Source organism: Myotis nattereri (assembly GCF_964212035.1).
Source record: "Myotis nattereri genome assembly, chromosome: 14".
Lineage (NCBI taxonomy): Eukaryota > Metazoa > Chordata > Mammalia > Chiroptera > Vespertilionidae > Myotis > Myotis nattereri.
In genome coordinates, this window is record NC_138089.1 from 59,019,615 (window position 1) to 59,575,818 (window position 556,204).

General features: G+C 54.4%; 24 protein-coding genes and 1 pseudogene across 44 annotated transcripts in view; 10 read left to right on the top strand and 15 right to left on the bottom strand.

Annotated features, from left to right (window-relative positions):
* The first annotated feature begins 2,977 nt into the window (after window positions 1–2,977).
* DUSP7 (dual specificity phosphatase 7) lies at window positions 2,978–9,850 on the top strand. The gene is made up of 3 exons (XM_081106529.1): window positions 2,978–3,538; window positions 5,012–5,446; window positions 7,901–9,850. Exons 1-3 carry the CDS (start codon window positions 3,040–3,042, stop codon window positions 8,206–8,208), a joined length of 1,242 nt encoding a protein of 413 aa, XP_080962655.1. The 5' UTR covers window positions 2,978–3,039; the 3' UTR covers window positions 8,209–9,850.
* A 13,464-nt stretch (window positions 9,851–23,314) lies between these two features.
* On the top strand, window positions 23,315–36,969 carry RPL29 (ribosomal protein L29). 2 transcript variants are annotated; one of them, XM_081105512.1, is made up of 7 exons: window positions 23,315–23,392; window positions 29,485–29,694; window positions 30,718–31,189; window positions 33,981–34,118; window positions 34,520–34,564; window positions 34,883–34,947; window positions 36,450–36,969. In XM_081105512.1, exons 3-7 carry the CDS (start codon window positions 31,108–31,110, stop codon window positions 36,855–36,857), a joined length of 738 nt encoding a protein of 245 aa, XP_080961638.1. In that variant the 5' UTR covers window positions 23,315–23,392; window positions 29,485–29,694; window positions 30,718–31,107; the 3' UTR covers window positions 36,858–36,969. The 2 variants fall into 2 exon arrangements, with proteins under 2 accessions (XP_080961638.1, XP_080961639.1); XM_081105513.1 differs by lacking the exons at window positions 23,315–23,392; window positions 29,485–29,694; window positions 30,718–31,189 and adding an exon at window positions 31,811–31,891.
* A 4,308-nt stretch (window positions 36,970–41,277) lies between these two features.
* LOC308530123 (aminoacylase-1) lies at window positions 41,278–46,342 on the bottom strand. The gene is made up of 15 exons (XM_081106596.1): window positions 46,056–46,342; window positions 45,577–45,688; window positions 44,767–44,831; window positions 44,580–44,684; window positions 44,171–44,265; window positions 43,799–43,875; window positions 43,622–43,711; window positions 43,464–43,520; window positions 43,103–43,176; window positions 42,970–43,019; window positions 42,740–42,884; window positions 42,572–42,640; window positions 41,825–41,904; window positions 41,651–41,711; window positions 41,278–41,571 (listed from the first exon to the last, which is right to left on the bottom strand). The coding sequence occupies exons 2-15, from the start codon at window positions 45,680–45,682 to the stop codon at window positions 41,407–41,409; spliced, it is 1,239 nt and encodes a 412-aa protein (XP_080962722.1). The 5' UTR covers window positions 45,683–45,688; window positions 46,056–46,342; the 3' UTR covers window positions 41,278–41,406.
* A 1,319-nt stretch (window positions 46,343–47,661) lies between these two features.
* On the bottom strand, window positions 47,662–52,375 carry ABHD14A (abhydrolase domain containing 14A). Of its 2 annotated transcripts, XM_081106598.1 has the most exons (5): window positions 51,735–52,375; window positions 50,028–50,239; window positions 49,758–49,873; window positions 48,186–48,421; window positions 47,662–47,992 (listed from the first exon to the last, which is right to left on the bottom strand). In XM_081106598.1, exons 1-5 carry the CDS (start codon window positions 51,816–51,818, stop codon window positions 47,810–47,812), a joined length of 831 nt encoding a protein of 276 aa, XP_080962724.1. In that variant the 5' UTR covers window positions 51,819–52,375; the 3' UTR covers window positions 47,662–47,809. The 2 variants fall into 2 exon arrangements, with proteins under 2 accessions (XP_080962724.1, XP_080962723.1); XM_081106597.1 differs by lacking the exon at window positions 50,028–50,239 and having other exon boundaries at window positions 51,735–52,184.
* Window positions 52,376–53,158: 783 nt separating this feature from the next.
* On the top strand, window positions 53,159–56,984 carry ABHD14B (abhydrolase domain containing 14B). Its single transcript, XM_081106607.1, has 4 exons — window positions 53,159–53,232; window positions 54,115–54,342; window positions 55,436–55,677; window positions 56,018–56,984. Exons 2-4 carry the CDS (start codon window positions 54,132–54,134, stop codon window positions 56,195–56,197), a joined length of 633 nt encoding a protein of 210 aa, XP_080962733.1. The 5' UTR covers window positions 53,159–53,232; window positions 54,115–54,131; the 3' UTR covers window positions 56,198–56,984.
* PCBP4 (poly(rC) binding protein 4) lies at window positions 56,080–67,326 on the top strand. Of its 8 annotated transcripts, none has more exons than XM_081106600.1 (14): window positions 56,080–56,411; window positions 58,024–58,122; window positions 63,682–63,826; window positions 64,007–64,030; window positions 64,135–64,167; window positions 64,317–64,433; window positions 64,679–64,810; window positions 64,932–65,060; window positions 65,249–65,323; window positions 65,471–65,515; window positions 65,606–65,669; window positions 65,782–65,834; window positions 65,921–66,090; window positions 66,453–67,326. In XM_081106600.1, the coding sequence occupies exons 3-14, from the start codon at window positions 63,746–63,748 to the stop codon at window positions 66,739–66,741; spliced, it is 1,212 nt and encodes a 403-aa protein (XP_080962726.1). In that variant the 5' UTR covers window positions 56,080–56,411; window positions 58,024–58,122; window positions 63,682–63,745; the 3' UTR covers window positions 66,742–67,326. The 8 variants fall into 8 exon arrangements, with proteins under 8 accessions (XP_080962726.1, XP_080962732.1, XP_080962727.1 ...); XM_081106606.1 differs by having other exon boundaries at window positions 66,650–67,326; XM_081106601.1 differs by lacking the exon at window positions 56,080–56,411 and adding an exon at window positions 57,256–57,448.
* A 326-nt stretch (window positions 67,327–67,652) lies between these two features.
* Window positions 67,653–69,938, bottom strand: GPR62 (G protein-coupled receptor 62). Its single transcript, XM_081105553.1, has 2 exons — window positions 69,130–69,938; window positions 67,653–69,047 (listed from the first exon to the last, which is right to left on the bottom strand). The coding sequence occupies exons 1-2, from the start codon at window positions 69,627–69,629 to the stop codon at window positions 67,928–67,930; spliced, it is 1,620 nt and encodes a 539-aa protein (XP_080961679.1). The 5' UTR covers window positions 69,630–69,938; the 3' UTR covers window positions 67,653–67,927.
* Window positions 69,939–71,258: 1,320 nt separating this feature from the next.
* On the bottom strand, window positions 71,259–78,421 carry PARP3 (poly(ADP-ribose) polymerase family member 3). 3 transcript variants are annotated; one of them, XM_081105863.1, is made up of 11 exons: window positions 78,213–78,327; window positions 77,329–77,514; window positions 76,427–76,552; window positions 75,959–76,147; window positions 75,669–75,822; window positions 75,354–75,586; window positions 74,996–75,145; window positions 74,725–74,811; window positions 74,324–74,501; window positions 73,447–73,602; window positions 71,259–72,805 (listed from the first exon to the last, which is right to left on the bottom strand). In XM_081105863.1, the coding sequence occupies exons 2-11, from the start codon at window positions 77,506–77,508 to the stop codon at window positions 72,636–72,638; spliced, it is 1,623 nt and encodes a 540-aa protein (XP_080961989.1). In that variant the 5' UTR covers window positions 77,509–77,514; window positions 78,213–78,327; the 3' UTR covers window positions 71,259–72,635. The 3 variants fall into 3 exon arrangements, with proteins under 3 accessions (XP_080961989.1, XP_080961990.1, XP_080961991.1); XM_081105864.1 differs by lacking the exon at window positions 78,213–78,327 and adding an exon at window positions 77,764–77,865; XM_081105865.1 differs by lacking the exon at window positions 74,725–74,811 and having other exon boundaries at window positions 78,213–78,421.
* A 607-nt stretch (window positions 78,422–79,028) lies between these two features.
* On the top strand, window positions 79,029–86,359 carry RRP9 (ribosomal RNA processing 9, U3 small nucleolar RNA binding protein). The gene is made up of 15 exons (XM_081106088.1): window positions 79,029–79,177; window positions 79,465–79,547; window positions 82,410–82,519; window positions 82,816–82,883; window positions 82,963–83,004; window positions 83,267–83,393; window positions 83,912–84,036; window positions 84,113–84,205; window positions 84,521–84,621; window positions 84,701–84,835; window positions 84,908–84,970; window positions 85,138–85,283; window positions 85,362–85,441; window positions 86,016–86,089; window positions 86,202–86,359. Exons 1-15 carry the CDS (start codon window positions 79,091–79,093, stop codon window positions 86,293–86,295), a joined length of 1,428 nt encoding a protein of 475 aa, XP_080962214.1. The 5' UTR covers window positions 79,029–79,090; the 3' UTR covers window positions 86,296–86,359.
* Window positions 86,360–90,136: 3,777 nt separating this feature from the next.
* Window positions 90,137–91,779, top strand: LOC308529871 (IQ domain-containing protein F5-like; the record flags this gene model as incomplete). Its single annotated transcript, XM_081106229.1, has 3 exons — window positions 90,137–90,244; window positions 90,363–90,425; window positions 91,333–91,779. 3 exons carry the CDS (start codon window positions 90,137–90,139, stop codon window positions 91,777–91,779), a joined length of 618 nt encoding a protein of 205 aa, XP_080962355.1.
* Window positions 91,780–101,144: 9,365 nt separating this feature from the next.
* On the top strand, window positions 101,145–101,612 carry LOC308529501 (IQ domain-containing protein F5-like; the record flags this gene model as incomplete). Its single annotated transcript, XM_081105615.1, has 1 exon — window positions 101,145–101,612. The coding sequence occupies one exon, from the start codon at window positions 101,145–101,147 to the stop codon at window positions 101,610–101,612; it is 468 nt and encodes a 155-aa protein (XP_080961741.1).
* Window positions 101,613–104,430: 2,818 nt separating this feature from the next.
* Window positions 104,431–105,925, bottom strand: LOC308529502 (IQ domain-containing protein F2-like; the record flags this gene model as incomplete). The annotated part of the gene is made up of 2 exons (XM_081105616.1): window positions 104,431–104,805; window positions 105,827–105,925. The coding sequence occupies 2 exons, from the start codon at window positions 105,923–105,925 to the stop codon at window positions 104,431–104,433; spliced, it is 474 nt and encodes a 157-aa protein (XP_080961742.1).
* A 2,980-nt stretch (window positions 105,926–108,905) lies between these two features.
* On the bottom strand, window positions 108,906–109,642 carry LOC308529503 (IQ domain-containing protein F5-like; the record flags this gene model as incomplete). The annotated part of the gene is made up of 3 exons (XM_081105617.1): window positions 108,906–109,340; window positions 109,503–109,507; window positions 109,594–109,642. The coding sequence occupies 3 exons, from the start codon at window positions 109,640–109,642 to the stop codon at window positions 108,906–108,908; spliced, it is 489 nt and encodes a 162-aa protein (XP_080961743.1).
* A 13,911-nt stretch (window positions 109,643–123,553) lies between these two features.
* IQCF6 (IQ motif containing F6) lies at window positions 123,554–124,144 on the top strand (the record flags this gene model as incomplete). The annotated part of the gene is made up of 2 exons (XM_081105620.1): window positions 123,554–123,625; window positions 123,776–124,144. The coding sequence occupies 2 exons, from the start codon at window positions 123,554–123,556 to the stop codon at window positions 124,142–124,144; spliced, it is 441 nt and encodes a 146-aa protein (XP_080961746.1).
* A 4,547-nt stretch (window positions 124,145–128,691) lies between these two features.
* On the bottom strand, window positions 128,692–138,475 carry GRM2 (glutamate metabotropic receptor 2). 3 transcript variants are annotated; one of them, XM_081106627.1, is made up of 6 exons: window positions 138,329–138,475; window positions 136,247–136,828; window positions 134,038–134,875; window positions 131,628–132,703; window positions 129,433–129,613; window positions 128,692–129,246 (listed from the first exon to the last, which is right to left on the bottom strand). In XM_081106627.1, exons 2-6 carry the CDS (start codon window positions 136,691–136,693, stop codon window positions 129,233–129,235), a joined length of 2,556 nt encoding a protein of 851 aa, XP_080962753.1. In that variant the 5' UTR covers window positions 136,694–136,828; window positions 138,329–138,475; the 3' UTR covers window positions 128,692–129,232. The 3 variants fall into 3 exon arrangements, with proteins under 3 accessions (XP_080962753.1, XP_080962751.1, XP_080962752.1); XM_081106625.1 differs by having other exon boundaries at window positions 128,692–129,232; window positions 138,329–138,426; XM_081106626.1 differs by lacking the exon at window positions 138,329–138,475 and having other exon boundaries at window positions 136,247–136,910.
* A 2,687-nt stretch (window positions 138,476–141,162) lies between these two features.
* Window positions 141,163–166,953, bottom strand: TEX264 (testis expressed 264, ER-phagy receptor). Of its 2 annotated transcripts, XM_081105516.1 has the most exons (6): window positions 166,856–166,953; window positions 166,012–166,077; window positions 163,592–163,883; window positions 154,447–154,668; window positions 144,814–144,982; window positions 141,163–141,744 (listed from the first exon to the last, which is right to left on the bottom strand). In XM_081105516.1, the coding sequence occupies exons 3-6, from the start codon at window positions 163,847–163,849 to the stop codon at window positions 141,452–141,454; spliced, it is 942 nt and encodes a 313-aa protein (XP_080961642.1). In that variant the 5' UTR covers window positions 163,850–163,883; window positions 166,012–166,077; window positions 166,856–166,953; the 3' UTR covers window positions 141,163–141,451. The 2 variants fall into 2 exon arrangements, with proteins under 2 accessions (XP_080961642.1, XP_080961643.1); XM_081105517.1 differs by lacking the exon at window positions 166,012–166,077 and having other exon boundaries at window positions 166,856–166,934.
* Window positions 166,954–173,807: 6,854 nt separating this feature from the next.
* RAD54L2 (RAD54 like 2) lies at window positions 173,808–202,983 on the bottom strand (the record flags this gene model as incomplete). Of its 3 annotated transcripts, none has more annotated exons than XM_081106091.1 (21): window positions 173,808–174,802; window positions 176,201–176,293; window positions 177,753–177,842; window positions 178,265–178,464; window positions 179,856–180,052; window positions 180,549–180,721; window positions 181,142–181,347; window positions 182,004–182,103; window positions 183,710–183,828; window positions 185,175–185,293; window positions 185,493–185,744; window positions 186,916–187,093; window positions 187,730–188,072; window positions 189,074–189,270; window positions 191,128–191,246; window positions 191,395–191,577; window positions 192,338–192,564; window positions 192,816–192,932; window positions 193,358–193,497; window positions 194,416–194,617; window positions 202,845–202,983. In XM_081106091.1, the coding sequence occupies 21 exons, from the start codon at window positions 202,981–202,983 to the stop codon at window positions 173,808–173,810; spliced, it is 4,389 nt and encodes a 1,462-aa protein (XP_080962217.1). The 3 variants fall into 3 exon arrangements, with proteins under 3 accessions (XP_080962217.1, XP_080962216.1, XP_080962215.1); XM_081106090.1 differs by having other exon boundaries at window positions 191,128–191,261; XM_081106089.1 differs by having other exon boundaries at window positions 191,128–191,261; window positions 194,416–194,716.
* Window positions 202,984–232,692: 29,709 nt separating this feature from the next.
* DCAF1 (DDB1 and CUL4 associated factor 1) lies at window positions 232,693–287,373 on the top strand. The gene is made up of 25 exons (XM_081106287.1): window positions 232,693–232,803; window positions 241,796–241,913; window positions 249,939–250,015; window positions 252,052–252,125; window positions 254,670–254,783; window positions 256,834–256,971; window positions 258,643–259,155; window positions 259,460–259,561; window positions 260,764–260,922; window positions 262,421–262,600; window positions 263,084–263,293; window positions 263,951–264,120; window positions 267,330–267,454; window positions 268,392–269,655; window positions 270,170–270,368; window positions 271,651–271,733; window positions 272,770–272,854; window positions 275,024–275,257; window positions 275,839–275,932; window positions 276,398–276,502; window positions 276,683–276,756; window positions 277,267–277,368; window positions 281,089–281,341; window positions 284,796–284,885; window positions 285,759–287,373. Exons 2-24 carry the CDS (start codon window positions 241,804–241,806, stop codon window positions 284,852–284,854), a joined length of 4,524 nt encoding a protein of 1,507 aa, XP_080962413.1. The 5' UTR covers window positions 232,693–232,803; window positions 241,796–241,803; the 3' UTR covers window positions 284,855–284,885; window positions 285,759–287,373.
* Window positions 287,374–288,688: 1,315 nt separating this feature from the next.
* On the bottom strand, window positions 288,689–291,691 carry RBM15B (RNA binding motif protein 15B). Its single transcript, XM_081106288.1, has one exon. It carries the CDS (start codon window positions 291,674–291,676, stop codon window positions 289,010–289,012), a length of 2,667 nt encoding a protein of 888 aa, XP_080962414.1. The 5' UTR covers window positions 291,677–291,691; the 3' UTR covers window positions 288,689–289,009.
* Window positions 291,692–293,662: 1,971 nt separating this feature from the next.
* Window positions 293,663–296,789, bottom strand: MANF (mesencephalic astrocyte derived neurotrophic factor). Its single transcript, XM_081106289.1, has 4 exons — window positions 296,622–296,789; window positions 295,961–296,088; window positions 295,217–295,358; window positions 293,663–294,096 (listed from the first exon to the last, which is right to left on the bottom strand). The coding sequence occupies exons 1-4, from the start codon at window positions 296,704–296,706 to the stop codon at window positions 293,912–293,914; spliced, it is 540 nt and encodes a 179-aa protein (XP_080962415.1). The 5' UTR covers window positions 296,707–296,789; the 3' UTR covers window positions 293,663–293,911.
* A 1,042-nt stretch (window positions 296,790–297,831) lies between these two features.
* Window positions 297,832–476,882, bottom strand: DOCK3 (dedicator of cytokinesis 3). 3 transcript variants are annotated; one of them, XM_081106292.1, is made up of 54 exons: window positions 476,831–476,882; window positions 443,125–443,208; window positions 434,184–434,224; window positions 430,799–430,854; window positions 428,009–428,105; window positions 406,363–406,511; window positions 402,328–402,412; window positions 397,822–397,863; window positions 397,177–397,331; window positions 381,861–381,942; window positions 376,633–376,693; window positions 375,136–375,283; window positions 369,806–369,894; window positions 365,676–365,801; window positions 359,022–359,146; window positions 357,445–357,607; window positions 356,613–356,719; window positions 356,109–356,280; window positions 355,689–355,786; window positions 353,618–353,701; window positions 352,283–352,383; window positions 350,249–350,330; window positions 349,885–350,055; window positions 347,937–348,129; window positions 344,553–344,680; window positions 342,143–342,289; window positions 339,845–339,943; window positions 338,030–338,124; window positions 336,104–336,179; window positions 335,486–335,586; window positions 335,188–335,246; window positions 333,350–333,498; window positions 330,974–331,059; window positions 328,779–328,805; window positions 328,553–328,648; window positions 325,404–325,464; window positions 324,917–325,010; window positions 322,881–323,029; window positions 320,009–320,095; window positions 318,646–318,750; window positions 315,225–315,366; window positions 314,122–314,288; window positions 313,897–313,983; window positions 313,372–313,551; window positions 312,522–312,605; window positions 312,305–312,421; window positions 310,503–310,624; window positions 309,337–309,475; window positions 308,735–308,882; window positions 306,175–306,293; window positions 305,446–305,533; window positions 301,661–301,783; window positions 301,107–301,189; window positions 297,832–300,394 (listed from the first exon to the last, which is right to left on the bottom strand). In XM_081106292.1, the coding sequence occupies exons 1-54, from the start codon at window positions 476,865–476,867 to the stop codon at window positions 299,885–299,887; spliced, it is 6,216 nt and encodes a 2,071-aa protein (XP_080962418.1). In that variant the 5' UTR covers window positions 476,868–476,882; the 3' UTR covers window positions 297,832–299,884. The 3 variants fall into 3 exon arrangements, with proteins under 3 accessions (XP_080962418.1, XP_080962416.1, XP_080962417.1); XM_081106290.1 differs by lacking the exon at window positions 328,779–328,805; XM_081106291.1 differs by lacking the exon at window positions 301,661–301,783 and having other exon boundaries at window positions 476,831–476,880.
* Window positions 435,913–437,482, bottom strand: LOC308529914 (putative RNA-binding protein 23; annotated as a pseudogene). Its single transcript has 2 exons — window positions 437,162–437,482; window positions 435,913–437,069 (listed from the first exon to the last, which is right to left on the bottom strand). The product of its transcript is annotated as a putative RNA-binding protein 23 (transcript).
* Window positions 476,883–492,291: 15,409 nt separating the features above from the next.
* MAPKAPK3 (MAPK activated protein kinase 3) lies at window positions 492,292–517,190 on the bottom strand. The gene is made up of 11 exons (XM_081106530.1): window positions 517,090–517,190; window positions 516,552–516,828; window positions 499,016–499,155; window positions 498,699–498,763; window positions 498,201–498,280; window positions 496,903–497,026; window positions 495,710–495,785; window positions 495,308–495,432; window positions 494,839–494,924; window positions 494,495–494,575; window positions 492,292–493,823 (listed from the first exon to the last, which is right to left on the bottom strand). The coding sequence occupies exons 2-11, from the start codon at window positions 516,774–516,776 to the stop codon at window positions 493,674–493,676; spliced, it is 1,152 nt and encodes a 383-aa protein (XP_080962656.1). The 5' UTR covers window positions 516,777–516,828; window positions 517,090–517,190; the 3' UTR covers window positions 492,292–493,673.
* Window positions 517,191–525,985: 8,795 nt separating this feature from the next.
* CISH (cytokine inducible SH2 containing protein) lies at window positions 525,986–528,088 on the top strand. The gene is made up of 2 exons (XM_081106550.1): window positions 525,986–526,366; window positions 526,586–528,088. The coding sequence occupies exons 1-2, from the start codon at window positions 526,225–526,227 to the stop codon at window positions 527,110–527,112; spliced, it is 669 nt and encodes a 222-aa protein (XP_080962676.1). The 5' UTR covers window positions 525,986–526,224; the 3' UTR covers window positions 527,113–528,088.
* Window positions 528,089–549,029: 20,941 nt separating this feature from the next.
* The window catches only part of HEMK1 (HemK methyltransferase 1, mitochondrial release factors N(5)-glutamine), a 7,905-nt gene continuing 730 nt past the window's right edge, over window positions 549,030–556,204 (bottom strand). Inside the window, exons 1-10 of one of the 2 annotated variants that reach the window (XM_081105519.1) lie at window positions 555,623–555,883; window positions 555,178–555,269; window positions 554,774–554,867; window positions 551,924–552,058; window positions 551,569–551,633; window positions 551,263–551,312; window positions 550,644–550,752; window positions 549,782–549,877; window positions 549,571–549,684; window positions 549,030–549,438 (exon numbers count right to left, since the gene is read on the bottom strand). In XM_081105519.1, coding sequence (XP_080961645.1) covers window positions 549,345–549,438; window positions 549,571–549,684; window positions 549,782–549,877; window positions 550,644–550,752; window positions 551,263–551,312; window positions 551,569–551,633; window positions 551,924–552,058; window positions 554,774–554,866 — 756 coding nt within the window. In that variant the 5' untranslated portion in view covers window position 554,867; window positions 555,178–555,269; window positions 555,623–555,883 and the 3' untranslated portion in view covers window positions 549,030–549,344. Of the gene's footprint in view, window positions 549,439–549,570; window positions 549,685–549,781; window positions 549,878–550,643; window positions 550,753–551,262; window positions 551,313–551,568; window positions 551,634–551,923; window positions 552,059–554,773; window positions 554,868–555,177; window positions 555,270–555,584; window positions 555,944–556,204 lie in introns of those variants that run through there. The other variant, XM_081105518.1, reaches the window with a different exon arrangement.

Here is a 556,204-nt window from a genome sequence, read left to right on the forward strand (position 1 = left end):
CACCGTGGGGTTCGGGGCAGGTTCGGGCCTGGCACCTGGGTGAACAGGGATGCGACAGAGACAGCAGGGGGAGGGATGGGCCTGGAGAGCAGGCACCGCTCCTAGGGGCTGCAGGTGAGAGAGGCCTGCCCCTGAGGGCAGGAAAGGCCACATTCCTGAGGAGGCCTGTCTTGGAGCCCCTGGCACCAGGTTCCCTCTCCCAGCATCCGGAGGGAGGCTCTCAGTAGCAGGGCAAGTCCCTGGGCAGGGACAACGCTCGCCTCTTGCTGTCTGACCCTGGGCAGGCTCCTGCTGGGCTCTGGGCCTTGTACATCAGAGGGTTCTGGGTCCCCCCAGCCCTGCCTCACATACCCAGGGGCAGCCCTCTGACCCATCCTATGCACTTGTCCCGCTGTTCGAGGCTGGAGGCTGGGCTTCCGCTCAGGAACCCCGTGATGGGGGCCCAGGGCCCCGCACGTGGCCATGGTCATCCTCCTCCATGCCTGTGCTCCCACTGCCACCCCTCCCATATGCTCTCACTCCTGCACGTAGCCAAACCCTGCCCCTCTTTTCATCCTGCCCCTGGGAGCTCTTCCAGCTCCACACAGGTCTCCTCCAGGGTGTCTGCCCCGCTGGAGGAGTGCAGAGGGGGAGACAGGAGCCGTGGCAGCCAATGTGAGGGTGGTAGGAATTGCTTTCCTCTCTCCAGGCGGTTCTCCCCCATGCACGGGGCCAGGGACTGTGGGGTGCAGCGGAGGTCATTTCAGTTGTGCCCCCACTAGTGAGAGCACTGGCCAGTCCCTCCTCCGTTACTGCTGCAGGGAAGGTCCTCAACCCTGAACGATTCTCTGGCCAGCAGGGCCCTCCCGCCCCGTGGGTCCTCAGAACTCCTTTTTGAGTGCTGCCTCCATCCCTGACCACCAGCGAGCGCCTGCCCTGCCCTGCCCTGGGAGAGGCACCCTCCCTAACAGATAGGTTTGTGCCGGACTGGCTGGGTGCTGTCCTGGCCAGCGCCCTGCTACATCTGGAAAACCCAGGCCCAGAGAGGTGACAACCACACAACCCGGCAGCAAAGGGCAGGGCAGAATCTGGGTCCCGGCCTCTCAGGCCCTGGAAGCTCTTCCCACAGGTCCTAGGACCCCAGGGAGGTGGTCCGCCCAGCAGCCCAGCACAGCCCTGGGTGACAGAGCATCTCTGACTGTAATGCTGTGGGTTCCTGGGGCTGTGGCTGTGGCAGAGGCCCCTGCTTCTGTGCGATACAGCCCAGAAGGATGGGGAAGCCCTCCCGGGAGACCATCCTTCGCAGGGAAGACGGGGGAGCGGGGACTACCCCACGGACATCTCTTCCTGCCTTCGGGTCAGCGGAAAGCTCAACCCTCCCGGCTACAGAGGCAAATCTCAGCGCCTCAGCCCCACCCCTGACAGCCCTGACTCCCTCCAGCTCCGGGTGGAGGCCCGTGGCTGTGAGCCCACTGGCCTCGGAGCGGGAGGGGTGAGCCCGAAGGAGGTGGGTGCGCTGTGCCAGGCAGGGGACGGTCTACCAGTGGTTCTCAACCTTCCTAATGCCGCGGCCCTTTAATACAGTTCCTCATGTTGTGGTGACCCCCAATTTCATTGTGACAAACTGAACATAATTAAAGCATAGTGATTCATCACAAAAACAATATGTAATTATATATGTGTTTTCCAATGGTCTTGGGCGACCCCTGTGAAAGGGTCGTTAGACCCCTCAAAGGGGTCGCGACCCACAAGTTAAAAACCGCTGGCACGGGTCGGGCCGCGAGCTTCCTACACGGACAGACATGCCCGACTCCGCAGGAAAAGCGTGGCGGTCCCTGCGCACGCGCGCCGCTCTGGTCGCGCCGCTTTGTTCCAGCGCTACCTGCGGCTCCATTCACCGCCTCCGCCCCGCCCCGCCCGCCAGCGAACGGGCCGGTCCGCTCCCGGAGGCCCCGCCCACTTCCCGCGCAGGGTGCAACACGGGAGGGCCCCGCCTTCCTCCCACCACGCTCTCCCTTGGCCGCGATTGGTCATCTGCGCGACGCGCTCCCGCCCACCACGAAAGCTGATTGGTGCGTTGGGTTAGGAGAGGAGTCGGTTATAAAGGACGCTCCCCCCGCCCACCCGCCCCAGAGCAAAAGTCACGTGGCGCTTTGCTCGGCGCCTGTCACCACTCTGCTTGGAAAGCTTTCTTAAAGGGCTCGCTGTCTCCTCCGAGGGCTGGTCCTTTCAGGATTTCTCCACCCTCGCCCGCCGCGGGTGGCGCGGCCCTTGGCTGTCCTGCTCCGCCAGCTGTCGAGGTGCAGATTCCCGGTCAGGCCTGGTGGGGTGAGACCTCTCTCAGGTCTCGAAGCCTGTGGCCATCACAGGGACCGTGCAGTCACCTGGAACGGTGACCGTAAGCACACTGCCTGGCACGTAGTAGGCGGTCAGCTTCCCCTTATAAAATGAACTCATTGCGAGAATGAATGAGTGGGACTGACAGACAGGAGAAGGGAAGGTGGGCTCAGCGTGACCGCTCCCTCCCCGGGGGACTCTGCTTCTGTTCCTGTGGAGACGGGGTGCCAGGCGCAGGACGCCCCGAAGGAAGCCCTTCACCGTGGGGCCCTGTAGGGTGGGGAGGGCGGGTATAGAGGACCCAGGAGGGCGTCTAGGCCGGGCCCCCTAGGCGGGTCAGAGCCGGTTCCGGGCCAGGCGAGACCGCGGCGGCGGCGCCGAGTCAGGGCGAGGAGGGCCAGGGCGCACCGGACGCTTGCGCGCCCGCGTACCCCTTGGGGTGGGGCGGCGGAGGCGCGGCGCCTTTAAGTCCAGGCGCCGGCCCCGCGGCCCCGCCCCCGGAGGACGCCTCGGCGCGCGACCGCCGGAGCCGCCGTTTAATTGGGGCTGTCAGGCCGCGGCGCGCGCGGAGGGCCGGGCGGGACGGAGGCCGGGAGGCCGGGGCGGAGGGCGCGCAGCGAGGCGGGAGGCGGGCGCCGGGAGACGCGGCTGGGGCCCGCGCGGCCGGGGCGCCGTCCCTGGGCAGGGCTGCCCGGCCCCGGCCCCGGGCCACCCGCGCTCCCCATGAAAAACCAAGTCTGCGGCACCCCAGCGCGGGCGCACATGTCGACCTCGGGGACGGCGGCGGCTGGGGGCACCGGGGCGGGGTCGGAGCCCGGCGCGGGATCCGGGACGGGCGCGGCGACGGGCGCGGGGACCATGCCGTGCAAGAGCGCCGAGTGGCTCCAGGAGGAGCTGGAGGCGCGCGGCGGCGCGTCCCTGCTGCTGCTCGACTGCCGGCCGCACGAGCTCTTCGAGTCGTCGCACATCGAGACGGCCATCAACCTGGCCATCCCCGGCCTCATGCTGCGCCGCCTGCGCAAGGGCAACCTGCCCATCCGCTCCATCATCCCGAACCACGCGGACAAGGAGCGCTTCGCCACGCGCTGCAAGGCGGCCACCGTGCTGCTCTACGACGAGGCCACGGCCGAGTGGCAGCCGGAGCCCGGCGCGCCCGCCTCGGTGCTCGGCCTGCTCCTGCAGAAGCTGCGCGACGACGGCTGCCAGGCCTACTACCTCCAAGGTGAGGGCGGCCCCGGGACCCCCGGCCGGGGGGAGGGGTCCCCCGCGGCTCCCTGACGCCCCCGCCGGAGGCGGCTTTCTCTCCTCGCGCTCAGCCTGCCCCGCAGGCGCCACGTCTCCCCCGGCCCGCATCCGCCCCTCTCCGGAGCCCGGCCCCCAAGGTTTACTCTGGTGTGTGTGTGTGCACGGAGGGGCGGGGGCGGGGGGGGGGCTCTGCACCCCTTTCTGGGTCCGATTCGGACTGAACAAACTTTCCCCCGCCTGGGCTTTCCTTTTAACTGTTGTTGGCGCCATAGCAGCGCCCAGCTCCCAGCCGAGCCCCTCGGAGGAGGGAGGGACCCATCCTGACCCTCAAAGGCGAGAGGGCACCCAACTTCCGCTCCTCCAGCCTGGAATGCGTGTCCCTGGAAGGCCAGGGTCAGCACAGGAGCCGGGGCACCATCGCCGCCCGCGGGGCACAGGGACATTGGGTTGGGGGACTGAGCCTTCCCGCATAGCTCGCTGCTTGGGGATCCCCGCCTCTTGGAGGCCTGGGGGTGGGGGGCGGCTGTGAGTTAGTGTTCCCTGCCCTCGCCCTAGTTTTCCGGGGCCCCCAGCCCCAGACTGCTGCCCCAGAGCTTGTAGAAGAGGGAGCAGCACTGGGGGGTGGGGGGGCGCTAGTGGCTGCAGCCGGTGTTTCCAATTAACATTCCAAAATGGCCTCTCGCTGGCAGCAGGCGGGCAGGCGGAGGGAGGGGAGGCCGGCGCAGGGCCCGTGCCTTGCTGCAGACGCTCCCCATCTCTCCTCCCTGTAAAGCCCTGGTGGCCCGCCCCCTCCCTGGATCCAAGGCGAGGGGGGTCTTGTGTTCTGAGGGAGGGTTTTGGAGCGGTGGAGCTGGGGCCTCATGAATCTGCCCCTTGGGGGGAAATGACCGGCCAGTACAGACTCTGGTTGGGGGTGGGGGCATGCTCTGGACTCCCAATCCGAGGCGCAGGCCTCTTTGCTTCGAACCCCGGCACAGCTCTGGCCTCTGCAGCCCTATCCACAAGCGGTTTGCAGACCCACCGGTGCTGGGTGCTGGCCTGAGATGGGGCTGTCGCTTTCGCTGACACTTAGCCGTTAGCTGGCAAACCCCGGCCTGTGCGCAGAGGAGCTGCAGAGGAGGGAGGAGCTGGGGCCTGTGCTCAGGGCCCTAACGCTGGTGGTATGGCGGGCCGCTGAACTAATGAGTAAGGGTTTGGAGCTCAGGCCTGTTACTTCTCCTCCTGGGGCCTCAAGTTTCCTCATCTGTGAAGTGGGTCATAGGACAGATGTGGGGAAAACAGGAGAAGGTACATGTGTGACTGACCGGCACGGCCCATGTTGGCTGTTGTGATGGTGCTTGACACGGGGACCCCTGACTGTCGTTGGTCTTGTGCGGCCCCCATTGGGGCCGGGGCACTGGCCAGGGGCATGCCAGCCTCTCACCCAGGCCCTGCCTTGCCCTGGCCACAGGTGGTTTCAACAAGTTCCAGACGGAGTACTCGGAGCACTGCGAGACCAACGTGGACAGCTCGTCCTCGCCCAGCAGCTCGCCGCCCACCTCCGTGCTGGGCCTGGGCGGCCTGCGCATCAGCTCTGACTGCTCCGACGGGGAGTCGGACCGGGAGCTGCCCAGCAGCGCCACCGAGTCGGACGGCAGTCCTGTGCCGTCCAGCCAGCCGGCCTTCCCCGTCCAGATCCTGCCCTACCTCTACCTCGGCTGCGCCAAGGACTCCACCAACCTGGACGTGCTCGGCAAGTACGGCATCAAGTACATCCTCAACGTCACGCCCAACCTGCCCAACGCCTTCGAGCACGGCGGCGAGTTCACCTACAAGCAGATCCCCATCTCCGACCACTGGAGCCAGAACCTGTCCCAGTTCTTCCCCGAGGCCATCAGCTTCATCGGTAGGTGCTGCCGCGCTCTGGGTGGGGAGGGTGGGCAGGCGCGGCAAGATGTGTACAGGACTCTGGGTGTAGCCACGCCTGACTGGGTACCTCTGGGCCTGCCGAGGCCTGTGTGTGCCCGGCATGTGCCAGCGTGTGCCCATGGGTGTACCCGTGCCCACGGTGAGTCACCGAGGCCCCCGAGTCTGAGCAGTCCCTGGGTCTGCTCACCTCAGGCCCCTCCTGCCCAGCCTGGCCTTTCTGGCTGCTGTTTCGGGCTGAACGAGCTGGAACATCACAGCTCTCAGACCTCCCACGGGTCTCGCTGGCTCTGCCTCACGCCCCAGCACACGTGTCTGCAGGCTGGGGATGTCACGGTGCCTCCATGGGCTCTACTGTACACCTGAGGGAGTTCAGGGGGTGGTCTGCAGCCAGAGGCCTACCCCCCACAGGCAGCTGTTGGAATGCAGGGACCCAGAGCGCCTTGGTGGGGCCCCAGATGCTCCCCGGGTAAAGGGGGTGTAGAGAGAATGTGGGGGAGGCTGCCCCTAGAGCAGCGTGTTCTGCTGTGTGGCTTAGAGCCTCCTACAGCCCAGCCTCAGCTGACTTGGTCTCCATGAGCCGCCTGATCTCTGAGCCCCCCCCGCCATCCTGCTTCCTCAGCCAGCTGGAGGCTGCTGGACTGGGGGTCGTCTTCCCGGGCCCCCCTCACCCAGGGAGTGGGGAAGGAACCAGTGAATGGAGACCCGGGCTTCTGCCCGCCTCCGGTGGCAGGGAGGGTGGCCAGGGCAGTCTTCCCTGCTGGCGGCCGTGTCCGGTGAGGGCGTTTGGGTGTCAGCTGGGCTGGGCTGGCTTTAATAACAGGAAGTGGGAGGCTTCCCCGCCTCATCCGCTTACTGGGAACCAAAACTAGGTGCCTGGCTGGGAGGAAGGAAGGAAGCGGAGGCCTAGGGGAGGGGCTGGGGCTGCCCGGGAGGACCCCCTCCCCCGCTGTGGTGCTGCCTCAGCGTCTGTGCCGACCCCAGTGAGGGAGGGGCGTGGAGGGACCCCAGATTCCCAGAGGCTGAGTCTGGCTTGTGGATGCCTTTCTCCTTGAAAGCCCCTCTGTGTCTGGGGAGGGGACGGAGCAGGGTGTAAGGGGGGACCGTTATTCCCCGCTTGACGAGGAGGGAGTGGAGGCCCAAGCATCATAGGATGCAGCGGGACAGGACCCAGCTCCAGCCCCCCACTGCTCAGCCACACCCCGGAGGCTAAAATGAAGCGCGGTCGTGGTTTCACTTTGGATCACACAGGAGTGGGTTGGGGGCCAGGCGTTGCCCATTTCCTGGTGTGTCACCACTAGAGGCCCATCCCTATCCGCCTTCTGCCCCCAATCTCAAGGTCAGACCACAAGGCTCCTCGTGAAGCCACAGCATCTGTCTTCCCCTGCTGGTCTTGCCCCCTGTCAGTCCCTGAGTCTCAGTTAAGTACCTACTGAATGCTTAGCCCTGGGAGGCTCTGCCAGGCCACAGGCTGTGGGCACCAGGTGAGGGCCGATCTGTGACCCCCCGGGTCATCGTGTAGGAGTGCACTGATTGAGCACCGACTGGATGCCGGTGCCCAGTGAGCTCACAGGCAGGGGAGTGGGAGCCTTGAGGGCCCTGAGCTGCCTCTTGTTAATCTGTGAACCTGGCACGGCTGTGGCACAGAGGGGCAGCTGCCCTGGGTCCAGGGGAGGGGAGATCACAGGGCGAGTGATTCAGTGGCTCCACCTGTATTTGTTGAGCTCCTATCCAAAGCAGAGGAGCCTGAGAGCTGGGGAGGGGTTAGGGGGGCAGGGAGGGGTGTGGGCAGGGGTGGCAGAACCTGGTTGGTTGGTGGAAGGTGTCACTGGCCTGTAGGCCCGCGGGGGGAGTAGTCAGTGGGCCCATTTCAGCAAACCCCACTTGTGAGCCCTCCTCCCTGGCTAGCCAGAGCCAATTGCGGGGCCAGGGCCCCTAGTCCCTTTCTGAGGGGGCACCCACAGGGTGCACGTAATGGGCTGGCCATAGTGGGTGCTACGACTGGGGAGGAGCCCTGTGGCCTGGGGCTTGTCACGCTGTCCCTGTGTCTGTTTCCAAATCTGTGAATCAGCTCACTAGCCATGGGTGCAGGTGACCTGAGAGGGTGCAGGTGACGCCCGCAGCTCACTGGTGGCAGCAGAGGGACCAGCAGTGATTACGGGGCCACAGCCCGTGTCTGGGGGGCCCTCACTTGGCTCAGGTCCTTAAAAGAGCCCGGCTCACGGGCCTGCTCTGGAGACGAGCAGCCAAGGCCGGGCGTCCAGTGTCCTGGTGCTGACACCTGGCAGAGCCCTCCCCACGGGCCTGCTCTTGACCAGCTTCAGGCTGCTGTCCCGCAAGAGAGAGGGAGCACCAGCCAGTCCCCACGCCCCCTGGGGGCCGCCCTCCCGCGGCTCCTGGAGGAGGCGCCCTGACCCCGGCCCGTGTGTTTCAGACGAGGCGCGCTCCAAGAAGTGCGGCGTCCTGGTGCACTGCCTGGCGGGCATCAGCCGCTCGGTGACGGTCACTGTGGCCTACCTGATGCAGAAGATGAACCTGTCACTCAACGACGCCTACGACTTCGTCAAGAGGAAAAAGTCCAACATCTCACCCAACTTCAACTTCATGGGGCAGCTGCTGGACTTCGAGCGGACGCTGGGGCTGAGCAGCCCGTGTGACAACCGCACGCCCAGCGAGCAGCTCTACTTCTCCACGCCCACCAACCACAACCTGTTCCCCCTCAACACCCTGGAGTCCACGTGAGGCCGGGCCCCGTGGGCAGGGTCCCGGCCTCCCCAGGGAGCCCGAGGAACCCGGACATCGCCTGTGCCCGGAGGCCAGGCCGACGGGTGCTGAGCGCTCACCATCTGGGGGACGGAGCCCAGCAGCGCTCCCCGCGCAGGACTCGGAGGGCCCTGCCTCAGACTCAGGGCTGCGGAGCGGACAGCCTCGTCCTGTCCTCATCCTGTCCGCAGGACACCTCCTGCGAGTGGCCCAGCCAGGTGGGCGGTTTTTAAAGACACCACGGACCGAGTTCACTTTTTACTTTGGCAGGTAAACCCAAGCCCCGGGGCACCGTGAGGCCACGTCTTCTTGACTTTCCTTTTTTAACAAAAAGTGTTATTTTCAGGCCACATGCAGCAGTGGATGTATAAACCAGTATTTCATCCCTTTCTTGATCCTGCGAGAGAGAGAAGTGTTCTCAGTTTTGTTTTCCTTTCTATTTCCAAACGCCGTTACTGGGTTTTGTTTGCTTTTTTTTTTAATGGAAAAGACGAACCCCGTGTTGATCTTGACCAAATGCATTTTGCACATGTGTGAAGCCTGTTCCTGCAGCGGGCCCTTCTCGAAGGGGGACCCCGCCGCACCCATGCCCCCCAACCCGGCCCCGCCCCTGTGGCCCTGCGCTGGTCTGGTGAGGCTGCGGGTGCGATGGGCTGGGCCAGTGGTCTCTGCGTTCTCTGCCCTCCCTCTCCTCCCTCAGCTGGTCCCGCAGGCTAACCACGACGGGAGCCGGAGGCCGGTGGAGAGGGGGAGGGGGGGACGGGGCCACGGGACACACGCAGTAGCATTAGCCCTCTGGGCTTGGACCCTGGGAGGGTCCGGGCCCGGGCCTTTCCTCTGCAAACCCTCTACTTCTGTCTCTTCTCTCTGTTTGTTGGTAACAGTGGAGGCCCGGTGGCTGGGGGAAGCTCAGGTGGTGGGGGCCCCGCCCTGCCTCCCAGGTGTCTGTCCGTCACTCTGGCTGTTGCTTTGGGTCCGCTGCCACTCCCAGCCCGTTGGTCCAGTGAGGCCTGCCCAGCGCTCATCTTGCCCATGCCTTCTGCGACCGGGAACCTCGTACCCATCCCATTTCCGTCCCGGGCAGGCGCAGAGGGGCGAGGGTGGGTGGGCAGTGAAAGGGGTGCAAGGCTCTGTCCTCCGGCCCCACCCCCAGTATCCACAGAACAAAGCCACGGATTCCGTTAGCCTCTCCAGTTTTGTTCCTTCTCCAGCCTCAGTTCTACCGGGTGTCGGGACCGTGTGGGGCCAGGGCGGGGAGCTGGTGGCCGGGTCCCTGAGCGGGGCTGTGGCCCCTCTGCCCCACTGCATCTTACCTCTCGGGGGTTGTTTTCAGGGATTCTTCAAGGCAGCGGATTCAAATCTTGCCACAGTTGAGAAATTGACAAAAAGCTTCCATGCTGTACATGGTTCTCTTTCTCTCTCTTTTTTACTTTTAAAGAGAAAACCCAGAAAGATGCATCAGATTTGTGTAAATGAGAGTATGCCAAGAGGGGCCAGTTTTGCTTTATGACCTTATGAAGGAAAATTTGTGACCCTACATATATGTACACACACACACACATCCCGAGCCAGCGACGGGACTTTGTTTATATTGCAAATAAATATTATTTTTTCTTTAAAATGAATCGCGGTGTCTGAAGGGCCGGGGACCAGGGGACACTGGCCAGCATCCAGCGCCTGTTCTGTGCGAAGTGGCTGGGGTCCGCCGGCACTTGCTCCGCACGGTGGGAGGTGCCTACAGCCAGGGGAGCGCCCGCCTCGGGGAGAAGCGGGGTGTGGGCATTCCATGGCCCAGGCACTGGCAGGCCGGGCATCGGCTTTCTCTGGGCTTTCGCTGATTGGCTGACAGGAGAAGAAGGCTTGGCGGTTTCGTGGACCAAGGTCCCAGAGCTGAGCCCCGCTCTGCATCTCCCGAGTCTGTCTGCTGGGACATTGTCCAGGTTGCCCAGGGCTCTGCCCTGCAGCTCCAGGCCCTGTGGGTGGGACGGGGTGCCCACTGATCACCCTCCCCTACCCCTGCAGCAGCGGGGTGCCAGTGGGGCATGAAACCTATCAGGGACGGGTCAGCCTGCTGCTCCTTTGGAACTGGGTGGCCTGCAGGTCCCGCAGCCTCCCTGAGCCGGTTCCCATCTCTGTTGAGGGGGGCCAGTCGCCCAGACACCAAGTATCCATCTCCTGGTCAGCCTGGGCCCGGGGGGCAGTTGGCCATTCACGCAGGGCCTTTGGGGCTCAAGGCGGGGCCCGCAGAAGGATGGTGCCCTGCCCGGGGCAGGGAGGCCTCAGTGGTGACACCCCATGTTACAGACGGGGAGACAGGGGCTTCAGAGGGGCTTACCTCTCCATCTCTAACGCAATTGAGTGGCCCAGTCAGGGACAAGGAGGCTTGGGCGCTGACCCGGTTTCCCCATCTCTGCCTCTCACGTGACTTGATCCCTTCCTTCCATGTGACCTTTCCCAGGGGTCACTCCAGGCTCTTTCTCTCCCTGCCCCCGCTCTACCTGGAGGGAACCTGACCAGAATGACCAGAACCATGGCACCGGCAAGCCTGTGTGTGGGGCAGAGGGCCGGCTCTGTGAGCGAAAGGGACCTGTGGCCGCCAGCTCCTACCCCTCTCGCTTGGAATGTGGGCACTGCCGTGTGGCCCCAGGCCCGTGCGGGGGGGCGGGGGGAGGGGGGCGACTGGCATCCTTGGCAAAGGGGTGGGTGCTGCTTTAGCTCTTGCACTTCCTCGGAGGCCTGGTCCTTCTGTGCCAGGGGCGGGCGAGGGGGTGGGAGCCTGGGCAGGCAGAGACTGGGCCTTTGTTCGCTCTCACTGCGCTCGGCCAGGGCTGGGGAAGCCCGCGGGTGCCCTGCTGGGGGCTGGGCCCTCGACAGGCTGAGTAAGTGCCTGGCAGTGCCAGCGTGCCCAAGCACAGGGCGGAGGGAGGCCTCCCCCACCGGGCCCTCCCCAGGCCAAGTGGCTTCTCTGACCCTCAGTGTCCTCATCGGCACGGTGCCTGCGGGGACGGAGGGCCAGGTCCTGCTGGGTGGCTCACTCTGACCTTGGGTCCTCACTGGTGGCCTTGAGCAAGGCCATGCTTCCTCTGTGCTCAGCGAGCCCCGGGTTCTCGCTTCCTGGTCCCTCTGTTCTGGCTCAGGGACCTCATTATCCCACCTGCTCCTTCCGCACCCCCCCCGCCCCCCGCCCTGGGCCCTGTGCAGCCCAGGCCGCCTGTGGCTGAGGCCCTGGGTGCCCGTGTCCCCTGAGCTCCTGGACACCAGCTCTCTGGGGTGGGACCGGCTTTGTCTCTGTGTCCTCAGTCCCATCTCTTTCCTCCTGAGCCTTTGCCTCCCTTTGGCCCCCTTTTCCTTCTCCATCTCAGCCCAGTTCCCAGTGACCCCTCATCCATCGCTCAGACACCTCTCAGCGTTCTCACGGGAGGAGGACCTGAGCCACCCACCCGCTCACACATTCATCCCGCAGCCATTTCCGGTGCCGCGGCCATCCCGGGAGTGGGGGAGTGGGAACATGCCCAGGGGGTTCAGTGATGTCAGGCTGGGCGGCAGGATGAGGCCCTCACTTGTCCTCCGACAAATGAATCAGGTGCAACAGCAGCAGTGACTAAGGCCAGACACAAGAACGGACTTGTAGCATGGGGCACAGTCACCTGGGGGAGGTCTGACAAGACCACAACAGACGTGAGCACTTCCTTAGGGTGGGTCTGCTGAGCGGGGTGGGGGGGGGGGGGTAGCTTCAGAGAGCCGTCACCCACACAGCCCCTCCCCAGCGAGCAAACACAGCCATTCATCCTCATGGAGGGGGCGGGAGGGGGCGGGCAGCAAGCCCATGTGGCCACTGCCTGGCACCCTCAGGCCTGCCCCCACCCTGACTGCACCGGGCTGCCCTTGGGTCAGTGCAGTCAGCCCCCGCACCCAACCCTTTCAGAAGCCGGAGGCCTGGTGGGAAGCAGGTGCTCCTGGAGGGAGGCACCCAGGAGCCTGTGGTCTGATCTTTGACAGTTTCCCCACTGGTTCTGGGCCTCCTCGGGGCACAGCCCTCTCACCTCTTCCCAGAGGCCCCCTGGGCTCACTCCCCTCTGACTGCTGGTACCCGGAGGACCCGAGAGCCCGGGAGAGTTCCGGATCCTCCTGCCCCCCAGCCCTGTGCAGACGGGGAAGCGAGGCTCAGCCGGTCAGAGGGCGACAAGGTAGGAGCGAGTCGTCCCGCCTGCTGCCGGCGTCGCTCCTTCCAGATCCTGCCTTCTCCATCCGGCTGGGAGCTTCTCCCTCCGGCCCCGTGAGGGACCAGATACTCACACACAGACACACACACACACACACACACACACACACACACACACACGGCCCCCTCATTTCTCAGATGGAACAGACCCAGCAGGTCTCAGTGATGGAGGAACCTCCTGCTCTCCGGCCTGCAGGCCTTTGCACAGCCTTTCCTCCCCTGGAGTTCTCTGCATCACCCGCACCTCCTGCAAGCAGCTTCCTCTCTCTAGCTCACATGCTGCTTCCTCCAGGAAGCCTTCCCAGACTCCTCCCCCAACTGGGGGGCTGGTGCCTGCTCTGGCTCCCTTGGCCCTCTGTGCAGCCCCATCCTCTAGAGGCCTGGCTGGCCAAGGTGCTGGGTCCGGCTGGGATCAGCAGTTCTCTGGCCACTGTCTGGGCCACCTCTGGGCACTTGCCCAGCTCTGGATGTCAGGCCTGTGACCTGTGCGCATGGTGTGTGTCACAGAGTACATGCCGCACTGTGTATGCCCCATGCACAGGTGCTGTTGATTCTGCACCTGCTCAGAGCTGCGGGGAGGACTGGCACCTCTCTGCCCACTGACTGGGCTCCCGCCTCTGTGCCCACCGGCATCGCTGCCTTCCCCTTTGGTTGCAGAGAAGGGCTGGCAGCTCCTGTTTATAAATGCCTGCCGCTGCCTCAGCTAAGTGGAGGGGTCTGGAGGCCACGCTAATTGATTAATTAAGCCCTCTCAGTTAATTAGCGCCATCCCTCCAGGGAAAAATAGCCTCACTCTGGAGCCAGATCTCCTCTGGGCTGGGGGAGGGTTAATTGGCCTGGGTCAGCTGAGCCTGATGCCAGGTGCGGGGGGCAGTGGAGAGGTGGGGCAGGGAGAGCAGTTGTGGGCACTGAAGACATCCAGGCCGCCAGGCGGGCAGAAGGGCCCCCCAACTCCTGGTGACCCTGCCCAGCCTCTGGCTCTTCCCCTGAGCCCGGAGGGGGCAGGAGCCAGGAAGATAAAACCGTCCACAGTGTGGTCAGCGGCCCACACAGGGCTAGGAAGACTCCAGACCTGAGGCCGTGAAGGGCCGCACGAGAGCTTGCTGGACGCGGAGGCCAGGGCAGCTTGGAGCCGAGGAAAGACCCAGGCAGGTTTGGGTTTGGTAAAGGTCGGGGGGTGTTGCTTGGAGGAGAATGAGGGGGGCTGGGAGCTGGCAGGACAGAGGCGTCAGGTGTCCAGAGAGAATGAAGCCCACAGGGGTGGGTACTTGGGGGAGGCTAGTGCTGTGCAGCCCGGGCCCCTAGTCCCTTTTCTGGGCCTCTCTCCCCTCATCTGCGAGGTGGGGGACATTTCCTGGGGCACAGCCTCAGGCTCAGACGTCCCCGGCATGTGTCCTTGTCCCAGGACCAAGCGCCTTCTTCACCCCCCATGCTCTCTGCTGGCCCCCAGGCACCCCTCCTTCCTGGCTCACATGTGTGCACAGAGCAGAGCCCAGCCCCCAACACGAGGTCCCCCTCGCACGCTCTGCAGTATCGTGGGGCCTCCATGGGGTGCACACTGCACTCAGGCTGGCCTGGGAGCGGAGGGGACCGGCCAGGGGTAGGAGGCCGAGAACGCGGGCATCTGACCGCCGCAGGCAGCGGGCAGGGCTGCGCTTTGGCACGAAGCCTGCCCCGGGCTGGTCCTCAGCTCCCCGAGGGGCTGCCCAAGTGGGAACAATGACCCTTTCACGTCACGCCTCCTCCAGTCACAGCAACTTCGGCGCCGAAGGACAAAGGCGCCGTTTCATCCTTGTTGGGCTGGATCAACAGCCGCTGCCCCCACCCGGCCGGCCGCTGGGAGCAGAGGCCGCCCGCCCAGCCCGCCCGGCCGGCACTTCTCCCCATCTGGCCTGGCCCCGGCATCCCAGCGACCCTCCTCCGTCCTTCCGTTTCCCTCTGGGCTCCATCAGGCGGGGTCAGAGGGTTTGCCATGAGGATGCCAGGCTCTGCCCTGGCCCCCCTGCCCCAGCCTTGGTCTTCCTCCTGCGGAAAAGCCGGCTGAGGCGGCCTCCCGGCTCCACTCCCATCTGCAGCCCCCACTTGGGCTCTGTCCCAGCAGGGCTGGCCCCCAGGAGAGAGGGGTGGGGAGGGGCCCTGGCCCAAGGGGAGGGAGAGCCGAGGAGCCCTCTTAGTCCTCTCCAGGCCGACCTTCCGGTGACTTCCGTGGCGTGGGCTACCTTAAGGCTCCCTCTGCTCGCCCCTGGGTGAGCCCCGCCCTCCAGGAGCACCTGGCTGTAGAGGCAGGCGGGCCAGGACCTCCCTTCACAGCCGCCTCCGCCGCCTCCCCTTCGGGCTGCGGGCCCTGAGCCCCGTGCTTCCTCCCTCTCCATTCAGCCAGGGAGAGGGGGGCCAACACAGACACTGCACCTTGACCCCCTCGGTCAGAGCTGGGTCGGGGAGAAGGCTGGGAATGAGGGTGTCAGGGCCCAGAGCAGGGGCTGTGGGCATGGGGGGCGGGGAGCTGGCAGAGGTGCCCACAGCCTGGGCCTACAGGTAGCCATGGGGTGAATACGTCACCATGCGATGGCGGGGAAGGAGGCTCTGTTCGCTGACCCCTCCTGGGAGCTCTGCCAGGGCCAGGGCCTGGGGCACCACCACGGGGCATACCTGCCCGCAGCCAGCTGTGCAGGGGGCCCTGCCCTCTGGGCGTAAACTCCCTCCTGGGGGGCTCTTTCCCCTGGACCCTGAGAGTGGCTCCTGATGTTGGGGGGACAGCCAGGGGCTTGCAGTTTCCAGTTCGCCCACTTCACAGATGAGAGCCCCCAGGCTTCCAGGGGAGACCGGGTGGGAGGGCAGGAGGGGGGTAAGGTGTAAGCCACACCGCAGGTGAGCAGCAAGGAGAGGCTCAGCCATGGCAGGAGGGAGCGGAGGCTGGGGCCGCTCACCCCTGGGCCTGGTCTCGGGGTGACCACCCGGTGCAGGCAGGAGGCTGGCTGTGGTGTGTGGGTTTGGGGGAACGGAGGGCCAGGCCCGCTCCCTGGTTCCTAGGCTGCCCATCTCCCCACCCTGCCCGCCAGGCCCAGGGGCACTGCACACGCAGTGCCCATTTGCTCTGCCTCACTTCCTCTGACTAAGACCACAGAATCACCCCTTCAGGGCACTGGAGCCTGGCCCTGTCGGCAGGAAATGCCCAGCCCAGCCCTCCCTGGCTGCCTCCTGCACCCCCTCCTCAGGGCTCCCAGGAGCACAGGGTGGGGAGGGGCCCTGCCCCAGTGAAGGGTGCTGGGCTCAGGCCGGGAGAAGGTCAGGCCGCCTGGGAGTGGAGGCGGGCACGCTCCCACCCACACCCTGTCCAGGGCCCTCTGTCCTGGCTGCCCGTCCTGCTGACCCCCCGTCTCAGAATCCTGGTCCCTCAGGCCTCCCAGCCCATGGAAGCCAGGGCCCTGCTCTGACCCAGGTGCAGACGCCGAGGCCTGGGCTCTGAGAGTTTCCACCTCCTTCTGTTGCTGGGCGGCCCCTGGACTGTGGCCCTCAGGGGACCGAGAGGTGGAGGCGCCCCCCGGGGAGCCTGGCCTGATGACACTGGGCCCCTGGATGACCTGCTGCAGCTGCCATCAGGGTGAGGGGGGTGAGGCGGGTGAGGGGACGGGGCTGCGGCAAGTTCCCTCCCAGGAGAAGTCTGCCTCCTGGGCGTCTGGGGCCCGCAGAGACGCTCGCTCAAAGCTGAAGCCTCACTCGAGCTCCAAACCCCGCTGCCAGGTTCGCATGATACTAAGTGTGGAAACTGAGGCACAGCCAGCCCCAGCCCTTGTCTGGGCAGGAGGGACTGAGTGGGGTGCTTTGTCCCGAGGTCAGGCCCCTCCCAGAGAGGCTTAGGGGCAGGCTCCCCCAAGACCTGGCTGCCGTGGCCTCTGTGCCCAGCCACCTGCCTCCTACTCGGCCTGGTGGGCTGGCAGCGCCTCTCCCGGGAAGCCGCCTGGGCCCCAGGCCGAGCTAAGTGCCCGTGCTGTGCCCCTGACGCTGCCCACCAGGGCTCCGAGGGCTTGCACATCCGTGGCGCCCCGTGAGCTGCCTGGAGGGCAGGGCTGGCCCGCATGCTGCTGTGTCCACAGGGGGAAGGCCTTGGCGTCACGCAGGTGAGCTCTTCCCTGGGGGGTCGGGGGGGTGAGGTGGGGAGGAGGTGAGCCCAGGCTGCTCCGTCCCAGGCCACAGATGTAACTGAGCTTCCTGGGGGGGGGGGGCTTCTCTCCTCATAGCTGCCTCACAGCCCCCCAAGGGCGTGGGCCCCGAGATGCTTTCTGGAGGCCATTTGGCAACTTGAGTCAAAAGGCCTAAAAACATGCATAACCTTTGACCCCCGTCCCCTTCCTGGGAACCTGCAGAGACAATCCCCCTTGAAGGGAAGCAGAGCGGTCAGCCGGGCCTGAGGGCGGGCCCCGCCTGCTGCGGTCCCAGGGGAGCGGCTCTTTGGGGCTCAGTTTCCCCATCTGCACAATGTAGGGCTGGAAGCACGCGGCCATCACAGCTCACCCCCGGCCCCACGCCCCGCGAGCATGGCTAGTTGACCACAGGATCTCCCAGCTCGCCGCTGGTCCAGGAGGCAGCGGGCGCTCGTTGCCTCAGGATTGGAGGCCTGTGTCCCCCTGGGGTTGACATGAGGCCGGGTGAGCAGCGTCATGGGGTTAAACCTCTCATACCTGAGGTTCCAATGAGTGCAGCCTGGGCAGGCGCCGCAGCCAGATTCAAGGAAGGGCACCCCCCCCCCGGGGTGGGGGAGTCCCGGGGGCCTGGGTGGCCGGGGGGTGGGGACAGGAGCCCTCCTGTGCCCTGTGCCCTCCGAGTGACCCCGGGTTATCTCCTGCAGACAGCTCCTTCCGCCGCTCTGCCTCCGGCCACTGCTTATCTCCTGATGAATGGCCGCTGTCCTGGCAGAGGAAGAACCGTCTGTCCCTCTGTGTCTTTCAGAGCCCTCCCTGCTGGCAGGGCACAGCCCTGAGGACTTGGGCCTGGTCACGTCAGCCAGGCCGCTGACCCAAGAGTCTCGCCGGGTGGGGCGGGGGCGCTGAGCCCGGGGAGGCCGCTCATCCTCCAGCTGAGGTCTCCGGGGTCCTGGGGGGAAGGCAGGGACTTGTTCTCCCAGAGCCCCAACCGGCTTCTCCCCACCCGGACACGCATGCACGCCAGGACACTGACCTTGACCTGCAGCAGGGAGGGCGAGCCACCGCCTGCACATGACCCGAGGTGACCCTGGGCAGAAGCTGGTGGGGCTGGATGTCACATACAGGCTTCGGAGTGGTGCCCCATGGGAGGGTGGGCGCGAGCAGGGCAGGTGGCGAGCCTGTCCCCAGCGTCAACAACGGCTTGGACACTGGCCGCAGAGCCAGAGCACCGGGCCCAGCCCCAGCCCGAGCCGAGCCTGGGTCTGCAGGGCCTCGAAGGACAGGGCTCTGGGCTCTGTGGAGAGCAGCTGTGCTCAGGGCCACCCCACAGCAGGAGTGTCTGCCCTCCCCTTTCGTCCAAGGCCATGGTCAGTCCAGTGGTCTGCCTTCCTCCTGGTCTCAGCCTGACACCCATATGGGCAGGCAGTCTGTCTGTCCTCACACCCATATAGACACAGGCAGTCCTTCTGTCCTGACACCCATATGGGCACAGGCAGTCCGTCTGTCCTTACACCCATACAGACACAGGTAGTCCGTCTGTCCTGACACCCATACGGACACAGGCAGTCCTTCTGTCCTGACACCCATATGGGCACAGGCAGTCCGTCTGTCCTTACACCCATACGGACACAGGCAGTCCGTCTGTCCTCACACCCATACGGACACAGGCAGTCCGTCTGTCCTTACACCCATACGGACACAGGCAGTCCGTCTGTCCTTACACCCATACGGACACAGGCAGTCCGTCTGTCCTCACACCCATATGGGCACAGGCAGTCCTTCTGTCCTGAGACCCATATGGACACAGGCAGCCCTTCTGTCCTGACACCATATGAGCACAGGCAGTCCGTCTGTCCTGACACCGTATGGACACAGGCAGTCAGTCTGTCCTCACACCCATACGGGCACAGGCAGGCCATCTGTCCTCACACCCATATGGGCACAGGCAGTCCGTCTGTCCTGACGCCATATGGGCACAGGCAGTCCGTCTGTCTGTCCACAGCCAGTTCCTCCGTGCCCAGCCAGCCCGGGCACGCAGTGGGCACTAAAGAAATCCCTTGATGAGGGAACTTGGCTCCCATGCGTCTTTGATCCAAATATGTTTCACTGAAAGCTTTTCTGCACTTACTTGGTGCTGAGGTGGCTCCCAACACAGGGCCAGTGTCGCCGCTGTTGCTGTGACCCCGAGGCAGAGCGCTGGGGCTCCAGGGACAGGGCGCGGAGGCCGTCGTGGTCTGGAGGCCGGGACGCTGAGGAGTCGGCACGTGAGAAGAGCGAGGCCATTTCCAGGCAGAGGCCCCTGGGGAGACCATGGCCCCTGCGTGTGCGGGTGGAGCAAGGGGCCGAGTCCCAGGGAGAGGCCGGAGAGGGGGCGGGACCTGCGATGGGGAGCCGTGCAGGTGGAGCCCCAGGAGCGGGGACTACGGTGACCTGGAGAGGCCCCTCCGTGGCGGATTACGTAGGATTTGGCTCCCAAACCCAGAGCGGACCCCCTGGGATGGCCAGGATGCAGGGCCGTTGCTCTCTGTTGCCTTCCCCACGCCTGTCCAGGCCATGGGCTCCCGGGGTCCGCGGGCAGGTCTGTGTCTAACGCATCCCGAGGGCCCAGCAGCCATCATGGGGCCAGACATGTGGCAGGGGCCACACGGAAGCCTGCCGAGCGAAGGCGCACCCTGATCTGGAGCCCCCGTCTGGCCATCGGCGCCCCGGTCTGTCGGGCCCTGCCTGCTGGTCTGTGTCCTCGGCCAGGCCGGGCCCTCGGGACGTGCTGGACAGCAGGCCCGGCATCCAGGAAGCGGACGTGGGCCTCTCCTCACTCGCCGCTGGCGCTAGCTGGGGAGTCTGCCGCTCCAGCCATCGGGACGGAGTTGCAGGTACCACCCGCCTGGGAGACCAGATCCAGGGCCCTGCAGCCAGCAGAAGCCCAGGGCCCTGCCCAGGAGCCTGCCCCAGCCCCAGCCTCACCTCAGGAGGAGCAGGTGAGACACCAGGTCAAGGGTCCAGGACAGGGTAGAGATTATGTTGCAGAGAGCCCTGCATGGAGCTGGGGGGTGGGGGGCAGCACCTCCTCCTGCTCAGGAAGAGCTGCCCAACATCTGCCCGGGAGCAAGTTCACCATAGACAAACGAGAAGCAGTGAGCGCTCCATCCCAGGAGGTGTGCAAGCAGACCGGAAGCCAGCTGGAGGCCCTCCCAGGTCCTCCCCTCCACCCAGCACCCCTGCTGCTCCACTGGGCCCTGAAAGCCCGCCCTGCGCCTGGGCCGCTCCCTCTGCCCAAGCTCCTGCTGCCCGTGCTCCTGCTGCCTCTGTGAGGGCGTGGGCGAGCTCAGGGAGGCGTTTTCCCTCCACTCTCTGCGCTCACCATAATTGCGTTTATTCTCAACACCTATAATCATTTTCTTCTAAAACAAAATGACAGAAAGTCCCAAACCAATTAGCAAACACCTAGGAAGTCACCTTGATTTCAGGACAGGAAGCAACACTCAGGCTCCCCTGTTTTCCTGGCTGTGAACGGGGTGATTTCTCCAAAGGCCCGAGGCTGCCGGCAGGGACCCTCCTCTGCCCCACACTCCTTACTTCTCCAGAGCCCTGGGTGGGCTTGTGGGGCTCCGGGCCCAGCGCTGCCTCCGCACTCGCAGCCCGTCCTCCTCCCTGCCCTGCTCCCAGACCTCCCCTCCCCTGCATCCCTCCCCGGTCCACCCCCCACACTCCCACCCCCACCCCCGCACTCTCTGCTCCTGGCCGTCACATTTGACGTTCTTTCCTCCTGGAACTGCCTTCTCCTCTTCCCTGGCTGAGGGCACAGTCAACCTCTGGGACTCAGCTTATATGCCGCTTCCTCCAGGAAGCTCACCCGGACCTCAGCAGGGGTTCCCCCACCCCTTGTGCACCCTCCCCTGCCACAAGCCTGCACACTCTGTCCTGCACTGTACCTGCCTGGTCACATGTCCATCAGCTCCATTGCCCCTCAAGGCCTCAGGGCCCAGCACAATGCCTGGCACAGGTCTTGTGCCCAGAAGGTGTTTGCTGAATGAATGACCCCCACGGTGCCCTTGGACTCTGAGCAGGCCTGGACGCGACATCCTGGTTCCAAGCTCATTGTCAGACCCCAGGAGGGCACGGCTTGAGCCTTGAGCCTTGAGCCTGGATGCTGGTCTGGGGCCTGGGACCAGGGGCTCCCCGCACCCCAAAGCAGAAGGGGGTTTGTGCCCAGAGTTCTTTCCTAACGTGGTCCTGCTGCTTGGGGGTGCTCCCTCCCGCTGACCTCCGACCCCCAGTGTGGAGGCCGGGCAGCCATCGTCCGGGGCTCCCTGGGTCTCGGGTGCGGGGGAGCTCTCTGTGCTGAGTGATGCCAGACTCTCTCCAGGGAGGACATGTCCCCTCCCTGGGGACCTGGGGCCTTGGCTGCTCTGCCCCAGGGTGCCCGGGGCGTGGGCTGAGGTCCCTGGAGACCTGGGCGGCCAGCCCTCTGCCAGGGGAGAGGAGGGAGGGATGACCTGGGGCACAGCCTCCGTGGCACTGACTGCCCAGGCAGGGGTTGCCCCGGGGCAGTGGGCCCAGATCAAAAAGAGCCAGTGGAAGGTCCCCAATGGCCAGGGACACAGGCCAACAGCTCCCCAGGGTGCCCGGGCCAGCCAGCCCCGCCCTCTCGGCTGCTCAGGAGAAATCCCGGGAATGAGCACTGCCGTGACCCCCCAGAAGCTGCACTCCCAGCAGCCCCACCCCAACGCCTGCTGCTCCCCGCGCCCAGCCAGAGCCCCTTACTGCCCCTCCCAGCATGATGGCCACCTGCCCTTTGCAGCCTTTAGCACCTTCCACCTCCTCCCCCGTGAAGCCCTCCGTGACCACCAGGTTGGATCAGAGCTGCTTCTGGGTCCCGGGTCCCTGTGCCTCCTGCTTTGTGGCACCAGGCGTTCTCCCTACAGGGCTGGTGGCCGCCCCATCAGGATACGGGCTCAGCGGGCATGGGGCTGGGCATGGTCACCTCGGTGGCCCAGTGCCCTGCCCGGGGCTGGCTCCGCATGGCCACTGTGACCCGATGGGCAGAGAGGCTGCCCTCCCTGCTGGCGGCCGTGGGCCCTGGGCTCCTGGGCTGCGGCCCTGACAGAGGTTGGTGTTTGAGCAGGTGGCTGACTATGCGAGAGGTCGGAATAGATGGTCGCCAACGCCCTGGCAGCCCCAACCCTCTGCCGGGTCTCCCTCAGCCGAGCTGCCAGGCCGTCTGCCCAGGGACCAAGAAGCAGAGACTGGCACAGGCCCGGGGGTGGCGGGGCAGGCCGGGGGACAGTCAGAGCAGGCCCGGGGGTGGCGGGGCAGGCCAGGGACAGTCGGAGCAGGCCCGGGGGTGGCGGGGCAGGCCGGGGGACAGTCGGAGCTGGCCCGGGGGTGGCAGGGCAGGCCAGCGGACAGTCGGAGTAGGCCTGGGGGTGGCGGGGCAGGCCGGGGACAGTCGGAGCAGGCCCGGGGGTGGCGGGGCAGGCCGGGGGACAGTCGGGGCAGGCCGGGGACAGTCGGAGCAGGCCCGGGGGTGGCGGGGCAGGCCGGGGGACAGTCGGAGCAGGCCTGGGGATGGCGGGGCAGGCCGGGGGACAGTCGGAGCAGGCCCAGGGGTGGCGGGGCAGGCCGGGGGACAGTTGGAGCAGCAGGAGATGCAGGGAGGCAAGGAACTGCGACCTTGACAAGGTGACGGGTGGCAGAGTCTCGGGGGAGGGCACGAAGACTTCAGTGACAGAACCCACCCCTAACTCACCCCCACTCCCAGCAGCTTCTCCCCAAACTTCTGCTCGGCTCCAACCGTCTGTCACTGCGGCTGGTGATTCACACGCTCGCTCCTTTCCTCTTCCCGACTAATTATAGCTCCTGCGTGTTTCCCCCCGGAAAACTGTCCTTTAAAAAAAAATATATATATATATACACACACACACACACACACACACACACACACACACACACACATTCCCAAGGCGGCAGCGATTCTCAGCTGCAGCTCAGCCGGCTCTGAGGACAGAAGGTCCCAGGTGTGGGACACCTTCCCTCCTACAGAGGAAGGGACAGTGGATGCAGGGGGGACCCGCGACACCCAGCGCAGGGCCCAGGCCAGTCCTGGGGGCTCTGTGGAGGCTACTATGTGCTGGAGGCTCCGACATTGCAGCCTCGACACCCGCCGAAGCAGGCCCCGCGGGCCCACCGGCCGCCAGGACACGGGAGTTCAGGGCTTGCGGGACTCAGGGCCCCACAGCCGCCAGCCACAGGGATGGGGGGCGTGAAGCCGCAGTGCGGGGAGCCGGGACTCTGGCTGGGGACGCAGGGCCGGGGGCCTGGGCAGAGGAGGCGCCCAGGGCCACTGGATCCTCCAGGAGCCGGGCAAGCACACGGCCCCGGGCCTGTCTGTCCATCCTCTGCCTTCAGGAACCACAGCGGCTGCCCTGGAACTGGGCCAGAGTCGAGATCACAGGTGCCGTCTGAGAGCTTCGTGGGGCCCACGAGTGGACGTCGGCGCAGGTGTCTGGGCAGGAGGCGTACGGCCGGGGAAAGAAGACTGTGCCAGGCCAGGGCCCAGAGTGACAGCGCCAGACAGGCTGGACAGAGAGAGGGGGGCAGAGAAGAGAGAGCCAGCCAGACGCGGGGGGCGGGGGTGGCAGAGAGGGAGACTAAAACAGGGAGAGTCAGGTCCCAGTCCGAGCAAAGGACAAAGATAAACCCAGAGAGGAGAGTCAGGGACACAGGTAGGGGACCCAGCAACGAGGCGGCAGCCGGAGCCCCAGACTGAGCAGCAGAAAGTGGGAGCAGAGAGATGGAGGTGAAAGCCGTCCTGGGTCGGGGTCTGCTGGCCTGGTGGGCAGGGCCTGGTGTGGGCGTTGGGAAGGGGGTGCCTCCTCGTCTCCATCAATCCGGGAAGGCAGCCCTGAGGAGGTGGGCATGTGGGCGTTAGGAGACGTGCGGTGCAGGGGCGAGTGGGCAGGCAGAGAGGCTGTCGGGACCAGCTGTCTGAAGCTGGCCTGGCCGTCTCCATCAGCTCGAGGCTGAGACCCTCCCCGGGCTGAGGACAAGCCACGCAGGGCGGGGCCAGTGCCTTTCCTGGGGGGAGCGTGGCCCTGGTCAGCTGAGGCCCAGGGCTCCTGCCTGGTCCTGCAGGGCCCCTGCCTCCCGGCAGAGTGGGGGCCTGGGGAGGGGAGGCAGGTCCAGAGCTCCCCTGAGCCTAGGACATCGAGCAGCCTTCTGCTGTGGGACACCCCCGTTCCCCACCAGCCACCAGGAAATGTCCCCCGCTAGCAGCCCCACAGGACAGGCCTGCTCCCTGCTCACATCTCTTGGGCAGGTCTCAGCCTGGGACTGGGCTTCCGTCCTCTACCTCCGGCAGGGGCTGTCTCCCTCAGATCCGCCCGCCCCCCCCCCCCCCCCGGGCCTCACAGTGCCTGGCCTCGCTGGCTTGGCAGCCGGGAGGTGCTGACAGACTTGCTAACCACAGGCAGGCGGACTGTCCTGGCTTCGCCGCCACCTCCCCCAACGCCGCAGGACACCTGACTCGCGCCTGCCCTGGGTCAGGGCCCTGTGCCCAGCCCTGGAGCCAGGCAGCTGTCGGGATTTCCGGCCTCGGGCTGACACCTCGGGCATCTTCTCGTCGGGACTGTCCGGCCAAGTGTGCACTCCTCTGGGGTCTGCGTCTGGGTCCCGGGCACCTGCCGTGGGAAAGGACAGGATGCGGCGGGAAGCAGGTGGCCTCGGGTGGCCGTGGCCGGAGCCCAGGAGACGGGCGCAGGCCCCCAGGGTGTGCCCTTGAGCCCGGGAAGCGGGAGGAAGTGGCCGCTGACCCCTGGGAGGGGGTGTCGCGGTGCAGGAGGAGGGGGTGTGCAGGCTCCCACACTCGGTCCCGCCGCCCCAGGGGGCCTGGGACACGAGGGCGCCCGGGACATGTTGAGTGAAGCGCCTGGCTCATGGATTCCCGACACAGACCAAGGAACCTCCTTTCGTAATGACGACACGACACGGGAGGCAACGCAGGTGGGGCATGGAGTCTGACAGCCCGGCTCAGCCTTGGTGGGTGGCCGAGCCTCAGGTTCTTCATCTATAAAATGGACGGCCAGGAACGCCCACCTCAGAGAATGCGGGAACCCGCGTGGCAGTGCTTTAGGCGCCCCAGCTCCCACCAGAGTCCCCAAACTTAGCCCTGGAGCCCCCTGTCCCCGTCTAGGACCCTCCTTGTAAGAGCAGCCCCCAGCCCCAGCCCCACTGCGGCCGGGGCAGACCAAGCCGACGTCCGAGGGGAAGGGGAAGGTCCTGGTGGAGGCCGGGAGGCAGGAGAGCTGGCTGTGGGACCTCCTGGGTGGGGTCCCTCCTGGGTGGGACCACCGGGAGCCCCCTCCTGGGCCTCTGAGCATTGGGGATCAGACTGGCCAAGTGCCTTCCTGCTCCGACCTGAAATCCCAGGGCCGACACCCCGTGCACCCCCACCCTGGCTCTGGCCCCCTTCCTGGCCAGCCTGGCCTTTGGCCACAGCTCCTCCAACAAGGAGAGAAGAGTGTGCCTGGCCCACCCCCACCCCAGACCGCTTTTAGCCCCGGAGGAACTCGGCGTCCTCCCAGCAAGGGTGCGTGGGCCCGGCTGGTATTAATAGCTCAGCCGGAGGAGGTGACCGGGACTTCACAGCCAAGCCCTGGAGGCTTCGTGTCCCGGGTGGGAGGGCGGCCCTCTGGTCCGCGTCCTCTGCTGGCTCTCCCGCCCCCTCCCGGGCTTCCCGCACTCCCTGCAGCCTCCACCTGTCACACGTGCCTGGTTCCTGCCTCCGGTGAATCTCCTGTGGCCCCTGTGGAGGGGTGACCTTGGGGGTCAGGGCCCCAGTGGTGGGTGGATGGCCTGAGGCTGATCCGTGGCCGGCCCTGTGGGCGATGAGAACAGTGCGGCCTGTGATACGGCTGCCTCCTTGGCACCCTCTCCTCCGCCCGATGGCCTCTCGTTCCTGCTGGCCTGCTCCCCCGCTCCCTCCCTGGCTGCTCCGTGGGCTGGTCCCAGGAAGGAGAAGAGGCGGCAAACCCGGGACAGGATGGCAAGAAGCTGGGACGATTCCTTAGCCAGTGGAATGGGGAAACTGAGACAGACGGCGGACAAACTGGGTGAGCATTTGACAGCAGGTACAGGTCACCTCCCTAGGGATCACATCGAGGCTCCAGGCCCAGAAAAGCAGCAAAACCCGCTGGGCGAAGCCAAGACCACAGCCGCCCTGCCCTGGCGACCTCAACCCTGAAAGGGATGAATATTCTGCTGAGACCTCCCCTAAGATCCGCCTGCAGGAGAGAGATAAAAACCCTTAAGACAAAGGCCCCAGTGCCTGCTCTCCCTCATACCTGCCCCAGCCACTCATCCTCACTGTGTTCGCTCATCGCCCCCACCCCCAGTCCAGGGGGCAGAAGCAGGCAGCACTGATGAAGCACGATACTGATGGAGGCGGGTGCCATGACCACCCATGTTTCAAAGACGAGTGACCGAGGCTCCTATCCCGAGAGCGGCCAGGCCCCCGGCCCTGCTCTAGTCCTTTGCACAGTCATGGTCACTCCCTAAAAGCTTGTCAGAGGCACCCCTCTGTCACTGGTCCTGTCCCAGCTCATTTCCAGGAAATAGGAAGGCCGATCCTGACCCCTGACCTCTGACCCTACCTCAGCCTGAGTCCTGACCCTGACCTCAGACTGTGCCTGGCTCTCCATCCTTATCAAGTTCTCAGCAATAGGCCGTACCCTCGGACCCCTGACGGCAAGCCAAGTCTGGACCTCTGACCACCGGACAAGACTCAAACCCGAGCCTCTGACCTGTGGCCTCGGCTCTATGTTAAGGCTCAAGCCGTAGGTCCAGGGTGACTCTGGGCCACCCCGGGCTGAGTCTCCAAGGCAGCCCCGGTCTAGCGAGGACTGGCCCCCACTTCCCTGTCTGAGCTCCGTGGGAGGCTCACCCCAGCTCAGCCTGGAGGAGGCCACCCATGCTCCTCACCTCACTCAGCCAGCTCCCCCCCGAGTTTTGGACACGCTGATACAGGAGCGCGTCACACCAGGCGACTGAGGACTTGGGGGCGCGGAGGCCGGAACCATATGCTATGTCTGGGCTGGATCTGGTTGGCTTGGCCCTCGGGGCCCGCAGAACCCACGGCAGAAGGAAGGGAAGCAGACAGGCAGATGGACCCTCGTGCGCGCAGATGCCACGTGGGGGGGTGCAGGCGCCTGGCCACCTGGGGCCGGGACACGCTCCTCGGGGGCAGAGAGGCAGGCGTGCCCACGCCCCCCACCCCGGAGGACACGCATAATGAAACATGTGACGCTCTCTCAACGCCTGCACCTCGTTTCCTTTTTAGCTGCTGAAGCCATATTCCCGCCGGCCGTGCGACCAGGGCCACGCGGCTCAGCCTCAGCCCCCGGGCGCCTCAGCCCCTCGTGGGAAAGCCCGGTGTGATGCCACCTTCCTCGTGGGGTTTCATGAGGACAACGTGCCATTGTGGAGGCCGCGGCCCTGCTCAGGCCTGGCAGCCGGCCAGACTCCCCAGGAGAGGCGACTAATGTTTTCTCAGAGATCAAAGTCCAGCTGCTCTGCGGAGGGTCAGGGGCTCCCCCTCCTGCTCCCACACGAGGGCTCCGGGGACACGGTTGGGAAACCCTTGACCTAGATTGCAGGCCGCCAGGAGGAGGGAAAATCGCAGGGGCTGACGATTACGGGAGTTGGGGCAGCAGGCGGTTCGTCGGCGTGGAATTAGGTCACAGAATTCTTAAAACACAGGAGCCACAGGAGCCTGAAAACCTCAACCTCTCAGGGCCCCCTGCTCCCCCGTTTCCTGGGCCACGAGTGGCGGGACTGACCACGGAAGATGGATTCCCGCCTCGGACAGAGGGCTGGGCTGGCCTGAGTGCGGCCGTGGGCTCTGCCCTGCGTGTCCGGGAGCACCAGCTCCACCATGATCTCCAAAGTCCCCCGTTTCCTGGGGGCTCCCTGCTTCCCCTCTTCCACTGGGCTCAGGTCCCAAAGGTCTGGCCAGTCCCAGACGCTCCTCCTCACCCCACCACCTCCGCTGCCCTCCCAGGACCCTACCCAGCCCCTGGCAGCCCGGGTGGATCCAGAAGACGGTCCCTGCTGCCCTCAGCTGCCAGGCGCCTGGCAGAGGGGGCTCTGGGCACACCGGTGACCTCAGGCCCCAGCCCCTGGGGCCTCCCTCTCCTCCCAGGGAGGCACAGGAGGTGGAAGAAGGTGAGCCCTGTGTGCTGGGCACCTACGCGCCTCCTCCCCGATGGACAGAGGGCCAGATGGGGCAGTGACACGCCCAAGGCCACCCAGCTGGGGGTGCAGCGGAAGGACTGGACCGCACACTGCTCCTGAGAAGAGAGGCTAGAAGGGGGGTCCCAGAGGTGGGGTGGGCCACCCCTCGACGGCAGCAGCAGAGACCCCCAGGCAGCGCCTCCACACCCCCGTCTCGGGGAGGGTGCTGGCTGAGCCCCACCTGGTGCCATCCCCACGCGGCCTTCCCAGGTGGCAAGCCAGGGCACCACTCATAACTGGCCTCATTAGGCGGCTGGGCTGCCCAGGGGATGGGGGGAGCGGATGCTGGGCCCCTGGGGACAGGCCAGACAGCCTCCCGTTAATTACCTGAAAAATCAGACAATTAGGCCTCCTGCCACCAGCCTGCCCACGTCCTGCTGGCCCCTAATTACCGATGGCTGTGAGCAGGCCGGGAGTGACCTGGATTTCCACGGAGGACCAGCCACTGCCGTCTCCCTCCCCCGCCAGCATCCATCGCTTCCCACCCACTCTCTCCTGCTGAGGGCGGCTCAGCTCGGGGAGAGGAGAGAGGAAGCCTGAGCCCTGAGCCCCTCAGGGACGGGCGGGCTGCTGAGGGGGCAGCAAAGACCCAGCAAGGGCTCCGGGAGGCCAGGTGTGGGGTGTGAAGTGGCTGACCTCCCCTCGGCCCGGCTGCTCCCGGGGAATAATCCTGGGCTGTGTTCAGGAGGAGCAGCGGCAAAGAAGAAGCCGAGAGCTCTCCCTGGGCACGGCCCAGCCCAGAGGATGCTGGGGGCCTGGGCCTACCCCCGGGGAGCCCCCCACCCCCAAGGGGGACACCCGGACAGAGCACACCTAGGGAGGTGCAAACAGAGGGGTCTGGTCTGGCCGGGGTGGTCCTGACAGCCAGGGGGCGCTGGTCCAGGCAGAGGGACAGGACGATCGAGGGAACAGCGTGCTCTGAGCACAGAGAGCAGCCCCCTCCGCGAGCACCGGCCATGGCGTGGGGGCAGCTAGACCGGCCCGGGCCCAGGAGAGATGAGCAGGGCTGGGTGGACACAGTGGGGTCTAGAGTGAGGTCAGAGGGGTCGGGTTAGGCAGAGGCGCTGGCCCTCAGCTGCCATGCAGACAGGGCCGGAAGGAGAAAGTCCGTCTGGGGTGCAGGCCCACTATGCCGCTTGCAGAGAGCATGGGGCCACCCCTCCACAGCCCATTTCCTCCCCTGGTTTCCTGTGCTGAACTGGAGTCTCTTCTCTCCTGTCTCTGGGGGACTTGGGGAAGGTGCCACTGCTCAGAGGGACACCCCCAGTCCAGAGAGGTCAAGAGGCTGGGCTGAGGTCACCTCGCCAGCTGTGGGGGTGGAGATGGTGGCCCCGCCAGTGAGGGGCCCCCTGTGGCCAAGTGCTCCCCCTGCAGGCGCTGTGCTATGCGCTGGGCCCTCGGATGGACAGACGGACGGGGATCCGAGGTGAGGCTTTGCCTGGACTGGCCACCTTTACCGCAGCCTCGAACCAAGGCCTCCAGACTCCTAAGCAGCGCTTCTCTCCTGCACCCCATCTGAGTCTTGGGGGAGGCCAGGGAAACGGGGAGGCACTCATGCGCCTAGACAGCCCGCCCCCAGCCTCAGTTTCCCCATCTACCCAGGAGGCTGTCTGTGGTGGAGCCATGGAGAAGGGGCCGGGAAGGCCTTGTTAGCTGCCTTTCCTGTGTGTGCTGGGCCTTGAGACTCCGCGTGGCCCGAGGACAGGAGCTGGAGCACGGTGCCCCTGTCTGTCCCTTTCCACTGACCCGGGCTGCTGACAGTCGCTGGGGAGCTGCCCTGTGTCCACGGCCATCGTCGCCCTGGCCACCCAGGTATCTCCTACGAAACACACTGATTTGCTGCGTGGTGATGACCAGAGGGATGTGGGGCTCCTGCCAGGTGCTCCCCACAGAGTCAGGGTCCCTTGACACACGTGGGCACACATGTGCACCCAGCCCTGACCGCCCGCCACCTCTGGGCCCAACTTGGCTGCAGGTCATTCCTCAGGAGACAGGCCTCACCCTGCGGAGCCCCCGGGGCGCTGTGCCCACAGACACAGGGATGGCGGTCCTAGGAGAGCCCTGCTCACCGTCTTCCTGTTCTTAGTCCCTTGGTCAAGTGCTTACACCTTCTGACCTTGGAGGGCAGGCCTGGGCCTCGCTCACTGCCACCCCGTCACGGAGGTGGGCCCAGCGTGTGACACACAGAGGGGCCCTGTTACTGTAGGCAGGACAGGTGGCTGATGGAGGCCTGAGTGATCGTCCAAGTCCTCAGCCAGCTAGTAGCAGGTGCAGGACTTGAACCTGGGTCCTGGGCTCTGCATGCTGCATCTCACATTCGCCCGCCTGACCCCTCAGCCAGGGTCCCCTTCGGGACGTAAGGGTACCTGAACGTCCCCACCTGAGTCCAACCTTGGCCGGCCCCTGGGCAGCCTGGACCCCCAGGTCACAGGCGGCCTGCCTGCCCCACCCCCTGTAGCCTGGCTGGCCCAGACGGAGACCTAGCAGAAGGTCACACTGCCTGGGCCAGGAGAATTCCGCCCTTTGACCTCACGTCCAGGGGCCAGAGCTGGGCAGAGAACACAGGTGGGAGAAGAGTGGAAGGAAGATGAAAAGGGGGTCCCTTACACCTCACCTCTCCCAAGACCCAATGAGGGAAATGTGAGGACCTGCACCTTTGGGTGGGGGTCCTTAGAGGCCAGGGAGGTGGGGGAAGACAGGCCCGAGTCAGCCTGCAGGTGGCCTGTCCCCAGCCAGCTCGCCACCACCTCCCCGCACCGTGCGAGTCAGCCAGACCCAGCTACACCTGCCCTCCTGGCCCATCACTGAGCGCGCCAGCGGCTGCTTTCTCTGCAGCCTCCGTGTTGCCATCCAGAACCAGGCGGACAGTGAGATCCAATGAACCGGCCCCAGGCACTGTGGGTGATCCGCACCCGCTGGCGACGGTGTGCTGCCCGTTGGGCTGTCGGGAAACTGAGGTCTGGAGAGGTAAGGTGATATCCCAAAGGCAGCCACAGCACCATGACCCGCCCCCTCGCCCCCTGGTTGGTGGCAGACCGGCTCCAGCAGCGTCCAGGCAGCTGAAATCTGTGGTCTCCCCTGCGTGTGGGGAGCCGTTCACACGTGGTCGGGTTCATTTGACGGTGCGGGGCAGGGAGGGGTGGAGGGGCCCCGCCCTGAGTGTCTGTGGGGTTCTCCTCCGCACGGACTTCCTGCTGGAGAGAGCCCGCCGCCGCCCCCTCCGCGATGCCACCGGGGTCAAGACCAGCCTTCACCTCAGCTCTGCTCCGGAAACACCGCCCTGGGGGGCAGGCCTGGAGAGAAGCGGGTGAGAGAGGGCCACGTGCCCTTCCGCGTCCTGCACCCCTTGCCCCGCCAACCCTCCTCTCCATCTCCTCCCAGGGCGTCCCTTCCGGAGGCAGCGAACTGCAGGAGGCCCCGCCCCGCAGCCAGGCCCCGCCCCGCGGCCAGGCCCCGCCCCCGCAGCCAGGCCCCGCCCCGAAGCCAGGCCCCGCCCCCGCCGCCCAGGCCCCGCCCCGCAGCCAGGCCCCGCCCCCGCCTGCCCCAGCGCTGCGATTCCAGTTATTTTTAGCGAAGCCGCAGCCTCCGGGAACCGGGAGTCAAGGGGAAGCCGCCCCTGCGCCTCCCGGAGCTGCTTGCGGAAAACGATCGATTAAGCCTGCGCTGCCAGGGCCCCGTGCCAGGCGGGCAGGCGGCGCTGAGGGCTGAGCCAGCACTGGGGCCTCGCAGCCGCTGCCCTCTCCCCCCCACGCTGGGGCCAGGTGGTAGGAGAGGCGCCACACTCACCAGCTGCTCCTCAGCCGCCCTCTCCCGTTCCTGCCCCCACCATCTCTACCCACAGGGCAACTTAGGGTGGGCAGCCTCGGGAGGTGGGGGAGCGGGGAAGGACCCCAATTCCTGCCTGGCTTTCTGGCTGGTTCAGGTCTTGTCCCAGGGGGGCTGCAGCTGGGCCTGGCCCTGACGAGTGCTTGGCATGAAGGGGTCCCCCGAGCCTCGCCACAGCTGCCAGGTAGGTAGAGCCCTCGGCCCCTCACAGGCGAGGACTGAGCACTGCCCCCCGCATCAAGACGACGTCTGGGCCCGGCTCTCCAGCCTCCGCCAGTGCTGGACGGGCAGTGCTGGACGTGAGGACTGACGAGGGGGCAAGTGTGGGGCGGACACAGAGAGGCAGGCTGACCAATGTCCTGTTGGGGGCTGAGGTAGGCCCCCCTGCCACCTGCCGTGGGTGCCTGAGCACACTGCACCAGGGGACCCCTCCAGGGAGGCGTCGCCCCCTTTTCCTGACATGGTGTGAGTCTCGGGCAGAGCTCGAGCCCAGAACTCCTGGGAGTGGTCTTGGCAAAGGAGAAGCTGGGTGGCCCCGGGCAAGTCACCTCACTTTTCTGAACCACAGCGACCCCATCTGCAACACGGGACTAGCCACTCTGAGGGCTTAACCACCCTGAGGGCGTGGCGAGGACCAGCCATAACGGATGCAGAGGTTCCGGCTCCAGGTCTAGCAGGATGCTCCTTCCCCCTCCCAGACCCCCAGATGTAGGGCTGTGTGCTGGGACAGAGGACACCCACTGCGGGCCAGGCCTCTGAGGCTTTTGGGGTACAGTGACAGCTCAGGGAGGCCCGGTCAGCTGTAGTCCGGTGCCAGAGAGCCATGGGGAGCAAATGCCAGCCTGTGCCCCTGCAGCCCACCGTGTGCTCCCCTCTCCCCACTCCCGCCTCATCGTACATGGCCTGCCTTCAGCCCCAGCCATAGGCTTCCTCTCCCAGAAAGGCTTCCGGGTCCCTCTGCCAACCCTCAGAGGCTCCTGCCTCAATGGGCCCCTCTCTGTTCAGCATCTTGGGGTGCTTCTTCCCCTCTGATAAGCGGTGGACCACAGGCTCCCCTGTCTGTCCTGAACCCTCCCTAGGGGAAGACACCCCCTTTCCCAGACCACCACCCAGAGCTTGGAGCCAGGGGAGACCCAACCTCCCCCAGAGGACCTGCTGAGAACGGACAGGCAGGGTCTGGATCCGCAGGGAGGGGTGTGGGGATGGGTGTGAGAAGCGGGGAGTGAGAGGTCTGGGTGGGCCGGAGGGCTTCCCGCAGGAGGGGAGCTCCCTACCTCCCCGCAGGGCCCCACTCCATCCTTGGTCCAATGCTGCCCCCGCGTGGACCACGGGCTCACATTCCGGCTGGGGACGCGGTATCACTCCCGGGCCAGGCACTCTCCCGAGGGAAACTCAGAGGCCTGAGCTGTGAGGCATACCCAGTGGCTGCGCCTCCAAGCTTCTGTCGGAAATGTCCTCTCTCTTCCGGACAGACCCTGAGCCCCAGCCTGGCCCCTGCCTTCCCTTCTCCCAGAAGCTCCGAATCCATCTCTTGGAGGGACGTGAACTTCAGAGTTTATGTTCCAACTCTCCACCCCTCCCTTCTCAGCCTCCCCTTCTCTCCTCTTCCCTTCCACAGTCCACTCTCCACGCCGTAGCCAGGGGTACTTTTTAAAATATATATGTTTGTATTGATTCTTAGAGAGAGAGGAAGGGAGAGGGATAGAGAGAGAGAAACATCAGTGAGAGAGGAACATCACTGATTGGCTGTCTCCTGCACCCCCCCCCCCACGCGGGATGGAGCCCCCAACCCGTGCCCTAACCAGGAATTGAACCTCAACCTGTTGGTTCCTAGGTTGATGCTCAACCACTGAGCCACGCCAGCTGGCACCAGGGGTATTTTTTTAAGAATAAAAGTCTGTCACTTCCTGCCTAACAAACCCCTCAAGGATTCCCTTAGCCTTCAGGTCAGGTTTTTGTGTTTTTTAATATATTTTATTGCTTTTTTACAGAGAGAAAGGAAGAGGGATAGAGAGTTAGAAACATCTCCTACTGGGGATGTGCCCGCAACCGAGGTACATGCCCTTAACCGAATCGAACCTGGGACCTTTCGGTTTGCAGGCCAACGCTCTAGCCACTGAGCCAAACCGGTTAGGGAAAAAGGTCAGGTTTTAATGAGACTTGGGCCAATGAACCTGGTGCAGGAGGAATAGGGGAAGGGAGAGGGAAGGGAAGACCGAAAGGGGCGGGACCAGGCTCGTAGCACCGCCTTCCAGCTGACTGTACCTTCTCAGCCTTAGGAACCTTTCTTCCCGGCGCCGGGGAAGCTTTTTCAGTAGTACCTTCCGGCCTCGACGACCGTATTTCCCGTGCTGCACCGCGGCCGCCTCTTTCTCTTCCGGTCCCTGGCGCTTCGGGAGCCGCGGGCTTCGGTGAGTACTGGCCGCGCGGTATCCGAAACCATCCGCGACTCCCGGGTGGCGGCGGGGCGCAAACCCCGGGGAGGACCGGGAGACGGGCTGCCTGCTGTGGAGGGCGGAGGCCGCGAGGCGGGGTGGCGCTCGTGGGTTTGTCGAGGGGTGGATGGGAAGGGAGGACTCGGCTTTGGGGGAAAGCGCAACCTTGCGGCGGGATGTTGGTTTCGGGGCGCCGTTCGCCCGCCGCATTTGCGGGGACTGGAGCCGGTGGTGCAGAGTGAGTGGAGGCGGGTGGAGGCCGCAGGGGCAAGGCATCTGCTGCAGCCTCGTCCCGGCCTCCGGCCCCGCGTTCCTCCAGGTCAGGGCAGGCCCAGCCCGGCGGGTCCGCGGCCCTGACCTCCGCTCGTGTCTTCCAGGTGCAGAGATGGCCAAGTCCAAGAACCACACCACGCACAACCAGTGTAAGTGCCTCCGGCCCGGCCTCCTCACGCCCCACACCCTGGCAAGGATCACAGATCCTGGGCAGGGCAGGGGCACATGTCTGCGGCCCGAGGCCCGGTTTTGATTTTACCGCATTGCCTTTGGGATGTAGAAGGCCCGGGTCCGCGGGGATCCCCGCAGTGCTCTGTGCGCAGTGCTCGGTGGTAAGGGGTTTCCCGGCGCTCGGGCAGCCCACTCTGGGAAGGAAAGGGTTCCCAGGCTTGGCAGCTGTGGTGTTGGCGGGTCTCACTAGACCAGAGGAAACCTTATGTTGATGTCATTCCTTTCTTCCTCCACAGCGCGAAAATGGCACAGAAACGGCATCAAGAAACCCCGGTCGCAAAGATACGAATCTCTTAAGGGGGTAAGTGTGCGCCGAGTCCCCAGGAGTGTGCCTGCCTGGCACCACTGTTAGCTGGCCCGCGGCTTGCTTGGGGCTGCGGTTTCCTTCTTACCCAGCCAGCTCTTGCCTGGACCCCGGGCTCTGCCAGACCCGCCGTAAAGCTGTAGTCGGCCTTTTCCAGCCCTGGATGTAACTCCGGGTCAGGTGGGACGAGCCTTTCGGGCCGACCCGGCCATCTCCCTTGCCCACCCAGCGACTCGGGGTGGCTTTGTCTGTGTGGACCGCATCCCTTACGAGCCCCCCTTCAGCGCCAGGGCGTTCTGAGACTAGCTGAGAACTGAGCCCCGGCTTTAAGGTCTCGGTCTGTATCACTTGCTTGAGTCTGTTGTGCCCGAGCTTGGTATTTAACTGACACCTTTCCTTAAGGGGACTGGGTGTCCCTTAGGACAAGCATGTCAAACTCAGAGGCTAACATGGGCCAAATAAGGTGTAAGTGTATGTGGGCCTCAAAAAAACAAAAGCTTCAATTTTCATAGAAATGTAGGTTTATTTCGATAGAGACATGCTGAATACACAAAGGGCTGAAATAAATAAGTAACTGTTAGGATAATAGAACGTTTAAATAAAAGTTAATATTTTTCCTTGAACGTTAAGTTACCAGACACTGAATAACTGCGCAAATTAATAAGCGTAATGCAAATAAACCTATTTTTCTTGTTCTCCGAAAGCGAAATATTTCCTGTTGTGCACACCAAACAAGTCAGTCCAAGACTAATGACATGGCCATCGGCTGCTAAAATATTCGCTGATAGTAATAGTGGAGAGAAACGGTGCGCCTGAGCATAAGGCGTGTGAGGGAAATGAATGCTGCACGATTATCGAAGTCGTTAGCTTTTGTTAATTGAAGCTTTTGTTTTTTTGAGGTTCACATAAACTTAAATCTTAGTCATCCGTTGTAGTTTGTTATTAATAATTATGTATACCAGGATATTGTAAAAGTTACAAAATTTTTATTAAAACGTTTCTTGCCCTAGCCGGCTTGGCTCAGTGGATAGAGCATCGGCCTGCGGACTGAAGGGTCCCAGGTTCGATTCTGGCCAAGGGCACATGCCTGGGTTGCGGGCTTCATCCCCAATGTGGGGTGTGCAGGAGGCAGCCAATCAATGATTCTCTCTCATCATTGATGTTTCTATCTCTCTTCTTCTCCCTTCCTCTCTGAAATCAATAAAGAAATATATTTAAAAAAAAAAACAAAAAAAAAACGTTTCTTATATACCATTATGTTGGATGGGCCGCAAAAATGTGCGGGCCTTGAGTTTTACATGCTTGTCTTAGGAGGTTTTCAAAGTCCTACAACGGGCAGAGGGGGTAGGGCAGCCTTCATTTCTTTTCTTCTGCGCTTGCATTTGCCCTCGGCTGAGCCCGATAGTCTCTTGGTGCTGCTATGGAGAGGGGCACCAGCGCTGCCCTCTCCCCCCCCCCACGCTGCACTCATAGGCGCCTGTACCTTTCCTGCCTTCCAGGTAGACCCCAAGTTCCTAAGGAACATGCGCTTTGCCAAGAAGCACAACAAGAAGGGCCTGAAGAAGATGCAGGCCAACAACGCCAAGGCCATGAGCGCACGTGCTGAGGCCATCAAGGCCCTGGTCAAGCCCAAGGAGCCCAGGCCCAATATCCCAAAGGGCTGCAGCCGCAAACTCAGTCGACTTGCCTACATCGCTCACCCCAAGCTTGGGAAACGTGCTCGTGCCCGCATTGCCAAGGGGCTCAGGCCCTGCCGGCCAAAGGCCAAGGCCAAGGCGGAAACCAAGCCCCAGGCTGCGGGTGCGGCTGCAGCTCAGGCTCCCAAAGGGGCTCAGGCTCCCGCTCCCAAAGGGGCTCAGGCTCCTGCTCCCAAAGGTGCCCAGCCCCCCACGAAGGCTCCACAGTAGAGGCCTCTGTCTGCCGACGTGAGGACGGAAGGACTGGTGGGCCCCCTGGGCTGCTGTCTGTGTGGCGCTGGTGTCTTCCTGTGCTGTTTGTACAAATAAACCTGCGGCAGGATCTGTCTTGTCAGCCCGTGTCTGATCCCAGGGCTGGGCCTAGCGTTCGGTGGGCTCGGTACCTCCGTTTTCTGTGGGAGAAGAGTCCGCCTTCTCTGGCTGTGGTTGGGTGTGGAGAAGTTGTTCCCTGGAATACAGGAAGGGACCTAGACCATGAGGGCTGGTTGGAGCAGGCTAGTGAGAGAAGTCCCAGGCCTCCTTGTTAGGTCTGGATGTTTGCACAGGAAGGAGACGGGAGGGAGCGGAAGGATCCTGCGCTCTGGCCTGGCGTTCCAGACTCTGGCTGTTGTTGCTCGTGTACCAGCATCCACTGCGCTGGGTGGTGCTGCTCCCCCGGTGCTTGGGGCCTGGGTGTGGAGTAGAGACTTCCATGAAATGGCTGCTGCTTGGTCACATCCAGATGGGCTCTTTCTGACCTGCAGGGAGGCCTGGCAAGTGTGGCCCTGGAAGTACAGCACATTCTTGAAAAGCTGGGCATGCACAGGGCAGTCTGTGCCCAGTGTGGGAGGGACCTGACCAGGCCACTTTCACAGCAGGAGTGGAAGCAGAGTCGGCATAGAGCCCCTAGTGCAGTGTCTCCACGCGGAGCCCGTAGGGGACAAGACATGCGGGTCTCCATCCATGTCTGAGCTGCGGGAAGACGAACTTGGAGAGTGAAGGCAGTAGGAAGGGAGGCTAACTGGTCGCCCATCCGCTGCCCTCCCCTCACAAGGGAAGAGGCTAATCTTCAGCCTGAAGCAGTGTTAGGGTCATGGGAGGCTTGAAGACCTGAACAGCAGTTTCATCCCGCACCCTCAGCTACCCCAGCGACACTCGGAGCAGAAGCCATCGGGGGCCGAGTACAGTCCTTAAGTGAAGGCTGTGGGGGTGATCAGAGGCCTCTTGTGGGACCCCCATTAGTTGGTCCCCAGAAATGGAGTCGCTGCCTGGTTGGCACTGGTGCTATGAGGAGTGGGCTCTGCTAAGGAGAAAAGGTCCGGGCGCTGCCGTAAAAGCTTGGGGAGTCCAGTGTCCGAGTGAGGCCTGTGTTGTCCCTGAGGCTGTCAGAAAAAGTACAAACCTGCCCCAGACCAAAAACATGTAGAGGCACAGGCTTTTTGTGGGGGTTCCGGGGTGTCAGCGAGCCTTTAAACCCCTTGGCACAGTGCCTTCACCCCTCACCTGGCTTAGCTGAGGGGATGGGGACGGGAGCAGGACCACAGGCTGCCTTTGAGAGCAGGTACCTGTCAAACTCCAGTGCCCCTGGGATCTTTGGTCCCAACTATGAAGGGGGCAGAGATCAGATGCACCAGATAGAGCAGCCAGAGGAAGAACTTGCCATCAAGGGGTGGGTTGACCACACAGTCCACTGGCCGGCCCTGCCACGGCTCGGTCACCTGTGCCCACTAAATGACCTCCCCACCCATAGCATCTACGAGGCCCAACCTCAGAATGTTCCTGCCCCTGCCTCTGCAAAAGAGGAGCAGGAAGTTCGCCGAGCCTGGTAAATGGATGGCTCTAGCTGGGTAGTCGCCCACCTGATGGCAGTTGGCATTCCACCGTCTGTGGTACCCTGGGTGGGAACACACGCATCACAGCAGCCAACAGGCCGAGGTAACAGCGTCTGGTTGGTCACGCATGAACCTTGGTCTGACCGCTGGGCTGTTTTGAGAGGATTGATGAGGCACCAGGCCTGTGCCCCTGGACCTGGGACCATTTACTGGCATCTGAAGTGGGACAGTTACTTGATGCCCCTGGTGGGGAGGAACGGCTGTCCCCAGGGGGGCCCATGGAGACACTATGGGGACTGGTACCTGCACCATTGAGAGGGGGAGGAAGGGTCCCGGGTTGGCACGTCCCCTGCTGTTGACCTCACGACAAAGCATCCCCTCTCCAGCCAACACGGTTTACACAGCCTGGCCAGGTTCCCGGGCTGCAGCTGCATCCGCAGGCAGACCTAAGGCTGTGATCTCCCAGTTCAAGTCCCTGTAGACCAGTGGTTCTCAACCTTCCTAATGCTGCAACCCTTTAATACAGTTCCTCATGTTGTGGTGACCCCCCCCAATCATAAAATTATTTTCGTTGCTACTTCATAACTAATTTTGCTACTGTTATGAATCGTCATGTAAATATCTGCTATGCAGGATGTATTTTCATTGTTACAAATTGAACATAAAGCATAGTGATTAATCACAAAAACAATATGTAATTATATATGTGTTTTCCGATGGTCTTAGGCAACCCCTGGGAAAGGGTCATTCAAAACACCAAAGGGGTCGCGGCCCACAGGCTGAGAACCGCTGCTGTAGACATTTGTCTTTCTGACCTCAGACTCCCGCTGTTGCTGTGGCGTCATTACAGGGAGGCACCTCTGCCATCATCCTAACCCACAGCCGTGTTATACCCGGTGCACCTGCTAGTGTCCCTTCTTTGTAAACACGTATGAACTCTCCAGCGCCCCCAGTGATCCAACCCAAGGCCAAGTGACCGATTAGCGCACTCCTAGGGTCCTGGGGAACGTGGCGGAAACAGTGGTTTTTAACACTTGGGTTGCTTTTAATCGGCCTTTTCCTTGCTTGTGTCTATACTGTCGCTGTGACCGTCTCCAGTGCGGTCAGTGGTAACCATACAAGCTACCTCTCTGCTGCTGCAGCCCCTGGCAGGTGAAGGGCACCTGAGGGGGAGGGGCCATGTGAGACTAAGAGCCAGTCCTGGGAGGATTGGGGACCGCTGCCCCACCTGCAGGCTGGATCCAGGCAGGATGGAAGTGGCTTCCTGTCGTCCCCCAGGCTGACCCCTCCCCGTGCCCCAGTGTGTTCTGGTTCTGGAGCAGGCCCTGGCCTGCCCTGGATGGAAGGCATGGGCCCTTTATCTCGAGCAGGTTAGCATGGGCCCCGCCATGCGCTGCAGAACCCCGTCTCCTCGCTGCACAGAGAGCCCTCACGATGCCGCCGCCCAGGATGCACCGCAGATTAAGTTGCTGTTAGTCCTCGAACCAGCCTTTAGTGGTCGTGCGGAGTATGGTCCAACCTTGGGCACTTGGGAGGCTCAAAAAAGGGTGCTATTATCTGGGCAAGAGGTGCTGCCCAGGGAATGCGGTCCCTTACCTCCGAAGGGGGCATCGCTGCCGTCTGTTTCACGGGAAGGAGCTAGAGGGATGGAAGCAGCCTCGGAGCCCAGCAGGTCACGCAGGGCCTAGGAAGTGTTAGTTTGCCAACCAGAGCTGGGCTGCTAGGTCTCACCTGTCATCCTGGCAGGCACTGCCCCACCGGCTGGTGTCAGCTGGGAGCTTGACGGGGCCCAGGAGGTTTTGTGTCCTGAAGGTGGTTTGGCCCAGCCTGAGGTTGGACGGCTGCCAAAGTGAGGCCTGTGCTCATGTCCCTGGGACAGGGTGTGATCCTGTCCAGTCTGAAAGGGGGAGGCGGACCCCAATCTCACGAGACCCCAGGTCAGGGCCTCAGCCAGCTGCTGCCTCGGCCTCCAGAGTGTAGGAAGCACGAGTCCCCGGTTCTTAGTCTCAGACCTTGACTCCCTTGCCTCAGGCTGTGCGGTCGTGGTCAGCTGCCAGCAGGCTCTAAAGTGGCTCAGGGACCTGCGTCGGCTGCTGGGGGCCCTGGGAAGGCGAGAAGCTGGCCAGTATCCTGGCTCCTTGTCAGGACCCTTGAGCAGGGGCTACTATTACTATCAGGACGGAGCCTGCAGGCTCTGGGCTTCCCTTCTGGCCACAACTAGGAGCTTCAGAAGCCAGCCCTCCCTGCCACCCCTGCCCACGCTCAGGGAGGTCAGAACAGGACTAGACCAGGGCTGCGAGCGGGCGGCTCAGCTCACAGGCTCACAGCTGACCCCTGGCACCGCCTGGGGCCGAGCAGGGCTGGCCGACAGAAGCCGACTGTGTGCCCCTCTGTGACCCCTGCCCAGAGTGCTGGGACCCTAAGATGAACAGACCTGTGCACCCCAAACCAGAGCAGGGCCACACCTGCTTCCTGCCCGCCTGAGGGCTGACCGTGCTGGCAGCCTTGCCTTGCCAGCTGCGCCCGCCTGCCCACGTCTGGCAGGGGCCATGCCGGCCTCCAGCGCTGGGTCCGGCGTGTGCTCCCGGAGAGCCAGGAGTAACGCCCTGAGATCCCTGTTGTCCCCCTCAATGGGAGTGATATTCCCGACATAGACGTAGATACGGTGGCCACTGAGAACGGAATGCTGGCCCCTCGTGGCCGGCCACAGGGCTGGGGGCCAGGTGGCTGTGCTGTGTGAAGGACACGCCGCCTGGGGTGGTGGGCGGTGCCCAGAGCCAGGCAGTTTCCCTTTCAGCGGGATGATAACCACACACCCTGCTCTGCCAACGTGCTGCTGCCAGGTCTCAGCGGCCCTGGCCACACACAGACTTTATTGTGGGGCAGGGGCGAGGGGCCTGGGCACGGGCCAGGTGGGAGCTCCAGGGGCAGAGGCGGGGAGCGTGGGCTCAGCTGTCGCTGGGCAGGGCGGGCACGCTGGCCAGCGCAGGCAGCAGCCGTGTGTATATGTCAATCCCACGGAGGAACACGGCCTCGTGCAGCCGCTCATCATGGTCGTGCAGCAGCACGGGTGTGCGGTTCATGGGGGAGAAGCCCAGAGCTGGGACCCCCACCTGCAGGGCGAGGAGGAGCCATCAGGGGGAGGCCAGCACCCAGCACCGCCCACTGCCCACCTGCCTGCGAGCAGCTCACCGCGCGGAGGTAGCGGCTGTCGGTGGCAGCGGGGAAGATCTCCTGCTCCAGCGTGAGGCTCCTGCGGGGGCAGAGCTGGTGAGCGGGGGAGCAGGGAAGAGGGCGAGACCAGGACTGAAGGGCACAGAAAGCGGGAGAGCGGGAAGGGGAGGGGAGGGGGGCCAGTGCGCTCACATGTCCTTGTAGACCCCGCTAAATGCTGCCCACCAGGGGTCTGAGTCATCAGTAGATGTCACTCGGGGCTCCGTCCACTTCTGGGGGGAGAAGGGTGGCAGGATCAGGACAAGGCCTGGGCATCTTGCCGTATTTTCATAGGGTGGGTATGTGCCCAGCACAGGACTGATGCACACACACACAGCCAGCTGGCCAGCCCGCCACCAGCTCCTTCAGTTCCTCAAAGGACCCTCGGCTGCCCTCCGCCAGCTTACTTCCTGTCCACCCTTCAGGTCCCAGCCCAAGCGTCCCTCCCTCGACGGCTCTCCCAGAGGATGAGCTCCCCTCTCCTGGACCATGTTTATACTCAGATAAAAGTATTATCTATTATCTCCTAAGTCAGTGGTTCTCAACCTTCTGGCCCTTTAAATACAGCTCCTCATGTTGTGACCCAACCATAAAATTATTTCCGTTGCTACTTCATAACTGTAATGTTGCTACTGTTACGAATTGTTATGTAAATATCTGATATGCAGGATGGTCTTAGGCGACCCCTGTGAAAGGGTCGTTCGACCGCCAAAGGGGTCGCGACCCACAGGTTGAGAACCGCTGTTCTAAGTACTTGATTCACGTCTGTCCCCTCACGCTGTAAGAATAAGAATAAGGACTAAACGGGTCATGTGACTCCCCAGGGCACCAAGCACACACTCCTACAGGGACACCACCTGGCAGGCCCAGCCCCCACAACTCCCGTCGTTGGGCCGGTACCTGGACAAACTCGAAGGTGACCCCCTGGCCAGCTGCCTGGCACCAGCCCCGCAGCTGTTCCTCGAACGCCTAGGAGACGGGAGACGAGCTGACCCCTCGGGCTCTCCTGAGCCTGTAGGACAGGGCCGAGGACCCGGCTCCCTCCTCCAAACCCGGTGGAGGTGGCACCTTCAGGTCCACATCCGGGGCCACGCGGAAGTCAAAGCTGGCGCTCATGGTGGCCGGGACCACGTTATAGGCCATGCCGCCCTCCAGCTTCGTCAGGTTCACAGAGGTCACGGCGCCCAGCTTCAGGTGGGGGTTTGCCTGCAGCCTGCGGTGGGGACACGGATGAGAACCAGGCTCAGCCTCCCGTCCAGCACGGGCTCCTGCCCCGCCCGGCCTCCCAGCCGCCTCACCTCTGCCTCTCCTTCTCCCGGAACGCCAGCACGGAGCCCACGACCTTGTGCTGGGAGTGGAGGAGGGTAGATGTGAGAGGCCCCAGGACAGAGCCCCGGGACCTCCCCACTTCCACCCCTGGGCGCCACCCACCAGCTTCTCTGCGGCTGTGTCCTCGATGAACCTCGAGCCGTGGCCGGGCTTCCCGGTGCTGGTGACCCGCACCCCTGGGGATGCAGGGGAGGGGCGCCTTCAGCGGGAGAGGCCGGGTGCACTCAGCCGGCGGGCCAGGCCTGCCCCTTGTTCCAAGCTCCTCTCCGTCTCCTAGGCGTTCGGGACTGTCCCCCAGAACGCACAGTGCAGGGCTGCTTTCTGCCCTCAGATCAGGGAGAAGCCCAGGCCAGAGGGGCCGGGAGGAACAGGTCTGGGCTCCAGGCCCGCTCAGGCCCCGCCCCTTCTGGCCTAGTCTCCCATCTGCACAGTGACACCCCCCGCCCCCCCAAGCCACACTCACACCAGGGGCTGCGCTCGCTGTAGAAGACAGTGAAGGCGTCAGTGGGGTTGGCCAGGCCTAAGGAGGGAGGAAAGGGGGTTCAGAGGGCAGGGTGGCCCAGCCCCCCCTAGCAGCCTCCCTGTCCCCTCTGGCCACTCAGTGGCCTGCCACCTGCTCACCCTCATCCAGGGCAAAGCCAGCCTTCAGGGCCTTGAACTCGGGCCGCTGCACAAACAGCTCCATGCCTTTGTGACCCCCAATCTCCTCATCTGTAAAAGCGGCAGGGATGGGAGATGAGGGAGCCATTCCCCAACGCACCTCCCCTCCCTGAAGGAGCCCTGCCCGGCCACGCCCACCTGGCACAAAGGTCATGTGGATGGTTCTGGGGAAATGGTGACCCTCAGCCTTCAGCCTCCTCACAGCCTCCAGGTACCTGAGGGGCAGAAAGGGGATGGGAGCCCGGTGCTGAGGGAGCCACCGGATGCTCCGGGCGGGAGCGGGTGGGGGGGGGGGGGGACGACAGGCTGGAGCCCCAGGCCCTTGGCCCTGCTCGCCACAGCCTGCCCCTGGCCGTCTCCCTGTCCATGCAATGGTTACAGCAGCAATTCCTGCCCAACACCAGGGGCCAAGATGTTCCTCAGCCCTCAGGTTCTCCAATCCCACCCCAGGTTCTGGGACACTCCAGGGGACAGTGGGGACAGCGGGGACCCGGGAATGAGGACACTCACTGGATGCCGACACACTTCATGTCCTGGGCACCCCTGGCATAGATGTAGCCTTCAGCATCCTTGAAGGCCTCAAAGGGGTCATGACTCCAGTATTCCTGGGGCAGGGATGGGAAGAGGCCCCAAGGCCCAAGTTCAGTCATTAATCCACTGTGCCTGCTGTGGGCCTGCCCTCAGAGCCCACCGGAAGGGTAACAGATGGGGTGGCAAAGGTGACAGAAGAGGGCTGACGAGGGCAGCAGACTGCCCCCCCCAGCTCTGCGACCCACCTCCACCCCCACCGTGTGTGTGTATGGAACAGCTGCCGGACAGAGGCTGCTCAAGCGGCGTGATGCCCAATGAGGTCAGAGTCGGTGCCAGGACCAGCACCGGGGCTTCCTGCTCATCTGACTTCCCATCCTCCCCCACTCACCTTGGAGACAGGCACCACATCCGTGTGGGAGTTGAGCAAGAGGGAGGAGAGTTTGGGGTTGGTGCCTGGCCAGGTCAGCACGGTCACCACACGGCCGGGTGCCACCTGGGGAGGACCAGGAGGGAAGTTCAGTGCAGGGCGAGGTGCCCAGGCCCACGTCCGCTCCCCACACAGGGCCCAGGCTCACCTCCACTTTCTGACAGCCCAGGCCCAGCTGGCGGGCTCTCTCCTCAAGGAAGGCCACGGCAGCCCCTGCGGACACAGAGTCTTAGGGCTGCTCTGCTTCCCAGGCTCTCCCGACCCCTGGCCCAGGCGGGGCTTGGAGGCACATCCAGAGAGGAGCAGACCCCAAATGCGCTGCTGCCTCCTCTACACATTCCACGTCTGAGACACCCGCATTTAGAGACACCTGCATCTAGAGACACCTGCGTTTCAGAGACACCTGCATCTAGAGATACACCTGCATCTAGAGACACCTGCATTTCTGCCCCCAGGAGGAAGTCGTTTTCGGCCAATCAGTGACCCTTTGTGGACGGTCAGGTGGGAAGTTAGTGTCTTCCTTAAAGATGGGGACGCTATGTGCAGGGACACGAGAGTCACCCAGCATCTCCCAGGTGGGAAACCACTGCAGGAATTTGGACCATGCACAGTTCCCAGCCACCAGGCTCGACTCCAAAGGGCTGTGGCCTTTGTCCAGCCCAGTGGACTTCGAGAGACTTCTAAGTGGCTGCCCAGCCTCCCCTCCCCCACCACGGCCCGGGAGGGAGGGTAACTTGTTCCTTGACCAGCCGCTGGGCAGGGCGGAACTTCGGAGGAGCAAGGCCTCTGCAGGGAAGGTCCCTGCACCGCCCGCGGGTGGGTGGACCCAGGGAATGGCTGGAGGGGTGAGGCGCCCTTTGGGGCAGCAGAGGGGAGCTCAGCTGGGTGACAGGAGCTGGGGCCCGGTTGAAAGCACAGTCCCCGCCCCCTCCAGGCCCGGGAACCGCCGCGTTCTCACCGTAGTCAGGCTCGGGCTGGACCGTGCGGATGCGCAGGTACTGACGGAAGAGCGTCACGGATGGGTGCTCGCCCTCGCGACCCGGGCTGGCCATGGCGCTGCGCATGGAGAGCTGCGGGCAGAGCGAGCGGCCACTGCCCTCCGGGCCGCTGGGGCCCAGTGAGCTCCGTCTGCACCCAGGCCCCCCCCCCCCCCGGTGGTTCCCCGCACGCCCCCCGGGAGAGGACACCCTGTTTCGGAGCCCAGCTGCTTCAGGCGCTGTGCTGGCCACTTTCAGCACCTCCTCACCCCGTCCCCAGAGCCGTGAAGCTCGTGCGTCCGGACGCCCACTTGACGGAGGAGAAGGCTGAGGCTCAGGAAGGTTCGGGCAGCCGGAGAGCAGCAGTCACGGGCGAACCAGACCCTGACCGCCCCGCCACCACGCCCTCAAACAGTTTCTCCCAGTGGCTGATTTCCGGCCGGGGAGCCCGCACCCCTACCTCGCTCCAGGGCCCTCCACCGCGTTCTCTGCTGGGCTGGGGCCCGTGCTCGCCTCTCAGCACCCGCCTGGGACTGTGGCCGGGACTCAGGGTTCGGCGAGGTCGCAGGCTCAGAACCGCCCCCCCGTCCACCACGTGGCTGGACCGGGATCGCGGGGCGGGACCGAAGGCTGGGAATACCGGTGTCTCCGCCCGCCCCTGCTTCCAGCCTCCGCCCAGTGATCCCAGTTTCGGATCTCGGATCGCCTCCCAGAACCGAGGCCTCCGCCACCAGCTCCGCGCGGGGTCGGACTGGGAGCTCCCGAGTGGCCCCGCCCACCGGGACCGCCCCGTTCACAGGACACGCCCCTCCGGGCCCCGCCTCTGGGCCTGGGCCTGGGCCGCGCGTTCCGGATGGCCCCGCCCCCAGAGGGCTCCACCTGCGGCCTCGGGATTGGGCCGGAGGAGAGGGGGGCGGGTCCTGACGCGAAAGTCGGGCGCCCCCTAGCGCTCAGGGTGCAGCGCCGCAGAGTCCGGCCCGAGCGGCCCCTACTGTCGCCTTCCCCCTCCCGCGAGGGTCCTGCTTCTCCCCTGCGGGTGTCTCGGCTCCTGGGGAGGCCCCCTGACCGCCTCGGTGCCCCGTGTGCAGAGGTCATTGGTTACGCCGTCCCCCGCCTCCCGGAGCCGGGACCACGCACCCGCAGGATCACGTCCCCTCGAACAGGAATGCAGGGTAAACGGACCGGCAGGTGCGGGGCGGCCGCCGCGTGATCGCTGGACCAGCAGCAGCGGGGCCCCTCTAGCTGTCGGTGGGTATGACCGTGTGGGTGGCTGTGGGCTGCGGTTGGGTGTGGCAAGTCTGAGCGACCGAGGATGGCCCGTGCGAGGGTGAAACCACGATGCTGTGTGACAGTGAGAGGCGGGGAGCTCACCCTGCACTGACCCCGGGCCGGGCTCCCTGGTCTACAGGCACCGGAGGGGGGGGGGGTAAAGACACAGGTGCCCCCTGGCCACCCGCAGGCTGCACACTCCTAGCGGCTCCCTGTGTGCCCCGCTGCCCTTGGTACTCTCAGCTCCTGCGGCTGCTCCGGGGCTGTCGGCATGGGGAGGGGCAGAGTGAAAGACTTTACCCTGGGGGCCCAGAGAGGCAGGCTGCGAGGGGCAGGGAGCTCTGTCCCAACCCTCCTGGGGGTAGGTCTGGGCTGCTGACCCACATACCAGGGGCAAGCAGGCTTGGTGGTTCACCGGCGGTGCCATGTTAATTGTTAAACCACACTCTCCACCCCACCTCGGCACAGCCTGCTCCCTTTGGCCAGAGCTCCTGCATTCCTGACTCTGGGTCGCCCACCAATCCCAGTGGTCCTGCAGCGGGAGTGACCCCTCCCCGCCTCCCCCCAGCACTGTGGCCGAGACCGCCGTGACCCAGACCCATCCAGTCCTGATGCCGCCTTCTGAGCGGGGTGTTACTATCAGGCCCATTTCACAGGTGAGGAAACTGAGGGCAGCCAGCTAGGAAGAAGCCCATGTTCTTAGCCTTCCCAACCCGGAAGCAGTCCCAGGCCTTCCTCCCCCCTCCCCCTCCTTGCCTCCCCCCCCCCCCCCCCAACACCAGGACCTCTCACTCCCCGGCAGGACAAAAGTGCTTTTATTTATTGTGCCTGTGAGATACAAGGAGAGGCCCTGGCTGAGCCTGGCTCTCCGGCCTCTGCCCTCCAATCCCTGGGGCTGCCTCCGCGGCGGGGGGCGGGTCCGGACCCTCCAAGCTGGCGCAGAGCTCAAGGCAGCTGGTCCAGGAAGGCGAGGAGGGCCCGGTGGAAGTCTCTGGGCCTGTGGAGGTAGCAGGCGTGCCCCGCGTCGCGCAGCTTCACCACCGAGTGCCTGGGCAGGTGGCGGAGCCGCCGCAGGGACTCCGGAGCCAGGGTGCGGTCCAGCTCCCCGTACAGGATGAGCGTCGGGGTCTGCGGGGCAAGGCCAGGGCTGTGATCCTACGGCCTCCGGGGCCTGACCCTCCAGCCATCCCCTTAGGAAATCCTCCCCAAACACCATCTTCTCCATCCAGAAGGGGGGGGGGGTCGTGAGTCCTCCAAATGAGACCTGAGCCCTTTGCCCCCACGATGGGGAGCCAGGACCGGGGGACCCTCTTCCCAGTACCTTCACGGCCCCGAATTGCTCCCGGGTGTAGTTCTGGGTGGAGGCGGGCGCGATGGGCACGAAGCCGTGCAGCTGAGGGTGGTCCCGCATCAGGAAGGGCAGGGCGTAGCGGCCGCTCAGCGAGGGGCTCACCAGCACCGCGTTCCGCACCTCCAGGTCCCGCAGCGCGCGCGCCAGCAGCTCCGCCCGCCCCGCCGCGGTGCTCGCCTCCGGGGAAGGAGCCGAGTTCCCAAAACCTGGGCGGCAGAGGCACCAGCTGAGGGGGGCGGGAGGGGGCCGGGACTTCCGCGCCCCCCCCCGGCGGGGGAGGGGCCGGAGCGGTGGCCCACCTGCCCTAGCAGCTATTTTTTTGTGATGTGGTAGGCCTGCTGGCAAAGCCTTTCATCCGTCACATTGGCGAAAGTGAAGAAGGCTGGTGATGCGCAGTGTTGGGGAAGGTGCGGGGAAATGGGCACTTTCATCCTGACTGATGGGAGGAAATCCATCTAGCAGTTTCCGAGGGTCAGGAAATGATTGCCAACATTTAAAAGATGTGTGTCCTTTACCCCATCAACGTCCTTGGTAGCTTCCTAAGGAAATGATTGCCCTGTGCTCCAGGCAGCAGGTCCAAAGGTGCGTGGGTACCCAAGCATTTCAGCTCCCAATCCATCACAGCCCCCCAGGAGGAGTGGCCAGGCGCAACCTGCCCATCCCGCCGTGGCGCCGCCGACTGAAAGGAGGTCACAGTGACTGGTAGGGTCCCAGAGACGTGGTGGGGGGAGAGGACCAGGCTGCCGGTGGGTTCACGAAGCCGGAGGACACCTGTCACGTTCACAACCCCCATCACACAGGCCTGCACACTCTTCTTTCTGTCCGGACATGCCCGAGGGGCCTGGCTCCCCCAGACTGCTGAAGTGAGAGGGCCCAGGGCTCTGAGGGTGTCATGCTTATTTGATTTTTTTTTTTTAATCCTCACCCAAGGATATTTTTCCATTGATTTTTAGAAAGAGTGGAAGAGAGAGGGACAGGCAGAGAAAATATCGATGTGAGAGAAACATCGATTGGTTGTCTCCTGCATACGCTGGGGCCAGGCCTCGGGCCTGGGAGGAGCCTGCAACCAAGGTATGTGCCCTTGACTGGAATTGAACCCGGGACCCTTCGGTCGGCTGGATAGGCCGACACTCTATCCACTCAGCCAAACCAGCCAGGGCTTGTTTGATTTTTTAATGTCAAGAGTGATAGCATAAAGCCTTTGACAGCTAAAAAAAAAAACAAAAAACAAAAAAAACCAACAACAAAACACCAACAAGCTCTCTAGTTTGTCATAAAAAATATGGTGAGGTCTCCCCTGAAGTGAGGCACGCTCCACTTGCTTGGTGATGTGCACCAACCCGCACAAGTTTACAGGTAGGAAATACAGACCTTTTCCTGTGCCATCTTGTATTGTGACCTGTCACTGCTCGTCCACATACAGGGGTCCAGATGCAACCGGCCACATCTCAGGGCTTTCCTACCCCCCCCACGTCCCCCTCTGGGAAGCCACCCCTTGGACCTGCTGCCGGCTGCCTCCCCAGACCAGGGCAGGGCTCTCACCTGGGAGGTCAAGGGCCACGGCCCGGTAGCCCCTGTGCGCCAGCAGCTGCAGCGTGCCCAGCTGCTCCCACGTGCGCGAGGTGAAGGCTTTCCCGTGGAGCAGCACCACCTCCACCCTGCGGGCACATGGGGGGTGGTCTGAGGCTTTGGCAGGGCCCCACTTTCTTCCTAGGCTTCTCCCACTGCCCTCCCAGCCCTCAGCACCCCGCGTGGAGCTGGGGTCCCACACAGGGGCTCATCCTTCTACTAGACCCTGGGGTCAGCACCCACCTTTGTGCCCGGTGGAGTGGGAGCACCTCGCGGTAAAAGATGGGGGAGTTGCCAGGGGTGAGACCGGCCAGGATTGTGACATTGGGGTCTCCCCAGAGCCAGGAAGTGTGCTCAGGGGGGCCTGGCAGCCCCACGTACAGTAGCAGCATGAGCAGCAGGCCCAGGCCCAGCAGGGCTGTGTGGGACCGGCTCATGGAGGTTTGTACCACAGTCTGGAGGAGGAGGAGAGGAGAGGAGGCTGAGGCCCCACTTGGCCCCCGGGGCCCCATCCCGAAACCCCACCCGGAAGCGCCCAGCTGAGGTAAAGCTCAGCCTTGAGGGTGGCACAGTGGTGAGGCCCCAAAGGGGAATGGCTGTGTAGAGAGGTCCGGCTCAGGGCATGTGTAGACTAATGCTAAACTCAGAATGTGCTTGACAATGGGTGGGAATATACTAGTAACCCAGCCCAGCTGGTTTAAATGGGAAGAGGGAGCAGGGAGAATCCAGGGAGGAGGAGAAGCTGAGGCATTGGGGGGGGGGGGGGTGGCAAAGCGGGGGGGCAGGCAGGAGAATGGCACCGAAATGGAAAGGGCAGCATTGGAGGCTGGAGCGATGAATGCCACCCCCTCCCCCAGCTTCATGCCAAGCGACTTGCTTCATGGACTCCTCCGGCCAGGTCCTTTGCCAGCCCAGAGGACAGACCTCAGGGCCAGGACCCAGAGAGCAGTCAGCCGAGTCTCCAGTGTGTCAGTAAAAGAGGGAGGGTAGTCCCGGCTGCCCCCAAGCCGCCTCCTGTGAGATTTCACCGACACAGAGGACTCGACTGGGGCTGGCCTCTTGGGCCTAGGAGGAGCCAGCCCCCTGCTTGTTCCCAGATCCCAGTAAACACATCTTTATTGAGAGTCTCCAGCCCCACCCGCCTCTCCTGGGATGTTGCTTCAGCCCCACTCCCAGGCCCCCAGGTCAGGGGGCGACCCAGGGGCTGAGCAGAGGCCCTGGTTGGCTTAGGTTCCCACAGACAGGGCTTCCATGCGGCCCCTCCTTGCGGTGGAGACTGGGCCACGGGCCGCTCCAGGTAGGAGAATTCTGCCGTTGCCTTGGCAACCCGGAGGCTGGAGCACTAGGCAACCTTACCTGGCAGGTAGCAGGCAACCTGATCTAGCGACTGCAGATACAGGGCCTGGGCTAAGGGTGGAGACGTGCCCACGGAGGCCTTGGCATACGCACAGACAATGACACACAGGTGTACATGCGTGTCCACATGAAAGACACCCTCAAAACCATGCCCAGCATCAGGCACCAGGAAGGCAGACAGACGGACAGACAGACACACACGGTTTCAAAACCACACGCAGTTCCTCAAATGTCAAGAACACCGTCATACACCGAGCCCTAAAACTACACATGCACAGCCAGACAGACGGACACACAGACACACAGAAATACACACATAGACACACAGCCAGTACACACCCTCAAAATCACACGCCGAAATATACACTGTACACACCCAGACAACAAGCGGGCAGACAGAGCCACTGACATACACCCCACGACAGACACACCACACCAGACCCTCAGGAGCACACGCAGACGAACGCGCGCGCACTCGCGGCCCCAGCGCCGGCCCCTCCCTCCCGCTGGACTCTGCCCAGGGCGCCGGGCAGAGGAGGGGCAAGCGGGCCCGCCCCGGGCACCCTGCTGGCCTCCGTCCCGGGGGACACTCACCCGGCTGATCGAGAGGACCCGGCCGGCCGCCGCTGAGCCGGCCCCGCCCACGCGGAACCAGCAGCCAAACCGTCCGGCGACCATGGCGCTGCGTCCGCGGCTCCGCAGGCTCGGCCCGCACCCGGCGAGGCGCGCGTGCGCAGTCCGCAGTCGCAGGCCTTGCGCCTGGTAGCCCCGATGGAGGGGGGACAGGGGGCGGCGCCCCAAAGTCCGCAGCCCGGCCCCTCGCCAGATTGTCCGGATTGTTTGAGGCCTGAGAGCCGGGGTAGAGCCACGCGGCCTCCTCCCACCGGGGTCGCCACCCACGTCCAGCCTCCCCTCCGGAAAGCGGGGGTCCGTCTAAGGACGGTTCTCAACCTGTGGGTCGCGACCCCTTTGGCGGTCAAACGACCCTCTCGCAGGGGTCGCCTAAGACCATCCTGCATCTCAGATATTTACATGACGATTCATAACAGCAGCAACATTACAGTTATGAAGTAGCCACGAAAATAATGTTATGGTTGGGTCACAACATGAGGAACTGTATTTAAAGGGCCAGCAGGTGGAGAACCACTGAGGGTTGTCTTAGGACGGAAGGACGTGCCAAGCCTTAGGGCAGGGTCTGGCAGGGAGGCCTCGCAGTGTAAGTGCCAGATTGTTGAGCAGCAGCACTCCCCTGACCTTACAGATGCAGGTCCGCACAGGCCGGGCCCAGCCAGGGCGGCCTCTGGGCCCTTCGCTCTCTTCTCTTACGGTTCCTGTTTGGCGACAAGTGATGGATGTCCGCTCTGCCCCCAGGCCTGGCACAAAGAGGCTGCAGGACTATGCACCCTGCGGGGTGGGTGACCTCGCAGCCATTCTACAGGCCAGGAAGGAGGCTCCGAGGCGTTGGGGAAACGATCAAGGCTGCCTGGCTGGGCACTGGCAGAATCTCGCACTCAAACCTGTCCCACCCTAGCCGGTTTGGCTCAGTGAGTAGCGCGCCAGCCTGCGGGACCCTTTCGGGTTTGATTCTGGTCAAGGGCATGTACCTTGGTTGCGGGCTCCTGGTCAGGGCATGTGCAGGAGGCAAGCAAACACATCGATATTTCTCTCTGTCTTTCCCTCTCTTCCACTCTCCCCGAGAACCAATGGGACAATACCCTCGGGTGAGGGTAAATAAAACAAAAACAAACAGTGGAGCCTCCACTGCATGCCTAGCGAGCAACTCTGCACCTGGGCAGTTCAGGCTGGGGCTGGGGATGGGGAGGAGGGGAGGAGGGAACAACCCGGAGGCGACTCCAAAGGGAGCTCAAGCCGCCCCTGTGCTTGTGGGGCGGGTCGCGGGGTCTCGGGAAGGCACCCAGTCCCATGCTTGGGGCACGTGGGCCCTGCCGCCGATTGTGGCCACCAGAGGGCGCCCCGCAGCCCGGCCAGGCCACCTCCCTGTTCCCAGCCCCGCCCCGTTTCGCTGCCCCGGGCCCCATTAGCCTCCAGTCCTCGGCTTCCTCCCGCTGTGCGAGCCCACGCAGCTCTCCAGGTACCTGCCTTGCGCCCCAACCCTCTCTCCCTCTCTCCAGTTAGACTATCCCAGTTTCTCCCCTTCCCACTCGGCTCCCAGGTCCCCTTCCTCGGGCCTCCCCACCCCTTCCTCGTGCGCCCGCCCGCCCGGGCCCGCCGAGCCAGCAGGGGTCCTGGGAGGGCGCAGAGCAGCCCCGGCGGCTCCGCGATCGCCCCCTGACCACGGCGTCAGCGCGCCGGCTCCCCACGTCCCTTGCGGGCGGGAATTCCAAATGCTTTTTCTTCTGAGCGCTGCGCTTTCCGCGTCCAGAAAATGGGTGTTTTTCTCCAGCCCCGACCCTCTCCTGCCTGCGGTGCCAAACTCCGACCCTTCACAGTGCCTCGAAGAGGAAGAGGTCGATGAGCAAAATAGTCGGCTACTTACTGTGACTGAGCAACTCCCACGCTCCGCGGTCAGCGCTGGGCCGGCCCGCAGGGTTTCACAAGCGCGGCCTCCTTTGACCGCATCGGCCACCTAGGAGCTGAGCGCCCCTGGGTTGGCCCCACTTGCAGAAAAGGATGCCAGTGGGAACGAGAATCATAATGGAAGCCCCTGTACTGGGGTCTTTCCAAGGGCAGACACCCTCTTGCCGGTTCTTTTTCTCCTTGTTAGTTCTTGATGTAGGCTTTCAAGTCCCATTTTCCAGATGAGGAAACTGAGGCCCAAGACCACACAATTAAGTGAAGGGCAGAGAGAAATAACACCTTCGTTTTCCTCGCCCCAAAGCTTGTTCCTAGAGTTCTGGGAGCCCGAGGGGGCGGGGGGCTTGCTGCTCCCCTGGACCCTGCCCTCTCTGTGGCGGCTTTTCCACTCCACGGGGCAGGCTGCCCTGTGGCTCATCAGCCTGGTCTTGAACCGCAGGCATTGCAGGCAGCAGCATGGCGGACGTGGAGCAGCGGGAGGGCACCATCCAGGTGCAGGGCCAGAGCCTCTTCTTCCGGGAGGTGCGGCCGGGCGGAGGGCAGGCCGCCCGGTTCTCGGTGCTGCTGCTGCACGGGATCCGCTTCTCCTCCGAGACCTGGCAGAACCTGGGCACGCTGCTCAGGCTGGCACAGGCGGGCTACCGGGCGGTGGCCATCGACCTGCCAGGTACTTCTGGGCAGAATTCTGTTCTGGAGGGGTGGTGGGGACCTCCTTGGGGACCCGGGTCTGGGGGCCTGGGGGGACTTGGGCCAGGGCCCAGAGCGCACTGCAAGAACTCGAGCTCCCCTCATCTTGACGGATGTGCCTGGATACTGCCCAGCTGCTCTGGGTGTTGCCGGGGGCAGTGTCTCAGAGCCTGTGTCCTCGTCTGTAACGCGAGATAACCACGCTCCTGTGGGGGTTGGCTCTAGTGAGCATGGAATGATGTCCGCGTGACTCTGTGGCCAGGACCTGACACAATAATTGGGCTCAGCCCATTGGAAGAAACATGTGTTGACAGAGCCACAGCCCTGGGCCCCGCTGGAAGCCCCGAGAGTGAGGCTGAGTGTCCTGGTGGGTGGCTGAGCCGCTCGCCCGCTCGCTGGTCATGATCCCAGGAGAAAGCCCTCAGCTGGGCTCGGGGGGAGGCCCTAACCCCTGGTGCCGGGGGTGGAAGGGACTGCACGGGTGGCTGACCTGCTCCCCTCACTGGCCTTGGCTGGGATGGCCTCAGTGCCGAGGGCGGGCCTCCGGGCCCAGACGGGATTGGTTGACAGTGGGTTGGGCTGAGCTTCCAGGCTCAGGTCTTGAGCTCATCTTTCTGGGGGGATGGCGGGACTCACCCACTGCAAGGGAGGTACGTGCAGAGCCAGCCCCTCAGCCCTGTCCTCGGCACTCACCCTCCGTCCCTGGGACGGGAGCCCCTTGAGCAGTTAGCGCCATCTCACAACCATCCTAACCGCAGGTCCCTTTCCCCCTTTAACAGCTGGGGAAACTGGGCAGTGGAGAGGGCCAGGGGGCCTTCCCAAGATCACATTGATAGTAAATGGAAAATTGGGACTCGGGTCCGGCTGTGTTGGACTTTAGGGCCTATTCTTTCCAGGCGCTGTACTGACGAGGGAGGGGCCTCATGCCGGCCACAGATAGGACAGTCCCGGCTGTGGCAGAAATAAAGTTGGGCATGCTGCACAGAGAGACTGTCCTAGGAGGGCTTCCTGGAGGAAGAGACCCTCCCCACTCACCGGCTTGTCTTGTTTCCTCCACACTGAAATCCCTGCAGGCCTGGGGCATTCCAAGGACGCAACAGCCCCTGCCCCTGTCGGGGAGCTGGTCCCCAGCAGCTTCCTGGCCGCTGTGGTGGATGCCTTGGACCTGGGTCCCCCGGTTGTGATCAGCCCGTCTCTGAGTGGCATGTACTCGCTGCCCTTCCTCACGGCCCGTGGCTCCCAGCTCCGGGGCTATGTGCCAGTGGCCCCCATCTGCACGGAAAAAATCAGTGCTGCCGACTATGCCAGAGTGAAGGTACCCCTGTGGGAGGCAGCGATGCCCCTGCCAGGAGCAAGGGAAATCCCTCTGGGAGTGGGGTAGCCGAGGGGTAGCTTCTGGGAGGAGTTGAACCATCAAACTGTATCCTTTTGCTTGATTTAGATTCCTGTGCCAGGCCTTGTGCTAAACTGTGTGCTGGGACCGACACAAACCCACACCCCGTCCCTTGGGAGCTGGCTCCCCCCATCCCACTGGGCCAGCGTGTCTCTCCCCTCATGTGGGGTGACCCAGGGAGAGACTGAAGGGATGTGGAGGCCAGGGAGACCGGGGCCGGCGTGGGAGGTCCCCGCTGATGTTGCCTCTTTCCTCTCTTTAGACCTCAGCGCTGATTGTCTATGGCGACCAGGACCCCATGGGCCAGACCAGCTTTGAGCACCTGAAGCAGCTGCCCAACCACCGGGTGCTGGTCATGGAGGGGGCGGGGCACCCGTGTTACCTTGACAAACCCGAGGAGTGGCACGCGGGGCTGCTGGGTTTCCTGCAGGGACTGGCATGAGGCCTAGCTCTGTTGTCCGGGGGGCGCTGCTTGCCTTTCTGGGGCTCTCTCTCCCTCCCTGCACATCAACAGGTGTGTGTGTCTGTGTGTCTGCCTGGGTGCTGGTATTTCGGGTCTGTCTGTCTGTCTTTTCCTCTTTCTCTTGCAGTGACACACTGAGGAGGTGAAATCAAGACAAAAAAATCAGGAATCAATGGACGTGATCTGGTGGAGGGTAACCCATTAGATGAGCTTCTGCCGTGGGCTCTCCTGCTGGCTTTCACTCCCTCCTCTGCTCTGCCCAGCCCACCCCTCCTGCCTCCCACATCTGCCCAGGCTGCCCCAAAGGGCCCTCACAGCCCTATCCCACCTCTTAGGCCACAGTACACACATGCCCACATGCATGCTCACACATGTTCCCAAATATGACCCAACCACACAGGTACAGGCTCCTGCTGGGCTGCACACCAGGTGCACACATGCATGCTTGTCCGCCTACAGAAGCGTCCACATAGGCAGCGCCCTCCCATCCATACAGCACCCCTATGTCTGGGAAGGTGGGGACCCAGAGTCCTCGGCCAGGCTTAGGGCGTGGCCTGCCCTGAACTCCGCTCCCGATCATAACTGCCCCCCAAAGGAGAGGATCACCCTCTGACCCTCAGATCTCCCTCTCCCCCCCTCCCCGAGGCGCCACACCCTCCCAGGTTGTTAGGCCTGGGTCTTCTGAGCCCAACCAAGCCCTTTCCTGCTCCCAGGCCGGGGGGCGGGGCGCAGAGTGGAGGTCCGTGAAATAAAGTGAAGCAATTAGACCCTCAGGCTCTCGCTGCCTCCAGAGCGTCGCCCCTCCCCCGCCCCTTGGGACCGCCGCCACCACGGGCCCCTCCCCCACCGGCGGGACCAGATGGTCCCCTGCCCTTTGTCCACCCGGCCAGATGGAGGGGAAGGGAGATTGGATTCCCCTCCCCACCCCCACACACCCAGGTGCCAAGAGACTCAGCTGTGGGGGGAGGTGGAGGTCAGTGGGACCCGGCTGAGCCGATTACGGGGGAGAGGGAGGTAGATTTGCTCGTGGGGGCCGTGGGGGGGGGGGGGCAGGAGGGCCTGGGAACAGCCCTGCCTCCGCCGACTCCAGCCCATTCGCCACCAGAGTCTCAACTTCGCCGGCCTCCCTGGCGACCCCAGCCCCCAAAGGAACTCTGGGGGTGGCTTTGGGGGGATCGCAGGCGGGGTGCCCGGGTCACTGCGTTCTCAGGCCCCTCCTCCGGCTGCTCGGTAACCTGTCCCGGGCGGGCGGGCGGGGGCCGGGCCTCGCGGGCGCAGAGGGCGGCAGGGGGTGCGGGGTCTGGGGGGGGGGGGGCGAGAGCCCCGCGCAGGGATGGATGGCGCCGAGCGGGAGAGCAGGGACGCGGCCCGCGGCGCGTGGCAGCCACGCTCCCGGGGACCGAGCCGAAGTGGGGTGCAGGGGGCCGGCAGCGGCGCCGGGCAGGCGGGCGGGCGGTCGGAGGAGGGGACTCGGGCCGGGCGCGGCGCGGGGGGCGCGGGGGGGACCGAGGCTGGAGCCGCGCTTCAGGCCCGATCTGCCCGCGCCTCCCCCTCCCGGGCCGGGGGCTCCACGCGGGGAGGGTCGCCCGCTCCCCCGGAAGCGGCGCCGCGCCGGGCGCACCAGGGCGCGGGGCGGGGCGGCGGCTGCGGCACTGGGGCGACGGGGGCGGGCCCGCGCTGTAATCGGATCCGGGCCGGGGGCGGGAGGGGCCGCCGGGCGGGCCGGGGGGTGGGGGTGGGGGGCGCGGAGCCGGGCTCCGGGCCGGCCGGGCTCCGCGCCTGTCAAACCCCTCCATTGTTCGCAGCTGATGTCACTCGCAGTTGTGCGCGGCCGCCTCTCCGGGGACAATGTGGGACTGAGCGGCCCAGCCGCCGCGCCGCCGCCGCAGGACAGCCCCAGCGAGGTAGGGCGCGGGCCGGGCGGGGCCCCGCGGGCCGCCGAGTGTGGGGGTTCGGCCGGGGTTGGGAGCCGGCTCCCGAACCCACCAGCCGGGGTCCTGGGTTTGGGGGCCTGGGAGGCTGCAAGGAACACGTTCCCTGCCGCACGCGGGCCCCGGCCTGCACAGATGGGGGGCGCTGGTCTGCTGGAGGGGCCCCCAGCACGAGGGAGGAGCTTGCTGGACCCGAGACCCCAGATTGGAGGCCTCATCCCACCTGCTGTTTCCGTCCTTTGGACCTGCCCTGGGTTCGGGTTCTGCCCATCCTTGTCCCCACCTGCCGTTCCCTGCGGTTCCCGGCCCAGTACACACCCCTTCCTATTCCGCAGTCTTCCATGGGGCCCCACGCAGGCCTCCAGGCTCGGAGGGTGTGGAGGTGACAGTGGGGGCTCCCAGGGGTCCCTGGTGCTCTATGGCTCTTCAGCCCCACAGCTCGGACCTGACTTCTTGGCTGGAGTCCTTGGGGGTGGGGGGCTTTGGCCGCTCATGCCAGCCTGGCCCTGGTGCCCGCCTGGTCAGGAGGGAGGTGACCGCCTCCTTGCCTCCTGTCCCAGGCCCGCCATCTTGAGACCTGTGGCACCCAGTGCCCCACCCGGCCCTGCCCCCTGGGGAGTGGGACTGGAGGGATGCGCCCAGGGCCGGTTGCCTTCCCTGCTCCCAGAATGTGGGCTGCGGGTCCCCACTGGCCCGGGACGCTCACCTTCATGCTGGACCAACAGGGCCTGTGTCTCCAGGGGCCTCGTTCCCCACAAAGAGCCCAGGACTCCCTAGGAGCGGAAGCCTCAACTCCAGCCCTCGCTGTTTCTTGGGGTGACCCTCTTTGTCTCAGAGCCAGCACCTGGGACCCGATGCTTTTCCCATCTGAAGGTCCTGGAACCCTCTCAACCTCCAAGGCACCCCCATCCCAGCCCCCACCCCCAGCCTTCATCAGCATGCAGGCCCAGGCTGCCCAAACACAAGGGGATTGTTCTCCTCACATGCTCAGGGCGGGGGGCTGGGAGCAGGCGGCCCACACACCCTGGCAGGCCCAGGCCACAGGGAGGCTTGCTGTGCCCCACCCTGTGTCCCCAGACAAGCTCTGTCCACCCTTCCTACTCCCATCACTGCCCCCCTGCAGCGTCCATCACCATTGCATGGGCCCAGACTTCTTGGGGAAAGAGATCTGCGCTACACGGGGACCCTGAGCTCCTCCCAGCTCTGCCAGTTGCCTCTCCTGCAGCCGCACAAACCAGCCCCTTCCCTTCTGGGCCTCAGGTTCCCCTCTGGTGAGGCCCTTCCAGCTGTGACGGGCCCAGCCTGGCGTAGTGAAACCTACTCATGGGCCACACCCAGCTGTTCTTCCAGCCCCACTGCCCCTGGGGAAACCCACTTTGGGCCCCCAGAAGCCTCAAAGCCCCGGGCAAGTCCCCTAACCAGTGACATGTCCGGGGGCCCCCAGACCCCGAGAAACAGCAGGGACAGGGCCTGGGCTGCTGAGGAATGAGGCCTGGCTCTCAGGTGACTCGTCCCCGTGTCTTCTCTCCCCCATCCTCACTGCTCCCCTGGGACCCCGAGCCCCCATCTCTGGTCCCTGATGCCCAGGCCCTGTGAGCCGTCTTTCCCCTGCACACTCAGCCTGGTCCTGGCTCCTGCTCTCCGGGAGCCTCCGTGTTGTGGAAAGACAAGTTCGGGAATGCCCAACTGGGGCTCCCTTGAGTTGCAGGCATACCTTTGGGGGCCCAGAGCCCTGAGTGATTCTATCTGACTTGGATGGGGAGAGCGTCACAGGCGAGGTGGCTTTTGACAGCCGGGAGGACGGGCATTTCAAGCCGGGATCAACCTGGGCAGAGGCCCAGAGCCGGGAGGTGCTGGGTGTGTTTTGCAGCCCGGTGCGTGGGGGATGGGATGCGAGAGACGTTGGCAGGGGCCCGATCGAGAAGGCCCTTGAGTGCCTGTCTATGGAGATCAGCCTCGGGCACTGGGGAGCCAAAGATGGCTACTGAGCATCAGAATGACCCAGGCCCCAGGATGGAGAATGGAAGCTAGAGACCTTCCTCAATTTGGGTGAGACAGTGAGGGGATGGGTACCAGTGGGTGGGGCTGTATCACAAAACTGCCCTCTGCTGGAGCCCAGTCCCGACCTGGGCCTGCCTCGTTTTCCCTTGGCCGTGTGGACTCTTGGGGAAGGGGGCAGGGGGTGCCTACGGATGCTCTGAGGAGGCTGTCGCATTCCTGGCCCAGCCAGGTTGTCTGAGCCTCCCTTCTCTGCCTGGCACTGAGCGTCCCAGACAGCCCTGGTAGCCCCAGGCCGCTCCCCTGCAGGCCCCTCCTCCCCGCTCTCCTGAGAAATGGGTATGAGTGGCCATCCTGGGAGGCGGAGAGGCCGTGCGAGGGGTGTGAGGATGCTGGGGCGGTTCTGTGGAGGCCTGGCTAATCAGGAATGGTGAGCGGAGAAGGCCAAGGGCAGGGGAGTCAGAATCCCTCCGTACCCCAGGTCCAGTGTCCAGCCCCCGGCCGCGCCCTGCTCCGCCTGATCCCCACGCATTCCCCAGCACCACTGGGCGTGGCCGCCATGGCTGCTGTGGGAGTAGGTGGAGGAGGTTGCTAGGTTAGGCTGGAGGTGCTGCGGGGAGGTTGGGGGATGAACTTGGAGACTGGACCCCTCTCTCCCCCGCCCAGGTGGGCCTACAAGCCCTAGTTGGTCCAGATGCTCTGGCCAGCAGAGCCCAGGGAATCCCCCAAGGGGTGGGCCGGTCCGCGGAGTCGCCTGGCCCCAGGAGCCCTCGCCTCCCCCGGATTGTTCTTGCTCCAGAACAAAGCCAGGGTGGACACTTGATCCCTGCCTGTGGGGGGAGCTGGCTAAGCCCCCAGCCCTTTGATTGGGCAGCTGTCATGAGAGAGAGACAGCTGGGGGGGAGGGGCAGGAAGGGGCAGCCACCATCGCTTACACAGCTGTCACCTCCCCCCGCGGCCCCCTCCAGCCTGAGTGGCAGGAAGCCAGGGACAGGAGTGGGCGCTGGGACTGGGGAGGGGGCCGGGGAGCAGGAGGGAACCGGAGGTCAGAGCTGGCCTAAGCGGGCTGGGCTCTGCCAAGGAGCTTGCTGACGGGAGGGGCCTGGCGCCCCCAGAGGTGAGCTGGAGGTCAGTGTGGCCTGAGGTGTGGCTACCATGTGGGTGGCCCAGCAGGGACCCAGGCCCACCAGGCTGGAGCGGCAATGACTCCCCAGAGCCCCAGGAGGCCGAGGGGAGTGTGTGCCTAGTGGGGCCGCTGTTCTTAGGGTTCCTGGGAGAGTAATTTGGGCGGCCTGTGTCGGGACCTCTTGTTCTCTCCTAAGACAGGGCAGACCTTAGGGGTCCCTCAGAATAGGAAGGACAGAGAGAGCAGCAAAACACACACACACACACACACACACAGAGCCAGGTGGGTAAGCAGGTCCGGGCCAGGTGGAGGCCTGGCCAAGGTCACCCACCGGATGTGGGGTGGTGGGGCTCCATGCAGACCTTGTCATTTCAGGGTAGGAGCCCAGTTCTGGCTCCATTGCAGCCCTCTGACCCTTGTGTTTCTGGGTTCGAGGCCCCCAGGAGGTGAGGTGGAGATGGTCAGAGGACCTGTCGGGTCTCCATGGTTACCACCCCACAGGGGCTCCTGAGCCTCGGGAGATTCTGAAGCCTAAGACCATGCCTCTAGACAAGCTGTGAGTCCTTTCTAAACACGACCCTCATCTGCGAGGCAGGCAGGGGTCTCAGAGACCACTCCCCACCTTGGAAGAGCCCCCTCTAGGACCAGGACTCACATTCAGCCCGGACCCGTGACAGCCCCGCGGGCAGGCAGGACCCACCCGGCCCCACTGGGCTAGTCCCCGTGCCCGCTCTGTGACCTTGGGCAGGTTACAGACCCTCTGCAGGCATCAGGCTCCCTTTCTGCTCGGGGAAGTCATCTGTCCAGCCGACCAGCATGTTCTGAACACCTTCTCCGGCCTGTGGCCTGTCCCTGGCCTGAGCTCTGGGGACATGAGAAGGCGGCAGCCGTGGCGCCTGCTCTAAGGGACTCCGGGGCTTGGCTGTCCCCAGAAGCAGAGACCAGCGCTTTGTGGGGGAAGTGCCGGCAGCCGGAGGAATGCTAGCAAGGGCAGCCAGCGCGAGGCTGGCCAGGATGTCCACGGGGCACTGTCCCTGTGTCCACAGTTGACCTCTAACCTCTGGAGAATCTATGGGCAAAATGGGAATGGAGGGAGGAGCAGGTCGTGGGGAGGCAACAGGTACAGGGTGCTTGGGGGGACAGGGTCACCCCCATTGTACAGGTGAGACAGGCCTGATGCCACGCAGTGGCTTGTTCAGGCTTCATGAGAAAGCCAGGGAGCCCCCTTCCTACTCCATGCCCTTGACCCCTACATCAGGACAAGGTCGTCTGGAGCGCTCCAGGCTGGGACCCCCTTTGCCCCATGCCCTCCCGGGCAGGAGGGATTTGCAGGGTTAGGGCTCCGTCTTGGCTCTGACTTGCCACCAGTTGGTCCCGCGCCCTGTGATCCTCCTCGGGGCTGGTCCCCGTGAGCTCCCACCGAGGCTGAGCTTGGCAGGAGGCAGCCGCTGGAGGAGAGGGATTTCCAGGCAGGATTAAGGCTCAGGATTAAAGCAGGGCTTGCAAAGGGGTCCAGTGGGGAGGGCTGGCGACCGGCTAATCCCGGCAGCTAATCCCAGCTCCCCTTTCTCCATCAGTTTCCAAACTTGACATTCCCCAGCCCCCCGAGTCCCTCTCCTACCCATCACCCAGCCCCGGGGGGAGCATTCCCTCCGTTCTATGGGCGAGGACCCAGAGAGGTTACAGACCCTCTGCAGGCGTGGGTCCCACGGGACTGGTTTCTGGTACAGTAGAAAGGGCTCCCGCTGGGAAGGTGGCCAGCCCGGACACTGACCTCAGCACGTGGGAGAGGGCTTGGGGAACCACTGCTGAGCCCCCGACACCCCACTGCCCAGGACTGAGTGGACCCTGCTCAGCTGCCTGCAGGGCGCCTCTGCTTCAGGGAGCTAAGGGGATAGGAGCAGCGTCTGGGGGGCTCCCATCCCCTTCCCCAAGCCTTTGCCAGGCAGGGGCAAGAGGGCCCCTCAGAGCCTTGCTATCTTCACGTCCATGGCTCCCCGTGGCTGTCCCAGGCAACCCACAGGGTCCCCTCCTCCAGGAGGCCAGGGAGGGGCTCCCTTCCTCAGGACCCTAGAGGCCCCCCAGTTCACGCTTTCTTCCGACGTTTGGTGGGGAACAGGCTACTCATGGGGACTGTGCTTGGCTCATTTTAATCCTCATAACTCTTTGGGGATAGGACTTGGCTTCCCCTTCCTTCTTCCAGTGGGGACTCCGGGGCTCAGATGGGGTGAGCGAGCTGTCCAGGGTTGCCCACAAGCTCCCCGGTCAGTGGGACATTTGAGACTCAGGGTCCCTGTCATCTCTCTTCTCGGGGAGTTTGGTGAGCCCAGCTCTGGGGTCCCCATGCAAGGGCAGGGGGCCTGAAAGAGCTGAGCTCCTGTCTCACCCTCTGCCGCTGCCCCTGCCAGAGCCGGCCAGGCCGCAGCGTGGACGCACCCGCAGGCCGCTGTGGCCCCAGCCCCGCCTGACAGGATGAGCAGCTCAGACGCGGGGCTGGAGGAGGAGCCGGAGCTCAGCATCACCCTGACGCTGCGCATGCTGATGCACGGGAAGGTGAGGGGTCTCTGCTGCCACTTGGCAGGGGCGGGGTGGCGGGAGGGGGGCAAGGCCAGGTAAGGCCTGGCCGGCTGAGTTGGAGCTCAGGTGTCCTATCTTCATGGGGGGCAGGTCGGAAGGAGGGAGGGACAGGGCTGGGCATCGGCACCCCCTGACTCCTCTCTGGTCTGTTCGCAGGAGGTGGGCAGCATCATCGGGAAGGTAGGTGCTGGGTTCTGCTCTGTGTCCCCTCCGACCTGCGGCCTCCGTCCAGGAGAGGAGGCAGCGCAGTCAGCCTAAGAGCCTCCCTCCGTGTTTTTCTGCAGAAAGGGGAGACCGTCAAGCGGATCCGGGAGCAGGTGAGGGGAGACTGTGGAGAGGAGCCCGGGCGCCTGGTGTGGGGGGGGAAGGGAGCCGGAGGGAGGGCCTGCCCTCGGGGTGGCGGCCAGGCTGCTGCGAGGAGGTGAGGAGGGAGCCCCGCTGCCCGGCGCCTGTCCTGTACCCACAGAGCAGCGCCCGGATCACCATCTCCGAGGGCTCCTGCCCCGAGCGCATCACCACCATCACCGGGTCCACGGCGGCCGTCTTCCATGCGGTCTCCATGATCGCCTTCAAGCTGGACGAGGTGTGTGACCGGCTGGGTGGCGGCCCAGCTGCTTCCCTGGGAGGACCAGGACTTGGCTGGGGTGGGAGGGGAGGCCGAGCCCGGCAGGATTCCCGCATTCGAGTGGGACTGAGGTGGGCTGCCCTGCAGGGGGGGGGTGAGGAGCAGGAGCCTGCATAGAGGGGAGCAGCAGGGGCCTGCGGGGGTCGGGAAGCAGCAGGGGCCTGCAGGGCCCACCCTCCATCACCCTCCGTCTCCTCACCCAGGATCTCTGCTCTGCTCCCGCAAACGGTGGGACCGTCTCCAGGCCTCCAGTGACCCTTCGCCTTGTCATCCCCGCCAGCCAGTGTGGCTCCCTGATCGGGAAGGCTGGCACCAAGATCAAGGAGATCCGAGAGGTGGGGGGGACCACCCCAGAAGTCCCACCTCCTGCTGCCTACCCTCGGGGAGCTCTGAGCCTGGGCAGCTCTCCTCTGGCTGTGGGAGCTGACAGAAGTGGCCCCTGTTCTCTGCTTGCAGACCACGGGGGCCCAGGTGCAGGTGGCAGGGGACCTGCTCCCCAACTCCACCGAGCGTGCCGTCACCGTGTCCGGGGTGCCTGACGCCATCATCCTGTGTGTGCGCCAGATCTGCGCCGTTATCCTGGAGGTTCTGCTCGGGGGCAGGAGAGGGGGCACACCCACTGGGGGCAGGCCAGGCAGCCGCCATGGGCCAGGGGCCCCAGGACGTCCAATGCGTTTTCCTGGGGGTCGTGGGGAGGGCCTGGACAACACAGGATTCCTGCGAGGTCGGGTGGCCTAGCGGGGTCCTGACAGCTCCCCCATTTGTCCTTCCAGTCCCCACCCAAAGGGGCCACCATCCCGTATCACCCCAGCCTCTCCTTAGGCACCGTCCTTCTCTCCGCCAACCAGGTGAGGGGGCCGTAGGGGGGCCTTGTTGGAAAAAGGGGGATTGAAGTCGGGGAGGGGATGGAAGGAGGAATTGGGGGTCCAGGGAGGAGTGACTGCCCTGACCTATCCCAGTAACCCCTTCACCCCGGGGCTTCTCCATCCCCACAGGGCTTCTCCGTCCAGAGTCAGTACGGGGGTGTGACCCCAGCGGAGGTGAGTGACCCCAGCCCGAGGCACCCCTTCCCGAAGCAAGCCCCCTCTGACCTCTGCCCCTCTGACCTCTGCCCCTCTCCTCCGGCGCAGGTCACCAAGCTCCAGCAGCTCTCAGGCCACGCGGTCCCCTTTGCCTCCCCGAGCATGGTGCCAGGTGAGCAGCCCCAGCAGCACGAGGCAGGGCAGGTCCCCAGGGGCCAGCAGCCCCTGCCATGGACTTGGGGGGCAGGAAAAGCCCGGAGCCACACGCACCCCTCTCTCCCTAGGACTGGATCCTGGCGCACAAACCAGCTCCCAGGAGTTCTTGGTTCCCAACGACGTGAGCAGGGCCCCAGGGCCCGGGTGGGTGAGGGACGGGGGCCGGGCCTGGGCCTTGGGCAGGGCTGAACTCCCGCCTCCCCCCAGCTCATTGGCTGCGTGATCGGGCGCCAGGGCAGCAAGATCAGCGAGATCCGGCAGATGTCAGGGGCGCACATCAAGATCGGGAACCAGGCGGAGGGCGCCGGGGAGCGGCACGTGACCATCACTGGGTCGCCCGTCTCCATCGCTCTGGCTCAGTACCTCATCACTGCCTGGTGAGTGTGGGGTGGGGCATGGGGGTCATAGGTCACAGGTCAGGGGGCCTACCTGCCTGAGAAAGGCACAGGTGGGGTGGGGAGAGATGACCTCTCTGTCTGGGTCCCTGCTCTCCATCACTCCCGCCATGTTGCCCCATCTTCCGCTCTCCATCCATCCCTGGGTCCTCTCCCCTCATCTGCTCTGTGCCCTGGGCCTCCCCGCTGCTCCCCTCACCCCGTACAATGTCTGCTGTCCTTTCTTCCGTCCGTGCCCTTCCCCCTGTCCCATCTTCTCCTCCGTTCCCGTCTCCTGATCTTGCCCTCCTTGTCCCCTCTCACCCTACCGTCTCCTCCATCTCCCCCCATATCCCTCTCTCCAGTCTAGAAACGGCCAAGTCTACCTCTGGGGGGACGCCCAGCTCGGCCCCCGCAGACCTGTCTACCCCCTTCTCGCCGCCCCTGACGGCCCTGCCCACGGCTCCCCCTGGCCTGCTGGGCACGCCCTACGCCATCTCCCTGTCCAACTTCATCGGCCTCAAGCCTGTGCCCTTCTTGGCTCTACCACCTGCCTCCCCAGGGCCGCCGCCCGGCTTGGCGGCCTACACTGCCAAGATGGCAGCGGCCAATGGGAGCAAGAAAGCTGAGCGGCAGAAATTCTCGCCCTACTGAGGCCGCTGAGGCGCAGACGCGGGAGCAGGCAGGACCACCGGCTGGGGCTGCCCCTGTGCCCCGCCTGCCTGAGGAGACCCCAGCCCGGGGCCCCACACACCACTAATGCTCAGAAGCATGGATGCACCCTGCCTGGCCCCGCTCTGTGGGGGCCCCTGTGCTCAGAGTGGGTGCAGTTTCTGGCCCAGGGTTCTGGGGGCTGCACAGTCCCCGGTTGGGGGCTCCACCCCTTTAGCTCTGTGCTTGGGTGCAGGGAGCATCCTTAGTGCCCCACTTTGGGGGTCACTCATGCACTCCCCATTCCTTAGGGCTTCCCAGCCTACTGCCCCCTTGTGGGGATCAGGGAGGAGGGCTGAGGGAGGGGCCGGGGGCCATGCTTCTCTCCCCACCTCCCCGCAGATTCCTGCCGCTTCCACGGATAACCCTTTGACTGGAATGGACTGGCTGGGCTTGGCAGAGGGCCACCCAAGGAGGGGGCACTGCCAGGCCACTGGGGGGGTCCCACGGGGCAGGGCTGAGCTCTCAGCAGCAGACACTCTGTACAGTTTTTTCAATCCCTGTTTTTGAATAAATATTCTGAAACCAGGAAGCTGTGAAACACTGTGGGTGTTGGCAAAACTTCCAGAAAACGTGTGTGGGCAGCCCCAGAGGACCCCATCTGTGAACCCACCAGCCCGGGGTTCTGGGCCTGTGGGACACCCTTGGGGGGACGCGTCCAGCCTCCTGCCTCGAGCACGGAGCGGACCCGGTTGTTTGCCGGGCATTGTAGAGGCGGAGAGAGGCGCTCCAGGGGCTTGTCGGCCTCTTCAGGGCGGATGTCAGGGGCGTCTCCCTGAGTCTCTGCATTGGTTCCTCCTGTTGTGGCCGGAACCCAGACCCGCCCTGCCTGGCCCATCCCTTCCCTTCGGCTGTGAGCCCTGGGGATCCTGCCCACCTCTGCTCCTTCCGTGGCCTGAGGACCAGCCACCTAAGCTGAGAGGCCCTGAGAGATGGTCCAGGGTGCAGATGGGAGAAACGAAGACTGTGCTCTGAGTTAAGCCCAGAACCCAGGGTTCCTAGCTCCCAGAAGCCTCTGGGCCTCCCAGGTTGCAGGGCCCCTTTCCCCGTCCCAGAGCCGGATACCTAGGCAGGAGGCTGGATGGTCCCGGTGATACCACCCCCTTGCTCCGGCCCAGTGCAGTGTGAGTCAGACCCCCTCTCCGGTGGCCTTGGGCACGCGGAGGGTCCCCCCTCCTGCCAAGTCCGGCTCTTGATCTGGTGCCTCAGCAGGTCCCAGGGCAGGGCCCTCTGCAGGTCCCCGGAGGCGCCGCAGGAGGGCCCGCGGGTGCCAGGTGCGCGGAGCGCAGTCCCGCCGCGGCCGGGCTCGGCGCACCAGGCGGCCCAGCGCCCGGCGCAGGGGGCGCTGCAGGAGGCCGTACAGGAAGGGGTGCGCCGCGAAGGCGGAGTAGGCGACCCAGGTGACGGCCACCTCCGCCTTGGCGGCCTGCGCGGCGGGCGCCAGGCACGCACAGCCGTAGGGCAGCCAGCAGGCGGCGAACTGGCCCACGGCCAGCGCGGGCCCCAGGGCGGCTTTGCGCGCGGGCAGGCGGGGCCGCAGGGCGGGCAGGATGGAGAGCCGGCTGTCCAGGGAGTCGGAGCGCAGCCGGGCGCCGCGCGCGGGCGGCGGGGGCCGCAGGGCCGCGCGGCGCGCCACCAGGAAGATGCTGCCGTGGGCGCCGAGCAGCAGGAGGGCGGGCACCGCGAAGGCCAGCAGCGCCCAGAGCGGCCGGAAGGGCCCGAGGCCGCCGGCCAGGACGGAGCAGCGGGCCGGGGCCGGGGGCGGGGCGGGCGGCGGCCCGAGCAGAGCGAGCGCGCCCAGCAGCGCGGCGGCGGCCCACACGGCCGCGAGCACCAGGCCGGGCGGCGGCCGCGCGCCGGGCCGCAGCGGGTGCACGATGAAGCGGCAGCGCGCCAGCCCCAGCGCCGCCACCCCGAGCGTGCAGGCGGGCAGCAGCGCGGCCGAGAGGAAGCGCGCGGCGCGGCAGGACGCGGGGTCCAGGCGCACGCGGCCCAGCCCGGGCGGCGGCGCGGCCAGCAGGCCCAGCGGCATGATGGAGGCGGCCGCCAGCAGGTCCACGATGCACAGGTGCATCAGGTAGAGCGCCTCCTGCAGGCCCGGCGTGCGCAGCACCACCACCAGCAGCGCGCCGTTGCCCAGCAGGGCTGCTGCCTCCACGATGGCCGCCAGGATCAACCCCATGGAGCCTGCGACTTCGGTGGCCTGGAGGAGCCCGGTGGTGTTGGCCATCCAGCGCTCGGGCTTCACCCTGGGTGGGGATGCAGAGAGCGAAATGGGAGGGCCCCCTCCCCCGTTCCCATCCCCCGCTTCTTGCTCCTCTGGCCGCTCACCTCATAGGCTGCCCAGGCTCTGGCTCTGCTGCCCAGGCCCCCATCCTCTCGGGGGTTTGGCCAGCCCCATGGAGGGGTGCAAGGCTGGGACTGTGGCTCTCTCCGCTGCCCCAGCAGCTCAGCCCCTGCTGGAGATGGTACTGGCTGTCACTCTGATGTGGCCCTTCACAGACGCGGAGTTGGCAAGGGAGGGGCAGGGCCTGGCACCCGCCCCCTGGTCCTAGCAGCTGCCAGCTGCAGGCTGGAGGCTGTGCTGTGAGGGGCCCAGAGCAGGCAGGAGCTGGAGTCCAGAGCAGGACAGTGGAGGGTGGGAGGCGGGAGGAGCCAGCGTACTCCTCCTCGCGCTCTGGTTCTGTCGGGCCTCTCCACCTCGCTCCTTCTGGCAGCCCTCTCTGTGGTTCTGGCGCCTGCGGGTGGCCCTGGCCCCTGGACACTGGAATACCATTTCCCTCCATGATCGATCCAACCTCAGAGTGGTAGCAGCCTCCACGGTTGCTCATCGTTGGGTGGCCTCGCCGTCCCCTGTGAGTTCCGTTCCTTTCCTGGATCTGATTCCTCTTGTCTGGGATTCCGAGAGTGGTTTCCGCTTTGCTGACTGACCCCCGCCCTGCAGTCCACTCTCTGCACAGCAGCTGAAGCGGGTCCCTCTAACACAGCGGTTCTCCACCTTCCTAATGCCGCGGCCTTTCATACAGCTCCTCATGTGGTGACCCCCAACCATAAAGTTATTTTCGTTGCTACTTCATCACTGTCATGTTGCTACTGTTATGAATCGTCATGTAAATATCTGATATGCAGGATGTATTTTCATTGTTACACATTGAACATAATTAAAGCATAGTGATTAATCACAAAAACAATATGTAATTATATATGTGTTTTCCAATGGTCTTAGGCGACCCCTGGGAAAGGGTCGTTCGACCCCCAAAGGGGTTGCAACCCACAGGTTGAGAACCGCTGCTCTAACAGGTCACATCGGGCGTGACCCTCTTGCAGCCCCCCAGGAGCTTCCTGTCCTCAGAACAGCATCCCCTCTCTGTGACCTCACCCCTCCTCGCCTATTCTACTCCACGCCGGAGCCGTCCTCTTGCGGGTCCTCTCATGTGTCAGACTGGGTTCCGGCTCAGCACACCCTTCCCTCGGGTCTGTCCACGGCTCGCCCCTCACCGCACCCAGGTCTCTGCTGGAGAGAGGCCCTCGGTGACTGCCCGTCTCTCCTGGGATCGCTCCCCCTTCCCATCACCACTCCTTTTGCCCTGCTTTGCTTTCCTTCCTGGCGCCTTGCCCACCTGATACTGAGCTTCTTATCTGCCCATGTGCTTGTGTAGAGCCTGTTTTACGGGAATGTGAGTCCCGTAAGAGCAGGGACTTTGTCTGCGTCTTGCTCACGCTTGCGCCCCTGGGAACCATCACGGGCACATGGTCAGCATCGGGACAGATGGAGGCGGCGGAGACTAGGGCATGGACCCCCAGGTTGGACACCCTCTCTGCTGGGATTTATTTTTTTTTAAATATATTTTATTGATTTTTTTACAGAGAGGAAGGGAGAGGGATAGAGAGTTAGAAACATTGATGAGAAACATCAATCAGCTGCCTCCTGCACACTCCCTACTGGGGATGTGCCCGCAACCAAGGTACATGCCCCTGACCGGAATCGAACCCGGGACCCTGCAGTCCGCAGGCCGACGCTCTATTCACTGACCCAAACCGGTCAGGGCTCTCTGCTAGGATTTAAAGGGCCCAGCCCAGTTCTCCATTATTCAGACAGTAAGCTGATGCCGGGTCAGGGAAGGAATGTGTCCCTGATCACCCAGCTGCGTTGTACCTGGAAGCCAGGCTCTCTGCTTCCGGAGCTGCGTCCACAGCTGGAGTGTGGGCGTTCACCTCCAGGAGGCAAAGCTGGATTTCTGAGGTTTCCGTTCAGAGGGAGGAGACGGCATTGGTCTCCCTGCCCAGTGAGGCCTGCAGGCCTGGGGCAGCGCTGAGCCACCCGGGCCTGGACCCGGCTCAGCAGGCCTGGCAGGAACAGCGCAAAGAAAACGAGCTGGCGGCGGTTCTAGGAGCGATGGGGACCGTGGGGGGCTGGAGCGTGCCTGCTCCTCCAAAGTCATTCAGCTAAACTTGAAACTGTAGTGTAACTGCTGCTTTTTAATTTGCCAAAAGGAGTACATGAAGGCTAAGCCAGAAACTGGCTTCCCGCAGCCGGTGGGCGGCGTGCAGGGCCAGGGGGGGTCTCTTCTGAGCTCCTGTTTTTGATTAGATTAGACTCTGGGGACGATGGAGTTGGGACTATGTTAATCTTCTGTGTGTTGGAAAAAATAAATCAGTGAAGATGAGGAAAAGCCCGCCTGAAGGTGAATAGATGCAGGACAAAGGAACCTACCTGTATTTCAAATGAATGGCATCACTACACCGAAAGGAATCACTAAGTAACGGATCCAAGCAATGTTTCACCTGTTTCAAACTCCCTGCTCATCTAAAGTCAAAAGCATAACCGTGAAACGTGAGCCCCGCTCAGAAAGCGTGTGCTCAGGGTGACACGGGCTGGCGGTTCTGCACCTCCTTTTCGGGTGGGGTGGAGCCAACAAGTAAATGGACTGATGGTGACGGAAATGGAGGTGCGTACTGTTAGAGAAGCAGGTGTGCGTGTGGGACTGGGGAGAGGAAGGGACCCTGTGGTGTTGGATTGGAGCTGGAGAAGCAGACACAGCACCCGCACCCTCGGGTCTGGGTAGGGTGACCCCCTGGTGCTCACGGGCATCGTTCACGGTGGCAGAGCTGGGCGCTCGGTGTGTGCTCAGCTGGATTAGAACGTGCAGATCTGAGACACGTTGATGCCGAGCCAGGAGCGATGCTCGGTTTGCCTGGCCACGTGCGGGCCAGCGGACAGACCCCAGGTGGGTCCCCAGGTGGCCACCAGGTCTGAGTGGATGGTGAGGGTTGCCTTTGAAAGCTCAGTGACCAGGGGCGGCGGGTGGTTGCAGTGACGGACACAGATGGACCAGGGTGGGTGGGGCCCAAGCTGCCGTGGGCTGTGTGTGGGGGGGGTCACTGTGGAGAGGAAGGGGGCTTAGGCTTGTGCGGCCGCAGCACAGACAGTCGGGGCCTGGGGTGAGTGGACAGTGTTTAATAAACTTGCTGCCCGCTGTCCAGCCTCCACTGGCGGTCACACCTCTGGGGTGGACAGGCTGGGCCTGGTGGACAGCCCGGGCGGGTAAGGGGTCCGACACCATCAGTCTGTGCCCCTCTAACGACACAGCCCTGAAGAGGCTGCGGCATTGTGACCCAGGGATAACGCCAGTCCCTCACGCCTGTCACGTTGGCAGGCGAGACTCGGGGCCACAGCCAGGCAGGGCTAGTGGGGATTGGAGGCGGGGGGGGGGGGGACCACTGCCTGGGACACAGAAGGGAGATTTGGGAGAGAGAAGGGGTGACATGGGCGCCGGGTCTGGGCCAGAAGACTGAGATGGCAGTCTGTCCCCGGAGGGCCTGGGTGAGGGCGGCTCTCAGAAGCCCACCTCCAGCAGGTACCGCAGGCGGCACTGGCTCTCCTGGTAGATGAGGTACTCGCTCTGGGAGAAGGAGGAATTGCTGAACTCGGGGCAGGGCGTGGGCCGGCCCTGGGGCACTGCCACTCGCCGGCCGTCCAGCTCCAGCTCCGTGTCCTGGGTGGGATCTGCGTACACAGCAAGGGCCAGGGGTGACCCGAGGGTCACTGGTCCTTGGCCTCCAGGATACGTTCGGCTCCTATGCTCTGCTCTTCTGCCACGGGGAATGCCCACACTTCCCGCCCTGCCCACCTCCAAACCACGGCACAGGCCGCGACTTCTCCTGGGCCAACCCCCTCCATTCCTTTGCCTGGGAGACACCTACTCATCTCTTTTTAATTTTTAATTTTTTAATGTTCTTATTGATTTCAGAGAGGAAGGGAGAGGGAGAGGGAGAAATAGGAACACCAATGATGAGAGAGACTCATTGATCGGCTGCCTCCTGCAGCCCCCTACTGGGGATTGAGCCCGCAATGTGGACATGTGCCCTTGCTGGGAATCGAACCTGGGACTCTTCAGTCCTTAAGGCCAATGCTCTAGCCACTGGCTAGGGCCACCTACTCATCTTTTGATACTCAATGACACCCCCTCTTTGAAGCCCTCCTGGATACCCAGGGATGATTTGTTGGATGACAAGGAATGGCTGCAGGGAGGAAGCCTGCTGCTCCCCAGCCCTTTCTCTGCTGCCTCCTCCTGAAAGCATCCTCGGCCCTGGCCTCAGCGCCCCCTCCCCACCCAGGCCTGCGCAGCTCTGCGGCCTGGGACTCACCAGGCTCCGTGCGGCCTCGGGCGACGACGCTGTCGAAGCCGGGGGGTGCCTGCTTCAAGCTGTGGTCGTTAGCCATGATGTGGTGCTCTCTGCCCAAGGCCACCTCCGCCAGGAACATGTAGGCGATGCGGTGGGCCCCGCACGACATGGTGGTAACTGGGGGACATGGCGGCTCAGGCGGGGCAGCTGGGCCCCAGCCTGACTCCCTGGGCCCCTGGCTGCTGCACGGGAACCTCCTCTTCCTGGGCCCCAGCACAAAAGGCTGCCCACACTTCCTCCTGAAAGCACCCCTCGTCCTGGCCACGCTCCCTCCCATTCCCCCCACTCCTGGGCTCCAGGGGCCAGGCCTTGCCCCCTGGCTGCCCTCCCCAAGGTTAGCCATGGCCTCCCAAGGACAGACGCCGGGGGGTGGGGGGGGGTTCTCCCTGGCCGCTCTGCCACTCGCACCCTTCATCCCAGGCCTGGGACCGCGGCACCGCCCCTGCGGCCACCCCGACTCCTCCTTAGGCTCTTCTGCCCCCTGCCTGACCCCTTGGCCCTGGCCTTGGCCACCTCACACCTCCCAGAACTTCTCCCCATCTGCCCTGGGCCTGGCTGTCGGGTGGGTGCTGGGTGGTTCCAATGACGGGGTCAGCCTGGCTGAGGCCCCCCCGTGAAGACACCTCTGGATAGAAACTTGCGGGTCACTAGAGACCCCTGGGCCCTTTCCCACAGCTGCTACCCCCTCCTGCGTGTCCCTCACGGACTCTCTCCTCCTCACTCCACCGCCCTGGCCTGGGTGCCCATCCCTATGGCCTTGTGAAGGCACCACCCACCTGCAGCCTCGGGCCTCTGCCACCTCCCCATGCCCGCCAGGGCTGGGCCGAGGGCGCCTCACCGTAGCCGGCCGACTTGCTGTTCTCCGAGGCGAAGTAGATACCCTTGCCCACGCGGCCGCCGGAGTGCGGCATGATGCGCAGCCCGCTGGTGAGGATGGCGGCCACCACGGCCACGTTGGTGCCGTGCCACAGCAGCCTGCGGTTGCCCAGCGTGGAGTGGGCCTGGAACCTGTCTCCCTGGGGTGGGGGGTGTGGAACAGGAGAGCCGTGCCCACCGGCTCGGGGGTCCGACTGAGGCCTGGGTCCCCCTGGGCACTCACACCCTCATGCACACACCCACAAGCCCAGGCCCGGTGGAGACGGGCCACAGTGGCTAAGACGATTCAGTCAGGGACACCTAAGCCAGGACACCACCTCCCCGGTCAGGGCAGGGCTGGGGAGGGCTTCGGGGCTCCCTCACCTCCCCGTCTCGGTTCACTTTCCAAGCGTGCCGTAGCACCAGGCCCCTGGGGCTGCCGCCCGTCTGCTTCATGTAGGTGTGGATCACCTGGGGGAGAGCGGGAGCGGGGTGCCAAGGGCCAGAGGCATGGGTGAACCCCGACTGGTCCCCAGTGGCGGGGCTCTCAGAGCTCAAGCTCTAGAGACACGGGGAGGAAGGCCAAGGGACCGTGGCCAGTGGGCAGAAGGGTGGTGCCACGGTTAGCCTGGCTGCTCTGCGAGGCCCAGCCCACCTTGTACTCAGTCGCCTCTGGGTCCAGCAGCTGGAGCTGGCACCTGAGGAGCTGGTAGTCTCGGTCCAGGGGGTGCGTCACCTCCTCCACCTTCTCTCCCTCCTCAGGGGCTGCCTGCAGGGTCTGGGCCAGCTCGATGTCCGCCAGCACCTACGGTGACGGCACCGGCGGCTCATCCACGCGTCCTCCCGCCCCACCCCCCTCCTCCCACACGACTGGGACCGTGGCCATCCCGCGTGTCTGTCCACCTGCTCACCCACCCAGCCCTCTGTCTGCTGGCCTGCCCATCCCAGTCCATGGCTGCCTGCTGGGCCAACTGCCTCCTCCTGTCTGGTCCCCCCGCCCCTCCCGGCCTCACCAGCAGCATGTCCTTCTTGGCCCGCAGGAGCTCCAGGGAGTTGATGGGCGGGGGCCGGCTGCGGCCGAAGTTGTGGGGAATGAGGGTGTAGAAGTGGGAGGACAGGTCCTCCAGGCTGCGGCCACCAGCCCTGTCCTCCTGGCCTTTCAGGGCCGCCTCCAGGGCCTCCAGGGCCTCAAAGCCCCTAGCGATCTGTTGCTTGCTCAACTTCCCCAGAGGCATCTTCTTCACATCTGGGGGGTGGGGGGAGTGGGAAGGCTCAGCCCGCTGCCACCCCCGGGCCCTGCCCCCCTGGCCTGGCCCCGGGGTCCTCACCCAGGTTCATGAGGGCCATGGCGTCACTGAACATGTCCTTGCTGAAGATGTTGGTGATGAGCCTCTGTGTGGGTGCGTCCAGGGAGCAGGGCCGCACGCGCTGAAACGCGGTCCTCACGGGGCCTCCGTCCACCTGGGCGCAGAGGGACTCCACCTGGGCAGGGCCAGGCCGAGGTGAGAGGCAGGTCTGGCCTCAGCTTGCATAGCGGGCAGTGGCAGAGCCCAGGGCGCTGGGTCGGGCGTCCCCTCCCTCAGCCCAGGGCCCGCCCACTCCCCCGGGTCCACTTCACCTTCACCACGGCCTCCTGGGCCTCCTCCTCGCCTTGCACCTCGATGAGCGTGTACTTGCCGGGGTGGGCCACGAAGTGCTCCCGCTCCGCCCAGCTGTTCTTGGTCTTGTCCTTAAATTTCTTCTCGAAGTCCTTCTTTGCATCCTCCAGGGACGTGAAGTAGCTGAGCTTGGACTGGCCCACCTCTCCCTGCAATTGACAGCCTTCAGGGGTGTGCCCACCGCGCTGCCTCCATAGCGCTTGCTGGCCTGTGGTGCCAGGCCCTGTGCTGGGCGCCTGGGACATCAGCTTCTGTGGCCTCGGCCCTGAGTATGGGGTGGGTCCCTGGGCAGCTGGGGCCTGTAATGAGCTGGGAAGGCGGGGGAGATGGGAGAGGCGGGGGAGGTGGGGGAGGAGGGGGAGGCTGGGAGATGGGAGAGATGGGGGAGGCGGGGGAGGTGGGGGAGGCGGGAGCTGGCGGGCACTCACCACGCGGCCCCAGCGGTTCCAGCAGGCGAAGCGCCCGCCGTCCTCCAGTAGCTGGATGATGTAGAACTTGTTGTTGTTGTTCCCGATGTTGGTCTGGTTCAGGGTGCAGTCGTAGTCCCCGTGCACCTGGGCCAGGGGGCAGGGCAGGGCAGGCTGGCATGGGCGGCCGCACCTCACAGGGGTCTGACTGCACGGGGCAGCAGAGGAGGCCCTGGCAGGGGAGGCTTGAGGGGGTCATAGTTCTGGCCCCTGGAGTCCGAGGGGCCATGGCTCACCTCGGGCAGTGGGGGAGGTTCTGGGAGGACAGGATGCAGCTGTGCTCTGGGGTGGGGACTGAGGGAGACAGGCTCTGGCCTGGGAGGATCTCAGGGGGACACAGCCCTCCCCTGTGGGCTGGTCTGAGGGGACACAGGTGAGCCCGGCTTTAAGTGTGATAGGGGGTGGCCTAAGAAGCCCAGGGCCTGCCCTGAGGTCTAAAGAGCAGACAGGAGCCTGGCCGGCAGGCATGGCTCAGTGATTGAGTGTGGACCTATCAACTAGTAGGTCAGGGTTCGATTCCCGGTCAGGGCACATGCTCAGGTTGTGGGCTTGATCCCCAGTGTGGTGCATGCAGGAGGCAGCCGATCGATGATTCTCATCATTGATGTTTCTATTTCCCTCCCTCTCCCTTCCTCTCCAAAATCAGTAAAAACACATTAAAAATAAATTTAAACAAGAGCAGACAGCAGCTTCCCAAGTCTGATGAGATGTGGCCTGTCTGACCTTTAGGGTCTTGGAGATGAGACTGACTTCGGACCTTTGAGCTCTGTGGCCAGAGCCCAGCCCCGTGGGGAGGGGAGCAGGTCTGAGGGTACTTGACCCAGGAGGGCAGGCTCCGGGCCTGGCTGGGGGCTACTGCTTACCTGGGCCCCAGGCTTGTGGCTGAGAGGACAGGAGGCGTCCACCCGGACAGTGCGCTTCTCTGTGGGCGCGGCCTTGAGGGCCTCCGCAGTGGAGCGGAAGTTGTCCTCCTCTGTCCCCTGCCGGCCCTTCTTCGCGTCAGGGCCCTCACACTGCGCAGGGGGCTTGCGCTTGGGAGCCATGGCTGTCTGGGGGCACGGAGAGGGCCTTCAGGGCTGACATTCGAGTCTTACACAGGGCCCCCAGCTCTCCATGGCCTTGCACCCCACCTGCCTGGTACAGCACCAACCTGCCCCACCCTGGGTGTGCCCTTTGGTGAGCTGCCCCGCCCCCCTCCCCCCTCTCCCAGCGCTGCTCTTCCACACACCCCCCCCCGCCCCCGCTCCATTCCACGTTCCCAGCCGCAGCCCAGAACCCGTTCTCTGTGCCCCAGACACGCCTTGTCCCTGGTCCCGGGGTCAGGCCAGGGCCCTGTCCAGTGTGCCCACTGCGGCCAAGGAGGAGTGGCTCCCTCCCCTCTCTGGCTCTCCTCTTTGTCCAGGGGGTAGAGAAAGTGAAACGCAAGTCTTCCCTCCCACTTATGGGCTCCTCCTCCCTCCAGAGCACTCCAGGGCTCTGCCTGCTCCTCCCCTTCTCAGCTGCCTCGGACTGGCATGGGTGCTGGGCTGAGTCACCCCAGCTATGGAGGAGAACGGGCAGTGGGGCCAGGGGGCAGCACCCCTGGGGCCAGATCTCTTTCTCTTGGGACCCAGTGACACAGAAACCCTCCCCAGTGAGCTCAAGAGTTCTGGGGTGCCAGCCGGGGTCCCAGTGGCCTTGAATTGCCAGCGGGCAAGGGCAGTCCCACCCTGCCCCGCCCTGTGGACCAGGGCCATAGGGCACTCACCTAAGAGAAGCAGGGACCTGGGAGAGATGGCAGCCTCCAGGCCCAGTATCAGGACCTGCCAGGGCAGTCCCAGTTCTAGGGGACCCGCTAGCAACCCTCTGTCAGCCTGAAGTGTGACGTAGGGAGGGACTTCCTGACCATCGCCAGAGGCGGGGAAAGCGGGGCTGTGGTGGTGTAGGATTCCAGCTATTTGGTCACCAGGCGGGTGAGTCAGAGGCTGGGTCAGGCCAGTGCCTGCAGCCTGACCCAGGAATGGGTGGACAGGATCCCACACTGCCAGGGCCCAGAGGGCTGACGCGCCCTTAGGGCTGCTCCCTGGGCCGAGGCGGCATGCCATGCGTGTCCACCGGTGCCCAGGGACCTTGGACCCAAGTGTGGGCACTGCCTGCCTTCCTCCGGGCTGCCTGGATTCCCCCCACCCCCCCTACCCCCCCTACCCCGACCAGCTCTCTAGTGGAGCCAGACTGGTACACCCTGGTCCCCGCCCCTGACGGGGTGGAGTCACGTTCTGGGACTCGGAACCCCGCATCTCTGGCGCCCCCAAGCGTCCAAGGAGCGAAAACAGAGCACACCCCGCCTCTTCGGCCCGTTCGCCCCTCCTTAGATGGCAGCTGAGTAGCGGTGCGCACGCGCCCCAGCTTCCGGCAGGAAGAGCCCGGCGCGGGAGCCTATGGGAGCTCTAGGGGGCGTGGCCACAGGCGAGGAACGTATGGGCGTTTGGGGGCGTGGCAGAGCCTATCAAAGGGCCCAATGGAGTCGCGGGAGGCGGGGCCCGCCGGGCAGTGGGGGCCTATCAGGGCGCGGAGTGTTGCCAGACCGCCGGGTTCAGCCGCCACGTGAGTGCTCCGGCGGGCCGCTGCCACACACCGGCGGGCAGCATGTCGGCGACTGCGGTGGCTCGGAAGCGGGGGAAGCCGGCCTCGGGGGCCCGAGCCGGTGCGGGGGCCGGCAAGCGGCGGCGAAAGGTGAGCAAGGCGTTCCTGCGGCCCGGGGTCCGACCCGCAGTTGGGACCGCCGTCATCCCGCCTCCATCCCCTCCCAGCCCCTCCGTGCCCTGCCCGGCCCTTCTCCCGGGACTAAAGCTGGAGTCAGCTGCGTCCCTGTCCGCCGGCCGAATCCTGGGAGGCCTTGCACTTGAGCCGAGGCCCAAGGCCTTGCCCAGCCCCAGAGCCCTCGGGATCGGGAAGGGGCCCTGGGTCAGGGCCGGAGTGGCCGGGACCCCTGACCGCAGGAAGGATCGTATAATTCCCAGGCCGACTCCGCCCGGGACCGGGGCAAGTCCAAGGGTGGCGGCAGGATGAACGAGGAGATCTCCAGCGACTCCGAGAGCGAGAGGTGAGCCCTTCTTTCCACGTGGTGGAAGCGACCCCCGAGGCCCGCGCTTTGTGGAAGTCTCCGTGAGTCGGGGTGGATACGGGTCTAGAACCCAGATCTCGGGTCCTTGGCTCAGATTTTGGCTCTTAACTCCGGTTTCTGATCCCGGGAAGTCTCACCTCCTTCCCTGCGGGTTCTCTGTGTGGGGAGGACCACACCCCCCCAGTCCCAGTCCCAACGGGAGACCTCGAGACCTCGCTGGCTCAGGGCAGGGATCTGAGCACAGGTGCACCGACCTGGACGGGGAGAGGGATACAAGCAGTGCCGGCTCTTCTTCATTCCGGTCCCCACGGTTTCCCAGTGAGTGGTCTCCCTCCTGGCGCCCAGCAGAGGCCTGGCACCTGCTTCACTTTGGAGAGTGCAGAGAGGAGCAGGCAGGGGGGACTGAAGGTGTGGGATCGGGACTAGAGTTACGTTGTGTCTTCAGGGAACAGAGGATGGGACACAAATTGGGCCTGGGGAGGAGTCCCTCGGGGAGAGGCAGGGAAGGCATTTGGGGATCAGCCAAGTCCGGGGTGTCAGTGCCGGACTGGAAGAGGGTGGACGGCCCGGGGGTGGGTCCATGAAGAGTTGGCTTTTGTGCTGCCGGGAGTGTTGGCCTGTGCACCGTGGGGTCGAGGGTTTGATTCCCAGTCGAGGGCACATACCTTGGTTGCAGGTTCCCAGCTCCCATAGGGATGCATGCAGAGGCAGGCAATTGATGTATCTCATGTTGATGTTTCTCTCTTCTCTTCCTCCCTCCCTCCCTTCCTCCCATTCTCTCTCGAAATCAATGAAAAAATAACCTGGAGTGAGGATTGAAAAAGAAAGTTGGCTTTGGAAATTCTGCTTCTAAAATTGCATTTCGTTGGCCTTCACCTGCTCACAGAGACTTAATATACTTTTCTTAGTCCTAAGGTTACGTGGCTATGTGTGTACCAAGCCCGTTGCCAGACACTTTGAAATGCCTTTGAAATGTGTCGTGGACTCTGGCTGGTTTTGCTCAGTGATTGGAGCGTTGGCCTGTGGATGGGAGTGTCGCAGGCTCGATTCCTGGTCAGGGGCAAGTACCTGGGTTGCAGGTTGGATCCCAGGCCCTGGTCCGGGTGCCTGTGGGTGGCAACCAATGGATGATGTTTGTCTCTCTCTCTCCCTCCCTCCCACTCTGTCTGAAAATCAAAGGAAAAAGTATCCTCGGGTGAGGACTAACAACAACAATAAAAATGTGAAACGTGTTAGACACAGAAGCGTTAATGCAATGCTACAGACAGTGACGAGGACACGATGCACCTCTGCACCCACCACTCAGGTTAACAGCGAGACCATTTGCAGGAACTTAGAAGTGCCAGCTGCCATTCCTGACTGGAGCTAGGAATTTATTTGCTTTCTTCCTTCTTTCCTCCTCCTTTTTAAAAAAATATTTTTATTGACTTCAGAGAAGAAGGGAGAGGGAGGGAGAGATAGAAACACCAGTGATGAGAGAGAATCATGGATCGGCTGCCTCCTGCACACCCCACACTGGGGATGGAGCCCGCAACCCCAGGCATGTGCCCTGACCGGGAATCGAACCGTGACCTCCTGGTTCCTGGGTGGATGCTCAGCCCCAGAGCCACGCTCGCTGGGCTCCTCTTTCTTCTTTTTTGTCTTCTCGCTCGGGTATGATTTGCAGGCAGTGCCGTTCACCTTGCTTCGTGTATAGTTCTGTGAGTTGTGAAGATACGGCAGGGTTTCCTCTCGCGCCAGGATCCCCCAGCTCCCGGGTCAGTTCTCCTCCCGCCCCAGCCACTGCCCCTGGAGTCTTGCCTTTTCCGGAATGGCCCATGGGCGGGATCAGACAGTGTGTGCTTCCCTTCATTTTCGTTTGCGTCCTGTCTGCTACGTGTGAGCATGGATTGATGAGTTTGGGTAAACTGAGTGGAAGTTCTGACCCTGGCTGTGTACTAAGGAGCATGGTCTGGCCTTGAGGGTTTCCGAGTTCCTTCCTGGGAAAGTCATGGGCAAGGTCATGAATGAGTCCCGGGAACCAGCTGGGGGACCCGCCAGGGAGTGGATATGTGCCAGCGTGTGATCTCGGGGAGGGGCTGTCCCGGGTTTTCTGCTTCTGAGTCCCGTGACCTTCGTCCAGCTCCCAGGAGCGAGTCAGGAGGGCTTGTCTTGCTTGAAGTGAGGGGCGGGCATGAGGGGGAGCGGAGCTGCAGCAGCACGAGGGCGAGCCAAGACCACGAAGCTTCCGTGCCATCCCGTCCTCAGGTGGACGCCGTGGCAGGGAGGTGGTGACAGGCCCCACCTGTCTGCCGCAGGGCCTGGCTGCGGGTCGGGCTGGCTGCTCCCCCGGCTGGGGTGGTCGGCAGTTGCTCTGAGCTGCCTGCTCGCCGGGTTGGGTCCCCGTCCTTAAAAGAAGGAGAAAGGACCAATTCTGTGGCGCTTTGGACATGGGCTCTGTTGTCACTCGTCATCGATGGTGTAACGCGTGGAATTCCAGGGCTTAGCGTTTTTCTGCAGGATTCTGTGTGCGGAACGTGTCTGCCTGCTGTCAGGGTTGCTGTCCAGACGTCTGAAGCCATTTTGGCTCCTGACCCTTCATTGGTGACCTGCTTTTCTCAGGGGCCTGTGGAACCTTCCCGTTCCCTGCAGGGATGAGGGAGCCATCATGGCCTCTGGGCTGCGGCCTGTTTTCGCGCTGTCAGGCGCTGGGTGGGCCCTAATAAGTCACCTTGTTTTCTGCGGGTGTAAGCACTGCCCATGCGCTGGCAGGGGATGGGGGCGGTGACGGGCAGGGGGCGCAGGCGGTCCTAGTGCCAGCGGAGCGGGGTGAGCCCCCTCTAACCCAGCCCCCGCCCTCAGCCTCGCTCCCAGGAGGACAGAGGAGGAGGAGCAGGAGGAGCTGGAGGAGACGGCGCAGGAGAAGAAGCTGCGCCTGGCCAAGCTCTACCTTGAGCAGCTCCGGCAGCAAGGTGAGCCCAGAGCGGGCAGGTGAGGGGCGGGGTGACTGGCACAGTGCCCCGTGGGCTGCCCTGTGGGAGCTGGTCTCATGGGTGACCTGGCGGGGAGGGGTAGACAGATCTGGTAAGTAAAGGCGGGGGTGGGCAGGAGGAACCACTGGCCCTGCCTCCCCTGTGCCCGAGGCAGCCTGGACTTCCCGGGGGACAGGGCCCCCGTGTTGGGCCCGGGACTGAGGTGGTGGGTGGGGATCGGAAGGGAAAGCCAAGCGGGTCTGGCCCTGGTTTACTGGTCTGTTCTGCCGGCACAGAGGACGAGAAGGCCGAGGCCCGCGAGTTCGAGGAGGACCAGGTGGCGGGGCGCCTGAAGGAGGACGTGGTGCGTGCGGAGGCCCCATGGTGGGAGGAAGGGGTGGGCTGGCCTGGCTCGGGGGCCTCACCCAGTCCTCTCCCTGCAGCTCGAGCAGCGGGGCAGGCTGCAGAAGTCGGTGGCGAAGGAGGTGAGTGGGCGGGGCACGTGGGTGTAAGATGGGAGGGAATTGGGGGTCCCTCCTGGGTTGGTGGGCAGATGACCCAACTGGGGACTCAGGCTGCGGGGTATTTGCTCAGGGACATGGTGGACTTGCAGCCCTGGGTCTGGTTTCCTTCTGGGCGGGAGATGGGGAAGGGTGGTGTGTTTGCGTGTGCGTGCGTGTAGATGGGAGTGTGTAGGTGGGGGTGCTTCCCTCCCTCAGTCACAATGACCCCGTCCTGCCTGCCCAGATCCAGGCCCCAGCCCCGGCCGACATTCGAGTCTTACGGGGCCACCAGCTCTCCATCACATGCTTGGTCATCACCCCCGACGACTTGGCCATCTTCTCCGCCGCCAAAGACTGCACCATCATTAAGTGTGAGTGCGTGCCTGGCGGGTGCAGCCCCAGGGACCGTCTGCGGGGGCTGGTCTGGGAGGAAGGAGGAATCAGGACGACCTAAGGCCTGATGGGGAAGCTTCTGGAAGCAGGCTTGTCCCCAGAAGTCTCTGGGTGGCTGTGGCAGCTTCTGCCCAGGAGGGGCTCCTGAGCGCCCCGTCACCGTCATGGAGATGGGGAGCAGCGGGAGGAGTCAGGGGTCCGTGCTGCTGGGCCTGGACCAGAGGGCCCTGTCCCCGGCCTCCTTGGTCCGGCCTCCTCCGCCCACAGGAGCAGGAGAACGTCTGTCCCAAAGCACTTCCCTCCCTCCTCCGGGGCTGCGTGGCTGCCCTTTAGGGTTATTGTCCCCACTTCACAGATGAGGAAACTGAGGTGACCTCTCTCTCAGTCGCTGAGCCAGATCTGACCTGAGGCCAGGGCTTGTCCAGGGCCCCATGCGCCCTGGAGGGGGTGGCACCAGGCCTCTCGCCTATCCCCGCCGTCTCTCTCCCCTGCGCAGGGAGCGTGGAGAGTGGACGGAAGCTTCACGTGATCCCACGTGCCAAGAAGGGCGCGGAGGGCCAGCCCCCCGGCCACAGCAGCCACGTGCTCTGCATGGCCATCTCCTCCGACGGCAAGTACCTGGTAAGGCCGGTGGGCCCTGGGGCGGTGAGAGGTCTGGGCACACGGGCGCCTGTGGCCACTGTCGTTCTCCCCACAGGCCTCGGGCGACCGCAGCAAGCTCATCCTCATCTGGGAGGCCCCGAGCTGCAGGCACCTGTACACCTTCACGGGGCACCGGGACGCCGTGTCGGTGAGGAGTGGGCCTCCGTGCGGGACCTTCAGGGAGCGCCGGGTGGCCGGGCCTGGGGATGGGGTGGCTGAGGCTCAGGGAGCCGGGAGCCTGCACGTTGGTGCAGTGAGTGGCGTTGTCAGTCATGACGGGAGAGAGCCGGGGAGCTGGGTGGAGCTGCCCCGGGAGCAGGGAGGCCGGTGGGAAGACTGCCGCTGCCAGGGCAGGTGAGCGGCTGCCGCCTGCAGATAGGGTGGCACCGCTCCCGGGGAGCTGGCTCCCTGTGCCCTCTGCCGCCTGCAGCCCAGCCTCTGCCCTCTCTCCGCGCCTCCCCAGGGGCTGGCGTTCCGCCGAGGCACCCACCAGCTCTACAGCACGTCCCACGACCGCTCGGTGAAGGTGTGGAACGTGGCGGAGAACTCCTACGTGGAGACGCTGTGAGTGCGCGCGGGGAGGGTGTGCGTGCGCGTGTGCGTGTGCGCGATCGTGGGTGACCCAGGCTCTGTGCCCCTCCAGCTTCGGGCACCAGGACGCGGTGGCTGCGCTGGACGCTCTGAGCAGGGAGTGCTGCGTGACGGCGGGCGGCCGGGACGGCACCGTGCGCGTGTGGAAGATCCCCGAGGAGTCCCAGCTCGTCTTCTACGGCCACCAGTAAGGCTGCGGGGACAGCGGGCACGGGGGCGGGTGCGCCCATGGGGGCACCCCTCACTGCTTCTTTCTTAGGGGCTCCATTGACAACATTCAGCTCATCAACGAGGAGCACATGGTGTCGGGCGCCGACGACGGGTAAGAGGTGCCTCCCCCACGGCCCAGCCCCGGGGCCCTGCCTGGCAGCAGTTGTAACAGGTTGCACAGATGCAGACGCTGAGTGGGGAGAGCTCAGGCGACCTGCTGCGTCCCGGCCGGTGTGCCCTGCCTGCCTGCCTGGCGCTCACTGTGCTCCCTGTCCCCAGCTCCCTGGCCTTGTGGGGCCTCTCCAAGAAACGGCCGCTCGCCCTGCAGCGGGAGGCCCACGGGCTGCGGGGCGAGCCGGGCCTGGAGCAGCCCTTCTGGGTGTCGTCAGTGGCCGCCCTGCTCAACACAGACCTCGTGGCCACCGGTGAGCGTCCTGGGTGGTGAGTGCCCTGCGGCAGAGGGGCCCCGGCTGGTGCGGTGCTCACTGTCGCCCTCCCCCCAGGCTCCCACAGCGCCTGCGTGCGGCTCTGGCGGTGCGGGGAGGGCTTCCGGCAGCTCGACCCTCTCTGCGACATCCCCCTGGTGAGTGGGCCTGAGTGCCCGGCCATCTTGGCCGCACCCCAAGGTCCCTGGACTCTCTTTCTAGCAGAAGGGAGCCTCCTCTCCTAGCCTGGGGCCCGGCAGAACCCTCCCTGCTCCTTCCTCTCCCTCCCCCCTGGGTGCTGGGTACGAGGCAGGGAGCCCACGGGCACAGGTGTGATGGGCTCCCTGTGATGGGCTCTGTGTGGCAGTGCCAGGTTGATGCTGAGCTGGGGCGCCCACTTGGGTGACCGCAGGAAGAGTGGCAGGTCTGTCAGTGACGTCTGGTGAAGTACAGAGCTTGGTCAAGGGTGATGGCGATGGGGTTTCCAGGCCCCACAGCCAGGGGCCTGGCCCTGGGGGACACTGACGTGCTTGGCGTACACTGTCTCCTTAGTCCTCACAAAGCTCGTGTGGAGGCTGAGGCCCCGGCCCAGGGGTGACGGGCTGGTTCGGGGGGCGGGAGGAGGCGGAGCAGGGGTGGAAGGCAGGTCAGCTAAGGCCAAGCCTCGACCCTGATGTGCGGGCCGTGGCTGTGGGGGTGCGCTCATCCCTCTGCCATCACCCCCTTTCCCAGGTGGGCTTCATCAATAGCCTCAAGTTCTCCAGCGCCGGGGACTTCCTGGTGGCCGGGGTGGGGCAGGAGCACAGGTAGGAGGCGCCTGGAGGGGTGGGGGTCGGGGAGGGCACTGGCTGGTGGCTGGGTGGGACCTGGGGTGGGACTGGGGGCTGCACCGGCCTCAGCTTCTCCCTCGCCCCGCAGGCTGGGCCGATGGTGGCGGATCAAAGAGGCTCGGAACTCCGTGTGCATCATCCCCTTGCGGAGGGCCCCCAGGCCCACGGCCGCAGGCTCCTGACGCCCGTCCCCTATTTAAGTCCTTCCCGCCCTGCCCTCTTGTATTAAAAGTCTTCTCTTTTGGGCCTTGTCTCCTGTGCCTCTTGCCTGGGGGGGAGGGGGTGGCAGGGCCTGGGGAGGGCCACGCCCCGCAGTCTGTCTGCTCTGCCGGCTGGGCGGCTGCCTGCCCTCCGCCAGGAACTTGTGGACGGAGCCCTCCGCCTCCTGGTCCCGGACCCCGCACCCTCAGTGACCTCAGGGGCAGGCGGTGGGTCTGAGTGAAGTGAAGTCAGGCTGACCTGCCCCCTCAGGCCAGACCGCCCTGGGGAGGGCGACTGCATGTGCTGCCTGGGACGGGGCAGTGAGGCTGGGTGCCCTCCCCTCCAGGAGCCGGCCTTGACCTTGGGTGGGGGTGTTAGGAATGTTGGCCCCTGATTGCACCTGCTGGAGGATGTGCTCCTGTGTGGGGTGGGGTGGGCAGGCAGGTGGCCAGGCAGCTGGAGGTGCACTGATGTCCCCTCATCCCCTTGGGGGGGACGAGAAGGAGTGTTAGGGATCCCTTAACCCAGGGTCGGGTGGGGTTTAGGGGATGCTGATGGGATTCACTCCCCATGTCCTGCCTCAGAATGAGCTCACTGATGACAAACTTACCTCCTGAGTGATGCCAGCAACACTGAGATGCCTCTAACATGTGAAGCATTTCCCATTGGCACACCCCCAGGGAGTGATGAAAGCTGGGAAGTGCGTGCCCTTGGCGTTGAAATGGTATTTCTCCTGCGGCCTCCATCCTCCGCCGTGGTCAGCTGAGGCTGCCTTGCTGGAGTTGAGCTCATACTTTTCCTTTTTCTTTAAATATATTTTTATTGATTTCAGAGAAGGGAGAGAAAGAAACATCAGTGATGAGAGAGAATCATTGATCGGCTGCCTCCTGCATGCCCAAAGCTGGGGATCAAGCCTGCAACCCCGTCATGTGCCCTGACTGGGAATAGATGTGACCTCCTGGTTCATGGGTTGACTCTCAACCACTGAGCCATACTGGCTGGGTTCTTAATTTTTTAAATGTTTTTATTTCAACTTCATCTAAAAAAAAAATCAAGGTATAATTTATGTATTGTCGAATGAAAATTTTTTAAATGGGCAGTTAAATGAGTTTTGCAAATGGATGTGTCCCATAATCTGCACCTCATCAGCATACAGAACATTTCCATCTTCCCAGAAAGCTCCTTCGTGCCTCTTTCTAATGAATCTCAGCTCTCAGAGGCAAGCACTGCTTGGTTTCCATCACTATATATCCGTTTTGCATGTTTTAAAACTTCATATAAATGGCATTAAACAGTGCTTTGTGTTTTGGTTTGGCTTTCTTTGCTCAACATGACGACTGTAAGATACACCCAGGCCGCACCTGAAACTAATACAAAACAATATTGAATGTAAACTGGAGTTGGAAAAAAAAGATATATCCATGTCAATGCATGTGTCATTAACTAGTTCTTTGCTTTTTATTGTTAATACGTCATCTTATGAGTATACTAAAAACCCACTCTGTAGACATTCGACTCATTCCCAGTATTTGGCTTTTATGATTATAATGCGACGGGCGATCTAATGCTCCTGTACAGGCCTGAACACACACGCGCAGCCTCCCGAGTAAATCTCCCGAGTAAACCATACCTGGGAGGGGCTGAGTCACGCAGTGGGCGAGGGTACGCGCTTCCTGTTATCAGAAACAGCCGCTCTGACTTCCAAACTGGTGGTTTCTTCTTGTCAGCAGTCGGTTCCCATGTTTTTCCTTTATGTTTTGCCATCGTTAATGGGTACCTTGTGTTAACCCACCGTGGTCTCACTGTTGCCTTTCCCTAATAAGTAAGGGTGTTGAGCAACTTTTCATGTGTTTCGTGGCCATTTGAAGATCTTTTATGAAGTGTGGGTTTAAGCCTTTTGACCATTTTTATTGGGTTGCGTGTCTTTATTGTGTTGTAGAACGTCTTGTATTCTGGTTGTGAGTCCTTTGTCAGATCTGTGTGCTGAAGTCCTAAGCTTGTGGCTTTGGAAGAGTGCCGTCTGGATGAGCAGGGTTTTTTTTTGTTTGTTTTTTTAATGTATTTTATTGATTTTTTACAGAGAGGAAGGGAGAGAGAGAGAAACATTGATGAGAGAGAAACCCTGAATAGCCGCCTCCCCCCGCAACCCAGGTACATGCCCCTGACCGGAACCGAACCCGGGACCCCTCAGTTCGCAGGCCGACGCTCTATCCACTGAGCCAAACCGGTTTCGGCTTGATGAGCAGCTTTAATGTGGACAAAGCCAGCCTGTCAGTATTTTAGAGCTTGTGCTCTATCCTGCCTTCGTTGACTTCAGGGTCACAAAGGGATTCCCACGGCTTTTCTTCTGTGAGCTTTGTAGCTTTAGCTTCAGTGTTTGCTTAGGCCTCTGGTAGATCTTGAATTAATTTTTTTTTGGTTTGTGATATTAGATAAGGGTCAAATTTTTTCCCATTGAAAAATGCATTTCCTTTCTGCATGGAATTATCTGGGTACATTAAAAAAAACCACTAGGCTGTAAATGTGAGTCTGTTTCTGGCTTCTCCATTGTTTCATTCACCTGTTTGTCTCTCCTTACACACTAAAACCACGTGTCTTGATTACTGTAACTTGATAGTTTTTCAAGACAGTAAATCATTGTCTTGAAATCAGATGATGTAAATCTTTAACTTTGCACTTCTATATCAAGAATTTGCCAACTGTTTGTTGATGTGTAGAAATAGATTTTTGTTTATTGCCCTGTGTCTTTCAATTTTGGGGGTGCTTTTTATTTTATCTGTCATGTTAATTTTTCTTCCCCTAAATGTAATGCAACTTAAAAAAAAATACTTTTTACTGATTTCAGAGAGAGCAAAAGAGAGGGGGAGAGAGGTAGAAATATCAATGATGAGAGAGAATCATCAATCAGCTGCCTCCTGCACACCCCCCTGCTGGGGATCGAGCCCACAACCCGGGCCTGTGCCCTGACCTGGAATTGAAACGTGACCTCCTGGTTCATGGTAATTATGTATCTTGATGGTTTTATTTACTTAAATGGGGTCATACTGATCTTCAACTTTTTTCACTTAGAAATGCATCTTGAGCCTGGCTGTGGCTCAGTGCTTGAGTATTGACCTATGAACCAGGAGGTCACGGTTTGATTCCTGGTCAGGGCACATGCCCGGGTTGTGGGCTCCATCCTCAGTAGGGGGTGTGCAGGAGGCAGCCGGTCAATGATTCTCATAATTAATGTTTCTCTTTCCCTCTCCCTCCTCTGTGAAATCAATAAAAATATATTCTTTATAAAAATGCATCTTGGATATACTTCCACATCAGGACAAATAGGTCAAATTCATTGTTTTCTGACAGCTACATAGTATCCTAGAGTCTGGATGGACTGTGAACAGATCGATCCCCAGTTTTACTGGTTGGGGAGGGTCATCTTTCACACGTGACGTCAGTGGGCCAGTGCTTCTGGTGTCTGGCTGTGGCCACTTCCAGCAGAAAAGAATGGAGAGACCTTTGTCTTTTCCTCGGAGGGGGCTCAGCGGTTGGGAGCCATCTGGTTCCTGAGTCATAGCTGCCCTTATGACATCATAGCTCCCCCCCCCACACACACACTCTTTCCCCATGCCGTGGCTAGAGTAACAGACCTGAGGGGATTTGAACCATCTACACCCAACCCATGTGGGACCAATGGTAAGAGACAGATGCAGGCTTTTTAGGGGTGTCCCCACAGGATGAGGGGGCGCCCTGACACCTGAATACGCTGGGAGCCCCAGAAGCTGAGGGTTGTGGGATACTGAAGGGAGAATCTCTCCTTCCCCCTGCTGATAGCAGGAGATGGACCAGCCTGAGAACACTGACAAACGCCCCAAAGAGGAGCCGCAGCCGCAGCGGGAGCCAACGGGCTCGCCCCCAGCACCGCGGGCCCTAGAGGCGAAGGCGGAGGTAGGTGCCCCGACCGGCCGGCCTGCCTCCTGGGCCGGTGGCTGGTGTCTTCTGCGCGGCCAGAGCGAAGGACAGGAGCCAGCTCCTCGTCTGTCCTCTCCCCCCGTTTCGTTTTCAGGCGAACAATGCGAATACGGTTGAGGCAAAGAAAGTGGATAATGCTAATGAAGGACCCAAAAAAGTATGACTCCCCCAGACACAGGGCTGGGGGGCGGGGCTGGGTCTGCGGAATGGAGTGGCCCGCACAGGAGGAGGGGCCTCGGGAAGGGCTGCGAGCTGGTGCATGCATGTTTGCCTGTTCGTTAAGATTAAAGTGGGGAAGTGAGGACGGGGAAGAGATGGGCGGTGGAGCTGCAAGCATGTCAAACTCGCGGCCGTGGCCTGGTGTGGAGGAAACTCTCTTTTGGTTAATCTTCACCTGAGGATACTTTTCCCATTGCTTTTCGGAGAGTGTGCAAGGGAGGGCAGGAGGGGGGAGGGAGGGAGGAAGAGAGAGAGAGATCATTGTTTGCTTCTAGCACCTGCCCTGAACGGGGTAGGGAGCAAATCCCCAACCCAGGTATGTGCCCTTGACCGGGAATCGAACCTGTGACCCTTTGGTGCAGAAGCCAACGCTCTAACCACTGAGCCCACCGGCCAGGGCCAGAGGAAACTTAATACTGTGGCATGCAGGGGAGGAGCACGCTGTGGACTGGAGTGGGGGTGAAAGACGAAAGGGCCGAATTAGCAAAAGATGCCCCTTCTCCAGGAGGTGGGTGGGGCCTGGGGGAGGGGTCGTGGATCCTGGGCAGGTAAACACGGTCACCCTTTGACTGACAGCTCATGGTGCTCTTGCCCCTGGCTGGCCTCCTGAGCACATGAAACTGGCCGCCAGGGCCGATGTGATCCCATTTTATGGATGGGAGCTCCGAAGCTCAGCCGTCAGCCAGGGAGGGACAGAGACAGGACACCGGCTTGGCCTCTGGTTCCAGTCAGGGCCCTGCCCAGTGTTTCTGAGGCCGGGGAGTCCGGGTCCCTTCGTGGCAAACCCCCGGATCTGAAGGTGGGGGGGGCACGCTCTGAACGGCCTCTTTTTCTTTTCTTGTCAGATCTTACAACACAAAAGTAGGCCCCCCCCTCGCGACCCAGAAGTGGTGACGATCCAGGCCTGGTGGCGGGGCGTCCTGGTGCGCCGGTCGCTGCTGTTCGCGGCCCTCGGAGCCCTGACCATCCAGCGCTGGTGGAAGCAGATCCGCACGCGGGCGCTGGAGGCGCGGCGGCGGGCGGTGCTGGAGGCCTTCACCCGGAAGGAGTGGGCCGCGGTCAGGCTGCAGGCCTGGGTCCGCATGTGGCGCATCCGCCTGCGCTACTGCCGCCTGCTCCACGCCGCCCGCATCATCCAGGGCCATTGGCGGTGCCGCCCCTGCGGCTCCCGGGGCTTCATTAAGGGCCACTACCGCGTCACGGCCAACCAGCTGCACCTGGAGCTGGAGATCGTGCTGGGCTCGGAGCCCTGCATCGTGTCGGAGTGTATTCCCCTCCCAGTAAAGCAGTGACGTCCGTCCGCCTGTGTGTCGGGCCAGCTCCGGAGGGCAGGGCAGGCGGCGGGCGCTTGGAGGAGGACTTGGAGCCCCTGCCGGACTGAGCAGAGGCTGGGATTGGTGGGCGAGTTGGGGGCACAGGTCTGCCATGCCGGCCGACTCGGCCAACTCGGAGCATCGGTGCTGGGTCTGCAGAGTGCGACGCCCAAGGCTGTGGGTCACGGAAGCCTCGAGGGTGGAGGGTGGTAACGGCAATGGCAGCCCGTTTGCCAGGGATTTGCCCACCCAGGTCTCCTTGGTCTCCCACTCCCGTGATTGACAGGAGCCCACCCACCCCCAACTCTGGGATCCAGGCTCCTGTGGCTCGTAAACGGCCCCGGTACTCACAGGTAGGGAGACCCCGAAGGAAGGGGCCGGCGGCTCCCGGCTCCTGGGCGCAGGTCAGCCAGCAGGGAGCTCACACACGAGGCTGGTCCTGGGGACCAAGACGGGTGATCTCTGCCCCGCCCACCGGGATCTGAAGAGTGAACAGAGGCCTTACTGGGCCCGTCACACGCGCCGTCCAGGGGTCTCAACGCCGCGCTACCACCTCCAGGCTGCGCCCTTGAAAGCAGCTCCCGTGGGAACGGGCCAGGTACCACCTAATCTACGTCAGCATCAGAACAAGGACAGTCGCACCACAAACCTTGAACACTGGCAGCCGGGGACAGACGGCGTTCCTGGGTGGGGGCCGCTGCATAACGAGCACACCCGGTGCATCATGGTGGGGGCGCTGCCTGTCCCGGCCCTCAGGGAACAGACGGGCCCAGGTCTGCCCACCTTCCTATCGGTCATCACCCTGGTGCCTCCAGCCCCGTCTAAAACCCAGGCGTCACCGTGTCCTCGTCACATGTCCGGCACAGAACTTGTCCGTAACATTGCCTCCCACTCCCCCGAATCCATCTTCGGATTTGATCTCCCCTGTCTGTCCCCACCTCCCACGGCTGCCTCTGTCCTGTGCGGGCGCTGCCCCTCCCTGCCTGAGCCCCCTGGCCGGGCCATCACCCCCTCCTGTGGCCGCTGATCCGTATGAAGGCTACGCTCACCGACGTGGCTGATGGGAATGGCCCGGTGGCCTCCGGGAAACCCTTGCTGGGCCCAAGTCCTGACTTTGCCACTGAGGGTCCCTCCGCTCCGCCCCGCCCCGGTGCGATACCTGTTACCATGGCGCCCGAGACCCCTCACCAGCCTGGTTCTGACCCTCGGTGCCCACAGGCCCCTGTGGGGCACATCTCGATGTCAACACCTTCCTCATCCCCTTGGCATCCACACCTGCTCTGGGCCATGGTGGCTCCTAACCCCCACCCCCAGGTACACCTAGGACACCCTGTCCAGCCCAGTGCCTGCCAGATCGAGTTGTTCAGGAAGGAGAGAGGGGAAAATGAAAGGATGCATGGCCACTGAGATTTCAATTAAAAAAAAACAGCAACAAGCCCTAGGCAGTGTTGCTCAGTGGATAGAGCGTCACCTGTGGAGTGAAGGGTCCTGGGTTCAATTCCATCAAGGGCACATGCCCGGGTTGCAGGCTCGATCCCCAGTAGGGGGTGTGTAGGAGGCAGCCGATCAATGATTCTCATCATTGATGTTTCTATCTCCCCCTCTCCCTTCCTCTCTGAAATCAATAAAAAAAATTACATGTGTGTGTGTGTGTGTGTGTATATATATATATATATATATATATATATATATATATATATATATATATATAAAGGTGAGCACCCAACTACGGATCACAAGCTTTGGAGGAAACCAGCGGCATGAAAGAGCCCCTCAGTTCAACACAAGAAACACGGCAGCCATGAGCTCCCCGGACAGCCCTTTACAGAAGTGAAATTGGTCTTTTCGGTGCGGGGAGGCGTCTTGGTGGCGCCGAGCAAACTCCATTAACAAAGCATCTCTGGCTCGGAGAGGAGCCAGGAGCCGCGCTAAATTCACCGTGGTCGTGGTCGTGGTCGTGGTTGTGGTCGTGGTCAATGGGCAGGATGGACAGGATGGAGGTAGCCACGTGCAGGCTCGCGAGTGGGAAGTGCGGCACGAGGAGCCCTCCTGGGGGCAGCGCGAAAGGGCAGAGGAAGGAAAAGGTTTCAAATAGTAGATAAAGCCCTGGTCCGGGTGGCATCACCCCGTGCCCCACAGGGCGCCGCTCCATCCCGGTCAGGGCACATGCCCAGTCGCGGGCTTGATCCCAGTAGGGGGCGTGCAGGAGGCAGCCGATCAGCTGTTTCTCTTTCCCTCTCTCTAAAAATAAAAATGTTGAAAATAATATTTTTAAGTAAATAAAAGAACGGAGCACAGACAGAAGTTCCCGTCACGGTTGAGTGCGGTTCCCGGGAAGGGAGAGCCGAGCGGAGAAGGGGAGCCTTCCGAGCGTGCACGGGCTGCCCCCCAAGGTGAGCCAGATGGGGCTGCGAGCAGGTCGCCGCGGGGCCCCACGACTGATGTGATTCAGTGTCTAAGGGGACCGTCCACCAAGCACCGCCGCCTTCTCAGCCACTGAAGCGCTGAGCGCTGCGCCACCTCAACTGTCACCCAGGGTGCGGGCGAGGACGGCGTCTTTGTGAGTTGTTTCCATCAGGCTCCTCCCAAGTGCTTCTGGGAGGTGAACTGTGACAGAAGACGCGTCCGGAGAATGAGCCGGCGCACGGTCACTGGCAGAAGCGCGGAGGACAGGTGCCCGTCTGAAACTACTACAGACAGGAGTTTTCTATTTATATATGTGTGTTTCTTTTTAAAAATCCTTCCCAAGGACATGTGTTTAGTTAGTTTTTGCTGTTGTTAATCCTCACCCAAGGAGTGAGGATGTATTTTTCCATTGATTTTTAGAGAGTGGAAGGGAGGGGGAAGAGAGAGGAGAGAGAGAAACACCAATGTGAGAGAGACATCAGTTGGTTTCCTCCCACATGTGCAACCCAGGTATGTGCCCTTGACTAGGAATCGAACCCGAGACCCTCAGGTGTGAAGGCTCTATGAGTCTGCCGGCCAGTGCCGAGATGTTTTTGTCTATTTGAGAGAAAGAGGAGAGGAGAGGGGAGGGGAGGGGAGGGGAGGAGAGAAGAGGGGAGGGGAGGGGAGAAGAGGGGAGGGGAGGGGAGGGGAGGGGAGGGGAGGGGAGGGGAGGGGAGGAGAGGGAGAAACATCTATCAGTTCCCTCTGGTACACACGCTGACGGGATGGCACCACACCCTGGGCATGTGCCCTGATCAGGAATGGAACCCACAACTCTTTGGTGCATAGGGCAACGCTCTGGCCCAGCCACATGGGCTAGGGTGCACAGCGGGCATTTAAAGTTACAGGGAATTAACTGTGAGGGTCGGATGGCTACTTCTAGGTCCACGGAAGCTCTAAGCAAGATAACAGAAGGCTCAGAGCGCATCTAAAGGCAATTACACTCTAAGTGCAAAGCAGCGGCCTCCTCCGAGCCTATAGAGACGCTCTCATCTACCCGGAAAGCCGAGGGCAGAGAAAGCCAAGGGCCAGGCCAGGACACGTGGCCAACCTCTTGCGAAGGTTCAACTCTCCACCAAGGTAGGGTGCTGGGCCCAGATCCGGGCAGGAGAAAGAACAGAAGTCTGACACGTGGGCTGGGATCCCCTGGGTTGCTGGCCCCCCAAAACTTGCATTCCCGGGCCCCCCGGACCTTTTGAGTCTGAAGAAGCATGGCAGGCCTCCCTGAGCTCATAGGTGGCCACGCGCACAGACCGTGCGAAACCGACGACACAAGCGACAGAGGCAAGTACATGACACTCAGGTGACCCCGCTGTGCCCCACCACCCCGTCTCCGCTCAGACCGTGGGCTTACGGGGCCCCTTGGCAGCAGCAGACAGAGGAACACGCCGGAGCCCGATGTGTGGATTGTTGAGCTTAGGATGGGTGTGCCACCCCCGCAGGCAGCAGCTGAGTGGAGCCTCCCGCCACGGAGGCCCGAGAGGCAGTGGTGAGGGGAGGTCCTCTCCAGGGCGGCTTCCGGCTGCGCCCTCTTGTGTGGGAGGAGACGTGCCTGGGGGAGTTGAAGGGGACCTCATAGCAGTGGCGAATGGCTACGGGTCAGCTTCCTGGAAACACTGGTGGCTGATACAATGAACACCCATAAGCTTTTTATTAAAAAATTATGTTTATTGATTTCAGAGAGGAAGGGAGAGGGAGAGAGAGAAACATCAATGATGAGAGAGAATCATGGATCGGCTGCCTCCTGCACGCCCCCCACTGGGGATGGAGCCCGCAAACCCGGGCCTGTGCCCTGAATGAGAATCGAACCGTGACCTCCTGGTTCACAGGCCGACGCTCAAGCACGGAGCCACGCCGGCCAGGCCTCATAAGCTTTAAGCACTTCGTATTTTCATAAAGTTTGTCCAACTCAGCCTTTTTTCTTTTTTAAGCTCCACACATCTTTTCACCACCATCAGTTTATCACATCTTCGCAGATTCCACTTCAGGGTGTAGTAGGTTAGCGTCTTCTCAGCGTCTCCCACCAGCACTTGCCTTGGTTTCATGCAGACGCTCACAGAGCCTGGGTCCTCCCGTCACTTCCAAGTTGGCAGCCGCCCCCTTGGACGAGCAACAGCTGAGCGGTACTGGCGACATCTGCCGGCTCGGCTCGTTGAGAGCCAAGGAAACCCACTCGAAACCATCTGGCTCGCCTTTAATTGACTATTGATTTTATTCCCAGTGTCTTCAACTCTTGGCACTGCTCGCTCACGGAAAGGCTAATGGTGTTAAGTTTATTTTCTCCGGACACAGGTTTTTCTCTCTTCCAGTGGCTACAATTAAACATGATTCAATTAACTCGCCACTCGTCAACATCTCCTCTCGCCCGGCGAACGAAGGAGCAGTTGGGAAGCTGCTGGCAGACTCGCCCGTCTTTTATTTTCGGGAAGACAGTCACTGGATGAGAGTCAACGCGGAGCGCGGCCATGTTTCACGCCCAGCGCTGTCTGGGGAGCCAGGACCCTGTGGGTGGAGAGAGGTCTGGCGCCGTAGTGTTAGCGCAGCGAGTGCCTGCAACACGTGCACGGCGCTGCCTTTGTCCTCAGTGCGACGTGCAAGGCCCACGTCCCCCCCCCCCCCCCCCCCGTTTCTAGTTTTGACACGATGGGTAGGCCCTGGCCACGGAGAATAAGTCACAGCCTAGCAGTGCGTGTGGCCCGCCAAACACGGGGTGCTTTGCTGTGTGCAACCGATGGCAGACTGGGCGTTCGATGGGCCAACTCGTCTTGTGCCGGGATCCCTAAGACCCACTCTGAGATGGGAGTTGGCCTGTGCTCTCGTAAGGACGTGAGTGAAGAAACCATCTTATATAAAAACTGCTGTTTGAAATTTTAACCCTGATAGTATGGCTTCTGTCTTAAATGATAAGGAAAATAAGACTACACCCATTCCAGAGAGGCCGTAAACCATGCCCCAGAGAGAGCTGTCAGTGCTGACACCCAGACAGTCGCCAGGCCTTGAGATATGGTCTCATGGCCCCTTCCCAGCTCGCGGGCCTTCTTTCTCAGAAGGCCCGGAAGTCTCATTCCAAATTTGGGAGACAAAAGACTGGAAAAAGTATAAATAAAGAGAGTTTCCTCCATATTGGGGGACCAGAATTTGAAAGACACATTTTTCTCTGGGCCTGCACAGAATTTAATGATAAAATGTAACTCCTGTAGTCGGCACCGCAGTTCAGCCCTTGCTTTGGCAGGGGGCTGTAACTGTAGTCACTGGCCAGCTCAATAAAGGCTCCTAAATCTTGATCTGAGTCCCTGGTGGTCGTCTCCGTGGGTCGCCCCATTACAGTGAGGAGTACAATAGTGGGCCAGGAACGAAGCTGACCTGTAACACCTGCACACTGACCCCAGCCAATCCTACGGAACGCGTGGCAGCTGCGGTGGCTTGTTCAGAATCATTCCCAGTTCAGGCCCGGGGGCGGGGGCGGGGGCGGCCTGGCCTTCATTTTCTCCTGCACGCCTTTGCCAGGGCTGCCGTAACCAAGTGCCACCCATGCGGTTGTCTCACCTCTCTGGAGACCAGGAGTCCAGAATCGACGTGCTGGCAGGGCCGTGTTCCCTCTGAAACCGGAGGGGGACGATCTTTGCTTCCTTCCGGCTCCTGGCGGGGCTTTTGGCGTCTTTGGAGTTCCTTGGCTTACAGATGCATCACTCCAGTCCCACGATGCCAGGTGTCCTTTCTGCAGTCTGGCAGCTTTTGCTAGCTGATTTTTAAAGATGCAGGATGGAGGTTTCTTGGATTTTTCTTCTTCTTCTAGAAACAATGAGACTCGGAAGCATGGGAAAAGCATGTCGATGCTGGGGTCCACGTTCAGAGCTGAGTCTCTGAGTGAGGCAGCGCTGGGACCAGGTGTGGGCTCCGTGGCTGATCCGCTGGGAGACCAGGGTGAGCCAGGTAAGGTCTCTGCACTTCATTTTCCTCACCTGTGAAGTGCAGGGATGCCATTACTCCCTTGATCTTGCCAAGGACATTAGAACTAGGGACTAGACCAGTGATGGCGAACCTGACACACGTGTCAGAGGTGACACGCGAACTCATTTTTTTGGTTGATTTTTCTTTGGTAAATGGCATTTAAATATATAAAATTAATATCAAAAACATAAGTCTTTGTTTTACTATGGTTGCAAATATCAAAAAATTTCTATATGTGACATGGCACCAGAGTTAAGTTAGGGTTTTTCAAAATGCTGACACGCCGAGCTCAAAAGGTTCGCCATCACTGGCCTAGACTCTGGGTGGGTCTTCTTAGAGTGGAAGAAAGGCCTTTTTCTTTTTCTTCTTCTTCTTCTTTTTTTTTTTTTACTGTGGCCTTTCGCAATATATGAGAAGTACCTGGCAATTAAACCCCAAGATTGTTAGCTCCTCTGGTTCAAACAGCCCCTCTGTTCAAACTGAAGGACAACATAAGCTACTCTCAAGGCTACATTCTTACATACATACCCTCCTCCCTGCTGGTTTGCAACCCAGGGATAATTAGTAGAAAGTTCCCTTTCCCCCTCCTCTTCAAACAAACCTCCTGCATTGAGTGCCTGTCCCCTGGTGGTCAGTGTGTGTCATAGCGACCGGTCGTTCCATAGTTCGGTCGATTTGCATATTAGGGTTTTATTATATAGGATATCGTCGCTTAAATGAATTAAATTCGTTGAGTGGACACCAGCCAGGCTTTAGTGCGTATCGTGACGTACTTTTGTGTCCCTGGGTCAGTGTCCGGCCACTGTGCCAGCAGAGAGAGGACAGGTGTCCGAGGTTTTCCTTCAGCGGCTCTGCTGCTGGGCAAGGTCCTGGTGCTGAGTCACAGGCGCCCTTGTGACGTCATGGCTCTCCCCCCTTATCTCTCCTGCCCCCAGAGCTGTGGCTGGAGAAGCACAGACCCGAGAGGGATGGGAACATCTAGCCCCTGACCATGGGTAATTCAGTGCAGATCTGAGGCCATCTGACCATCTAGCCCAAGTCCCGAGCCAGCGTTTAAGGTTTTGTGAATTGCGTTCAGATCCACCCAGGCTTTCTCCGAGGGCGTGCACTGCCCAGAGTTTTTCCGGGGGGGCGGGGGGCAGGGGGGTTCTCCCCAAGTGTGAGGTCCTAGGACAGGCAGGAAGCTGAGAGTGGGGTTGACTTGGCACCCAGTCCGGGGGCGGGGGGGAGGGCACTTTTACTTTTTCCCATGGTTTTCCTCTCTAGACCAGCGGTTCTCAACCTGTGGGTCGCGATCCCTTTGGGGGTTGAACGATCCTTTCACAGGGGTCGCCTAAGACCATCGGGAAACACATATATAATTACATATTGTTTTTGTGATTCATCACTATGCTTTAATTATGTTCAATTTGTAACAATGAAATTGGGGGTCACCACACCATGAGGAACTGTACTAAAGGGTCGCGGCCTTAGGCAGGTTGAGAGTCACTGCTCTAGACGCTGGTTACAGGAAGTTAGCAAACCTTCCGCATTTCATCATGACCGCCCATCGGAGATCATGCTGAGATCACAGTGCTCGAACACAGCTAGAGGGGCAAGAGCTAGGAGAAGGGACCCCACCTCCTTCCGCGGGGCTCAGACTCGACTGGGTTGGGGAGAGCTTCGACTTGTGACAGCTCCGGCCCTCGCGGCCCGGTGGAGTGACCCAAAGGTGGATGCCCATGTCATGTTGTTGAGAGACGCCAGCGAGTGCAAGGGCACTTCTCAACATGACACCAGGACGGGAGGCATAAACCCAGGGTGTGCCAGGCGGGCGGGTGCATGGTCCCCGCGCCCAGAGCCGGGGTGAACGGGGACTGGCTGTCCTCCCCCCCCCGCCCCCCCCCCGCCGTCTCCTCCTCAGGCTGAGCCATGAGGGTCTGGCCAAGGTGTGTGCTTGTGCCGGGGAGGGGGCCAAAGCGTGTGACCCCAGAGCCCACGGGGTTGGGAGCTACAAGGCGGGGACTGTGTGTGGGGAATGCAAAGGCCAATGTGCAGGAAGACTGGGGCTGGAGTGTGCGTGTGTGCATGTGCGTGTGTGTGTGCGTGTGTGACGTGCACGTGTGTGCACGTGCGTGCATGTGTGCACGTGTGAGCATGTGAAGTGTGTGATGAGTGCATGTGTGACATGTGTGATGTGTGCACGTGTGCACGTGCGTGCATGTGTGCACGTGTGAGCATGTGATGTGTGTGATGTGTGCACGTGTGAGCATGTGATGTGTGTGGTGAGTGCATGTGTGACATGTGCACGTGTGTGCACGTGTGCACGTGCGTGCATGTGTGCACGTGTGAGCATGTGATGTGTGTGATGAGTGCATGTGTGACGTGTGTGATGTGTGCACGTGTGCACGTGCGTGCATGTGTGCACGTGTGAGCATGTGATGTGTGTGATGTGTGCACGTGTGAGCATGTGATGTGTGTGGTGAGTGCATGTGTGACATGTGCACATGTGTGCACGTGTGCACGTGCGTGCATGTGTGCACGTGTGAGCATGTGATGTGTGTGATGAGTGCATGTGTGACATGTGTGATGTGGGCATGTGTGCACGTGGAACTTTGTACTGATGTCTTTACTAGGGTTTAAGCTCTTTTTAAAAAATATTTTTATTTCAGAGAGGAAGGGAGAGGGAGAGAGAATCATTGATCGGCTGCCTCCTGCACACCCCCCACTGGGGATTGAGCCCCCAATCGGGGCCTGTGCCCTTGACCAGAATCGAACTTGAGACCCTCCAGTCCACAGGCTGATGCTCTGTCCCCTGAGCCACACCAGCCGGGGCAGGGGTGTCTGTTGCTAGAGGATCGGGGCGCCTTCCTGGCGCACCCGAGGGCGGAAACGCGAGTTTCCTAAGTGCCCCGTGTTTTTCCTCCTGACAAGCTCCCTCAGAACCAACCAGGAGGCGGAAGATCATGCCGACGCCTCAGGCAGAGACACCCGAGGACGCGGCGGCTCAGGCGGCGGCCGTGTCCATCCAGGCCTGGTGGCGGGGCGCCCTGGTGCGCCGGGCGCTGCTGCATGCCGCGCTCAGCGCCTGCATCATCCAGCGCTGGTGGCGGCGGGTGCTGGCCGGCCGGCACGAGGAGGGGCGCTGGGCAGCCCTCAACGAGTACTCGCGGCGGGAGTGGGCGGCCGTCCGGCTGCAGTCCTGGGTCCGCATGTGGCGCGTCCGCCTCCGCTACTGCCGCCTGCTGCAGGCCACCCGCATCATCCAGCTGTACTGGCGCTGGCACAGCTGCCACACCCGGGGCTGCATTCGGGGCAATTACGACATGAAAGAAAAGCAACTGAACCTGCACCTCGAAATCTCTTTGGGTTCGCAGGTTTACAAAATACGTCAGTCCATCCCTCTCCCAATAAAGGACACGTCAGATCTGTAATTCCCGTGTCCCCGGCTCTGTCAGATCCGTTTCAAGGCGGTCGTCGAGCTAATGGCGGCAAATACGGGCGTCTCCTAAATCAGCTCCCAGGCAGCGGCCGGGGTTCTGGGGGGCAGGGTCCTGTGTGGAGGAGGGTTGAGCCCCTGGGGCTGGAGGAGCAGGGCCAGGGATGGATTAGCAATGTCTGCCCTGGGCAGGAGCCTTGGGGCTGTGCCAAGTCGGCCAACCAGGGACACCCCTTCCCCATGGGGTCTGGATAAATGGCATGGTCAGTCATTTTACAACCTGTATCATCTTTTAAAATATACTCTTTTTAAATTGTGGTAAAATATACATAACATTTACCATTTTTTTAAATGTTTGGTTTTTTTTTAAGTTGATTTTTAGAGTGACAGGAAGGGAGAGGAAGAGAGAGATAGAAACATCAATGATGAGAATCACTGATCGGCTGCCTCCTGCATGCTCCCTGCACTGGGGATCGAGCCTGCAACCCAGGCATGTGCCCTGACCCGAAATGGAACCGTGACCTCCTGGCTCATACGTCGACGCTCAACCCCTGAGCCACACAACATTTACCATTTTTTTAAAATATATATTTTATTGATTTTTTACAGAGAGGAAGGGAAAGGGATAGAGAGTTAGAAACATCGATGAGAGAGAAACATCAATCAGCTGCCTCCTGCACACCCCCCACTGGGGATGTGCCCGCAACCAAGGTACATGCCCTTGACCAGAATCGAACCTGGGACCCTTCAGTCCGCAGGCCGACGCTCCATCCACTGAGCCAAACCGGTTAGGGCAACATTTACCATTTTAAGTAGACAGCTCACTGGCATTGGTTATATTCACTTTGTTATTGAAATGATCAGACATCCGTCTCCAGAATGTTATTCGTCTTGCAGAACTGAAACTCTAGGAAGCATTCTCCACCCTCCCTGCTCCCAGCCCCTGGGAGCTGCCAGCTGCCTTTCCTACCTGCGAAATTCAGTGATCAAATGCCTCACACGAGTGGAACCCTGCAGAGCGTGTCCTTCTGTGACCGACTGCTTTCCCTTGGCACAGTGTCTTCGAGGCTCACCCTGTGGTCTGTGTCCGCATCCCTTCCTTCCTCGGGCTGGCTCGTCTCCGCTCGGGCAGAGCCCACACTCTGTCCGCCCTGCGTTAGATCCTTGTGGGCCTGTACCCACAAGTGGAATGGCTGGGCCAGATAATTCAATTTCTCTCACAATGTATTTTTATTGATTCCAGAGAGGATGGGAGAAGAGGGAGACAGAAACATCAGTGAGTGAGAGTCATGGATCGGCTGCCTCCTGCACGCCCCCGACTGGGGAACCAAGCTCACAACCCGGGCATGTGCCCTGACCAGGAGTTGAACTGTGACCTCCTGGTGCACAGGTTAATATGCTCAACCACGGAGCCATGCCGGCCCGGCCGTATAATCCTACTTTTAATTTTTTGAGGAACTGCTCTGCCAATTTCCGTGGCATCTGTGCCATTTTCCATTCTGTTGGGAGTATTTGAAAGGTAAACAGGAAAGAGAAAAGAAAGGAATCCGAGAATGCAGCTCTAGGAAAAGTCGTCTGGGCAGGAGGGAAGGGTTGGTAACGGTGAGGTCGAGCGCTCCGCCGCCCGACGGAATGGTTAGTCGCTATTGAAACTTAATTTAAATGGAACAAAATTAAAAAAGTTCAGTCCTTTAGCTGCACTGCTAGGCACATGTTGCTGCTGTTAATCCTCACCCGAGAATAGTTTCCCATTGTTTTTTTTTTTAGAGAAAGTGGAAGGGAGGAGGAGAGACAGAGAGAGAGACACATCATGTGAGACACACATCGACTGGCTGCCTCCTGCACATGCCCTGACCGGGGCTGGGGTGGAGCCTGCAACCGAGATAGGTGCCCTTGACCGGGAATTGAACCTGGGACCCTTCAGTCCGCAGGCTGACGCTCCGTCCACTGAGCCAAGCCGGCTCGGGCAGCAGCAGGCACATTTACAGTCCTCCACGGCCACGCGTGACTGGCGGCTGCAGCTAGGACACCACAGAGGCGGACATCACAGCGCTCCACGGAGCAGCCTGTTGACGGGGACCGGCGGCGGGGGGCCGGGGAGCATCCAAAGGGTCGTCAGACATAGGAGCTGGGAGACGGGGAGGGACACCTTGGCTGAGGGTGAGGTCAGCAGGAATGGAGTCAGGCAGGGGTTTGGGGAATACGGAGGAATCCGCCCGCTGCTCGGCCGTGGGGAGAGGAGTCCGGGTGAGGATTGTGGGTGCAGATGAAGGGCCTCGAACTCGTTTCCTACCAGTGCCCGGGTTCCCACCTGCCCGTCAGCATGCCCAGTGCCCCGCCCCACAGAGGCCAGCGCCTGCCCTCCCCTGCGGCTGTCACCTGCTCCCAGGAGTCAGCCAGGTGTTGGCGTTTCCCCCGGTTCTGGCCAGAGAGGCCTTGGTGTGTCCCGGCGCCAGGCTGACAGAGGGGCCCGGAGCCCATTCTTCTGGGCAGAGGACCCCACAGGCTACAGGAGGGGTGTCCCTCACATCCTGGCGGGGGGCGGGGGCTGGGGCCTGGCTCTGTCATGTGTCGGCGTAGACCCAGACCGCAGTTTCTGTCTGGTAACCGAGTCAGCAGCACCCGCTCATTGTCGGTTCAGAGCCGGGGCCTCACGGGAGGCCGCGGGGAGCCTCACGGGAGTGGTTTTCCCGGGGAGGAGAGGCGGCGGCAGGCCCGCGTCCTACCCTTTCTATTCCCTGGGGGTGACCACGCGACAGCACATCAGGTCAGACCTTTACTGGGGACAGAGGCCCCGTGCCCGCCCCGCGGCCTCAGGGGTTGGTGATCTCGATGTGGAACTGCAGGTGGGTGGCCGTGACCACGCAGTGTCCCCGGAGGAGCGCGCAGGTCTGGCAGTGGTGGCTCTGCCAGTGGCCACGGATGACGTAGATGGCGTCGAGCACCTGGCAGTATCGCCAGTGGACGCGCCACATGCGGACCAAAGACTGGAGCTTGACCACCGCCCTCTCCCGGATGGCGTAGCTCACCAGCGCCTCCCGCCGCCTCCTGTGCAGCCGCTGCTGCAGCGCCCGCCGCCACCAGCGCTGGATGACCCAGGCCCGCAGCGCGGCGTGCAGCAGCGCCCGGCGCACCAGCAGGCCCCGCCACCAGGCCTGGATCCTCCTGGCCGCTCTCGTTCTTCCTCGCTAGGCAGAGACCAAAGACACCTCAGGAAGCCCCTGCCACCAGCTCCTGGGACTTGCTGCAAGGGTCTCTCTCTCTCTCTCTCTCTCTCTCTCTCTCTCTCCCCCTCTCTCTCTCATATATTTTTATTGATTTCAGAGAGGGAGAGAGAGGGAGAAAGAGATAGAAACATCAATGATGAGAGAGAATCATTGATCGGCTGCCTTCTATACGCCCCACACTGGGGATCGAGCCTGCAACCGGCCATGTGCCCTGATCGGGAATTGAACCCCGACCTCCTGGTTCACAGGCCGATGCTCAACCCCTGAGCCCCGCCGGCCAGGCTGGCCGTTCACTCTGGTCACAGTCAGACCCACAGCCCAGGCTGAGCAGGGCATGGAGGGGAGGAGCCAGCTCCTGAGATCAGAGGCGCGTGCTCCGGGCTTTTCTGGATCACAGGAGATTTACGCACCGGGCGCGGGGGCGGTGGCTCCTCTCCTTGTAACATCACATAATGAATCTCTTCCCTGTTCTTGACCTTAATTAAAATCAGATGGCCGTCTTTCTGACCTCAAAATTAAACGGAAGACATACATGAATGAGTTAGATGCGGCTTCTCTCTAGGGCCTCCCGCTGCCTCAACATCCCCTCTTTTCCCAAGATCTCCGAAGTCCAGGGCGGTTCCCGCCCACCCCGGGCCAGCCGAGGAGACCTGGCTGTGTCTCTTACACAAAATTGAACCGACATCGCGGTCTTTAGATGGTTCGCTGGCCTTGGCGTCTCTGCTCCCCTAGCCTGGTGGGAGTCCTACGAGGGAGAGAGCGATGAGCTCACAATTGCATTATGACACGAGGATTAGGACACCTGCCCTCCTGGCGTGTCTTCCTCAGAAGCAAGCCCTGCCTGCTTCCCTCGCGACAGAGCTGTCCCAGGGCTCCGCGGGCAGGTGACGCACTCGAGTGCCCCCCACACCGGGGCTCCCCTCCAGGCAGGCCCATGCATGTCCTTCTCGTGACCGACGGCTGGCAGGGACACGGGCGGTACCCGCCTGCCGCTGGGTGCTGGGTCCTTACGCTGCCCGGAGAGAAGTGATGTTTTCATCTGCGTGGAGTCACACCTCGGGGCCTCGGAAGCCCCGTTCATCGCGAAGTGCAGCCGGGTTTCAGTAGAGCCGGACGCAAAGCCAGTGTCTAGTGTCCGTTCCAGGCTGCAGCCGGTCCAGTTCAGCATCAGGCCAGGTACAGCCCATTGGCCCAGTGTGTGGGGTCCATGTGGCCCAAGGCCAGGCAGGAAGCAGGAGCGAGGGAACCCGGCGAGCCAGGAGTCCAGCGCCACACACCAAGGGGGCCCAGAACGCAAGCGAAGCCAAGAGCGTGGTTTCTTTGTCAAGGGTCCCGAGTTCCCGGGCGCTCGCAATGGCCACGCCCACTCTGGCCAGTGACCTGTTCCCAGGTGGGACTGAGGGCCAAGTACCTTCCCCACATCACCCCAACTTTACTGGGCACGGGGCTCGTCTCCTCCCTGTCCAGCCCTCCCCGCAGGGATCTGGGATCTGCGGGAATAGACCGGTGCCTCCCCGGGGAGTGGAAAGCTGCCCACGTGACCTGCCAGTGGCAGTGGCCTTCCCTGGGCTCCTTTCCTGTCGTTCATCACTAGGCTGATGACAACGGTATCTCAGCCCCCGGGGGAGCGGGAGGGACCACGGCAGTTATCTCCAGACAGTTCTAGTGTCTTCTCAGACTTAGCATGTCCTGTCTGCCCCTGATTCGGGTTTCAGCACCCCAGTACCCCATAGGAAGCAGAGACCAGACGAATCTAGAAAACAGTAAACCAAAGAAGGCTATTGAAATTCCACCCAGACTAAGGCACCACACCCAGGTAGATTCCTATCCAAAGGGTTAAAAACTTACCCATTTAGGTATTTCCAATGTGACAAACTATTCAACGCTATTATTAAAGCCTAGAGGCCCAGTGCATGGATTTGTGCACCGGTGGGGTCCCTTGGCCTGGGTGTGTCCGAGGGAGGTTGGCCAGCCGGGGAGCAACTGCGGGAGGGTTCCAGGACATGTCCAGCTGTTTCACCCAGTCCCAATCGGCCGGACCCCAGCAGCAAGCTAACCTACCAGTCAGAGTGTCTGCCCTCTGGTGGTCAGTGGGCATGATAGCGACCGGTCAACCTGTCGAACGATTGGACACTTAGCATATTAGGCTTTTATATATAGAAATAGACATTTCTGCCCGTCCGATGTGGCTCAGTGGTTGAACATCAACCTATGAACTAGGAGGTCAGGGTTGTTCCCGGTCAGGACACATGCGTGGGTTATGGGCTTCATTCCCCAGTAGGGGGCGTGCAGGAGGCAGTGGATCAATGGTTCTCTCTCTCATTGATGTTTCTCTCTCTCTCTCTTTCTGAAATCAATAAAAATTTTTTTTAAAAGATGGACATTTCCGTCAAGGCTTCCACCGTGTCAGTGCGTCTCGCCAGGATCTTGACTAAGTGCATTGATCTTGTGGTGAAAGGCGACCGTCATGATGCTGAGTCCCTTCTAAGAAAATGGACTATGCACATAAAACTTTTCATCGACACATAAAACCATGGATGGAAGGGCCACACGCTTCCATCCCAGACTAAGGCACCACACCCAGGTAGATTCCTATCCAAAGGGTTAAAAACTTACCCATTTAGATATTTCCAATGTGACAAACTATTCAACGCTATTATTAAAGCCTAGAGGCCCAGTGCATGGATTCGTGCACTGACCTGACCTTACCAGCTCAAGGAAGGCCTGCATGGCGGTCTTGCAAACTCTAAGAACTGAAGTCACCACAAAGGATGGTCTGAAAATAAACTTTAACCAAAAGCAGTGATGGTGGGTAGTCATGTCCTAGGCCGGTATCTTCCCTGACAAGGTCAATCTTTTTTTTTTTTTTTTAATATATTTTATTGACTTTTTTACAGAGAGGAAGGGAGAGAGATAGAGAGTTAGAAACATCGATGAAAGAGAAACATCGATCAGCTGCCTCCTGCACATCTCCTACTGGGAATGTGCCCGCAACCCAGGTACATGCCCTTGACCGGAATCGAACCTGGGACCTTTCAGTCCGCAGGCCGACGCTCTATCCACTGAGCCAAACCGGTTTTGGCGACAAGGTCAATCTTTACCGTAACTGAGCCTGTCTGTCTTTTTGCATCTACAGGTAACTTGTAATGTCAGGGTAACTTGTAACTTCCCTTTTTTTTCTGGACTCCTCAGGGCACAACCAAATGCTCTGGGCGCCAGGACAGAGACCACAAAGTCCATTGTTATTGACATCATGTTAATTGTTGACGGTTACCTATCCTGCACCCACCTGAGTAAAAGAAATGTGTGTCTATCATTTTACTTTTTATCCAATCCTAGCGGTCCCCCCCCCCCCCTCCGCCCCACACTCACTTTGCTTTCTCCCGCCTCCCTAACCTATCACCAATGGAGCTCATGTAACCCGCCTACGGCTCCTCCTTTGATTCTAATGCATAAAAATGGGTGAAAAACCGCCATTCTCTGGGGCACCAGCCCAACCTCTGTTGCGGTTCTGCTTCCTGGCAATCGTCAACAGTTTGGCTCAAATAAACTCACAAAAATTCTTTACAGGTTTGAATGTTTTGACGTTAACAAAACTTACCCTTTCAACGTGTGCAATGCAGTAATTTTTAGCATATGTACAAAGTTGGGCAATTATCACCGCTATTGGTTGTTGTTAGTATTACCAATGTCCCCCATCCCCCCCTTTCTGTTCCCCTCCACTCAACCCCTGCCCCACGCCAGGCCGTCCCCAAACTATTTTCCGTGTCCACGGGTTGTGCATGTGTACATATGTGATCTTCGGTTAATCTCGTCCCGTCCCCTACACCCCCTCTTCCCCCGCCCCCTGAGATCTGTCCGTCTGCTCCCTGCATCCAGGCCCCTGGACCTGTTTGCTCACCGGTTTATTGTGCTCATTGCATTCCACATGTAGTGAGATGGTGTGATACTGGCCTCTCTCTGACTGGCTTATTTCGCTAGCACCACAGTTCCCACGTCCATCCATGCAGTCGCCCAGGGTGAGACAGAGATGCGGGGACACGGAGCTGGAGCAGACCTGGTCAGTGCTTTATTGGGAAGGGGATGCATTCCGTAATCCGACAAATCTGTGACCCCAGAAAGATCTCAAGTTCAAGTTCCAGCTGGTTTGCTGTGAGTTCGTACCTGCCCTGGAAGAAGCCGCTGGTGTGGCAGCTGTGCCAGCGCCAGTACAGCTGGATGACGCGGGTGGCCTGCAGCAGGCGGAGGTAGCGGAGGCGGACGCGCCACATGCGGAACCAGGACTGCAGCCTGACCGCCGCCCACTTCTGCCGCGCGTAGGCCTCCAGCGCCGCCCGCCGCCGCTCCTCCCGCCGCTGCGCCTGCACCTGCCGCCACCAGCGCTGGATGATGGAGGCGCGGAGCGCGGCGTGCAGCAGCGTCCGGCGCACCAGGGTGCCCCGCCACCAGGCCTGGATCTGCGTGGCTTGCTGCTCCTCATCAGGGGGCTTCTTCACCTGTAGGGAGGGGTAGCCAGGAAAAGGAAGGGACACTCAGGACCCGGTCCCCACCCACCTCAGCCCCAGGAGGTGCCAGGAAGGGGCCCTGGTCCTTTATCAGCCACAGCCCCCGCCTCAGAAGGTCAGGGACACCGGTCCCCACCTGTCCATGGGGCTCACCTGCCCTAGTCGTCACCGGGTGCGTGGAAAGAGAGCACCATGGTCTCTGGGTCAAAGGGCCAGCGTGTTCCATCTGGGCTGGACCTCCTACCTGAGTGCAGGTGGCTTCCCTTCAGGGCCCAGCCTCGGGCTGCAGACATGGCGCCCTTGGCTGGCCTCCCATGCCCGGTTCCAGCTCCCTCCCCTACCTCCTGTCTCCCTCCGTCAAGTCCCAGGGGTCTCCCTGCTCCACACAGTTTGGAGTCTCCCTGGCTTCTTGCTCACCTGCATTCTTTGGGTTCTCACACCTTAAGCGAGCACACATGGGCGCATGCGCCTGCCCACGCCCCCACACGATTTGGGACTTGGGTTCCCCTTTACTTGGCAATGCCTTCCCCTAACACAGCCCTCACCACCCACTCATGGCCAGGGTTTCTCCTCCCTACAAGCGACTCTCCAGGTCTCACCCCACCTTTCTCAGCCCCGGAGGTGCCAGGAGAAGGGTGGAGCCAGGGACGAGCCCCTCTTTGTCCACTCCAGCTCTGGGTAGGGCAACCCTGCATCTGGGGGGCCCGGGGCCTTCTCGCTTTGTGATGGTTGTTCCCGAGGCATAGCTCTGTCTTCCCCTCACAAATGCATCCTGGTCAGATGGCAAGTGCCCGGAGCACCCCATGCTGTGGGCCTCAGAGAAGACGTCCCCTCACAGCTGGGCGATGTGGGTGAGAGGGGGTGCAGGCTGGGGTCAGTGTCACCCTCAATGGTGAGGTCCCCACAGACCCACCTTTTGTGCACTGGGTGGGGACAGAGGGTCTTTTTCCTTCATCTCTTTATTTTTTTCAGTCCTTTGCTGGTATTTTTCAAGGTACTTCTGTACCTCTGCGTCCATCTTTTCTCCCTTGAACTAGAGTCAGAGGAGAAATGTGTGGGTAGGTGGCTCCTGCACAACCGTGTGCCTTGACCACCACGTACCCCACCTCCTGCCTGGCCCAGAGACCTCAATGCAGGATGGCATCCTGGGGCCCCTGGAAACCCACCTTCCCCTGCGGGCACCGAGGCGACTGGCCCTTTCAGACCCCCCCCCCCCCGCTCTCTCTGACGCAACATCGAATGCCCATGACGTGGAAATCGGTGGTTCCAATCCCTCAGGTCTTTCATCCCCCAAGTTGTCCATCGTCAGGCGCTTGGTGGCCCCACCGCGCTCAGGTGTGTGCGCCTCCGTGGGATCCGTCCATGTGGCTGCATGTTTCCGTGGTTCGTTCCCTTTTATCGCTGAGTCATCCTCCATGGCGTGGATGTGCCATAATTTGTACCCGCTTGGTGGTCTCCACTTTTTGGCTGTTTTCTACTATGACATCTTGATACACATTTTAGTGTGAACATGGGTTTTCAACTGCTAGGCTTATACTGAGGAGTAGAATGGCTGGGTTATCTGGTGGTTCTATGCTGAACTTCCTGAGCGGTCACCGAACTGTGTTCCACATTTTACATGCCACCCCCCGCTCCGTTCCTACCCGCACGGGTGAGACGTCAGGCTTCTTCAGTCTCACTGTCTGCTACGTTGCTTCTGCAGAGGTGATACCAACAGTATTTGCCGATGGACGACGTGGCAGGTGGTTTTCGATGGTGGCTTCCCTTCAGGGCCTAGCTGGTTTGGCTCAGTGGATAGAGCGTCGGCCTGTGGACTGAAGGGTCCCAGGTTCAATTCCGGTCAAGGGCACATGCCTTTGGGTTGCGAGCTCGATCCCCGGCAGGAGGCGTGCGGGAGGCAGTCAATCAATGATTCCCTCTCATCATTGATGTTTCTGTCTCTCTCCCTCCCTCCCTCTTTGAACTCAATAAAATATATTTAAAAGAAGGCAAAAGTCAGAGACCAGGAAGGGTGGAACCCAGTGTTGCTGGGCCAGCTCTGAGTCTGACAAGGACCAGGGCAAGGCCTCTCCTCTCCGAGCGTGAGGAGCAGTTGTTACCGACGAGTGAGAACCGAGCGAGCGAGGGCGTGTTCAGAAACTTTCACAGCCGAGGGGACGCGTAATGGTAGGTATGCTTAATCTATAATTAAAAATAAGCCTTAGGTTTTATACACCTTTTCCATTTGTTTATATTTAAAAAGGTGTGTTTTCATGTTTACACCAAGGAATGCTATGCAGCAGTAAAAACGAAGGATCTCCTACCCTTTGAGACAGCATGGAGGGACCTGGAGAGTGTGATGCTAAGCGACATAAGCCAGTCAGAGAAAGACAAGAATCGCATGGTCTCACTCACATGTGGAATCTAATCAACAAAATATACTGTTGACCAAAATAGATCCAAAGACATGGAAGCATGGAACTGACTGTGGAATCTCAGAGGGAAGGAGGGGGTGAGGGTGGGTGGGTGGGTGGGAGGAGATCAACCGATGCATGCGTGTGCATAGATGCATCACCCACGGACACGGACAATAGGGTGGCGAAGGCCTGGGGCGGGGTGGGTAGAGGGGGTCATTAGGGGAAGAAAGGAGGCAGATGTAATGCTTTCAACAATAAAGACTTAAAAATAAATTAAAAAGTAATAACGTAAGTTTAAAAAAATGTTTTTATTGATTTGAGAGGGAGAGGAAGGGAGAGAGGCAAACATCGATTGGCTGCCTCCTGCACACTCCCTACCGGGGATGGAGCCTGCAACCCAGGCCTGGGCCGGGACTGGGAACCGAGCCGGTGCCCTTTGGTGCCTGGACGACGCCCAACCCACTGAGACACACCGGCAGGGCCCGTTTATTTTTCTCATAATGCATTTTTGTTGTTTGACGGAAGAATTGGTCTACGATGGGTCGGACATTTTAAGGAAATGGTCCGTCCCCACAGACAGCCCGAGAGGCAATGGTGCCCAGCGAGACCGCAGGGGTGGGGGCTGGCGGAACAGAAAGCTGGCGCGTGCGAGCCGGGAGCCCCAACGCAGGATGACCTGGCCGCCGGACAACAGGGACAACACTCACAGGAGCTGCCCGGTCTTCAGGGTCACAGAGCCCAGCCCCTCCCGGGCAAGTTCAGGCGGCCAGACGGTGCTGGGTCTGGGCGGGGCCTGGCTCTGCATGGAGGGCCGGCTCGGGCGCCCCGTCTGAGGTGGTCCCTGCCCGTGTTTCCCGGGGGCGAGAGGAGGGGCTGGGCCTGACTGTGGCCCCCGAGGAGGCCTGGGAGTCACCGACACACACCGGCCCGGCCAGACGTTTATTGGGGCCGCAGAGCCACCTACACGGAGAGAATCTCCACGCGGAACTCCAGGTCTGGGGCACCCCCCGGGCGCCGCGCCTGCGGAGGCTGCAGAGCCCGCGGGCCCTGGGGATCCTGGATCTGGAAGCGGAAGCCGCTCTGGGGGCCCCGGGAGAGGCAGACGGTGCCGCGCGGCCGGCAGTAGCCCCGGTGGCACTGCCACATGCGGAACCAGGACTGCAGCCGGACGGCGCCCAGCTCCTGGACCGCGTAGACCTGCAGCAGCCCCCGCCGCAGCGCGCACCGCCGCCGCCACCGCAGCCCGCGCCACCAGCGCTGGATGGTCCAGGCGCGCAGCGCGGCCGCCAGCAGCGTCCGCCGCACCAGCGTGCCGCGCCACCAGGCCTGGAGCCGGCCGGCCGCGCTCCTCCGCTTCCGTTCCTGCAGTCGCCGCCTCTGAAGCTCCTGCCCAAGCAAAGCAGAGGGTTCCCGTGAACGCCAGCGGCCACCGGCCACCGCCGCGGCTTCTCCTGCCGGTCAGGGCCCGCCTTCCCCGGGCTCCTGCGGGCCTGGCAGCCTGGCCGCGCTGCCATCTTGTCCGTGGCCGTGGCCGCCTCTGCTCGTGCTCTGTGTCACCGTGTCCTCGCCTGGCAGACGGGATGCTCGCTTGCCCCGTGGTCTTCTCGGCTCCGTGGGACCAGGGGGGACACTTTCCAACCAGAAGACCCGGCCGGCGGGTGTGCAGCGCCCAAGGGTGCCCGCGAGGGTGAAGCTCTGCATTGTCGCCCGTGAGGCCGTCGGACGCCCCATCCCTGCCACGGCCTCCCTTCTCCCGACTTCCACGCCCACCTCTCGGTCACCCACCTCCTCTGGGACTAGGCCGGCCCATCTCCCCTCTCCAGCGCCCCCTGCCCTGTGCCCGCCTTCCCTGTGGGCTGTTTGCCCCCCCCCCCCCCCCCCCCCGATCCACATCCACCGATCGGTCGTCTCTTCCTACTTAGCATGCTCGCTCAGGGAGGCGGGGGGATTTGTGGGGACTGGACAGCAACCCTGAACCGACGGGCCCTCCACTTGCGGGGACCCTGGGTTCTGAGGGGCCATGATTTGTGATTCTCTCCTGCGCCCTGGTCCCCCCTCCCCCGCCTACCTTCTCCTTCTTCAGTGTCTGTCTTCTCATCTCCTCCTCCTCTTCCTCGTTGTCCTGCTTCTGTAAGCAAAGCGCAGGGGGAAAGCATGAGTGAGGGCCAGTCCCCGCCGAGTCCCCAGCCCCTCACCCACCCCCAAGTGCTGCCCCGCCGCGGTGGCTCCCCACCCCGGGGAGCGGCCCCCCCCTCCCCCCGGCGCTTACATAGCACTGGTTGCCCATGGCTGGAGGGCAGAGGCTCAGATGTTAACACCCCTCAGGTTGCTGCTCCATTGGGCCTGGCCAAGCCCGGACGGGGTAGAGGAGGGGAGCGGTGATGTCACAAGGGCCCCTGTGACCCGAGGACCAGCCTGCCTCTCCAGGCTCCACGTTGTCAGGTAAGAGGAGGCGCTGCCGCCTTTCTCCTGCCGGAGGAGCCGAGGTCTCTGCTGGAGCCACAGTCCCGGGAGCCTGTCCTTCCCCGAGGGGGTCTCTGGCCCGTCCGGGCCCACAGGACCGCGTGTCTGCAGCCACTGGAGCAGCTCCCACGGTGCCGAGGGAGGAGCAGGGGCTTGGCTGTCCCCGGCCCCCACCCCGGCCACGGCGTCCTTCCTCAGTCGGGGGGCGGGGATGCCCTCCTTTTCTGGGGTTTGCACCGCAGGTGGAGGGCTCTTCCTGGCCAAGGGCACGTACCTGAGTTGCAGGTTCCATCCCTGGCCCTGGTCGGGGTGCATGTGGGAGGCAACCCATCGAAGTATCTCTCACATCAATATTCCTCTCTCTCTCTACCCCCATCCCTTCCACTCTAAATCAATCAATCAATCAATCAATCAATGGAACAAATATCCTCAGAGGAGGATTAACAACAAAACAAACAAGCCCTCCCATCCTGCATCTGAAGCCTAGGCATCTGGAGGGCTTTCCCACACGTGAGTCATGACGTGGGAGGCAGGGTTCCCCCACTGGAGACGGCTCTGAGGAGGAGGCAGGAGTCATGGTTGAAAGGCCCGACCTCTATTCAGGCTGCTTCTGAGGCCAGCGCCCTGCGGCCCCGCCCCGCTCCCCAGCGCCTCACCCCTCCTGACAGACCCACGGACAGCGCCCTGCGGCCCCGCCCCGCTCCCCAGCGCCTCACCCCTCCTGACAGACCCACGGACAGCGCCCTGCGGCCCAGCCCCGCCTCCCAGCGCCTCACCCCTCCTGAGGGACCCGCGGACAGTGCCCGGGAGGGGTCAGCTGGCCGCTTCCTTCCCAGGCATCGTCTTCTTCCCAACGGGAGACCAGGATATAGCTTCTCCCCCTTTAGGCCCCAACGCGATTTCGTGTCTACGCTCCCGTGGCCGTGGCCGTGGCCGTGGCCGGGAGCGCTCCCGCCTGTCCCCTCTCCTCCCTGCGCGACTTCGCAGCAGCTGCTGATGTGAGGAAAAACGATGAGGAAAACGTTGAAATACGCACAAAACATCACCGTGTCCTGGCGACCTGACAGAGCTGTTTTTCTCTTCTCTTCTCCGCGGATGCGTTCACGGCTCAGGCACCCCGTGACCGTCCACGGCAGGCTGCGCTGTGAGGGGCCCCTCCCGCGTCCCCCAGCAGCCGGGCGGCGTGCTGAGTCATGAGACAGATTGTCTCCACAGCGGCCTCACCCCTGTCAACCGCTTCCTAATCTTTGCCGAACGGCCGCGTGGGGCGTGGGCCACCTTGCCGTGCGGAGGTGCATGCCTCTGGCCGGGGACGCGAGCGCCTGGGGTTCCTGGGGGTGAGGACCCCGACACGGGCCCTGCCGGGCTGTGTGAGCGCGGGCCAGCCGCTCAGCCTCTCGGGTGTTTCCTCCTGGGGGGGGGGGGTGGCGACAGCAGCATCCTCGCTCCTGCGTGGAGCCGCGGGGGGTGGAGGGGGGGCGCGCAGGCAGGTGCAGGCCTTGGAGAGGGGCCTGGTCCCATCCTGCTCCGTGCCCTTGATGTTTGTTTATTATTTATTACTTTGGACACCCCTGCTCCGTGCCCTTGATGTTTGTTTATTATTTATTACTTTGGACACCCCTGCTCCGTGCCCTTGATGTTTATTATTTATTACTTTGGACACCCCTGCTCTGTGGCCTTGGACACGTGCCCTGAACGCACAGCAAGGCCTGCCGAGCCCACGGCTACCCCTGAGGGCCCCTCCCCGCTTTGCCCAGCGACATCCCGGCATCGGCCACACGGCCACCCTCCAGAGGGGCCCTTCTCGTGTGGAAATGCGATCACGTGGTCGGTGCCCTGGGCTCCTGGCCATTTTCAAGGTGAAATTCAACCTGTTGGGCACAGTATACAAGGACCCCAGGCCAGGGCCACCATGGCCGGCTCCCTCTGCATTTCCAGCTGCTTCCGACCGTGTACACCAGCGCCCCCGCACTCGGACCCAGTGTCCAGTGCCCCTCCCGGGTCGGCCTGTCCGCTTCTGTGCAAACCCCACCAGAGGGTGATCCCAAAGCCCCGAGCTCGAGGCTCATCCGCTTTCAACGCCACCAAGTCGGCACCTCCCCTGTCGGCCAGCAGCTTCCCCAGGAGGAGCCACACGTTTTCTGGGAAACGTGCCAGGGCTTCCAGGACACCGACCACCCAGCAGGGGACGGGCCAGGGCGCCCCCGGTCCGCTCAGCACCTCCAGGTTCCCACCTGCAAACTCTGAGCTTTCAGCATTTTACGTTGTAAGCTTACCTGCCAGGTGTAATAGCTCAGAAATGCCCAGGCCTTGGGAAGGTGGGGGGCCCTGGGTTGCCACACTGAAGCCAGCTCTGCCGGCGGCATTGTGACTACACGTTCCGAAGATTAAAGCAAACCAGCCCACATGCAAACATTACCCTCTAGTGAGGAGGTTTGCTTTTCACAGAACTGTGGATTGGTGCCCTGGCTGGTGTGGCTCAGTGGATAGAGTGCCGGCCTGCAGACTGAAGGGTCCTGGGTTAGATTCCGGTCAAGGGCACATGCTTTGGTTGCGGGCTCGATCCCCAGGAGGGGGCGTGCAGGAGGCAGCCGATCCATGATTCTCTCTCATCATTGATGTTTCTACCTCTCTTTCCCTCCTCCTTCCTCTCTGAAATCAATCAATAAAATAAAATGAAATAAATGTGGATTAGTGGCTCTGAAACGACTTCATGTGTGGCCTGGGGCTGAGCACATACATTAATAAGCGAGGACACTGGAGCCAGGTGTAGAGAGGGAGGCGTGGAGAGTGAGCGGTGTGGTCAGGGATTAGAACTGCAGGGATTGGAACGGACAGCTTTCCAGGCCTCCCAGGCACGAGAGAGGAGGAGAGGCACAAGGAAACGTTTGTTCTGCTCGCAGGTGCTCAGATCTCCCCGGGGGTCCCCATGTCATGGGGGGGCGGGCAGGAGCCTCAGGCTTGGGGCAGGTGGCAGGAGACAGCAGGGAGGAAAGGGCTTTGGCGTGGCCTTCACTGGAGTGGGAAAGGCAAGGCAGGGCCGGCCCAGCGTGGGACCGGCTAGTGGGAGTGGTTCCCTGGACACTGATACTGGCCCTGGGGTGAGGAGAGCAGAAAAGCGATTTCGGCCTGGCATGCACAGGCCGGGCAGAGGAGGGAGGCGCTGCCTTAGACATTTTGCTAAGCTAAAGGATCAAAGGCGTGCTCAGGGCTGAGGCCTTTGCTCTCTCTCGGAACTGGCTAGTCCTGGGAGGAGCTGTCTTTCCCAAGCCAGAAAGGGATTATTTTTTAAAAAAAGATGTCAAATGTCACCCTGCTCAGTGGTTAGGGCATCAGCCTGGGCACTGGAAGGTCGTGGGTTCGATTCCCGGTCAAGGGCATGTACCTGGGTTGCAGGTCTGATCCCCGGGCCCCAGGTTGGGGCTCATGTGGGAGGCAACCAATCAATGTGTCTGTCACATTGATGTTTCTCTCTCTCTCTCTCTCTCTCTCTCTCTCTCTCCCACCCCACTCCCTTCGACTCTCTCTAAAATCAATGGCAAAAAATATCCTCATTCCCCAGGTAAGGATTTAAAAAATATATATGTCAAAATATACAAATATATATATAAAAACAGGAGTGGGAAATAGGAGATTTACAACTATGAGCACACAAAAACAGCTTATGCTTGTGTTATGTATTTACTAGAGGCCCGGTGCACGAAATTTGTGTGCGGGTGGGGGGAGGTGCTCTCAGCCCAGCCTGCACCCTCTCCAATCCAGGACCCCTCAGGGGATGTCTGTCAGTCAGTTTAGGGATTGGGCCTAAACTGGCAGTCAGACATCCCTCTCACAATCCTGGATCGCTGGCTCCTAACTGCTCACCTGACTGCCTGCCTGATCACCCTAACTGCCCCCCCCCCCGACAGCCTGGTTGCCCCCAACTGCCCCCCCTGCTGGTTTGGTTGCCCCTAACTGCCCCCACCTGCCAGCCTGGTTGCCCCCAACTGCCCCCCAGGCCTGGTCGCCCCCCAACTGTCCCGTCCCGTCCCCCCCCACCCCCCCGCTGACCTGGTTGCCCCATGCAGCCCACTGTCTGGTTGTTTCGGTCGTGATGGCCCCTGGCTTTTTATATATTAGGATTACTTAACTAGAGGCCCAGTGCACTAAATTTGTGCACGAAGGGGGGGTTCCTCAGCCTAGCCTGCACCCTCTCCAATCCGGGACCCCTCGGGGGATATCCGACTGCCTCTCACAACCTGGGACTGCTGGCTCCTAACCACCTCTGCCTGCCTGCCTGATGGCCCCTAACTGCTCCCCTACTGGCCCAGCCAATCCCTGCCGCTGCCTCCAGGCTGACCCGGGAGATGCCCGGACCCGCCATCTGTTTCTCTGCTCCTTCTCAGAGACAAGGACCTCCTGGAGCTGGTCTGACAGAGACGCGGGGACACGGAGTTGGAGCAGACCTGGTCAGTGCTTTATTGGGAAGGGGATGCATTCCGTAATCCGACAAATCTGTGACCCCAGAAAGATCTCAAGATCAAGTCCCAGCTGGTTTGCTGTGAGTTTGTACCTGCCCTGGAGGAAGCCGCTGGTGTGGCAGCTGTGCCAGCGCCAGTACAGCTGGATGACGCGGGTGGCCTGCAACAGGCGGAGGTAGCGGAGGCGGACACGCCACATGCGGAACCAGGACTGCAGCCTGACCGCCGCCCACTTCTGCCGAGCGTAGGCCTCCAGCTGCCTCCTCTGCTTCAACAATGGCAGCTCCCGCAGCACCCGCCGCCACCAGCGCTGGATGATGGAGGCGCAGAGCGCGGCGTGCAGCAGCGTCCGGCGCACCAGGGTGCCCCGCCACCAGGCCTGGATCTGCGTGGCTTGCTTTCCTTTATCAGGGGGCTTCTTCACCTGTAGGGAGGGGTAGCCAGGAAAAGGAAGGGACACTCGGGACCCGGTCCCCACCCACCTCAGCCCCAGGAGGTGCAGGAAGGGGTCCTGGTCCTTTATCAGCCACAGCCCCCGCCTCAGAAGGCAGGGGTGTGGAGAGTGGCTGCAGTGTTTGGACAGGTTCAAGCCTCAGACTAATGAGAGGGCATGCGCCTGCCCACGCTCCCACACGATTTGGGACTTGGGTTCCCCTTTACTTGGCAATGCCTTCCCCTAACACAGCCCTCACCACCCACTCATGGCCAGGGTTTCTCCTCCCTACAAGCGACTCTCCAGGTCTCACCCCACCTTTCTCAGCCCCGGAGGCGCCAGGAGAAGGGCGGAGCCAGGGAGGAGCCCCTCTTTGTCCACTCCAGCTCTGGGTAGGGCAACCCTGCATCTGGGGGGCCCGGGGCCTTCTCGCTTTGTGATGGTTGTTCCCGAGGCATCACTCATAGCTCTGTCTTCCCCTCACAAATGCATCCTGGTCAGATGGCAAGTGCCCTGAGCACCCCATGCTGTGGGCCTCAGAGAAGACGTCCCCTCACAGCTGGGCAATGTGGGTGAGAGGGGGTGCAGGCTGGGGTCAGTGTCACCCTCAACGGTGAGGTCCCCACAGACCTACCCGTGGGATAATGGGTGGGGCCGGAGGCGCTTTCTTAATTTCCTCCTCATGTGGCATCAGCAAGGTGATATCTTCATTATCTTCGATTATGATTTCTACAAGTTGGCCTCCCTTCTGTGATCAGAGTCAGAGGAGAAATGTGTGGGTAGGTGGGTCCTGCACAACCGTGTGCCTTGACCACCACGTACCCCACCTCCTGCCTGGCCCAGAGACCTCGATGCAGGATGGCATCCTGGGGCCCCTGGAAATCTACCTTCCCCTGTGGGCACCGAGGGGACTGGCTGTTCTTACACAAAATCGAATACCCATGACTTGGAAATAGGTGGTTCCAATTTCTCAAGTCTCATCCCCTCCCCAAATGCTCCATCGTTAAGAGCTTGGTGGTCCCGTCACTCTCAGTTCTGTACTCCTCCAGCCGAGGCCCGGGCAGGAAGAGAGGAGGCGGGAGAGCACTATGATGTCATAGGAGCGCTGTGATGTCATAGGGCCCCTATGACTCAGGGGCCAGGATGCCTCCCCACAGTTGAGGCCTTTTGGGTAAAAAGATGTGTAACGCCTCTCCATTCTTTTTTCCATAAATACCTAACCCTTGGCCAATTACTCAAGGCTCCCGGACACTAGCCCATTGGTCTAAAAAGTGTACAGAGTTCACTCTTTCCGTCTGGTTGATTGGAAATCTGAATTTGAGACAATTTATACTCTACCAATCAGGCACTCAAACGCATGGACTTCAGTGAAGCAATGGAACCAAATGATTAGAAAGAACGAGTCAGGAACCACATTCTTAAACAAGTCCTTCTTCACCAAAGGAGATTTACAAGTGGCCAGAAGCACATGGAAAACTGTCCAAGCTCATTAGTCATGAGGAAAAGGAAGGTCAGAGCCACCTGACTCACCTCTAGACAGACTGCAGGATGGCTACAATAAGGAATATTTCCCGAAGAGATCAACCAAAGGACTTGTATGCAGGCATATACGCATAACCCATGGACACAGACAGCGGGGTGGGTGAGGGCGTGTGCTGGGGGTGGGAGTGGCTAAGGAGAGGTCAACGGTGGAGAAAGGAGACTTCCGTAATACTTTAAGCGATAATTACATATATATATATATATATATATTTATATACTTAGCCCAGCCGATGTGGCTCAGTGGTTGAGTGTTGACCTATGAACCAGGAGATGACAGTTCAATTCCTAGTCAGGGCACATGTCCGGGGTTGTGGGCTTAATTAATCCCCAGGAGTGGGCATGCAGGAGGCAGCTGACCAAAGATTCTCTCTTATCATTGATATTTCTATCTCTCTCTCCCTCCTTCTCTCTCTAAAATCAATAAAAACACTTTTTAAAAAAAGGCATTTTAAAAGGAGGGATCAGGGTGTATATACTATAACAATGGAGCCAGAATCATCCTTGAGGGTGGGGGTGGGATTAGGGGGGCAGAGGAAATGTTTTGGCTGAATCCCCTGGGCCTGGCCCATCAGCCGGATACCCAGTTATCAACTTCTCAGGAGAGCAAGGAGCCCCCAGGACCAGCCAGGGCCCCCGGCTCAGGCTCCAGTGGCTGCAAACACGCTTCCGTCTTCCTCTTCCTCTTCCTCCTCTTCCTCTCAGGGCCTCAAGGTCACAGTCAGGAGGTGAGTGAGCAGCAGCCACTGCAGGAGCAGGGACCCCTCTGCCTGGTCTCACCTCTGAAGGTCAATGCTGAGCCACACGGGCCGGGCAGGTCTGGTGTCTTGACCTTAACGATGGACACCTGGCCTGGATGACTGAGCCCAGAGCGCTGACCCCTTCCTAAGGGGCCCCTCCTGCGGGATCCAGCAGGTGGGGCTGGGGGTGGAGGCGGACGCCAGGACCGACGGTTTCATGCAGCGACGGAGGCCTTTGCCGGAAGTGGCTGCTCACCAGCGTGACAGTCGTGAACGGAGGCGCCAGGGTCCGCCCCGGAAACTTATGACAGGATGCAGAGGCCACATGGTTGAGAGCAGGGCCTTCAGGTGAGAACCCGGCGGGCACTGCCCTCACTGTGGGCGCCTGGAGTGCACGGAAGCGGTCACCACGGACAGGGGGGTCCTGCAGGCATGGGGCACCCGGCAGGCCTCAGGCAGACAAACGGGAGACGACACACATGCTGGAGCCAGGGCTAGCGTGGCCGTGCGTGTCCCAGCGGCTTCCCGGCCGGTCGGTCGCCACCTGCGCCCCCAGCCGCAGCCCTAACTGGGGGTTGGAAACGCGGCTCCATCTCCTGACTGTGACCTTGAGGCCCCCAGAGGAAGAGGAAGACGGAGCGTGCTTGCAGCCTCTGGAGCCTGCGCCGGGGGGCCCCCGGCTGGTCCTGAGGGCTCCTCCCTCTCCTGGGAGGCTGAGAACTGGGTACCTGGCTGATGGACCGGACACAGGAGGCCTGGCGGCCGCTGCCCCCCACAGCGGGCAGGGCCCAGGTTCCATTCTGGTCAAGGGCACGTACCTAGTTGATGTGTCGCTCTCACACCCATGTTTCTCTCTCTCGGTCTCTCCCCCTTCCTCCCACTCTCTCTAAAAATCAGTGGGGCAATACCCTCAGGTGAGGATTCACATGAAATGGCCACGAAAGGACAGACACAAAGGCAGGCGAGTGGATCTCGAGGGTGGGGAAGGGCGTGCAACAGGTGGCACATTTCTCCGGGCGGCAGGTGCTCAGCCGCAGCAGCGTTCTAGCCGTTAGCGCCCGCCCCACCTCCCGGCAGTTCCCCAGGATTTCAGCTGCATCGCCTTTCGTGGCCTCCTCCCAGGCGGTTTGGCAAACGGCACTTCCTGTGGGAGCCTGTTTCTGAGGGAGCCTCGGCCCACCCGCACCCGCACACGGGTGGACGCTCTGCTGGGGGCGCTCGCAGCCCCAGGAGTCGTGACCAACCTGTTTCACAACGTTCCCGCCGAAGCCGGGCAGAGCTGCATCCTCACATCCGTCCGTCCCGGGTCAGGCGGGCATTGGGGTGGGGTGGGGTGGGGGGATAGAACCTTCCCAGCGGGTTACCTGTCTGCTGGGGAGGGATTCACCGACCAGCCTGTCTCCAGGCTTCCAAACCTCACCTTTTCCTCCTGCTCGTCCGTCCGTCTGTCCACGGCAGGGGCCGTCACGGCGGGGCACGTCCCTGTGGCCACGGCAGCACTGCGGTCCTGGGCGAGCCTTGGCCTGGTGCCGACAGGATGGCCAGGGAGCAGGTATCCGTTCCCAGGGGTGCCTGTGAGCCTCGTGAATCTAACCCCTCACTAAGCTCAGTGCACCCCCCAACGACGCCGCAGCCCCTGCGCACCCAACGGAGGCGGCAGGAGCCAGAGGGGGGTGCGGAGGCCCCTCCCTTCGCAGCTCAGACACCTTGCTTTCAGGAACTTTCCACAGACACACGCCCGCCTGGGACAGACAGGCCCCTCCCGCCAGCCCCGGAAATCCACACGGGCGGGGCGTCTCCATTCCCAACGTGAAAGCTGGGAGGGAAGCTGCCAGAATCCTTCCTCCCTGCCACCAGCAGCAACAGCAAGAAGTGACTGGAGGGGGGGTAGGGGGGAGAGCAAGACTTAAGTTACCAGCTACGTCTGAAGGCAAGAGGTGAGGGCAGGGCCCCACACGCTGGGAACCCTCAATAAGGCAGCTGGTCCGGGTGAGAGGCTCCAGGGGAGAGGAGAGTGGCTGAGAGGTGCTCAGACCTCACCTGCCCGCACCTGCCCGGGGCCAGGGGCCAGGTGGGCGGAGTCCCGGGAGGCGGTGCCTAACAGTTGAGGGCGGGGCTGAGGACTAGGGTGACCCCCTTGACCTTGGGTGAGCGCACTCTAAAGACCAGGGCCATGGACACAGGACAGGTGAGCAAGGCCAGTGCAGGAGGGACCTGCCCTGAGGGCGACAAGCAGTGTCTACCGGTGAGTGGAGGGTCGAGCGGACGGGTGGGACCCAGACGCGAGAGGTCGGGGGGGCCCCCCAGGCCAGGCCCCCTTTCCTCACTGCACCGAGGCGGGACGGCACTAAGCGGGGACCTCACGGGCATCTCCGCGTTCTCCCCTGCCCGTCAGCGAGAGAAGGCGGCCGTGAGGATCCAGGCATGGTGGCGCGGCGGCCGGGTGCGCCAGGCGCTGCTGCAGGCGGCGCTCCGGGCCTGGGCCATCCAGTGCTGGTGGAGGTCGGCGCAGGCCAAGACGCTGGAGCAGAGGCGGCGCCTGGCGCTGCGGCTCTACACCTGCCAGGAGTGGGCGGTGGTGAAGGTCCAGGCCCAGGTCCGCATGTGGCAGGCCCGCCGGCGCTTCCTCCAGGCCCGCCAGGCGGCCTGCACCATCCAGTCCCACTGGCGCTGGCACGCCAGCCAGACCCGGGGCCTGCTCCAGGGCTGCTATGAGGTCAAAGCCAGCCACCTGGAGCTGGACATCGAAATCCTCATGGCCTAGGGCGCCCGCCGGCAGAGCCAGGGGGCTGGACCTCTCTTCCAATAAAGATGCTAACTGCCTGGCCGGAGGCTCCGTGGTTGAGCGTTGACCTGTAAACCAGGAGGTCACGGTTCGGTTCCCAGTCAGGGCACATGCCCGGGTGGCGGGCTCGATCCCCAGTAGGGGGCCTGCAGGAGGCAGCTGATCCATGATTCTCTCTCCTCATTGATGTTCCTCTCTCTCGCCCTCTCCCTTCCTCTCTGAAATCAATTAAAAAACGATTATTTAAAAAAGCAATGCTTCCTGACCACAGTCTCGCCCTTTGGGAATTAGACCCATGGAAGAGGGATTGGCCGCTGACCTTCCTGCTTCCACCCCAAAAAGGCTCCCCAGGCCCTGGCTCCTCGTGCAAACCTGACCAATCAAGCGCCTGAAAGAGACCCCAGGGCCCAGGTCAGGCTCGGACCCCTCGCCGGTCCGACTCGGCCCCTGGCCCCCGCCCGGGAGGCACCAGCTTTGCTCCTCTGCAGCCCCTGCCCAGGCATCGCCTCTCAGGGAAGGACACAGAGTCTGGCCGAAGCAGCCAGGAGGCCTGGATCCTGCAGGCCTGTGTTTGGTAGGGCACGGGGTGGGGTCGGGGGGTAGGGGTGGGGGAGTCCCCCCTCGCCCTGCACAGCACCTGGCCCAGAGCCAGGAGGACGGGGCACCCCAGCTGGGTAACAGCAGGACAGGCGCTGCACCTCGCTGGGGGGCAGCCAGTCAGAGCGCCCTGTGGAGGGCCAGGACAGGGGCTGGGAGCAGCAGCTGTGCCTGCCGCTCGCCTCCCCTCCCCCTCCCCGCTGCTAGCCCAGCCCGGAGAACAAGGTGTGGGGGGCGAAGGGGCGGCAACTAGCTGAGGAGAACTAGGGTGGGATCAGGGGGAAGGTCATTCGTTTTGGGGTGCAGCCTCTGAATGCTTCCACCTCCTTAGAGGCAGCTGTGCTGGCCTCCCCTCCAAGCCCCTCACCCAGATTGCTTCTGTCCCCTAAGGGTCCCCAGAGGCCACACCCTCTGCGGGTCTGCGAGGTGGTGCTGGTGGCCTCAGCTCCACTGGGCCTCCTACTGCCTCTCGGCACCCGTGGCTCAGCCATCTCTGTGTCTGATCTCTCAGTCTCTGCGCTGTCGTCCTCGCCCAAGGTCCCTCGCTCTCAGCCTGTGGCCCTCGGAGGTTCGCCCCTGAACCTGCATCCCAGAGGTCCAGGGCCCTCCCCGGGCTTCGCGATGGACGGCCTTGCAAGGGAGTTGGGATGAGTGGGGCGGTGCACATGCCAGAGGTTCTCATGGGCCTCCCGGCCAGCCAGGCTTTCCCTCCCGGGGCCTGTGTGTGTGTGTGTGTGTGTATGCAGGTGCAGTGCATGCATGTGCACATATATTTGGTGCGCATAGACATGTGTGCATGTGTGTGTGTTTGGGGTTCAGGGGAGGGTGTCTCCAGAACAGGTGTGGCAGGTTCAGGCTCCAATGCCCATCCCCTCAGGCAGCTGCCGTGGCAGTGATGCGGCCAGGCACTTCACTCTTCCAGGGGCCCCCCCTTCAGGAGCTTCCGACACAGCTCCCTGCTCCCCCTCCCGCAGCAGCGAGTGCAGGCACCCCGTGAGGTCTGCACGCTGAGCTGACCGTGGGGGGGATTCTGCAGGACCAGCCTGGAGGCCCCACCCTGCCCGGCGAGGGTTTGTGTCTGACTCTCAGCCTTCAGTGGACATGGGCCTCCCAGGGGACGCAGAGAGGGCCCGTCCTGGGCCCGGCTAGAGATTCTGCTTCCTTTGGGCTGGGAGAGGCCAAAGGTCACAGTCGGGAACCACTGAGCGAAGGCTGTCCCAGCCCAGGCTCTGCACCGGCCTCGGCCCCTGTGGTTCTACCTGGTGATGAGGATGCTGACCTGGGCCAACGGAGGTGACACTGGCCGAATGGGGGGCCTTGTTGTGCGGAGGAGGCAGAGGTGGGGGGGGTGGGGACAGGGCAGGCGCAGTGCCAGCCGCACAGGAAGCTTAGACTCAGGGATGGGGAACGGGAGGAAGGGGATCGGGGTGACCTGCGGGTACATTAGCCGGAGAAGGAACATTAAACCACGAAGCACATTGCTGTCACACAACAGAACCTGAGCGACCACACCGGACAGTGTCCGCCGGAGTGACTCATGTCCTCAGCGTCTCAGCAGGGGATGGCCGCAGGGACAGGGTGGCTGATGGAAACACTCGCGCTGAAGGCCGCCAGAGGGCGCTGCAGACGCTGAGACTCGGCCTCGGGGACGACAGACGCTGTCCTGGCCTCACGTGTATTTATTTCTCGTGGAGAAAGGATCCAGGACGGGGCGCCCAGGCCCTTCCGGGACCCAGTGCACGTGGTCCCCGAGGGAGGCGCGCTCACCTGCGGGCAGCCCGCCCCGCGCAGGGCAGCCGCCTGGCACCTGTGCCGTGTGCCGTGCTCCCCTGGTCGGTCCGGTGCACCGTGACGCGTTAGCGGTCACCAGGCCCCAGGCCCAGGGCCCCCTCAGCCTCCTTCCGCTCCCCGGCGGCGAGAAGGGTGCCGCTGAGTCCAAGCGGGAAGGAGTGGTGACTCCGAAGTCAGGCTGGCTGCTTTCTGACCGGCAGGGCTCCCTGGGGGGGGCTGTACCCCCCGCGGGGAGGAGACCCACGTGGCGTTCAGGAATGGCTTCAGCTTCACGTCAGATTCATCTTCAGTTTAGAACCGAGTAAAATTAAACCGTCCTCACCAAAAAGGAAAACAGACATATGGCCTGATCCCACTTTAATGACAGGGTTTCTCTCTGTGAAAACGCAGGGATCTGTCTAGGCGGCTGCTACGCCCGAAATGTCACCGGCGGTTATATTTGAAGGAGGAGGCTTGAGGCAATATTTTTATTTCCTTTTGGTACTCTGCGCTGCTGCAGAGCTTCAGTGTGGGGTGTGCAAGAGGCAGCCAAGCAATGATTCTCTCTCATCATTGATGTTTCTCTCTCTCTCTCTCCCTCTCTCTCTCTCTCTCTCTCTCTCTCCCTCCCTCTCCCTTCCTCTCTGAAATCAATAAAAGTATATATTAAAAAAAAAATTAGCAAGTACAAACACCACCCGCCCAGTTAAAGTTGAATGTCAGGTAAACAACAAAAATGTTTGTCTGCGTATGTCGCACACATGCACGGGGACACTCTTCCACTAAAGAAGCAGCCGTTGTTGGTGTGACGTTCGGACGTAACTGGGCGTCCTGAGGTGGCTTTTCCAGTCTTGTTTTCGTTGTTTAAACGGCTCACCCAAACCTCCCCAGCCTGGCCGGCCTCTGACACGATGAACCTGCTTAAAAATGACGCTGTCTCTGGCTTGTACATCTCCCGACGCAGGACCGGATACCGCAGTCCGGGGGATCCAGGGAGCTGCCGCTTCTCTGCTGTTGGGGTTCGGGTTTGGTGCCCACTGCCCCTCGGCCACAGGGGGCAGCTGCCCCCTGGCTGAGCCCACCCCCATCCCCAGCGGGCGCGGAACCTGTGCCTCTGCGCCCTCTGCCGGCGGCTCCTGCCTGCACAGGCGGGGAGAGGCCCAGGGCGCGGGGCTCCAGGAACCGCCAGGCCCTCTCCTCCCACCTCTCCCCTGCCCACAGCAGGTGGCTCTCCAACTGCCCAGCCTCTGCCCTCACCGCTCATCTCCTCCCACCTTGGAGCTGGTTCTGACTTGGTTCGCACCAGGGGAACCCACCTCTCCTCCGTTTCCTTCCTCACACCAAACGCTCAGCCTGGCTTCACGCTGACCGATGTGGGGGAGAGGGGGCTCCTCCAAGCGGCAGGCAGGCCCACTGTGGCCGAGCCCACAGTTCCCGGGGCACAGCCAGCGCCCTCCTGCCCCATCACCCTCGCTGTCCAGGTCCCCCACTGGAGTGCCCTGAGCTCGTGCCCATGTGAACCTGCTGCTAAGCCCTGGCATTGCCTTGGCCAGTCTGCAGTGGCTCCTTTTTAAAAAATATATTTTATTGATGTCAGAGAGGAAGGAAGAGGGAGAGAGATAGAAACATCAATGATGAGAGAGAATCATTGATCAGCTGCCTCCTGCACACCTCCTACTGGGGATCAAGCCCACAACCTGGGCATGTGCCCTTGACCGGCATCGAACCGGGGACCTTTCCGTCTGCAGACCGACGCTCTATCCACTGAGCCAAACGGGCTGGGGCTGTGGTGGCAGCTTTTAAGAAAGGGTGGCTTGCCCTGGCCAGGGTGGCTGAGTGGATGGAGCGTCGGCCCGCAGGCGGAAGGATCTGAGGTTGGATTCCGGTTAAGTTGCAGGCTGGATCCCGGAGTGCAGGAGGCAACCACCCGCTGTGTGTCTCTCTCTCCTCCGCCCTTCCACTGTCTAGAAAGATCAATGGGAAAATATACTCGGGCGAGAGTGCATAAAAACTACGATAAAATCTTGTTTAAAAAAGAGGGGCTGGCTTATCTGTTGTCTGCCTCCCCACCAGGTCCTAGCATCGGGCACAGACGCTGGCAGCGTGACGGTTGGGAGCCTGTGGCTGGTGTGAGGCCCTCCCTGGGTAAGGGCCGAGAGTGATGTTTTAAAATAAAGACACTTTATTTACAGGTAATACAAAATAAACCACGGGGCAAGCTACTGTGCGGGGGAGGGGCAGCCCAGCACGACCCCCGCCCACCCCGGAAGAACTCATAGAAAAGACGTGAAGGGCAGAAGGAGTCGGAGCAGGGCCGGAAGCACCTTTGCTGACGGGGATGGGGCCTGCAGTCCTCAGCCGCCGTGGCCCCCGGTCACGTGGCCCCTGGCTGCTCCCTCACCTCCTGGGCCTGGCGGGGGTTGGGGGGCCCCGTGGCCAGGCAAGTGGGTGACGGCTGCAGGAGTGGCTGAGTGCATGGAGTAGGCGGGCGAGGGCTGGGGTTGGGGGGGCGTGGGGCTGGCTTATTGCAGTGCTCCCGCCAACTTCCTCCCGGCTCCGGTCACTGGTCACGTCCGCACCGTCCGTCCGGGAGCAGCTGTGCCGGGCGAGGCGGGGTGCGGGGTCCTCAAAGCGACGATGTTGTGGAGTCCACCACCTCGCGACCGTTGCAGACGGTGGGGACGAACTGCGAGGCAGACCCTAGGGAGAGGAAGCTGGAGATGGGGGCTGACCCCCCAGTCCTCCATCCGGGGCGGGCCCCACCCCCCGCCCCCCGCCCTCGCCTGTGCCCAGCGGAGGAGGAGTCGCAGCGGCAGCCCAGGGAGCGGCGCCCATGCCGAGGATCGGGTCGGGGGGGGGGGGGGGCACAGGCGGAGGGGGAGGCCGGGGCGGAGGCTGACCTTGGCCGAGGCTGGGGCCGGCCCTGGCCGCGGTGCTGCCGAAGCGGCTGGTGGGCGCGCGGTGGCTGACCACGTTCTTCTGCGGCTGGAAGAGGATGATGTGCAGCTTGGGCGCGAAGAGGCAGCCGAGCACCACGGAGCCGCTGAGGCTGACGGACACGCACATGGTGGTGGTCTGCACCTGCGGTGGGCGGGCCGTGGGTGAGCGGGTCCCAGGGGCCCGGGCCTGGCCCTGGGGCCCCCACCCGCCGAGGCTGCGGGGCAGGGAGTGGGCGAGAGGGTAAGCGTCCAGCACTGGGCCTGGGCCCGTTCGCCAAGCCCCGGAGGGTTTCTGGGAAGGCTGGGCACCACCGGCATCAGCCCCGCTGGGCCGTCTGCCCAGGGAGCCGAGGTACCAGCTGTGGGGTGATCATGCAGGGGAGCATGTACACATGGAGCGTGTGTGCACTTGTGTGTGCTCACGTGTGTGGAGGGACGCAGGTATGGAGGGCATGTGTGTAAGTGCATGTGTATCTGTTGGGCATGTGTATGTAGGGGGTGGGGAGTGTGTGCAGGGGCAGGTGGGACGAGGGGGGTATGTGCCAGGTGTACTGAGGTGTGCACATGTGTGAGTGTGGAAATACATGCATGTGTGTATACCGATGTATGTGTGAATACTCTGTGTCTCAGGTGAGTCCTTAGCCACCTGTGATGAGCATGCAAATCCTATGCAAATGCGGGCTGAGTGAGAGCCATTCCCGCCCCGGCCCTGCCTTCCAGGCAGGTGGCCCAGCAGGTGCACAGCAGCCAAGCCCAGCAGACCCTGGCCCCCAGCACCGCCCACCATACCTCTGTGCCGGGGGAAGGGCCTTTGCAGGGGCTCTGGCCTTGGTTTCCTGCTCCTTTAACTGTTAAGGTTGTCAGTTCAGACCCTGCTCTACACTCGCAAGCTGAGTGCCCTCAGGCAGAGGGACTGAACCTCCCTGAGGGTCCATGTCTGCGTCTGTAAAACGGGAGAGCCGCGAGGTTCACTCCAGCTGAGGAGTCGCCGAGAAGACCCTTTTCCCACTCAGAGCAGCTCCCTGTGGCCTCTGCAGACAGGCCTCCCTGAGCCCCGCCGAAGCCGGAAGCCACCACCTGGGGGCCACCGGCTGTGCCTCCCTCCACCGGTGCCCCGGCCACGGCCCCTGCCCCCTCTTTGCTTCTCTTTCCCTGCCTCCCCTGGTTTCATCTCTCAACCCAGAGGGACACAGCCCAGAGGGCACCACGCCTCACTGCACGGCTCCGGGGGCATCGGAGATGGTACCCTCTGGAGCTGCGCGCTCCCTGACCCTCCTCCTCACTGCAGGTCTCCACCTGCGCCTCTGCCTCCCTGCCCGCCATGTGTGCGTGCCTCCCTCCTCGACGCAGGGGCAGTGCCCACCCTCTGCTCCAATCAGCGCCCCCTTCACCATCGTCTCTACCCTCCCCCCCCGCCCCCCCCCCGCCACTGTCTCCACCGCACACCCCCCTCCGCTCACCGGCTCCACTCTCCCTGTTCAAAGCTGCCTTCCTGCCTGCAGAGCCCAGTTCAAGGACTCCTCCTCCACGAAGCTTTTCCTGCCCGGGCAGGGTGGCTCAGTTGGAGCAGTTGGAGCGTCGTCCCATACACCACAAAGTGGCGGGTTCCATTCCCATCCAGGGCTCATACCCAGGTTGCGGGTTCAGCCCCCGGTCGGGCGCATATGGGAGGTAACCATCCATGTTTCTCTCTCCTTCTCTCTCTGCATTTTCACCGGAGTCGTTGTTAGCCTACCCCGGGCGGCAGCATTTCCTGACTTGTCTCTGTCATCAACCCCCTGCTCACCCACTAGCCCCGGACCCTCCCCCCCTCCCCCGAACAAAGCCGGGGTCTCCCCTCTTCAGCCAACCTCAGCGGAGCAGGGCAGAGCCTCTGCTCATTGGACACAGTTCACACCCCCGTCCCCCGATCCCCCGCCCCCACCAGGGAATGAGTCCTCGAGTCCCTCTCACTCCTCCGCCTCCCGGGCCGATTCCCCAGGCCCCCCTCAGCCTTCCCACCTTCCTCGGGGTCCAGTCCCAGCTGGGCCACCACAAACTGTGGGCCGCCGGGGAGCGTTTAAGCTGTGGGAGCCTCCGTGTTGTCAGAAGGCGAACTGAGACCCAGGAAACAGGAGGCCCGGGGCCCCACCCCAGCCTCCGAGGGGGCAGCTCACCCGGTAGTCGCTGGAGGTGACGTAGAAGATGGGCAGGAAGGCCAGCCAGATGATGCAGGTGGTGTACATGGTGAAGCCGATGAACTTGGCCTCGTTGAAGTTCTCGGGGCACTTGCGGGTCTTGAAGGCGTACAGCGTGCAGAGCGCGATGAGCAGCACGTTGTAGGCCAGCGAGCCCAGCATGCTGGCGTCGCGGTGGTTGCAGCGCAGCGTCACCACCTCCCGCCGCTCGGGCGCCGTCTCCTTGCCCGTGCCCGGCGCCTCCACCACCAGCCAGGCCGTCACGATGAGCAGCTGCCCCGAGATGAGCGCCAGGCAGATGGCCACCTGCGAGGCGGGGCTGATGAAGCGCGGCCGCTGGGCGCCGTCGCGGGCGCCGCCGAAGATGCGCGCGATGCGGTTGGTCTTGGTGAGCAGGGCCGAGTAGCAGACGGCGAAGGCGGTGCCCAGGCCCAGGCGCCGCAGGGTGCACACGGCGGTGGAGGGCTTGGCCACAAAGACGAATGTCATGCAGTAGCACAGGAGCACGCCGCCCAGCAGGATGTAGCACAGCTCCCGGCCCGAGGCCTTGACCACGGGCGTGGCGTTGTGCCGCACGAAGACGCCCAGCACGAAGAGGGTGGCCAGGGCGCCCAGGCAGGCGATGGTGACGGGCCCCACGGCCCAGGCGTCGCCCCAGCGGATGTACTCCTGGGGCAGCTCGAAGCAGCCGGTGAGGCTGGCGTTGGGCCAGTAGCCCAGGCCGCAGTCGGCGCAGGTGAACTCGTCCCGCCGGTACTCGTAGGGCTGGCAGGGGATGCAGAGCCAGCAGCACACCTCGCCGGGCTGCACGCTCTTCACCTCGTTCCGCAGGCAGGGCTCGCTGCAGCGGGAGGCGGGCAGGGCGCCGGCCGAGGGCGCGGCCCAGGGGATGAGGCTGGCGTCCAGCGTCAGGCCTTCCGCCCAGTAGCCCACCTTCTGGTAGCGGTAGCGCCCGCTGCCCGCCCGCAGGTAGGTGAAGATGTTGTAGCGGCCGATGCCGTCGCCGAAGCGGTCGAAGCGGACCTCGCTGTGGGTGTCGGCGGGGCGGAAGGGGGCTGGGGGGCGGGAGGGAAGGAGGAGAGGGCTGGATTGGTGGGTCATCCTGTGCGGAACCCAAACCCCAGAGCTGAGGCCGGTCCTGTCCTTCTGACCCTCCCCCTCACACACGCACACGAAAGCCGGCCCAGCCCCCTGCAGGTTGGCTGAATGAGAGGCTACAACAAACCCCAACCCTAAGCCCCAAGTAGACCCCAATCTTAAAGCCCAGGCATTACCACACCTAAAGTCCACCGTGACCTCCAATCACAACTCCCTCAAACCCAGCCCCAGACCTAACCTCCAAGCCAGGCCCCAACACATTCCCCCTTCTCCCCTAACTTAACCCCGAGACCCCAAAGCCGACCCGGGCCAAGGTCCAGTCCTGGTCCCACTGAATCCCCCCACTGACAACCCCAGCCCCAGCCTCGCCAGTCCTAACAGTGGGAGCTGAACCCCAACCTCAGTGGTCCCCTTAACCACTGAGGGTCCCCCGAATGTGCTTGGCAGGCAGCTCACAAATCACTTCTACACCCCATGAACCTCAAGTCTCCCAGCCACACTCAAGGGGCAATTCCCTGGCATCCTGGGTCCCGGTGAGAAATCAGGGTTCAAGCAACAGCTGATGTGCTCGAGGCCCCGCGGGGAAGGGTGCAGCCTGGATTCCATCAGGTCCCTGAAACCCCTAATCTTGCCTCCGGCCTCAGTGTCCTGAACACCAGCGTGAGCCCCCCTCCGTCCCACCACGCCCCGCCGCGGCCCCGCACCCACATCCGCCGGCCCAGACCCCGATTCGCCCATCACTCCGAACGCCAATCTTGTTGGCATGGCTACTCGTCCTGACCCCAGGCCGGGGCTCCAGGCTTTGCCTGTCCCCCGGAATCCTTCCCAAAGCATTCATGTCCCTCAAAACTGGACCTTGTATTCGCATAACCTTTGGCTTGAGTGGAAAGTCAAGGTTAGAAGAGAAATTTCCCAGGAAAATGGTGGCATCGGGGCTCGCTCTCAAGCCGCCCTATTCTGACTCACGGCCGGTTCGCTGCCTGGGAACAGGCTGGGGGCTCCTGGTCCCTGCGCCCTGCGTGTAAAGGGGCCGGAGCAGGAGGGAGGCGCCCCAGCAGGAACCAGAGACCCTCCAAGTGCAGGGCCAGCCAGATGTCCTCTCCGAGGGGTCTCAGCAAGTGGAGGCTCGTCCTGGCTCCCGCTCAGGTCCTCCCTGCCTCCCATCTCTGTCCCGGCCGTGACCCCCGGCGAGTCCCTTACTTGCTGTTGGCTATTTTCATGGCCAAGCCACAGACCCCAACCCATGGGCCTGCTCCCCTCGCCCTCCACTGCCAGCCGCCAGCACCATTACCATCGAACTTGACGTTGAGCACGAAGTCCTTGTAGAGGCGCCGCCCGCTGACAGGCCGCATGGCGTCGCAGAGGCGGGTGGTGTTGGGGCAGAGGGCACGGTGCATGTTGTGCAGCGCGTGGGCCATGGCGTACACGGCGTTGACCACGAACATGATCTTGGACTCCTGCTCGAAGGGCACGGCCCGCAGGGAGTGGGCCGCGCAGTCCCGCCGCCGGAAGCTGCAGCGGAACCTCTGCTCCCAGAACTCGCGGAACCAGGGGTTGCGGCTGTTGTTCCAGGGGTCCAGGCCGCGGAAGTAGGCGGCGAAGTCGCCGATGGGGTAGGAGGCCAGCTCGATGGTGATGGCGCCCTCGGCGGCCCCCTCGCTGCCGGCCACCACGCTCTCCAGGGCCCCCCAGCCGTCGCTGGCCACCCAGGTGAAGCTGGCGTTGAGGCGCTGGGCGGCGGCCAGCAGCTCGCGCGCGTCCTCCGAGCGGGCGAACAGCACGGCCACGCGGGCGCTGGGCTTCAGCAGCAGCGAGCGCACCACGCCCTCGAAGGCCGCGTGGCTCATGGCGCGGCCCACCTTCTCCGAGGTGGCCACGCAGATGTTGCGGGCGCGGGCCTCCAGCTCAAAGGCCTCGATGCCCGTCTCGCCATAGTCGCCCTCGGACGCCACGGTGGACACGTAGGTCCAGTTGAAGAAGCGGAGGATCTCGGCCATGGCCTTGGCCTGGAAGAAGTCGGGGGGCACCGTGCGGGCGAAGTAGTCGTAGCGGGACTTGTCGCTCAGCTTGGCACTGGTGGACGCGTAGCTGATCTGCGGGATCTGAAACAGCCGCAGGAGGTTGGCCACCTGGGGGGGGGGGGGCGGAGAGGGCAAAGATCAGAGGCGGAGGTGTCCCCGCAGCTCTCCGACCTCGGGATCAAGTGTTCACGTGGTCGGCCGTGAGGTCACCCTCTCCCCAAAGACCCGGATCCTGGGTGCTGTGGCGTCCCCCACCGGGGACGGGGAGAGGGAAGACTCAGGCTGAGCCCAGGGCCCCGAGCCACCCCTGAGCTCCTCCGCTGGCCCCCTCAGACACATGGCAGTCGCAAAAGTGGGAGCCAAGGGAAGGCCCAAGCCGTGGGCGGGGAGAGGTTGGCGCTTGGCTGCACAGGGAGGCGGAAGGCGCCAGATGGCATCGGGGATGCTCAGGGCTCTCACGCCCTCTACCTGTCTGGGCAGTTAACCTTCCCAGAGTCAATCCCGGTGGAATGATGGGGAAAGAAGGAAGAGGCTTCCCAGGAAGGAAGACCCAGATCTGAGGGCCCCCATGGCCCTGAGAGCCCACGGGTGGGTCTCCCTTGGGCACCACCGGCTGCTACACAGCCCCTCGCCCACCCCGGCAGCTTGGACCTGTCCCGACAGTGCCGTGTCGCCAAGGACCTGGGGAGGGGGGGCAGGTGAGAGCAGGAGAGGCTCGGGGTCCGCAGGAGGAGGCCCAGGAGACCACACCCTCTCCACACCCACACATTCTGCTTCTCTCCCGCCGTTTTGCTCCTCGGGGCTGCTCCTGGCTTCTATCTCCCACCCCTTTCCAATCCGCAGAGAGATGAGCTAACAGATCCCAGGCCCTTGGCTGAGAGCCCCAGGTTCACATCTCTACGTTGCGAGGGCCTTGGCGTATGGCTGCCTCTCTCCAGTCTCAGCTTCCTCACCTATGAAATGGGTAATAATCATAACAGCCAGTACTGACTGCCCTTCTGACCCGCCAGCCCCCTGATACATGCTGGGCATGTATTACTTCATTAAATGCCCACCACAACCCTATGCCCTGTGAGTCCCGCTTTATAAGGGGGAAACTGAGGCACAGGACAGCGAAGTGGTGCCCAGAGTCACGCAGTGAGTGTGTGTGTGTTGGGGGGGGGCGGGGAGCCGGGATTCAAACCTGGAGCTCTGACTCCAGAGACCTGGCCATTGCCTCCTCAGGGCTGTTTCACCTCAGGTGTGTGTGTAGGGTGGGTGGGTGATGGGAGTTGATGTTTTCCCTGCACAATCTCTAAAACTGGGCCCCCCCATGTGACGGGGCACTTTCTCAGTCCCCCATAAAAAGCCACTCCCAGGAAGCTTCTAGTTCCTCCTCCAGGGCAGGGCAGGGCAGGGCAGGGCAGCCCTGAGGCCTGCTCAGTGGGAATCTGTCTCCAGCCTCAGTGTGAGCAGGCCCCCCCCGCCCCCCGCCAGTACCTGGATGGAGACGTCACTGTAGGAGCCGCCGATGACACCGGTGATGGCAGTGGGAGCATCGTCGTTGGTGGCATAGGAGCCGTCGGGGCAGACGTGGCGGGAGCCGTCGGCGCCCCGGCTGAGCGAGGCGCGCACGAAGTCCAGGGCCTGCTCCAGGGCGTACGTGTCCTTGGAGCAGGTGTCCAGTATGTGCGCGCCCAGGCGCACGCCCGGCAGCAGGCGCGGGTCGCGGTTGATGCGGTCCAGCGCGAACAGCATGGCCTCCAGGCGCTGGATGCCGCGGTGCTCGTTGACCGGCCCGCACTCCTCTGCCGGGCCGCCCTTCTGGTGCACGGGGAACAGCCCGCCCAGCACCAGGTCCCCCTCCAGCGTCAGCACCTTCTTGGCTGGGCCCTCAGCCCCAGCGCCCCACAGCAGCAGCGCCAGGAGTCCCAGCAGTGCTCCCATGGCCCCAGAGTGGGTGGGTGGGCCCCGCAGACCTGAGCCTCCAGGGGGTGAGGGCAGAAGCAGCAAAGGCAGCCAGAGGGGGAGAGGAGGAGCAGAAGCAGACAGATAGGAAGCAAGACGAGAGGGGCCCGGCTCCTGCAGAGAGAGACAGACAGACAGAGAGAAGCAGAATCTGAGAGCGGCTACTCCTTCTGACTCTGCGCCACCCCCCCCCCCAAACCGCTTTCCCAGGCACTCAGGAGCCAGGGAGGGGTGATGCCACTGACAAGGCTAGGAGCTCCCGGACACCCCTGGCCTGTCTCTCAGCCCTGCCCTGCGCTGGGGCTGGAGGTGGGCCCTGTGTCTACTCCAGACTCAGCAGAGAGGGCAGGAGACGGCACAGGAGACCCCAGCCAACACCCATCTCACCGCAAATCGAAGAGCGTCCCGGACCCTCACAAACCTCCCAGGACCCCAAGGTCAACAACTTCACAGCAGAGACCAGATGCGACTTACAGACGGGCCCAGTGCCACCCCGAGGCATGGCTTTCCTGACGGGGCCCTGCTGGCTGCGAGCCGGCCAGGGAAAGGGTGTTCGTCTCCAGCTCCTAGGGCGGCTGGCGCCCAGGTGAGCCCCAAGGGTCCTACCGTGGCCTCTGGTTCTTCAAAAGCCACCCCGAGCCCCCTCCCTGGGGGAGTAAGAGAGACCCTGGGCGCTGCAGCTAGGCAGCCAGGAGGCCCCAGGGAGGGACGCCCAGGTGGCCCCGGGTCCTAAGGCAGCAGGGGATGTAGATGTGAGGATGCCTGTGTCCGTCGGGTGGGGACAGCTCGTCTGGTCCGAACCTCACAGCCGTGATCAGGGCGAGGCTTTCCCACCTGAGCTCGGTGCTGAAGCTGAGACTTTGCCTCCGCTTTCTCTCCAGCTCAGAGCCCAGCAGAAAGTCATGTCTCCAGCCTCCCCACCCTCAGCCAGGGTCCTGTTCCCCCTGCCCAGTCCTCTCCCCTCTGCACCCATCACGCGCCAGCTGCCCTCCCAGACCCCTGCCCCACACCACCGGCTCACGCAGTCACGCAGCCTGGGGAGCTGGGAGAGGGGACTGGAGCCTGAAGAAGGGCAGCAACTCGCTCCAGGACCCAAGTCCTGGCCACGGAGGCTGAGCACGGCCCTCTGCCCCTCACCTCCCCAGGGCGGACCTGCTGCTGGTGCCAGGGTGGGGGACTGGGGTCCTGTGGGGGCCGAGAGGGAGGGGAGCAGGGACCCAGATGGGGGCTGAGGCCCAGACCTGTCAAGACCACGAGCCTTTTACAGGGGCGCCAGGGACCAAACCCCCAGAGGAGACAGACGCTGCAAGCAGGCAGCCCCCGGGGCCTGGGCCCCAAAATCCGGACAGGGAGCGATCCAGCCCGAGAGGCTGAGACAAAGATAGAGGCACAGACAGAAAGACGGACCAAAGGACGGAGGAGCAGGGGAACGAAGCGAGGGTCGAGAGAGCGCCGTGCAGGGCGAGCGTTTTCTGGGGAAGGAAGGCGGGACGCCTGGGGCTGTCTTCCCGCTTCTGGGTGCCCCGGCAGGGACGGGGCGCCCCGAACTCGGGGCCCGCGGGACACTGGGACGTGGGGTCGATGCGGGCGGCTGCAGCCACGGGCTCACCCTACCTGCGCGCCCGGCTCTGGCGCGGAGAGGAACGGAGAGAAGCCAGGGGCGCGGGTTCAGGCTCCCACTTGCTCGGTCGGTCGCCAGCTCGGCGGCTGTGAGCTCTCCGCCCGCTCGCCCCGCCGCTTTCAATGCTGCCGCCCCGCCCCCGGCCGGCCGGCCCGCCCCGGCCACTCCCCCGTCCCTCCCCACTCCTACCTCCCGCTCCCCCCCCCCCCCCCCCCCCCCGCCAGACTCTCCACCCATGCGCCGCCTGCTTGAACTCCCGGCCGGGACGCCGCCCGGAGCTGTCCGCCTCGCGGTGCTGAATCCTCGCCGCTCCTGCCAGGCGCTGGACCCGGCCCTTGGCCCCTCCGCCCCGCGGTCATATCCGCTCCAGGGAGCCGCGGGCAGGGGGCGCAGGGCTGGGACGATCACTGAGCCCCAGGAGGAGGGCAAGCGCTAAGGGTTCCCACCTGTGGGGCAGTGGGGCTGGCCTGGGGTCGCGGGGTGAAGGGCAGGTGGGAGAAGGGTCAGGGCTTAGACAGGTCTGTCCCTGTCCTCACATCCCCCCCCCCCCACACACACACACACACTCGGGGCGGGGGCATGTGTCTTCAGCCCCATGTGGGAGCTGGGGCCTGAGTCACCCTGAGGAAGGGATGGGGGGGCGGTCAGAGGAGGTTGGGGCCTCCTCTTCCTTCCTGCAGATGACCTTTAAGCTGCTACCTCCCTCATCCCCCAGCCCTGACCCCCACTGCAATCCTCACCTCATGTGCAAAGGGGGAAGGGGTACTGCAGGCCAGGGACTAGGTCCACCCTGAGGGACACGCTGGTGCTGGCAGGGGCACCTGGGAGGGAGAGGACTGGGGAAGAGGCTTCTGAAACAGGTGGCCACGTGGGAGGGAACGGGCTGGCGCCTGAGCAGAGGGAGGACAGCTCTGGACCCTCCTCCGGCAGCAGAAAGGGGAAGGCGGCCCAGGTACCGGCCCAGGGCCACACGGGGGACGAGCTGCAGCGCCAGCCTGTGCTGAGGGACCTGGGGAGGGGCCCGGAGGCACAGGCACTAACACGTGCGAGGAGCACGGCATCCCCACCCGCTCCCCTGGGCTGCCCTTTCTTCCACAGGTATGAGCAGAGGCAAGGCTCGCTCAGACACATGCTAATGAGCACACGCCAAGCCCAGGCCCTCAGGCACACGCATCTACGTGTGCGTGGCAGTTGGGGGTAGGGGGGTGTCGGCATGGAAGGACAGGCTTTTGCCTCAACACAGAAACCTGATGCCCCACTGCTCTGGAAAGAACACAGCTGTGAAACACACAAACACATCAAACCCCAACCAACAAACTCCATGGCTGACGGGAGGCGATGGGGCAGCGGGTGCGGGTTCAGAGCTGTCAGACAGGCTGCGGAGGGAGACAGGCTGTCTTCCCGTGCCCGCTGCTCTCACCTCACCTTGCGGGCTGGCTCAGGGACTGCTCCCTGGGGTGGGTGAGCAATGGGCCAGGCCTGAGCAGAGCGGTTGACAGCAGCAGGACGCTGAGGTGAGAGGAGCCGCACAGCAATCCCAGCTCGCTCACCAGGCGGCCTCACAGAAGACGCCGGGCGTTAAACACAGCGCCCGCCCCATGGCAGGGCCCCCAACAACGGGCTGCATGCACTGCACGGTCCCACGCAGCACACGGACACGCAGTTTCACACCCAGCCCTACGGAGCTGCACATGTGGATGCAGTCATACATAGCAATACATGTAAACCCAAACACTGTGCTGTACATGCAGATACAGCCATAACACACAGCTTTATTTATTTTTAATATATTCTTATTGATTTCAGAGAGGAAGGGAGAGAGAGATAGAAACATCAATGATGAGAATCACTGATCGGCTGCCTCCTGCAGGCTCCCTGCTGGGGATCGAGCCTGCAACTTGGGTTTGTGCCCTGACCCTGAATTGAACCGTGACCTCCTGGTTCATAGGTTGATGCTCAACCATAGTGCCATGCCAGCTGGGCCGTAACACACAACTTTAAATGTGGACACACATATAGCTGTACACATGGACACAAACATATGGTCATACAGCACGTCATGAATAATAGAGCCACCCTTGAGGCTCGTTCAAGCTGCCCTCTGCCCTGTGTGGACACACACAGCTGTATTCATGCAGACACACAGAAAAAGACAACTGTACATGTCAACACACAACCACACACACAGCGGTCCAGACACAGCCACACACAGAGAGTAGCGTGTGGAAAAAGCCCCCAGTGATGCTCCCAGCAGCCAGTCTCACACCCGGTCACACACAGCCATCCACACGACACAGCCACCTCCAGCACATCACACCCTCATGCCCACTGGGCACAGCCTCCCCAGCAGACCCATCCATGGTCACACACAGAATCAAAAGCATGAGCACGTGTGGACACGCACACAGGCAGGCACACAGACGCGGGCGGGCACAGCAGGGACACCTCACCTGCGGGGCAGATGCCAGCAGGAACACAGGCACACTTGAGCCACAGTCACGAATGCTTCCCTTGCAGGCAGGCAAAGGCAGGCTGTGAGCTCCCCACTCCTGAGCCCGGGGGCACCCTGTGCCCAGTTCCCACCCCCCTCATCCTGCTCTTCAGCAGCCTAGGGAACCTCTGGCACTGCTGCAAGGGAGGGGCAGCTGCACTGGGGCCACAGAGCAGGGAGTGGAAGGCCTCCCGAATTCCTGTCTGCCCCCCACCCCAGGGTGCTGTCCCCCCTTCCTCTTCTTGGGCTGGGGGTGCTCCTGCCCACTCCCTACCTATCTGCACAGGGCTCCCCAAGGTAGAACACACACACACAAATGCACAGCACAATCCCAGGTGAAACAATAAAGTCTTTTGCTTTATTCTGGTTCCTGGAAGCTCCAATGTGAATCTGAAAAAAGATGTAACAGAGGCAGCAGCCCCGGGCTGGGGGCAGGGAGCAGTCCCTGCTCCTTTGCCCTGGGAGCCAAGAGGGCAGTGAGGACAGGGCTTAGCTAGAGGCCGGGGTCGAAGTCAGGTCCCCTGAGACCCCTGGCCCTCGCCTGGGCCCGGAAGGTGGAGGAGGAGGAGGCTGAAGAGTCCGGTCCGTTCCTTAGTGACTGCAGCACAGAGGAGGGGGCCACGGGCTACTCCTCGCCTTTTTCAGGGGTACTGAGCTCCCTGGGCCACTTGGGAGCACCCAGGGGCTCAGCCTCAGGGCTCAGCCTGGGGTCCCCCAGGGGTCCCTCGCCCTCCAGGTCCAGCTCCTCAAAGGATGAGCCGCTGGCGCCCGACTCGCTGTAGCTGTGCTCACTGCGGGTGTCACTGTCGTCCCAGCTGCGGCTGCTCACCCCTGGGGACAGTGTGGCTGCCGATGTCTCCCGACTGCCAGGACCCACCTCCAGGCTCACAGAACTCGCATCGCTCAGCGTGTCAGCTCCTGGGCCAGGAAGAGGGAGCGCAGGTTAGCCAGAGAGAGGACAGAGCTCGCCCACCAGCCCAGCCACTCAGCCCACACTGTTCATGAATAATAAAGCCAGCCCGGCCCAGGAGGCTCATTCCAGCTGCCCTCTGTCCTCTGCCCTCTGCCCTGACCCGCTGCACTGACAGGGCAGAGGGAGCAAGGAGGAAGGGGGGAGGGCAGCCTGCTGCGCACGCCTCTCTCTACCCCGAATTAGCCTCAGCTCCCTGCATTCCCACAAAGCCTGCCCCCTCCCCAACAGTCCATTAAGGATCACTGGGCCCTGAGGTGAGGAGCTGAGGGTAGAACAAAGAGACCAAACTGATGCCCCCCTCCACCCCCATTTCAGGCTTGGGGAGAGGTATGTCCAAGGCCAGGGACTGAATGTTACCCAGAAGGCATGAGGACGGGAGACTGTGCCCCTCCCCCCATGGAGGGCCCCCAAGGAGCAGCCCCATGCGGGAAGTCAGCTGGCCCCTGCCTCTGGCCCCTGAGCCTGACCGGAGGAGGAGGCGGCGGTGGGCCGGAGAGCGATGGAGTCCTGAGGAATCCTCTCCTGGCTGTTTGAAGGAGGGTGCTGGGAGGAAGCACTTTGGGGCTCTCTTCTCCTATGCCCGGGTCACCCCAGGGAGGCCCTTACCTACCCCAACCACTGGGGGTTCCTGAGCCACAAAGCAGGAGGGGACCGCGAGAGCACTCTGCTGGCAGCCGGGAGCCCGAGACAGTGCTGCACAGGGCTGGGGGCCATCCCCGCAGCCTGCTCCTCCACCCCCATGCGCTCCAGGCAAGCAGCCCTTCATCTGCCCTAAGAGCAACCCCTCAATTCATCTCCCAGATCAGAGGCACTGACCACAGCTGGGGTGGCGAGGGGGGCAAGGCTCAGGCCCACCGTGTGCAGACCCGGACTGAGAGGAAGCTGACAGGCCCTCTCCTGCGTGAGAGGGAGGGGCGGCTGTCCAACATCACAGAAGGTGAGGGGGGAAGCGTCCCCAGATCCTGTCTCCATAGTGATGGAGCCCAGAGCCAGGCACAGCTGGGACTGCCTGGCATTTGGACTTGGCCTGGAACTCTGATTAAGCCTCAGCTGGAGCCCAGGGTGGGATGGGAATTTGGGGTCTGCCCTCCTTGTCCCCTTGGCCCCAGGAAAATGTCCTCTGGGCCCAGGGCAGAGGTGCAGTGAGCCCTGGAGGCACCAGGCTGCTGGCCCAGCGCGTTCTTCTTGCCGGGGCCCCAGTCATGCCTCTCTTGTACAGGCATTCAAGAGGGAGCCCAGGCCACGCCCTGATTTAGGGGTGGTCCCCTCTGACCTGGGTCAAGACTCCAGCTCCTCACTGCTCCTTAAATGATGATGAGCGCCCAGGGCTGCAGGCCTGAAAGGAGCTAACGAAGAGGCCCCATTAAATTCTCCTGTTCTTCCCACGCACTGGCTCTGTTGGGACCAGGGCATGGAAACCTCTCCTGCTCCTGGGCTGGGAGTGGTCAGGGAAGGAGCCCAGGGGAGCCTGGGATGTGGGGACGCTCCTGGCAAAGGAGCACAAGGCAAGGCGTCAACACCACCTCCCTCCCCAGGGCTGCTGGGGCAGAGACGAGGCTGCCACCTTCACCCCAGGCCCCTCTCCCCCGCTGCCCACAGCCAGCGCAAGGCGATCAAATACGCATCGCCTCCCTGGAGCTGAATAATACATCAATGTAATCACAGGCACAGGCAGCTAATCACCCCTCACCTCCCAGCCCAAGAGGGGCCCAGCAGGGAGGCAGGCGGGACAGGCCAAGCCTTGGGCGGCCAGGCTCCCAACATGCACTGCTATGCAAGTGGCTTGCACCTGGCGTCAGGGCAGACCCTGTCAGAGGGGAGCAGACCCCTGGGCCCCCACACCAGGGAGTGGGCGGGCAGGCTGGTGGGAGGACAGGCCCAGGCGCTAGGGGCGTGGGAGCGCTGGCTGTAGCCAGCTGTAGTGGGTGCCAAGCAGTTCCTGGCAGGTGGTGTTTGGGAGGGAGGTTGGGTAGGTGGGCCAAAAAAAGGGGGAGAGGCACCAGAGCGGGGTCAAAGGAAGGTCAAGGCACGGCCCCTTCCTGCCTGGGGACTGCCTGGGCCCGCTGACCTTGGGCCACATCCTGTGTTCACAGTAAGGGCACGGAGCGTCTGCCAGCACTACAGGAGGGTGGGAGTGCCCCAGGGAGGTAATTAAGCGGCAGATGAAGCTAACTGTGCTGGACGCAGCCCCTGGGGAGTGGACTGCCTCCCACACCCCCACCCCCAAAGCTCGGGCCTCCCCAGGTGACCTTGGCTGCTGAGGGACCGACAGAGGGCGTGTCCTAAAGGGTATGAAGAGGGACAGCCGCTCCTCCCGCCTGCACCCCTCCCACCGGGGCGGGACCTCCAGGCCCACACGGGGCTCCACATCCATGACCAAGGGTCAGAGCCCTGGGACCCTTGGGATGTCTCCCAGCAGGTCTCCTCACCCTTGGGGACAGTTCACGGTCATAGAGGTCATGGCAGGAGGGTGGGCTGAGGACCGGCACACATCCTCTGGCCTGCACCTGGGTCTGAGGGCTGGCTCTGCGGGAGGGGCCGGGTACCGAGCCCTGGGCCCCTCTGCACGCTTTCTGGCTGCTCCGCGGCAGGGAGCAAGCGGCCGGCTCTGGGCAGGGCCGGGGACTGGGGGCAGGAGAACACCTGTCCGCTCACCTTCCAGATCCAGTGCCAACCTTTTCCTGGTGAGCCCCCCAAGGCCCCCACTGGCGCCTTTCCTGAGCCCCTCAGCCCCTCCCACGCGCATCCAGCTGACCGTGAGCTGTTTCCAAGGGCACTCCTGTCGCACCAGAAGGGAACCAGGTAGAACCTTGTATCTGTGTTGCCAGGGGTAACATGTATGACTCTACACCTACATGGCCCCACGTGTCTGGGAACCGCCAATTCTGCCTGTGGGTCCCGGGTGGGCAGGTCTTCTTCCACCTCGGCCAAGCTTCACCTGGACACCCACAGGCAGCCCACGTGCCCAGAGTGAGGGCTCCAGGGAGGCCCACCTCGCTCCCCTGCCCTTGTACCTGTGCCATCCAGCTGGGCATCACTGGTCTCCGCAGGCCCCCGGCCTTTCCGCTCTGTCTCCTTCACCTCAGGCACATAGAAGTCTCCCTGCCGGGCCAGCGGGCACATGAAATAGATCTGGTCTTGCTGGTAGATCTCCAGCCGAGGGTGGGCACACAGCTTCCGCTCCTGCCAGAGAGGGACAGAAGAAGGAGTGAGCCTGGCACGGCCTCTTGTCCCTGAGTGGCTGCTCTGCCTCAGGACCCAATCTCCCCCAAGTTCCCAACCCCACACTCGGGGGCAGTGGTCCAAGGACCCAGGAGTCCTTGGGACAATACCCTGGACAAGTGCTCAGAGAGCCCAGGAGCCTGTCACTGTGAATCCTGAGTGCAGGGCTGGAACCAGAGGCCGTACCAGAAACCCTGGTCTTGCAGCCTCACGCCTCACGCCGCCACAAAGGGGCCCACGAACCATGGCCTGCGGCACCCAAGCCCAGCCAAGCCCTGACTTGCCAGACTGTCTCTCCCAGGACCCCCTGCCCTGACCTCCTCCCCACCCTGGACCATAGTGACTGACCCACAGAGACCAGGAGAGGCCAGTGCCCTGTCCTTACAGACATGTTACTGACAAATCCCGGACAGGGCTCCAGGCCAGCTGAGCCTAAGCCCCTCTTCCAGTCCCGTTGCCCTGCAAGTCCAGGTCCATGCCAGCCTGAGACTGTCAGCTGTGGTTGGCTCCCAGATCTTCCTGCTCCCGGGCTCAGAGTGTTACCCGAGGGGGAGGAGCCAGACCCTAGGCTGGAGGGGCAGGCAGGACAAGTAGATCTAACACTGGACATTACTCCAGCTCCCCAGTGGGACCCATGTTCTGAGACAGGCATTCCCCTCCCCTCTGCCTGGACCCAGGCCCCAGGCTCCCCGTCCGTCTGTCCCTCAGTGTGGGTGGAACGGGCACAGACAGATGCCCGAGTGCCCTGAGGCGGGAAACCAGGACAGGGCCAAGTGCATCTGCTCCTGAGCCCGCCCCTCCCTGCGATGGAGCACAGTCACCACTGAGATGACCGGAGGCTCTTGCCCTGCCACGCTCCCCACCAGCCTTCACAACATGGCTATTTATAGCGCCTGCCGGCTCTCACCACGAGCTCTGAAATGAGCCTTCCACTCAGCAGTAATGAGAGACCCGGCGGCCGGCGGGCAGAACCACTCTAGGACTCCACTTGTCCACCTGCTGGCCGAGCCCAGGCTGAGGAGCCCCCTCCAATTAAAGCACATGAAGGGGAGAGAGAGGGGGAGTGAGGCTGAAAGTGCCGGGAGGCCTGTGTCCTGTGTCCCCTGCTCAAACGCAGGACAGCCGAGCCCTGACTCCTCCAGGGTCAGTGAAGGAAAGTCATTATTTTTAATAGTTGGAGCCAATCTTTTCTGCCAACCTGGGTGCTCTCTGGGCCATCTCACGGGCCATGCCCCGAGCTCCTCCCACCTCTGAGTACACGGATGGCTGCCTCGCTTCTCCACCCGCCCACACACTTACTGCCCTGGCCCCCAGGAGGAGGCTGAGCAAGGGCACTTCAGGCAGCAGGAGCGACCAGGCTTTGGGACCCTTCCAATACCAGCCCTTGGGGGGCATCTGCCAAACCTGAGCCCCTCTCGGTGAAATGGGCCGTCACCAAGGCCAGGGTAGCTTCTGAAGAAGGTCCCGGTTCCTTCCTGGTAGCCAGAGGGAAGCAAAGGGAAAAGGGCCCCGGGACCCAATCAGGTCATGGCCTTCACCAGCAGCCCCATGCTCTGGGCATTCAAAGGGTCCACAGGGAAATGCCTTAGTGGCCATCAGTCACCTGGTGGCCCTTCTCTAAGGGGCTGTAGACACTGGCTTGTGGGGATGCCCCTGGAACCAGAGCCTGTGCTCACCCAGAAACTCCAAGGATAGTGGAGCCCTACCCCTGCCTACACTCGAGCCTACTTAGCGTCCCTTCAGGAAGTAACGGGGATGTTTAGAGGGAAGAGTGCTCTTCCTACCCTCCTTTCTAAGCTGGGCGCCAGGGTGGGCAGCGCCAGGCAGCCACCTTTGCCACCTGCTCTGCCAGCCCCCTCATTGGCAGGCAGGAGGCAGCTCTGTGGCTGCTCTGCGCATCTGCCTCCGCCAGAGAGCCGGGCTCTGAAGTTGCCTGGCTGTGGACAGCCCTGTTGCCATGGAAACGGCATCCTCCATCCTTGCCGTCGCCTTCATCTCAAAGCCATTGGGGAGAACAGGCGAACAAGGGAGACAGAGGAGGGAGAGAGAACTGTGGAGTGGCTACACAGCCCCTCCTTCCCTGCCAGCCCTGCCTCCTCACAGCACCCCGTGCAGGAAGCACCGCCTGCCCAAGCCTGCCCAGGCCTCTGGAGGGGCAGCCTCAGACCCAAGCCCAGCCACCACCTGGAGACCCCTGGCACTCCCTGTTGGCAGGAGGTGCGAAGCTCATTGAAACCTCATTGACAGCTCAGCCCCAAGTCATTTTAACACATGCTGGGCCTGTCAAAATTCAGACTCAGGGGCTTGAGGAAGGCAAAGGCACAAACTTCTAGCCCAGGCCCACAGGCAAGGGTCGGGCTTAGCAATGTCCCCGCAGCCTCTCTGTCCACTGAGCAGCAGTGAGTCCAGTGGTGGCTGGGGATGGAGGGTGCAGGACAGGACTAGCCACAGGCCCCGTCCCTAAGTGATCAGGCAGGGGACCGGGCCTTTCCCTCCCGGCCTCTGAGGGAAGAGGGGCCGCTCTCAGGTCCTCACTGCTCGGCAGGAGCTATGGCCCAGGCAGCATGTCCACGAGCTGGTGACTATAGGAAATCAGTGAAGGAAGGAAGGAAGGGCAGCTGCTCCCCCTCAGCCAGCCCCTGGGAGCCCTGGGAGAGCAGACTGCCAAGAGCCAAGGACAGGAGGTCAGGGCCACGCTGGCTGGTACTGCTGGGGAAGGGGCCTGAAGTCCTCCCGGCCCGGGCACCCCTGCCCACAGCCAGACAGCCAGAGGCTTGAGGACGTGTCACTGGGACATCTGATGAGGCTACCACCCAGGGCAACCCACTCCCACACACAGTCTCAAGGGGCCCGCGGGGCCCTCCACGGTGGGAGAGATGCAGGCTGGCAGGGTGCGTCCCAGCTGACAGAGAACAGCCAGCCAATCAGGCCCAGGCGCCAGCAGGAGCTCCTGGACACGATGCAGGCGCTCTGGTCCCTGAGACTCACCTCCAAGGTTCCCTCCCTCCTGGACTTCCCACAACAGAGACAAAGGGGTGCCTGGGACACGGGGGGGGGGGGGGGGAGGGGCGGGGGTGTTCCGGGAGACCTCACTTCCCACCCCCCACCCCTGCACTCACACGGGCTCCCTCACCAGGAGCGCTGGAGGACAAGGGAAGGAGCAGGGCACCCAGGCCACCACAGTGCCGCTGCCCAGCTGCCTTGGGGACACACCACAGGTCCTTGCCTCAGGAGGTGCTCACTGCCGAGTTGGGGGCAAGCGTTCAGCCCACGCAGCGTAGGGCTCCTGCAAAGGGGCTAACCTGGCATGCTGGCCAAGGTTTCCCACAGGCCCCACAGTGCCTCCCCTGAAGTTCTTACTGAATTAGGGGAGGGGGGGTGGAGGGGAGAGAGAACTACCTGAATTACCCTCATCTGATGGTGGACTTCAGCTAGGGTGGAGGGAGGGGAGGGTAGATGCCACCCCCAGGCAGCCTAGAAGCTAAGTCTGCTCAGAGCTAAGTGACCTCAGATCCCCCGAAGGACGAGACACTGGGTGCGGGCCCAGGACTGGGTCACACATCTACATGAGCTCTAGACCCAGGAGGGGATGAGGTCAGCTCCTTCCGCTCCAGACAACCACAGCCCCTTACCACCTGCCTCAGCGGGATGAGGGGCCCTGGCCCTCCCCGTTCAGCCTGAGCTGCCCAGTCCTACCTGTCCACCCACACCAGGCTGGGCAGCCACACAGCCAGCACACAGCTGTTGCATTGCACCTGAGGTGGTGGCATCTCCGCACTGGGTGAAGTGAGGCATGCTCATTTTTAATTACAGACACCGACGTGCACACGCCTGCACGCTGCGGTCCCTGCAAGTGGGGGCTCCGGCCCTGGAGGCCCCTTAGGCAGCTGGTCTGTATCGCACATGCAAAGTGATGCAAAGCAAGGGGGGAGGCGTAGCAGGGCTGCTGCTGGAATGTGGCACGTTGTTATTATTCTGCCGGGGAACTTCTGTCAACATCCCCCTCCCTGACGCCCTCTCCTCCCCACCGGGCCTCCCAGCAGCCTCTGACCAAGAACCTCAGCCTGTATGTGGGGCCGGCCATGGCAGCAGGGAGAACGTGAGAAGCGCTGGTGAGCTCCCTCCCCTCTGCAGCAGGAGGGCCCAAGGCTCTGAAAATGACAAGCAAAGGAGACAGGAGTGCTACCGGCTGCCAGGGAGGGCAGAGAGAGGGCAGGAAGGAGTTGAGACTAGACGGTAGCAGGAGCCTGAGCCTTGGCCTAGCTCCTGACAGATGGGTGGCTTCTCTCTGGATCAATCCCCCAACTGCAAGATAAAGAGATCGAAACAGAGGATCTCAAAAGAAATGAGGAGTTGGGAAAGATGAATAAAATACCATCACTTACAGATAAGGCAACTGTATACTTGAAAACCCCCAGAAGAATCAATGGAGACACTACCACAAACATCAAGGCCACTAAATTAACAAAAGCACAGCGCCTTTCCTGGGCATTAGCCAGACGGAAAATATAATGGAAGAAAGAGCTGAAGGCTCTTGGGACGGGCTAGCCCCCGGTGACCTAGAGCCTGGGAAGACTGAGAAAGGGGAGCGTGAGGGAGTGGGGCGCTCGCTGTGCCTATTGCTGCCACTGCCTGAGACTTTTCATTTTCACCTCAGAGCCTGCAGCGTGCCATGCAATTTACACCTCTGCTCATATTCCTGCACCCGGGGACATGAGGAGGGCCTCAGGGGCGACAGAGACCAGGGTGGGCTGGGGCACTGAGGAGCAGGGAAGGGTGATTTACTGAGTAGGCGCAGGGGACTCCAGCCCTTAAGCACCCCAGAGCCTGGGTGGCTGGGAAGCCATCCCCAGGCCCCGCATCTCAGCCCTGCTCTGGCTTCCCTGGGCCTGTGTGGAGGAGGACCAGAGGGCCGGGGAACATGTCAGGGAGAGCCCCATAGGGAGATGGGGGCGCAGTCCTGGGACCCCACCAGTCTCCCTTCCAAAGGTGCGAGGAGAGCCAGGGCAGGCCCACAGCCCCCCAGAACAGCTGACAGCTGCTCGGGGCGGGTCTGTGCAGTCAAGGACCTGGGCCCGCCCCGCCCAGACAAGCCCACGGAACGCTGCTGACTGATTACCCAGCAGCAGGAAGGCTGCTCGGTGCAGATGGGCAGATGGAGCCGTGAAGCCAAGCACCTGGGAGCCAGAGGAGCCAGAAAGTGCCAGAGAGCAAGGACAGGTGGGTGAGTGGGATGGAGAGGAGGGGAGGCATGGAGGGGGAGGACGGGCAGTGGGGAGGAGGCGGCCCTGAAGTCTCATCTCAGGTGGCACCTCTGACCACTGGCCCCTCGGGAGCCCTCGCCTGGAGGCCCTCCTGACCCTCAGCAGACAGCGGGCTCTCCTGACCCGAGGGCTCTCTGAAGGGCAGAGCTGCTGGGCTCTCGAGGGCCAGCCCAGCCTCCCCCCGGAATCCCGAGCCTTCTGGAGCCGAGCAGGCTTTTTCCTAAGGCCATCTGCCGGGAGAGGCTGCCTGGGATTGGACTGCCCAGCCCACAGCACACCCAGACGCGCCTCAGCCCCCAGGGTCCTGCAGGGCTGCCAAGCGCACACATCCGAGCTGGTATTTTGAGAGTGGTAGCTCCCACGCCCGCCCCAGCAAAGGCTGGCTTTGTGCTTTCTGTCCTGGGGTAGGGGAGGGGAGAGGGGGAAGCCAGAGAGGCTGGGGAGCAAGCTCCAGGCCTAGGCTGACAGAGCGGAGAGGCCTGGCCTCCTGTGGGTCCCCCCACATCTTAACATCCAGGGACGGGGCAGGGGGTCTCCCCCTGGTGTGGGGGTGTCTGGGAGTAGAGAATCTGCTCCTCTCAGCTAACTTCTTACCCTCGTTCAGAGCGCGGCTGTGGCCTCTGGCTCCTCCTTCCCACCTTCCCTGTCAAGTCCTGTTCCTGAGGCTCATCTGCTCAGACGCCCAGGCGCCACCCAGCCTCACCTCCTGGGCCCAGACCCTTGCTCCTCCCGACTCAAGCCACAGCGGGTACACAAGCCATCCCATGTCAGCGCCTCTGCCCACCTGCCTTCCAGCTGGAGAACACTACCTGTCCTTCAAGGCTCAGCCCCAATGCCACCCCCACCCCCAAGGCTGCTTTGCTGTTCCCTGGAAGCCACCTGCCCTTCCCCATCCACTCCTGCGAGGCAGGGCTAAGCCTGTGGCTGGGGGCTCTGGGGAGAAAGAGTTGGGGCTCGTCACTCGGACCCAGGTCCTGGCGCTGCTGAGTGCCCTCCTCTCTGGGCTGGCCAGGCCGATTCGCAGGTGGCAGCACTGGCAGGGGAGCTGGCCCTGGAGCTGCAGTGAGGAAGCCTGGGAACAGAGCTGCCTCCGCCTCCCTCAGGATGGGACGCGAGGCCCACAAGGCACCTGCAGCAGCCGCTCTGGGCCGTGTCCGCTGCCACGCCTCCCTTTGTGGTGCCTGCCCTTTGCTCCTGGCTCCCACCGCCTCCCAGACCACGGGCCAGAACCCCGTGGGGAGCAGCACGGCCCTGGCAGTGGGCATCCAGGTGAGGAAGCCCCAACGGGAGTAAGCTTTGGGGTCACCTCTCTCCACGTCTGCCACCTTTGCTGAGCTAATGTGGAAGGGCTCCACGTTTTATTTTGAATAAGGGAAGCCCTCTTGACACCCCGGTGCAGTCACTTACCCTCCAAACAGAAGCTCCCAAGGTCATCTGGCCTGAATACCCAGGGGCAGAGCTACTCCCTGCTCCCGGGTCCAGCCGAGGGGCACCTCAGCACAGCCTCTAGGCTCCCCAGAGCAGGCTGGGAACTGTGGTCTGGGGTCCCTGTCCACTTTCAAGCCGTGGCAGGACAGCCCATCGACCCAGCTGTCCCTCTTTTGTTACTCATTTAACAGCAGTTACTGAGCATCTTGCTGGGTGCATGCTAAACTAGGACGAGGCATATAAAGAGCTGAGCAAAGTTGGTAGCAGGTTGGAGGTGTTGGGTAAGTGGCTTATTGCTCAACTGAAAACCTAATATGCAAATGAGGTCTGTCGGCCAGCTTACTGCACTCTCCAGTTCCTCTCCAATTCTACAGAGAAAGAGCCAGTGTCTGACCTCCAGGGCCTGTCGACTTCCCCGGCCAACCAGCCTCCCCTCGTACAATGCCCTGAGCCAGGCCCAGAGCTCAGGGACCTCTCCCCCACACTCCCACACGGGTCCAGGCCGCTCGTCCAGTCTGCTCCATGTGCCTGACCTTCTTGTGAAGACGGTTCCACCTGCGGTGAACCTGGGGGCCTTTTCCAGTGTCTGGGCTGACACCTGGGCCGCATTTCCTCTGTGGCCTTGCAATTTCAAGGAGGCCCAGCCCCTCTTACAGCTAACAGATCCCCTCCCACGGTCAGGGCGTGCTCTCCCCGCCCTGGAGGGCACCTCCCTGCCCTCAGTGGATGAGCAGCCTGACGAAGCGGGCATCTCCCACAGGCTGGCAGTCACGCTGCACACAGCGCTCACGAGGCCCGTGGTTTCCACGAGTAAAGCTTAGCCGGGCTGCCGGGCTACCGGGCTGCCGGGCAGGGGAAGGTGGCTGGAGAGCCAGGGCTGTCACACGGACCACAAAGCTGCGATCCAGCCATTCTCCCAGAACCCCCGAGACCTGACGAATGATTCTCTCTGGGCTCCTCACAGTGACCCCCAGGGCCCTCGCTGTCCCACGGGACCAGTCCTGCCCCAGGCTCGCCCCCCGGAACAGCCAGGGCTTCTGAGACCTTCCCCGCCACCCTGCCTCCCCCTGCAACAGAAGCTCCTGCCATTCCACATGAAGCACCTCCACGACCCAGCTTTAGATCCAGAGAGAAGTCAGAGGCGGAGAACAAGAAGGCCGAGGGAGGCACACACGCGCGCGCTCTCTCTCTCTCTCTCTCTCTCTCTCTCTCTCTCTCTCTCTCTCACACACACACACACACACACACACACACTCGTGCGCACACGCTTAAAGGCAGCCAGCTGTCAGGGTTGAGAGTCAGAAGAGCCAGAGACTCATTAGCAGCCTCCTTTCCCTGGTCCCAGAGCAGCGGGATGCGGGCAGGCGTGGGAGGGAGCCTTCTATTCTCTTCTATCTCCGGGGCCGAGAGACACAGGACCACCCCGTCCACTGCGGGCTGAGACCAAAAGCAGAGCCAGCCCCTTCCTCACCTGTCACCTGGCTGTGTCCCCAAGACACCACGCCAGGCCTCCAGAACCCAGCACAGCACCTGGGCCACACCTCCCTGTGGGCAGCCTGGCATCTCTCCCAGCTGGCAGCCAGACCCAGATGCCTCAGACATCACTGGAGAAGCCTCCTGCTCCCCCTCTCCCCCGGCCTCCCCGTCCCAGGCAGGAAAGAGGATGGTACTGCCCGCCCCCCTGCTCCAGCCCCACTCCAGGAGAACCAAACCCAGAGCACAGCTGACAGGCTCCCACAGGGGGAAGAGGGGGCGGCATCGGAGGAGGGAGGAAGAAGAGCTTTCATCAAAGAGGTGACGTCAAAACCAGGCAACCTGTGAAGCTGTCAGGGGCCGGGAAATTTGGACAAAAGCGTCTAAAAATAAACCCCAAACCAGGAAAAGGCTTTGGTGGCAGAGTTGCTCGCCACCACGCCACATGCCACGCAGCCTGTTATGAGCTCTGGACCCAGAAAGCCTCTTCCCAGAGGTGGGCTGCAGGTGGCCCTTGAGGTGGAGGATGACACCGACAGAACTGGAGGCCTGGTGAGACCCACCCAGGAGACATGCTAGGCCAGTGATGGCGAACCTTTTGAGCTCGGCGTGTCAGCATTTTGAAAAACCCTAACTTAACTCTGGTGCCGTGTCACATATAGAAGTTTTTGACCTTTGCAACCATAGTAAAACAAAGATTTGTATTTTTGATACTTATTTTATATATTTAAATGCCATTTACCAAAGAAAAATCAACCAAAAAAATGAGTTCGCGTGTCACCTCTGACTTTGCCATGACTGTGCTAGGGCCTTGGGCACTGATGTCTCCCTTTCTGCCCTCCCCACCAGCCAGGCCCCCAGCTCCTGCCTCACCCTGACCCTCAACCTCCAGCCCACTCCACCAGGCAAGCCCATCCTCCCCAGCCTCTCGGCTGCCAGCCCAGCTCCCAAAGGAAACCTGTGTGCTGCCTCCTGCCACACAGCCCTCCTGCTGCTCCTTTCTTGACCACCAAGGCCATGGCTGGTCGACCAGGCTCCATTCCCAGACTGCCCCCTTGGCCCGGCGACCAGACCCCATTCCCACAAGGTCTTGGGCATCGAGAAGAGATGCCAGCAGCCTCTGCCCATCTTCCCGTTCCACAGGCACCCGCCTCACAGGACCCCAGGGTGCTGCCCTCCCAGCACTCCCTTCCCTCTCAGCTGCCAAGTCCCCCCTGGCTGCACCCACCGCCCCCGACACACACGCCAGGCCTGTCTCACCTTGATGTAGGCATCCAGGGCAGGATGGACGCGGCGGGTGGCCAGCCAGATGGACAGGGCGGTGGTGTAGGGGAAGGTGGCTGTCACCACATGGCTGGGTGCCGGGAAGGAGAACACCTTGAAGCCAAATTTCTGGTAGAGCTGGATGAGCTCGGAGGAGGGTGACTCCTCGCCTTCACTCAGGATGCTGCCCACTGCACAGCGGCACTTCTCGGGGGGCACCTGGGGAGGGAGAGCAGGGGTGTCTGTGTTGAGCAAAGGAAGGAGGTCCTCAGGCCTGGGTTCTGTGCCAGCTCAGGCCTGGCGGAACCACCAGCTCCAAGAGGCCATGCAGCCCCCGGCACCAGGACAAAGGGCACTGCTTTCCTGCTGGGACCCGTTCATGGCCCCGGCCGGTGGCATCCGCTTCAGTCACTGACCACCCCTTCAGTCATTCCTCCAGAAGCACGCCAGGCCCTGTGCTGGCTGTAGGGGGCGGCAGGCAGCAAGAGCGCGTGGAACTGTGGGTCGCTGATGAGACTGTGGGAGAGCTTGTGCCCGTTCCCGCAGGCCTCCAGGCCTCCTCTCAGCCCACGCCCCATGGAAGGCCCTGCCCCTTCCCGGCCAGGCCAGAGATGGCTGGCCCCCCCCAAGTCTCTCTGGGCGCCCAGGACCACCATTCCACTCTGCTCCCCTCCTGCCTCCCACCAACCCCAGCCAGGTGGGTGCCCGTGTGAGTCCCTGACGCTTCCCAGGCCTGACTCCAGGCCTGCAAGGCCCAGCACTGGCTTCTCCTCCTGCCACTTGTCTGTACCAGCCCTCGGGCCGAGCCCCCAGAGGTATATACGTTTCTGAATCAAAGAGACTAACCACAGACTGCGTGCTCTCAATCCGGGTTTTCCTTGGTCCCCGGATGCACAGGGCCCACTGACCCCTAAATTTAAACTCCACCTCTACTTGCTCCTCTCCCCAGCCCACCTCCTCAGCACCGTGAAGTCCCTGTCACCTGTTCTCGCCTCTGCCCTCCTTCTGGCCTTTGCAAGCTCTGTCAACAAGCCCCTGGGGTCCCTCAGCTCTGCTCTGCCTTTCTGCTCTGGCCACCCCAGCCTGCCCTTGGCGGCTCACTTTGCCTGGCACTTGGGCACCGACTCCAGGCTCTCACCTCTATGCAGTCCCTGGGGGTCACTCCAGCTCCCTGTGGCTCTGGTCCCTTGCTGCCACTTGAATCCCAGGGCATTAGGCCTGGCTCAGGGCTTTAGTGGCAGGAAACATGGTACAGTGGTCAGGACCACATCTCTGGAAAGAGGTAGGCCTGGGCGTGAGTCCTGAGTCGTGTGATTCCAGACAAGTTCCTTGGTTTCCTGGAGCCCACTCCCTTGATCTCAACGCACAGAACTGTCCTATTAAACCAGGGGTCCACAAACTGCATGCGGCCCGCCGAAAACATTTATCCGGCCTGCCGGGTGTTTCTGCCGCCGCTGCTTAGCAGCCGATGCGTCCCAGCCCGCAGTGCGCATGTGTGGAACGTCTGAGGGACAGTGAACTGGCCCCGTTTAAAAAGTTTGAGGACCTCTGTATTAAACACTTTGCATGAGGCCCTAGGCTGGGCCAGCGCTCAGCAGATGCGCCATAACTGCTGTCGGTATTAGCAGCTAGGACACAGGCCAAGTAAGTGACCCTTGGCCTAGAATGCCCACCCACCCAACCTCTGAGCCCGTACCCCCCCCCCAGGTCCACACGCCCCTCAAGGCGCCTTGGGTGGCCCAGCGGCACCCGCCCCCCACAGCCAGCCCCCACGCCAGCACTTTGCTGTAAACTCCTCCTCACATCAAGTCTGGGCCCGAGGCTCCTCCTACCCCGCCAGGCAGGGTGCCGGAGATCCCTGTAGTTCCAACTCTTGTCTCTAGATGGTGCCACGGCCCCACTTCACACCCTAAGACGAGGCAGGCCGGAAAGACTGGAGGTTCAGCAGGGTCAGTGCCTGCTGCAAAGCCCACCTTCCCATTCCTGACCCTAGCAGCCTAGCGGGACAAAAGAAAGATCCAATGTAAGTTACATGGACATTTGGACAGGAGGTCACTTCATCTCGCACAACCCCTGGCCCGCCTGGGTTTGGGACCGAGGGTCTTTCCTGGGGTCACTTCAGCAGCTCAACATCCTCCTCGGTCCCCAAAAGGCACCAGAACGCTCACGGTTTCCCATTCCCCTCCAGGATGAAACCCAGGCCCAGCATGCAAGGCCACCTCAGTGGCCCACACAACATGCCCAGAATTGCCCGCACACTCACTGGCACCATTTCTGCATCCCGAGGTGCCCTCAGGGCCCAGAACCCAGTTGGGCAGGTGCCCACTGCATGTCTGAGTAGCAGGAGGGACAAACCCAGGCTCTGGCCCAGCTCACCTGCCAGCCTCCTCTCGCACCCACGCCCGCACAGGCCCACAGCCCTAGCATTTGCAACTCCCCAAACATGCCGTGCCCTCCCGTGCTTCCCGCCTCTGCGTAAGCCACTTCCTCTGCCTGGAATGTGCTTCCTCGTCCTACTCCAGAGTCCCTTCTCCTGAGAAACTGCTGTTCACCCTTTAGCTCAACTCTCCTCCTCAAAGCCCTTCCATTGCTCCCGCCCAGCAGTCCCTCCTCTGATCCCAGAGGCCTGTGAGGGCCCCAGCTGGTGTGGCTCAGTGGATGGAGCATCGGCCTGCGGACTGAAGGGTCCCAGGTTCAATTCTGGTCAAGGGCACATGCCCAGGTTGCGGGCTCGATCCCCAGTAGGGGGTGTGCAGGAGGCAGCTAATCAATGATTCTCTCTCATCATTGATGTCTCTTCTCTCCCTCTCTCTTCATCTCTGAAATCAATAAAAATATTTCTTCAAAAAAGAAAAGAAAAAGGAGGAACTCCGCTCACAGGTCAGTAAAGCAGCTGGTAAGGAGACGAGGCTCCCGAAATCCTGGAGGCGTCTGGGGCACAGGTGCTTCCTTCCTGCCTGAGCATCCCCTCAATTCCACCAGTGAGGACACTTGCTGCCCCTCCCCTGCCCTGGCCAGTGACTCAGATGCTATTCAGCAAGCTCACCTCCTGCTAAGGAGCCCCAGACTGAGCTGGGTCTGGGAGGAAGCTGAACCGGCACCAGCAAGGAGGTGAGACAGGCCCTAAGACAAGCTGGGAAGTGGCAGGGCTGGTCTTAGAGCAGGGGGGCTCCCTGGGCTCCCAGGCAAGCCAGGCCCGCCTCCAGGGGTATGGCCACTGAGGTGGTAAAGAGCTCAGAAGGTGGGAATGTCCTGATGGAGAGAAACCCCACCCACCTGAGGGAGCCTAGGCTTGCCGATTCCACCTGTCTGCTCCCTTCCTCCCCATCCCAGTCATTTCTCTGGGTACCTGTGCCCAGAAGAAGAGCTGGGCCACAACCAGCACCAGCAAGGAGCACACCAGGGAGAGGGATACAGGGTAGTGGGACCCAGCACTTTGGGTGAAGGCAGGCCCATTTGGAATCTGCCCTGAAAGCAAGACTAGCAGAGGCTCTCCTCTGGGCTGTGAGGCCCCCTGAGTCCTAGTATGTGAGATGGGGCAAGGGGGTCCTGCCTGAAACCTAAAGCTTCCGGGTCCCAGCTGGCCCCACTGCCCCTTCTGGAGAGGTCTCACAGGGCCCTGAGAGGCGAGAGTGAAGAGAGGCTCCCGAGAGACCTTACTGTGCTGGAAACTGGACAAGATCGATTATCTTCCAAGAACCAGGAAGGAAAATGATGTCCTCTGGCTCAGCCAAACCCAGGCCCTGGGTTCAACAGAATGGCCAGGCCCAGGCCCACACCTGCATAACCTCACTGTCTGCCATTCGCAGGCCCAGAGTGCTGCCTGACTCCTCCCTGGCTAGCTGACCCGGCCCAGAGCTGCCCCAGGTAGGAAGAGCAGGAGCAGGCCCCTTCATTTGCCCGGGTGCCCCCAGCGGAACAGAGCAGCCGCACCTGCCCATGGCTGGAGGCTGAACAGTGGACTCACTTACCCTCCTGAGTCCTACAGGCCAACACACCAAGCCCCGCAGGCCCCACCTCCCTGGGCACTAGTCAGGAAGGACCTGGGCAATGCCAACCCCAGGTCAGAGGTCAGCCTGTGCTTCAGGCTGAGGGGAGCAGAGTCAGCAGGATGCCCATCTCCAGAGTGGGATCCAGGTGCATTCTGGGAACTCCCACCTAGAAGTCTTCCAGGGCATTGTTCACCCGCAAGCACAATCCTAATACCAGGTGTACCTGGCAAGGTGCTCACCGCCCGCCCAGTTGCTGTCTTCCACGCATCAGCTCCTTATCTAAACAGCACTGTGCTGCCCTAGCCGGCTTGGCTCAGTGGATAGAGCGTCAGCCTGCGGACTGAAGGGTCCCAGGTTCGATTCTAGCCAAGGGCACATGCCTGGGTTGCAGGCTCGATCCCCAGGAGGAGGTATGCAGGAGGCAGCCGATCAATGATCCTCTCTCATCATTGATGTTTCTATCTCTCTCTCCTTCTCTCTTCCACTCTGGAATCAATAAAGAAATACATTTAAAAAATAAATAAATACACAGCACTGTGCAGTGGACACTGTTACCAATGCTGTTTCTGAGACCCAGAGAGCAAAGCTATTCAGCAGAGGTCACACAGCCAGGCAGCGATGGAGTCAGGATTCGAACTCAGGCAGACCAGCTCCAGGCCTGTGCTAACAAGCCACAGCCACTGAGAAGCCTGAGGAATAGGCCCAGGCTAGGGATGGCTTCGCCTTGCGCTGCGCCTCCTCACATGCCCAGGCGGCCTGCAGAGGGCAAGGCCAGAGGGAAGTACAAAGTCCAGAGGCACAGGCCCTCAGAGGCAGGGGCGGGTTCCAGGAGTGCTAGGCACCTACGAGGGCTGCGGACAGGCCTTGTCCTTCTTATTTAGCCCCTAGAAACAGCCACCCTGAGGCAGGGCTTCTCAGAGACCCAGAGGCTCGCCCAGCACAGCTGGCAGAGGGGAAGCCTTGATTCAGACCCAAGAGGACAAGCCCCAAGTCCGCGCCTGCTGTCCCTCGCCTCTCCCCCTTCCAAAGGCAGCTCTGCCGCCCTCCCAGGGCTGCCCACATCGTTAACCAGCAGTGGAGCAAAGGCCTGAATCCATCTGAAGAAAATCATCACAGGGTACCTGGTAGGGCATGGCCTGAGACCTCAGGAAACGCCAGCCCAACCCACATTCCCACTACCCGTGGTGAGGGGTCAAACCTGGGAAATCCCACTCCCTCACACCTTTCCAGGCTCCCTGTGACCTTGGTGCCCCCTCCTCCCTCCACCCCCCACTCCCCACCTCCCACGCAGCTCTGCCAGCCTCAGCCCCTGCAGACCCGGAGACCAGGCTGACCCTCAGTGGCCCGGGGAGAAGGACCTTCAGTGGCAGTCTAGCTACTAAAGGCAGAACCCAAGCGCAACCAGTTCCCCAACCCACTCCATGCCTGGGGCAAGGGCAAGCACCCCTCCCAGGCCTTGGCCAGGTACTGAACCAGCCGCCCCACCTGCCTCAGCCAGGCTCCCCCAAGGGCAGCGGGCAGGTTGCTTAAACCCCAAACATAGCAGTGAAGGTGACAGCAGCAAAGGGTGGGGCAGGAGGCGGACTGGACGGCCAGGCTGGCAGACAGGACAGACCCATGGCCACAGTGACAGCAGCCCAGCCACTAGGGCCTGTCCACGGGTCAGAGATGGGCAGGATCAAGTGAGGTTCTCGAAGGCCTCCCAGCTCCATCCCCCTCCCCTACACCAAGGCTCCCCAGAAAGGAGAGGGCCATCTAGGAGACTGCCAGGGGCTGCCCACTTCTTGCCAGTGCTCCCTCTTTCCTCCCCCAACCTCCACCAAGACCCTCAGGGATGGAGAACAGAATATCCTTCCTCCTGCCCATAAGAACCACTGGCTCAGTCCTTGCAGCTCCTCCCACCTGGAACTCCAGGATACAGGCTGACTGATATGCACACATTAACCAACCTACCTACCTACCTACCTGCCGATCTCTAGGATACATATGCTCCAGCAGCCTCTGATATGAATGTGTCCGCAGCAATCGCCATGATCTTGCCTTGACGGTGCCCTTTCCTGTTACTTCCTGGGCCTATAGCCAGACCAGGTGAGGCCTGTCTGGGAACCAGCCTCCCCGTGGCCAGCTGAGGCCTGGAAGGGGCGTGGCTAGGGAGCTGTCAGTGGCTTAGGGGGTGGGCAGCTGTCAGGGCTCAGTCAGGTGGCCGCCTCTCAGCGGGTCACTCACTGCCCGACTGACTGTCAGAGCCTGAAATAGTCTCCCTTCCTCCCCACGTTCACAGAGACACGGGTCTGGCTCCCGCTGGGCTGAGCTGGGGAGGGAGAAAGAGGGGATGGGACACTCACACAGCTCAGCTGACAGCCCGTCCCTTCCTTCCCTGAACCACAACATGCAGGGCCCAGCGCTGGCCACTGCTGGGGGCGGGGGCGGGGGGCGGGCAGCCTGGGAGCAGAAAGCTTGGATTCCTAGGCTCCCTTAGGACCGGATGGGGCCTCTCGTCCAGGCTCCCCTGACACCCTCCACTGAGAGGGTTTGAGGGCGGGGCTCCTTGGTCCCCATAGTGCCCAGTGCCCAGCAGAGTGGCAAAATATTTGTTGGTTAGAAGCAAAAAAGTATGAGTGACCTGAGTAAGAGAGGTGCCTCAACTCCTGCCACCTCCTCTGCAGTCTCCTCTGTGGTCTCAGGTCCCACAGACAGCCATGAACTCCTAGAGGTCCAGGGTTCCCCGAAGCTTCTGGGATCTCTGCCAGCTCCCCGAGTAGGTGAGGGCTAAGTGTCAGGATGTGACCCAACTCCGAATGGGGATGCAGGTACCCTAGAGTGACCCAGGCCTGGGGGGGACAGGACCAGAGGGGCCACTCTGGCCTATACGGTCATCCTCTGGCCTGGTCACCAGGACTCGGCCTAAGCGCTCAGCACACCTCAGTAGCATGAGTGTCTTTTCCACCCTTTTTTATTGTTGCTGTGAAATATCTGTTGAGGGCCAGGTGCTGGGGTGAATGCCTCACCTATGCCACTCAATTTATCCCTTGCCAGCCTACCTATGAAGGCAGGTATTTTAACACTCCTCTGCAGATGAGGAAGTGGAGACTCAGAGAGGTTATGAAAAGCCCAAGATCACACAGCAGGACGGTGGTGAAGAGACGGAACCAGAATCCTGAAATGCGGGCCTCGAGGCTATCTACCCAGGCAATATTCCCAGGCCATGGTCCCCAAACTGGCACCCAAGTCAGGCTGCACCCACTAACCCCAGTGGCCCACAGGGTCTACCACGCTTCCAGGAAGCTGTATGGTGGGCTGTGTGGTGGAAGCAGTGGCTGGGTCAGGAGGCTCAGTGGAGAGTGCCACGTGCCAGGGTTCCTCTATCTCACTTTTCCCTGGACCAGCCCCAGCACAGACCCCAGGGAACCTGCTGCCTCAGCCACTCCCCGTCCTGGAATGAGCCCCACTGACCCGAGGCAAAGTGCTGCTTTGGGAACAGGTGGGAAGCCACAGGACGCCCCCCCCCCCAGGCCTTACAGAGGCCGATGGGCCAGGGTGGAAGGGGCAGGGACTTACACAAGAGACCGCTGCAGGCTGGGGTCGGGCACGCTGCCCAGGAGCTTTCCACGGGCCTGCCCCGTCTCACTTGGGTCCCAGTGCTTTCGACTCCCACTTACTGCCATCACCCAGCTGTGTGACCTCAAACCTTAATGTCTACTCGCCCCTCACCAGAGCCCAGCCCAGTATCCTCCATGGCCTCTCTGCCTCATCTCCTTCCTTCCTCCACCTGCCACCCAGTAGCTTCCTAAATCGCAGGTGGCAAACTGTGCTGCACCTTTCCTGCCTCCCACTGCCTGGCCCATAAACCCTTCTGCCTCTTTCTCCACTCCCCGGCTGGGTCCTGCCACCCTTCCCGGTCACCTATGTCTGCAGGCCCTGGCTGCTGCGGTTCCCTTAGCCACGAGGCCCTTCCTGGCAGAGCAAAATCCCACTCGGGCAGAAGGCCCAGCTGAAAGCTAGCACCTCTCTGAGCCTCCCTGGCAGACGTGAGGCACCCTCCTCCAAACCCACAGCTCTAAGTTCTGTGGGCACGGAGCACAGTGTCTTGTTGGAGATTCATTTGTGTGAACCTGACTCGCCAACCGCATGAAGCTTCCTGAGGGCGGGGCCCCATCTGCTCATCTCCAGGGTGCGGGTGTAGAGCAGAAGCAGGCACAGAGAGAGCCAAGCACACCCTTGTTTTGACTGAATGCCCCAGTGAGGCCTGGTCAGGAGACAATGGGTAGGCTGTGGGCCTTGCCCACGTGAGCTCTCCAGGCGAGGAAACCAGAGCCGGGGATTCCAAATGCCTGGTTTGCCGAGGCTCAGAGCTGGAGGCTGAAGAGCCCTTCGCAGGGGTGCCAGCCCATGCAGCTGTGGCACCGCCCCTGCATTGCAGGAGGCCACATTGGTGAGCCCTGACTCACCGCAGGCTGTACGTACAGCTGGACGCCCACAGGGTGCCAGTGATGCCGGCTTAATCTCTGACCCCAGCATCTTAGACATTCTGGGCAGCTCACTTGGCTCCACTTGCCCCCAAGGCCCTCTCCAAACCAGGCAGCTTGACATTCAAAGCGATGCCTTATAAACAGGTCAGGGGTCGCCAGAAAGACGCGGGATGGGGGGTGGGATTCCAAGTCCCAGGCCCAGAGCCTACCCCCTCAGATCTTGAGAACCTGCCGCCACAGCAGGAGAGCTGAAAAAGGGAAGGCACAGAAATACCACAAAATGACCCCAAACTGAGGGCAGGATCTGAAAGGCCTGGCCTTACAGCACTGGCCGCACATGGGGGTGAAAGAAGGAGGGACAACAAGAGGAGGCGGCAGCGGATGAAAGCCTGGCTCGGGCCTCCTACTGGGATGTCCCCTGCCCTCCGAGGCCCACAGGTAGCCATGAGCCCGGGGGACGGGACCTGGGCAAGACGAGACCAGCACACACTCCTAGGAGGGAACAGAAGTCCAGGCTAAATCTGGAGGGAGCTTTGAGCTCAGAGAGGAGGGGTTTGCAAGGCCAACTCAAACATTTTCCCACCGCTTCCTTAGACACTTAAAATGCCCCTCCCCCAACAAGCCCTGCCCCATGCCCGTCCACGGGGCAGAAGTCCAGTCGGGGCCCAGAAGGCTCCTTACCATGTGTGGGTTGTCATAGTAGACGGCGATGGAGCGGAGCCTGGGGCAGACACTGCAGCTCTCCGTGAAAAGCCGCCCTGTCTCGCTGTAGGGCCCCACGTGGAACTTGTAGGCCACAGTGACATTGCGGAAGGGGGGTGAGCCGGCACTCACTGCTACCCCAGCCAGCAGCCCTGAGTACCTGGCGAAGGCCAGCAGAGTCAGCAGCAGCAGCAGAGTCAGGCCCCCAATGAGGCCCAGCAGTAGCAGGTCCGACATGGCTCTGTGCTCCCGACGCCGCACCCCAAGGCAGCTGCAAAGGAGACAGGAGAGAGAGGCTGGTAGCCTGCTCTGACCAGAGTGCCCACCTGCCCGCCAGCCTGTTCTGGGCCAACCCCTGCCCTGCCTTGGGTGCTCTGACCCAGGAGGAGGAGTGGCCAGAGGTGTTTACACATGGAGTGACCTAGAAGGGAGCTACAAAGGATGACTGAAGCCACAAGCCTCCTTATTTCTTAACCACAATCACTGAGGCTCTCGGGGCTGCTGTGCCTGTCAGCTGGCAGCCTTGGTCATACTGGGGAGACTGAGTCATAGAGAGCCCAAGAGTGAGTCAGCCAGGGACATGCTCCCAGCCCTGACCAGCCTCGTCTGAGATGGACCAGACCTCAGCCAGCCTGCCCTTCCCCCAGCTAAGCCAACTACCTGCCCAGCCTCCCCAAGCCTCATGGACCGCTGCCAGAGAGAGGACAAGCAAGTGCCAGGGGCCAAACACTTATTAACAAACAAGGAAACCACGAGGAACAAACGGGGGGGGGGGGGGGGGCAGGGATTTGCCACAGAAAGAGACTCTCCTAGGAAATTCTCCTCTGCTAAGCACATCTGGCCTGAGGAATCTTGCTATCCAGCAAGCTCACCCATCCAGAACCAGAGGACACCAGATCAAAACAACCAAAATTCAGGCTACGCTTCCCAGGCTTGAGCCACCAGTGCTTACAAGTTTCAGCCCACTTTTTCAGCTTAAAGATTAGAAACCGCCAGGAGGAGGAGGAGGAGGAGGAAAAGGCTGCTGGAAGTGGAGACACACAACAGGGAGAAGCAACAGTTACTCATCCCTGGCCTGAGCGGTTCATCCCATGGAAGAGGAGTGCTGGCCTGGCGGGGGAGGAGGGGAACCACACCTGGGGTCCCTGTCCCTTCCCACCCCAACATCTCCAAGTGTTTAGAATTTAATTTTTATGGTTCTGATCTCCCGTACCAGGTAGTTCATAGAAAGGCATCTTGGGAGGGTGTGTGTGGCCGCCTCTTTTTTCCTTTTTGTGTGTATGTCACTTATCTGACAATTCTCCCTCCTCCCCACTGGCCTTCCCCCATTCCTCCTATTCCTATAATACAAACAATAAAGACATTCATTTCACGGGGGGGGGTGGGGGGTGGGGTGGGAACACACAGGAAAAGCAAACTATCCAGGAACAGGCCCATGGGCGCCACAGAAGCTGGTGTGTGAGCCCTTCAAGGCAGACGGCCTAGCCCGCCCCCCCTGGGGGGGGGGAAGCATGTGACCCCAAATATTTAAAATTTAAAAGTTTTGGGCGCGCTGAACATCAACACTTGAACCCAATGGGAACCCTAGCTCTATGGAATAACTGGTTCCCTGTGGGTTCTGTCTGTCAAAACCTTTTGCTGAAATACTGTCTTTGGAGTCAACGTGCACACAGAACGTCGAAGCCCCTGGTGTCTTGATGCAGAGGTGTCTCCCACTGGGGTTCACACCCATGGGGTCCTGCCCCCACAGCCGCACCATCCTTTGGACGCAATTCCCTGTCCTGCTCAACTGGCCCCGGTCAGTTTTGCTCCTCCGTTTTCTTTGATGGTGCTGGTGATGATGATGGTGATGGATCGCCCACGAAGTACTTAACTAGATGCCAGGCATTGTCTACGTGTTAAAACGCGGCTGCTTCCTTAATCCTCGGAACAAGGCAGGGACGGCCTAGGACGTCAGTGGTTAGAGAGGAAGACACTTGCCCGAGGCCACACAGGTGCCAAACAGACCGGGACCACAATGCAGGCGGAGGGCGGGCGCCAGCAGCCTCATGCCTCCTTTCCCACTTTCCCTGTCCTCCCTGGTGACAGGCTTTCCAGAAAGGCCCACGCGTTTCACCCACACTGGGCATCTCGGAGGCCCAGGCTCTGGGCTGGGCGCTGTGTCCCCTCGCCCAGCTGCCTTGGGAGTGACCAGCCCCCTGTCCGACCTCCCCTCTGGGCTGCACGCTCCCTGTCCCCTCCAGGAACGTAGTTCGCACCTTTCTCTTCCTCTCGCGTCCTGAAGGCTCAGAAAAGGGGGGACACGAGCCTGAGGGCCCAGAGCTGCCATCAGCCCGGGAAGGGCAGGCGGGGGAGCAAGTGACCGAGGAGGGGGGGCGGGGGCGCGGCGGGGGGCTCACCGGGAAAGCCAGGCTCCCTTTCAGCGGCTCATGGCATTCAGCGCGGCTGGGACCCGGCGCTCCGTGCTGGGGGCAGAGAGGGGAGAGGCGCTGAGCCGGAAAGCCAAGCCCACGGGCGCCCCCAGCAGAACCGCGCCCCTCATCACAGGGCTGCGGCCTCGCCACCACGTCCCCTTCAGGAAATCGGAAGCCAGGCTCGGCCTCACCACGTCCACGGCCCCAGGGCCCCGCTCCGGCCCCGGAACAGCTCCTGCCGCGGACCCTGGGCAGGCTGGGGCCCGCCCGAGCCTCTGGGGGGGTCGCCTCCCCGGTGCTGGGGTGCCAGGCGGCGGTGCCGCGCGGGCTTCCTGGAGCCGCTCACGTGCGGCGCGCTGGCCCGTGAAGGGCCCCGTCGTGGGCGCGGCGGGCCGGGCTGCGAGGGCCTCGGGCTCCTGGCGCCCCCTCTGCCCCGCCCCTTTCTCCTCGGCCTCGACCGCAGGGGACCCCAGGCACCCCTGCAACTTCAGGGGCGCCGAAGTTGGCAGCCCAGGCGGCGGGCTCGGGGGACGGGGCGGAGTTAAAGTGCGGCTCCTGCCTCCGTCCCCCACCCACCCCTCCGCTCCGCTGCCTCGGGACGGGCCCGCACCGGAGCCGAGACCGGGGCGGCCGGGGGCGCAGGGCTGGCCCAAGGTCGCGTCCGGGCCCTCGGACCCGACCGGGACCAGTGGTCAGGGAGTCGAGGTGCAAAGAGCGGCCTGGGCCGCGGGGGTCACGGAGGGGGCCGCGCCCGGGCAGACGGAGGTCCCAGGACCCCGGCGCGCGGGAGGCGGCCCGGCGGGAACGCGCTCCCCCGGCCCGGCCTCACCTCAGCGGCCACCCGCCGCGGACGCCGACGCGCAGGCGGCTCCGGGTTCGGTCGCGGAGCCTGCGCGCGCCCGCCTCGCACGCTCGCTCCGCCCCCTCTCGCGGCGGGACGTGGCCGTGGTCGTGGGCGCGTGCGCGCGGGGCCCGGAGGGCGGTGGCCTGCCCCTCCGCGTCTCCACGGCAACGAGCGTGCGTCTGTCCTCGAGAGCTGTCAGGGGGCGGGGCGCCCGGCACCTTCCTGCCTCCCGCACCCGGCGGGGCTGGCGAGGGCACCAAGACGGCGCGGCCCCAGGCGCGAAGGGAAGGCTGCCCGGTGGGCCGCGATGGGGAGCCAGGCTGGGGTCCGGGAAGCCGAGGTTTCCGGCATTTTTGCCACTTTCTCTCACTGAGGTTTCCCGACAGACCTGGGACCAGAGCAAGGCAGGGCCACTGGCTCCTTAGAGCGGAGTAAACTGAGGCCCGATCTGAGCTCAAGGAAGAAGCTGGAGCCACCCTCCGACAGCACACATATCAGCTTCCTGCCTCCAACTCCACTGCACTCCACCCACCACCCAAAGCACAGGGGGACCTGTCCCCCAGCCAACATGCCGGGACAGTCCTAGGGGTGAGATACCGAGTAACAAAAAACCAAGGCTCCATCCCCCGGGGAGCTCGCCAGGGCCACGCCCCCTCGCAGGCTCCCTCCTCCTGGCCCTGGACGCCGCTGGGGGAGGCTGGTCTGCCTCAGCGGAGCGTGTACCAGGTAACTCCCGGGCCAAGTGTGAGCTCTTTGAAGACAAGTTCCATCTTCAGCTCCTATTTCTGAGGACCTACAAGCCTTTTAGGGCCCCAAAGGTAAAACCGTAAAAACCCTGCCCTCCTGAGAGGCCCAGTCTTGCAGTGGAAGCAAGTCTTGCTGGGCCACGAGTCACCTTGGTGCACCTGACACGGAAGTTTGATGCTTGGGAAGGCACTCGTCTTATTGCAGAGCCCACTGCCCACTACTGCAGACTGAGCACACGGAGACTCTCATAATCCCGGCTTCCTTTCCCCCAGCTTCACACCGTTCCCTCCTCACCCACAGGGCCAGGCCTCTGGGCAACCGGCCCCTTACAGGCACTCGGGGCTGGGCCGGCAGGGTCTTGGCAGTTGTTTTGCTTGTGAACATCAGACACGTGATCAAACCTTTGAGTGCCCAAAGGACCTGTGCACTGGCCATGACAGCGCTGGGTTCTGTTTCTCAGAAGCTTGGGGACTTCTCCCTCGAAACCCTTGTCTGGAGCTTCCCTTTCCTCATCTGGTCCTTTCTGCTCACTTCTTTTTTTAAAAAAAATGTATTTTTATTGATTTCAGAGAGGGAGAGGGAGATAGAAACATCAATGAAAGAGAATCATTGACCGGCTGCCTCCTGCACACCCCTCACTGGGGATTGAGCCCGCAACCTGATATCAAACCTGGGACCCGTCAGTCCGCAGGCCAACACTGTGTCCACTGAACCACACCAGCTAGGGCACTGCTCACTTCCTTTAGCCTGGTCGGGGAACTCCAGGGCCCCACGTCAGAATTCAGGGTGTGCCTTAGTTGCTTCAGCGCCACTGTCGGAAAGGAGTCGGCCTGTGACTGGGACTGCAAGCCATCAGCCTTCAACACTTCCTCTCAGAGCAAGCCCCGCCCTTGGTTGGGATTCCTGCAAGGCTTCCGCTGGCCACCAGGAGGCTGAAGCCAGGGCACTTTCCTGGGGGACAGGCCGCAGCGTCTGAGCAGAGGCTCACCTAGCTATGCCCCCACCCATGCTCCACTCCAGTCCTAAGTCCCCATAGCACATATTCTCCCTCATGAGCCCCGATTTGCCCTGTCTCCTGCTTTCCTCTGTCCAAGGAATCCCCACAGAGGCTCTTTAATGCTCCCTCAGTAAATTTCCAGTTTTCCCAGGGCTCCTCCCCTTAAACAGGGAAGAGTGGACACTCCCCTCCGTCCCCCAGCTCCTCAGGTTCCAAAGCCCTGGCTAGTTCTCTGGGAGGCAGTGGTTCAATCCTCTCACTCATGACAAATGGAGAAGGCTCATGTGGTGCTGCCAGGCCCCTGCCACTCCCTCTGCAGGCAGCCCCTGCAGGACTGAGGCCCAGTAGCCTCACGTCCCCTGAGGCAGCTTCACTGTCCTCTGGAGCCTGGAAAGGCAGTCCTGTCAGATGAGCAAAGGCAGGAGGCGGCTAGCGAGCTCACTGCCACGATCACTGCAGGGTCTGCCCCCCCCCCGGGTCTGCCCCCCCCCCCCCGCCATGCTATCCCTGTGCTGTTACATCCCTTTCACCACTTGCCAAACAGCTGTGCAGACAATTCCTTGATCGAACAAGATTGCCTTCTTGAGTTTAAATTTTATTTTACAAAAAGAGAAATAAAGAAAACTGATAGGCAGTTATACTGACTTACAATTGTTCTGTTTGCTTTTTTAAAAAAGTGACATGAAACACAAGTAAAAATAAATACGTCATAGAAACAGCCAGTTGCCCAGTCTCTGGGGCAGGAGCACCTGCCCTGCGAGAGGAGGGAAGCCCATGACTACACCGGCAGAGCACCAGCCACAGGTGCTCCTCAAAGCCAGGTGCAATCCCAGGCCTCAGGGGGCGTCCTGAGGAAAGAAGACGGAAAACCAAAGCCAGGTGCCAGGTCCCTGGGGCCCCAACCCCCCACCCCCCCACTCCTGGCAGCAATGTGGCCTTAGTGGTTATCCACTGCGACCCCCTCAACCCACCTGGACCTCCTTCCCGACCCCTCTGGAGAGGGTACAGGAAAAAACCAGTCTTGAGCGGGCTAAGGGGATTCTTCTGCTGAGTCCCCAGCCCACCCTGAGTAACACAACCAGACAAGTCAGTTTACACTCATGTGCACATGAGGTGTGTGCATGTGCACACACACACTCACAGGCACACACACACACACACACACACACACACACACACACACCTGGGCTGAGCTCTCTTCCAGAGGAGGGTCCTGGATCAGGTCACAGTATGAGGTCCCCCCTCTTCTGAATATCACCCCAGTAGTGGTAACAGAAAGTACCCAAATCTCTCCCAGCCTCTGCCCCAGACTCTGCAGCCTGCCAGGCTACCTCTCCCGGACTCAGATGCACCTTTTCCTCAGTCACATAGGCCCGAGGGGAGAGGAGAGGCAGACACAGTCCCTGAGAGCAAAGAAGTTGGACATCGCCTGCTCAGGAAGTTCATTGTAAGACTTGGGTATTCATAAAAGGCCCAGGGCCAAGCTAGTGGCACAGACAGACATTTAGGGTAACAGTGGAATACACAGGGCAGAAGAGAAGCGCCAGTGGGAGGGGAATGGATGGGGAGGGCGACGGGTGGAGAGTGAAGCACTCAGGCCTGGAGGGGCAGGTTCCTGGAACAGTGAGCAGAGGACAGAAAGTCTCCTGGGTCCACCGGGGAAAGGAGCTCCTCAGGAGTTCTGGTGGCAAAAGAGCCACTTGGCTGGGTGTACAGGAGGCCGGGGTTCGGAAGGGAGACTGGTCTTCTGAGGAATCACAGGGAACTGGGAAACAGGAGGAAGGGTCATGGCCAGGAACACTAGGAACAAGGAATGTGAAGCCCCCAGACCTTCCACATGGGAGCACTCGGTTCCGGAGCAAGGCCAGGCTTGCACAGACTGAAGCGGACGACTTGCTCTGCTGACTTTGGGAGTGACAGTCCCCCGCAGACGCCTAAGGTTTTGTTGTTCGTTTCCACCTATCAGCAGAACTCCCCTAGCTTTGCTTCAGACCCTGGAGTGGGAAATATATTTAGTTGTGAATCACAAGTATATAAACTTCAGACACTAATTCCTAGGGAAGAGAGTGCCAAGGACCAGCGTTATCCTGAAGTCGGGAGATGACAAAATAGATGCTGAGCACAACTCGAGAAGGTGAGGACTTTGCAGAATCCAATCTGATCCAACAGGGTTCACTTCCTTTCTTAAGTGGCTACTCTGTCTCTGTTCAATTTTTATCCGCAGATACTAAGAAAAGGAAATCACACATCACTACACATGGAATCCTGAAGCAAGTTGTACCATATTCCCTTGGTGAGAACTTAGGCTGAACCAGCCAGACAGGGCTTCTGTGGAAGATGAGGGAGGGGAAGTGCCCGGGCCGGTCTCCCACCTCCCTCATCTCCCCATCCCTCCCTCACGCAGGCCTGGACGGCAGGTGGAAGCCACCAGCAAGTGTCTCTATCAAAGCAGCTGTAGAGCATGGCCCATGGCCTCTGAGACAGTCCCTGCTACCAGCACACAGGAAGAGGCAGCAGGGAAGTCAGAAGGGTTTTCACGGTCATTAAAAAAACAAACATGGAACTGGTAGCACCCCAATTTCCTGTGACCCCACCCCCACCTGCCTACACAGTATAAGCTGCACATATCGAACAAAGCCTTCTACAGCCGGGTCTGCCTCCTGAAGCTATGGCCTCTCCCCAGTTATAGCAAGACCCAGCCCCTGGAAGCACTGGGTCGACAGCAGGCACACACTGCCTCTCATAATACCCATTCACTTCCTGATACCGCTAAAGCCCATCCCTCTAGTGACTGGTCTCAATTCCTTGCTGGAATAGTTTGTGGATTCTTGGAGCCTGCTGCTACGATGTTTTAGAGGTGCACACAGAATGACCCCTCCTTAGACACACACACACCTGCTCTGGGGCCTTGGAGGTATCAACTGTGGCCCAGGGTGAGTGCGCTCTGCAAACCGGAGACCTGGGGTAGCTCACGCCCTCAGCACCAGCCTCAACATGAAAGCCCACACTGAGTCCACTCACCACCCGCTCCTGGTGCATCTGAGAGAGCACTGGTGAAATGCTAGTTTTAAATTACTAAAATAATTTGCATAGCTAAATTGTAGGTCTAAGGCTTCTATGAGTAGGAGAGTTAAGAGTCTGACAGGGTGTCTATGAAAAGAGAAAAAAAGCGCCGTAAGTCCCACTCTTGGTGTAACTGAACAGCGCGCGCGCGCACACACACACACACACACACACACACACACACGCACACGCACTTACACTCGTACATGCACACCCCCATCAGCCATCTCCTCGTCTCTTCTCTGGGAACAACACCCCCGAGTGTGTAAGGCCCCCCAACAACGAAAACCAGCTGGTGGAAGAGTTACAGAAGCAGCTACTACTAGGGGTGACCTGACTAAACTGCCTCCAGGACATGGGAGGCAGGGGCAGCAGCTGCCCAGTGAGGACCCCCTGGGGAGGGGGTGGAGCTCTACAGACAGACACCGTGTGTTCACCATAAAGACCTGCCTGGAGTGGCCTCAGCAGGCAGGGAAAGCCAAGCGGAAGACAGCCAGTGTTTGCGCCTAAAGACTAGATGCCCCGCCCCTAGCACTGGCAACAAGAAAGGGTTGACCCAGAATGGCTGGTATGTTCCTTTAGGACAAAGCCAGGCTTCAGGCTCCTAGAGGAAGGGCTCCTCCATGTTCCTTCAGAGGATGGAGGTAGCAGACAGCAGGCCCACACTGACCATCTGATAGGCTGGGGAAGTCAACACATTTCCCAATAGGAAATCAAGTCTGTTCCCCCAACGCAGCCATCTATGCACAGCATAGCGAGCCTGCCTCTAAGTCTAAGGACGCAACTCCAAATTTGGGGTCATTTAGTTTCCAAAAGCAAACTCCATGACCCCAAGTTTCCAGCTCTGTGGAACGAGTCTCATCCCACCAATTCTCCAGACACAGGAGTCCCTAGTCTTCCTGCAAAACATGGCTATTTGGTGCACACCTTGGTCAAGCCTGGCTTTCTTTCCATGGCCAGTTCACCACCCTCGGGGATGCCCTCGGGGATGTGCTCACCGGCAGCCATGGGGTCTGGGGTATTTTAAAACTGCCTTTCCCATCTCCTACCCTCTTCCCTACCCCAGCCTCCCCTTCCCACTACCAATAACAACAAAAAGACACATGAAAAGTCTAAATAATAAATAATTGCCCATAAGAAATAAATTAACTGAGCTCTCTACCAGGGAAGGCAGGGGCAGGAAAAGCCACTGGGACAGGCAGTGGGGCTCAGGTCCATCCCTGTGAAGCATGTCCTTCCAGCCTCCCCCACAACACAGGGTTCCCCTCCTGCCTCACAGTTTCTCTCCCTGGAAAGGGCTGCTCCGAGGCAGCCACTAGGGAGAGGCAGCGAGGGGCAATGCCCATTTCTCCCATTATCTCCCCCAAATTCCACAACCAATGTGGCTCTGAAAACCAGGGACTCAGGTTACCTGGGCTCCTCTTCACCCACGAGAAGGAAACTTGTGGTTTCCACAGCTCTCCTGGGCTCACCCTGACGTTCGTTCTAACTGCCATGAACCACCACACTCTGATTTCCATTTTTAAAAAGATAAATTCATTTTTCCCCCTCATTCGTCCCTCCCTTCCTCCCCCCCACCTTCATCACTGCTGTTACATACATGTACGTACATACATAAACACACACACGCACAGCACACATACCTGGTCTGCTTCCTTCCCACCCCCTAAAAAGACTCCACTTCACGTGGAATCGCAGTCTGCTCTCCCTGCCCACACTCCTTCTCTACCCGCCCCCCCCTCACTCCCCTCCCCTCTCCAGGCCAAGCTAAGTCACCCAGTAAGGCAGGTCTCTTGGGAGAGAATGTTCCCAAAGACAGAGATGGGATGTGAGTGCCTACACTCAGAGGGGCAAGCAGGCAAGCTGACAGCTAAGCAAGGCAGCAGGAAGAGAGGCGGGCTTCCCGGCCCTCCAGTCCTGTTTGGGTCCCTGATTTCCCACGATTGCTGCTCTGCTGGAATTTTTTGCCTTTGTTGGGCTGCAGCAGAGCCCTGCCACTATGGTCATCCCCATTCCTTGTCCTCTTCCTGCCCCCCCTGCCAAGGGCCCTACTCTCAGAAGCCCAGACAGCTGCCTTCCAGCTTGGTGGGCAATGCTGGGGCCCTGAGTGAGGTGGAGCGGGGCTCCCAGCTACTTCCCAGTGACCTCGATCACATCATCGTCCTTGTCCTCATCGTCATTGGAGCTGAACCCCACCTCAGCCACCTCGTGAGAGTCAAATGGAGGCACCTGGGACTGGAGGAGGCCGCCAGCTGGGTAGCCCGCGTGGGAGGACATGTAGCCTGGGTAGACCGACATGCCCCGGGAAAGGTTGGTGGGCAAGACAGGGGTGGGGAAAGGGGCAAACATCCTCGGCTCGGACAGGAGTGGCTGTGAGAACGGGAGTGAGAAGCTGGGCAGCATCCCTGGAACAGAGGGGTTCAGCATGAAGGAAGGGGTGCTGGCAGTGACTGAGGTAGCCGTGGAAGAGGAACTGACGGGGCCTGCTGGCACCAGAGGGTCAGTAGTCACTGGAAACACCAGGCGGGCATCTGCCAGCAAATTGGACAGCTGGTAGTAGGAGGGGGGACTGCCCATAAACAGGGAGTTCTCCCCAGCCTGGGAGGTGAAGGGGGTGGTGAGGTTATGGTTTAAGGAGACGGGTGGCATGGCAAACCCGCCTGCAACTGGATACCCGTGTTCATACGGCTGCACGGGGGCTGGTAGATGGCCCTTCCTGGACCGCCGGCGGGCTGACTCCTGGGCAGCAGATGGTGTGACCAACTTCCGCTTGTGGCCCCTTAAATCCAAGACTGGGTGCCTGTCACCACAGGGCTGGCCGGTCACCAAGAGGGAACTGTTGAGGCAGTGGCTCCCAAGTCGAGGCTCCGTCCCAAGAGCAGTCCCAGGCACAGCACTGCCGTCCACCAGTTGGGCAGGGGGGCCGGGCAGGCCGGCGGCGGAGCTGGGGGAGCTCTGGCGGGACTCGCGGGCAGCGGCCACATCCGCGTACTGCTGCAGCTCGCTGAGGATCTCCGGGCTGTCGGGAGAGACAGGCCTGGCCAGCCCCTCAGGGTCGGGAGCTTTGGGTGATGAGGCACTGGGTCTGCCGTTGCTCGTAGACTCGAGAGAAGGCCCCTGGGAACCTGGGGACAAAACGTAGGTGACTGAGAACCAGAATGGCCAGGGAGAAAAGGAAAACATAGGGGAAAGTTCCATGAAAGAACAAAAACATCCCATCCTGTGTCCCCCAAAATTCAAAGAGTTTGATGTATAAAGTCACCCAGTTAACTTTCCCCGAGGAAACAGGTCTCTCCTTTCCCTGACTGTAAAACTCCACAAGGTGAAGCCCATGAGGTCATGGACATGAAATGCTAAGTCATCAGTCTTAACCCCAGTCAGGCTTGCAGTGACCAGGATTGAAGAAAAGAGGAAAGTGCTTCTAACAAGTCATCCATCCTGGCTTCAAACTAAACAAAAGCCTTGGCTGTGGAAGATGATGGGGAGGCCTGATGGGGACGCCTGGAAAACCGGCTCTGGCCTGGACCTCGGGCACATGTGGAGCTGTTAACTCGTGTGATAATGCTGCTGGCTCAGAGGGGAATGCCCTTGGCCTTAGGCTGTGTGTGTGAAAATGTTTAAGGGTAAAAGTGACATGATGTCCTCGATTTGCAAATAGTTCAGATAACAGGAAGGGAGAGACAAAAGCGAGTGCATGGCGAAAGGAACAGTCATTGGTGTTGGCGCGGCTCCATGGGTGCTCACGGTGCCACTCTATCAACTGGGCTGGCTGTGTGCACAAAAAAGCAGTCTAGCTCTCGGTGCTTCCCGGAGGAAGGATGGAGGAGAAGCTCTCCCACAGGGGAGCCTGGCCAGAGCACCTCACTGTGAATGAGCCCACACATTCTTTAACCTGGCGATCCGCCCACACATTCTTTAACCTGGCGATCCGCCCACATCTGGGGATTATGCTGCAGATACACCGCGTGCCTGGGAGACAGTTCTGCATGTGGAGTACAGCAATCTGAGCACCCCAGGACAGGGGACTTGGGACGCATGGTGCTGTCCCACCCTGTCCCATCCAGCGGCATCCTGTGCACACCCTCCAGGAGGCACAGCTATAGCAGATAAGGCACCAGCCCTGGGCTATCCATTGAATGAAGGACTAACCAGTGTATTATAGTAAGTGAGCATTCATTTGAAAAATACGAAGCAAAGTTATACACACGTTTTTTATCCAAACAGGCACACATGTTTTTTATCCATAAAGACACACACATCCCTGTACTGCATTCAGAATATCTCTGAAAATGACAGACGAAAAAAAAAAAAAAAGAAAAAAAAAGAAAAAGAAAATGACAGACGAGAAATGACTGGCTAGAGGTATGGCAGGAGAAAAACTTACTTTTCACTTTACCCCTTTTGTACCTTTTGAATTGTGAACCACGTACACATTATTTACTAAAAAATTAATTACAAGTGAAACTAAACCAAAACACAACACATGTCCAGCGGTGAACGGGAGGCAGAGCCGCATGCGATACCTGAGGCAGCCATCCGGCCATCTTCAGGGGCTTTGGGTTTGCCCGTCGCTCGGACAGCAAAGATCCGCCCGTCGCTGGTGCGGATGTACGTCCCTAAAAAGCACGAGGAAGACTGTGAGCGGCAGACAATGCCCTCCTGCCAGCCGTGGGCTGGGAAACAGCTGTAAAACTAGGTCTCCCACCCTCTCTCAGACGTGTGCAGTGATTGGTGAGGACGGAGCTGCGGCCCAATATTAGCCCTTTTCTCCACAAACACTGACTGCATCAGCACCGCCACAGGCCCTGCTCTAGAGCCTGGCCCGCTGGGGGAGATGGACAGGCACAGGAGCACCCATCAGGAAAGGCTCATGCAGTGGAGGAAAGAAACAGGGGTGAGGAGGAGCACAGGCACTCTGGCCCACGCCTTCCTGCCTCAATGCCCTCTCTGTTGGTGGGAGCAATTCTAGAGCTGCGTTCCATTCCCAAACACTAATCTACCATCCCGTGTTGTTGTTTTTTTTATCAATCTCCTGGAAAATCCGGGCTGCCTCCAGGCCAGAGATTGGCAAACTTTTCCTTAAAAGGCCAATTAGTAATTCTGGCTTTGTGAGCCATCAGCTCTCTCTTGCAACTACCCAACTCTGTAGCATAACAGCTAGTGCCACTATGGTCTAAAATACTTATTTATGGACATTGAAAGGCTGATCTGGCTGGTGCACAGCAGAGCCTGCCCTTTACCCACCCCTGCTCTAGGCCCACAGGAGCATCTTTTCCTTGAGCCTAAAGGTCCTGTGACCCAACAGAGGCCGGGGCAAAACCTCCTTACTGACACCGAGCCTCAGGAGCTCCCAGAGTGAAGACTGGCGGGAATGACAGGCGTCGACACTGTCCCTACAGATTTCATCCCAGCAGTCTCACCTTCCTTGTAAGGAGGCAGAGGCAGTGGATTTTCCCAATGACCACACTTTGACCTACTTTCCCCTCCTGTTCTAAATCCCACTCTTCTGTTTTAAATTCGCCAACAAAGAGTGAACCCACAAAGCCTAGCACCCCACTCTTGGACCCTAATAAAGGCAGAGACCCAGGTCCATGTTCTTTCTCTTTCTCCCCCGTGACCTCCATGTGAGACCCTCGGGCATAATGTACCCTCCAGAACTTGTGAATAATGCTCTTGCATCTACAACGTTCCCTGATGGCTGCTGTGTGTTCCAGTCATAACAGCACACGGGCTGGTTCAGCCACAGCACTGGCTCTGGGGAAATGTCCACGGGGTCCCACAGGTGCGTGGGGCCAGGTGAGTCAGGCATTCCTAGCCAACAGCACCGCAATCGATAGGCTGGGACACAAAACACAGTGTCTATCCAAACCCACCCCAAATTCTCCATAAAAACCATGTCAAAATACAAGGATGCGGGGACCCTAACTCCCTTCTCTTAAGCCACTGCCAGATATCCTTGGGGCCCCGCCCCACAATACTGAGCTCCTGGAAATGTCATTTCCTCATGCTTCCCGGATGTACGGATTCTGCTTCCCAGCCCAGACAGGGGGCAGGCGGGCAGGCGGGCAGTCTCACCTTTCGTCCCGCGGATGATGTGGATGCTCTCCCCAGCGTTAATTCTCGCCTGTACATCTGTGGAGCTGTTGAGTCCAGGAATAACAATATCTAGTGAAGACACAGACCTCAGATTTAGATTCCACAGGGCCTGACTAAAGCAGGGAAGGAAACCACAGTCCACATCCACCCCGTTTCTCAGCGGATTCTCTAACGCCTCTCGGTGGGCAAAGATCAGAGCCAAGGACAGCAAGGCCCGCAGTCCTCTCGCAGCTGTCTAATAGAGAATACTCCAAGAACCAGAAACTTCTGAGAAATCTGATCATCTTTCGGGTCAATTTCCCTGATTTAACTAAAATTTCATAGAGTTTCTGGTTTAGAAAGTTGGTTCAAATGGTTACTTCTCTGTATTTTTTCTCCTCTTGGAGTTATTGGCAAGTGCCTGCTCCACATCACTTTAGGATGTTTGAGGTGTTAATAAATACTAAAATTCCTGCGTGAACAAAGTGATTTGAAAAGGGACAGCACCCAACCTGTGGTGGTGACCACCTTCTGCACAAGGACGCCCGCGCGCTGCAGGTAGTTGATGGGGAAGTTCATGGCTGGGTTTGTGCTGGAGGCACAGCTTACGCCGCCTCCCAGGGGGACATGCCGGGGCATCATGGGGATGGGGGTGGACTGCACAGGACGGACACTGGCCACAGGCTTCTCATCACTCTTCAGCGTTGGCTGCCTGTGAGAGGAGGACAGCGCACTCAGAGGTCGGCAGAACAGCCACCCTTCCCTCCTGCGGAGCCCTTCAGGCCCCCCCCCCCCGCCCCCCTCCCCCCCAGCCTCAGCTGCTGCTGAGGAGGGTCAGAGGACTGACAGAGCATGGTCAGCTCAAAAGACAAGACGCAGGGCTGAGGCAGTGGAGGCAGAAAGGCAGCGAGGGATGACGCTTCTCGGAGCCTAAGGAGTCAGATGTCAGTGGGATGACGCCTTTATGGGGATTCGGACGGTCTATCTACACACACAGGCACTCGCCCTTGGAGGAAAGTCAGGGAAAGGCAAGGATGCAACAGGGAGGAAAAGTTCTTCAGCCTCCAGTGCATGCAAGCTGCAGACAAACGGGGGGGAACCTGACCACTCACCAAGGAGAAAGGCCACGTGACGCCACATGTGCAGGTCAATTTGAGAGACCACCTGTCCAACCTTAATGGTCTTTACTCTCTGAAACTTCAAGTATCAGTAAGCAATGCACACACCCCTCTCCTCTGCATTACTTTTCATTGGGCTCCTCCTGGGGCCACTCCCCAGGATACCCCTCTAGTCACGACCACCACAAAAGCAGCAGCAGCCAAAACCCTGTGCCCAGCAGCCAGGCCTCTAACTGGCACATGCCCATGGCCAGCCTCTCTTTCCATTCAGCAACAGGTTTCTGCCGCACTCATATTCTAAACAATTCTAGAAGTTTGCTCAAGGAAAAGGTTTCTCACTCAGGACTGGGGCACAGCCACAGAATGCAATCCCATGAGCAGCAGCAGAACGCACTGACTGCACTCCAAGGCCCATAAAGACCTGGCCTTCACCCTTGCACTTCAGAGCTTAGCAAGGTCTAGGACAGTGATGGTGAACCTATGACACGCGTGTCAGAGGTGACACGCAAACTCATTTTTTTGGTTGATTTTTCTTTGGTAAATGGCATTTAAATATATAAAATTAATATCAAAAATATAAGTCTGTTTTACTATGGTTGCAAATATCAAAAAATTTCTATATGTGACACGGCACCAGCGTTAAGTTAGGGTTTTTCAAAATGCTGACACGCCGAGCTCAGAAGGTTCGCCATCACTGGTCTAGGACCAAAGTGCTACGGATAGGATGGGCTGTACAGGAGGGCTGGGTCTCTGTGTTTTGGGAACCTGCACCTCCCAGAACACAAATGGACTCTCCTGAGTCCCAAGACCAGCAGCTCACTCTTCCTGCCAGAGCCACTTAAACCCCGGGGCTGTGGACTGCCTGACACCTCACCCAAGAGCAGGCCCGCCAGTTCTCAGCAGCCAAAGAGCAGTTTACACAATGCCACAGCGGGAAGTGTGGCCTGGCCCCACAGCAGACCTTCCTGCCCTTTCAGCGACTCACCAGTTTCTCTGACTGAAGGCGGGGATGCTGGTCAGGCTCTGGTCGCTGGCCGGGTAATACTGTGCATACGATGGGCGGGTGTAGGGGACTGATGTGCGTTTGTCTTCCTCATAGCTTTTCTTTGCTGCTTTTTTCTCCGCCTTGGTCAGCTTGTGATCCCTTCGGTTAAGGAGCAATGACTCATGCTCAAAAGGCTCCTGGGGACACAAGAGGGTGTTGATTTAATTATCAGTCTTTGTGCAAAATGATGGGTACACACTGAGCCTTGCTTTGACACCAAGGAAGGGCTAGCTGTCTCCAGCACTAGCGAAGAGCCTGCTCGCAGACACATGCAGGTTCACTGTCCTTCTGTCAAGAGTATGACTCACAAGTCTAACAGCACAGCTTTAGACCACCTACATCTGCCTTCCACATCAAAAGGAGGGCAGAGGTCAGAGAATTAACAGGCTACATATTTAAAACATGCCATCTCTCTTTCTGCTAGGAAAACACACTGGCCAAATTATTCCACATGGTTGAGCCCAGCACTTGTAGGACCAGACCAGGGGCGGGAACTGCATGGGACAAGGAAAAGAACCCATGGCGTTCAAGTTGCCTGCGTGAAACAAAAGTTTGCACAAAGACAAGCTCGCCAGACGAGCCTCCCCCGCTGGCCGCTGGCCCGCCAGGGGCTGTTACACCCCAGGCTCTCACCTTGGTGATGAGGTGAGGGTACTTCCGGCAGGCAAGCTGCAGGACGGGCTCCTTGATGCCCTTTACGTCCAAAGATGCTTGGGGAGCCGGCTCCTTCTCAACGAAGTGCAGTAGGTTCTCCACCTCCTTCCGGGTAAAGTTCAACATTGGATTGAGATCATCCACCACGCGATCTGGAAGGGAGAGGACAAGGAGGCGGTCAATATGTGGCAAAGAAGACTGCAAAGGCACAGTTACAGAGATCAGCAGAGAGGAGAGAGGCTGTGGGTGGCACAACTGGCACTATACCTGAGCCACCGAAGGTGGCCCCTCCGTATCTGAAAGTTAAAGACCAGGTGGGAGGCCCTGGTAAAATGGAAGTATTATAACAGAAACCTGCTAGTTTAGCTCTAAACCCTAAACCCACCTTCAACAAGTTGAGGTCACTCCCTTCTTAGGCAATTATTTGAGTCAGAATGAGATGAGAGGACCTGCTGGCTTGCTATACTGGGAAGCCTGCCTGTATTCCCACAATCTCCGTCCCCGAACACCTGGAAACAGTAGGATGGCGGCCTATATCAATGTGTGTCTTCTGAACCTAGAAGGCAGCCCACCTGACATGCCCTGCTTGGAAATCTGACGGTCATAGATCTTCTTTTCGAGGGTGAAATCAGCCACAAGGCGGTAGATGTGGCAGGGCTTTTTCTGGCCGTAGCGGTACACCCGACACACTGCCTGAGCATCATGGCAAGGGTTCCAGGAAGCGTCAAACACCACCACTCGGTTGGCACCGATCAGATTCACGCCCAAGCACCCAGCCCTTTAAAACACAAACCAACAATCACAGAGCCTTTCGTTGTAAAGGTAGTTTTCAAATCAGTTTTACCCACCGTGACTCCTACCCCAACACCCTCCTTTTTGTCCTAAGCCCAACACACTGAGGATCCTGCTGTCCTGCTAATGGACAGTGTATGTCCTCACCCACTCTACAGTATGCCTGGAACATGCGACACGCAAGTGCCCCCAGCACAGAAAGCAGTCCGCTCTCCTCCCTGCTGAGTGTGATGTCACTTGGCGAGGGAAACTGCTAACAGCTCAGGAGAACGGCTGGTTCATACCCTATCAAGGGCATTCTACTTGGCATGAGACAAACAGGCCAGCAGCCTTTTACAGTTCTATTGCACTTCCTACTTGTTAAAACACTCTCACATTCTCCACATCGTCTCAGCCTCAAAACATTCCAAGGGAAAAGCTAATTAAACCGTTGTTAATGAAGGTGTCAAAGAACTTAATGACAGTGTCACGATCGCCCTTTAACACAACTTCCTTTTGGTGTCTCCTCTCTCACTTCAAAAACAAGTCACAGCCCTGAGCAGATCTCTTCTGATGGAAATTGGATGAGCCTTTGGGGTGCCTGCCCATGTGGCCAATTGCCCAGAACACACCCTCTGGCCTATCCTCCCAGGACCCACTCACCTTGTGGAGAGAAGGAACAGCCAGGTGGTGAGGTTGCTGGGATCATTGAACTGATTAATGAGCCGCTCCCTCTCAAAGGCAGGGGTGCTACCGTCCAGCCCTAGGACAGAAGGAGAACCTCAGAAATGGCCAGATGAGGGCAGGGGACACAGCAAAATCCTGGGCAAATGTGTTTTAAAAACCAAGCGCACACACACTAGAGAGCTCTGGTCTACCTTGAGACCCAAGTTCCTGTAACTTAAAAATACCCCCAGGTGGTTGTATGCACAACAAGGATTAGGAACTGCTTCTCCCTTTAGTATCTTGTGTCGATTCTAAGGCCAAGGTTCCTAGACTTGAGTGCCTAAGAATCACCCTAAGTACAGAGGCTTGGTAGACACTGGCTCAGGTGGCCCTCTGCCTCAGTCCTGCAAATCCTGACAGAGCACAGATGAACCAAGGGTTTGTTTTGATAGGGATGATGTTCCTCCACTAGGAACCTGCACTGTTAACAAGCTCCCAAGGCTGAGAACTTGCTACAGGGAGACACAGAGGAACAGATACAGCGCGGTGGGTGGGACATTGGAGTGAAAGGGGGAAGCTTGGAAGGAGTCCCCTTTAGTTAGGAAGCATGAGTAAGGGCAGGGAGGCTTCTTTTGACACCGTGGGCAAAGCAGAGAAAAGGGCAAAGCCAGTTCTCATAAGTTCAAGCACAGCTCAGCACTGACTAATTGGGCAAATCCAGAGACAATACAAAGCTCCAGGCCAGACCCTGTGCCGGGTCTCTTCGCACCCCTGAACCTCAGATGCTTCTCAACAAGCACCCTCCACCCCACAGGAGACACCTGGCAATGCCTGGAGACACTATCGGTTGTTATAACTGAATTGATGCTACTGCCATCTAGTGAATAGAGACCAAGGATGCTGCTAAACATCCTACAATGCACATGACTGCCCCCGACAACACAGAATTATCTGGCCTAAATGTCAGTTTCTGGTCAGTAAGGGCCTGAGGTCAATACTTTTCAGCCTTTTTTTAATTTTTATTTTTATTACCACCTTCTTAAGGAACCTTTTTATACATTTTTTCCCAGTCACCATGCCCCCCTGGTAACTTTAACACCACAGATCTATTGTATGTTTACTTACTATATGCGTATTTGTGCTTTATTCTTCAAAAAGTTACGTTTTTTTGCCCCAAGAAGCAGTTTTCACTGTCCTAGGGATGCTATCTCCCCCACAGAGAATGCCTGACCTAGACTTGTGCTCACTCCACTCCTTCCCCCTAGAATGACCTCTGGGCCACACAAGCTCTGTTACCTGTCAAACCCTCTCCATGTTTGCAAGTCTAGTGCAAGCTTTGCCTCCTCCAGGAAGCCTTCTTTGACCATCCTCACCAGAACAATTCTGCCTTCCTTAGAACCCAAGGGTCTGTCCTCAAGTTGTCATGTCTCAGATGAAGATGAGGCGTATGCCTGCTACTTCTCTGCAACGCCCCACCCCCATCTCGCCTGAGCTCCTCAGCACCTAGGACAGCACCTCACGCCTAGGAGCTCCCTCTGTCTTTCTTTGCTCCTGGGCTAATCTGCTGCGCCTGGTCTCTAGGACTGTTGCTATAAATGAAATATTTCATGGAGAGAATGGAGAAGAGAAACTGAGAGAGAAGGGAAGTAAACCCTTAAGTAGACCTCGCCAAGGCTCCAGGAATAAGGCAGCAATTAACTCACGGAAGTAGCTGACGTTTCGAACCCACTTTTGTACTCCTTGCCCCTCGGTACCAGGTAGGCAGGGCACGTCTCGTTTCCCTAGGAACTCCTCGATGAGAGCCAAGGTGGAAAGGCTCTGGCTGAAAGGAACAACACTTGGTTCAGAAGGCTCCCAGACCCACAGGCACCTTGCTCTCCAACAGGCCCACAACTGTATGCAGTCCTCTGGCGGTGGGAGCTCCCACAACCTACTCCCTGTAGGAGGTAACCCCACAAAGAACCACCACGGTATTCTTTCTAGCTCATAGTGGGAGCAGAGTCATCCATACAATTACTGCCGGCACCCGGCTAAAAACTCTCTACCCGATGACTTGCTCAGCTGGGAAATTCTGGGGTTTCACTCAGTGCCTAGTATCCAATAACATCAGCATTAAAAATCCACACTGCGGCCAGCCGGTGTAGCTTAGTGATTGTGCGACGACCCAGGAGCCAAGAGGTCACTGGTTTGATTCCTGGTCAGGGCACATGCAGCCAATCAATGAAATTTCTCTCTCATCAATGTTTCTCTCTCTCTATCCTCCCTTCCTCTCTCTCTAAAATAAATAAAAACCTATTTTAAAAATGAAACAAAAACCCACACTACATGAGTAGACATCAGAGCCAACTATAGGCCACAGGCAATATCAAGGGGAGACGAGCACTCAGCTGCTGCTGAGTGTGCAGAGCCAGTCTCCTCAGGATGATCCATAAAAGCAGTTGCCCCCGCCCCCCCGCCCCGTTAGAACCACTGCTGTCCTTGCAAATGCGCCCCAAGTGGAAACCCTCATTCCGAGGCTGCCAAGCCAGGCCGCTGCCACTGAGATCTCATTGGAGCACACTGGTCAGACGCAGGAGAAGCAATCTACCCCGTGTCGGTTCCCTGAGTCAGGCCTTGATGGGACTCAAAGCTCTGGCTAGACTGAGAATGTGACTCTGGAACAAACTGCTTTGTTTATGTGGCCTTATATACAAAGCTTACTTATTTTAAAAAGGCCGAGAGAGAGAGAAGCAGACTAGACCACGGATCTGCAAGTGTTTTCTGTAAAAGGCCAGACAGTGAATATTTTTAGGCTTCGCAGACCACATACAGCCTCAGCTGTGTTTCCTTTTTCTTAAAACCCTTTTAAAATGTGAACTCTAGTTCTCAGGCTGTACGATAACAGGCCACAGGCCACATTTGGCCTGGCCACAAGTGGAAGGGTTAGACTATGATCTACAATGTTAGCCCATGGTCTCAAATTGTTCTCTGAAGAGAATAGCATTGGCCCAAAAAAACTCCCAAGAAAAAGAAAATGCAAGACTCCCCCCCTCCCCCCCGCAAGAAGCACTGGCTTGCAGAGGCATGGAGAGTGGAAAGGGGGCTGGCGTGACCCCAGGCGTCTCACTCTGTAGGGATGTGTTGCTGTTACCAGAGCCACACAGTGTCATTCGGAAAGTGTTCTTCTACCTGAACACGAGGATCTTGTCACCAAGCTTCACGCTTTCCTCGATCAGGTGGAAAAGCAGTACCATCTTGGGAGAGTTCTCCAGGACTCCAGTCTGGTAATTAGTCAAAAGGTCCTTGGCCTGTGGAGAGAAATGAGGCAGCTTGAGCGGGTCCATAGAAATCTCTCCCTCCAAGACAGCAGCAGCTCACGGGCCACCTTCATAGGTCCCTGCACAGACCTGGCAGCATGTGCACTGCGCACCCTGCCCCTCCCCACGCGGGCTTCACACATCCCTTCTCAGCAGTGCTCTACGGCCACAGAAGCACTGCCTGACTCACCCATTCATACGTGACAATGTTGTTGCCTCGCTCCTGAAAAGGGTTGAAGCCGACCCCTTGAAGGAACTTGCTGTTGGCTGCCTCTCCCATCGAGGCGGCCAAGGCACTGTCCTCCCCCTTGACTTTTGTTCCCTGTGACGGGCAGCGGGCACTAGTCCCCGCGGAGCCAAGCTCTTCCACGTCTAGGTCCTGCTCATTGGCCAGGTTCTCCTTCTGAAGGGCTTCATATAGCACGTCAGGGTGATTCCAGATCTGAGGGTCAAGTCAGAGAAAAGGTGGCGCAGGGCTGAGAAGAATGTAAAGGTGTCCCAGAGTCTGGAAACATGTCCTTGCTCAAACACACACATCCCACAGCACACAATCACCAAAAAGTTAAATATCCCAACGACCTCGGGCCAAAGACCTGGACATTCGTTTCCATTTACCAACCAATCACATAACACACAAAGAGGAGAGGTCACACCAGGGGCAAGCCAGCATGTTTGGTACATAAGCCTTGCATTCTATTCTTGTTCACTAAGAATGCTCCTGTTTCACTGAGTGGCCACAGTCAACCACAGTACGAAGCAAGACAAAGTCACCCTATGGACAAATGTATCTGCCTTCTAGCTGTCCAACCATAAGTCATTTGAGGGGCTACTCCTGGCAGGAGTTGAGAATCCCTGGGGAGGAGAAGGGGTGGGTAAGACGGGCGTTGGCACCGCAGCATCCTCCAGACCACGTCTGCCCTGGTCTCTAGGACTGTGGCTACAAAAGAAATATTCTGAAACTCCATCTATCCCCAGCCACACCCCTTCAGCTCACATATTAAAGCAGCGGCCAATCAGAAACAATGCCCAGCAGGTCAGCTGAAAGCTAAGAAACAGGTCCCCCGTGAGATAACAGGGAGCACTTGTCCAGATCAAAGACAAGTGAGTGTTCATCACCTTGCTCCCGAGGCTGAGTGCTAAAGATACATGGCCTTGCTGTCCCCAGCCATCTGAAGCACTGTCGGGATGAAAGACATCTCAACCCGATGAAATACAGAAGCCCATGGGAGGCGCCCCAATGACTAGTCTAAACCATAGAGTTCTTGAGTCCCAATCATGCGAGCAAACTGTCCCACAATGTCCCACCGTCACCTGCTCTCCCAAGTGAAAAAAAATCAGTGAGAAAGGAAGTGGTTCCTCAAGTTTGGTGTAACAGGCTGTGCAGCCGAGTTGCACAGCACAAGGGCACCATTTGCAGTGCAGTGTGAGCACCACTCCCGGGAGCTGTGCGCGTGCAGCCAACACTGCTCTTCCGAGAGCCCCCAGTCCTCCAATGCAGAGGAGGCCCCTCTGCTCTTATTCCTCCTTTATCAGGAGCCCCCAGCAGGAATAACTCCCTGGGGGCCATGTGCATTCTTGGCCTGTGTCTCAGTATCCCTGAGGCCTCCACGCACCTTGCAGCACACACAGAAAGCCTTGAGGGGGTTCAGCCCCAGCCAGCCACTGCTGCCACAGTCACGGAAGCGGTCCATGAACTGTGTGTACAGATCGCGCTGGATCTTGGAGAGCCGCACCAGGATCACATTCTCTTCCTTGGCAGGGAGATGAATCTTCAGCACAGTGTGGCCTCTCCTAGAACGTAGACCAGAACTGACAAGGCGTTGTGGCCGGGGCGTCACTGTAGGACAGAACCAGACCCTGCTTCCTGCCACACCCACCTCTCGAGGCTCACAGCAGCCTCTCATGAGGACTGCTTCAGCAACCATCAAGACGAAACTCAATAAAAAAACCCACAAAACTCAAAATTTTAAGGATGAAAACAAAAGCAAGAGGCAGTGGCCTGCCCCTGGTCACGGATGGGGTGACACAGACCAGGAATTCCAGGTTCTTACCCCGATTCGGGGCTGTTCCTCTACGCTTTCTCCACACATGCCATGTTAACCAGGAAAAACAAGGGACTGCTGGGGACCAGAGTTGCTATACGCACCAAGAGGCTGGCCCAGGCAAGACCCACCCTCAGAACCACCCGTCCCCCTTTCACACGAGTCAGCAAGATGCCAGCTCTTTCTCTGCTCCTCAGCAGGTAAGGCAAGCATCCATGGTAACCACAGATCAACTTTTGAAAGAAGCACTTCTAGGCCAAACTTCCAGAGGATTGAAACAGTGGTACCCAGCCTCTGCCAGCTACTCAGGACATGCTGTGAGTAAAAGGAAGTTGGACTCATGGCCCTCCCGGAGTGCCGCCCACTCCTTTGGAGGACGGCTCACCTCTGCACGAAGCCCTCCAGGAGGCTGTGCAGGACGTGGCTCCGGTACCGCATGAGGCGGACGTCCTGGGGCGTGCTGTCGATACACTGCCCGTTCAGGATGGGGCGCTCGAACATGTTGCTGAACTCCTGTCGGGTGCCCAGGAAGTCTGGGCGCACGAAGTCCACCATGCACCAGTACTCGATGAGGTTGTTCTGCAGGGGGTACCCGGTCAGCACCACCCGGCGGCGGGAGCGAATGTTCTTCAGGGCCTGCGAGGTGCTGGCCTGGCAGTTTTTGATGCGGTGGCCCTCGTCGCAGATCACCACATCAGGGCCAGGGCGGCTCAAGGCCTTCTCAAACTCTAGGGAGGGAAGAGGATCCGGAGTCAGAGGGTGGGAGGGCCTGTTCTTAGTCAACAGTATGAGAAGTAGGGGTGCACCCTGGAGGAGACAGAAGAAATGAAGGAAGCAGGAAAGCAAGAGTCAGCCCCCGTCACTGAAAGGGAGCCAGCCATCCAAGCTCCTATGTGGCGTGTGACACGTGAGCCTGGCCTGTTGACTCTGAGTAAATCTCTCTCCCTCCTTTTTCCCCTTTATGCTCAGAGTAAAACCAACTTGCATTCCTAGGGCTTAGACCAACTGCGCAGCAGAGCGCATGGCTTTACAGAGCACCCGCCAAGGACTAAAAGTGAGTCTGGGTCAAAGTGACAGGAATGGTCTGGACACTTCAGCTGGCTCTCCCCACTGTCAGCACCTTGGTGGCGGAGGGCTGGCTGAGGGGAGCCAGCTAAGGGCAAGTCTTCCTGGACTCACTCCCCAGTCCTTGCTAAAAGGCAAACTCATCCCCACTGTGTAACAGAAGCAACCCTACAACAACATACCCTCAGGGTGAAGAGACCTACGAGACGAAAGGGCCTCTGAACCCTCAGGAAACTTTCTTCCCCAGAGGGACACAGGCCCCTTGGAAGAAGGAGTAAACTATGAGAGAATGGCTTTCCCTAGAAAACTGGGATAAATTTTGTTTTATAAATTCACAAGCAGTAATACTATTACTCTAACTGTGACTTAGGACTTTATAAATGTGTTCTTAATGCTGTTTCAGAACACCTGTAGGAAGTGGTACAGGCAGCGGTTACTCTTCCAGCTGCTCTGAGAGAGAAACGGGCCGGACAGGCCGTGGGCTCCTCTGAGCCAGTCTGAGGCCTGGTCTAACCACTCATCCACGGCCTCCGAGAGCCAGGATTTCCGGTTCAAGGCAACACAACTCACATCAATAAAGCTTCACGCTTGACGAGGCGCTATTGCAGACACTATTTCTTTTTCCTGAAAAACCCCTAAGACCCCCGCAGGAGAGGCTGCCCACCTCTCCGGAACTCCTGCTGGCGATCTTCCTCGTCCAGATCAATGATGACCGGGTGAGACCGCTTCTTGCTCCTCTTCGGTCTGCCTGTGGCAAAGGACTTCTTCAGGGTGAGGAGCCTGTACATTTCGTACCCCATCAGGAGCACCCCACCCTCTGACACCCAATCAGCCATCACTTTAGCTCGAGCTGCCATTGTCCTGTAAGAGTGAACAGAGAGAAAATATTACTGCTCCCACTGCTCCCCAGGAAGAAGTCCTCACAAGCAAAGCTGTGCTGATGTACACTCAGGATCCTGATTGCCAAAGGCCAGTGGAGCCACACAGGGCTGGCCGCTGCCCAAGTACTTTCCCAGCATCCTAGAGATTGTAGCGAGGATGGACGGGGTCACTGATGATGGTTAAATAGCAAAAAACAGAAATTCAAGGGCACAAGGCAAGCAAAGGCGACAACCTCCTTGGATGTACATGCATGATTACAATATCGGAGGGAGAGTTATTCCTAGAGTCAATAGAAGTACTAAATGCAAGGGCTGCCTCCTGCACTTCGGCTGCCCAGGTCCTGGTACCTGAAGAGCCAGGACAAGCAGGAGAGGAAGGGCAGCCGAGACCAAGGACACTCAGCACAGTCCCTCCTTCCTGAGCAGCTGAGCCCTGCTGCACGTGGACTCAGCCCTGAAAGCTGAGCAGGAAGAGCAGGTGAGAAGCACCTGTGGGCCACCAGTCTCCTCAGTTGGATGTGCATGACCAAGCCTCGCAGGAGGCAGCCTCGACAGAAGACAAAGCCTGCTTCTCAATACCCATGCCGAGAGGTAAGGGCAGCATGGAGGCGGGCCCGGACCAAGAAGTACCTTTAGATGTTTGGGAATCAGGTTGATATATGGAGAGAAAATATAAATAATTTCATTCAAATCTGAAACAGCTGTAACCGGTTTGGTTCAGTGGATAGAGCGTCGGCCTGCAGACTGAAAGGTCCCAGGTTCGATTCCGGTCAGGGGCATGTGCCTTGGTTGCGGGCACATCCCCAGTGGGGGGTGTGCAGGAGGCAGCTGATCGATGTTTCTCTCTCATCGATGTTTCTGACTCTCTATCCCTCTCCCTTCCTCTCTGTAAAAAATCAATAAAATATATAAAAAAAAAAATCTGAAACAAAGAAAGGTTTGCACTTTTCAAAGCCTGGAAGTTTTACCATTAAAGGTCAACTGTAGCCCTGATGGGGTGGCTCAGTTGGTTGGAGCGTCGTCCCACACACCAAAAGGTTGCAGATTCAATCCCTGGTCAGGGCATGCACAGGAGGCAAACGATTGATGTTTCTCTCTCACATGATGTTTCTCTCGCTCTCTCTCTCTCTCTCTCTCTCTCTCAAAAATAAATAAATAAATAAATAAATAAATAAATAAATACATATATATATATATATATATCCACCGGCGAGGGTTAAAAAAAAAAAAAGGTCAACTATAGATTAATGGTGCGCAGCTTCAAAGAAGAGACTGCCCTAGCCGGTTTGGCTCGATGGATAGAGCGTCAGCCTGCGGACTGAAGGGTCCCAGGTTCGATTCCAGTCAAGGGCACATGTCCAGGTTGTGAGCTCGATCCCCAGTGGGGGGCATGCAGGAGGCAGCCAATCAGTGATTCTCTCTCATCATTGATGTTTCTAACTCTCCCTCTTCCTCTCTAAAATCAATAAAAATATATTTTTTTTAAAAAAAGAGAGACTGATGAGCTGCTAGGAAAAGAGAAAAGTGAAAGGTGAACGGTTAGATGGAAAGCCGTGTTTCATCGTGCTGAACGGTAGGCATCCTGGTACACCTGGGAAATGCGACGCTGCCTGCCGAGCGTTCGGGTGTCACAGCAAACCAAGCAGGACACAAGCAGTTTCCCAGGCCACACAACGCCGCCTACTGAAAAGCCAGGTAGAGAAAAAATGAGTGGCAAGAAGAAAGAGGGACACATCAAAACCCAAAGGAATCTGGGAGGACAGGGCACAGGCCCCGGGCATCCAGGCCCCGGGAAACAGTCTAAAAGGAAAGGGCAGAGGGAGGGCAGGCCACCTACTTGTGCTCATCATTCAGGATGTGAACTTTAAAGAAGCGAGGCTGGACCTCCTCAGGCTTGCTGTCCGCTGGCAGGGCTTCAGGAGCTGGGAGCCACATGTTGAACTCCGCCAGCCAGTTCTGAAGAGTATTAACCTGTCGGAGAGCCAGGCCCAGAAAGAGCGCTTTGAGGAGCCAGCTCCCAGCTGAGCTCCTCCAGCTTTTCAGGGCCAGGAAGGGTTCCCCAAGCTCTTCAGAGGGTGCTAGGCGGTGCCTCCTGAACTCTTACCGGCACAATGGCAAGAACAGTTTTGGCTGGCGTGTGGCGGAAGAGGACGTCGACGAAGGAGATCACTTGCAAAGTTTTCCCCAGACCCATGCTGTGGGCCAGGATACAGCCAAAGCCACTACTGGTCTTAAACCTCTCCAGGGACTCAACCAGGTTATCATACAGGAACCGGATCCCGCCAATCTGGCAAGGAACACACACAAATGTCAGAAGGGCTGGCAAAGACCAGGGCTCTGGGTTCCTCACCTTGAATTAGTCAGAAGTGAGTGAGCAGACATGACACCAGGCAGCTGGTATGGACGCCTAAAGAAGTCTCCCTGTACCCTGCCCAGTCTGGCAACAGACTTGTTGGAGAAAACAGAAAAACCTTCACCTGGCACCTTGGCCAATCCCAGGCAAGTAGCTGCAGTTCCTAGCTCCTGGCAGGGCCCCTCACTCGGCCGTGGCCTGGCTGCTCACCTCCAGCAGCCCACTCCATGAGGAGCCGTCCTTACTGTTGCAGCTCTCACATTGGGCCAATCTCTGTCCCTATGGAACTTTCGCTCACTAGTCCCGGTTCCAGGCGCTGGGTCAGCACAACCCCTCTGCTCCCTCCCATGAGAAAGGCCCTCAGACTTCTGCCTCTCACGTCTCTTCTAAAGCCTCAGCTTCCTAATCAAAGCTCTGCTCTCCAGACAGCATCTCAACCAGTTTCACAGTCTCAGAGGGCGGCTCCAGATCCTTAAGCCAGGAGGTCCAGCGTGCTCCATGGCAGGGCAAACCCGGGGCTTTCCCTTCCCATTCATCGGGAATCCTGAGGCATCAACTGCTAGGAAGAAGGACCAGGCCTGTCCAACAGCTGCTCATGGTGCCAACAGTACCTCACAGGCTGTGATGCCAACAAGCAGGCAATGTCCACAGCGAGGAAGCTGAAGGAAACGAAGACAGTCAAGAGGTGCTGTACCTGATGGGGTTTCACTGCCCGAGCCAACTGCGGGGCCAGGAAGACATTCTCCTCCTCCGGAGGGTGGTTCAGGTTGACGAGGACACGCCCCAGAGCATCGCGCTGGTTTAAGACGTCATTCACGTGGGTGCCACCCTTCTCCTCTTCCTCATCCTCCTCGCTGACAGACTCGCTGCTGTCCACAATGTGCAGAGTGTCCTCCTCGCCAGAGCTCAGTTCAATCACCTCTGAGACAGCCGACAAGACAAAATAAAGACAAACCCAGGGAGCAGAGTGACTTGCTGCCACTGTTAGAGCGACAGCATGGAAAGAAGGCAGAGCTTGCTATCACCTATGACGACTTCTCTCTCCAGCTTCAAGTTAAGGCAAGGGAAGACTTTACATTTACCAGGACGACTCAGGGAATCTGTCCGAGGCAGACCTCAATGTGAATGAGGAAGGACTGAACTCTTCTATGAAAGTTCTGGCTTGATCTTACCATCTCGGCTGCTTTTTTCATCCTCGCTGCCACTGCTACTGTCCAAACAAATGACTTCCTGGGCCAAGACCCGAGGAGGCAGTTGGGGACCTTCACTTGCTCTTAAGACAATTTCCTCTAAGAAAAGAAAGATGGAAGGGAACGTCAACCCACACGTGGCACAAGCGTTCTTTTCTTTTGTTGCTCTCACCAGGACTACCCCCAGGAGAGAAGCAGAAGGCATCTCGAAAACCTCAGCCCTCTTTCCAAATCCCCTTTTCTCTGCTGGTTCTTACTTGCTGATTCCACCCGAGAACTAAAACAAGTCCCAGTCCTTGGGCATGTTAACATCCAAAGTTAAAGGGGGAGGGGGCAGAAATCTGAGTAAGATCGGTTTGAGGAGCACACGTTCATCCATCCAAACTTTGTAAATGAGATCCCTCTGCTCTAGTGCTCCCAAGAAGCTGAATGACTCGAAAGGATTCCTGAGAGATCAGACCTTACTCCAGATCTGGCCTGGATCACCGTGGGCTCTCAGGCCTTTCCTGCACCTCACTGCTTACCGGGAAGAAACTCCAAGGGAACAGTGGGAATGGGAGCTGCGTAGTCCTTCCTCTGCTGCTCCAGGCGTTTCCTTCTTTCCAACTCTTCCTGTTGTGCTGCTTTGGTAACTGGCTCCAATTGATCCTCCCGGAGCAGCTTTCTAAGCATTACAGTGAGAGGGCAGTTGGGTTCACTTGAGATCTGAGTGATGCAATGTCAAGCTACAGGGGACTTAGCGTTGCTGAGCTCAGAGCGTGGAGTTGAGAAGAGAAACATCAGTCCCATCAAACCCACGCAATGAGCAAGGTGTAAAAAAAAGGGACTTCAAGGCTCAGGTGTCCCTGGCCTTATATTTTATATATATACATATTGGTCTCATATATTTTTTATATTATTTAACTTCCTGACAGATGCCCCTGCCGACTCATCTCTGCACATAACAGAACAAGAGTAAAATAGAGTAATATGTGATTCATAGAGCTGAAAAGCCGATAAAAATAGAGTTGGCATATGGAAAGTAGGATTATGGATAATTCTATAACCTTATTTCCCAAACTTAGAGTAATATTTTTGAGTTGTCATTATGTTAAAAAAGAGGGTAGGAGGAGAAAAAGAGCATTTATCTCTTTGGTAGACGGAGGGCCGTTGGGATCGGGGAGTTAAGGAAGTGCACGCTTGCTGATTTCTTAGCTCAAGGAAGAAGCCCTGCTCGGGACCAGACGTCCCCTCCCACTGAAGCCGAGTTCTAAGAAGATGAGAACTCAACTGTGTTTATCTCCTCTTGTTTTGAGACATAAGGAAAAAATAATGGCAGAACCGGGGTCCAAGCAGAGCACCCTGCCATGCCTGGGCCTCCAGAGCGGGGCACTGCCCGGCAGAGCTCGAGTGCCATCGTCTGCCCGCATCTGGCCTGAGCGGCACCCTCACTATTCATCTGGGCACACGGCTCACACGTTTGTCCTTTGGAAAGAGGACTTTCCCGCTCAGACCAGTCCTCCTGCTACTGACAGCCTTCAAGTGAAGGTACCACCTCCCCCCACCCGCCCCGCCTTCTCCTCTTACCCAGAGCACAGCTCACCGTATGTTCCTCCTCATGTGGGAGGGCTTCTGAGCTCTCTTCTTTTTGGGGTCGTCAGAGGCCAGGTTCTTGCCTTGGTGGTGCCTAAGCTGCTCTGAAGGCTCAGACTGAGATGAGGTAGTTGAAGTGCACCGCGGTGGCCGCTGCCCATCTTCCCCCAGCTGGGCACAGTCAGTGCCGTACATGTCCTCCAGGGATGGGTCTGAAAAGATAAGGGGAAAGAGGTGCCAGGGACCAACTTTTACTGGGGAAAACGAGTTCTGATGCCTGACACACCTGGGCTCAAACTTCAACTCAGCAACTTATTAGCTGGTGATCTTAGGCAAGTTACTTACAACTCTCGGGACCTCAACGGACTTGTCTACCCAACGAGGACAACAATGCCCACACTTCAGAGCTACGGTGAGGACTAACCAGTGCCCATGCCTAGCACCAAGCCTGGCCCAGGGCAGCCTCACAAAAAAAAGACAGCCATCATTCTCGCTATAATTTTGCGCTGTGGTCTGTGTAAGGAAGCTTCGTGGCCTCAGACGGCTCAGAAAGGAACAGCTGGGTTCCAAACACAGCTCACACTCCCCTGTGTGACTCTAAGCAAGTCTCATCTGCCAACAGGGAGAACAAGTGTCTTCAAGTGCTCACTCGTTCAATTCACCACCTACTTATGAGGGCGTTCAACATGCAGGCACTGTCCTAGGTGTTTTAAGGCTATGATAACACTCCTTTCCTTCAAAAAGTTTGTTTTCTAGAAAATCTGATTAAAAAATGGGCAGAGGACCTGAATAGACACTTCTCCCTCCATAGGAGATACAGATTGCCAGTAGACATATGAAAAGATGCTCAACAGCACTAATTATCAGAGATGCAAATTAAAACCTATAATGAGATATCCCTCATACCCCTCAGAGTGCTTATCATCAATAAATGAACACGCAGTGCAGGCGAGGATGTGGAGAAAAGGGAGGCCTGTGCACTATTGGTGGAAATGCAGATTAGTGCAGCCACTATGAAAAACAGTATGGCGTTAACTCAAATAATTAAAAATTATTTCCAATCCCATTTCTGGGTATTTATCCAAACAAACCCAAAACACTAATTCAAAAAGATATCTGCACCCCTATATTCACTGCAGCATTATTTACAATAACCAAGTGTCCGCTAATAGACAATTGGATAAAGATGTGGTACACATATACAGTGGAATATTACTCAGCTATAAAAAAGAATGACCAGCCTGGCTGGTTGCTCAGTGGTTAGAGCATTGGCCCACGGACCAAGGGGATTGTTGGTTCGATTCCTGATCAAGGGCACGTACAGGTCAAGGACACGTAACTCTGTTGTGGGCTCAATCCCCAGCCCTAGTCAGGTGCATGCGGGAGGCAACCAGCCAATGTGTCTCTCATATTGATGTTTCTCGCTCTCTCTCCCTCTCTCTCCTCCTCCTCTCTCCCTGCCACTCTCTCTAAAAATCAATGGGAAAATATCCTCAGGTAAGGATTAAAAAAAAAAAAAAGAAAGAATGACCATTTGCCACAACATGGATGGATAGAGAGGATATTATGCTAAGTAAAATAAGTCTGACAGAGAAAAACAAATACATATGATTTCACTTATATGTGGAATCTGAAAAACAAAATAAATGAACAAACAAAACAGAAACAAACTAATAGATACAGAGAACAAACAGTTGCCTGATGGGAAGAGGTTTAGGGGGCTGGGTGAAAAAGGTGGAGGGATGAAGTACAAATTGGCAGTTACAAAACAGTTATGGGGATGTACAGCGGGGCTAAGGGGATACAGTCAATAATATCGTAATAACTATGTATGGTGTCAGTACTAGTCTTACTGGGGGAATTCCTTCCTACGTATATAAACATCTGTCCAGCCACTATGCTGTACACCTGAAACTAATGTAATGTTGAATGTCAAATGTAATTTTAAAAGTTTTTCAAAATATGTTAAAATAAAAAAGCGAATTATTTTAAAAGAGAATGACATGTACAAACTGCATTTTGTTATTCCAAACACACACCAACACCCCCCATAAGACTGCAGACCACCTCTGTATTCTAAACTTGTCATAAAGACTACCACCAAACGGCCACCGTGGCCTCTCTGCACCTGCGTAGAGTTCAGCCTTACACACACTTGAGCATCTGCCATGCACAGGCCCTGTGCCAGGGCACAATGGAATGGCTCACCCAGGAAAGTACACACGATGAGGTGAGTGCCGAGAGCCACACTTGGGGAAAGGACCCCTAACCAGGCTTGCTTAGGTCTGGGTGTGAGGATGCTTCCTTGGGAGAAGTGAGGCCTGGGCTTCATGTCATAGGGTCAGTAGGTACCAGCTGGTAAGGGAGGAAGGAAAAGAACATTCTGAGCAGATACCGGAGCATAAGCAAAAGGAATAGACTTTAAACAAGGAGGAGAGATTAAGAAAATGAAGGCAGTCCAATATGGGCTCATTAAAAACGAGTGAGCAAAGCAGCAGGAGGGCCTTCCAACACAGCCACTTTCCTCTCTCCTCCCAGCATCCCCTCTCCCAAGGATGACTTAGGTGTAGAGCCAAGATCCTTCCTGGAGTCAGCACAGAAGTCAACCCCTGTCACAGGGAGGACCACCCAAGGCCTCTTCTTCCTACCACTAGGATATTTCACTTCCTACTAGTATATTTCACTGCCTAGTGTTTGGGTGGGGAAGGGATGCTAACGTGGCCTCTGCAAGAGTGGAGGGTGGCAGGGGATAGGTGGGGTGGAGCTGTGTGCATGCATGCTCACACGCTAACGAGTGCATAGCCTGGGTGATTCACTCCTGTGCAGCAGCCCTGGATGCATCTTCCTTGGCCTTCACACTGAGAGGCCACTGGAGGTTTCAGGTAGACAACCTGTGCTTTTGAAGAGCAAAGGGGAAATGGCGGAGGGAGGCACCAGACAAGACTGTGCATGATGGGCCACCGCAACTGCCATTAACATCGCAGTCCCCTCTCTATTACAACCGAGTCTGCAGCCGGCCTTTCACAAAAGGCCTCCCAGAGATGGCAGAGTCTGGATGGCAAGAAGCGCCGGGAATGCAACGCAGGCCTAGACTCAGGGGCAGGCCCTGCCTGCGAGGAAGCAAGGTGCCCTGCTCCTGCGCCCAGCCAGCCAGGCGAACAGAAAGAGAAGCTCCAAAGTGCGGCTGCCAATCGACTAACTGCCGCCAGATTCACGACCCTCCTACACAGTCCTCTCCTGTTTCCACTGGAAGCACCACAGCAGGAAAGCTCAGCAAACTGTTTTCCTTAAAAACTATCCTTCCTTCAGGCCCCTCATGCCTCCAGAGAGCTAATACCCCCACGGTATTGTCACATGACAGTATTGTCACCTTCCTCCTCACAGCCCTGCATTCTTCCCTCCTAAAAAGCAAGGCCATCAAATCCCTCCTACCCAAGAACCAGGTGTGTGGACAGTAGACTCTCTAAGAGGAATAGCTACTGCTAAACAGCCACTTTCACCAACACTGCACCTTGGCCTACACACCAATTACACTTGGGGCTGGGTTGGCACACTTCAACTTGGTGTTTTGCTGGGTCCTCTGAACTGGTTTGGACAATGACCTCTGATGTCCTCCTGGCCTTAAGGCTTTTTGTTTTGTTTCTATTTCACAAGCAAATTTATTAAGTAACCACTCAGAGGAATAGCTGGAGGCTAGGTGGTTAGGGAGAAGGCAGATAAGACAGAGTCCAAGTACAGAGGGCAGGCCTTGAATAAGGCCAAGGGTCTGAACTTGATCTGCAGGGCAGTGGGAACTTGTTGCCAACTGTTGTATTTCTTCCTTCTGGTTTTAGCCTTGCAGAGTGAACTGTTCCTGGGAGGAGGAAGAACAGAACCTGACAGTCTTTCGATATCACAGACAAATTCACTATCAAACATTACAACTTGTGAGGCCTGGCTGTGAATTCCTGTCTGGCAGGGGGTGGATGTGGACATGTGCAGTAGGAATTTTAAAATGATTAGACACAGCATATAAAATTCTCATGCAAGCTTGGTACAGACTCAGATTTCTCCTTTTCTTTATAAAGGGGAGACAGGTCTAAAACAGCTCTTACCACCCAGCATTCTTTGAACAAACCCTCAGCCTCTGGGTTCAACCACCACTGCTGGCTTGTTAGAGGCTTCAGTTTATGGATGTGCTGATATTTAGTTTGTCACATAAGTCAGTGTTTTACAGTGCTTCATGGCTGCCTCATGCTTATTATGAAATGTCTGGTTTCTATATAACATTACACCACATCTTAAACTGTTCTTGCCCTGGCCCGGTGGATCCGTTGGTGAAGTGTCATCCTGTACACCAAAGGTTGTGAGTTCGATCCCCGACTTGGGGCGCATGCAGGAAGCAACAGATTGATGTTTTTCCCCATTCCCTTTCTCTCTCTCTAAAATCAATGAAAACATATCCTCAGGTGAAGATTAAAAAAAACAAAACAAAGATCAGCGAATTCCATGTCTTACCATGTGCCTCTTGGCATGATACAGGAGGATGCACACGCCACAACCTAGGACTTATGTGCCAAAAAACTGAGCCTGAATCTGAACTACCTTGTTATCTCACTCCCAGTTTGCAAAACTACAGGGGACTAAGGACAATGTTAAACTTGGCAGACGATACCACAGGGGTGCATGCGTGTTATTTTACAGATGAGGAAACTTGTCTCAAAGCTGTAAGTAGTAAAGATAAGATTCAAACAGTGTCAACCAGGTGGTTGATCTGGCTCCAGTTCATGCTCTTAGCCACCACATTGCACAGTCACTCCTCTACCCCATTTCCCAGAAGGTCATGTGGAAAAAAAATAGTTCAGAGACAGAGCTACATATGTTCTCTGTCTTGGTTTACAACAAAGGTATAGCAAAAATGCAATAAGAGTGCTGGAGCCATTAGAAAATCATATTGGGGGAAGAGGGCATGAACTTGACCCCTACCTCACACCACACAAAAATCAACTCCAGATGGATCATAGAACTAAGTGCAGATATTAAAGCTTCTAGAAGATAATAGGAGAATAGCTTTATGACCTTGGGGGGGAGACAAAAATTTCTTAAATAAGGCATAAAGAGCGCTAAATATAAAGGGGGAAATGATAAATTTGATTTCATTAAAATCTATTCATCAAAAATACAATTTAAAAAAGAGCATAAAACTGCAAAAAAACAAAAACACAAACCCCAAAATTAAGAGGGTGAAAATCAATATAGAAGGGAAAGGTGTGTGTGTGTTTGTGTATTTAACTAAAGACTCATATTCAGATATAATGACTATAAATCAATAAGAGATGGATGGAAAAAAGAAAAGAGGTTAAAAAAATATGTTCAGCCCTAGCTGGTTTGACTCAATGGATAGAGCATCGGTCTGCGGACTGAAGGGTCCCAAGTTCGATTCCAGTCAAGGGCACATGCCCAGCTTGCAGGCTCAGATCCTCCCTCTCCCTTTCTTTCTGAAATCAATCAATAAAAAAAATTTTTTCTTAAAAAAGAATGTGTTCAGGCACTTTACAAAAGTGCAAATGGTCATACAAGCATGTGGAAAAAGGCTCAACGCCTTACGTAATCAGGGAAATACAAATTAAACCCACAGCCAGAAGCTCCCACTCCATGGATTACTGGGAAGAAGTGTTAAAGGTCCTACAAAGTCACTCTGAATAACTGAGTCAACACATGACATGCTTTTCTGAGGCAGATTTACAAAACAATCTTCTGTCCCCAGCCAATTTCTGTCCTTGTGTCTCTAAGCCTGGCACACAGAAAGGAGGAAAGAAACTGGTATCAAAATTGGCACCACTTAATTTCCAACAAGAGATCACCCTACACTCTAACTCAGGCTGTTCTGAAAAATCAGTTGAGTACTCACAGTGAGAGTGTGAAATAGCACCTGTTAGAACCCAAGTAAGTAAACCCCGGGTTCCAGGTCTATCTCACACCACCACCACGTAGGCCCCGCCTACCTCCGCCCCTTGCTCTCTGTGCTCCAGCTGTCCCGGCTTCTACCTTTCTGATTCTTAAACAAGCAGATTCGTTTCCACCCCAGGGCCTTTGCCCTGGCCCTCTGCCTAGAACATTTTACTCCTGATTTCTGTACACTGCAAGCAAAGAGGACAAGCAGAATGGGGTCAGAGAAAAAGCAAAAAGCAAACTTCCTGTAGGAGAGTCTGAGACTCAGGGACTGAGAAAGAAACCAGCTTCCCTTACCCAGTGGTCCAAGGTGGACGGGGTCAGCCTGAAGCCTAAGTTGACATCAAGGAGGCTTGCTGTCAACAAGATGGCTGTGAAACAGGTTACAGAAGGGCCTAAGCATGCTGTTAGTTATCTACCTGCAGTTCCAGGCTCCTACTATCCTGATACGCCATATAAAATAGACAAGAGTAAAGTGAAATAAAGAAGGCCTATATGTTCTAAAACGATGTGCCCATCAAGCCAGTCTGTGTCCAGACCTCGATTAGCTAACGTAAACCAGGGCTTCTCGGAGTTCTGCACTGAGGGGTCCTACACATCCAGCAAGAGATTAAACCTAAAGCTGAACTCGAAGAAAATACTGAGCCAGAAAAACCACTGCATAAGGAAAGTTCATTCCAGAGGCACCAGGTTTTGAACCTCTGCCTCTAACGACAGACCTCAAAGATGCTGACACCCAACTGTACCCATTTCAAAAGAATGGAGAAAGCCCAGGATAGACATCAAGATAAAAAAGCCAAAACCGAACCAAAACAAAAAACCCAGGGGAACGAAAAACCAAAGCCAAAAGTCCTCACAGCATGCCATAGGCCCTGACATGTTGTAAAAAGAGAGCACATCTTCATCCCACTCTTCTTAAAGGCAACGCCCTGGTGCTGTTCCCAGTAGCCAAAGCCTCCCTGCTCTGGTATAGCCAGCTCTCAGACTAACGTCCTACCAGGCAACATTCAAAGGGCAAGGAGGAAACGACACCCAGTTTAATGTAGCAAAGCTAAAACTATCCTGAACTCCCCATCCACTCCCTCCTATTCCTCCCACCTTGACAAAGGTTTCATCCTCCTCCCAGGCTTTACCTATTCCGTCTTCAACCTGCCCCACACATCTAATATGTCACCAAGTCTATAAAGATAATCAAGTAGGAGAAAGTGTGACAAAGTGCTTGTGAAAGGACAGAGCTAGCACTCAGAGGGAAATTTATAGTTTTAAACTAGAGGCCTGGTGCACGAATTTGTGCACCAGTGGGGTCCCTGGGCCTGGCCTGCGGATCAGGCCAAAACCAGCTCTCCAACATCCCCCAAGGGATCCTTGATTGCGAGAGGGTACAGACCAGGCCAAGGGACCCCACCGGTACACAATTGGGGCCAGGGAGGGACACGGGAGGTTGGCCAGTCAGGGAGGGACCTCAGGCAGACCCCAGCAGCAAGCTAACCTTCCAGGTGGAGTGTCTGCCTCCTGGTGGTCAGTGCACGTCACAGCAAGCAGTTGAGCAGCCTTAGCATATATCATTAGCATATTACGCTTTGATAGGTTGAACGGATGACCTGACACTTAGCATATTAGGCTTTTATTATATAGGATGCTTATATTAGGGGTGGGTAGAGCCTAAAATGAGCTAAGCATTTTCTTACGAAGTTTGAAAGTAATGCAAAATAAACCCAAAAGAAGCAGAAAGAGGAATACTGTAAAGTAGACATTACAAAGAAAACACACACACAATAGAGAGGTCACCAAAGCCAAAGGACAATTGTTTGAGAAAATTAGTAAGATGTTCAGATATTTCTGTACACTATGAGGAAGCAATATAGAAGGGAGCTGTTGTTATCCAATAGAGGAAAATTCAAATAAAAAGTGCTAAATTAATAGTTTCCTTTTTGAAAGGGTTTCTCAAGCTCAGCGCTATTGACATTTTGGGCTGGATAACTGCATATAGGAAGGGTTTTCCTATGTAACGTAGGATGTTTAGCAGCATCCCTTCTCTCTCCCCAAAGGAGCATCAACCCTCACTGCTCATGTCCACACAGGCAGAACTGTGAGTACACTTTTAGGAAACTCTCAGACCACTCACTGTGATCCCCATGCCTACCTATGGCCACCTCATGGGTCCATGACACCGGACTACAAAGTGTGGTCACAGGGACTCTGCCACTGACTCCTCCATGACTTGGGCAAGCATGCTCCACTCCCAAATCCTCAGACCTGAGTCTGCATGCCTGTCCAAGGCGAGCGGAATTAACGCTAACGGTCCTTCCAGCACTAAAGCGAGGCTTATGTAGAACAGCCCACTTCCTGGGAAGAAGCATGTGAGTTCATGGTTGTTGTGTTTCCAGTCTCTGTCTTTTCATGATGGATGACCTAAGAAACCCCAACTAGAAACACCACGCTCAGCCAGCAAAGATTCCATTAGAAGAAAAGATAAGGCCACCTCCGGCACTCACTAGAGCCACTCACCATCCAGCAGGTCTTCCTCATCATCCCTGCTGTGCTCCTCCACTGCCACCTCCTCCTCCTCCTCCTCCTCTTCCGCATCCTCCAGCTCCACGTCCGGGTCCAGGTCTGGATCGCTCCCTGAGGTGGATTCGTCTGACATGGCTCCCAGAGGTCCTCAGTGGGCATTACCGACTCATGGTGCACTGCAGGGGTCCTGGGAGGAGGACAAGAGGCAGTAGCATCACCACGGGCTTCACTTAGAGCATGATTCCTTCAAAGAGAAAACGCCATGAATTCCCTGGAGCTTTTCTAAGCAGGGCAAGGTAACATACCCAAACTCAACTTTGCCCACAAGTGCACTGGCCCCGCACGATGTATTGGTGACTCTCTGCCCACCTCAGAATTCCCATTTGTTCATTTCTTTGTGCATAAACTGTTCCCTAAGCACCAACTCTATATCTATACTTACATATACACACATATGGCTATATACTCACAGGCACTATACTAGGCTTTGGGGACACAGCACAAAGCATGCTGGGGAGGACTGCAGGAGGGTGTGTGCCAGAAGGAGCTGCTACTTTAGGGGGAAGGGGCAGGGAAGTTTCTATTGAACAGAGGCCAGAAGGAAGAGGGAGCCACTCAGGCATCTAGAGGGAGAGTATTCTAGGCAAAGTGTGCCGTAAGGGCAGAGCCCTGGAGTGGGAATAACTGGGAGTGGGTCCTGCCTACAACAGGCCAAGGACCTGCCTTGGAGCATGAAGAAGGCAGTCCACTCACCAATCACCCGAACGAAGGGCTTGCAGTGGGCAGCTGGCTATCCACCACAGTCACCCCTCCGGAACACGTGGCAGCCTCAGGCTGCCCATGGCATGGAATGCCCCTGTGCCCATCTAAGCTCTCAGGCTCTGTTCTACCTCTTGGCCCCGTCCCAGCTCCATTTCTTCCAAAAAGCCTTTGTCAACTGTCCCAAACTTCTGGGATCATCTTCCCTCTTCTGAACTCCATTAGCCATACTGACCAGGTGGACCTTCACTGAAGGCTTCATACAGGCTACCTGCAAAGTGGTTTCTTACCTCCTGGCCCAACAGTAACTTCGGCAGGGACTTAGCTGGGAACTGTTCCTTTGTGTCCTGGAGCTAGAAGCATGTGCTATTCAGATCACTCATTCATTCATTCACATTCACTTGCTCATTTGCCAACCTGCTCTACTATGTCTAGTATGTGCAGGCACTGAGCATGTCTAACTGTCTGCTTCTCTCCCCACTTTACTATTAGCTGTAAAACAGGGGAGGGGGGGAGTAAAAAACAAGATAAAAAGAAAGCTTTACCTTGCTTTGTGATAAAGCAAATATGTTAACATAAAGATTCACTGAATTCTTTCAAGTTTTCCGCATATTTCCAATTTTTAATAATAAAATGTGGGGGAGGAACACAGAGAAATAATCTTTTACAATATAAACAATATAAATGTGCTGCAGACAACCACATCAACAATCAGGTTATCCTAAAATTCCTCCATCTCCCAAAATAAAAACTGAAACAGAAGTCTCTAATTATTCAACACAAAATATTATTTCAAAGCTGATTATCTCGTGTTAAGGTGCAGACACAACTTGAAACAGAACTTCTATGTTCTCCTGAAGAGAAAGAGAAACAAAATGAAGCGGGCTGGACCCTTTAGAGCTTTGAGAAACTAGAACTTAAGTTTAAGACTGCTCAGTTTAAAGCCCCAGGAATTATGAATGTGTATGTCCCGATGGGTGAGATACTTAGCCGCTCAAAACAATCAAAGCAAAGAACAGCTGTGAAATGATTCAGTAACAAAATTAAATGTTAGCATTAATAACACACTTTCAAAAACACCTACAAAGGGCACTAAGCTACAGGGAAAAGAAGTGATCCACAAGTACAAATCAATATAACTAACACTGAGATACCATCCACTAAGTGACAAAGAAGATTGCAAATCTCTGAAGGAATGACTGCTTATGTCTAAAATCATTAGGTCTTAGAGAGGAAGTAGTACATCAGCTGCTTTGAAAATGAAATTTATTTCTGAACATTAGTATGATGATAACTCATCAGTAACCACACTGTGTTTGGTCAGTGTTTGTAATCAGCATAACCCCTGTTCATCCTAGATGCTTTGAGGTAAGTGTTCTGCTTACAGTGTGCTTGGCTGATTATGGAGTGGCTTTTAGAGAACAGATTTTAATTAGCAAGTACGTTTAGGTAATCTGAATGCCTGTCATTTTAGAGAAGAAACGGTGTGGTGGTGGAGAATGTCACTACAGAGAGAAAAAAGGAAATCTTAATGTTTGCAATAGCATGGATGGACCTGGAGATTTAATGCTAACTGAAAGAAGCCAGTTAGAGAAAGAAAAGTACCACATAATGTCACTTATATGTGGAATCTAATGAACAAAATAAACTAACAAAATAGAGACTAATAGATACAGAGAATAGACTGACAGCTGTCAGAGGGAAGGGGGGGTGGGTGGCTGGGTGAAAAAGCAAAAAAAACCCCAACAACTCATAGACACAGACACAGAGGGAAAGAGGGCCAGGGGCAGTAGAAGAGAGTAAAGGAGTAAAGGGAAGATAAATGGTGATGGAAGGAGACTTGATGTGGGGTTGTGAACACACAATTCAGTATACAGATGATGTATTATGGAATTGTACACTTGAAACCTATTTAAAATTTTATTAATCAATGTCATCCCAATAAATTCAATAATAATGACAAAAGCTGTAAGTACAAACTTACTGACACTGGGACAGTCTTACACTAAGTCTGTATGCCCCAAACTGCAGTATGTGTAAAAGGTGTTCAGTAAACACACTGGGTGATGGGAAGAAAAAAGGAGACAAGAAATGAGCTCTTGGCAGAACTCGTTCCATGTGAACCCTGCTGCAACCCCGTGAGGAGGGGCTCTGCCTCCAGCTCGGGGAACCAGGAGAGTGATGATGGCAGTGCTGCGCCTTAATGAGGACCTTCATTCCTACAAAACAAATTCTAGGAATCAAATTCTATTTTAATGAAACTGGAGAACTAGCTATTTAAAGGAACTCTAAAGAGAACCACTTTAAAAAGCAAACATTTAATCCCCAAGTAATATGTTAATATCTACAGCTTAATATAGTGGGTCCCTAAAAGGAGACTACAATTATGAAGAACTCACAGCCAATCCCAGTCCAGCCCCTCACAGCAATCTTGAGAGTGAAGGAAACGGCTCTTCTGCCCTAGATAAGTTCAAAGACAAGGACGTCTAGAGCAGCCGTGGGCAAACTACGGCCCGTGGGCCGGATCCGGCCTGTTTGAAATGAATAAAACTAAAAAAAAAGACCGTACCCTTTTATGTAATGATGTTTACTTTGAATTTATATTAGTTCACACAAACACTCCATCCATACTTTTGTTCCGGCCCTCAGGTCCAGTTTAAGAACCCATTGTGGCCCTCGAGTCAAAAAGTTTGCCCACCCCTGGTCTATAGAGTGGTGCCTGTCCAGGAATCAGGGAGTTAATCATGAGGGCATAGTCCTTAGACATACCCTAGGGAGGTGGGATACACAGGAGAAACACACACACACACACACACACACACACACACACACACACACACACACAGCCTGTGCTCACAAAGCAGACCAGGCTTGGAGAGTCCCTACTGAAATCATAAAACTGCAGGCGCACCGGCCTCTCCGCAGCAGGGCAGCCCTTGCAATTTCAGAGATGTCTTTGTGGTCCTTGGCAGCATCCCGATCCTGCCTTTGATATAAAACAATCCATTCCAAACTGCCATGTCCTCATTGATTTTTGTGACCTTCAGTAGTATATTCAGTTTCTTCAAACGATCTCAAAGCAATTTCCACGGCAAGTGCCACTCACACTTTTTTTTCCATTAAGAATATAAACAGCCCAGCTGGTGTGGCTCAGTGGTTGAGTGTCAACCTAGAAACCAGGAGGGCAAAGTTCAATTTCCAGTCAGGGCACATGCCCGGGTTGCAAGCTCGATCCCCAGTAGGGTCGTGCAGGAGGCAGCCCACCAACAATTCTCTCTCATCATTGATATTTCTATCTCCCTTCCTCTCTGAAATCAATAATACACACACACACACACACATACACACACACATACATGCATATATATACACACACACACAAAACCATGCATTTATGCTAATTTACAAGAGGGAAAAGTCTTTTAAGAGCATGAAAACATTCAGTCCAAAACTTTAGGCAACACCCCTTTAAAAAAAATCCTTTAGTCAAAGACGAGGGCAGGGGGGATTTCAGTCCATATATAGTACTCTCTGGGTACCCACAAGATCCTTCCAGTCTGTGAGATATCCACTGGGGTGGATCTCTCCTGTGCAAGACAAAGCCCTGATGTGTAGCCCAAATGCCTTTTGATTATCAGTTACTTAAAAATACATTTTATACACACAAAGCAGCCACAGAACTCAACTCCCACAGCTCAAAATATTTGACTTGGAAATCTAATGAGGCTTTTGGCAATTTGGAACTTAAGTCAAAATAAGGAGGGAAAGGTAAACAAACACATTCAGGACTCTAAGGAGCCCGGCCACAGGAGACAACGCTCTCCAATCTCCAGGTACCACAAAGAAAGAAAAAGTGGCATTTTAAAATGTAACAGAGAACCATGTTACATGGACTTAAAAAAAATATTAGAACAGTCCATGCCATACTCCAATAAAAAACTACAAGATCAATTTGATATAAAAACAGTAGACACGTGTTATTTTACAAATGTAATTAATCATCAAGGGCGAACTTTCTCGATGACTTAATACAACATTTGCAAAGTCAAATTTTTACTTTTACCACTGTGTCTCTGCTAGCCACACCCCCTTTAAAATGGCCATGGGCTGAGGCTCCTTGCATTCCCCCTCAAAGATCCCTGGCTCAGGCCACTGGCCAGACATCCCACAGGGTCAGCCCCAGAGGGTTGAGTGCGTAGGAGTAAAGCCCTAGAAGGCCGCTGCGAAGCGGAGCAAATGAAAGACTCACTTCATTCTCCGTGGAATACGCTGGAAAAAGGAGGGGGCGGTGTGTGGGGAGAGGAACCGGGAGGGCAGAACGGACCACTAAGTTGGGAAGATGTGAGCTAAAGCAGGGATGGCAGCTTTGGCTATGAGAAGCCTATGACATAGCCACTACTCCCTAGAAAAATCAGGGCTCTGAAAAATTCTCTCTCTACACACACACACACACACACACACACACACACACACACACACACTTGTTTGTGAAAACATCAGCTCAGTGTAATCTGAGTGAGGGCGGTAAAAAAAGAAAGTTAAGGTTCCCAGATCTCTGAATACAGGGACTGAAACAAGAGTAAAAGCAATTGGGCAAGTATGTTACCTTTCAGCTTGGGAGCCCTGTGTCTCTTTCCACAGAGCTCCTGCCTCATACAGAGATAAGGACCCACACGGCAGGGGCACGGATGGCCACTTTCCTAGGCTTCCTGGAGCCTAAGCCAGCCCTGAGTGCAGAGCCGCCTAAAAGCAGGTCAGGTTTATCTACTAGATGGTAAGACTGAGGCTTGGAGAAAAGCCCAATCATGCTCCAGTCCCACCCCTCCGATGCCGTCCCCTCCACCACTTCAGCTCCCCGGCCTCACAGCCTCTTCCCAAAGCCCAAGCCTGTGAGGCTCCTCCCTCCTAAGTGCTCTTGTGGGCACAGAGCCACGGAGCTCAGTCTGGGTGCCTTCAAACCCAGACGAACACAAGCTGTGCGCAGAGGGGATGGTGCCCTAATAACTCTGCAGTTAGCATGAACTTGGGTAAAGACTTCTCTGTATCTAGTCAACCTACTCCCGAGACACAATCCTGAAAAGTTCTACGCAAATAGCATTTCAACAAAGCAAAGCCTTTATAGCGGGGGCCCCACGTGATGCTTCTATAATACAGCTGGTAACCACTAATTTTCTGAGTTGATGAGGATCACTTTAGATTTTCAATTTTTTTCTTTTAAAATAGCTATACCTAGAAGGTTGTATAGTGAGTGTGGTCCTTCCTAAATTGGATGACTACTACTTTTGTGATATATACTGTTATACTGTCAAATGTTTTACAGGGGAAATGTAATCCAGTAATGTAATTTTATTTCTATGGTTACTCAAGTTTTTCACTTTGGCTTTGCCAGTGACTTGGACACTCTCTACATTTAGCTCCTTAAAGACATAGGTAAGCACTGGCTCCACTTCCCCCAGTTCTAAAACGAAAGGCAATGCTAGTCAGGTGCAGCCTGCTTAAGATACCCAGGGTACAAGACACAAAAACCAACACCACAATAACCTAGGATTAAAAAGGCTAATTAGCCTCCCAGCATGCACCCCTCCCTCACCCCCCGCTGCAGACAGGATGGCCTCTTGCTAGGGGGCAGGCCTCTCTCCCTCATCCCCTGGGCCCGGGAACTGGAACCACCTGAGGCAAGTCTCATGGGTTCTCTGTGGAAGGCTGTAGGTCTGATCAATGTCATAAACAAATAGCACCCCACAGGCAGGTGGAAATTAGACTCACCAGCTTGCCCTCCCTTCTTTGTGTAGATGTGGCCCAGTTCTGAACAGTCTTCTAAGGAGACTTACATAATCGATCCTAGATTACACATTTCACTGGTACTTTATGGCCAAGGTTATCCAACCTGTGCCGCGTTCGTAGGCTCTCACACACACTGCAGGAAGGAGCTGAAGACTCAGACCACTGAACCAATCAGATTACTCAGGTAAGCTTGCCCTGTAAGTCTCTCTGTAGTCTAACACTGGACCTAAACACTGAAGAAAACAGTGCCATCCGAATATTAGCGAAGATAGGTGGGAAAGAAAGTGTGCCCCTGACCTAAAGCCAATGCGGTGAAGTAGAAAAGGTGCTGCTTTCAAACTGATACTCCTACACCTTCTCTGGGGGAAGCATGTGGAGCTGAGACAAAACTCAGGCTATAGATTCTGCAAGTAAAAGGGGGACCTGCAGGAAAACAGAAAATTTTGGATTTTCAAAATTTTCATTTCTGTAAACAGAAAATAATGGATCTAACTCTTGGGAAGAAGGGCTATCTGTCAAAGACTGGAACATGGCCCGTGTGCGTGCCACAGATAAATAAAGATGCTATTACATGGAGACAAGGCCCAATTTCATTACACCAAATGGGAGGCCCAGAGAACATAAGAATTCACACAGGGACCCTATGGCCAGGAGATGGTAGAGGGGATGAAGGGCAATGGCCTGAAGAAATATTTGAAAGAAGAGTCTCTCATAGTTATTTTGGTGCTCAAGGATCCTCATTCACCCTCGTCCAGGGAGGGGTACAATCTGGGGCTGCACGGTTTCTCTCTGACCGGATGAGGCTGCACCCTGGAATTAAACTCCCAACCTCTGCCGCATCAGCACTCACTATGTCAATTTACAACCGTTGGCGACCACCATCCAAAACAGTCTAGTTGACTGAGAGTGAAGAATAAAGCGAGGCACCTAGAGACTACTGCAAACCCCAGTGACTGCTGCGCAGGCCAGCTTTTGGGCAAGAGGTTAATGAAGTTCCCATCTTCTGGCCTTTCAGTCACAAGTAGTAGTAACCATCTTAGGGCCTATTCTCAAGTGGACAAGGTCGCAGCCCTGCAGCCAACATCAAAGTGCCCCCACGAGAGAAGCGCCCCTGCAGCAGCTCCGCGCACTTCAGAAGGCTCCGATCTATACCACACAGTACCACCAGGACAGAGATGCCACTCAAAGCCCTGAAAAGCCAGCCCATCAGCAACGAAGCCCATGATGTAATTTTGCTTTCCAAAAGTTGTCTTCCTCTGGCCTGCCTCTAACCTGGACAGGAAGTAACCAACTTTTAAGTAAGATCTGAAAATAGCCACAGCATGTGCAGGGAATTATCTGAGAGGAACTTCAGTGAAAGGAAGGAGATCTGATCTGTGGAGGACAAGCTGATACTCTGGGTTCTCTACCAGCTGGTAACTAACCCCCCCACCTCTGGGCCTTTCCCAGGGTGGGGAGAGTCAACACTTTCATTACCTGCAAACTTAGCAATCAGTTAAACGATCACAAAAAGTAGTACCAAATGCTTCAGCCCAGGAAAGAGTTAAGAAGAAATAACCCTTCTCTGCGAAATGATAAAGCAGATGCTATGGTATCACTGCTCCATTCTGATGACTTTTGATAAACACACTGGGCGCAGAGTGCAATGGGGGGACAGGCGCGGGGGACATGGAGAACACGACTTACAACAACCCAAGAGGTTCTTTTACTGACGTGCTCACTCTCTGTGTCCCGGCAGAAAGAGGCTCTGAGATCTTGGATCAGGCTGTTCCTGAAGCTTCAGAGAAGAACAGAAGTGATGACTGAGAACCAATACTTGGAAAGCTCTTACATTGTGTGAAACGAGAACCATTACTTAAGGCTGCAGCCTCCTAGGGAACTAGTCAACAAAGAACACTGAACGGCAGTAGAGGTCAATTTTAAAAAGGAGGGAAAAGATGGTTCAGCACAGAGAGCTCCAACATTTCAAGTGCCAAAATCAGAAAAAAAAATTCAGGCTGTTTTTAACAAGTTACATCCCTCATGTCAGAAGTTGACTCATACCTACAAGTTATTAAAATTGACAAAACAGCTCACCACTGTGGAAGAGTTGGTGGTCTTTGGAATGTCTCCATCTAGAATCACAGCTCTAAATATTCAGCTCTACAAAAACTTATTAAACAACTACCTTCTACTGGGAACACAAAGGTAAAGAGCCGTCAGGTCAGGTCAGGTCAAGCATTAAGAGGAGTTCAGCTCTAGCTGGTTTGGCTCAGTGGATAGAGTGCCAGCCTGTGGACTGAAAGGTCCTGGGTTCGATTCCTGTCAAGGGCACATGTGCCTCTTGCAGGCTCGATCCCCAGCAGGAGGCGTGCAGGAGACAGCCGATCAATGATTCTCTCTCATCATTGATGTTTCTAGCTCTCTCCCCCTTCCACTCTGAAATCAATAAAAATAAAGAGGAATGCAGTCCAAAGTGAGTTTTGAAGAAAGAGTTGAACAGAGGTAATGGCAGGGAGGATGATGACAGGAGACTAGATGTGTGGACTGGGGAAGAGGCAGGAAGAGTTCGAAGATAGGGAACTCAATAAACAATGTTTCAGAGACAAGAAAGAGCAGAATGTGTCCAAGGAAACCCATGAAGGCTGTATTACTGTGGCCGAAAGGACAAGTGTAGTGGAAGAGTAGAAGAGCAGCTGGAGAAGTCACAGGCCAAGGTCAGGGAGCACCCTAAATACAAGCTGGGGAGGCCGGCTTTTATCCTACGAGCAGCATCAGAATGACACGGTCAGACCTGTCTTTTATAAAGATCACTGCACCACAGCTATGTGCTGTTTCACACTGTAAACAGATTCCAGCTCATTTTTCAGTGTCTCATGGGCAAGTCACTTAACCTCTCCCAGCCAGTGTCCTCACCTGTAAAATGGAGGTCCCCTACCTTCTTTTATGAAGAGGATCAGGTGGTAAGTGAATAGAAGTGTAAACTGTACTATGACGATACACAGCTGTGTTCAGCACACTGTATGTATTGAAAAAATAGTCTGGGAGGAAAACGTGCTATAAGGCATGAAGCAGATGGAATAGGAGAAGGAAACAGTAGCCAGTTTCCAAGCCAGAGGAAAGGCCAGGTTTGAGAACTGAGGAGGTAAAATATCAGGGCTAGTGAAGTGCTGCTCTCCTCGTGGCCATGAGAGTAAAAGACCGTGGTTTCTCTTCCAGGTCCCCCTGCAGGGCCTTGGGAGCTGCTGTCACCTCCTGCCGCACTGCTGAGAGCGGGTACGTCATGATGGGAGCTCTTTGGCATCAGAGGGACCCAGGTTAAGGGCTCCACTTACGGGAGCAAACTGCTTACCTTCTCCTCATCTGGGTACTGACACCTGCACTTCAGGGGTTGTGAGGGTTCACGCAACATATGACCTGGCAACATGATAAGCATCAATAACGTAGCACAACGCCAACAAGTCCCACATGGATGGGAAACGTATTTTACAATGTCTCTCATGAAAGCACTAAGCCTTCTCACAGCTCCAGCCCGTCTGGGACCTGGGAGCCGACACCCAGTACATCAGCATGCTGGCTCTCAGAGAGACAACTGAGGATCCGCTTAGGGAGAGTTTGTTTTTATTTCCAGTATGTGTGTAACAACTTTCCCCATATTATGCGCTATCTGGTTTCTAAACAAATAAAACCGGTTTTGGGGAGCTCATCTCTGGAGACAGCAATTGGGATACTGTACAGTTTTACCCAAAAGTTAAGTAAAAACTTGGCCCCAAGCCCAGAAAACAGGCATTCCTCCCAGATAAAACTGGATAAACCCAGCCTACAAACAAAGAGTGGAGAAAACAGTCCAGAGGGAAGAACCCACAGCCAGCCCGTGCTGAAGGGCCCTCCGGTAGTCCGGAAGGAACCAAGTAGGGCTCTGGAACGGATCGGTTCAGATCTGAAGCAGTCGGGTGGGGCAGAAGTTAAGCGACTGTAAGACACCAAAGTTACTAAATGGAAAGTGTCTGAGACATAGATATTCTCCTGTTCAGCCAGACATAGGCTTATGGAAGCATTAAGAACCAAAGCATTAAGAACCCACATTAAGATCCAGACTCATTATGAGTAAGGCAGCTGGGGACATAACCCGGGGAAGGAAGAATATCCGCAGAGACAAAATTTAAACACATTAAATGTGGAAGAGTAACAGTTCCCACTTCAACAGGCTACTGTGTTGATGCTGCTGTTTCAGGTTTGATTTCTCCTAAGGAATGTATCATTTGGATACTTCACAAGGCATTATCTGCTACTTTTACTTATGAAATAGCAAGAGAAGTAAATCTTCAAGGGACAAAAACTTGCTAAAATGCCCTTGAAATGGAATTGTTCTGTAAGATGCTGCCATAGCACATGGTTTGTTTTTTTTTTTTTTAAATCAAGCTTTTAAAAAACAAGCCAAAAAATAAATGAAATCAAGCTTTTTAATACACAATTTGAAATAGCCACTGCAGAGTCAGTAGATGAAAAGCAAGTGCACAGGGGCCATCTCACAGACGAGACAAGGTCAGTCTCTCATGAAGGAATCTGGGCTGAGAGCACCGTTTGGGTCAATTGGTGAATTCAAATTTGCCCTACTCAGAGCATGCCAAACAAACCCGGTGAAGTTCATGAACAAAGCTCCCAACATGGGAAGCAGATGACTCTGCCAAGGAGGCTTCTGACCTACTAGAGTAGGAAGAGCCTTTCTGAGAACACAGATACAGCAGAGCAAATTTCAGGAGATTTTTTTTTTTTTTTAAGAATTGAACACTTCAAAATGGTGAAATGTATGGTAAATTATATTTCATAAGGAAGGAAAGAGAAAGTTAAACTAAGGCTCTACAAGACAGGGAAAATAATTTTGCCTGAAGAGGTTGGTGAAGGCTTCCCAGAGGAGGCGGCAGACCTGACTGTTACAGGACAAACAGAGCTTTCCTTCAGGAGAATGATGACATCATCGGGGAGAGGGAGGATTCATGCCCAAGTCAGTTCTGTGGGACCAGAGGCTGGGGGAGTAAATGGGAAACAGACTGCAAGAGATGGGAAGTAGACAGGCCAGATCTTGATCCAGCAGTACCCCAAGGACCTTGCTAAGGAGTCTGAACTTTGTTCTACACAAGGATTGGCAAATATGTGGCAGTTGGCACCACTTTTCCTGCTTGCCCGGCAGACATAACTATTATGTCACTGAGCCCTTCTCTGCTGAGCTCAAGAGTTGACTCAATATCATGTCCATGCAATCCTCCCACAGTCCACGTGCCCTCAACAGGAGGAATCCCTAAAGTATCACAAGCAGAGATGTAGCATCAGAAACTTGTTTGGGGAGCAGGATGGTGCTGTGGTTCCACATGTGCTGAGTAGGGCATTTCTGAAACCATCTTCTCACAGCTGACAGGCATTTCAACCTGGCCAGGTGGCTCAGTTGGCTGGAGTGCTGTTCCATACACTAAAGGGTTTCGGGTTCAATTCCCCATCAGGAGAGAGGTTGTAGAAAGACACATTTAGGAGGCAGGCTGAGTGAGAACCAGGATAATGCAGAATCCTAGAAGTGAAGGTCAGTGTCTCCTTGGATTTTTGTTTATTTGTTAATCCTCACCCCAGGACATTTTTCCATTGACTTTTTTTAAAAAAGATATTAGAGGCCTGTTGCACGAAAAGATTCGTGCAATAGGCCTTCCCTTCCCCTGGCTGCCAGCACCGGTTTTCCTCTGGCACCCGGGACCCAGGCCCTTGCTACGGCCGGAGCCGCCTTCAGCCTTTGCTCCGCCGCTTCGCACCTACATATGCAAATTAACCGCCATCTTTGTTGGTGGTTAATTTGCATATCTCGCTGATTAGCCAATGGGAGGCATAGCGAAGGTACGGTCAATTACCATGTTTGTCTATTATTAGATAGGATAGAAACATCGATAAGAGAGAATCACTGATCAGCTGCCTCCTGCACGCCCCACACTTTGGATCAAGCCCGCACTCAGGCATGTGCCCTGACCGTGAATCGAACCATGACCTCCTGGTTCATAGGTCATCACTCAATCACTGAACCACACCAGCTGGGCTATTTTCTTTCTTTTTTTTAGAAAGAGTGGAAGGGAAGGGGAGAGACAGAGAGAGAGAAACATTTATGTGAGAGAGACACATTGATTAGTTGCCTCCGCACGCACCTCATGCTAGGGATTAAGCCCAAAACCAAGGCTGTCTTGATTGCCTCCTCTTTGAACACATACATGTTCAATAAATATCTGCTGGGTGGGTGGATGGATGGATGGAGACAAAGACCCCAAAAAAATGTTTGAGCCCCTTTTAGGTGAACTACTTCGCTAAGCACTTTAAGTGAGAGTAAATAAGGTAGACCCACAACACTATGAGTTAGCATTACCATCACTCTCCTCCCTACATTTCAAGATGAGAAAACAAGCTTCTGAACTGCCCAAGTTAAAGAGCAGTATCAGGGAAACAGCCTAAGTGCCCATCAGTAGATGAGTGGATTAAAAAACTGTGGTACATCTACACAATGGAATACTATGCTGCGGTAAAAAAGGAGTTCTTACCATTTGTAACGGCATGGATGGAACTGGAGAGCCTTATGCTAAGTGAAATAAGCCAGTCAGAGAAAGATAAATATCACATGATCTCACTCATTTATGGAATATAATGAACAACATAAACTTATAAACAAAAACAGATCTAGAGACAGAGAAGCATCGATCAGACCCTCAAACCTCAGAGGGAAGGTAGGGGAGGGTGGGGGTAAGGGGGGAGAGATCAACCAAAGGACTTATATGCAAGCATATAGGCCTAACCAATGGACAGACAACAGGGGGGTGAGGGCATGATTGGGGGTTGGGGGGTAATGTGGGGATAAGGACACATATGTAATAACTTAATAAAGAAATTTTTAAAAAATAAAATAGCCCTAACCGGTTTGGCTCAGTGGATAGAGCGTCGGACTGCAGACTGAGGGGTCCTAGGTTCGATTCCAGTCAGGGGCATGTGCCTTGGTTGTGGGCACATTCCCAGTAGGGGGTGTGCAGGAGGCAGCTGGGCAATGTTTCTCTCTCATCGATGTTTCTAACTCTCTATCCCTCTCCCTTCCTCCCTGTAAAAAATCAATAAAATATATTTAAAAAAAATAAAATAAAATAAATGAAGTCATAGATTAAAAAAAAAAAAAAAGAGCATTATCAGAGCTAGGATTGCAAACCAAGTCCTCACTATTAAGGAAACATTGTTAATTTTTATTAGGGTAGAAAATAGCAAGGTAAATGTTTAAAAAGAAAATGTTTTTATTAGAGTCATACACTAAGTCACAATGTCTGAGGTTTAGCCAATAACAAATTTTTTTAAAAAGTGGGGAGGAGCCGAAACCGGTTTGGCTCAGTGGATAGAGCGTCAGCCTGCGGACTGAGAGGTCCCGGGTTCGATTCCAGTCAAGGGCATGTACCTGGGTTGCGGGCACATCCCCGGTGGGGGATGTGCAAGAGGCAGCTGATCGATGTTTCTCTCTCATCGATGTTTCTAACTCTCTCTATCTCTCTCCCTTCCTCTCTGTGAAAAATCAATAAAATATATTAAAAAAAAAAAAGCGGGGATAGCCTGGCCAGTGTGGCTCAGTGGTTGAGCGTCTACCTATGAACCTGGAGGTCAACAGTTCAATTCCTGATCAGGGCATATGCCAGGGTTGCGGACTCGATCCCCAGTAGGGGGCATGCAGGAGGCAGCCGATCAATGATTCTCTCTCTCATCATAGATGTTTCTATCTCTCTCTCCCTCTCCCTTCCTCTCTGAAATCAATAAAAATATTTTAAAAAAAAGTGGAATGAAAAAAATTGGGGCAATGTTGATAATTGTGGAAATTAGGTACATGGGGTTCATAATACTGTACTACCTACTGTTGTGTGTGTTTGAAATTTTCCATAATAATAAGTCTACTCATGTGCAGCTTCCCTCACTGCAGAGATGGTAGGCAGTGGGGTGTTGGGCAAACCAAGGGAGAAAAAACATCAAGGAAAACAATCTTTGTCCAGGCAACAAGGAATTTACCTCAGAGATGGTGTGCAGGAGAAAAACAGGACCAAAAACCAGACCAAAGAATCAAGAGACATAGATAAAGCAGGTGGTAAGAAAATGGCAGTAAAAGTGCATTTTGGATAAAAGAGACGGGGAGAGGAAGGAGGGGCTAGAGCAGCACAGGAGGCCCAGAGCCAGCAAAGTCACTATTGTTCCCCCTCGTATATCAGTAAAAACAAAAAGGGGAGAGGAGGAGGGTAGAAAGAAGCTAGAAGGAGAAACTGATTAATAAATCAATTGATCAATCAATACTAGTTTATATGAAATAAACACATGACAAATGCTCATCCTCCTCAACGAGGAAATGTAAATTATTAGTTATCTATGCTTCAAATTGGCAAAGATTAAAAATATTGATAGTGTTTCAGTGCTAAAGGAGAAATATAAATTGATACAATATTTACCGGGTAATATCTAGCAAAATTTTAAACCTGCTGTAGGAAATGGGAACCTGAGGGGCGGAGAGAGCTCAACTCAAGTGAGATGGTGCAAACTGCTGGCAACCAAGACATCCCACTGTCCACAGCAGAATCCTTGACACAGAAATTCCAGTTGCAGGATTTTATTTAAGTATGTATACAAAGTGTAAAAATAGGTACACATGTATACAAAGAGGTATACAAAGCAAAGATACATATCTTCAAGGATGCTTTAACTACAAATAAAACAAATGTCTATCACTATGGACTAAAAAAATTGACGCAAGTATACAATACTATGTATTATTAAAAAAAATGATTTTTTAAAAAAGATATGATTGATATGTGTCCTAAACTTGGGAAAATAAAAAGCATTAAATGGGGGGGAAGCAAGTTACATTAGAGTAGATACATGGTGATTCCCATTTCTGCAAGGAGGATTTCTCTCTTTCTCTCACACACACACACACACACACACACACACACACATTAGCATACACAGTGGGGGGGAAATGTGGATAAATGCAGACCAAATTCTTAATAGTAGTTAACGAGACACTGAATTATAGATTATTTTCCTTATATATATTTCTGCTTATGTATAACTCTCATCGATGTGCTCTAAAACCTTAGCTGGTGCTAATACCTCCAATGTGCCTAAGCTGGCTAAAGTTGCCCATGTTTTTATTGCTTCTAATTTATGTTTAACAACTTCCTTCTCAACATCTCAACACCGCTTGCAAAAAGACTTGTTAACAGTTGCTTGCCACATTTAAAGTGCCTTATGCTTTGTCGCAGTGTCCTTTTTATCTCATATCAATGTTTGTCTTTAATCGAACTACAGTTACTTTCATGCTTTCCTTTTCTGCAGCCTGTTACCTTTGTCATCTATGTAGCTTTGTTAAGGTTCCTCACATCTGGCCTTCAGTGGAATTTCTATGTGGTCTGATCAACCATGAAAATGAAATCAAAGTAATTTAGATAGTATACTCTCAAGTTATTTTACCACTAAGAAGAACTGGCATAATTCTAGAACTACTAGGTTAATAACTCAGAACACACAGCCTCCTAACAGAGAATATATCAGTTTCAGTGTTAGCACAATATTAGGCAAAGCAAAAAAACTAGTAATAAGTTCAAATTCCTAAATAAAGTTGGGGCCAATAATCTTATAGTATCCTAAATATGATGACAGTGACCTCAGCTGAGCCTCCAAAAGGCCCATCAGCCGACAAAAGTCGCAACATCCTAGTGTTGAATCCACTACCCACTCCAGGGCTGGCCAGTATTTGTCTGGAGACCTTGTGGCCCAAACTGACTTAGTCCCTCTTCTTCACACGAGGACGAAGTACTCAGATTAGTAAGTGATGGCGATCTAGATAAGGCCAGTGAGGAACTGTTACATTCTCTTCCAAAGGAAACTTCCACAAGACCCAAAGAGGGCAAGAAACAGTCCCTGGCCTCAAAACCATGGACATATGAAATGAGCAACACATTTTCACAGCAATATTAAACATTGCCTTTAGCAACCTGGCAGAGGAATGTTGTCTTTGGAAATACAAAGATCAGACTTGGCCATGAAGTCAGAACTGTCATTAGACCACTAACTCAACAGGGATGACTTCCTGTCATTTCATGTGCTGTGGTCATTCATTTGTTCACTCAACCAACACTCACTGAGCAGCTACTCTGTGTCAGAGCACTGGATATAAAAATAAATAAGACAAGTCCTGCCCTCAAGTAGGTCACAACCTAGGCATGGAAAACACAAAGATACTACAAGTTAAGAGTACAGTGTGATTATGAAAAAAAGCTGACCGACCACAAAGGCCATACAAAGGAGAGGTTTTCAGTTTAGTCTGAAAAGAAGCAAGGGAGGCTTTGAGGAGATGGTAGTGCCTGAAGTTCCGGTCAATTCAAGCCTGAGTCAGACGAGCATGCTGGATCTTCCAGGAGTTTACTATGGAGCCTTGAGGGCCAGAGGAATTGTGGCTGAGGAGGGACCAGACCAGAAGACACCAAAGAGGCTGGGTCATAAAGGTCCTTGTGAGATGCTGACATAGAGACACGCAAGGAGCTAGATGTTCATAGTATTTCAAGGCCAGAGGAATATTATTTACTTTTAACTGGAGTTAAAGACCACCTCGCACAGAGGTGGATTTGACTAAGGAAGACTAGAAGAGATTTAGAGCCAGTTATTTTGAATCCCTTACTTATTTTTCTCTTGCCTTTTTTTCCCCCACAGGGAAAAAATAAAACGAAACAAGTCTGTTAACAAAACCTGTGAACCTTCTGTTCATCAAAAATATTTCTGAACAAAGTGCTAGATTCTATCAAAGTAGCTCAAATTAGAGAAAGACATCTGGAGACTTTCCAACATCTGGAGCCTTCCAGGCAAAAAGACTAAAGTCAGGTCTCTGAAGGCAATAGAAGCTAAAGAAACATCCAAAATAGGGGCCACAGAACACAGTGCTGCTTGGCATACCCTAGCACTCTGCCAATGGGAATGCCCACTGGTCCCCAAACAAGGACATGCCCAACAGTTATGTCTGGCTTTTCCATAGGAACTTCCAGGAAAAAAACCTAACCGTACCAGGAATAACCCTGGACTTTATAGTGTGGACTCTTGCCCACCATGTACCTTGACAATTCTCTCACCTGCCCAGAGTGCCAATGGGCGAACACAGTAGGCTGCCTCCCTCACCAGACACGGAAACTGAGCCCGTCATCCACGCGCAGGACGCAGCTACACTCCTACTGCTAGTACCACTGAGAACAGGGCCCGTCTCACTCACTCACTGCATGAACTCCTAGCAGCAAGCCCTGACCCCCACGAAGCCCTAGGCCCTCATCTCCAGTCCTCACCACAACATGCAGAGAAGGTTGTATTAGCCCCATTTTACAGATGGGGAAAAATGAATACAACAAAAAACAAGGCTGAGAGAGGTTACCAGCTTGCCCAGGACAAAAAGCAAGCAAGAGTTTGAGGTGGATGACTCCAAAGACCATGCTCTTCCCATTGTACTAAGCACCTTAGAAGTTTCCTAATAAAATAAAAACTCTAAGCCTTCTTTCAAAAAGTTTCTCAAGTTCATCCGTTTGAGCTAGAGGTAGACAAATCATTTCCTTGAGCAATCACTTTGCCTTCAAAGCAATAAATAAACCCGTTTTTATTTTCTTAGAGCTATTTCAAAGAATGTATTTATTGCCCTGGCCAGTGTGGTTCAATTGGTTGAAAGTTGTCCCATGCACCAAGGGGTCGCCAGTTCAATTCCTGGTCAGGGCACATGTCAAGGTTGCAGGCTCAATCCCCAGTAGGGGGCCTGAAGGAGGCGACCCAATCCATGTTTCTCTCTCATATCCATGTTTCTCTCTCTCCTTCCCCCCTCCCTTCCTCTCCCTGTAAAATCAATAAAATCATATATATTTTTTAAAAGAATGTATTTATCTAATTGCTTTCATTTTAAAAGTCTTCATTTATTTTTGGCTAAATATACAGGAGAGTAGAGAGCAAAGAACAAAATTCCATTTTACTAGATCAGAATGGAGATTACAATTAAAGCAAAAAAAAATTCAATATAGTTTACATTATACTTTGTGCAGTACAAATTAAGAGGCGATTTCAAACGGACTGCCTTACCTCAACCTACTCTTCCTGTTCTAGGGGCCAGCACTCCGGGTGATCAGCACAAACTCCCAGCCTACACAGTGAGCCAGACAACGGGGTGAGCAACGCCTTCGCCCTCCCAAAACCCCAGGGGGGAGGGAAGTGGGCCGGCTTCTTGGGGAACCTGAGCGCACACACAGTATCCGTAAATCATGCTCATCCAGACACACAGAACCAAAATGTTTACCTTGTGGTCTGTCTACAGGAGCACTAAGTTCACAGGTGGATTTAAATAAACAATGCAAAAACAATCCCATACCAATGTGAACACATTCTAGCTCATCTTTTTCTACGGAAATATATGAAGATAATCAAAGTCACTCATCAAAATCAATACTTTATAAAAACCTTATTCAACGGCTTTACTGATCAGAAGCTTGATACACCTGAATTGCGTCTTCCTTCTTAGACCTACAGCCACTTGTGAACTAAGAACTACTACTATTAAAATGTCAAAAATATCACCATTGTGAAGGTGCCCAACCCAGTGCCCGGCATAACTCAACAGATACTGGTTTATGAAAGAATGAATTTCTTAAGACAGAAAATTTCAGAGAGACAAAGAGAAAGAATACAATTTAAGGAACATGCATATATTGTTTTTAATTAAGGGGGAAAACAATCCCCAGAACTATCAATGTAAGTACAAATAGTCACAATTACCTCACATCGCCCCTGAGAATGTACTAGACTCCAGCTAGGCAGTACCTCCTGCACTGAGTAAGCTCCCAGTGCTATGATTCTGATCCCATTTGTCCACATAGGGGTTGCCATCTCATCCATGGACAAGACGCCAACTTCTGCATGAATACTGCATCCAGAGCTCTGTGCACAGCTGCTGGCCTGCGAACTGGAGTTTGCACACTCCATGATGAAGAAGAGACACCGTTTACAGACTAAATTCACTGAAGACAGGTAACTCTTCCAGTGGCCATGATGTCCTGTGAGAGCGGACAATCATTAAGACTCAACAGATGTGCCCGGCTGGGGTGGCTCAGTGGCTGAGTGCTGTCCCATGAACCAGGAGGTCACAGTTCCAATCCCAGTCAGGACCCAGGCCCGGGTTCCCACATCGATCCCCAGTAGGGGGCGTGCAGGAGGCAGCGGATGAATGATTCTCATCATGGATGTTTCTATCCCTCTCTTCTCCCTTCCTCTCTCTAAAAACGATTTAAAAAAAAAAATCTGACAGATTCAACATAAATGGCTTCATAACAGTAGGAGAAAGTAAAGTTCCATGAGTGTAGGGATATAAAGAATTAAAATTTTTATTAAATGAATTGGGTGATATCGGTGAATGAGATTATCTAGGTTTCCGGTGTCCAGTTCTATAACTTGTCTGTCTGTTGCCTGGTGTGATCACCACCCACCCGGTCAAGTCTCCTTCCGCCACCGCAGAGGGGACCTGTAACAGGACTTTTAACAACGTCAACTGTTTGAGTGTCCACAGCCCTCTCCAGAGCTGCCCACAGGAAGCCATGGCACTGGAGTGAGTGAAAACAAGCCTAGATTGAGATTTCTAAAAACTGAACTTAAAAAAACACACAAAAAACCCACACACACACGCAAACTCCCCAGCGTGTGCCTATACCGGGGTCTCCGTTTGCCCATCGCTACAGGCAGCAGCCACAGGGCTGCAAAGCGAGCATGAGTCAGATTCATGCACAAAGGACGACGAGACGGGCGCGCAGGGAGCTCTGCATCCACCCGCCACGAAGACGCGCTGGGCTCGGGGTCCGGGCGCGATCGCTCCCAGCCCGACCTGCGAGGGAGAAGGGGGGCCGCGCGGTCCTCTACGCGGGAGCAAACTCACTCACACCCCAGACGCCCCACGCAGCCCCGGACCCGGCACCGCCCGCCCCGTCCGCCGGCCGCGCGGGGACGGAGGCTCGCAGGCCTGAGTCACCGGCGCCCCCGCAGCCGGAGGTCAGCCTCGTCCGGAGCCCCTCGGCGCGGCCCGCCTCCCTCGTGCCCCGCCCGGCGGCGCCGCCAGGCCCACCCGGAGCCCAGGCTCCCATCGCAGCAGCCCGCCGCCCCGCCGCCCTCAGCCTCCCCGTGACGCCCCGGGAGCCCACGCGCCGGCGCCGGGGACCCTCCAGCGACCACCCCGCGCCCGACGGGCTGCACCCGGCCGCGGAGGGAGAATCCAGCTCTTGGCTCAACCCTCGGGGACCAGCGGGGCCCGGCCTTTCCAGGAACTAACCGCCGGGAACCTCGGGGAAGCCGAACTCCCCGCGCCTCTCCTGCCCGCACACCCGCTCGGCCAAGTTTCCCCGACCGCGGGGGGCGGGGGAGACGGACGCGCCGCGCCTCGGGGTCCGCGCCCCCAGAGGCCCCCGGAATTCCGAACGCGAACCCCGCGTTCGCCCCACAATGGCCGGCTTCCAGGGCGCCTGCCCCGGGCGCTGGGAGCGAGCGCCGCCGGAGCGAAGCCCCCGTGCCTCCCTCCCCCGCTACCAACCCCCGAACCTCAGCCGCCGGGCCCGGGGCGAAGCGAAGGTCCCCCCAAGCCTCCGGCCCCTGAGTTTCCCGGGTCGGACCCAGCGCCCCAAGCCCCGGGCCGCCGGGACCGGCTGGCTGGCTGTCCCAGGCCGCCGGGCGCCGGGCCCAGGCCGGGTCCCCTCCGGGCCCCATTGTTGCGGGTCCCGGCGGCCGAGCGGGGAGCGGGGCAGGCAGCGGCACTCACCTCCGGCGCCGCGGCTCCGGGCCGCGCTGGGCCGGGCAGTGCCTCGCGCCTCACGTTCCGCGGCGCCCGCCTCGGCGGGGTCCGGGCGGCAGGGGCGGGGGTGGCGGCCGAGGCGGGAAGCAGCCGGCCAGGCCCGGGCGCCGCGCACTGGCTCCGGCCGAGCGCCTGGCTTCTCAGGTGGCGGCGGCGCTCGCAGCCTCCGCTCGCGGTCCGCGCCTAAAAGCGTTCCTCCCGCGGCCCGCGAGCCTGGGCCGTCCGGCCGGGAACACGCCGCCGAGAGGAACGTTCCGCCGTCCTACCCTCGCGCAGGAAATGGTGCGAATTAGGTGATGAAAATAGCAGTGTGTATTCCCAAACTCTCTGTAAGACCAGATCTGCAGAGTGGACAAGAGAAATCGAGCAAGAAAAAGAAAGAGTAGATTCAAATTGAAAAGGAAGAAGTAAAATTATTTCTGTTCCCAGGTGACACCATCCCTTACATGTAGAAAACTCTAAAGCAGTGGTTCTCAACCTTGGCTGCACATTAGAATCACCTGGAAATCTTTTTAAAATCCTGATTTCTGGGCCTCATCCTCCGAAAATTGTGTCTTTGTTACTAATGTTGTGGCCCCACCCCATAACAAAGAAACAGAATTCCCGGAGGATGAGGCCCAGAAATCAGGATTTTAAAAAGCTTCCCAAGTGATTCTAATGTGCAGCCAAGGTTGAGAACCACTGCCCTAAAGAGTCCACGCACGAAAACAAGGAGAGCTAATCAGTTATTCAGCCAAGTTGCAGGATGCACAACCAACACACTTAGCTGCATTTCTACGCACCGACACTTGCGTGGAGCCGCGATCCCGCCCCGCACAGCGCTGCTACACCACAGATGCCCGTGTCCGGAGGCGGGAGGGCGGCGCACAATACCCACCCCCTCCACCCTCCGGGATGCTCCAGGGCCGGCTCCGACCGAAAGGGTTTGCACCCCGCCCACCACTCGGTGCTTCCGCGGAGCCTCCCTGGGGGGTAACCTTGAGGGTTCCTTGGGATTGAATGAGCTGATGGACGTGCCTGGCGCGGAGAAATGGGGCTCCACCTCGGGGCAAGGCCGTTGCTGATGCTGCCGATGGTTACTGCTACCATCGCCTCCTGCAGAGGCCAGCACAGCCCTCGGGACCCTGAAATGGGTGCGCACCACGCAACTCGGGTTCCCACCCCCTGTCCCGTTTCCTGTTGACCGAAGCTGCCTTCGGAATTCCTGGGAAAGAAGCCGGCACAAGAAAAGCTTTCTTGATCACTGCCATGAAGGGTGCAGGTGCTGCTTCCTCAATGGCAATTGCTGCCACGTGGGCTCCAGTGAAGGAGAAGAGCTTACTGTCTGCCAGGTTCTCCTCCTGTGAACACTGGCGAGATGAAGAAAATTATGACAGCGGATTTTTTAAAAAAGGTTTTGCTTTCCTCATAAAACCAGTGGCTTAAAAAAAAATTCCTTCCTACCCTGGCCTGTTTGGCTCAGTGGATAGAGCGTGGGCCTGCGGACTGATCCCCACGGTGGATCCAAAAAGTTCCCCCTTCCCTCCTTACAATCAGTTCCTTGTTTTGCTTAAAGAATCTTTGTGGGGGGAGTTGAATATTATCACAATGGCACTAACAAGACAGGGGGGAAGGCAGGGGAGGGCAGGCAGGAGCAGGAAGGGGATGGGGAAAGATGAAGATGGAGCAGAGGGTTATGAGCAGGGGGAGCAGCAGAGGCCAAGGCAAGCGGCGGGGACTGCGCTAGGAAGATGAAAAGAAACGAGGCTGGAGATGTGACCAGGGCCCTGGGAAACCACACTGACCATCTGAAACAACTTACATTTCAAGTGCTCCTGGGAGTGGAGGCTGGAGACCAGCCCTGGGGCTGGGGGAGTCTCCAGTGGTCCAAGCAGGAGAAGCTGGTGGACTCCATGGAAGGGGGCACAGATGGAGTCAGAGCTGTTTAGGGAATGGCTGTCAGGTCCTGGCAAATGGAAGTGGGGTGAAGGGAGGAATCAGGGTGACCCCTGCCTACTGGGGATGCCTTTTTAAAAAATGCATTTTTATTGATTTCAGAGAGAGATAGAGAGAGAGAGAAACATCAATGATGAGAGAATCATTGATCGGCTGCCTCCTGCAACACCACCTGCTGGGGTTCGAGCCCGCAACCCAGGCATGTGCCCTAGAGGTTCCACAGAATTGGTCGGGACCTGGCCACACCATGTCCTGCAACTCCCCACATGGTTCCCTTTAGCTACTTGATGAAAAGCTGCACAGACTTCACTGGGGGGAAAGGATTCCATGGTAAGATAACACTGACGCAATTTGGAAGCCATACACTTAGTAAACTAATGAGCGATCCGATCGATCGGTGGGGAAACTTGCCGCAGGCCAGGTCTGTCCCCAAGCACACTGCTGGCCTAGACGGATGCCAGGAGGCCCTGGGTGGAGGCGGGGCTTGAATGAATGACTCCAAGGCCCAACCTGCAAACCTGGAGAGGCATGTGCAGCTCAAGGATCAAAAGCCCTCAAGACTCTGGTCTGTTCTTCCCAGGAGAGAAGTGGAGGGCCCAGGCCTGGGATGTGGGGCTCCTGGGTTGCCAGCTGCCCCACTGCTGCCTGAGCACAATCACTCAGTCCCTAGTCTCTGGACCCTTGAGGGCGGGACCTGTCATCTCCACCAGGGACACCGGGTGCAGGGCCAGGCACGGAGCTGGCTCAGGAATCCTTGACTTTACTGAAAACGATGTTGTTCAATTTTTTTGTTTTGTTAATCCTCACCCGAGGATATTTTTTCCCAATGATTTTTAGAAAGAATGAAAGTGGGGGGAGGAGAGAGAAACATTGATGTGAGACACATCCATTGGTTGCCTCCTGCAGGTGTCCCCAACTGGGGTCCGGGATTGAGGTACATGTCCTTGACTGGACTCAAACCCAGGACCCTTCAGTCCGTGGGCTGATGCTCTGTCCACTGAGCCAAACCAGCCAGGCTTGTTCATTTGTTTTTATTTTTAATTTTTATGTATTGTAAAAATTATATATATATATATTAAATTGATTTCAGAGAGGAAGGGAGAGAGAGATAGAAACATCAATGATGAGAGAACATAATTGATTGGCTGCCTCCTGCACACTCCACACTGCGGATTGAGCCCGAAACCTGGGCATGTGCCCTTGACCAGAATCAAAGCTGGGACCCTTCAGTCCACAGGCCCACTGAGCCAAACCAGCTAGGGCTCATTTGTTTTGAAAACAAAGCTTCCATTGAGTGGCCGGCTCCCCAGCCCCATACCAAGGACACCCTTTCACAACAGTGGCTGACTCTATGGTAGGCGGTGAAGCCCCTTCTCCCAGCTGCTCCCCACCCTCCTCTGGCAGCAACGGGGAAGCCAGCACTCCTATTTCTCACATGCCCCTTCCTACAAGCAGGCCATCAGGGCTGCATGTCAGTGCAGTGGGATTTGCCCAGGAAGCAGGTGGCAGAGTCAGCAAGTGGACCACCGAGGATGGGCCGCACCGAGGGGGAGATCTGGTCCCTGGACAGGAGTCTGACCTCTCTGCCATGAAGCACTCGGCGTAGTGACCAGGACCTTCCCACGGGCCCAGCGACGATGGGAGCTTCTGCCCCTGCCCCTGCCCCCGGGTCTTGAGGGACAGGCCCAGGCCCCAGCGGTTCTCACCTCCTGGCAGTGACCAAGTCCCGAGAAACTGTCCCCATGCCCAGGTCTCCATCAGAGCCTTTGCTCCCCACAACCTGAGCCCCTGCAGACCCCACACCACTCCCCAGGGTCCCAGGGCCACGTCCGAAGCCCCAAGGAATTCCCACTGGTCCCTGAGTGTCTTGATCCCCGGTCACGCGGGGAGGCAGCAGCTTTGTGACTTCACAGAGGGCTGTTCTGTGACGAGGCTGGGCCTGGTGAAGTGGGAGCCTGGCAGAGGGCTTCCCCCCAGGAACATCATGTGACTTTTCATGGAGAGACACCCCCACCCCTGAGGCATGAAGAGGAAGGAGCTGCCTCACGGTGAGAGCCCAGGACACCCCCGTCCTTGCTGACCTCGGCCCCCAGGCCTCCCTGGGTGCTCCTGGCTGCGCCTGGCACTCTCTCTCCCGGGCCCAGGCCCGGTGCTACCCTGGTCTGGGCAGGGGCCGCACGAGGGTGGTTCCTCCCAGTGGTGGCCATGGCGGGTCTCCAGCCGCAGAATTGGGGTCAGAGCAGCTTCCTCCCATCAGAGGAGGCCACTCCTTTCTAGGCGTTTCCAAGCCGGTGAGCTGACCGGAGCGGGAGGCTTGACGGGACCAAGTCTTTGTCAGGGTCTGCGCCCCGCTCCCTGGGGTGCTCTCAGTGGGTCAGGCCCGAGATTCCTGCGTCCGCCAGAAAGGCTTGTAGCTGCAAACAGGCCTGGCCCCAAACGCAAGGACTTCTCTCCCCAACGCTCCCTGCACTGTTTCTTCCCCGAGTGACATCCGATTCCAGCTGGGTATGCTTTCTCCTTCCCTGCGCCTGCCCCACGGCCGCCTCTTACCTGGAGCACTGCCCCTGGGAATGGCAGGGTCTCAGGAGTCAGCAGGGACGGTGACTGGGCCTGACAGGTGCTGGGGGCCTGGGTGGCAGCGTCTGGCCCTCGTGCTGCAGCTCCCCTTCGTGCTGGCAGGTCCCTGTGAGGGTCCACTGGCTGTCCCTCTGGCCTCTACTTTGATTGTGACATCACCATCCTGCCAGAGAACCCCAGGGAAGGAAGTGGGCCCTGGGCAAGAGTTCTAGATACTTCCACAGGTGGCGGGGTGGCTGGCTGGCTGGGGGAGGGAGACATGCCTGGCTTCGTGTCCAAGGGGCTCCTCGGCCTTGACTGCCTTCACCCCTGGGTGGTGGCAGCCCTCGCAGGCAGGAGGAAGCCCGGGGGCAGGTGCTCTCCACCCGCCCTCTGACCCGCTCAGTCCTCAGTTCTGGGCTGGGGCCCAGAGTGGACCCGTGATCCCCAAGGCTGGTCTCCGCCACTTCCCAGTGCTCCCGCAAACGTGCCCTGGGAGTTTTCTGGTAAGGAGCTTATTTCTCACTTACGAGAGGGAAGCCTGAGCTCTTCCAGCGGCAGGACTGGGGGAAAGAGGAACCCACGGGGCCGAGGCCGTCCTGAAAAACTTCCAGGGGGACGCGCGGACCCAGAGTAATCAAAGCCGGGGGAGCCCTCACTTAGCTGGCATTGCTGTGTGCCAGGCCCCCAGCTCCGCACGTTACAAGCACGATGGCATTTGATCCCCGTAACAATGCTAGAAAGGAGGTGTCCTTGTCCCCCTGGCCCGATCCACCCAGATCATCACTTCTGGATAAGGGAGCCTGGACCGCTTGGCCTGTCTAATGTTTAATGAGACCCACTGGGAGGCAGCGGTTCTGATCTGCTTGTAACTATTTTCTAGGTGATTTAAATGAGGCCCTGGGGGCTGCAGGAGGGGAGTCCTTGGGGCCTGTGGCTGAGCAAGTGGTTCCAAGGTGGGGTTGCCAAATAAGATAGAAGATGGCCAGTTCCAGTTTAATTTCTCATAAACAATGCTATTTAAACATACAAGTATGCCCTAAATATTGCCCGGGGTTCTTCTGGGCGCTCCTCACTCTGACTGGTATGTGGGAGCTGGGGTGGGGTTGGGAGTCGAGGCTTCATGTCCCAGTTGAGCCTCAGACCTGTCTGGGAGGTGGTGCTGTGGGGGCAGGAGCCAGGGACTGCCCCTGGAGACTGACACAGGTGTGCGCTTTCACTGTCATCTTTTTTTTTTTTTTTTAAGCTTTGTAAGAAATATATTTTTATTGATTTCAGAGAGGAAGGAAGAGGGAGAGATAGAAACATCAACGATGAGGGAGAATCATTGACCGGCTGCCTCCTGCACGCCCCCCTACTGGGGATCGAGCCCGCAACCCAGACATGTGCCCTGACCGGAAATTGAACTGTGACCTCCTGGTTCATAAGTCAATGCCCAACCACTGAGCCACGCCAGCCAGGCTCAAGTACTGTCTTTGTGGAGCATCAGTGTTTCCTCTGCAAGACAAGAGTGGATATGAGGATGTGGCCCTATGGGAGTGGTTGCTTTGCACATGTCTTGGGCAATGGGGGTTACTGTTCCATTTTTCTAGGAGGCTGTAGGGGCTCCCAGGCGGGGGTGGGGGTGGGGAGGGGAGCACTGAGTGGATGATTGGAATTCCCTTTCTGACCAGGCTGGCGTCCGTCCCCAGGGCCTGGCAGCCCCGAGCCGCTCCTTGATGGCTCATGTGACCCCAGACACTTGCAGTAGCTGTGCAGCCACCAGCAGAGTGGAAGCGGTTGTGGGGCAGTCGGCCTCTCCTCCTGGTCCTAGGGAGTTGCAGGAGGAGGCACAGGGGTTGTGGTGGTACCAGAATGGGGATGGGCTAGTGGGAGTACCTGGGTCAGGTGAGCCTGGAAGTAGGCAGTGGGAGGGAAGGGGTGGGGAAAGGGTGGAGAGCGGGAAAGGACCTCCCTCGGGCCCAGAGGACTTGGTGCTATTGGCTTTCCTACCCATGGGATGGCTACTCCTACCCCAGTGCATGGCCTTGCCTGGGGGCGAGGGCAGGTGGAACACACCTGAGTCTGTAGCCCTTGGTGCTGGGGGTGGTGGTGGTGGTGGTACACAGGCAGGTGGAGGGTTGGAGGAACAGAGTCCAGAGATGTTTTTCCAAAGAGGTCAAGAAACCTCTTTCCAAAAAAAAAAAAAAAAGGAATATTTTTCCAATGATTCGGAAGCGATATGCCAGATCAAGCTGGCCACGTGGGCCTGGGTTTCCTGTGGCTTTGTGCTTGTGTGTGCTTAGATGTGAACATGTTGGCTGTGCAATGCACAGGTGTGAATACTTGCGTATCTGGCATGCATGCCGGTCCTGTGAAATGTGTCAGTGAGCAGGCTTTCAATGTTTGTGCAGCCCAGAAAATCTGGGTGCTACCCTTTACCTATCTCAGGGTGGGGGGTCTGGGAGTGCCTGCAGGTGTGTGGTTATGTGTGTGTGGGGGGGTGTTGGCAGGGTCCAGGGTAGACGTTACAGAGTAGATTCTGGAGGGAGCAGTTTCTAGACAGGTCCTGTGTAGCTCCTGCTCTGTTTCCCCGGCCCCCTGCACCCTGGTTTCTCCCAAACCCCTCCCTCCCTCCCATCACGGACTCGGCCCCACACTGGGTTTCTGAAAGGGAACAGTGCCATCTGGTGGACGCTGAGGCTGTGCCAGGAACCCGTGAGCTGGACCCTGTGTTCAGGACCCCAGCCAGGGTGGAAGTCAGCACCGCACTAAACCATGGACAGAGAAAGGAAATCTAAGGCCTGAACACTCCATTCTTACGCATTTGGGTTTAGGGCCCAGGGAGACATGGCAAGAAAGTCAGTGGAAGGCGTGGCACGGTGGACAGGCCTAGGAAAGTTACAACTCCAGCCCCTGGACCCACGAACCTGGGCCCCTTTCCTTGGGCACCTCTCTGCGCGCAGACTTCTCCCCTGTATTGGTGGCTAAGTGTATCTATCTGCGGGCTGGTAGTGAAGGTTACACGGAAAAGTGTTGGTAGAACACTTGGCTGACAGCTGAGCCTGCTGTAAAGTCAAAGGAAAGGACAGTGGCCCCTATGGATACAGGCCAAGTTCCAGCAGCTCAGAGAAGAGAGCTGTGTGTCCTGGGAGGCGAGAGGGAAGCAGAGAGGAGACACGGCTGTGGCACTGCCACCCCACATTCTAGAATTTTGTGCTTGAGCAGCTGCTCCAAGTTGCACACTTAAGTAAAGGAGGGAGGCCTCTTTTCTGGAAAGAAGGGAATGGGGTGCAGTGGAGAATGGAATCAAGAGACTCCCCGCCCCCCCCCCCCAAAAAAAAAAGAAGAGACGCAGCAATCAGGCTAGCTTCTTTGTTGTTGTTTTTGATTTTTTGTGTGTGTGATAAACATTTATTGATTACACAGACTAGGCCTTGATCAGAAAGACAGACAGACAAAGAAAAACCAGAGCCTTCTGTTTAGGGGTGCTGTGATTTCTGATGTGCTCGTGGGAAGTATTTTCTTAGATCCTGGTATGTTAATAATGGTGCAAATGGCAGAATGAAACAAAAGCTCTGCCCAGGCACAGGAAGGTCCTGAGAAGGAAGCAAGCGCTTAGACAGCTGACTGCGCTGGGCTCGAGTTCCTCCTCCTTTTTCGCTTCCGCCTTCTGAAGCAGCCAATCAGTACACGGCAGTTCGCGTTAAGCCTAAAACTACAAATCCCAGAAGTCAATGCGTACGGGCCGAGTGCTCATGCGCCAATTAAGACGGAAAGGTCCGGGCCCTAGAAGCGGAACTTCATTTCCCAGGCGGCTGCGGAGTCCGATCTGGTCCCGCCGGCTCGCGCGCCTCCCGCCTCCCTCTAGCGAGCCTCGCGCCAAGTCGGGAGGCGCGCGCGCCCGCGCACGAAGCACGTAGCGCGCCAGTGACGCATAATATGTGGGCCGCTCCTGAGCCTGGGTCGCGCTGTGTGTGTGTGAGGGAGAGTGCGGGACCTGAGGCGGTGTGTGTGAACTGTGGCCGCTGGCCGGGTCGGGGGGGAGCGGCGGAGCCGCCCGGGAAGGTGAGTGGGTTGGGGAGGAGGACAGGTCTCTGGGAGAAGCGCGAGGAGATGGGGCGCGTGGCCCGGCGGGCGGGAGAGTGGGCGCCGGGCTGGGGGAGGGGCGGCACCTGCCTGGGCCGCCGGCGGGAAGGGGGCGGGCCGGGCCGCCGGGGAGGCTGGGCCCCGGGCCTGACAGGACTTTTCCTCCTCCAGGTTCTGGGCTCGGGGGCGGGGCCTCCACGTTCTCCCCCGCGTCCGCGAAAGAGCCTCCGCGAGCGTAACTCTTCCGCCCCGAGTGGAGGGTAGGGGTGTGCCCGTCCCTGCCTATCGGAGGGGCGCCCCCTCATTCCCCTGGTCATCTTTTCCCTCCCCATCACCCAGTCTCCGTTCCGTACGGGCTGGGGGGCTCCATCTTCCCCGCCGTACGGCGGCCCCCTTCCCACACTGTCTCCGCCTCTCGCTCCAGTCACCTGGGCGGGCTTTCCCCTCCCTCGGCCGGGAGCTTCCTCCCCCGGCGCCCGCCCGGCGGGGCGGAGCCTTCCGGGCACTCCTCCCACCCCGGGCGGAGGCGAGCGGTGGGCCGAGAGGTGCGCGTCCTGCGGCGGGAGCCGGACCCTGGACCCCGGACCCCGGACCCCGGCCCCCGGCGTGCGGGCCGCGCTGCCCGGGAACCCGTTTCCGTGGGTTACGGTCGTGTCCAGCCGGGCGTCGCCGGCGTTGGCTTGGCGCCGTCTTCTCCTCTGAGTGTTAGCGCTCGGGTTTCGCGTTCGGTGAAGGAGTTCTGGAGCCTCAATGGGAGCCCCGGGTGCCGGTCCACACCACGTTGTGTGTCCCCCCGTTTTGGCGGAAGCCTTTTAATGAGGCTGCCTGTGTCCATTGTGCCAGCGGCGTCTTTCTGCTCTGGACGCTCTGTTAACGTGGCGGGAGAGGTTGATTGGCGGTGCCGTCCTGTAATTTTCCGGTTTGCTGGAGTTTACCTTTATGGTTTATATAAGCTTGTATGTTCAGCCTCTTTAAGGAATCGATCTGCCTGATGCTGTCGAGATTTGGGTTTTATGTGTTTGGCTGTTGAGCTAAAAGAGACTTGGGGTGGTGAACACACAATACGATATACAGAGGATATATATTACAGAATTGTACACCTGAACCCAAACCTGTATACTTTTATTGACAACGTCGCCCCAATAAATACAGTAAAAACAGTTTTCTTTTAAAAGGAGCTAATAGAATTTGGGGACTATGTAGGAAGTCATTTTATGCTCAGAATCTCTGGGGCAGTGGCAGAGCACAGTGTTGAACAAAATCCACCTTTTGTTCAGTTGCTAAGTTTAATAGAGGAGGAATCTGGTGAAATGAACCACATGTTAAAGCTTAGCTTGAAGTGATTGAAGTTGGTTTATTACTAATTTTCTTATGTTTTTTTTTAAAGGAGATGGTCATGGACAAGTAATAGAAAATTGTTATAGTGATTTCATATTTCATACTAATTATTGCATAAGTTTTTTATTTATTTTTTTATTATTATTAGTTAAGCTATTACAAATGTGTCCTCATCCCCCCCATTAACCCCCAACCTCCCCCCCTATTGCCTAAGTTTTACTTGAACTTCCAAAACTCGGATTTTTTCCTTTTTTTTTTTTTTAAATAAAGAAGAATGCTTTTAAATGTTTGTTTCAGGGTTGTAACCTTATGGGGTCTTTTCTTAAGGTGGACCTTATTTTAAGCTTTGGGCAATTTTGCTAATAGGCCATTTAGTATTGTGTATTAGAATAGGAGAGACTTTATGATTCAATTAAGAAGTTACAAAATAGCCCTGACTGATGTTTCTCAGTGGTTGGAGCGCAGGAAGGGTCTCGGGTTCTAGTTCCCTGCAAGGGCATGTATCTGGGTTGCAGGTTTGATTCCTGGCCCAGGTGGGGTGCATGTGGGAGGCAACCAATCCGTGTTCTCCGCCCCCCACCCCCCAACAGAAAGAAGTTACAAATTACTTGAAAAATGAAAAATCTTTCTCTTACCTTTATCCCTTAGAAAGTCAGTTACCTGTCACAAAAGTAATAGCTTCTCTGTTTCTTGTGTATTCTTCCAGGGATATTTTATTTTAGGGATACACATGCTCTTTGCTTTTCTCACTAGACAATATATTTGAGAGTTGGTCCAAATTAGGAAAGAAAATACTTCTTAATTTTTCCAACTTTTTATTGTGAAAAATTTCAAACATTAAAAAGTTGAAAGAATAGTAAAATGAACACTTGTTTATCCATCCAGATTCAATATTTTGCCATATTTTCTCTACTTATGGGTCTGGTGTATATTTACTTTGTGGAACTATTTGAAAATGACTTGCAGACATACCATCCCTAAGTACTTTGGCAGCCATCCTTTAAGGATAAGGACATTCTACACATTTTTGTAGGACTTTATATTATTCCTTGGGTGGACAGTATTATCACTTAATCCTCACAACAATATTTTCCATTTTGTAGATAAGGAAATTACAACTTGGAGAATTTAACTCTATCAATATCTCCCAATTATGTCTGTAGAGTTGGGATTGAATGCTTGAAATCCTTTTCTACCAAGTAGCTATTGATTAGTTTTGAGGATCTCATTTATCATCTGTAAAAGAGGGGAGTGTGGTGTGAAAATTCAGGGAATCGCAAGAGAATTACTTAGCTAAATGTCTGTTTCATACTAATATTCAGCAATTGGTAACTATTGTATCACTATTGGACAGGCCATAAATTCTATACCACTTAAAGAACTCATTTTATTTATTTATTTTTTAAATATATTTTTATTGAGTTTTTACAGAGAGGAAGGGAGAGGGATAGAGAGTTAGAAACATCAATGAGAGAGAAACATCGATCAGCTGCCTCTTGGGGATGTGTCTGCAACCAAGGTACATGCCCTTGACCAGAATCGAACCTGGGATTCTTCAGTCTGCAGGCCGGCGCTCTATTGACTGAGCCAAACGGGTTAGGGCTAAAGAACTCATTTTAAAACATGGTGAATTGAGAATAAAAATAAAAGAAAATCAAAGAAGAAAACAAAACAAAACATGGTGAATTGAATAAGGTACCTTGCACTGTCTTGTACTTAACAAGATGTGTATAATATATTTTGGTTTTATTTTTATTTTTATTTTTTTTTATTTTTTTGTTTGTTTCTCTTTATTTTTATTTTTTTTATAGAGAGAGTGGAAGGGAGGGGTAGAGACAGAGAGAAACATAGATGTGAGAGAGACATCGACTGGTTGCCTCCCATATGCACCCTAACCAAGGCCAGAGATCAAGCCTGCAAGTTGACCGGAATTGAACCCAGGACCCTTCAGTCCGCAGGCCAATGCTCTATCCACTAAGTCAAACATTCTACAAACTCGCCACTGGCCGCGAGTTTGACATGCTTGGGTTAGGGCATCTATATATTTAAAAGGCTAAGTGACCAACTGTCAGTCTGTCTGACCATCCATCTGACTGACTGGCCAGTACATATGATGTGCACTGGTAATCCTATATAAAAAACCCTAATATGCAAATAGACTGAATGGCAGAATGACCGGTTGCTATGACGCACACTGACCACCAGGGGCAGACACTCAACGCAGGAGCTGCTCCCTGGTGGTCAGTGCGCTCCCATAGGGGGAGCGCAACTCAGCCAGAAGCCAGCTGCAGGTGGGCGGTAAGGAGCGAGGGGTCCTGGACTGCGAGAACCCCGGACTATGAGAGGGATGTCTGTAGGATGCCTGGGTATCGGGCCTAAGCTGGCAGACAGATGTCCCCCAAGGGGTCCTAGACTGCAAGAGGGTGCAGGCCGGGCTGAGGGGACCCCCCCCCAAGTGCATGAATTTTGTGCACCAGGTCTCAAGTTTAAAAATAAAAACATGGTGAATTGAATAAGGTACCTTGCACTGTCTTGTACTTAACAAGATGTGTATAATATATTTTGGTTTTATTTATTTTTTTTATAGAGAGAGTGGAAGGGAGGGGTAGAGACAGAGAGAAACATAGATGTGAGAGAGACATCGACTGGTTGCCTCCCACACGCACCCTAACCAAGGCCAGAGATCAAGCCTGCAAGTTGACCGGAATTGAACCCAGGACCCTTCAGTCCACAGGCCAATGCTCTATCCACTAAGTCAGACATTCTACAAACTCGCCACTGGCCGCGAGTTTGACATGCTCAGCCAGAAGCCAGCTGCAGGTGGGCGGTAAGGAGCGAGGGGTCCTGGACTGCGAGAGCCCCGGACTATGAGAGGGATGTCTGTAGGATGCCTGGGGATCGGGCTTAAGCTGGCAGACAGATGTCCCCCAAGGGGTCCCAGACTGCAAGAGGGTGCAGGCCGGGCTGAGGGGACCCCCCCCCCAAGTGCACGAATTTTGTGCACCAGGTCTCAAGTTTAAAAATAAATGTTGACGTGCGCATGTGCAATACATATAAAGCTCTCGCTGGCGCCAGTCGCCAACGGCACGTGTGTGCATGTATCTGCACTGGGCCACTAGTATAATATATTTTGTATTATTAGTCTTTCATTGATAGTAAAATGAATTATTGGTGTTGTTACTTTAGTTTATTATAAGTTTATAATTTCCCTGGACAAGTGATTATTTCCAAAGTTATAACTATTCTCAGTCATAATCAGAAGTTTGAAAATGATACCAGAAGTATGTGTTTAAATTGAACTCTACAACTTTAGTATTTTAATGCCTTTGAGTTGACCTTTGTTAGAGGTAGTATTTTTTTTTAAACTTTGCCTTTATGTGCTCCATTAGGCTGACTGTTTGTTTTCCAAAAGGTATTCTCTTATAGAACTTTTTTTTTAATTAAAAAGATTATAAAATTCATATACCATAAATTAACCATTACCAATGTTAAAGTGCATATAATTCAGTGACATTTAGTATATTGAGTGTTGTGCAGCTATCACCTCTTTTTTTTTTTTTTTTTTTTTTTTTTACCTCTTTTAGTTTCAAGATACTTTCATCATTTCCCCAAAGAAACCCTATATATACACATTAAGGAGTCATTTCCTGTTTCCTCCATCCCCAACCCTCTGGCAACCACTAGGCAACTTTCTGTAGATAGATTGATCTATTCTGAATGTTTCATGTAAATAGAATCATACAGTATGTGACCTTTTGTGTCTGGCGTCTTTCATGTAGCATATTGTTTTCAGGATTCATCTATAGCTATAACATGTATCAGTACTTCATTCCTTTCTGTGGCTGAATAATAATGCATTTTATGGATATAACCACATTTTGTTTATCCATTCACTCATTGATGGACATCTGCAGTTGGTTCCACCTTGTTGCTAGTGTGAATATGCTGCTTTGAACATTTATGCACAATTATTTGAATATCTATTTTCAATTTGTTTTGGGTATATGCATTGGACAGGAATTGCTGGGTCATATGGTAATTCTATGTTTAACGTTTGTTTAATTTTTATTTTTAAAATTTATTTGATTTTAGAGAGGAAGGGAGGGGAGAAAGAGAGAGAGCAAGAAACATCGATTTGTTATGCCCTGACTGGGAATTTCTTTTTTTTTAAGTGGAGTAACTTTTAAAAAAAAATTTTTATATTTTATTATTTTATTTTATTTTATTTTAGAGAGGAAGGGAGAGGGAGAGAGGGTTAGAAACATGAATGATGAGAGAGAATCATTGATCGGCTGCCTCCTGCACGCCCCCTACTGGGGGCTGAGCCCGCAACCCGGGCTTGTGCCCTTGACTGTAAACAAATCCAGGACCATTCAGTCCACGGGCTGACGCTTTATCCACTGACCCAAACCAGCTAGAGCTTGAATGGGAATTGAACCATGATCTTCTGGTTGAAAGGTTGACACTCAAACACTGAGCTACATTGGCCGGGCTGAAAGTGTTTTATTAATTTCATATTTGTATTGTTTATTGCTAGTATATAGCAATACAACTAATGTTTGTGTATTGACAGTGTACCCTGTAGCTGTGCTTTGCCAGTTTGCTTGCTTAATAGTTTTTTGGTGTATTCTTCTAGGATATTCTTTATATAGGAAGTAGGATGATATAATTTGCAAAGAAAGATAATTTTACTTTTTCTAGGATGCCTTTTTTTCCCCCTTGATTAATTGATCTGGCTAGAACTCCAGTACAATGTTTAATGTAAGTGGTGAAAGTGGGCATCCTTGTCTTGTTTCTGATTTTAGAGGGAAAGCTTTCAGTATTTCAGCATTGTGTATAATGCTAGCTGTAGGTTTTTAAAAAATGCCTTTTACCATGTGAGGAAATTCTCTTCTGTTCCCAGTTTATTGTTTTGTGTGGTTTTTTGTTTTTTTCACAAAAGGGTGTTGGATTTTGTCTCGTGCTTTTTCTGTATCAATCATATGATCATTTTTTTCCCCTCCATTCTGTTAATGTGTGTGTATAATATTAATTGGTTTTCATATATAAAGTCACCCTTGCATTTTTGGGAGAAATCCCACTTGGTTATGGTATGTAATGCTCTTTATATGCTGCTGTATTTAGCTTGCTAATATTTTGTTGAGGATTTTTGCATTTATTTTCATGAAGTATATTGGTCTTTAGTTTTCTTGTGATGTTTTATCTTTTTTGGTTTGGGGTGATGCTGGCTTTGTGGAATAAATTAGGAAAAAATGGTGGCTCATGTTCTATTTTTTGGAAAGGATTTAAGGATTGATGTTATTCTGTAAATGTTTGGTTAAATTTTTGGTCCACCCAACCCCCTTGGCAAGTACTTCTCAAGATTGTCAAGGTCATGAAAAAACAAGGAAAGACTCAAAAACTGACAGACCAGAGGACACTGTGGACACAACAACTAAATGCCAGTGTGGTACACTGGATGAGATCTTGGAACAGAAAAGACATGAATGGAAAAACTGGAGAAATACGAATCATGCCTGGAGTTTAGTTAGTAGCAATGTACCAGCATTGGGTTTCTTAATTTTTGACACTGTACCACTATAAGATAGGATGGTAACAGAGGAAACCGAACTGGGTGAGGCGTATATAGGAAGTCTATCTTTGCAACTTTTCTGTAAAGGTAAAATCCAAGAAATTTATTTTTAAAAATGCATATATAGTTAGTAATTACAGTAAAAAATACAGCCTGGGTTTTCTTTTTTAAAAAAAATATATTCTATTGATTTTTACAGAGAGGAAGGGAGAGGGATAGAGAGTTAGAAACATCGATGAGAGAGAAACATTGATCAGCTGCCTCCTGCACATCTCCTACTGGGGATGTGCCCGCAACCCAGGTACATGCCCTTGACCGGAATCGAACGTGGGACCTTTCAGTCCGCAGGCGGATGCTCTATCCACTGAGCCAAACCTGTTTTGGCAGCCTGGGTTTTCTTAAGGTCAGAAGTCTATTTGTTGGTCATACCTGCGGCATTTCCTTTGTAACTTATATATATATTTTTTTATTTTTTATTTTTTTTAATATATATTTTATTGATTTTTTACAGAGAGGAAGGGAGAGGGATAGAGAGTTAGAAAGATCGATGAGAGAGAAACATCGAACAGCTGCCTCCTGCACACCTCCTACTGGGGATGTGCCCGCAACCAAGGTACATGCCCTTGACCGGAACCGAACCTGGGACCCTTCAGTCCACAGGCCAATGCTCCATCCACTGAGCCAAACCAGTCAGGGCTCCTTTGTAACTTTTAATTTAATTTTAATCTTTTTGTTTTTGGAAATACTTGTTCTTTTTTGTAATTATGAGTAACCCAGGTGACATGAATCACTACTACTAGAACTGTCTCTACATTATTAAAATGCAGATGTTTACATTTTAGATACTTTTACATATTTCTTTTGGCCTTATGGTGGATATCTTTAGAAAAGTGAACAGTAATCCTAGATCAGCTAGTAATCCCTTTCTGGTGTGTGAAACTTTTTACAAAAACGGTTGCTCTATCAGTGAAAATAACACATTTTGCATGGCAGAAGCTGACATTTTGAACCTAAAACTACCTTGGCCAATAAGTTGATCTATAAACCATCTAAACATTTGGGTCTCATTCCCGTTTGGAGCCTCTTGTAAACCTCTCTGCCCAGTGTAGGTATGTCTCATGCAGCTTCTCCAAGGCCTGTCTCAGCTCCTTGTCCTGGTATAACCCCTTGGGCTGACCACTCAACCCAGCAGCCTCCTTCCAGGAAATTGCCTGTGAGAAAGGTTAGGAAGCGCGAAGGACAAATGGGCTTATAATACTCCTTCCCAGCTTTCATGTTGGTAATGATATCCACTTTGTTAAGACTTAAATGTTGTTTATCTTTCATAGAACTTTCCCTGAAGACTTAAGGAGCAAAACATTTTGGGGAGTTGCTTTTGCTACATTTTGTATTTTATTTATGTATGTATGTATGTATTTAAATATATTTTTTTTGATTTCAGAGAGGAAATGGGGGGGGGGGGGAGAGAGAGAAAGGAGAGAGGGAGAGAGAAGAGAAAGAGAGAATCATCTATCGACTGCCTCCTGCATGCCCCCTACTGAGGCTCGAGAACGGCATCGAACCCAGGACTGTTCAGTCTGCAGGCTGACACTCTATCCACTGAGCCAAACCAGCTAGGACTAATTTTGTATTTTAAAAAATGTAGTCTCAAAGTTTTGGAGCTCAGCTGTCTAGACCTGGGATCATTTATGTATGGAATGTTAGGTATATACACTTTTAAGGGGTGAAAGGGGCCATAGCTTTTGTCTGATTCTCAAAGGAGTTTCCTGATCCTAGAAAGTTTAAGAATCATGATTTCAATCCGTTTCTCCATCTAATTTGACGTTAAGTGAGCTGAGGCTGAGAGAGGTGACGACCTGCTCATCATGACTCGAGTGATTATCGAGGCTCCCAATCCCAGGTTTCTCACTGTATCACAATTAAAAATTTTCTTAAGGGTTAACATTTTCATGCTTTTAATTACTTTCTATGCTGTTTATTCCTTTTCTTTCCTTTCATTTTCCTTTTTGTAGGAAGTATGTCAGGTTTATTTGTCTTTATTATTATTTTCTGCTTCCTTAGGCCCAGCCATGACTACGGTAGCAGTACATGTGGACTCTAAAGCTGAGCTCACTACCCTGCTGGAGCAGTGGGAAAAGGAACATGGCAGTGGGCAGGACATGGTACCTATTCTTACCAGGTATGGACAATTAATTTAAAAAAAGTTACTTTTTAAAGAAGGAAAACTTGTGGATAGTATAGGAACATTTCACCTTCACTGTGAATTCTAAATCCATTTATTTCCCTTTCAAAACTAGTCTTTATCTCCTTACTTCTTGAAGCTCTTTACATTCCTTTTTAAAAAAATTTAATTAAAAAATTTATCTTTATTGTTGAAAGTATTATAGATGGTCCCCCCCCCCTTTTTCCCATTGGCCCCCTCCACTCTACACCTGCCCCTTCCACACCTTCACCACACTATTGTCTGTATCCATAGGTTATGCATATATGCATATAAATTCCCTGGTTAATCTCTCCCCCTTCCCATCCCTTCTTAAGTTTCTTACCTTTCCTTTCAGGCCCTTTGTTCTCATTCTCCTCTGTAAGTTGTTCTGCCTGTGTTTTTTTTTTTTTCCTTCTTCCTGTTAACTGATTTCAGAAAGGAAGGGAGAGGGGGAGAGAGATAGAAACATCAGTGATAAGAGAGAATCACTGATCGGCTGCCTCTTGCACGCTCCACACTGGGGTTTGAACCTCCTGGTTCATAGGTTGATGCTCAACCACTGAGCCACGCCAGTCGGGCTCTTCTGCCTGTGTTTTAAGTCCAGGGCTTTGTTTGTGGTTTTCTTTTCCATTCACCCTAAGTATTCTCCAGAGGTAGTTTCATCTCCGTCCATGATTTAAAACATTATTCCTATGTTAACTTTCAAATCTCTATTTTACTTCAGACCCTTCATTTTAAAATTTCAGATACATTTCTCAGCTGTTTGTTTCACACATCTTTACCTGTCTATTGCACAGACACCTAAAACATGTCATGTCCAAAATAGAGCTTATAGCCTTCATCCTCCCTCCCTCCTGTTCACAGCTTCTTCCATGCCTTGGTGTAAGTGGTTTTAAACTGAACAACTGAAAACCATCCTCTTTTGTGTGTTCCTCTACCAGCACAATTTAGTCATCAAGCTCTGAGGAGTCTGCTTCCTCCTCTGCACCGTCCCATCACTGCTTTCTTCATTAGGTATCAGCTGGTTCTTGCCTGGCCTGTTAGGCAGCGTGTATTATCCCTTTGTCTCCAGCTTACCCTCTTCGAATTCATCCTCCCCTTTGCTGAAAGATGCATCTTTCCATACACAAATCTGATTGTCATACCACTATTCCTGATTCTTCCCTGGTTCCTGTTTTCCTACAGAATGAAATAGAAACTTTTTATTTTCTAAATTGATTTCAGAGAGTGAGAGGAAGAGGAAGGGGGGTAAAGGGAGAGAGAGAGAGAAACATTGATTTGTTGTTCCACTTATTTATGCAGTCATTGGTTGATTCTTACATGTGCTCTTCCAGAGATCAAAGCTGCAACTTGGCATATTGGGACGATGCTCTAACCAATTGAGCTAACCGGCCAGGGCTAAAATGTAAACTTTTTAGAGTGGTTTATGAGGCCGCTTACATTTGGCCCCACCTCCTTTTTCTGCCTCAGAGTGCTGGTTTCCTTCAGAAGGAGTAGCACCGTATTTTCTGGTGCCTGGTGGATTGGAACTACGTCTAATCAACTGAGCCACCTGGCCAGGGCCAATGATCTATTTTTTAGGGAGAAAGAAAACTGATCTTATGAAAGTTTAAACAGGTAAATGCATTTGTTCATAACTGCTCTGATACATGGGGAACATGTGAAAGTACAGGTTTTTTTTAAGGACAATTGTTGACTGGTGGAAAGGGGGTTTAATTTGTAGAGGCATTGGAGATAAGAACCAATCACAAGATACTTGAAATGCAGCCACAGTGAATTAAAGGATCTAAGGATTGTGCAGTTATATGTGGATTATTGATGTAAATGAAAGAAGAGAATCGTAAATGGGGATCATGTTAGCAGTGGATTCACTCAATTGCTCTAAAAATTTTATCAAACACACATACTCAACAAAAATACTCAAATGTTTTATTTTCAAGGCTCTTTCACATTTATCGTTTTTGACCATCATTGTCACTATGCTAAGTTATTCAGCAATGCAAAACCTAAAATAGAGGGTCCTGTCTTCAAGGTGCTAACCTTCTGGGAAGCAACTAATGGATAAGAAACAATGCAGAATAGTACAAAATCCCATATAATAAAAGGCTAATATGCAGATTGTCCCTTTGACTGGGAGTCGATTGGGAGTTCATCTGGGAGTTCGACCAGGGGGCTGGCCTGATTGGCCCCAATTGGCCCCAATCGGGGTAGGCCAGCCGGAACCCACCCCACCCATGCATGAATTTGTGCACTGGGCCTCTAGTATGCATATAATGAAGTGCTAAATCTGGCGATATTGTTCATAAATATTGTGGAGGTGATGAGAATGAAAGAACTTGAATGAGTCAGCTTCTTTTATTCACTCAACAAATATTTGAAGACCTTTTGTGTGTTAGAACTCAATGAGACACTTCTCTGAATCTCAACTTCCTCATTTGCTACTAAAAGTATCACTGAGAGTTACATTGTTAAAAGAAAGCCATCCTCAGAGCTACTTGGGAAAGCCTGCATAGCCAGGCAGTGGAAAACAAGGTTAGAATCCTGGTTTTACTACAATTCCAGTGGGCTTTCCAGTCCATGATGAGGGAAAGTTTCCTTGGAAAAGGGATTTGAAAGATAGTAGAATACAGCTCGATGAAAAGCAGAGAAATAGGTTTTCTAGAAAATGTGAAAAATGTGACTGAAAAAGGCTTTGAGGAGAGAAGGGCCTGGGCACATTTTGTAGCAGCGAGGAAATGGGCCCCGCCAGAGTGGAGGGTGAATAGGAGGCTGGAATGGGAAATTGTATGGAGTGAAATCCTAAAAAGATCTTCAAGGTTAGAGGGCAGTTTAAGGGACAGGATGAATTCAAAGTGTAGTGTACTTTAATAGGGGCAACTTCCACCCCCTCCAAATTGTGGGTCTGTTAGTTCACTGGATTTTGATGTCCCTTCATGTTTTTTTCACCCGCTCCTCAGTGGCCGCAGGTTTGGGTATTTGGTATATTCCACGAGAGCAATGAGCCCTGGCTGGGTAGATTGGTTGGTTAGAGCATTGTCCAGGTATGCCAAGGTTGCAGGTTCTATTTCAGGTCAGGGCACATGCAAGGAGCAACCAACGAATGCATAAATAAGAGGAACAAATCGATGTTCCCTCTCTCCCTTTCTCTCCCCCGTCCTCTCTTTAAAATCAATACATAAAAAATTTTTTTAAAAAAGAAGCAGCAGCCCTAGCTGGTTTGGCTCAATGGAAAGAGCGTCGGTCTGCAGACTGAAGGGTCCCAGGTTTGATTCCAGTCAAGGGCACATGCTGGGTTGTGGGCTCGATCCCCCAGTAGGGGGCGTGCAGGAGGCAGCCAATCAATGATTCTCATCATTGATATTTCTATCTCTCCCTCTCCCTTCTTCTCTAAAATCAATAAAATATATTTAAAAAAAAAAAGAAGAAGAAGAAGAAGCAGGCAATGAATTACAGGTCTACTTCATCTTTTATTGACCACTACTTTTTTATGATCTTTTGGCACTTTTCCTAAGAAAAATGTACTGCTGTTTATAACTTTAATTGATTTTATTATTTATGTTATTTTATTTATTATATCAAGCCTTTGACTTGATTCTGTAAAAAGGGCCTGGCATTGAGCCAAGCTGTGTGAGCTTAATCCACATTATTGAAATATTACTTATATATTGTAAAGTACTTTGCTTGATGGATTTTTTTACTTGTAAAACTATCACCCAGATCAAGTTACAGAACTTGCATAGCACCTCCAGAAGGCTCCCTCCTGCCCTATGCCAGTCAGTATCTACCTTAGGTTGTTTTCTGTTTGTTTGATTCTCTCTTTTTTTAAAAATTATATTTTTATTGATTTCAGAGAGGAAGGGACAGGGAGAGAGAGAAATAGAAACATCAGTGATAAGAGAGAATCATTGATTGGCTGCCTCCTACACACCCACTATGGGGATCAAGCCTGCAACCCAGGCATGTGCCCTTGCCTGGAATTGAACCCGGGACCTTTCAGTCTGTAGGCTGACGCTCTATCCACTGAGCCAAATCGGCCAGGGCTGATTCTCATTGTTAATAGTAACAACACCTAAATAGCTCTCACATATCAGGCTTTGTTCTAAGTAGAGTACATATATTGACTTAAACCTCAAGGACTAGGTACTGTTACCATCATTTTACAGATGAGGCACAGATAGGTTAAGTAATTGGACACACAGTTAATGGAAGGTTTGAACCCTGGTGATCTGGCTCCAGAATCCATGTTTTTAATTTCTGCTATGCTATATTGCTTAGTTTCAACTGGAGAGTCTAGTAGGTCTTATGTAATTTTACATATATTTTGTGTAATTGCCTTTTGTGGCAAAGATAATTTTCAGTTTAGAGGGAAAGGTAGAAAAAGTAGAAATAATTCTGAGGCTTGATGGGGAAAAACATACTAGAGTGGGTAAGAATTTTTGCAGGGAGCTTAACCCTAAGACTAGGAAGTATGGTTTTGTGGAAATGAAACATATAGGAGAGTTTGAGTTAGGACAGCATCTAGATATTGGAGGGTAGGACAGCCTTGTATTTGATTGTCATTATAATAGACTAGGGGCCCGGTGCACGAAATTCGTGCACTGGGTGTGTGTGTGGGGGGAGTGTCCCTCAGCACAGCCTGCCCCCTCTCACATACTGGGAGCCCTCAGGCGTTGACCCCCATCACCCTCCAATCGCAGGATCGGCCCCTTGCCCAGGCCTGACGCCTCTGACAGAGGAGTTGACCCTCATCACCCTCCGATCACCAATCACCGGATCGGCCCCTTGACCAGGCCTGAGGCCTCCGGCAGAGGCGTCCGGCCTGGGCAGCGGGGACCCGCAGCTGCAGCGGCCCCGCGATCGTGGGCTCCGCTTTAGGCCCAGGCAAGGGATCCTAGCTCCCGGGACTGCCAGCTTCGACCATGCCCAGTTCCCATCGCTGGCTCCACCCCTACTTCCTGCTATCACTGGCCAGGGCGGCAAAGGCACCTGATTCTCCGATCATGGCTGGGGGGCAGGGCAAAGGCGGCCCCAGGGCCGCCTTTGCCCTGCCCCCCAGCTCTTAGCTCCCCCCTGGGTTTCCGATCACTGTCAGTGGCAGGGTGCTTCTTCCTGCTTTCCCTTTCACCTCCCTGCATTGTGCCTACGTATGCAAATTAGCCACCATCTTGTTGGCAGTTAACTGCCAATCTTAGTTGGCAGTTAATTTGCATATAGCCCTGATTAGCCAATGAAAAGGGTAACGTCGTACGCCAGTTACCATTTTTCTCTTTTATTAGTGTAGATGTTACCTGACTCTACAGTGAATAATAGAGCAACAATATTATAAACTAGGGGCCCGGTGCACGAAATTCGTGCACTGCATGTGTGTGTGTGTGTGTGTGTGTGGGGGGGGGGGGGGGAGAGTGTCCCTCAGCCCAGCCTGCCCCCTCTCACATACTGGGAGCCCTCAGGCGTTGACCCCCATCACCCTCTGATCGCCTGATCGGCCCCTTGCCCAGGCCTGCTGCCTCCGCCAGAGGTGTCAGGCTTGGACAGGGGACCCCCATCTCCCCCCGATCACTGGCTCTGGCCCCCGCCCAGGCCTGAGGCCTCTGGCCCAGGAATCATGCCTGGGCAGGGGACCCCCATCTCCCTCTGATCGCTTGCTCCACCCCCCGCCCAAGCCTGACGCCTCTGACCCAGGCTTTAGGCCTGGGCAAGGGGACCATCATATCTCCCCAATCCCCGGCTCCGCCCCCCACCCAGGCCTGATGCCTCAGCCAGAGGAGTTGACCCCCATCACCCTCCGATCACCAATCACCGGATCGGCCCCTTGACCAGGCCTGAGGCCTCTGGCAGAGGTGTCAGGCCTGGGCAGGGGACCCCCAGCTCCCCGCGGTTGTAGGCTCCGCCCCTGCCCAGGCCTAACGCCTCTGGCCTAGGCGTCTGGCCCGGGCAGCGGGGACCTGCAGTGGCAGCGGGGGGCGCCGCGATCGTGGGCTTCGCTTTAGGCCCAGGCAAGGGACCCCTAGCTCCTGGGACTGCCAGCTTCGACCGTGCCCAGCTCCCATCGCTGGCTCCACCCCTACTTCCTGCTATCACTGGCCAGGGCGGCAGAGGCGCCTGATTCTCCGATCATGGCTGGGGGGCAGGGCAAAGGGGCCGCCTTTGCCCTGCCCCCCAGCTCTTAGCTCCCCCCTGGGTTTCCGATCACTGTCAGTGGCAGGGGGCTTCTTCCTGCTTTCCCTTTCACCTCCCTGCATTGTGCCTACATATGCAAATTAGCCGCCATCTTGTTGGCAGTTAATTTGCATATAGCCCTGATTAGCCAATGAAAAGGGTATCGCCGTACACCAATTACCATTTTTCTCTTTTATTAGTGTAGATTACAATGTCAGTCTTGCTTAGGGTTCTCTTGCCCTAGCCCAGCCGTGGGCAAACTACGGCCCGCGGGCCGGATCCGGCCCGTTTGAAATGAATAAAACTAAAAAAAAAAAGACCGTACCCTTTTATGTGATGATGTTTACTTGGAATTTATATTAGGTCACACAAACACTCCATCCATGCTTTTGTTCCAGCCCTCTGGTCCAGTTTAAGAACCCATTGTGGCCCTCGAGTCAAAAAATTTGCCCACCCCTGCCCTAGCCTGTTTGATTCAGTGTATAGAGCGTCGGCCTACAGACTGGAGGGTCGCGGGTTTGATTCTGGTCAAGGGCATATGCCCAGGTTGTGGGCTTGATCCCCAGTAAGGGGCGTGCAGGAGGCAGCCAATCAATGATTCTCTCTCTTGCTCCCTCTACTTTCCTCTCTGAAATCAATAAAAATATATTTAAAAAAAAGTTTAAAAGTGATTTTTCTTGTTTCAAAAAGAATGCATGGATACAAAGGGACTCTCTCTTTTGCTCACTCTTGCTCTCCCACTATCCTTCTCTCTTCCTTTCTCATCCTCCCTCTCTCTCCCCCTCTCTCTCTCTCAAATTGATATAAGATTTAAAAAAATTCTGTGAAAGTAGCCAGATATAAAAAGAGTGTATGGATTCCATTTATATGAAACTGGAATAGGCAAAACTACTCTATAGTGAGAGAGAGAAGATGAGTGGCTGCTTGGGTGAGAGCTTATGTGGGGGAAGAATGTTGTAGGCCAGTGATGGCGAACCTAGGACACCGTGTCAGAGGTGACACGCGAACTCATTTTTTTGGTTGATTTTTCTTTGTTAAATGGCATTTAAATATATAAAATAAATATCAAAAATATAAATCTTTGTTTTACTATGGTTGCAAAGATAAAAAAATTTCTGTATGTGACACGGCACCAGAGTTAAGTTAGGGTTTTTCAAAATGCTGACACGCCGAGCTCAAAAGGTTCGCCATCACTGCTGTAGGCTGAGGCAACAGCAGAAAGAAAGGCCCTGAAGCAGTAATCCACTTGGACTCTGAAAATCAGAGAGGGCCATGTCACTGCAGCTTAGTGAAAGAGCGATGGAGAGAAGTGGTCAGAGATGCAGACAGAATCTGGATTATTCTAAGCCATGATAGTACTTGGGTTTAACTCAGTTGTTGTGGTAAGTCATTGGAAGTTGGAGGATGAATTGTCAGGTCAAGCATTGAAGCAAAAAGCAAGGAGACCAGTGCAAGCAGTCCAGGCAGTTGATGATGGTGGTCTGGACAAGGATCGGAATGGTCAAGATTTGGAGAAATAATTGAAGTCAAGAGATATTTTGAAGGTAGGGCTAACAGGAATTGTGAGGGATGAGGAAAAAAACGAGGGTTTTAATGATGACTCCTAGGTTTTTGGCTTCTGAGGGGATAACAGTGCTATTTTTTGAGACTGGAAAGGGGAGAGGAATGATTTGGGGAGTAGAAATTGTTTTATAAGATTGTTGTTTAGATCTCTGTTTATCAGAAAAATACCTTTTCTTAACTTTTTGCTTTTATTTACACTTTGACTACTGACTATTGTAGGTGGTGGCACATGTTTTTATATGCTTGTCTAGAGTTGACCCTGTCTTCCCTTTGTGCTAGGATGTCTGAATTGATTGAAAAAGAAACTGAAGAATATCGTAAGGGGGATCCAGACCCATTTGATGATCGACATCCTGGTGAGACCTGTGTTCTAAATTTTCTTACAAAAGAAAATTGCTTAATAGAAAATGTTTTCCAATTGAAATCGCATATTTCATGCTAAGTTTTAAGACCTGATATTTGTTAAAATATTGTTCAAGGTGGGAGCAGTGAGGAAAAATAAATTTCTGGAGAAATTGAAATAATTTGTAATATTTACACATCAAATAAATGTAGGTATACCTTATTGACTCATTTGGTATGATTACAAAGACTTAAAAAGAGAAAACTGTTTTCTCTTTCTGACTTTTAAACACAAAGGTGTCTGTGCCTTTACCTCTAACAATGCGAACGTTTCTTTTACTGATGGGAACGGGGTTGAGAACGCACCCAGTGCCTTGCTTTCGTTATGAAGTTGATACTTGGAGCCTTGAATAATAAACAGCCTTCCTGATGTCTGCTTTAGTGTTTGGACAGCTACAATATGCCCTGACACAATTTGGTTTTATTTTGGGCTGATTTAATTAGAGTCATGACAACCTAGCCTGCTTTGGCATGGAATTTGATTTGCTATATGGAACTTGAGACACTATTTCATGTTCTCTCTAAGGTAGATGACCAGTGGGCAAAGCTTAAGTCTTGTAGGGGCTACACTGCACTAAACCTTTTCTCTCAAGAGCCAGACCTTTGTGGAGAGAAGAGTCTGAAATTTAGAATATGGAGAGATAGTGAAAATGAATGGGAGTTAGAAAAATAAGAACATTATATATCCACCTGAATGTTGCAGGGTTTATTTCTATTTCTTAGACATTTGTTCTCAAATGTAAGTAAGTTAGGCATTTCACATTGAGTGTCCAGTTGTTTATGGGTGTTCCCTGCTGCCCTGTCCTAGACATCCCCACTTGTGACTTCAGAGGACTTATTTACCTGTTTAACCCACATTTTTAGTAAGGCAATCGGAGTATGAAATATAAAAATGAATGTGAAATAAGAATTTTAGTTAATGTATGGCATTATGAAAAGAACTAAAAAGAGAGATAATCATGCTAAGTGATACTGCCTTAGAAAGGATGAAATAGTAATGAGGTAGAAGGGAGAGACAGAAAGATACGCTTTTTTTCAGTAGAAATGTAAAGACAATTTTTTCCTCCCTACCTCTCATGTTAAGCAATATTTGTCATTAACCATAATTTCTATTAATAAATATAATGGTCTTAGTTCCATCATTTCTAAACATAGAAAGTTGGTAATCCGAGGTCCTCATTTGTTTTTATGATAATAGTCTCTAACTTTTCTTTTTTGTGAATTACTTTGGGATACTAATTACAGCTTGGGCAAAACTTCATATCAGCAACTTACATCTTTTTTCATCCTTTGACTAAATTTTTCACTCGAATGTTTTGAAAAGAAAGCTAAAGATAGATAGTATCTGTTTTAAAAACAAACCTCTCCCACTGTTAACTGATTATTTTACTTTTAGGCCATGTGTTGAGTAGATTTTAGGTTCTTTGTCTCCTTTCTTTCTCCAGGGGCTCAGAATTCAAAGCCAAGGTTACAGTATCTTTAGAGGTGATGATTGCTTAGTGTGATTCCCACACCCACCCCCAGCCCCAGATGTCTGCAGTTTTGAGGACACATCCCTGCTGCTGTTGGTCTTGTAGTTGAAAGGGGGACTGGACTTAAGCCTGTCTTCCCAGGCCACCCATCAAAAGAAGTGTTGCTACCTTTCTGAGGCTGGGAAGTCAGGGCTTTTCTTGTTGTAGGTTCCTTTCTGATTCTTATATATACATTTTGTATACATTTGTACATCTTGTATATATTTAACATTGCTGGCCTGGGTCTAGTGCTCATTTAATTCAGCATTGCTATGTAAGCAATAGCCTGGGAGATGGGACGGTGAGTTTTTATATTGTCACTTTTAAGAAACCTAATTTATCAAAGAATCTTTTCTTTGTTTCTATTTCTTTTTGTTTGGTATTTTAATAGTATTTATAACAGCCAGGGTGCCGTTACAGAGGTCTCAGTTGCTTGACGGGGATGGCTGGCTTATTCCTTTGTTCCCCTCTTTTGGTAGGTCGAGCCGATCCAGAGTGTATGCTGGGCCATCTGCTGAGAATACTCTTCAAGAACGATGATTTCATGAATGCGGTAGGTTTGCTGTTTACTTTTCTCCTGATTATCATCAGTAGATGCTGTACGTTATTGTTGTTTTTCTAAATAGTTTACTTTCTCCTGAGGCCTTGACAAAGGTGGGAATAGAGTGGATAGGTTTTTAATTTGGTGAAATGAGAGTAATCATGGCCTCATCCTTACCAAAGTCCCAGGTATTTTCTCAAGGTGTGTACTTCGTTCAGTTGAATATTGGTGAGAGCTCCCAAGGCACCTGTGTTTATCTTTGGACAAGATGATTTTGAGTTTGGGAATAAGAGTCCTCTTGGGCTCCTCAATAGAAAAATAAGAGCGATGTATGCGGCATGATTCTGCATTGTCACTGCATTGTGTTCGTTGGGAATGTCGATGGAGAGAAAGGTGCCTTCTCTAACTGGGGACTGTTGAGAAGTAAATGAGGGGAAATACACACACACACATCTCCCTCACAGCTCCTAGACATAGGCATTGTCCAGTAACTGTGGCTGTTTTTGGAGGCAGAATGGCATGATGCTTGAGGACATGGGCTTTGTCCGGTGGGGAGGATCCATGTTTTGAGTTTAATGCGTCTCCATCATTGACTGATCTTTAGGCAACTTAAGCTTCTCCAGGCTTTATTTTCCTGATCTGTAAGGTAGGGGTTGATAGTTCTTACCGTAAAAGGTTTTTATGCCGAAACCGGTTTGGCTCAGTGGATAGAGCGTCGGCCTGTGGACTGAGGGGTCCCAGGTTCGATTCCGGTCAAGGGCATGTACCTGGGTTGCGGGCACGTCCCCAGTGGGAGATGTGCAGGAGGCAGCTGGTCGATGTTTCTAACTATCTCTCTCCCTTCCTCTCTGTAAAAAATCAATAAAATATATATTTTTTTAAAAAAGGTTTTTATAATCCTTGAATGAAATTAAGCATGAAAAGTATTTAGCACAGAACTTGGTTCATGAGAGCTCAGTATTAGCTATTATTATCTATACTAGAGGCCCGATGCACAAAATTTGTGCGCGGGGGGCGGGGGGGTCCTTCAGCCTGGCCTGTGCCCTCTTGCAATCTGGGACCCCTCGCTCCTAACTGCCCGCCTGCTCGCTCCTTACCGCCTGCCTGCTCACTCCTAACTGCCCGCCTGCTCCCGCCTTACCGCTCCTTAGCACCGCTCCTTAGCGTTGCCACAGAGGTGGGAGAGGCTCTTGCCACTGCTGCTGCACTCACCAGCGGTGAGCCCGGCTTCTGGCTGAGCAGTACTCCCGCTGTGGGAGCACACTGACCACCAGGGGGCAGCTGCTGTGTTGAGCATCTGCCCCCTGGTGGTCAGTGCACGTCACAGCAACCGGTCATTCTGGTCATTCCGGTCTTCTGCCCTAATGGTTGCTGGGCTTTTATATATATAGATTGTATTAACTTCCCAATTTATTTCTCTATTATCAATGTAACTTCTCAGCTTCAGATCACTTCCAGCTGCTTTCCAGACAGTCCCACTTGGATATCCCCCACGGACACCTTAAATTCCACGTGTCTAATTGTTTGGTTCACAATCTTTTTCTCTTGTTCTCTAGCTCAGTAATGTGTCCTTGTCTAGCCAGCTAGAAGTTACCTTCTATTCCTCCAAACTCTCTAATTCAGTGGTTTTATCATTCCTCCTCCTTAGCCTTCACAAGTTTCTCCACTTCTTTCTGCCCTTATTGCCAGACCTAGGTTTAGCCACTACCATCTCTCACTTGGCTACTTTAGTAGCCCCTATGGTTGCTGAGTTGTTTTGGGGGAATTTGATTGTAAAGCTGCAGAAGAGATTACATATGATGTCATGGCTCAGTGGGTTCATAACTATAGTAATTAAAGGTTTGCCTAGCCAGTGTGGCTGGTCATACCTGGGTTCTATCTCTGGCCCCAATTGGAGACAGCCAGCTGGAGCAGCTCAGTGGCTAAGCTTTGAACTATGAACCAGGAGGTCAAGGTTTCATTCTCAGTCAGGGCACATGCCCGGGTTATGGGCTCGATACCCAGTAGGGGGCATGCAGGAGGCTGATGGATGATATTTTTCTCTCATCGATGTTTCTATCTCTCTATCCCTTTCCCTTCCTCTCTGAAATTAATAAAAATATATTAAAACAAATAAAAATAAATACATATTTAAAAATAATAATTAAAGGTTTAATTAGTAATTGTTAGGTACGATCTTCTTTAATACCTTGTAGGCAAGCGATAAGAGTATATTAAGGATTTGTTAGGCTTTATTAATTTGACTGGGTTGAATTTTAGACAAAACATATTCCTTTTCTGTCCTGGATGGGTAGCTTGGTTGGTTGGAGTGTCATCCCATGCACCAAAGGTTGTGGGTTCATTTCCCAGTCAGGGCACATACCTAGATTGTGGGCTCCATCCCCGGACAGGGCTCGTATGGGAGGCAACATTGATTCTCTTTCGTATATTTCTCTCCCTTTCTTTCCCTCCCTCTCTTCCTTCCTCCCTTTCCTCCTTCCTCTCTCTAAAATCAATAAACATATCCTTGTGTGAGGACTATAAAAAAACAAAAACTATTGCTTCTTTTCTTTACAGCTGGTGAATGCATATGTGATGACAAGCCGAGAGCCCCCTTTAAATACTGCAGCTTGCAGACTTCTACTGGATATCATGCCAGGGCTGGAAACTGCTGTTGTTTTTCAAGAAAAGGTATTTATGAAAAAGAAACATCACCTTACTTTGTAATTGAGTAGTGATATGTTGATTTGCCTTTGATAAAATAATTGTTACAGTTTTTTCTTATTATAATAGTAATATATGTTAAAGAAATGGAAGAAACCAATATAGTAAGGAAAAGTTATTTATTTTTTCCTTTAACATATATTTTATTGATTTCAGAGAGGAAGGGAGAGGGAGAAAGAGATAAAAACATCAATGATGAGAGAGAATCACTGATTGGCTGCCTCCTGTATACCCTCTGCGGGGGATTGAGCCTGCAACCTGGGCATGTGCTCTGACTGGGAATCAGTCAGTCAGTCACCTCCTGATTCATAGGTCAACACTCAACCCCTGAACTACACTGGCCAGGCATGAAAAATTTAAAAAGTAATTATTTTAATGAGTACTTGCTGCTTGGGTGCCACAAAAAGTATTTCAGAGAATAACATTGTAATTATTGCTGTAATTTGCAGTATTGTATATTAAAATCTTCAAGTAGCTACCATTGCAGGAGACCAAAAAAAAAAAAAAAAAATTATATCCTTGTCAGAACTTTTAATGTGATTTCATAGTATTTTCTTATTCCTTTTATTTCTGTAAAATTGATAGTAATGTCTCATCTTTTATTTTTTTTATTATTTTTTATATATTTTTATTGATTTTAGAGAGGAAGGAAGAGGGAGAGAGATAGAAACATCAATGATGAGAGAGAATCATTTCTCAGCTGCCGTCTGCATGCCCCCTACTGGAGATCCAGCCCGCAACCCCGGCATGTGCCCTTGACCAGAATTGAACCCGGGACCCTTCAGCCCGCAGGCTGATGCTCTGTCCACTGAGCCAAACCAGCTGGGGCTCATCTTTTATTTTTGATTCCAATAATTTGAGTCTTCTCTCTTTTTCTTGGTCAGTCTAACTGAAGATTTGTCAATTTTATGGGTCTTTTCAAAGAACTTTTGGTTTCATTCATTTTCTGTATTCACTATTTTATTTATCTTCACTCCAATCTTTCTTTTTAAAAATATATATTTTTATTAATTTCAAAGAGAGGAAGGGAGAGGGAGAGTGATAGAAACATCAATAATGAGAGATAATCATTAATCAACTGTGTTCTGCATGTCCCTTACTGGGGATTGAGCCCACAACCTGGGCATGTGCCCTGACCAGGATTCGAACCATGACTTCCTGGTTCATAGGTCGAAGCTCAACCACTGAGCTATGCCTGCTGGACAGGACTTCTCAGCATTAATAATGTTAAATGTGCACTGTAAACTTGAAGAGGGATGTAAAAATTTTATTGCTCCCCACTTGGTCATGGAACCTTTGTGGTCTTAACATCTGAAGTAGGTCTGTATTATGTGGCTGTTGATTTTTAGCTTGAGTTATTTATTTACTTATTTATTTATTTTTATTAGTTAAGGTATTACAAATGTGTCCTCATTCTCCCTCATCAACCCCCAATTAGCTTGAGTTTTAACATCTAAATAGGATTGTATTTCACAGGTACATAGATATTTAACTGAAACCATCTACTATTAGACACTTAGTTTATTTGCATTTTTAAATTTTATGACCAACATGAAAATATTAGTTATTTTTCATAAGACTGAGATCTTTGCTTGTATCTTTAATTATGAAAATAGTTTTGCCCTAACTGGTTTGGCTCAGTGGATAGAGCGTTGGCCTACGGACTGAGGGGTCCCAGGTTTGATTCCGGTCAAGGGCATGTACCTTGGTTGCGGGCACATCCCCAGTGGGAGGTGTGCAGGGGGCAGCTGATTGATGTTTCCAACTCTCTATCCCTCTCCCTCCCTCTCTGTAAAAAATCAATAAAATATATTTAAAAGAAAAGAAAATAGTTTTTTTCTGCAGGCTCGATCCCCAGTGTGGGGTGTGCAAGAGGCAGCTGATCAGTGATTCTCTTTCATCATTGATGTTTTCATCTCTCTCCCTTCCTCTCTGAAATCAATAAAAATATATTTTTTTAAAAAAGAAAAGGAAATAGTTTTTTTCTGAATTGTAATTTTTCATTTCCTTACTATAGGAAGGAATTGTCGAAAATCTTTTTAAATGGGCCCGAGAGGCTGATCAGCCATTGAGGACGTATTCTACTGGACTATTAGGAGGTGCTATGGAAAATCAGGACATTGCTGCCAACTATAGGGATGAAAATTCACAGCTGGTAAGGACTATATTAAAATGAATTTTTGTATAAGATGGGAGAATAATCAAGTTTTTTCTTGCTACTTAAACTTGAATAGGTAGATCTTATTACCTTATACTGGAGTGTACCTGTAATTTCAGTATTTCCAGATTACTTTTCATAAGAGTTTTGATTTTACTTTTTTTTTAACTTGGAAATGCTGTTTTTCATCTTGTCAAGGATCATGATAGTTAATATACCAAATAAAAAATAGTACCATTTCCTTTCCTCTTTAACAGTGGGTTATGAAAATTTTAAAACATAGGACGAAATTGAAAGATTGAAAGAATTTTACAGTGAACAGATGTATATATACCACTTAAATTGTGAATATTTTACTATACTTATTTTATTACATATTCATCCATTATTGTTTTTTTAAATGCAGTTCAAACTAAATTGCCGGCATAATCCCTCTTTTTTTTTTTTTAAACATATTTTTATTGATGTCAGAGGGGAAGGGAGAGGGAGAGAGAGAAACATCAATGATGAGAGAGAATCATTGATCAGCTGCCTCCTGCACACCTGCTACAGGGGATTGAGCCCGCAACCCAGGCATATGCCCTTGGCCAGAATCAAACCCGCGACCCTTCAGTCGGCAGGCCGATGCTCTATCCACTGAGCCAAACTGGCTATGGTTCCCTCTTTTTCTTTTTTTTTTTTTTAAGATATTTTTTATTGATTTCAGAGAAGAAGGGAGAGGGAGAGAGGATAGAAACATCAATGATGAGAGAGAATCATTGATCGGCTGCCTCCTAATCGAGCCCACAGCCTGGGCATGTGCCCTTGACCGGAATCGAACCTGGGACCCTTCAGTCCGCAGGCCAGTGCTCTATCCACAGAGCCAAACCGACTAGGGCCCTCTCTCTTTTTATTTTTTTAATTTATTTTTAATTTTTTAATTTTTTTAAAATATACTTTATTGATTTTTTACAGAGAGAAAGGGAGAGAGAGAGTTAGAAACATCGATGAGAGAGAAACATCGATCAGCTGCCTCCTGCACATCTCCCACTGGGGATATGCCCGCAACCCAGGTACATGCCCTTGACCGGAATCGAACCTGGGACCTCTCAGTCCGCAGGCCGACGCTCTATCCACTGAGCCAAACCGGTTTCGGCCCTCTCTCTTTTTAAAACTAAGCACAATACCACATTGTAGGATTGGCTCCAAAAATAAATACTTAAAAGTAAAAATAAAAAATAAATGATGAACTTGAAAAACAGATTATGTAACCACGTATAATGTAGATGGCCATTTCTATAACTTATAACAGATACAAGTTTGAGAAACCACATTTAATTTTCAAAGACACTTAAAAGATTGTAAATACTGTATATTTTAGTGTCTGCCTCTTTTAGGTGTGTTGGTCCACCCAGTTCATCTTGATCCTGAGAGGTCAGTTGTGAATGATGTAGTTTATGTGCAGGTCTTCTGGTTTGAGTTCTCTGGGAAATTTTATGTTAGCTGTTGCTTATTTTATCAAACTGTAGGAATCAAGTCAACATATTTATTAAATCTTTACTGTTACCAGGCATTGGGATAAGTGCATCAGTATCTACTTCTCTGTAAGTGGGAATAAATATTTGTTGAGAATTATTTAAATTATGATGCAGAAGAGACAATCCCGTTTATTCCAATATCTGTTGATAGGTAGCAATTGTGCTTCGAAGACTTCGGGAGCTACAGCTTCAGGAAATGGCTTTGCGGCAAGAAAGCAAGCGTCCCAGCCCCCGAAAGCTCTCCTCTGAACCCCTTTTGCCTCTGGATGAAGAAGCGGTGGATATGGACTATGGCGACATGGCTGTAGATGTAGTGGATGGTGAACAAGAGGAAGCCTCTGGAGACATGGAGATCTCCTTTCATCTCGATTCAGGCCACAAGACCAGTAGCAGAATGAACTCAGCAACAAAACCTGAGGAAGGAGGACTGAGGAAAAACAAGTCAGCGAAGCAGGGTGACAGAGAGAGCTTTCGGAAAGCCAAGCAGAAGTTGGGTTTCTCATCATCGGAACCGGATCGCATATTTGTTGAGCTGTCTAATAGCAGCTGGTCAGAAATGTCCCCGTGGGTGATTGGCACCAATTACACCCTTTATCCTATGACTCCTGCTATTGAACAGCGACTTATTCTCCAGTATTTGACTCCTCTAGGAGAATACCAGGAGGTAAGCTTATTGGAAATAGTATGTTCCCCCTTTGGAGTTACTGTGCTTATTTCTGTGATATTTTATGGTAACATTTCTACAATGATGTGTTTTTACTCTAATACAAAAAAGTCTTTGCCCCAAACTGGCAAACTGTTATACAGGTTACTTCTGATAAGGCCTGTTTGATCAAAGTGTGTTGCTGTGTTTGTCTTCATAAAGGAGGTAGGGAAGAAGGGCCTTATTTCTTCTAACCTCAAAATGGAAGAGGAAATAGGTGGAAATAAAACCAAATGTTAAGACTTGTTCTTGGTCTTTATTTCAGTTACTCCCCATATTCATGCAGCTTGGGTCCCGGGAGCTGATGATGTTCTATATTGATCTGAAGCAGACCAATGATGTTCTGCTGACGTTTGAGGCGCTCAAGGTACAGTTCTTACGAGTATTTGGTGACTGAACATTTTATCGACATGGATGTGCCTATGTGTTTCGGTATATAGCATCTTTGGGTTTTCTCTTGCCAGAAATATCAAAATAAGAACAAACAAAAGTTCTTGTTTAGGTAGAAGAGATGGCTCTTACCAGGTGCCTCTTGTGGTAGTGACCTGAGAAAAACCACACGCAGTGGCCTAAGTGTTAGAGGGGAACAGTACCTGGTGTGGCTGCTTTTTGGGGTGGGAGTGTGGTAGAGGTTTGTGTAACACAAATGAGCATAGAGGAAGGGATTTGGATACTATAAGTCTGAGTCTGGGTGTTGGGAGAACTTCTGAACAGGGCACATATCTGTTGTTTATGCTACTGACTTTGGGGAGATCTGCACGAGTAACAATTCATGTAATTGTAAATCTGTGTTGTTTTATCTGTTTCTTGTGCCTGTGTCACCACCCAGAAGACATGTTGGAATGAGAAACGGGAGAGGGTGCTCTAGCTCTTCCAAGGCCCCTCCTCATTGGCCTGGATTCAGAGCCATTAAGCAGCCTGCTGCTTGCATTGCACTCCCTGCCCTTACAATTGCCGAGAAGATAGGGTCTACCCAGAGAGGCTAGTGGGAATTGAATAGGGAGTTAACAAAAGTTAAGATAAACTTTAAAAGTGTATTTAAAGTGCATTTTGGTTAGTTCTAAAAATTTACTAGTTAATTTGCTGAAGATTGTTCTTTGGAGAATATATTTAGGATCAGTGTAAATGAAATGACAAGACAAAAATGGAATCTTAGAGTGTTTTTTTATTTGTTTTTCGTAAGCACTATTTGTTTTACTTCTGTTAAGAGGATTCCCTGTATTTAGCAGCTTAATTTAATATTTTGGAATTGATCATGTGATCAGAGATTTTCAATCTTTTTCATCTCATGGCACTCATAACTAATTAACGGAATTTATGTGGCACACCAAAAAAATGTATTTTTTGCTGATCTGACAAAAAAAATAGGTATAATTTTGATTCATTCACATCAGATGGCTGCTGTTCTGTTGGCTGTTGTCATTTCTTTATTCGGTAATTTAAAGGAAAAGAGGTCAGTGTCCCTGGCTAAATAGTCAGGTATTGCATGTCTTAAAAATTCTTGTGGCACACGGGTTGAAAATTGCTGTTCTAGATAGTTCTATTGTAACATGTGTCGCCTTTGTTTAGCACCTAGCATCTCTCCTGCTCCATAACAAGTTTGCCACAGAATTTGTTGCACATGGTGGAGTACAGAAATTACTGGAAATTCCTCGCCCCTCTATGGCTGCAACTGGTGTATCCATGTGCTTGTATTACCTGTCCTACAACCAGGATGCCATGGAAAGAGTAAGTCCAAGTCATTCAGGTATATGGGAATGGGATGGGTGGGGGGACAGCCTAGCATATTTATAGAAAAACTTCTGAATAAGAAAAAAAAAAGTAAAATGTTTTTTTAAAAAATATATTTTATTGATTTTTTACAGAGAGGAAGGGAGAGGGATAGTTAGAAACATCGATGAGAGAGAAACATTGATCAGCTGCCTCCTGCACACCTCCTACTGGGGATGTGCCCGCAACCAAGGTACATGCCCTTGACCGGAATCGAACCTGGGACCCTTAAGTCCATAGGCTGACGCTCTATCCACTGAGCCAAACCAGTTAGGGCTATTTTGCATTTTTTAGTCAATTTATTTTAAAAGCAACAGGTGGTGCTTTGTGTGTGTTAACAAATAGTTTGTGGTGAAGATAGTAAAATCATTTTAGTTGTTCTCAGGGCTCCACAGGCACCCAGTCTAGTTCTTATGTTTTTCCAGTTCAGACTTTTTATTTACTGATTTTAAAAATGTGTAAGCTGCCTGACCAGTGTTGTTCACTGTTTGAGCGCCAACCTACTGGTATAAACCAGTAGGTTTGATTCCAGTTAGGGCACATGCCCAGGTTGCAGGCTCAGTCCCCAGTAGGGGGCGTGCAGGAGGCAGCCGATCGATGATTCTTTCTCATCATTGATGTTTCTATCTCTTCCTCTCTGAAATCAATTATATATATATATATATTAAAAGGTGTAAGTAGATCGGTAGATCGTATATTTAAAAGTAATGGGTCCCCAGACACCCTTGGGGGAATCTTATTTCTATACCTGGAACATTTTTTTAATATTTCATGTGATGTGGCTTTTTTGGTAGAGTGAAGTTGGTAAATTCTTTTGGGCCTATGTCTTTGTTCATCTTTGCATGTGTATTAATAAGGTAATGTTTTGATTTTAATGTTTTTTCCTCTTGAGATCAACATTATGCAAGGGTATGTAGTCTTTTGAGAATAGTAACCTAATATGTGTGCATATATAGAAAGCAATTATGGCTAAGATAGAAAGTACCAAGCAAACCTGGGCAATGCTTTAGAAATCCTTGTCTGCCCCACAGAATGTGTGTGAATGAGCCAGAGAGCGAATGGCTGCTCCACCTGTAGACTCAGTAGCAGAAGGCTCGGCCGCTTTTACGCCTGGGACAGCCCCTTACTCTCTGAGCCTCTCCCTCACCTGTTAAGTGGGAACCCTAATACCTGTGTAACAGCACTGTGAGCATTAAGGATGGACATATTTGCAAAATTTGGTAGTGAGTGCAAGTCGAATTTAAATAGTTACCTTAAATGTAGGTTGTTTTAAGGTTTGGACTAGATTGTTATAAAATTTCACTTGTAACTTAAGCTTTAAACTCAGAATGACTTGACCAGGTATGATCATTGTATTGTGCAGAAGTGTCTATTGACACTGGTGAATTTTTCATCTTTTTGCAAAGGTTCTTTTACCCTCAAAATTTAAAAATTGTTTTATTCTTATATTTTTCAGGTTTGCATGCACCCCCACAATGTTCTGTCTGACGTGGTGAACTACACCCTGTGGCTAATGGAATGTTCTCATGCCTCAGGATGCTGCCATGCTACCATGTTTTTCTCAATCTGTTTCTCCTTCCGGGCCGTGTTGGAACTCTTTGACCGCTATGACGGTCTTCGTCGACTGGTGAACTTGGTGAGGTTCTTCAGTGGTTTCTCTTTGCAAGAAGTAGGGGTCCTGCTGGTCTTGGCTGCCCTGCAGTGAGAGGAGGCTTACTGGAGGAAGTTTGCTATCTGTTTTTCTCCCTTCAGTCACAAGTTTCTCTTCCTCTTAAGTGTTTAGAGGACTCTGTGCCATTACAGACATGCATGAATTTAGTAATCTTACAGGGGGAATTGCAGTCAATAATCTCGATCTTTCTAAAAACAAAAGGCTTTGTGCCTGTATGTGTTTAAACAGGATTGAAGGCTAGGTAATCTTTCGATATGGGTTTACTGTTTTGCTTTCATATGGCCATTCTTAGCATGCATGGAAAGATGTGCAGTGTTAATTGGCAGTCTCGTTGAACATAAAAGTTTACTGAAATCTTTCCCCTTTTTTCTTCCTATTGGTTGTCTCCTCCCATTTACCCTCCCCCTCCCCCGCCTTTGTCTAATTCTTTTGCTTCTTTCTTAATAGATCAGTACTTTGGAGATTCTAAATTTGGAAGATCAGGGTGCACTTCTGAGTGATGATGAAATATTTGCTAGCCGCCAGACTGGGAAACATACCTGCATGGCCTTGCGCAAGTACTTTGAGGCTCACCTGGCCATTAAATTGGAACAAGTGAAGCAGTCACTTCAGAGGACTGAGGGTGGCATTCTTGTGCATCCGCAGCCCCCATACAAGGTGAGAGGGCCTTACTTGAAAGGAGCTGTTAATGCTCTATACCACTGGTGGGCCTGAAACTCACATTCACATCAGTGGAGGCTGCAGAATGTGTATTGTTGTATTATGCTTGTCCCTGTGGAGGCAGATTACCTGAAAATGGATGCAGCAGGTGGATTTCCAGTTGTGAGTTGCTACTTCTCTGGGATACTCATGAACTGAAGTGTGTAAAGGGCGGTCTTTTATGGAAAGTAGTACATGTCCTACTTCCTATGTGAAGTTTCTGAAAGGTGCACCTATAACTTCATTTCTCAGTCATTTTTGGACTTGCAATGTTTTGGGATGAAGATTAGTATTTGCATGTTTTAAAAATCACAAGTTGAAAAGAAACCCATTATTTTACATGCTGCTTTTTTTTCTTAAGCTGGGAAATAGATGCATGCACTAACAAATTGAACATTCTGTTACCTTTTTGGACAAAATGTACCATGAGTCCAGTTATAAATGAAAGGTTAAACATTCATTTTTTCACATGTGGCCTATAGACGGAAGGATTGTGGAAGTTGAAAGTTACTATTACTTAGCTTTATTGTTAAAACCCGTTGGCCATTGAGCTTCGCTGGAGAAGGTAGCAGGCAGATGATAGAGTTCTTTACTAATGTGTCTCTCTCCTTATAGGCGTGTTCGTATACTCATGAACAGATTGTGGAAATGATGGAGTTTTTGATAGAATATGGCCCAGCGCAGCTCTACTGGGAACCTGCTGAAGTCTTCCTCAAACTTTCTTGTGTCCAGCTCTTGTTGCAGCTTATCTCTATTGCCTGCAATTGGAAGACCTATTATGCCAGGTGGGACCAGAGGGAGGTTTCCAAGAAGATTAGCTTCTGCTTTCTGCTGAGGTTGATGTTGGTTTCACATAGTGTATGCTTAACAAATACTTGGTGAACAGAATTGAAATTTTGGGCTCAAAGCTGAGAAACTAGATTAAGCATGATGATACCTTTATTAATTTACAGACTATTCATTTATATTTATGGTCCTGGTGATTATAAATTCTGCACACAGGCAGGGGTCAACTTCTGTACTCTTGAGAGTTACATAATTTACATGGCGACAGCGCAGAGGTAGGGTGGAAATCCTGTCTGAGACGGGCCCAGTGTTCTTTGGTATTAGACTTTAGATGTCTCTGCTGCTTGACAGTCATATAGAATGTTTCTCTTATCTTCACATGAAAGTGTATTTTTTGCTTTTGATGTGATTTTCACAGTTCAGTTAAAAGCAGCCAGCGGAGCAGGATGAAGCTCTGAGAGGACTGCTGATTGAATCAGGAGGGTGGGTGGGTTTTATAGGATGAGGATGGAAAAGGAATTAAAACAATATTTTGGTAAAGATGGAGTCTGAAGAGAAAATAAAATAAAGTTTTTATATATAGTGGTTCTTCTAAAAAATATATTTTTATTGATTTCAGAGAGGAAGGGAGAGGGAGAATCATTGATCAGCTGCCTCCTCCACTCCCCCCCCCCACTGGGGATCGAGCCCACAACCAAGGCATGTGCCCTAGACTGGAATTGAACCTGGGACCCTTCAGTTCCCAGGCCGATGCTCTATCCACTGAGCCAAACCAGCTACAGCTCTGGATGGATGACTTTCCCCATCCATCCATTGCCATAAAGACCAGAGAGGCTATTTATGGTGCATATAGTTTGTTTGCTAAATCCCAGGATGTTAAATCCAGGGGATACTTTTGGAGCATCCAGTTTCATACTTTCTGATCTTAGGACCACTTTCCCATACTAAAAATTATTGCGAACTCCAAAGAGCTTTTGTTTTGTGTTATATCTGGTGATATTACCGTATTAGAAATTAAAACAGAAAATGTGAATATAATTATGAATTTATTTAAAAATAATATGAATCCATTGCATGTTAGTATTTTTTATGAAAAATTTCCAAAATAAAACCAAATGATTTCAGCAAGTTTTTAAAATGTCTGGCCTAATCTCTTATATTTGTTTTTATATTTAATCTTTTGTGACATCACACATGACACAGCCCCTGGATAGCTCCGTGAGATACCAAGAGTGGGACAGGAAACAGCATCTTACTATTACTATGAAAACAGCTTTCATATCACAGAACCTTCTGAGAGGGTCTCAGAGACCCCCAAAGGTTCCCCAACCACACTTTGAAAACAGCTGTTTTGGGGTATTAAAGTAGGTTATTATATTTACCTTGAGAATTTTGTTTAAAAGGTGATGAAAACTCAAAAGATAATGAGGAAGGTTATAAATACATTTTGGACTGGTAAAAACTTAGAGGGATTATTAAGAATATATAAATATGTTTGGAATATGTCCTTTAAAAGTTTTTTTAAACAAAATTAAATATTTGTTTTTGCTTAGAATATATAAAGTCTTACATAAAAGAAGGAAATTACTTTTAGCCACTGTTAATTTCTTTAGTCTTTCTAGAATGTATGAAAATGTATATAATTGAGGTTATAGTATTTAATCATATTCATCTTTTTTTTTTTTTTAAACTTTTTTTTTTTTTTTAAATATATTTTATTGATTTTTTACAGAGAGGAAGGGAGAGAGACAGAGAGTTAGAAACATCGATGAGAGAGAAACATCGATCAGCTGCCTCCTGCACATCTCCCACTGGGGACGTGCCCGCAACCCAGGTACATGCCCCTGACCGGAATCGAACCCGGGACCTTTCAGTCCGCAGGCCGACGCTCTATCCACTGAGCCAAACCGGTTTCGGCTTATATTCATCTTTTTTATGAAATACTTTAAAATATAGAAAGATATAGAGATGCTATGACTACTCCATACCCAGGGTTGGCATGTTGCTGTATGTGCTTCTCGGAGTTCTTTTGCATTTCCTGCCTCCCCAGAATGGCCAGTCTTCTGAACTTGGAGTGCGTTCTCCCATCCATGTGTCTATACTACATATTTGTGTGCACATGAACAATAATCTAGTCCTCTTTTGTATGTTTTTACATTATATCAATATCCTCTGCATCTTTTGCAGATTTTTTTCTCATGTTTTTGAGTTTTATATGTGTTAATATTTATTTGAACTCTTGTATTCCTATCTACAGTTTGTTCTATTGATGGACATTTAATGTTTGTTGTGGGTTTTTATTTTTTGCTTCCAAACGAGTGGTACCATAAAACTCTTTTTGGAGTCTTTAGCAAGTATGTCAAACTCGTGGCCAGTGAAATGAGGCATGCAGCCCGCCCCACCGTCCGCCAGTTTGACATACTTGCTAAAAGGATATGTATACAATTGTGTCTGCATTTCATCTTTATCCGTGTTGCCAAAGGGCCTGGAAAATGACCTATCATTGTCTTGTCCCATCGGCAGTATATGGAATTTTCATTTCTCTACCTTCTTGCCAGTACTTCGTATTGTCAGATTTTGTATCTAACATTTTCTGTTCATTAATGTTGAATTTTGAGCCCTTTCCCTTGTCCTTTAATAAGAGTTCTTTGAAAACAGTTGTCAATACCTGCAGAAAAGTTCATCATTTGAGTGTATCATAACTAACACATGTATTCCTATTGTTTAGGTAGGCTTTCTAATTCTTTTCTTATTCGTTTATATGATGTGATAATGGACATCTGAATACATAAATACTTGTTTGTATGTCTGATTATTTCCTTAGGACAGATTCCAAGAGGTGGAATTCCTGGGCCAAAGGTTAAGAACATTTTAAGAATCTTGTTTCATATTTCCAGATTTTCTAAAAAGAGTGTCCTAATTTCTCCCCCAACAAAAGTTTGAGAGCAGTAGTCTACATTGTCACCAGCATTGGAGATTATCCTTAGTTTGCAATCTTAGCAGTTTGATAAGTGAAAATGCCATCTCCATGTTTTTTGCAAGTAATGTCACAGTGACTTATAAATCATCTTGATGTTATGGTTAGGGACAGAGCCACACAGGTAGTGATTCCAATCCATTCTCTCTCTCTCTCTCCCCCTCTTTTTTTAACTGTTGTTTCTTGTGGCTGTATCCTATTTCTCTTTGACTAATTCTTCTTCCTGTCCAGGAATGACACTGTACGCTTTGCTTTGGATGTCCTGGCTATTCTTACTGTTGTGCCAAAAATCCAGCTCCAATTGGCAGAATCAGTGGATGTGCTAGATGAGGCTGGCTCCACCGTCTCCACTGTAGGTAGGTTGTACCTTGCCATTTTGTTACTGCTTGGTCTGGATTTGTTTTCCTTTGCTATTCTGTTTGTGGTTACTTAACTGACCTAAGTAGTAAGAAGATAGTGGGGGGGGGGGGGGACCTTGCCTGTCCCATCTAAGCCATGCCATACAGTTTCATATAATGGAGTCATGTTAGTGAACTTGTGTTCTGAGTGGTACAGGCATTTCTGCTGTAATAGTGTAAACCTTGTACTCTGTGGAGTCACATGCAGAAAATGAGGTGCATAGGAAAAATGGTTGGGGCAGATAGTCAAGAACTTAAGCAGCTTTGTAATTTAAGCCCTAATAAAAGTAGTAATCGGCAAGCCGCTCAGAATGGATAGAAGCTGTCACACACTACAAAAGGATTTACACTGTTTGAAAATGCTATACTCCATCAAGAGCAGGGCTGATGAGGGTTGCTGCTAAAGTGAGCATGGAGGTAGCATAACCAGCTGTGGGTCCTGGGGGGCACCTCTCTGGGGAGTGTGCAGGGCACAGCCACTTGTTTTTGACTTTTCTTCATGAATAGCAGAAAGGTTCCGCTGCCACGGGAGCAGCCAGGCTGAGGGTTTTTCTTTCCTGTTGAAGGTTTAATTTTGTCCCACTGGTTTTCATCTGCGTACCTAGGAAGAACTGCACATTAACCTTAGTGACCCTCACATAAGTATGGGCATCATTCTCCCATGTAACCATTGTACGTGAGGTATTGCATCATAAAGGTACATGATAGTACAAATGATTGTATTTTACACAGACAATTCCTTGTACATTTTTTTAAACAAGTGTGGTAGTTTTAAGTGGAACAAAATGAGTAAAACTTTCAATTTTATCTCTGAAACAACCATTGAAGTTGGCCATGAGTTTTGTGAGAAAGAATATAAAATGTATTGTTTCCTCCTTCCCTCCTTTCCTATTAGGTATCAGCATTATTTTGGGAGTGGCTGAGGGTGAGTTCTTTATCCATGATGCTGAGATTCAGAAGTCAGCTCTTCAAATTATTATCAACTGTGTGTGTGGCCCAGATAACCGAATTTCCAGTATTGGCAAGTTTATCTCTGGAACGCCTCGGAGGAAGCTGCCTCAGACTCCCAAAAGTAGCGAGCACACCCTGGCCAAGATGTGGAATGTGGTCCAGTCCAACAATGGCATCAAGGTGCTTTTGTCCTTACTGTCCATCAAGATGCCCATCACAGATGCAGACCAGATCCGGGCCCTGGCCTGCAAGGCCCTGGTGGGCCTGTCTCGAAGTAGCACCGTCCGGCAGATCATCAGCAAGCTGCCCCTCTTCAGCAGCTGCCAGATCCAGCAGCTGATGAAGGAACCTGTGCTGCAGGACAAGCGCAGTGACCACGTCAAGTTCTGCAAGTATGCCGCTGAGCTCATCGAGCGGGTGTCAGGGAAGCCCCTTCTCATAGGCACCGATGTGTCCCTGGCACGACTGCAGAAGGCAGATGTTGTTGCGCAGTCAAGGATCTCCTTCCCTGAGAAAGAGCTGCTTCTGTTGATACGAAACCATCTCATTTCTAAAGGACTTGGGGAGACAGCCACTGTGCTGACCAAAGAGGCTGACCTGCCCATGACTGCTGCCTCCCACTCTTCTGCCTTCACCCCAGTCGCTGCTGCTGCTTCTCCTGTCTCTCTCCCCCGGACCCCTCGCATCGCCAACGGCATTGCAACTCGACTGGGCAGCCATGTGGCTGTGGGTGCCACTGCCCCTCCTGCCCCCACTGCCCATCCTCAGCCACGGCCCCCCCAGGGCTCACTTGCTCTGCCTGGCCCATCTTACGCGGGCAACTCCCCTTTGATTGGTAGAATCAGCTTTATCAGAGAGAGACCATCACCCTGCAATGGCAGGAAAATCCGAGTGTTGCGGCAAAAGTCGGACCATGGCGCCTACAGCCAAAGCCCAGCCATAAAAAAGCAGTTGGACAGGCATCTTCCTTCCCCACCTACGCTGGACAGTATCATCACAGAATATCTGAGAGAGCAGCATGCGCGCTGCAAGAACCCAGTTGCCACCTGCCCACCTTTCTCCCTCTTTACTCCTCACCAGTGTCCTGAGCCAAAACAGAGGCGGCAGGCGCCCATAAACTTTACCTCAAGGCTGAACCGCAGAGCATCGTTTCCAAAGTATGGCGGGGTGGATGGCGGGTGCTTCGATAGGCACCTTATCTTTAGCAGGTAAGGAGGCCCTATCAGCAGTGATTAGTCCAAAAAACCCTTTATTGGCCTGAAATACCAGAGATGGTCGCTTTACGTGACTAGATGAGCAATGTGACTGTACTCCCTTTTGTTAACGATGGGTTCCTTGTGTGACTGTTCAACATATTGATTGAATACTATGTGTTCTTACTACAACTAGTATGTTTTCTAGAGCCTATGGGACCTGCTGTCTCTAGGATCCCCAGCTTATTACTGTGCTGGTCCAAGTGGTCTCTTTTGGTTCTTTACAAATCTTAGGTAAAGGTCACGGGGTTGCACGCCTTAGACATGGGAACTTTATTGTTTAAACTTGTGGATGGAGGTCCTTTTCTCTCATTTGAAGTGAAAATGAACTACTAAAGGTCATGTGATGTGTTGTGATGTATTTGTAACATAAAAGCTCTGTGTGTTTTTTCTTTCTTCCTTGTAGCAGAGTTTTCTTTTTCTGAGTCCTTGCACCTTCTTTGTCTCTGGTTCTCTTTCCTTGGCGTAGGTTCCGTCCTATCTCAGTGTTCCGGGAAGCCAATGAGGATGAGAGTGGCTTTACCTGCTGTGCATTCTCAGCCCGGGAGCGGTTCCTGATGCTTGGCACCTGCACTGGGCAGTTGAAGCTCTACAATGTGTTTAGTGGACAGGAGGAGGCCAGCTATAACTGTCACAACTCGGCCATCACACACCTTGAACCTTCCAGGGTAAGGGTCCCATCGTAGGTTGTTTGCAGTCATTCTCCTAAGATGGGTTGGTGAGCTTTGGCCCCATTGGCTGGCTGGCTGCCTGTATGTGTACATAAAGTTTTATTGGAACACGAGAGGCCCGGTGCACGAAATTCGTGCATGGGGCGGGGGTCCTCTCAACCCAGTTTGCACCCTCTCTAATCTGGGATCCCGTGGGGGATGTCCGATGGCTGGTTTAGGCCTGGTCGCCCCTAACTACTCTCCTGCTGGCCTGGTCGCCCCTTACTTGCCCCCCTGCCAACCTGGTTGCCCCCACTACCCTCCCGCCCCACCAGCCTGGTCGCCCCATGCAGCCTGCTGCTTCGTTGTTTGGTCGCCTCTAACTAAGCCCCCTGCCGGCTTGGTTGTCCCATGCAGCCTGTTTGGTCATCCACTCGGTTGCGATGGTCACTCAGGCTTTTATATATAGAGAGATAGATAGCCATGCTCATGTGTTTATGTATTGTTTGTGGCTGCTTCTGTGCTACAAAGGCAAAGTTGAATAGCTGCAACCACGTGGCCCACAGAGCAAGTATTTATCTGGCCTTTGAAGTAAAAGTTTGCCAACCTCTGTTCTAAGACCTGGAGATATATCTATTATCTATCCATGTATCTATCTACGATCTATCGATAAATATAAAAATATGTGTTTGTATATATCTGTACGTATTTTAATTTGCCTCAGTTGGAAACTGAGATTACCAACTGTGAACATAAAACTTTTTATGTCCGAAATCTCAAATTACTGTGAATTTTAGGAAAATAAGCATTATATGATTCCAGTGGGTCATAGTTTATTAGAACTATTTTGTGGATGGAATTGATACCTTTACTATTCCTAAAAGTCAGGACTATTAGGATGACAGAATAATTTTCCTGATTTTAGAGTAAAGGAGGCTTACCCTTTATTGAGTTTTCTCTTTGAAAAACCTTTAAGGGTCCTGGCTAGAAAGTGTAGCAAATGTTTTCAGTTCACTGATATTTCAAGGATGAGGAATATGGTCAAATATTAATAAATGAGGAACCATCTTGGTCTCTTTCCAAGTTTCCCCCCCTTACCTTAGCTGTTGTATTTTATATTACTAGCTCAGTAGGACTTAGTGTTATCTTAAATGCAGGTAACTTTTAGGATGCATGGACATATATTCTCACACTTTCAGACCACTTCTTGGCTCCTGGCGTTTTTCTTTATAATCCGTCTGTGTTGTTAAGATCGCGTTTAAAATGCTGCTGGCAGACAGTGAACCCCTTCTTCTTTCAGGACGGGTCCTTGCTGCTGACATCCGCCACGTGGAGCCAGCCGCTGTCTGCACTCTGGGGAATGAAGTCAGTGTTTGATATGAAGTATGTATCTACTTGTACAACCGAGTCTCTGTGTTTATAGTTTACCTATTTAAACCCCCTTCATCCGATTTTTAGAGCCTTTGGGAAAAGAGAAATGCTGTGAGTTATTGCTAGTTTCTCTCTTCCTCATCTGTGGCTCACGTTTAATAAGATAAGGTTTTAACTTTGTTAATTCCTAGATATGCTGACTAGGAATATACATTCCCATCACACAGCAGATCCTTCCCTGATCCAAAATGGCAGATCAACCCTAACCGGGTTGGCTCAGTGGATAGAGTGTTGGCTTGTGGGCTCAAGGGTCCCAGGTTTGATTCCGGTCAAGGGCATGTACCTTGCTTACGGGCACATCCCCAGTTGGGGGTGTGCAGGAGACGGCTGATTGATGTTTCTCTCTCATCGATGTTTCTAATTTTCTATCCCTCTCCCTTCCTCTCTGTAAAAAAGTTAATAAAATATATTCAAAACAAAACAAAACAAAAAAACAAAATGGCAGATCATTTATTTTCTCCCATTGACATGTGACAGCTGCACACTTTGCTGGGACATAGTTCAAAGGCACATGTGCCTTATTAGTCATTTCTTTTTTTGTTTTGTTTTTTTGTTAATCCTCACCCAAGGATATTTCTCCATTGATTTTTAGAAAAAGTGGAAGGGAGAGGGAGAGACAGAGAAACATTGATTGGTTATTTCCTGCACCCTGTCCGTCCAGGGACGGGGAACCTGCTGCTAAGGTACATGCCCTTGACCTGAATCGAACCCGGACCCTTCAGTCTGCGGGCCGGGGCTCTCTCCACTGAGCCAAACCGGCAGGGCTGTTAGCAAGTCCTTTAATCAACTAATTCCCATTGATGATTTTGCATCTGCTTGGATGAAGGGAATTTTCTTTGTAATGTTAAGTGTCTGATACTTTCCTCTCTGGGAGTGACAGTCTCCAGGTGAGTGTGCTTGGGCATGAGCCTGAGGATCACCTTTCTTTTCGGTCAGTTGAGTGATTATGTCCTGAGGCAGCCGCCTGAGTGCTTCTGTCTGTCCGCAGGCATTCCTTCACAGAAGATCACTACGTGGAGTTCAGTAAGCACTCCCAGGACCGCGTCATCGGCACGAAAGGAGACATCGCCCACGTAAGTCCTGAGCCCTCGGCTTTCACAGTTAGGCCTTTGCTTGCACTGAGGCTTCTGTATTGGGTGTGAGGACTTAAAGGGTCCTGGGCAACTAGCAGTTACTCCGCGAGTCTTTCTGGTTCGGGTCTGCAAGTGTCAGGAAGTAGGTAGTTCTGAGCTGTCCAGGCGAAATGTGAAGAGAATGAACAGGAACCTTATCTGGCAAGTTGAGAAGATGTCCTTAGTACAGCAGATACTTTAACCCATTGTACGCCATAAGCGCCAGTAGATGCAAGCTGCGGACCTTCTCCACATGCCACGTGTGTCTATAAAAAAATGTTTTCCCTAAGTGGCAGTTCTGACCAACTTTAAAGTCACTTTTTGTGAGAATTTTCAGCTAAAAATATTCAAGAACACCCGAATTGTGAGAAATGTATCTATAATATTCATTGAAAATTGATTTTTTAAATTAAAAATATCGTGGTGTGTGGGAATGGTTTCCGTTTTGGATACATGGTAGTTAACTGGTTAAAATACTAAGTTTTAGATGAAATAAAGTCCCAGCCTTTATGGGACTCACTGGGGAGACAGTAAATAAAGAAGCAAATAAGTGGTGTATCAGGTAGGTGTTGCTGAAGAACAGGAAGCAGGGTAAACGGTAGAGAGTGCTGGTTAGTGTGTGGAGTACTTGTGTTTACTCGTGGATAGCTGTTGTGCTTAAGCGGTGTCTTGAAGGAGGTGTGGGTGCCATGCAGATATCCAGTAAGGCAGCAGGAGACCCCAGGAAAAAGGTGTGCCCTGGAAGATAAGGGAAGACTTTTAAGAAAGGATGGATGGACTGGGTCAGAAACTGCTGACGAGTTCCATACGATGAGAATTGAGAGGTGACCTTTGATTTAACAACATGGAGGTCATTGTTAACTATGTCAGGAGCTAGTTCTCTGCAAGTTCCCATGGGATAGAAACCTGATTCGAGTGGGTTCATGAGAGAAGAGGAGAGAAGCAGATGGTACTGCGTATAGACAGGTCTTTTGAAGTGTTTTGCTGAAAACAAAGCAGAGAAGTGGGTAGTAGCTTGAGGTGAGGGATTTGGGGTGGTGAAGTATTTCTCCCAAACTTTTGAAAGTGTTAAAATATGTGGAAGAGTTGAAAGAATAGTACATATACCTGTCACCTAGATTCATCAGTTTAATAATTAGCCATATTTCTTTGTAAATGTATGTTTTTTTCTGAATCATTTGAAAGTAAGTTGCAAATATCATGATGTTTTATTCCTGTCTTACAGCATATAATAGTATATCCTAACAGTAAGGACATTCTTATATAGTTACACTCTGTTATCCAGGTTAAGAAAATTCATAGTAATTCCCAGATGTCATCCAAATATCCATTCCATACTCAGTTTTCCCGATTGTTCCTGATATGTTCAGTTTCAAATGTTTTTTTTTGGAACCAGGATCCAGCCAAGATTCACATGTTGCATTTGGTTGTTGTGTCTCACTAATGTTTTAAAGCCAAGAATCATTTCTCCAGTTTTCATGACATTGACTTTTGAAGAGATCAGGCTAGTTGTCTTGTCCCATGATCTGGATTTGTTCGTTTCCTGTGGTGTCTCCTTATTTGTTCCAATATTAGAGGAGGATTTTTTAAAAAAAGATTGAAAATATTATAGCATGTCTGTAAGCTGATGGGAAAGATCTGGTCTCTACATGGGCTGCACATTGTAGACTTGGAACTTTTAGTATTTAGGGCTAAAGTGTGTACATTGGGAGATTTTAAGGAGAAATGGGCACTTGATTAATAATGCCTTTTCCCAAGAAGTTACCCTTAAGATACTCTGTGGATAATTGCTGGTTAATCCATGTGGAGAATCTCTCAGTTTCAATCTTAGAAACACGCTCTGTTTCTCGAAAGGGGGTGGAGGAAGAAGGTGGTTTTCTCTTCCCTGTTGCAGTCACACTTCTCATTGTCCTCCCTGTGAGGACTCTTCAAACCTTGAATGGGAACCAAAGCACTTAAACTTGGCTATGATGGTTGTGGTCTTCCTGTTTTCCAGTTTTAATATCAGGGCTTTTGTAATTTTGGTGGGTTTTGGAAAGCATGGGAAAGATATTTTATACAACTTCTCTCTGAATTTGTCAACGAATGGATTGGTCTGATTTTTCTCTTCCCACCCCTTCTTCTCTAAAGATTTATGATATTCAGACTGGCAACAAGCTGTTGACTCTGTTTAACCCAGATCTTGCCAACAACTACAAGAGGAACTGTGCCACCTTTAATCCTACAGATGATCTGGTCTTAAATGATGGCGTCCTCTGGGATGTCCGCTCTGCGCAGGCCATCCACAAGTTTGACAAGTTCAACATGAACATCAGTGGTGTTTTCCATCCGAATGGGCTGGAGGTCATCATTAATACTGAGATTGTATCCTTTATACCCGGGTCTTACTTTCCACTTCTCTTTGTGATAGAGAGTACCTGTCAATACCTGTTGAAAGTATCTACACAGGTCACACTCTGGTGCCTCTGCTTTGGTTTGCAGTGCTAGTGCGTCTCCAGGGCACTCACGTCCCTGTTGGTAATTACCGGTGACTCTCACTAGCATGTTTGTGTTGTGAAAATTGACCAGATTGCTGCTTTTCGTTTTCCCAAGTATTGAAGTGACTTTTATCTATCGTCAGAAGGATTTACTTGTGCTCCATAGAAGTCAATTGGTAGGCGTAAGAGTAAAATGAAGTTCTATTGAGAGGAAGGGAACTCACGTAGCTTTTATGTATGTGAGGATACCGAAGGAGATTTTTAGGGACATTATGCTATAACATGCTTTTATTTTACCCTGATCTCATTGACTTCTAACCCATCAATACCAGCATGGGGGAGAGGTGCGGAGGGCGGGAAGCAGTATTTCAGAATTCCCACCAGGTTGTTAGATAAGAAGTTTTGTATAAAGTAGCTTTTCTTAAAAAAATAAAATAAAATAGCTTTTCTTGACAACCCCCCTCCCAGTGGGACCTTCGCACTTTCCATCTTTTGCATACAGTCCCTGCCCTGGATCAGTGCCGAGTAGTGTTCAACCACACGGGGACAGTGATGTATGGAGGTAATAAACTTCTTACTTTCTTTATTTTCTTTCTCCCTTCTCTCCCCCCTCACTTAGTTTGATACTTCCTTTTTGGAAAGTGCTCTCAAATGTGAATTGGAAAGCATTTGGAAGTTGTGGTATAAAAGATAAAATGATACACAAATGATGACAAAAAGAAGATGAAAAATATATTGATTTAGGGTAAGAGGCCGCTGGCTTTGAAGATAAGTAAATCTTGTATAGACAGAAATTTCATGCAGTGATTTCCCATGTGTATCATGAACTTAAAGAAAAAGCTTTGCATCTGTTGTCTTGTGATGTTGTCCACCTTCACCCTGTTACCACTTGTTGGGAGCTAGACGAAAGGTTAAGGATATTGTTTGCTGTTCGCTGGGATTTACAAGGAGGACACCTGTGAATAGGGGATGTTTTGATTCTAATAGTGTTGCCCTCCCTGCTCTTTCCCCCTTTCCTCCCCACCAGCTATGCTGCAGGCAGACGATGAAGATGACTTAATGGAAGAAAGGATGAAAAGCCCTTTTGGATCATCCTTCCGAACATTTAACGCAACTGACTACAAACCTATAGGTAAGCGTGAAGGGGCAGACCTTGATTGTTTTGTTATATTTTGATGATGTAATTTTCATTGAAAAGCAGAGGAGTTACGGAAATATTTGTGACCAATCACCTTGAATTCCTTGAGAGGAAAAGCGGATTTTAAGGTCACAGCAATAGTCCAGACCCGAGCCTTGTCACGTTGTTTTCCAGCAACCATCGATGTGAAGCGGAACATCTTCGACCTGTGCACAGACACCAAGGACTGCTACCTGGCTGTCATCGAGGTAAAGGCGCTTCAGAAGCCTGCTCTTTGGTTGGGATGTTTAGGGTCACTGCACCACAGGAATGTTGATCGAAGTGAGCTATGTTATAAAGTGGCTGCATTCCTGAGGGGAGGTTATTGATAACCTCATTTGCTGGGGTTTGGGAGATCTGCAGTATAAGAGGAATAAGAAAATGCTAATATAAAACAGCATGGAGAGTCCTGTCTCCTACTGTCTTGGATTCATGTCACGCTTTTTTAGAGGTGTCTGCCTCTCACCAGAGCCAGACAGGTTTGTTCCAAGCATGGTGGTCTCTCGTGCTTATATTCCTCACTAGCCCAGCCTTCTTGTCCTATTTGTCATTCCTTCTCTGTGTTCTAGGTATCACATTTTTAGAATCAGTTCAAGAATTTGGGGTGTTGGGGCCTTTGATAGCTGTGGGGTCAGGGTGCACGGGTGCCAGGCAGAGCCGAGGTGTGGGGTGTGGCAGGCTTTCTGAAAACTCCCTGTGAACTGGGTGCTCTGTTTCAGAACCAAAGCAGCATGGATGCTCTCAACATGGACACAGTATGCAGGCTGTATGAAGTGGGCAGGCAGCGCCTGGCAGAGGACGAGGACGAGGAGGAGGACCAGGTCAGTGTCCTTGAGTTTCTTTCTCATAATGTTTAGAGAGGCCGTGCTCTTCTGCTTTTCGCTACAGGGGTTTTAAAAAACAGCCTTTGCTACCTGTTGGCATATTCCGAAGGCCTGGCATGTGCCTTTGATCCCTGAAAGTCAGAAGGAAGATTTTATTACAGAACATTAACCAGCACCCGATGGTCCTGTGCATGCCACCGGAAGTTAGGACCAGTGCCCTGGCTGATTTCCCGACGTCAGTTCTGTGGCGCAGTCTACTTTCAGAATAACAGGAGAGCTTTTAGGTACAGAGACGACTTCGGTGCTTCTGAGAAATTAAACATTTATGAAATCTGAGTGGGTAGGATGCCCCAGGGAATGTGAGCTTTTCCTTTCTGAGGGGGTTAGTTTATGGTCATGTGCCAGGGGCTTGCCTGCAGAGTGTCAGTGTCAGTTCCAGAGTTTCGGCAGATCTTTCCTGTTTAAAGTAAATGACAGGGCTTTGCTTTCTTGTTGTAGATAGTAAGGCTGGTAAATGTCTTCTTTCCAGATTTTGGGTTCCCTTGGTTTTCCTTCTTCCGCCGTGGTGGTGCTTGTCGTCTCTTTAAGGGCAGAGGTGCTCTGGGTGGGGAGAGGGGCCACTGCAGGACACTAGGAAGCTCACCTTCCTGGTGGCCAGTGCTCTCCTCCAGCCTGCCCCTACTCTGGTAACGCTGCCCACTGGTGACTGAGGCAGGAAGGAAAAGGAAGCGTCCTGGGCATGGACAGTGAGGGTCAAGAGCAGCAGGCTCCAGAGGGCCCTAACGAGTGGCCTTAGGCCCCGTCTGGAGGAACCTGCGAGCATTCCAGTGTGGAGACTAGGCTGGGGGTAGGCGAGCAGTGGGGTGAGTTAGCATTGCTTCTGTGTCGCGCAGGGTCCGGGCACATTTCCTACCTACTGCTACCAGGTCCATTTCACAGGAAGGACATCATTTGAAAACTGATTTCACCCTTAAGTCCTTGGTGTTTTGATTTAGAGAAGTTTTAGTGGGATAGGGGGAGGGAGAGGGAGATAAATATCAGTGATGAGAGAATCATTGATTGGCTGCCTCCTGCACGCCTACTGGGGATTGAGCTGCAATCCAGGCTTGTGCTCTGACTGGGAATTGAACTGTGACCTTCTGGTTCATAGGTTGACACTCAACCACTGAGCCACGCCAGTTGGGCAAGACCATGTCTATTTAAGCAAGTTTTCTTAATTCTGTTGACTCACATGCCCTCCTAGAATCACGCAGTTGTTTTGCTGCATTTATTATCTCCAGCTCCTTTCTCCTCACCACTTCTCCCCTTTCCTGTGTGCGCTTCACCTGATCTTAAAACGGGAGTCTTAATTTTCATATGAGTCATTTGCTATTTAAAGTTTTGTCCTAGTCTGGGTATCGCTCGCAGGTCTTCTCAGGTGTCCCAGGTGTGACTTAAATCGCTTAGGGGTGCAGGCACCTGTGAGGAGCACCTTTGAATTTGCCTTTTCACCTCAGCAAAGTAAACTCAGAAGCCTGACTGGTCAGCTGCCATCTGATAAAATGGCCCAGCACAAATGCCGGTATAAGTTTGACAGCTATAGTCTTTGGTTCATACGGTTGCTAGGCTGCTGGCCTTCAGGCATTTGATAGGGCAGAGATAAGCCAGCCACTTATCAAAGCTCCTGTTATCCACTGGAATTTTGGTATTTGTGTTTTTAAAAATCAATTCAATCCAACTTTGATGTTGGCTTTTAGGAAAATTACAAAATCAAAGATTAGTAGCTGATCATTGTTCTTAGATTTTGAAAAGTCAATACTTTTCAACTAATTATAATCTTAATTTTACATTAAAAAGGGGCTAATACTCTTTTTCTCCATCCATTTTGGAACCCGGGACCACTGCATGCTGTGCTTCCTGAGTGCTCCTACTGCCAGGAGCGGTGGGGCGTGTTCGTGGGTCACACTCCTGCTGTAAGCCTGGTCAGGGCACCTGAAAGGCTGCCTTTTTTTTCCTTTTAAAAAGTTTAAAATGTACGTTAGATTCTGTCAGTGAGAGGAGAAAACACAAGCATTTACAACTGAAATGAACTTGTAGCTTTTAAGGACAGTTACCATCAGGACAAATGTCAAAAGGAGGAAAAGCAGGAGTTTAAGTTTTACAAAATATGACATGTTGAAATATTAAGAACGTAGGCTTGGGTTTGAGTTACATTTTTAGAAAAGTTATTCTGCTATTCTCATTTTTAGATTCACGTCTTAAAGTATGACCAGACGTTGATTTTTCTAAGGGATTGGTTATATTTTTGAAGGGAATATAGGCTAAAAGCTGTTTCTTTTGAATAGATATATATTCAAGAAGAATTTTGATTTAAAAGATGACATTGTTTAAGTCCTAGAGAACAGGACAGCTCGATGTAGCAGAGAAAGTCCGTGGTAATACCTGGATTCACGTTTTAGGTCCTGTCATTGGGGGATGGGGGGGTCTGTGGGTAGGGTACCTATTATTAAGAAAAGTAGAATTTTTACAACTCAGAGGTCATCTTGTGCTTCTGGCTCTTCATTAGGGGCATTTCACCATTCCTGGGGAGCCTTTCCAACTCCGCCTGTGTGAGCTTCATTTGTAAGGACTGGCGCTGTGGACCCTGAGTGTGGTTTAGGCATGTGTATTTTGGAAAACGTTTCCCAGGTGATTCTGATGCTTACACCTGAGCAGAGCCAGCGACTTAAGTCACCTCCCTTAACAAGAAATTGGGATTCTATGAAGTTGGTATTAGAGGATCAGTGAGCAGTCACTGCTTTGCTGTAATTCTGGCGGATGGGCAGCATCATGGAGCCTCTGGAAGGGATAAGGTCGCAGAGAGCCGAAGAGTCTGGAGATGGCAGGAGGAGGGAGAATGCGGTGAGCTGGCTGATGGAGTAAATGGATTTTATATTTTATTATTGCAGGAAGTAGAATCTTTTTCCTACCGGCCAAGCTGACTGTTGATATTTGGGCAGGAGGATAAGTGCCTGAGTGTTAATGACATTTACTTGGAAACACCTGTCGTCTCTGTCAAAGCTAAGAGGCCAAGAGGCGCTGTGTCCTCTCTTGCTTGAAGGGAAACTGGATACTAGCGCAAAGCCGAAATCTGGCAGAATGCAAGCGAGGAGTTTCTCTAGCACAGAACATGGGTTATCTGTGAGTGTCTGGACGGTGAATGTCTGCTTTGTTTGGTTCAGGCGCTGCTTATGATAGCACTGTTCCAGGTCTACCCACGTCCTTGGCAAGAACGTGAAGGGCTGAGGAGCTGATGGCTCAGCAGCTGGGTTCTTCCTGTGTTGTTAGGTAGAAGAACAGGTAGATTCCAGGGGTTGAAGCTTTTGTTCCAGTGCCGCCTCGGATTTCACTTGGTTTGGTTGGTGCAGGACCGAGAAGAGCCAGCCCCTTTGGGGGTACTAGCCAGGAGCCCACACTGTCAGTGGCAGAGGCCTCTGTAAAGCGAGTTTCCTGTTTCTTGGGATAGAGCTGCATGACCGGTAATGCCTTCGTGGAGTAAGTAGCCATCCTCGTCTGGTGTCTTGGGGGCCACGTACATGCTGGTGGCTGCCTCACCATGAGTCTGCTGGCCCTGAAGTTTGTGCTAACCGCGGTGACCGCTCTCTCCACTGGCAGTTCCCTCCCGTCCTTAGGGAAGTGGGGCAAACTCCCTGGCCAGGCCTCTGCTTCCTCCTAATGGACCTAATGCTCTCTTACCAGGAGGAGGAGGAGCAGGAGGAAGAAGATGATGATGAAGATGATGACGACACTGATGATCTCGATGACCTTGACACTGACCAATTGCTGGAGGCGGAGTTGGAGGAGGATGACAACAACGAGAACGCAGGGGAGGATGGGGACAATGACTTCTCTCCCTCTGACGAGGAGCTGGCCAACCTTCTGGAGGAGGGAGAGGACGGGGAGGATGAAGACTCTGATGCAGACGAGGAAGTGGAACTGATCCTGGGGGACAGTAAGTCCAGGACGACCATGGGGCTGAGCCTGGGCCTCCAGGGGAAGATGCCTTCCCTGTGCCAGCCCCGCCCAGTGTGGAAGCCACACCAGGAGTTCTCTGTCCCTTAACTGTCCATCCCCCCTCTGGCCCCTGAGGAAAAGCAGTTTTCCCACCTGACCCTCTGCTCTCCCATCAGACTATGTAACCAAACAGCTGTTCTCTCTCATCTTTAAAACGGAGGCTGGCAAATGATTTCTGTAAAGGCGGGACAGTAAATGTTTCACTTTGTGGGCCACATGGTCTCTGCTGCAGCTTCTCAACTCTTCTGTTGTGTGAAAGCAGCCGGACACACGGGGTCATGGTCCTGGCTGCCTAGAGGGTGAGCCTCAGAACAGAAGCCTGAACACAGTTCTGCCCCAGGGCCCGCTGGCACCTGCTGGACTGCTCGCTCCTTCCTAAAGCAGCAGACGCCTCTTGTGGGGAACCTTTCCTTTCCTGTCCGCTGTTCCTGAAAGACCGGGGGGCACAGGTTTCTCTGTTTTTATCTCCCTCCCCCCTCTTCATTCCGAATGAGAAAGAAAACCTCCCTATTTCCAGCTGCTTCCCACTAGGAAGGTTTCTGAAGTCAGGCTGTCCCTGACTACATGCTAAGGCGTCTTGAGGAACCAGTTGACGGTTCTCAGGGTCTGCCAAGCCCTGCAGCTCCCAAGTGTTCACAGAGGACACGGGAGGGGGTGGAGGAGTGGGGTGGGGGAGGCAGCATCTCTGAGGTGTCCCTGTCCGACAGCGTAATCCCTGCGACAGCCACCGTTTCCGTGCAGCTAACCCGGCCAGTTTTCCCACAGCCAGGGCCTTACACCCAGCACAGCCACTAGCCACACGGGGCCATTGACACTGTGATGCACTTTTTAAAACTCAGTTCCTCATTCATGTCCACGCTGCACGTGCGCAGGAGCCTGGTGTCGCTGCTGTGGAAGGGCACGGACCCCGGACATCACCGTGGGCATCGGATTGTGCTGGCCGAGGCCCAACAGATGCCAGTGTCTTCACAGTGGATGTTTGGTTTTTTATAATCAGGAGCAGGAGAGAGCGATCTTATACATGCTTCTCGTCTTCAAGGTTGAAGGCAGCTGGCTGAGGGAAGACTGTCTTTCTCACCGTCCTCTGTGGGGCTGGGGGCGAGGGCCTTCTGTCTGTCCAGCTGCTGTTTACCAGCTTCCATGTTCTCCATGCTGGAGGTTAAGGCGATTCAGTGAAGGAAGCTTGCTTTGTCCCTAGCCATGGTCAGAGAGCCAGGAAAGAGACTGAGGCTAAGGGGCAAGGGACAGAGGACAGTATTGATAATATCAGGGCAAGTTTTATCAGACCTTTGTCATCTGAGTAGTGACACGCAGGCCCCAGTTCCCTTTCGCTCCAATTACAAGCAGTGAGGTAGGCTAAGGAGCAGCTGGTGTGCCCCCGCCGCGCGCCTCACTAATTCTCTTAATTGGAATGTAAAGCTACAAAGTTCTATTTGGTCTATGATTTACTGCCTCCTCCAGCTTTTCCTGTTTAGTTTAGGAAACCTTTCCTTCCTAGCCCCGAACCATCTGGAAAACCTTAGTTCTATCAGCAGTGAGAATGTCACTAACTCGGGAAGATCTGTGATGTAGAAATGCCGAATAGATGACAACTCAAGGACGTTTTAGCTTGGGCTCCAGAGCTGAGGTGGTGACAACGAGGTGGCATCTGCAGTGTGTGTGCCATTGCTCTGTTTTACACCCACAGCCGCTCGTACAGCAGAGGGCACACTCCCTGGGCCCTTGGTTTGCTGGCCATTTGCCTCACTCTGACCCTTCAGAGCAGTAGCTTCATTGTTTGGGGCTTGTGGAACCTTTTAGGGTCTGACGGGAGTCATTAACCTAGAAAAACACACCTGGAGCCCCACCCAGCCCTACAGAGGCCTGGGCCCACACCTGCTGCTGGGTTCTCTGCAGAACCCAAACTCCTGAGCTGAAGTCTGTCCCAGTCAGTTCTGCCCCCCAAAGCCTGTGTTATAGAGGAACAGGCTAAATATTGCAAACATGGTTTCCATCTGCACGGCCTTTGCCTCAGGGCCTTTCCGAAGGAGAAGGCTTGACCAAGGTCTCTGAGCACTTCGAGGTGCTAAAAGGCTGAGGGAGGCAGAGGGGGAGCCCTGGCCCCGGGGCACCAAGCCCTGCACCTGACACTCACGTGCTTCAGGGCTGGGCCCTGATCCTCCTCCAGTAGCTTTAGTCCCGGGCCAGGCGCAGGTGTGCGGCTGGGAGGGCAGGTTCCGGCAGCTGGCCTGGCAGCGGTGGCCATAGCAGGGGCACCTGGGACACGAGCTTGGCTCTGGGGAGGCCTGCCCTGCCCGCTGCACTTCCTCCGGGTGACGAGCTGCTAGTTCTGAGCTTCCCGCCCGTTTGCAACAGGCCACGCTGTGCCTTTCCGACCAGAAACACTGGTTCCCAGCCACCTCTCTGGCTGCTTCTCAGGACTTTCTCGAATCACGGCCATGCTCTTCTTGACTGGACTTTATCCACCTCCGTTTTCTTCCTAAAGGAGATTGTAGTGAATGGAGGGAGGTTTGGGAACACGCTTCCTCAGCTTTTCTGAGTCGATTCTCTCAGTATCTGGGCCCAGTAGCCGTCCCCTCCTGCGGGAACTTGAGGGCCGTGGGCATTTGGGAGGCTGTAGGGCAGGGTCTGTCCACCCTCCAGGAGCCCTTGTTAAAAACCATTTCATAGCTGTGAGTAATCAAAACGGGCCTTAGGCCTTCCTCACTCGGCCAATTAACCAGAGTCGTTAGGCGTTAGCTACTAGGCTTCTCTCCCACTGTGGCCAGCCAGACACAGCTCCGGGCATCCCAGCTCCTCCCGCTGCCTCCAGGCACAGGTGCCAGGCACTGCTACTGCTGCAGCCTGCCTGCTTTAGGGAGTCTGCTCCCTGCAGGTTAGACTGACAAACTGCAGGGGACGAAATCCCAGGTTGATAATCTCTTGCCTTGAGCTCTTTTGGGAAGTGGGGCTAAGGAGTTAAAGAGAAATCTCCTTCTTGCTTGGGCTCAGATAGGCCTGTGCCTAGCCCTGAAGGACTCCAGAGGCCCAAGGGCTGTGGGGCTCCCACTGCTCCCCTGAGCCCTGCCCCTTTGCAGCTTTTCAAAGCACCATGGGTAGAAGCCTGAGGGGGCTTGCCTGGTCCCTTAAGGGTCTCTAAGGCAAGATGAGCCCCTAGGACTCATGATACCACATTCAGGCTCTGAGAGGTGAGAGAGCAGGAGGTCCCAGGGGTGACTGTGGCCAAGAAGTGGATTCTCCAGAGCCTGCTCCAAGGGGTGGTTGGTGCCTTTTCCTTTTTCTGGAAAGGTAATTAGTCCCAGACACACATGTATGCACCTGCAGGGGCTTCCTCCTGGAAGCTCCTAGAAGCCCAGTGGGTGACCTGGCCTCTCCCTCTGCTTACCTTGCAGCCGACAGCTCTGACAACTCTGACCTGGAAGATGACATCATCTTATCTCTGAATGAGTGAGGAGCATCACCACGTGGAAGATTCTTGGCAGGCGAGAACCTGAGTCAAATGAATTCACAACACCTTCCCTCCCTCCCTCCCAGGCTGTGTCCTTAAGGAACTGCACGGCCTGCACTCAGAGGACTGTGGCTTGGAGAGTCCCTGGGCCCCGAGGACCCTTCAGAGCGAACAGCCACCAAGACCCCAGGGGTCGGGCCTAGTCTGTCCCCTTCTCCTCGGATGGACACACCTTTCCTCTAGGGAAAAACCTGTTTCCGGGGTCATTTCACAATATATTTTCTTTGTATAATGTTCTTTACTTAAAGAACAAGAAATAGTTTTTTATAAAACTTAAAAAGAAAAAAAAAAAAGCCAAGCATTTATAATTGAGGGTATGAACTTATATCCACCAGGTCCTTGTCCCATTGCATTTTCTGCGGAAGAAAATGACGTCTAGAGAACAATGCGGAGGCATTTTTACACGTATTTAAGTGAAAGGAAAATCGTGGTTTCTTAAATTGATAAGGATGAAGACTATTTTATTATAAATATAATATATGATTTTTAACCTGTTTTGTTGCCTCACAAGCTGTCAGGCTGACTTGCTCTCCTCTGGGCCAGGGGTGGGAGGAAGGCTGACTCACCGGCTCTGGGCTGGGCAGCAGGCGGTGTGGATGCTGGTTCGTGGAGTTGAGGGAACTTAGGATATGAGTTAACTCCCTCTAGTTTTCTTTGTCCTTCAGTTTTTCAAAATCTTTTTTTCCTCTTTCCTTTCTCCCCAATGTGGAAATTACAAATCAAAGGCCTTTTTCTTTAATGTAAAGTGTATTTATTTAAAAAAATACAAAATAAACTACAAGCCTGTCTTTGCTTATGGCCTTTCCCTGTCCTTTTACCAAAGTGGGGTCTGTCCCTTTCCTTGCAGCTCTAGCCGTGCAGGAGAGAAGACGCCTTCCGAGAGGCAGTCGGCACGGTGGTAAGGACACTCTGCCCGAAAAGCTCTCTGGGGAGACAAGGGGCTCAGTCCCAGGTCTGCCCCGGCCTGGCCTGCACTCCCCAGAGACTGTGTCCATAAGAGCACCTTGCACGGGGCTGTGGGAGGCGTCAGGACCCTGCCCACGTGTGGGGCACCTGTCTGCCTGGCTCTGAACCAGAAGCCCGCTCTGGAGCACAGGTGGGGGCTGGAAAGTTAGGGTCCTGGGACGTTTGGGAGGGAGGGAGGAGCTGGCAGAGCTAAGGAGTGGCAGCGTTTTGGCCATCGCTCAGGGCGACTGCTGCTCCCTGGGAGACAGCGTTGAGTGCGGGAGCAGCTGCAGTTTAGAGGCAGCGGGGGCTTGGCAGGCTGGGCTTGTAGCTACTTCACAGGCTCTTGCAATCGGCCCTGGGTTGAACTGTGCTACTGCCAAGGACATACCAGGTGCTTAACGTTACACTCCCCCCACTCCCCCCCCCACCCCCCCCACCATGAGAGACCCTGATGCCATTCTTCCTTCGAGGTTGCCCAAGTAACAGCTTCTCGGTTTCTATCATGTAGGTACGTAGCTCAGAGAAGAGGGGACACATTTGGTTGTGAAGTAAACAAGCAAGACAGACAGCTAAACTCACCAGGGGCTGGTGAGGCCCTGCTGGGCTCGGAGCACCACACAAGCTGTCACACACCGAAGCGCCTGTGTCGCTCAGGTACCTCTTGGTCCTCTAGAGAGCAGAGGTCTCGGCTCCTAAGGTGCGTCATGCCTCAGCTTAAATAGGTCGCTAACACTAACCAGTAGAATAGTTTGCTGGTGCTGAATGGATTAGAAGAAAACGGGTTAAAAGTAAAGAAACAGCAAAAGCACTATATTCTTCTAGTCATTATCGGAGCCACTGCTTCCCTGAACTGTGGCAGGAGCTCTTGGGAGCACCCGGGCTCTCGGGGGGAGAGGGGGGCCTCCGCCGAATTCTGGTTGCCTTGACAACACACCCTCAGGGGAGCGCCCCGAGAGGCCTCGGAGGCATCAGCCCTCATCCCCTTGAGTCACGTAGGAGGAAACCGGGGGCAAGTGTTGCCTCCTGTGGGTTTTGCCTTTAAGCAGCACCTGAGAGAGAGGACCGGTTAGGCGCCGGCGCCTGCAGTTGCCGTTCCTCTCGGGCCTGGCCCACCTGAGCCGCCTCACTGGTTCCTGCTGCCGGCCCGGACAGGTCACGGCACCTGTTGTGTCTTAAGAGTTGAAGGAAGTGTTGAGAAGAGGGTCTGAGGAGCAGGAGGGAGGTCACACACAGGCTGTGGCTCATCACCAAAACTCTAGTTCTTGTGGGGACCAGAGAACACGCACGTAGCCCTGAAGGGGGACAAGGCGAGGCTGCAGTGTCTCCAGCCAGATCTCCCAGGCGTCTGTTGGGGGAGGGCTGGAGGCGGTGTTCTGGGTCCTGAGCGCCCACTCGGCAGGCACCCCGCTGCTGCTCTGGCTGAGCGGCATGTGTGAGACCTGCGGTGGGGCCAGCCCTTCCCTGCCCCTCCCCTCGCTCCAGCACAACAGGCAAATAAACATGTTGCCCACTTCTTTCTTGGTGCGAATGTTTTGTTACAAACTTGCTTATTCTCCTGTGAGCTGGCTTCCCAGGCACCTCCCTCTTTCTTTTAAATCTCAAGGTCTCAGACACCTCCTTCACTGTCTTTGTGGACAGGCATCCCCAGGCCCTCATGACTGTCCCTCAAAACCACCCAGCAGTTCCCTGCACTGCCCTGCCGAGAGCCAGCTAGGGTAGTGCCAGACCTGCCAGCATGGCCTGGCCTTTGGGGGCTCATTTCTCTCACTGGAGCTTCCCTTTTCCCTCATCCCTGACAATGACCCTTTTGGAACATCCCAGCCTCCACATGAACATGTCATGGTGTTTGGGCTGTGTTCCCCCATGACAACCGCTGTGGGACACTGGCCAGCGCTGGCCATACTCTCATCAGACACGCGTGATGACAACTTGATGCTTCAAGCGCTCTCCCCTCCCAGCTCGAGCGCCTCCATGCCCGGCCTGAATGGCGCCGAGCTCCAGCACGCCCAGCACCCGCGGCTGACGGTTCCCCACAGAGCACCATCTCCCAGGGTCTCCACCGCCTCAGTGTCTGGGCAAGAGGCCTAGCTCACTCACCTTGCACCTGGGAGAGTTTGGTCACAGCATCTTCCTCACCTGCTGCCTCCACGGCAGCATCACAAAAATCTTCAGTGTCCCCCACAAAGCTCTAGGGACTCGGCACAGACCTCCACATGACACATCAGTTCTGAGCGACCCGAGGGAGCGCTGGAATTCACAAGTTCAACAAGCAAGCACAGCTGCCTCCCACCCTCCACTCCAGCACATGGCCTCTAGTGTCCCTGGGAGTCTGACAGCTCCGTGTCCAACTGGGTGTCCCTGGGTGGCCGCATCAAGGCGAGAAGGGAGGCTGAACAAGAGGGAGTCCGCACGGATCTGTAGCACCAAGACCCTTGGGCAGCAACATTAAGATCACACAGCTGCCAAAGACCACCTGCTTCAGAAAAGGCCTTGAGACGGGGTGCTCTGTCCAACAGCTACAGCTCAAACTGACGGGCACACCAGCTGTTTAGGGCCGAACAACCCAAACCAAAAACTACCGCAGCTGCTCCCTATGGACCCGAGGCACACCCCCTCCTCTGCATGAGCTCTGCTCAGCTGCCTGCTCTCGGCCAAGACGGAAAACCACTGTGAAGCCAGTTCTGACTCAGCCCAAGGAGTTGAGGGGCTGAGAACCACCAACGCAGCAGGACTTGGCGATATACCGGTGCCAGAAAGATGACGGGCATTTTGTGGGAAAGGTCTTCCATCTTTGAGGGAAAAAAAACTTGATTAAACCAGGACTCTGAACAGGATTAAAAATCCATCCTCTGACAAAGGCTTTACTGACAACTTTCCATACAGTTAGTCAAAAAGTAAAAAAAATACAGAACACAGCAGACAGTATCTCGTACACTAGAAACCAACATGACAGGAGTCCCTTCTCATCACGGGAAAAAAATCCCCAAAACCTAAGAACTCAGTTTTGGTGGGGACAGGACTTTGGTCTCCCACCTAATGAACCAAAACAACCCAGCAGAAAAGTCAAACCGAGGGGGTAGGACTGAGGCAGCGGATCAGGTTCTAAAATGACTGCTTTCGTGACACAAGTGGCGCTGGGAGGCGTCCGGGCTAGGCAGTGTCCCTCACTATAACGATCACCATGTGCTCCTCCTCCAGCTTGCCCAAGGTCCTCAGTGCCGCCTGGAGGTACTGCTGCGAGAAGTCGCAGGGCGGGAAGGCGTAGAGCATGCCCGTGCTGTCTCTGCCCTTGGACCCACCCACCGGCAGGCTGATCACACCGGCCGCCTGCTTCTGTTTCAAGTAGGAGACCAGGTTCCTGAGAAGCCGCCTCTGTAGGCCTGGCTCCACCAGGGGCATCCCCTCAGTGCCAGGCCCGCTGGGGGCGGCCTGCGTGGCCAGCAGCACTGCGTAGCCATTGGGGCTCCCCTGCTTGATGCGTCGTGTGACCTCGTCGAGCTTGGGCTGGTCCAGTCGGAGGCGCTGGGCAATCTTCAGCTGAGTCAGCTTACTCCCGGAAGAGTGGTCTTTGAGGAGCCCGCTGATCACGCCCTGGTCCCCCTCGAGGACGTGCATAGATGTGGGGAAGCAGCTGTTCTTCAACACCAGCAGCCCGCTCCAGCCCAGCGGCAGCGTCTGCGCGTACTCCGAGAGGTTCTTGAGCTTTTTGGTCTCATGTTTTGGCTCTTCGAGAGGCTTCGGCTCAGCCTCCGTGGTCCGATGGTTGCGCTCGCTCTCACGGGTCTTCTTCCCGTGGGCAGTGTCTGGAGCCTCGTGGTGGTGATGGTGGCCCCGCTCCTCAGCCCCGTGCCTGCTGTTGCTGAGGGAGTTGCTGCTCGACTCCTTGGTCCCCTCGTTGGAGTGGTTTTCCTTGCGGCTGCGCTCAGGGGTGCGGTCGGAGCCTCGGTCGGCCTGCTGCCCACCACCCTTGGTCCTGCTCCGTTCCTCGTAAGGGGAGTGGGTTGTCCTCCCACGGTCACTGGACAGGCTCCTCCGCTTCCGCCTCTCCTCCCAGGGCTTGGGCAGGCCCCGGTCCCCGTCTCCTCCCCAGCGCTCCCCGCTGCGGCTGCGCACCGAGCGGCTGTAGCCCTCCAGGCTGTTCCTGCGGTCAGAGCTCTTACCAGGGCTTGTCCAGTCCCCTTCCAAGAAGGTCCGGTCTCGGTCTGAGTACAGGAGGTGCGGGGGGGTCCTGTCCCGCACCCGCAGGTCCGGGTCCAGGTTGCGGTGCCGGGCATACCCATCTGGGAGAAGGTCGTAGTGCACAGGGAGGGGGGAGGGCTGGTACTGCTGGGGATACCGAGTCTCCTCTGCTTTGGCAAAATCCACCCGCAGCCTGCGGTCTGGACCACCCAAGGGAAAGCCCCTCATTTTAGCGCAGGCGGCCTGGGCGGCGTCCAGGCTCTCGTACTGGATGTAGGCAAAGCTGTCTCCTTTGACATGATCGATGGTCCGAATGCTCCCAAAGCGGTCAAACTCCCGGGCCAGAGCGGCCAGTGAGGTGTTAGGTCCCAGGCCCCCCACCCAGAGCCGGGTGGTGGGATTGGCCTTGCCGTAGCCGATCTTAATGGGGTTGCGGCCAATCACCCGGCCCGACATGGCCACCTTGGCCCTGTGGGCCATGTCTAGGTTCTGGAACTTGAGGAAGGCGTACGCACCCCCCTGGCCACGGGCGGGCCTCTTGATGACCACCTCCTCGATGATGCCGTACTTTTCGAAGGCCCGTCGCAGCTCCACCTCCGACACGCTGTGGTCCAGGTTCCCGATGAAGAGGTTGCGCGTGGCCCGCTGGTCGTCCTCGGGCATCAGGTCCTCCTCGCACACGGCCGGGTAGCCGTAGGGGCGCCCGCGGTCGTCGTACAGCCCGTAGTAGTCCAGGGCCCGCTCCCGGGACAGTCCCACGGCGGCGGCGGCAGCATCCAGGGCAAAGGCGGCAGCGGCGTGGCGGGCCCGGGGCTCTCGCAGGGGCGGGGGAGCGACGGGGGACAGCGAGCGCTGCTTGTACTGGTAGCCCCCGTGCAGCGGCAGGTAGCTGAGCGGGTCGGTGGGCGCGGGCGGCCCCGGGGGCGGCGTGGAGGCGGCGGCGCTGCTGCTGCTGCTCCTCCGGCTGCTCCCGCCGCCGCGCAGGTACACCGGCTCCACCTTGAGCGGCCGGTCGTAGAGCAGCAGCTGGCGGGCCAGGGCGTGCTGGCGGGCCTCGCGCGCGTCCTGCGGGTGCCGGAAGTTCACGTAGGCGACGCGGCCCAGCTCCGGCGTGTGCGACAGGCGCAGGCTGATCTCGCCGAAGCGCTTGAACTGGTGGAAGAGCCGGTCCTCGAGGTGCTCGGCGGGCAGCGCGGGGCTCAGGCTGCTGATGAGCAGCGTCTTGTACTCGGGCGCGGCCGCTGACGAGCCGGGACCCGCGGGCTCGGCCCCGGGCGGTGGCGGAGGTGGTGGCAGCGGAGACGAGCGAGGCGAAGCGCCTGAAGCTCCCGGGTCCCCCGAGGCCTTGCCGCCGCGTCCCCCGCCGCCGGCGCCTGAGCTCGAGGAGCGGCCGCTGCTCACACGGTGATTGGCGTCCCCGGCGCCGCGGCCGTCGCGATGCCCACTCCCGCCGCCTCCGCTGCCGCGGGGTTTGTCGCGGGTCCGCGTTGGAACCGGGTGCTTGGCGCCGCCGGAGGCCTTGTGCGCCGCCCGCCGCCCGCCCGCCTCCGCCTCCCGTTCGCGCTCCCGCGGCCGCTTAGCTGATGACGACGAGCCGCGCCCGCTCGGGCTCGAGTCTCGCTCGCTCTGCCTCTTCATGGCGCCGGCGCGGCGGGCGGGCGGGCGGCCCGCAGGCCCCTCACAGCGGCGGAGGCGGCGGCGGCTGAGGAGGCAGCGCCCCCGGCGCCGCCATCTTGGACAAAAGGACTCGGCGCGGCGGCGGGGCGGGAGCGGCGCCCAAATGCTGGGCGTCGCGTTATCAGGCTGCGCCAACTGCGCCACGTGACCCGCGGTGGGCGGGGCGAGGCGGCGCCGCGCGTGCGTCATCGTACTGCGCCGTCCAGGGCCACCTGACCCCGCGGCCGGCGGGCGGTGCTTTGGCGCCACCGTGTGGCCAACGCAGGTGAGGCTGGGGCTCCGTTGGAGTCGGTCCTCGCGGGAGCGCGGCTCGCACCGCTCCCGACCCTCCCTCTGTGCGCGCCGGGACCCGCGGCCCCTTTACGCAGTAGCCCTCCTGCCCACCACGCGTCTCCCGACTGGGGTTCAGGGCTGACCACCCCGAGGATTGGAGCACGCCGCTGCCTAGGCCCGGCCCAGGACCCACGCTCACAACTCCGCTCACCTGCGGCGCCCCCAGCTCCTCATCCCACCCACCCAGCGGCGTGGCTACTCATGTGGAGGCGAGACTTGTCTAGGCCAAGGCGCAGAGACCCGAGGCAAACCTGCCATCGATGGGGTGGGAATAGGCTCCTTGGCCCCAGACGGTGGCTGCCAGGGCGAAGGGAAGGCCACGTCCACTAGTTAACCTGATTGCCACCCGCCTCTTCCAGGGGCAGGGCCTCCTCTCCGAGGTGAAGGGAGCCAGGGAGAGGTGCTGGACCCATCGCAGAACCTGCCCACTGAAGCCACAGGAAGGTGGCTGCCCACCGCACTCCCCTCCCGCACTGGACCGCAGCTCCGGAGCAGCCAGAACAGGTGCACGGGGAAAGGCCTTATAAGAAACACCTGTAGCACTGCACGCCCTGCTGAAACCTGCTCCTGCACAACCATGGGGCCAGCCCTCGGGCGGGCAGCCTTCCCTGTCTGGTGGCCTGGTGGACACGGAAGCCCTGGGAACACAGACCTAGGGGGCTGAGACAGATCCATCTTCCGACTTCTGGCTCCAGCCGTGGATTTTCCCGGCACTTTTTATGGACTCAGGACACTGCTTGTCAGATCTTAAGAGCCTCCTAGCTCCCCCAATCAAGGAAGTCTTGGCCTGAGAAGTGGCTCAACCTCTGGTGGTCCTCAGACATGGCGCTGCCAAGCCCTCTGGGCAGTACCGAGGCCCTTATGTAGGCAAACCGAACTCAGGAATTGCACACAGGAGGTCTGAAGGCTGAGCAAGTCCTTGGCAAGAACTGCTTGTCCTTCCCGTCAGGTGGTCTCTGTGGGTCCGAGAACAGGTGTTTCCATTGAGTCACAGCTCCTGCCCAAAACTGGGTTTCTGAGCACCAACCCCCCAGAAAGCAACTAAAAAACCGGATGTGGGGACAAGCCCCGAGGACCTCAACTGCGCCTTCTCTCGGGGAAAGACGAAGGGCAGCCTCACGGGCTCTTCTGACAAACCGCCCCTCCTGGTCTTGCAAAAGCCCGATGAGGCTGGTACTGACACTAGACCACAGCTCCGATGAGCAAGTACGCACATGGCCAGTCTGCAGAGGAGTAGCCAGGTCAAGAGCATCTTAGAAACGTGACCGTGCTGAACAGCTACTGACGTCGTCGCAGAAAACCACCCTGCCTGGACGTAAGCCCTTACCTTGTATTTCAGACTCCACCCCCGGTGCCTCCCAAGAAGCTGGGCAGCCTCCAGCCCGTCACGAGGGTAAGACAGTCACTGTGGGAATTAAGCCCAGCTTCCTCCTGGGCCTCCCCCCCACCCCGCACAACCCGCCAGCCCAGCCCACATCCCACCCTGGCATCTCCAGCACTGATGCCTGTCGGGGTACCAACGTGAATGGACCTGGAAACTCTGTAAACCAGAAAGCATAAGTCGGTGGGATCTTCATGGGGGTGAGACACTATTTCAGTGTTCAATTCTCCAAGGACAGCTAGAAGTTTTCTTCCTTTAATAAAAAAATCCCAGACACACTTTGAAGTCCCAGAGAAAACCAGCAACAGAAGGAAGTGACCCCCGACAGGGGTGCTGGAGAGCCAGCACCATCAGGAGAGCTCCAGGCTCAGGCTCCACACCTGACTTGTCAGGAGCTGGTCTAAAAATAAATTACAAAACGCTGTTTGGGGAAGACACAGCTGAACTGTTTCTTTCCCTCAAGGGCCGCAGGGATGGGCCGACTACAAATCAGTCCGTGAGCTGGCCGCCTTGGGGGCGTACTTGGGCATCAGTTCATGGATCTTCCGGATGTAGTCGGACTTTTCTGCACAGCCTTTGCATGTCTCCCCCCAGTCGTCCAAGATCTTCTTTAGCTCTTTAACTCGCAGCTTTTTCAGGTCCACCGTGCTCAGGTCGATCTGCTTGTCTGGAGGAGAGCAGGACAGTTACCAGCTGGGCGGGGCGGCCACAGACCCCCAGCAGGCCCAGGCTGGATCCCCTGCACAGCCAAACCACCCCTTAAACAAGTGGCCCTACTGGTCATGGGGAGACAGTTCCAGACACACACAGGTGTGCGGTCCCATGCCCCCGAGGGGGAGGTTGGCCTCTTCACCAGGAAGGCTGGTCTCATGCTGGCAGTGTCCACCAGACATGCAGTGTCACCAGGGACAGGGATGGAGGTCACAGCCTAGTCCTTCAGGAGGAATGTGGCTCCCCCTCGCCCAAGCGCCTCTTGAATAGTCATGGTAGAGGTCAAGTTACGTAAAATGACCGTTTCAGGGCGACAGAGCGGGTAGATCCCCCAGCCCATTTCCCAGCACAGGCCCTGGTCAGGCCCCGAGTCAGGAGGTCACGCTCCACTCCTTGTGAGCGAGAGGCCTGCGCCAACTGCACCTCCCAGGGGCTCTCTCCAAGGCCAGGCGTCCTTGACACACGTGGGTGAACACAGGACTTTGGACACTCAGACCACAATGAAATGTGTTGGTGACACTGAAACGTCAGAAGAAAACAACTCTTCCTGGTCCTGACCCTTCTTTCCCAGCAGAGACCTACACACAGGAGACGCCGCGGCAGCCGCAGCTCCTGGCCAGCCCGGGCACGCACTTCCTTTCAAAATTATAAAGCGCTTGCAGCCAGGAAAGCCCGTTAAACCAAGGAAGGCCACACCACACCCCTCCTCAGCCCTCAAACCCATGTCCCCAACTTTGCCCAGATTAACAGCCAGATCTTTCTTCACCAACCTGCAAGGCGCCCTGCGACCAGCTCACCACCTGTCATGCCACACTGGCTGTCTCTGCCCTGCCTGCTTCCCCTGTCTGGAATGTTCTTCCATTCCCTTGGCCAATGTCCCACCTCCTACAAAGTTTGCTGAAAAGTCACCCCAATGATACCTATTCTGACCTCCACCCATCGGGATGCCAGATCTGCACCCCCCACTTAGCACCGTCTGCCATGTTCAGCCACAGACACACGAGGGCTCTCGTGTACCACCCCACGATGATGGCACCGAGTTGCAGAAGGCCTGTGGCGTAGGCCCGACCACTCACCGTACTTCAGCTCGCAGATCTGGCTGTCTTTCTTCTTGAGTTTCTCGCAGATTTTCTCCACGGGGATGTGGTGGGCCAGCGGCTTGGACACCTCGTTGATGATCTTGGTGGCGGCGTCATCCGTGGCCCCAATGTAGTAGCACTGCAGCAAGGACACGGCCTCAGGAGAACGCCCTGCCGCCTCAGAGCGCCTCCTCTCTCTGCCGGCCCCCTTTCCCCAGGCCACGCCCGTCCTGGCGGCCAGACGCGGTCCGTGGGGGCCCCGAGTCGTGACACGCTCAGTCCCAGAGCTGGCAGCCACCACATGAGGCTAAGAGCCACCAGGGTTCAATCCTTTAAACAGACAGACAGACAGAACCAGACTGCCAGGGAAATGAAAGCTACAAAAGACACGCCTCACTGGGGCTCCTGGCCTCCATGGGGCCCCGGCCCACCCTGTGCACATGGTACCTCTGTCCTCGCTCACGCCAAGCTCGTTCTGGCCTCTGGGCACTCCCACTGGCCGTTCCCTCGGCCTGGGATGCTCTTCGCCCACCCATGACCCTTCCCCTCTCCACCCCACCACCCACCCTGCGTCCTTCCCTTGCCTGTCACTCTCCTCCCCGGAGTCCCAGTAACCGGACAAAACATGGGACAACCGCAGAGAGGGCGGGTCCGTCGGGTATGAGTTCACCCCGGACTCACTCGGGCCTCCGCCCTCCGCCCTCCGCCCGGGCCTGCGGGGAGGGGTCACCAGCTACTCACCAACCGATTCTCTTTGCCTCTTGCTTCGCGGCAGAAGTTCACAAGTTCTTTTTCGATAGAGGCCGGTGAGAAGGTGACATCTCTGTCTTTGAGGTCCTGGTAAAATCTTCCCAGATAAGAAACACAAACTGGAAAAGAGAGAAAGGAGAGGATGCTCAGCCACCGCCCAGCGGCACCGGAGGAGGCAGCGGGAGGCGAATTTCCCGGCGCCCGTTTTTCTCCGGGGCTCACAGTCCGGCAGAACGCGGGCGGGGTCCCCGGGGCACCCAGTGCCCACAAACAGCTCCTCCCTCTTCCTTCCATGAAGTCTGACCCAGACTGAACGCGGCCCGGAGATGGCCTCACTGTGACCTCACAAACGGGCAAACCGGCGGCCGAAGGGCAGACGAGCCAGATGCTGCTGATTTCCACACACACCGGCCCCGAGGTGCCGGCCGCCCTCCGAGAGCCGCTGCCCAGGGGCGGGGGCGGATGAAAGCTCCGCGATGTGCCCATGTCAGGCCGTTCTCGGTACCACCGGGTCCTAACTTTTTCTCGCCCCACGTGATGTTTTCTATGCCCGGCCCCGGCCCCTCTTCGGGCAGATCCCGCTGGGACAGGCCGCCGCCGCCGCCAATTCCGGCCCCCCCGCGTGGAGTCAGGCCCGCCCGCCCCGCCGTACCTTCGCAGTCGCCCGGCCGCAGCGCCCGGCCGCCCGGCAGCACGCTCAGAGCCAGCGCCACCGCCAGTCCGTGCGTGGCCCACATCCTCCTCCGCCGCCGCCGCCGCCGCCCGACTGAACCGCGCCCGCCGCGGCCTCCAGGTTCCGGCCGCACGCCGCAGCTCCCCATTGGCGGGCAGTCCCGCGCCCTCCCACACGCCGCGCCCCCATTGGACCACGCCGGCCAGAGCCCAGACGGGCGGCTCCACGCTGCCCTTCCCCATTGGCTGGTGGCGGCACCGCCCCCGGCTCTAGACAGTTGTCGGCCGCTGATTGAAGCAGGGCGGCCGCCGGAAGCGGGGGCGGCGGCGGCGGAAGCGGCACGGCCGCCATCTTGGGTAGGGGCAGCGGTTGTGGAAGAGGCGGGGCACCTTGGGCTCCAGGGGCGTCGGCCGTCGTCCGGCGCCTGCTGAACCGTCCCGTTTCCCCGTTCTGGGCCCCGCGCCCGCCCAGAAACCCCCTGGGCCTCCCCGCCCAGGGCCTCGGGCCAGGGCTTCGGGGTTAGTCGCGACCCGGCGAGGCTGGCAGGGAAGGCGGCCGCCGCCGGCAAGGCTGCGAGGTGCTCTCCTCAGCGATCCGTGGGCGGGCAGCCGCCTCTGCGGGGAGCCGGCGCGTGCGGGCCCGCAGGCCGGGTCCGAATTTCCCCGCAGCCGTGCGCGGCCGAGGCTCCCCTAGGAGGGGCGAGCTGCCGCCGCCTGGCCGTGGGCGGGGAGGCCGGGACCCGGAAGCCTGGCCGAGGTGGCGGGTGCGGGACCCGGACCAGCGCGGCGGAGGCTGCCCCTTGGCGCCCGCCTTGGACGCGGGACAGGCCGCTCTGCGCCGGCAGAAGGGCTTCTAAGGGGCCAGGCCCGGAGCCCAGCGGCTGCTCCCGCCAGTGAACGCAGTGGGTCAGCGTCAGGTATTCATCTTTAATTCAATCACAGCAATCGGGGAGCGGGAAGGGCGGTCGGGCAGGTATTTACATCTGAAAGTCACATTACTCGTAGCTTCAGAACATGCGACCAAATATATACAGTAAAGTACCTCTTGGGAACCCAGTACACATTTTTTTCTTTTAACTTTGCTCTCTGGTACAGATAAGATAATTTTTAAGTCACCCCTCCCCCCTTTTTAAACATAAATACACAAAAGAAATGGTGAGAAGTGTTCTAATTTAAATAAGCACAGAATGCCAGAGGTTAAAAACACATTTATAGGGCTGAACACCAATTGGACATCACACTCTATACATTTTTTGCTCAAATTCCTGTACAAATACACAGCATTCAAATAGGTATTTACAAATAAGCTCAAAAGAATGAAAATCAGTATTTCACAATCTTCAGAGGCTTCTCACCTCTGACCTCCCACTTCCCCTCAGACTGGCTGGTTCTCCAAACGGGATTTGGAATCTGCTCTGCGCATGGGTTAGGGGAGTGGAGAGCAGACGCCCGGGCTCACCTTGGGCCACCTCGTGCAGAAGGGAGATGGTGGTGAGGCCTTGTCCAGGACCTGACACCCTCCTGCCGAAGAATCAGATACAAAGCTGGGGCCCAACCCTCACTGAACACCAGGCACCAGGCCCGGGGCTGCCCTCTGAGGCGGCCTGCTCGCCTGTGTGCCAGCCGCTCTGCCGGGGCACCCTCCCAGCACCACCCACAGGCCCTGAACGCTGCCCTGTCTTTCCTAGAAGGTTACTTGCTGGCATTCCTGTTAAACAGCTGGTGTTTGCTTACAAGAGAAAAACACCCTGGCCATGGCCTGTCTGTTCGGAAAGAGGGGCACTGACAGGGTCGTGGGCCGGGCCAGCCGGAGGTCAGGCAGGCCAGCCGAAGAGTGACCCCTGCTCAGCGCGGAGAAGGCAGCCTGTGGCCATCAGAGTTGTGAGCTCGAGCAAAAGAAAGTCTGTAGACGGAAGTAACTTAGAAGCACCCGGTAGAAGACCATCACTCCCCCTTCTGGCCCCCCCCCAATAAAGCAAGAGGAAAACCGGTGCTCTGACCCGAGAGTCCCATGGATCCCACTGCGTTCTGTCCAGCAGACGGGAGGCTGGAGACACTGCCTCCTGCCCGCCCTGAACCCTGAGTGGTGGTCCCCACCGCCCGGAGCAGGGCCCTGCACTTGGCACTTGGAAGAGGATAATTCAACTTACGTGGCTCCCTGACTCCAAAAGGAGACGCCCCTCCTCACCCTGCTCCCCCAGGAGCTCGCTGACCCGACCGAGAGTCCTCAGGGCTGGGCAGCCTGGCGGGGCAGCCAGCCCCCTGCTCAGAGGTAGTGCTGAAAATCCCTGACTCAGGAGCCGCCTGTCAGGCGGTCTGGCCACCTGGGAAAGCTCAGGATTTCCGGCCCCTCACCTCGGCCTCACTCCTACACCAGCTCCTCTCACCACGTGGCCCCCCGGGCCTTGGGGAGGAAGGTGGCCAGTCCCTTTGGTTCCACACCCCCACTCAGGCCCCGGAGGGCGGAGCTAACCTTTGCAGATCCATTCGCCAAGGGGGCTCCTGCAGGGCATGAGGTGTATTGAGAGTGGAAAGGAGCAAGTGGTCAGAAATAAAAGCAATGGAGGGGACTATCCAAGACAGCTGGAGGCAGGACTGGCCGGTGGAAGCCTGGCAATGTGCCCTGGGCATGCAGTCAGGCCAGCTCACGTGCCTGGGCTGGCAGGTTGGCCCAACCAGCCCCTCAGTTGAGTATTCCTGGACAAGAGTGGGCAGGTGGGCAGGCATTTGTGCAAAACGGCTTGTAGCCACTTGTTCACCACCTGTGACATGTAGTCCACATGGTCCGCGCAATCCCTGAATACAACCATGAGCTCTTCTGTCCACACAGCAAAAGAAGAGGTCCTAGTGCAATTTCCGTTCTTCTGTGCGTCTCTACCCTGGAGGGGCCTGGGCTCCTCCCCAAGGCCCCGCGAAGCTGCGAAGCGATTCTGTCTGTGCAACACCTCCACAGAGCCCCCCGTGGCCTGGAACTGCAGGAGGAAGAAAGCATCTACTGCGCACAGATGAAAGGGAAACCCAGAGAAATGGAAACGGAGAAATGAAATAAAAAGAGAAGCCACAACCCTCATGCTGCTGTGGCCTCTGCACATGGCAACACACAAGTTCACGGCAGTAGAACGTCGACTCGGTGGTTCTCTCCTGAGTGCCAGGCCTCTCTGCTCCTCGGGGGGGACTGGCTTTTCAGACCTGGAATGGTCGGGCGAGCTGCTCTGAGGGCGGCGTCCCAGCCGCCTGCCTGCCTCACTGCTCCCCGCGGCCGTGCTCCCAGGCCAGGCGGGCCTGCTCTTCTTTGATGCTCCCGGGCGGCAGCGAGGCCTTGCGGTGCAGGCCCCGAGGCCTGTCTGCCTCTTCCCGCAGCAGCACACCTTCGTCATGCTCCAGGGCCGGCAGGCGCGGGTGGTAGGGTTTGGGAGGCAGCGCAGGCGGGTCCATGGGGTCCTGAGGGAGGACACATCCCGGGGCCGAGTGGCTGCGGCATGGCTGGGCCTTGATGGAGTCCAGGACGGCCGACTCAGAGAGGCTGTAGTGAACGGGGAGGTAGGGCGGCTCCAGGTCTTCATCGGCATGCCAGGCCTGGCCGGGCATGGAGTCCATGGTGTCGGTGCGAGGCGGGGCCTCGGAGGGGTGCCCAAAGTTACTCTCGCTCAAGGAGGACACGCCACTGCTGGCGCTGCCGGACAGTGTAGAGTTGCTGCCGTCCAGGCCCGACTGCGGGCTGGTGGGGGAGGCTGGGATGGGGTGGAGAGGAGACTGCAAAAGAAAGGGCGGACATGTTAGAATTCCTCTCCCAGACAGGCCAACAGCCACGGTGTGGAGAAGACCAAGTCTGCTTGTAATGAACTTCAACAGGACCTCCGGCAGCAGCCCCTGCTCCCTCCGGCCCCGGAGCCCCGGGGAGCCCCAGAATCACCTGTATTTCTGTGGCCAAAACACAGCTCTGCCTGGCTGCTGGGCATTTGTGCCCCCAAAGCCAGGTGCTGGGCTGCTGGCTGTGGCTCTCGGGCACTTGCGAAGGCTAGGCCAGGCCGGCTGGGCAGGCAGAAAGAAACCTAGTTGGCCATGGACCAGATGAGTGCATTCTGCTGCTAAAATCTGTGATAGTCTTTTCCAATTTGCAGAAAAATTAGTTTTTAATAAAGCTTTGGTGCCTGATGCGTCTTGCTTTGGCCTCTGGTTTAAAATGCTCTGCTGTCCATCACAGGCTGTTTCCCTCTTGAACTGTTCGCTGACACCTGGTGGTGGTAGCAGAGTTGCCCACAAGGCCCTCTAACCCTCCACCCCCTCACAGTGGCTGCGGATACACTGGTCACCTGCATCCCGAGTGTGGCTCTGGCCCCTGCGGCTCCGCCAGGCTGGGCTCTCCAGGACAGGGGTAGGGAGAGCCGGGAGCTTGGGAGACCCAGGGGGTAGAGCAGATGAGCTGACACCTACAGCCGGGTGGGCTGTGCCTTAAGTACATTACCTTGCGCAGGGTCCGGGCAGGGAGGGCCGGGGGGGTGTCACCCAGGGGGTGGTGGAAGGTGTCAAAGTGTAGGGAGTAATGACCTGCAAAGGGAACAGAACCACAGCCTTAGCTGGGGCCTCTCTGGGCTGCACACCAGCACATCTTACTGGGCCAACTGGGCAGACGAGGGAAGAGTATCCTGGGAACCCCTCAGCATTGAAGGCCACAGAAAAATCTCTCATTGAAGTTCTCCAAAACACAGGCTGCTGGAGTGAAAGACACGCGTGCTACACGGGAGGTCAAGAAGGCCGGTGTCAGCGTGGAACAGCCGCAGGCAGCACAGGCCCGCCCACTGCTGGGTGATGACGGTGGCAGTCCTGGTCTTCGGCCGGCCGGGCTGGAAGCCTCACCGACCCCAGGCCCAGCAGGCCCTTCCTGGGGCGGGGCTGGTTCTTCCTCCGCCGAGTCAGCCCAGAGCACGGCCCGTCTTCTCAGCCTGGGAGGCTGCTGCCTTTGCCCGAGCAGAGCTGGCGACCAGGGACTATCTGGGGACCCGCTGGAGGCCTTCTTACCATGCAGCAGGCTTCGGGGAGGCACTGGGGGCGCGAGGATGCGCCCCATGTGGGCAGACAGGAAGGGCTGGGCCTCTCGGGCTCCGCTATCCAGGCTCCAGCTGCTGGGGGCTGCGGGCACCGCTGAAGGTGGAAACACACGGCATGAAGGGAAGTTACTTCTTGAGCCGCTCGTGGGAGCAGCCCACCCTGCACTGTGTACCCAGCACAGGTGGGAGGGGCATGCCAGCCCCTGGGGCAAAAACACTGGCCCAGCAAGACACTGGCCCTTAGGTGGGAGCGGCCAGGAACAGGAACCGCAAAGATGGCACCAGAGCGACCTGAAGCGCGAGGAGCATCAGGATGAGGCGGCTGAGAGCAGGTGCCACGCAGCGAGCGCCTGTAGCCGCGGTCCGCCAGGGGGAGGAGAACAGAAGAGGCGAGAAGAGGCCGAGGAGGGGCTGACGGGGCCAGAGCTGCTCAGCCAGGAGTCCCGGGAAAGCGGGAGTAGGATGGGCGGGGCCGCACAGAGGCCCGTGGTAGCCTACAAGCTCTGCCCTTCCCATGGCTTCTGTGCCCCCGTGGGGTTTGGGCTGCACGAGGTGTTTTCTAGGCAAGGACCAGCGTCCACTGTCCCCAGGGAGGGAGAGTATAAAGCCCGTGTCATGCACAGGCGCGCCCATGGTGCTTTGGGGCATGCAGAGCAGCCCAGTTCCGCACCCACATGCCACAGATGCCGGTGGAGTGGGCCTGGGACCGAGGGAAACCTACAGTGTCCACCTAAGAAAGGGGTCAGGGCCAGACTCCCGGCCCCTCGGCCACAGCTGGGGAAGTGACTTCCCGGAGAGGGCGGCAGAGGAGGAATGGCTGGACCTGGGGGCCCGAGGGCCACTGCAGGAGACATGGGAATCCTGTTGGCCAACTCCTCCTGAGAACAAATATGAGAGAATAAACCTGCCCTCTCGCTGACGGAGCTGGGCGAGCGGCAGGATGGGCGTGCACAGCCCAGGGCCTCCTCACTGGCGTGCTCTGAGGCGGCCGTGCGGAAAGTGAGCCGAGGGGCCAGGTGTGGGCCCTTCCTGCTCCAGGTGCTGATGGGGAAGCCGGGGCCCAAGGGGCCTGAAAGGCTCTGGAAGGGAAGGAGCTGGAGTCCAGCCTTCAAGGAGGCCTGGCCAGGAGGAGGGGCTGTGCCCCATGTGGTCCAGGGAGAAGTGGTGATGCCCATCCTCTTCTCCTCATTGGTCAGGACCTGGCGTGGGCTTGCGGCAAAACACAGGGCAGAACTCTGCTACCTAAATAGCCTCAGTTCCAGGGAAGACGCTCAGTGCCCCGGGATGGTGGGTGGCTGTTGCCTGGCGGGAGGGCAGGCGCTCAGCTGTGGGAGGGGAGGAAAAATGGGAATCGGCTGCGCATCAGGTGGATTCCACCAGGAGGCCTCAGAGAGCCTGAGCTGCTCACAGGCCCTGCTCACAGGCTCTCCCCAAGGCGCAGCGCCAGCTTCCTGGTCCTCAGCACCGAAGCGCTCTCTACCCCAGAAGAAAAGTTTGTCTCCACAAAAGCTGCTGCATCTCAGGGAACAAGTGGCTTGGAGGTGGGTCTGGGCAACTTCTCCAAAGGGGTTCTGAAGCCCAAGATCTCACAGGCACACCTAGGCCCTGGGAGGATCGTGGGGTTGCAGTTTACCCACAGGGCCCACTTGCAGTCAGGAAGGCTATGGGGAGAAAGCAGCGAGGCTGCAGTTGTTTAGGGGGCCCTGGGCCCCACCTCGTGAAGCAGAGACCATCAAGCTGGCCCCGCAGCCTGTGCTGGTGAGCAGGGAGGCCAGGGCACCTCTGCCAGGCAGCACGCGGGCACTGGGGCTAGAGGAGAACCTAAGGTGGAGTGCCTCTTGGAAGATGGGAGTCCCCCGGTGTCCCGGCCGCTGCTTTCTCTGTGTGTAACTGGGTCCAGCACAGGCCTGTAGTCCCCAGTGCACCACGCACAGCCCCGAGGGCAAGCTTGCCTGGTCCGGGAGTCACTGGCTGGCAAAGAAAGACAGCTGCCAGCGAGACGCGGAGCCCTCATGGGACTCAGGGTCCTGGTGCCGCGAGAGTGGGACAAGTTTATGCAGCTCCTGCCCTGGAGACCCAGTGAGATTTGGTCTGTTGTTCCCTCGAGGCACTTGCTGGCCTTGTGACGTGGACAAGCTTGCTCTGGGCTCAGCCTCTTTTCTGAGACCCCGCGTCCTTCCCACACCTGCGCAGTGTGGCCAGCTTCCTGCACAGCCTGCTCCAGGGCCTGAGGTTCTCCTGGATCCAGCTGGTGTCAGGTCCTTGTCTGGCCGCCAGCACACGCTTGACCTCCGAGCCTGTCTGTGCTCTCGGCTAGCTCTGCGATGGCTCCACATCTCAAATGAAGAAAAGCCGCTGAGGATTCTGGTGGCGGCCACACAGGCTCTGATGTGGGGCGCAGGGTCCAGGTAACTGCATGTTTGGGGATGTGCACCCTTGAGGCTAGAAGGCACCTGCAGGCAGTTTTTATGGCCGTTGTGGTGGAGCACCCAGCGGTCAACCGAGCTCGTGGGCCAGTGTTTGTTGTACTTGGAGGACACAGGCATGTCCCCTCTAGAGAGCTAGGGAGCAACAGTGACAGTACGCACAGCAGACATCACTCGGTGAGGAGGGGAGGGGAACACAGGGAGACGGGCTGATGGGGCCCAGGTTGTGTGTGGGGAGCAGGCTTAGCGGAGTCCCCAGAGTCTTAGCAGGCTTAGCAGCAACCCCTCTGTTAGAACTAACTCAGGTCTCCATGGCTGGGGCTTTGGGCCAGGGTCACGTGGGTCCCTGCCTGATCCTTCCATCGGCTGAAGCAGAGCCAGGGCAGCGCTCCTCTAGCTAAGCTCTGCTCTAGGGACTCCTGGCCGCATGCACGTGTGGTGCGCTGGCACGTGTGAGACGGACTTAGCACTGTGGCCAGAGTGGCTGCCGGGACTGGACTCCCTCCTGGTACCTGGGCCTCCCTTGCCGGGACTTTGGGAAGTCCACTCTGCCTTGGCCTGTCCTCCCTATTCCTCTTGGGCTTGATTGGCCACAGGCCTGTTCAGAGCAACAAGGGGGGTCCCTGAGGACCCGCGCCGAGAGGGGCCATAGGGGCCACAGGGCCTGCTGGGTTCTGGGCTGATCTGGAGGCGCCAGGGGAGTGGTGGCCGTGCTTGCACATGGCAGTTCCCATAGAGGGGCCCCGGGCAGGTGGCCGCAAGGGCCTCTCTGAGCTGGGCACTGGGGAGGGAGAGATACAGACTAACAGCATCCGAATTTTATTTGTTTATTATTTTTATTTTTTAGAGTGTTTCTGATTCTCAAATTTTATTTATTTATTTATTTATTTTTTGTTAATCCTCACCTGAGGATATTTTTCCATTGATTTTTTTTTTTTTAAGGGAGAGTGGGAGAGAGAGGGAAGACAGGGAGAAATATTGATGTGAGAGAAACACATCGATTGGTTGCCTCCGGCCAGGGCCAGGGCCAGGGCCCGAGGAACCTGCAACCAAGATACGTGCCTTTGACTGGGATCGAACCCGGGACCCTTTGGTCCGCAGGCTGACGCTCTACCCACTGAGGCAAACCGGCTGGGGCAGGATCTGAATTTTAGCATCAAGCAGCCTTGGTTGAACAGTGAGCACAGGAATTGGTGAGGACTCTGGACAGAGAGACAGGCCTGGGTGCTTGCCTGTGGCTCAGCCTCAGCCAGTGGTGCTCAGGGTCAAGAGCCAGATGCTCAGGATGGGGGCCCCTGCGGGGAGGGGGCACAGGAAAGGGAGACAATACCTTTTTCAGCCACAGACAGATTGGGGTCGCTGCAGGGCTTGCAGGCTCCGATCACTTGATGGAACAGGGCTGGCTGGAAACTTGGCAGCTGAGGGAGAGAAAAAACCATCACAACAGGTGAAAACGACCAGTTACACCCTGGGGGCAGTGCTGTGGGCCACAGGTGCCAGGGCAGGGAAATCAAAGTGGAGGCACAGCTCACGCCTGAGGTGCCGGGAACCTGGGCACCCGGGCGGGCTGTCCGGTTGCGGCCTGAGCACTGCCCTGCGCAGCATCGAGGCACCACCCTCTCGTCTCTGGCTGGGCACCAGCTGCCCTGGGCATGGCCAAGGACACAGGCACCGGAGGCTATCTAACTCTGTCCATCTGTCCTGCAGGGAGATGCACTGGCGGAAAGGATTCAGGGACCTTGGTACCCTGGGTGCTGGCCAGTTTAGCCTCCTGGGGCATGGCCAGACTTTAGGGATGAGGAGTCCAGGAGGCTGGCCAGGACAGACAGCCACACCAGCAATGACAGCACCAGCCCTGCTGCCCGCCTACCCATGCTGCACTCTGTCTGGGTGGCTGGTCCTCAGAGTCCCTGCAGTCTCCACCCGGGAGCCCAGCAGCCTCCTGAGGTCTTACAGAGAAGGGGGGTGCGGAGGACAGCGCAGGAAGCTAGCAAGGGTGCCGTGCAAAGCCCAGGCCGGCACACTGGCGGCGGAGGGCGGCCCGCAGCTGGGCTACTACCTGTCCATTCTCCAGGACGGCTGCTGGGTACATGGCGCTGCTCGGGCGGTCCCGGTGCGTGGGCAGCAGCAGCATCATCTCCCGGGCGTGGCGGTACTTATCTGGCAGAGAGGGAGAGCCTGTAACCAAGTGAGAACAATCACGCACAGATGACGAGTCACAGACGGAGCGCCTGCAGGCGAGCGCCCTGGGGCCAGGGAGCTGGAGGTGAGCCTTGCGGTGGGTGAGGAGGAGCTCAGCAAGCACAGGAATGGAGCAGCTGGGGGTGCACGGAGGCGGGGGCACTGGGCGGTGCACCCCCGACAGGCCCCCTCCCGAGGCCCAGGCAGGCTGTGAGGACAGCGAGTCTCTGGTGGAGAGGGTGTGGCCTGGACGCTGGTGTTCAGGGGCCCAGCTTGTAACGGAGCCGTCACACAGACAGACACACCGGACAACACAGCGGCACATTCGCACTGGACACACTGTCTGCACGCACTCACCTTCTCCAGACACCACGGGCCCTGTTCGCAGGCAGCCTCCTCCCGCCTCTCCCCGATCCCAGGCCCAGCGCCTGGCCTCTGCCTGCCTGGCCATCCTGCCGTGGCCGGAAGCCAGGTGGTTCTAGGGTTTCTCACTCAGACCTGCACCTCCGTGGACACGGGGCCAGGGGGGGAGTCTAGAAGTTGTGGGGCTTTCCCCAGGCTCTTGGGTTAATGGGCTCATGCTCCTCTCCTGTGAGGCCTCCATGTAACCTCCTCTGGCCCGAGGGGGTCATGAAGGCCAGGCCACAGCTGGAGGCCCCGGCCCTGTGAGGCCCTGTCCTCGAGGGGACCGTCCACGGCAGCAGTGAGAGGAAGCGCGGGCTTCCCCCGGGAACGGGGTGCACACTCATGGCGCCTGGAGGCCCCTGTGGTGCCATGACGAAGGGGTGCTCCGTGCTACCACTGACGCCCCCAGCTCTGCCTCTGCTCGGGCAGCCCCTCCTCTGGTAAGAGAGTGACGGCTACTTCTTCTGAGACATTTAAACTGTTTCTAAGCTGACACAGGGCTTCATGGCGATAGAGGTGCGGTCTGGTGGACCCCGCATGGCAGTTACTCGCGGAGGGTCCATCACCCCACGCTTCCCCGGCCCAGTCAGTCTGACCACCGGGAGCTGCTGACCTGCCGGAGCTGAGGCTGTGCCGTGCCAGCCAATCGGCTCCAAGGTTTCCGAAGCCACAGGAACCACAGCCGAGCGTGGCTGGGCCCCGCGAGGAAGGCCACTGGTATGGCCACTCCTGGAAGTGGGGGCGTGACTCCAACATGCAGGGTCCTCCAGGGCACTTTCTCTACGAACGCCGTCTCCTCACCCACGACACCGGACATACCCCCCCGGAGTGACCACCTCCTCTGTGCAGCCGGCCTCCTGTGCGCCCTCACAGGGCGGATGCTGCGCCTGGTCAGGGGCGGGGCGCGGCTTCCCCAGGTGGCAGGCATGTGGATGTAGCCAAGAACTGACTTCCTGCTCTTTCTCACCATTTCCTGCTTTGGCCCAGATCTGTCTGCTGCCAGAAACGGGAGGGCTCTGACCAGCCTTTCTCTACAGAGAGTCTGGAATTTGACCGTGGTGACAGCATGTCTCCAGAGAGGGGACCCTCAACGGCCGCCTCCAGCACACACATGCCCCTCCTCCACGAGGCGGCGTCTCCTCCCCCACCCTGGTCCTGGGTCGGCCTCACTGATCGCAGGGCTGTTACCGTCCTGCACAGCCAACGCTGGGGCGCACTAGAGCTTCGATGCCACAGCTAATTTCATTCCACCGCAAAGACTTCTATTGAAAAGGTCAAAAAATCAAATTTCACTGCAGTTTACTATCAGAATGTAAAAAAGATACTGCTCTCAGAGAACAATATTTATCCGTTTGAATAAGAAATCAAGCAAAATTTGGCAAAGTAAATAGCTTTTCACAGAGCCGCCTCTCCTGAGGAAGCCCTTCCCAGCAGACCGCGCTGGCTGGGTTGTTGCCACTGTTGCTTGAGCGCCCGCACTGAACTGTCACGCTGCCATGATGCCTGCTTCCTCAGGACGCCTGCTGCCTTAACTCTGATCTTTACTCTTGTAACGTTTCAGTGGGAAAGGACTGGGCTTCTCCTAGGCCAGTGATGGCGAACCTTTGAGCTCGGCGTAACTTTGGTGCCGTGTCACATACAGAAATGTTTTGATATTTGCAACCATAGTAAAACAAAGATGTATATTTTTGATATTTATTTTATATATTTAAATGCCATTTAACAAAGAAAAATCAACCAAAAAAATGAGTTCCGTGTCACCTCTGACACGCGGGTCACAGGTTTGCCATCACTGCCCTAGGCGGTGTCCTCCTGAGCGGAGAGGTGAGAGCTGGCTACGTGGGGGCAGCTCAGAGAGGGTCTGACGCCAGTTAGAGAGCGGTCTGGAGCTAGAGACCTGCGTCCTGAGCGCTGGGAGCACAGGTGCCTGAGCGCTGGGAGCACAGGTGCGCATGCTCTCAGAAGCCACGGGTGAGAGGACAGTGGGGTCACGAGGCCCTTCCCCTTCTGCAGGCGGCACCTGCCCCCCTTACCTCGGGCACTGGAGGGGGCAGAGGCAATCATCTGGGATGGTGCTGAGTGAGTGGAGCTCAGGCTGGAGGAGGAAGGGCTTGCCTGGGACGAGGACAGAACAGACACGTTGGTGACTGAGCCCTGGTACCTGGGGTTGGGAGACGCGAGCTGCAAAGGGAAAAATCAGCAGGATAGAGGTCTGAACGGCCAGAACTGTAGGACTGGCCTAGACTTGGCTTCTTCATGCCATGAGGTGCCCAGACCTGGTGACTGATGCTGTACCCTGGGCCCTGATGGAGGCCAGGCTGATGGCTGGCACAAGGGCCACCCTGGGTGGACTGCAGCGATGGTGCCTGCAGGAAGCAGGGCTCAGCCATCAGGAGTGTCAGGCAGGAGTCTGGCAGAGGGTCTGCCCCTGGGACTGAGCTGGATTCCCTTCTTGGGAAACAAGGCCTGGGAGCCGCCCATGACTGCTGGAGGGAGGCAGTCCTGCTGGCTCTGGGTGTCCTGACCTCAGTAACTGGAGAACTAGGCAGGATGTCAGCCCTGGACCAGGCCAGCCGGCAGAGAGGAGAGTCCCCACGTATGCAGCGCTGGCCCGTCCCCCTGAACAGCCCGGTACCTGCATGTGGTGGTACAGGTCCTCGGGGGCCTCGCCCATGGAGCCGTCGCCCAGCATCACCACGTTTCCCGCTTCACTAGACGCGTGTGAGGAGAGCGAGGAGGAGGAATGGCGACCTGTGCCCATCAGGTTCATGGGGCTGTGAAAAGAGCAGGACACAGGAAGCAGTCAGACCTGGAGCCGGGGAACCTTGCTGGGGGTGGGGGCTGTGGAAAGGGTGTGAAAAACGTCCTCCCAGCCTCAGCCACACTGGATTGGGGGCCTGGAGCAGCCCTGAGCCCGCTGCGCTGAAGGCCTGTCCTGGGCGGACTGATACACCCCAATGGCTCATGGCCACGCAGACTGCTGACAGCAGCAGGTTCTCAGGGAGAATGACAGAGACCCACTGAGTCTGGCCCCAGGCCTGAGGTCCCCCGTCCTACGGAGGGTCATCTGAGCGGTGCCAACCCTCTGCTGGATCTGCTCCATGGTCAGGTGTCTTGCTGGCATGGGCAAGGCATCAAAATGCCGCTGGGAAGCATCTCTGGACTTCCTTTCATATCGGTGGCCACAGCTTGCCAACAGCTGTCCCCTCCCAGAGCGAGGCGGCCCCTTACTCCGTCACTCCTTCTCAGTGGCTGAGTGCACATCTGGGCTGCCTTGCTGCTCACTCCCCTGGCCTGGCTCCTGAACTCAGAGCAGCCTCACCTCGACACCCCATCACTACCTGGTTCTCTTCCTAAAACCAAGTGGCGATCCTCATTCCCGTGGGATCAAGTCCAAAGGGATGGCAGCACAAGGCCGTCCAGGGCACCTGGGCCCCACGCCGGCCCCTGCACTGCAGCCACTCGGCTCGCTGTGCGGTGCTGACCTGGCCGGCTCGTTCACACCCGGTGAATGTGCGCGTCGGTCACTTTGCCTGGGTCTTGCTCCATCAACTCCTCACCCGAGCTCTTTTCTGCCGTCAAACTTCTGTTTATCCTTCAAGGCTCACCCCCAATGACCCTCCTCCGGTTCCCACCCAGCACGGAACCTGTCACCCAGGACGGCGATGCAGAGCGTGGTCCTTGTGGACGTGGGCCAGAGGGCATGTGCTTGAGCTCACAGGCGCTATTTCGGACTTTCTTCTCTGACCTTAGATATTCAGTGACCTCTGTGGAGGGGCCATTCCCAGCCCGAAGGCCTACCTGTGCCGGTGGGTCATCTTGAGGCTCTCGGGGCTCACGGGGCTGTGGGATGCGAGGACACTGCCCCGGGGGGTGCTGCTGCCTGAGCACACAGGACTTGGTTTGTCCAAACCCGGAAACTCCTGGCGAGAGAGGAACGGCCCTTCATTAGAGAGGAAACAGCACGTATGTTATTAAGGCTGAGCGGGAGGAGCGGACGGTGGTAGAAACGTGAAAGGGAAAGAGTCCCGTCCCTGGGAGCCAAGCCAGGACTGTGAGTGCAGTGGGCAGCGACCCCGCCACAGCACTGAGCGAGCACGTCTGGTCTGGACGGGCGGGAGGGCCCGAGTTCAGGGGAGGGTGTTGGTCTGGACGGGCGGGAGGGCCCGAGTTCAGGGGAGGGTGTTGGTCTGGACGGGCGGGAGGGCCCGAGTTCAGGGGAGGGTGCTGAGGCTCCCTCACTGCAGAGGAAGGAGAGCAGGCGCTGGGGGGTAGGGGGGGGGCGAGCTGAGTGTCGCTGTCAGCCATGGCGCTTCTTGCGTAGGACGGGCTAGCTTTTACAGGGTTGCTAAATGGACCAGCTGTCTGAGACCTGGGCTGAGTTGTCTGTGACGCAGTTTATGGGGAAACAGGACACACAATCCTGGTGTAAGTAACTGAAAACAGCGCCACCGACTTCAGTGTAATTGGATTCTCAGTTATGCAGCTGTCTCCGCAGAAAGCTTTGGTCCCAAAGCCTCCTGGTGGCAGCACACGGGCTTGTGTCCCTGACTGTGACTCCCGAGGAGACAGGACGCACACCTGCTGGCCTCCCCAGCCTTCTTGCGCGCACTGGGCTGTCTCTGAGCTTGGTGACTGGAAGAGGAATGTCTGTGCGCCACGGCCTTGCCCCCCCCCGACCAGCTCTGTGCCCCGTGCCTTCTCGCCACTTCTACCCAGTGGCGCTGGGCAATGAGAGCACAGTAATTGGGCCCTCCCCCTGGAGACCTGGCAGCCAGCTTGTCTAGCAGGAGGCTTCTCTAGAACACTTGGGGTCACCCCATGGTTGAACATGGGGTGAGGGATGTGAACAGGGGTTCGAGACCATGTGAACACTATTTTCAGCCAGCCAGCATTCCCTGTGAGACCCCTGGAGGGAAAACAGTCCTGGAAGACAGGCCCTGCTTCTGCTTGTGAGCATGAGTCCTTGGGCCAAACCCTGCCGTGGAGGCCCGAGAGCCAGGCCAGAGTCAGAGAGACCTGGCCCTGAAGCACAGCCAGGTCCTGAGCCAGCCCAGGACCTGCCTGGCCTCTCTGAGAGCAGCCAGTATGCACGTACTCTCCACCCCAGGCGTCCTCAGATGTGAGCCTGGGTCACCAGACATGTTGGAGGGCGAGGGGAGGAAGGCACCTGGAGGGGAAGGGTAAAGAGCGGGAAGAGAAGCCAGGGAGGGAGGGAGGGAGCGTTGGGGGAGAGGGAGGGAGAGGGGATGGAGACGGGGAGGGAGAGAGGAGAGATGGGAGGGTGGGCTGGCTGAGGCTATGCCTTACAGCTTTAGGTTCTTGGATGAAAAACAGCTCCAAAGTGATCTCTACATGTACCCTGGCTCTTCTCCTCGTGTATGGAAACCTCTTTTCAGGGCACAGTACCTTGAAACAATGTTCTTTGCCCTTGAATCTGACGCCTCCTTAGGGAGGGAGGGAATGAGGGGCTCGGGCCTCCCCCCGGGACAGAATGCCCACTCTGCGGGGAGACAGCTCCCGCTTTCCTTCCGCTCGCTCACAGGTCTGCAGGGAGTGGACCTGGTCTCACAGCAGCAGGGGCAGTGCAGGCATCAGCTCACATGGTAGAGACTGGCCCGCATCATCTGGAACTGATCGATCAGCTTCTTGTGCAGAGGGCGCATTTCCGGGTGCACAAACTTCTCGTGAACTGCCAGCCCGACTCCAAGGATGTGGACCTATTAGGGGACAGACCACGCCGCTCTGTTAGCAGGGAGCAGTCTCCTGGGCGCACAGCTTTCCCTCCTGGCCGCTGGCCCCGAGCCCTGCGAGACATACCTGCTCCTGCATGAGCTCCTTGAGCTGGGCGATCTTCTCAGCATCCCCGGGGTGCTTGGTGATGTAATCTTTATCAAAGAAGGCCTGAGAAAGGAAAGGCCACTTCAGGAAGACGCTCCCAGGATGCACGTAGATGGGGCCTAGAGCGGTTGAGTCTGAAAGGCTGTAGGGCGGCGCCTCACAGGGACGCACCCCACACGCCTCAGGGGACTGCGTGGCCCTCCTGCAGTCACAGGTGCCTGTTGTGTCTGAGGCCTGATGGCGGCTGTCACCTAAGCCGAGACACTCGTCCTGCCCTTCGGGGCTGGATGGCCTGGGAGGGCAGGCCGGGTTGGTCGCCAGGGGGAGTGTGGGGTTAGGCCAGCCGTGGGCAAACTACAGCCCGCGGGCCGGATCCGGCCCGTTTGAAATGAATAAAACTAAAAAAAAAAAAAAGACCGTACCCTTTTATGTAATGATGTTTACTTTGAATTTATATTAGTTCACACAAACACTCCATCCATGCTTTTGTTCCGGCCCTCCGGTCCAGTTTAAGAACCCAGTGTGGCCCTCGAGTCAAAAAGTTTGCCCACCCCTGGGTTAGGGTCTTAGCCAGCCCCCAACTCACTTCTTGTGAAGGGCTAGCTTCAGGACTCCTCTTGGGGCCACTTACCATGGCTCCCTAATCAGAAGCTTCCTAATCTGGCAGAGTTCAGAAAATAAAAAGGAAGGGCCCTCCCAGCGCTGTGCCACAGCGACAGGGAGGGGAGCCGACAGCCTCGCCCCAGGACCCCTCAGCCAGCGAGGCAGCGCGGAGAGGGGGACTGGGAAGCTGTCCTGGGAGGCGGGGCTGTGTGGGCGCCCCCCTCACCTCCTGGTAGCGCGCGATGCCTCCATTGACCGCAGCGTCGATGACGCCGTTCAGGCACATGCTGAGCAGGTTGACGTTGCCGTGCACCTGCTTGTGCTGGTACTGGCCGATCAGGGCCCGCAGCTCCTGGTTCTTGTTCTCCACCACCTGGATGGCATTCTCCAGGGGGCTCACCTCCACCTGGGCACACAGGACACGGTGTGGTCACAGGCCCAGCAGCGCCCCCATCACAGGCCTGGAAGCTGCTTCCCGCCGGGCTCCTGTGGGCGGGACCCTGGGCCCTTTGGCGTGAGAATGGGAAGAGCACAGGGCTGAGGTCAGAGCGGAGGGCACTTCCTCCCCGGGAGCGGGAGCCTGCAAGGGCGCTGCCTCGTGGTGGAGGCCTGACTGAGAGAAGGGGCGACGGCCCCGCACAGGAGGGCCCGCGGGGCCTGGGCGGGCGGCGGACCACAGCTCGCCCCTTCTCCAGCCCTTAGAGGAAGCTCCCAAAGCCGGGCTGAGCAGCCCCATCGCCGCATGGCTCACCAGTTCCCGCCTCTCCACCTCGAACCACCGGGAGATGCCAGGCAAGCTGTGGGTCAGGGTGAGCGTGGTGCGCTCGATCCACAGGCTCTGCGGGGCGGGCACAGGCAGGGACAGCCGTTAGGCCACCTTGGCCGCACCGCCTGCCTGAAGGGTGACGCAGGGACCAGGACCTGGCGAGCGGAGCCTGCCCTGGTCACCGATGCTGCCCGCTTCCCAGTCTGTCACCTTGAATTCGTTCTCCTTGTCCTTGGGGCCTTTGTGGAAAGGCCTGTCGTACCGGAACTTCCGCACATTATTGACACGGTAGAAGCTCTTGACGCGATCCGGGACCCTGTCCATCTGCAGGACATCCACGCAATCTGGAATGGGCGTCACCGCATAGATCTGCAAGTCTGCGCAGGAAGTGAAGGGGAACCCAGATCTGCCAGAGGTGAACCTGAGGGGCTGGCCCACGTCACCCCCGAAGGAGGAGCATCACAGCCTCTGTCCCTGAAGGAGGAGGTGACAGCCCTCGGTGGGTCAGACCCAGTCTGACCTGAGCCCTTCCCCGAGGCCACGTGTCTCCCGAGCACTCAGCTAGCTGAGATGTCAATGCCAAGTGCACTCTGGTGCCCTCTAATCCAGAAGGAGAAGGGCCAGGGAAATAAGGTGCCCACAGGAGTGAGAGAGTTGCCGGGGCCTGGGCCTGCCCACTGTAAGTGAACTATTTACTGTAAAACAATCTTTTAATAAAATATTCTTTGGAGGGAGAGAACCTATGGGTGTCCACCTGCCCCTCTACCCCCCGAACAAGCTACCCACTGTCATGAGGGCTCCCAGGCAGCAGTGGAAGGGCCTTGGGGCCAGTGTTGCCTTCAGACTCCCACACGCGCTCCCATCTCCTGCCCGCCCCCCATCCCCAAGCCCCGCCTCAGTCCCGACAGGTACTCAGGAGAGTAACAGGTGCAGGCGGGAGCGCAGCAGGGCACAGACCGGGTAGTGTCCCTGTGGCAACAGTCCCGGTGGGACCCCAAGTCACTCTGTACAGGGACTGCTCCTGATCACCTAGGAAGGCCCTTCAGAGAGTAGGATGAGGGGGCAGCAGCCAGCCGGAGGGACAGAGGTCCTTCGGAGGCCCTGAGGACTAGGCGCCCCACGGCTAAGGGCAGCCAGGGCCTCCTCTGCGAGGCACGAGTCCCGCTGACTGTGGGCCCGGTGATGAGGACATGCTCTGGTTCAGGACCTACGGGTAACCTAGCCTCCAAGGCCAACGGCATGGCAGAGGGGCCGCTGACTGTGGGCCTCCCCTCACGGGCCCCGCCCTCCTCCCCCGCGGCGTGGAAAGATACACTGGGCATCGCACTGCAGAATGGTGTCGTCGGGGTGGTTGGGGTGCTGCATGGCGACGGCCTGCGGGAACTCGCTGAGCATCCTCTGCTGGAAGGCCTCCAGCCTCTCGTAGTCGTGGCCACGGCACACGTATTCTTTATTCTGTCGCAGAGAGGAGAGCACGCTCTGGGCGCCGCCTGCGGCCCCGCCTCCACATGGCGCAGCGGTTACTGGTCTCACAAGCCAGGCCTAGGAGCCGAGGCCGGGGCGCAGCGCTCAGTCCCTGCCCACAGGGGGCACTGGGAGGTGGCAGCGGGGAGGCACAAGCTGCTGGGGGATGGAGGGCACCCGGGAAGGGGTGCAGGGAAGGGGTGCAAGGTGGGGGTGGGATTCTGAAAGCGTCCTGAGGCCCAGCGGGGTCAGCCTGGGAGAGAGGAGCGGGGAGGGGCAGCTGTGTGGGTACAGCGGCAACCAGGGCAAGTGCTGCCGGGCGGGCAGAGGCGCAGCTGGAGAAGGTGGAGGACTGGCGGGGGGGGGGGGGCGGCGTGGGGAGACTGGGCGGCCTGGGTGTGTGCTGCTCAAGGGCCACTTTTGGCGCCGGGAGAAGCCATTGCCCAGTGGCCGGCAGGGATTCAGGAATTGTTTATTGCAGCGATTCCTTTGCCAGTGCCTCGCAGAACAAACTGATAGGATTCTAAGTACGCATTTCTGTGCTCTAGCATATTCGGTTTGAGTGAGGTCTCATTTTCTCCCCTTGCTGGACTGAAGTCACGACAAGGCACCCTCACCCCGCTGCTCTGTCTGCCCCCTGCTGGGGAGTCCCCTGAAGCCTGCGGGTCACACTCTCTACCTGCCCAGCCGCTGCCAGACCCACTCTGACAAAGTGGCGGGAGGCAGGCAGCCCCTCCTGGCATGTCTCGGGGGACAGACAGGAAGAGGTTCCACAGGCCAGCAGATGCCTCGCGGGCGGGGACGATCGAGGCTGGGCCATGGAGGACCTCGGCCTGTCTGGAGTGGGATCTGCACCCCCTCTTCTTTCTGTAGGAGAAGCCGGCTCAGGCAAAGCCACATGTCTGATGGCTCAGAATGGAAGGGCAATACCAGGACGGAAATCAAGGAAACAAGAAGCCAGCTGGCTGCTCCAGTGGAACAGACCAGCGGTCAAAGGACAGAGCCACTTCCAAGTCCCTTGCCTGATAAGCAGAACTGACAAGGGAATTATGAAGAACTGGCTTTTTCATACCCACTCCCAAAGGCACCACCTCACCAGGATCTGTTCACGGTCAAACGGAGAGAAAGAACTCCCCCGAGAAGGGAGGCCGGTGTCTTCCTGCCTGAGCCGCCCCTAGATCCTCACGTGGTGAAGGGAGGCAGGCAGATGGTCCAGAGGCACCAAGCTGGCAGAGCTAACGCAATCGATGGCCTATGTGTTTAGGGAGACCCAGCAGCAGGAAGGACACAGCGTTGACCTTGAGGCTCATTGTCAGTTTCATTCGCTCAGGCAGGCGAGAGCCCAGCACTGACATGAGACAGACCCGCTGCCACGGCCTTGCACTCTGTCCTTGCATCTGGCAGGCAAACAGCTACCTCCTCTGGGACCTCCTCTGGGACCTCCTCCATTTGCCGCAGACGAACTGGGCAGCGGAGAGAAGGGAAGGCAGCACAGCACGTGGCCAGACCAGCCCGATTTGTACGCATGAATCCTCATTCCTAGGGACTGCGCCTCATGCGGACACAGGGACAGACTGACACCCCATTGTTGTTCTGCCATTCCTGGCCCCCTTGAAGCCACATCTGGAAACTGAGATGTCACTGCAGCACCTGGTGGCTCCGGTGCAGGTTCTGTGCCAGGTCCCGCTCTCAGAACGCTCTGAGAGCCCCGAGACACTGCTGTGCCTGTGACATGAGCATGCGGGTGGGAGTCAGGTCGAACCATGACGAAACCTCCTGTTTGGCAGGACAGAAATGGGGGACACCAGGGCGTGATTTTGTAACCTATATCCAAAATGCTGATGCTCTGGAGTAAAATTTGGTTTATCATATACAAATTGTGGGACTGAAAAGGAGAATAAAATGACAATAAAGCACAATTTGCAAAGATGAAATGAGAAAGAAGTAAGTTATAGTGCCAGGATCATTCATTTGTCAAAGGACTTCCTAGAGAGGCATTTGGCTTCTAATTCCTGGAGAATTCCTTCCTCCTCTGCTGACCTCTGCCCCCTGCTGCAGTATCATCTATGCTGACGGAGCAACAAACGGCCGCTTCTGAAACGCCTGGGCTGGAAGGCCCCGCGTGTGGAGGAGGTCCAGCCCCCCCTCCCCCCCGAGGCCTCGGCTCACTCGCATTCTGCTACCAGAATCCTGGCTGTGGCTGGAATCGCAGTGTGTGCTGGTGCCCTGTCAGTATTAGTTCCTACAGAAATCATTTTCTTCTCACCCAGGAGATGTGCAAGCTGCCCTGCCTTCCATCTGAGGCCTGGAGGGCCTGGACTCTGTGACTGGCAGACCAGCTTTTTAAAAGGAGCACGAGCACAGTTGACCTTTGACGTGATACTAAGCTCACTGCGCACTGGCTCAAGTGATTTCTCCAAGGAGACAGGATCCCAAACATATCGAGGAGTCTCTGAACCTTCCCATCTAGGTGCTGAGACGCGTGGGCACTGAACTGTAGTCAGCACTGGGACCGGGGGCAATCGGAGCTGCCTGAGGTCTCAACTGCAGCCCTGGGCCCGCCCACAGGCCCATCGAGGTCATCTGAGCAAGACAAATCCCCCCCACACCCCACCACACCCCCCGCTCCAGCCTACAGCTGACTCCACCTGGAGCCTCTGGGTCTGCTGAGTAAAGGAGAAATCACAGCTGCTCAACTGGTGTGAGGACGGCTATGCTCAGTCGTCCCTCCATGTTCATGTCCCAGCCCAGCCTTCCAGGCAGCGGGGGAAATGTCTGCTTCACCTGGGCAGAGAAACAGCTGCCTAGAAAGGCTTCCCACAGCCCCTGAGCAAGGGGACTGTCCTTGGGTTGTCCCAAGCCCACAGCTCCACACAGCCTACATCTTCCATGAAGACCCCTCAGAGGCCGGCCTACCGTGAGGTCAGGGCTGGACTGGGTGCTGCCGGCTGAGCAGGCACATGGAGGACGCCAGGCACTGAGAGCAGGAGGGGGAAGGCTCTGCACATGATGTGACAGGCTCAGGCCCTGGTCACGTCCTGCGGGACCTGGTTCAGGAGGCGCTCACTAGCACCCAGAGCAAACAGGGTCTAGAGCAGCCGGCCGACCGGGCAGCGAAAGCCGAGGGCCTTCATTGGCTGGTCAGTCCTTCAGAGAGAAGCACTGTAGGCAGCAGACTAGGGAGCCAGGTGAGAAACACACAGGCAGGACAGGCAGGTTGCCCAGGAGCCTGTGAAGCGGATCTCACTGTGACCGCCTGACGGGACTCACCCGGAGGAAGAAGGGGAACTTCCGGCCGTAGAAGCCGACGCGGAAGAACTCGGGCTCCAGGCGCTGCTGCTCCATGATGCTGTCGTAGTAGCTGGCTTCCATCTTCTGTGGGTGAGAAGCTGCCTTCAGTTGGCTCCATTGCTAGTCCAGAGCAAGTCCTCCCAGCCCACTGGACACTGTCTTTCGGTCCAGATGAGACCCATGCTCGGCCTCTCCCCGGAAGCCCCTCCTCTTCCACTGTCACCTGATTGGGGGGGTTGGGGGCAGGCCTGCCCTGCACCCCGGGAGGCCGTGCTGTGTCCTTCCCAGTGGGCGGACCCAGTTCCACAGACGCAGGCTTCCTGCACGCTCAGGGGCAGACATGCACACGTGCAGCCACACGCCCCTCCCCTGGGTTTCTGGTTCTGAATGACACTGCACCTGACCCTGGCAGGTGCTGCGGACAAGGGGCTAACAGCAGTTCTCGGCACCAGTTTGCATCAGTCCACCTGCATGGCTCTTGATCTATCGTGGGACTAACGAGGCTAAGGAAGGCTCACTTGCCAGCGTCACTGGTACGGGCTCCAATTTAGGAGACTTGAAACTTTAAAAGCTGAGCTACTGGCCGTGATGCCTAGCATTTCCACGGCAGTAAGCTTTCATTCAGAAACACTCCCTGGACTTTGAGAAGGCAGCTCTAAGGCATTCAATGGAGCCAGCCTGCCGGAAGCAGAGGCCTTCAAGGCCCAGTGGAGAAGCTGATGCTAGAGGGCCATGTCTACACAGGCCCAAGTCCCGAGCGGGCCAGGAACGCAGCAGAGCTCGCCGCACTGAGCAGGGTGCAGGAGGGCGAGCTGCAACTGCGGACCTCCCTTGCATGAACTCAGCAGCTGCCAGGACTCCGAGCCCAGCACTGGCAGCCAGGAAAAACCTCCTGGCGGCCTTCCAAGTCCATGGGCATTTCACCTAAGTTTTGGATATTCTGCTGTAAAGAAGGGAGAATGAGGCCTTGGCCTCACTGAGAGGGACCACAAGCCACAGCAGGGGACGACCGCACAGCGTTTTCAGATGACGCGTCCCTGAGCAAATCATTTCAGGAAGGGCTTCTCCGTGAGGTCGGGCTGCCACCTCCTCCTGGAAGCCGTTCCACTGGTGTATGCTGCTCACCCCTGAGCACCAGAGTGACAATCACTGACCAAGTGCATGTTGGTTCCCCAGCCAAATGGCAAGGGGCTCGAAGGCCGAAACCTGGCCTCTGCTCCTCCCTAACGCCCAACAGCACTAAAGCGAAGGGCTGGGCCTGCAGTGAACGCTCTCAGAACCCGCGGCCAGGAGAGCCGGGGTTGGGGGCGGGGGGGCGGGGGGGGGCAGGGGCAAAGCTCACCCGGATCCAGCTGAGGCTCTGATAGTCGTAGAGGCTCTCGTACTGACACGCCAGCTCCCGGCACAGAGGGATGCCAAACTCCCAGCTCTGCATCAGGAACAGGAACAAGGCTTGAGCGCCTCAGGCGCCTCGGAAGGCCCAAGCCCACTTCACCCACAGCGGAGGGCACAGCCACGGCCTCCTGCACCTCCTGCCACACAGACCATCTGCGCAAACCCATCTGCAGCGCCCAGCGCAGAGCACTCAGGCTCTGCAGCGCGGCTTTCCGGCTTCCACGCAAGTGCCTCCTGCTCCCAGAGGCCGTTCCCTGGCTGCTTGGAGGGGCAGGCACCTCCCCTGTTTCCTTACCTGAAGGGGAAGTTGTCAAACACTAGTTACATTTGCTGTTGTGTGAGCCTCAGTTAGAGGATGGCCTGCAAGAGGCCTGGGACCTTGTCTATTTACTTTATCCTCAGAGCCTAGAACAGAACTAGGCATGCACAGGTAAACAATAAAGATTTATTTAATGGGTTAATAAAGGAAACAATGACTTTTAAAGTAAGATTATGTAGGTTCGGAAACAAGTATGGAAACCAAACCTGACTGGAATCAAACCCGGGACCCTTAGTCCGCTCTGTCCACTGAGCTAAACCAACCAGGGTGAAAGATTCAAATCTAAAGTGGCTTCAGGTCGTCCTTGCCTAGCCAGGCCCAGCTGCTTCTGTGGCAGCTCCTGTTATGGTGACAACCCACTGAACAGGCCTGAGGAGGGCTGTAATGGCCTCCACTGTAGAGCAATATTGTCTATTTCTTCTTTTCATTAAAAATTAAAAAAAAATATTTTTATTGATTTGAGAGGAATGGAGAGGAAGAGAGATAGAAACATAAATGATGAGAGAGAATCATTGACTGCCTGCCTCCCGCCCACCCTACACTGGGGATCGAGCCTACAACCCGGGCCTGTGCCCTGACCAGGAATGGAACCATGACCTGCTGGTTCACAGGCTGACGCTCAGCCACGGAGCCGCGGCGGCTGGGCCATTTCTTTTTTTAAAACAGTGCTTTTTCTCTTGGTTAAACTGGGAATCACTGGTCATTTCAGCCAGATTCTTCTCCTCAACATCTAAATACGATTTAAATTCTTTATATTATAGGAAATGTTAAGCATATGGAAAAACAGAACAGAAGAATGAAAGGCTAGGTACACATCACCCAGCTTCAACTATGATCAATTCATGGCCTGTCTTGTACCATTCATGCCCCACCCACTGACTCCTCCCTATAGTTTCTGAAGCAAATCTCACATCATTTCATCCATAAATATTTCAGTATGAGTAATAAGGACTATGTTTTTTAAAAACACTATTTAAAAAACCACCAGGGAGAAGGATAATAATATCTCATTTGGGTTTATGTTTCTCAAAAAGAGCGTATTATTTCTATCCTTCGAAGTGATTAATGCCTAATGGATCAAAAACTGCAGGTCCAATTAAAAAGATTGGAAAAAAGAAAGAGAATTTTATTTTATTTATTATTTTTTAAAAATATATATTTTTATTAATTTCAGAGAGGAAGGAAGAGGGAGAGAGAGATAGAAACATCAGTGATGAGAGAGAATCATTGATTAGCTGCCCCCTGCACGCCCCCCACTGGGGATCGAGCCTGCAACCTGGGCATGTGCCTTCAGTCCCCAGGTCGACCTCTATCCACTGAGCCACACCGGTCGGGGCAAGAAAGAGAATTTTAAATAGACCCTGACTCCCTGCCCCAATACAACGCCTCTGGCCTCAGGGAGCTAGAAGGCCTTTGCACCCCCAGAGCCCAGCCTTCCGGGGGGCACACTCCTGGCTCCAAGTGCTGCTCAGGCAGCTTTCAGCCAAGGGCCCACAACAGGGCGGCTGAGCGGCTGAGCCGTGTGCGGACCGTTCACTGAGGGGAGGAGGCCCCTGCGGGCTGAAGGGCTCTGCCTGCACCAGCGGCTCCGGCAGCGCAGTCTCCCCGTCCTGGGCTCAGTGCTCTGCCCCGAAGTGCAGCCTGCTGCTCTAAGCCCTCCCCACCCGTTACCTGCGGCCCAAGAGCTTCAGTACCCTGCCGGCCTTCAGCGGCCGTGCTGGAAAACTGGTGGGCCTGGGCTTTTTTAAAATCCTCACCCAAGGATGTTTTTTAAATGATTTTTAGAGAGACACATAACCAATAAATGTTTTCTGATTTATGGGCAAAAGCCATTCATGTTTAAATCTTTCTTTTTTTATGATGAAAAATTCATTTAAAATTTCCATTCAAGCCAGGGGCTCGGCCACTCTAGCTCCCTGAGGGTGCCATTCAGTCTCTAGGACATGCTCGAGGCGGAGTACGGAAGCGCCCCTCGACAAGCAAGCGCTCCCGCCTCCCCAGTGTCGGCCACAAGCAGGGGGGTGGGGGGTAGAGGGTCCGCCAGGAGCTCTCCCAGAGACAGGGCTGGAGGGCGGGAATCCCCAGGGAAGTCGGAGCCAGTGCTGATGGACGATGCCTGCCAATCCACAGCACCCGGCCTGAGGGGGCATCACCCCAAGGAAAAGGGGGCTGCGCTGCGGGAGAGAAATCCAGACAAGAGCAGGCACCTAAGAGGCTCAGACCCATTCCTTTCACAGCCCATGTCACGGCGGATTAGAAGCCACAGGTCGCAAACGGAAGTGGGGGCCCAGGAGCCCTGCTGCAGGAGCTTCAGCATTGATGGATGGAAAGCCGGTGTGTGGAGTTGTCTTATTCCCCAAACTGATTTTTCACCCCCTCAGCCCCCACCCAAGAGAAAACCACGCCACCTGCAAATGTGGTGCACATCCGGGGATCTACCCCCCCACCCCCACCCCCGCAGCCACCGCCCAAGGGTCCCGCGGCACCCAGCCGGGCCCACCTTGCCCTTGCTGAAGTAGTGGATGATCTTCCGGCACAGCCCTTCCTTCCGCTGCCACTCGCTCTGCGACGGGTAGTGGAGGAACTCCCGCAGCGGCCGCTCCTCCCACTGCAGCAGCTCGCAGTACAGGAGCAGAGTGAACGCAGCCTCTGTGGGGCGGGCAACGTGGAGGTCAAGGACCGTGCCGTCCAGGTCAGGGGCCCTGGGTACCAAAGGGGAGACACAGGAGCTGCCCAGCCGACGACCTCTGACCGCAGCACGAAGGGGCCGAGGCCCTGGGAGACGCCTCCCCCCACGGCCTGGTCACTCGCTCTGGCTCCAGAGGACGGCTGGCCCAGGGACCGGGAGCCGGTGCACAGGTGCCTCGCTCGGCAGAATGGACATGTGAGAGCCCGGGTGGCTTTCTTCTTGTTTTGCTCAGGTGACTAGAGCTTCCTGTCCAAGCTCATCGGTACTGGCTCTTAGGAGTGAGCACTGACCAGGCTTCTCTCTGCCCTCCCTGAGCCGGCCTCGATGCCTCCACCTTCACTTTCTGGTCTCTGCATGGCCCTGGGAAGGGCCCTTCTCCTATTCCTCCTGTTTCTAGAAGGACCAGTGCGAGGAGGTGCGAGTGGTGATAAATGTGTGATGGCCGCAGCCAGAAGCTCCATCCCCGAGGAACCGAGCGTTGATCTGGACCCAGGGCAGAGCCCCAGCGCCACCTCGCCCTCATGTGGGCCAGGGGGAGAGGTGATGTAAACAGCGCTACAGACCCTGCTCCCTAAATTCCACGGGGTGAGCCACAGGGAATCACAGCTGCTGCTTGGGGTCCTCTCTACCCCATCTGCTCTTTCCAGCTCTACTTGCTCATTTTCAGTGGCTTCTCTCTTACTGGAAAGTGAGTGAGTTCTAGCTTCAGCCTGGCCTTCGAGGTCCCACTCAGGCCTGTTCCTCATGACTAAGAACCTCAGTTCGAATTATGTTGTGGCCCACTCCCATTTTGGCCAGGCCCACTCGCCTGCAGGCTCCTCCTCACCCTGGCCGCTCTGCCTGTCCTCCGGCCACGGGACCCTCCTGCCCAGGGAGGCACAGGCCTCCTCCTGGATGGGGAAGCCTTCTCTCCGGGACAAGCCCCTGGGCACTCACGTCCTGCCTCTGAACCTTAGGAAACAACACATTCTCCTTGGGTGTCATTCCTGAGGCCACTAGTGACGCGTGGAAACGGTCGGCCAGCCCTTCGCTGCCCTCCTGGAGGGGTGCTGGGGTCACGGGGGGAAGTGGGTGCAGAGAAGGGGAGTCAGTCCTGCCATCACTTAATTCTGGCCAGGCCGTGTAGTCAGAAAAGGTGGCTTCTGTGCCCAACACTCTAACATCGAGAGACAGGGAAAAGGATTGTTTCAGTAAGTCCATCTAATTTCATCGATGTTTGTGGATGAGAGCTTGGATTTCCTGTCTAGCGCACACATGTAAGCCCTGTGGCCCAAGGGCTGAGAGGGAGCGGCTGGTCACAGTGAAGCAGGTGGCTGTGGGGGGAACTATGGCATAAGGTGACTCAGAGCAGGGCTCAGTGAACAGTGTGACAGGCAGTCACATGCTTTTAAACGTGTTCTGTGAGGAAAGGCCTCTGTCGTGGGTTAAATGCAGGTGCAGCGGAAGGGCTGCCAGAAAGCCCTCTGCACGTCCCCTGGGAGCTCCATGGGCGAGGCCGTGCTCCTGTGTCATGGCCGCACCCGATTCCCCTGTGCAGGTGCTTAGAAAGGCCTGCATGAGGAGGGGCAGGGCTCAGGACGCTCGAACCTGGAGCAGCAGAACCCGGAAGTCACCCAGGAGGCATGGAGACTGGAGCAGGCAGAGCACATGGCAGCAGGCACAGGTGGGAGTTCTGCCTGCTTTCTCCACCACGTTACCAAGGAGTCGAGGGGAAGGAGGTGAGGGGCAGCAAGGCCCCGGCACGCTGCCAAGGTCTGGCAGACACCAGCCAGCGCCATCTCTGCCAGCTGTGCTTACCCGTCCAGTCGGTCCTCACCGGGAGGCACGGCTCTCTCTCTCGCACTCACCTGTGTAGTTTTCCGCCTGCAAATGCATGTCACAAAGCTTATGGATGTAGCGAATATACATCTCTTCTTTGTTAATCTCCGACTTGTAGAAGTTCTGTGAGAGAGAAGGGAGCACACACACAGGTGGGCGGCCATCCCTGAGCTCCAGGCGGCTGGCCCCAGCCCCGGTTGCTGGGCAGCAGTGGGGGCAGCTGGGGAGCACCAACCGGAACAGGACAGGACCCACCGGAGGGCACACCAGCAGGTCTCCGGGAGCCTCGCGCAGTGAGGAAGGGGAGGAGTGCCAGTGAGGCTGGGAGCGAGGGGAGGTCAGGGCGGGGGGCCCGCCAAGAGGCCAGGCTGGAGCTCTGCCCAAGGAGCAGCTCATTTCATTCCTTCCCAGTGGGAGCAGGACTGGGGAGATGCCCGCTCCAAGAGGCCCGGAACGGGTTCCTGACGACCTCGCGCTGGCGGCTGCGTGCTGGAGGAGAAGGGCGTGTCCGCTCACCATCAGGTTCACCGTGCAGCCGACCTTCTTGTTCTCCGTCTCCTCCCCTTTCATGCAGTCCCTGCAAGGAGAGCGCAGGGGAGGGCCCAGGCGTGAGGCGGGGCCGCGGGGACAACACGCCCAGCTGTAGTCCCAGGAGGCATCGTGGGGACCCACCCGACTGGGAGGCTCTCCAACCGGAACTGCTTTCCTGATGCTCCACCGGAAGATGGGCAGGGAGGACTCTCCTAAAAGAGGCCTTGCAGCCTCTGGCTATGGCTGTGTGGTGGCTGCCTGTGCCTACCACAGTGGCTGGGCAGCCCCGTGTGTGCCGGGAGCCGGTCCATCCTTGCTGTTTCAAGGGACCTGGCATATATGGCATACTGTTCTTAATATGTTTGCTCACCTTCTTGGCACTATGTGTTTTAACCAAGGTCACCTCTCTGAGAAAGGTTGTTTCCCCAGGTAGGGATTTTCCCCTGACGTTAGGGAGGGAATAAAACCCCTTAACTAAGTGCCAGGCGGGTAATTAATCACTTTAACTACGAACAATCATGCTTAAGCTACATAATCTTTACTCCCTGGAATGGAGATAAGAAACGCCCTAACCTTTAGAATAGAGATTGATACGATTGAATCAACTGGTATAAATACAGATGTAACAAGACACAGAGACTGGAGACAGAACCTAGACACAGAACCTAGCGAGAGAACATGGCAAAAGATCCTGGACAGAAACTGGCCACAGAACCTAGAGACAGAACCTGGCTGAAGAACCTGGATAGAACATGGCAAGAGAACCTGGCTAGAACCTGGTGACTGAACCTGGCTGGAGAACCTAGCCAGAACCTGGCTGAAGAACCTAGCTACAGAATCTGGTGACCAAACCTGGCTGGGGAACCTGGCTGGAGAACCTAGCAAGAGAACATGGACACAGAACCTGGCTGGAGATCCTAACCAGAACTTGGCTGGAGATCCTGGCTAGAGATCCTGGCTAGGCTGCTGATCAACTGAACGCTGTCTCCGTGTCATTCCTTCTTTGCTGACTCCGTCCACACCTTTGGGGACCCCTGGACCTGCTGGGGTTGGACCCCAGCACGTGTGCCGGCAGGGGGCCGGGAAAGGAAGGCTCCCTGGTTTCCAGCTGCCTCCGCCAGGTGGAGGTTCTGCTAGAGCCCACGGGCCCGGCAACGCTGGCTCTGTCCTGTCTTCCAGGGACCAAGAGCGCCCTTCTAGGGCTTTGCTTCCTAACCTGGGAAACACGGTGGCTACCGATGAGCATTTCTCTATCCAACACGGAATGTCTGGGATTCATGCAGAAGTTGAAGAGCTGCTTCTGAGTACCTATGGTTCGTGCCAGGACAGAGCTCTCACACTAGAGCTTCAAGGCATTCAGGAGTACTACTGATCGCTTATTTGTAAAGATAAATGTATATTGAGCTTGAAACAGCTATTCTCTTAGTAAGTTCTTGTTGAACTAAACTGTACTGGGGTGGGAGAGACTTCCTCGGTCCTGCATGACCTTACAGTACGTTCATCCAATTGAGAGTCTGTGCATTGCACTTGCCAGGGACTCTCAAGAGTCCATACGGGGAGCCAGGGAGGCAAGGACCAGGTTGCTGTCCTCCAGGAGCTGGCTCTTCTGCCAGATGAGTTAGAAAGGTGACACAGGTCATCATCCAGGTGACATGCTCCGAAAGAGGTGTGCAGAGACAGCCGGCTAAGCTCCTGGGGAGGCCTTCTCGCTGGGGGTGCGAACAAGGAGCCACACTGGGAGGCTGAGCTGCAGGGCGTGGGGAATGGGGACTGGCAGGGGGTGGGGCTGGAGCTGTGGGCGAAGACCAGTTTATGAAGAGCCTCTGACGTCCTGGGAAAGAGTCTGAACTTTGTGTTGTAGGTACTACCACTGAGACAGGAATGGGGGAGAACAAGGCAGGCGGGGCAAGCGCAAGCAGCTAGAGCTAGGCCCGGAGCCCGAGAAAGCAGCGTCTGCTCTTTCCGCAGCCACAGTGGAGAGGGCCGGTGCTAGTGAGCGCTGTCGTGAGGAAGAGGCCAGGAGTTCTGTCTCCCTTCCTCCCCGGTGGCAGCAGGTGCAGCAAAGACTAGCTATCCTGGTCTGTGGTATGAACAAGTCAGTCCTCTGCTCCGACTCCCCAAAGGTCACCTGTGACCTCATGAGGCCCCGGAACAAGGGTCTGAAGCTCACACAAGCACAACTGCTATGGGAAGAGGGGAAGCTCAAGATGCGAGCACTTTCCTCAAGAATCCCACGTCCACCCCCAGCCCTGCCCTGGACGCCGAGTCCTCTGCTCAGCAAGCTCTTGGTGCAGCAGCGCTTCCCTTCCGCAGCAGCGATGGGGCAGACCTCGCTCACATTTCCTGCCGTGGGTTGAAAACGCTCCCCGTGTCTTGTAGCACAGAGGAGACGGAGCTACTGCTCGGGGCTGTTTCCCTTCCATTCCTCCTCTCTCCCAGCATCTCCCTCTAAGTTCCAAAGGCCCCTCAGCCTCTGCACCCGCACTCTGCTCAGAGGACAACCGAGGCTGTCGTGGTAGCTTCACTGTCATTTTTAGACAAATTCAAAAGCCATGAAGTGACGGAGAAAGCAGGTATTCATGCAAAAGCCAATTTCACATGAATCTCAGATTGACCAGAACGGACAGACCGAGCTCACTCAGCCCGCTTCCTCTATCTGCTCACGGCCGGCACCAAAGGACAGACAGAAGCAGACTCTAAGCAGAGAACACAGGCATGGAAGGGTGGGGTCCCCGGACGATGGCAATGCCAACCGCAAGTCCTCCTGGGTCACACTTCTGTCCCAGGCAGCACTCCCTGCCCACCTGCCACAGGGCTGAGGGAGGCCACACTCAGCGCCACAGCCAGTCCCGGCCTTGCTTTCCTCCCCGTCCCTGCTGAGCCCACGCCTCTGAAGGAAAGTCAGATGGCGGCATATTCTGGGTGTTTCCTGGGAACAGGTGCCCAGTATCAGGAGGGATCCCAGGAAGGAGCCCTCCCTCCACCCTGCTTGGCCATTAATAGATTCTTAATGACTGGCGATGGCACGCAACACCAAAGCAGCCCTCCCCGAGTGGCACCTGGTCTCAGCTTCAAGGTCAAGGGATGCCCCGCTAGAGAGAGTACCCTGCGGCCAGGAGGCGCCGGAGCCATACCTGTAGTCCAGAAGGCGCTCCATGAGGCGTGTGACTGAGGTCACGAAGGAAATGCCGGTCTCGCGCCATGTTTCCTGTTCAATCTTCTCCAGCAGGCTGCGTGGGCGCGTGAGGGAAACAAACACAACACAGTCCGTGAGCCTTCCCCGGGCACAGGAGGGGGACCTGGAGGCCCGGGGCCCGTGGCAGGTCTGGAGACAGCAGACTCACCACGCCGCAGCCTTACCTGGGGTAGGGCCCAAACAGCTGGGTTCTACTCCACGCAGCACAAAGCAAGGACAAGGCAATTACTGAACCGGCAACAGCAAATAAACATATTTTCCATTTTCCTGTACGAGGCCCCAAGAATGCCACTGAACCGAGGGCGGGGTTTCAAAGCCCTGGCCCCTCCCAGTGCACGCTGTGAGGTCTGTTCTGAGGAAGCAGCTGAGTACGAGTCCACTGAGGGCGGGGCCTGGCTTTGCCAACTGGCTGACGGCCTCGATCACTGCTTAGCACCATCTTCAGCGAACATACAAATCAACCCTTCACACACCAGCGAAAGATTCCCGCCAGGCGCGAGGGCCCAGCACCCTCCCTCCCCCGGGAGCTACACCAGCACCTCTACCGTCGGGGATGCTCCACGCAAAACGTGCCAGAGCCAGAGCGAAGTGCCCAGGTCCTCTTCTCACTCCAGCCCAGGCCCCACTACCTCAGACGGCCTCTGGCTTCTCCGAAGAGCCTGCCTTCGAGAGCCTCTGCCTCCCACAGGCCTCTCCCGACTCTCGTCCATACTGTCCCTGCTCCTTACGCTCATGGAAAGTCCCCGGATTGGCAGGCCGAGCTGAGGGCGCACCACTGGGGACTCACACCCACAGCTGGCGGCTGTTAATGCTGCTGTGAGGATGACAGTCTGAGCGGAGACTTCTGGGAAAGTGAGGCTCCCCATGTGACTAGAAGAGAAGGCAGGACCACTGGCTCTGGCCTCTGGCCCACATGGATAACACGACTGTGTCAGCATCCCCCAACCTGTGCTGGCGACAGGGAGAGGTGTTTTGTGAGCAAACAAGCATGGGAAGTGCTGAGCACCGCACCCTCCTTTTGGAGACTTTCACCTCTTTCTGCACATTAAGGGCTTTGAGAAATTCTACAATTACAGAGGCCTGTTCCATTTTGTTCAGTTGGGACTTTTCTAAACGAATCAGCCCGTGGCCCACTTATTCTTTTGTCTAGCATACCTACAGCCTCCCCCAAAACACCAAGTGGGAAATGCTGCTCCATGTTCCAGTGGCTTCCAGCGCTCAGACACGACTGGAAGGGCTGTGAGGCACTATTGGGCAGGTAATTTAACTGCAAGTTATTTCTGTGCTACGTCTTCTCTTTGTACTCAGGTCATCCGCTAGCAGCTCAGGAAGAGCTTTCTTTGTCTTACTCCACAATTAGAAACAGCTTCAGCTAAGCGACCAATGCTGAGAGATGGATGCACTTTCACAGACTTAAATTTCAGATGAATTCACATTTCACTGCGTGCCTCGTCAAGGAACAAAGCGGGCATGGCAGACAGAAAGATTCCCCCTCAAACCAAGGACCTGGACCGCCCCCGAGATGCTTCCTGCTGCTGGGCAGCCGAGGGCAAGGGCGCCTGCCAGGCTCTGGCTGTCTCATCACCTCCATTCAGCAGGGTGAGCCCTGCTCTGCCTGCCACCCGCTGTGTCATGAGGATTAAACAGGGAACACCAACACATTCTGCGCAGCATAAGGTTGTAAGCAGATGTGCAGCATTATTACTGGAAAACTACGTCGTTACAGGGTTGTCTTCAATACGGCGCTAAAACAAAGAAAATCTTCAAGTTGGAAATGAGGGGGGAGGAGACTAGAGCTGTCAGTCTTAAGATTTTGTTTAGAAAGATAAAATATCCGACATCAGTATCTGTCTGGGAGGACCACGGCCCCGGAGTCCCTCCTTGCGGACTTAGTCCTTAAAGACTCTTGGCCTCCATGAACTCAAGCCAGGAGCCATGAATGGTGGGAGCATCCTTGACGTCATCGGTACGACCTCCTGTTTTGTAAGGCACACGGCCTTGCTCAAGTCATAACATCCATGTCAGTGTTTTCAAGCCAACTGCACACTCACACAAGCAGGGCTTTCACCCCTGCAGCACCGAGCCCTCGTGAAGTCCCGTGAAGTCCCCCGGAGCTGTTTGCCCACTGGACACAGCGCCTGCGATGAAGACATGCAGCGCCCTCTGGCCTCCGCAGCCGCCATGGCCGTCTCAGAGAGCCTGCTGTCACAGCGCCACTTCTTGATGGACAGCAGGGGATCCCTGCCCCCACTAGGAACCCAGGTCTCTCCTGACACCCACCCTCTGAAGCCTGCCCCTCCCCTGCATCAGCCCTCTCACCCCTCCCCCAACGCAGGGTGCCTGGGGCTGAGCAGCTTACAGCAGGCCGAAGAGCTCCCTGTAGCTCTCGTCGCCTTTCCCTTCCGACACCATGCTGTCCAGCTTGTCGATCAGCTCGGACTCCACCTGGAGGGAAGCAGAGACGTGGTGACCCGGCGGGCCCTGCGGCAGGTGAGGGCCTTTGCACCAGACAAATCCCAGGGAGGCAGGCTCGTCTCAGCCCGAGAAGCCACGTTGCCTCCGGGCCAGGAAGGCCCCCTCCAGTGGTGTTAAGAGTTGGAACTTACAGTTCCCAGGCACTGTACTGTTTTCCAGTCCAGGGGCAAAAGGCGAGGACTCCCTGGAGAGAAACGTTATTTTGGATCCAAAACCTTTGTCAAAGGTTTTTCTTTCTTAAAAAAATGTTCATTGAAAATAATCTGTACGTATAGAACACTACCCTCCAGCCAGCCAGTTACAAAGAAGGGAGCTGGGCTGGGCCCACTCTGACCACCATTAGGCTGGGCCGAGGGAGGTATTTCCTGCAGAGACTCTCCTTCAGGAAAGAAGGCTCCCCTCCATGTCCCCCAGGACCTAAGCGCTGGGGTCACCAGCAGGGCCCTGCCTTCAGCCATTTTCCCAACGGGCTCCATTAGGGTTACTCTGAGGTGAGAGATTAGCTGTCCGTGATGAGAGAAAAACCTTAAACCCTTCATTAGCCTTGAGAATGTGGTATCGTGGCATTATTTATATAGATATTTCATATAAACAAAAAACGGCATGGCTGCATTTAATAATTAACTGTAACAGAAACATTTTCTCACTCCAATAGGGCCAAAGAGTCCTAAGGCAATGAACTAAGAAAAGAATAATTGAATTAGGAAATTCACTGCTGGCAGTTACGGTGCCTGAAATCCCAGCAGCAGAAAACGAGACGTCAGGGCAGGGACTCCCACAGTTACGTTCGGCCTGAGGAGTGAGCTGCCTGAATATACGCTTCACCGGAAACAGCAAGCTGAGGCCGGGGTCGTGCGGGGCTGGTGCCCTGCACGCTCTCTGTGTACAGAGGAGGCATCGGCAGGGACCTGTCCTGGGTTATGTGACGTCAGGAGGAGCTGGTCTCACTGTCAGCCAGCTGGCACCGCCTCGCGGGGAAGCGGGTCTGTGCGTAACAAGGGATTTCCCCTCACGCATGCGGTGCAGGCAGACTGTGCTTCCCAACAGGGCAAAGGTGGGGAGGGCCCGGAGCAGCAGACTCAACAGTGCACGTGGGCAGAGCAGTTCCCAAAACGGGTCCCTGGGCCAGAGCACCAGGCCCAGAGATCTTGTTAGAAATTCAAATTCTCAGGCGCCACTGCATCAGAAACGCCGCGGGGAGGCAGCAACAAGCCGCCCAGGAGGTTCGGACGCCATTCAAGAGCTAGAACCTCTTTGTGAGGCAGAGGAGCCGGCGAGGGAGGGGTGGGGACATGGCTTCATCACCCTCTGCGGCCCGATACAGGAAAAGGTCAGGAGAGGCTGAGAAATCCAACCTGGTGCTGAGGGTCCGTGTGAGCAGAAACCATGACCCAGGCGAACGCGAAGTTCTTCAGCCACAGCAGGTCCTAGCTGGCAACACTGACCACTTTAGTCTGAGGGGTGACTTATTACTAGAACCAAGATTCCTGAAGCGACGCCTCACTATGCATTCATTCAACAAGCATACTTCCTGTGACATGCCAGCTGCCTACTTCCGGACAAAATGTTTCCCTACGCCCACGCGCCCTCACGTGTGAGCCGTAGGGGCTAACGCGCTTCCTCAGCCCCGTGCCCAGCCCTGGGAGGTGCTCCATGGACGTCAGCTTTGATGCTCATCTCTGTGAACCCACCGTGTCCCACACAACATGGTGGTTCTAAGGAAGAAAAGCACAGGAGACCGTCCCCGGAGACAGCTCTGAGGCGGGGCGGCCTCCTCCACCTCAGGCGGCAGAACGGTGCCGAGGGACAAGCCGCAGCCAGCAGTCAAGCCAAAGGCGCACCCCGCCCGGACCCACCCTCTGTGCAGGAGTCTGTGAAATTCCGGCTTCCTGAGCCGTGAGAAGCCACCAGGCCAGGGCCCCAGCCCTAGCAATGCCCGGACACACACCTTGGGGATCCCTAGAGAGGAAACACCACCCTCCCAGGGCCCTCTCCTGAATTAACCGGGAGGTGACAGTCCTTCTCCCCTTGGTCAGAAAGTGCCTTTCACATGACATTCATTCCTTTTCTCTGATTCTTTTCTGGCCTCTAACTTTATGAGGAAAACCCACAAATCAATTCTGGCCAGCAAGTGACAGAACACCCTTGAACAGGATTCCAGATGGCCAAGCTACAACCCATCCCCACAGGAACCTCCGCCTGGCCACCCAGTCCCCTTCCCGGCAGGAGAGCACCCCGAGCCTGCCAGGTGCCATCTTACCTGCTTGAAGCTGCCATTTTTCCTCTGCTCCCAGTCCATCATGTCATGAAAGATGGGAATCATGATATTGCGCACTTCTGGCTGCGGGACCAGCGTCACACCCAGAAAAGGACCAATCATTCCCGGGATAAAGTGGATCTTATGTTCACCTGAACAATAAAACCCAACAGGTCGTATTCGTACTTGCTCTGCTTCTGCATGGAGGCTGGCCCAGTGGCCCTCCCCCAGGCTTTCCGAGATGCTCCCTCTCCTGGCTGTAGAGCGTCACGGACAACATGGGCCCAGCCCACTGAGACAGTGAGACAGACGCTCGAGAGGCACAAAATGCCTTTCCCAAGAATTTCCCGGAAGTTCTACTAACCACCTGAAAATCATTCTGGGCTCAGGGACGGAGCTCACTACTCCAGACAGGACAGGATTTCTGTGTAACCGGTGACAGTTTTCGAGAGTCTGCTCACAACAGTCATTTAGCAAGAAAAAGTCCGTCCACATGCAGCGCACACTCCCTGGGTTCCTGCCTCTAGCTCAGGGCTTCTGGGTGTTAAGGCTGTTCCGTCCCTGGTCCAGCCACTAGAGGTCGGAAGCCCAGGGGCGGCTGCCCGTGTGCGCCACCTGCCAGAGCCGGCTGTCAGTGCTTCAGACACGAAGGAGGAGAGAGGAACCGCGGGCCGTGTAAGCACCACGGCTATGGCAAAGCCAAGTCAGTCCTGAGGACCAGAAAGTGCCATTCCCATCAAAAACAATGAGAAAGGATTGGCTTATTAGGCAAATGTGACATTTTTTTAAATCTCTTCTATTTAAAAAGCTTATTTAAGGATCAGATGTTAGCCCTGAGGCTGATGTTGCATATTCCGATCTTGGTGATCGGTGCAGTTGCTAGTCCACTGGGTTCCTGGGAATTTCAGAGTCTACCCACCCCTCCCCCCCCACAGAAGTGCGAGTCCTGCAGCGGGAAGCAGCCTGGGGAACACATCTCCCTCCTAAGGGAAGGCCCGTGCTTGCTGCAGGAATGGCTCACACTCTGCTTGTTCCTCTCGTGTTAGAGACGGGGATGGTTAATGAAGGACTATGAGACTTTAGGGCCCTCACTCCTCAGGCTTCAGAACCAAGAGCTCAGTTGAAAACAGACTTTCTTAGGAAGAGTAGGGGAGCTTCCCCAGCACTCTGACAGGCTAGCAAAAGCCCGCAGCACCCAAGGATGGCCACCCACCCACCGGGCAATGCAGGTGTGCTAAGCCCACTCTCACAATTGCAGATCCAAAGCAGTGGATAGCAGAGAAGCTGTACAGAGAAAGTCACCAAAAGAAAGGAAGCTAAACCAGTCTCACCTACGGGCTGAAATTCCCTTCCTACATCCAACCTTCATGCAATGGGTATCAGGAATGTGATCTGCTGGCCTGAATTCAGAAACCCAAGAAGGGTTTCAAACTTTACTAAAATGCATAGCTGCCCTTGATGTGCTGCTGAGCATCTCCGAGATCTACGCCTCTGAGTCTGCAACATCCAGACAGGGCAGGAAGAGCAGGGCGATCTGACGGGCAGGAGCGCTCCAACTGGAAGATACGACGGAGCCCTCAACTTCTTTTTTTCCCTTTGGACGGTTAGCTCTCAAAAAGGGGGTTGGAGTATGTGTTACTGGGGTCCTAGTTCTCAGCCCCACTCTCCTGCCAGCGCTGGTGCACAGGCGCTACACCACCCATCTGACGTGTTAGTGAAAGACACGGGAAGATTTCTTGGGTCTAAATTAACATTCATAAACCTGGGGGAGTTACTAGTCTTGTCACTTTCTATCTGGCTATGCAGTATGTGGAAGGGACAAACAAGGAGAAAAGACCTACCCAAATTCTGCCACATGCTGAACAGTTCATAAGCCATCATCACACGCATGTCCCCATACCTGGACACAGGAACACAGGAGCCGGTTATTAGTGGGAGAAGGTTCGGGAAGACAGGCTACAACCAGGGGGGCCAGTACTTCAGCACTATTTCTAGCGTTGCCCCGACTCTAAGCCATCTGCCTCTCACTGGGCTCCTCGGGAAGCTGCCCAGGGAGCCTGTGGACATCTGAAGGGGCCTCCCATGGAAACACAAGCCCATCTGGGCATGTGGTAAGGAGGTAAGAGACATATGTCTTACTTATCTAGAATCTTCTTCCTCTTGGCTGAAGTGATGATTTCTAGCTGGAGGCTTGGCTGGTTTATGAACAGAACTGCCAGGCTAAAATAAGAATTCCACACCTAGAGAGACAGAGAGAGAGAGGAACATGTGGCAGCCCAGTCTTCAGCCTTGCAAGAGGGATTCTAAATATACGCATGTAGCACAGAATCCATTTTACAACTTTGAGATCTTGATTTTTTTTCTTTTTAAATATCTTTGCAAATGTTTTTTTCTTTTCATCTTTTTTGACTCCTCTGAAGCCAACAGTGTTAACTCGGGACCGGGGAGCACACTCGGGGACGGCTGGCTCCCAGCACCTCCCGAAGCGGAGCTCGCGCTAGGTGACATTCTAGTCACTATCAAGCTCGGAAGCCATTTGATAATACAAACATGTTGTTAATAATAAAGGAATCAGTGAGCTTTCCCCAGCCCCCAAGCTGACACGTAGCCGAGTCTTTCTCAAATTCCTCACCTGTACAATTGTAAGCAAAATGAAATGGCTGTTTTAAGTAAAACAAAAACAAAAACGATGAGCGTGGTTGGTTTTTGGCTTCCGAGGGTCGTTACAAAGATCGCGGTGGTCTCAGGAGCCCCTACCTTGAAGTCGAAGTCCGTCTCCGTGAAGCTCTTGTGCAGGGCGGAGGACAGGTACTGCACAGTGGTGACTATGACGCTGCAGGGAGGGAACAAAGTGTTGGCAGAGTTAACAGACTCACAATGCATCTGAGAGCTTAGCATCAGCTGGCTACGGCCTGTGCGCGGACTTCTTGAGCACAGCGTGCTCTCACGTAAGATGTGACTATAAAGAAGAGAGAGATGGCACAACCCGCACAGAAAATCAGGCTTGGAGAAACGCCCCATTGTCGGCAGAACAGCACAGGGCAGGAGAGGGCTCTGGCCCAGCTCTGCCATCATTGGCCTTGGCACTCCTCTCTGGGCCCGTTTCCCTGCCTACAAAAGGGGGCAGGTGGGGTTTGATGGTTTTTTAAAGTTGCTTCCAGTTCAAAGAGTGATTCTAGTGTTTTGGGGATTTCTGGGTAATGAGCCTATATTTTAACCACCAGAGGACTTAGAGTATAACTTTGCTTTTTTACATGATAATGGGGGTTTGTAGTTATTAAATGTCTGTATTTTCATCTCTAAGTCATTTGGTTCCAGCCTTTGGTTTAGTTTACTCACCCTTAATTTTAGTTTGGGCACCTATAAGGGTGCTGAGGGGCTGGCTTGCTGGAGCCAAAGGCACAGGTTGAGGTAGAGAGGGAGTAAAACGGAAGAGGCAGGTGAGGGTTTGATTACAGAGGGCCTACTGCCTGGCAAGGGAGCTGATATCTAACAACGACCACCAGGGTTCGATGCAGGAGAGGGGCAAGGCAAAGACAGTGAGTCAGAGAGACGACTCCACCAGCAGAGGGGTGAGATTTGAAAGGTAAAAGCCTTAACAGAGCCTGGCGTGGCTCAGTGGTTGAGCATCGACCTATGAACCAGGGGGTGAGGGTTCAATTCCCCGTCAGGGCCCATGCCCGGTTGCAGCTTGATCCCCAATGAGGGGCATGCAGGAGGCAGCCAATCAATGATTCTCTCTCATCACTGATGTTCTCTCTCCCTCTCCCTTCCTCTCTGAAATCAATATGTATCTTTTTAAAAAGCCTGAAAAGAAGAGGCTGTGCTTGCAGGATGGGCTGGGGAGCCTGGGAAGCTCCGAGGAGAGCTGAGAGACGGAAACGAGAGGGAGTCAAGTGGAAAACCCACTGTGTGAGGAAACAGCTGTGTAACTCTGATTATAAGCACTCCCTGCTCTGTTCTGCATAAAATGTTTGCAGTTTTGAACACAGAAGTAAAGGGCACTATCCCAGGTAAAGTGGAAAGGCCGCGGAATGCCAACTCGAAAGGCAGGTCAGCGGGCGGAGGCAGTGGCCAGCGGCCGTCCCGAGTGGAGGGGGACCGGGTGAGGCTGCACTCTCCTCCGGCATCACTTCTCTGGTGTGTCAGTGAGAAGCTCAGGCTAGAAACACAAACACGGCAGGCGGCCTGGGGCCAGCCAGAAGCGGTCAGAGCCGCACAGCCCGGCCTCAGGGGGCACTGAGCACTGACTGTGGGAGCGAGCGAGCGGTGTCTGGCCCACGACACAGGCCAAACCAAGAGCGGGTGTGGGGGGGGGGCACCGCAGGAAACTAGAGCCTCAGAAGCCAATGGGCCACCCCACAGGCTTCCTCAGAAAGACCCCTTCTCTGGGCGGCACATGTCACACCCCCCTCTCCGTTTCTCCCCTCACCGGGACGTCATCTGCCAGGCACCCAGGCTCAATTAAGAAAAGACACAAACTATCTTTGATTCTTTCTTCTCTTTGAACTTATGGTAAATGGTCAAGTCCTGCTTACTGTGCCTAAAACATTTTCTTCACATTCGCCCTCTCCTCTCCGTCCCCAGGGCCTTGGCCCCTTTCTGCTTTCTCTCCTGCACACACACGCTCTCCTCAGTCTGAGAACAACTCTGGATGCTAGTGCGAGGCCCTTCCACACTCACTTGCTTGTGAGAAGTCTCATCACCATCCAGTCCCGAGGAAAGACGCTCATCTTCATCAGGTTCCGGAACACACAGAAAGTCTTCAGCAGGAATTCCTGAAACAGGAAGGACGTGCGCCATGGCCCCGCCCCCCTCGCACTGCGGCGCGTTCCCAGCAGTGCTCTCTGGGCCTCTGGGCACGAGAACGGGTCTGACCCGCGGGTCCCAGTCTGGCTCCCTTTGGGGCGGCTTCTCTCAGAGTGAGTTCTAGGCACTCTCACAGGTCAGACATGGGAGCAGATCCCAACGGGGCAGAACGGAGGCAGCCCAGCCAACAGCCCCAAGCCTCGGGAGGCTGGACTGCAGAGGAACTGCTACCCCACTGCGCCTGGGGTCTCACTGTGGGTCACGGCCCCTGAGCACTGGGTTTTCAGAATCTGCCGTCTGGGACGTTAGGGACACGTCGACAGGAGAAGCACGTCAGGAGTGGCAGAGGGAGGCCCTCCAAAGACGGGCTCCTGCAAGGCCGCGAGGAAAGAGTGGCGACACGGATCGCTGAGGCCGGCGGCAATCCCCGGAGGGTGAGTCAGGAAAAGTGACGGAGGCCCAGGAGGAGCAGTGAGCTTCTCTGTGTGAACTCCCCCAGCCGCCTCCACGGGAGCCTCGAAAACCAACAGCTGCGGAACCGGAACCGGTGGCCTAGCAGTCGCTGGAGGGGCAGCATGGCTGTGGAGCTCCTGGCAAAGGCCATGCCATCCCCAGAGAACTGCTGCCTTTGATTTATTTGGGGGCCACCCAGGAAAGCCCCACTCAGAGGACTCATGTGATCCGGCCAGAGCTCACTCAGTGAGAAAAGCCTTATCGCTAGGGCATTTGCTGGGAAAAAATCAGTCATGATAACGTAACATCCCAGCTACACGAAGCAGCCGTATCAGTTGGGACAAACGAGATAATGCCCACGACACTTGAAAGAAAAATCTGGGGCCCTGGCCGGTGGCTCAGTTGTCAGAGTGTCACCCCACACACCGAAGTACTGCACGTGCGATTCCTGGTCACACCTAGGTTGTGGGTTCCACCCCCAGTCAGGGTGCGTACGAGAGGCATCCGGTGGATGTTTCTCACATCGATGTTTCTCTTCCCTCTCTCCTCCTTTCCCTTCCACTCTCTCTCAGATCAACAGGCACATCCTCAGGGGAGGATTTAAAAGGAAGATCTGGGAAACGAGATGTTCACAGCGTTCCATGAAAAGCTCTGGCATATCCCTGGAATCTAGAAGGTCACACTTACGTACAGGGCTGCCCACATTCCCGGGAAAGACCGAAAAAGCCCAGTACCTCACCTCTGGCTGCCTCAGACCCATTTCTCTGCGCGACCGCCTCAGGGCTCAGGATCCAGAGTCTGGCAGCCAATGGACAGCGCTCCCTTGCTCTCTACGACATCTTCCAGAAATATGTTTTACTGGGGAAGGGCTGTCACCGTTATTATTACTGTAGTTACTGGACAGGGAAGCCGGGTTTGCAGGGGCAACAGAGAAGGCACCGGAAGGGAGGAGGTCTGGTGTGCGGCCGGCACGTGTGGGCCAGAGTAGCTTCCCGTAAAGACACGTGGTCACACGGTTGCCGTCAGGGCAAACCTGCCAGCATTTCGGGGTCTGGCTGCATGGGACTGCTGACTCTCAGCCTCCCAAAGCCATCGGTCGGCTGGGAAGAGCGGCTGCGACTCTCACACCCTGCAGTCCTGGCCTGGTCCCTTGCCCTTGTCCCTGGCAGGGGACAGCCCCTGCAGTCTCAGCCACATGCTGCCCCCTGGGTGGAAGGCACGTGCTTTGCTGCCCACCTTGAGCTCATCTTTGCTCTGGAAGTTGTCCAGGAGGTGCTGGTAGTGGGTGTCGCACATCTGGCGGAGCAGCGAGAGAAGGCAGGACACATACTCACCCTGGGGAAACCCGAGAGACACTTAGCACAGACCATTACAAGGGACAACCCCAATCCACAGAGGGGAGGACAGAAGGGAGGGTCTGAGATGGCCCCATGATCATGAAAGGGGAGGCGACAACTCTGGCCCTTACAGGGAGCTTTCCTTTCTGCTAAGCGAGGCCTGGAGGGCGTGGGAGTTGTAGGGAGGTTTCTGCAGCGGGGCTGGTTGAAAACCTTAACCTATAACAGTGATGGCGAACCTATGACACGCGTGTCAGAGGTGACACGTGAACTCATTTTTTAGATTGATTTTTCTTTGTTAAATGGCATTTAAATATATAAAATAAATATCAAAAATATAAATCTTTGTTTTACTATGGTTGCAAATATCAAAAAATTTCTATATGTGACACAGCACCAGAGTTAAGTTAGGGTTTTTCAAAATGCTGACATGCCGAGCTCAGAAGGTTCGCCATCACTGACCTATAATCAAGAAGCACCACACGGTAAGATGAGGTTCCCGTTTTTCTCCGAGGACAGTTTGGGACACAGTCCTTCGTTACTATATGAGGCCCGGGCACCAAAGAGAAGTCTGGAGGGGCCACTTGCATCAGGGTGCTCGGCCCTCTTTGAACAGAATTCGGATTCTGCCCATCCTGCTGGGTCCTTCCACAACCAATTACTTGGGGACCTCCCAGACTTACATGTGGTTAGTGGACCAAGCAATTGGAACATAGTAGGTCAACATAACTGTCTGGAAAGTACAGGAATCAAAACTGACCTGTATGAGAAGACAAGCTTTGGGCTTTAAGAGCAGTGAAAATTTAAAGATAAAAACGGAGTCTTTAAACTTTCTTCAAATTCCAAGTGGGGCATGTGGGAGAAAACCCTGCTGTCAGGACTCCAAAAACTTCCACCGCCTCCCAGCAGTGGGCAGCGGGGCAGCAGTGGGCAGCAGGTGGGTGGTGGGCAGTGGGCACGGCCTCCTTGTGGAAGAATGCCTCCTCAGAAAAAAATGGAGCAAAATGACTTCCTTCGGACTATTTTCAAATGTCTTAAACTCATGGGAACTTGCCAACAGTTTCTTAGTCTCTCAAATCCTTTCTAGACCCCCAAGACTATTATACATATATGTATGTAAGACATAGACACGTACTAGTACGTGAGCCTCAGGGTTATCTGAAAAATGGGAATATACCAAAATTCCTAGATCGACTGTAAGGATGAGATGAGCGCACCTGAAGCATTTAGTGAAAGGCCCAGCACATAAAAAGTGCTCTCTAAACTCAGTCATTATCAACTTCATTAAACCTACATAAGATGAAACGCTCGGTGAGTACTGCTCATAAATGAGTTAATATTTGTAAAGGGCGTAAAGAGGGCCGGGCCCACAGCAAACACTGTGTCGCTGTCAGCGAGAACGGGTTAACAGGACATGTAGGTGTGTATGTGTCTGCCTACAGTGAGGGCGCCCTCAACAGGGGCACTGACGGGAGTGGACATCCGTCGCCAGCCCAGTGCTCCGGAGCGCTGGCCTGCCCTCTGCTCGCCCGGGCCCGTGGAGCGCGGCTTGCCCCCACAGAGGGCTTTCTTCGTAGCGATCACTGTCATCTGCCACCTGCCGACTGGAAGGTCCCAGGCCATGCCCATCCCGCTCCAACCCGGGCACAGGAGAGGGGGCTCTGGGGCTGCCTCTCTGGCCTCCTGAGAGGCTTTCCCTGTTTCTCTTCTCGTTCCCTCGCGGAGGGAGTGCCAGCGCGATCCTACCGCATCGCATTCTTCCTGAGGCCCGACACTGAGGTGCACACTTTACAGAAGGAAGCAACTGACCTGCAGATTCAAGCGAATTCTGAGAAAGCCCTTCTGCTGGGCACAGCATGTAGGAGAGCCTGTGCCCAGAAGTCTGCCTTTCACCTGCGGCCTCGCCCGTCTCACTGCATCTCTGTCTCACCCATTAGAGGACTGACGTGGCTCAAAGGCAAAGGCCAACGAAGACAGCGTGCAGGGGATGGGCCAGACACGTCCTCTGGTCTGCCCTGCAGCGGGCTGCTGTGTGAACCTGGAGGCTCAGGGGGAGATGGGCGAGAGGGGGAGGGAGACGCAGCATGCTGACGCCATGCGGGGCAGCGGAGATGGAGGAGGTGTGCGGTGAAATGGGGTTGGTGTGGAGGAGCCCCGGGTTAGACAAGAAATAGGAAACCTGATGTTAGTTACTAACAGTGATCTCGGCTGTGCACTGCGGGCACCGCTGCCCTCTTACCGCCTCCTGAGCGTGCGATTTGCTCATGATGGTGAGCAGAGTCTGCAAGAGCACGTCCAGGAGGCTCTCCACCATCATCTCTACCTCCTCCATGACGTCCGCCTCCTGGAGCGGGCGCAGAGAGCACACGGTTAGCACAGGCCGGCGACGCAGCCGGCAGCACTCACTAGGTCAGCCACTCGGGACTGGTCTCGGGACTGGATTCTCCACACGGCTCTCGGCCTCACTAGCAGGAGCATCAGGGAACCCGGGCACTGGCTCTGAGAAGGTGGGACACTGGGCGCGGATGCCCAGGATGGTGGCTGAGGCCTTACCCAGCGCCACCTGACACCCACCTGACACCCACAATTCTGAACTGCAGGCAAACACGTTAATCTCAGTACACAGGACAGAAACCAAGGTCCCGAGTTAGGGGTTTTCTCCATTTCCCTGTCAATGTCAGGAGAAAGCACAGTGCTGCCGACCAACGCTGAGCAGCTGTGCGGGCAGCACCTCCACCACTGCCAATGCACACAGAGGGTCCTGGTCTTTCTGAAGACGGTCTCCTTCTCAGGGTTTCCTCTCTGGCTGCTTTGTCTCTGCCAGCCGGGCTGCTGCCAGGTGTGCCTGGGCCCCCTTCTAGCTCCTCAGCTTCTCGCGCATGGGCGCTGGTCCCCCCGGAGGAGCAGCCCCCGGAACACGGAGCATGCCTCCCACAAGGCTGCCTCCCAGCCACGAGGCTGAGCTCAGGACGAGCCTGTGCTATCCCTTTACAGAGCTCCCACATTCCATCTCACACCCCCTAGCTCAGTTCCCATTATCTCACAGAAACCCCCACGGCCCCTTCTCCAGCCTCTTTAGGTTATCACTGGTCCAAATGTCCATCCATCCATCACTCACTAAGCATTTATCACGGGCCAGCCACTGTCTGAGGACAGGAGTGTACAGAGGTGAACAAGGAAGAGAATCCCTCTGCTCTCGCGCAGCTGCAATCGCGCTCCTCCCCCACCCGCCTGCTAGTGTTGGCTCCATGGCACCCGGCCCGATCCACATGAAGAATCGGAGCAGCTCTTGGGCCCATCTTGTCTCTCATCTGCTGGACTGATGGTCACACTCTTACCTGTGATGCCTCTTTGAGAAACTGTAAGCGATTAATTGGACCGAACTCTCTAGCCCCACAAATACAACCAGACCATCTCCTTTAGGCTTTTATCTGTTCCTCCTCTTCCTTTTCTTTTATCCCTCAATCTTTCTCCTTTTTTTTTTTTTTTTTTTAGCAATAAGCCTCCCACTTGCCAAGTCTGACCTTGGTCACTAGGAGACCTTATGCACCGTGCGGCCTCTCTGCCAGGCCTTGCCGGGAGCCAAGGGCGAACCACAGGACCCTACACCCTCACAGAGGCTCTGCCACGCTGTGCCAGCACCAGATGGTACTTCAAGTCTGGATACCAGACCACCCCACTGGGTCCCTGTGTCCTGCGCAAACCAAGCACACTCTTTCGGGCACCTCTCCGGTGCACGGCTGGCCCAACCGTGTGTTCCTATCACCTGGCCACTGGCCGTCATTTCCAATGCACTTGACATTTTATTTCCCAGGAATCTTATCTCAACTTAATAAGGTGGTGTAATAAAAACTCATTTTTGTTTTTAATTTATTTCTTTATACTTTCCTATATTTTCCAAATTTCCTATAAGAAATGTAAATTTCTTCTACTATCATAAATACATATAGTAAATATCATTAAAATAAATGATTCATGCCTGATACGTGTCTTTCATTCCCTTCCTCCCCTTCCACCACAGATTTTTTAAAAGGAAATATAAAGAAAGAAAATAGGCACAAGCATTGAAACCTCCCTCTTCAAGCACAGCTGCACCAGCCGAGGCTCAGTGCGCCTGTGGCAGCATTTGCTGTATCTCTCACCCCCTGGCCTACCCGGCAGGCGCAGGATGCCATACGGGTGGGATCAGGCTGCCGGGAAGCTGCCAGAAAGTCTGAATGAGCAGCTGCCTCCCAGCCTGCTCACCCCCGTCCGTGCGGAGCCCCCTCAGGGCCCTCAGAACCCTCAGGACACTCAGGAACCCAGAACCAACGCGGCTGACGGCAGAGCCGGCCCAGGACTGGGCTTTCTGCTCTACAGACAACGACGCTTCTGGGTGGACTGAGGGTGGCCTTACGGTAGTGAAACTTTCAAAAACAGCAAGACTGAGCTGAATTGTGTTGAGTAGCCTGCTGGGCACACACTGGCCTCCTCACTCGGGCACCTTCCTGTCACCGATGAAAGCTTCTCTGACTGAGAAGTGTACAAAGCGCTCTTTGCTGGTCTGCCTCTGGCTGGGGTAACCCCAGTCGGGGCAGAGCTGAGGGGGTTGGGTGTGGGGCCACTACCAGAGAGCTGGTCTTGACGATGGAGAAGATGCTGCCGAGAATCCCTGAGCAGATGAGCAGCTCTTTCTGCTGCCGCAGGTGAAGGTGGATGTGATGCAGAACCACGGGGAGCAGGATGCGGCGGGATTCTGGGGGAGGAAACACAAAGGTGAAGGAGCCCTTCAGCGGGAAGCAGCCACCGCTGAAGCCAGTGGCAGGTGGGGCTGGGGCTGAGGCCACGCTGGAGGCCACACCCTCCCCTTGTGCAGACCTAGAAACCCACTTCCGAGCACTTTCAGATCCCCCAGCATTGCCCTGCCAGCTCTCTCTGTCTTTCTCTGGTCAAGACTTAGTGTCTGTGGCACTGTGTGCAGGGTGAGTGTGAAGACAGCGCTTCCAAATGAAAGCTCCTTCCTGACTAGACTCCAAATAAAGGCTTAGCCTCTCGTGAGCCTGCCGCTGAAATGCCACTCCAGTTCTACGAGCTGCACTGACTGAACCTGCACACTTGATCAGATTGAACGGTCCCTCTTCCCAACGCCTGGCTAGGTGTCCTGGCACACCGGGCCCAGCACTTACTCTGTGCAGCCATTAGCTTGCCTCACTGCCCCTCCGGCTTGTGGGATGCTAGGTGTGAGCAAAGCAAGAACAGGACAGAAGCAGGACTTTGGTCCTAAGCCTTTGATAATTAGCTAACCCTATCGCCAATCCTGCTTTTCTTTTCTCCTCATTGTTACTCACACAGCACTGTCATCAGGAGGTGACTGACTGCTCAGCACCTGAGTTCAGGAAGGCTACTCTACTAATTCGCTCTGAGACAGTGGTTCTCAACTTTGGCTGCACGTTAGAATCACCTGGGAATCTTTTAAAAATCCTGATTTCTGGGCCTCATCCTCCAGAAATGGCCTCCTCTGCATTTACTCACAGTGTGGTGACAACACAGTGTAAAGTGTTTCTGGGCCCTGCAGGTCCCACCACGCCTGGCCAGCGCAATTCAGTCAGATGATCAGTAACACAAAGATCCATAGCATTTTGGATTGATTGTGCATATGTCACCATAGTTAAGTGTTCCAGATGAAATTCAGAAAGAAAATCTGCCAGCCAAAGACAAATGACATGACACATGGAGATTTGGGGACTGCCTTGCCAAATACTTATTAGAATATGTTCCAATAACATGGACTGACAGCTATCCTATGTTTAAAAAACATGCTTGATGCCCGGCCGGGTGGCTCAGTGGTTGAGCATCGACCTATGAACCAGGAGGTCACAGTTTGATTCCCGGTCAGGGCACATGCCTGGACTGTGGACTCAATCCCTAATGTGGGGCGTGCAGGAGGCAACCGATCAATGATTCTATCATTGATGTTTCTCTATCTCTCCCCCCCCTTCTTCTCTGAAATCAATAAAAATATATTTAAAAATAATAGTAAAAAATAAAAAGATGCTTGGCTAAAAGCGAAGTTCATAATCTATTTTGTAGAACAAAACACCAACCAAGCAGGATGACACAACCAACAGTTGCCGCAGAAACAGCAGTTTTTTACTAGAATCTGCTGAGGATCAGACCAATGTGCTCTGAGAATGAGTGCTGGTTAAATGACAGCACCGGTAGAAACCCTGCTTCAGGGAAGACCTACAACTCAGACATTCAATGGGAGTGAGATGCAAATGAAGACGCGGTGGCTTGTCATCTCCAAACCTAATCGCTTTTTAGGAAGATGGCACCGAAAGCTGAGAAGGAAGCCCCTGCCCCTTCCTCCCAAAGCCGAAGCCAAAGCAAAGGCTTTGAAGGCAAAGAAAGCAGCGCTGAAAGGCGTCCACAGCCACACAAAAAAGAAGACCTGCACGTCACCCACCTTCCAACAGCCAAAGACACTAGGCTCCGAAGGCCCCAAATACCCTCAGCAGAGCGCCCCCAGGAGAGACAAGCCTGCCCACGGTGCCACCATCACATTCCCGGACCACCGCGTCAGCCATGGAGACAGAAGACACAAGACACTGTGTTCCTTGCGGACGTCAAGGCCAACAAGCACCAGATCAAAGAGGCTGTGGAGAAGCTCTGTGACAGGATGTGGCCAAGGCCAGCACCCTGATCAGGCCGATGGAGGGGAGAAGGCATATGTTCCACTGGCTCCTGACGATGATGGCAACAAAACTGGGATCATCTAGTCCAGCTGCCTAATTCTAAATATAAAAATTTACACTGAAAAAAACAACAACAAACCCAATAAAGTTTTAGAACAAATTTTCTACACGATTATGGGAGGAGCAAGTACACGCAAAAATACTAGAAGAGAAGTGTGTCAGTGAGAGCAGTCTGCTGTCTCCCTCCCCGACACTGAGAAAGCATCTTGCTCAGCACAAAGCTCGAGAGTGACAGCGTCCTGGCCTCAGTGACAGTGCCCCGACCTGATCACACCTTCAATCCGGCAGCTGGTGAGGAGAGCGTGTAACCTGAACAGAGACCGAAAGAAAAGCGGATGTTCTTGGTGGCGGCTTTCCATCAGCAAGACGCCACTAACGAGCTAAGTTCAAGAGAACACTCGTTACTGTGCAAATGTGTGTAGCGCTGGGCTGTGAAATTATTGCTGTTATATTTCAAAAGTCAAACTTAAAATTTTTTATTATAAAACATTCTAATGATAAAAATTCAGTAATTGATCTGCTAGCATTTCCGACTGTTCCTGTGCCCTAGAAGTTTCTCCTATGCTCGTGCTACTCAAAGATCAGACTCACATTGACCTTAACATCTGCCCACAGAGAACTTGGTACCGCTGCAAGTTGCTCATGTTGAATGTGGATTCGGGTTTGATGCTGGCGGTTCGTTCTGAACAGCAGCCTGGCCTGCTGGTGGTGTTTGTTAGGCTGCCCTGACCGGTCTGGGGGTGTGGAGGGCTCCCTGTCCATCTCTTTGTCTAATCCCAGAGGCTCCTTCACAGAGAGGAAAAGCAATCTGTCTGACTGGCGAGACCAGAATCGGGAAAGCACAGAGGGTCCTCAGGGGCCCCCTCAGGTTCTTTTAATTTCCTCAATTTATCTGTTCCCCTTGGGCCGGACCCTTCTCTCTGCTCCCCCTCCTTTCCCTCTGTGGCCCCCCCTGCTGGAGGTGTGGCAGGCCCATTCTTGGCAGCAGGCTAGACTTATGGGCCTGGAGTTGCTCTGCAGGCCATGCCACGTGGGTCTCTAAGAATAAATTGTGAGTGAGGCAGTAGTCCTATGTCTTGTCTGCATTCTTGAACTTAAAAGTTTTTATTGCCAAAAATTATAATTATAGTTTATCAAAAAGACTGCATCTAAGGGCTACTGGCTTCTTATGTGACGGCTGATAAAACTGATCCTGTGATCACCACGTGGCTAGCACCCTGCAAAGGTGACTCTGACTCTCATCCCAACTTGACTTACCCGAGAAAGAAAACAGACGGCTGTCCACAGTCCTGGCGATGGACTGCAGCTTCACCACGTCCATGGACTGCCCGATGTGCACTGTGCTGGGCATGCTCCCCAGGGTCCCTCTCACAAACTCGGCCACCTCCTGCACGGTGAACATCTGCAGCAGCTCGTCAAAAATGGTGGGGAAGGAATTGAGGAGTGCGGCCTGCAGAAGCAAGTGAGGCTGAGGTTAGCTCGGGGGCAGTGTGTTTCTATCGTGCGCGCTCAAAGATACAAGGCGGTGAGAGGGTGAGAAGGCACTGCGGGCCCTGTTGTGGTGGGCTCTCCCCTGGCCTTTCACTCCAATGCCAGGAGGTAAGAATGGCATCATCCCCATTTTACAGATGAGAAAACTGAGAACTAGGCAGTAACTCACCCAAGGTGCTGTGGCAGGTAAGTGGTAAAGCTGGGACATGGAGCAGGGAGAGCCAAAACGGAAATCAAAACAAGAGAACTGACTGGGGCCAGGCCACTTGAAGCTTTCATAACTTGCCAGGGCATTTGCTGGCAAGAGAAGGGACTATAAAATGAAGTCAGCTCAACATGGCTTAATATCCATGTTGTTTTTGCTTATAAAACGGATTCAAATGTTTGTTTCTGTCTCTGTGATCAAGCCCTTGACCTTCCAAACTCAAGCCAAGAGCCTCTCAAGGAGAGGGCGGCGGGAAGGGCCGAGCACCTGCACGCAGCGCTCACCAAGCTCTGCTCAGAGCCCTGCAGCCCGCAGCCAGCTGAGAGCGGGACCATTTCCCCAGGACAGAGACATTTATTTGAAAGCACTAATATGAAGACTTTATTTCCTTCATATGTGATGCCTGGCGGTCTCAAGTGTAAATCTAAAGGATGAAGAATGCATGGACTTGTTCATGAACTCTTGAGGACTTTTGACGATGTTGGCATCGAGTTCAGTGACCTAGCTGTAGCTGGCCTGGGGAGTGTGTGTTCTTGGAGACTTCTCTTCTAGAATCTCAGCTCTGGAAGACCCATGAGGTGGCCCCTTGAGGACAATCTGATGATAATTCCAGAGCCTCTGGGAGGCAGAGTAGTGTAGGAGACAGACAATGGTTTTTGGAATGAGACAGACGTGAGTTCAAATCCCAGCTTTACCGCTTACCTGCCACAGCACCTTGGGTGAGCTACTGCCTAAGCCTCAGTTTCTCATCTGTAAAACGGGGACGATGCTATTACTTACCTCCTGGCATGGGTCTGAGGAAAAAACTAGGTGTATGGAGTTTGTTTCTAGTAGGAGGCCTGGCACACAGTAGGCTTTCAATAAACACTGGTTCTCATTCTTCTCTCTTCTACATGCAGGTAGCATGAAGGAGGCTTCCCACTTCTCAGTCCTCTTACACCATTAACCCAAGACGTACAAAGGGAAACGGAACCTCGCCTAGAGACAGGAGGCGAGAGGGCACGCCGCCTAAGAGGCAGGCGGGGGGGAGGCTGTTTCCCTTGGCTGACTCATCAGGCAGTAGACACTGGCCTGGAGTGAGTGGGAGTTTATGGCACTGGGACACAGGTCTGCATGCTGCAGTCTATGCTCAGGCAACCAACCGATGTGTCTTCTTACCTCTCTCTCTCTCTCCCTGTCTCTCCGCCCCCCCGCCCCCCCCGCCTCCCTTCCACACTCTCTGAAAAGCAATGGGAAAAATAACCCTGGGTGAGGATTAACAACAACAAATAAATGAAGAGGACGCCTGAGAACACAGCTGTGCTCCTCTGCCACACGCCACTGGGATGCTTTATGTTTGGCAGCTGGGCCACAGCTGGTTTTGAAGTAAAAGCAGCTTTCCGTTCGAGTAGGTACTTTCTTGTAAACCACCCCTTACCCAACACACAGGCGCCTGGAAACCAGAGGACAAAGAAATCACCAACTCAGACAGACAAGAATCCGCATCAACGCTCCCCTGCAGCCACAGACCTGCGTGAACAGGAGCGTCTCTGAGTTTCTGCTGTCCAGACTGAGAACAAAGCGGATGGAGTGGAAAAGTTCTTGGATGCTGGACCGGAACTGCTCCTCTTCCATCCCACACGTGGCTCTCGAGTACAGGATCCTGGACTGCACGATGAACTTGAAGAGGTACTCCAAGGCCTGGAGGTGTGGGCACAGAGGGATGGGAAGGTGCTAAAGATGGTCGGGAACGAACACAGCAGGGAACGAAGGGCAAAGGAACAGTGAATTCTACACTAAAATCAGGTGATGGACAATTCCAACTTGGAGACAAGCATTTCTTTTCTTTCTTTCTTTCTTTTTTTGACTTTTCTGGAAGTCAGCCAGTAGTTACCCGCATGGCTTCCTGGATGTGGTCCTGCCGAATCAGTTCTGCCGAGCAGTCCATGTACCACTTCAAACAGCGGATGAGCTCCCTGGGGGAGAGAGCAGTCCCAGGAACCCACTTTAATCCACACGCAATGCAGCCTGAAATGTTTTCAGCCCCGAATCAGCCACACAGGAAATAACACCTGCTGCTGAGCTAGACGGAGCAATAGGCCCACTGCCGCTGGGAGATGCTCGGATTGTCTGAGACCGGACAACACTCCCAGTCCACAAGAGCTGCCACATTTCAAGCAGCAATTACAATCACTCCTATCACGCTCCCTGACACACATTTCTTCTCTGATTACGAGAAAGTTTTCCCAAAGTCTTGGACTGTCTGTATTTTTGTTTTGTCTAAAACTGCTGTGTCTCTACAACATACAACCGTGACTAGTGAATAGTAGACTCTGAATAAAGGTGCAGAGTCCCGTGTGCCCCTCCTCGCTCAGCCTTCATCCCCTCTACTTTATTTCCTCAGGAGCCAGGTCAGTCGAGTGGAACAGGACCACAGGGTCAGAAGGCCTGCACGGTCACGTGGCAACAGAGCAAGGGGTCAGGCGTGTGGGCCCTGGTGAGACAGCAGGGCTCACACAGAGCCTATCAGCCTCCAACTCGGCATCCTGGGGCAACTTAGATGATCCTCTGTGCCGCATTCTCTCATTTAAAATATGGAGAAAACAACCGCACATCTTGAAGTTACTGGGAACACTAATGAGGTGACGCGTGTGAAACGCACAGTGCCCGCTCTCCGAAGTGACATAGAGGGTCAGAGTTCCAGCGACGCCACAGCCTCACTATCCTTGGGTTTTACTTATATTTTTGCAAAATTGTGCTAATTCCTTCTATAGAAAAAGCAAGACATATTTCTGGCAGCTTTGACACCTATGAAGAAACTATGGTTTAAAATGTCAGCTGAAAACCCACAGCTTTTTTTTTTTTTTTTGGCAGAAATAGAGAAAAAATTTCATATGGAATCTCAAGGAACCCCAAATAGCCAACACAATCTTGAAAAAGAACAAATTTAGAAAACTAACACTTCCTGATTGTAAAACATAGTACAAAGTTATAGTGATCAAAACAGTGTGGTACTGGCATAAAGACAGACATCTACAGCAATAGAATGGCTCAGAAATACACCCTTGCATGTAAATGGCCAAATTATTTTTAACAAGGGAGCCCAGACTACTTAATGGGGGAAAGAACAGTCTTTTCCACAAACTATATTAGAAAAACTGGGTATCTACATGCAAAAGGATGAAGTCGAACTCTTATGTTAAACAATAAACAAAAATTAACTCAAAATGGATCAAAGACCTACACGTAAGCGCTAAAACTTTAAAACTCTTAAACAAAAACAGGGATAAAGCTTAATTACATTAGACTCAGTAATGATTTCTTGGGTCTAACATCAAAAGCACAGGACACAAAATAAAAAATAGGTAAACTGGTTTACATCAAAATTGAAAACTGCATCAATGGACACAAGCAACAGAGTGAAAGGCAATGGGAGAAATCCCTGCAAATTACATACCCACAGGGGTTAGTAGCCACATATATAAAGAACTCCCACAGCTCAACAACAAAAACCAAACCACCTGATTCAAAAATGGGAAAAGGACTCGAACAGCCTTTTTTCCAAATGGTCAATAAGCATGTTGAGAGATGCTCACATCACTAATTGTTAGAAACATTCAAATAAAAACCACAGTGTGATTCCACCTCACAACCTTTAGAAAGGCTCCTATAAAAAAAAATCCCAAATACAATAAATAAAAAAAAAGAAAGGAAGGAAAAAGAAAAGCAAACAGACAGAAAGTAACAAGTGTTGCCACGATGTGGACACCGGAACCCTTGTGCGCCGCTGGTGGGAATGGATAGTGGTGCAGCCACCATGGAAAGCAGCGTGGTGGCTTTTCAATGAAGGTGAAAAGGTCAGGTGACCTTCTTTTAAGCCTCTTTCTCTTCACACTCCAGTCCTGATAAGGATGCAGACGGAACTTACTTGTATGCCAAGGCTCCAGCGAAGTGCTTCTGGATGTACGTGTCCATGACAGGCCGGAAGTGGAAATACTTGATGTCTCTGAGCAGGTTGATGATGAACACCTGGCGGAGATACCCAGGTTCACTGGAGGCCTCAGCCCTATCCCCAGCACTAAACAGAACTCTTTCTTCTTCAAGGAATGGCAAACCGTCAGTGTTTCATCTAGTGCTCCCCGTGGGCGGCAAACGTGTGCTTTCCATCCTGAGCCTGAACTGCTGTCTGTCTGCCCTGTTCTTGCCTCTCCTGGACTCCCAATCCAGACCTGGCTCCACGGTCTGCCAGTGTTGCTCCGAGCCTCTTCCTAACAATGCTGGGTACACAACACGATCCAGGGGAAGGCAAAACAATACTCGTGCAGGTGCATAAATACTAATGCATATCAGACCCTTGGGAAAAGGGGGAGCAAGGATTGTCCTCGGAGCCAAATTAGCCAAGAAAGGCTGTGCCCTTCAGAAATGGGGCTGGCCCGCGAGGGCAGCGAGGACAAAGAAAAGGCGAAGGGGCAACTATGCCAGTGCCATTCTGCCTCTGCCCTTGTCTATTGGGTAGACTTGCGAGTATCCGGTTCTCCTTGAATATACAGCCTCCCGTGGGACTGGACATGTTAAGCAAAGTGCATGAAACAGCCTAATCCAGCTGTGGGCAAACTACGGCCCGCGGGCTGGATCCAGCCCGTTTGAAATGAATAAAACTAAAAAAAAAAAGACCGTACCCTTTTATGTAATGATGTTTACTTTGAATTTATATTAGTTCACACAAACACTCCATCCATGCTTTTGTTCCGGCCTCCGGTCCAGTTTAAGAACCCATTGTGGCCCTTGAGTCAAAAAGTTTGCCCACCCCTGGCCTAATCACTGTCCATTCTCACTATGCAGCCTCCTGCAATTCTTGGCTCCCAAACGACTTCACAGAGGGAGGGCCAGCACAAGTGCATCTCTGCTTGTCCTGGGGCTTACGGCCACGTGTGTGTGAAGGAATGGACCGCCTGCTCCCCATGGTCGTCTCTGGGCCTTTGGGTGGTGCAGGCCACTATTTCAGGGCCTGGTAACTCTGCAGCTGTGATGAGACCGAGTATCGGAACCACAAAATTGAGGCCTGGACCTGACCATGCTGCATTCTGCCCAATTGATCTCGCAGGGATCTGCCTGGTCGGTTGGTTGGTCTTGGGTGATTCTCCTCAGTCCCTTTTGTACTGGAAACATCCGAACCTTGTGCTGACTCCCTCTAATAACTTACTTCCCTCCTTTCAAAAACATGTGGCAGGAAGAAGGAAAAGCCTGGAAGGATGAGACTCACCAGAGACTGGAACACCAACAGGCCGTACTTCTCTGTGTTGTCATCCAAAATCACAAAGAGTGTGTCTAAGATGTCCTGCAGAAACTGCAAGGGCACAGACGTCAGGGCTCAGGTCCCGGGGCCTGTTCCAGGCACCAATGCACTGACCTCCCAATAAACAACGTCAAAGACCTAAGGTCTCAAACCACCACTTACAAACAGGCTAAAGGGTTCACGAGGTGGACCTGGGTATGTGCTGACAGCCCAGAGGAACAGAGAGACGCTTCCTGTTGGGAAGGTGCTAAACTTGTAAGGAAAGAGCCAGTACCTAAAAGCCTAGGACATCCGCAGAGGAGAGCAATCTTAGAACAAGACAATCTAGGTGATTCTAATGCCAATTATTTTGAGAGAAAGAGCTCACTTTCCTGGGACCTCAGAAGCTCAGCCGTCCCCTGCTCTCTACAGGCCTAACTCCACATAGGACATTGGGGTGAGGATGTGGCAAGGGACGCCCTCCCTACAGAAGCCATGTTCTGATCTAGAAGGTAGTGGCCCAGAGAGGAGAATGCAGCCTGCGAGGCCCGTCACTGGGGGAAGGGCCCGGAAGCACTGCCTCTTGCTGCTGCTTGTGTTTAGGGCACACACCTTTCTGAGATGCAGACACCAAGGGGAAGAAGACACACTTTGGGATGCCAGTGGTCTTTAAAGATCAACACTAACGTTCTGCTGGTCAGAACGCAATGGGATAATACCATGCTTGCAATTTACTTCAAAAGGATGTAAGGTGGGAGGTGTGGCTAGGGACTGGATGGGCAGGGTTTGCCATGGGCTGGCGCGGGTGTTGAGTACACACAGAACTCTTTATACTATTCTGTCTACTTTTGTGAGGTGTGAAATCTTCCAATAAAGAGTGAAACGCTAGTGTGTTCTCCCCACACTCTCTCTGGCTGGCCTGAGACAAATGACTGGTGCCGAGACCACACCTGCTGGTAGAATGTTCTCCTGTGAGGAGCACAACCAGCTTAAAAGATCACAGGCTCTCCTACTGTCTGTTCACTCGATGATATTGTGAACATGTTCAGAAGGAGAAATGCCCTGAGGATGAATTTATCTTAAGTTTCAAAAACTAGGATGAGCTTATTTGTTAAAGGATCTTTCTAAAATGTATGATACCCTGATCGTAGAATTAAAACAGAGCTCATCCACGACTTCGTAGACGTGCACAGAGGGACACACTGTTCCTGATCTGCAGATGCCGTGCTGTGTGTTATGGAGTCAACGGAGCTGTGAAAGGGAAGCAGAGACAGCGCGTCGCTGTCTGATACTTGTGACGACAGAGCCAAGGATGCTCCTGTGGACAGGCAGCCTCCTGAGAGTCCGTCTCTGTCCGACATTCTGTTGTTCTTGCTCATCTCCAAAAGCACCCCCCTTTCCTCACTGTAGTTCAGTCCATTGTGGGGAATCCACCGGTGGGGCTTTCGCCAGTGGAAGTGCCTGGGGGTTTCCTGAGCTAGAACCAGGGGGGCCACACTCTGCACAGTGTGGAGGAGCCCAGAGAGACAGCTGGGGATGGCGGTGCCGCTGCTGCCTGCTCGGCCATCAGATGGGAATGTCGCAAAGGAACTTGGGGCAAGCGGTGGAGGCAGAGAGTAAGGAGTTTCCCTGCCATGGACGCTAAGGGAGAGACGGGGCAGATTTAGTTCTTCTAGAATCCAGACCAGTGGTTGGCAAACTCATTAGTCAACGGAGCCAAATATCAACAGTACAACGATTGAAATTTCTTTTGAGGGCCAATTTTTTTAAACTTAAACTATATAGGTAGGTACATTGTTATTAACTTAGTTAGGGTCCTCCTAAGTTGGCCTTTGCTAAAAACGTCCTCAATCTGATTGAGGTACGTTCGCTGAGGTCGGCCCCTTCCAACTCTCCCATCCACACTCGTCTTGTGTGCTTGTTTCAGACAGCGGAAAGGCATCAGGCTGGGTGGTGAGAGGGTTACAAAGTAAGGAAACGAGAAAGACCCCAAGGAAGGGAAAGGAGGCCTACAGGAGTGCAGGCAGCACGGGGCATGGGACCTGAGGGGAAGCCAGACCTTAACGATCTCCTCTCCGCTGACGTGCCGCAGCCGCCCCAGGATGTCCATGATCCTGTCTGGAAAGGCCTTCCACTTCAGCAGAGCAAGGAGGTCCACTAGAAAGCAAGCCGGCAGGTGGTGAGCCCTGGCTGAGCCAAGGACAAGCAACACCCACTCTCCCAGACACGGATGGGGGAGGGGGGCTAGGGGGGCCTAGGGAACAGAAACAGCTGTGAGCGTGGCCACAGCCTCTTCAGTGCTGAGATCAAGGCCAGACACATCTGTGAACTCTGGGTGTGCGCTCCGGAGCTGCCAAACACAAGGGAAACCCCAGAGGCTGCTACTGCCAGTGATTCCTTCAGCTTCGATGACAAGGATCCCCTCACTGCGGTAGGACAGCAGTAATTCCCGTCTCCCTTAACGTGTATCAGCACCTACCGTTCTGGGTGAGCTTGGTGGAGGAGAGCTGCGTGGAGATGAAGAAAGACTCTTTGGTGCTGCGCTGGAAGATGAGGCTGGAGGGGATGTTAGGGCAGCCATTGTAGTCCTCTTTGCAGCAGGGCAGGCCCAGGTACAGGGCATGGTTGTTAAATGTGCTGTTCTCATCACACTGCGGGCAGAAGCAGAGAACAGAGTCCTTCCTGACCGCGCCACGTGTACAGGTCAGGTCCCAGGGATTTCTGGTTGATGTTTGTGCTCTGCCAGAAACTCCCCGGCATGGCTGACATGCCTTTTAAATATATATATATATATTGATTGATTTCAGAGAAGGAGAGAGAGAGAAAAACATCAATGATGAGAGAGAAACATCGATTGGCTGCTTCCTGCATGCCCCGCCTCCCCCAACCGGGCATCAAGCCCGCAACCCGGGCATGTACCCTGCCCGGGACTCAAACTGTGACGTCCTGGTTCATGGGTCGATGCCCAGCCCCCGAGCCACACCTTGTACACGTAGAGCTCGTGGCTGTCATCGGAGAGCGTGGTCCCGTCATCCCGCATCAGGGGCGAGAAGGCAAAGCCGAACAGCTTCTTTTCCCCTTTGTCCTTCGCTGTAACCACAGCCAAGCGTTAGTTGTCTGAGCCCCCAACCTGCGTTTAAATTTCACACCCCCTGGGCTTACCACCTAGCTCTTCACTTCCTGTCCCTCACTTTCACTTACTATCAACCTGACTGCAGGAGCGGTAAGAAAGGCACTGGCTGTTGCCCACTGATATCCCAGGGCCCAGGCTATCCAGACCCAGAGAGACAAAATGCGGGTCTTGGTTAGCCTGAGGCTTTCTAGGAAGCAGCTGATACACAGGGAACACCCACAGGGAGCGACACTAGCAACCACCCAGCGTCCAGGTCAGACACCAGGAGCAAACAATACCCAACCCCCTGGGGTTTCTGTTGTTTCACTGATTGCAAAGAGGAAGGGAGAGGGAGAGAGAGAAACATCAATGATGAAAGAGAATCATTGCTAGACCGCCTCCTGCACGTCCCCTACTGGGGATCGAGCCCGCAACCTGGGCATGTGCCCTGACTGGAATCGAACCTGGGACCCTTCAGTCCAGAGGCCGATGTTCTATCCACTGAACCAAACCACCTAGGGCCAACCCCCTGGTTTAAAATCATTGTCCAGAGAACAGCCTCTGATGACATCCCATCTCTGAATGGCCATTTCTTCACAACTCCTCGTTTTCTTGCCCCAGTAATAAGAACCCTCTCAAGTCTGTTCCGGGGTGGGAAGAGTGATATTCACATGCCCTAAGGAACGTGGGGTGTCTCACTCACTGGAACAGTGTCTGAACTCGAAGCGCAGGTGGGAGCCCCGGAAGCGGTCGATGGGGATGGGCAGTTTGACGATCTCTCCCCAGCGAGGACTGTTATTGTGGTAGAGGACGAACGAGTGGTAGGAGCTTCTGTTTGGCTCTCCAGAACCCAAGCTGATGCAATCCTGGAAGAGAGAAGCAAAATCAGGTGTCATTTCCTGAGGGCCCTCGATGTCTCCGCCTCTGGGACTCTGTCTCGCGTGCAGGTTCTCTCCCTGCCAGGCGGATCTGTAAGAGGAGGAACTTCATGGGGCCTAAATTCACTGCTTTTGGAAACAACGTTGTGGACGGAGCCAGGACTCGCAGTCACGGTGCTCGCTTGCCCTGGGGCGGAGGTAACCGCACGCACTGCAACAAACCGGGCGCTGAGGGGGGTACCTGACGCCCTGCAGTGGGCCCCGCATCCTCACCGAAAAGCAAACAGTGGACTCTGCGGGAGAATTCAACTGTGCCGGGCACACGGCCAGATCACAAAGATAATGAAACGCTCAAGTGGAGAGAGCTGGTTTCCTAACCGCCCCGAGCCCCGCGCTGTGCTGGCACCTTAGGCTGCCCGCAGCGGGCTGTCCTTGGCTACAACAGGGAAGGCAGGTTTAACTTGACCCGGGTTCCCAAACACTGCCGTGAAGATGCGCCGGGGCTGCCCGGGCTCCCTGGAGGGCAGGAAGCCGCACGGGTGGGGGGTGAACACGGACAGCTCTGCTGACCTCGGTTGGCCTCCCATGCAAACAATGGACATGCCTGAATCCCGGAGGTGGGCTTTCAAATGACAAATCACTGTTTTGACCAACGTTTCAACGTTCTCCTTTATTTCTTCTTGCGGTGGGAGGTGATTTTGGCTAATTTTACCCTTTTCTTCTGTAAAATGTGGATGACTGTTCTTGTTCTGCCCACCTCGCAGGGCTGCTGTCAACACACAAGAGTGAGGACTGAAAGACTGACTTGCAGTCCATCAGGTGCTCTGCAAACGAGGCCATGTGAGTCGCGAGGAACTGCACCCGACATGACGGAGGGGAGACCGACACTGACAACAGGAAAGCAGCCAGGTCTTCACTTTCAATGAGTGACAGGATCCCTGCATGCACTGGCCGCAGGTAATCGCAGGGCCTGAGCCTGCTGCTCCGTGTCCCGGAACTTGGCACCAGCCGGTGAGGACCTAAGTCTCGCCCTGGACCAAGAGCAAGTGGAACTTCCTGTAGTGGCTCAAGGATCAAGGGTGGGATCTAGCAAGTTACGGGAAATAGGCAGCTCCATGCGAGGTGGGAGGGCAGAAGCCACAGTGGGACAAACCAGGGAGCAGGCCTAAGCTGGAGCAGGAAGGTGTCGGCAGACCCCAGGAAGAACGCTAGAGGCTGTGACACTGCGAGTGTCAGCAGGGCGCGCCGAGGGCTCCCCGGCGAAGGAAGAGGCAGAGCAGAACGCACACGGGTGATCCGAGCTCAGTCCTGCCCGAGGAGGGTCCTGGACAACGTCCACAGGATGGAACAGGAGGGCCACTTCAGGGTCAGCCTCCATTCCAAACTGGCTGGCAAGCCTTACCTTCAAGATTTCTCCATCTGCATAAAGCACGTACATGGTCACTTCAATATTCTTTTGCACACTCTTTCCCCCTCGCTCAAAATCCCCCTTCTCCAGGGTTAGGTACAGGTCATTGCGGATGTCGCCTGTGGGGGAAGAAATGCGTTTCTCCGTGACCCAGAAGCCACACTGTCCCCTGTGCGTGGAGGACCAGGCTAGCGATGGCGCCTCCGGGGTTTGGGGGGGTGCTCAGGTCATTCCAAGCTTGGTTAATAACGATGGGCACCCTACAGCACCGGGGGAGGGGCACGCGGGTGCTCAGCCACGTGCTCGGAGTCTGCTCCGCAGGGCTGAGCACAGCTGTGCGGCGGGAAGGGCGGGCGGAGCACCTTCTCAGAGGGCAGGTGGCTGCTCGGGCTCTCTCCCCTCCAGGAGGGCAGCTGCTCTCTCAGCCACCACAGAGATTCTAGAATCCACTTCAATCAGGTCTTGTCACTAGCCCCTCCTCCTCCCCCTAAGAAAAGTTTCCTTTTGATTTTCTAGGTTTTCTTTCTGCAGCCCTCAGCGCCGCCGAGTCTGGCTGAGGCCGAGCTCCCAGGCCACGGCCTGCTCAGCGCTGGGCAGGCCACTTTGCGTGGCAAGTGCCTGGGAGCAGGTGACGCTCCCCCAGAGGCACTGGTGCGGGAGCCCGGGGACCACCTGCTGTGTTCTGGCTGCTTCCCTGGGCCCTGGCTCCAGCCCACGTTGCCCGAGACAGGCAGAAGTTGGAACCGCCGTCCGAGACGCCCAGAGTGACGCCTGCCTCTCGGGGTGGGACTGCCTGTTCCTGTATGAGAAGAGCCCATGTAGCTGCTCTAAGGTTGCCCATACTGACACGGTGAGTTCTATTCACACTTTCTAAAGGGCTTCTGAAAAAACAATAAAAACATGGTAAAGGCTGGGGAGGGGGTTCTTCCAAGGAAGAAAGCAGCAAAGGAAATCGGGGAGGCCGAATGAAGATGCCCGCAGCCTCCAGAGATGAACTGGGAGAGGACGGCTGACTGGCACAGCGGGCCTCAGAAGCCAGCCCAGCCCGTCTCCCCATCGTCCTCAGAAACACGGCCCCTCTGATCGGCTCAGGCTTTGGCACCACAGTGAACAGGTTTTGCTTTTGGTTCGCAGGTGAGCTTTCTGGCTGCGTCAGACATGGCCGGGGGCCTCTTTTCTGACTGCGGGAGTGTCTGTGGCTCTCGTACGCATGGCACAGCAACAGACCAGGCCTGGCACACACTTGGGCTTCTGAGGCCTTCATGATCAGACCTTCTATTCGTCAGGTTACCTCCCTATCCCGGGAGTGCAATCATGGCAATTTGGTCACATGATGAAGCTCTCAGAAGACTTTCTCTCAAGTAGGGAAGAGCAACCCCTGAGAAGGAATTAATTAGCAGCTCAGAGAAAGCCATCTTGCTCCTCAAGGAGCCCTGAGGCTGCCATGCTGGGGAGGCGGGCCGCCGTGAGGCCTGTCCTTGCTGCCGCACAGGCGATCCCTCTTGGGCCAAGTGGAGCCTCCACTTGGAGTCCTACCACATCACTGACAGAGCACTCCGGCTGCGGGGACGAGGACAAGCAGAAGGGAAACTCAAATTTATCAACTTGCTGCTGTCAGCACAGACGCTGAATAAATCAGTCCGGAAAGTAAGATTCAAAACTAACTGGGAATGTTACTGTGGGTTATTGCTATTATAATGGGATAAATCAAAGTCGGTTATACTTTAATTTTTAACAATTGAAACAGACATGCCAGAGCCTTCTTGTGATAAGAAACCTTTTAGTTACACATTAGCTTTTCAATGGAGTTTAAATAATTATTCAATTTCTAGGCTGATTTGGCAAAAAAAAGTGAATAATCTAGAGAATTTTAATGTCTAACCCAGAGAATAGGTACTTTGCTTAAATATTATCCTGGTTTTAACCAGAACTCTCTGGAAATTACTTTTAAAGTAATCCACGTGAATTTTATTTTATTAGTTAAAAAATTTTTTTTTATTGATTTCAGAGAGGAAGGGAGAGGGAGAGATAGAAACGCCAACGATGAGAGAGAATCATTGATCCACTGCCTCCAGCAGGAACAGGGATGGAGCTCGCAACCTGGGCATGTACCCTGACTGTGAATCGAACTGTGACCTCCTGGTTTGTAGGTAGACACTAACCACTGAACAACGCCGGCCCGGCAGGTTCTTCGCTTTTCTAACCATGTCTTCTGTGTCACAGGTCTACTGGTTATATTGTTATGAAGTCAGGGACGTTCCCTGCTGTCATGGGACCACAGGGATGGGCACAGTGACTCACTATATATGACAATTTCTTTCCTGGGCTGACAATGTGATGATCTTTCAACCTGTTGTGGGCCAGAGGTGACCATTCCTAAACCATCCCTTACGCATATCGCCAAGGCCTCGTCTGACAGCAGACAGCCCGGGGCCTCAGCACCACTGTGGGACTCCACCGCTCCCGTGAGGAGAGCTTCTTTCAAAGACCGGGCTCTGTGTTTGCCTTTGTGCGAGGTGTGCCCAGCGGAGCTGCAAAGAGAAGCTCTCTGCCCTCTGGTTCTTTGGGGCTTGGACTAAGCCCGCTCACTTTCTTTTCAATGGGAGGAGCTGACCTGCCTCATAAAAACCTCTCCCCGAGCTGTGACCTAGGGCTTGGTAAGGGGTTCTCAACAGTCCCAGGTCTTCGCTTCCTCAGATCTTAGTGCTCACCCAGAGTAACACGCAGTCTTCTAGGCTGGGCTGGCGGCTTCTCTTCTTACGTCTTGTCAGTTACCCCAAAAGGTGAGGCTGATGAAGGATTAATAATGTACATGACGCCCCACCCCAGTATTGCAACATTCCATGGAACAAATGAAGATGGAAACAAAGCAGGCAAAAGCAGACAGGACACACAAAAGCAGGAACTTACACCCAACTATCTTCATCTCTGCACCAGAAAGAAAAGGGCGAGAATGAGGGGACAGCACAGAGAGAAACAAGAACAATTAAGACAAACAGGAAACGAGAATAAACATCACTTGCAGGTCGCGATGAAGCATGCACTTTCACCGGGGGCCAAAGCACAGGCAGAGTTCCTGAGCTCCAGGGAAGAACCACAGGCCCCAGAGGCTCAGCATGCTTGCGGCGCTGCCTTGTAAGGGCAAGTTCAGGGCGGCCCAGAGGAGCAGTACTCGTGCCAGGTCTGACTCGGGAGGGCAAGCATCCCTCAAGCAGTATCGCCACCACCTGAGTGCTTGTGAGAAATGCCAACTGCCGGGCCCACCCCGAATCCTCCCGTAGCAGAAACTCTCGGGGTGGGCCGGGCAGTCTGTTTCCAAGCCCACGGGCGGCTCTGATACACACTAAGTGAGAGAGCTACGCTTTAGGGAGAACACAGTCCTCAGGACACACTAAGTCAAAGGGCAGATTTCTTCTGACAAGACAGAAAACCGTTTAACTAATAAAAAGCATAGACCATATCGCTCACAGTGAATAGCCTTAAAAATTCAAGGTTACAAAAACAAGTGAAAATGCTGCCATCCGCACAGAGCCCGGAGGACTTGGAGCAGCCGGCAGGGAAGCTAAGAAGCAGAGGCTGGAGGAGCCCGGGCCGGGGCTCAGGCGCGGTCTGGAGAAGGCACAGCCTTTTCTCGAGCAGGAGGTTTCAAAGCGTCCCTTTCTGTTTACAGTCTTTGGGCCGACAGCTTTCTTTAAGTTTTCTGAGGGCTAATCTGACAAGTGCGTTCCTGGGAACCGCGCTAACTTCAGCCTGTTCACCTGGAACACCTGTCTGTCCTGTTCCCATCTTTCTTGCCCATCTTCTTGCAAAAGATCTAGGAAAAGAGCAACAGTGTGCCGCAGACGCATTCGCTTTTGTGCTGAACTGAGTGAGTTTGGAGGGAAGGAGGAACTGCCACAGAAATGTGACACAAACTAAAGGCTGTAAGTGCCCAGTTTCAAAATTTGGCTTAACCCCCCATGTCTATTTGTTCTATAATCTAGAAGTCAGGGCCTCGGCTATGGCACACAGTAGGGCCTCTCCTGCTCACAGCAGTCACGTGGTGTGCATGTACACACCATGAAAAGAACGGGAGACCATCAGAAAGACCTTTTCGGAAACGGTGCGCGGCGCTCCTGTGGCGAGAGCCTGTCGGGCTCCCACTGCAGTCGCTGATCTGTGACTCGGAGCTGCGAGCTGTCAATGCGCTTTGACAAGGACGCACCCGTCGACCCTGAGAAAAGCTCTCCAAATGAGCGCTGCCCACTGCTGGCATCTTAAAGTAAGGGTCACGGGTCAGGAGTAACTCTGGTTTTTTACGTTTACTCTAAGTGTTGAAATGTCCACAGTTACTGACAATTTACTTCTTGGCTCATTTCCCACACATCCATGTGTCAAGAAGCAGCTGAAAGTTCGTGTCACTTGGTCACTGTGAGGGCTGCGAGACCGCTGCAGCCCCGGTGCGATGCTCCTCAGGGAAAGGATAGACCCGCTGCAGGGGGACAAGCAGCCAGGCTTGGGGGTCTCACCGAAGGGCGTGTTAGCACAGTCACGGTTCCCCAAGGTGGGCTGCCTGCAACGTGAAATACCCAGCACCTTTCCTGCTGCTGCAGCAGGGCCTGCAGGCTAGCCTGTCACCTGCCCAGGGACGCAACCCGCTCTGGGATCTCGGAGTGAGTAAGGGGCTGGCAGTTGTTAGCTCACAACCCTGGGCGTGGTCATCTGCTCGAAAGCTCTCCCCTCCGGGGAGGAAGGGTAGAGGAGGAGGAGCTAATGCACAAAGGACTGCTTTCTGCCTGTGAACCACGCTTCCTGTCAGCCTCAGCACCCAGCAGGCTGACCCACAGCCCAGCCTGGACCGTCAGGATGGCCAGTGCCGGGGCTGTGGTCGCTCAGCTGCCCGGGGCGGGAAAGCTCCTGAACCTCAGCTTGTCTCACCGCCGTCGGCTGCAGCCGGTTTCCACGGCGATGTCTAGATACCCGCAGTCCTTTACACACCTGTGTGCCAGGATGCACAGGCAGAGCGCTCCACAGGGACCTCTTTCCACACGAGGTTTGGACAATGTCACTTTGGAAAGCAAAGTCTGCTTCACAACATTTCACTGCCGCTTGTTCCTTTCTAGGGTCTGCTCACTGGGTTTTAAAGTGAGAAGACTGATAGGAAGGAAATGTCCAAATCTTAGGCATTAAAGGAAGGGAGGACTTTAAACACATCTCTCAGAATAGACGGCTCCACCTCCGAAGCCTGGAAATCTCACTTAAAAAGATCTGGGTAACCACCAGCTTTCTCCCATGACACGTGGCCAAGAAGCCAGGGACTACACCCGGGCTCTTTTCCCGCTAACAGGGCCATAGAGGCTGAGAAGTGGTCCAGGACAGGAAAGGAGAAACATCCCGCGAAGGCCTCACATCTCCAGCAGCCACCCCGAAGCCGTTCTTGAGCACCAAGCCTCCTTAGCATTTAAAGGTAAAGGTGGAGTGGCTGAGCGGCCCAGGTTTCCCGCCCGAGGACCCTCCTCACGTGCATGCAGAGACGAAGCTCTCCCCGCAGCTCGCTCTGCATGCACAGGGTCTGTGGAGCGGCATCGAAGGGGCAGAAAACAAGTCTGGGCCTAGTGTGGGAGGTGGGGGGCACCGGGACCCGGCACATGGGCCTTCTCTGTGCGCAGGCTACACTCCGCTTGGGGCTGTGCTGGCAAACATTTACAACAGGAGAATTCGGGTCGCCACGAAGAGTTCCAGACGGGATGTTTACAACTGAGTGCCCACAGTCAGTTCAGTCTAGCCTGGCCTGGTCCTCTGCACAAAAGCAAACGAGCTGGTAGCAGATCATTCACACTCAGTGGGAAGGGCAGATTCCTAACTCCTGTCATCTGTCCAGATAACCAGCAATTTGTTCTGATTTTCCTCGCTTTGCTCGCATCTGCTCTGGTTCTCAGACTGCCTGCCATCCCCCTGAGACCCCCTCTACCTTCCCTCACTCCTGCAGCCCCGCTGGCTCCGATGGCCTGGCTGACCCATTTCCCAGCTGTTCTCGCATCTGTCTGACTAGGAAATATGAACCTGGGATTGACCTGCTGGACCCGCACTGGAGGTCAGTGGGCCCCCACTTTCTGCCTTGGCTCTCCTCTGGGCCCTCGATGAGGGGTGGGGGGTGGGATATTCCTGAGAAACTGGCCAGGTCGTACAATCCAATCCACAAAGCCGGACTGAGACCATCTGTCTTACCCACTTTCTAAAAGGTTAAAATGCAGCTGCTATTCCCACATGAAGTGGGACCCGGCAATGCTACAGGCACACATTTTGGTTATTCCTCCCCTTAAAGAGGAAGTGCTTGGGAGCCACTGCCTCCGAAGGAGTGGACCGGGAGAGCGGAGTGTGGAAGGCCTCGCATGAGGTTCTTTGGGGGTTGCTGCATCCACTCCACTCAGACAACTCAGCCCCGGCCACCAGAAGGTGGGGCTTCTGGGAAAGAACAATACCAACCAGAGCCCTAGGGCCGCTGGCTGCAGACACAGTCGCAAGCTTACTTGGGACGCAGAGGTTTTTAGTGGCTCAGGCTCCCCCATAGCAGAGTTCAGCAACCGCTGACGAGACGAGCACGGGACTGACCCCAGCCCTCCTCCCACCCAGCCCTCCTCCCACCCAGCCCCGAGAGGCTCTACCTACCTGGCATGATGACATCAGGAAATCCCAATTTCCTTGTAATCGCCAATCCCCTGTTAAATATCATGGGGTTTTCTCTCCGTATCTGTTCCATGTCTCCGCGAAGAAGCTGAAGAGAAATGATAAGGCCTGCAAAACAAAGGCAGTTTCTCCCTCAGACCACGTCCCTCCTGTCCTGTGGTGCTAGGAAAGACAGGGCCACACTGTTTCCAGAGGAAAACGTGCAAAGTTCAGCATTTTTCTTGAGAAAAATCTTGATGCAGAAAATATGTTATTATTCTGAAGGAACATTCCAGAAAGCTAAAGGAAGTTAAGTCAGGATGACCTCAATGACCCTGAGAACTCGTCTATTAAACACAGACGGGGCTCCCGGAGACCCAGCATTCAGCCCAGGGCCAGGTGGGTCCTACTGGGTATTGAAGGGGAAGGTTGACACATGAACTGTACATGTAGGGACCCAGAGAAGCCAACGGAAACAACAGTAGCCTAAGACAGTGTGGCCAGAGAAGACCTTGTGTCAGGGTGTCCCAGCAGCTGGAAACGAACACACTAAGAGATGCTGGGTTTATGCTAGGAGAATGCCCAAGTGTCGGAAGCAGTGTGCCCGTTTAACCTGGCACCGTCTTGTAAAGTGAGCAGCAGAGCAGACACCACGTGGCTCCGACAGGGAACCCCCGCAGTGCAAGGAAAAGAAGGGGTGTTGCTGTGAGGCTAGGTCAGCCACGTCTCAGACTCTGAGTTTCAGACCCTCCGGATGATCCCAAGGCCTTTCTTCAGAACTCGGGAGAATCGGTAATGTCCCCTCAGGCAAGCTGCCTTCTGGCTCATTACCTGTACCTCTGGAGTTTTGCACAAAGTAAGAATCTTCTGGAAACTGCCCCTTCCCTGCCCCCCAAGGGGCCCCTCGCAACCACTGGCTGGAAGGCTATGGGTCAAGCCTAGATGGGAGTGAGGAAGTGCCTCCAAGACTGAAGGAGAGCAGCTGTGGGTGGACACCTTTCGGTGCTGGTCAGCAGGAAGCAGCCTCCGGGATGTAGAGGCTTGGGGGCTGAGCAGGAAATGAACGTCTAAAATGGGGGGGAGCTGTGATGATAATTAGGACAATCAGGAGAGCGACGCTAGGAGGAGACAGTGACAAGCGAAGCTGCAGAATACGAGTGGGAGAGGGAGAGCATGGAGAAGCGGAGAAAGAGGTCAGGTAGAAGAGTCAGGCACTAGGAATATGTGCGCTCCCAGCGGGGCCAGGGGAGGAAACACAGCCCAGCCAGACCTCCAGATGACCTCACTGCTTCAGTGAAAAGCTCACGCTGCCCAGGAAACCTGCGATGATGCCTGTGATGGGCCAGTGTCAGTAACACCAGAGCGCAGTGCCCAAGAGCAGACCCATGGCATTCACTGCTCATTCTGGGCAGATAATCCGTGTGGGGTTCTGAGCACCCTACCGTAATGTTTTACAGCCTAATCGCTTGGTAGACTCAAGTACAATTAGTTTATGAACCTGAAAGGCTAGGGCCCAGAATCCAGATCACAGCGATCTCTGTAGAGGAGAGCAGCCTGGGAGGTACTCAAACACCGCCCCCCCCCCCGCACCTCCCCCCCCCCCCCCCCCGTTCATCTACCTGCAGTGTCTTTACACAGCAGGCCACGCTTTCTCTGGGTGAACAGGAACCCACACCCCTAGGGACAGCCTACTGGAGTTAGGTCTGTGGCTACATACATAAGAGGCTAACAATGGACACCAGGAGCCACGTACATTAAAGCTGCACCTAAGAGAGTTCCTGCCAAATGATACACTAACTCTCAGCTCGCAAATCAGCGTAGCAATTCCTTCTGCATTTTCATCTGATTTGACTTGAAGGGAAAGCACAAGTTCTTAAACAAAAAGGACATTTAACAAAGATGGGTGACAGTTACAGCAAAGTCAATTTTTTATACGGAAGCCTCTTTAAATAAAGAGACTAATAGAGACCTGAACTACTCCCCTCGCACGACCTGTGGGATTCTCTGACATGAAGACCCCAGAGCCCAGCGTGGAAGACCCGGCTCAGAAGCTGGTAAGACAGTGGAAAGGCCAGTGGCCTGGAGTTTAGAAACCTGGGCTTTCTTGTTCAGCCACGAAGTCATTTCATTGAGCGTCAGTTTCCTCATTTACTTAATGAAAGAGATGAAAAAGGTAATTTCCAAATCTCAGCCAGCTTCCAGTCAGGCCTTGCCAAGAATCAGTCAGACACACAATTCAAAAAGCAGCAGCTTGTCTTTCCTTCTGGCTTTCCCACAAGTGCATGCAGCCCTCCTAGCTGAGGCGCCCTGAAGGCTGCAGTGCCCCCAGCACCAGAGGAACAAGTGCTTTTCTTTTTCTTTTTCTAAAAAATATGTTTTTATTGATTTTAGAGGGAGAGGGAGAGGGAGGAGGGCTAGAAACATTGATGCGAGAGAAACATTAATCGGCTGCCTCCTACACGCCCCCTACTGGGGATCAAGCCCACAACCCAGGCATACGCCCTGACCAGGCCTCGAGCCGATGACCTCTTGGTGCATGGGACGATGCCTAACTGAGCACACTGGCTGGGCGAACATGCTTTTCTAAAACTGTTTAAACAGCCAGTGTCTGTGAGTTCTGGACAAAAACCATAGATACTGAAGATGGCACAGTCCCTGCTCATTCTGGGGAGTAAGACAAAAGTCAGCACCATAACCCGGTGAGGGGATGGTATTGGTAAAACTGCTCTTTCAGCTGTTGCTTTTAATGTATTATTACCCCCATCTCATGTTTAAAATGTTCTCCATGTTTTAATCATATCATGTCTCAAGAAATTACAGACAGTCAAGGGCAGCTCTTTATAAATCAAATAAGTAAATAAAACAAGGAACATGACAAATATTGATGTGAAGCGTAGTTTTCCAAAATGCTAGTAGGTTTCGATACTTGAAAAACAAGATTTTACTGCCTCTTGCTTCAGCCCCGTTGCAGGTGAGGAATATGGACTTATCACACTGCACGGAGCGCTTCGGCTCCCAGGCACAGCCGTTAGGGAAACAGTCCCTTAAAACAACAGTGAGAGGCCCTGAGGGCCCCTGCTACAGACAGAGCTTCAGGGAATCAGGGACTCCCAGCTGAGGTCTCAACCCTGCAGTCTCTGGTGCGGGGCAGCTCTGAGGACTCTCCGAGTGGACTAGCTGCTGACCCTGACAGAGGGGGTCAAGTTCTCCACAGCTCTGGGAACTGCCAGGCCTTCCAGTGGCTTTCCACTGCCATTTAGGGCCAACTTTTTATTTACAAGCCTATGAACGTTAAAACAAATGAGGTTATGTAAGAGATTATGAAATGACTTAGAGGTTAAAACCTGTCAAGAGAAGCATGGTTGCACGTAAATTTGAGAGCGACCTTTAGGGTATATAAAAGTTCCCAGGCTTTTAAGTAGTGCTTCTAATTTAATCAAGCAATTAATGTTCGATTTATAAAACAACCATTCTAATGTGCAGAACTGCACCAAAATTTAGACAGAAACTATAGAAATGGGGCTTTAAAAGAAAAGGAGGACAAAGGAAAAGGATAAGTTGAGCTAAGATGAAACCTGCCTTGTAATAAACATGTTCTATTCCAGCGGCCGCCACCGTTTCGGACCTCACGAACCGCCAGTGGCCCGCGGCCCACCGGTTGGCGACCGCTGGAATCTATTCTAGCGCCAGGATGACTGACGGTGGCAGAACAGTCACTGGTTCTCACTGTGTCAGGCCTTGTTGGTGAGGCTCACACGAAACAGGAAGAGGAGAAGTGATAGGAACCTCTGTCTCTTTTGGGGGCTGGGTGTCATCTCTGCTCAGGAAAAGACAGACTCCACATGTGACAGACCCTGCAACACTTCTGCTCACTCGGGATTGACAATGCAACTCACGTTCCTTATCAGAGCACATGGAATCGGTCAGAGAAAAAACTGAAAATGTATGTTGTTTGTAATTAAGAAAGGTCTCAAATTATCACAAAAAGAAATAGAGCCCTTGGGGAGGAGAAGAAATGTCTGCAGGGAACTGAACTTTGCACGTGGCCGCTGATCAGCACAATCGAGTAGGTGCGAGATTAGCAACTGCAAACACAACACGCGGCTGTATTTGCAGCCAGAGAGGTACGTCACCGTGGCTGGCACTGGGCGCGGAGTACTTGGCGCTGGACTTGCGGATGATGTTCTCGTGGATCTGCGACCACTCCCCCTCGTTGTTGCACCTGGAACAGGAGGACAGGCTTAGAGCTCTCAAGGGTCTCAAACGCCTGCTCTGACGCCCCAGCCGTGCGTGTGACACAGTGTGAAGGGTACTTCATGCTCACTTTCCAAAGGAAGCAACTGTTTCACTGAGTTAGACAAGGCTCGTTTTCTGCTGAGGCACACAGACAATTCACACTTGGGAAATTCTAAAATAAATCTCTATAAATATTGTTCAAGAGGCAAAATACCCTCTTTTCTGAAGTAGCACTCTCCCACCTGTCAAGTTTTCTTCTTTTCTAGTTTCTAGACACACACATACACACACACACACACACATACACACCCCAAAAACAAACAACCAACAAAAGCTGGGCTCAGAGGAAAGTCCCCGCTGGAGGAAACACAGGTCCTCCCGGTGAGCTCTGCTGTTCATAAACGGACATGCCTGGCACCAGCTTTATTCTGTCCACCAGCTGTCATGTTGCCCCAGGAGAAGACCCTGCTGAGCACAGGGCCACGTGGAGATCTGCTTGTGGCTCTATTGCAGCCAGACCAACATTTTAAAAGCCGTCTGGGAGAGCCGTGGGCTTGGCTCCCTGTGAAACCCTCTGCTTCCGGGGAAGGAGGGCTTAGCAGGGAAGGCGGATGCCTACATATGGGAGAACGGCGCTCTTCCCCGGGGGCTTCTGGATTGGGACCAAGGAGCATGAAGGACCGACACTGCACCGCACTCACACACGGCAGGTTAGGGTCGTCCCCTGTAAGGGCAGCTCAAGGGCTGCAGCCACACCACGCCTGGTGCAGCAGGAGCAGAGACGAGCAATTCCTCACCCTAACGTAGAACGTCAATGAAACACCTGCAATCAGATCAGGGTCAGCCCTTGAAAATTCCATGTGACACTGGCAGTCCCCACAGTCCTGGCCCCACCCCTGCTCCTGCTGGAGCGGGAGGTAGAGACCCACTGACCCCAGAAAGCAGGACCCAGGGACAAAGGAGAATCCACAGGGTCTTCCCATGGCTGCTCAGAGGGCGGAGTCCAGCCCAGCCGCTTCCAAGAAGAAACCCCAGTAAGTATGTCACGTGTACAAAGCAGTGTGAAGCCCACAGCTTCCTAAGTGAAAGGGCTATGCAGAGGCCACGCCGCGTTAGAGGAGGTTGTCACTAGCTTAGCTGTGCTGCTCAATCGCTGGTTCTTCGGAATGTCCCGTCAGTAGAAATAAGCCTGCAGAGAACTGGCAAGACAAGGTTCTCAGGAGTTCCGGGAGGTTACTTCCTGCTCCCATGATCCTTCAAACAAAGGGCGGGAGAGTGTTCTTTCAAATGACCGCTCTGATAGCAACTCAGCAGGGAGTGCCCAGCGGAGTGCCCAGCAAAAGGCTGGCAGCAGCACGGGCATCCCTCCTGTCCTACGTGCACACAGTCATCTTCCAACCGGTCAACACATCAGGGAAGTGCCCGCTGGTGGATTCAAAGTGGTCTTTCTGTCAGTCTCTTGTCACTTTCTAGGTCCACAAGATCAGGAGGAATTTAATGGAACTCTGACTTGTTTGTCATAAATAACGCACTGCCCCCCACCCCTCATTTCAAAAGAGTCTTGAAAATTAACTCCCTCCCTCCCTCCCAAACAGACCCTCACTGGCGCCTTGGTCGTGGAGGCGAGCCAGTGCTTTGCTGACCACATCAGCGGTGACTGTGTATTATTTCGCTCACATGTACCCTTCCCCCCAACACATACAATTCAGATGCCAGACAATGGACGGCTTGCCCCTTAACTATTGGTGGCCTTCATAGCTCTGCCTTCAGCCCATTCCCTTCTTACCCTACAAGCTTTCCTGGGCAATCCCACCTACGACTATAGTCTCAGCCACCCCTGAAGGTGCCAAACCACAAAGCAGTGTCTGCAGCCCAGACTCATGCCTAAGTTCCTGGTCCACATGGCTCCGAGCGCTTTGGTCCTCTCTCCGCCACCGTCTGCTCCCAGAGACGCCCTCTCACTGAGTGGAACCCACTGGTTCACCCAAGCAGAGCCCTTCCAGCTGTCACCGGGCCCGGAGTTTGCTGTCTTCCAGTCTGTCACAGCGGACCCCTCCTCTTCGTGCCGTGCTTCAGCCATGACCGTCTCTCCTCTGGACCAGGTGATCATCTCACTGGCCCTTCAGACACCGCCCTTTCCAGAATGCCGAGGGGAGTTCCTCACACCGTTTGAAACTAAGTGGATGTGGTGTCATCGGCACCTTTTACCCAATCATGAGGATGTTTTGTAAGGAAAAATTATAAATGTAAGCATTTATTACATAATCAAATGAGTTGTGATTATAATCAGGCATGATTATGTCATCCAATCAAATTAATACTTAAAGCATGATTACTGATGTTGATAATTCACCCTCAATCTTAAGATGCATGAGAAATGGCGTTGGCTTTAGTTCCTTGACACCACTTCCCCTTTCACGTTCTAGGCTCCAGGTTCAACAAGCCCTGTGCCTGCTTGTGGCCCTTGTCCCTACGGCCCAGAGGGAAAATACGACATCTGTATCGGACTAAACAACACAGCGTGGTTACACTGGTGATTTCTAAGGTTTCTGGCTCATCAGACGTGACCTAGTTTTAATGCCTTGGCTTCTTGTTGAAATTTTCTTAAAAGGATGTGGTGCCTTCCCATACACACATTATCTTTAACAACAGCCATAAAGCCGGAGCAGTGACCATGGCAAGAAACATTAAATCTCTGTTTGAGGCTGATTCTGAATAAGGAAAGAAATGACGATAATGTCAAAATTGACATATTTTGCCAATTCATTGATTAAAATTCTACAAGAGATTTTTACCCTTGTAAAAGCCTGTCCTAGCCAAGGCTAAAGCACTAATAACTGTAGCCGTCAGCAAACCCTTTAAGCTTCAAATCAATCTAACCAACATGTCCCCTGGAACTCACTTCGCCTGCGGGCTGGCTGCACTGTGCTGACGTGGGTTTAAAAGACGAACCCTCAGTCTGCACGTCAGCACAACTACACAAATGTGCAGCTGGGGGTCTGTTTGAAAGTCTCCTAATATTTTCAAGTGGAAAAATTATCCTCCATTTTAACTCTCTCGGTGTTTCAAAACATTTCAAACTACCTTCTCCATGAACACACTGTTCTTTAGTTTTCCAGAGGTGATCCAGTAGACACAGCTCATAAGCAGCAGCTAAGCAAAAGCTACATATGAACCCACCTCCTTGCAAAGTGACAGGCTGGCGCTGAAAGCTGCTGTTTTAGAAGCGATTAGCTCAATTGCGCCTGACAGCATGATTTCCAGAGGGATGCGTGCAGGCCCCTATGCACGACGCGAATCGGCACTGAAGCAAGAACAGCTCATACACGCACGGAGATGCCAGCCTCCCGTGCTGCCTAGACACCTCTTGGACAGAGTGAAGCAAGATGGTGATGATGTAAGTTTGGATTTCGGTTTTAGTCCTTTTTGAAATGAAAAGGGCGTATCAAGAAGCAGGTCCCACCCGGCCGGCATGGCTCAGTGGTTGAATGTCGACCTGGTCACAGTTTGAATCCCAGTCAGGGCACATGCCCTGGTTTCGGGCTCAATCCCCAGTGTGGAGTGTGCAGGAGGCAGCTGATCAATGATTTTCTCTCTCATCACTGATGTTTCTCTCTCTCTTCCCATCTCACTTCCTCTCTGAAATCAATAAAAATATATTAAAAAAAGAAAAAAAAGTGGATCCCAGCCCCCATCAATGCAGAGATTTGGTATATGAGAAAGTCTGTGATGGGCACATAAAAGGAAGAGAAAAACCCACCAATATTCCTTTTGTAAGTTACTATTCCAAAAGAAGAGCCTCATCTCATCAAATCGTGCCTCTGAATGGAGCTAAGGGAAACAGGTAGTAAGGAGGTATGGCTCTTTGTTTAATTACTAAAATGTGGCTCACTATATAAAGGCCCAAATTAAGTGTAATTATGGATTAAGTTCACTGCATGTCTAAACCAGACAGAACAGACTGGACAGAAAAATATCCATACAATGTTATGATGAAGATATATTAACATGGTGATTGACAGATTTAACTTAAAAAAACAATATTTGGTTAAAATCAAAATAGGACAGATTTTTAAAAATACCTTCCCAGCGTTATACTTGTTTTGAAAACTCACCATGTTTTCAGCATTGCTATTCATGCCTAAGTCTTAGCAGCAGAGCCAGGCAATGTGCCTGGAATCTGTGTCTCATTAGTTTCCCCTTTTTGTTAACAAGAGTCAGGATGTGACGCACTGCTCCTGCAGGACAGGTCCCTGGGCTGGCAAACACGAAAAATAACACATGCCTTGCTGGGTGGGGCTTACAGACCCGGGGTGGTGGGAGTGGAGGGTGAAACTCCAGCTCCTCAGAAAACCTAGCTTTTCTTCAAAGCATGGCAACCTGACTCATGCACTTTCTTTGAAACCAGCTCAGTTACCATAGCTGTGGGCAAGCATTAGACACAGAAGACTCTCTTATATCCAAACACATGAAAAACTGCATGACTAGCCTTTCTGTAAATATATAATACTAGAGGCCCAGTGCACAGATTCGTGCACCGGTGGGGTCCCTCAGCCTGACCCGGGACTGCTCAGGGGATGTCAGACTGCCAGTGTAGGCTCGATCCCCGCTGGGCCTAAACTGGCAGTCTGACATCCCCTGAGGGATGTGGCAGTGTGTGAAGCAGCAGGCAGCTGAGGAGCAGCCTGAGCCAGCCTGTTGTGCTGGCCACCGCTGCTAGGTACCATTGCTGTGGCGGCAGGAGAGGCTCCCACCACTGCTGCTGCACTCGCCAGCCGTGAGCCCGGCTTCTGGCTGAGTGGCGCTCCCACTGTGAGAGTGCACTGACCATCAGGGGGCAGCTCCTGTGTCGAGTGTCTGCCCCCTGGTGGTCAGTGCATGTCATAGTGACTGGTCGACCGGTCGTTAACAGTCACTTAAGCTTTTATATATATAGATGGCTGGTTAATCCAGGCTAGAAGAGAAAATGTGGACCACCAGACTTTTACGTTAGGAAAAAAGGCTCCAAATTCAGCTGCTTCAGAATCACCTGGAAGCTTATTAGAAATACAGCTGCTAGAGCCCCATCCCAAACCTCAGATCAAAAACTCTGACTTTCGAAGGGCTCTCTACCCTACGTGACCTGATGATTCCATGCCCCACAAAGCTTAAGAACTGCTGCCCTTGAGGACAGTGCTGGGATGTCTTACGTTACAAATCATTCATATTTCTGATATGCATTACTCACGTGTAAACCTTAAGAACAAAATCCTTTTCTTCCTTTAATTCTGTGAGCGACTGTAGGACGTCCAGGATGCTTAGGACCGCACAGCCGTATGGTCGCCGGTAGTGCAGGTGAGCAGGGCCCTTCTTCGAGTCATTCAGGAGCATCCGGCCTAGCACACAGCACAAAACCCAGTCAGATTGAGAGCTCCATCCGCTCTCCAGCCCGACTGCCAGCCAGGGATGCCAGAGCTGCAGGCATCTTAGAGATGCTCCAAGTTGGAAGACTAACTTAGGACTAAATAAGGATGCAGGGATATTTATGTGAGGGATGCTAGCCAGGCCTGTGGCCAGGCTCTTCTGCATCACATTCAACCAACCATTCTTATTACCCACGTCAACACCAAAAGGCCATTTATTAATCACGTGACAATAAAACCAAGGTTTTATGAACTTCTTGGAAAAACCAATGTGCTGATTGATTAAAATTTAGGCCTATTAAGGAAGTTCCATATTTCAGCTGCCAAAGCCACTCTTGAACCAGCACAGGAGCAAGACTGCCTCACAAAGTGGATAAAACCTTGCTTTTCCTGCTCACGGGGGCTGAGCCTACAGTGACAAGAGGACTTGCAAATGTAATACCAGAACCTCAACAAATGCTTTATCAAGTGAAGCAAAACAAAACCACAGCAAAATGGCTGTTTTGTTGGCAAAGGATTCAAACACATCCTCTGACAAAATTTGCCAAAATCCAAACCTATGAAGGAAGCCTTGGTTAGTCAGAGCCGCCCAGATTATGTCATATATTTGAAATAAGGCTAGGCAAACCAACCACAGAACAGTAGCAAACATCACTTTTTCCATCTTGTGTGGCACAGAAGCAAGATGCCATCCATCTGCTGCAACAAGAACAGTGACTAACTTTGTGGGAAATCGCGCAGATCTATCTTTTGGACACAAAACACAGCAAAGACCATTCACCACCTGTTAAGTTGGCAACCTTGGCCAGCTGCTTTAAGACCTCTGTGGCAGAGGACGGACAGAGGCAGGGCACTCTGGTAAAGAGAATGCCTACAAGCAGACCACTCGAAATAAAGGGTTTGGGTCCAAAACTAATAGGGAACAAAAACTTGTAAGTGAGCCCTGGCCAGTGCGCTCAGAGGGTTGAGCACGTCCCAAGCACCGAGAGGCCACCAGTCGGGGCAATGCCCGGGTTGCGGCTCAATCCCCAGTAGGGGGCAGGCAGGAGGCAGCCGATCAATGTTTCTCTTTCTCTCCCTTCCTCTCTCTCTTGAAAAAAAAAATCAATGAAAACATATTTTAAAAAGATTTTATGTGAAAAAATCTATTCATTTATAGCAAACTCAGCTACCATAGCAGCTGAGCTGAAGACAGAGTTCCAATACAGGCCAAGACCTGACATAACAGGGAAGAGGTGGGGAGAAGACGAAGCTCAGACAGAGCAGATACTTATCCCAAGAGGCCTGTTCTTAGTCACGGGAATGAATAAGGTGAACAGTACCTATTCGTATCACATGGGCAACTATATACAAATCTCTCTTCATATCTTTGCTGCTCAGATCCTAAGAAAAGAGAAAAAAAAGTTAATTAAGGCAATGAATACACAGAAAATAATTAAAATTTCATTTTGAACCTCGTAAGGTTTACTTTTATGACTTTTAGCGTATGTGATTGCTGGGGAAGGGAGGTTCAAGCTCATCGCAGTTTAGTGTTTATACGATCCCTGCATCAATGAATGGCTCATATCTTATAAGCCTTTGGAAGTTTATTTTATTGATAACACTTTTCCAGCTCTTATGTCAAACACCTAACAAATATCTACAAGATTTTTAGAAATCACATTAGAAATCTTCATGATGCTGCCTAATATTACATAACATTTTGTAACAAAAGAAATGTTCAATGCACAAAAGTGGGAAAACACCAAAAAAGCTCACTAATGACTGAAATTCTAAAAGTTTATTCTTTACTACTTTACATTTATTCCACTGTCCACACGTTATTATTACTGCACACTAGGTATGCTCCCTTGAAAAAGATTAATTTGATCTTAGTGAAATCTCAATAATATAATCTCCACTTCTAAATTTAGATCTATATCATTTGTACTTGAGTATAAAGCTGAAAATAATTTCATCTGGAAAAATTTAAGGGCTTCATTAAGTAAACAAGTCTGATTCAGAATCAGAAACTTTAAGAACTAGAGTTATGAAAATAATTTCATACATTATTTATGTTTAGAAAACATTTGGAAATAAAATACTTAGGAATAGGCATTTATACTTTATTTAACACACTGCACTTGAAGTAACGTTTCAGACTTTCACCAGGTCATCAACTCACTGCTCCCTCCCAGCCGCTGTGGAGAATGAGTGATTGATGGAGTGACCTCCGTCCTTATGAGATAGGCTCCCCTGATTTCCCCTTTCCTTCCAGGAAAAGGTCCCTTAGTTCCATTTCCTTCCAACCTTTCATCCTGTGATTGGTCCCAGATGCTTGTCTCTCTCCAATAAAGCAGGAAAAGGGACAGCCAACTGGCAGCCAACATTCTGAATGAGTTTTGCGATCCAGAGCCCCCATGTTTGCTTTATTTTTATTTATTTTTAAACGAGGACTGCATTAACAGTTTTTAAATTAAATGTATTAAAGTGACACTGGTTAATAGGGTCATATAGGCTTCAGGTACACATTTCTCTGATACATGATCTTATGTTGCATGTGTGCCTACCACCCAGTCATGTCATCTCCAGCACCATCTATTCGGCCCCCTTTACCCTTCACCACCCCCACCCCTTTCCTCTGGTAACCACCAGACTAGTTTGTGTCTATGAGTTTCACCCTGTTGCCAGGTCAGGACTAGGGTGAGGCAAAGAAGGCATCTAAGGTTCAAAACTGAAGGAGGTCTCATTCTCAGAACCCTCTGCTGTGCTCGCCTGGCCCCAGTCCCAGCTCTGCCCTGAACAGTGGTTCTGAGCACAGGAAAGGAGAGGAAACATGGAGAAGCACGTGTAATGGCGAAACTGAGCTTCCTGATTCTAGACGGTCATAACACTGTAATATTTTGCCAAATTCTTGAGGGGATAATAAAATATGCTTGCAACGATAGAGGCTAAAACACAGTTTAACATAAATTGGTATTTCTGGAATCACAAATACATATTTTTACATGAAAGTTTTACTTGTCTTTAGGTATTAAAATGGGTGTTTCAGGCTCCATTTCACTAATTCCTTTAATTTACAAATGGATTTAAAATTATACCCTCAAAATAGTACTGTATTTTGACACTTATTAAGATAGCAACTAAATACCAAATAAAAACTGAAAAACAGATGACCATTTTCATGTGTTTTGGGGGACTGAAACATGACTATTACTGAAGGATATAGAAATAGCTGGCATATTTCAAAGTGAAACGGTTCCTTCTGAATAGCCCGGATTATGATAGTCTGAACTATCAAATTGCACTATAATTATCAACCCCATACGCCCAGAGAACTAACCAGATGGCTGTACACACAGGACCAGGGACCTCTCCCACGGCTCTGACTGAATAAAAGGAAGAAGCCTGAAATATAATGACCAGTATTTTCCAAGTAGGGGCTCTTTCTGACCATGTTGTGCATGACGCCCAGAACTCTTTATGGCATTCATTTGAGGTCAATCAATATATGATCATAATCGGCGCAAGGAAATATTTTGAGTAAAATTATTACTCGTGAGTCCCACTTAATTTCAATGCCAAATTTTAATATAAAAGCTATCTTACTAAAAGTAAATGCATGGGGGGGGGAAGGGTGGATAAGGACACATATGTAATACCTTAATCAATAAAAAAAATCCAAAAAAATAAAAATAAATAAAAGTAAATGCATAGTTAAACATAGTTACCACAGAGTTATTAAATGTAAACTCTTCAAAACCAAGTACCAAGTGTGGCTATCCATATTAAATACTCACAACCACCATTCAGCTGATGAGCAAGGTTTGAATTTAGATTTAGTCACTGGACCATACCCTCCAACCCCACCTCATTAGAAGCTAGTGCCCAGTCAGGGCAGTGACTCGGGGCTCTGTGTCTTCGATTCAGTTGCTAACATTCTATTTTAAATAGGGAAAGCCAACTCATTTCCCTGCGCCTTTTTCAGTAGAGATCATGGGATTTACAAATACAAAACAAAGCCAATTTGTTCATACTTATGCTGCAGAAAAGGAGGCAACGTTTTAATATGTAATATCATTATACCCATAATCAAATTCATTCTTAATTCCACTACCTAAAATTCTATTTTGAAATGTGCGAGAGTATAAGTGAATGTAGCAAATATAATGCCAACTAATGCAGGGGAAGCAGGACAAGTTCATTGTCTGAGTTGGTCACTCGAATATAACAAAAAGCAAGCACACATTCCTTTAGTCATGTAAGGATCATTATTACGGTCTTAGTATCTGCCGGGCGCTACGTGTGAGGCGCTGGGTGTCAAGTAAGGAGTAAATACACAGACATGCCCCACTCGCTCATGCACACAGCCACAGCTTACCACGAAAGCCAGCAAAACCCTCCTGTATCAGACACCCACACAAACATCAAACACCTCCTTCTTGGATAAAATTGTTCCTGCACAGGAAGCTCTGAAATCTAACAAAGTCAGAAAAAGACAGGTTTTCCAGCGAACAGGGCTGTGCCGTGGATAACGTGACTGTAAGGTGGCTCTGACGGCTGCTTGAGTAACCCTGCTACCTACTCAGTGTGCATGGTCCCCTTTTCCCTGACGCTAAGGAAAGTTAACAGGTTGGCATCAACCACAGCTGTGGTTGCACTTCCTTGCATTTACTCTGAAACTCTGTAGCACATCTGCCAATCTGGAAAACTCCTTTAGCCTACAGGAGGAACTCAAGAAGACAGTCCCACCAAAATTATTATTCCATATAGCTTAAAGTAAAACACAAAACTCCTGGCTATGACAGCCTTGTTCAAAAATCTTATGTGCTTCGAAAAAAATTCCTCAAATCACTTTTCGGATCTTCTAAAAGAAACGCAGGGCTGTCCTTCAGAGGGAATACAGAAATGCTATTTTTTTTAGCCTCCGCACCTTGGCGGCCTGAACACACATCCTGAGTGCCATGCGCATCCCTGATTTGTCAAGTTGGAGCCACAGCTCAGGCTTCTGGGCCCATACAGATCATTAAAATGCTGTGAAATGAAAATTTTGGTTCACTGTAATTATATTCAAATATCATCATAATTAAGTTAATTTCTTCAAGAGACAAGGGCTGCACTCATCGTATTTAAGGACAGCACATGCACACAGCTCTGCTCCCACAATGCCAAAGAGCAAGGAACCAACACTTTCTTTTGCTGCTTTAACAAAAGAAAACAAAACAAAACAAAAGATCAGAAACCAGGATCTAGAAAAACCTCCTAAAACGATGGAGACCGTCGACTCTAGACAGAGGGGCGTCCCAGCTCTTCCAGATGTTCCAGGCGGAACCCCACCTCCGAGTTCAGGCACGCTCACGTCAGAAGCTCCCCCGCCCCCCGCCCCCCATCCCCCGCCCCCCATCCCCTAACCTAAGCCCATTAACTGCAGTTTGGACTCTTTCCCTGTCCTTCTCCTTTCCTGCTGAAGAGAGAGCACCAGCCTTCCCAGACAAAATGATCTCAACTCCCCTAACCGTCTTCATGGTCAGCATCTCCTGCCCTCTCTCCCTGCAGGATCACCTAAGGTTTGTATGCTGAGCTCCAAGATGGGCGAAACATCACTTTGCTGAGCCAGAGTTACAAATCTCCCATGCGTCTGAGCATTTCAGTAACTGCATCCAGAGAAGGTGGTTTCTGGTTCTGCAGTAACGGGAGCTTTTCCCTCAGAGAAAGCCACGTGCCTACCCCGCTGCCATGTGTGTCAGAGGCGCACTGCGAGCTGTGAGACAGCCGGGCGCCGCCCACCGAGCACGCCCCGCAGGCAGACCCTGCGCCATGGGTTCTGATGGGTCGGTACCACTGGAGGTCACAGCGCCCACAGGAGTCGCAGCTGGTTTAGAATTCCGACAGCCTTGTTTTCTTCTTCAGCACACAATGAATCAAAGCGGGCCGGTTCGTTTAACTTGGAGAAAAGCCTTGGTAGCTCAGAACCAACCCGAACAATACACAGGCAGAGTGGCGCTGTGAGGCCCAGCACTGTCCGCCAAGCAGATCCCTGAGCCTCCGAGCTATGAGTTCGCGGGCTCAGAGACCGGGAGGCCCAGCATGGCTGCGTGGAAAGCGCCCTGAAGTACAGGGCGTGCAGGGAAAGCCCCTCTGTCTGTATCTGAAAGAGGACTGTTCAGCTTGTCTCTCTTTATATGCACGCACTGAAAACACAACAAAGCTATAAACCTGACGGATGTCTTTTGAGAAACTATACTTACACAGGAGAGAAATTCCCAGTGGCCTTGAATAAGAATAGTAAGAAAGACCGTTCTCAGATTTTAAGTGTCTATTATATTAAACAGCTTATAAAATCTACATCAGTAAAGGCACTTGATTATAGTTCTTTAATAAAAAATTCAATTAAAAACTAATTTGTTTTCTTTAAATATTTCATTAAAACCTGATAGAAACATAAATGAAGTCCTATTCTCCCCAGTGTGTGGGGACATAGAATAAATGCTTGTTTCTAGGGTGACAACATCCACATAGCAGGCCCCTGGTTGGAGTAGCAGCAGAGAAGGGAAAGAGAATTTGCACATACTGTAAAAAGGGCACACATTCGTTCTATCTTCTCTGGGTTCCTTGGCCCACCATTCTTGTTCAGTCTCACCAGAAACCGCTCACTGGAATGTAGGAGAGAGAGACAGAGAAATGTAAGGGACTGCATGCTCCAGAACAAATAAAAGGGCGTTTACAGAGAAACGCTAAACACTTTCAGAACAGCTCACAGCGACAGGCAGGGCCAAAAGGGCGTCTAGTGGAGAGCACTATTCTTCTCGCCAAGCAACGTGCAACGGACACTACAACCTGCCTAACAGGTGTTGCTGCTTCCTTGCTTGTGGCTCTCATCTCCCTAAAGGTGTTGCTCCCATAACTGTGGTCCCAAGACAAACGGGTAGATAAAGCAAACTCCAGGTGGACAGAGCTGCTGGCCCTGTCAAAACCCAAGAACTCCTCCTCCTCCTTTTTCTCCCCCCCCCTCCTCCTCCTCCTCCCCCTCCCCCTCCCCCTCCCCCTCCCCCTCCCCCTCCTCCTCCTCCTCCTCCTCCTCCTCCTCCTCCTCGATGGCAGCGAAAGGCGGCCCCTCAGGCAGTCCCCACAGAGCTGACCTGAGCTTCACATTTCCTATCCTTTCATGCTCCTGGTTTCACCTGAGCTTCTTCACAATTTGTGAAACATTCAAAATAACTGTGTGTCTGTGTGTGTGTGTGTGTGTGTGTGTGTGTGTGTTTCACTTCAAAGGGCTTTAGGTACACATATAATTATTTCCTGTTTTGCTAGCTTCTCCAATGTAAATGATAAATAAATGATGCTCTCTGTTCACATTAAAACTATTTGAAGGCCAATGTCTATCCAATGTTTCCTGATTTGGCAACAGCTATTCTGCAGAAGGAATGGTTAAATACTGTTGGGAAATAATTTGTTAAACACACACAGGTTTCTATCCTCTAGGTCTTTTCAGAGGCTTATGACCTCATGTGCTTTAAGTACCAGCCATACACGTGATATCTGACCCACAACCCGCTTGTGTAAGGCAATGGAGTCTGCGCACAGTTTGATAACTGCTGACTGAATGTTTGCCAATGAGAGCTACACAAAATACTATTTCCCAAAGGTGTGGGGGGAAACCTGTGGCCAAGACAGTAAAATTCATTCATGAGATTTGATAAACATCCACATCTCCACAGGAGGGCAACGGGCCAGTTTTTCTCTTAGAGAATCTGAGAAAAAAAGAGCTGATAAATTCTCACTCTTCAATAAGCAATGTTATGAGATCTGCTCTGCACTTAGTGGTCTTTATGATGTGCTATACATGAACACTGCGTGAAGTTACATTAATTTCACATTATTGAGCAAGTTCTTAGAGATGAATTCCACAACCCGAATAGGCGACCAGTCTAGCAGCGCCTGCATTTAGAAGCACTTGCTTTTATGAGGGTTCTAGTTCACACGCTTCTCCCGTGACGCTAACGCTGGGGGACTTCCCGGAGGGTCCAGCCTCCGAGGGCTCTGAGGCAGGCAGTCTCGGACCCCCAGGAAGGGAATGTTCTGGAGACTCCGTTTTGGAAATATGAGCTCTCTCCTCAGTAAATTCGGAGGAAATCTCTCTACTTCTTCAGTTTAGTCTCCAGCTTCTCACTGGGTCCTCTGTGGAGACAGATGCCAAGTACTCAGCATCTCTCCCATGACAGCCTTCCAGGTGCTTCCAACAGGCGAGTAGCCCCAAGGCCCTACTACACGGTGCTCCCCAGCAGACTAGGAAAGCTCCAATATTTCCTCATGGATTCATTTCCAGCGTAGCTCACTTGGCTTTATCTCTCAAGTTCTTTAAGTTCCCACTTCCTTCTAAAGCAGGAAGAGCAGAAATGCACATAGGGGTTTCATAAAGGCAAATCATCGCTGTGGTTTTCAAATTTATTTTTAGTATCAGCTTTCCCCTTCTTTACAACAAAACCTTGCACTGTTCACCAATATATGAAAAATTTAAAAACAGAGCTACTTTGGTTGAAGCAGAGATGGAGGCAGGGAGGCAGGGGTAGGAATCCCCCCTACCTAGCCTCTCTCCTACCCACCAACCCTGAGACCTTTCAGGGCTCCAGAGAACACTTCATAACCACTAGTACAATCCAGAGGTTCTTTCTAGCTTTCCTCCTTCCTTTTTATTCTTCCAATAAACATTCATGAACGCTAACATGTCACAGGGACTGAGGATCTGCGCGCAGGCATTGTGGAGAGGGCTTCTCACCCTGGCTGGGTGGCTCAGTTGATTGGAGCGCCATCCTGTACACCAAAAAGGTTGTGGGAGCCGAGGCCGGTTTGGCTCGGTGGATGGAGCGTCAGCCTGCGGACTGAGAGGTCCCGGGTTCGATTCCGGTCAAGGGCATGTACCTGGGTTGCGGGCACATCCCCAGTAGGAGGTGTGCAGGAGGCAGCTGGTCGATGTTTCTTTCTCATCGATGTTTCTAACTCTCTCTATCTCTCTCCCTTCCTCTCTGTGAAAAATCAATAGAATATATTAAAAAAAAAAAAAAAAAAAAAAAAAGGTTGTGGGTTAGATTCCCAGTCAGGGCACGTATCTTGGTTGCAGAGCACAGAAGAGGCTCACTGACTGGTTGCCTCCCACGCATGCCCTGGGCCAGGGAATGAACCTGCAATCCAGGCAAGTGCCCTTGACCGGGAATCAAATCCAGGAACCTTTGGTGGGTAGGCCAATGGTCTACCGCTGACCTACACCAGCCGGGACAAGAAGTCACAGTGTTAAGCTTCCCAGTGAAGAGTGAGCAGCCTGAGGTGCCGCAGAAAGCAGCGCGATGCCCTGGAAGGCGGGGAGCCACGTTAGAGCAGCGCTGCCCTGGGTGCTTGGAACAGCTCCTTTGTCTGGTTGTGCAGTGCACCCACCCTTGCAGATGGGTCCCTGGCCACTTCCCCAGAGTAACCCACACCTCACAGTTCATGAATGAACAGACCAATACATGAATGAAGGCTGGAAAAAACCAACTTAGCTAAGAACTCTTTCATCAAATGTACAGAATGCTACTTAATTCACTTAACTGTAGTCAGATAAAGATAGGCCCAAGCACTATTGCAAAAAAACCCCAAACATTTAAGAACAAATCATTGATAACTTGATCTAATTTTTCCAATTTATTTACTTTGGAAACAGGAAAGATTTAAACAAAGGCTGAAGTGTGCTTGCTTTCTAAGATCTCATGTAAAAACACTGCCTTTGCAATAATAATATAGAAAAATAAGGGTCTTTTATGAAAGATCAGACCCAGCATAATCTAATAGCAGCATTTCCTAATGAGAGTTCTAGTGACTGAAAAAAGATAACCTCAAAAATTCACTCTTTCACTACAAGGATCTAATTGCACATAAAACCTTTTTGAATGAGCAAACACCACTCTCTCTAGGAATTCAATGCATAAGACTCTCCAGTTTTCACAGTGAGGCTCTGGAGCTCCTACCGGAAATGAAACACACCCCGAGGCTCTAAACAGGACAACAGCAGCGCCAGCACCTGCGCCGCACAGCAGCGGTGTCAGCACTTTCTCAGGCAGCACGTCACGTGACCAGTGGGAATGTCCCACGCTCTCAGTGGGAAGGGGACCTTCCTGGGCCTGTCCCTCCCTCACACACACTTGCACTGATAGTCTTTTGTTCCATTATAATATGTGAACATTCTTGTTCTTCTTCATTTCATTCCTTTTCCTGGACTGTCATGCAACACACACACACTCTCTCCTGCAGGTTTGGCCTGTTGTGACTGTGTAAGTGTTCCAGGGATACCAGGAGATACATTATTGATACTTAGTAACTTGTTCTTGTTACTATTTCTGCTGCTGTTTTTGTGCTTCAATGAGGCAAAGTCTCCTTGCTTGAGAGATTCCTAATGGGGAGAGCAGAGCTTATAAAAACCAAAATATACAGAGGAGAAACAAAAATCTTCTTTCCTGAATGGAAGCTAGAAAAACTCAGCCAACCAGAAAACCAAAGAGATATTTAAATCTGCCAGACATTTTACTAGATATTTTCTAGGCTTTTAAAGTATAAACTGAAAAACAGGAATAATATCAAGGAACAAAAGCAAATAAAGATTTACTAAGTACTAAAACTTTGAAAGTATTTAAGATCTCTAATTTTTTAAAGTTTAAAATATAGGAACAATGTTCACTGCACTATGTCAAATTCTTTTTTATTCTCACTTACTATAGAAAATTGGTGATGCTATTTAAAAAACAACACTACAGTAACATAGCTAGTAAGGTATAAAGACGAGATTTCAACTGGTCTGAATTCTCCAAAGCCTGTACTCATTCCAACTGTCTTTCACAGTATATAAACTAGAGGCCCAGTACACAAAATTCGTGCACTTGGGCAGGGGGCACCCTCAGCCCGGCCTGCGCCATCTCACAGTCCGAGCGCCCTCAAGGAGCCCGCTAAGCTGTCAGTCGGACATCCTTAGCGCTGCCGCACAGAGGCAGGAGAGGCTCCCGCCACCGCTGCTGTGCTCACCAGCTGTGAGCCCGGCTTCTGGCTGAGCGGCGCTCCCCCTGTGGGAGCTCACTGACCACCAGGGGGAAGCTCCTGCATTGAGGAGCTTGGTGGTCAGTGAGCACCATAGCGACCAGTCATTCCACCGTTTGGTCGATTTGCATATTAGGGTTTTATTATATAGGATGGTGACAATAAGATACAATATTGGTCAAAAAGAAATAAACCAATTTGAAAATAGCTACATGTCTCTAAATATTATCTACCTACAGATGTGCACGAGTAGGTACATCTGAGACTACAAAGGACTCTCGTTCTTAATTTTCCTCTTTTCTTCATGTCTTTCCTTCCTCTTGATACGCTGTGCCCATGGACTCGGTTTACTCTTTCTGCCAAGGCCCTGCACAACCATTTCACCCTATATGCAGTCTGCCAGGTCCTATGCTATGTTACACAATATGGTAGCCTCTAGCCATATGCAGCTATTTATATCCAAATTTAATCAAAATTACATAGAACTAGAAACTCGTGAAGGAGAGAGCATGAGTAGGCCTGCATGTGGATTCCTCCAGCCTGAGTCCGTCTCTGTGAAGATTTGGCTGCTTCTCCCCTCGATGTCACTGCAGTAAATCTCAGCCATGAGGACTCTGCGCTGAGCCCCATGAGTCCTCCTGGTGAATGACCACTAGGGGCTGCCCGGCTCTCAGCCTTCAGGTCGGGGTCCTGCCTGTGGCGCAGCAGGGACTGTGCCTCCAACCGCTCTGCACTCCCCGAGCCAAGCAGGGCTCGCAGTTCACAGAGACGAACGAAGTGAAGACAAGCCCTGCTAAGGAAGCTCTGGACTCCCAATGACTTCATGCTCACAGGACAGCACAATTAAACTCCCACGCACTGGGAGCAGAGCGAGAAGCAATAAAGGGCAAGTTTTCCCCAAAGAAGGTTCCTCTCTGCACACGCGGCTTTTCCCTGCTTTAAAGGCTCTCAAGGGCTTCTCGTAATAAGTGAATATTCTGCATGTGCCTGCTGCCGCCGCCGGGCATCTTCGCCTAATGGACTCTCTGTCCTGCCACCGGGCAAAGCTGACAGGGATCCTGTCACCGGGGTCGCAGGGACAGGCCTGGCAAAAGCAGGGCTCTGGCGAGGAGCATCTCTGCAGTGGCAGCCGACCTTTATTTGCCCTTCCTGCCTTTCGGAAGCCCAACAAAAGCATATAAACCACTGATGTTTGGGCTCGAGAGCAAAGCTGCAACACATATCTAATAACCACGATCGCTGAGGCTCGCTATCAGCCGCGCCTGTTCCAGGGATTTCGCCGCATTGTCACTCCGATGAAGCGGACACTCGTACTGTACACTGAGGAAATGGAAGCACGAGGGTTAAGCAGTCCGACTTACCTGACGGTGCGAACCCTGGTAAGGCAGGAAGAGTCTAGGAGTGTGAGTTGAGAGAGTTTAGGACAAGGGCAAGGATAGCCCTCAGAGGTCAAAGCCAGGAATCCTGATGAGCCCCGACTCCCAAGGGCTGAGGCTGGAAGCCTCAGGCAGGGCTGGCTTGGGTGGGCCATGTGGGCTGAATCATCCCCAGGGGCAGTGGGACAAAGCCACAGACTGGTCAGAGCTGACCACAGCTGGGCAGGAGCCGAGTGTGGAGCCAGGATAGGCAGATGGATGAGGTAGGTGCCAAGGCACAGGTCCTAGCTGGCACAGGGCCTTAGAGTCCTTACAGGGGAGTCTCACCCTGGGGTCAGACAGGCTTCGGAGCTCTGAGTACCCAGGAGCTGGATGTGGGAGGAGTATCGGTGCCCGAGGCTGCTTCTTCACACACCCACAGCGTCGCAGGCCCATGGCAGGGGCCAGGATGCTCTTCCAGGCAGTGGGAAGCTGACCACAAGCCGATCCCTCATTTCCTCTACAGCCATCCTTTTTGACTCGACCCTATGCAAACACCACGAACCAATTAAGGTAAGCGGGGCTAACTGTTCCTCTGAAGCCAGCCACAGGGTGCCCAGCCTTATCAGTGTGAGCCTTAACATATCCTACACATTTCTTTTAAAAATGTATTTTATTGATTTTTTTACAATAGAGGGATAGAGAGTTAGAAACATCGATGAGAGAGAAACATCGATCAGCTGCCTCCTGCACACCCCGCACTGGGGATGTGCTTGCAACCAAGGTACACGCCCTTGACCAGAATCAAACCTGGGATCCTTTAGTCCACAGGCTGACGCTCTATCCACTGAGCCAAACCGGTTAGGGCAATCCTACAAATTTCTTAATGAAAGAAAAAAAAAATTTCAGTGCAAAAATTCTTCAAAGTATCTATACCTTCCAGGGTTTATAGTATATATTTATTTGTTGTCTGTTTCCTCCTCTAGAATGTAAACTATAACAGGAAAGGGATTTTCCTTTCCTGTTATGACTTGTTTTGTGCTGAATCCCTGGTGCCTGAAACACCTTTTACATGGTTAGGTGTACAATGTGTTGAATAAATCAACAAGAGGACTATTACAATTATAACTGCAAATCCACTCCAATTTGTAAAAAGTAAACAATTTCTAAATCAGCACTGAAACTGTATCCCTAACAAGTCATTCCTAGCACCCTCCTACTGCCTTCTGCATGTAGGAGCTCTACCCAGAATCCAACAGATTCTGAATTCCTGGAAAGGTGAAGGGATTAAGAAGTACAAACTGGCAGTTAAAAAAATAGTCATGGGATGTAGAGTACAACATAGGGAATATAGTTCATAACATTCTAGTAACTATGTATGGTGTCAGATCAGTACTAGACTTATTAGAGTGATTACTCGTTAATTATATAAATGCCTAATCACTATGGTGCACACCTGAGACTAATATAATATTGTATACCCGCTGTGCTTAAAGAAGAAATTTAAGGAAAATCCAACCAATTCCTTAAACCCAGCTGTCCGGGTAGTGGTTCTCAACCTTCCCCGAACACTGGAGCCACCTGACAGCTCCGGGCTTCGTTAATCTGGGGTGTGGCCTGGGCCTTGGGAACTTTCGTTCTAATGTGCAGCCAAGGTGAAGAATTACTGGTCTCACGTGGGATGGTTGCCTCCCACAAGGCCCTCTGCCCTTGACTGGAAATCATCAAGGATAAGTTCCTTGTTGGTTTCAGACGGAGGGAGAGAAAGAGAAAGCACAGACTGGTTGAGCAGAACGAGAGTGGCCTTGGCCTGTAGGACTAGGTTTGACTTTGCTTCCCACCATTTTAGCAGTGTAGGTTGACCTCTAGTAGTATAGGTTGAATCTTACTTTGAACCATCAAAACCCGCCCCCCAAAGGGGGTGTACCGTTCCAGGAAGTGCTGGAGTGGACAAAGCAAACTCCTATTCCATTTCCTAAGCCCCAAAAATCCATTTAACACATTGTCCTCAGATAGAGGACATATCAGATATTAAACTGATAAGAACAGACACTACACTTGGTCTTAGCCAAAAAGCCAAAAATCAGTAACGCTGCCACCAGCTCTCCGCCAGACTTACCATTGGCTGCAGCTTTTACATTTGTGGTTACTTTTATGCCATAATGATTAGATTGTTTTTCAATATGTAATATTTCTAAAACTTAATTTTTTATTATTCTTACTTCAAAATAATAGATTGTTGGAAACAGTAAATAAAATAGTAAATAGAATTCTTTACTGCTTTTCCTCTGTGCTCACTGCTCAGTGTGTTTTGCATAAACCCGCCCTTCCTCTTTTTAACAATCTTGGGATTGGTCCACATACAAGTTGCATTTCAATGCCCGCTTGGTCTCCTTTTCTCCTAGACTGTGGTTTAGTCTCCCGTCCTAAAGGCTTTTAGGCGTGCCCTGGGGACAGTCAGCGGGGCTTCCGTCAGTCAGTGGTTGAAGATGCGGTGGGCGGCGGTGGCCCCTTTTGTGGGACATGTTTGAAGTCAGCACAGGCCTTGGAGTCCAAACTGCGGAGCTGGGATTCCTGCTGACAGTTCCTGACCTAATGACTCGAGCCACGTGGCGCAGGCACCTGTCTCCTCCCCTGTGAGCTGAGGAGGTGGCCGTGAGAAGTGAGGACACAGCGAGGCTGGCCTTTAGGACAGTTCTTGCATCCTGGCACTTATGTGCTCCTCCTTGACTTGTCACATCCACCCCCACCCCACGGACATCTGGCCGTGGACCCTTCACAGAGGGGTGAACGCGCCCTGAGAAAGGCCTTTCAGAGGCTCCTGATTCCAACACCCAGGATCCAGCAATGGGGGGGAGGGGGGCAGTGCAGGTCAAATTTAAATGAGGAGTTCTTTTATAGGCTCAAAGCCCAGCTTTATGAAGGGATTCTATATCCGGCCTGTCTGAGAAGGGACCTGAAGTCCTGTTTCCTTGGAAAGTAGAAACCTGGGTTCTGTGTCAAAGGTACAGGCATGACTGAGATCCTTCAGGCCAAGAGTAGGTCATTCCATTCTCACTAAGTTCAACTGGCAAGGTTCCTGAAAATCCATGATTTTAGAGAACAAGGTCAAGGTTACCAGCACTGTTTCTCTCCCCCCCACCCCCATATTAATAAACAGAAGTGTAAAACCAGGGCCTCCATGGAGGGGCTACTTTAAGGGGTGTGGTCTGTAGAATAATGCCCCACAAAGAGAAAATAATAATTACTGGTCTAAAACCAGGTCCCTTAAACCTGCCCACTCCGTGTTCCCGCCTGTGGTTAATGGCCTCCACGTACACTCAACAATCACTCCAACACCGCAGAGCGAAGTCTAGCAAATGTAATAATCAATGAAGATAATATAATTTTTGTCCAATAAACAAGGGATGGTTATGACTTGCTTTCCTGTGCAACCTATAAACTGTAGCTTTGCTTTCCATTTTCCAGCTACTGGACTCTCGACTCTGGTGGATTCCCTTCCTGTGTCCGAGCACCTCACCACTTCACACTGTAGCTCTCCACCTCAGCCCAGGCTCCAGCTCCTGGGCCTCCACTGTCATTGGTTTATTTAGTGCATCTCTCTACTCTGTCTTGATACTGAAATATCCCTATTTTCCATTAAAAGCTCTTGAAAGAAAATGCTATATTTTTGTGTTTAGGTTCAAACTTAAGGGCAACAATCAGGTTGATATTTAATAGAGTTTTTAACTACGATTTGAAGAGTCCATGTAAAGTGTTATGTGGACAAAAAGGGGGTAAAATTGACAAGCCCAGTGATGGAAAGTAACCTCACAGGGTGATCGGGCAGGTCACAGTGGGCAGTCACACCGGAGGCAGGTAACGTTTGTAGCAGGTTTATCTTTGTCTTGGGTAAGGCCCTGCCATTGTTTTTGTGCATCTAGGTTAACATACCTTTGAAATAAGCCTTAACTACCCTCAAGAAAGCACATAATCTTGTTAACTATCCTGTACCAATCCCTGCCTTGTTTTCTCCCACTTCCATGTAATATTCCTCATGTTCCCTCTAATTCTAAATGCATAAAGTAAACTGCAAAACTGTCATTCTCTGGAGCATTTGAGATATTGCTTCCCAGCAACTGTCATCAGTTTTGGCTCAAATAAATTCTTACAGAAATTCTCTGCAGGGTTAGACATTCTTAAGTCAACATGTATTACGGCTCCCTGGCAAGCAAGGGGGGCGGCTAGGAGCTTCAATAATAATTAACTGAGTTCAAAGGAAGCAACTCGCTGATCTCTTTCCACACGAGTCTCTTCTAAACATGCTCAGAAGGAAAGCTAGTTGGACTTCTCCCTCAGCAGCAGCCGCACCTCCAGATGCCATGTTAGGCAAAGTTAGCTTACACAGTCATGTTGCAACAAAACAGTCCCCACTGTTTTCTACCAAAGAACAGATCTTCCGAAGCTCACAGCTGTCTGTATTTTGTGTTTGAGATTCTCCATGTCCAGTTCTCTCATCCATTTGCCTTTGTCTAACAAGTCGGACTGGGGACATTCCTGGTTCCCGTGACTGCAAAGGATCAAGCTCATTTCCGAGCCTCCTCTCATCTGTACTTTTGCTTTTCTTCCTCGTGCCTGAGTTCCCGTTACCCTAACAACAGCCTCCGCGTGCTCCACGGACCCCAAGCCCTGCACGTCCAATGCCCCGTTTTCCTTCCTCTCGGGAATCTCCATTCTTTGCTTTCAAGCAGCAGATGACACACCTTGTCAAGTGGAAAGCCTGATGCCCTGACTGATACGCGGACAGGGTCTAGTGTTATTCTACTTTGTCCTCTGTGTAATGATCTGGACAGAGCAGAAGGCAAATTTCTTGTAAACAAAGAACTGAAAGAACCTGATCATTTCCTTTACCCGTTTTATCCAGACTCTAGGATATTGTAGAAAAACTTTTCTCCAGCCTGACATCTAGACTCAGAATATAGTGAGAGATGGTACAATGGTATACACAGGAGAGCATTTTCTGACCTTATTCTCAGATGAAAACAACACAGGTTTAACCACAGACCAATGTACATATCTGAAGGGCAAATTTCACGTGGCCTATCTCTTAGCAGATTTTCCCTATAATGTTTCTGAGCATGATCTGATGCATTGGACATATACTGGACATATATGTAGAAGCATGTTGAGTTGGCTTGGCCACTGGAATGCAATACAGTTGTCCTTAAACAATGTGAGGATTAGGAGCACTGACACTCCCACCCCTGGCCACAGTAAAAAATCCATATATAACTTCTCCGCAGCCATCCTCTCTATCCGCGGAGGAGTGGTTCTAGGACCCTCCCCCATCATGGATACTAAAATCTGCAGATGCTCAAGTCCCATATACATAACTAGAGGCCCAATGCACGAAAATTCGTGCAAGAGTAGGCCTTCCTTCCCCCGGCTGCCGGCACCGGCTTCCCTCCAGCACCCGGGACACGGGCTTCGCTCTGGCCCCAGCTTCGTCCAGAAGGACAGCCAGTCTAATTAGCATGTTACCCTTTTATTATTATAGATTGATTTTACAGAGAGGGAGAGGGAGAGGGAGAAGGAAACATCGATCAGTTGCCTCCTGCATGCACACTGTTGACTTATTGTAAACAGGGATTGAACCCAACACCCTTTGGTGTACAAGACGATGCTCCAACCAACTGAGCCACACCTGCCAAAGCCAAAAATACTGTTCTGATGCACGGTTGGCTGAATCCATGGCTGTGAAACCAGGGGTCTGGAGGGCCACCTGTATATTTACTGAAAAAAGATCGACATATCAGAGGACTGGCACAGTTCAAAACCGTGTTGTTCAAGGGCCAACTGTCAGCAGAGCCAGGATTCTAGCCCCTCTTATTCCTGCTGGGACTTAGAAAGTCCTTGGGGGCCGGCTGGGGAGTGGGCTGAGCCTACAGGGGGGCCACACCAGGGGCCTGAGTGGAAGCCTGAACTGCAGGACCATCACCAGCTGCCTGAGCTCTTGCAGACGAGCTGCAGCTGCATCGTAGACACGACCTTTTGCAGAGGGAAGCAAAACTGCTTGACTTAGTAAACAATGTTCTCACTGTCATTTTAAAAGAAAATTTCTCTCCAGGGGCACCTGAGACTTTCAGAGGCAGTTAGCTCACGTGGGTAGAATGCCTGACTCTCGGCCAGAACCCTCACTTCAATTATAGAGGCAGCTGATTTTCAAGGGAAAGTTTATTCTACACAAGGGTATTCTGAATGGCGAGTAAACAGCAGAATAGGAAATGAGGATTTTTTAGCTTGTTTTGCAAAGCATCTGTGAAAAGATGGCTAACATAAGTGTTTTTGTGTGATAATCAAGAGTGGTTAAGTTTTTGAGGGCAACTTAGCATTCCTAAGGCCTAATAACAACAACAAGAAAAACAAAAAACAACCTCCCCCTCCCCACCCCCAGACGAGAGAAGACTCCTTGGGGACAGGCAGTGAAGCGCTGAGATCAGTCACCGGCGCCCTGAGGCTTAGAGCACCTGCTAAACCTAAGGGCCAGGGAGAGGGCCGGGCATACTGACAGGCACACCAGTGCTGCAGAGAAAATAAGTTAGTAACACAATCACACGCCTCCTGTGAATAGGGAAGCCACATAATAGAAAAGAGAAGTGTACCACACAGAACCAAATACGGATAACACAGGCTCTATTCTAGAAGATGATTGTGTGTACTATTTTGAGGAGGTAATTATATGGTAACTGTTAAATAAGATAATGGTTAACAGTCATAATAGATATGCATACAGAAAAATATTTTTAAACAAAGGTAATGACTTCTTTATAGAAGGGGAACCCATGATATTAGGAAAAAATAGGAAAGACATTTTAAATTCTCCTCTTACCTTACCCATCATCACTGAAAAGCAAAGCAGGTGTTGGTGCCACACTGCCAAGCTGGCCATTGAAAGAAGGGGACAAGTATGGGCGAAACGTTTTGGAGGGTTTTTTTTCCATAGAGCGCAACCAGTCTTTGTTATAATTCACTATCATTGTCTTTTCCTTAAGACTGTTGCCAGCTACTTAAAAAAATTACTAACAAAACTTCAAATATCTGTCAATTCAAAGATTCTTTTCAAAAACTGTAGTCTTTTAAAAGTTACTGAAGTCATACTATGCATGTAGTTGTGAACAGTGAACAATATTTCATTAATGTTCTTTCACATACAGAATGTAGAAGTAGAAGTAGTCCCTTTTTTGGCAGATTTCTAAGATGGTCCCCCAAACTTGTCTCTTAATTCTAAGGTTGCATAATCCCCAGGAATGCAAATATAGTGGCTTTTATTCCAATGATCAGGTTATATTTTATGACACAACTGACTGTAAAACGAGGAGATTATCTGGGTGAGCCAGTCCTTAAAAAGGGCAGAATTTTCTCCCACTAGTTGCAGAAAAGGAAGTCAGAGATTCGAAGCCTGGGAAGGGCTCACTGCACTGCTGCTCCCTAAAGATGGAGGGGGCCACACAGGCGAGGAAAGCAGGTGCCTTTCGGAGCCGAGAACAGCTCCTAGCAGACAGCCAGCAGGGGAGTGGGAGGCTCCTTTCTACAACTGTGAGAAACGGAATCTTGCCAACAAGCAGTGAGGCTGGAGCACACCCCCCAGGGCTGTCAGACTAGAATGCAGCCGAGGTGACACTGGCTTCTGCTGGTGATACCCTGAGCAGAGCACTCAGACCTGCCTGGACAGCCTTCTCATCTACAGAGCTGCGAACTAAAATCAGTCATTTTAGTCCATTATATTTGTGGCAATTTGTTACGCAACAGAAGACTAATTTAGTCCCTCACTTCTTTCTGCCTCAGTATTTTCAAAGGTTACACTATTATTTATTTAGACTGCCTTAAGATATTTGCTATTACAAAGTAACATTCTTGCATGTCTGAGTATGTTTATTGGCATCAAATTGTTCAAAGTAATATGTACACAATTTTTAAAATGTGCTTATGATACCAAAAGCAATGACAGAAAAATTAGAAACACTGGACTTCTTCAAAAGTAAAAACTGTTGTGCATTAAAGGACATTATCAAGGAAGTGGAGAAACCCTACAGAACGGGAGAACCATGTGTGAATCCTGGATCTGCTAAGGGTTGAGCCTCCAGAAAGATAAGGAACTTTATAGCTCAGCCGGCCTCTGGGGAAGAGGAGCTGGAGGAGGGGAAAGTAGGTTCACCTCAGCCCCTGGCAGTGCCCCTCCCCCCAGCCAGGCCCCCTCCCTCCTGCCGGGCAGCTGCTGTCCCCTCGCGGGCTGGAGCGGCACTGAGGGCCGCGCTGCCTCACTCCGGACACACCGCCTGCTGCCCTGCGAGCCCTCTCTCCTGCGTGCGTGTGCGGCTGCCTCACTCCGGACACACCGCCTGCTGCCCTGCGAGCCCTCTCTCCCGTGTGTGCGGCTGCCTCACTCCGGACACACCGCCTGCTGCCCTGCGAGCCCTCTCTCCCGCGTGTGCGGCTGCCTCACTCCGGACACTTCGCCTGCTGCCCTGCGAGCCCTCTCTCCCGCGTGCGTGTGCGGCTGCCTCACTCCGGACACTTCGCCTGCTGCCCTGCGAGCCCTCTCTCCCGCGTGTGCGGCTGCCTCACTCCGGACACTTCGCCTGCTGCCCTGCGAGCCCTCTCTCCCGCGTGCGTGTGCGGCTGCCTCACTCCGGACACTTCGCCTGCTGCCCTGCGAGCCCTCTCTCCCGCGTGTGCGGCTGCCTCACTCCGGACACTTCGCCTGCTGCCCTGCGAGCCCTCTCTCCCGCGTGCGTGTGCGGCTGCCTCACTCCGGACACACCGCCTGCTGCCCTGCGAGCCCTCTCTCCCGTGTGTGCGGCTGCCTCACTCCGGACACACCGCCTGCTGCCCTGCGAGCCCTCTCTCCCGTGTGTGCGGCTGCCTCACTCCGGACACACCGCCTGCTGCCCTGCGAGCCCTCTCTCCCGCGTGTGCGGCTGCCTCACTCCGGACACACCGCCTGCTGCCCTGCGAGCCCTCTCTCCCGCGTGCGTGTGCGGCTGCCTCACTCCGGACACACCGCCTGCTGCCCTGCGAGCCCTCTCTCCCGCGTGCGTGTGCGGCTGCCTCACTCCGGACACACCGCCTGCTGCCCTGCGAGCCCTCTCTCCCGCGTGCGCGGGGGCAGAGCCCAGGGTCCTGCCTCTGGAGCTGGGCCCCTGCGACCCTGCGACCCTGCGGCTCCGTGTTCCCCCTGAGCCTCATCTCTGGCTGAACAGGTGCCCCCTTTCTCTCCCTGCAGTGCTGACGGCCCAGACTGGGATTTGAGCCCCACGTGGAAGGAGGCACAGGAAAAAAAAGGCCACACACGTGCCTTCAGGACACACGGGCCTGAGGCAAAGCGCCCAGCTCCGTGAGGGGAGGCTACTTGATCTTGTTTTGCTTCCCCGAAGGCCAGAGCGCTACCATCTGAACCCAGAGCCTCAGCCTCATCAGGACCTCTAGTGCTTTTACCTGATCTGCTTGCCTTCCCTCGTGTCGTACAAGGAAAAGAAGACGTCGGTGTCTTCCCCGATGGTGTTGTAGGTGAAGCTCTTCAGGCTGAGGAAGAGGTGATGGGGCACTGGCACCCGGCAGGCTTCCCCGTGACGTGGGCGCATCGTGTCTACCTAACGAGAAAGGCAAACCCAGCGCTGTGTTACTGACTCACGGCTATTAATCACAAATAAAAGGAAAACTAAATGACTAACTCCCGCACTGAGCCTGGAGGTGTTTTCTCTGCAGGAGGGCGCACACGCAGCCGGGAGCAGCGAACAGCGAGCCACGGATGGAGGAACGGAATTCCGACTCACGAGGGAGCTCAGTCTCCCCCAGGTCACAAACACCTCAGTTCCCCAGGGAACCATTTCCAAGTCATTTCCTGGGGATCCTGCCTGGTCCTGGTGCACGTGACTTCACTGCGAGTGGAACAGTGCCCTCCTCAGTGACACGTGTCTCCGTGCGGGCTGAGCCAGCCGCTCGGGCTCCTCTCGCGGCCGCGCTGTGTGCACATGCACAGAGGAGGGAGCCGGACAAACCTGGGAAAGGGCCGGGCTCCCAGAGGAAAAGCCAGGGGGCGCCATTTCCTGGTGCCTCCCCGGGGGCTGGTGAGCCGCTTACCTGGGAGGTGCTTTGCTGTACGCTCTGCCGGCTGGACAAATGCTATGGAGAGAGGAAAGAACCATTCACTCAACTGGGAAGGAAATGTCTGTTACGCATCTTCTTTCCGTATGTTAGGCATTCTGCTATGCCTCTGACATATATGATCTCATTGAATTCTGACAGCCTCGTTAGATAAGTGTTACTCATATCTGATCAAACCTTGGACAACTCAGGCTTAGTACCCGGGAGCGGTCTGCTGAAGCTCACATGGCAAGAAGGGGACAAAATCTGGATCCAAACCCAAGCCTCTCCAGCTCGGGGGGCCAGCCAAGCCACAGGAAGTACTTGCCACTGGAGCTGTGCTTTGCTCCTTCTCTCCACATGCTGCCTGCACCGTGCCCTGAGCACCGTGCCCTGAGCCGCGGGACCCAGCTTCCCGGCCTCCGCACCGAGGCGGCGCTGCCTTAACCCGAAGGGGCTCCCTCCCAAGCACCTCTCCCTGCGGGTCCTCGGCTGCTGGCTCAGTTAGAAGCAGCAGATTCCACCCCCAGCCACACCCAAGTAGGTTGTGAAACTTCAGGGAAATCACTTACTCTCGCCAAGAGATGTTTTCCTTAACTGTAACAATAAGATAAAGGCTTTTGTCTTCCTCACAGGGGTATTATGAGGCTCAAATTTCACATGAGAAGCAGCATGACATAGTAATTAGGAACCTATGTCAGGACACCTGGTTTTCCATCTTGACTCACACCTGTGTTTCCTCCTCTGTAAACTGAGGATAACGTTTTTTTAAATCTTCACCTGAGGACAGTTTTTCCACTGATTTTCAGAGATATTGAGAGGGAGGGAGGAGAGAGAAATATCGAAGGGAAAGAGACATATTGACTGACTGCCTCCTGCACATACCCCAACCGAGGGTGGGGAGCGAACCAGCAGATGAGGTGTGTGCCTTTGACTGGGAGTTGAACCGGGAAACCTTCAGTCCGAGGACCAACGCTCTAACCACTGAGCAACAGGCCAGGACAAGGATCACATTTTGTGAACTCAACATCACAGGATTTTGTGCAGATTAAGTTAGTATATACCTATATTTGTGAGTGATTGACCACTGTTATCTATGATTAGTATTCTTATTATTGGTATTCTTCTTATAATTAGTTACTATAGAAAAGTCAGTCACATTTAGAAGTAACCCTTGCCAAAGATAAAATGATCAGCTCACAAACATTAGGTGCCTGGTCTTGGTGAACTCAATAGTGAGTTTCTATCCTGTTCCTGTGGACCCTAGAAGTGCGAGGAAACGCACATTCGGTGAAATGTTCCACATCACACAGGCACAAAGACTGGTTTCTGAGTAGAATGGTCTCATTTCTTTTCCAAATACACACAGTAACCCTAGATAAAACTAAAGTAAAATTAAATATTCATTTAAATGACTCTCTATTCCTCTCCCTTCCTCTCTGTAAAAAATCAATAAAATATATTTTAAAAAAGAAAGAAAAACATTTCCCACTTTAAAATAAATAAATAAATGCATCTCACAAGCCATATTTGCTATTAAATATTCATGTGCATTGTTAGTTAAATTAGCAAATTATTATTGACTATTAATATTCATTCATGGGACTACATGCCTGGGTTGCAGGCTCGATTCCCAGTGGGGAGCATGCAAGAGGCAGCCGATCAATGATTCTCTCTCGTCACTGATGTTTCTCTCTCTCTCCCCCTCTCCCTTCCTCTCTGAAATCAATAAAAAAAATATTTTTTAAAAAGTTTGCAATAAAGTTATCAGTCCTCTGTTCACCCTGTTCTGTGCCCCAAAAAGGTACTTTCTGTACCTTTACTGTGTTTTTTCCTAAAATAATAAAATATTTCTATATGTCATACTTACAATACTCTTGCTCTATCCAATTTTCGATTTCTCTATTGTGGGCTTTTTATAATGGGAGCTGAGGATTATCGTATTTGTTTATAGCTATTTCACTTCAACTCTATGTGTAATGTCTCACGAGTTTTGGTCAAAACTTGTTTATACTATTGTAACATTTAACTCCTGTTCACCGCTAGGCCAAGTAGTGGACTTCAACTACACTTCCTTTCTTCTACTGCCTTCTGCTTTTGTATTGGAGGTCATTTAGTTTTATTTAAATTATAGGGCCTTTCCTATGCCCTCCAATAGCTCTCCAAAAGCCCTTTCAACATTTAGTTTTATTTAAATTATAGGGCCTTTCCTATGCCCTCCAATAGCTCTCCAAAAGCCCTTTCAACAGCGTTTCCCACGCGGGAAAGCCAGCAGCCCCTCCATGAAGGGGGCTTTCACCTGGAGAGACACCTGCTGGTGGCACCTCTGCTTCCACGAGGACCAGTTACTCAGGCCGGCTGCACCCCCGTGACCCGGGACTTCTCTCTGAGGTCACCCCGAGCATTCTTTGCACCTCTCAACTGAGTCAGAAGCCCTTTCCTGATGGCACATAATAGCGTCTCTTGGTTTCCTCCCACATTTTAAATAAGTAAATTACTATTCAGTGGTTTCCTGAAAAGGATTTTTAAAGAAAGAGATTTTTTTTTTTGAGACTAAGTGAGCAAAATTCTCTCTAGGCCACTTTCCCATTTGACTGATAATGTGGCTCAGTAAACATAAAATTCTAGGTTGAATTTTGTCCCCGTCAGCACTTTAAAGGCAATTCTTCATTGTTGCTAGTTTTCAAAGTTGCTTTTAGGAAGACAAATGCTATTCTTACAACAAATCCTTAGTAGGTGACCTATTTTTCTCTCAGGAAGCTTTTCAGCTTTGTGAGCTGAAATTTCACAATTAAATGTTAAATACTCGTTCTACCCTTCCAATCTGGAGACTCATCTCTCTCTTCTAGGAAAGTGTTTTTTCTAGCTGTATGAGATATAACTGGCATACAGTGCTGCATAAATTTAAGGTGGTAGGATGTGATGATTCTATACACATATATGCTGTGAAATAAGCTAATTTCATTTCACATAACTGCCTGTTGCTGGGTGTGAGATTTAAGAACTACCCTTTTAGAAACTTCCAGTACACAATACCCCGCTCTCACCCACCATCCCCATGCTGAGCATCAGATCCCCAGAACGCAATCCTCTTCGCTGTAGAGGTCTGTACCCTTTGACCAACATCCCCCCACCCTTAGCCCCTGGTGATCACCATTCTACCCTGTTTCTATGAATTCAGCTTTTTCAGAGTCTACATATTAGACCTTAAAGTATTTGTCATTCGCTCTTTGACTTACTTAGCACAATACTCTCAAGGTTCACCCATGTTGTCACAAATGACAGGTAACTTCTTTCTTACCACCGAATAGTATTCTGCTGTACACATACACAGCACTTTCTTTAGTCATTCATCCACCAACGGACATTTGTTTAGGTTGATTCTATGTGTTGGCTACTGTGAATATGCTGCAATGAACATGGGAGTACAGTTGCCTCATTGAGATCCTGATTTTAATTCCTCTGGGTACATATCCAGAAGTGGGATTACTGGATCAGATGGTAGTTATATTTTTTATTTTTTGAGGAATCACCATACAGTTTCATAGCGACTATACAAACTTGCATTCCCACCAACAGTGCACAAGAGTTCTCTTCTCCACATCCTGGCCACCACTCAGCTCCTGTCTTTGTGATGACAGGCATTCTATTCCAGGTGTGAAGTAATATTTTATTGCGGTTTTAATTTGCATTTCCCTGATGATTAGTGATATTGAACACCTTTTTATCTTCTTAAATAGAAACTTGTAATTCTTTCTAAAACTTGTAATTCTCACCAGTATACAGGGTGTTCCAAAAAATGGTGTCCCCCAAAAATATATACACACTATGTCTTCAGATTCTATTACATTTTTGAAAATGAAGTGTATTTTAACAAGCACTACCTTTATAATTATGCAAAGTATGTACACCTCAGGGGCACCCTGAGTGCTCCTTGAATATGTACATTCTCCTTAAAGTGAGGTTTCACCCAGTCCCTTAGTCTAAACTTAACAGTCACCTGAGGTTTCTGACATTTGTTTTACTTTAAAATTGTGTATCTTTCTTTCATTTACTTCTTTTCAGTCAGCTTAGAAAATGTAATCTTGGCCATTTGCCAACTCAATACATTTTTGTTAACAACCAAGGATTTAACAGGTTGTCTCTCTCTCTTAGAAATATTGACACATTATTTCCATGGTTAATCACTACATTCGCCAATAACTGGCTCTTTTAAGCTTCAACTAGAGACAGAACTTTAGGAACTGGTGAAGGCTGAAGTCGCTTTGGCTCTGTTCACCAGCACAACCGAGAAATGTCCACTGACAGCACAGCCCAGCTCTCTCCACAGTAATTCCACTTAGAAGAGCAAGTGTGATACCCTGCCAGAATAAGGAAGGCCCCTTCATCATACTGGGACAAAGACAAAGGAACACTTCTATTTCATAACATTAGTTCATAACATAATTAGGGAAAGTACAGGAGAAAGAGGAGGTGTGCAGGAACAAGCGTTAGGTTTCTTACCATTTTGTAGAGATCAGAGACACTGATCTGGTCCGAATCCACTACCTCAAAGTCCTTCCGAGGCACCAGGTCCAGGCCCAAATGCCTAGTGAAGAGAAAGACCACGCTCAGCACGCATGTCCTCGCATGCTCAGCTTTCTGTCCGTGCCGCAAGCCCAGGCCGCCATGAGCTTGTGGACAGGGCTCAGACCCGGCCTCGGGGGTACAGGCCTCTGGTAATACTTCACTGTGTTTGCCTTTAGGTGAGTAGGTAAGGCTGACCCACGTCTAGGCGCCAGCAGTCCCCTTGTGATGGTAAGAAGGATTCATTTGCTATCACCTTGTTAACAGACCGATTGTGTTCATTAAGGATGGGTTTTCCATAGATCATGAATAAGTCACTTTTCTTTTATTTCTCCCCATCCTACAAGCATGCTCAAGGTTCAGTCATGCATCACTTCCACTACCAAGAGAAGTTATCTAGGATCCAAGTAGATGAGTAATCCAAAGTTAAACACAGAACAAAATCACCTGCTGAAGATAATAAATGCAAAGAAATGTATGTTTTGGTGGAATTTTATCTCATTTTTCAACTTAATTAAAACTGACATTGGGTTATATAGAGTAAAGACATTACCACATATTAGCTAATGTGTTAAGAAACTTTAGACAGAAGTTTAACCAAGGAGTACTACTCCCAAAGAACTCAATACTTGGAAGATCTGGTACAACCTGGGCAGAAAGGAAGAAGTCATGTGATTAACGTCGACCTGGAGGCAGTGTGAGACAGTGACTAACTGGACATAATCAGAACTCTTGGGTTCAAACATGGTACATAGTTTATAGCCAATAAATGTTAGCTCCTTCCTCTCTCTCTAGAAAAACAGCTCTAAACCTGGAGTCCAGGGGAACTGTGGACCCCTGAAACTGCTTACAACAGTATGTATGCTTGTTCATTTTACAAGTGACCATTTAGAACATTTTCCAAATATTCTGTAGTCATGCCACTGAAATCTTCTTAAATACAAAAATGAGACAAAATTTTATATATATTCTTTAACCACTAGAGGTCACAAAATATATGATAGACTAATAATAGAATTAAGTAACAAAAATACTATGCAAATAACCCAATTAAAATAGATGTTTTCAATATAAGAGTTTAAGGGAAAATGCAGATGGATCTAAGTCAATAGGACTGGGAAAGGGTGAAAGTGCTCTGAATCAGTGCACTGCACACAGTGATACCCATGCAAACTCTCTCTTATTAGCACTCTGACGCTCTTGCCTTGCTTGTCCACTCAGCTATCCACCGACATACCCATCCACTCACCTCACAGACCTTTTATGCACCGACCAAGGTGCTGAATACAAGAAATACGGCAGTTTTCAGTCAAGCCCATGTTGGTACTCATCAGGCTAATTCTCCCCTGAGAGCAAGTATTTTCCCTCTCCTGGAAGTCACTAGAGCACAGCACCTTTTACTTTCTCGATTTCATTAAGAAATAAGAGAATGATCCACAGGTGATCTGATAAAATAGAAGACAAGTTCCTTCTACTAAGATTGACTTTAATGGAGAGAGTAGTTCTCAAAAGCTAAGTTGGACGACTGTCCCCACTGGAAGAAGGAAGAGAGGCTGCACAGTGAGAAGCAGCACGTGTTCACCACAAATCCCCCTCGGGGGGAGGTTCCTGGCCTCTCTATGGTTTAAGGACGGGGAAGTTACCAGGAAGTGCAGGGAATGATTAGATAGTACGGTTGCACATCTCCCAACATAATTTTGAAGATATTACTTCATCATATTCTAGCATCCAGTGTTACTGATAAAACTTTGGAGGCCAATGTAGTCCTTATTCTTAAGACTTGTTTTTCTGTCTGAAAACCTTTTAGGATCTTCTCATCACCCCTGGGACACTGAACTGTCTTCATGTGCCTTGCGTGGGTTTTGGGTTTCCCCATTCATATTAGGCATTTGGGGGGCCCTTCCAATCCCAAGACTCCTGGTTCTCTGGCTCTGAGAAATGTTCTTCCAGCATTTCTTTGGGATGTCTTCTTTATTTGCCTTTGTGGTTTTTTTTTCCTGGAAATTATAATGTCTGATGTGGGACCCCTGGCCTAACCCTCTGTATTGCCCTTCTTTCTTCAATCACTTCCCATTCTTTTTGATTTTCCTAGTGACAACATAAAATTATCTTCCTAAAGGTTTTATTTTGGAAGTCACATACTCTGTTCCTTTTTCATAGCATTTTATTCTACATAATAAATTTTCTTGATTATTTTGGAGGATACTCAGAGATTTTTTAAAAGTTCAGTAGATGAGTGGATTAAAAAACTGTGGTACATCTACACAATGGAATACTACGCTGCTATAAAAAGGGAGGAACTCCTACCATTTGCAACAGCATGGATGGAACTGGAGAGCATTATGCTAAGCGAATTAAGCCAGTCAGAGAAAGATAAATATCACATGATCTCACTCATTTATGGAATATAATGAACAACATAAACTTATAAACAAAAACAGACCCAGAGACAGAGAAGCATCGATCAGACCCTCAAACCTCAGAGGGAAGGCAGGTCGGGGGGTCAGGGGGAGAGAGCAACCAAAGGACTTATGTGCAAGCATATAGGCCTAACCAATGGACAGACACTAGGAGGATGAGGGCATGAGCGGGGGTGGGGGGGGGCAATAGGGGGTAAGAACACATATGTAACACTTTAATCAATCAAGAAAATAAAAATAAAAAAGTTCTTTACTCCTCTCTGATTCTCTCGGGGGCCTGATGCCTTCCTCTGGGCTAGGTATTTTGTTTACTCTGATTTCCGTCTCTTCCCTATGGAAGGATTTCTTTAAATATTTGGTGATACTGGATTGTCTATTCAGACTTCAAAGCCCTTCGAAGAGTGGGAGTTTTCTGTACATGGGTGGGTGGCTAGCAGTTTCTCTTTTTGCTAAGTGGAAGGGATTTGGCCATTACGCTCTGAAACCCACAAAAAGGCCCCGGCTCTCTCTTGTCCAGTTTCCTCCGGGGCAGCTGGCCTTGGTATTTGGAGTCTGAGGTAAAACCCCTGGCAGCCAGGCATTCCCTCGTGGTGGTGGATTAGTTCTTTTACGGACTCTCAAGAATCCCCCTTTTTTATGTTCCAAGGCCCACTCCTACCCTCCATGATTCTGGGAGTTAACAAAGGAGCAGCTCCTTCATTAGCTAACATCTCCCCCACACACTCGGCTTCCTCTGTCACTAATCCTCCAACTACTTTGTAGAAATGGGTTTCTAGATCTCATTTATTGCTGGCCCCTCCCATTCTTTTTATTTTCTAATATTTCAATGATGTCTTGAGAGGGAGAGGAGCTACAGACTTGTACTAATATACTTTAGGTATATGTATATCTTATAGGAAGTAAACTCGTCACTTCAAAGTTCAATGGACATGATTTTAAGATAATGAGACAAAAGTACCTGAAAATTATATCAATTATTAAGTCTAGGAAGAAGGAAAATCTAAATACTATTTACTCTAGCTTTCCATACCAAAGTCTTAGGATTGTACTTATACGGCAATAGCAAATAATCACACCTATAAATACAGGACTATATGTGAATGAAAATTAGTTAAGAATATTCTGAAGTACAGATGTAGAAATTCCCATTGGTGTATATGCTTATTTAGATTCACTGCATGACTATAAAAAGTAAAGGGCACCAAATTCACATTTATTAAAAAGGTACTAAAAGATGAAACAAAAGCATATTCTGATTCCTGAGGTCGATAATCAAGGAATTTGAGCTGGAAGAGACCTCAGCAGATCATGTTGTCCAATCTGATTTTTCCAGAAGTTAACATGGAGGCTGAGAGAGTTCAGTGAGTAGAGCCAATGAGTGTCCTTTGCTAAACTAAAAGAAATGACAACTCGTAGTAAAAATGGTCAAAGCTTAGCAGATAATATAATGACTTTTCATCACTAAAGAGAAGCTATGATTAAGTGCAAACTCCATGAGGACTGAGTTATAGTAAATAAAACTGAGAGATGCCCAAATAACAGACATACTTACTCATTCCCCCAGTCCAGTCGCACGGTGATGTGCCGCTTAACCTCCCGCACCTGATCCTGAGTCAGGTGACCAGACAGTAGCTGCCTTCGAAGATCAATAAGTTCATTCATCACATGGCGTAGTTTGTAGAAAAGATCTACTTTGTGTTTCTGAAAGGGCATTTTTGGTGTTGGGTGAAATAAAAAATGGACATGGAAAAGGAATGAAAAAAGAAAGAGAAATAGTTAAACTATGGAAAGTGCTCATTTCTCTAAACCTCTAAAAAAGGCAATGCAAAGAGAAGTTTATCTAAGAATGTTAAAGTCCTTAGTTTGTACTGCCTAAAAACCTCCACGCAGGGACAGCTAGCGCACTGCAATCGCCCTGGGCCATGCACAGCGCTGTTTATCTCCACTCCATCCTCAACGACTCATTTCCCAGCGAATCCTCCTCACTACACTTAATCGGAACGGGAAGTCACAGAGGAGCTGAGATCTGTTTGCTCCGACAGAAGGTGCTAGCCTGGGCAACCAAGATTCCACCCATCCAGAAGCATCTCCGGTTTTTCCAGGAGGAATACTCAGCGGGGGGAGGGAGAGCGAGAATCACTTGCCCTATTTAAAGGCACTCCGGTTTCACATAAAGCCGAGGTCTCCGGAGGAACATTCCCTCCTGGTTTCCAGGCCTCATCCGGCTTTAATGAGCTTCTGTAAACAGTATGTGTCCCTAGTGTCACAGATGCCTCGTCTTTTTAGTTTAATAAAAAGTGTCACCTTCATAAGAGTTAAGTGGGAACCTTTCAATGAACTTAATGATGTCACAGTGGCTATACTTACAAGAAAAAAATGTAAGTGCCATGACAGTAGACGCTTGAGCAAAACGATGTACTTAAGAACATAGATTTTAAAACTAAATTCCTATTTGCTCACAAATGAAATTTTTATTTGGGGATTTTTAGGTTTCTCTTTGTATTATAGAGAAGCATAATTTTATATAATTAAAATTCATGGGCTGTAACTTATCTGAATAGAGTGCTTTGAAAGACAGATCAGCCAATCCTGTGATTTTCAGCCGGTGCGTCGCAAGAACGTTTGAAACAGGCACTACCTGCCTATTGAGCAGGGGCACTGGCCTCTTTTCCCTTACGGTGTCAAATACAAAAATGACAACAGGCAACACAACAATAGCCATCCGGCGTGAAAGAATCAAAATTATACCCATTTTCTTTGTCAGATAGGCATAAAATAGAATATATTTTTGATGTGCCACAGAATTTTAGTAATTAGTTTATGTGTGTCATGAAATGAAAATGACTGACATACTATTTGTTAGTAAAATCTCTATCTGAGATTTCCCCTAAAAGGGGGCTTGCCAAAATAAGCTTGATCTAAGTGGCCATAAATAAACTTAATTATACAGTAAGTTACAAATGTTTTTGCTTTGTTAATTGTAAAGCAAATTGGCTAATGTTTTTAGATGGCAGTGATCTTATGACAAATGTTAAAAACATCATACTACTGAGAAATCACCTAATGGAGCACTAGACTTAAAGGTCTATCTTAAAGAGAAATTATTTTTAACTGGAAAACCTACGGACTCATGTTCTCTAAGAACATTTCAAAAGGCATGCTGGCCCTTCTTTAGTGCATGAGCATATGAAGAAAGTTAAGCACCTGCTGGGACACAAGCTGGCCGAAGGGCAGGATTTACAGGCCTGCCAGCTCAAAAAGCAAGGCCGAAGCAAACGGCATCATCTGGCAAAGTGAGATCTTGAAGACAAGCAGTAAAGGCAGTGCGGTTCTGATAAAACAGGGCTACCTATCTAAATTTAAAACAGAAAGTTGGAATTATTATTTTCCCACGGAACCACATGTAATAACCCACTGCATATGTACATGAGCACTTATTCGTTCACTCAATTAACAAATGCTCACGGAGCAGCGGAGGAATGCTACCATTGTGTTGTGATCAGAAGTTCCTACTCCTGTGTTTTCATTCCACAGAGCAGAGACGGGCAAAAGGAAAAGAAATAAATGATGGTGGTTAAGGTCTAAGAAGCAATGTTAAAGCAGAATAGGGACAGTGGGTAGCTGTTGGTGGGCTGGCGGGGACAGGGAGAGGTGCTCCTTAGGTAGGGTGGCCAGGGAAAGGCTTCTCTGGGAGCTGAACTGAGAACAGAAACATGAAGGCAGTGAGGTGACAGCATCTGAGAAAACTGGGGGAGTTTCAGAGGCATCAGTCAGCAAGCGCAAACGCCTTGATGCGGAGGGGACTTGGCGTGGACAGAGATCCGTGCCCCGGGCGGCGTGAACCGGGAGTGGTGATGCTGCAGTCAGAGGCCACAGGGGCCAGATGAGGCCGCCTGCGTGCCATCTTTGGCTTTTATTCCAAACAAGATGGGAAGCCCCTGGAAATTTGCAGCAGAAGTGTGGTGTGCTATGACTTAAGTCTTGAAAGCATCACCCTGAGGGCTCTGTTGAGGGGAAACCATGAAAAAGAGGAACGCAGGGGTCCCAGTGAAAAGCTCTTGATTGCAATGACCCCCAGAATGACGCCTGACGGGATGAAGGTCAGACGGTGGTGATAAAAATGGTAAGGCTTGGTTTTGACATGACCGAGCTAGCAAGATCTGTGGATAGATTAGGGGTGGGAAATGAATGAAGTCAAAGATCACCCCTTTTCCTGGCCTGGGAACACATCTGCAAGAGGGAAACAGGGTTTAATTTGGACATGCTAATTTGACAGGTGACATTCCGACGTCAGAAAATCGAGAATTGTCTAGCCGAGAAAACTATGAGGGAGGAATAAGCAGGGAGATGAAAGAAAAAGCAATATTGAAAACAGTATTTTAAAAAGGACTTTGTCAAATGCACTGAAAGATTAAATAGAATACAGACTGAGAACTGGTCACTGGATTTGGCATGGTAGTGCCCATCACTGACCTCTACAAGGGCAGTTTTGATGGCATGAGTGAGTTCATGAGAGAACTGAGCACGGATGAACCTAGAGGATATTATGCTAAGTGAAATAAGTCAGCCAGAGAAAGACAAACATATGATATCACTTATATGTGGAATTTAAAAAAACAAATGAACAAAACAAAAACAGACTCATAGAAACAGAGATCAAACTGATGGTTGCCAGAGGGGTGGGGTGGGGGGGTGGTGAGAAGATGGGTGAAAAAGAAGGGGAATGTAGTTTAAAATATTGTGACAGCTGCATGATGACAGCTGGTTACTTGACTTAGTGTGGTGATCGCATCATAAGGTATATAAATGTTGAGTCACTATATTGTACACTATATTGTAAACTAATATAATAATGTGTACCAACTATATTTAAATTTTAAAAAGAAAACAAACAAAAAAAGAAATGGAGACAGAGCACAGACAATTCTTTTGTAGAATTTTCAGTAATTGGAGGCAAAGCAATGAGGTAGCAGAACAGGGCTGTGTGACCAAGGGAGAGAATTTCAGGCTATTTGTATGCTGAAGGGAGTGATCTAATAGAGAGAGAATATTTGATGATGCAGGTGTTAAATTCCTGAGTAGCCAAAAAGAGGTGGGTCCCAGGTCAAAAGAGGAGGCTTCGCTTAAGCTGGATACCCTGAATTTTGGCACAAAGAGGAAAGTATAGGATGTGGCTAATGCCACAGTAGTTGGGAGGTTTGGTGACAGGAGACCGTATGTTTCCTCGGTTGCTTTAGTCTCAAGGACATAAAATGCAAGGCCATCGGCTGAGAGTGAGAGGGGTGGGAGCGAGTCTGAGACTAGAGAAGATGGAAGACAGTTCCATAGAGAGTGGTAACACAGATCAGCAGGGGAACGGGAGTTCAACTCCCAGATCTGTGAGCATGAATTAAAAGGTTGTGTTTTTGTTAAGCCAAGGACATCTGACGCTTGAACAACATGGGTTTAAACTAGGCAAATCCACTTATACCCAGGTTTTTTCTCAATATTAAATACCTGCACATTTTCAATCCATGAGCGGCAGTCCATGGATGTGGAGGGCCAACTGTATGCATTGACCTACGCTACTTCACACTGGGACCTTGAGCATCTGCAGATTCTGGTACCCATGGAAAGTCCTGGAACCAACCCCTGAGGATACTGAGGGACAACTAAGCTTTGGGGGAGTCAAAAGTTATACACGGATTTTCAACTGTGCTGGGCGTCAGCACCCCTAACCCATGTTGTTCAAGAGTCAATGTATAATGTTTATTGATACTGAAATATTACATACATGTGTATATGTACACACACCGTTCAAGGTGAGCAATCTGGCGACTGGCCCCCGAACACACGGTTTACCTAGGATCACCTGACCCCACAGGCCAGCGGGATATCCCACTCAGCTTTTCCACTGAGAGGTCTGCTCCTCAGCAGATTAAAACAACAGTGTGATGAGGCAGGGGTAAGGGTTAGCTTTCCTGCACAATCATCCCTAGTTCCTGTCACTGCTCAAATAAAAGCAGGGGAGGGGTTAAGTATATGAGGAAAAAGAAATCTGTAGCCCATCTTAGCCACACGTTCAGCTTCTCCAAAAGCTCAATAGTCTAATATTTGTCAAGAACAGTCACAGACTATTTGGGAAACAGACCAAAGAATCAGCAGAAACTATAAATTTAACTACTTTGCAACCATGTGCCAAGAAGAATTTGCCTCTCTTTGTGCAAGAATCCCTGTAACTCTGCAGAAAAAATCTGAGGCTTAATACTCCCGATTTAAAAATTATTTTTACTGAACTGCATGCAACCCAATGTGGGAGAAAGGTTGTGCTGCGATGATGCCTCTGAATTAGCAGATGAGCAACACTGTAGAGGATCCATCCTAACGTACGCCATCTTTATTTAAAACTACATATTCATAAAGGCATGCTGATATGATTATAAAACTCTACTTAAAATTACATCAAAAGTAATGATCTCCTCAAAGAGAACAAATGTCCTGCCATTAGTACGAAAAACTTTAGGTGAAAATCAATTTAATGAAAGTTAAACTATACATCTAAAATTCAAGTTGTTAAGGGAAGAGTCCCAGATGTCTCCATTTTACCTCTTACTTTGGAACATTTACTTTACATGTTGATAGATGGTTTATTGTCTCATTTCTTGTTAACAAAATAACCATTTTAAACTTGAATTTATTTAAACTTCTCCAATATTCCTTTTCTTTAAAATTGCTATTAATAATCAAACCTCTTACCATAAGTTAACCTCTAATCCTATTCAAAATGTTTGTGTTATACCACAAAGCTTTAGAGCTCATCTCAGTACAATATAAAAACATCTAAACTGCAGTACCTGCAACACTAATCACCTTTCTGCTGCAAATATCTTTTAAGTCCAGGATTTCAACTTCCATTTTAGGTTGTTGAACTACATAATTAGCAAAGGCTTGAAAATGAATTCAAAAGAGAAAATCCTGTGAAACAAAACAATATCTGAATCCAAGCTATTTCGCACTTATCTCCACGTACATATTTGTAAGAAATACAAATGCAAACAAGCAATGTGAAAATTACTCTTAGACCAGTGGTTCCCACTGTGGGGCACACGCCCCGCAGGGGGGCAATGTGATTTTTAAGGGGGGCAATTCGAGAATGAGTTATTAACAGTGAATTTTTTGCATTTCTTATAGTTCTAGAGGCCTCGTATACAGTATATAAATATATATTGTGACATATTTGTGCAATTCAGTTCTCAATTATGTTTTGAAACTTCATTTGCTATTTTTTCAGATCACTTCATATTATTATTATTTCTAAACAATTTCTTAGTGGTTTCTTCCTCAGCTCTTCAACTGTCCTTTCGTTCTTTTTTTCTCTTTCATGGATGCCATGTTTTTGGGAGCTTGTTTAGACCAAGTGAATGGCCTTGTAGGCTTCCTCGACGTGAGTAGGAGCTCACTTTTTGAGTAATAAGGATCATATGTCAAGGGGGCAGGATTTTAGAGATGCTTAGGTGGGGCATGGCCAACAAAAGCTGGGAACCACCGTTTTAAACTGCTCACTAATATGGGTATGCCTCTACTGTACAATCTATTTGCTTGGCCTGAATACTTACTCCTCCACCTCTAAATGCATGTATGCTATGCATGCGCCTGTGTGGGTGTGGGTGTGATGGGTCTGAAGGGTGTGTGTGGGGGGACAGGGAGATAGAAACAGGAGAATTGGTTAAAAGTCTTTAAAAGGCTGTGAGGCCAAACTGGTTTGGCTCAGTGGATAGAGCATCGGCCTGCAGACTGAAGGGTCCCAGGTTCGATTCCGGTCAAGGGCATGTACCTTGGCTGAGGGCACATCCCCAGTAGGGGGTGTGCAGGAGGCAGCTGATCGATGTTTCTCTCTCATCCAAGTTTCTACCTCTCCATCCCTCTCCCTTCCTCTCTGTAAAAAAAAAAATCAATAAAATATATTAAAAAATAAAAATAAAAGGCTGTGAGACTGTCAGGTCGTCACTCCTACTCTATGCTGCCTGGCTTTCCCCACAAGATCGGCCACTCTCTGCAGAGGTTAAAGCAGGGTCAGCACATGAGGGGCACCAAAAGAGCTGATGGTGTTAAACAAGCAGCTGACATGAAAGCCTACGTGGTCAACAGGCTGACATCCCCGGTGCCTCGCCCACACTGAGCTCCCCAGCGTCGCTAGCCAGCCTCCACCTCCAGGAGGGCAAGCAGAGGGTCCTCCTCTTCCCCGTGACAAGCTGGGCCTCTCTACTCTCTCCACAGTCATGCCCAGCAGTCAGTCAACACTAGCCCCGCTCACAAAACTTTGTCAATATTTTAATGCTTCATTCTTAAGTAGGAATAGAAAATACCACCATATAATGAACAAACAGAAACAATATTAGGAGTAAAAGAACATTTCACATAAAATAGTACTTTCAGGCAGCACAGAGGTGTTATGTATTACACCCATGAAGTAAGAACAGGATATAACAGGAGTTAAAGGGCCAGAGCCCACAGGGTTTTTGGAGATTAGAAATAAGATAGTTGTGGTTATAAGCACAATCTAGTACAAAGGATAGGATAGAAATAGAAGAATTCTGCCAGAAAGCAGAAGAAAAAAGGTAATAAAATAACAAATGGGGGAGAAGATGTAAGAAAATGAGTGAATCATTCTAAGATGGCCAATTCTAAGAGAAAACGATGAAAACAAAAGCGAAGGTGTCAAAGTAACGCAATACCCGTCCCGGGACCGAAGGACATGAGTTTCCAGGCGGGCAGAGCTCACGGAGGAGCCAGCATGATCAATGAAAAGGGACGCAACTAGGAGCAGCACTGAAAACTGCACGACACTAAAACCTTCCGTGGAAAAAAATTGTCACTCACAGCCAGGAACTAGAGTAACACTGGGCTTCTGAACAACACTGGGAACTAGACAATCAGGAAGCAACGCTTTAAAGCTTCTGTCCTGTGTTTGTAACCGAGAATTTTATGTCAACCCAAGCTATCTATCAAGGGTAAGGATATATTGAAGACATTCCAAATATGCAAAATCTCCAAAAAAACCAAAACTCTCCCACACACATTTCTCAGGAAGATATGGAGAAAGTGATTCATCAAATGAGGAAATAAATCAAAAATTAAGATGACACTGGTTTAACCCAGAAGACAAGGGGACCTAGGGAAAGGGCAGGGAAAATTCTCAGGCCAGATTAACACAAGATACTGGAGGCTTCATACAGGACATCGGTGAGAAAAACATTAAACTGGTAAAACACCTAAAATGTTTTAACATACTCAAAGGAGATTTTCATCTCTGCCAGAAGGTCAGGATGTACAAAAAAGAGGAAACAAAACAAATGAAAAGAGAGACAATTATTAACTATTAAAAAACAAGGTTGCCCTGGCCAGTGTTCTCAGCAGTTAGAGTGTCAGCCCACACACTGAAGGTCTCGGGTTCGATCCCCAGTCAAGGGTACACACCTGGGTTGCAGGTTCAATCCCCGGCCCTGGTAGGGGCGGTGCAGGAGGCAACCAATCGATGTGTCTCTCACATCAATGCTATTCTCCCTCTTTTCCCTCTTCCCCCTCTCCCTTCCTCCCTTCCACTCTCTCTAAAAAAACACACCAAAATCAATCGGAAAATTATCCTTGGGTGAGGATTAACAAAAAACAGAAAAAAGCCCCACATACAACAAAGAAATGTAATCTTACTTCACTACGTGGCTCTGATATAAAATTAGCCACACAGGCATAATAGTAACTGCATATTGATTTAACAAAAAATATGTAACTATTTTGTAAGTATTGGAGTAGGGGAAGAGCATTTGAGTATAAAGAACATTCAGAGCTGAACTCTTATCTCCTCATCTTACTGGCAATAATCTAAACGACTGCTGATAAAAGTAAAAGAAGAAAGTGCCAAAGCAGGACTGTATTTGAACATCAAAAAGACAAAAATCAGCCCTGACTGGTTTGAATCAGTGGAAGGAGTGTCGGCCTGTGGACTCAAGGAGTCCCAGGTTCGATTCCGGTCAAGGGCATGTGCCTTGGTTGCGGGCACATCCCCGGTGGGAGGTGTGCAGGAGGCAGCTGATCGATGTTTCTCTCCCATCGATGTTTCTGACTCTCTGTCCCTCTCCCTTCCTCTCTGTAAAAAATCAATAAAATATATATATATATAAAATTAAAAAAAGACAAAAATCATAATCACAGAAGAAATACACTTGTAAGATAGACAATGAACATATCAAAATGGCTACAGACTTTGCTTACCGTGCTCAGACATCAATGCCAATGGGGACTGCAGCCCAGAAGTCAAGAGAGGCTGAGACTCGCAAGGGCACAATGAAGAATTAGGAAAGAGCATTAAGAGCAATGAGCTATCATTAGAGACCAAGGCCAAGGCCACCCACACCCTTGTATTTCCAATCACTGTGCACGGACGGGAGGCTTGCGGAGTGAATAGGCCGACAGAGAAAAATGGATTCACTGGGAACATGGTGCTGAGGAGAGCTCTATGGATACCATGGACCGCCAGAAAGACAAGCAAGTGGTCCTAGAGCCACTTAAGCCTGAAACATCGCTGGAGGCAAAAATGACAAAACTTGCAGCACATCACAAGGCAGCGGGGTTCTTTGGAAAAAAACAATAATGCTGGGAAGAATAGAAGGCAGCAGGCAAAGAGGAACAGATATGAGAGAGACCGATTCCATAGAAGAAGCACAGACACGGGTCTACAGGAGCTGAGCAGGGCTGGTGAAGACAGGACAACACTCATTCACAGAGTCACCAGGAGTCGACGCTAAGATGCATGTAATACAAGGCCACTAAATGAGTCCTAAAATTGTATAAATCAAGATATACAGGAAAACAACATTATTTAGAAATGGGAATCTCAGAATAACTAACTAAAAGAGCTAAGTAAAATGGGTGGGCAGTGGAAATAAGGAATGGGGAGAGATAGGGCAAAGAACTACTGTTTTTCATTAAAGGCCTAGTTGTCTTTTATGTACGATTTAAAAACCCATATATACATATTTTGCTGATTTCTTTAAAACATGAAATTAAAAAAATTTCTACCATGAAAGGCCTTCACACACTCACATATGAGTCTAACTAAAATTGGGAAACTCTGAACAAGATAGGTGGATTATATCAATGTCAATATCCTGGTTGCAATACTATAATATAGTTTTGGAGATATTATCATTGAAGGAAACTGAGTAAAGGTTACATAAAATCTCTCAGCATTTTCTTTTTTTTTTTAAATTGATTTGAGCCGAAACCGGTTTGGCTCAGTGGATGGAGCGTTGGCCTGCAGACTGAAGGGTCCCAGGTTCGATTCCGGTCAAGGGCATGTACCTCAGTTGCAGGCACATCCCCAGTAGGAGATGTGCAGGAGGCAGCTGATCGATGTTTCTCTCTCATCGATGTTTCTAACTATCTCTCTCCCTTCCTCTCTGTAAAAAATCAATAAAATATATTTTTTTAAAAAATTGATTTGAGAAAGCAAAGGAGAGAGTGATTGAGAAAGGGAGAGAGAGATCAAAACATTGAGAGAAATAGAAAAATCTATGTGAGAAACATCAACTGGTTGCCTCTTGCCACATGCCCTGACCAGGGACTGACCCCAAAACCTGGGTATGTGCCCTGACCGGGAATCAAACCCACCACCTTCTGGTGTATGGAACGATGCTCCAACCAAATGAGCCACCCCGGCCAGGGCTCTGCAACGCTTCTTCAGACTGAGAATCTATAATTACCTCACAATAAAAAGAAGGGAGACCATGAAATAAGTGCTCATTGTTAGAATGATTTGATGTTGTAAATAAATTAAGTAACGCCCGAATTAGTGCCTAAATTCAGAGCTATTCCACAAGGAACTTTGTAAACTCAAAGATAGTATCTATATGGATGAAGGCCCACAAGCAGACACATCAACTTTGGAAAGGAGGAGAAACAAGAAAAGACATGCCCTACTAAATATTAAGACTTACTTTAGCATATATTAAGACATCCCACAAAGCCATCTTAATAAAAATTGACGCATTACCGACAACAAAAAGGAGAGCCCAGAAGCAAACTCGTATGAGCAGCTGGTAGATAGTAGAGATGGCATTACAAATCAGCGGGGAGCAAACAGCTTGGTTAGTAGGTGGTGTGGGGAAAGCTGGCTTTAATATTGAGAAGAGTGAAGTTGGAATTCCAGATCTCCATCTGGAGGAGGAATTCCAGATGGTAAAGTCATAAATGTGAAAGGTAAAATCATGTAACTAATCAAATAAAAAGTAGTAGGAGTATCTTCTCGACTGAGATGGGGTACGATCTGTTAAACAAGGGTCATGGACAGAAAATCAGAGTTCCCTTTACTTGGAAGTTTAAATACTTTGGGACCAAGAATATGTTAAAATAAAATGATAGTAAATGTCAGGAAGCTGTCATTCTAACAATACTGCTATTAATTAGGTGAGAAATAACACAAGTGATAAGATCTGAATTATTATTGTCAGTATTGGCCCTTATTTTAATGACAGAATCAATCAGAAATTAAGCATACACTAAATGAAATAAAGAACAATTTACAGAAATTTAACAGTAGAGTAGATGATTCTGAGAATCAAAGCGACGAAGTGGAATACAAGGAAGCAAAAAACACCCAGTCAGAAGAGAAAAAAAAAAAGAATCCCAAAATATGAAGATAGCATAAACAGCCTCAGGGACAACTTCAGGCACACCAACATTCGCGTTATGGGGGTGCCAGAGGGGAAGAGAGGCAACAAGATATTGAAAACCTATTTGACAAAATGACAGAAATCCTTCCCTACCTGGTGAAAGAATTAGACTTACAAGTCCAGAAAGCACAGAGAGTCCCAAACAAGAGAAACCCAAAAAGGCTCACACCCAGACACATCATAACTAAAATGCCAAAGTTTAAACACAAAGAGAGAATCTTAAAGCAGCAAGAGGAAGGCAATTAACTACAAGAGAGCACCCATATGACTATCAGCTGATTTCTCAATAGAAACTTTGTAGGCCAGAAGGGAGTGGCAAGCAATATTCAAAGTGATGAATAGTAAGGACCTACAACCAAGATTACTCTGCCCAGCAAAGCTCTCATTTAGAATTGAAGGTCAGACACAGAGCTTCACAAACAAGAAAAAGCTAAAGGAGTGCATCACCACCTAAACCAGTATTATATGAAATTTTGAAGGGTATTATTTAAGAAGAGATAAAAAAAAAAAAGTGAATAAAATGGCAACAAATACAAATCTACCAACAAGTGAATCTAAAAATCAAAATAAACGAACAAGAAATCTAATGAACAAAATAAACTGGTGAATGAAAAAGAATCAGAGGCATGGAAGCATGGAACAGGCTGACGAATCTCAGAGGGAAAGGGGGGGGGGCGGGGGGAGATGAACCAAAGATCTTACTGTCTATGGACACAGACAGTAGGGTGCTGAAGGCCTATGGTAGGGCGAGACCTGGGTAGAGGGGAGCAATGGGGGGAGGGGGACATCTATAATACTCTCAACAATAATGATTTAAAAAATGATTTAGCTTCCCATATGTATGACAGATGCTGCTAAAATAAGCTGAAACTACTGAGGGAATAATTTTTAATCTGTATATTGTCTTCAAGAAAGAAAACCAGATTCCTTTACCAACATATTTACAAGGGATCAGTTCTTGTCACCACTGCATTCTAAGGCATAACACAAAACAGTTCTTTAAGTACACAATACATATTTGATGAAGGCATAAAAAATGACACGAAGAAAAAATAGGTTCTATGAGAGGTATTTTAATAAAATTAACCACAAAATGTAAGCTCTATCACTAGGCTGTAAAGGTCATGAAGGCAGGTAATTGTGTCTACTTCATTGACTGTTGTATTCTAGAGATACAAAGTATTAGATAAGAAATGATTAATAGTTCTAGAATGGAAGAAGGAACAAAAAGCTCACAAGGTCTTCTTATAGGAAGAAAATTATAGAGAAAAGAACAAGGAAATGATTATCACAAGAGATAATGGCCATTTCAGCAGAGAAGGGAGCATAAGGGGCTTCTAAATTACTGTCAATGTTTATTTCTTTTTTTATAAATTTATCTTTCAATTACAGTTGACCTACAACATAGTAGTTACAGGTATACTATGTAACTTTTTATATGTACCTAATGCATATGTAACTGCAATCCCAAAACAGAAGAGAGAATACAGATAGAAGCAATATTTGAAAACTTAGACTTTTTCAAAGCCAATGAAAGACATCAAGCCATAGATTCAAGTAGTGCTGAGAACTCCCAACATGGCTGAAGATATTTAAAGGGGGCCACAAAGAGAGGAAACCAAGAAGATCCTATCATAACTGTGTATTGCACACCCAGATATAAAATATTCAATACTTAACATTCCTTGTATTTTTACACTCCAGTCAGCAAAACGCATAAGCAATGAGCAGATGACATGCTGAAGAGATACAGATAAGACTATTTTAACCTAGATTTCCAACAGGATCCCCAATCTAGAATATTCTAACATTCTGTACCATTTTCACCACAGAACAAAATGCTCCTGCAACCCCAGTATGTCTTCTCCCGGACTACCATCTAAAGGCAGCACAGGCGGCCCGGAGCTGTCTCTCTGCTGCAACCGTTTGGACGGAACAGACCCAGGGGCGCCCTCCTCCCAGCCTCCGCCACCTCCTGCCTCTTATCCGGTCCCCACCTTCAGAACCCCCTCCGAGACCGGACAACCCAGAGGGTTCCCTCCTGTAACTCCCTGTGCCGAGCACGAGCCCCCACATTCGTCAGGATTACCCCCCCGGGTAGAGGCCGCGGCCCCCGCCCGGCCCCCTGCCTCTGCGGCCTCCTCACCCACCGAGCTCTGGCTCCCATTCCACCCGCAGGACAGTGACCAGTGACGGGGGCTCTCGAGGGCGGGGGCGCTGCTCCCCCGAGTTGGAGGAGAAGCGCGGGCGCTGAGCGTCTTACAGCCGCGTTCTCTCCAGGCCGCGCCGCAGCCTCCCCGCGTGCGGCCTCCCCGCGTGCGGCCTCCCCGCGTGCGGCCTCCCCACGTGTGGGGGCAGCACTCAGGGCCGTGGACCCGCCCGGGCCTCGGGGAGGAGCCTGAGCCAGGCCTGTGGGCGCTGCGGCCCTGGTTCTGCCCGCACAGAGCTCTGGCCTCCTGGAGAGCCACGTCCGGGGTGAGCAGGGGAAAGGCATCAGGAAGAGGGGCGACACCTGCCCCCCATCTGCAGGCTACGGCCCCAGCTCCTCTGGGTGAGTATCACTTGGAAAGGCTCCCCCTCCAGCACGACCCGGGGCCTGGGGAGCCCAGCGGCCTGTGAGGGGTCCCCTGCACCCCTTGGGGTCTGGCTCTTACCCGAGTCTCCCCCCCAAACTACTAGCCATTCTTTTCACCCCCTGAAGCCCTCTCCCTTGCACTGGACCCAACGAAACAATAAAGCTCTTTGCAGCAAAAAAAAATAATAAAGGCAGCACAAAAATCCTGTCAGAACATGGGCCTATGCGCCTGTATTTTTTGTTTTGGAAATACTGACAAAATAAACAATGAACTGGAACGCAGGGATCGCAGGGCCGGGCCGGTGCAGAGGCGGCTGGGTCCTCTTGCGGGAGGCAGGGGCGGTGCGGGCGCCGTCGCTGTGGGCCCTGGGCCGTCCTCACAGCAGCTCTGGGCCCCGCGCCCTCCGACAGGGACGGAGGACAGCCCTGCGCCTCCTTAGCTCCGGGGGCTCTGAGATGACGGGGCTTGTGACACGGGCGCTTTCTGCCACCTAACTCCTCATCTATATAATGGAAATAATACTGTCTTCTTCAATGTTGTCATGTGGACTTGATTTTTTTAAAAACATCTATAATATAGCAAGCTTTCTAAAAGTGTTAATAGCATTATCCATGTCAAAAGATTTTTTTCCATTTTTTAAAATTAAATTTATTGAGGTGACATTGGCTAATAAAATTCATATAAGCATGAAGTGTACGATTCTATGATACATCATTTGCATATTGCACTGTGTGACCACCACCGAAAATCAAATCATTTTACATCACCATATACTATTATATCTGATCCCCTTTGCCCTTTAATATCCACCCACCCCAATTCCCTCTGGTCATCACCATATTGTTGTTTGTGTCTATGAGTTTTTGTTTTTCTTGTTTGTTATTTTCATTTTTATATCCCACATATAAGTGAAATCATATGGTTTTTAACTTTTTCTGTCTGACTTATTTCACTTAGCATAATATTATTGTTTAAAATATATTTTTATTGATTTGAGGGGGAGAGGGAGGGAATGGGGAGGAGGGGGAGGGAGAAACATCAATGTGAGAGAGTAACATCGATCCCCTGCCTCCTGCACGCCCCCACTGGAAATCTGCTCTATAACCTGCTTATTTTTATTTAGTATATAATAACTCTTAAGTTCAATATATTCATTCACTTATTTAACAGATAGTGTGTATTTTTAAACACAATATGTATTAGGAAATGAATGAGTGTAAGTGTACATACAGGGCACACGGTCAGGCACTGGGTCATACAGAGATAACGAAAATAAAACAGGCACTTATCTTCATGGAATTGACAGATTAGCAAGGGAAACAATGGGAGCTAAATTATAAACCAAAGAAAAGTCCCTGAAGGTAACCCACACAGCGCTGGGATAACAACCAGGGGACCTACTTCGGTTGAATTGCTAGGGAAAGCCTTAATGAAGCAGTATGTATTTTTATTTATCTTTATTACTGAAAGTATTACAGATGCCCCCTTCCTCCCCCAATAGCCCCCTCCATCCTGCTCTCGCCCCCTCCCCAGGTCTTCCCCAAACTATTGCAATATTTAAATAGAGACCAAGGGATGAGGAGGAGGTGGAAAGTGAAGAGCCAGGGGATGAACATTCCAGGTAGAGAATGGGCAACAGCAAAGACCCCAGGTGTGGACAGCTGAATGCCTTGGCGAATGGACAGTGGAGTGGAGATGCAGACAGGGGTCATGACCAGGGGTTGGCATTTATTCTAAATGCAATAGGAACCACTGAAAGGCTGACCACCGAAGGGACACTATGATCCCACATGCATTTTAAAGAGATCAAGGTTCCTGTTGTATGGAGAAAGGAACAAAAGGAAAAGGAAATAAAAATGCCACACACATCCCCTTTCCTTCCGTCTTCTCTTTATTTAGGCCGATGTTACACAGTTTCCCCCCACGAATCAAATCAGTAAGAAAAGATGTTGAGATGGAGAGAAGCTGAGTGACTTAGATAGCTATTGAAAGATTATATATGTAAAAAATGAGGAAGAAATTAACAATTAAAGGACGGGATGGAAGTTTCTTGGAGGGCAATGAGATTTTTCCTTTTTAACTTTATCAAATAAATACACCATAATTCTTAACCAGTCCCAACTGAAGACTTGTAATTGTCCCCGTCCTCTACAATCACCAAGGAGGGTGCACAGCCCCTTTCACTATCTTAGTGATCCAGGGAGGGCACATCTGCGTCAGAGTCTTGTAAGTAAAACTGCTTTGTAGAAGGATGGGCACATTTAACAGATTAATAAATATCGCCAAATTGCACTCCAAAATGTTTATATCTACATCAACATCAAACAGTAGCTATTGTCAATCATTTAGTCTTATCTACTTGGTAAGTAAAAGTCCGTACCTCCTCTTAATTTGTATTTGTTTCTATGAATGGTTGAGCATGTTTTAATATGTTTACTAGCGGTTTGTACTTCCTTTATAATGAAATGCCTGCATAAACATCTTAGAGTCTAGAAGAATATCACCAACAGCTGTTATTTAGTACTGCTTTTGGTTCTGTCCAAAATTCTTCCAGGAACTTTAAAATCACTCTGCTACAGCCCTAACCAGTTTGGCTCAGTGGACAGAGCGTCGGCCTGCGGACTGAAGGGTCCCAGGTTCGATTCCGATCAAGGGCATGTACCTTGGTTGTGGGCACATCCCCGGTAGGGGGTGTGCAGGAGGCAGCTGATTGATGTTTCTAATTCTCTATCCCTCTCCCTTCCTCTCTGTAAAAAAAATCAATGAAATATATATATTTTTCATTGAAAAATATATTTTTCATCAAAAATATAAAAAAATGATTCTGCTACATTTGTATGTTTTTTAAAGGTAACTGCTCTAATGCAGAATAAAAAGCCAAATAACACTTGCATTTATAAACTAAGACAATAGTAAAATGTGGAACCATGAAGCAAGCTAACAGTATGGGCATAAATGTTTGTGAGTCTGTATGTAAAAATGTGAGCATGGCAAGAATTGGCTGAAGACCCCTGGGGCAACACAGACCCAAGCCAGAGTCCACCTGCTCTTCCAGGATACGTTTGTCAGCTGGCTGCCTGGGAGTTCAGGGGTGAGCTCCTGGTCTACTGGCCACCCGGCCTGGTCTGCACGGAAGCCCACTCGTGTCAGAGAAGAAAAGGCATAATGGCACATCCCCAAAGGCCAGAAACATGGAGCTCTCTCAGGATCAAGGAAAGGAGAAACTGTGCCGCCAAGTGAAGAAGGCATTGGAAGCTACATGGACCCCTTTTAACTGTTCATATTTGGATGCTACTCATTTGCAGGAAGCAATGTTTAAACCAAGTCTCAGGACATTTTTACACCCCACTTCCGAATCCTGACTTAGGCAACATTGCCTTCCTTTAACTGTATATGGGAAGTTTGGTTGCCCTTCACATTTTTGGTAACTTTAGCAGTATTATTAAAATAAACTCTTTATAAAGATATGCATACTGGCATTGATATCCAAAATTAACCACTGCTGTTAATGGACATTATATGTGGTCTCAACATTCTGCATATGGTCTTGCAAACAGGAGGTTCAACTTAATAAGAGAATAAGTGGCTATAATAAATTGTATGAATTGAGGTTGGTACGTCAGTTCATACTGCCTCAGTATCCTCCTTTATAAAACAGAATAACTGTACCTCCTCATAGACTTTTGTAATGACTAAATTAGATAAATATTCAATACAAGGTAATTTTATTTTTTTTTAATATATTTTATTGATTTTTTTATAGAGAGGAAAGGAGAGGGGATAGAGAGCTAGAAACATTGATGAGAGAGAAACATCGATCAGCTGCCTCCTGCACACTCCCCACTGGGGATGTGCCCGCAACGAAGGTACATGCCCTTGACCGGAATCGAACCCAGGACCCTTGAGTCCGCAGGCCGATGCTCTATCCAGTGAACCAAACCAGTTAGGGCAATACAAGGTAATTTTAAAGTAGAACTACCAACTACCTTTATTAATACACTAAATTTTAAAATATCAAGGATGATAAATTTATAGAATATATTCTTTATTATGAATAGAATTTCTAAAATTAATCAATGTATAAAGAAACACTTGTTACAGTTCAATATACAGGGTGTCCCAAAAAATATATACACACTTGGAATAATTATTAATTCCAATGGGTTAAATCTGAAAAGAAAGAAACATCAATTGAGCTATCAACTGTTAAGTGTGTATACTTTTTTTGGGACATCCTGTATTAATCCCACCAATGTATGTTCAACAGCAGAAAATCAGTACTGTGAGAGACTGGAAAGAAACAAACGTAACCAAGAACACACGTTATGTGGTCCTTATGAGAGGTAATTACAAAGATAAGAAGTACTCTTTGCTGAAACATTAAAATGTTTATGGCTGAAAAAGATGAAACACCAAGACAGGCAAAATGGACTGGAGATTGGAGAATGTTGCCTAGAGAACCAAGTTAGTATGTGGTTGCTAGGCAATGAGTTTCCAGGCGACAGCAACTTCTGATTGCAGCAGTGTGCTGCTCCTATAAATGATACTACGCTTGGACAACTTTAGAATCCTTTTGTAACACCTTTTCTCATACATAAGCCTGAGCTTAGACTAACAACATAGGGAACAGAGTTCTATATAAATGTATATATTTTTTTAGACTATGTAATTTAATCTGCCTCTCCAATATTTTAATGCCACTCTTTTAAAAGATAAAACATGCCAACCCTGGCTGGGTAGCTCAGTAGGTTAGAGCACTGTCCCAATACACCAAGGTTGCGGATTCTAGTCCAGTCAGGGCACATACAAGAAGCAACTAATGAATGCATAAATAAATTTAACAACAAATCTGTATTTCTCTCTTTCCCTTTATCTCTCTAAAATCAATAAAATTAAAATATAAAACATGCCAGAGGTAAGTCAGAAAGAATAGATCTACTATATGTGAAGAGAAAATCCAAAGGAATATGATTATTCAAAACATTAAAAAGGCAATATAAACTGTAATAGAGTGGTTTTTTTAAATCTCAAAAAATGTTCTAGTAAGAATAAGAACCAGCCTAAGAAAGACTCTAGTAAAATTATGTCATTGTGTAACTGGGTGGGGATACAGTGTGGGGTAGTGCGAATCTGTTACATTTGCATATTAGACATGGCATTTGCAGTAGCCAAAATCATCTTCACAGTTGAATATGAATTTATCATTCTTGAAGACATGTGTCACAGACAAACTCAGACAAACATGATGAAAGGGTTTTATGATAAGGAGGAATAAATGGACAGCATACATTTGGATTTTATTTTAGATTGTAATTCCACGCTTGCATAATTTTTAATAAAGATTTTTAAAATAAGTTTTAGGTTCTCAGCAAAATCAAGAAGGTACAGAGATTTCCCATATGCCCCTTACCGCACAGATGCACAGCCTTCCCCATTATCCAATCCCCACCCGGAGTGGACATTTGTTACAACTGATGAACTCCTATTTGCACACCACCATCTAAAGTTGGTATTCCCCATCGGGGCTCCATCCTGGCGTACACTCTATGGGTTAAACAAATGTCAATCACATGCTGGCAGCACAGAGCTGTTCCCTGCTCCAAAGCCTCTGTGCTCCGCCTGTTCACCTTCCTTCCCGCAGCCACTGATCCCCTTTCTGGCTCTATAGTTTCGGCTTTTCCAGGTCGTCATATAACTGAAATCACTCAGGACACAGCCCTTTCAGGCTGGTTCCTTCATCCAGCAATATGTGCTTAAGGTTCTTCCATGTCTTTTCATGGCTTGATAGCTCACGTTCTGTTTCATGCTAAACAATACTCCATTGTTTGGAGGTACCAGTTTATTAATCCATCACCTTCTGAAGGACCTCTTTCAAGTTACAATTATGAAAAAATCTGCTATAGGCATCCTCGTGCAGATTTTGTGTGGACACAGCTTTTAATTTGCATAGTTTTTCTCTTTACCAGTTTACTCATCTGGCTCTTCCACCTCTTTAAATTCTCTGGAGTAAAGACCACAGGCCATTTATCTTTCTATTTCCAGGCCCTAACAGGAAGGGGCTGGGTATACGATAGGTTCTCAGTAAGTGTTGGTTGAACATGACAGACTGAATCAGACCAATGCTATTTAAATAAGTACGTTATTAGAAAGTAGTGAATCACGAGTTCAGACTCCAAACATTTGGGGATGAAGGAGTGACAACATGGAGAGTAGATATTTCAAAAGGTCAGCAATAGATAGACTGCACAGGAAACAGAAGCATGCTACACTGGCATAGGATTTTAAAAGTTATTTAAAAAAAGATTGGCAAAAATATATTGGAGTAGGGCCACATGAGTACATCAAGGGAACAATACATCCTTGGTTTATTAAATGAATTTAAAATATTCAATTTCAGTGGCTCTAAAAACCTATTCATACTTGGGGAAAACTGTTGATCTTAGGGATGACAGCGGTCTCTGAGTTCAATTCCTCTTTTAATTATTTCTGTATGTTCTGGCGCCCAGCACAATGCCTGGTACATCACAGTAGGTGCGTCATACATACTTGCTAAACTGCTATAGGCAGAGTTGTCATTTTAAATGGGTAACACAATGTACACCGATTTCAAAGTCCATGAATGTGATAAACTGCACAATGAGAACCAAGTAAAACTCTCCATGATGCCCTTGGTAAAAATCACCCAGACCTTTTTCATCTATTAAGTGGAAAACAAACAAACAAAAATATTTAATATTAGTGAGGCTGTGTGAAAAAATAAGATACATCTGATATACTGGTAAGAGTATAAATGAAAAAATATTGTTGAAAAGCAAAATTTCCTCTTTAACAAATTACTTAACACATTGCATACCACATAGAAATCTCTAAGACATACGCCAGAGACGGCAAGTTTTTGGGCAAACTGCACGTTATTTAAATCATCATAATGCACTTTAGGTGTTGTTTTTCAATAATTATAACATTTTTATTTACAAAAACAAACAATTAAACAATTAAAGTTCCTAGTACTTCTTTAACGTATGGTACTGTGTAAAACATTTTCCTCTATGAAGAGGGACCAAACAAAATTTACATAAGTATCTAGATTCGCTCGTTTTTCCATGGGCGTGAAAAACGAGAACACTCGTGAGCGGTCCTTAACAGATGGCGCGCGAAACACGAGAAAACTCCTGAGCGAAATGTGTTAAAACAACAATTAAAAATACAGTTGAAAATTAGTATACAAAGGTGTTCACTAGGGTTTTTAATAGTAATAAAGTTAAGAGCATATGTCCAATACAGTATACATCATCCATATGGTAACATATGACTATTCATTTTAAAACTGTTATTAACAAAAACTGTGATTATTAGGAGTAAAGTCAAGTGGGTTTACTCCACCTTGTTCAGAACACAAACCCTGTCACTTATTTTTGGTCTAAATTTTGTGCCTTATCGCTCTCTACCCTGTATTTCCGAGGCTGCTGCCTGGGTTTATTAACTTGTCCTAACAGTGTCATGTATGACATGTCTTTTACATTTAGTAGCTGTAAGAAACTGTTGATACAACTTCTTGGCCTTTACCTACCATTAGGTTCACAACGTAACTCTCCAGTTTGCTCACTTATTCAGCAAATACCTGTTTTCTGGAAGCTTCCAGGGGTCCAACAATGAATAAGATAACTAAAACCCTTGGTGTTATGGATCTTACATTTTACTTACTGAGACAGGGTGGAGACTGCAGGCATGTGAATAATAAGTTCTCTTCAGGTTGATAAAAACTCAGCCCATTTTTCAACTAATATTAAGAACATATATTTGAAAAACTGCAAATATTCAGAAACCTAAAAATTTTGCAATTGGCATAGGCAAGGCAATTTTTTCACTTGGTACAATGGAACTTTAATGATATGATAAACTATCAACTACTTACCACATAGAGTTGTTTCCACAGACTGGCCCATTCTTGTAGAGTTGCTGTAACCTCAGTCACAATGGAATCTTCAAGAGGAACCACAGTTTCATACTGCCTAAGACCACAAAAAACATCCACATTATCTTTGATAAATTACCAGAATACTGTGTATTGCCCATTTCAACATGTGTAACTCAAATTTTAAATTAATGCAAATATAAAAAGAGGTACACCTAATTGATTTAAGATCCTTTGCATTAATATCCTGCAACAGTTTAAGTCAAACATGTCAAACTCACGGCCCACGGGCCGCACGTGGCCCACAATGAATATTTTTGCGGCCCAGCCAATATAATGGTATGTAGGAAACATTTTAATACAAATTTTGTAACTTAATTTTTACAATATCCTGTTATACATAATTATTAATAATGAACTACAACATTCGCTAATGACTGATGACTATAATCATGTTGCATTCATTTCCCTTATGCGCCTTACGCACAGGCGCACCATTTCTCTCCACTAATACTAGCAGCGAATATTTTAGCAACCAATTGCCACATCATTAGTCTTGTACTGACTTGGTGTTCGCAACAGGAAATATTTCACTTTCGAAAAACCAAGAAAAATAGGTTTATTTGCATTACGCTTATTGATTTGTGGAGTTATTCAGTGCCTGGTAAGTTAATATTCAAGAAAAAATATTAATTTTTATTAAAATGTTCTATTATTTTATGTTAACGATGACTCATTTATTTCAGCCCTTTGTATTCAGCATGTCTCTATCGAAATAAACCTACATTTCTATGAAAATTTAAGGGTTTTTTTTGTGGCCCACATAACCTTGTTTATTTGTCCCAGGTTAGCCTTTGAGTTTGACACGCTTGGTGTAAGTGAACTGAATTAATGTAAATAAAACATATGGGTTTTGATATATATGTACACACACACACACACACACACACACACACACACACACCGCTCTGTCTTCAATTTTACTTTTTTAGAAGTACATACTGCCTTTAAGACAAACTTTTACAAATACCATTTTCAGCTTTTTTCTCTTTAAAGAAAGACAATAAGCATTGCCCAAGTCTTGCTTATATTAATTTTTTTAATCCTCACCCAAGGATATTTTTTAATTGATTTTGAGAGAGAGAGGAAGGAAGACAGAGAGAGAAAGAAACATCAATGTGAAAGAGAAACATCTATCACAGTGGTTCTCAACCTTGGCTGCACATTAGAATCACCTGGGAATCTTTTTAAAATCCTGATTTCTGGGCCTCATCCTCCGGAAATTCTGTTTCTTTGTTATGGGGTGGGGCCACAACGTTAGTAATTCCTGTAGGATCAATAACTTGGCCTCTCAATTCTTATTTTCCCTACTTCCTAGCCAGGCTACTTTGGTAAAGATATTTGAACTTTCAAAATTTTGCCTATCGCATCTGAAATAAGCAGATAATCCCATCTACCAATCCGGGATTCCAACATGTAATGTAATGGGTGTAAAGTCTCAAATACAATGCCCAGGATATAAAATATTTAATAAATGATACCTATTGTTGACTCTTAAAATACTTAATATTTTAATTTTCACCCAGCCAGTGTGGATCAGTGGTTGAGCATCAACCTATAAACCAGGAGGTCATAGTTTGATTCCCAGTCAGGGCACATGCCTGGGTTGCAGGCTCAATCCCTGGTGGTGGGGGGGGCAGGAGGCAACCAATCAATGATTCTCTCTTATCACTGACATTTATCTCTCTCTCTCTCCCTATCCCTTCCTCTCTAAAATCAATAAAAATATTTTTTTAAAAACATGTTTTTTAATTTTCATTATAAATTATCAAAGTGCATCTAGAATAAAGCAATATAAAAATGAGTTAAATTTTATACTGTACTTTTAAAACGTATTTTACAAAGACTTCTCATCAAAATAGCTCTATAAATTCATATTTGGCATATTTCCTCACCTCCAAATATATTGCAGGAAAAAATACAAAACAGAAAACCTAATACATTTCTAAACTCCCAGATAAAATGACCATCTCAGTAGAGCAGCAACAGTTCAGGGGGGAACACACATACACACACACACACTCTGTCTCTCTCTGTCTGTCTCTCTCTCTCTGTCTCTCTCTCTCTGTCTGTGTCTGTCTCTCTCTCTCTCTCTCTCTCTCTCTCTCTCTCTCTCTCTGAAAACCAGGGTGAAATCACAAGCCTCCCTGGCTTTGGAGTCAAAAGCTAGCAATGACAGCTAGGAGCTTAGATGTAGAGGGAGAACAGGAACAAAAAGCACTCAAAAAGGCCAGGTTCACCACTTGCAAGGTACCACTGAAGAGATCACCACTACCTTTTCACCCTTAACATATGCCTTCAATGTTTTTTCAATTTCTATCAGCAAAAGAAAAGATTTTAAAAGTCTCCCTCACTTTGAGATATATATAAACAAAAATATATATAAACAAAATGTGAAATTTATCACTAACTCCTATTCTACCAAGGATTGTTCTTAAAATAGTACTAGTACATCATTTAAAAAAAATACTGTATGCAAAATTGTTTTTATAAAATTCACAACTCAGGTTATCTTTCCAGGACACAGGAAAACAAATTAAAGTTGTCAGTATTTTAACAAAAAATTATGTCCTCAGAATTACATATGATGAATGAAGCAAGTATATTTTTGGCAGGAAAACATGTCAATAGCATATATTTATACAATAACCAAAAAACAAAAAATCAAAACCAAAGCCCTCCTCTGCAACCGACAAAAACTAAATAAATTTATTAAGGCCAACTACTCACCCCCTATTACTGACAATTGCCTTTTTTAAATGAATGTAATTTGCAGGAAAGATCCCCTGTAAAAGAGAAAAGATTTTCTATTAGAAAAAATAATTTGTGATTAATCTCTCACATATACTAAAACAGAAGTCAGATTTCAGCATAGAAATACTCTATCAACAACATAATAGATCTGTTGATATAGCAACCATTTTCCTAATTAAGAAAGCAATGTTTTACAAATTATATTATATATTCATTGTCATTTTCAATCAGAGTCTATCCTCAGGGAAAAATTGTGATCTCAACTACAAACTATATTTTTTTTTAAGTTACAGATTGAAAATATTCCATCAAATCATTCTCAGGATATAAAATGTACAAAGCTTGGCATGGATCTAAAATCAACAATATTGTCTAGCCAACAACTCCCAGATTATTCTGCTCAGCGCTAGAGAAACAATTCTCAGACTCTGGCTAATATTTGTATTCAAAAGAATTTATCAATTTGGGAGCCTCTATAACTAATTTTTCTTTTATTCTTTCTAAATGATTTCCACTTTGGTATTTGCCATAACATGATTTCAACTCCTAATGGATAAAAAATGTATTTTGTTTTAAAAAATTAAGTTTTCCAATCAGTGTTTCATCCTTTTCCTGATGTATGAAACTCCTTTCCCATAAAACACAAATCACATTTTTTATTTCTTCTTTTACCCACAAATGGCCTAAATTTTTTATTTGACCATCACCACTAACAATAATAAACTCAATCTATACCACACAAGGCCATCAGCAGCTAAACTACAGTAATGCATTTTATAGTTTAGTGTACACATCTTTCACCTCTTTGGTTAAATTTATTCCTCAATATTTTATTGTGTTTTATGCCAGTGTGAACTGGATTGTTTTCTTTACTTCTTTTTCAGATATTTAATTGTTAGTATATAGAAACACAACTAATTTCTGTGTGTTAATTATATGTCCTGCAATTTTACTTAATTTGTTGATTAGTTCTAGCAGTTTTTTTGGTGGAACCTTAGGATTTTATACAAATAATATCATCTGCAAACAAATAAAATTTTATTTCTTCCTTCCCAATATGAAGACCTTTTAATTCCCTTTCTTACTAGCTAGGACTTCCCAGTGCTATGTTAAGTAAGAGTGCTGAGCCCTAACTGGTTTGGCTCAGTGGATAGAGTGTCGGCCTGCGGATTGAAGGGTCCCAGGTTCGACTCTGGTCAAGGGCATGTACCTGGGTTGCAGGCACATCCCCAGTAGGGAGTGTGCAGGAGGCAGCTGATCGATGTTTCTCTCTCATCAATATCTCTAACTCTCTCTCCCTCACCTTCTTCCTCTCCCTTCCTCTCTGTAAAAAAAAAAAAATCAATAAAATATATATTTTTTAAAAAAGAGTGGTGAGAGCGGCCACCCCTGTCTATGTGATATTGGCTGTGGGCTTGTCATATATAGTCTTTATTAAGTTGGGGTATGTTCCTTCTAAACCAAATTTGTTAATAGCTATGAAAAACCTACTGAAATTCTTCTTGTGACCATATTATTAAGAAAAATGTATAGGGCCCTGACCGGTTTGGCTCAGTGGATAGAGTGTCAGCCTGCGGACTGCTCAGGGCATGCACTTCAGTTTCAGACTCAATCCTGACCCTGTTCGGGGCACATGCGGGAGGCAACCAATCTATGTTTCTGTCTGTCTCTCTCCCTCTCTTCCACTCTCTAAAAATCAATGGGAAAAATATCCTCAGGTGAGGATTAACAAAGAACACACCAAAAAACTGTATTCATGCTATAAAGAGCTATTAATATTAATCTTGGGTCCACATGATAAAATAAGAACATACTGGCTTTCACATTCCAGCCGTGGGCAAACTACGGTCCGCGGGCCGGATCTGGCCCGTTTGAAATGAATAAAACTATTGAAAAAAAAGACCGTACCCTTTTATGTAATGATGTTTACTTTGAATTTCTATTAGTTCACACAAACACTCCATCCATGCTTTTGTTCCGGCCTCCGGTCCAGTTTAAGAACCCATTGTGGCCCTCGAGTCAAAAAGTTTGCCCACCCCTGCATTAGACTAACTCAAACCTCAACTTGTAAGCATTGTGGGCTTGGCAAATTGCTTGGCCTTTCTGAACTTGAACATCCTCAACTATAAAATATAGATGACATCAGTACTTATAATGTAATTATGAGGATAAATGAGACAATATATCTGGAATTTTTAATACTGTATCAGGCACACAGTAGATCTTTGATAAATGTGAACTCATCAAATCTCACATGAAAAAAAAAGTATCTGGCCCAAAATATCCATAGTGCCTAGGATGAGAAGCCCTGGCTATGAGAATTTAAGGTTTGAAGATATTGTCTTCTCATAGTTATTACCTTAAAAACTAACCAATTAGCCCTGGCTGGCGTGGTTCAGTGGTTAGAGTGTCAGCCCACAGACCAAAGGGTTGTGGATTAGATTCCTGGTCAAGAACATGTACCCCATTTGCAGGATCCCTAGCCCAGGTAGGGGCACATGCAGGAGGCAACCAATCGATGTGTTTCTCCCACATCAGTGTTTCTCTCACATCAATATTTCTCTCTGTCTTTCTCTGTCTCTTCCACTCTCTCTAAAATAAAAAATATCCTCGGGTGAGGATTAAAAAAAAAAAAGATTTTGCAAATATATTGAGAAGAGTGTTCCTAAGTATATTATAACTGCTAATAAAATATTATTTTGTTTGCTCAAATTAACATTAATTGGTAACAGAATAAACATATAAAATCTAGTTAATAAAATTAGTATTCTACACTTGTAAGTCTTGTTTAAATTCATATTTTTAACAATAACAGTATGATCGACAAAAACATCTAATTGAATATTATTTGAAAATCTTTTCATTTTGTATTTTACAAAACAAAATTCATCTAACTAATCACGTGGCTCCACAAAACTGGGCCTAAGAATAAGTCAATTTAGTTTTGTCAACCAAACAACATGTATGCATGCATATAAGCATAACCAATGGACACAGACAGTGTGGGGGTGAGGGCATGTGGTGGGGGGAGGGAGCAGCTGAGGAGAGGTCAAAGTGGGGGGGAAAGAGACATATGTAATACTTTCAACAATGAAGAATTTAAATTTTAAAAAATTTAAATGTCCTAATAGGCTTTTCCAAAATACGCTTTCCAGCTCTGGCCATATATGCATTTCCTATCCTTTAAAATAAGAACCATTCTCACAGTGCTGGACAGAGCAGAGACTGAGGCAGCTCTGAGAAGGAAGACACGAGTGTGGCCTCTGTGAAATATTTTAAAGGGCAAGTGAGGATTGTTTTTATACAAAACAAACATACTAGGCAGTTCCTACATTAAAAAAGTAATAAAATTATTCAGTACCTTTACATTTGGCTTCTTTGTTGAAACTCCTCTGTACCAACCTAAAACGAAGCATACAAAGGGTATTAAAATCACATTGCTGTCATTTTGTGAGACATGAGCATTGTTAGAAAAAATAATTAACTGTGCCTTCATTAGTAATTTACTCCAAAAGGAACAGCCTTACAATAAATACAACATTCTCAATTTTCTTCAGAAAGGATAACGCCCTAGGACTAGGTCCATCTCTGCTGTCGCAAGGTAATATTGCCTTGTTTTTTTACAGCCAGGTAGTATTCCATTGTATAAATGTACCACAGCTTTTTTATTCACTCATCTACTGATGAACACTTGGGCTGCTTCCAAATATTGGCTACTGTACTAGTAAATAACGCTGCAATAAACACAGAGGTGCATATATTCTTCTGAGTTAAGAGTTTCAGGTTTCTTCAGATATATTCCCAGAAGTGGAACCGCAGGGTCGTAGGGCAGTTCGTTTTAATTGTTTTAGGTAACTCCATCCTGCTTTCCACAGTGGCTGCACCAATCACATTCCCACCAGCAGTGCATGAGGGCTCCCTTTTCTCCACAGCCTCCCAACACTTGTTGTTTGTTGATTAATGACAGGCATTCCGACAGGTGTGAGGTGATAGCTCCTTGCGGTTTTAATTTGCATCTCTCTGATGATTAGTGACTGAGCATCTTTTCAAATGTCTACTGGCCATGTGCATGTCCTCTTTGGAGAAGTATCTATTCAGGTCCTCTGCCCATTTGTTGTTGTTTTTTGCCTTTTGTACAAAGTTTATATATAAACTCAAGGATATAAAGTCCAGTGAGAAGGGCTCATATGTGCCCAAGTAGGGGACAGGAGTGGCTTTAGCACTGGGATGGAGCCCACAGTAGAGGCACGTCGGAAGTAGTGGAGAGTAGCAGCCTCTCCACCATCCTCCCTTCCTGGACCAAAGGAAAGACCTGGGAGGAAGGACAACTAACTATACAAAAAAAAGATGGAAGATAGTGGAAAGGTACCCCATCTTTCACTAAACTCCTGAATGCCCCTAAGACATCCAAAATACCTGGCAGGATAGATCGGCTCCCAGCAAACTGCAGAGCCCACAGTAGTTCTGGCCCCAAACTGAGGTCTAAGGCAGGCTTTGCAATGCACATACATGTCCAAGCTATCTTCCAGGGCCCTTGTAGCATCAAGCCAGCACCTTCAAGGTTCAGCCCCCAAACTGAAAAATACTCTTGGACCACAAGGCTTAAGGGTTTTTCCCTGACAAAATTGTAGGGTAAAGGTATAGGGGACAAGAAATCAGTTCCTTCAGTTAATGCCCTAACGCCTTCTCAGCAGAGGAGGCATGGAGGCCTCACTGAGAGGTGGCTGGAAAGGGCAATGAAGACCATCCCAGGAGATGGTGGACGTGGAGAAGCAGGTGTTCAGTAATTCTCTTCCACTAGTGGTTGCTCAGCGGAGTCCATTCCCAGCGGGTCCATGGGAGGAGCTCTTCTTGGTGCCTAAGGGTGACCCCAACTCCCCCAGAGTTACTGTCCATGGCTTCAGGATGGCTTGACCCACAAAACGGATAGAAGGGGCTGTAGAATGGTAGATATGAAGGGAGGGGCAGGACCCAGAGGCATGGGGAGGCAATGTACTGTGCCACTGATTGACTTGGGGCAAAGAGAAGAGGCAAACAGAAGTCAAACGAAAGAAAACAACCAGAGTCTAAAATGAATGCGGTCCTGCGACTCACATGGTCTGGGGGGTAAACAGGCTGGAAAGCTGGAAGCACTGGGAGGCACCTGCCTGAGAGGTAAGGCTCAGGGCTGGACTCAGAGCAGTCAGAGCGGCTGGGTTTAGGGCCCCCAAGTGAACTGCTCCATTCAGCTGCAAAGCAGCAGCTTGGGCAGCGGCGGCAGCAGCAGCGGCTGTGGTTGGCAGCTGGATTCCAGAGCCTTCTGCCAATTTGGCCATGAGCTGCAAACGTCCACCTGCTGATCCCAGATTCAGCTCCTGGTCTCTAAAAGGAAAAGTGATGTCCGTGCCACCATCCAGTCGCTCAGTCACATGGCCAACTCTCATACGTCGACCAGCAAGCTCAAAGCCATTCAACTGTTCCAGGGCCCGTTGGGCACACTCAGAGTCAGAGAACGTAAGGAAACCATAACCTTTAAAGCGGCCTGTATCTGACAGGCCGGGACAATATTATCAATTTTGCCAAAGGGCTCAAAGATGCCCCGGAGCATGTCCTCGGTAATACTGCAGTGCAGGGAGCCCACACAGAGGCGCATTGGTCCACCACTGCCTTTCTGCAGGTTGTTGGCCATGGCTGCCGGTCGGTTTTTCTCAGCCTGTGAGGCCTGTACAATGATAAGCACCCCCAGCAGGTGCTGCCCTGTCAACCCAATGGCCAGTGGCACAGACGGGACTTCACAGAATTCCACACAGGCAATGCCCTTAGGACGACGTGAGTTCCGATCTGAGATGATATGTACGTCACGAACCTTGCCAATAGCAGAGAAAAAGTCCTCCAGGTCTCGAGGCCGAATGCGGGCGATTAACTGCATACAAAAAACTGTCCAGGCATCACGCTCCTTGGGACTCAGATTATCAATTGACTCCCTGACCGGACTCTTCTCTGAAATGAGGACTCTTACTGTGTCCATACCTATGCCCAGCGGCAAGTGGTGGACTCCTGTCGTGCACACGATTCTCACGACATGGGGCCCGACTTCTGGACTCACTACTGTGAAGATCCCAGCTGTGGCTGTGGTGACGATGCTGCCGATCTCGACTTCAGCTCCGACTACTTCTCCGTCTATGCCGATCCCGGTCTCGACTACGGTCTTGACTACGACTGCGCTTTCTATCCCTGCCTTTACTACGGCTCCGACTCTCCTTCTTGCCTCCGCACTGGTGCTGCTCCCACTGCCACTGGTGCTGCTCCCACTGCCACTGGTGCTGCTCCCACTGCCACTGGTGCTGCTCCCACTGCCACTGGTGCTGCTCCCACTGCCACTGGTGCTGCTCCCACTGCCACTGGTGCTGCTCCCACAGCCACTGGTGCTGCTCCCATTGCCACTGGTGCTGCTCCCATTGCCACTGGTGCCGGTGCTGCTGCTGGTGCTGCTGGGGCCATCCTTTTTAACCTCCTTCCTTTGCTGCTCATCCTCCTCTTTTTTATAGGGAGCCTCCAGCAGGGCCTCAATCACTATATCAAAGCCATCGGATGCCATCACAGCAGATCAGTTCCGGGTCCCCGTGGGGGTAGGGGGCCCCGGTCTTCTCTGCTCCTTCGGGTTTGTTGGAGGGTGCGAAGCTCGGCTGTTTTCAGAGCCTCAGCAGTAAAAGCCCCACTGCAGCCGGAGCCGCTTCTCTCCCCGCAAAATGGCCTGCCCATTTTTTAATTGGATTTTTTTTTTTGGTGTAAAGTTGTGTAAGTTCTTTAAAAATTTGGATATTAACCCCTTATCAGATGTATCACTGACAAATATGTTCTCCCATTCAGTGGGCTGTCTTTTCGTTTTGTTGATTTCCTTTTCTGTGCAAAAAAAATCTTTAGTTTAATGTAGTCCCCCATTTGTTCACTTTTCTTTTGTTCCCCTTGCCCAAGGAAGTATTTTAAAAAATACTGCTATGAGAAATGCCCACGATTTTATTGCCTATATTTTCTTGTAGGATTTTTATGTTTTCGAGTCTTACATTTAAGTCTTTAATCCATTTTGAGCTTATTCTTGTGTATCATGTAAGAAGGTGGTCTGGTTTCATCTTTTTGCACATGTCTGTCCAACTCTCCCAACACCATTTATTGAAGAGACTGTCCTTACCCCACTGCATGTTCTTGCCTCCTCTGTCAAATATTAATTGACCATAAAGACGCTGGCTTATTTCTGGCCTCTATTCTGTTCCATTGATCTACATGTTTGTTTTTTATGTCAGCACCATGCTGGGGGTTTTTGTTGTTGTTGTTTAAAAAACAACAATATATTTTATTGATTTTTTTACAGAGAGGAAGGGAGAGGGATAGAGAGTTAGAAACATCGATGAGAGAGAAACATCGATCAGCTGCCTTCTGCACACCCTCTACTGGGGATGGGCCCGAAACCAAGGTACATACCCTTGTCCGGAATCGAACCTGGGACCTTTTAGTCCACAGGCCGTCGTCGCTCTATTCACTGAGCCAAACTGGTTAGGGCCACCATCCTGTTTTGATTACTATGGCCTTGTAGTATAGTTTGATATAAGGTCATGATTCCTCCAACTTTCTTCTTCTTTCTCAAGATTGCTGAGGCTAGTCAGGGTCTTTTGTGGTTCCATACAAATTTTTAGAATGTTTATTCTAGTTCCATGAAATACGTCATTGGTAACTTGATAGGAATTGTACTGAATCTATAGATTGCTTTTAATCATGTTAATTCTTCCTATCCCGAGTATTATGCTAAGTCAGTCAGTTAGAGAAAGACAAATACCATATGATTTCACTTATATGTGGAATCTACTGAACAACATAAATAAAAATAGAAACAGATTCATAGATACAGAGAACAGACTGACAGCTGTCAGAGAAAGGGGGTTTGGAGGACTTGGTGAAAAAAAGGTGAAGGGATTAAACAAACAAAAAATACTCATAAATACAGACAACAGTATGGTGATTACCAGAAGGAAAGGGGGGGGGGGTAGAAGAGGATAAAGGGGGAATAATGGTGATGGAAGGAGACTTGAGTCGTAATACATTATGCAAATAATGTATTATAGAATTGTATACTTGTCACCTATATAATTCTATTAACCAATGTCATCCCAATAAATTTTTTAAAAAAGAAGTTGGCAAAAAATAATAAAGGCACAAAGCTCTTTCAACTGAGTAAGATACAAAAAACTAAAAAAGACCTCAGAGGACATGTAATCCAACTCCATGAAACTCCCCAGAGGGCCTGGCCAGTGTGGTTTAGTGGTTGAGCATCAACCCATGAACCACGAGGTCACTGGTTCAATTCCCAGTGTCAATGTTTCTCTCTCATTAATGTTTCTATCCTTCTAACCCTCTCCTTTCCTCTCTCTTTAAAATCAACAAGAACATATATTTTGTTAAAATCCCCAACCCTGCCTGTGTGCTCTGTGGTTGAGTGTCAACCGATTCCCATTAGGGGCACATGCCAGGGTTGCGGGCTTGATCCCCAGTAGGACACGTGCAAGAGGCCAATGAATGTTGTTTCTCTCTAAAAACATCAAGAAAAAAACATATCCTCAGGTGAGGATTAAATATATATCATAAAACCTAGATTCTAAAATGACACTTTATAAAATGTGATTAAAAATTAAGGTAATAAATTAAACTAAATCCCTAATTGAGATGTAAAGTTAAATCCTGTATTATACTGAAATCAGTAGAGATTTTAGAATTACAAGTTATGCAAACTGTATTATATTTAAGCAATTAGTCTACAAAGAAGATGAAAAGTACAGAAAATAGAATTTTAAACAAAATATAACCACATCAGTCTGATGAGCAAAAAACAAATTGTAGATTTTAGAAGAACAGCTAGAAATTTGCTATACTTTCAAAGATAATAAAATTCAGAGAAACATTATACACTATTTACAGGTAATTAATATACAAAAAAACAGAAGAAACTGAGGATACCAGAGAATTGCCATAAAATTAGGAAAGGGGCACACTAGTGTGTGTGTGTGTGTGTGTGTGTGTGTGTGCGTAAATATTTGCTGTGTGAATGGAGTAAGATCGGTATAGAGTTTACATTTGTCAACTTAATTCTGGATTACACCTTCTATGCTCGGTCATGCCAAATATACTTTATGTATTTTAAAATTTACTTCAAACCTGATTTTTTTAAAGGAAACTTTTAAAAAAATTTACTCCCATTAGGTTAGAAAAATAATCAGTAAGAAGAGAAATACAAATTAAGAAAAGTGGCTGTCTAAAATATTCTGGGTCTGTGATTAATTTAAAAATAACTTAATCTGAAAGCTATGGTTCTTTAAACATATAGACAAAACACAGCAGTCACCTGTGCCATGCTCTGTGCCAAGTGTTTTCATATTTATAATATCCAACATGGTGGAATCGCACTATGTTAAATATCATTACTATTTAGATAGTGAAATGTAAGTCACCCAATGTAAGGGAGGCATACTACCAAACAGAGACAACAGTGCCACTACAACTGCTCCTGACAGGGAGGCTGCAGCACAGAGTCAGCAGTGTTAAACCAACAGAATGAAGCCTTTATATAGATCAGGCCATGTGACAGTCACCAGTCAGCAGTCCTTCACAGAGATTCTGGGTGCAAACCAATCAAGCCAGATCAAAAGCTCCAAGTGCAGCCCAACAACAAGTGCCCTTCCAACAAGAGGTTTCAAACTTTTTATTCCAAAGGTGCAGCATATTCTTCCCCGACAGAAGAAAAATGCAAATTTACCCCCACCCAAACCCAGGGTAATGGCCACACAGACAGAGAGACAGGTAGCTGACAAGCACAAATCCTCAACAGAATATTGGCAAACTGACAGCAATACAGTGAAAAGATCATAAACCATGATCAAGTGGGATTTATTCCAGGGTGGCAAGGCTGGAACAATACCTGCAAGCCAATAAACGTGCTACACCACGTAAACAAAAGGAAGGCTAAGAACCCAATGATCACATCGATAGATGCAGAAAAGCATTTGATAAAATTCAGCACCCATTTATGATAAAAACTCTCAGCAAAGTTGGAATAGAGAAAACATACCTTACCTAATAAAGGCGACATATAATAAACATCATACCCAAAGGGCAAACACTACAAGCGCTTCCCTTAAGATTGGGAACAAGACAGGGTTGTCGCTTTCACACTCTTATTCACACTAGTGGCCCGGAGCACAGATTCGTGCACATTGAAAGGAAACTAATTAGTCCCTCTGGTGCAGGGACTAATGCAGGTGGTCCCGGGTGGTGGCCGGCAGAGTGGGACTGGGCAAAACGGGGCGGACATGCCCTGGAGCCAACCTCCCACGGTCCCTCCCCAGCCGGCCGCACCTGGGCCGGCACTGAGGCTCGAAGGGCGTCTGTGGAGTGAGCAGGGTCCCTCTGGCAGGTGGAGTCCCTTGGCCGGCCTGCGGGGATCAGGCCAAAACCGGCTCTCTGACATCCCTGAAGGGGTCCTGGAGTGCGAGAGGAATCGCGAGGAATCAGGTTCCCTCCTCTCTGGTTCTGGGGTGCGTCACCGGAGAACCACCACTGCCAAGTGATCACAGCTGAGCAGCTCCTGCGTTGAGTGTCTGCCCCCGGTGGTCAGTGCATGTCATAGCTACCGGCAGGTTGGACGGTCGCTTAGCCTTTTATATATATAGATATTATATAGATAGATAGCACTGGAAGTCCTAGCCTCAGCAATCAGACCAGAAGAAGAAATAAAAGGCACCCAAGCCCGACTGGTATAGCTCAGCAGTTTGAGTGTCCACCTATGAGCCAGGAGGTCACAGTTCAATTCCCAGTCAGGGCACATATCCTGGTTGCAGAATCGATCCCCCATGGGGGGCATGCAGGAGGCAGCTGATCAATGATTCACTCTCATCATTGATGTTTCTATCTCTCTCTTTCCTCTCTCTTCCTCTCTAAAGTCAGTAATATTGTATTTTTTAAAATTAAAAATGGAACTGCAATTCCACTTCGGTAATTTATCTGAAGAAACCTGAAACACTAATTCAAAAGACTACCATTTACAACAGCATGGATGCAACTAGAAAGCATTATGCTAAGCGAAATAAGCCAGTCAGAGAAAGATAAATATCACATGATCTCACTCATATGTGGAATATAATGAACAACATAAACTGATGAACAAAAATAAAACCAGAGACATAAGAGCATGGGAGAGACTATACAACCTATAAGGGAAGGTGGGGGATGAGGGGGTAAGAGATCAACCAAAGGACTTGTATGCATGCATATGAGCATAACCAATAGACACAGACAGTAGGGGGTGTGAGGGCTTAGGGTCGGGGGGGAGAGGTCAATGCGGGGGGCGGAGGTCAATGCGGGGGGCGGGGGGGGGGAAGAGACTCGTGTAATACTTTAAACAATAAAGAATTTTTTTAAAAGACTACATATACCTCTATGTTCATTGCAACGCTATTTATAATACCCAAAATTTGGAAGCAGCCCAAATGTCCATCAATAGATGAGTGGATAAAAAAGCTGTGGCACATTTATGCCATGTAATACTACTCGTCTGTAAAAAAGAGGGAAACCTTACCTTTTGCAACAGCATGGCTGGACCTGGAGAACAGTATGCTAAGGGAAATAAGCCAATAAGAGAAAGACAAGTACCATATGATTTCACTCATATGTGGAATCTAATGAACAAAATGAACTAACAAGCAAAATACTGACAGACTTACAGAGAGCAGGCTACCAGTTGTCAAGGTTTGGGTAGGGGTTGGGGAGGGAGTGGAAGAACTGAGCAAAAAAGAAAAAAAAAAAGAAAAAACTCATGGACATGGACAACAGTATGATGATTGCTGTGGGGAGGAAGGTGGCAGAGGGTTTGGGAAATAAATGGTGGTGGACGGAGACGTGTTTTGGGTGGTGAACACACAACACAGATGATGCTGTAGAACTGTGCACCGGAGACCCGCATAATCTTGTTAGCCAGTGTCACCCCAATAAATTCAATAAAAAAATGAATAAAGTAAATAAAAAAATTTTAAAATACCAAAAGGAAAATGGATGAATTGTCACTATACACAACAATATCGCAGATACACTCTTGGCAAAAGACTAATTCTAACAGTTATATGAAAATAGCTTGTACCTATATGATGAACAAAGATCAGGGAGGAGTTTATAATAGTATATTGTAATGTGGCTAATTACAGCTCCAAGTGATTGCTTCTAATGTCACTAAATAATACGGCCCCGAATGATCACTGTTTGTATGTTTACAGCACCATACTCACCTTCGCATTTTTCAAGAATCTGGACCGTTTCTCCTATTTCTAAGACCAACCCTTGAGGAACAGATCCTCGAAAACTGCACGTCACTAGAAAAACAAGGATAAACATATCAATTAGCATTTTAATTACTGAGATAGGTCAGTGTTCCTGAAATTAAGCACCAAATTTTCTTAAATATATACTCTCCCCTCTTCACTAGCTCCCCTCTCAAATATGTCAGCTCCTTTCAATGTTATCAATGTTCTGAAAGGCAATATTAAGTAGATCAGGACAATGAGTACATTTCAGCAAAATTACTATTCCCAAGTGGTGTGTGCATGTGTCTGAAAACACTTCTATAAATATTCTCTCTCTCTCCCTCAGCATGACCTGTTTGTACTTTTGGGGCAACTACGTACCAATTACTTAAGAAAATATTAACAGTGGAAGTTTGTTATCTACTATAGATATTTTACAAAGATTCAACCAATAAATTTGATTATGCTTTGAGAAACAGAATATCCATAATAAAAATGGAAACAAAGTAATAAAATGAAAAGCAAATGTATAACAAAATCTATAGCTATCGATCAAAATCCCATCTTTTAAATTAATAAATTGATTCTAAAATTTATATAAGACTACAAAGAACCAAGAAATATTGAAGACCTTCTATGACCATACATCAAGACTGATCTGGAGAAAATATTATCAATATCAGCAATCAAAACATGAAAAACAGCCCTGGCTGGTGTTGCTCAGTGGTTACAGCATCGGCCCATGCACCAAAGGGTCGCAGGTTCGATTCCAGATTAAGACATGTACCTGCATTGCAGGTTCTGGGTCTGTGCAGAAGGCAACCAATTGATGTGTCTCTCTCTCATCCACACTTTCTCTCTCTCTCAAATCAATAAAAACATATTACAAAATAAATAAATAAAAATAAAATATAGTGTAATAGTATGAGATCAGAACAGTGGAATGAAACTAAACCAACAGGTAAAGCTAGTTTCTTTTCTCACTTGGGAAATTGGTAAAATATTTCATCATCTATCATGAGAGAAATATAAGGTAAAAAATCCTTAAAAATTTATATACAAACTGACATATCAAAAACCACCTTTGCCATCGGCCCTCCACATCTGCAGGTTCTCCATCTGCAGATTCAACCATCCAACCAGGGATCAAAAATATTCCACTCCGCCCACTCGGGTGGTGCAGCCATGGTCCCTGCTGCCGGCCACGGGGTGCCTGGGCGACCTAAGGGCAGCAGCGAGGACCACAATGGCAGACAGGGCAAGGAGCGGCAGAGCAAGCCGGAGGCGCTGGAGCCATCACCCTGACCCCTTTACAGTATCACCAGAAAGCCTCCCGTCTTCACTATTACTGCGACACCGGAGGCTAGGGAAAGTGATGAAACTCTCCACACTGCCCTCGGGGTTACATACAGAAAAAAATATCCAGATGAAGCCCCCCCCTTTGAAAACATTCTCCCAGGAAAACCTAGATCCTGTGTCTCAGGCACTGAAAGTTATTAGCATTACAGGCCCAAGAAGACCTTGCTATGGTGATGAGCTTTACTTTAGTGACAGCTGTGCAAGAAAATTAAACAAAATAGGAGGCCAAATACAAACTAGGAGAGAAGAACAGAAAAAAAAACCAGAATAAGCCACAACGGAATTATCTCATGGCACTCCTGCTACAACTGAGAATTTCTTAAGTTGGAAAGTAAGTTTGATGCAGAACTCTCGGAATTTTTTTTAAAAAATGAAAGAAAAACAAGCAGGAAAGAACAAGTGAAGTGGGAAGCAGCTATCTGACACATCTGACATGAGCTCTTGGAGGTGCGGGAGGAGCCTGTTCAGGCAATGGAGGAAGTGGAGCTGGAGGTGAGGGTGCTCCAGGCCACAACGCTCCTGCTGAGCCCGAGGGACTTCACCCAACGGACCCAGGGGTGGGCAAACTTTTTGACTCAAGGGCCACACTGGGTTCTTAAACTGGACCGAAGGCCGGAACAAAAGCATGGATGGAGTGTTTGTGTGAACTAATATAAATTCAAAGTAAACATCATTACATAAAAGGGTACGGTCTTTTTTTTTTTTTAGTTTTATTCATTTCAAACGGGCCGGATCTGGCCCGCGGGCCGTAGTTTGCCCACGGCTGGAAGAACTTTATTATACTTAACTGTTTTACGAAGCATGTTTTACTGATATGTCCCAGTGCCCATTAAGCCTCTTTATAGCTTTGATCTTGTTTAGTTTTCCTGCTTTTCATTCCCAGTTCTCCTATGTCATTTATCAGTTTTTAAATATTTGAATGAGATCTTTGTTTATTTTAAGGTGATTTCTTATAGTTTCTGGCCCAGTTAGCATACAGTAATTTCAGGCCATGAAGACCCCTACTGAAATTCGAAAGACCATGAAGTCATCATTGAACTTAATAAACTGAACCTAAAAGTTCAAATTTAAAAATGCTAAGAAAAATATCCCAAAAAGGTGCGAAACGCAAAACCTGAACATGCCACATGCTAAGCACTACGCTGAACCCACAGGAATGAAGTGATGTGCCGGCATACTTGGCTGCGGTCCATACGCACGTACAGGTTACGTGATATCTGTTTGGGGGGGAGACTGAAACCAGCCCCCTCGGAGAAGGAGGCAGCTGTACTCAGGTTTTGGAGAGTCAAGTTTTACATGGATTTTCAACAGCACAGGGGTCTGCACCCCTGACCTGCATGTTGTTCAAGGGTCAACTGTATATAAATCAATACATGGAGTCAATAAATATATAACAACGACAAAACATCTCATTTATAAGAGCAACCAAAGGAGTAAATATCTAGAAAATATGCAAGCTCTGTATAGGGAAAATAAACTTTAAGCCACTACTGAAGGTATATGCAAAAGACTGTGTATTCATATTTGCTTGTACGGTGTGCACATATAAAAACGCTCGGTGGATACATAAGGAACACCTGTGGAAAGAGTAAAGGACTGAGTGGGCAAGGGAAGCATCACAGTAGTGTGTAGCCATTTATATTTTGGGACTTTTAAGCCATATATTAGCTATTCAAATACAGAGGTGGGCAAAGGTAGGTTTATAATTGTTTGTACGGAAAACAATACAATAACTAATAAATAATAATATAGGAATGAACTGTTAAACATGCACACACTATAAACCTATTTTTGCCTGTCCCAGTATATGAATTAAAAGAAATAGTCAATAAAACCATAATAACTATGTATGGTACCAGGTGGGTATTAGAATGATCAGGAGGATCACTTTGTAAATTATGTAATTGCCTGGCCACCATGCTGTATATCTGAAACTAATATAAAATAATTAGTGGCCTGGTGCATGGATTCGTGCACACTGAAAGGAAATTAATTAGAAGAAATATTGTAATATCGCTATTCACCCTTTCTTTATAATAGGAGTGCCAGAGATGAAAGAAAATTAGTAAAATGTATATAAAATAATATATAAATTGATTAATAAACAATAACAACAAAGACATAATATAAAAACAAAAACATGATGTAAAAACAACAGAAACATGATATAAAAACAAAATCATGATATAAAAACCTTGATAAAAACAATGCCTGATAAATGGATCAAACTTATCCTAGTATCTCCCTGTACACCACATTAAGAGTAAAAACACATTCAGAGTGTTTGACTAATTTCCCTTGTGATGAAGTATCTACAACTTTAACTTTAATGTCACATGCTCTTCGAACTCGAGAGAAAGCAACATATAACTGATCATGTCTGAAAACGGGTTCAGGTAAGAATATTCCTACTCTGTCTAGCGTTTGTCCTTGTGATTTATTAATAGTCATCGCAAATGCTGGCATCACAGGAAACTGTCTTCAAATTAATTTAAATGGAAGGCCAGTGTCAGATGGGGACAAAAATCGCGCATGCAGGGACCATGGCCACACCTCCAGGTGCATGAAAATTCATGCCCCCGGGGCGGGGGGGGGGATCCCTCAGCCCAGCCTGCGCCCAGTCTGGGACCCCTCAAGGGATGTCCACCTGCCAGCTTAGGCTTACTCCCTGGGGGGATCGGGCCTAAGCTGGCAGTCAGACATCCCTCTGGCAGCCCTGGAGGCCTCGGGGGATGTCCACCTGCCAGCTTAGGCCCGCTCCCCAGGAGAGCAGGCCTTAGCCACAGTCAGACATCCTTAGTGCTGCGGGAAAGGCTCCTGCCCCTACACTTGCAGCCATCAGCCCGGCTTGTGGCTGAGCAGAGCTCCCTTGTGGGAGCGCACTGACTACCAAGGGGCAGCTCCTGTGTTGAGCGTCTGCCCCCTGGTGGTCAGTGTGTGTCATAGCGACCAGTCATTCCTGGTCGTTCCGCCATTAGGGTCAATTTGTATATTATCCTTTTATTATATAGGATTGCCAGTGTGTGTCATATGTACTGTCTGGTCGGTCAGACAGACGGTTGGACAGACAGTCAGTCACTTAGCCTTTTATATATATAGATATAGAATGTCAACTGAAACTGCAAAAAAACATTTAAAAAAATCCAAATAAACAAATTAGTTAGCATTAGGAGGAGCTAAACCCAACAGAATGAAGTTTAATAGGAATAAAGATGAAAATCCCTAATTTAGGTTCTAAATGATCAACCAAACAAATACAAAAGCTCTTAAAAGTAATACATGTGAAAAATTTACTTAGCTTTGGATATTTAATATAAACAGCATGAAACAGTTACCCCAAAAAAGTTAATCATTGTCAACTTAAATAACAAAGTCTTAGGACACAGAACACAGATAGTATAAGTTCTATTCTATTCTAAAATGAATAATCAGGATACCTCTTGTATGCTGTGCTCAACTGGGAGACACTTTAAAAGAGGATGGGGGGGGGGGGACAAAAAATAATAAAAAAATAAAAGAGGCACAGAGCCCTAGCTGGTTGGCTCAGAGGATAGAGCATCAACCTGTGGACTGAAGTGTCCCAGGTTCGATTCCGGCCAAGGGCACATGTTGGGGGGAGGGGGGGGTGCGGAAGGGGAGGTGTTGTGGGCTCGATTCCCAGTAGGTGGAGTGCAGGAGGCAGCCGATCAATGAGTCTCTCTCATTATTGATGTTTCTATCTCTCTCCCTCTTCCTTCCTCTCTGAAACCAATAAAAAATATTATAAAAATAAAAAATAAATAAAAGGGGCATTGATAATACTAAACCAAAACTGGGAAACAGATAAAATTATGTCAACACTGACCTGAATTATCTGTGGACTAGAAAGAAGCATAATACAAAAAACACACACAAAAAAACCTGACTTCAAAGAATGCTGATGCTACTTAGGATATAAGTATAAACACCAAGTATGTCAGGATAAATAAGATATCAGCCTTTATTCGGCTCTGATGAAATTCAGTTCTCAGGAAAAAGACTGTTGTGAGCATTAAATGAGATAATAATATATGTTAAGAAAATAAACCTAAGCCGCAATAAGAGTGTAATAGATGTTAAAATTCCCTTCTTAACATGAGTGGTTCCCAGTGTCAACAAGATGAATGTGGCTTATCAGGACTCCCATGGCCTGATCTCTTCTTCATCCTCTAGCTTCATCTCTCAGCAATTCCTCAGGTTCACACTTTACCTGGTTGGAATTATGAGTAATTGGCTCCCTTATGCCCAAGATTTTTTATACTTTGTAAATGGTGTTCTCCAAAATGCCCTTCCTTTTAATACTCTCACCCTCACTCCAATCTTCTGAAAACTTCTATTCATTTCTCAAGCCCTAACCCATGCATTTCCTTCTCTTTGAAATATTCCCTGACCTACCCCAAACAAACTTAATTGTGTCACCCACTGGTCCACAGTCAATAAATACGCATGGGGAATTTTCCACGTGTCCAGCAAGATGCCAGGTGCTGGGGATACAGTTGTAAATAAGACAGACCCAGATGCTGCCCTTGCAGAGCTCACAGTTCAGTGGAGAAGAAAAACAAGTAATCCCTATAAAATGTGCTGATCGCTATGTGAAAGTACATTAAAGGTGTAATGCGTGCGTATAGCAGAGGAACCAAACCTGGTCCAGAAGTCAGAAAAGGCCTCCATGAGGAAATTAAACTGAAAACTGAAGGATGAATCTGAATAAGACAAAAATGGGTGAACAAAAGGAAAAGGGGTAGAGCAGCATGTGTGAAGAGCAAAGAGGCAAGAGAAAGCTTAACTCCCTAGGATCTAGAAGATGGTAAATTGGTGGGGAATACAGCTGAAGGGAAGGCGGCTGCAGTTATGTAGTTAGAGACATAAACCGAAGTCAGGGCTCAAAACAAAACAAAACAGAGGCTAGAGAGAACATGCCACATTTTAAACTACTCAGAGGTTCAATATAGCAGACAAAGAACTTGGTGACCAGGAAATGAAACTGTAGAGATAAGCAGAAGCCAGAGTAAAAGGGGCTTTTAAATCATTTTAAGAAATTTGGACTTGACCCTAAAAGAAGCAATGTAAAGGTTTTAAGAAAGTGAGTACTGCCGAAACTGGTTTGGCTCAGTGGATAGAGCGATGGCCTGCGGACTGAAGGGTCCCAGGTTTGATTCCAGTCAAGGGCATGTGCCTGCGTTGCGGGCACATCCCCAGTAGGAGATGTGTGGGAGGCGGCTGATTGATGTTTTTCTCTCATCCGTGTTTCTAACTCTCTCTCTCCCTTCCTCTCTGTAAAAAATCAATAAAATATATTTAAAAAAAAAAAAAAGAAAGAAAGTGAGTACTAAGATCGGGTCTTAATAAAACCACCCAGGAAGTAAGTGTAGAAAAGGGAATAGGGAAGAATATCAAACCTGAATGCAGGTTGAGCAATGAAAAAACGGATGCAGCAATCCAAAGAGGTCAAGGCTGCCTTCTATCCTCAGCTCGAGTTCTTTAGAGGCATTAATACTTGGTGAGTACTGAATACAGGCTGGCAAAATTCTAGCTTCAAATGACTGAGATCATTTGTTTAGACCCAGAAGTGCTAACGCCAGAACAGGTTGGCGGAAACTGGAGGAGCGCCGGTTCCTAGGCAAGCAGTTAAGGTGCTTGTGAGACATCGAATGGACAGGCCTGCGACAGTGGGACACACGCAGTAGAACTCAGAATACAGGCCTGAAGGGACGAGCATTATCATCACACTGGAGACAGTAACACTTTCTGTGTGCCACCACCGCATCTAGAACATACCAGAATTAATTGTACCTGAAACACTAAATGTGACCATCAATTCTCGAGGAGCTCAGCCTTACGCCTAACGCAAAGTGCTCAATAAGTTTTCCAGGACTTGAAAGTGAACTTCTTTCTGCATAAACTCAAAATAGGCTCCATAACTCATCTCTTGTTCCCATTACTCATACTACAGATGCACTTCACTAAAACATTTCGTCTCTAAAATTTCAGTAGTTTCCCAAAGAATACAAAAATAAATAAATAAATCTTAACCCTTTACTTCAAAATCCCCAACCTCAGGTAAACATACCTCTGCAGGCAGATGAAGTCCTACTAAAAGATACAGAAAGAACCACAGATGGTTTTTTAAAAAATTATTTCAACCTAACTTCTTACCTTAAGGAATTTGTAAAAGAATAGAAAATTAACCTAAAACAAGCAGAAGAAGAAAATGACAAAGATTAAAACTGAAGTAAATATAATAGTAAAACAAAATAGACAAAACCAAGTTAGTTCTTTGAAAACGTCAATAAAATGAACAGACCTTTAGCTAGATTTATGGGGAAAAGGGGATAGGGAATTCACTTTACTAAAATGAAGAATGAAAGATGGTACCTCACTACCTACTTTATAAAAATAAAAAGGGTTATAATAAGACACTATGAACAATTATACACCAACAACTTAGGTAACACGTAAACTGAACAAATTCCTAGAAAGACACAAATTAGTGAAGAAATAGAACATCTAAATATGTCTATAACAAGTACAAAATCAAGTTAATCCCTTTAAAAGTTCCCAAAAAGAAAGGCATAACCCAGGAGAGCACAGGACAGATGGCTTCTCTGGAGAATCCTACCAAACCTTCAAAGAGTAATTAACATCCACCTTTCATAAACTCTTGCAAAAAACATGAAAGTAAACAACACTGTCCAACTAATCCTGTAAGACCAGCATTGCCCTGATACTAAAATGTGACAAAGACATCACAAGAAAACTACAAAACAGTATCTCTTCATTAATACAAACAGCAATCCTCAACAAAATGTTACCAAACCAAACACAGCAACACTTTCTTTAAAAAGTCTGATTATTCAACATTACTGAGTATCCCAGGAATTGCAAGGTTGATTCAGCATATGAAAATCAATATAATGCACAATATTAATAGAAGACTAAAACCACACAATAATCAAAGTGTATACAGAATAAGCATTTGACAATATCCAGCATCCTTTTTTTTGATAAAAACACTCAACAAACTAAAAATAGAAGTGAATGACCTCAACCTGATAAAGGGCACTTCTGAAAAACTCATCATAAGCTACCATCATAATTATGATGTAAAAGACTGAAGGCTTTCCCCCAAAATCAGAAGCAAGACAAACATTTCCACTGTCGCCACTTCTATTTAACACTGTAGTGGAGGTACTAGCCAGGGCAATTCAGCAAAATAATAATAATAATAATAATAATAATAATAATAATGCATCACATTGGAATGTAAAACTGTATTGGCAGATGATATGATGTTTTATATTGGAAATTCTAGTGAGTGCTCTAAAAAATACTAGAATGAAAAAAAAAGTTCAGCAATGTTGAAGACACAGATCAATATGTAAAATCAGCCCAGCCAGGGCACACACCAAGGTTGCAGGTTTGATCCAGTAGGGGATGTGCAGAAGGCAGCCAATCAATTTCTCTCTCATCATTGATGTTTCTATTCCTATCCCTTCCTCTCTGAAATCAATAAAAATATAATTTTAAAAAGAATGAATTTGTACTCCTACTTAACACTATACACCAAATTAACTCAAAATAAATTAAAGACCTAAATGCAAAAGCTACAAAATGCTTAAACAAACGAGTAGATCCTGGAGAGCTTAGATTAGGCATTATTTCTTAGATACAATACCAAAAGCACAAACAACAAAAGAAAAAAATAAGTAAAGCCAGTTTGGCTCAGTGGATAGAGCGTCGGCCTGCAGACTGAAAGGTCCCAGGTTCAATTCCAGTCAAGGGCACATGCTCGGGTTGCAGGCTCGATTCCCAGTAGGGGGCATGCAGGAGGCAGCCAATCAATGATTCTCTCTCATCATTGATATTTCTATCTGTACCTCTCCCTTCCTCTCTGAAATCAATAACAATACATTTTTTTAAAAAGTGACATACACCATGATCAAGTGGCATTTATTCCAGGATGAAAGGATGGTTCAACATCCATAAACCAATCAATGTGATACACCCCCATAACAAAATGAAGAACAAAAATGATATGACCATTTCATTTGACAAAATTCAACATCCATTTATGATTAAAAACTCTCAACATGTGGGTATGGAGGAAACATACATCAACATTATTGAAAAACCACATAGGATTTGTCTACTCCTGAGAGAACCAAGATGGCGGCATAGGTAAACACCGGAGAATGCTGCCTCACACAACCACTTCAGAAATACAACTAAAAGATGGAACGGACATCACCCAGAACCACAGGAAAGCTGGCTGAGGGGAAATTCTTCAACTAGAAGGAAAGAGAACAGCATACCGAGACTCAGAGGAGGCGCAGTGCGGAAAATACAAAGGTGCGGAGGTGCGCGCAGAGCGGGCTGGTGGCTGAGGGCGCAGTTGTCATTTTCAATCGGGAGGGAGTCTCAAATTCTGAGCTCCAGTTCTGGGCGAGTCTCTAGGGACCCAGACTCAAACGGGAGAAGCGGGACTGTCTGGCATCGGTCGGAACGCGAGGGCAGCTCTCTCTCCGAGGTTTGCAGCGGTTGCTGGGACTCTGAGAGGCAGAGCCTCTGGGACGGGACTGAGAGCAGCCATAACTGCTCCCTCCGCCCGCCCTGTTGATCCCGTGCGACCTGCCCCGCCCAAGCCCTGCACAGAGCCATCTGCCGGATAGCTTCAGGCAAAGGCTAGATTAGCACCTCCCCAGGGGACAGAAGTTTTCCCACTGCAGACACAGCTGACTCTCACAGCCAGTTGGCCTGGAGGTCAAATCCCCCCAGCATTAACTACAACAAGACTGTGCACAAAGACCACTAGGGGGTGCACCAAGAAAGCATAAAAAATGCGGAGACAAAGAAACAGGACAAAATTGTCAATGGAAGCTATAGAGTTCAGAACCACACTTTTAAGGTCTCTCAAGAACTGTCTAGAAGCCGCCGATAAACTTGATGAGATCTACAAGAAATCTAATGAGACCCTCGATGTTATGATAAAGAACCAACTAGAAATTAAGCATACACTGACTGAAATAAAGAATACTATACAGACTCCCAACAGCAGACCAGAAGAGCACAAGAATCAAGTCAAAGATCTGAAATGCAAAGAAGCAAAAAACACCCAACCAGAAAAGCAAAATGAAAAAAGAATCCGAAAATACGAAGATAGTGTAAGGAGCCTCTGGGACAGCTTCAAGGGTACCAACATCAGAATTATAGGGGTGCCAGAAGATGAGAGAGAGCAAGATATTGAAAACCTATTTGAAGAAATAATGACAGAAAACTTCCCCTCCCTGGTGAAAGAAATAGACTTACAACTCCAGGAAGCGCAGAGAACCCCAAACAAAAGGAATCTAAAGAGGACCACACCAAGACACATCATAATTAAAATGCCAAGAGCAAAAGACAAAGAGAGAATCTTAAAAGCAGCAAGAGAAAGAAACTCAGTTACCTACAAGGGAATACCCATACGACTGTCAGCAGATTTCTCAACAGAAACTTTGCAGGCCAGAAGGGAGTGGCAAGAAATATTCAAAGTGATGAATGCCAAGAACCTACAACCAAGATTACTTTATCCAGCAAAGCTGTCATTCAGAATTGAAGGTCAGATAAAGAGCTTCACAGATAAGGAAAAGCTAAAGGAGTTCATCACCACCAAACCAGGATTATATGAAATGCTGAAAGGTATCCTTTAAGAAGAGGAAGAAGAAGAAAAAGGTAAAGATACAAATTTTGAACAACAAATATGCATCTATCAACAAGTGAATCTAAGAATCAAGTGAATAAATAATCTGATGAACAGAATGAACTGTTGATTATAATAGAATCAGGGACATAGAAAGGGAATTGACTGACTATTCTTGGGGGGGAAAGGGGTGTGGGAGATGCAGGAAGAGAATGGACAAAAATCGTGCACCTATGGATGAGGACAGTAGGTGGGGAGTGAGGGCAGAGGGTGGGGTGGGAACTGGAAGGAGGGAAGTTATGGGGGGGAAAAGGAGGAACAAATGTAATAATCTGAACAATATAAAGACTTTAAAAAAATAAAAAAATAAAAACCACATAGGACAAACCACATCATACTTAATGGTAAAAAGCTGCAAGTTTTTCCTCTAAGAGCAAGAACAGGAAAGAGAAGGATGCCCACTCTTACCACTTTTATTCAACATATACTGGAATTCCCAGCCAGAGTAATAAGGCAAGAAAAAGTTTTTTAAAAAGACATCCAAATCAGAAAGGAAGAAGTAAAACTCTATTTGCAAATGTCACAATATCATACATAGAAAACTCTAAACACTCATAAAAAAAAATTAAAACTAATCAGTAGCCCTAGCTGCTGTTGCTCAGTGGTTAGAGCATTGGCCTATGCACCAGAGGGTTGTAGGTTTGACTCCTGCCCCCATTCGAGGTGCATATGGGAGGCAATCAATCAATGTGTCTCTCTCACATCTCTCTCTCTCTTTCTCTCACCCTTTCCCCCTTCCCTTCCACTCTCTCTAAAAATCAATAGAAAAAATATCCTCACTCCTTGGGTGAGGATTTAAAAAAACACACAAAACTAATCATCAAATTTAGTAAAGTCATAAGATACAAAATCAACATACAAAAAACAGTTGCATTTTTATACACTTAAATAGAGGCCCAGTGCACGAAAATCATGCACTGGGCGGGGAGGGGTGGAAGGGGTCCCTCAGCCTGCGCCCTCTCACAATCCTGGAGCCCTGTGATCAACCGCCCCACAGAGGGAGGCCCTGCTCACCCGGCTGGGGCTCTGTGATGGATCACCCCCACAGAGGGAGGCCCAGGCTACCCACCGCAGCACCGCCGGCCGGGTAGCCTGGGCCTCCCTCTTTGAGGCGATCGTGGAGCCCACTGACTGATCGCCCCACCACCAGTGGCCTGGGCCTCTCTCTGCAGGGCGATGATGGGGTGATGGCCGGGCCCCCAACCAATCGCATCACACCCATCTTGGCTGGCCTGGCACCAGTGGGTGTCATAGCGTGGTTGTCTGGATGGTCATTGGCTGTTCAGTCGATTTGCATATTACACTTTTATTATTATACACTGGAGGCCCAGTGCACGGATTCGTGCACCTGTGAGGTCCCTCAGCCTGGCCTGCGCCCTCTCACAATCCGGGATCCCTCAGGGGATGTCGGACTGCCAGTTTTGGCCTGATCTGGCCTGCAGGAATTGGGCCAAAACTGGCAGTCCGACATCCCCCAAGAAATGTAGTAGTGCGTGAAGCAGCAGGCAGCCGGGGAGGAGCCCGAGCCCAAGCTGGCACCACACTGCTCCCACTCATCCTGGCCCCCGCTGCACCTGAGCTCGCTGAGTGGCACTCCAGCTGTGGGAGCACACTGACCACCAGGGGGCAGCTCCTGTGTTGAGTGTCTGCTCCCTGGTGGTCAGTGTGTGTCATAGCGACCAGCCAGTCATCTGGTTGCTTAGGCTTTTATATATATAGATAATATCCTGGCCAAAGACAGTAAATTCTTTGGGAGAGATGCAGACAGAAGAGTTGAAGGAGCTTTCTTTCCAAGAATTTGAAACCCAGGAGCGCAAGCAGTGCTCAGAGCAATTTTATCACTGTTTTAGGGCACAGATGTCAAAAATCCCAGTTATGAGGGCACTTTTGAGAATTTTTAGTAATAAAGAAAATCATAAGAGTAGAAGGGAAAAGAGTATTAACCCATAGCACTAAAGTTTCATTTCATAACTTGTTTCTGTCATTTAACTAATTGAAATATCAAGTTTAAAAGAAAATGCAGCCCAAGGTAATAATTTCATTTACTTTATGAACTAATAAAATGTAGCTATCATTTCCTCAATCAATAATCTATTTCCAACTTACAATCTCCAAATACCAAAGAGGAAAATACTCTCTCATATGTAACAAAGTTAATAAGGTCATTTATAAAGCAATAATGCCGACTACAACATAATATTTTCTTAGTGAAATTATAAATTCTGATCTCATGTGAGGAAAGATAAATGTATTTATTTTACTGAAGAGGCAAATAGAAGATAGTTGAGTGATTTGTTCACAATCATTATAGGTTTTCCATGTTAGGAACAGTATTGCCTAGCTCCTCTGGAAATAAGTTCCATTACCCTTTTATCTGGTTTCTCTAAGTCTAAAAGCACTCTTCGGGGCTCCTCAATTTACCTTTCTAAAATACCTTTGTCCCTTGATCAAAATGCTTCAATGACTCCCCACTGCCTACAGAATAAAGGTATATTCCTTACTCTGACATTCAAGGCCCTTCACACTCTCAGCCAAACCTATCTTCCCAATTTTCTCCCAATGTCACAGGATTGGGCTATTAACAGTTCCCCCAAAACACCTTGCACAAGTCTCAAATCCGCACTTCACTGCTTCCTACTGCCTGGATCTCCTCTCATGCTTCCTTTTCACTAACCAAAACCCTGACTCATCAAGCCTCAGTGCTTTCATCCTCAGGAATCTCTCCTGGTGCCCCCAGGTTCTGGCCTCTTATGGCACATTCTACTTCTATTGCACGTTTGACATTTACTTAGCTTTGTGTGCATAGTGTGTATGTGCATCAGGTAGTCTTATCTCCTTACTATTCTGTGTGCCCAGCATGCCTAATCCCCACCCCAGCTGATTTCAACGGGGCTGTCAGACACCCTCAACCACAGGTGGCCGTGTAAAATGAATAGACTGAGCCATACTATTCATTCCCTTACGTCCTCCCAACAGGAAGTAGCTCTTTCCTATTCTATCATGAGCTGTAAAGATGTAACCCCAGAACTTAAAAGAGGGGTTCCAAACTGCAAATAAGAGTCTAACGCATAGATATGCCAAAATGTAAGGTGAAGACATACAGGTCCTTATGCCTTAAGGCCCTGATCCTAGTCTAACCTGAGGCCAGACCCACTCATGCCTTTCTGGTTACGTGAACCAATAAATTCTCCCTTCTTCTTCAGTTTAAGATGGATTTCTATTAGTCATAATTAAAAGAGGTCTTCGGATAAACACAAGAACAGGAATATGTTTGTTTCCTCCATTGGATGCTCCACATGGCAAGCATCTGATGAATATTTCTAAACTGATATGTATCTTCCAGTGGCTCTATCCAAGATTCAACGATAGGAGAAAAAGCCCTGGACAGGGACTCAGATCTGAATTCAAAACCCAAATAGTCAAACTGTGTGACCTTGAGCAAGGCAATGTCTCTGACCTTGGTAATCCCATGTGAAAAACCAGAAGGTTCAGTTCTATCTTTATGGTACCGTCTAGGCCTAAAATTCCATGAATATATAATTCTTAGCTAAAAACTGTTGTCAACTGGCACTGTTTCAACTACTATCATCATAAAATAAAACTTCCCAAATCTAATTTTCACAATCCTCTAAATTAAGGGTCTTGAAAGTAGGTAGTACCTTCCTTCTTCCTTCATTGTTCCCCAGAACCTTAACCATACCAGATTTTCAATAAATATCTACTGAATCAATAAAAGAATTCAATGAGGTAGCTTAACTTTCCAGTTAGACTTATTTTAACTTCATGTTACTACCTATGTTTTAAATTACCTAAAAAAAAAAGAAAAAAACAAAACAAAAACGCACACAAAAAAACCTTCTTCCTCTTCCACTTTTGCCAAGAAAATTTAACTTTCCTATCCATCTATGGTCAATATAACAACTATCGTTGATACCATCTTGTCAATCTTCATGCCATGTAATCTCAGTACCATATTTATACCCTGCCTCTTCCTTAATCATAAAAACATTTTCAATTCTATATTTTTCAGGGCTGAATTGTTCTTCAACAATTTCTATAAATTTATATCTTCATACTGAATCTGTTTGAAATGCTTTCACCAATTTCCAACCATTACAACTGTATGAATTCCTTTCACCCAACACTGGGATTTAACTATACAGTCTCTATGAAATGAACAATTAGAGAATATCCAACTAGAACATCTCAGTGAAAGTGAGAATCACTCCAATGTGTTGACTCAAGATCAGAGTGACTTAAAATAACTTATCCTGATGTTCAACTTCTAACTTATTTTCATTTGATTAGGGGATGCTGGGAAGAATCACAAAATAAATATCTCTGGGTGGTGAGATCCGGCTAAGTGAAATTTTTTTCTTTTTGTTCATCTCTACTTGCTATTTTTCCAACAATAACAACATGTTAACTTGTGTAATTTTCAATTATTATTTAAAATTATATAAAGTTTAGTATCTTGACCTTGAGTATTAACTAATATGGTAAGAAAGAATGAATCAGGATTGAGGAAGAACACAGAACTTCCAGCAAAATGGGGCATGAACACTGCGTGAAAGGAAGAGATGAAATGCCAGATTCACATGATAAATACGTTTATAAACACAAATACACACAGCAGCGCACGAACAAGTGAAATGGAAACGAATCTTGCTTTGAAAGAAAAAAATGAATCTGAAAAATCTACAGCTAGCATCACACTCAATGGTGAAATACTGAAAGCTTCTCTCTAAATATCAGGAACAAGACAAGGATGCCTGCTTTCACTATTCAACACAGCGCTGGAAGTCCTGCCAGAGCAGTCAGGCAAGGCGAAGAAACAAAAGGCATCCAAATTAGAAAGGCGGAAGGAAGATTATCTCTTCACAGAAGACATGATCTTACATGTAAAAAAACTTTAAAGAAGCCATATTCTTCCTCCCCCATCCCCAAGAAAAACCATTAGAGCTAACTGAGGAATTCAGCAGTTACTGGATGTAAAATTAACATGCAAAAACCAACTGTAGTTCTATACACTAACAATGAATATGAAAAATTAAGAAAACCATTCCATTAACAGCATCATAAAAATAAAACACTTAGGTATAAATTTAACCAAAAAGATGACAGCCTTGTTCACTGAAAATTACAAGACACTGTTGAAAGAAACTGAAATCATCATCAGAAACCTCATTTAAAGTAGGGAGGCCAGAATGGGGCGCTCTTGTGCCCTGTGTCAATTAAGAAGCACAAGCGAAACTCTTTATAATAGCCCTTTCCAACTTCTTTTCGCCCTATAAAATAACTTCCTTTTTTTTTTCTTTTTTCTTTTTTTTTTTATTGCTTAAAGTAATACAAAGGGTATTACATATGTGTCCATTTCCCCCCCCCCCGCCCTAGACTGTCCCCTAGCCTCCCCTATCCCTCGGTGTCTTATGTCCATTGGTTATGCTTATATGCATGCATACAAGTCCTTTGGTTGATCTCTTACCCCCCTATCTCCTGTCCCCCAACCCTCCCCGGCCTTCCCGCTGCGGTTTGACAATCTGTTTGAGGCAGCTCTGCCTCTGTATCTATTATTGTTCAAAAGTTTATAATGGTCTCTATTATCCATGAATGAGTGAGATCATGTGGTATTTTTCCTTCATTGACTGGCTTATTTCACTTAGCATAATGCTCTCCAGTTCCATCCATGACGTTGCAAATGGTAAGAGTTCCTTCCTTTTTAGAGCAGCATAGTATTCCATCGTGTAGATGTACCACAGTTTTCTAATCCATTCATCTACTGATGGGCACTTAGGCTGTTTCCAGATCTTAGCTATGGTGAATTGTGCTGCTATGAACATAGGGGTGCATATATCCTTTCTGATTGGTGTTTCTGGTTTCTTGGGATATATTCCTAGAAGAGGGATCACAGGGTCAAATGGGAGTTCCATTTTCAGTTTTTTGAGGAAACTCCATACTGTCTTCCATAGTGGCTGCACCAGTCTGCATTCCCACCAGCAGTGCACGAGTGTTCCTTCTTCTCCACATCCTCTCCAGCACTTGTCGTTTATTGATTTGTTGATGATAGCCAGTCTGACAGGTGTGAGATGGTACCTCATTGTTGTTTTGATTTGCATCTCTCGGATGATTAGTGACTTTGAGCATGTTTTCATATGTCTCTTGGCTTTCTGAATGTCCTCTTTTGAAAGGTGTCTATTTAGGTCCTTTGCCCATTTTTTGATTGGATTGTTTATCTTCCTTTTGTTAAGTTGTATGAGTTCCCTATAAATTTTGGAGATTAGGCTCTTATCAGATATGACATTGGCAAATATGTTTTCCCACACAGTGGGTTTTCTCGTTGTTTTGTTGATGGTTTCTTTTGCTGTGCAGAAGCTTTTTATTTTGATGTAGTCCCATTTGTTCATTTTCTCTTTAGTTTCAAGTGCCCTAGGAGCTGTATCAGTGAAGAAATTGCTTCGGCATATGTCTGAGATTTTGTTGCCTTTGGATTCTTCTAGAATTTTTATGGTTTCCTGTCATACATTTAAGTCCTTTATCCATTTTGAGTTTATTTTTGTGTATGGTGTAAGTTGGTGGTCTAGTTTCATTTTCTTGCATATATCTGTCCAATTTTCCCAACACCATTTATTGAAGAGACTATCTTGGCTCCATTGTATGTTCTTGCCTCCTTTGTCAAATATTAATTGAGCATATTGGTTCGGGCCGATTTCTGGGCTCTCTATTCTATTCCATTGATCTATATGCCTATTCTTGTGCCAGTACCAGGCAGTTTTGAGAACAGTGGCTTTGTAATACATCTTGATATCTGGTATTGAGATTCCACCTACTTTGTTCTTTTTCAGGATTGCTGCAGCTATTCGGGGTCTTTTTTTATTCCAGATGAATTTTTGGAGAGTTCGTTCTAGATCTATGAAGTATGCCGTTGGTATTTTAATGGGAAGTGCGTTGAATTTATAGATTACTTTGGGTAGTATGGACATTTTAATGATGTTGATTCTACCAATCCATGAACACGGTATGTTCTTCCATCTGTTTATGTCGTCCTCTATATCTTTTTTCAACGTCCTGTAGTTTTCTGAGTAGAGGTCTTTTACCTCTTTAGTTAAGTTTATTCCTAGGTAGCTTAATTTTTTTGGTGCGATGGTAAACGGGATTGTTTTTATAATCTCTCTTTCTGAAAGTTCACTATTGGTGTATAGAAATGCCTCAGATTTCTTGGGGTTAATTTTGTATCCTGCTACATTGCCAAATTCATGTATTAAGTCTAGTAGCTTTTTGATGGAGTCTCTAGGGTTTTGTATGTATAATATCATGTCGTCTGCAAATAAGGACAGTTTTACTTCCTCTTTTCCAATTTGGATGCCTTTTATAAAATAACTTCCTTTTTTGTTTTAGCGGACTTGTACATGACCCACATGATTGCACATGTTCTGGGTTGCAATTCCTTGTTGTTCCTGAGTAAACTCATCGTGCTTGGGAAATATCTGGCTGTTGTTTAAGGTCAACACACTTAGTGGCCAGTACAGGATCCAGAGAAGAGCCCTAACTGCTCCGAGGCTGGTGAGCGAACAGGTGAGGCACCCACCGAGCCCGCTGAGCTCCTGTTTCCTCTCCGACCCTCGAGTGTGAGAGTAAGTTTCCTCCTGGATCTGAGCTTCCGCTCTGTATTCTGAAACGCTCTGGGCTCCCTCTGTCATCTGTTTAAGGCTGCGCCCCTTCTGTGGAAGTCCGCCTTTATCTGAGCGCCTGCTTTGGCACTCTGCTTTGGGATCAGGCTGTTTCTTGAGATGCTAGCCTTCATCCCGAGCCGCTTGGAAACCGGACTGTTTCTACGGAAACGATGCCGGCCTGCAGTCTGGCTCTAGCTTAGCCTGCCGCACGGACACTGTGCTTCACCGCCAACCCAACTTGTTTCGGAGCAGGCTGTTCTGCCGGAACTGTGCTACTCAGCCTGACCTGACTCCTTCAGGATCTCGGTATTTCTCTGAAATTGGCTGTTTCAGCCTTTGGCCTGGCTTCTTCTGGAAGGTCTGTTCTTAAAGTGGGACGCTGGCATTTGGCCTGCAGACTAGTTGGGTCTTTGCGCTAGAGAAAAGCCTCTGAAAAACGGGATCCCACTTCCCTAAATAGTTCAGGGCACCCAGTCGCTCCTCGTGTAATTTCTAACTAAATGGGCTGCTATGACTAAAGTAATTAGGATACCCATGGCCATTATGAACTTGTGAAACCCCCAACCTTCTTTTCTTAAAACCAAACTGGTCAACCACAGCTCTGAAATGGGTGGAACACATATTTCAATTGGTATTTCAAGGCTTCCAAACTTTACTATGAGTCTAAAATCGCCTCTTTACAAAATAAAGTGTTTAGATTAACTGAGGCAAATAAGCACTTTAAGAAAGAAAAAAAATGGCTTCCAAAGCCTCACATTCCTCTCCCTCAGCTTCTCTGTCTCTGGCTCCCCCTCCGGTGCCATCTTCCTCCTCCTCCTCCTCCTCCTCCTCCTCAGAACCTTTCCGCACTCCCTCCTCATCTGAGCTCTTCAGGACCTGTCCCTCTAAAGTTAAGCCTCTGAGGATCCTAATAAACCCCAAGTTTATTACATTCCCTGGACTAAGGCCAAATTGCATCCATAGTTATACAGCTTCCTAAAGTACCTGAAAATCCTCCTAGATTTGGTGAGGAATGTAATAGTTATTCAAACTTATCAGCCTGGTTGCTCTGACTTGTATCAGCTAGTTCATATGCTTGACAGTGAAGGTCAGGCTCGGCACTGAATGAAACTTGCTCGATGGGAACATCCTGAAAGGAATTTAGAAAAACAAAACCTTAACTTTTGGCAAAATGCTGGAACCCTCATTGGAGACCTCCACCAAGCAGGTACAGTAGACTTTCCTAAGCTGTTGATTGGGGAAATGCCGGTCTGCTCCAAAAAACCTGACGAAACTGTTCCTAATTATTATAACCGTCCTCTGACTATTTTCAAAGACAATTCCAATCTTCCTTCAGATGCTGACTCCACCCGAGCAGCCTTTAACTCTATTTGCTTATTAACAGGCTGACCCGAGATTTCTTTTTTTTTTTTTTTTTTTTTTAGTTAAAATGACAAGGATAGAATGGGAGACCATGTCCACTCTAGATTTAGTTAATTTAGCAAATGAGCTTGCTCCCAACCTTGATGAATCACCTAGACCAGTGATGGCGAACCTTTTGAGCTCGGTGTGTCAGCATTTTGAAAAACCCTAACTTAACTCTCGTGCCGTGTCACATATAGAAATTTTTTGATATTTGCAACCACAGTAAAACAAAGATTTATATTTCTGATATTTATTTTATATATTTAAATGCCATTTAGCAACGAAAAATCAACCAAAAAAATGAGTTGACACGCGTGTTATAGGTTCGCCATCACTGACCTAGAACAATGCTAACGTTCTTAATTCTCAGCCCTGGCAAATGAAGGCCCCTATGCAAAACGAAAACCTCCTATCTTCTGCCATTATTGCGGAGTCAGGACATTGGAAAAAAGATTGTCATAATTTAAACACTTCAGACACCTTCAGTCTTTGAACCAACGCTTCCAATGTCCTCCTAACTCCCAATGATGGGGCCGCAAGAAGCTACAGGGGCTTTTCCCAACCTTCCCTCTTCATCCACTTGGAGGAAGCACACTGATGGGAAGTGAGTCTCTCCGTGTCCTTGCTGACACTGGAGCCCCACCGGGGGGCGCTAGAACAGTTGCTAGTGGGATCACTGAGAAGCTGCAGGCTCCTGTCTCTGAACCTATTCCTCTGAGGAATAGCCACCCTTTTCTTTGTTCCTCTGCTCCTCCTCATTTATTAGGCTGAGTCTTCTTAGAAAAGCATCATGCTGGAATTTCTTTCTCCCAAAAAGGGGAAATAATTCTATAATTTGACAGTAACCATCAAAATGGCCAATCAAGTGAAGTAAATGACTCTTCAACATCTTTTCTTGCTCCATTTCTGACGGCACTGTAGCTGAATCTGGGAACACGGATCACTTGTCCCTATTGGACCAGCTGCCATCCTCTTTACGGGAAAAATCTCCACCTCATATTGGCAGAATCCATAGTGTACCTCCTATCAAGATTCAAACACATCCCTCAAAAATCCGGGCCCAGCCAGCGTGGCTCAGTGGTTGAGCGTAGATCTATAAACCAGGAGGTCACTTTTTGATTCCCAGTCAGGGCACATGTCCTGGTTGCGGGCTCAATCCCCAGTAGGGTGCGTGCAAGAGGCAGCCAATCAATGATTCTCTCTCTTTCCTCTCCCTTCCTCTCTGAAATCAATAAAAAAAATTATATACATACACACACACACACACACACACACACTATATAATTTTGATATGACAAAGAAAATTCACAGTGCTTCCTTTAAATGAAAAGGTACGTATAGGAAAAAACATAGCATACCACCTGTGGGTTTAGGCATCCACTGGTTGTCTTGGAGCACATCCCCCATGGATAAGAGGGAGACTACTGTAAATGAGACTTCATCAAAATGTAAAAATTTTATGTATCAAAGAACACTAAAACAGCGTGCAATGGGAGAAAACATTGGAAAACCATGTAACATAAGGAATTATGTTAATATATAAGAACTACAATTTAATGACACAAAATATTAAAAATGGGCAAAGTATTTGAATAGACACTTCTCCACAGAAGATATACAAATGGCAATAAGTACATGAAAAGATGCTCAACATCACTAATTATTCGGAAAATGCAAATCAAAACCACAATGAGATCACTTCACATCCATTTGGATGGCTATTAAAGCACTTAAAAAAAACACAGAAACTAAGTATTGGCAAGGATATAGAAAAATTGAAATTATTTCGCATGACTGGTGGGAATGTAAAATGGTGCAGGCATTTCATTGCAAAAAAAATAGATAAAACTAAAATGGTACAGGCACTATAGAAACCAAAAAAAACTAAGCATAGAATTACCATGTGATAATTCTATTTCTAGGTATACACCCAAAGGATTTGAAAACAGGAGTCTAATTCTAGATATTACTCAAGAGAATGGAAAATACGGACACAGACACTTACAGACCAATGTTCATAGTAGCTTTATTCACGAGTCAAAAGGTGGAAACACCTAAGTGTACATCAAAGGATGAATGGATAAACAAATGCGATAGATACACTACAATGGAATATTCACTCATAAAAAGAAACTTTAAATTCTAATATGTACTACAACATGCATAAACATTGTGCTGAGTAACATAAACCAGAAACAAAAGGACACATATGCTATGATCCCACTTAGATGGAAGAATATGGAATAGTCAAATTTATAGAGATAGAAAGCAGAATAGAGGTTACCAGGGGCTGGAGGGAGAGATAGAGTGGGATGATAAAAATGTTCTAGAAATAAATAGTAGTTTTGGTTCTATAACAATTTGAATGTACTTAATGCCAGTGAATTGTACACTTAAATATGGGTAAAATGTACATTTTATACTAAAAATAATATTTAAATATTGAGGTGAAGAATTAACCAATTAAAACAGATTACATATACAACACAGAAATCTGCTACGGCTTCTGAGAAAGCAAATGGATAAAAACAGTAAGTGCTTTGTGGAACAACACAGTTCTATACACTGTCTCATTAGAGCTTAAATATTTCAGTATGTCCAAATGCATCAAAAGGTTTTCTTTTCAAAAGATTCCCTCCCTACATCCTTAGTGCTAAATGCACCCCTAAGTGCTTCCTCCCTTTCCCACACCAGAAAGTACACAAACCCCCTCCTTCCTGGCTTTCCTCGTGACAAGATGGTGCAGCACCAGATGTCATGTCTCCAGGCCCCCACCCAGAAAGGACGCTGCCCTCTGCACACAATCTCCTCAGACTGTCACTCCCAGACACCGCCTCTGTCCCAGAACAGGCATCGCCACAGAGCGGAGCCTCGACCATGAGTCAGGAAGTCCTTTCAACAGCGGAGCCTATCCCAAAGCTGTGCATCTCACTTCAGAGGAGGGAAGGAGCCACCAGCTGATGATCCCGCTTCCCCTGGACAAGCTCAGCTGAGGTCTAGCTTGTAAATGTGCGGCTGGGAGAGAAGCAAACAGAAGTGCGTGGCTGGCCAATGGGGAAAAGAAAAGGGTGATATTTGCAGGAGCTACAGAGAAAGAAATGGACAGAGGCAGGGAGAATACACCCACAGTGCCTCAGTCCCCCAACTCCCTGAGCATCACAGTCAAATTAGAACAGAAACAAACAAGAGACCCACCAACTGGAATGAGTGATTTTCCAAGGGATTTCCCTGCGGACGCAAACAAATAGCCCAGTATTAGCGTCCTCATCACTTGTTAGGTTTAACAGTATCAAGTCATCAGAAGGTTCAATTAACCAATGCTGCCCAAGAAATTGAACTGGTAGAAGGGGACACTGTATTTCTGAATACTTGGGGATTTATTCCGCTCAAGCATGTATTGATTTTGAATTTTTTGAAAACGCAAACCTGTGGAGGACTACTCTCCTATGTTGACAGGGTGAGAAAAACAAGCACCCTCCCTGTCCTGGCAATAATTAACTGCAGACAACCAACTGCTCCAAAGTAGGAGGTTAAATGATATTGCATCCATTCTGTGAACAGCAGTCATTAAAACAATGAACATTCAAGACATAAAAAAGTGTTCACCGTATAATAGATTTAAATAAAAGATTATAAGACAGTATAGTTCTAAATTTATTTTAAATGCCTACTTAAATATATGTACAAAAAGAGAATGTAAATATATACTAATATGTTGAGAAGGGTAGTTTTCTGGGTAACAGAAATAAGATACACCTTACTTCCTTTCTGTGTATTTTTCTATATTTACCAACATTTCTATAATGAATTTGTATCTTATGTAATCAGAGGGAAAATGTTACACAGAAAAGGGAATTCACAACACAGGGAAGTATAGAATATATTATATTTTAGAGAAAAGTCCAACAAAAAAATAAGAATCTTCTCTCTGTGCTTCTAAAGGTTTAACCTTGAGCTCTCTGGAAAAGTCACTCAACCAAAACACAGCTTCCCCAAAGATGTCAAATGAAAGAAGAACTGCAGGGTAAGTTCAAATTGCATCCCTATTATCTGCTGCAAGATTTCTGAATCATTATTGTGATAACTGTGGCATTCCAGGTGAAATGGATTCATATTGGACTCCTAAGCCTCCCACCCAAAATCAGTCATCTGAACTCAGCAATAAACCTTCCTAATAAGCTCAAGAAAGAGAAAAACCAAGGGGGGGGGGGGGAGCAGTCTACTCATTACATCACAAATTGTTAACAACCAAACATTAGATTTACAGCCTGCCTTTTAGAAAACTATCAGGATTAACAAAGCCAAATGAAACTCTTCACGAGGTTGGACTCCTCATTAAGCATCTGTTGATCACTATGTGACAGGTCCTAGGGTGACAAACATGAAGACCAAGTTCCTCATCCTGGAGCCGCTCAATCCCCTGAGGCAGAGATGCAATTAAGCCTGATCTGAAGGGCAAGGCCACACTGGAAGCTGGTCCAACTGCTGTAGGTGCAAGCAGCAGAGCTGTAGGTGCATACAGGGCAGAGCTGGGGAGGCATCAAAGACATGGCATTTGAGCTTTTCAATGGGCATTCTCCAGGCACAGAAAGGCAGTCACTGCATTCCTGTCATAACCACCTGAGCAAAGCAACAAAGGGAGGAACGTTCTAGGCCTGTCTGGAAAGGGGAGAGCTGTCCAGCCTATCTACAGCGTAGGGAATGTGGAGAAAATGTCAGAAACAAAACTCAAGAAACGTTTGGTGCCACCCTTCCTCCTATATAGGCAAATGAAAATGGAGTTAACATCCTTTCGATGTTTGCTCCCCACACTTAAAAGTAAGGCCACACAGACCTCTTAGAAGTATCTTTCCTCCTTGGCTATAGATCATGGTCTGTCAAAGCCCACCCTAAGCCCAAACACTATCAGGTTCACCAAGGTGGCCCAGTTGCCACTGTTAGGAAATGTTCAATAGTTATCCAGATAATTTGCATTCAAAGCAAAATCTACTTGTTTATAAACTGGACACTTTCCTCTAGATAATAAAACTTCTTCTGATTCTGTTCAACGTTTTTATCAGCCACTTGAAAAAGACAGGTTTGTCAATTATGTAGATAAAGGTTCAAAGAAAAGACAGTGCTCTGCAGGATCACAAACTCCAGCTCAGAAAGACTGGAGAGGTTATACTGATGAGCCAAACACATCTAGCCCCTTCCCCAATTTAGGACCAACAGGGCAAGCCAAATATACTCACCTCAATAAAATGTAATGGAAATAAATGTAATATCTCTTTTAAATGAAACAAATTATTTATGCTTATTATATTTATGCTTAATAGCAGTTGTATAAGTTCAGGATAGAGGAGATCTAGCTTAACTTCAGTTCATATGAAATAAAACCTAGAGTTTAGTCGCTATGAATTCAATATAAGTAATTAGTGTGAAATAGCAACCTCAAAAGTCACCAAAAATCAGGCTTTGTGCCACATTCACAAAAAATGTCCAATTCAATGCTACAAATATGTGTATAAAACCTTCTACATCCCTGGTATAGAGCTATGTCTGTCAATAATACAAATATAAGTATAACAAAATTCATAGTACTAAGAGTTATAGCCTAAAGCAGTGGTTTTTTAACCATAAAATCAACTGAGTTGCCACCAATATTTTTTAATGAAATAGAAATGAATGGGAAAATATTAAGAGTACACTGTACAAAGTATACAGTAAGTACATCATGAAACTTTTAACTTTCTCATATATGTGGATGTATGTCTATATATACATACACACATAAGAGATCATTTTAAATGTATTTCTTATTGTAGACCAGTCAAAAGTTGGAAAGACATTAGTCTAATGAAACAGGATTCAACATACCACTGTTAGGTACAAAGTATCATAGAATATCCTATATAATAAAAGGCTAATATGCAAATTGTCTCCTCGACTAGTAGTTCGACCAGGGGACGGGGCTGACTGGCCAATCTCACACATCCCCCCCCCCCCCCCCCCGCTTCCCGGCCCAGCCCAGTCACCCAGATCAGGCCAGGCTGGCCAGACTCCACCCATGTATGAATTCGTGCACCAGGTCTCTAGCAGAAGTATAAAATCTCTTTGGTTGGAGAAAGAGAGAGGTATGGTCAAGGGTCTAGAAAAAGATTTACAAAAATAATGTTATACGAAGGGAGCCTTTACAGATAGAAAACAATCTGAGAGATGAAGACAGGGAAAAGCACCCCATGTAGAAGGAATAATATGAATAAAGATATAATGCAACGAACAACAAGAGGTTTTTAAGAGATGGCAAATGTCCTGGCACACGGCAGCATTGGTATAATTAAGTCAAGACAGAGGGAAAGTTCAGTTTGGCTGAAGTGAAAAGTACAAGTGGGTCAGCAGATGAGGCAAATCTGAGCTGTAACATGCAAGTGCTGTGTATAGTAAACACTTGATGAATGTTAGCTATGTCAACTAGCCTTACTTAGCTCTGGAGCCTTAAACCTTAACCTGAAGATCCCCAATTCTAAAATTTTATGAATTACTAAAGGACGATTTAAGCAAATAATTTATATGTGGGAACAGAACACAAACTTTTAAGGAATGACAGGGTGTCTATTGTACTCAGTCAAGAAGAATATTCTAATCACAGTTATCTAACCATAAAATTGACTGTCCCAAAAAGTGGGGGGCACTGTGACTAGATGTATTTGAATAAAGGCCACATGCACATATGTTTGAAGGATGATACTAAGTCTACAATATAAAGCTCTGCATTTATCATACACTTATTCCTCCATCAATTTTGGTTCTCACTCATCCATCTAAAAGATCTCATGAATGAATGTGAAGAAAGAAATAGATGTAAGCAGGAGGCTGGCATTATATTCCACTGTAGATAAGAAAGCAGAAAGCTCCTGAATGACATTTCCCAACATAGTAATTATCTTTACTAGTGATATAGCAAATCAAATGCAAGTACCTGGGCCACAGCTGAAATAATTTCGTAACGTATTTTATGAAATTTTTAAGTTCCCAGAGCCTTTATGTGAAAAAAAAATCTTGCTTTTCCACACAAAATATGTCAAGAGGGGTTATGCAAGTCTTAAGAGTATAATCATAAACATGTTTTTTTATTACAGTAAAAGCATAACATTGGAATTAAAGCCCTAATATAGCATATCCAATAATGCTTACACATTGGGAGTAATTTCAGATCAAATGAAATGTCTTTATAATCAAGAATAAAGACACAAGAATTCAAAAAATATTCAAAATACAAACTATTAAAAATTAAAATTCAGCACCAATGTAAAAATATGGTATGAGTATAAAGTACTTTCAACCTCAACGACCATTTTTTTTTGAGACCATCATACTTCAGAATGTGTCTAAAAATGCTAGATAGAAAATGGTCTCATGTATACAATTTAACGTTTCTAAAGTACATTCTCTTAAAAGAATGCATGATAAAATGAACTGTAACATTTGAATAGTCTATAGAATATTGCTGCATACTGCCTTTTCTATTAAAAATGTTGATCATTTCCAGTTGATCATTTCCTGTTTGCTTTATGGGATGACAGATCAAAACAAAGACCTCTTGGTTTGGGAAGGCACTCAATAACTGTTTGCTAAATTCAACTTCTTTCCTCCCGACAGACAATGTCTTTAAAAGAGGCTATAGCACCAAACATAATCCTCAGGGCTGTTTAAAAAAACTCACCTTCTGACATGTCATGCCCTGAATCTGTACTCACTATCAATGTAAATCACTCCATTCAAGAACAGAATACTAAATACTATACAGACTTTTAAAAATGTTTAATATAGAAATAAAATTCCTTAAATATAACTATCCAACTTATTGAAAAGTCTGTAGAAAATACTTTATCTTTCACACATACACAATACTAAAAATCTCCTTTCAAAGGCAACCCCATGCAGTAAGAGAAACTGGCTCAGAATCCCAAAGTCCGAAGTTCAAATCTCAACTCAGGACTTGCTTGCTTAAGTATCTTAAATCACAGCCACTTAACTTCTCTCTGCTAAAGTTTCTCTGTCATCTGTTTAAAAAAGAGGGCGAGTGATAGTACGGTGTGAGGCTCCAGGAGAATCATGCTGTGGAAGTTCCCTGTAAACACTGAATCATAACACATCAAGCACAGCCTCTCTTTTCAGAACATTAAGTCCTGGGTATGACATGCCCCTTCTGTGGGTGCCTTTCCCTGGAGAGGTCTGGGGCCCTGCAGAGGCCTGAGGGTGGGGTGCCCCGCGGAGCAAGTAACTGAAGAGTCCGCTACACCGTTCACCAAGCTGTAGCCCGTTTACCAACAGATTTAGTAACATTTTGTAACCACTGGTTCTTTCAGTTCCCACAGAAACTTTATTAAGTTGAATTCCTTGTAAAGACTCAAAGCTTTTAAAATAAATAAATAAAACAAAACCGCATTGGGGCGTGGGGGGTTCCCCTATCTGCGGAAAAGAAAGCAAAAGGAAATCAGGTAAAAGGAAATATGCATTACTTTTTAAATTCGAAAACATAAACGTGACATCACAAAACTAAAATATAAGGTATTCTGGTTGGTAATGAGAACAAATTTTCAAGGTCTACTAAGTGGGGATTAGGAAAGAATAAGCAACAAATGCCCTGAATTATTTAAAAATTTGCCTCATGAAGCAGAAAAAGATGACCTTCTGAAGCAGTTTCCACTGCTAAGATGCCAATCTAATGTGTATGTATTCAACCTGTACTGCTATGCTACTTGAGGAGTTTAAGGACAAACGCTGTTTTCTCTGTCACTGGTGTTTGCTGCTGCGGTTAGAGGATAGGAAAAGTATTTTTTGGTCTTTGGTTTCCGTATTTGGTAGTATGGATGCAATCAATATAGGAAAAGACAGACGTTTCACAAAAATAGCTAAATTTTTCTCACCTCATGCACTTTAGAGCAAGCAGCTTCTCGGAAAGGTAACATAAAAAGGAAGGATGCACGGCTTCCCAAGCCCCCGAGGCCACGGGAAGGAGAGCAGACCCTTCTAGCAGGAAAGAGACATGAGGACTCAGACTGAGGAACAAAGGGCTCAGGACAGAGCAGCCTCTGTAATGCTAGAAAAGAACAGCATGAGAGTCAGAAATATCACCAAATATTGCCCGGTGGCAAGAAGAAACGTAAGGGTATTGAACAGTCAATTGTTGAAGGACAAAAAAGGACAAACGGCCCTGAGAGGCGGTTTCTTCCCTGTCTGAGGAAGGTGACAGCAGCACTGCCCTAGGCACCTACATGGTGTGACCTGAGTGAGAATCCTGGGCACACTGACTGCCTGACTTTTTTGATCCTCAAAAAAGGGCAGGTTCCTCCCCTCCCTCTAAAGCAGTGGTTCTCAACCTTGGCTGCACATTAGAATCACCTGGGAAATCTTTTTAAAATCCTGATTTCTGGGCCTCATCCTCCAGAAATTGTTTCTTTGTTATGGGGTGGGGCCACAACATTCGTAACAAAGAAAACAGAATTTCCAGAGGATGAGCCCCAGAAATCAGGATTTTAAAAAGATTCCCTGGTGATTCTAATGTGCAGCCAAGGTTGAGAACCACTGCTCTAAAGTCAACCAGAAAATTTAACTGCAAGGGAAGCTCAGATATCACCTTGTCCAAAGTTAATATATCAACTAATTTTAAAATGTTATAAGCTGTACATAGTCTGTAAATTATTAAAAGGCAGAAAAATATTACTACAGGATCTCAAAAATCTTACCAATGTCAAATCTTACCAGTGCAACGGGAAACACCTGTGCACGGCTGCAACAAGGGCTCCTTCCTCACCAACACCTGAGCAATGCCTCCAATCGGTGGGAAGTACATAGAAAAAGTTTCCCCCCTTGCTGTTAGGATAATGGGTAGCAAGCAGAGACAGAAATCTGTGCTCCAAGTTGGTGATAAAAATCAAAGCTGAGCCCTAGCCAGTTTGGCTCAGTGGATAGAGCGTCCGCCTGTGGAATGAAGGGTCCCGAGTTCGATTCCGGACATGGGCACATGTGGAGAGCGGCTACAGCGTTTGGACAGTTTCAAGCCTGGGACTAATGAGAGGACACGATCCTCTCCTAGCAAAGCCACATGCACATCCCAGCACAATTATAGCCAAAGGCTATGGTTGTGAGCTTGACGTTATGGTCGGAACCTGTGGCCCCCATGTGGCTGAGTGATGTGGGCTGCGGGAGGTACAGCAAGCAAACAAAGCTTGATCAGGTGCATGTAATTGAGTGGATTCCAAACCCAGGAGAACGTTGTAAAACCACGCCCTTACTTTGCCTCCTGGAATCTGGCTATAAAATGAAGAACTCAGCTTGCAGGCCGTGGCGCTGTCTCTCTAATCCAGCCGTGGGCAAACTACGGCCCGCGGGCCGGATCAAGCCCGTTTGAAATGAATAAAACTATTGAAAAAAAAAGACCGTACCCTTTTATGTAATGATGTTTACTTTGAATTTATATTAGTTCACACAAACACTCCATCCATGCTTTTGTTCCGGCCCTCCGGGCCAGTTTAAGAACCCATTGTGGCCCTCGAGTCAAAAAGTCTGCCCACCCCTGCTTAATCAGAGGGCAGCATCCCACCCAGGCCCAGCTTTATTCTCTTGTCTGTCTTCTTTAATCCTTCACCTTCCCCCCACACCCCTCAGGTTCACCCACGGCCGTGCTGGCGCGGCACAGGCAGGCACTTCCATTGCAGGCTCAATTCCTGGCCCTGGTTGGGGAAAGTTCGGGAGACAACCAATCCATGTGTCTCTCTCACATCGATGTTTCTGTCTCTCCCCCTCCTTTCCACTCTCTCTGAAAATCAATGGAAAAATATCCTCGGGTGAAGGTTAATAATAACAACAACAAAAAATCAAAGCTAAAACTCAAAACATTTTCTCATAGAAAAAATAATAATTAGATTTTCAAGTTAGTAATTAAAGAAATAATGCAGCTAACATACCACTTTTACTTGACTATTTTTCTTATTTTATGTGCAATACTTAAGCTACATTATAAACTGACCTGGATTTTATGAACAGGCCTAGGAATATAGCCCTAGCATTCGCATTAGGGGTGGGGTGGAGAGGGGGGAACGTATCCTGAGTTTTGGACAATTTATACAAGAACTTTCAGGCCATAACTGAGGAAGGGACAAAAGAAGAAAGCAATGAGAGAAGAGAGTTGCCTTGAATGGCAGAAAAGGCAGCTAAATTATACTAAACCACAGCTGCTCACGTCTTCAGAATAACTCCCTCAGTTAACAAGCATTTAAGTCCTTCCCTATGCCCATGCTGTGCCCTCCACAGGAAATAACCGTCTTTCTAAAGCTAAGCCCACAGTCCTAGGAAATCAGGAATGTCATTCCGTCTTCCTGAGTAAATCACATACTAAATCCTAGCGCCCAGAGATTCGCAGATGCCTATCTTGATTACCTGGCACTGCCTCCCCCTCAGAACTCACACCTGAGGAAAGAGCTGCCTAGTGTTGTTATTACTCTAGTCTAGGTGCTAAGGGGAAAATAAGAAATTAACGTTTATTAAGCACTTGGTAGGCTCTCATTTGATTGTCACCACCCTGGAGGTAAATACTATCCCCAAGTTACACATTAAGAAAATGATGGCCTAGTCGGGTGTAGCTCAGGGGTTGAGCGTCCACCCAGGAACCAAGAGGTCTCTGGGTTGATTCCTGTTCAGGGCACAGGCCCAGGTTGAGGGCTCAATCCCCAGTAGGGGGCGTGCAGGAGGCAGCTGATCAATGATTCTCATCATTGATGTTTCTCTCTCTCTCCCTCCCTCCCTCCCTCTCTGAAATCAATAAAAATATATTTTTTAAAAAGAAAATGACATTCAATAACTTGGCCACAACACCAGTAAAGAAGCCAAGACTCACAACCCCGCCAACTCCACGACTCTAGGATTCCTCCCCAAAAGGAAAGAAATGGGGTACCACTGGACAGTCGTCAATTATTCATTATTCCAGATAAGCAGTTCCGAGTGCAAGTTACAGAGAAGACAGGCCACCAACGCTTCAAGTCACAGAATCCATTTCGTCTTTAGGGGAAGCTCGAAGAGGCAGGGTAAAGAGGTGAATCCCTGCCCTGGCCTCACGTCCCCCACCGGCTCAGCAGACCCCAGCACTAGGGCTCCTGTTCTCACCCCCACCCGGCGTCTGTCCTCGGGCCAAGGGAGCTGAGCTCATTAGGAACTTCAGGACGTTACCTTTCCAAACCCGCTCTGCTACCCGCACCGAGCTCACTGCAAGTCCTTCCATTTAAATAAATGCAGTTTGCACATAACTTGCCTGATGGCATTCCTAAACGTCTGCTGCCACTGCCAGTTTAAGAAGTGATTTTGTACCGAACTGTGAACGAAATCTTGATTTAGCTGCGGTAAGAAACGGGAAACAACAATCTATGTTTAGGCAGATCACCCATCTACACTCTTCCATTACAACTTTGGGGAGGGAGGAAAAGACAGCACTGCACACTCGGCATTTTAAACCTGTTTCCAACCGGCGGCGACGACAGGTGACTGACTGACAAGAACGCAATGTGAGCCCTAACGTTATAAAAGCAAAAGCGACGGTCAAGCCCTTATCAGCGGTTCTCAACCTGTGGGTCGAGACGACCCTTTCACGGGGGTCGCCTAAGACCATCCTGCATATCAGAGATTTACATGACGATTCATCACAGTAGCAACATGACAGTTATGAAGTAGCCACGAAAATAATTTTATGGTTGGGTCACAACATGAGGAACTGTACTTAAAGGGCCAGAAGGTTGAGAACCGCTGCCTGAGATCATCCAGTTAGTTCCCTTCTCCAAGGTGTCACCTGCTGGGAGAAGCGGTCAACCCCTGGAATGTAACGCTGGTAACGGGTTAGAGTGGGGATCCAGGAGGAATGCAGGCTGAACAAAGCCGGGCCAGTGCCCGCGCCCTGAGCGCCGAGCGTCTCCAAAACCGCCTCCCACGACGGTAGTTACTTGTCACACGGACGGCCACACAGGTGAAAACGGACCGGGACCCGGAAGGCAAAGGCCCGCAGAGCCCCAGCCGGGAGAATGATGTCAGTGCGTGGCACCCTTCGTTGTGTAACGCTCCGGGCCACACACTGGGCTGCTCACCGCGGTGCGGAACCTCCTTCAAACTGAGGTTCGGTTCGGGGGCGGAGAAAACCGACTTCCAGGATCCGGCTTCCCGGGGAAAGCTGCCGGTGCCCCGCACCCGAGACCTGGGCGGCCGCGGGCCCTGCCCGCCCCCCGCGCGCCGCCGCCGCCGCACCTGCCGAGGCCGCGCCGCCAGCGCCCTCTGCCGCCCTCCCCGCGCCCGGGGCCCATCCCACCCCCGCGCCTCGCGCCCCGCGCCCCGCGCCCGCGCCGCCCCCGCGCTCAGGCCGCGCAGCCTGCGGGCAGGGCCGGGGGCGCGCGGGCGCGAGCCGAGGCGGGGCCGGCGGGACCGCGAGCACGGGCGCGCCCCCCGCCCCCGGCGCCGGGCCGGGCCGAGCCTCACCTACCTACGCCGTATTTCTCCTCCTCCGTGGGGGTCCACATGGCCGGGCCGGGCGCGGCCCCGCGGGCGCGGCGGCCGGGCGACAGCGCGGCGGGGACGGCCGCGGGCCCGGCGGTGGCGCACCGCGAGCCGAGGCGGGGGCGGTCAGGCGGTGCGGGGCAGCGGGTGGCGCATCGCTCACAGGCCGCCCGGGGGGCTGCCGCCGCCGCCACGTCCGCGCCGCGAGGCTCCACGGGCGACCGAGGGGTCCCCGGCGGGGTGGGCGAGGGCTCGCCGCCTGCCCGCCGCCTCCGCTCCCGCGCCGCCGCTCGGCCCCGCACCGCCGCGCTGCCCGGCTCCGGCTCCGGCGCCGCCGCGGGTCTGGTCGGCTCGCCTCGGCGGGCTCGGCTCCCGCGCATGCGCCGTTCCCGCGCGGGGGCTCGCGCTGCCTGAGCTCGCGCCGCCCGAGCCGCGCGAGAGCCCCCCGCAGCCAGGGAGCCCGCGAGAGCGCTCGGCCGCCGGCGCAGGTCGGGGCGGGCTCGCGGGGGACCCAGGGCCCGGCTGCCGCGGGCGCGGGAGGGGGCGGGCCGGGCAGGTGGGAGGCCCGGGGGCCCCAGGGCTGCGCGTCCACTGCCTCCTGCCCGGCCGGTCGAGGTCGCCGCGGGCCCCCTGGCCGGAGAGCGGGGAGCCGGGAGGATGAGGAGGATGCCGTTTTCCAGACCCATCCAGGGGCCCCACGGCGTTGCCCCAGCAGCACCCCCAGAAAGGCCCCGTGGGCGGGGTGGCGTGGCCGCGGGAGGACAGGGGGGACGTGCTCGCGCCCCCGCCTCTCGGGTCTCCTGGAGGCCCGAGGCCTTGGAGGCCTGTGTTTTGCCGTGTTGGCCGCGCGGTAAACTTGGGGGACAACAACCACAGTAGGAAGTGCTTCCTCCTGGGATCAGGGGTTCCTGCCCTGGGCTCCTCCTCTGCAGCTCCTAGGTCTCTGCCTTCCTGGGTCGGTTCCCAGAACTTTCCTCTTTTCTGTCCTCCCTAAGAACCTGTTCGTTCTTGTGCCGATGAAGATCATCTTCGGACACTAGGTCCACCTCTCATCACAGACCCAGCTAGTCTGATAACTGCAAGGCTTTTCCTTTCCAACGATGCCTGGACCAATGGTGTTCCCAGCCCGCATACCAGCAGATCATCGACCCACCCATCCATCCACCCACTCACCCACCCACCCATCCATCCACCCACCCACCCATCCATCCATCCACCCACCCACCCACCCATCCACCCACCCATCCATCCACCCACCCACCCATCCATCCACCCACCCACCCATCCACCCACCCACCCATCCATCCACCCACCCACCCATCCATCCACCCACCCACCCACCCACCCACCCATCCACCCATCCCCCCATCCCCAGCACTACCAAGTGCAAACCCTGGTGTCGTCCCTCCCTATCACTCTTAGACACCCCACTCTTCACAGCCCAGCTGGGTGCCTCACCTCTAGGAAACCTTCCCTGATGGACCAGCAGCCAGACTGGGTCCTTCCCGTCCTGGGATCCCGGCTGCATGCATTTGTGTCTTCTTTCTCCCAAAAGGCAAGCGCCAGGGGAAAGCCACCCTTCTGGTCCCTCAGCACCCAGACTGGCACCTGACATACATACTTGCTGAATAGGAAGCAAGGCGAGTACAAGAATATCTTGGTCATCGACAAATCTTGTTGAGTCTTCCTTCCCAGTGTCATTTGGGATTGGTTTCCTCCTCCCAGGCCTGACTGTGCTCAGCTGGATTCCAGTGGTCCCCCTTAATCCCCATTAGTCATGGGGTGATACATTCCAAGACCCCCAGTAGGTGCCGGAAACTGTGGGTAGCATGAAACCCTATGTTTTTTCCTATATGTACATGCCTTCTCACCTAAAGGAAGGACTGGGCAGCTTCCCTTTGGCATGCCCACATTGCCAGCATCACTACTTTTGCACTTTGCGGCCATTGTTAAGTAAAATAAATGTTCCTGGAACAACACAAGCACTGCGTGCAATACAGTGACAGTCGATCTGATAACTGAGACAGCCACTAAGTCACTAACGGTGGAGAGTGTCCACGGCACGAACACACTGGACAAAGGGGTGATTCACGTCCCCGGTGGAATTTCATCGCACTCCTCAGAACGGCATGCAATGTAAAATTTATGAATTGTGTTTTTCTGGAATTTTCCACTCAATATTTTCATACTGCAAGGTGAAGATAGGCAACTGGAACTGTGGGAAATGAAACCGTGGATAAGGGGGGACTACTGTATTGCCACCAGCTCCAAGTTCCTATAGACTCCTCCTCCCACCAATGAAGGCTGCCCACTCCTGCCCCCCGAAAATGCTCTGTGGACGATTGAGTTTCTCAATAGCTAGGCGCTTTGTTGGCCCGGGAACATAAGAAAAGAGATGCCCTTACTTAGGTCGCTAACTGTTCCAGGGTGACAGCCCCCTGCCCCATGGCTACCATGGAATGTTACCGGGGGATGAAGCCACAGTCCCACGGATCTTTCTCCGGGGAGCTATCCCGCACGCGGGCCAGGTTACACAGACCTTCTGGACAACCTTAAAGCTCTTATTTCATCCTCTGGTTTCGCCCCATCAGCGGATATACGTGGTGACGTCTCAGCGCCAAAGATGGCTTTTCCCAGTTTCCCCTCTCGTTCCCAGTCTGCACCCATCTCAGACGGCAGGTTCCCCAGACGCAGACAGCCCCGGTCCGGGACTGCGCACCTCAGCCAGGGGGCATCCAGTCAGACCCAGGCCCCCATGGTCTTGCTGTTTGTGCTAAATTTAGGCTGTTTTCTTGAGCTGAAGCAAAAGGGCAGAGCACGTGTCTGGAGAATCCACCTGCAGCGGGACGGTGCACCTGCTCTCCTGCGCCCTCAGCATCTGCCCTGAGCCCTTCCTCGGGCTCTCGGTCGGCTCTCACCCACACATGCACACCCCTCCCGGCAGGAGAGCTGACCTCCAGCTTGCCTCTGAACATCAGGACCCTGGCGCCCTGCCCCCCTCCCACCCACCCACGCCTCTTTCTGTTCTCACCATCACCCACCCAGGTTCGCCGTCCGCCCCTCGTCAGGATCCCCAGGAACCCACTGCTCCGCTGTTGCTCCCTGTACCCCATTTTTACTCTGTTCTGCTCCACAGGCTCCTGTGGTCCAGGGACCATCTGCCCTGTGGGTACCCTCATCCCCCATCCCCTCTCTCATGAGCCTCTTCGTCTGTCTTCGAAGGAGAATCATCCACTGCAGATCCTTTTGTTTCAATGCAATTCCTTTGACTCTCAGTCCTCGAAGTTCTGCTTTCTGACCCTGTCACCTCCCAGAAACTGCTCCCCCAAGAGCCCCCAGGGCCATCCCAACGCCAGACACAAACTGGAGTTTGCTAGTCCCCGGCTCTGGCTGGGCCTTTGCGTGCAGTACCCCTCAGCCCATGTGCTCTCCTGTCTTGACACATAGATCCTCCTCACGCCCCCAAGGCCAGCTTCCCCTGCTGCCGTTTCGGGAAGGGTGCTGCTCTCCATGAGTCCTCTCCTGCAGCCCTTCCTCCTCCACCTCCTCCGAGAGATCAGTGTGTCCACCTTGCACATTGACAAGCATCTACTTCCTTCCTCAGTGGCAACGATTGCTCTTCATGTGGTTTTACCCCGCACAGACTGACATCACGCCCGCCACCTAACAGGCACCCAGCTCCTATACGCTCAGGGGTGATGATCTGCCTGTACGTTTCCTGAGAACACAATGAAACAGGTTGTGGCTTCAGCCAATCACAAATCTCCGAATTCAGAAACTGGAGTTAATTAGGGTAAATTCCCTGGATATGGGCACCTTGGCTTTAATGAAAAATCCATCGAGACACCCTACTGAGTAGCCATGTAAAAGAGGAGCAAATTGAGCTTAAGAAACAAAAAAGCTTGCGGTTTGACTTAACATGTCGCGATGACTTTGGGGTTGAACTCATTGCCTCTGATGATAAACTGCAACTTGCTGAGTGGGACGGGAATCCAGTTTTCAGCAGGAAACTCTTGAGGACTGGCGGTCATTCATAATTGCCCGAAATCCAGCAGATCTGTACGTGATGCAGACAGCAGCATCTATTTCTGTGAAGTGGAACTTCCGTTAATCAACAATGTTTTTAACACATCAGGCTCCATAATGATGCCCCGCGCCCCATCACCTTCGGCAAATGAGCCTGGCCCTCTGCAAAGCTGGCCGGCTCCCCCGCTCCGCTCCCCTTGCCCGCTGCCGCCTGGAGGATCCGCGGCCTTCCAGGAGCCAGCCAGTCTGATGACTCAGCTCATAAAACACCGTGTGGCCACAGAGCTGGTGTTTACTCAGAAGCATCCCGGAGGCTCCTGCTGCTGAAGCCGGCGAGCAGTCGGCAAGCCACGCGGTGCAGGATGCTCATTCTCCCAGGAGTTCCTGGTCTCGGTGCCAGAGCCACACTCCACTCCCTCCCGCAGCAGTTCATCTCCTCGGACGCTCTGTCCGAGCAGGATCGCGGGGAAACTTCAGAGCCACTCAGTGGGGATGGAGGCCGGGCAGGTGGAGTGCAGGTGAAGGCGGTGGCGGTCCGCCTTTTCTGGAGCAGAAGCCGCCTGCAGCGAGAGCGGGTGCCCCCCTGCAGCCCGGGGGCAGGTGGAGAGGCGGCTCCGAACGGTGGTACCCACCTCCGCTCCTCCCCGCTAGGTCCCTGGGAGGGGGGCCGCTCTGGTTCATAAAGCATCCGCAGGGCTAGTTTTCTGCACAACAGAGAGACACCCAAGCTGGTCTCACTTCCCCGCCACCCCATGTTCCCCCAAAGCAACACCTTCCAGGAACTCTCCCCTCAGGAGGCCGCATCGGAACAAAGGCCGAACAGAGCCGGTGAACCCAGAGATGGCCGACAGCGTTAGGGTCCTTTCGGGTGACGAGACCTGAGAGCCCGAGAGGATATTATTAGCATTTTGCTTTAAATGTTGTTGCATCTGAATCTCTGCGCAGTGGGGAGGGCACAGGGAAGAGTGTGAAAAAGAGCCAGATTAAGCAGAGCAATATTTCTTTATTTTCCCTAAAATGACAAGCTTTGGCCATCTGTTCCTATTGCATCAACCCATTCAAAATACTAAAATGCAAATTCCTCGCCGTGAGCCAGGGCCTTTCAGATGAGAAATGACCAAACCTTTCCCGATTTCAGCCTCTGGAGACAGGCGTGCCACTTGCAGCTGGGCCAGCGCTCTCGAGCCCCCCGAGAGAAACACCGGGAAGTGGCAGGCTCCTCGCCCCTACCCTCCCCCCCTCCCACACAGGACTCGGGTCACCTGGAGACACTGCTGTGCGGGTTCTCCTGGCACCCTCGGCCCGCACAGCGGAACTGCCACCCAGCAGGTCCCAGTAAACTTTACTTGAAGGAATACATGCGTGAATGAGTAATCCCCCCCCCCCCCAGAAATGCAGACCTTTGTTCCAAAACAGTTTTTGTTGGTTTGTTGTTTGTTTCTGTCCAGGAAAATGGGAAAAGAACAAAAAACCAAGATCCTCCTGGCAGGAAGGGCGAGTCGACAGAAACTTGGCATCCCTTCGTGCTCCTTCCCCTTTGAGGGAAATAACTGTGCCCTTGAATGTCTCCGCTAAGTCACCAAGGAGGACTCGAAATTAAAGACCTTGGAGAGTAATTAGCAACAAAACGTTCTGATGTCAAGAAGTGCATTTTATGGGCCCATATTTATAATATTAATTGGGCCTCTGCGTAGCCAAATGGTGAAATTATTGCTCCCATACAAATGGGCCCAGAAGAGAAAAACAGCCCAAAATAGCACAGATATTGCAAAGCAGGACAGAGGTGATTTCTCTTCGCGCGAGAAGCGACCAATTGTAGTGCCTTCCCCAGTCCGCTTGTGTGAAGTGCAAAAGGGAGCCTGTGGGGCGCAGCCGCACCCACCCCATCTCTGAATTGCTCCGGGGCTGGAGCTGGAAAGGGAGCAGAGCCCGCTCCCACCACCCCGCATGCTTTTCACCCGGAGGTGTGAGGAGTTTTGACCAGTCACTCACCACGTGTTTATTGAGCACCTATTATGGGCCAGGGCAGGAAAAGCTCACGGTCTTTCCCATTACAGAGTTTGCCATCCAGTTGAGGGGGGAAGAGACACTGAACCAATTATCACACCGAGGAATCTCTAATTAAAGACCTAAGTTCTAGGGCAGAAGAGCACAGTGTACAAAGCGAGCACCCGCCCAGGGGCCTGACCTAGTTTGGTAAATCCGGGAAGACTTCTTGGAGGAAACAGTGTTTTAAACTGGCACCTGACAACGCAGATGAGTCGGCCACGTACGGAAGGAGAGAAAGTGCTCTGGGCAGAGGGAGCAGTATTGGGGGAGGTAGGTCTAGTGAGGAGGGAGCTTGATGTATCCGAGATATGAAAAGGCCAGTGTGACCCTAGCCAGTTTGGATCAGTGGATAGAGCGTCGGCCTGTGGGTCCCGGGTTCGATTCCGTTAAGGACACATGTCCGGGTTCTGGGCTCTATCTCCAGTAGGGGGCGTGCAGGAAGCAGCCGATCAATGATTCTCTCTCATCATTGATTCTTCTCTCTCTCTCTCTCTCTGTCTCTCCCCCTCTCTCTCTCTCCCCCTCCCTCCCTCCTTCCCTCTTCCTTCCTCTCTGAAATCAATAAAAATATAGAAAGAAAAAAAAGGAAAAAGAGAAGGCCAGTGTGATCAGGATGTGACGAGTGAGCAAGCAAGTGGACGGTGAAAAGAGATGTGGCTGCAGAGGGCGGCAGGGTTGTGTCTTGGGGCTTTCTGGGACCCATGACATGGGGGCCGCAACCATTGCCGGGGCAGAAGCAGAGGGGAAAGATGTAAGAACGGGCCCTACGGCCAGGCCCCTCAAGGGGATCCGGGGCTTGTTGGGGGGACAACCCAGGCAAAGGCCCATCCCCTGGAGTCCTGGGCTCAGCCACATATTTGCACATTCCCCAATCCTCCAAACACCTGTGTACGCTTCACCCAGGGCCACTCGGCTTCCCCTCCTCTTCGAGCCAAGCCTTCCTGGATCTCAACATGCTCCCCGGGGTGCAGGTGGAGCCCCACCTCCCAGGCTCATCCCTCCTGCCAGAGCCAACTCTCTGCAGCCCTGGGTTGGGGGGGGGGAGTGTGGGGGGGGGGTCTGAGCCCACTGCTTCACCTGCCACCTCAACACCTTGCCTGTCACCCAGCCCTGCCCATGGTGAGGGTCGAGGGAAAGATATGCCCAGAAACAACTGGCCCTCGATTCGATCCGGGGCACATTGAGAAGAGGGTGGGGAACAGACCTTTCAGGCGCTGTCCCTGCACCCCGGGTGCACACTCATCGCTGCAGGACCCTAGCCCGGGGCAGGGGACCAGTCCTCGCTCTGTCTCCCCTGAGCAGGAGCCAGGAGATGGCGAGTATGTTGCCCCCCGTCCGCGCTGAGGGTGATGGCGCAGAACGTACAAGACGCAGTCATGGATTAGGGAGCCCTCGGGGAGTGATCTGGACCCGGAACCTGTCAGGCCAGGAGCCGTGTGATTTCTCATGAGAGCTTCTTGCCAGGTGGCCCCTCCTGAAACCCCAACCCCAACCTGCCAGTCTAGGCCCGTGGTTGGCCAACTGTGGCTCGCGAGCCACATGCGGCTCTTTGGCCCCTTGAGTGTGGCTCTTCCACAAAATACCAGGTGCGGGCGCGCATGTACAGTGTGATTGAAACTTTGTGGCTCATGCGCAGAAATCAGTATTTTGTGGAAGAGCCACACTCAAGGGGCCAAAGAGCCACATGTGGCTCGCGAGTCGCAGTTTGCTGACCACTGGTCTAGGCTACTGCCAGGCCTTGGGCTTTTTCAAGTGGCGTCGCAACGTGAGAGTTGAGCGTGAGGTCTCTGGGTTCACGTCCAAATCCGGAGACTTCCCAGCGAGGTGACCCCAAGTCCGTCGCTTAACCCTTCTCCCCACGGCTCTCTCCTCGGAGGCCTGGGAGAATAACAGCTTCTCTGTCAGGGACGCCCGGGAGCAGGGAGCCGGGAAGCGCTCCCAGGGCTCGCACAGGGTAAGCCTTCACTCCACACTGGCCCTCGCCCCTCCCCACCCCCTCAGATTGCCTCCCAGAAGTGCCGGGTCCCCTTGCATTTGGGGAACCAGGCTGAGAGCTGACTCGGTCCCCCCCACCCCCCACCCCACCCCACCCTCCGACCCCCGTCCAGCTGGGCTGGCCTCCCACGCCCGCCTCTCACCAGCCCGCACTTCGCTCAACACCAGGCCCTTCTCTCTAGTCAACACCAAAAGGTATTATTTCCCTGAGCTGTTTCCCGAGAACCGCATGCGCCCTCGGTCCCCCTCCCGGGCCCTCACCTCCCCTGCTCACAGCAGCTGCCCAGAGCCACGGGGTCCCCCCTGGCTGCCTGCCGAGGCCTCGCCCTGCTTCCCTTGGCGCCCGGTGTAAAGGTCAACGCGACTTTCCCCCCATTATTGCCCTGTGTCTTGTCACACAGACTCTCTCTGTTTCATGCATTAGTCACCGTCTTGCTATCAAATTAAATATTCCTTGGTGGTTATTTTTAGAGAAATCTTTTTCTAACACTACGTGGCGCAGTGATGTGTGCGCACCCACAGCTCTGGAATCCAGCAGGAGCCGGCGGTCCGAGCCGCGTGAGGCTCCGGTTCCTGGGACAGCAGCGCCCGGGCCGCCCTGGGGTGTCACCCAGCTCTGTCCATGGGGCTCCTCACCCCCGGGCGGGGATGACCCTGGCAAAGGCCCAAAGGAGGCTCTTGGCACAAGTGCGAGTGAAGCAAAGCATGCAGGTGCCACCCCAGCCGCGCGTCTGACTCGCTCCTCGTTCCTAGGACGCGAGCACTGGTCCTGATTGTGCCCCTAAACCCCCCACCCCCACCCCGAGCCTTCATCAGTGAGGAAGGTAATGCTTTGGCCTCCATCTGGGTTTTCATTTCATCTCCCAACTTGTCCAGGAGTTGGCTGGGCGAAGGGCACGGCTTCGGGAGCGACCTCTCAGAGGGCACCTGTGGGCTACGAATGCTGCGGACGGTCAGGGCGGGAGGCCACGCAGACCGAGAGATCTGGGAAGGCCTGGCTGAGGAGGCCGGGTCTCCGGGGACGAGGCTGGTGGAACAGGCTCAGGAGTAGAGGCCTCCTCTCGGTGGAGGCCGCAGGCACCAGGGCGCAGAGAGAAGCAGATGCGGGTAGGAAGCAGTGGCCTGAGATTTCCTTAGGAGAGGTGGCAGGCGGGTGAAGACAGGTGACAGAGTTCCTAGCAGTCGGTAGAGGGCAGGCTGGCCAGTCGGTCAAGGTCAAGGGATGCTTCCAAAGTCTTGCCGGGTCCAGGAGCGGTGACCGGGGACGGAGTCACTGACGGGTTCGGGGAGGATCGGCGGGGCAGGCTGGGAGGCTGCTGTGACGGGGCCATGGTTCCCTGAGGTCAGGATGTGGGTCTGGCCCGGGGAAGTGGCCCTGAAAACCGGGCAGTAGGGACCACACAAGCCTCAGGAGGAAGCAGGCGGCCATGGAAACTGGCTGGCAGGGGTGCGGGAGACACAAAGGTTGACCTTGGACCCCACAGTGGGCAAGCACAGCCCGGCGGGGCCTGGGGAGCCACGGGGAGAGCCCACTCGGAAAGTTACACGCGTGAGTCACTGGGTAGGATCTGCTCCCTCTCAGGAGGGGACATAGAACCAGTACAGGAACAAATGGGAAAAGGAGCATCTTCCCTAATCATCAAAGGCAGACGAGGCTGCCATGAGACCCCTTCTTTGGCCCATCAAGTGCAAAGAGAAGTGTAAACGACAGCGCACAGGCAGGCAGGTGAGCACAGACTGCTCTGTGTGATCCTCAGCGGGGGTCCAAATACCCAAATACCCCTGCCAGCTCTACACCGCAAGTGGGTATCAAACCCCCAAAACGCCAGTTCTGTGGAAATGGGGCGAGGGCAAGCGCCACCCCCATAGATATCAATACAAGGTTGTCTATCAAGGTTGAAAGTAACCCAAATACCATCATGGGATAAGTCCATTAAACATGGGGTGCTACCCATGCAATGTTATGCAACCAATAGCAACGGAAGCCGCACATCAACATGGCGAACGTCTGTTATGTAACATGGAGTGAACAACAGTCAGGCCCAGGCCTCCGTTCACAGCACAGTTCTAATTATGCAAGAACAACTGCATGTGGAAACGACCCAGAGACAGACCGGTTCCCCTCTTTCCCGCAGTTCCCCAGTGAGCACGCGTGGCGTTTCTGACAAACTTGCCCGTGGAAAGCAGGGCGGCTTTCTCAGGAAATGACACACGTGGGCAGCACGAGGGCCTGGGCGGCTCCTCACCCCACTGCCCTCACTCTGGAGGCTTCCCTCCTACCCTTTTGGGAGCCTGTCCCTCCTGTGATGGGCGAGGAGGACTTCTAGAAGCTGGGTTCTCGGGATAGAGAGCCAGGGACGGCCCTGGCCAGGGTTCCATGTCCGCGTCCTCGCCTCTCTCCGCAGCCTGTCTGGCCTCCACATCCACCCTGGCAGCCGGAGGTCTTTGTTAAACTGTAAATCCCAGCATGGGATTCCTCCAGCGGAAAGAATGGCCTCCCAAGAAACGAAACGTCAGCCACTTTCTTCGTCCTGCTCTGCCGTCGCCACTGCCATTCTGTGTTGTGTCAGAGGTCCCTGCCTGCGCACATGCAAGAAAAACAGAGGCGGAAAGATTGGGAGGGAAGAAGCGAAGCTGCCTTTATTCACAGGTGATGTTACTGTGAATGTAGAAAACTACTGGAACTAGTGAGTAAATTTAGCAATGTCCCAGGATGCGAGGTTAACAGGTAAAAATCAATTGCATTTTGATAAACTAGTAATACACTACTGGGAAATTTAAAAATTTTTTAATTCTACTTGCAATAATATCCAAAATAAAAAAAGCTAGCAATTAATGCAATGCACGATGTGCAAGACTATGAAATATTGCTGAGAAAAATGAAAGAAAACCTAAGTAAATAGAAAGATATGCCATGGTCATGGATCGAATGTAATCAATACAGGATGATATTGCCAAATATATAGACAATCAGGTGATCAGTGGAAGAGAAGAGAGTCCAGAACTAGACCCACACATGTACAGTCAAGTGGTTTTTGATGAGTGTATTCAGAATTCAACGGGGAGAGAAATCTTCGTTTTTCTTCAAGAATGGTCCTGTCTAGATATCCATGTGGGGGAAATATAAGCCTCAATCCTGAGCTCCCACTACACTCCAAAATCAACCACAGGTGGGTCATGGCCCCACATGTAAAAATCAAGATTCTAGGAAAGAAGGAAAAATAGAAGGTACGTTTGTGACCTTGGACTAAGCACAGCTTTATTAGAGAGGACACAGAAAGAACTAATTATACAAGAAAAGGCGATAAAGTGAACTTCTCGTCCTTCATCCTCCTCCTCAGAGGCCTTCCCTGAGCCTCCTGTCGCAGCTGTCACCCCACTTTGGCTATGGCCCTGTCATTAGAGAAGGACTCCATCTGCTTAGCTCTCCCCAGCCCACAGCCCGGGAGGCCGGCCCCAGGAGACACTCCCACCAGCGCGTCCCCTCATCTTGCGCAGTGAGCAGCCCTGTGCCCCACCGTCCCTGGATCCCCTCGGGACCCTGTGAGGACAGATTCTCTGGACCTGCCTGGCTACCATTGGACAGAGCCTCCTCTGCCTCGCCTGTCCTCCCTCATAGCCCTGGCCAACTCCGCTGCATAGACCACTAGACCCTGGCCTGCCCGGGACCTTCAGAGAGAGAGGCCCCAAATGCAGGCGGGCAGCTCAATCAGACAGGGGCTCTGACTGCAGCTGGAAAGCCCATTTCACAAATCTTTGTCCATCCAAACCTGGCTTGCCTTTCAAATTTATATGTCACCACCTCTGGGAAGCCGTCTATGATTGCCCCCAGTCGAAAGTAGCATTCCTTTCTCTGACCCCCTGCAGCAGAGAGGGCAGTGGCTACGAGCGTGGGGCTCAGTTTCTCCATGTGTAAGTCGGGAATGTGAGGACTGAGATGACCCAGGTAAAGCGCCAGCACCCTCCCGGCACACAGTAGGCACTTAGTCAATGGCAGCTGTTCATCATGATGTTATGGTCTCCCCCTGCCCCCAGGCAAGACCACAGCTCCTCCAGCTCTGGCACACAGTAGGCATCTACTGAATGCTCACCCGGCTGACCAGCAGGTGGCCCCACACCCTAATTAACCTGCCCTGCCCAGCTGCTCTGAGCCCAGCTGCTTCTCCTGGTCAGGCAACAGAGGGCAGAGCCGGCAGAGCCCGGGCAAATCGGCATGTCACCGAGCAGGCAAGTGGGCTGCATGGGGAGCAAGGCCTTCGGACTTGGTCCCCCTCTCCCTGTCTCCACCGTAGCCCTGCCCACATTGGGAGGATTGCTCCCATTTAAGAGATTTGAGGCCCAGCAAAGTGTTTGATACACCTGAGACCACAATCTGTCACCTATCCCTGATTCATCTGTGTCTCATCTGCTGATGGGGAACCTCAAACAGCAGAACAGCCACCCCAGTCCCTTCAGTGCCAGGGCCAGTGGTTAGAGCATGGCCCTGGCACTGAAGGGTCTTCGGTTCAATTCCCAGTCAAAGGCACGTACCTGGGCTGCAGTTCACTCCCTGCCCCCAGTCAGGGCACCTGCGGGAGGCAACATGTCGATGATTCTCTCCCTCTGTCTCTGAAAAACAATGGGAAAAACGCTCTCAGGTGAGGATGACACCAACAAAACGGCTTTGCCCACGGCTTCCAGCGGTTCTCCACCTCCCTCACGCCGCGACCTTTCACACAGCTCCTCATGTCGTGGGGACCCCCAACCATAACATTATTTTCGCTGCTACTCCATAACTGTCATGTTGCTACTGCTATGAACCGTCATGTAAATATCTGATAGGCAGGATGTATTTTCAGGGGTCGCGACCCACAGGTTGAGAACCGCTGATTGTAAACCAAAGCGCGGGTCTCCTGGCTCTAAACAAAATAACCCCACACGCAGGGCGGGCGGTGGGCTTCCCAGACCCCTCTCTGCCTGCTGGCCTCCACCCCAAGGGGCGACCACGCAGGCTGCCCAAAGGGACAAAGGGAGGAACGTCCCAGCTGGCGGCGGGGCAGCTGTGAGGACGCACTAGGGATGCGAAGGGGTCGGCGGCCAGGTCCGGAGACAGCTGCCCGGGCTGTGCCCGCTCCCTGCCCAAGCAGGAGCTGCAGGCTCTCCTGGGAACCTCGAGGTCCCTGCAGGGCTCGCGGCAGAGGCGGGCTGAGGCTCAGTTGTGACGCGGCGGTGGAGGGGCTGACAGAGGCGGAGGGCGACGGGTGCGGAACAGCAGTGAGCCCGGCCGCTGGAAGCCGCCAGCGCCAGGTTGGCAAGGCAGAGCATTCTGCTCTCAGCTGGGTCAGGGGGGCATCCCTGGGCAGAAACACCTCACATGCGCAGGCACGGTGCACACACATGCACACACACAAGCACCCGCACGTGCACATGTGTGAAGACTCCTCATGGCTGTATGGGAAGCTCCCAGGGAAGTGACCTGGAGCCCCGCAAATGCCTGCGTCTGAACAGGCTGAGGCGAGCGTGTGGCCACTTGGCTGCTCAGCCACCCGGTCCCAGCGGACCCTCAGGGAGTGGCTCCCACTTCCCAGAGAGCCTTTCGGAGGCCAAACGGGCTGACCTGGCCAGGCATCCGGCCCCCCAGCCTTGGTTTGTGAGAGCTGGGGGCCCGGCCCGGGGCCGGGCTTGTCACTCGTCCAGGCTCCTCATGGGAAGCGACCCGGCGGACTGGAGACTTGGGGGGACCCTTCCATCCGCTCCTCTGCTAACTGCCTCTGCTCCCCCCCAACAGCACAGGGCCACGGGTGCCAGCGGGAATCCTTCCCTGGGACTTCAGGCGACAGACGCCCGAGCAGATGCCGAGACCGCCAAAGCCATGGTCCTGCGTGTGGAGGCCATGCCGGCGGGCAAGATCAAGGTCGGCCCCGGGAGACACAGACAGGCAGAGCTGAGGGGCGCAATCCCTGCAGTTCTGCATCAACCCCAGAACCTATGGGCACATCCCAGCCACTGGGGTGCATACATTCCCCCTTTTGGCTTAAACCGGCCCGTGACATCTCCTTCCCCACCACATCCTGCCTTCACAGACCGCCTCATGCCCGAGATGCAACACGTGTCCGTGTGGTATTTTATTCTTCCCCTCGCGAGGGTGAACTCCCGGGGGCGAGACCCTGTCCGTGGCTCCCACGCTGCCTCCTGCCCCCAGCAGGGGGTCCTGGGCCCAGGGGTGCTCGGTAGCCAAGGGGAGGAGTCCGTGTCTCTGCAGCTTGGTGACTAGACAGACCCCATCCGCCTTTGCATCCGCCATCATTTCACTGGGCAGAGTACACGACAAGGCGGGTCTGACCACAGCTTCCGTGAGACCCAGGATTCCTCGGGGGAGCCAGGCGCCCCTCAGAAGGGTGGGCCCCTCCGTGAAGCCCAAGCTGGAGCCGAGGTCCAGGAAGCCACGTGATGCTGCTCTGGAGAGCGGGCCCCTGGGAGTGAGCCCCACAGGTGGACAAAGCCTGGTTTTCTGCGTGGAAAACCCGGAGGTAGATCTGGGGCTGGATTGATTTTCCCTCGAGCAACTCCCAGCACTTCTCTCCCTGACGGCTAAGGCTGCTGGGACAGCAAATGGGTGCTGGGCACGAGATGACTCCCAGGTGGGCACTATCATCCCACTACACAGCGGAGGAAACTGAGGCAGGAAAGCTGGAGGCCATGTGCAAGGTCGCCAGGCAGGAAGCAGCGCACAACTCAGGACTGGGAGCCTGTCCCAGCCTTCCAGCACCTCCTCACTCCCCCACACCCTGGGGGAGGAAGGGGGAGGACGGCGAGCTACTGCGGAGCCCATGAGCCCTCGAAATCCGGGAGGTTTCAGGATAGGAGCGGGGGGAGGGGGGATATGCCACAGTCAGGGCCCCCCTCGAGGCTGCCCACAGGGCCCCTCAGGGTTGAGGGTGCTCCTCTGCTGGAGTCATTGTCAAAAGGCAGTCTCCAGCGTCCCGCCCCCTCCACTCCCCAACATTCTCGCTGCCAAATGAAATCTGGCAGCTTCTGAAAATAGCTCAGCGCTGCAGCAGGCACTGTGCCTGCCCTTCAGCAGGCTGGCACACAGCTGGGGGCGGCCGCTGTGGGCAGACGCTGGCGCACACGGGGCCGGGGGTGGGTGTCACACACACAGTGCACAGCAGCACAGAGCGGGGGTGGGGGGCGGCTGCCGTCCTCTTCTCTTCTGACCTTCCCGTGCGGGGGGGGGGGCGAGGGGGGGGGCCGGGCACAGCGGCCCTCCAGCCAGCCGGCCTGCTCATCCGTCCGAGGCACCCTCTCCAATGAGTGTAAAATCATTCGTGGGTGTGAGTGGCTGCCCTCAGCCGCTTTTGTCCACTCATACAGACGAAGAGAAGCCAGAGCCAGGGGGAAATGCCAAATGGTGTTTATTCGTCCGACCACCCAGCAGTGCTTTCCCATGGGCATGGTCTAGGGGTTCCCCGCCAGTAAAGGGTGAGGCGCCGGGAACCAGGCTGGGTGTCAGGCACTTGGCAGACCCGATCGGGGGCACGTGGCGCTGGGTGAGCCTGGAGGAATGCTCTCGCTCCGGCGCGGGCCGGGACCAGACTTTCAAAGCGTCACTCGGCAGCCTCCCACCACCTCGGGTCTGATGTGGGTAAAAAGAGGCCCCTGAGCCCTGGCCAGTTTGGCTCAGTGGATAGAGCGTCAGCTGGAGGACTGAAGGGTCCCGGGTTTGATTCTGATCAAGGGCACGTACCTCGGTTGCAGGCTCTATCCCTGTCCTGGTTAGGGTACATGGGGGAGGCAACCCATCGATGTGTCTCTCTCACATTGATGTTTCTTTCTCTCCTGCTACCCTCCCTTCCACTCTCTCTAGGAAAAATAAAAAAGAGAGAGAGAGAGAGAGCCCTGACGAACAGGGAGCCTCCTGGCCCCGCCCGCAGCCATCTACTCCCACTGCAGGCCCCGAGCCCCCCAGGGCAGGCGGAGAACGAACCATCATGGGGAGAGGCTCTCCGGCCTGGGATCCCGGGAGCAGGTGGGAGCAGAGGAACTGGCTTTTGTCACAGTGACATTTTCCAAAGTAGAAAAGCGTTAAAAATACCTCCCATCCTCCGCTGAGATGAGAGGCCACTCCTTGGGGAGGGGGGTAACGGGAGGGCTGGGCCAGGGCCTGGGGAGGAGGAGCCCCAAGGGCCCTGTGGGATGGGGGTGCAAGACGGGGACTACCCCGGGAGGCAGGCTGGCTGAGCCTGCGGCCTCTGGGAGACCAGAGAGGCCGAGAGTGAGGGGGCAGGCGTGAGAGAAAGACAGCCTCCCCCGAAGGCAAAGGCAGACGACCCTCAATTGCCCCTTCTCCCTCCCTTGCGCGCGCACTCAGCATTCACAGACAGCAACGCTGTCCCTGGTCACCATGGCAACCAAAGGCCAGATGCCTTTCCCAAGGCCAGGCCCATCTGGCCACCCCACAGGGGGGCATTTTCATAGTAGGAGGGAAGCCCAGCCACAACTCCCATGGCCTAGAAGTCTAAGGCATGGCCAGGGCAGGGCATCAGGGAGAAGGCACTGCGGCAGCAGGGCGGCTCCCCGGCCCCAGGCTCTGCCCTCTCAGGCCAGGGCCTGCACTGGGGCTGCAGGAGGTTGGGGCCACGGTCCCCCCTCCTGAAGTTCCAAGTGGCAAATTAAAACACAGCAAAATAGTCCTTGTGTTTAAAACAAAAATGACCTGGGCCCTCTGTGTCGGGCCTCAGCCCCCTGCAGTCCGTCCCGCAGGCTCCGAGGCCCGGGAGCTACTGGTTGTTGCAGCCCTGCGAGGCCGAGGAGCCCGCCTGCTTCTTCCTTCGCTTGTTCAGGAGCCGGTTGTTCGAGGTCTTCAGGTCCTTGATCTTCACCTGGTCGTAGTCCACGCGCATGGTCGCCAGGGCACTGGTCATCTCCTCCTGGGACAGACGTCAGGATGAACCGACCTCCACGGCCAGCACCCTCCCGCCTGGCGGCCCCTCCGTAAAGTCAGCAAAGGCGATGACACCTCTGCTGCCCAAGGACCTACTGTGTGCCCAGCACGAGGCCTGTCTGTGCGCATCACACGGTCCTCCCCACGGTCCTCTGTGGTGGACACGATGCTCCCCCGCGAAGGCGCAGGAAGTGCCTAATGACTCCCTGGGCCCACGCCCGGGAGAGCGGGACAGGGACCCGCACCGTGTCACGGGCTCAGAACCACGAGGCCGGCAGGGACACTATCTTACTGGACACGCAGGCACTGGGGCCTGAAGGCTGTGCCCGGGGAGTCGGGGGTTCTCAGCTGCTGCCCCATATGCTCCAACCTGGCCTCTGCTGTGTCTAAAACCAGGCTGAACGCCCCCCAGTGGTGTAGATCGTAAGACGGGTACGGCCAAAGCCCCCTGGGTGAGGGAGTGAGCCGGGCGCTCCGCCCAGGAGGGGGCAGTGCAGCGCCATGTGCCATGGGTGGACCGCTGGTGCAGTCACAGAGACATGGTGCTCCATGGCCGGGGCCGGGGCCAAAGACCCAGACTCTGAGCAGCCATCACCCTGGTGTCCCTTCTTCCAAAGCCCTGGGACCTGCAGGGAGAGCGAGGCCGCGTTCACCCACCTTGACGTCATCCCAGTGGTCCCTGTCCTCCTGCAGCACTCGGGCCGTGTGCAGCGGGGTCTGCGGCACCACCGTGGATTGCTGGAAGGGGCCCGCGCCCGTGGGTTAGAGCCTGCGGGCACCCGGTGGCAGGCACATCACTGGCTCCCCCCACCCCTTCTCCCAGGCTCAGATGGGGAAACCGAGGCTCAGGGAGCTGATGGAGCCTGGCGGGGGGCAGCGGCAAGGTGAGGTTGTAGGCGGGGCACTGCCACACATCTGTGGCTCACGCCAAGGCCCCCCGAGCCATCGCCCGCCTGCCTGGCAGTGCTGCTGGCCACCCTGCCCACCACAGCGGCGCTCACGTTGATCCAGGGGTGGTTCATGAACTGCGTGATGGTCAGGCGCTCCGTGGGGTCCGTCTTCAGCAGGAGGCGGATCAGCTGCTTGGCTAGGATGAGAGGGGAGGGGTGAGGGCACAGCCCCCCATCACGCCCCAGACACCACAAGCTTCCAGACTCCTAACCCACGCTGTCAGCCTGCCGGGGTCCAGGGCCATGTGCTGAGCAGCAGTGGGAGACGGACCTAGGCAGGCCTGCCCGTGGTCCCCGCAGGGGGGTAGGGATGGGGCCCGGGCGTTAGAGGGAGCTGCAAGGAGGCAAATGCTGAGCCTATCTGACAGAGAGAGAAACCGCAGTTCAAAAGAGTCAGGTGACCTGTCTTGGGGCACACAGCTGGCAGGCAGGGGAGCCAGCCCTTGAACACAGGGGGGTCTGACCCCCGAGTGGGGTCTGCAGGGTGAAGGCTGAGGGTCCGGCGCGGAGGCTCACTCACCGTCCTCGGAGACCTCCGACCACTCGGGGGTAGGGAAGCCGTACTGGCCCAGGCGGATCCTGCGCTTCATGCCCGGGGAGATGGCCTGGCCCGTGTTGGAGTAGAAGGGCGGGAAGCCGCACAGGCTGCGGAGGGCGGAGGGCATTGGCACCGGTGGGGACAGTGCCAGGGCGGACCTTTCTCCTCCCCCCGCTCCTAACTGGGGAGACAGGCAGCCGGACGCCATGGCAACAATGCCAGCCCTCTGCCCGTCCCTCCTCCCCCCACCCCCCCAGGAGTTTCTGCCCTTGGTGTGGACAGGCCTCAGGCGGCCTGGAGGAGGGGCGTCCCATGACCGGGGGAAGGGCAGCCTGTGGTTCTGAGGGTACATGGGGTGCAGGAGGCGGAGACGGTTGTACTCACAGGATGTACATGATGACGCCCAGGGACCACATGTCACATGACTTGTCATACTTCTCCGGACCCAGGACCTCAGGAGCTACAGGGCAGAGGGCACAGGAGGGTCTCAGCCCCGAGGGTCTGGGAGCCCAGGCGGGAGCCTGAAGCCCGGGCAGGTGGGGAGCAGGAGCCAGGCGAGGGAGCGGGGCTGAGCAGACTGGTGTCTGGCACCGTCTGGGAAGGCAGCATGTGTGTGAAGTTGGGGGAGGAAACGCAGCTCCCCGAAGAAGAAGTAAACCCGCGTCCAGGCTGGGCGTGAGGAAGGAGCCTCCCAGCTCCATCGGGCCGGGCTCAGCCATGGCGGGGAGAGGAGAGAAAGGCCGGCCTGGGGCTCGGCCAGGTCCAGTCACAGATGCGAGGGCCTCAGCCCCAGGTGCCCTGTGTCCCCTGCCTCCCTGACACACAGGGCAAGGAGGGGTGGGGCAGGGCTCTGGACCCCACTGTCCGCTTGGCCACCATCCGTGGGCCTGGGTCTTCCCTCCAGGGCGATGGGATGGGTCGGCCAGAAGACTGAAGTTGAAAGGCTGCACCCAGGTCCTGACACACAGAGGGCCCTGTCACCGTCTCGGGGCCTTGGCGCCCCTCGCAGCTCCCGGAAGGCTCCTGGGGGAGGAGAGCCCTCGGCGAAGGCAGCATCGCCCCTGTGGGGCACCTTCAGCAGGGACGCCTCCAGATCTGAGGGCTGCCCGTTCACAGGCAGCGAGGAACTTTCCAGGAAGCACGAGTGTGTGCACCCAGGTGCCCTCCCGCCACAGGAGGCGGCTGGAGCCCGCGCCCCTCCTATAGGAGGGCAGGCCTGCCCGCTTCCCGCATCTGAGTCCCAGGAAGATAAGCACCGGAGAGAGAAAACCCGCCGCGCTGGGCTCTGCCCAGGGCTGAGCAGACTTTATCACGTATATATTTAGAGCTGCTGTGATGTCATCTGGCTCACAGGCCACAGCCAGAATTTTCCTGGATCTATTTTCAAAAGCAGAAGCTGAAGTTCGGAAGAATATTTTTGCAGCCTCCGGCCCCCCACCTCACTGCCTCCACGCACACAGAATGCCCCTCCCTCGCCGCCGGGCTTTAACCCTTTGGCTTCTGCAGCCCACCGGCGCCCCACGCCACGGCAGGGTGCGGTGTGGGAAGGGGGGGACACGCCATGCCCAAGGACTCACCCACGTAATAGGGAGTGTAGCAGGGTGTCTGCAGGGCATTCTGGGTGGTCTCCTTGGCAAAGCCGAAGTCGGTGAGCTTGAGCACCGCGTCTCTCTCCTTGGACGTGTAGAGCAGGTTTTCGGGCTGGGCCAGGCAGAGAAGGCATGGGTCTGGAGCGAGGCACCAGGTGGGGACAGAGTCCCAAGGTGACCTTTCGCCAGACTTCCTCCCTCTCTCACCCCAGCTGGTGCAGGAGGAGCCAGGCCCATGAGGAGAGGAGGCAGGGTGGGGTGAGGCGCCAGTGTCGAGCCAGGGAAAGCTCTTTCCCGGGTTCGAGTGAGATGACCCGACCTCGGATTGGGATCAAACGGGGAAGCAGGTTTTGTCTACACAAGGGAAGGTTTTCCTCCCCTCGGGAAAAAGGGAGCCAGCGCCAAAGCAAAGCAAGGGCTCGCAGAGGGCTGCAGGTGGAGCCAGAGTCCTAGGAGAACTGGGGGGGGGGGGGGGGGGCAGTACCGGCCAGAGGAAGGCCCGGATGCAGCAGCTGGACCGCAGCTCCCTGGCCCAGGGAGGGAATAGGCCTCGGGAGGCTAAGCTCTGGGCCTGGGCAGGCTCGTGCAGGGCGGCCGCAGTTTGCATTCCATCGGCCTGATCATGATCTCTAAGACCCAGTCCCCCCTGGAGAGGAAGGCAGGAGGGCCGCGGTGGGTGAAGCCGTCCACGGAGAGAGCTAGCAGCCCTGGCAACTGGACCCACTGCGGCTCCTTCCTCCTCGCCGCCTAGCGAATGGCTTCTTTCCCTAAAAAGGCTGTCATTAGAGGGCTCGACCTCGAAACTATGGCTGTCACCTCACAGAAGCCCCAACGGTGTCAGGCAGGCCTGCCTGAGGCCCAGCACAGGACGTGTTCACAAAATTCCTTGCTGAATAAAATGAATGAACCAACCCGTGTGGCAACTTCATGGCCTTGGGCATGACAATCTCTCCCAAAGCCTCGGTTTTCTCATCTGTCAAATGGGCACTGGCCCCTAACCTCACAGGGTTAGGTGAGGGTTAAACGAGATGCTTGCCAGGGCCTCCTGGCTTCAAGCAGGCACTCAGCTAGGCTTGCAGCTACTGGGTCACAGTTTGAAGGCATCCTGTGTGGCTGCAGCAGCACAAGTGAGCTGGAGCCAGGGGAGAAGAGACTGGAAGACCAGCCTGGGCCAGGAGCAGAGCCCTTGAAGGACTCGGCCTCCATGCACCGGGTGCTGGGAGCCACTGGGGGTTGTGACTCACACTTCCCCCTTTGGCCCCCCAACTCGGGTCCTGGAGCCTCACCTTGACGTCTCGGTGGGCGATATTCTGGCTGTGCAGGAACTGGATGGCGGTGCCAATATCACGCATGATCTCTGCAGCTTCTGCAGACATAGGAGGTTGAATGATGCCGGTCAGAGGCCAGGCAGCCTGGGGTCCCCACCCTGTTCCCCCCCTGGGATAGCACCAGATGGTGACAGGACTCCTGCACCCCAGAACCCCATCCCATACACCTACCCAGTCACCCTAATTTCCTCTGGGGATGCCTTAGCCCTCTTTCCTCAGGCCTGGGCTACCTCCACCCCAGGCCATGGAGAGCCCATCTCCAACAGGTGCTACACACTCCCAGGATTCCCTGGGGCAGGGACACTGTCTCACCCTCTTGTTCAGCTGGGGAGACTGAGGCACAGAGAGGAGCAGGGCCTTGCCCAGCATCACACGGCAACTCTACGTGATCCCCCTCAGTCCGAATCCCCCTCTGCGCCCCCTCACCCCGCCCCGTGACCCAGCTGCGGCATGTACCTCTCTCAGTGAAAGCCTGGTCGCCACGCTCCTGAATCCTGCTGAACAACTCACCACCCTCCATGCTGTAAGAGAAGGCGGCTGTGAGCAGGGCGGGACGACCGGGCGCCAGCCTGCCCCTGCCCCTGCCCCTGCCCCAGCCACAGCCTCAGGCCCTCTGCTCTTCCCTGGGAACAGTGACTGGCAGCTCCCTGGGCCTCGAACAGCCTGAGCTTGAGTGGGTTGAACTGAACTCTTAGAAGGAGGGGAGGGTGGTGAGCTCAGACCCTCCCCAGGAGTCCCGGGAACCACGGGTCCCAGTGAGGCAGGGGCCGCACCACTCCATGATGATGAGCAGACAGCGCTTGTTGCGGTGCATGTTCTCGTACACGTCGAGGATGCGCACGATGTGGGGGCCGCCCGACGCCTGCCAGTGCTGCTCCACCTCCTGCCGGGCCTTGGGGCTGTCGTACAGGACCTGGAGGCAGCACAGACAGCGTCAGGCTCGCGGCACCCGAGACAGAGCCGCTGCCCCCCGCACCCCGCAGAGAGGGACCTGCCCCCGGGCGCCCAGCTTATGGAGGACACAGCGAGGGTGTGAATCCGGGTTTCCCTGGTGCGGGCTCCAGGGGGTGAGGTCAGCCTCGAGCAGCCTGGCTGGGGCCCGGGAAGGCCCTGGGAGGGGCAGCCCCCGCCTCCCTTCTCGGGGCGGCAAGTGAAGTGGAAATGGAACAGGTTTCAAGTCCAATGGCACATGGGCTGTGGGGCCCAGGCCAGGGCCACACATGGGATGGCACAGGGTTGTGGGCCCAGAAAGAGAGTCTGGGGGCAGAGAGGACCCCAGCTGTGGGAGGTGACGGCCTGGTGGGGTGCAGTCCGGGTTTGGGGCTAAATTTCTCCCATGACTCAGTGTGGCCTCAGGCAAACTTTCCCAGCTCCCAGCCGCAGCCCACAACTCTGCAAAACGGAGCGATGGCAGAGTCATCCCCACAGGATGCAGCACCCAAGGCAGGAAGCGGTGGGCGGAGCAGGGATCCTCACTCAGGCTCGCTCAGCCCTGGGCGATGGCTGCCACCAGAAGGCCTGTCGCTGGAAATGAGCGTGGCCTGGAGTGGGGAGAAGTCGGCTGCCGGGCGACGTGGCCGGGATGGGGAGAGCAGCAACAGGCCCTCCCCCACACCCCACACCCCACCCCGCAAGGCTGGGTTTCCAGCTCAGCGGGGCTGAGGACCCGGGTGGGAGCCCAAGGCTGGGGTTCAGGCCAGCCCCGCCTCGCTCGGCACCCACAGGACCTGGGCCACCCCGGCCGTGGTCTCCTCTGCTGCACACGGTGCCGGGCAGGCTCTGGGCCCGAGCGCTCTAGGCTCGGGTGGGAGGAAGGCAGTGGGTGCGGCATTGGCTGCCCCTTGGCTGCCCCTTCATTCCTGGAGCAGCTCACCTCGCCTCTAGCTTGGGGGTGCAGGGAGCTCCAGCTCTGGGGGCCCTGCTCCACTGCCCAGCCTGGGAGCCAGGGGCCTCTTGCTCCTGCTGCCCTGCGCTCACAGAGCCCCTCCATGCTGTGCCCACACAGCCCCACCGACCAGCTTCTTGCTCACGGTGCTGGGGGCAGAGGCTTGGCCGTCCCACGCCCCACATCAGCCCCGACTGTGTCCCGAGGTGGCTCTAGCAAGGGGCACGCCAGTCCTTAGCCAGAGGACCCGAGACACACCATCCTCCCTCCCTGCTCTCTCTCTGCACCCCTTTCCTCCTTGGCCTCCTGCCTGACCTGACCCTGTCCTGCTGGGACCCCAGGCTGGCTCCTGGACCCCTCCTCATTCTGCCTCACTCTGGCATCTCTACCTCCACCAAAGCCCCCTCTTTTCTCTAAAAACTCCCAAGCCCACAGCTGGAACACTTTCTGTGCTGTCCTCAGCCCCACCTGGCCCCACCTGGCCCTTCACTTCTCCCTGCTCTAAATCCACCCCTATCCTTGTCCCCTTGGCGCCCAGGGCTCGCCTTCCTCTCCCACCTCACTCCTCTTCCTCTGGCCCCAGGCCAGGGCCACACACGGGATGGCACAAGGTTGTGGACCTGGAAATAGAGTCGGGGGCAGAGAGGACCCCAGCTGCGGGAGGTGGGGTTCTAGCCAGAGGATGCACTTGCTGGTCCCACACAGGCCGCACTCTGGCCCTCTCCTCCGTCGGTCAACTCCCTCCTGGGCTCAGCTCAGGCGCCTCCTCCTCTGGAAGTCCTCCCAGCACCTGCCCCATGGTCTGTGCCTCGGTCCCTCCCACCAGGCCGAAGCAACTTGAGGGCAGAGGCAGGTCTGTAAAGCTGGGGCTCCCAGGCAGGGGCCTGGCCCCAAACACTGGGCTCCCAAACGAGGGGGCGGGGGATGTGGGAGGGGCTGTGGCGGGAGGGGGCCTGAGGTCTCGGAGGGGAGAGGAGGCGGGCAGAGAGCTTCACAGCCGGCCTGCACCCTGTGCTCACTGAAGTGGGGGAAGGCGGAGCTGCCCTGAGCCACAGCTTCCCAATGCCTCCCGTCCGACTCAGTGCATATTTAGGGACTCATTTCCCAGTTAAAATAGTGCTTCTCTGAGTGCCAAGGCCCTGAGAACAGGCCCAGGAGCAGGGAGACGCTGACCCTAGAAAACGCAGGTGCCACCACCGGCCTCTCCGCAAGGCCCACCCGGGCCCAGCTGCCCACAAATCTCCCGGCTGCCACTCTTCACCCCTCCACGGAGTGTGGTCCCAAACGTCTTAGAGCCTCAGCTTCCTCCTCTCCCTTCCCCACAGCCAGAGACTTCTTCTCTTCTAGGCATCCTTCCAGTGTCACCTCCTCTCGGAAGCCCTCCCTGACTACGCTGTCTCAAGAGGGTCTCAAGGGTCCCTCGTTTCCTCTCTACCCTTTCTTTGTCTTCCTTGATGTACATTGTTTCCTGAGGTATACTTTACGTACAGCAAAATGCACCAGTTCCAAGAGTCCAGTTCTAGCGGGTATGCTGTTGTTCTTTTTATTACCAGTTCAATGAATTCTGACAACTGCACACACCCCTGGAACCCACACCCCCATCTGACAGAAAGCATTCCCAGCTCTCGGAAAAGCTCCCCCTCCTCCCCTTTTACCTCCCTCCTGGGTAGCACTGGCTCACAACCTACAATTAGCTGTCCCTTTTGATAACCCTAATCGCACGCGTGCACACACACACACACACACACATTGCACTTTCAACGTGCCTGGCTCTGTTCGGAGCCCTTTATAAATATTAGGGAGAAGGGACTTCATTCTCACCATCTTCAGCTGAGAAATGGAGGCCCAGAGAGAAGCAGCCGGTCCCAGCTCATGCAGCTGTTTCCCCGCCAGGCAGCCACCATGCTGCCTCCCTCATCAGACGGTGGCCCAGAGGGGCAGGGCCAGTCCGCCGGCTCACCTCTGGGTCCCGGGACGGAGGCACAGGGCCGGGCATAGAGCACTGGCTCAGAGAACGTTTACCAACTGAATGGCCAGATCGAACGCGGAGGCGGCAGCAAGAGCCTTCACAGCGCGTCGCGAGGACGGAGGGAGGGGAGCGATGGGGACCCAGGAAGGCTCAGCACGCGAGACAGGAGAGGCGGCCACGCTGTCCCCACTGCTCCTCACCCTCCTCGCGGGTGAGCCAGGCCTCGCCCCCTCTCCTCGGGGCCCATCTGACGGCTGCGGCCCACAGGCCATTGCTGCACACCGGCTTCATCCACGCTCCCCTCGGGAAAGCCGTCCCCGGCAAAGCCCAGCTCCGAGGCCTGGCAACGAGCGCGGGGCTAGGATGGGAGGCCCCGGTTCCGCTCCTGTGCTCGGTGCGACCTGGGGCCAGTCCTCTGCTTCTCTGGCCTGTGGCTCCCTAATGCGAAACTGCAGGCCTTGGGCTAGATTGGGGGAGGGGAACGAAAAGGGAGACCTCGGCCCCAGCCGGTTTAGGTCAGTGGGTAGAGCGTCGGCCTGCGGACTGAAGGGTCCCGGGTTCAATTCCGGACAAGGGCGTGGACCTTGGTTGTGGGCTCGATTCCCAGTAGGGGGCGTGCAGGAGGCAGCCTGTCAGTGTTTCCCATTGATGTTTCTAACTCTCTATCCCGCTCCTTTCCTCTCTGTAAAAAATCAATAAAATATATATTTTTTAAAAAGCAGGGGAGACCTCTGATCAGGGGTTCCTCGCAGAGGACCTACTGTAGCCCCACTCCCATATTCCTGCCCCCGTGGAGTAGCCCCTGGGTCTCCATGGACCCCAAATCCAAGTGCTTGAACCCAAAGGGGGCCACCCGGCATCTTGGTCCCCAGGCACAGCTTGAAAGAAAAGATGGGGTGGCCTTCTGGCAACCCAACAGCAATTCCCTTCTTTCACTCCTGCCCTCCACCCCCTGGGCTCTCCAGGGGTCCCCCAAAGCTGGAGGGTCTGCAATGGCTCCCAAGTAGCTGCACAGCCCCAGCTGGCACCCAACAGGAATCCCCACACCTGGGAGATGCGATCCCGGCTTCCTCCCAGGGAGGGCGCTCCCGGCTGTGCGCGAGGTGTGGCCCAGGGACGTGCCACGAGCATGGAATGTGAGATGACATTCCCTTTTTTGTTGTTGTTATATATTTTTTATTGATTTCAGAGAGGAAGGGTGAGGGAGAGAGAGATAGAAACATCAGTGATGAGAGAGAATCATGGATCTGCTGCCTCCTGCACACCCCGCTACTGGGGGTTGAGCCTGCAACCCGGGCATGTGCCCTGACCGGGAATCAAACCATGACCTCCTGGCTCATAGGTCAATACTCAACCCCTGAGCTGCGCCGGCCGGGCGACATTTCCTTTTTTATGTGTAGAGACAATGAAAGGGAGGGAGGAGAGGGAGAGAGTGAAGCATCAATCTGAGAGAGACACATCGACTGGTTGCCTCCCACATATGCCCCGACCCGGGCTAGGGATGGAACCTGCAACCCAGGTACATGCCCTTGACTGGGAATCGAACCTGAGACCCTTTGGTCCGAGGGCTGGCACTCTAACCACTGAGCAAACTGGCCAGGGCGAGAGGGCATTTCCTTGCACGAAGGACACTGCTCTAGCCTCAGGCTTTGGCCAGTGGTTTCGCCTCCCTTCTCCCCTCACTCTCTTAGCCGCCTCCTGAGCTGGATGGCCGAGTGCCCTACCACCCCCACCGGACCCTGGGCCCCGCCCTGCAAAGGATGAGGGCGGAGGAGCCCACGCCTCCAGCGGCGCCTCGGAATGGGCCTCGCCTCCACACACTCCCCACCCCAGGACGGAGGCGCTGTGGGCGGAGGAATCTTCCCGCAGGAGCTGGGCAAGCAGCAGCAGCATCTGCCGCTGGAAACACATTGACAAACACGCCCGTGTCTCACGGGAGCGCTGGTGCCACCCTGTGAGGCAAGCAGGGCGGGACCCGCCCAGGTGACAGACTGAGGCAAGAGGCTCAGGAGGGTGAGTCATGACCTGGCTGCGGGACGGCGGGGCTAGAAGGACCCACGCAGCCCCTCCCTGAGAGGCCATGTCAGGAGCGGGTGCCCCAAGCTGGAGAGGCTCTGGCCAAAACTACAGCTTGCAAGACTCGGGAAACTCGTTCTGAAATAAACGCGTGCCTAGGTGCACGGGCGTGTGCACGAGCAGGGGTGTGTGGGGCGGGGGGCGTGCATGGGAACACGCGTACATGCCAGTATAGGGGGTGTGTGTGGAGGGGTGTGGGTGTAGGGAGGATGGGGGGGTGAGTGTGTGGGCCTGTGGCTCCAGCCTCTGTGATGTGGGCTTTGAACCCCCGGAGAATGGGCCCATCCATCTGTCCACTTATTCATCTAGTATTTCCTCCTTCTCTGAAGTGCCTGGCAGAGAACTGGCACAGAGAGGTGCCCAAGGAAGGCTGGGGTCTTGCTGTCACAGCCCAACCTGTGACAGACAGCCTTGCCCACGCAGGTGACCACGCCAGACCCTCTGCTTGGACCTCCGCTCCCACTGAGGCCCCATCCCCGCGGCGCTGCCCCCAGCCCCCCACATGCTCAGTGCCCGCAGCCAGCTCCCCGGGGCTGGCTCTCCTCAGATGACAGTGTTCACAGGTGTCCATCTGTCTCACACACACAGGGGCCCCGGGCCACCAGCCTGGGTCAGCAGCTCTCCCCCTCCCCGCCCTGCGGCCTCTGCCGGAACCCCCCTCCTTCCGGGGGCAGCACGGGGCCTACAATCTCTCTCATCAGTCAGGCGCCGCCGAGTGAAGAAATACGGATGCTGGGTTTCGTGACAACCCACAGCCCCAGAGATCCTCCCTCCAACAAGAGAGCTGCGGAGGCGGGCACCCCGTCCTCCCTCCCTGCCTCGGGGCCACTGCAAGTCCCCATGTCACTGCCCGGCTCCCTGACCACGGGGCTGCCGCCATTCATAACCCGACAGCGTGACGGGAGCCAAGTAAGACACCTGTTCCTCTTTAGAAGGAAGAGAAAGGAAAATGCAGCGAAGCCCAGAGAGGTCCACACTGATCCAGCACGCGCTTCCCTTCTGAGCCTCCTGGTGGTCTTGGCGAGGAAGGAAGCCGGGTCGGCTCCGCTGCTTTCATCACCAGGGACGGGGAGCACCTCACTGACTCCCTGAACTCCCGCCAAGACCAAGTTCTTACAGCGATTTAGCATTAGCTGTTCCTGAGGGACCCGTATGACAGCCGGCAACACCTTCAACGATAACTGTGCGAAAGATAGAGTCAAATGACCGCATCCAATATGGACCTTCATCAAGACTGGGGCCAGCACCTGGCATTGTCGCCTGGCATGAGGCCAGCACCTGGCACTGTCGCCTGGCACACCAGCAGGAGCGCTGAGATAACATCACGAGGCCCCGAACTTTCCTGGGCTTCCAGCGTCGTCCTGGGCCGGAGTATGGACAGGGGAGTGGCAGGAGGGGCTGGCATGGCCCTGACACCTCGCCTGGGGTCTGCTCCGAGCCCCAGCAAGGGCAGGCACCGGAGTGCACATGCTCAGCGCCGAACATGCTGGCGGCGGGACCGAACAGAATATTACAGAAAAACGCGGGCTTTCAGCTCCTCCTTTTCCCCTGTGGGGAACCTCTGTTCTCTGCAGGGGAGGGTGGGGGGGAGAGAAGCACTTTGCATCTGCCACACGCCCTCCTTGACGGGCCTTTTCAGCTCAGCCAGATCTGAGGTCCCTGTGGCTCCCAGCGCCGAGGTCACCGGGGATTATCTTCCCCTGGGTCAGGGCACACTCCACCCCGCCCCTGGCCAGTCCACTCGGAGCAGAGGCCTGAGCCCCAGGGATGGGACAGTATAGACTGACCTCGAGTTCAGGGTTCAGAGCGGGAATGTCCTTTTTTTTAATCCTCACCTGAGGATATGTTTTTATTGATTGTATTTTATTTTTTTAAGAGAGAAAGCGAGAGGAAAAGGGCGGATGGGGGAGAGAAACGATTGCCTCCCATACAGGTCTCACTGGGGATGGAACCCCCAACCTAGGTATGTGCCCTGACCAGGAATCGAACAAACAACCTTTTGGTGCCCAGAACGATGTTCCAACCAATGGAGCCACCGGGCCAGGGCAGGCATGTTCTGCAAAGGCCTCAGTAACTTCCTTATCAAGCCAGAGCTGCCCTCACCGAGGGCACCAGAGCTATTTGGGGAGCTGCCTGACAGCATCAAGTCTAACATCTTAGCCACCGTTCCGCACTTAGCGCCTCAGACGGGTGCCATTACTCTCGCGCACTCATTTCCTGGCTTTCCCAGCTCATTACGGGAGCTAATGGAACCACTTGCGCAGCTCTGGGTTAGCTGGCCTCGCGCCAGATCAGACCTGGCTTCATTAGGCCCTGACCGTGTCCGGCCGTCTCACCAGCCGCTGACTCCTCCGCCACCACAGCTCACTTCATTCCCGACCCCTCCTGCCCCAGCTGGATGCTCGCCCTTCTGGGCAGTGTGACTGCTCGCCCTGCGCCCTGCCAGCACCGTGTCCTGAGAAGGCCCAGCACCCTCCCTCCACTGTGGCAAAGCTGTGACTCTGACGCGTTAAGTGACTTGCAAAGTCACAGGGCTGAGCAGTGAGAGTCGGATCCCCACCCGGGCCTGTCGGCCCCGGGCAGTGGGACCATGCGGACAGCTGCTGGGCTCTTCCCGACGTGGCGCTTGGCCCCACGCCCCTGGCTCGCGACCAGGCTGTGCCCTGTGGTCATTACAGCAGCGATGGGCCGGGAACCCTGCCCTGGGCCAGCGGGCCACACCCTTCGCTCTTGCCCTTCCCCGGCCGCATCCGTAACCATCATCGTCGTCGTCACACGGCCCACACGGGCCACCTGCGAGTCCCAGAGTCCTCTGGGGCCGGGACTCAGCCCTCAGGCCCAGGGAGGCCTGCCCATTGCACATATCCCTTCCCCACTTCTGTGCTCATCTGCCGGCCCTGCCTGGGGGCCAGGCCCAGAGCTGGGCACCGGCTGCCACTGGTGCCGATGTGGGTCCAAGGATGAGTTACTGCCCATTCGATGCCTGATGAGGACACAGGGCCTCGGGGACTGGTCCTGGCTCCTTCTCCGCCCTTCTCCTTCTGTCCAGAGCCAGAACCTGGCAGAGCAGGCGAGATGGGAAAGGGCAGCCCCTCCTGAGGGCACCCAGGAACAAGGAGGGCCCCCAAACAGCCGCTGCCCGCCCAGGCCGAGGCCTGAGTACTGGATGGGGGTGGGGGAGGGGGTGGCCGGAGCTGCCAGGCCAGGAACCTCCCTGACCTCCCACCAGAGTCCCGGGAGGGGAGGGAGTGGCCGAGGCGGTCTCCCCGGGAAACTGCCGTGCGCATTTTGAAACTGTCAGGTCTCAGGAACATAGAACCCTTTAATTGGCTAAATTTTGGTGGCCTCAGTTTACCTACTGCCCACCAGCCACAGACAACCTGGAAACAAAGCCGGTCTGGGGAGGGGTGGAGAGGGTGGGGTATGCTCCCAGGCAAGGAGGGGGAGGGACCCTGGTGGGAGGAAGCAAGACTGAGAGCCGGGGACCCCAGCCAGGGCACTAGCCCAGCTGCCGGCCTTGGCAGCACTGCGGGGCACAGCACGCCCTCAGCCCTCAGGCGCATGCACCCTTTTGAACAACGGCCCCCCGGGCAGAGCGTGTGGTGAGCCTCCCCGAGCCCCAGCCTCCCACCTGTGAAATGGGCACGCACCCTCCTCACACAGGGCAGGGGCCGGGCAGGTCTGGGACTCTCAGCATCTGCCTTAGGGTGGAGGTGGGGAAAGAGGCCCTGAGAGAGCTCTGACTCCCCCTCTCCCGGAGGCTGCCCCCCCAGGTAAGCGGCAGGATCTGAACTCCCTCCGCCAGGCAGCTGCCAGGTCGGGCCTTCCGCCCACCGGCTTCCCGGAGGGCCGGGAGGGGCCACCCCAGTGCCCTGTGACCCCGGGGACCCTGCCTGCACACTCAGAGGGTCCAGGTCTGCTATCCTCCTTTAACTTCGTAGAGGAAGGAAGCATTTTCCTGTCAAAACCAGCTCCGTAATTGGGGAGCATCACCGTGGTGCTATTTCTTCTGTGACGGTATAAAAATAGAATGTCTTCATCCTAAGACTGCGGAATTTTAGCAAACACAAGTGTTTCATTCTGATCTCAGAAAGAACGCCCCTTCCATGGTCCCTCCTCCTGAAGGGCCGCGGAATGTGTGTCAGCTGGCCCACTGCGCCCCGGGACGCCTGCGGGGCCGGCACAGGGCACAGAGGGCAGCCCACTTCCCCAAGCGGGAGGGGGCGGCCAGGGCAAGTGAGGCCAGGCCTCGGTGACCCCGCTGAGGCACTGCAGTCCGAGTCCCTGGCTCTCAGAGAGTGACAGCTGGTCTCTCTCACCTGGAGGAGATGCCACAAAGATGGACAAATGGGGGGCGTTGGGGGCACTGGCCTGGCAACCCCGGAGGCATGGCGCAGAGGCCTAGGGACCCTCCAAACCCCCCTCCTTGCCTGTCTCCATCTCTCCCTGCTCCCGTGGCTTCATCCCTGTCCCTGCAGCTCCCCTCACAGGCCTGGCTGAGCACAGGCAGCCATGGCCCTGCTCAGGCAAGGGAGCCGGATCCCAGCCTCCCCTGACCCCTGACCCTCTCTCCCTGTGCTGTTCAGCCAGAGGGCTCCCAGGCTCCGACGCCCAGCCGGCTCCTGGCAACGTGCCTCGCTTCCCGGATCTGCGAGGAGCCATGGACGTCGCCCTGGTTGGTGGATCGGTTGGTCAGCGCATCGCCCTGTGCACCGAAGGGTCACGGGTTTGATTCCTGGTCAGAGCATGTGCCCAGGTTGTGGGTTCAATCCCCGGTTGGGGTGCATGCCTGAGGCAACCAAACAACATTTCTCTCTCACATCGATGTTTATTTCCCTCTCTTGCTCCCTCCCTTCCGCTCTCTCCAGAATCACTGAAAATCATGTCCTTGCGTGAGGATTTAAGAACAAAAAGGAGCCCTAGACGTGATAAAGGGAAGCAGGGGAGGGAGGAAGGCCCGGCCCCCACGAGATCAGGTGGCCTCACTGAGGGACACTCCTGCTGTGGGAATGGCTGCAGTGACGATCCCCTCTCTCCGGCCTTCCTAGGGCACAGCGCCCTGGCACAGGCTCAGCCTGACTCCGGGTGTAAGGGGCCTGGCGTCCAGTGGAGAGCGGTCTTCGACCTGAGTCATGCCCCAGAGCTCCGGTCCCTAGGGGAGCCCAGACCCTGCGGGCAGTGCCACCACGGCTGACTGTCCCCTGGGAATCTCGGGAGGGCATCTCGGGGTGTCCTCCAGCCACTCCCGGTGCCGCCACTCCACTGCAAGCGCAGCTCCAGCAGGGGGCAAGGCGGGGCCCACCACCTGCGCGCTTCCTGGCACTGCCCACGGCACTGCCCGCCAGAAGGGGGCCCTGGTCCAGCAGAGCACCCAGCCCTCCTCTTCCAGGTGGTCAGGCTGCGACCAGAGGCCCTGCTCCTCCTCCCCGCGGAGCCCGCGGGGGGGGGGGGGGGGGCTGAGAGCCACGACCTGGCTGCCAGACAGGCTGGGGTTCCAGCCCAGCCTGGGCGTGTCCCTGCGATGTGACACCCTGACTGAGCAGCTCTGCCTGTCCCAGCCGCGGTCTCTGCATCCGTGCCATGGCGGTGGCAACAACCACTCTTAGGCCCTGCCGTGTCGTGTTCAGCGGGCGCTCTCATCCCCAACCCCTAGCCCTGGGCCACCGCCCACCGGGGACAGGCAGAGCCACCGGCCCTGTGGCACTGCCCACCAGACACAGGCAGAGCCACCGGCGTTGTGGCACTGCCCACCGGGGACAGGCAGAGCCACCGGCCCTGTGCCGCGCCCGGAGAAAGGGGCCGGTTACGCGGGGCGCCTGCAGAATGAGCTGTGGGTCCCTCAGGGAGGCTGCGCCCTCAGAGCCCTGGCCCTTAGTGCCCTAAAAATAGCCTCTGAGCTTCGCTGAGGTGAGGGGTCAGGTGCGGGGTGCAGGCCGCAGTCAGCTGCTCAGCGCGCGTGCCAGGCAGTGAGGGACAGTGCGCACCCGTGTGCCCTCCGAGGCGGAGGCAGGCTGCGTGCACCTCCCAGCCCCTCCACAGGTGCCTCCCTGGCTCGGAGGCGCTGCCTCAGGCGCCAGCAAGCGTCTCAGGCCGCTGAGCCATAAAAGGAGCCCCGACAGCAGGGGCCGCGGTGGAAGCTGACTTCCCACACTCCGCGAGGCGCCTCCGGTCACACGCTTGGCCCAAATGCTCCTGACTCCGCTGCTCCAGCTGCCAAGGCCGCCAGCACCTTGCCAAGGCCAGCAGCAGGAGGGGCACTGTGAGTGGCACTGTGAGTGGCGTGGGCACAGCCAGGCGCTCCTTCCTGTCCCACATCCCCCGCCCCGTCAGCCTCTGCCTGCCTCAGCCCGCAGGCTGCAGAGAGGAGGCCCCGCCAGCCCGGAGCCATGAGGCACCCAGAGAGCAGCAGCGCCTGATGGGACAGACGGGGCGGCAGCAGGAGAAACAGCTGAGAAAGGAGCAATGGGGGGGAATGGAAGGCAGAGGAGACAGACAGACAGACAGACAGCGCCACAAAGAGAAAGCAACAGGGACAGAGCCCTCGTCGAAAGATGATGGAAACTTAATTCCAAACCTGCAAGGAGCCCACGGCCACTGTTCGGCGTCCCAGGTCTGCCCAGCGCTGCAAGGCCTCCCGGGGCTCCTGCCCCCCGACAGCCGCCTCAGCCCTGCGCTCAGCCAGCGCCCCGGTTCCCACGCAGCAGGGTCTTCATCACATCACAGGCCCTGATCCACTTAGTTCAACAGGGTCCCACAGGGTGGGCGGGGCAGCCCGGCACCTAAGCTCCTTTCACCCCCTTTCTCACCCCACAGGGGCTGGCTCCCCAGGTTCAGGGTGAATACAAGTCAGTCCTCAGAAAGGCCAATACTGTCCACCCAAAAGCGGCCAGGCCGCCCCGAATGCGCCCAGGCCTCCCAGAATGTGCCCGAGCCGCCCCGAATGTGCCCAGGCCTCCCAGAATGTGCCCAAGCCACCCCGAATGTGCCCAGGCCACACTAAACGAGGGCTCTGCCCCCCAAGGAAGCTGCTGCCGTCGCTGACCCGGCAGGAACGGGGGAGCGTCACGCCCAGGGCTGGCTGCACCACAAAGGCGATTTTGCAGACGATTCCGGAACTGTCCTCATCCAGGGTCACTCGGGGAGAGAGTGGCAGGAGGGTTTCAAGCCCGGAGCCTGCTCCTCCCTCCACCCCCAGCCGCCCCTCCCGTGGGCTCCCGCAGGGTCTCGAATGGATGGGGTGAGGACGGCAGAACCGAAGTTCTCCAGGGAAAGGACAGCACCCGGGGTCACGCTGCCCCAGATCAGCAACCCGGGCGTGCGGGGCTCGGCGCACTGTGGCCAGGTGTGCTGGGAGCACCTCACCCAGGGTCTGGCCTGGTGCCTCACCTTCGGGTACCGGCAGCCAGCGGCCAGGCTGGGCCCGAGGAAGCTGGGGGCTGCAGAGCAACAAGCTCCACGCGCGGCCCCTTGCAGGGTCTCCCCCCACAAGGATGCCCACGTGGAAGAACAGCTTCCCCGAGGGCGAACCCTGGCGGCATCACCTGCTGCCATGAAGGCCAGGCCCGGCCTGCACAGCCTGAGCTGAAGGGCACCCTGTGGCCTCCACACGGCCCTGGGATGCTGTGACCGCAAGCTCTGCGAGCAGGAGGGAGGCCCCACCGACAGGCCGCTGGTGGGTGAGGTGTGAACCCGAGGGGCAGTCCCCGCCGACCTTCTGGCCTCATCCTTCAAGGCCCGACACCAAGGCCTCTTGCACGCAGCCCCTCCGTCCTCCACGGCCCCCAGGGTGCCCCGCTGAGAGCAGCCACATCCTGCTGGACAGGCCGGCCAGTGGGAAGTGGCACCCACAGCGGGCCCTGAGCTGTCACGCCAGGCAGGTGGTCACACACCCCGTGCCCGCACCCAGGCACTCCTCAGGCCGGAGACCTGGACGCGAGCAGGCAGGCTCCTCCTGAAGCCCCGCCGGCCCAGCCCTCCGGGCCACACGCGTGGGCTGAACCACCACCTTTCTGAGGTGGCCCCGCAGCCACCCAGTCCTCGCGCACTGACCCTACGGGGTCACCACCTGTCCATTCACACAGTCCTGTGTCGGGCGGAGATGTAGGCAAATCCCAGAGCAGCACGTGGGGCCGTGGAGGACGATGCCAGGTCCCTCCCAAGAGCCACGGGTCAGAGACCCTCCCATAGCCCACAGGTTTGTACCAGGCGCGCTGACTTCGGTGCTAAATCCCAGCCCTGCCACTCGGGCTGTGCCCCTCAGGCAAGTGGCTCACCTCTCTGAACCCCAGTGTCTCCATCCATGAAATGGAGGTGACAGGAGTGGGGTAAGCTAGCACGTGTGTGTCACGCATGGAAAACGGGGCCTGCTCAACAGAAGGCTCTGGAAGACTGTGAGCTGTCGATGAGAATCCTAGAATCCACAACACCAGAGCCTAGAGCAGGGGTGGGCAAACTTTTTGACTCGAGGGCCACAATGGGTTCTTAAACTGGACCGGAGGGCCGGAACAAAAGCATGGATGGAGTGTTTGTGTGAACTAATATAAATTCAAAGTAAACATCATTACATAAAAGGGTACGGTCTTTTTTTTTTTTTAGTTTTATTCATTTCAAACGGGCCGGATCCGGCCCGCGGGCTGTAGTTTGCCCACGGCTGGCCTAGAGCCTGGAGAGCTGGCACTGGCTCCCGATGGGAGTCCCAGCAGAGGGGACCCCGCCGGGAGGCGAGCGAGCAGCTTCTGAGGCTGTGGGCGAGGCCCGCGGGGCAGAGCGCACAGCATCTCCGAACAAGCCGCTCCCGCTGGAAACTCCACTATTGCGTTTCTCAGGGTTCGATGCCTCCTGAGGATCCTCAGGTAAAAAGCAAAGTGCCAGCCGGGCAGCCAGCAGGCTCCGCCAGCGTGGGCACCTGGGCACCTGACACACTTCCCTCCCAGGAGAGGGGCCTGGGGAGAAGCTCAGAGCGCTGACAACAGGGCTGGGGACTCATGGACAGGGCCGCCAGCCCCTCCATCCACTTCCTGATATGGTGACTCAGTAGCAAGGGCCCCTGCGGAGGCTGCCCTGACCGGTCTGGAGAGGTAGGCGAGGGCGTGCCAGCTGCCGAATGAGAAAGCACCTCACCCCAAATCCGGCTCCGAGGCCAGCTCCCACAGGCCGCCGCGCCCAAGGAGCGATGCGGGGATCTCCCGGGCATGTGCGCCCAGCGCCCCGCCACCCCACTCTCTCTGACAAAGACCAGAAGAGGAGGGCGCTGGGAGCCCCGAGGGCCTCCAACATGCTCCAGCGGTCAGGGCCGAGGGCCCCACCCAGCCCCAGAGACCAGCGAGCAGGGCAAGAGGGCAGACTCCCTCTCCTTCCACGTGATGAACCGCTGTCTCCGCAAGGCCTTTCTTGCTTTTATTTACCTAAGCAAGTGCCATGGTTACGCCCGCCTGCCAGGAGGCTGAGGACCACATGTGGGCTGGGCAGGAAGTCAGGCGGGGAGGGGATTCTGGCCTCTGCTGCGATTCCAGCCCAATCAGGTCACATGACTTCTGACTACACCTCAGGTCCCAGTTTTCATCTCTGTGATCAGGATGGAGGGGCTGGGTCTCCAATGTGCTGGGGTCACTGGTGGGGACAGAGCTTCAGGGCTGTGTCCAGTTAGGAGTGACACTTTGGGGTGCCAATGAGCCAGTCAGGCCTGGGAGGGAGCACAGTCAAGAAGTCAGCAGGAGGCAGTCACCAGCTCCCATACTCAGCAGGAGTCCAGCTCCTGTCCAGGGGACAGCAGCACGTGCCCAGGGAGAGAGGCGTGACTGCACTAGCTGCGGAGGCTGCCCTGGGAGGGAGCCCCTGAGTGTCAGCGAGGCCGTGGGGGACCCAGCCAGCGGTCAGGGCCGAGGGAAAGAGGAAGAGGCCCAGCTCCCCAGGAAGGAGGGGCCTGCTCCTCGAGGGCCCCTGCAGAACAGCCACAGCCACGGGGACAGCGACCACAGCTCTTCCTGTTCTGGGGGTGCCTGCTGGGCTCCAGGAGTCACGCTAAGCACTGTCTGCCTTCTTGGGCCACAAGGCCGAGAGGATGGGCCTGGAGAGAGGCTGGGGCACTAGGCCTGGACCACCAAGAAGGGCAGCAATGGCCTGAATGTGTCCAGGCTACTAGACGCAGACAGGTCAGCCTGGGGGACTGGGATGGAGGTGCGGGGAGGCAGAAAGACACGGAGCCCAGGGGCCCACCTCGCTGACCTGGGCAGCTGGGGAGAGGGCAAGGCAGGGCAGAGAAAAGGCTGAGACCCGTTCATGGACTGGCTGAGTCCCTGGGCCCCGGCCTGCCCAGGTGCTAAGGTGCCCAGGCCCTGGCCCTGGCCCTCCTGGGCAGGGGGCAGAGGCAGATGTCAGAGGAAAAATGCCACCTCCCTCCTCAAGGCGAGAGCCACCACTCGCAGGACAGGTCCCACGTGCCAAAGGCTGTGCTAATCCCAGTTTGGAAGGTGTAATGCGAACTACCTGGCTGGGTAGGGACTGCCAGGTGTGGCAGCTGGTGTGAGGGGGCCAAGAACGGGAAGTGGGGGCCAAACCTAATCCATGTCCCTCTCGAGGGCCAACGTGGGGCCAGGTCCTAAGCCAGGAGCCCTAGGCAGGCTCACCCATCAGACTAACGGGTCCGGCAGGGCAGCCTGCTGTAGGCCGGCCCAGCTCCCAGGGAGCAGAGACGGCACTGAGGCGCCGCGTGCAGGAGAGGTGCTCTGGACGCTGCCGCAGTCAGAGGTGCCCCAAGTCCCTCATCAGATATGGCATCTACGGGGCAGAGCCCAGGCCCAGCCTGGTTAAAGCCAGTGCTGCCTGGGCCCCCCAAACTGCAGCCTCCCCCTCAGGCCTGCCTCGCTCACAGCACGGGGGCCAGGCAGAGCGCAGCCCTGGCTCACAGGGCCTTGGTACTAAGAAGAGATTCTCTGGCCTCAGGCGGCCCCTCCCCACCCAGACTGCACCCTGACACTAACACAGGTGAAAGGGCTAAGGTGGTGCTGAGGGAGAGGGCGGACATGCTCACGTCTCACCCCCTGAGCCTATTCCCCCCTTAGAAGGGCCATCTTCTCCCTGAAAGACTCCAAGAACCCGTTGAGGGCCCCAACCCCACCCCACTGCTGGGTCAGCAGGCAGAGGAGCTCTGTCTGAGACCCGGACTCAGCAGCCCACCCCTGAGCCTCCTCTGGACCCAGGCTCCTGACCCCCAAGACCACCCAGGGATACGACCCCGGCTATCAGCCCTAGCGCCCCTGGGAAAGACACAGGGAGCTGAGCCCAGGCTCCTGCTCAGACACTTGCAGACCCTGTGCCCTAAATAAGTCCTGTCGCCTCCCCGGGCCTGCCTCAGGCTCTCTGCACATCGGCTCCTCCCCAGCTCACACCAACCCGTCTTTCCCCCGCACAGAGGCAGAAACCTGCTTTCCAGACTCCAGAACCTAGTCCAAGGTCACGGAGCTGGCAAATGCAGGCCAGAGGTTAGAGCAGACTGTGAGCTCAGGCTCAGAATGGCACCATCTGTAAAATGGGAAGGGCCTCTGCTGTGTTCTAACCTCCAGGAGCCACGCTCCGTGCCATGCCCTACCCATCCAGGTGGCCGCTGGCACCAGCTGCAATTGACTGAAGTCCTCAGATTCAAGGGGTTCCAGGTCTGGGGCAGGGTCCCGGGCCTAGAACTAGGTGGCTTAAGCCAGAACAGGGTCGCTAGATCAGCCACTCCCAGGGCTCCCCCGATTCCACCTGCATCAGTGAGGTTTTAACCAGACCCTCTGGCAGTCTATGGTGTCACATGGCTAGCTGGCTGGCCTGCCCTCTTCCCAGAAACCAGGCTGGGTCAGGCATGGAGCAGGGCTTGCCTTTTTCAACATGGGGCCTGTGACTCAGCTGCAGCCGTCAGCAGCCTCCTGCCCGCGGGTGTGATGGGCATCAGCCTTGCCCACCATGCAGCCTGGGAGGCTCCCACGGCTCCAGCCCAGGCAGGCTCCCAGGGCCCAGCCCAGGCAGGCAGGCAGGAGAAAGTAGCTCCCCCCCACACCCCCTCCAAGCTTTGGTGGTTTCTCCGCCTCAGAGGGAAACTCAGACCCATTCCAACCACAAGCGCAGCCAGAACCCCAGGGCCAGGGGTCACTCCTTCTCCACTTCCGGGTACAGCAGGCTCTACCCACACAGACTCCACCCTCTGCTCCCTGGGACACCAGGGGCTTAGCTGAGCTAAGCCTCAGTTCCCCATCTCCAAAGCAGGGCGGACCAGGAGCCTGGCCCCACAGGGGAGTGTGAGGCTGACACCTGATGCTGAGCATACGAACCCTGGCGGGAGCCGCAGCCTCTGCTGCTGGCCCCTCCGGGTCACCGGGCGGGCGCGGGGAGGGCCACTGACCTTCAGGGCGCACTTCTGCCCCGTGCGCCGGTGGAAGCACTCCAGCACCTTGCCGTTCACGCCCAGGCCCAGCACCTGCTTGGACAACTGGTAGTCCTCGGTCACTGCGTGCTTCTTGGGCTCCCGCCGCCCCGCGAGGGCCGGAGCGCCCGCCTGGCCGGGGCCGGAAGGTGCACCTGGCGGGGGCAACGCGCCCCGCGGTTCCTCTCCCATCTCGCCATCCATGGCCCCCGCGGGGCGCTCAGAGGCGGCCCCAGCCTGGCGCGTCCAGAGCCACCTAAGAGGGGAGAGCACACTCCAGCCGTGGCGCCCGAGCCGGACCGGGCTGGGCTGGGGCTGGGGCTGCGGGCTGCGCCGGCAGACGCGCTGGGAATGCGCTGGGGACCAACTGCCTAGAGTCGGACGCGCGGCAGGGGCGGTGGTCGCGCAGCCGGGCGCCCCCGAGTCCGCCCCGGGCACCTATGGAGTGCGAAAGGGGCCGTTGGTCCCGGGAACGGGCGGTGCAGGGGCGCAGGGAGGGCACCTGGCGAGGGCGTACCTGACCGCAGCGCACCTGGCAGCGGCGCGGGCGAAGGGCAGGGGCGGCGGGAGCGGGAGCCGACGGCCACGGGCGCCCGGAGCCGCGAGTCTTGCCGCCCGCGGCCCACGTGACTGCACCCCCTCCCCCGCACGTCTACAACTGGAAGCCGGGCCTGGTCAGCCTTAAAGGGCCAGGCGTTCCCAGGCAGGACGGGGCGGGGCGGGAACCCCAGGAGGCCCCACCCCCGGGCTGTGATTTGCATGAGAGGGGGCGTGGCTTCCCGAGGGGCGGCAACCTCCCCGACTCCCGGGACCTCGCGGGGAGACTCCAGCGTGAAACCGGGTCCCGCACGCGCTGTGCGAGCCCCTGATTTTACAAGCGATCTAGGAGTCTTGTTCCTCCACTTTGCCCAATCTAAAATCTCGATTTTTGCCCACCTGCTGAGTGAGATAGCTTTTCGTTGTGATTCGCGTCTCTCTAGCACTGGCATCTCTCTCCTTGTGTGCACCCCCTGCTCATACCTTTGGTTTATTTTTTTTCCCCTTGGGAGACAACATCATTAACTCAGAAATCCTAAATTCCCATTTAATTTCCCCCTTAAAGTTTGAGCTTTTAATATCATGTTTAAAGTCTCCTCCTACCTTACCGGGCCAGTGTGGCTGGGTCGGTCGGGGTCTCGTCCTGTGCACCGAAGGTCACGGGTTGTCCCCGTGGAGGCCCTTGCTTGCAGGGAGCGGCTGATCGTTGTGTCTCTCTCACACCCGTTTCTCTCTCTCTCTCTCTCTCTCCACTTCCCCCTAAAATAAATGAAAAATAAAAACTCTCCTCCTCCCACACCCCGGTGGCAGATTCTCTATTAGCTTTCCGGTTTTCCCTTCCACATGTAGGTAGGTCTGTTCGTAGGCTTCCTTACTTTTGAGCCAATTTTCCCATCACAAGCTGTTAACTCTTATTTCACCAAGGAAATGGAAGCCCCGTGAGAGGGAGCAACTTGTCTAGAACCGCAGAGGGTGTTGCTGTCTCCTTGGACAAATCTGCTCCACGCCTGCATGTGTCCCCCGCTTCCCCAACTCGCCCCCAACCCCGAGGCTGAGGGACGCGAACCAGGCGGCTCACCTGGACTAGGCAGGTGCGACTCGGTGCAGGAGCCCTACGCGTGCCTCTGCTGCCATCTACAGGCCACCCGCGGGACCGCAGGTGCCGGGGCCCCTGTCCTACCCATAGGTGTGTCTGAGCTGCTTCAGGATTAGGGACCAGCGACTGCCGACCGCCCCCCGCACCCCGCGCCCACCCCCCACCCCCCCGCCCAATGCCTCAACACACAGACGCACGTGGAAGCCTGGGCTTCGGGTCCAGGCTCTTCAGAGCAGCAGCTCCTGGTGAGCGGGGTCCCGCTGTGTGCAGACATTGAACTGAGGGCCCTTTGAGGCTGACGGAGCCTCCTAAGGTGACCTTCACACCAGCAGGGTTCCGAGAAACAGGAGGCCTGCTGGCCGCCTCAACTGACCTGCTGAACCGTTCTTCCAGGTCAGACGCTGGGTGGGTGCTCTACCTGGGCACCCAGTGATCTCACTGGACTGGAAAAGCGAGAGTTGTACTCACCCCACACAGCCAACACGGCAGACACATAGACAGAGAAACCCTGAGAGGCCAAGCAGCCTGCCAGAGGTCAGGAGCCCCCATCCCAACCCCAAAGAACAGCTCCAGGGCCCAGCTCTTACCCTCAAACTAGGCTCTCCTCTTGTGTGACTCCCTGACCCCTCCCACATCCACATGTACAAACACACTCTCACACAGCTCACATATATACACATGTCCACACATGTGTACACATAGGCACACAGACACACCAGCATGCACAAACACAGAACACACACTCTCACACACATTTATGCTCAGCTGGACCCAGGCCTCTGTCCCTAAGCCCCGTCTGAGAATCTGATCTGAGATCTCAGAGCCTTGGAGGAAGCCTGAGATCTGGAAGCTTCCATTGCTTGGAAACTGGAGAAGGACCCTCCCTCTGGTTTGGGCCAGGTGAACCCGAGGCTGAGCAGAGTCCCACTCACACGCAAAGGACTGGGCAGCTGAGGGTGGGGCTGGGTCCTCTTCCCAGCCCAGGGCATCTCAGTGCATGCTCTGAGATAACCTGTTTTCTACAAATGGAGTTAATACCCGGCCGGCGTGACTCAGGGGTTGAGCATCGACCTATGAACCAGGAGGTCACAGTTTGATTCCCAGGCAGGGGACATGCCCGGGTTTCAGGCTCAATCCCCAGTGTGTGGCGTGCAGGAGGCAGCTGATCCATGATTCTCTCTCATTATTGATGTTTCTCTCTCTCTCCCTCTCCCTTACTCTATGAAATCAATAACAATATATTTTAAAATAAATAAAAATGGAGTTCATTAGATTACAATTCCTCTAACATTTTTATAATTTTTCTTAAACTGGTGTCCTTTTCATTAAACTTTTAAATGTTTTTATTTTTATTTTTATTGATTTCATAGAGGAAGGGAGAGGGAAAGAGATAGAAACATCAATGATGAGAAAGAACAACATTGATCGGCTGCCTCCTGCACGCCCCCTACTGGGGGGTCGAGCCCACAACCCGGGCATGTGCCCTTGACTGGAATCGAACCTGGGACCCTTCAGTTCACAGGCCAATGCTCTATCCACTGAGCCAAACCAGCTAGGGCTAAACTTTTAAATTCCATAAGTAAAACTTGATTATAATAAATCCCAAGTCAGCCGTGGCTGTGCCTCTGCCCTGCAGTCTCCATAACCAATGCCAGTGCGCACACAGCACACAATCCCCACTTGGGTCCCACACAGACAGATGTTTGCACTTAACCCAGTGTGCCGAGCCGGCACAGCCATGGGTGAACCTGAGGGGGCCGGCGAAGGATTAAAGAAGACAGACAAGAGAATAAAGCTGGGGCTGGGTGGGACACTCCTCTCTGATGGAGAGACAGCGCCACAGCCTGCAAGCCGAGTCTTTATTTTATAGCCAGATTCCAGGAGGCAAAGTAAGGGTGTGGTCAAGATGTTTATAATGTTCTCGCAGGTTTCGAGTCAATCTACTCAACCACATGCACCTGATAAGCTTTGTTGCACCTCCCGCAGCTTATATCACTCAGCCACGTGGGACCACAGGTTCAGACCATAAGGTCAAGCTTACAACTGTAGCCTTTGGACGTGCACATGGTTTTGCCACGAGAGGATCGTGTCCTCTCATTAGTTCAGGCTTGAACCTGTCCAAACGCTGTAGCTGCTCTCCGCAACCCAGGAGTCAGAACACACAGCTTCTCCTCTCCCTGCTCCTGTTCCAGCAGCTGTCTGCCCAGCCACCTGCACACACGGGAGGACTCAGTATTGGGGACGGCCGGGCTGGGGCAGGAGTGGGCTCATGGGGGCAGACTCTGCCACACGGACCTCGTGATACCTGCATGTCCCACGGGATGGGACTAAGGCAGCGGTTCTCAACCTGTGGGCCACGACCCCTTTGGCGGTCGAACGACCCTTTCACAGGGGTCGCTTAAGACCATCCTGCATATCAGATATTTACATTACAGTTCATAACAGTAGCAGCATTGCAGTTATGAAGTAGCAACGAAAATAATTTTATGTTGGGTCACACCATGAGGAACTGTATTTAAAGGGCCAGAAGGTTGAGAGCCACTGGACTAAGGCCTTTGGAATAGCCTACAATGACCAGGGCCCAGTGAGTACCCGGGAGAGCTCAGTACACACACACACACACAGATGTGGACTGTCCTTCAGCAGAGGAGAGACTGTACCTAGTGAGAATACAGAGACCAAACGAGCCCGACTCTGAGGAAGGCACTGCTGTGCACTGTTGTGACCTATCTGGTGGCCGCTCTGGGTGGGGAGGGGCGGGGAGATCCTGGAGCAAGGCCCATCCCTGGGGGGCAGCGAGGGGCTCCCCTCCAAGGGACAAACTGTATGGATTTGCAAGTGAAACCAGGGGAGGAGTGGCCAGTGGGTGGCAGTGTGGGACCAGCAGTCAGTAGGGACACTCCAGGGGCTGCCAGGCCAGGAGAGGTGGTAATGAGGTGGCCAGAGGGACCCAGGGCCCCTGGGGCAGGCAGGCACCGGGGCAAGCAGGGGCACACACTGTGCACAGCACCGGGTGAGGTGCGTCGCGCTGTCAAATGTGCAAAGGGTGGCGGGAGGGCAAACCTTTAGCTTACGCACAGTCTGCACTCTCACTGATTCTGTAGGGGGCGCTTTCCGGCACCAGGAGAGGAAGTGGGGAGAGGGCAGGACCCTGGGCGCCACCTGCTAGCTGTGAGATCCAGGGTGCATGGTAACCCTCTGTGCCTGTCTCCTCATCTGTAAAGAGAGCACAACATGTAGTAGTTAGACAATGAGATGAGGTGGAAATGACCCTGAGTGCCTGGCACGTAGTAAGCGTTCAGTAAAGTAGCTCCAGTTGCAGTGGCCCTTTAAATACAGTTCCTCATGGTGTGACCCAACCATAAAATTATTTTCGTTGCTACTTCATAACTGTAATGTTGCTACTGTTATGAATCGTCATGTAAATAGCTGATATGCAGGATGGTCTTAGGCGACCCCTGTGAAAGGGTCGTTCGACCGCCAAAGGGGTCGCGACCCACAGGTTGAGAACCGCTGGAGAGAGAACGGACAGAGCCTTGGGGTGGAGAGCTTGGGATTGGGCCCCGTAGAAACCAAGCTTCAAGTCCTAGCGCTGCTGCTTAGCAGCTGGGACGTCCCTTTGTCTTTATACTAGACGGTTCCCATTGAAGGACTATCTTCCCCAGGGGCCCCATGCTGGCTCTCCAGGTGCCCCAGCATCGAAGTGGGTGACCTGAGCTCCTCTTCTCTCCCGGGAACCTGGGGCATACACTGGACGGAGGGCGGGGGGGGGGGCGGGTGGACCCTGCCGCTTCTCCAATTCTCTCACCCTCCTTCTGGCCGAAGGGCTTGGAGGAGGTGTGCACAGCCCTATGGTCTTTCAAAAGGCTCCTTGGTGAGTCCAGCAGACTGGGAAAAGGTGGAGAAGGCCACAGGTAGGCGTGTGAGCTCAGGATTCAGAGTTGGGATCAAACTCCCACCCTGCTACCGCCGAGCCAGGCACTGGGTTCCCTGGGGCTCGGTCTCTGGTCTGCAAAACGGGGGCACTGCCAGCTGCTGAGGATCAAACTTAGCTCCATGTGGACGGAATCGGAATCAGGTGTCGTGCTCCGTCCCTCTACCTCCCTCTCTCGGTTAAACTCCGCTGTGTGCAGCTCCACGGCTCACTTCCGCACGTTTGGAGACCCACCCGCCCAGAGACACAAGCGGGCTGTCCTGTGTGGTCGGCTGGAGGCTGGCCATCCCCGCCTGCCTCCCCAGGTGGGTCGTCACTTCTTCCCTGATTGGCTGGCGGGCGGGCCAGAGGCCACCATGGGCGGAGACTGGATGGCCTTGCAGGTGCAAAAGGCTCGGGGATGTGTTCCTTCTCCCCGAACTTTCCCAGAGAGCGTTCTTGCCCGGATCCTTTCGGCTATGACAGCAACAGACTTGACCCCTGCGGACCTGCTTGGATCTGGGGCCCCTCTCCGCACCCTTCCTCTCCCCACCCCCATATCCCTGTCCAACCCCACCCCACACACAGAGTCCGGGGTCCAGGAGGCGCTTGCACCCCAGGCGGACGGCCTAGGAGGCCTGGGGCCCCGCCCACGCGCTGCCATCTACAAAGAAACAAGGCGCCTGTCCCCAGCGAAGTGAAGCGCACGAAGGAAGGCGCCTCGGGCGCGTAGGCGCGGCCCCTCCCGGGCCTCCTCCAAATCGGGTCTTTCCCAGCTCGTCTCCGGGTCAAGTTCAAGCCCGCAAAGCGCGTCAGCCTCCGTCACTCGACTCCGCCCCCTGCGCCACGATAGGTCGGCGCTCGGGGCCCCGCCTCCTTTTCCTGGAAAGTTCTTGGAAATTTGTCAAAGGTGTTTCCTCCGGAGGCCCCACGGCCCCCGACGCGGCGTCTGCGCCCCCGTCCGCCCGCGCCCCTCGGCGGCCCAGCTGCGCGGTCCGCGGTTCTAGGAAGACGTCGCTTCCGGGAAGGGCTGGGGCGCGGAGGACAAAAGATTAGGCGCCTCGCCCCGCCTCGCCCGCCCGGCCCGCCCCCCGCGCCCTCCCGGCCCGCCCGCGCCGGCGCCGCCCAGTCCGCTCCCGCCGCCCGTGCGCCCTGGTTGCCCGCTGGAGAGCTCGCTCCGCGCTCGCGCGCCTCCCTCCAGCCGAGCCCCGCTCCGGGCTGCCGCCGCCGCTGCCGGGACATGGTCCTCTGCGTCCAGGGGTGAGTCGGCGCCGCGCTCCGCCCTCACCCGGCCTCCTCGCCCGCCCGGGACGCCGGAGAGCCCCGGCCGCGTGCTCGCCGCCGGGGAGCGGGGCTTGGCGGGTTGGAGGTGACCGAGAGCGCGAGGACGGGGCGAGTGCCAACACGGGACGGTGACCACACCACCGCCACTGTAGGCGAGCTGGGGTCGGCTGGCGACGGGGCACACAGGTGTGCTTAGCCTGGGTTCCGGCTGGAGCAGGTACCCGCCCGTGGCAGCACATCCTCCCAGACGGGGCTCACCCGCCCGTACCCCCACTGGGCCCAGAGCGCGCTCCTAGCCTGCCGCCCTGGGCCTGCTGCGGACTTGGGCCAGCCCGCCCCGCTCTGTCCGGCCGGCCGGCTCCTGCCCCGGGCTAGCAGTTAGGCTCTTCTTGGGAAGCAGCCTGAGATCCGTGGCTCTCAAGCTGGCATCTGCCAACCAGCAGTTCTTGGGAGGAAGGGTTTGGCCTCGTCCTGTCTGGGGCTCCCCCACAACTGCTTCACCCCTCCTCAGCCCAGGCTAGGATCCTGCCTCCCTTCTCCAAGTTTCCCAAAGACTTGTGGGGGCGGTGGGGGTGATAAGACAGCCTTGGCCTGGGCGGAGCATTCCTGGCGCATTCCTGCCGTTCCTTCCCAACCCCAGACCCCCAGCATCACCCTCAGCCAGGGGTCTGCCGCTCCCAGACTGATCGGCAGCTCAGAGAGCCGCGGGGCGAGCCGGTGGCCCCCGTGGGTGCTGGTGTCAGAACTGGGTGGTGCCCTGTGGGGCCAGGCTGCTGTGCCCTTGCCCGGAGCGGAGAGGGAGGTCCTGTTTCCAGGAGGAACCTGGAGGTGCCAGGAAGAATGTGCTTCTCCACTGCCCCTGTTTGTCTCCAGCACCTCCTCCCTGTCCCCCGAATTCTGGGACTCCTGGACACCTCCCCACCCCCCACCCTGCCTTCCTCAGCTCTCCCCAGTTCTTGGGTCCCACACTCTCTTTCACTTTGCTTCAGCTGACTCAGGGCCAGAGGTGGGAGCAAGACTTGAAGACACACACACACACACACACACACACACACACACACAGCCACAGCCAGCGGGCCTCCTGGGGAGGAGAAGGACTTCCCAACTGTAGGCTTGGGCTGCCCGCTTTTTGGAGGGTCCCCCCTCAGGGCTGTTTGCCCCATGGGCATGTGTCCCCAGGCGGGTCTCCTGGGCCGGGTGGGCTCCACAGCGGGCACATGGACAGGCCGCCCACACCTGGAACACACCAGCCACCACCCCCGCCATGCCGATGCCACAGCCATGGACACACCCCTCCCCAGACACACAGTCACTCGCCAGAAACTTGTGGGCCCAACACAGCCGTGCCCACACCCACATGCGCCTGCTTCGTTGTCTAGACGCGGCCGCCCCCAGAGGCTCCAGCCTGGCTGGCTAGCCGCCCACTGTGCTGGAAGATTCCTGGGCCTGAGCTGAGCGTGGAGGCCCAGTGGGCAGGCCACCAGCCAGGGCCTTGGAACGCGGCCTCCGGCTCCCTGAGTGGGACCCCGGTTCCCCAGGGTGCAGCCAGAGGGGCGTGGAAAGTATCAGGCAGGCTGGGGTGTGGCAGGGCCGCGTGGCTCCCTCTGCTCGTGGGTGCTTGGGGGCCCTTGTTTGTTAGTTTCTGAAGGGTCACCTCTAACCTTCATTGTGGGACGTGTTCCTCTGCCGGCCGGCGGCTGGCTCCTGCCCCCTCGTCCTGCCACCCGGGCAGCATCTGGCACCGCTTCCCCTGCTGTCACCTCTGCCTGCAGGGCCTTCCCCTGCTCCTTCCTGTGGCCTGGCGGGCGCGGCTCAGGCGCAGGGAGATCCTGGCTCCCCGAGACACCCTGGGCTTTATGACTCGGTTATAAGTTCTCCCCGAGGGTCGGGTCCGTAGTTTCGTTATCTCGGACCAGCTGGGGACCCGACCCAGTGCTGAGGCCTAAGGGTGCAGTTTGTGAGCACCCCTCACTCCCGGGAAGGCCGGGCATCATGCTGAGCAGGCTTCCCCTCCAGGGGAGCTACTGCTCAGATCGGGGCCGGCTCGGCGACCCGCTGGCCAGCCGAGGGTATGGTGTGGCCGGAGAATCGGTCTGGGCGCGAGGGCCCTTCGTTGCGGGTGCGGGAACGGTTCTAGAGAAGAGCAAGGGTTGCGTCGAATCGCAGGGCCTGGTGGGGCTGGCTGCCAGGCTGGGACCAGAAGGGGGCATGCCGACCCTGCCCTCTGCCAGGAGCTCATGTTGATGGGAGGCGGGACTTGCCAGAGCCTTGGAGACCACTGCCCCCTGGACCCTCAGGCAGAAGGAGCAGGGAGCAGGAGAGGACGATGCCCAGTGTGGACCTAGGTCCCTCCCATGGCTCAGCCAGGAGGACGCCACTGTGAGGGGTCTTTGCACTGCATCCGGTCAGTGCGGTGGGGACCCAGCTGGCCACTGGGACTTAGAAATGCGCACAGGGAATGGCGTGTGGCTTTGATTGGGCCACACAGAGAGAGCGCGACGACTTCCTGTCCAACAAAAGCAGGAGAGCAGAGAAGTCTTTCCGGAGAACCCACGTGCAGGGGAAGCAATCGGGGGGTTTTGTGATGATAGTGGGAGTGGGTACTAGACTCATTGAGCCCAGGGCTGGGCAGAGGGGAAGCTAAGGGTCACAGTGTGATGGACTGGACAGGGTCGTGTGCCCAGCCCGGGGCACGGGATCGTTGGAGGTGGGGATAGCCCAGGGCCTCCACTCACTGCCCGCCCCTCCCTTCTAGACCTTGTCCTTTGCTGGCTCTGGAGCAGATTGGGCAGCGGCCCCAGTGGGCCCAGCCTGAGCCAGTTATGCAGCCGTTGCCTGCCCGGCCCTTCCCGGAGGAGGTGGCAGAGGAGGCCCCTGCCCAGCCAGAGAGCGAGCCCAAGGTGCTAGACCCCGAGGAAGACCTGCTGTGCATAGCCAAGACCTTCTCCTACCTGCGGGAGTCGGGTGAGTCCGGAGCGGGCAGGCTTTTTCCTGGCTCAGCTGAAAGGGGCAGCTTAGCACTGACGGAAGCGGAATGGGAGAGGCAGAGCTCTGCCCAGGAGAGTCTGGTGGGGAGGTACAGCCCTCCCGAGGGAAGCATGAAAGGGGAGACAGAGTCCGGCCCTGGTTTGGTGCCCCCAGATCACTGTGACCAACCTCTCGGCCCCCTCTCCGCTTGCCTAGGCTGGTACTGGGGCTCCATCACGGCCAGCGAGGCCCGGCAACACCTGCAGAAGATGCCCGAGGGCACGTTCCTCGTCCGGGACAGCACCCACCCCAGCTACCTGTTCACACTGTCCGTCAAAACCACCCGCGGCCCCACCAACGTGCGCATTGAGTACGCCGACTCCAGCTTCCGCCTGGACTCCAACTGCCTGTCCAGGCCGCGCATCCTGGCCTTCCCGGACGTGGTCAGCCTCGTGCAGCACTACGTGGCCTCCTGTGCCACCGACACGCGAAGCGACAGCCCGGACCCGGCTCCCACCCCAGCCCCACCGGCCCCCAAGGAAGCGGGGGACCCCACGCTGCCCGCCCCCGCGGCCACGGCTGTGCACCTGAAGCTGGTGCAGCCCTTCGTGCACCGGGGCCGCGCACCCAGCCTGCAGCACCTGTGCCGCCTGGCCATCCACCGCCTGGTGGCCGACGTGGACTGCCTGCCGCTGCCCCGGCGCATGGCCGACTACCTCCGCCAGTACCCCTTCCAGCTCTGATCCGCCCGGCCGCCCTCGCCTCACCCCGACCTCCGGAGGGGACAGCGGCCCCGCTGGACTCAGGCCCTCGCTGTCCCTCCTCCGGTCATCCCGGTGCCCATGTGCTTCTGGCAGCTGGACCTGGGAGAGCCTGCAGGGGCCAGGCTGGGGGGCGAGGAGCAGGGGGGAGTGTCACACAACTTGGAGGTCGCGCCCCAGCTCCCATGTGGCTCCTGGTGGCGAGCCACGTGTCGTGTCAAAAGAGAGGGAGCCGGCAGGCCCCGGCTCACCCTGTACGCGGGCCGGGCCCCCTCACCTGCTGCGCAGCCCCCTGAACTCCGCAGACTTTGCCTTAGACTTTGCAGGGCTCTCGGTTCACCGGGTGGGGCGGGCCCTCCTTCCAGCCCGACTTTCTCAGGGAGGATGGCGGCCAGAGGAACGGAGGTGGACAGTGACGTTCCTGGTGGGGAGCAGGCCAGGCTGGACCCGCGCGGTTACACGTATTTATTTATTTATTCTCCTCGGGCTGGCCTCAGGGTGGGCCAGCCCCGCCTCTCTGCCCTGAGCCCCGAGAGCTCCGAGACCCCAGCTCCGCCCAGCTTCTCTGCTCTTCCCTGCGGAGGGCCCATCCTGAGACCCCAGGCGCCGACCCCCCGTCTGTGGATGTCTGCCCGTCTCCCAGCCCTGTACGCAAGGTGGGCGAATGGACAAGCACATGGAACCGAAGCTTCAGCGCCCAGCGGAGCCTGACAGCCCCACCCCCTCCCCCCAGGGCAGAGCCCTGTGTCCTCAGAGCTGGTCTCCTGGCTGCCGCTCCGCCGGCCTTGCTTCCTCCCCGGAAGGGGCCCGCCTGCCCCCTGAGAGAGAAAGAGATGCGCATCTGATAAGACTTTATAAAATAATTATTATGACAAAAACAAAAAACACACAGTTTGGTAGTCCTTTATCTTCCACTGATTTTTCTATAATGGCAATAAAATTGTTCCTTTCACTTGTGGAGCCTCTTCTGAGTCTGTACACAGATGGTTGCCCTTGATCTTATTATCATCACCCATTTCCGTCTGGGTCATCCAAGGCCCTGGGACCTGCTGTGGCTGAGCAGGCCCGGCCCGGGTGCCCATGGGAGGTGGGGGCAGCGCAGCTCTGTCCTCTCAGCCTCTTGTTCCCGGGGAGGATGAGGCGGGAGGGAGGCCGCTGCCAGGGCAGGGGTGGCAGAGGAGCACCAGGCCCGAGGTGAGCCAACAGGAGATGCCAGTTAAAAGGGGAGACTTCAGGGGGATGGGTGCCCTGGACCACTCCTGGGCGCGTCTTTTGAGATGAGGAGGCCAATAGCCAGAGAAGCCCTGGGGAGCAGGTTCAGGGAGTGAGGGGGCACCGGGCATGACTGCGCAGCTCACTGCCGCCCACGGGGGGCGGGGGGCGGGGGGGGGGCATCCTGTGCTCTGGGCCAGCTGGTGGCGTCGGGGATAGTGGCCAGTGAGCTGGCAGGCAGGGCCTGGCCTCAGGTGGGGGCAGGTGGGGTGGGGGGACCCTCTCCTCGCACTCAGGGCCCTGCACCCAAAAGGAGGTAGGAGAGCAGCGAAAGCGAAAACACGCCCTCATCTGGCGGCCTGACCTGGGAACTCTCCGCAGTCCCACTGTGTGCTGACGTTTGCTTGTTACTTCACAGAACAGCTCCTCCGCCCGCAGTGGCAGCCTTCACACCCTTATTTTAGAAGCGGCGCTCGCCCTCCCGTTCTCTTGGCCTTTAGACCAGCGGTTCTGAACCTTCCTCACGCCGCGGCCCTTTCATACAGTTCCTCACGTTGTGGTGACCCCCAACCATAAAATTATTTTCGTTGCTACTTCATAACTGTAATTTTGCTGCTGTTATGAATCGTAATATAAATATCTGATATGCAGGATATAATTTCATTGTTATAAATTGAACATAATTAAAGCATAGTGGTTAATCACAAAAACAATATGTAATTATATATGTGTTTTCCGATGGTCTTAGGCGACCCCTGTGAAAGGGTCGTTCGACCCCCAAAGGGGTCACGACCCACAGGTTGAGAACCGCTGCTTTAGACCATGAGCAGTTGCAGAGAGCAGGGGCCACTGCTGGCAGATGAGAGCAGGGAGCTGTGAGGGTGACGAGGAGGCAGGACAGGATAACTGGAGGCCCAGCGCTGGTTGGTGAGAGTGAGCAGGAAGTGGGTCGGGGCCCAGGCCTCCAGCCCCGTGCCTGGTGCCCGGTGCCCGCTCTGTTGCTGGCTATGGGGCCTGGTGCCACGCCTCCTCCGGGATGCCAGGGCCCTGCGGGGGGTGGTAAAGCTCTTCATTGCCTCAGCCGGGGTCGCAGTGCCTTTGCGGCTCCCAAAATGCCTGTGAGGACCTCTCTGTCTGCTCCACCCCCAGACCCGAGGCACCCTGTGGGCAGGTAGCAGAGACGGGGTGGCCAAAAGCAGGCTGGTCCCCGGCTGGCACAGTGGCCGGACGGAAAGCTGCTGGGGCCGGAGGAAGCCCGGCAGCTTCATGGCCAACAGAGGGGAGATAGCAATGGACGGGTTTGCACCTCGCACAGAGCTCGCCACAACCCTGGGCGTGGGTCTACATGTACCCTCCTCCACACAGAAGGAACCGAGGCCCAGGGGGGCAAGGGCCTGGCCGAGGACCTGGGCCACCGAGGGACCAGCCCCGAGGGGTCCCGGCTGCCCACTCGCCCCTGGACTGCTCCAGGAGGTGACAAGGCCTGGCCGCTCAGGCAGGCTGCTCCTGGCTGCTGTGTTCACTCCCCGGGTCCCTCCTTGCAAGATCTCTGGAGCCACTGGCCTGGCCAGCAGGGCCCTGTCCCCTCTTTGCCTCCACTCAAGCCAGGGTCCAGCTCTTGCCTGGGGAGGGGCTGTCAGCTGTGTTTAACTTCCAGTATTTTTCTGTTTTAATCTTATCTTCTTTCTTAAAGAGAAAACAACTAGTATATATTTGTATTGATTTCAGAGGGGAAGGGAGAGTGAGATAGCAACATCAATGATGAGAGAGAATCATGGATCGGCTGCCTCCTGCACTCCCCACACTGGGGGTTGAGCCCCCAGCCCGGACCTGTTGCCCCGGATTCATGGGAATCGAACTGTGACCTCCTGCTTCATAGGTCGATGCTCAACCACGAGCCACGCCGGCCGAGCTTATCTGTTTGTGTTTTCCTATCAGGGAAGTGAGTGATGACTGGAACGGGGACGGTGGAGGGTGTGTCATCCGGTCTCAGACCCAAGACAGAGACTCAGCCTAACAGACGCCCCAAATCCTGCAGTCGGTGCCACCAGCTGGGGCGGCCTGGAGGCAGAGGGCATGGCCTGCCAGCGCCCGCCAGGGACAAAGAGAGGGGCCGGCTGGCGGGTGCCCCGGGCCTGGCACAACATACAAACAGTACCTGATGGCAACTCTTTCCCAATTACGTCCTTTGCCAGCGCACATGCTCCCTGCATACCACCTGAGCCAGATGCCACCTGGGCCCGAGGACATGGCAGGGAGCAAGATGCACACGGTGCCCACCCTTGGGGGCTTATGGGCGAGAGACAATAAACGAGGGAACAAATGCGCACTCGGGACCAGTTCTGAGGGTAAACAGAGCCAGCAGAGCACGGGCAGAGTGGCTTTGGGGGGACACGGCTGCAGGTGAGAGGCTCAGGGAAGCTCTGCAGCAGGTGGCACGGAGGGTGGACACCTGTGCAAAGAGCAGGCGCTGGCAGCGCCGACAATCAGGGCAAGGATATCCGGGGGCGGGGGCCGGAGCTGCCGGGCAATCCTCTTCAGGGCTGGGCCTGTCAGTGGGTGGGGCGGCCCCCAGGAGGCCTGGGGACAGGACGCTGCGGAAGCTGAGGAGTGTGGGCTCTGGCAGGCGGGTGGCGGAGGGGGAGGGGGCGAGGGGCGGCGTGGAGCTCCTGGTGGGGGCTCCGAAAAGTCCTCAGTGCAGCCTTGCCCACCAGCAGAGGTTGTCTCACTCACAGCGGAAGCGGGAAGGCTCCGAGAGCGGTGGTCACACAGCCTGTGAGGGGCAGAAACCGGATGCGAACTCTGAGTCGAGAGCTCTGCCCTGCCCCCCAGGGGCTAGCAAGCCAAAGCCTTGGCACCCACAGGTGCTGAGGGCATGACAAGGGGTGGGGCGATCCTGGAGGGCTCTCTGGAGGAGGGAACAGGGCTAGGGCTGGGCACTGGGCGCTGGAGGATTCTGCCCGGCCTTGGGGAGGTGGGACTGGAGATTGGTCCTTATGCTGTGCCTCCCTGGACTCACCACCCTCCTCTGGACCAACTTTGGGGGCAGAGAGCCACTAGGCCAGTCAGTGCGAGGTCTTACCCGGACATTTCACCCTGAGTACTGAGTGTCCTAACGCCCCCTGAGTCACCTGGCCCCGGCCCCGGCCCCAGCCCTTGGGCCTGGCCTTGCAGCTGCCAGCTGAGCAGATCTTGCTGGGCCGGGGCCAGCTCAGGTGTGAGTGGGGCTGGGGCGTGGCCGGCTGGCTCCACGCAGGGGAACCCTCCCACCTGCACGGTGGCCCACAGTGACGCCAGGGCCAGGGGGCCTGACATTAGCCGGAAAGAAGGCGGAGGATCCTGGGAGCTCCCCAGGCCCCCTTCCTCCTGGAGACGGAGACATGAAGCCAGCAAGGGCCTGGCAGCCCTTTCACACCAACCTGTTGGGCCAGTTTCAGGAGAGCAGGCCGAGCTTTGCCAGAAATCAGTCGCCTCTCACCACCCCCACTGCCGGGGCGGGGTCCCAGGCTGGGGCTCCTGTGTGTCCTGGAGGAGATGGAGGAGGCCCTGGAGGTTGGGTCCTCCTCACACACCCCACGCCCTGGTTTCACCCCCACCTCCCTCCAGCCTGGCCTGGGCGCCATGCCCTTGGTTCTGGGCATTTCCGCTCCGTCTCACGAACTCTGACGATTCCTTGGCTGTGAAACAGGGAGGCTGACAGCACCTCTCTCCAGGGGCGCGGAGCCATGGGGCCGCGGGGAGTGGGGCCCAGGGGCATCTCCGAGGGGGTGCTCGGGAGATGGGCATTGAGCCCCGTGAGGTTCAGTCTGGCAGCTGCTGCAGCTTCTTTGTGACTAGCCCTTGTCCATTTGTGGGCGTGTTTTTTAAAATATATTTTTATTGATTTCAGAGAGGAAGAGAGAGGGAGAGATAGAGACATCAATGATGAGAGAGAATCATTGATCGCCTGCCTCCTGCACGCCCCCTACTGGGGATCCAACCTGCAACCCCGGGCATGTGCCCCTGACCGGAATCGAACCTGGGACCCTTCAGTCCGCAGGCCGACGCTCTATCCACTGAGCAACACCGGCTAGGGCTCCCTTATCCTGTTTTAATCCCATTGGAGAGGTGGACTGGAAAGGTACTGATGTCCCCTGAGGCTGGTCTGGAACTCCCTGGGCCTCTAAGCGGCCCCTCCCCCATCAGCCCTGCTGCTGCCTCCATGCCCAGCCCCCCACCCTCAGGCGTTATTTGCCATCGTGGCCTTGGGTTCTAGCCCTGGCGAATAGACACTTTGGTTTGTTGTCTGTGTGGGCTGGGGTGGAGGCGAGGCCAGCCCAACCTTCTAGCAACTTCTTTTCCAGCTCCAGTAGAGACTGCACCAGCTACTACGCTTGCCTGGACCCAGGCGCGGGCTCCAACCCCTCAGTGGTCCATGCCTTCCCCGGAGAGTTACAGGCGAGGGAGGGGAGCTGGGCAGGTGCCTCTAGGTCTGTTCCGTTTCCAAGATGCAAGCCTGAGACCCGGAAGAAAATGTAGCTTGTCCATAGTCACCCAGGGAGGAAGCGGGCCTAGGGGTTTAATTCCAGGCCAGAGAGCTCGTGCCCTCGCCCTAGCACTCGTGAACTGCTGCCCGCTGCCCGCTGCCCGCTGCCCGCTGCCCACTGCCCGCTGCCCACTGCCCGCTGCCCGCTGCCCGCTGCCCGCTGGCTGGGGAAGTGAACGGTCTGGTCCGTGGCCACCGAGACTCCTAGTGTCCAGACCTGGACTCTTCGCTGCCCCCCACACACCTCACCTTCTCCCGTCTTGGAGACAAGCCCCCCTTCATTCTTGGCCTGTGGATCTCACGTCCATGCCCTGGTCCCTCCCGGCTGCCCTCTGGCCGCTCCCCTGCTGTCTTGCCCAGATCCAGCCTCATCACCTCTGGCTCGCCCGGCTGGACCATGCTCACGGCCTCCTCATCAGCCCTCCCGCCGTCTCCAGAGTGAGGTGCTTCCAAACCCAACCTTGCCCTGCCTTCCCCTCAGCACGTCCGCGGGCTTCTCCCGTGCCCTGCCCGTGCCTCCCCCGGGCCCAGCACAGGGCTTTCCAAACTGCCCAGTTCTGTTCGCTTCCCCACGAAGAGTCCACCGCGCTGTCATTCATCCGACCTTGAATAGCCTTCTTCCTCAGTTCCACCAGGGAGAGCTCTTACTCACCCTTCAAAGCCCAACCCAAATGCTCCTTTTCTAAGAAGGCTTCCCTGACTTCCCCGGCCGTTAGTCATGTCTGCCTGAGGTAGCGGCTGCACGCTGGGGATCTCCCTGAAGCTGGAGTTTTCCCAGGTTCTCCAGTCTCGGGGGAGAAAACATGCTTCCCATACATATTAAAACAGCCATTCTTTGGTTTCATGTGAAATCTCTCTCTCTCTCTCTCTCTCTCTCTCTCTCTCTCTCTCTCACACACACACACACACACACACACACACACACATACACGCACACACGCACACCATGCTTCTCATGAAAGTCCCCTGGGGGTGTCTTTGTCAGCCAATGGGAAGAGAGAACATAGGCAGGGGTCAGCCCCTCCCAAAGTGCTCTAGGGCCTCAGACAAATAGCTTAACCTCTCAGAGCCTCAGTTTCCCCATTTGCCTAATAGAGATAGTGGTAGAGCCCATGCCAAGGCGGGGAAGCGGGTTGGAAAGTGTCAGGGCCTGGGCTTGGGGTCACAGAGTGAGTGGAAGCGGGTGCTCATCTCTCAGCAGGAGGCTCAGCAAGCCCAGAGCGGGAGGTGCTTTGATGGCGTGGCCAAAGCTCTGTGCTCCGTGGGAAGACATTTGCCCCCAGGGACCAGGTCTAGTGGAAGCAGGCAGGGCCCAGAGCACAAGAGGCAGCCACTAAGGACTGAGGGAGGTTGGACCTCCTCCAGGCAGCCCTCCAGGACTGTTCTGCCACACAGTCCCCACTGGTGAGGCCCGCACTCTGATGCTGTGGCTGGAGGGAGAGTTGTTGTTTTTGTAATCCTCACCTGAGGATATTTTTCCATTGATTTTTAGAGAGAGTGGAAGGGAGAGGGAGAGACAGAGAGAAATATCGATGGATGTGAGGCAGACACATCAATGGGTTGCCTCCTGCATGCACCCCAACCAGGGCCCAGGCTGGGGAGGAGCCTGCAACCGAGGTACGTGCCCTTGACCAGAACTGAAACCAGGACCCTTCGGTCTGTAGGCCGACACTCTATCCACTGAGCCACACCAGCTAGGTCAAAGCTTTGCTCTTAAAAATGCCTCTCGGGCCCGGCCAGTGTGGCTCAGTGGTTGAGTGTCGACCTGTGAACCAAGAGGTTCCCGGTCAGGGCACATGCCCGGGTTGCAGGCTCCATCCCCAGTGGGGGGTGTAGGAGGCAGCCGATCCATGATTCTCTCTCGTCATTGATGTTTCTCTCTCTCCCTCTCCCTTCCTCTCTGAAATCAATAAAAATATATTTTTAAAAAATGCCTCTCGGCCTGCCGCCTCCTCCAAAGAAGCACCTCATGGCTGCCCACCCCACCAGCCCCGCCCTGAGCAACATCAGTGTGTGTGTGTGTGTGTGTGTGTGAGTGTGTGTGTGTGTGTGTGAGAGTGTGTGTGTGTGAGAGTGTGTGTGTGAGAGTGTGTGTGTGAGTGTGTGAGTGTGTGTGTGTGAGTGAGAATATGTGTGTGTGAGTGTGTGTGTATGTGTGTGAGTGTATGAGTGTGTGTGTGTGAGTGCATGAGTGTGAGTGCATGTGTGTGAGTGTTTGTGTGAGTGTGTGAGAGTGTGTGTGTGTGAGAGTGTGTGTGAGTGTGTGTGAGAGTGTGTGTGTGTGAGTGTGTGTGTCTGTGAGAGTGTGTGTGAGAGTGTGTGTGTGAGTGTGTGTGTGAGTGTGTGTGTCTGTGAGAGTGTGTGTGAGTGTGTGTGTGTGAGTGTGTGTGAGAGTGTGTGTCTGTGAGAGTGTGTGTGAGTGTGAGAGTGTGTGTGTGTGAGAATGTGTGTGTGTGAGTGTGAGAGTGTGTGTGTGAGTGTGAGTGTGTGTGTGAGAGTGTGTGTGTGTGAGAGTGTGTGTGAGTGTGAGAGTGTGTGTGTGTGAGAGTGTGTGTGAGTGTGTGTGAGTGTGTGTGTGAGTGTGAGAGTGTGTGTGTGAGTGTGAGTGTGTGTGAGAGTGTGTGTCAGCGTGTGTGTGAGTGTGAGAGTGTGTGTGTGAGTGTGTGTGAGTGTGAGAGTGTGTGTGTGAGTGTGAGAGTGTGTGTGTGAGTGTGAGAGTGTGTGTGTGAGTGTGAGAGTGTGTGCTAACTTGTGCACTTGGCAAACACTCCTTGTTTTTCTCAGCTCCTCGATGGCCGTGTTACTAGAACAAGTTCTCAGGAAACCTTTTCTCCAAAGCCCCAGAGAGGCCAGGCCCAAGGAGGCTTGTCCAGGAGGGAGGTGAGGGGGTGGGTAATGCAAGGGGCGGCCTGGCAGGGAGCACCCTTACCCCACGGGGCTAGCGGGGGATCCTGGGCAGCTCGGCATGGTCAGCGGGCAGGCTGAGCTGGGCAGGCAGAGGTGGGCGCCTGGGCAGACGCTTGACCTCCCGGGCCGCGTATGCCTCAGAGCAGCCCTGGCTCCTCTCTGCCTGCCCCTGAGGGCCAGGCTGGTCTCTGCTGCCCTTGACCTCTTCATTCAGGGTTGGGGAGCAGTAGCACCCCCTTTCAGCACCTTGACAACCGCCCCCTCTCTCCTGGGTCTCGGTGGGCGAGCTGGGGCCCGGCTCCCGGAGCTCCCTGTGGTCCGCAGGGCAGAGGCCTGTGGGCACCCCGCCCCCACGGTGAGGTGTTTTCGCTAGAATCACAGCAGCTGCGGCTGGAGGCCTCTTCCCAGGAAGAGGGAGCCCAGTGCCTTTTCCAAGAACTCGGAGGAGGCGGGGGGGGGGCGGGGAGTTAATTTTAAACCAGCCTTCGCCGCTTCTCAGGAACTGGTTGCTCAACACGATCTTGCAGGTCCCGGGCAGCGGCAGGCGCGGTGCCAGCTCAGTGGTGGGCGTGGAGGGCACGCCCCACAGTGGGAGCCCGGGGACCTTGAGGGGGTAGGGCCCTGTCCTTGTCCACGCATCAGCGCCTGTCACCTCCGACTCCCACCGACCCAACCCGACGTGCTGGGGGGTGGGGTGGGGTGACTGCCTCTGTCCTAACCAGGTAAGTGACATCATCACAAGCTGGATAAGCCGGTGGCGGGCCCTCCAAGGGCCCCCAGACTGACCGTCCCGTCCCCACTGTCCTGCTCAGAACCTGCCACTCCCGTCCCCTGGCCTGCCCCTCGGAGGCTGTCTGATTAAGGCCTGTCTGAGGCCAGAGTCAGGCCTGTGCCATTGACCCCTGGATGGGACCCTCGGTATCAGGCCAGCGGGGGTGGGAGACGGGGAGGGGACCCAGGCAAGCTGGCCGAAGCTCTGGGCCCAAGGAGGGGGGTGGCCTCGCTGAGCCTGCCCCGAAGCTGCCCGGAGGCAGAGGGCCTTCGTGTACGCTGATCTGCTGTCCCCTCCCAGCTGACAGCTGGGCCCACCTCCCAGTGTCAGGTCCCTGAAGAGGCTCCTCCCAGGATACCCCCTCCTCTACCTCCACCAGCTGCCCAATGAGACCCCAGGAACCTGGGCTGGCGAGGCCATGTTCTAGGAAAGAATCCTGAGCGGCGACTGCCAGGAGCCCAAGTTCCCGGAATCGGCACCGCAGGAAGAGGGGACGCTTCTTGGAACTCGCAGGCCCCTCTGGGGAGAGAGGCTCAGAGGACGGGCACTGACCTGGTGGAGAGGGAGGAGGTGCTAACGCCTCAGCTTGGGTCGCGACCTCCAGGAAGCCCTCCTGGACTTCAGGTGCCTCCTTAGACATCCCCATCTCGGCAGCGAGTCTGCTGGGTCCTTCTAAGGGCTCTGCCAGCACAGGTCCAGGCCTGGCACGGCTTCTGCGGTTCCCAGCGTCCAGCCGAGGGGCAGGCACAGCGTGGACAGCCAGAAACTGTAGGGGCACAGACGGCACCTGTGCCCAGGGGAGGGCAGCGTGGGTGTGGGCACGCAGGGGGAACAGGGATGTGGGGCAAAGTTTACCTCCCGGGCGGGGAAGGCGCGGTGGGGTCAGCAGTGCCGGCTGCTCACCCGGGGCCCTCGCCGGCGGAGGCAGCCTCTGGCCGGGACCTCTGTCCCCCTTCAGGCCCGTCCTTTCCTCGGCCTCAGCGTCAGGGACCAGTGCCCAGGGTGCGGCCTTGAGCACGCGTCTGGCCTGCGGGGGCCTCAGCTTCCCCGTCGGGAGAACGGAGAGGAGGAGGGCTGTGAGGGGTGTGAGCGGCTCCGGGGCCAGGCCACCTGTGTGACGCGCCAGTCGCACATCCCCTCTGAGCCACTGTCTGAAGCGGGGACACTGCGATCCCCGCCTTCCGGAATCACGGCGAGGAGTCGATGTGTAGATTTGGCGGTTTTCCTTTCCCCTTGGGGTCTCCTCCCAGCCCGCCCTCCAGCCCCTCCTGCCCGGGGGGCCCGTAGACACAGCCCCGCTTTCCCTCTGGCCCTCGGAGAAGGGAGGCGTGCCCGCGGCTCTGCCCACAGGAGCGCGGGCCGGTGTTTGCGGTGCCCCGGGCGCAGGACAAACGGAGGCCCGCCTGACAGACCGAAACACTTAAAGATTATAAATCAAGCTACAGACCGCTAACGAAAGATGTGCTGGCTTCCTCCTCAACAAGTGAACTTTCCCAACAACAGAAACCTGTAAATCTGTGATTTTTATATGTCTGACAGTCATAAAAATAGAAGAGAAAGTCAAATATCATAAATGATTGAACTTGATTATTGCCCAGGCCCAGGTGTTCCGTGATGTTCGGAAAGAAATAAAGATGAGCTCGGGCCGGGTTGGCTCAGTGGATAGAGCGTCGGCTTGCGGACTGAAAGGTCCCAGGTTCGATTCCGGCCAGGGGCATGTACCTGGGTTGCGGGCACATCCCCAGTAGGAGATGTGCAGGAGGCAGCTGATCGATGTTTCTAACTCTCTATCTCTCTCCCTTCCTCTCTGTAAAAAATCAATAAAATATATTTTAAAAAAAAAAGAAGAAAGAAAGATGAGCTCGGGCCGGGTTGGCTCAGTGGATAGAGCGTCGGCCTGCGGACTGAGGGGTCCCTGGTTCGATTCTGGTCAGGGGCATGTGCCTTGGTTGCGGGTATATCCCCCGTGGGGAGTGTGCAGGAGGCAGCTGATCGATGTTTCTCTCTTGTTGATGTTTCTGGCTCTCTGTCCCTCTCCCTTTCTCTCTGTAAAAAGTCAATAAAATATACAAAAGAAAAGAAAAGAAAAGAAAAGAAATAAAGATGGACTTGGCTGGTGTGGCTCAGTGGTTGAGCATCTACCTATGAAGCAGGAGCTCACGGTTTGATTCCAGTTCCGGGCACATGCCAGGTTGCGGGCTCAATCCCAGTGGAGGCTGTGCCGGAGGCAGCCAATCAATGATTCTCTCCCATCACTGATGTTTCTATCTCTCTCCCCCTCCCTTCCCCTCTGAAATCAATAAAAATATATTTTAAAAAAGATAGAAAGACATGCCTAATACATAAAGTATTATATATTTATTCTGTAATATTTACTGTCCTCACTTTTATTCCAGTAAAACTATTATTATGTTGTTATAATCAAAATTTGCACATCATTACTATTGTATTGACAGTACTGATTTAAAAGACTCAAATAAAGTATTATATTCAAAGATCACAAAATAAAAATTTAATCTAATTTACTATATTAAAATGTAAAAGTATTGAAAATATATTTCAAAAATTGATTGTTAAAATAATCAAAATTAGTAAAATTAAAAAGCAACATACTAAGTTATAACAAACTAAGGTCAAGTTCAAATTCAAAAGATGTGATATTAAAACTTTAACTTGTTGAAATTTTTATTAACGGTTAGGTATTTTTATAGAAATAAAACCTTCTCAGTTCACATTCAAATCCTCTGGGAACTCTGAGGCGAGCTCACAAGCTCCCCGCTGGCCCTGGTGTCTTCACAAGTGCGTGTTGGGGTTTGTCTGACGCCCTGCCAGCGCGGAGTGTCACCTCCCCAGGGATGGGGATGCCCTGAGTTCTTTGGCCCATTTACTGTGAACTGATTGTGTGTTTGTGATGCATTCCCCAGAGCAGGCCCCAGGCAGCGTAGAAGAGTGCTGACAGCCCAGGCACAAGTCCCAGCAAATGACACTGGAACAATCTGGAAAAAAATAAAGTCCAATGTCTTCCTCACACAGGCAACGACCGTAACTTCGAGATGGACAAAATATTAAAACACGAGAGGCCAGTGCAGCATTCGTGCACTGGGCGGGGTGGCGGTGGGGGGCTCAGCCTGACGTACACCCTTCTGCAGCCTTAGTGCTGCCGCTACCACCACTGCACTCGCCAGCTGTGAGCCCGGCTTCCAGCTGAGCGGCGCTCCCCCTGTGGGAGTGCACTGTCCACCAGGGAGCAGCTCCTGTGGTGAGCGTCTGCCCTCTGGTGGTCAGTGTGCGTCATAGCGACTGGTTGCTCCGCCGTTCAGTTGATTTGCATATTAGCCTTTTATTACACAGGATGATAATGAGCCCTAAGAGTCCTGTAGGGCACCTCCCCGGCGGCACAGCAGCGTGGATTAAGGGGAAGGAAACCTTTCTTCCTTCCGGCGCCTCCCCTGCATGATTTGCCGGGCAGGTCTGGAGAAAGGGGAGTCACCTCAGAGATCCACTGGGTGTCCTCTCCCCGTCTTGGGGGGTTCCCCAGGAGCAGACTCTGGGACAAGGATCCGAATAGGACGGCTCATGTGGGAGGTAATGCTGAGACGGGGTTCTTGCCCACGTCTGTTCACTTGCGGGTAGAGGCACCGACTGCCCTTGTTCCAAACAGTCCTTTAAGGGCGATTATCTTAGTGAACAGCCTTAGAAGACAGAAATGACGTCTGCCTCCAGGGCAAAGGGCGGTTTATTTATTGTCCAGTTTAATGAAGGCGGGGCAGGCTTGCTTGGAGCCTGTCATAAAAGACGTGGGTTCCCTTAGCCAGGTTCCTCTCGGTAACACAAACCTCTCCACGTACAAGCACCCTCGGGCCCTCATTGAGGCACCCTGTGGGAACTGGGGTTCGGGATGTGGTGCGAGAAAATGCTAACCCTCCGCGCACGGCTGCTGCTGTGAACAATAGACTGATCTTTGTTGCTGAGCCGGGAGTCTTGTGTCTTCTGCACGTCCTTGGGGAGAGGGCAGGCTCACCTGTCAGCTTGCAGGTTGAGTAAAATCTCAGCACCTGCCCGAGAGGAGAGGGACAGTGAGGCGGAAGGAAATGAAGCCAATCAGGTGTGTTTGGAGTGGGTCCCTCGCTGGGCAACTGAGGCTGGGCCATCCGTTGAGAGACGGCACAGAACGTACCTCAGGGCTGTCCCGCCAAGGGGTGAGGAAGCTGGGGGGGTGTCCACGCCCCCCCCACCCCCGGCACTGGCCCAGGGCTGCTCCCAGAGGTGAGCTCCGTGGCGCTGTGGGCCCCTGCAGCAGAGAAAGGCAGGCTGAGCATCACCGCTGCTGCGCAGGGACTCCAGGGCAAGGGGTGTGAGCTGCTTGGAACTCTCCGAGCTCTGTGGGTTCCGTGGACGCAGGGCCTTGTCTGAAAAGTACCTGTCCCCGGTGTCTGGCAAACTGCCAAGCAGATAGTGCTCGAAGGCGTGCCCCGTGGCCCCAGGATAAGGGCCTGTCTACTCGCCTCTCTCCTCCACGGGGCCTGAGCTGCTGATGGGCCGGGTCTGTGTCGACTTTTCCTCCCTACGCCAGCAGCCCAGGGCAAGCCTGGCGACCAGCAAGTGCTCAGTAGAGGTTTGTGGCAGGAATGATGCGCATAAACAGGCTTCTAAAATAAATGAAGAGGACTCTGTGTCCGCCAGGACTGACGGACACCCTGAACTAGAGGAAGGCTGTCACCCCAAACCCACAGCCGCGCCCTTAGAGAGGCACCCAGGCTCCCTCCATACGCAGGAAGCAAGATACAGCGCTCTAGCATCACCGGTTTTCAATCGTACATTGAGCGTGTTAGCCAAGCTCTTAGACAAGGAAAATAAAAGAGAACTGTAGCCCTAGCTGGTGTTGGCTCAGTGGACAGACTGTCGGCCTGCGGACTGAAGGGGCCCGGGTTCGATTCCGGTCAAGGGCACGTAACTCGGTTGCAGGCTCCAGCCCTGGTCAGGAGGGCAACCCGTCGACGTGTCTCTCTCACATCAGGGTTTCTCTCTGTCCCTCTCCCTTCCACTGTCTCTAAAATTCAATGGAGGAAAAAAACATCCTCAGGTGAGGATTTAAAATAAGTAAGTGAATAAGAACTCTATACATTAGCAAGGAAAAGACACATTCGTCATTGTGTTTAGCGGTAAAAGTTCAGTGTCAAAATTCCAGAAGAAGCAAAGAACAACAGAGCTAAGAGAAACCGAAGGGGCCAGCTATAGGGTACACCGCAGACGCCGAGGGCTTGCCCGGGCCCAGCGAGGACGCAGGCCGTGTCTCTGTGCTCGGGAACCGCAGGCGCTGGGTGAGGAACTGCGAACCTCGGAGGAGAGCAGCAGGGCTCACTGTCCTCGGGGCGCAGGCCTGTGCAGCCGTGGGAACTGCAAGCCGCTGGCCTCCAGGCTGAGTTTTACCCTCCCCCCACCCCCGCCAGTACCCACCAAACCTTCCCCGAGGCCCCCCAGCCAGGTGCACAGGCAAGGCCCTCACGTCCCCCACCCTCACCGCCACCTGAGCTGGTCAGCTGCGCACAGGCCGCTGGTCCAGGGGTGGGCGACTGTGCCACTCCCGGAGGCACGGCAAGGCCAGGGGTGGGGAGGGACAGGCTCTGAGCTGCCCTGGAGACTCAGCCTGCAGGGAAGTGCTCTGCTCTGCGAAGGAGCAGAGACCAATTAGTGAGAGAGCAGCACCCAGCACACCCGAGGGCTCCCTCCACCTTGTCCGGCCCCACCTACCCCCCCTAACTTAGCAGGGGTGGGCCCAGCACACAGCTGAGGGGAGCTCAGAACAAACAAAACCTGGGGTGGCAAACCCCGAGGGTCGATGGGCCCCGCGTGCAGTGTTCCAGGCCTCCTCTGCCCTCAGAGGCACACAGGGCCTTGCTGGGCCTTGGGGGGCGGGGGGCGGGCGGGATAGGTAGGGGGGGCGGGATAGGTGGCGTCACCGGCAGAAGTGCTGGGACCTCGGCTAGCTGAGGGGGGGGTGGGCAGGGAATGGCAGAGTCTGAAGGTCTGGGCTGGCCTGGGCGTGGCCCCCACTGTTTCAGCCTCACAGGCCCCTCCACCCCCAGCCTAGGGCTCCAGGGGTCAGTTATGTGCAGTAGGTGGGTGAACAGAGGGTGGGAGCCAGGGGGACCCTCCCAGCTCTGAGGACCAAGCCTGAAACCCAAACCCCAGCCACTCATTAGAGGCCTGAGCAGGCGCCCACGTCCGGGGCCACGCGTTCCTCGTGGGCAGGGCCCCACCTGAATCTCACACACGCACACACACACACACAAGCACACGTACATGCACACACGCACACGCACACACACACACCCGCCTGGCTTACAGCCCCTGCTCCTGCTCGGTGCTGTGGGGAGTGAAGGGCCTTGAAGGGGAGCGAGCACCTGTCACTGGGGAGGCCCCTCAGCGAGGGTGTCGACAGGAAAAGAGGGCTCGTCCCCAGGCCGTGTCCTCGCATGACCCTGAATCCACCCCACCCGGGCCCCAGAGGAGGCCGAGGTGCTGCGCTCCTGGCTGTGACTCAGCGGAAGGAAGACAGGAAGGGGGGGCGGGGTGGGGCGGGCTGGGGCCTTGGGGCTCTGCTTCTCATTTCTCTTTCCAGAGCGTAGCCAGTTCCCAGAAATGAAGGCACGAGAGCTGCAGCAAGCCCAGCTCTCAGGGCCCGGGGTCCGCAGGCCCCAGGGGAGCCCCCGTCCTGTCCTCTGCGTGGGGACTCTTCCAGGCCCCAGACCAGCGGCTGCGTGCCGGCGGGCGGTCCACCAGAGCCAGGAGCGGGCGGGAACTCAGACTGTCCAGGAGCCTGCGCCCCAGACTCCTGCTGGGACACGCCTCTGGGTGAGAGGTGACACTGGGAACCTCCAGGACGCGTAGGGATGGAGCAGTCAGGGCAGGCTTCCTGGGAGAGGCGGAGGCTACCTACACCAAGGACCTGCCGGTGGCATCCTCAGGTGCCCCACAGGAGTTCCTCTATCCCCCGCCCCTCCCTCCTTTCCTCCTCTCCTTCCTCTGTCTTGCTCTCTTTCATATACTTAACCATTGAGAAAAGCCCCGTTGAAAAACACCACACACAGACTCCAAGGGGCACACCACCGAACCGTGCCGCAGAGCTCCCCCCCTGCCCCCCGTGTGTCCGGAGCTGAGCTAAAGCCCCCGCGGTCCCTGCAAGGAAGGGGCGCAGGGAGGCCTCCGGACACGCTGCCTCCAGCGGGAACCACCGGGTGACCTGAGACCGAGGTCCCAGCCAGGGTGCGCACTGCTGTTCTCCGACCCACTTCCGCCAAGAAAATGCTGAGAACTGGAACTTATGAGATGCATTTATGTTTAAGAGGATGCTTTTATCTTTTTTAAAAAAAAATACATATTTGAGTTCCACAGGAAACTCACTTTGCAAGAGCAGAATCCAGCCCAACCGGTGTGGCTCAGTGGTTGAGTATCGACCTATGAGCCAGGAGCTCACGGTTCAATTCCCAGTCAGAGCACAGGCCCGGGTTGAGGGCTGGATCCTCAGTGGGGGGCGTGCAGGAGGCAGCCGATCCATGATTCTCTCTCATCATTGATGTTTCTATCTCCCTCTCCCTCTCCCTCCCTCTCTGAAGCCAATAAAAATATATTTTTTTAAAAAAAAGAAAAAAGAGTGAACTCCAGGGCCCTGGGGCTGGGCCGGGTTGGAAGGGCCGCTCTCTGCGCAGGCCGAGGGGCGGGCAGCTCCGGACAGAGAGCGCCTTCCGAGGGCGCCGGGTGCATCCACCTGGCGCTCCTGCCGGACGCCTCCCGGCCTGGGCACCTGGCACGCCCCCTGGGCAGGACCTGCGGGCTTCCGGGCCCAGCGCTGCATTGCGTGGGCCTCACCTCACCACCCGTCAGCTGAGAACTGGCGTTGGGGTCTGCCAGTCCCTCCACGTGCGGAGTTCCTGAGCCCCCCTCCCCTGCCAGGGCTCCACCCGCCTCTGCTGGGCCTGTGAGAGTTGGGTGGGTGCCCAGGGGCAGCTGGGAGGGGAGGAAGCTCGCTCTGCTTCATGTTCGGTGCTTTCGGATTCGCCACTTTCCCCTTTGCCCTGGAAGCCAAGTGGGCTCCGGGGGCGCCCACCTGGGTGTGGAGGCGCCCTGGGGATTGAGCCCTGGGCTGCAGTTGCCTCAGCCTTGTGGCCCGCTCACCCCCTTCCAGCTGGGATGCCAGAGGGGCTCAAACCCCAGCGTGGCCACTTCCTGGCTGTGTGACGTTGGGAGGCCAAGCCTCAGTCTCCATCTGTCTGATGGGCCGTGGAAGGCGCCCTTGCCGGGCAGACAGAAGGTTTATGCAGAGCTGGCAGCCCCCGCACCAGCTTATCCGTGGAGATGCCTGTTTCCTGCTGTGGGCACATCCAGGCCTGGGAGAGGCCTTCCCACCCCACCTCCAGGGCTGCCTCTGGGCTTGTCCCCACATGGCCACATCTGACTCCAGAAGCCCCCTCCATCCCCTCACCCTGCCTCTGGCATGTCCTGAGGGCACCCCACACTCTCAAGCCGCTGGGACCCCCTCATCTGGAGTGAGGTCCTGGTCCCAGCCTGGATGGGGCAGGGTCAAAGGTGCCAGTTGGCCACTTCCACTTTGGGGACCATGAGGCTGAGAATCCCAGGAATGACCCCAATTCTATCCCAGCCGCTCAGCCCAGTCCAGGCCTGTCGCAGGGGCTGGCACTCCTGGTGGCTGGAAGGAGCTGGACCCTCCCCAGCTCACAAGGAGGGGCCAGGCCCAGCAGCTCAGCTGTGGCACCTGCTCACCCTCACATGCCCAGGGGTGCTGGGCCAGCCACATGGCTTCAGGGGGCCAGGACCAGGCTTGCATCCAGGCTCTGAAGGTGAGGGTGGCCCCCGGGCCACTGAAGATGAATGGAGTCCCAGTCCCCACCCACTGCCTGTGCCGGCCAGCCTCTCTGGGGCCCACCCCTGGCCGCCTTCCATTGTCTCACTCCAAGCATTGCCCAATTCTAGCACATGTCAGACACTCGGGGCGGGGCCTGGCAGCTGGGCTTCCAGGTTGCAGAGGGTCCCCCGCCCCCGCCGTCTTGCCTCTCGGAGAAGTGATCCAGGCAGCCTACTATGCTCCGCGGAGCTCTTCCAGCCGCTGCCCACTGCCAGTTCCCACCCAAAGCCACTGCCACCTTCTGGTGTTTGCTGCAGCGACACTGCCTTCCGGGGACCACAGTGGACATTCGTTTCCTACGGCGGCTTTAACCACCCCAAGTGCGGTCTGAACACAGCACACGTTCATCCTCTTACAGGCCAGAGGCACCGAGTCCGGTCAGCGGCTGTCAGGGGCAGGCAGGGCTGCATCCTTTCTGAGGATCCTCCCTCCCTCGTCTCTCCCAGCACCTGGAGACGTCTGCGTTCCCTCCACGGCCTTTCCTCCGGCCATGCATCCGTCCCACCCGGCTCCCACCCTCATCTCCTCTCGCTCTGACAATCCCTCCCTCTCCTAGGACCTGTGATCACACCGAGCCCCTGAGCAATCCAGGATCATCTCCCACCTCCAGACCCTTTTGCAGGGGAGGCAACATTCACAGGCGTGGGGATTAGAACGCGGGCATCTTTGGCCCAAAGACTTTGGGGCCACAGGAGTGGAAGATGCTTCGCCAGTCCCAAGCCCTGTCCAGAGGGCTTGTCCAGAACTGAGGGGCCATGAGGGATGATCAGGCCATGGTTCTGGTCCACACGCTGGCCGGAGGCTGGCTGGGGCCCAGCGCTCCAGGAAGCCTGGCGCCTCCCCTGCGGTCGCCAAGGACAGCCTGTGCTCCTGGCGAAGCCCGTGCCGACAGGTGCACTCGGTCCTGGAAGTGGCCAGGCCTTCGTGGCCTCCTCTCCCTGCTGACAGGACTATGTGAGCTGCTGTCGGGTCAGAGATGAGCCTCATGGAAAGTTCCAGCTCCGTTCTAGAAACGGACTGGTGTGACACGTACTGGTGTGACACGCATGGAGCGCGGGGTATGCCAGGCCCGTGTGGAGCCCGAGGAGACAGCCAGGTTTCCAAAGCTGGGGGCGGAACACCCGCGGTGCTGGCGAAGCTTGGGCCAGGGCTGGCGGGGAGAAGAGGTCAGGCGGTGTCCCGAGGAGGCTGCTGGTGGCAGAGCCTGAAGGAGTGTGAGTCAGATGGCAGCGGGGGCAAGGGCGCTGCTGACAGCCGCCTGGGCTGGGCGAAGGGAGGGAGGCATGGCTTGGGAATGGAGCTCTGCAGTAAGGCCGCGTCTGGGGCAGCAGAGAAGAGTCCAGAAGTGGCCTGGCCGGCGTGTTAAGCAGTTAGAGCGTCAGCCTGTGCACAGAGGCTCACGGTTTGACTCCTGGTCGCGGGCACACACTTAGGTTGCAGGTTTGATCCCAGCCCATTGGGGCAAGTGTGGGAGGCAACCAATGGATGTGTCTCTCTCTCTCTCTTTCTCTCTCTCTCTCACCAGCCCCCTTCCACTCTCTTTAAAAAAATCAATGGAAAATGGCCTCAGGTGAGGATTAACAAAACAAACAAAAAGAATCCACAAGCTGCCAGATGGACACCCGCAGGGCTGCAGTGGCCTAAGCCTGGCCGGCCCTGTTCTGCCAGGAGCAGAGGGCCTGGGACCTGGGCTCTGCAGGCCACTGACCCCCGTGCGGTCATGGGGAGCAGGCCAGGGTTTAGGGCAGGGATTGGGGAGTTTCGGCCCTGGGCCCAGGTGGGAGTGGGCGAGAGCAGGAAGGGTTCAATAAAGCAACCAGATGCATCCCGCAGACAAACCCATGGGCAGCTGGGAGACAGCCAACTGGGAGGCGGTCTGCTTCCCCAGCTGTCAGAGGGGACAGGCTTGTCTGCCCCAAGCACGCCATCAGACCCCGGCGCCCTCTGCCCACGCAGGGCTCTGCTGGAGGGCGGAGCGGGCAGCAGACATGTCTCTCAGGGGCCACCTCGGCCTGTGTCCTCCTGCTGTCCCGCCTCCAGGGCACAAGGAGGCAGCGTCTCTGGCTCCGGCTCCGAGGGGGGGGGGGCAGGATGGGCGGTGGCCTGCTTTCCCCGGGCTGGAGCCACCGGCTGCTCTGGCCTGACCTCAGGGCTCTGTGCCCTCCTGGTGAGGAGGGAGAGGCGGGGCGGTGGGGAGACCAGCTGCCGGGCTGCAGCTTCCTGTGGCTCCAGCTCCAGAGGCAAAGAGAAGTTGAACCCAAGACTGAAACCCCGCCTCCCCTCCCTGCAGAGTTCCGCGTCTCTGCCTGCCTGTCGGTGCCAAGCGCCAGGTGCCCGAGGACACAGGACCCGCCTCTGCTCCCTCTGAAGCACAACACCCGTGAGAGGGCGTCCCAGGCTCACCCCGCCCCCCGCCACCGTGAGATAAAAGCGCTTGGGCCCATTTCTCAGGCTCGGAAGCCAAGGCGGAGGGAGGTGAAGGCATCTGCCCAAGGCCACACCGTGGTGAGGGGCAGAGGCTGGGACCTGCACCCAGGCTGGTGTGGCTCCGACATGGAGCTCCATGTCCAAGGCCCCGCCGGGCCAGCGGTTGCGGCTGGAGGCCCCGCCCTGCCAGTCCACTTGGCTGGGCCTCTTTCCCGGGGGAGTCCAGCTTTTCGGCTTTCTGGGAAGGACGCTGTCCCAAGGGTGGCTCCTGCTTCAGTGACCTCAGCGGTCCCTACGCTGTCATCTGCATCATTATTCCTTGGCGGCCATGCCTGCCAAGGCCTTCCCTTCCCTCAGCGATGGGCCTGCGGTCAGGAGGGCGAGCTTCCGGGGAGCCAGCACCAGCCGAGGTGTGGCCCTGGCTGGGGGACAGGGGACACCAACTGCTGGTCAGGGAAGCCAACGGCACAGGAGGAGGGGAGGGCAGCGCTGGCGAGGACCCGGCGGGCAGAGGCGGAGCACAGGGCACAGGAGGCCAGAGCCTCGCTTGGCTGTTCCCCGCCCAGCCTTCCCAGGTTCCTTCCGGAACAGCCATGAAGTGGAGTCCCTGCCCAGGGAGTGGGCACTCGATGCCAACTATACACTCCGCCGAGCTGACAGAGCACAGGAGGCTGCCGCCGCCTCTGGCCCTGGAACCAGAAGAGCCAGCGTCTCAAAGTTGCTACCCAAGGTCCCACGCGAGACAATCCCAGAACCCAGCATCCTGCTCCAGCAGAGAATGCTGCCACCAGCCACAGGCACCAGCAGGCCAGGCCCTTGCAGTCACCGGGAGGGAGGGGAGTGTGATGGATGAGCCCGCCTGGCTGCCAGGTCCCTCTGAACCCCCTGGCACAGGCTCCACCAGCACCTGCCAACCTGTAGGTTCCCTCCAGGCCCCTGGCAGCCACGAGTCTGCACAGACCAGAGCTGCGGGGAGGTCGCTCCGGGTCTGCAGGGAAGCGTGGGAACTCGGCCAGGTGGTGGAGGGCCCGGCACGCGAGGCCAGAACACCTGGGTGCCGCCCTCCACACCGCTCCCATGCCACCCTGCTGGGCGAAGGGTCAGAGGACCCACAGACCAAGGTGACAACACATCAGGCCACCATGCCCGCCCTTGACCCTTTATTGGCCAGCCCTCCCCGCTCCCGAGCTGTCCCACCAGAGACGCCAAGCAGCTGCACAGGCCCTGCCGGTGGGATGGAGCCAGACTGGGCACCTGGGTCCCTCAGCTCCGGAGCTGGACTGGGGTGCCCTTGCTCTTTGCTGCCCCGGGAAGCAGGAAGGACACCTCTCCCTTCCTTTTGGCCCAAGTCTCCTAAAATGGAGAGCAAGTTACCCAGAGCCGCGGGAATGGCCAGCACCAGCTCTGGAAGGTGCCCACCCCTCCCAGGAGCAGTCCAGAAGGAAGTGTCATCCGGGCACTCCGGCAGACTGGGGCGCTGGCCAGGCATCCACAGGGCAGCCACGGTGCGGCCCAGACCTCCGGATGTGCAGGAACCGGGGCCTAGGACACAACAAGGAGCCGGTCACTGCCTGGGCGCGGGGAGGAGCAGGGAGTGGGAACAGCACCCTGTCCCCGGCTGGAGCCGATGGGCAGTGGAAGGACCCGGGGCTGTGGGGCTGGGGGGAACCTCACCTCCCGCAGAAGTCCTTGCGCACAGCCACGAGCTCGAGGGACAGGCCCGGCCGGCTCTGAAGCCAGCTGCTGACCAGCTCTGGGTGTCTGGGGTCCACTTCTAGGAAGAGGCTTCTACGTGGGGGAGGAAAGGGCCAACTCAGCCGGGCAGGGCTGTGACCGCCAGGGCAGGCGCGGGACACACTGACCAGGGGACCCTTGCCCTCCCTACCCGGAGTCCTTCAGGAGCCGAGGGGCCAGGGCCAGGAGGTGCACGATGACGTCCATGCCCTTCTCCCCGCCATCCAGGGCTGCGGGATCTTCGTAGCTGAGGGGAGCAGGGGGTGAGAACGGGACAGGCGCGAGGGAGTGTGTGCCAGAGCTGAGCAGAGCCTCCACGGAGGGCCCGTGCCCTTGCACGCTGGGCTGAGGACGGCTGAGGGCCCAGAGGAGGCGCCAGATGCCAGCAGCTCCAGCTCCCCCGATGGCCCACCGGCAGCGCACACCAGGCAGTGCCCCGGGCATGAGCCTGTCTCCCCACAACAGGCTGCTCCTATTCTGGGTCTGGGGAGGCCTGGGGCTGGCCCTGCCCACCCTGGGAGCCTGGGAAGGGGAGCCAGCACCCCGACCCACAGCCACTGCCCGTGTGGGTCTCAGCCCATTGGAGAGCAGGATGGCTCAAAGCAAAGCCGGAAGTAGTTTTGGTCTCAGCTTTCCTGCTAAGTCCCCCATGACCTGGGCAAGGCGCCTTCCCCCTCGGGGCCTCAGCCTTCTGTAAAACGAGCACCTTCGTGCATTCTGTTCTGTCTGACATTCTACAGTGTCACTGCTGAGCCCTCCATGGCCTGCAAAGCTCGGCCACCCCCTTTCAGAGGCAGGACACTGAGCTCAGAGAGGCCAGCGGTCGTCCAGTGTCCTCAGAAAGGCAGAAGCCAAACCCAAGTGGGTCTGTGGGCTCTGGAGTGAGCTCTCTTCCACCGACAGCATCCCTCAGCCTCTCCTCCATCCCCCGCCCCCCCCCACAGTGGTCCTCCAGGGCAGACCCCTTCCACTCGCCCTCAGGCCAGCCCGTCCCACCCCACCCCACCCTGTACCTGCGGATCTCAGGGTCCAGCTGCTCCATGTCCTGGTGGAAGACGTAGGGAGGGTTGCTGACGAGCAGGTCCATGGGGCCCCAGGGCAGAAGGTGTGCCCAGCTGCCCTCTGTGGTCACAGGGATCACAGCAGAGAATGGGAGGTAAGAGTGGAGCTCCGCCCACCACCATGCCCCTGGGAGCCTATCTCTGGACCCGATAAGCCAGACTTGCAGGTCAGTGCCCAGGCCCCCAGGGACCAGAGGGGAACTCAAGTATTTCGGTCTTAAAGGATTTCTCTTGAGCTTCTGCTGATCTCTTGACAACAAAGCAGCGCTAGATAACTCATTAGTTACAGGGATTTGGAAGATAAGAAAAACCCTAGGGCTGTCCCCTCCAGGGTCAGGTCAGCCCAGGAGGCAACAGGGACTGGCCTGTCCTCAGCAAGGATTGGTCTGATACCCGCTGTGTGCATGCATGTGTGCACGTGTGCATGTATGTGCATGTGTGTACATGTATTTGTGCGTGTGTGTGAGAGAATAAGTGTTGGGAAGCCTCCCCCAGCTCTGCAGACTGCCTCATCCACCCAGCAGCCCTGTCCGCAGGACCCCACCCCAGGGAAGCTGGGTGCGGCAGGTACCTGAGGTCACATCGAGAGGGACGATCCGAATCCTGTCCTGCAGCTGAAGCCTGGAGAGATGGAAAGGGCTGAGCACAGGGCAGACTCCTACCCTTGGCTACGAGGCCTGGGAGGATAAGCCCTTCCCGGGCTGTGAGACCCCTAGGCCCACGATCCACTGTATCCCCCTGGGAGCCAGCCAGGCTGCCCAGTGCCTCCCGCTTCTCGGGAGTGGACGTCGGTGGGTTTGCTACCTGAGCAGGGGCTGAGATCAGGCCCGAGCCCGATGCCCCGCACCCTGGCCTTCCGGTCCCTGAGCCCGCCTACCTCTGAGCGTTCTCTCGGGCCAAAGAGATGGCGGCTCCTGCCTTATCCACAGCGATGACTCGGCTCTGCCCCAAGAACAAGGGAAGGGCACATGGGAGGCAGGTGCCGGGAGAGGCCAGGCCTGGGACCACAGCCTCACCAGCCCCGGCCAGAGAAGGAGGGATACCCACACCTCTCCCCTCCCTGCGCCAGGGTCTGGCCAGACAGAAGGTATGGGAGGTGGAGGCTATGACCAGGCGGGCTGGGCTGCCCTAAGCCTGGTAGCTGCCCCTCCAGTGCTCCCAGCAGAGATGGGGGCAGGGCCAGTGAGTACCAGCCAGTCTCCTGGCAGGGGAGGGGTGCTGAGGACGCTCACCTGGGGCAGCTGGCTCAGCAGGCTGAGGGAGATGGCTCCCGACCCACAGCCCACCTCCAGGATGAGGGGGCCGCCTTGGGCTCCCACTGCACGGGGCTTCTGGACCACCTCCTCCAGCACCCACTCGACCAGCTCCTGCAAGGCAGCGTGGTCTGGATCAGAGGAAGGGTCAGCCTGGCCCCCTGGGTCTTGGCACAGAGACCAAGCCTCCTGCTGGGAACCCACCCCCAGGAGCAGCGGTCACCTGCCCCAGGGTAGCGAGTCCAAGGCAGCAGAGCTTGGCTGGCGGCCGCCTTTCCTGTTCCAAGCCCCGCTGCACCGAACAGCTATGCCCCCGGCCTGTTCCAAGCCCCGCTGCACCGAACAGCTATGCTTACGAGGGAGATGACCTGGCTCCAGGCAGAGGCACTGCCCTCAGGTGCCCCCGGCCTGTGCCAAGCCCCGCAGAAACTTGGGTGCCGGCAGCAAACGGGGCCCACGGCAGCTGGGGCACCAAGCAGCTGGGGCTGTGGCCGGGGCCTGCGGTCTCGGTGGTAAGGCCGTGTGCCGAGCGGCTGGTGGGAGGCCGAGGCTGTCAGGTGGGAGGCTCTCTTGGTTTCCTGGCCGCAGACAAACCTGCTCTGGCTGGAGAATGACCCCTCAGCCGACCACACTGGCCACCACTTCACAGACACCCCAACCTCAGAGACACAAGCCACCATGTGAATGGCTGCCCGGGCAGGCTGTGAGGCTGAGACTGTGCCCGTCGCCTCTCTCTCACACACAGACCACAGGAGGGTCCTCCGGCTGTGGAACCACCGGGGGGGAGGACGGGGGGACCACACCCAAGGAGCCCCGACACTCCCTTCCTGACCCCGTGAAGGGCCTCCCTCAGCGTGAAGGAGTCCCCTAGGGGAGGCTGCGAGCCAAGCCGGTCGCAGGCCCAGGCGCCTTCCCCAGGTGAAGGAGGACAGAGTGGGGTGCGGGCAGAGGGGCACGCAGGAGGGAGAGGGGGAGCGGGCAGCGGTCGGCTCCGCCTGGAGCCACGGCCTCCACAGGACCCCACCCCCTCAAGAGGCTGGCCCGGGCCTCAGCAGGACCTGGTGCCACGAGCACCCCTGCCAAGATCTCGTCCCTGTGGGGTGTCCCTGTGGGGCGTCCCAGGACGTTGCATTGCCTCCCTCCAGCCCATCACAGAAAGGCCCTGAGCCTCCCGCACCCCGCAGAGCCTCACACCCAGGCCGACGGGAACGGCTCCCCCTCAGCCTGGGCGTCTCGCCGTACACCCCGCAGGCCCAGCCCGAGCTGCCTCCCACCCCAGGGAAAACCTGACCCGCCAGGCCACACGCCTACCACTTGGCATCTGACTTCTGCCCCCATTATCAGAAACCACCCTCATGGGCGAGAGAAAGCAGGCACCACGATCCCTCGCGTGTACCCGCGCTCCCACTGCCCGCCACAGGCCACGTCCTCTCCAGTTCTTGGTAAGGCCCCCCCGGTGTGGCTTCACACTGGGGTAAACTGGGCAAGTTCTGAGAACTGTCTGTACAGTGAGGCGAGGACTTGGGCTCCCAACCACAGCCGCCCCTCTCCCCCTCCCGCTGCACAGAGCTGCTCTCTGGCCCAGACCCAGCCAGGAAAGGGGGGCCACAGTAGAGCCAGAAGTCTACACTCAGACCTGGGAGTACATGACTGGGGCCAGGTCAAGCCTAAGGGGACTCAGAGGTCATCATAGTAGCTTCCCTCCCAGACCCTGACCCTTGGCAGCTTCAGGGAACCCTGAGTGACCTCCTGGCTAGAGGTCACATGCTTGGGGGAGCCACAGGGCCTCCCAAAGCCTGCAGGTGGCAGGCCACATCCTACTCTGTCTCAGCTCCCCTTCCCGGCTCAGCCAGTCCCATGTGGGACAGGCCCATGGGATTTATGGGGCCCTGACTGGGGAGTCAGGGTGTCTGAGTGCTGCCCCATGCTGCCCGCTTCTTCCCACCCCCCAACTGTGCCAGCCCTCAGCAGCCCTGTGACTTCAGTAAGATCTGAGGTTCCTACTGTCCACCCTGACACTGGGCAGTGAGGTGGGTCCCCGGCTGGGCAGGCAGATAAGGCCTGGTCTTTCCCAGGAATGTTCGTGTTTCTAGAAACACCCCCTTCTCAGAACTTGGCACCCTCTGGCTTCCCCCACCAGTGCCCCCCCCAGCAACAGCCCCTGCTCTTCCCTGGTTCCAGCTGTGCCACCTATGAGGACAGAGGGAAGCCCAAGAAGAGTCACAGAACATCCTGGTTCGGGGTGCCCGGCCAGGCGACCCTGCTGGGGCCACCTCCCCAGTCCTGCCGACTTGAGGGACAGAGGTGATTGCTTCACCAGATAGTAGATCTAAAAGGACCCTCATCTGGAGGCCCAACCCGCTCATCGTCTGGGCCCAGAGGGGGCAGTGAGCTGCTGGGGTCACACGGCTGTACCAAGCCCCCAGGTCCCCAGCGAGAGCCCTCCCCGCTTCGTCTCCGCCTCCCGAGAAAGAGGACATCCGTTTCCTACAGGGTCTATGGGTTGGGTGGGCCACTGTCCCGAGGGACGACTCCCAGGGAACGACAGGCACAGGCGAGGCACTTGGTAAACAGAACCAGTTGCGGTTCCCGGAGCCACCGCAAGCCCTGGTGGCAGGGGCGATGGCTTCGGATAAAAGGACAGTCAAGGAAGCCAGCCGGAGACTTCTGTCCTCTGGGCCCCATCTACCCAACCAGCCAGGACACAGCGGCTTGCCTGGAAGGATAGCAGCCATGGGGTCCCAGCGCCCTCTGGAGGAAGTCTGGGGTAAGACAAGTGTTCTGAACCCCACACTCCTCGCCAGGTGACTGTCCTGTGGGCGCACCTACCTCTGTCTCAGGCCGAGGGATGAACACTGGGGGTGCCATCTTCAGATTGAGCCCGCGAAAGTCCCACTCGCCAAGGATGTACTGCACAGGCATCCTGCAGAAGGGCGGGGGTTAGAGTGCAGACCTGGGCCAAGAGGACACGCGTGGGGTCAGGGATACGTCATACTTGCGGCCGAAAGTGTAAGGTAGGGTCACGTCTCCTGGGCCCCGGGACCCTAGCCAAGGCCTTCCCTCCCTACCTTCTTCCTGTTTATTACTCTGACCCCCCTCTCATCACTCCCTCATCCCAAACACCTGCCTAGGCCTTGGACACTCCTCCTCCCTGATGGTGAACTTGGGGCTGGGGGGAGAAGCAGAAGCCCCGCCCCTCACGGAGCCCTCGGGGCCAGCCCACGGGAGCTCACCTTTGCAGTCTGCGGCTACTCAGCTCCTGGACGCACTGTAGCTGCCAGGGGGTCAGGGGCTTCGACCGAAGTCCCGGCCTCAGGCTCTGAAACTGTCCCACAGAGAATGTGAGTGGCTGGCTCCCCTGGCCCAGAGGCCCTGGCCCAGGTTTCTTATGTGGACAACGCATATGGGCCCCACCCTGGCCATCCCTGGCCACCGAGCCTGGCACACATCATAAGAGTTTGTTGGATGAAAGAGTAAGTATCCGCCTAAGGCATTCCTCCAAAAAAATAGCGTCACCCTTAGATCAGCACTCTCAGTGGGGCCGAGAAGCCCGGAAGTCCCTTCCCCCAGGCCCCCCTCCCCCCACCCCCCTTCTCCCCAAGGTGCTCTGGCCCCCCCACTGGACATCACTGCACTTAACTGTTTTGGCTCCAAGGACATGAGCCACGATGTACTCACTGGATTCCCGGGCCTCGGGGATGCCCCTCTTCTCAAAGACCGCCGTCCACTGGCTGACCAGCTCTGTGGCACTCAACCCAGCCTGAGGCAGGTGGGGTCGCCAGGAACTGAAGGCCCGGCCCCAAGTGCCTCCCCGCCTCCCGGGGCCAGACAGGAGGGCCCGCAGCATTCCACCCCAAAGCTCCATGTCTCCGGGAAGGTTCCCCCGAGCACGCCCAAGCCCCCACGTCGTCCTTGCGATGTCAGCTGCCGAGGCCGGTCACTGGCCCCGCTGGGGGAGAGGCAGAGGTCACGGCTCTGGCCTTCAGGCGTGCTGCCCACCTGGCGGAGGGAAGGAGAGCCAGTCCAGCCGCTGAGCCCCATGGCCCACTCCCTCCGACTTGCTGCCAGCGAGGGCTCGCTCTGGCGCTGTCACCTCCGCGGCTCCATTTTGAGCCTCCCCCACCTATTCGGTCCTTCTGGTCTTGGCCAGTGACGCTCCTTCACGCTGCTAGCGGAGGTGGATTGAACCCACAGCTCAGTCCCTGCTGATAAATGGGCCAGGGCCCGGGGCGGGTGTTGGACAAATCTGTGGGACCCAGA

Bases quoted from the DNA above. Each gene is read 5' to 3' on its own strand.
- DUSP7 (XM_081106529.1), top strand. From the start codon at position 3,040: ATGAAAAACCAAGTCTGCGGCACCCCAGCGCGGGCGCACATGTCGACC. The intron at 3,539-5,011 runs GTGAGGGCGGCC...CCCTGGCCACAG, and splicing joins CCAGGCCTACTACCTCCAAG to GTGGTTTCAACAAGTTCCAG. The intron at 5,447-7,900 runs GTAGGTGCTGCC...CGTGTGTTTCAG, and splicing joins CGAGGCCATCAGCTTCATCG to ACGAGGCGCGCTCCAAGAAG.
- RPL29 (XM_081105512.1), top strand. From the start codon at position 31,108: ATGCCACCGGGGTCAAGACCAGCCTTCACCTCAGCTCTGCTCCGGAAA. The intron at 34,119-34,519 runs GTGAGTACTGGC...CGTGTCTTCCAG, and splicing joins TTCGGGAGCCGCGGGCTTCG to GTGCAGAGATGGCCAAGTCC. The intron at 34,948-36,449 runs GTAAGTGTGCGC...CCTGCCTTCCAG, and splicing joins GATACGAATCTCTTAAGGGG to GTAGACCCCAAGTTCCTAAG.
- LOC308530123 (XM_081106596.1), bottom strand. From the start codon at position 45,682: ATGCGCAGCGCCATGGCCAGCCCGGGTCGCGAGGGCGAGCACCCATCC. The intron at 43,712-43,798 runs GTGGGCGTGGCC...CCGCTTTTACAG, and splicing joins CCACATGACCTTTGTGCCAG to ATGAGGAGATTGGGGGTCAC. The intron at 42,885-42,969 runs GTGAGGCGGCTG...TCCCCACCGCAG, and splicing joins CGGGAGAAGGAGAGGCAGAG to GCTGCAGGCAAACCCCCACC.
- ABHD14A (XM_081106597.1), bottom strand. From the start codon at position 52,159: ATGCAGGATGGTCTTAGGCGACCCCTGCGAGAGGGTCGTTTGACCGCC. The intron at 48,422-49,757 runs GTGAGAGCCCTG...TCTGCCGCCCAG, and splicing joins CGTGGCCCTTGACCTCCCAG to GTTTTGGGAACTCGGCTCCT. The intron at 47,993-48,185 runs GTACTGGGAAGA...CTTGCCCCGCAG, and splicing joins AGCAATTCGGGGCCGTGAAG to ACCCCGACGCTCATCCTGTA.
- ABHD14B (XM_081106607.1), top strand. From the start codon at position 54,132: ATGGCGGACGTGGAGCAGCGGGAGGGCACCATCCAGGTGCAGGGCCAG. The intron at 54,343-55,435 runs GTACTTCTGGGC...AAATCCCTGCAG, and splicing joins GGTGGCCATCGACCTGCCAG to GCCTGGGGCATTCCAAGGAC. The intron at 55,678-56,017 runs GTACCCCTGTGG...TCCTCTCTTTAG, and splicing joins CCGACTATGCCAGAGTGAAG to ACCTCAGCGCTGATTGTCTA.
- PCBP4 (XM_081106599.1), top strand. From the start codon at position 60,146: ATGACCCAGGCCCCAGGATGGAGAATGGAAGCTAGAGACCTTCCTCAA. The intron at 64,434-64,678 runs GTGTGTGACCGG...CTCCTCACCCAG, and splicing joins TCGCCTTCAAGCTGGACGAG to GATCTCTGCTCTGCTCCCGC. The intron at 65,835-65,920 runs GTGAGCAGGGCC...GCCTCCCCCCAG, and splicing joins AGTTCTTGGTTCCCAACGAC to CTCATTGGCTGCGTGATCGG.
- GPR62 (XM_081105553.1), bottom strand. From the start codon at position 69,629: ATGAGCAACCGTGGAGGCTGCTACCACTCTGAGGTTGGATCGATCATG. The intron at 69,048-69,129 runs GTGAGCGGCCAG...ATCCCCACCCAG, and splicing joins GAGCCTGGGCAGCCTATGAG to GGTGAAGCCCGAGCGCTGGA.
- PARP3 (XM_081105863.1), bottom strand. From the start codon at position 77,508: ATGGCTCCCAAGCGCAAGCCCCCTGCGCAGTGTGAGGGCCCTGACGCG. The intron at 74,812-74,995 runs GTGGGCTGGGCC...GCTCTCCCCCAG, and splicing joins CAGAGGCGACTGAGTACAAG to GTGATCCACACCTACATGAA. The intron at 72,806-73,446 runs GTGAGTCCCAGG...CTGTGTACGCAG, and splicing joins CCGAGGCCGCACGGAGCCTG to ATCCCACCCAGGACACGGAG.
- RRP9 (XM_081106088.1), top strand. From the start codon at position 79,091: ATGTCGGCGACTGCGGTGGCTCGGAAGCGGGGGAAGCCGGCCTCGGGG. The intron at 85,442-86,015 runs GTGAGTGGGCCT...CCCCTTTCCCAG, and splicing joins CTCTCTGCGACATCCCCCTG to GTGGGCTTCATCAATAGCCT. The intron at 86,090-86,201 runs GTAGGAGGCGCC...CTCGCCCCGCAG, and splicing joins GGGGTGGGGCAGGAGCACAG to GCTGGGCCGATGGTGGCGGA.
- GRM2 (XM_081106625.1), bottom strand. From the start codon at position 136,693: ATGGGAGCACTGCTGGGACTCCTGGCGCTGCTGCTGTGGGGCGCTGGG. The intron at 132,704-134,037 runs GTAATGGTGCTG...CCCGCCCCCCAG, and splicing joins GCTCAACGTCAAGTTCGATG to CCCCCTTCCGCCCCGCCGAC. The intron at 129,614-131,627 runs GTGAGCTGCCCC...CGCCCACCGCAG, and splicing joins TCACCTCCAGCGACTACCGG to GTGCAGACCACCACCATGTG.
- TEX264 (XM_081105516.1), bottom strand. From the start codon at position 163,849: ATGTCGGACCTGCTACTGCTGGGCCTCATTGGGGGCCTGACTCTGCTG. The intron at 154,669-163,591 runs GTAAGGAGCCTT...CTCCCTCCCCAG, and splicing joins ACTATGACAACCCACACATG to GTGCCCCCCGAGAAGTGCCG. The intron at 141,745-144,813 runs GTACAAGGGCAG...TTCCTGGCCCAG, and splicing joins TGCCCAGCTGGATGGCACAG to GAGCTGACACGCTGAGCGAT.
- DCAF1 (XM_081106287.1), top strand. From the start codon at position 241,804: ATGACTACGGTAGCAGTACATGTGGACTCTAAAGCTGAGCTCACTACC. The intron at 256,972-258,642 runs GTAAGGACTATA...ATCTGTTGATAG, and splicing joins GGGATGAAAATTCACAGCTG to GTAGCAATTGTGCTTCGAAG. The intron at 271,734-272,769 runs GTATGTATCTAC...GTCTGTCCGCAG, and splicing joins AAGTCAGTGTTTGATATGAA to GCATTCCTTCACAGAAGATC.
- RBM15B (XM_081106288.1), bottom strand. From the start codon at position 291,676: ATGAAGAGGCAGAGCGAGCGAGACTCGAGCCCGAGCGGGCGCGGCTCG.
- MANF (XM_081106289.1), bottom strand. From the start codon at position 296,706: ATGTGGGCCACGCACGGACTGGCGGTGGCGCTGGCTCTGAGCGTGCTG. The intron at 296,089-296,621 runs GTACGGCGGGGC...TCTCTTTTCCAG, and splicing joins GCGGCCGGGCGACTGCGAAG to TTTGTGTTTCTTATCTGGGA. The intron at 295,359-295,960 runs GTGAGTAGCTGG...TCCTTGCTGCAG, and splicing joins GAGGCAAAGAGAATCGGTTG to TGCTACTACATTGGGGCCAC.
- DOCK3 (XM_081106292.1), bottom strand. From the start codon at position 476,867: ATGTGGACCCCCACGGAGGAGGAGAAATACGGCGTAG. The intron at 402,413-406,362 runs GTAAGTATGTCT...TCTCTTCACTAG, and splicing joins CGACTGGACTGGGGGAATGA to GCATTTGGGCCTGGACCTGG. The intron at 365,802-369,805 runs GTGACGTACCTC...TTTGTTTTGCAG, and splicing joins CGCGCCCAGTGCCAGCCACG to GCCTTATCATTTCTCTTCAG.
- MAPKAPK3 (XM_081106530.1), bottom strand. From the start codon at position 516,776: ATGGATGGCGAGATGGGAGAGGAACCGCGGGGCGCGTTGCCCCCGCCA. The intron at 497,027-498,200 runs GTGAGGCTCCAG...TGCCTGGCCCAG, and splicing joins TCGCCCACCGAGACGTCAAG to CCCGAAAACCTGCTCTACAC. The intron at 494,925-495,307 runs GTGAGTGAGCCT...CTCTCATCCTAG, and splicing joins GTCGGAGGTCTCCGAGGACG to CCAAGCAGCTGATCCGCCTC.
- CISH (XM_081106550.1), top strand. From the start codon at position 526,225: ATGCAGCCGTTGCCTGCCCGGCCCTTCCCGGAGGAGGTGGCAGAGGAG. The intron at 526,367-526,585 runs GTGAGTCCGGAG...CCGCTTGCCTAG, and splicing joins CTCCTACCTGCGGGAGTCGG to GCTGGTACTGGGGCTCCATC.